Consider the following 504,657-nt stretch of genomic DNA (forward strand, 5'->3'; position numbering starts at 1 on the left):
TTTTCCTATTTCCCTTGTGATTTCCTCTTTTCCTTACTGGTGGTTTCAGAGTATGTTACAGTGTAAACAAACCTGCAGGGAAGTTCCAAGAGGGCAGAGCCCTCTGCGGCTCAGCAAAGCCTCTGTAGCCAGACTGCCTCTCTAGATTCCTCCTCTGTGGGCAGGGCATCACTGAAAAAAACGCAGCAGCCCCAGTCAAGGGCGTATAGATAAAACTCCCATCTCCCTGGGACAGAGCACCTGGGGGAAGAGCCGGCTGCGGGCGCAGCTTCAGCAAGCTTAAATGTCCCTGCCTGCCGGCTCTGTGTAGCGGATCTCCCAGGACAGCATTTGAGCTCTACTAAGGATCAGACTACCTCCTCAAGCGGGCCTCTGTCCCCAGTGTCCCTGGACTGGGAGACAGCTCCCGGCAGGGGCCAACAGAAACCTCACACAGGGGAGCTCCAGATGGCATCTGGTGGGTGCCCCTTTGGGGCAAAGTTTTCAGGGGAAGAAACAGGCAGCAATCTTTGCTGTCCTGCAGCCTCTACTGGTGATACTGAGGCAAACAGGGTCTGGAGTGGACCTCCAGCAAACTCCAGCAGACCTGCAGCAGAGGGGCCTGACTGTTAGAAAAAGAACTAACAAACAGAAAAAAATAGCATCAAAATCCACAAGAAGGAAGTCCCCTCAGAAACCCCAGCCAAAGGTCACCAACATCAAAGACAAAAAGTAGAAACATCCATGAAGATGGGGGAGAAACCATTGCGAAAAAGCTAAAAACTACAAAAACCAGAATGCCTCTTCTCCTCCAAAGGATCACAACTCCTCACCAGCGAGGGAACAAAACTGGATGGATAATGAGTTTGATGAGTTGACAGAAGTAGGCTTCAAAACATGGGTAATAATCAACTCCTCAAGCTAAACAAGCATGTTCTGACCCAATGCAAGGAAGCTAAGAACCTTGAAGAAAGGTTAGAGGAACTGTAACTAGGATAACCAGTTTAGAGAGGAATATAAAAGACCTGACAGAGCTGAAAAACACAGCACGTGAACTTCATGAAGCATACACAACTATCAATAGCCTAACTGATTGAGCAGAAGAAAGAATATCAGAGATTGAAGATTAACTTAATGAAATAAAATGTGAAGAGAAGATTAGAGAAAAATGAATGAAAAGGTATGAACAAAGCCTCCAAGAAATATGAGACTATGTGAAAAGACCAAATCTATGTTTGATTGGGGTACGTGAAAGTGATGGGACCATGGAACCAAGTTGGAAAACACTCTTCAGGATATTATCCAGGAGAACTTCCCCAGCCTAGCAAGACTGTCCAACATTCAAATTCAGGAAATACAGAGAACACCACAAGGATACTCCTCGAGAAGAGCAACCCCAAGTCACATAATCTTCAGATTCACCAAGTTTGAAATGAAGGAAAAAGTGTTAAGGGCAGCCAGACAGAAAGGTCAGGTTACCCACAAAGGGAAGCTCACCAAACTAACAGCAGATCTCTCTGCAGAAATCTTACATGCCAGAAGAGAGTGGGGGCCAATATTCAACGTTCTTAAGAAATATAATTTTCAACCCATATCCAGCCAAACTAAGTTTTATAAGAGAAAGAGAAATAACATCCTTTACAGACAAGCAAATACTGAGAGATTTTGTCATCACCATGCCTGCCTTACAAAAGCTCCTTTTGCAGTGGCTGTTACCAGTTGTTCCTTTCCATCTTTAGGAAAAGAAACGTACCAAATTGTAAAGACCATCAACACTATGAAGAAACTGCATCAACTAATGGACAAAATAATGAGTTGGCATCACAATGACAGGATCAAATTCACACATAACAATATTAACCTTAAATGTAATTGGGCTAAATGCCCCAATTAAAAGACACAGACTGGCAAATTGGACAGAGTCAAGACCCATCAGTGTCCTATACTCAGGAGACACACTTTACATGCAAAGACACACACAGACTCAAAATAAAGGGATGGAGAAAGATTTACCAAGCAAATGGAGAGCAAAAATAAGCAGGGGTTGCAATCCTAGTCTCTGATAATACAGACTTTAAACCAACAAATGTCAAAAGAAAAAAAGAAGGACATTACATAATGGTAAAAGGATCAATGCAACAAGAAGACCTAACGATCCTAAATATATAGGCACCCAATACAGGAGCACCCAGATTCATAAAGCAAGTTCTTAGAGACCTACAAACAGACTTAGACTCCCACACAATAGTAGTGGGAGACTTTAACACCCCACCATCAATATTAGACAAATCAATGAGACAGAAAATTAACAAGGACATTCAGGACTTGAACTCAGCTCTGGACCAAGCAGACCTAATAGACAGAACTCTCCACCCTAAATCAATAGAATATACATTCTTCTCAGCACCACATCACACTTATTCTAAAATTGACCACATTAATAGGAGGTAAAACACTCCTCAGCAAATGCAAAACAATGGAAATTGTAATAATCTCTCAAATCACAATGCAATAAAATCAGAACTAAGGATTAAGAAACTCACTCAGGCCGGGCGCGGTGGCTCATGCCTGTAATCCCAGCACTTTGGGAGGCTGAGGTGGGTGGATCACGAGGTCAAGAGATCAAGACCATCCCGGTCAACATGGTGAAACCCCGTCTCTACTAAAAATACAAAAAATTAGCTGGGCATGGTGGCGCGTGCCTGTAATCCCAGCTACTCAGGAGGCTGAGGCAGGAGAATTGCCTGAACCCAGGAGGCGGAGGTTGCGGTGAGCCGAGATCACGCCATTGCACTCCAGCCTGGGTAACAACAGCGAAACTCTGTCTCAAAAAAAAAAAAAAAAAAAAGAAACTCACTCAAAACTGCACAACCACATGGAAACTGAACAACCTGCTCCTGAATGACTACTGGGTAAATAATGAAATTAAGGCAGAAATAAATAGCTTCTTTAAAACCAATGAGAACAAAGACACAGTGTACCAGAATCTCTGGGACAAATTTAAAGCAGTGTGTAGAGGGAAATCTATAGCACTAAATGCCCACAGGGGACAGCAGGAAAGATCTAAAATTGACACCCTAACATCACAATTAAAAGAACTAGAGGAGAGAGATCCAAGATGGCTGATCACTAGCAGCTCGGGCTCGTAGTCCCCAGTGAAAGTGCAGAGAATGAGAGGACGCCACACTTTCAGACGAATATTTGTTGCTCACGGACCAGGAGATTCCCAGCAGAGGAGCCCCACGGGTCACCAGGGCGACTCTTGTGGCCGGCGCGGCGGTTTTGCTGGCACCTCAGCGCGGCAATTTTTGGTGCAGAGTCCGGAGATTCCCGGGCAGAAAAGCACCATCAATCTTAACACCGCTGTTTTGGCCGGCGCAGTGGATTGCTCAGATTTCGGTGCTGGGAATCAAAAGTTGGACGTCTGCTCAGAGACCTAGTTAGAAAGTCGGCAATTGCAAAGATGACAGAGGGATAAATGTATAATGAAGGGAAGAAACCAGCCTAAAAAGGCAGAGAATACTCAAAATCAGAATGCCTCTCCCTCTACAGGGAATCGCAATTCCTCATCAGTAACGGAACAAGGCTTAATAGATTACGAGTGTGTTCCAATAACAGAAGCAGGTTTCAAAATGTGGGTGATAAGAAACTTCTGCGAATTAAAAGAACTTGTTCTAACCAAATGCAAAGAAACTAAGAACGTTGAAAAAATGTTTGACGAAATGTTAACGAGAATGGACAATTTAGAGAGGAATATAAGTGAATTGATGGAGCTGAAAAACACAACATGAGAACTTCGTGAAGCATGCACAAGTTTAAACAGGCGAATTGATCAAGCAGAAGAAAGGATATCAGAAGTCGAGAACCAGCTCAGTGAAATGAAACGAGAAGACAAGATTGGAGAAAAAAGGATAAAAAGGAATGAGCAAAGTCTCCAGGAAATATGGGACTATGTGAAAAGACCTAATTTACGTTTGATAGGTGTACCTGAATGTGACGAAGAGAATGAATCCAAGTTGGAAAATACTCTTCAGGATATCATTCAGGAAAACTTTCCCAACCTAGCAAGGCAGGGTGATATTCAACTCCAGGTAATACAGAGAACACCACAAAGATATTCTTCAAGAAGACCAACCCCAAGGCACATAATTGCCAGATTTATTAGGGTTGAAATGAAGGAGAAAATACTAAGGGCAGCCAGAGAGAAAGGCCAGGTTACCCATAAAGGGAAACCTATCAGACTTACAGCAGATCTCTCAGCAGAAACCCTACAAGCCAGAAAAGAGTGGGAACCAATATTTAACATCCTTAAAGAAAAGAACTTTCCACCCAGAATTTCCTATCCAGCCAAACTAAGCTTTACAAGCGAAGGAAAAATTAAATATTTTGTGAACAAGCAAGTACTTAGAGACTTCACCACCACCAGGCCTGCTTTACAAGAGCTTCTGAAAGAAGCACTACACATGTAAAGGAACAACCAATATCAGCCTTTCCAAAAATATATCAAAAAGAAAAGAACATCAACACAATGAAAAATTTACACCAACTAATGGGCAAAACAGCCAGCTAGCATCAAATGCCAGTATTAAACTTATATATATTCTAATTGGATAAAAAGCCAAAACCCATCGGTATGCTGCATCCAGACCCATCTCACATGCAACGATACACAAAGACTCAAAACAAAGAGAAGGAGGAAGATTTACCAACCAGAGAGTAAAAATAAACAAATAAACAAAAAGCAGGAGATGCAATTCTCGCCTCTGATAAAGTAGACTTTAAAGCAACAGAGCAAAAGAGGCAAAGAAGGACATTACATAATGGCAAAAGGATCAATGTAACAAGAAGAGCTAACGATTCTATAGATCAGCGAGACAGAAAATTAACAAGGACATCCAGGACTTGAACTCAGACCCGGAACAAGTAAACTTAATAAACATTTATAGAACTCTCCACTTCAAATACACAAAACATACATTACCACCTCACACCTATTCCAAAAGTGACTACATAATTGGAAGTAAATCACTCCTCAGTAATCGCATAGCATTTCATAGGTTTAAATGAAATATTGGTTGGCTGCTTGTTTGTTATTTTCTTCCCTTATTCCTTCCTGTCTACATCATTAAGTATAATTATTGGTATAAAAGAGATTTTCAAAACTCATTACTAAACTGCATTCTAGCCTGGGCAAGAAAGCAATACTCCCATTCTCTCTCTCTCTTTCTCTTCCTTTTTCTTCCTCTTCTTCATTCTTTTTTTTTCTTTCTTTCTTTCTTCCTTTTTCTTTTAAGAAAAAAAAAAAGAACTAGAGAAGCAAGGGCAAACAGATTCAAAAGCTATCAGAAAACAAGAAATAACTAAGATCAGAGCAAACTGAAGGAGATAGAGACACGAAAAACCCTTTCAAAAATCAATAAATCCAGGAGCTGATTTGTTTAAAAGATAAACAAAATAGGTAAACTGCTAGCCAGATTAATAAAGAAGAAAAGAGAGAAGAATCAGATAGATGCAATAAAAATTATAAAGGGGATATGAACGTACAGAAAAAAGTCCTCTTAATATAATTACAAAAAGTAGTTTAAAGTGAACTAAAGACTTAAACATAAGAACTAAAATCAGGAATCCACTAAAATAAAACACAGGGGAAAAAGCTTTTGAAACTCCCTTGGTTATGATTTTGGATTTTTAACATCAAATGCACAGGCAAAAAAAGCTAAAATAAACAAGTGAGACCAAACCAAAATATGACGTTTCTGTACAAAAAAGGAAACAGTAAACAACAAAAAAGCACATTATGGAATAAGGGAAAACATTTGTAAACCATATATTTCATAAGGAGTTAATATTCAACATATATTAGGAAGTCATACTCCTCAGTACCAAAAAAAGGACAAAGCAAAGGCCAATCACCTAATTAACTCTTTGGCAAGCGATCTAAACTGCCATTTTTTCAAGGACATATAAACGACCAGTGGGAGAATAAAAAGCTGCTCAACATCATTACTCTTCAGAAAGATGAAAATCAAAACCACAATGAGATATTATTTCATACCTGTTAAGATGGACATTATCAAAGCATCAAAAGACAAAAAGTGTTAGTGAGGGTGAACAGAAAAGATAACATTTGTACACTGTGGGTGAGAATGTGAACTGCTGCAGCCATTATTGAAAACAGTATGGACGTTCCTGAAAAGTTTAGAACTACAGCTACCATCAGTCTCCATTCTGGCAATACATCCAAAATACATAGATAGTATCTCAAAAGGTACTTCCGCTGCAGCTGTAGCAGCTCTCCTGCCTCAGGACTGCGAAGGGGAGAGCGCGATTCTGGGGTGCACTGCTGAAGTGCTTTCCACAACTCTGGCTGTGGAGACCGCTGTCCCACTTAAGAAGAAATGCTTCAATCTCTGGCCTGAGACAAAAATACCTGCACAGCCGTGCTACTGGGTGACCATATAATGGCTAATTTTGTGTGTGCCTGGACTGAAACTGGCATCTGCTTTTCATCTCAGGGCTGCAGTTTTCCTGGGTCTTTCCCTCTCAGCATCTTTAAGCCTTTCCCCCAATAGCTCCTGGGCAAAGGTGAGTCACAGAGCAAGGCTCTCTGCCTCTTTTACTCACGTTTAACAGCTGGATGCCATCGTGGGTGCGGTTTGCCTGCGTTCTTCTCTTCAGAATCTTGGGTGTCCTTCATGATCCTAGAGGATTCAATTTTAAAATTCCCATATTTAAACTAAATTTTAGTTTAATGTTTTAAAGTTCAGAGAGTTGGCCTTTACACGCTATCATGCTGTGCCCAAGTGGCTGAGGCATGCTAATAGTCTGTAATCCACCATCGTGGAAAATAAGGAAAAAATAATTTCATCCAAATTTATGAGTTTATAAAAGGAAAATTGTATGTTTCATTAAATGGTTGTTATTCTTTATCTAAAAGATTAATCTCATATATAGACATATTTGCTTTCAATGTCAGAACCAAATAATTGATAGGTTAGGGTTAATTTCCAGACAACTCACATGTCTATTCATACGTCAGTATATACATATTTTGCTATATTATGTACCTGTTAAAGTCACATTTTTCAGAAAATATGACAAGAAAAGTTTCTCATATAGTTACATTTAAAAATCAGCTTATAAAAATTATATATCACATAAATCTAAGCATATATAATTTAAACACATATATACAAATATATGATTGCATATTATATGAATCCAACTTAAACATATACGTATCTTCTATAAAAAATAAAGTTTTACACAAACTGTTAACTCTTTTTAGGATGAAGTGATAAAGAATTTTCTTTTAGGTTATGTACAAAAAACTGTTATCTTTATAACTAGGAAAAGTCCAATAGATGTTATTTTAAAAATTAGAATTACAGCAAACATCTTTGACTTAGATATTTAACTGTTATTATTCAAGTGTGACATTATTTGTGCCAATCCTTACTGAATGTTGCTTGGATATGAAATTTTGTTTTAAAAGGAAACAAACATATTTTGAATCATTTTCAGGAAATCTCTAAGCTCTAAATTTAAAGTCCAGAAGAAGTATCCTCTGGAAGGAAGGGTCCAAGTATTATTAATGTTTCTGCTTCACTTTGAAACAGCTATTGAGCTATTTAAAAAGTAATTGTTGTGTATACAAACACTGCTAAGACTCAATTAAGTGGCCTGTCAAAATATCAGTAAGAGAGACAGTGTACATGAAAGAAGTCGGATCGTTCATGTTGTCACCGCAGGCAACAGCCATGGGATCTGCCAACTAAGTCAGTGTTTTTGCCTCCGTCAGCCATAGCTAAGACGTCGTACGCCCAAGTTCCAGCCTTGGCACAAAAGCGGGAATTAGGCTGGTAATCTAGGTTAGGAATTCATTTCAAAACAGATCACATTTTGTGTGTGTGTGTGACTTACCAAATAATTTTTGTTTTCTTGTGAGAAAGATCAAACCCATGACTCAGTTAACGTTACTTGAATTGGCAAAAAACTAGTCATGCATGCGACAGTCATTACGAATGTGTTTAAACACCCCTAAATATGTTTCCATTGTACTCTTTCACTTTATTAGGATAATCGACTCCACTTTAATTTTCCAGCACTGCTAATAGGATTCAATGCCCAAAAACAAGTAAAACTGAGATGTCCTTTAATTATCAAAAGATCCTACTTTTCCGATCCCCAGGGTCAGTAAAAAATGTGTCAGTACTGAGATTAGCAATACTTGTGGGTTTATTTTACATAAATACTTCTCCACTGGTATTTCCTGATTGATTGATATCTGATAGCTGACATCAGTATACATCAATCCAAAATATGCTGTGGTAGATTTCTGCTTCAAGATGGGAAGAAGCAGGTTGCGGCAGGCCAAGGCTGCCCCTGAGAATACATTTTTTAAAAGCCTGATAACATCGGATAGTCCTCTGCTTGACGTCTTCACACTGCTACAACAGAAAAGAGAATTGGAAGAACCATAACTCCAGAGAGGGAAGAACACCGCAGAAATAAACAGAATTCTGTAGTCATTTTTGCCCTTGTGACAGTTGCCAATTGTGTGCATGGGACAAAGGATGAGCGTAATGATAACTTTTATGTGTCTACTTGTGTAGATTAAAGGATGCTGAGCCATCTGGTAAAACATTATTTCAGGGTGTTTCTGGAAGACACTCACATTTAAATCAGTAGACTGAGTGAAGAATCTCCATCCTCTCCAATGTGGGCAGCATCATTCAGTCTATCGATGGCCTGAATAGAAAAAGGTATGGAAGAAGGGTAAATTATTTCTCTCTCCTCTTGAGCTGATACCTCCATCTTCTGCTCTACAACACTGAAGTTTTTGGTTCCTGGGTTTTCAAACTCCAGGACTTATGATGCCAGAGGCCTTCCTAGTCCCCTTCTCAGGCCTTCGGAATCAGCCTCCTTGGTTCTCAAATCTTCAGACTCAGACTAAATTGCAACACTGAAATATATATATTTCATTGAATTATCGACATAGGTGACATGTATACTGCATATGTAGATATGACTTGTTTATTTATATCACGGGTACTGTTTCTCTGGAGATCCCTAATACACTGAGAATCTGAATTATGTACTCAGGCAAGAAGGCTACAAAAACACAGGTAAGTTTTTGGCAGAGACGTGGGGAGTCTAAATCATATTGCTAGCTTTCTTATCGTGACAGTTGCCACATTCTGGAAGGGTAGGAGGCAGGAAATTAAAACCTAAACAGAAAGATTCTAAAAAGATTAAATAAAGCTTACACAGTCTCATACAGAGAAAGCATGATTTGCAACACATATGCCCAATGAAGGTTTATAGCTACAATATGCAAAGAACTTCTACAAATCAATAACATGATATATTTAGTTGAAAGAAAACCAATGCACAAAAGAGATGAGCAAGTTTCACAAAAGCACAAATCAATTTGCATTTGCCAGTAATCGTAAGGAAAGGCGCTCAGTTTCATTAAACCTCAGGAAAATGAGAATTTAAATCACAAAGCAGTATGACTACACACCAAAAAACCTTAAATTAAAAAAAAAAAATAACAATTCCAAGTGTTGGTAACGATGCACAGCAACTGGAACTCTGATACCTTGCTGGTAGGAGTATAAATTGAAGAAATGCTTAGCAGTGTCTATTAAAGCCAAGCTGTACATATCTTTGACCCAGCTATTCCACTTTTAGATACAAACTCAACAAAATGCAAAAGCGCATTCCCCAAAAGACATGTCTAAGAATTTTCACAGCAGCACTATTTATAATATGTCCATATAGGAAGCTACTCAAATAACCAAGTACAGTAGACTGAATAGTGGCATATTTAGATATAAATATTACTCAGCAGTGAGAATAAACTGTAACTATATACAAAAATACAGATAAAAGTCATGAATATACAGCAAAAGAAGCTAGACTTGAAAGACTGCAAAATTAATCTATGGTGTCACATTTCAAGAGAGTGATTACTCCTCTTAGAAAGCTACCAGAATATGAGGAGACAGAAGAGACCTTCTGGGATCCAGGTAATGCTCTGCTTTAATCTGCTGGTCACATGAGTTTTTTCGCTACGTGGAAGTGTATTCTGCTATACACTATTGATCCCTACACATTTTCTGGATATATTTCAATTAAAAGTTTACATCAAAATGTATATGTGTTTATAAAGCAGAGCTGCCATTAGCTAGCCCAAGATAACAACTCCCGTAGAAGAAGAGCTGTAAGAAAATCTCAGTGAGCCTCCATCTGTTAGACACACACAATGAATACATTTTTGCCTATCAAAATACTAAACAAATATTAATATAATACCCAATTGCTGTGCTAGTGGTAAATACTGAAGTATAAGATAGATTCCTAATTTCATGGTATTTACAAGTATTTACAATATGTTTTTGGGAGACAAGATTAGAAATAAAATAGTAGCAGATAGAGCTTGAAACTAAAAGCTAATCTGTATGTCTTTTCCCCCTCACTTCCTCCCTTGAAATATATATTCTTTTAAGAGTGGGCTAATATTAATTTTGTGCAATCTTGAATCTTGGGAATTTGCAGCTGATTCCATTTGGGAAGTTGCTCCAGCCACCAAGATATTTTTTGAGGATCATAGCTCTGGCTCAAAAATATGATTACCTTACTTGGAAAAGGCAAGACCTGGTCCTGAAAATCTATCAACTCAGAACAGTGAGAAGCAGACATTATCCTATCATAGGATCTTATGATCTTATTAAGCGTTGTCCAAAATCATCACCTTCTTTACCACCAATCAGATCAATGCTCTGCTGTCTCCTTGAGAAGTCTCACGAAAGACTGACCTTAGGCAAACTCCCGTGACTTTGGTGTTCTCCTTCACGTCACAGGCTCTCCTCCTCCCCCAAACCCACGATTGTCAGATTCCACCTCCATTTTGGTCAACAACATATGTCCTGGTTTGAAAAGCCACTGCCACTGGTCTAGGCCAGTGACATTCACCCTGTGGTCAGCACACACGCACCATTCCTGTCCAACTCTTGGTCTCCAGATGCCGCCCACAGGTGTTCCGATGCTGTCCGTCTAGAGCATGGCCTGGGTTATCCGGATTACGTGCGCTATTTTTTCTCTCTCTTCTCTTTTGGGAACTCCAATTAGATGGATATTTGGCCAATTAAGGTTGTCTCATATCTCACTGATGTACTAATCATATATTTTCAGTCTTTTAATATTGTTTATTATAGTTTCTATTTACATATCTCCAAGTCATTAATCTTTCTTCTGAATTGTCTAATATGCTGTTAATCTCATCCAATGCATTTTTTATATTAAACACTGCAATTTTCATCTTTAGAAATTATTTCGGGTATACTTTATATCTTGGTCTCTGAGGATATCCAACTCGGGGACTCCCAGGCTTTGCCTGGGATCTTCCCTTCACGCTGCAGCTGGGAAACTCTCCAGGCGGTGACCTGGTGCAATCACAGTGCTCACTTTGCTTTCTCTCTCTCAGGTGTGACTGTGCCATGCTGCCTAAGGTCCAATGTCTAAAAAATTTCTGTTTTTTAGATTTTGTTTGGGTTTTTAGCTGTTTTAGGCAGAAGGGTAAATCCAGTCATAATTTCCTCATCTTGGCTGATGGCAGAATTTTTTTTTCACATTGTTTGAAAAGTTTTATTATTCTCTACCCACATAGAGATGTGTTTCTTTTTAATCTTGTCTTTCATTGATATTGTATGTGGTTCCCAAATTTAATGGAGAATATTGCATATAAGTTATTAAAATATTAGAGTCAAACATAAATATAGTAAGTGCAACAATTCTAAGTGTGCAGCTTAATGTATTTTCATGAAGCAAACATACCCATTTGGTCAGCATCCAGATCAAGAAATTTAAAAATCACCAACACTCCAGAAGCTCATCTGTGACCACCTCTTACCATCTGCCCTCAAAGGCATGACCATCTGGAATCTTAGTGCTGTAAAGAATATTTTGTCTCATTTTAAAATTTATATCAATGGAATCATAAACTGTGTATTCTTTATTCTCTGCTTTTTTGGTCCAGCATTGTGTGTTTGAGAACCATCCACATCATTGCATATAGTCAGATTTCTTAAAATTCTCACTGCTCTATTCTGTTGGTACTTACCAATATTTCATTATCATTATATTATGGTTGGATATTTGGGTACTTTTCACTATTACGAATAAGAGTTCTACAAACCTTATTTTGTATATATCTTTTGATAAACAAATGTACGCGCTTCTGTGAGGAATACGTAAGAGTCCAGTTGCTGGGTCGTATAATGTGCAAATGTGAATATATGTCCAGGTTAGATGCTGCCAATTTGCATTTTCAGTTGCTTCACATCCTCACCAGCAGTTGGCACTTTCTGCCTTTTACATTTTCCCCAGAGGGTAGTGACATCACCTTGCAGTTTCGAATTTGAATTTTGCTAATTCTTAACAGAGTCGAGGATCTCTTCTTATGTTTACAGGCCAATTGGTACCCTATGAAATGCCTATTTAAATTATTTTTCTATTGTGTTGTCTGACCTCTTCCCCCCATTACCTCTTTTATTAATTGGAAGACTTTCTCAATATGTTCTGGGTAAAAATCCTTTGTCGGATGCCTGTGTCACAAAAATTCCTCCATTCTGTGACATATATTTTTATTCTCTTAGTGAAGTATTCTCATGAACAGAAATTCTTAATCTTCTAGTTCAATTTGCTTTTTCTTATTCAAAGTTAATAAGTTTTCGGTATTTTCAAGTAAATCTTTGCCCATTTTAAGCATTAATATAATATTAACTTTTTAAAAACTCATTCTTTTAACTTTCAAAGTTCAGACTACTGAGAGTTATTTTTGTTTATATGTGTGGTAGGGATCAAGACTTATTTTTCTCATCTGTATGCTCAGTTAACCAAGTACTTGTTGAAAAGACCAAGCTTTCTCCCACAGTACCACACTGCAAACTCTGTCATACATTAAGTGGCTGCATATGTCTCGGCCTGTCCCCGGAACCGCACTTCAGTTCTCACTGATGTGTCCTGGTGCCAATGTTACATTGTCTTAGTTACTGTGGTTTTGCCATCTGAGACTGTTAGTCTTCGATTTTCTTTTTCCTTCAAGAATTAGCTTCAAGATTTGACTATTCTTGACATTTCTATCCCTCCACTTCAGCAGTTCCCGAATGCCTGAAGCACAGAAGGAGCCTCTTTACACCCTTTTCCATCAGTGGGTTGCTTGTGCTGCCGACTTGGTGTGAGCTGCACGGCGCGGGTGAGGAAGGTTCTTGTTCCCCTGGTTCAACCTCAGGCTCAGTAAGACAAGGCTTCTTCACATGGGTCTTGTGGATGACGGGTTTTTAGCGTTCCTTCTCCTTCTCCTTCTCCTTCTCCGTCCTATAGCACCCAAACTCTTTTTAAAATCTGTGTCAAGTGTCAGGCAAGAGATGGTTTTCTGCTCCTCCACAAGTGGTAGCTCTCTCCTGGTGCATGGCTCTAGATCCAAGAGGTTTCCCTGCTCTTTCTTCAGCATTCCTGATGATAAGACTGTTTTCTGGCCTCCTGCAGTCACTGAAGCATTCTGTTTCCTACGGAAGAAGGATCTGCAGCCGTGGACCATGTTTCTGCCTGTCACCCAGTGGCATTGAGTTACCTCCTGCACATCAAGCCCACTCTAGGCACCCAGTCTCTCTGTGAGCCACCTATGGAGAACAGTTTGTGAGTTAGGGCAAACTCTTCTGTGTTTGGGGCTCTCCATTTATCTAAACTGAAATCTTAGCCCACTCTTGGCCTTTAAAAAGCATTTACATTTGTAGCCATTTTTTTCTGACATGCTTCCATGAAAACGGTTTATTCTTCCCATCCTCTGCAAACGTTGAAAAGGTCTGTGTCAGCCCTGTCTATACCAAGGGAGCTGTTACTATTCAGAGTTCAGTTTGCCTCACTGTCTTGTGACCTCAGGACTCTCTGATGGCTGTAACAAAAGCTGTGATTTTATAGGTTTTCTGGCTTTTTCTCACTGTTAGGCTAGGGGTAACAGTCTTCCGCAGCTCTTGGCATCCCAAGTGGAAAAATAACTTACTTGCCAGGACCTTGATTGAGATTAGAATCTACAGATACATTTTGAAAGAATTTCACCTATACAATATAAGCCTTTCAATCAACATATGACTTAGTTTAAAATATTTTGAGTGATGAATGTATAAATTTGGCATATGTTTTAGCCTAATTGTATTAATATAATATTGTATTGTTATTTTAGTATTATAAATAGGACTAATGTTTTAAGTATGCACATTGGCTAATGTTGGAGAAAATTACCCTTACTGACATTCTGCATCTGCTCCGAAATGATGAGGTGGCAGAGGTAGGGAGCAAATTTGAAGGGAAGACAGTAACACCCCTTTCTTCGCATTTCACAGGGCGTCACGTCACCTGCCCAAAGCAAACAGCTGCTAGTGAGTGGCAGACTGTAACCCTGGTCTTATCAGCTCCAGTTCAGGAATCTTTTTGCTACACATTATGCATACTAATGTACTTTGTAAAGATCTCTTGGATTTTTTTTTCTTTTTTAAAGTAAAAAATAATAATTACACAAATATTTCAGAGCATCGATAATAAGTTCATGAATTTTCAAACTTGTAATATCTGTTTCCCGAGCCAATACTTTCACCCATGGATTTTTGTGCTTAATCCTATGATAAAAAAGAAGCCTTTACTTCTATAGAGTCTGCTCATGTTCATCTTTATTAGTGCGTTCATGCGATCCTGTCATTTTACGTCACTTTGCTTCTCACATACGTTGGAACTCTAGGTAGTCTTTGGGATCTCGCCACTTGAAAAACTGTTATTTTGTGCATCAAAATGTCTTAGAATTACACAATCTGGCAAACAGTCCTCGCCATCCTCTACTGGAATTTTTTCCATTGATACATATTAGATGTGCATTTTTGGGGATATAAGTGATAGTTGGATACATTCATGTAATCAGGTCAGGGTAACTGGGATGTCCAGCACCTTAAATATTTATTAAATATTTACCTTTTCTTTACACTAGGAAGGTTCCAATTGTTCTCATCTAGCTATTTTGAAATGTGCAATTGATTAATGTTAACGAAGTCACTCTGATGATCTATTGAACACCAGGTCTTATTTCTTCTAGGCGTATATTTGTATCTATTAACCAGCCTCTCTTCATCCCTCCCTCCCCTCTACTTAATTGGAAGTTATTGAAATTAAAAAACTAAGCCTGGATTTCAAATTAACCGGCTGATCATCTTACAACTCAAGTAAAAGTGGTCAATGTCATGTAGGAACCTCAATAGCACGAGCTGGGAAGCAGGACCCAGACATAAAGGAAAGGAAATATCAGAACTAGTAATGGGGCAAATCGCCCTACAGAAGGACACACTCCTTGGGGAAAAGCGGTGATAGCATTGAATGAAATGAAATAAAATAGCTTTAGTCTGACATTTACCCACAGATACCGCTTTCTTTAAACATAGTAAATGAAAGTTTTAAGTTAGTCCAAACTTCCTTTAGATTTATGGACTTTTGATGCACTTTTCCTTGAAGGAAAAGAAGTGTTCACCAGAACAGGATACTGAAGAATTTTAGTAATTTGCCAAAATAAACAAACGGAAAACACAAACATAAATCAGTAAGTTAGGAAATAAGACTGTAATCAGACTGTCAGACTCTTGAGCAGGGTTTAGCAAAATATAACTCACAGGTCAAATCTGACCAGACACTTGTTTTTGTGAGCAAAATTATTTTGGACACAGCTATGTCTATTTAATTCTCCATGTGCATCCATAGGGATATTTTAAACTGCAGATTTAACCTTATACTTGCTTACTACTTAAAACCCTCCAAAGGCTTCCTACAGCTTCCAAAGTCCTTTATATGACACACGAGGCCCCTGCTTACCTCCATGGACCACACATTTCTGTTTCCCGTCATCTAGTCTGGTCATACTTTATTATCTGGCCTCTGGGCCCTTGTACATACTCTTCTCTTTGGCTTTAACAGGATGCTCTTTTCTCTTTTTGTGGTTCCAGCATAGAAGTCATCATTTCCTGAGGCAATCCCCAGATACTCAAGACTTCCATACGCTCCCACAAAACCCAGAAGATCTATTACTAGCCGTGGTCACACCACTGTTTATTTTGTTTGTGGTATCCATCATGGGTTGCTAAAGTACAGCCCATAGGCCATATCCAGATGCTATCTGTGTACAATCTACAGGCTAAGAATAGTTTTCACATTTTTATATAGTTGAAAAAGCTCAAAATGAAAATTTCATAACGCACAAAACATTACATGATATTCAAATTTTATTGTCCACAAATACAATTTCACTGGAGCCCAGCCACACTTACAGTGTTGTCACATGCCGTGAAGGTCTTGTAGATACAATCATGAAAGAGAAACCACTCTCCCGGTTTTTACAGCATCCGGTATCCACAATATCTTCCCCAATGTGTGGCTAAAAGGATGCACTCAGTAAGTATCTTTTGGCACGAATAATGTGTGAATAAGGAAATAAAACTGTTTTGCCAAGGAATCAGTTGCAATTCTGCCTAGATTCCAGCTGGATTTACCATTTCCTAGCCAAGTTATCTTTGCTATTAGATCAGGCCTCCTTTTCTACGACTGTAGAACAACATTATTCTTAGATTCTTCATGAAACTTACATTTCCTCCAATTTCTTCATAGTCTGAGACGTTGCCTAGATCACAGGTTTGAAGATGCTGAAGGGTTAATGAGAAAACCTCCCCTGTGATTCCCACAAAGAGTAAATGATGACAGAGGAGCACTTCTGTGTAGGAGATCAGTTAGGGTAGTGGGAAAAGTTGTGGGAAAGATGCAAACCTTCTTGGACGGCCAGGAGGTTTTGCAAAAGCTTCAGGAAGGAATGAGCTGAATGAAGGCAGCTGTTCTTACCCCAGGGCAGAGGGCAGATAACAAGGGAATGTAGAGGAGTTTATTCAAATAGATTGTTTACTCATGTCCTAAAATCAACCTTTGATCATTCACGTGCATGACTGCCCTCTCCTCCGGCCGGGGGTGGGGGTGGGGTTTGGCAATCTTAATTACCCACAAATGGTGTTTGCTTGAGACCTTTGTCATTAAATCCGTTTTAAAATAAATACAACCATCTCCAGCATATCAGGCTGCATGGCTAGACTCCCTCTAAGGGATCTGTCAGCCGTGGGGTGCCTTAGCCACGCTCTCACGGGCAAAATACATGTGTCTGCAAACTCCTTCTGTCGCTCAGCCAGAGTCTGTGGGTCAAACTCGGCACTTCTGCTTGAAGCTCTGTTTAAAACAGCATTTTGATAATAAGTTCAAGCACACCTCAAAAGCAAAGCTTATTAAACAGAAGTATATAAAAGCAAGCACCATGATTAACTATATCCAGATGGCAGGAAAATGTGTTGATATTTCAGCAACAACAGCCTTCAATTCACGCCAAAATAATCCCCCTTTAAACTTTCTAGTCAGCCAGAATTTCCAGCTGCATGGATTCCCTTGTGAACGAATAGGCCAACACAGAGAATAAGGTCACTGAAGACTGTGCCACTAATCACAAACTGTAATTAAGCGGTAATGACCCCAACCTGAAGCTTTCTTCAGGATTAATGAATACCTGAAAAGCCGGTGGCCGGAGGTGGCCCTCATTCTGTCTAGAATGCCCTGGGATAAAGTGAGTGCTACAAACAAATTGTGTTTCCAGCTTATTTTATCCCCTAAAGTTATCGTTTCCACGACTATCTGAGTTGCATTTTTGTGGCACTCATTGTGAAAACGGCCAAGTTTAAGCAAGAAAAGAGAAAGGAAAAACTGAAATTCACAAACAGAGTCGAGGATTTCTCTTGGATGAGGCAGTGAGGGTGAGTATCTATTATACTTAAAATATTTAGCTTTAATTTTCAGCTTTGATCTCCCCCTCAGAAACACAGGGAGAATAATATTCATTATATGCCAGATGATGCACATAAATTTATCACTATAGTAAAAGTAACATTAAATTACAATTACTATTGTGAAATGGGATATTCAAAATGTCATCACTCAAGTTCAGAGCTCTGGCCATTTTAGTAATCACCAGAACTCCGCTGGTTAGAGTGTGGCAAAGGAAGAGAATCTGGTTGGCCGGGCGTTAGGAAGCTGGGCAGAGAACAGTAGCTAGAGGCAAGGAGAAAGCAGACCTCATCGCAAAAGAAGAAATTTGTGTCTAGCCTGTATTAAGATTAAAAGGGATACTCAAGAAATTAAATTTTTATCACTAGATATGTATCATCACATGTTTTCTCATCTCTTTGCAACAAAATTTAAAAAGGCTTTCAACTAAAGAATGGGCAGTGGGGCTAGAGGGTAAAGATTCTCCCAGACCTGGGGTTCTATAAATTATTCCTAATATACATTAAACTATATGATAGATATATTAATAGAATACAAAAACCCAAACTCTCATTTTTAAACGTTTATTATCCCTTAATTATAATGCCAAATTTCTTCTATTTTCTTTCAAATGACTGTCCAATCTAATATTGTTATTTTACACTCTAGAGGCACATTTTAAATAGTGAATTAAGCAATATAGAAACTCACTTTTTAACACAAAATTATGTAATGATTTTAAATATGTTGTTTAAAAAACAGAAAAAGCTCTTGAAACTTGTGTCGGACCTATACAAGTAGGCCCTGGTCTCTTCCTTTGAGAAACTACACAAAACTTCCATTACACATGATTTCTAAAACTGCTATTTTGGAATTGCCCTCGAGAGCCTGTAGCAAATTCATCTGAATAACTTCAGAGGTAGTAAATTATAATCTTCTGAGGTACACATTTTGAAATAGCCAAAAGTCATTCAAAGCAACTTCTGAAAAGTAAGATTAGGAGATCAGGTTAATAAATGATAACCTATTTTCCTAGCCTTAAATTTTATTTCTTCTTTCTACAAAGATTCCCAAGTAATTCTTCCACTAAGCTATATTTTTTCCCTCTGCAAGGACAAATGTCCTTGTCTTTTTATACACTATAGTTCAGATGTTTTGTTAACACGTCATTTCAGTGGTTGTTCAAGCCTTTTACATGGACAGGGTGTATCTAAATCACCCAATGCCTTTAAAAATCATTGATGATTCACTACATCTCAGTGGATCTTGGAATTCCACATTCTGAAAAAGCTGCTCCTAATCATCGTTATGCTTGGCCAAGTGAGGATGTCTGTCTGCTGCCGTCTAATTCCATAGTTTTCTCCTCATCCTTATGACAACAAATTCATATAAGGAAAAAACACAGGATTTCAAATCCTGAATATAGAGATTGAAGCCCCCGAGCCCTGTTATCCAGCTGAACCCAGGCAAGTGAAAATCTCTTTGAGATGCTGCTCGGCAGGGATATATTGATAGTCCATCTAAAGGGCTATTGTAAGTAAAGCACTTCACATAGCCACTGGCACACAGGAGTTTAATGTTTAAAAAGCAATTACTGTCAATTTTTCATTGCTACTCAACTCTACACATATGGACCACATTTCTTTAATAATTTATTAAATTGTAGCTGAATTTAAGGGCACTATAGTATCCACAGAGAGTTTCAAGCTCTTCTCGTTTTTCTCAAAAAACATTAGCTAACATCTAAATGAAGTTGGTTGATTAAAACGGTCAGATATTCTCAAGAAAAATCAGAGTATTTTTGCCTAGATGGACAAAACAGAGTCTTTGAACAATAATTTACTGTACTTTATAAAAAAGAAAGGAAATTCAACAATCAAAAGAATCTATTAAAATTTCACCATATCGCTTTAATCTTATTCTTTCCAAATATGACCTTTTGAGGTGCATATTTTGAAATAGCTAAAAGTCACTCTAAGCAACTTCTGAAAAGCAAGAATAGGTGATCAGGTTAATAAATCATAACCTATTTTCTTAGCCTTAAATTGTATTTATCCTTTCTATAAAGAGTTCCAAGTAATTTTACTCTGAAAGCTATATTTTTGCCCTTGTTCTACAACTATCCATCTTTGTAGGGAAGAGCGCAGTTAATGCTAAGACATAAATTTAAGACTTTCCTTTTTTTTAATCCTTGGAGAGATAAATTTTTCTAAAGGAAGCCTACCCCGTAAGCTTCCGACTCTCTTCAAATAAGTGTTAAGAGTGAGTGTAAGTGATCAGAAAGTTCTAATATGGGTTAGCCTTTAAAAACTTCAGTGACTCAAAAGAGATTTTTTTTGCTACCTCTGTCAGTCATCTGAATACAGAACACATTAGAATGTTATACAGATGGTCACCATTCTTTCTCGTCATAGTTCTCTGGTTGGACACCTGCAATTCTATTTCTCATAGGATTGCTCTTATCAGGGCTGCTAGTTACCATCCAGCCTGGAATATAGTAAGTATTTGAGAAACACCTATTTAATATATGAATGAATGCATGAATGGGTACTATGGGAAGAACAGGAAACACCTATTGAGCACAAGTTATAAAAGGAAAAAAAAGCTTTTGGAGAGAGATTAAATTTGCGTTGAATCTCACATGATAAGGGAAGTTTGTTGGTGGTAGATGTGGAATGTTGCGGAAGAATAAATAGCCAGGCAGAGAAAACTACTAGTTAAGACGCAAAGAGGAGACAGAGTATCTTTAAATGAGGATCTACAAGCAGATCTTCAAAGCACTGGAGAAGCAGGCAGAATCTAGGTCGTTACATGAAAAAGTTTACACTTCATTTTGTAAGTGATGGATAGTTACCTGATACAGGAGACAGATTTTAGGAAGTGATATAACTTGATCTAATAGATCGACCATATGTTTGGTTTATGGATTATCATAGTCGACGTGTGCAGGAAGGGTATGAACAAGGTGTGACATCTGAGTCCGGATGGCGAGTTCAATACCTATTTCTTAGACAGTAATGGTGGAAATAAAGACGGTACTGAAAATGATAATGGCAGGGATAACCATGACGATGGCGACGATGGAGACTTACATCCACGCCTCACTTTGCATCATGTCCTCTGCGAGGCACTTTACTGCCTCATTTAATCATCACAACGCACCTAGGAGGAAGGTACTTACATTATTTCATTTTATAGATAAGAAAACTGGGGCTTAAAGAGCTTTTAAAAAAAACGCAACTCAGCACTGCTGTAACATCTTCCTCAACACACTTAACTTCAGTTGAAGAAGAGAAAACATCAAATAAACCCACTTGAGGGTGGTAGTTCTATGAACTGACTGCCTTGCCAGTGCTCTTCAAAAGTGTCAAGTTCATAAAAGATAAGAAAAGATGGAGGAACTATTTGCTTTGCTTCGATAATTGTACTATAGTTACATGAGATGTTACCATTAGGAAAAGTTGAGTGAAAGATAGATTAAAACTCCAGGATAGGATGGTGGCTCATGCTTATAATCCTAATTCTTTGGGAGGCCGAGGTGAGAGGATCATTTCAGCCTCGGACGTCGAGGCCGCAGTGATCTGTGGTCGTGCCACTCTACTCCACCCCAGGCGACAGAGTGAGATTCTGCCTCATAAAACAAACAAACAAACAAAAACACAACTTTACACTGTCTTTGTAAATAATAGTCTGTAAGGATACAAATATTTCAATATAAAAAAGTTTTTACACTTCTGCATGCCCGTGGAACATGGCAGGCAAATACCAGTAGGCGTAATGTATTCTGCAGTGCTAGGAAACAGACAGCAAAAGAAAAAATACAGGAACCAGTCCGAAAGAACTACCAATGGTCTGAAACAATTTGAGCAACAAAATAAATACAAACAATGTAAGATTATAAGTAAAATAATCAAATAAAAACCTGTAAGTCTATGTTTGTAAAAGCAAATGTCTCCATAAATAACTAAAGGAGGTTTAAGGAACAAATTTTTTTTTACAGAAGAATTCCCAATAATAAGTGTAGAAGAAATGGGAAAAATAATAAATACCTTAGAACATCACATGATAATTGGTACAGGCAAGATCCACTGGCAAATGCTAAAATAAGTGGGTGAAAATTCAAAGAGAAAGAGGATATTTTCATATCCAAAAAGTGTATTCATGAAATTTTAAAAAATTACTTCGGTGGTTGTGCCATATGCCAACGATGCTCTCCCTTCAAGAAGCAGCGTGTAATTTTCCTTTCCTTGAGTGTAAACTCAACCGAGTTACTCACTTTTAACATATAGAATATGAAAATTGGGGAGTGTAATTTTATAGTTTATAAACCAAACCAAAACCGTCTTAGCCAAGCGATCAAAGTTAATATCACAAGTTATGAATCACGTTCATACCATATTCCTCTGATGTGATGAAAAGGCCACTTCAGCTTGGTGGTATTTTTCTTAAAACCCCAGTAACCCAGTCTAGTCATAAGAAAACATCAGACAAATACAAATCAAGAGACATCTTACAAAATGCCTGACCAGTACTCTTCAAAAGTACCAAGGTCATAGCAGATAAAGGCTGAGAAACGATTACAGATTGGAAGAGACTAAAGAGATACTGAATGCAGTGTGGTACCCTGGGTTGGATCTTGGAACAGAAAAATACTGTCGGTGGAAAACTAGTAAAATCTGAACAAAGTCTGCAGTTTGGTTGATTGATAGTATCGTAACAAAGCTAAATCTTGGTTTCGGTAAATGTCTGATGATATCGCAAAATGCTAACACTGGGAAACCAGGTGAAGTGCACACAGGGACTCTACCGTCTTCACTACTCCTGGACAGCTAAATGTTTTCAAAATTTAAAAGGAAGTTTGAGTACCTAAAGTCAAAAGACATTAATAGGCTGGGTGCGGTGGCCACGCCAGTAATCCCAGCACTTTGGGAGGCCAAAGCAGGTGGATCACAAGGTCAGGTGTTTGAGACCATCCTGGTCAACATAGTGAAACCCCGTCTCTTCTAAAAAACAGAAATTATCCAGGTGCGGTGGCAGTTGCCTGTAGTCCCAGCTACTCGGGAGGCTGAGGCAGGAGAATCACTTAAACCTGGGAGGTGGAGGTTGCGGTGAGCCGAGACAGTGTCATTGCACTCCAGCCGGGCGACAGAGAGACTCTGACTCAAAAAAAAAAAAAAAAAAGGAAAATGGGCACTAAAGAAAAAAGGATAAATATCGCTGATGAGAGAAATTCAAATTAATACTATAATTGGTATTTATAAAATTGGCAGAAATTCAAAAGTTTGCAAAAACTCTGTTGGCAATTGTACAGACACAGAACTTCTTATATGTGGATGGTAGAATCTAACACCTCAAATACCAATGACATATGCATTGGACCTCATTTGTAGGTGCAAAATACCATTGAATTCCAGTTTATAATGGATATATTTAATAAACAGTGGTGCTGCTTCTCATACATACAGTAAATCAGTGCTTATAACTAAGTATATGTTTCCGTGAAATATCCAACCACGGCCACAGTTAATATGTTTATTTGATGCACTTTTGTTCCCAGTGTCACGAACTGCAGTCCCCAGAATAGAGCTCTCACCTCATAAGTTACACACACCCTCATTGTTTACGGCTGGTTAAGTATTTAGATCTGGGGCTCCTCTTTGATGAGCTCTGACATTTTACTCTTCTTCCTTCTCCGACTGCTTTTGTCCTAGAGCTAGCTCCATTTCAACCTTCCAGCCTTTGTGAGCTCATCTCCGATGTCTCATTAGCATTTTTCTACATGGTCAACACGGTGAAACCCCGTCTCTACGAATACAAAAAATTAGCCGGGCGTGGTGGTGGGCGCCTGTAATCCCAGCTACGTGGGAGGCTGAGGCATAATAATCCCTTGAACCCAGAAGTCGGAGGTTGATCCAAGATGATAGTGTGACTCCAGTCTGGATGACAGAGCGAGCCTCTGTCTCAAAAAGAAAAAGAAACAAAGAATCTGGGACTTTTCCCTCCGCTCTCTTTCCTGCTCCCTCTGCTTCCATGTGACAGGCCTGCTCCCCCCTGCTTTTTGCCATGACTGTAAACTTCCAGAGGCCCTCACCAGAAGCAGGTTGCTGGAGCCATGCTTGCAGAGATTGCAAAGTCTTGAACCAACTAAATCTCTTTTCTTTATAAATTATCCAGTCTCACATATTTCTTTATAGCTACTAAAGAACGACCTAATACACTATGTCAATAATCGTGCCATCCAGGCTTTCCCAAAAGCTTTCTATCAGAAGCATATAGTAGGAGACTTTAATAAGAAGAAGGGAAATTAATTTAACTATAAAGGAGATTAACTTCCACCTCATCCACACATCTAAGCAGATTTTGTGAAGAAAGAGCTTTTGTGGGGAAAACACCTTATTCAAAGCATGAAGACATTTCAGTTTGAATACTTTAAAGTAGTGTCCTAAGTTCAACCTGAAAAGCCAATTATCCCAGAAAATCAGTGTGAAGGCCGGCGTCGAAAGCAAGCTATCAACCTTTGCTCGTCTTCTTATCAGTTATGTCTTTTTTGTTTCTGACCAAGAAATGAAGCAATAGCAGGAGTCATGGCTTGTCTGGGTTCAGCTTTCCATCGGGCTTGCACTGAAGTCCGGAAGATCACACGGGGCTGCAGAGTAAGCATCAACAGTGACAGTGGCCAGAGCTCAGTTAATAGACATTCATTCATTCACCTGTTTACTGCACATTGATGGTGAGAACGTGGTCTGTTCTTAATGCTCACGATACAGAGACATCTCTGCCCTAAAGAAGCTCAAAATCAGGCATAAAGCTAAGAATTATTTATAAACTTGAATCAATATATTAACAAAGAAAGAGATAAATGTAAAGTAGGAGCCTATACTAAATAGAAAGAGATTAATAACACTTGAAGAGAATCCAGAAAGGGTCGCCAGAAAAGGTAATATTTCTTCCGGCCATTTAAAGATGAGTAGGAGTTTACCAGATGAGGAAAAGCTCATTCCAGGCAAAAAGAAGAGTCTGTGCAAAGGCACAAGATTGGAAACGTAACTAGTGTATTGAGGGAACTTACATGTAGCTTGGGATTCCCCGAGCTGGGAATACACGTGTCCACTGAACACTTGAAATGTGTGTGGTAACAAGTGTCAACGTGATCATATTCTGGGTAACCTGCTGTTGTTTGGAGGTCTTTCTTTTGCTTGGTTAGTTGGTTTTTCCTGTCTTCATGTGGCTACTAGAAAATTTTAAATGACATATGTGGCTTGAATTATATTTGCACTGGACAACGCTATCCTAGAGTGTAGAAAAGAGAACTAATCATGAGAGCTAAGGCTGGATTAACAGGCACGGCCTATTACGAAGAGCCTCTTGTGATGTGAAAGAAAGTCTCAGCTTGCTCTCTAGAAAAATCTCATGCAATAATCGAAGAGCGGTCACAGGAGGTCGTGTGGTAGGGACATTGCAGGTGTGGGAAAATCTTGCAAAACTCCTAGGAAGGCAAGAAGGAGAGGATTGAGGCACTTGGGTGCGTAGCTCTGCAGGGTGAGAAGAGGAAGGGGGTTGGATGGAGTGAGCACAGCCCAGGGCACAGCACACATCGTTTTAGGCTGGCTTGCAAAACAAGCTCCCATCCTGCAATTATCAGGACTTTGTATCTCCCAAAGGAGGCAGGAAATAGTGCCCGGCTGCACTCTAGACACTCAACTGTGGGTTACGCTGGTTCTCGTAACTTGGCAATGTGACTTAATGAACGCTCTTCCTACCGTTTAACCCCCAGCTCGGGGACAGACCTCATCTTGGCAGGCAGCCGGCCACGCATGCTCTCCAGGAACAGCAGAAATTACGGGAAGTCACGTTTTCACGGCAGCAGATGGCACTCTGTTCTACGCTTCAGTACTAAAGGTTTCAATGAAACAAACTGTCTTTTGTTGAGAATCGAAAATGTAAAAGACAACGACACTCAACAATGTAAAAGACCACAGCACTTAAATTCAGGAGAGTGAGGGATGCTTGGATCTAAAGTCCAATCTACGTAGAAATGTTCATGCTGAGCTCTAGAAATTTATTCTAAGGAAATTATTTGAGAGGGGGGCATGGAAAACACATGTACAATAACTAATAGACATTGGGCATCATTTCTAAAATCAAAAGCAATGTAAATACTCACAGACGGGATACGGTGGAACGTTTGTCCACGTTGTTAATATAATATAATCCAACCATAAAATGATAGCAACTTAGAAAATGCTTTTTGGCTAAGATACAGTAAAAATGGTATTTGCATAGAACAACCTTTGAACTGTAAATATATAAAAAGTACATGTATTATACATGTGTATATACACACACACACATGAATATTAGATTGAAACTTTTTGTACAAAAATGAACATACTTGTTTAAGGGTGCTGGGATTATTAATGCTCTTTTTTTCACTTTTCAAGTAGTATTTAAGTAATTGTGCAAATATGACAGGATAGCTGCTCCTCCTAAGAGAGAGTCACCCAGAAAGCACCTGGGTAATCTGGGCTTTGGGTAATTTTGAAATAGGGACAGAAAGTGAAGGAAGTGGAAGACTCGCCGAAGCTCCAGCCGGTGGTCGGGCCCCGGGAAAGTTAACCACGCACAGTGTCCAGAGCTGGCTTTCTCTGGCGTTGCTGTTGGACCTGATGCAGCATTTCTCACCTTCCTCGAGGATGCTCTTAAGAACTGGCTGCTCAACAATGAGGCTCTGGTGTTGGAATTCCAGAGCTTGCCTCCGAAAAGTACAAGAGGTTGTAAGGATGGAGAGTTGTTGGAATAGCGTTGTTCTCCCTGGCCCTGGAAAGGGATCCGTAGCTCTGAGACGGGGAGAAAGACAGGTGCTGTTTGCTTTCCATGGTAGTAGAGCGGCTCAGAAGGAAACGTCTCCAAACTCCACTGAGGCATCGCACAAGATTCCTTCTGCCTCAAGGGAGGCAAGACGAGGCTGGATGTGCCACGTGTAACGCCATTCACCGGCCCTCCATTGTTAGGCAATCTTTGTGTTAGGTGCTTTATGCTCGTTACACGCCTCACCTTCAGAGCAACCCTAGACAGCTTTACAGCCCCACTTTGCCCAGGAGGAAACTGAGACCCAGAGAGATTATTATATCCAAGTTTTCTTAATAAGAAAATTACTGAGTTGAAATGAAACTCAGTCATCTGATGCCACGCTTTTTTCACAACACTACGTGAATGCACATGATCCCTTCTCCTGAAACCTGCATGCAGTGGCTCCGGAGAAGCTTCTCCCTAACTCTAGACTCTGAGGGGATAAAATAATGAGAGCACAACAGAATACTGGGTTTCAAGTTACTCGGAACTCCCTCAAGGAAACTTCCTTGTTTTACAAATGTGGAAAATGAAGCTCAAGGGGTACGATTTTATTCTAAAACAATATTTAGACAGTATTTTAACAATATGTTAACAGTACTGTATGGGCTGAATTACACCTCTCCAAAATTCCTATGTTGAACCTCTATTCCCTAGTACATCAGAATATGACTGTATCTGCAGTTAAGAGTCACATTTGGTTAATTTTTATAAAGCAAAAGGGTTGTGTAATGTTAGAGGTTGTATAATTTCATTCTTTCTAAATGAGATTCTTTCTCCCTCTGAGGTTAAGCTAAGCACAATGTCTTTTGGGCAGAATCACACAATGTTAGAGACTACGTTTTGAGATTATCTCACCGCTTCTCATTGTCTAGATAAATACGCAGGTCCAAAGAGAAAGACGTTTCTGTGCCTGTTGCACCAGGACATGTTCCTTGCTTCAACGAAATTTAGAGAAACGGAAATCAACGACCGGCTCTTACGCATGTGACTATAAACAGATGCAGAATATGCTTAATGCTTTCTTTGCTTAAAAAAGAAATACTGCACCAAATTGTTATTCTTACGTCACATCAAAAATCCTTTTTCTGTTCCTGATGTATAAAAAGCACAAACATTTTCCAAATCTTGACAGGACCCTCAAAATTTAACCATTCAAACAAATGTTTTAAGCTTCTATTGGGAGCTCTTCTCAATTACGCGCAGTAGGTGGCATTACTTTAACCACACGAAGCAAGAGAACCATGAAAAGACTAAACATTTCTGATACGTGTCAGAAGCTCTCAAAGGCTGGTCTCCGGACTGGCAGGATCACCATTACCTTGGAACTTGCTCAAACTGCAGATTCTTAGGCCACGCGCCAGACCCATTGAATCATGATCTCTAGGGGTGGGGCCCAACAGTCGTGATGTGATCAGTGATTATGTTGCTAAAAGGCGAAAACCACTGAGTATTCATAAAAAATCAAGTCTGCACGAAAATCAGACGATAGTTTTTCACGCTGAGGCAACATGATAACACACATGGCAAACATTATTTCCTAACGAATGCAATTCTCTTTTTTTCAGAGTCGATAGCATGGACAAACGTCAATCTTCAATATCATTCTGTTGGGCTTATTAATCACTTACTATGGGCCTAGTATTTCACCAGTATCAACTCATTTACTCTTTCTAACAACCTAGCATGGCCAGTGCTCTTATCTCTCTTTTTATAGATGAAGAAACAGAGGCTTCGACGTCCCAGGTCTGCCTCCTATTACACAGCGAGTGAATGAGAAGACAGTACTCGGTACCAGTGAGGTCTTGACACCGAAGCCCAGGTTTTTTTTCTTTATGCCCTTGTCCGGTTGTCAGATTTAGCAAATAAAAATACAGAACATCCGGTTAAATTTGAGTTTCAGATAAACAATCGTTTTAGCATATGTCCTGTGCAACATTTGAGACGTACTTACACCGAAAACGTATTTGCTATTTACCTGAAGTGTGATTTGATCAATTTTGTCTGGCAACCCTGTCCATGCATGGTCCCTATCTGTTTGCATTCCAATCAGCTGAAGACAAAGGAACTTGGAAATAATCTTCCTTAAGGGTTATTAGGGATACATTTGAGAAGCTGCATTTTAACATCAGTCCCAAGTTATTTATATGCACATTACTGTTCAAGAAGCAATGGCCTTCAAAGGCTTCCAGTCCAGAGTGACGTGGTCTCAAGCTCGGGACCAAAGTCAAAGCCCCCTCCAGACCTGAGAGTCTGTGAATCTATGAGGGCAGTTAGTGTGAGGTAGGATAGCAGTCTACTACTTCTTTGCACTTACTTAAAATCCTGATACAAATCTGCATTAGGTGATGGAAAAGTATTTTAAAATCAATAAATATTTTATTTATAGAATTCTAATATTTGATTAGGTTTTTGAGGATGGGAATAAAGTTGAGCAGAATTTTACAATTCTTTTGTAAAGCACCACAAGAAATATCTTTAATATTGGATTTCAAATCTCTTCTTCAAGTCACAGACAGAGTATTTACAGCAGAAACAATGCTACTAATTTAATAAGAATACTTTTTTTGGTCTATGAAATAGTAGGCCCATCGTCAGTGATTAATAAGGCTGACAGAAATGATATTGATGATTGAGGTCTGTCCATGCTATCGACTCTGAACAAAGAGCATCGCATTCATTGGAAATAACATCAAGTGTGAGACGCAGAGAGAGTAAAATGGTTTCCCAAGTGCTGTACGTGCTCATTCATTCCATGTTCATTGAATCCCTGGAGGTGAAGGTGTGTTAGATAAACATGCAATTCAGCCGGGCGCGGTGGCTCACGCCTGTAATCCCAGCACTTTGGGAGGCCGAGGCGGGTGGATCACGAGGTCAAGAGATCGAGACCATCCTGGCCGTGGTGAAACCCCGTCTCTACTAAAAATACAAAAATTAGCCGGGCGTGGTGGCACACGCCTGTGTTCCCAGCTACTCGGGAGGCTGAGGCAGGAGAATCGCTTGAACCCAGGAGGCGGAGGTTGCAGTGAGCCGAGACTGGGCCATTGTACTCCAGCCTGGGTAACAGAGTGAGACTCTGTCTCGAAAAAAAAAAAAAACCATGCAATTCATGTGGGATGTTATGACACCCCTTTATGCAAACTTTAAATAAATGGTCTGTTCCAGGAACCTGCTTCAAGTTGCTAAGACGAGAATGACCTCCCACAGTTCTCCTGCTGTGCCCACAAAAACCATCAGAGCTGCAATAGACATATGGATGGGCCCGCTCATTCAGCAGACACATGTCAGTCTCCTATGTGCCGGGCTTTAAAGAATGGGCTTACATGTGAGAAAAAAGGGACACGGGAATACCAGCGTGTGCCATGACCCAGCGGGCTAGGAGTGATGGATAGCATTATGCAAGCCAGGGCCTCGAAATGGAGATGACTGTGGGTGCGTGCGTGTTTGTGTGTGTGCACGTGTGTGTGTGCGTGCGTGTGGGGGCATGTGTGTGTGCATGTGTCCCTGTGTGAGCACGTGTGTGCGTGTGTATGTACGCGTGTGTGCCTGTGCGCGCACGTGTGTGGGGCGTGTGTGTATGCACGTGTCTGTGTGTGCGTGCGTGTGTGCATGTGTGCGTGCGTGTGGGGGCATGTGTGTGTGCATGTGTCCCTGTGTGCGCACATGTGTGCGTGTGTATGTACGCGTGTGTGCCTGTGCGCGCCTGCTCGCGTTTGTTTGGGGGGTGAGGAGTGGTTGGATTAGAACATCAGGAAGGCAGACTGGGGGATCTGATTAGAACATGTCTGCAGTCTCCAATCTTGGACTTAACTATCATTGCCTTGCCTCTAGCTGCAATTAAATAAAAGTACTTTATTTCCATCTGTCTGGTTTTAAGTAACTGGAAAGTCTTTCTGCTTTAATACAGATGCATTTCCCATATTTTTTCCTCTCTGACATTAATTTGCACATGGCTTAGAAAAAGATACTTCATTAACTATTAACCATGGTACTTAAAAAGTTGGGGACTTTGCAATCATTAATAATATATAAATCTCTCTCTCTTCATATTTGGCCCACAGAGGTTCACATTATGAAAAGAGCTTTAGTGACTTACTTGGTCTTAAACCCCAAGGTTCTATTTTCATAAATCCCTATAAACAGTCTACATTTTGGACACTGAGCAGGTAAATGTACGTTTCATTTTTTTCCCTGAGTGCACAGGGTTATTAAATGTGTACTTATTCCCCAAACAAGAATCCAAGGTCAAGCGCTGGAACGAGAACACCTCGGGCTTTCCTCCTTCATTTGCTCAGTGGAAGGACCTGAAGGCAGGGATGAGTCAGCACGTGTGTCCGGCCAGCAGGGACAGTCAGCAGCTCTGCTTTATGCCGAGTCATAGGGCAGTTCTGAAGGCATTTTGTGCTGGACTTCCCGGGCTTTCCAGCATCAGTGGAACCTTTCGTGTTTTACCCACCGTGTGATGAAATCCACGACTGTCCTGAGAACCCTGAGAACGAATCACCCATCTGCGAATCCTTCCCACACGAGGTGTTAAGCTCAGCGCCGAGTACCCTGTTCTGGGCTGATACTTAACATTTTGTGTTTCTGTCCTTACAAATTTACATAAAAGTACGCGTGATTATCTCAATTTGAAGGCAAACAAGAAAGCCCAAGGTTGATCAGCTAACCGATGGCAAGGGGAATCTAACAGATCCGTCAAAAGCCAAGGTCAGTTTTGTGCTCACTAAGAGGTTCTAATTCCTTCCTCCGTGTAACAAATGGTAAAAACAGATGGAAAAAGCAGACTCGGAAAGAAAAGCCGGGACCTGCGGCAAATGGGCAACATTCAGTTTGAGCGTGGAGCAGGATGGAGCTCAGAGCACAGCCAGCCAGCCGGGCCTATGGATTACGTAAACACTAAAAGTGTTTAAACCAGTGTTCATGAGTCTCCATTTGCACCGGAGGGGAGGTGATTCTCACGGCATTTCTATGGGTCTCGTGACAGCTTTTGTCTAGGGTGATCTTTTCAAGGCTGTACGCACAGCAAACAGCTTGGAAAGCAGAAAAAGTGCCCGGTGTACGTCGCTAGCACAGAGAGAGGGAAGGCTTGTTCCCCGACCAGGATAATATAGAAAACTTCTTCCCCAGGGACAAAGACTCAGCACGTTTTCTAGCGTCTCTCTTGAGCGGTTAAGTTCAGCGTTTCTCGGCTGTGACAAAATCACAGGACGTACAGGAAACTGGGTGGGTGGTTAGGGAGCTGCAGCCAGCGTGAAGCTGAGTAAATCCATTTGGGTTCATTGGCTCCTCACCAAGCAGACGCAGGATTCTGGAGAGCTGGTCTAAAACCGTCCTGGTGCTGCCTGGGGACTGCCTGACGGCCTGATCTGCTTCTCCACGCTTCCCTGTTTCATCCTGACCCTGGGCTCCCTGGCCTCTGGCTTCCTGCTTAGGATTGGCACAACAGGAGGTGTTGGGGCAGATGGGAACATGGGAAGAGTGAGAGGTCAGAGGATTCTCTTCTTGCTCCTCTCTGCCTCTGTGGCAATAGCTCCTATTCGTAGTCGCTCTTTCACAGTCAGACTCTGGTAAAAACAGGGCTCTCGGAAAAATATTGTGTCTCTCTTGCTAGACCTTGGGTACATCACTATCACCTATTAAAAACTTTCATTCTGCCTAATCTCCATGAACAGCGTTCACAACGCTATCTACAGCAAACGATTTGGATGTGCCACCTGGTTTTTCAAAGTTAAGGCAGCCTTTTATGTGTATGAAACAGGTTATACACGTACACACACAAGACTGCTTCGAAAACCTTAAATTACCTCCTGTCCTCGTCTTACTGAGCCATTGCAGCCACCTCGGGTCTCCATAAGGCAAAGATACTTGTCTTAATCGATGGTACTCTCGGGATGGCTTCGGCTGGACCGTTACAGATGCATTTTCACCTGCTCCTGGCCACATTGTTTTCCTGCCTGTAGCGGTCCTGTGGGTGGCCGTGTTAGTGGCCACGCTAAAGACGTCCTCTTTGTCAGCCTGCATCTCCCTGCACCTCTTCTCACAGATAGTTATGGTTCCCAGTGTGCAAATAATACACTTTAAGTCTTTGTACAGTTGAGCAAATGTATAGAAAATTAAATAAGGGCCACAGCATAAAAACATTCTACATAAACTTGGATCATTTGAGGACACTTCAAGTAAACTCAGAATCACAGATTGTAGTTGAAAGAGAGCTTTAAAGCCTTTGAATAAAACTTTCTCATTGTACAGTTCATTTGATTCTTGGAAAACTACAATTGCATGAATTCCTTTTAGTCCCAGTCAAAACCATCGCATTTTCCGTTTCTTTGATATTATTCCTACAACGCACCAGAAGAAGCTACAAGAAGCATTCTAAAATTCCAAACTGATAGAGAAGTATATCATCCCAGCAGAACACATGAAGGGAAACGTACTAAGTGGCCTGTTTCCTTTTGTGACAATGACCATGAGCGAGTAGCCTGTGATGCTCGTACAGGCCTCAAAGGATGGGCAGGCGTGGGTCAGGAGGGAGAGACTGTGGAAGGGGGGCTCGAGCAGAGCAGGCAGACCATGCAAAGGCCCGAAGGGAGAAAGAAACGGGGGTATCCAGGAGCTATGAGCAGGTCAGAGTTACAGGAGCATAAGCCAGAACTGAGGGAAAACAGAGGGGAGAAAGGTGAAGGCCGGCATTTAAAATTAGCTGCTTCTAGCTACACAGCGCCGGGCTGGAGAACAGCCAAGATCAAAACACCCGGGTTCTCAACTGAGCAAACAGTCACGATTAACTCTTTGAGAGCCCTATTTCCGTTAACAGTTCTTCAGCACTGGCTGTGTGTCTAACCCTAAGTAACTTTGGTTCAAATTAAGACCAAGGTCAATGCATCTGTTGAACAGTTCCCATCACCAGCGCGTCTCCCAAGAGTTGGTTTTTGAGTCTCTTCCATGAAGTCTAAATCCGAAAAGCATCTAGATCAATGCCGTTCAAGATAAAGGCTGGGCCCTACATTGATGAATGTGAGTTTAGACAGGAATTGTTTGCGGATAATTAGCCTTTCCACAATCTACATCAGTAACGCCTAAAACCTCAGCTAAATAGCCATAAAATATCAGTAAGAACAGAATGCTTGTTATTCTGATGCAACTTCCAGGCAGGTTGCCCATCACTCAGCACCTCCCACAACCGCAGCGTCTTCTCTGAGCTTCTCTATACGGAAATGTGACCTAAGTAGAATTTCTGTATAATATTTTTAAGGGGGGGGGAGTTTCGAGAAAGAGAGAAGTTATCTCAGAAATTACAATAAAGGTAGGAATGAATAAAAGCATATTTTGTTTCTGCTAACAAATAATTTATATTGTAACTAAATATCTAATTATTTTAAAAAGCAATTAGTAAGAGACAGTTAGACAAGACCCTTTGGTTTAATGCTCTGCTGCTTCTATCTTGAAATTCTTAACGATCTTTAAACAAAGGGTCCCACGGTTTCATTTTGTACTGGGCTCCACAAAGTATGTCCCTGCTCTTGCCGGTTACATGGGAGCCCTCTGATGGGCAGGCGGTGCGTGCATAATTGGTCACACAAAACAAACGGAAAAGAAAGACTTAATCCAGGCTTTGAATAAACTTTAGGAAGGAGATCATTTAGGCAAGGGGAGGGAGGAGTCTTAAAATTCTGAATTAATATTCTTGCCAGGAAAACAGCAAAAAAAAAGTAATAATAATAAATTAAAATTAAAGGCTAAAATTAATCTCCCAAAATGGTTTCAAAAAATAATTACTCTGCTTTGGCTTTGCCTGTTTTCTCTGACGTAAACAGCTGGAATATTTACTTAAATCTACACTGTTGCTTCAGCTTCCAGAGAGGATTTATATTGTACACAGACCATGAAGTAAGTTCATAATTGTCAGAGAATTCCACAAGGTGTCAGCCTCAAGCTAAACTGATAAACCCAACACCGGGAGATAGTCTTACTTGTGAGAAATGAAGATTTCAAGCCTCCATTTTGAACTCTGTGTCTGGGGCCTGTAGTCGCAGAGCAGCTGTGATCTGCTGGTCCCGATTATACGCCAGGCCCGTGACATCCATGACTTCTAATCTTTAAAATAACCCTGGGCTACGTACGAATGTTTATGTTCCCAAAAGTTCACAGATTGAAATCCTAAGCCCAACGTGATGTTTTTAGGACGTGGGGCCTTTGGGAGGAGGTTGAGTCATGGGGCAGAGACCTTACGAATGGAATCAGCGCCCCTGGGAAAAAACGCGCGGGAGAGCTTGCGTGCCCCTTCTGCCTCGTGGGGACACGGCTGGGAGGCACCGCCCAGGAGGAAGCAGGCCCTCGCCAGACAGCGAATCTTCGTGCCTCTCAGGCTCCAGAACTGTGAGTGTTGCTTGTAAACCACTGGGTGGTTTAGTACAGCGTTTCTCACCGTATTCTGTCAGAGCTGCCCGAGCAGCCGGAGATCTCTGTATCGATTTTAATCCCCATTTTACAAATGAAAACATAAGGTTAATGAGTACTAAGTCAATTTCCCAAGGCGTACAGCTAATAAGTGCCAGAATCCATATTCAAAGGCAAAACTATTTGAACCCAAATCCTGTGCGGTTTCTGCCACACTGCCTCAAGGCCTCAAACAAACAAAATAATAAAAACAGTCCAAGAATGGATACAAAACAGACTCTGGGACTGTCCCCCATCCAGGCTCTGTTCGACAGCAGCTAAGCGCGCCGGAGCATCACGACGGACCTGATAAGCATCCGCCCAGCAGTTCCTGCCTCCTGGGTGGTTGAGCACCCGGGGCCGCTCACCAGGGCAACTCCCAGGATACGGAACCCTGCAAAAGGGCGTTCCCCTGACGCCCGCTGGTCCTTGCTGTCTTCTGTTATTGTGATGATCTGACATCGCACAAGTTTCAGAGCCATGCTTGGAGTGAATCATACGCATCGACTCTACCGTCGCTTGCAGACGTGCCCGGGTGGGAGCTCACACCGGCAGGAATTTCTGCTCAGGAGCCGCCCCCACAGCTGTAGTTTCTTGACCAGACCTACAAACTCAGCCCTTTGCCTTCTGAAGCTCTGGGGCCATCCCTCCCGTTTTTAGAAGGTGGCTCAGTATTCAGCTTCCTGCTGGTTGCTCTGGGCAACGTTACAGCTGAACCTTAGACAGGCCCCCTCCCTCCCAGGTTCTTGTCCTTTGGATTCGTTGCCTGGTTGTGCTGAACTTGAATCCCTGCCTTGCGAAGATAATACCGAGCATGAGGATTAAAATCTCTGGCTCTGAGTTTGAGTCCCAGTACCATCACTTTTAGGGCGACCAACCATCCTGGTTTGTACCAAAAGGTCCAGGATCCCAGGAAATTCCTCAGTCACAGGCAAACTGAGATGGTGAGTCTCCCTAGTTCACTTCCTAACTGTGCGACCTCGAGCAAGTCACCAAACCTCTCAAGGCCTGATACGTAAAACAGATAAATACTAACATTTACCTCATCAGATCCTCGTGAAGATTAGATGAGATACGTACACAGTGCTTAGCATAGCACAGGCACGCAGTACATTTTAGCTAATAATAACTCGCAACCTGCTAGTACTCACTCAGCCCACCAATCTTCTGGAACTCCTACGACTGGAGGACTGCTTTGTTCTTGCCAATCGTTTCCGAGAAAGAGAAGTCCTGCCCAGAGCCTGAGATCCACAACCGGGGCCCTTCCCACCTCCATCTAGTCTTGCTTTTCCCATTTTTCTTGTTCCTGCGCCGTCAGCTCTCCTACTTAACAAGCCTCTGGGAGCTCTTTGCTTTCAAGCATCAGTAGCCGTTCTGACCGCTCACACTCCCAAAAGCCTCAGTGACCAGGAGGGTGTCCCTCTGAAGACGCAGAGCCAGCGGCCATGGGCCCAGGAGGGAAGGTCTGCACGTGGCTGAGAATGTACACCCTGGTTCTATTCACGGGTATAACAACATGAATCTGGCCTCGAAAATCATTTTGTTGACTTGTCCAATAATCCTTTTCAATTCAACTGCATCTAATGTCCTGTGTAATTAATGATCTTTCTCCAGCCGGGCGTTTAAGGGCTGTCATGTTTGACCGCACTTTGACGCATACATCTTCATCATCATTGTAAACATTGCATTTTACTGCTTTATAAAAAACTCTGCGCATAATTAGATTCAGTTTTATTGTATAAAACAGCATTATTGTTCTCTGCAGCAAGAGAAGGAAACCATGGCTAGAAGTGGTGCCTGCTCTGTTTTCTTTTTCCGTCTCTACACGCTTGTGTTTATATTCAAACACATTTAAACTATATGCACACATCGCGTCACTCAGGAAAGCTTCGCGGCACATTCTGCTCTGTGCCATCTACTGCTCAGGAAATCTTAGCCACGAGCCTACGGCTGAAAATAGTGTGCTTCATTTCCGTCTTCTAAAGACATACTCAGGGCTTATATTGCCTTTTCATAGGATACTGTCACTAAATCTGTAGATTTTGTCATTTTAAGTAAAATCAATGCCTTGGGGCAGTAATATCTATATTTTGTCCATTGTCTTCTTATCTAAAATGTCTTATTAAACAACTGAATGGCTCATTTGCACAGGAGAGCCATTTTGGATGATTTTTATTGTAGATTTCTGTGTAGCTCAAGTCTACCTTCTTCCCAAGGCTTCACTGAAGTTCTCAGGTTACTTCTCAGTAGACTTCCTTCTGTGAGAGGGACTCACCTATCTACACGGTATCTAGGCCTATTATCTGGTTGGCTGCATATGCCCAGTTTGAAGAGAGCACTGGGGGCGGAGTATTTGCTACTTCAGCTGCTGAGGCATCTGCGTCTGGATCCCTGATCCACGTGCCATGAGTAAACAGGAACATCTCTCTACTAACCTCCCAGAGTTCAGGTATTACTACAGATGATCTTCTAGTCACCTCCAACCTTTAGGTTTGATGACTTCGCGATTTAAAATGAATAGGCTTGAACTATATAAATTACAATATACTCACGGTGAAGAATAGGTCTACACTGCTGGAATGGGAGGCTCTGGTTTCTGGAAAAGTCTATCAAGAAACCACAGAGTGGGGACCGAGATGGCTGGAGCTCGAGGGTGGAAGAAGAGAGAGCGTCAAGGCACTTTCCTGTGATGTGTTTGAAGCTGACTGTGTCGGCGTTATTTTCCCAGCACAATTGCCAATATACTCTCAGGAACACCAGAGGCAACAGAAAGCACTCGCCTAATGGAAGAGTGTTGTTTTATTCTAAATCAATCAATCCTATAATTAAAGACTTGTTGGTCCTGTGAAGGTGAATATATCACCATCACGGTAGTGCGTGTTTTTCTTGTTGTGAGCATCTGTTCTTTGGATATTTCCAGAAATGAAACTTCACGGGACATAAAATCCTGTATCCTTAGGATGTCATACCTAAGGATATTAGCTAATCACCTAGTCCAGCTCTCTCATTTTACAGATGAGAGAACAGTTCAAATCGTGACGCACAGATTTATCCAGACAGGCCTTAACCTCTCCAGCAGGGTCTCAGGGTTATAATTTTCATTACCACAAAGAAGAGAGGTAGGAAAGTACAGGTTTTAAACCTGATCATCATCCTTCAAAAATACTCGTTGCTCTTGATCTCGGAATTATTGGACCAGTTCCAATAAGCTAAGCTGCTCATCAAGTTTTAACTTAGTCTTGAAAAGAGCAAAGAAAGCTACATGATCTCACAAGGAGAAATACATGGAAGGTCTTCCAGCGTATTGTCCATGACGTTTTGTGCAATTATGCCTTTGTAAATCCTACTTTACCTCTGTGATCTATGTCAGCACACGCTGCTGGAAGTGCTCTCATGATGATCTCAGACCCAGCACAGAGTTCCTAAAGCACGTCTATTTCTAGAAGACATGGAAACTTTCTCAGAGTCAGAAAGTCCTGTGCGATTTCTGGATCATTAGCATAATTGTTTCAACATTAAAAAGAAAGATTCAAGCACTTTAAGATGTTTATGTAGAAAACTGTCTGCAACTGTCTCGTTGACACGCAACTTGAAAGAACCAGTGGCTCACTCTCCAGAACCACCTCATCAGCAGCAACAACGGCTTCAGCTTCCTTAACCGCTGCTCGCAAGTGTTGGCACCCTGCCTGTAAACTTCTTTCCTGAAGAAATTCTGTTCCGTTAACTCCAAAATTTAGATATTTCCATTTACTCACTTGATATTGAACAACTATGCCAGGAATAACTATTTACTTAAGAATGAGTTGTTCACACTAAAGAATGACAGAGGGTTCCCGCTACACCATTTATGGCAAGTTCCCAAACTCTGACTCTGTAGCTTAACCACCACCGCAATGAAACACAGTCTCATCCACAATACTGGGTAAGGTATAACTAAAAACCGACGATGATATAATGGTATTCCAGACTTTTGTATAAATTTACTCCTTTTCCAGGTTTGTTATATGACTTACTTCCAAGTCAGAAGATTATCTCTGCTCAGAAAATCAAAGTCGATAAGTTCCCAAGAGAATAGAAACATCTAAGACAGAAAGTCTTACTTTGATCTGGATTCCCCAAGGGTAGGGATGGCAGATGAGTTCACCAAGAATGAAACAAAACTTGACACCACGCAGCCCCCAGCTGAGTTACGAAGAGTCGTTTCTCTCAGGCCTTATTTATTCATTCTTTCATTCATTTGGCCAACATTTATTGAGCACCTACTATATGCCAGGTACTAGCCCAACATCAGGAATTCAAAGCAAATAGGCTATGTTCCTTCTCTCAGGGAGCTCATCATTAATCAGCCATGTTAACCAATAGTTACACTGCCCTACTCCTGTTGGTATCTATAGTAAATGCTTATGTAATCCATGAGCAGATCACACAGATCAACCTTCAGCTCTTTCTGTACTTACTGAATTGGTATTATTATCTCTGTATATCCCCTCAAAGACTAACAGTTTCAAGTGTTAGATGATTCTTTCAATAATGCTTTGCCTTTGACTAAAATAATCAATGCCTTACCACAAAGATGCCCGAAGTTATTAACCATGCGATTTCACATCCTTCAGAAATTCAATTCTCCACTCCCTTCCTCCCCATACACACACACACACACAGAAAGCATTTGTCTCACAGTGAGTTGATCTCCTGAGTGCTTTTTCAGGCTCCCTTAGCGTACAGATACCGTTCGATAACAGTGACAGGCAGGGAGTCCACACCTGATACCCCAGACACTTCAGGAACAAGGCAGCTCTTGACATCAGGAAGACTGACAGTTAAACCAAATCCTAGCCACAGGACTGGAGTTTAGAGGCACGAATCTTCCACTTGTTCAGATGCTACAAGACCAAGAAAGAAGTCACTATCATCGAGTCCTTATCATAAGCCAGGCACCGTGTGTTAAATATTTAGGAGGTATTATTTAATAGTCACAAAAATGAGGTAGATACTGTGGATTAGTCTGTTTTCATGCTACTGATATACTCAAAACTGGGCAATTTACAAAAGAAAGAGGTTTATTGGACTTACAGTTCCACGTGGCTGGGGAGGCCTCACAATGACGGTGGAGGGCAAGGAGGAGCAAGTCACAGCTCATGGGGATGGAGGCGCAAAGAGAGGGCTTGTGCGGGGCAGTCCCCGTTTCTTTAGAACTCTCAGATCTCGTGAGATCCAGTCACTCTCACAAGAACAGTGCAGGAAAGACCCACCCACATGATGCGATCATCCCTCACTGGGTCCCTCCCACAACACGTGGGAATTATGGGAGCTGATGACAGATGACGTTTGTGTGGGGACACAGAGCCATATCATACTGCCATTATCCCCACTTTAGAGATAAAGCAGTTGAGGTCAAATAACTCGCTGAAAGCTACGCAGCAGTAACTGGTGAGGCCCGATGGAAAGCCCAGCGAGCTGACTGCAAAGCCCACTGATTAGAAGGACACAGTAAAGGAAACTGGAACCCCGGATCGTAGGGTGGCACTGTTACGACATCTAAGTGGTGTCTTTGGTTCTGCGTATTTCCTTTGAGGACAACATTTTTCTTAGATTTCGATGAACACCAAGTGCCACGGCCAAAGTCCATTAACCACACAATTTGGTCTCATCTCAGTAGAGCCTGATTTGCACAGCCATCTGCTTCTGCTTCTGCTGCATCACAGTGGCTGTGTATAAAGCTTATCTCGGGTACAGATGTAAAAGACAGTAAGGAGTTTCGAAAGGATCAATGGCACTATAAAACATAGATGTTCAAGTTTTACCATCTCCGTCTTATTAAAGTCAGCCCATTTTTTCTCTTAGCTAGGAGTGAGTACAATGCTAGCTGCACCTGAAGAACATTTTATAATCTGTTTCAGCAACTTGTTAATACCTTGTTTATTGATTAGAAAATAGTTCCGGGTGCCTGTGTGCAGGCTAGGAAAGGGGCTCCCGTTACCCTGAGTCTCCCTTAAAACAGAGCATTTAACATCCGTAAGGGAACCTGATGGATGCATCGAAGCAGGTCTAGCTGAGAGCTGTGCAGCAGACAGCCCCAGGCCCCATCATGATTGATGGTGTCCACATGAAGCCCCACGTCTGTCATCTGGGGGCAGTGTTTGCGATGATGGCGGATTCCTCCTTTCAAGTCTCGCTGTCCTCTTAAGGCAGACTGCGCATTTATCCCCTGCGGATGTTCCTAACAAGACGGATGTACCGTCACGTGTTTACGGAGGAAGAAAAAGGGGCGACTGCAGAGTTTGAGTGAAAAATGGAAGCTGAATCATTCTCCGTCACATCCCAAATGTATATCCCTGAGTATCGCTCTATAAACATGAGTGTAGAAAAACAGCTTTTCACTTACAGCTGCACGGCAGAGAACCACATCACCTCCATACAGGAAGGATCTTATTTTCAATCTAATGTGCCAATGGCAGTTTCCAATAAGAAGCAGCAATTTGCCAGCCTTGCCAATTACAATTTGTCCTTGGCTGAAGATGACAGCAAAGTCTGTGCCTCTGGTTCACTGAAAACGTCAGAAGGATATCCGTAATACTCAGTCTGCTTCTCTGTGAAGTTAACTGTTAAGGAGGTGATTAAAACCCAGCTTAACTTTGGTACCGAATCAAAGGAAAGACATTGGTATTTGATGGTAGGAGAGGGTTTCAAAAGCATCCACAGCAGCAATGACATGCACTTAGATTCTAAGCCCTGCGGGTGACATTGAAGCTTGGCGCCTGTAATTTCACCCTCACCAGAAAGCTGCTGTTCTGTACCCCGTGGATATGGGGCTAAAGGAAGTATCCACGCTACTGCACACGGATTGACTCAAACATGCAGCTCTTGACTCATTCAATACCTCTTTCATTAAAAAATGACCCTTGGCCATGAAAGACAGGTCTGGGAAGAAATGACTCTTGATCAGGATACTGATTTCCTGTGTAATGATCAGAAAATTATTTTGCCTTTTTTTGTCCACGCTGTGATGTCAAGACACATCAGAGAGTTGGTTTGTGCGATTGCTATGAGGAGAGAATCACCTGGAAGGCAGAGTGGAGATATTTGCTGTGTTAATAAGCTTTAAAAGATAAGTAAACAGATGACTCCCAAACAATTAGCCACGAAAACACTTTTGAAGTTGATCTGCCACCATGACATCACTGCAACACTGGATCATCAGTGTGAGGAAGCGAGAGGCTTTGCTTGCTAATTAAAGGTATTTCTTATGTCCTGACAATGATGGCAATGATTTGACGTACAGGAAATTAAGCCTAAATTATCTCCTCTGGTTCAAGCATCAGACAAAAGTTTTGGGGAGAGACATGATCTGGTGATTTGTTTATTAATTCAACAACCCTTCATTGAATGTCAACTCCATGCCCGACTCGGTTTTCCTAGAGGCACAAAGGTGAATAGAACTAGGCCCCTGCCTCAAAGGACCTGCCAAAGCCTGGAGGGGGCGCACCTGCTCCCCAGCCCTAGGCACCGCACCTGCCCTCACCCGGAGGCTCAACTCTCCAGGAGCTGCCTGCCTGCTTTCCATGCTGATGTCTGTGGGAACACGCTCCGCCCCGTTCTTACCTAATTAGCTCCTACTTATGCAGATTTTAGCTCTGTGCCTGGCACACGGTATTTGCTCAATGATTGTTACTGAATGCATGACTTAATGAACAAAACATCATGAGACGGTCCGGGAAGTCGTCAGATACGGGAGGACACAGACAGCTCTGGAGCACGATGAGGCTTCACAAAGCGCACTGGAGCACTCGGCACTGGAGACAGATCTTGAATAGGATTGAAGGGCAAATAAGGACAGCGTGAAGAGAGGGTTACACAGTGGTGAGAAAAGGCGAAAAACTACACTGAACCGAGGGAACGTCCTCTGCAAAGGCAGGAAGGTTTGAACGAGAAGGAAGTTTGACAAACAGCAAGTTCAGGGTGACTGGAACAGAGCACACTGAGGACAGTTTAAACTGGAAGGTTTGTGTAAACTCTGTGTTGAAGGCCTCAGGTGCCAGAGCTAAAAGTATTGGTGTTTTTTCTAAGGTGATGGGAAGCCTTTGATGGCTTCTACACAGGTGTATCAATGGAGACTCAGCGGCAAAGTAAGTGAAAAACAGTAACTACTCCAGCTTAAGGAGAAAAAAATTATTAAAGGATATTAAGTAGTTCAGAGACACTGTGGGAGGGACGACGAGTCCGGACTTAAGGCTCCAGCAAAGACCTCTGAGCACATACTCTCGTGGCCACATCAAGACCCCGGGCACTAGCCTGCAAGACCTCCGCCGGTCCTCCGAGAAAGCTGTTCCTGTCACCCTCAACAGAAATGAATTCCCCACGCACCCCCGTCCTCCCATTGCTTTTTTTCAAATCAAAGTCATGCTCATATTCTTCTGATTGGCCCAGGTTGTGTGCCAGCACCATAGCGGCAACGGAGACTGGAAAGTGAATTTCTGGCTTCTATCTAGGAACCCATGATGTGAGAAATTTCAAGCACAGAAAAGGTATTTTAAAGAAGATGAAAGGCTACCAATCATAGAAAGTCTCCACCACCACATGGAAGATGCATCATCAAATTGATATCATAAAAAGACTCCTTTGGTAGCACTATTGAAAACGGATTGGAGAAGAGGAGAGTTGGGAGACAAGGTGATCGACTTAGAAGGTTAGAACAGGCAAGAGACGAAAAGAACATGGGCTTTAGTGCTGACCATGGACACGCAGGAGTGAACACAGAACAAGGATATAAGATCGTAGGAACCAAGAACCCGGTCTGTCTTTCCACTTCTGGAACAGCAGCAGAGAGCAGGTGCTAATAATTTCTTCTTTTATTATTAAGGAGTAATCTACACACAGTAAAATTCATCTTGTATGTGAATTTTGAACATTATATACCGTAATGTAGCCGCTACCACAATCAGGATACAGAACGCATTCCATCACTCCCTGAAGTTCTTCTTGTTGGCCTTTTGTAGTCAAAATCAATCTCACAACTCCAGCCCCTGGAAACCACATACACACAACATGCTACCTTTCAAGCCTTGCTTCTTTCATTTATCATGGTGTGTTTGAAGTTCATCCTTTCTGTGGTTGCATCAGTAGTGTGGGACCTTCCTGTTTTTTCCTTAGTGATATTCCATGCTACGAATACACCAGCATTTAGCCAGGCCCCAGTGGAAAGACATGAGAGTTGTTTCTAGTTTGATGGAAAGTAAGTTATCTATGTGTTTGTGCAAACATAATTTTTTATTTTATTTGGGCAAATACCTAAGCACAGAAGCACTGGGTCATATTATAAGCTTATGATTAACTTAATAAGATACTGGAAACTGTTTTCCAAAAGCAACGTATTAGAGTTTAAGTTACTCTGCATCCTTTCATGGACTTGAGATTGTCATTTTTTAAAGTTATTCTTGTCAGATAAAGTGAACTCCAAGTTTCTCTTCAAAGAATCAGTATGTCAGTATGTTCAGCTCTCTTATTCTTTAATTCTCCAACTTCCTGGTTCTCTGCACCCCCTTGCCTCTAGTTTTGGTAAACAACTTTCCCACCAGTTTTAATCAGTTCTTCACATCTGTTCCCCTGGTCACCTGCTTTGACCTGAGTCACCCCGGTCACCTGCTCTGACCTGTCCCATAACCGTCCTTCCCGCCAAACTACCCACCCCGCCATTCTGGCTTGTACCACTTCTCTCTTTAAAATAGCCAATCAGAATTAGCTTAGACTGTGCAGTCCAACCCTAGCCAATAGGGGAACAACACAGCAGTAGGGGCGACCTGTGTCAGGAATAAGAACCCCTTCCCCTCCCTTGCCCAGGTGTGTGCTCGCCTCTGCTCCATCTGTGAGATGCACCCTTCTACAGAAGTAAATTGCCTTGCTGAGGAAATTTATATTGGAGTGCTACTTCTTTTTCTGCACTAAGAATTTACATATTACATTCTAACAGGTATTCGGCAGTAGCTTCTTCTGGTTTTACTTTGCATTTCCCTAAAGACTAGTCATGTAAACATCTTTTCATATTTTTATCTATATTTCATTGATCTTTTTTGAGGAGATGTTCAAATATCTTGCCATTACTTTTAAATAAATATTTGATGAATTTCTAATAAATTATACTAGAGATATTTAGAAAAATAAAGTTACCTCCACCTGAAATAACTGAACATTGCTAGGGAAAGGGAGAGGATGGGGTTGAGGAGCATACCACTCGTTAAGTGAATATTGATTAACAGAGATTAGCTAAAGGATTTAGAAAGCATGACCAAAGATGGCTGTTCCTGTGCCTAATTATTACCATTCAATAGTTTGCACTCAAACCAAAAATGCATAGAATTGGATAGCTTAATGATGCTTCCTAGAAATTTTATGCATTTGTAAAAACAGATAAACTTCAATTAGTCTTTACCTCCCTCTTGTAAAATAAATAAATAAGTCTTGAAAACCAATTCCATATCATTCAGCAGGAAACAACGGCAGTGGCTCAGTTTTCCCTCCCAAAGAATACTAAATAAAATACTCAGTCAGGAGAAAGGGAAATGCAAAACTGAAGCCTGTAGGCCCCAGAAGCTTATTAAATGCTTGATCCTTTGTAATCACCTTCCCTGCGTGGAGGAAGCTGAGTAGCAAGGTCGAGAGATTAGACTTCGCCGCCTTCCAGGTCGTTGAAGAGCCACAGGATCTGGCACAGCAGGGGCAGCTAGTTGCTGAGGAAAGAGGAGTTTCTTTGTCTAGAACTTCCAGAGTATAAAAGTAACACTGTAGGCTGCATCTAAGCCAGGCCGGCCCTCCGCTGCGCCTCTTGCTGCAGCTGGGAATGGAGATTGCTGCATGGCCAGAGCAGCTGACAGTTGAGGGAAGCTGCAGCCAGCGTGGACAGGGGCCTGCCAGCGTTTGGAAGCCTCAGGAAAGATCAACTAACGTTGTCCTCTAGTTTAAACAGTTACAGCAGAGCAGCAGACATCAAGGCAAACTGAAAGAAGAAAATAAATTATGGAATAAGTATCATAGCATTACTGTGGAGTAAAATCGTTCACTGAAAAAACGTGAATTGTCCCTTGAATCAGCCCAAGGAATATTATGAAAAGGCCAGGCCCGGGGGTGTGAATTTTCTCCATCCTCAACTGAATCTTCCACAGGAGTAAAAGAACATCATGGAGACCTCATCCCCGATTTCAGCCCTCACTTCCTCAATAATACGCATGATGGAAGGGTATGAGATTTACAGCTCCCCCATACACAGGAAATTATTTGGTGGCATCACAAATTAGAACTTGGATCTGGTGATTTGCTACTCAGTCACGCTGCCAAAAATGTCGGCTCGAAAGAATGAAGCCCCAGCACGGGGTCTGCAACTACACACCTCCCAAAACTGTGTACAGGGTTTTTGATGAAGCTTTTGCTTTACCCCAATCCTATCTGTGCTACCAAAAAATGAACACGCTATCAGAGAACTTATCATTTAATAATTTTTAAACGCATGTTATACTTAATGTAAAAAAACCCACTATTTAGTGTGAGGGTAAGAGAGATGAAAGACAAGAAACAAAATTAACAGAAGAGAACGTCTGTAACATGGTCATGTGGGAGTGGCTGTATTTGGAGTTAGGTGTGAGTCCACGACCTCGGGAAATCCTCCTGAGGTTCGGTTTGTCACCAAAATGAACACGTCGGCTTCCGCAGACCTCCAGGACTGTGCACACCCCAGGCCACAGTGCTGCAGGGCTTTTCCTGAGTTCAGCTAAAGATGGGAGTCTATGTCCCACGGCCACCAAAATTCAGGCTCGCAGACAGTGTGAATGGTGAGTGAGGCGGTGTTTTATTGGGCGAAGAGGAGGAAAAGGGGAAACAGGGACTGTTGCTGGGTCCGAGTCCCTTCTAGATCACTTCGCGCCCACTGTTCGAATCCCGGGTTCCACACGGAAGAGCAGGGCCCAGAGTCCTCCCTGTTGCAAACGTCCTAAGCTCCCGAGGCCCCAGCTCAGTGGGCAGCCTGGCTGGAGTTTCTCTCAGGACCCCCTCCAACCTGCCTGGGCATAAAATCAGAAGCCACAAAAGAGAAACCTCCCTCTTCCTGGAGGGTCTATTTAGTTCTACATTGAACAATTTTAATTGTGAATTAAAATAAAGACACAGATAATAGAAAAACAACATTTAAAAAAATTTAATGTAAATTGCACGATTTTCAAAAAATTGGAGGTCGTTGCGAGTTCCTTTACCCTTAAACATATTTTCTCTACGTCAGAAACACGAACGGAAACAGAGGTCACCGTCCTGAGAAGCGGCGGCGTTTTTTGCTGTCCTGACTCAGCTTCCTGCTTTCCTCGGGTAACTTGTCTCTCGAGTGGGAACCGGGCGCGCGTGGTTCATACAACTCGGAGACGGTAAGCAACGAGTCACAGCCGCGAGATGACACAGCACACACGGAACCACAGTCGGGTTAGGGTTAGGGTGGCCGAGCGCGCGCGCGGGGGGCGAGGACCCCGGCGTTTCCAAAGCGCCCCGGGCCCGATGAGGGGCGGGAAGGCGCAGGGAAGCCCCCGCCCGGGGAGGCTGGTTCGCAGCAGAGGCGGCGGCTCGCGCGGCGGTGACGGGCGCTGGTTCCCGGGGCGCGGCGTTCGCGTTCGGAAGGGCCCGTCCCCGGACCAGGCACCTGCCCGCGGCTGCTCTTCCTCAGCGGCTCAGAGCCGTCACTCGCTTCCGCTGCCGCAGCGCAGAAGCGCCGAGAAGGAAAGTCACCGGCGCGCGGCTCCTTCCGGAGCTGCTCCCTGCCGGGGACGGCGTGAGACACGCGCCCAAGGCCGCGTTTGCTTCCCGCCCCGCGCTGCGCCCGGAGCCCGGAGCCCGCCGTCCGTGTCCCGGCCCCGCGCGTCTGCACCTGCGGGCCCCGCGCGTCTGCACCTGCGAGCCCCGCGCGTCTGCACCTGCGAGCCCCGCGCGTCTGCACCTGCGAGCCCCGCGCGGCCGCCCCTGAGCTGAGCTCACACGCCGCTTAGTCTCTTGGTTTAAAGATGCTGCGAACACGGACAAGCCTGTACGACCAAACTGAATAAAAACGCTTTTACGAGCCACAAGAAAACCAGATCAAGCGGCAATTTTTATAAGAAAATGTCTTAGTAAAAGGTTCAGAAACCACGGCTTTGTGAACAGAGGTTTGCATTACTTACAAATAATAGCAATGAGTTTTACAAATCGTTTGTTCGCGTAGTAACTACTGATGCTACTTGGAGCTGGGTACCGTCCTAAGCTCCGCCCTAACGCTATCTGATAGTTGCGCATATGAATTAAATTTAAAAGAATTGTTTAAAAGTGAGCGATACATGCTTGCAAAAAATAAATGAAGAAATATTTGAGGACAAAATGAAAAGCAAATGCCTTTCCCACGACCACCATTCCCATCCTCCTATTAATCATCTGTCGTTTAGTTTTCCATTTTTTCTGTGTGCAATGTGTGTGTTTAAATGTTTAATAGTGTTTTGCTTTAGAAAAAATGTTAGAATGCTAGACATACAGTTCTTTAACGTACTTTTTAAATTCAGTGATGTATTGCAGACATTCCTCCATAAATCATACATGTCATTTTGTTCTTTTAACAGCCGTATAATGTTACACAAAATTAGCTTGCCTTATTTCCCCACCAATGAATTCTGTTTTTTCCAATTTTTCCTGTACAATAAGTTCATTAGCCATGAGCACCCTTCTATTTATGTCCTTGTGTATTTGGGATCTCAATTCCTCATACTCCTATCAATATTGGACATTATCTATTAAATTTTTGCCAGTCTAAATTTTTCTAACGCATCAGTTAGGAATTATATTTTGCTTTTGATGTCAGAGATGGGACCTCATTCTGCTGTGCTGGATGGAGCACAGTGGCAGGCATGCAAGTGCTCACTGCAGAGTCTTCAACTCCCGGACCCAAGCAATCCTCCCATCTCAGTCTGATCACTACTAAAATGGAACATTCTTTATTTGCAGGCCATTTGCACATGTGTGTTCCATAGCATGTACTTGGCTCCTCCGCTAGGCTGAGCTACAGAACACAAAGCTTTATCTTTGCATGTTTGTTTGCAGAAGCTTTTCATAGAGATATCTGTATTTAGTCTTCCATGTATCTTTTGCTTAAAAAATAAGTCAGGTTATTTTTTTCTATTTCTTTTCTTTTGTCTTCCATGTGGTATATTCCTATAAGGCCTTCTTCCCTCTTGACTGTTCTTAATTAAAAGTGAAGCATTGAAATACAGATTTAAAACTCTGGGTGCAGAGATGGGACTTGCCAAACAGTGGACTTCATTGAGAGATCTTTTGGAAAGCTGATTCTTCCTTGAGGGACCCCAATATATCAGTATCTGTAAGTCTTTTCCCTGAAACTCCCCAGTTTTTCCAGAAAACAGTCTGTCTCTGCTTGAGAGAACTGGTGATGTGGAAGCTTTCACAGATAGTCTGGAAGCCTGTCAAGGGAAGTGAGTTTGGGATTTCACTTTTTAACATTCAGACTTTTACCTAATTCCTGTTTTCAGGCTGAGTCCTTACCCCCACCTGATCTCTGAGTTAAAAAGATCTCTGGTCAAATTTCCCCAGAGTATAAATAAGCCCATCATCCCCAGTTGAGGAGATGCGTCCACCTGCTTTCATAGATGGGGGGTGGGCGCCGGGGTCTGACTGCCCCAGAGCCTGGACTCAGCTCGTCCCTTGCTCCAGTGCTCCGTGTCCCTGGTGCCTCTATTCCGGAATCATTACAATGCTCTTTGATGCATGAGGGTGCTTGTCATGGGCACCCCATTCTGAAAGTGCTCGATTTTTCCCATTCCTCCAGCTGTCTGCTTTCCATCTTCCAAACTCTTATTAACATCTTATTTCTACTGTTGTTTCCTCTTTTGTTTTATTTGCCCTCATGGGTTTATGCTTTCAGAGGTTTTAACTATTGTTTTAGTGGAATGAAGGAGGGAAAAGGCGAAGTTCTGAGTCCAGTGGCTCAGAACGTTCAGGCTTTCCTGCGACTTGTCTCAATGCAGACGCTCCCGGGAGTGTCTGTCAAACAGAAATTGTCAGCAGTTCTCACTTACGTGACAAATTTTCCTAAGCAATCCTTACAATTGGACAGAGAAATGTTGGACCCAATAGAAAAAGCCCTGAACTAGAATCAGGAACTAGGCTTCAGTCCCGATTACTAATTAGCTCATTTTCATGGATAGTTCGCTCTACCTCTGAGAGGCTGAGTTAGTTACTGTTGCTGTTTTCATCAGTGAGATGAGAGGGTTTAACTACAGGAGTACTGTGCTTGTTCCTTACTGTATAAAGTGATGGTTCTTGGGATGAAGATGTTGGGACTGGTGGCAGGATAATTCTGGATCGTGGGGCTCCACTGAAAGACGGAAGGAACTCGCAGATGCTGAAGCGGCTGCGTTGTCTGGGGTAAATACCCGGGGTTCGCAGTCTGGCATCAGGAAAATTTAGAACCTGGACACACACGAGGAATTTAGGAGCAGAGGTTTAATAGGCAGAAGAAAAGAGAAAGAAAAACGCTCTCTCTCCATAGAAGAGTCTTCTGAGTGCAAGGATGGGCTGGCGGTGGCTGTCGACATTTCATAGTCCAGCTTGAGAAGGTGGTATCTGGTTTGCGCAGGGCCCACAGCTCGGTTTGCTCGAGTGTGGCATTTCCATAGTGCGTGGGGAAGGTTGGTCACCCCACCCTTAGCTTATTGTGCAGACGAACACTCCCTTTGGCTGCACCATCTTGCCTGCTCCTTACTGTACTAGGGGGTGACAGAGAAGGGAAGAGGGAGCCGCCATCCTGAAGATGTCTAGTCCCTAGTTCCTGGTGACTCACCCAAGCAAGCTCCCAGCTGGCTTGTACATGGCTGCAGGTCGACCTTACAGGCTGTTCTTTGTTAGAAAAGTCTGGGGCTGCTTTTCGTTAAAAAGAAAAGCCTTACCAAGGACTCCCATACTCTCACTATCTGCCTGATCGCTTCTTAACTTCTATACCAATGCCACTTCCAGGGGCAAAATAGTGCAGAATTTGGAATCAGAGAGCCTGTGTTCAAATCCTCAACACATTAATACATTTGAGCAACAGCTGTGTAACTCCAGAGAGCCTCATTTTTCTCACTTGTAAAATGTGATTTGTAACACTTACATGATTTGTGCTTTTCTGTTTTTAATGTGCCTTTGATTATTGTAACTTGGAATTTTCTCTACAGATACTTCTGAACAACTTTTCTGGCATACTCTTACTTTCTGAAATGCATGATTCTCTCTCCATGACCTGATGTGCAAGAACTCATCATAACTCAGAGTGGGACTTGGCTATAACGGATCGGTATGGTCTGGCTGTGTCCCACCCAAATCTCAACTTGAATTGTATCTCCCCAAATTCCCACGTGGTGTGGGATGGACCCAGGGGGACGTAATTGAGTCATGGGGGCCAGTCTTTCCCGTGCTATTCTCGTGATAGTGACTGAGTCTCAGGAGATCTGATGAGTTTATAAGAGGGTTCCACTTTTGCTTCTCTCTCATATTCTCTTGCCACTGCCATGTAAGAAGAACATTTCACCTCCCACCATGATTCTGAGGCCTCCACAACCATGTGGAACTGTAAATCCAATGAAACCTCTTTTTCTTCCCAGTCTCAGGTGTGTCTCTATCAGCAGCATGAAAATGGACTAACACAGTGAATTGGTACTAGTAGAGAGGGACATTGCTGAAAAGATACCTGAAAATGTGGAAGCGACTTGAACTGTGTAACAGGCAGAGGCTGGAACAGTTTGGAGGTCTCAGAAGAAGGCAGGAAAGTGTGGGAAAGTTTGAAACCTCTTAGAGACTTGTCGAATGGCTTTGACAAAGATGCTGATAGTGATATGAACAATAAGGTTCAGGCTGAGCTGGTCTCCGATGGAGATGAGGAACTTGAAAGGAACTGGAGCAAACGTGAACTCTTGTTATATTTTAGCAAAGAGACTGGCAGCATTTTGCCCCTGTCCTAGAGATTTGTGGAATTTTGAACTTGAAAGAGATGGTTTAGGGTATCTGGTGGAAAAAAATTTCTAAGCAGCAAAGCATGCAAGAGGTGACTTGGGTGCTGTTAAAGGTATTAAGTTTTATAAGGGAAGCAGAGCATAACAGTTTGGAAAATATGCAGCCTGACTATGCGATAGAAAAGGAAAACTCATTTTCTGGGAAGAAATTCAAGCCGGCTGCTGAAATTTGCATAAGTAGCAGGAATCTAATGTTAGTTTCCAAAACCGTGGGGAAAATGTTTCCAGGTCATGTCAGAGAAATTCACAGTAGCCCCTCCCATCACAGACCCAGAGAGTAGGGGGTAAAAGCAGTTTCATGGGCCAGGCCCAGGGTATCCATGCTGTGTGCAGCCTAGGGACCTGGTGCCCTGTGTCCCAGCGGCTCCAACCATGGCTGAAAGGGGCCGACATACAGCTCAGGCTGTGGCTTCACAGGGTGGAAGCCCCAAATCTTGGCAGCTTCCATGTGGTGTTGAGGCTGAGGGTGCACAGAAGTCAAGAATTAAGGCTAGGGAACCTCTGCCCAGATTTCAGAGGATGTATGGAAATGCCTGGATGCCCAGGCAAAACTTTGCTGCAGGGGCGGGGCCCTCACGGAGAACCTCTGTTAGGGCAGTGCAGAAGGGAAATGTGGGGTCGGCGCCCCCAGACAGAGTCCCTACTGGGGCACTGCCTAGTGGAGCTGTGAGAAGAGGACCACTGTCCTCCAGACTCCAGAATGCTAGATCCACTGACAGCTGGCACTGTGCTCCCCCAAAAGCTGCAGACATTCAATGCCAGCCCATGAAAGCAGCCAGGAGGAGGCTGTACCCTGCAAAGCCACAGGGGCAGAGCTGCCCAAGACCATGGGAGCCCACCTCATGCATCGCGTGACCTGGATGTGAGACCTGGGGTCAAAAGAGATCATTCTGGAGCTTTACAATCTGCCCCACTGGATTTCAGACGTACGTGGGGCCTGCAGCCCCTTTGCTTTGGCCAATTTCTCCCACTTGGAACAGCTGTGTTTACTCAACGCCTGCACCCCCATTTATCTAGGAAGTAACTAGCTTGCTTTTGACTTTACAGGTTCATAGGTGGAAGGGAATTGGCTTTTCTCAGATGAGACTTTGGACTGTGGACTTTTGGGATTAATACTGAAATGAGTTAAGATGTGGGGGACTGTTGGGAAGGCATGATTGGTTTGAAATGTGAAGTCATAAGATTTGGAGGAGCCAGGGTTGGAATGATATGGTTTGTCTGTGTCAACCTGAATTATATCTCCCATAATTCCCACACGTTATGGGAGGGACCCAGGAGGCGGGTAATTGAATCATGGGGGCCAGTCTTTCCCATGCTAAGTCTCACGAGATCTGATGGGTTTTGTCTGGTAGAGAACTTTTGGCCTCCTTCCCCAGTCATGCGGAAAAGGCCTAATTCCCAATAAAGGAGGCCCTTCCTCCCCTGCAGGGAGGGTCCCTTATCTCACTCTATCCTGGCCCGGCCGAGACCAGCAACCTTTCCGCCCAGCAACCCCCCGAGCCAATCACCATCCGCCCCCGTAGCCTCCCGTCCCACAAGCTCCCGCCCGGCAGGTTTTCTGCCCAGCAACCAACCCAGCCAATCGCTAGATCAGCTCTCCTACCGCTTTCCTGCCCAGCAACCAACCCGGCCAATCGCTACCTGCCAGGTCAGCCTTCCTACCGCCCCAGGCCCTCAGTCCCTATAAAACCGACCGAACAAAGCAAGCGCGCGATTCCTCCCTTCCCGCTTGAGTCGCCCGGAGATCCCAATAAAGCCGGTACCGGTCACCACGCGTCCTGCCTCGTGTCTATCGAGCGCCTGCCTCCGTGGGTCGGGGTCCCACAGCTGGGGTCGCACAAGTGGTGCCGAAACCCGGGCGCGCGGGCTGCCGGCCTGGCCGCAGCCCCCTCCTCCGGCGACCCTTTTGGATTCGACATCTCTACACTCCGAATAAGGTAAGTTCATTTTTTTCTTCTTACCTTTCCTTCCACGTGGTGTGCACAGTGGTCCCTCCCAACTCTCCGGACCCCTCGCCTAGCGTCGGCCGACCCAAGGAAGGTCCTCCGTTCCGGCTCCAGGAGCCCCTCTGGGAACTGCCAGACAGGGGACGCCCTCTCTGACTCTTCCCTCCGTTAATTCTCTGGGTATCTGCAGTGCTAGGGGGACGCCTCTTCCTGCATCTACCCAGCCGTTGGCAGGGAACCACTGCTGCGCACGCCATGGGGAACGCGGAGTCCAAAATACCCCCTAATACCCGTCTTGGGTGTTTATTGCAAAACTTCTCCAAATTGGGATACTCGCAAACCTTGAGGCGAAAGAAACTTATTTTCTTGTCTCAAGTGGCATGGCCTCAGTACCAGCTCGATAACCAGTCACATTGGCCCCCGACTGGCACTTTCGATTCCAACATCCTTCGTGATCTTGACAATTTCTGCCGCCGTAGAGGCAAAGATCGCGAGGTGCCTTATGTACTGGCTTTTTGGGATCTCCATACCCACCCGGACCTTTGTTCCACTTGCTCTACTCATCAGGTTCTTTTAGCTCAGGTCCCTCGCAACACCTCCTCCACCATCTCCATTACCTCTCCCCCGCCTTACTCAACACAGGAAGAGCTGCCTGAACATCTGTCTCCTCCCCCCGCACTTCCTGCCTCAGAGGCCTCGCCTCGCCCTTCCCCCACTCCCTCCGCGCCTCCTCCTTTGGAGACCGCACCCTGCCTTACCTCCCCGGTAGCAGCCCACACTCGCTCACATCAGCCCACCCTCCTGGCTCCGCTTCGAGAGGTGGCCGGGGCGGAAGGTTTGGTTAGGGTACACATCCCTTTCTCCCTTCAAGATCTAGCACAAATAGAAAAGCACTTAGAATCCTTTTCCGCCGATCCATCTACATACATAAGAGAGTTTAAGTACCTCACTCAAGCTTATGACCTCACCTGGCATGACATTAGGGTCATCTGCACCTCCACCCTAACGGCCGAGGAACACGAGCGTATTTTGGGCACCGCCCGACACCAGGTGGACAAAGATCATGCCATAGACAATCAAATTCCTTTAGCCCTGAAGTTGTCCCCAATGAGGACCCACGGTGGGATTATCAGGCAGGACGGGGCTCTGATATACCCAGGCGGGACCGCATGATACGGTACCTCCTTCGGGGAATGGAGGCCGTATCGAATAAGGTAGTCAATTATGATAAATTAAGAGAGGTCACCCAACTCCCAGATGAAAATCCTGCTCTTTTCCTAGGCCGCCTACAAGAAGCTCTAGTCCGATATACTCGACTAGACCCTATATCCCAAAATGGGGCCACCGTCCTAGCCTCTCATTTCATTTCCCAATCTGCCCCCGATATCCGGAGAAAACTAAAAAAGGCGGAGGAGGGTCCTGAGACTCCCATCCAAGATCTGGTAAAAACGGCCTTTAAAGTGTTCAATGCCCGAGAGGATACGGCGGAAGCTGCACGCCAAGCCCGCCTAAAGCAGAAGGTGACACTTCAAACTCAGGCCCTAGTGGCGGCTTTGCGGCCTGCGGGGCCCCAAAGGCTCAAATCTGAATGCTGCACCCCCCCGGGGGCCTGCTTTAAGTGCGGGAAGGAGGGTCACTGGTCTAGGGTCTGTCCCCAACCACGGGCTCCAACGAAGCCTTGTCCTATTTGCCAACTCGAGGGACACTGGAAATTGGACTGTCCTAACTTCCTCAGGGTACTGGTTCCTCAAAACCAGTGCGTCGGGCGGAAGCAGTCGACGGCCGTCCCCAGATGGGAGACGCCTGTAAGTCAGGAGTCTACCTCTGAGGAGTCTCCACTTCCCCATTTGATGGGCCTGTTGGACAATTAGTGGGGCCCTGGCTCTTTAACCCCAGTTACCCTCGCTGAGCCTAGGGTCACTCTACAGGTAGCGGGTAAAAGTGTCTCCTTCTTGCTGGACACGGGGGCTACCTTTTCTGTCCTCCCTTCTTTTTCAGGCCCTATTATCCCTTCCCAGGTCTCGGTTGTGGGAGTTGACGGAACCCCCCCAAGCCCCTAGCCAAACTCCGCCACTCACATGCTCTTATGGCTCTGTCCCGTTTACTCACTCCTTCCTGGTAATTCCAGCCTGTCCAGTGCCCTTACTAGGACGGGACATTCTCTCCAAGCTAAATGCCAATATTACCCTCTCCCCCACTGCCCAGTGTAACCTCCTTCTTTTAGCACATGTTCCAGAGCACACACCCACAGCGGACTTGGCCACACTACTCCCTGAAGTAAATCCCCAAGTCTGGAATATCAACAGCCCCACTGTGGCCGCCCACCATCGGCCTGTTAAAATTTTCCTCAAGGAATCCGCTCCCAGGTTCTTATCTCGTCCCCAATTCCCCATCTCCAAAGCCCATCGCCTCGGACTCCACCCTATAACTGAACGGCTCAAAAGTCGAGGCCTTTTAATCCCCACCAATTCCCCATGTAACACCCCCATCCTTCCTGTCCGCAAACCTTCGGGACAATATAAGTTGGTTCAGGACTTGCGTCTCATTAATGAGGCAGTCATACCTATACACCCAGTCGTTCCAAACCCCTATACGCTACTCTCTCATGTCCCTCCAGACACCACGTACTTCTCAGTTTTAGATCTTAAGGATGCTTTTTTTACCATTCCTCTCGACCCAAGCTCATACTTTATCTTTGCCTTCACTTGGGATGATCCCCTCACGGGTGTTTCCCAGCAGCTCATGTGGACAGTCCTCCCCCAGGGATTCCGGGACAGCCCCCACTTGTTTGGGCAAGCGCCAGCCTCGGACCTACTCAACTGTAACCTCACACTCTCTTCTGTCCTCCAATATGTAGATGATTTACTAGTCTGCTCCCCCAGTCACCCTGAATGTATACGGGCCACCACCATCCTCCTCAATTTCCTACATGACAAGGGGGATCGAGTGTCCCCTAGCAAGGCCCAGGTAGCCTCATCTTCAGTCACCTACCTAGGCTTACAGCTCACGCCTGGGAAAAAATCCATCACGGTTGATCGGGTACAGGCTCTTAAGGCCCTCCAGGCCCCGCAGTCAGCTCAGGAAATACTTCCCTTTTTGGGACTAGTTGGGTTCTTCCGCCACTGGGTCCCTAATTATGCCATCTTAGCCAAGCCCCTATATCAGGCCGGGCACTCCTTAAAGTTCTATGCACATCCACCAGCCTGGCTTTGCCCAACCCCAACCTGCCCTTTCATCTGTACACAGATGAGAAATCCCATACCGCAATAGGGGTCCTAGCACAACCAGTAGGAGGCACTCTTCTACCTCTAGCCTACCTGTCCAAACAACTAGACCCCACTGGGAGGGGGTGGCAGCCTTGTCTCCGTGCCTTAGCCGCAGTGGCTACCCTCACCACTGAGGCCCTTAAAATTAATCTGCAGCTTCCACTTCGGGTGTTCTCCACCCATAAGCTTACTGAACTTCTTACACACCGATCTCTACCTCACCTGGGACCATCCAGAGTTCAATTAATACATCAGCTTTTTATTGAGAACCCCAACATCACACTTTCACACTGCCCCGCCCTAAACCCTGCCACCCTTTTTCCTTGCCCAATGAGCCCTGTGTCAGAACACCATTGTCCAGAAGTACTAGCCGAGACACAAACACCCCGCTTTGATCTACAGTCTCAACCTGTGCCATTGGCCCTCACCTTATTTGTCAATGGCAGTTCCATCTCACACCCCTCCGGTCCCCGAACAGCCGCCTATGCTGTGGTTACACAAACTGACATTATTGAGACCCACTCCCTGCCCTTAGGGACCACCTCACAACAGGCTGAACTGGTGGCACTTACTCGAGCTCTAATATGGTCTAGAGGCAAGGAAGTTAACATCTACACGGACTCCAAATATGCCTTTCTCATAGCCCACTCCCATTGTATGATCTGGAAGGAACGGGGTTTCCTCACTACTAAGGGCACCCCTGTTCTAAATGGGAAACTTATTGCCGACCTTATTCAGGCTGTCCAACTCCCTAGCAAAGTTGCCATCATCCACTGTAGGGGACATCAAACCATTGGCTCCACAGTGGCTATGGGTAACGCCTTGGCGGATAGAGTGGCAAAGGACACGGCAAAAACTCACCCACCCCCTGCCTGCCTCTATTTCCTGTCCAGGTCATACAAACCGTGTTACTCAGACCTAGAAAAACAAACTCTCCAAAGCACCCCAGGAGTGACATTCAAAGACGAATGGACCTTTAAGCACAACCTTCTCATTCTCCCAAAACAGCAACAAACCCAGATAATCCAGGATATTCATAACTCTCTTCACATTGGGCCTAAGGCCCTGCTCCACTTCCTTAGTCCACTCCTACATCCAGACGGCCTTTCTCAAACCATCCATAAGGTCCATACAGAATGTCTCACCTGTGCCAAAGTTAACCCCCAGGGGTCCTGTCACCCCCGCAAGCATCTCCATCAATTATGGGGATTCCTCCCCGGCCAAGACTGGCAAATCGATTTCACCCACATGCCAAAGCATAAACAGTACCAGTATCTGTTAACCATTGTTGATACCTTTTCAGGCTGGATTGAGACTTACCCTACAGCGTCAGAGTCTGCAGGAATGGTGGCCACTCATCTTATCCAAGACATCATTCCGCGCTTCGGATTGCCAGCCACCATACAATCTGACAATGGTCCAGCTTTTATTTCCAAAGTTACTAACAGTGTTTGCACTTCCCTAGGAATCCAGTGGAAACTACACGCGGCTTATCACCCGCAGTCCTCGGGTAAGGTAGAGAGAGCCAATGGCCTCCTCAAAGAACATTTAACTAAACTAATGCTTGAGCTCCACCAATCCTGGGTTACTCTGCTTCCCATCGCCCTTGCCAGACTAAGAGCCAGCCCTCGGGGCCCTTCACAGCTTAGCCCATTTGAGCTGCTGTACGGCCGCCCTTTTCTGCTCTCAACCCCACCACCTCCTGACGCTGCTCCTTTAGAAGGATACCTCCCCTATTTCACCCTTCTCCGAAGCCTTCTTCGTGAGCACGCCAATGTCTCTCTTCCTCATCCCACACAATCTTCTGAAAACCCCCCAGCAGTTTCCCCCGGAGACTCGGTTCTCATTAAAAATCTCACCCCAAAACCTCTCACTCCAAGGTGGGAAGGCCCGTACACGGTCATCCTCACCACCCCTTCTGCCATTAAAATAGCTGAGGTCTCATCCTGGATTCACCTTTCGTGGGTTAAAAAGGCTCTCCATGGCACCCCTCCCAGCTGGAGGGCCACCCCTACTGGCCCTCTATCTCTTAAACTTACCAAAACCTAACTCTCTCGTCAAGTAATTAATTATGTTAATCTGTTCTCATTTACCATTCAAGTTGTCCAGGACCAGCTTAATTCCCTTGCAGAAGTTGTCTTATAGAACCGCCGAGGTCTGGACCTGCTCACGGCCGAAAAAAGGAGGCCTGTGCTTCACCCTACCAACCGGTCGGGCACCGTCAGGGACAAAATCACAACTCTCCAGGAGAACTTGGCCAAACGACGGAAGGCCCTCCAGGATAACCCTCTGTGGAGCGGACTTAATGGACTTCTCCCTTACCTCCTTCCTCTCCTTGGACCTGTTCTCAGCCTCTGCCTAATTCTGCTTTTCTTACCCTGTCTCTTCCAGTTTCTTCAAAAGCAGTTCCAAGAGCTCACTAGAGCTTACTAGAGTCACCATCCATCAAGTGATGCTCCAACCGATGCCTAACCTCCGTCGGCCGGAATACTGTTATACCCCTCTCCAGACGGCCTAAACTCCTACCCTCTCCCTTTCACCGCCCCAAAGTCAGCAGGAAGTAGCCAGAAAGTCTGCCGCCGCCCTTTTTCCTCTTTAAGGAGTTGGGAATGTCTGGTAGAGAACTTTTGGCCTCCTTCCCCAGTCATGCGGAAAAGGCCTAATTCCCAATAAAGGAGGCCCTTCCTCCCCCACAGGGAGGGTCCCTTATCTCAATCTATCCTGGCCCGGCCGAGACCAGCAACCTTTCCGCCCAGCAACCCCCCGAGCCAATCACCATCCGCCCCCGTAGCCTCCCGTCCCACAAGCTCCCGCCCGGCAGGTTTTCTGCCCAGCAACCAACCCAGCCAATCGCTAGATCAGCTCTCCTACCACTTTCCTGCCCAGCAACCAACCTGGCCAATCGCTACCTGCCAGGTCAGCCTTCCTACCGCCCCAGGCCCTCAGTCCCTATAAAACCGACCGAACAAAGCAAGCGCGCGATTCCTCCCTTCCCGCTTGAGTCGCCCGGAGATCCCAATAAAGCCGGTACCGGTCACCACGCGTCCTGCCTCGTGTCTATCGAGCGCCTGCCTCCGTGGGTCGGGGTCCCACAGCCGGGGTCGCACAGGTTTATAAGGGGTTCCTGCTTTTGTTTCTCTCTTATTTCCTCCTGCCACGATTCTGAGGCCTCCCCAACCATGTGCAACTGTAAGTCCAATTACACTTCTTTTTCTTCCCAGTCTTGGGAATGTCTTTATCAGCAACATGAAAGCAGACTAATACAGGTATGCTGAAGTTGATTAAAATGTTTGTCCTGCGGGAAAATGTGGGGAGAAACTGCACAGTGATGAATCTGGAGCTAAAATATTACATTGGAATGAACAGCTGCCTTCTGAGGGTCAGCAGCCAGTTTTGGTCAATCTGAGGGGTCTGCTGTCAGCATTAAAAGGTCAAATCCAGTTGATGGGGCACAACCCTGGAGGTGCAGACACTGCATGAGCCTTGAAATCAGGCAGCAGAGGGAACAAAGATGTGAGGAGACTGAGGTATTCAGAGCAGAACCAGTCCTGCTCCAAATCTGGTGACTAGGGATTAAAAAAAGTCACCCCTGAAAAGAGAGACAGGACAGACGGCCAGGTCTCAGCCAAGTGGACTGAGGCTGCGAGGACAGCTCTGTGGATATGGCAAGGACTTAGATATCCAATTAAAAAATTATATATACAGTATTATGTATACAGTATTGGAGCAGAGGAGTAGCTAGTCAGGATGAGCTCACGTGGCGGGGTCAAGAGAACACAGGATACGCTTGCACGTGTCCAGAGCACCATCCGCGGCCGTGCAGGCAAGATTAAAGCCAACCTCCTTCTGCTTCCGTGCCCTGCCCGCCTTACCTTGGAACGGTCCCAGAGTTGTTCAAAGCTATACCTGCAGCGGTCTCAGTTGAACTAGGCTTGAGGAGACAGAACGCGGGCATGACCATTTCACCCATGTTGACTTTGCAGCTCAAACAGAGCACAGACAACAGTTAAACTGCACTTTAGTAAAAAGTCAGGGACACTGAAAGGAGTGTAACTGCTACAGGTGTCGCACAGCGGACGTAAAAGAAGGAAAAATTGTTCAGGGAGAACAACTTCATGCTTATCCTGATAATTCTATTCTCCAAAAGGGGAGTGCCTGGGCGAAGAACAGGGCTAAATGAATGTGTTGAATATCAGAATTTCAAAATATGAAATTAAGATAATTTCTTGGAAGAGTGTGATCTAAGTCATGCGAATTCAATGAGCCTGAACACAGAAGCGACCAGTCTGTCTGGGACTTTATCACTGAGTCTGAATGTTTGGTTTGCTGAGGCTTTCAGTGGAGACAGAAAAGAGCAATATTTTTAAAAGAAATTCTCTTTCAGTGTTGGTAATCGTTTATTAACATTCTCAAAGTTAATTTAAAAATGAAATTTCAAAGAGCTGCTTCTTTTTCAATTACTCAAGCTGATGGGTCCATTTTTGATGTGTCATTTCTGATGGATTAGGCCAGTCAACTTGCACAAGATTCTAAGTGTCACACAGCACAGCATCAGTGATGTCACTGAACAGGACGTACACATCAGTGACGACTGTACCAGAGAAGCTGTTTTATGGAAGACATACGCATCTGAATGTGGATTTCTCTTCTTTGATTCTTTCTCTAGAACTTCCTTCTCTCTCAGTTGTGATTTTTCTCATATCTTAGATCTTGGCCTCCTGAATGCCTTTCCTGTGCGTTCAACCTTGGGTTTGCCCATTCCCCAGAGAGAACTGATTAGTGAAAAAGCTTTTTTCCCTGGCTCACCTTGCTCAGCTCAGTGCAAATGCTGCAGGAGAAGACTCACATGGAGAGCCTGGCTTACCTTGTTGAAACTTAAGTAGTACTCAAACAGTATGACTGGAGTTCCCAGGGCTTTTACTGCTAAACTATTTCACTTGAGGTTCTTTTTCTTTAAGCAATGAATATCAAGTCAACTACCTTAAAAAATTATAAAGGTTTGATATGGGATGACCCAGAGCACTGAGTGGAAAACTGAAGAACCAGTCTTTGAAAAAGGCCAAAAACAAAGATCTCTTGAAATCTGCATGGTAGGGATAAACTGCTGCCGTTTCTCCTTCATGCACTAATTCCCAGGAGGGAGGGCTAGTGTGCCTGGCTGGGTCTTTTCCCACCTTTCAGCTAAAGGAAAAAAGAGCTGCTTGACTGATCACAGCAGCAGCCTGTAGTCACTGGAGCAGAGGCGCTTCCCTTCACTTTTGCTGGAAGAGCTGCTTGGTCTGCAAGGCCCCAGGCACACACTGCAGCCCTGAAGGAGCCAGTTGCCGTGAAGCTGGATCTGAGTGGTAGAGACAGCATGGTAAATAAGACACTGTGCTGGAATATCCCTAGTGTTGGGAGGCCATCGAGTGGGAGAAGCTGGGGTGAGTGCCAGGTCACAAAAACCAAAGTCAGAGGGGCCTGCAAGCAGCCAGTAGGGCAGAGCAGTGAAGAACTCGGGCAGCAGGTTCAGAGAAACAGCTCCACAGCTTAACCGCTCTAATTATGTTTCCTCATCTGAAAAATGAGAATAAAAATAATACTTCCATTGAGAACGATGGTGCGAGAGATGCCTGACACGGTGCCTGCGAGGGGCTTCGCGTAGCACCTAACACTGAGTTAGTGTTGATATCTGTTCTGCCTCCTGAGACAGTCCCAAGATTGTCAAGTGGGCGTTTCTTCATATGGCTTATTCCTTTCAGATACTCATGCTCTGCCTCTATTATCTGGGAGAGTTTTCTGCTGAAGGAAGTGAGTTCAGGAGCCTGTGTTCAGAAGGCTCTGTTAGACATTTGCATGCCTCAGGGTGGAGCTCTGCTCGACCTGACCTTTGTCATGCTAAGCATGTTACTTCGCTGTTACTCTGCACCTCAAGGGACCACGGAGAATGAAAGTTTGACGGAGGAAGGAAGAGGGGAAGAAAAGAATAGCAAATGAGACCAGGAATGAAACCCATGATGAAACTCTGAAAGTCGACATATTCTTAGAAGCCAAGAGCTACTCGGGAGCTCCCCTCACCTGCAGCCCTCGTGCTCAGCACGCCATAACCAGGACCCTTTAATGGGCAATGCTCATCTGAGGCACTCATCTTGCAGGGTTTTACACAAAGAACCAAAACAAATGTAGCTTCTCAGCTATCCAGTTTCAACCAAAGAACTCCAGAGAAATGCTCAGTTCCTCAGCCACAATTGGTTTCAAGCAATTAGAATTGCATTTCTGTAGATTAGAGAATTGCGGACAACCGTCTCTTCCACAAAGGCCATTGAGGATTTCAGGAGGCTGTACTTTCACCAGGTAAACACAAAGTGAGCTGATAACAGGCATTGCGTTGACACCTGGTCTTCCATCAGATTTCATCCAGAACCATCACTTTCCCTGCATTCTTACCTTCTTTTCTCTAAGACTGCTTACAAAATTTAGCTCGTTAATTGTGTTATATGGTGCTGTGAAATACCTGGAGAGAAAGTTTATAGTAATGCTTGTCCAAAACCTGAAGAATATAAAGCATTATTACTGGCAGAGGAGATACAATTACAGTGACACTGAATGTGGCAGATAGCATGTTTCTCATAGTCTAGGCAGAGAGAATCATCTCAGGCTTTATGAAATTTTAATTAAATGAACACATAGGTTCAAATAATATATAGCATAGACAAGACATACAGATCTTCAATTGATCTCCAGTGACTTTTCTGTTCTTGAGGTGCCAGAAAGAGAAGCACTTGGCAGATGTGCCATCCGTGGGACACGTCACGCTGACGCCTTCACGTTGTTTTACACTGTGCAGGAAAGGTGAGCCTGAAACTTCAGTTGTATGACTGAGTACCATGTGTGTGGCACTGTTTAACTATGTATAACTGAATGCTGTCTGGTTTTCACATCATGTACATAATACCACGTATATAACTGAATACTGTATATGTACCATATATACACTATATATGCTCATGCTCTGCCTCTATTATATACAGATAGTGTGTATACAGTAATATATCTATAGTATGCAGTTATGTCATATTATATACGATATGTATATACAGTGTTCAGTTATATCAGATTATATATATATGTGCAGTGTTCCGTCATATTACACATGATATGTATTCAGTTATGTCCTGTGTGATATGTATATACAGTGTTCAGTTATATCAGATTATATGTGATATGTATCTCATATGAGATATAGATATAGATACATATATATTCCAGAGAGTCCTAAATGTAAAACGATATTTAGACCTAAGTACCTCGAAATGTCCAGGATTTCATTTATGACTCAAATTCATACTGACTTTGCCATTTGGGCACACTGCTGATAACCTGTTTCACAGACTATCTTTTATTGCTAAATTATATAAATCAGCTGTTACATCAGAACGGGGTCGATAAAGGGGGACACCTCCATTACTAAGGAGAAAATGGAATTTGTCCCAAGTCGACTTCGAGTCATCTCCCTACAATTTTTCAGTAGGCCTTCTTAAATAATTAACTGGACATCATAAGGACACACCCATCGACATGGCAATGAAGACGCCTGATAACAGCAAAGACGTGCCGTACGTCGTTAACCTCACTGTTCAGAGGTGAAAGATGCTTCCATGTGTCTGCTGCCAAATAGAGGGTTATGAGAAAAGCATCCAGATCACTGACTACGATCGTCACATTGTTTTGCTCTATCATTTTGGCACCAGGAAGTAGCCTCACGTGATACACTCTGCAACTGCAACGAGCCTGCCTCAGTTCCAAAAGCATTTTGTGAGTGACATGTGAGGTCCTGTGGAAAACACTGAGATAACAGAATACTTCAGAGTCCAGAGAGATGAAAGACTGGTAGAATATAGCAGATCCGTAGGTAAACCCCTATACTATAACCTGAAGGAGCTGATGCCATGAAGAAATGATGGCACGGAAAAGAGAAAGGGGGCAGAGGGGTGGAGAGAGAGATGACCCTGGAGCTGCGCAGCGCGGGAGCCTTGAGAGCAGCAGACCCAGCGCTTTGAGGGAGAAGACTTTGCGTTTGAGTCTCAAACTGGACACGTATGACTTGGGCAAGTCACTCAACGTGTCTGGATCTTCGTGTCCTCACATGTAAAGCGGAGGGTTGCTGAAAATTTAGGTGATGTATGTCGACCCAGTATGAGTTGACGTGCAGGTAGATGAGTTACTAAGGGGGAATTTATTGGCCATTCAAAGCATTGTTTAGTAATTATTACCGGTTTAATTTTGAGAGCAGTTTTAAAAGGCCTCTAGAAACTTTGATGCATGCTAAATAAACAACATTTTAAAATGTATTTGTTTACAGTAAAATATAAACAGAAAGGCTTAAGTGTAAAATGGCAATATAATTCTTTTTAAAATTTATACTTTGTGATCTGGTTTTAATAAGTTCAAATACAAGCTATTTGATGACATAAAGGTAATAGTATTACTTCATTTGGATGATAAATATAGCATCAACTTTTTCCTTTTACACACACACCTAATGTGCTCATGTGTGTACATACTCTGTCCTGGGAATAATTATTATTGATGAGGTGTTTGCTCATGGATAATTATTAACTACTTGGTAACTCTTTTCAATTCAAGTGTCACTTTCTATTGCAAGATTAGTTTTTGATTAAATAAAGATGTAACTTTAAGTGTTAGAGTCTCCTCTGAGATTAAACTTAATCGAATAACATTATACAGAATTTACACAATACTGCAACAAAATAGAAGTTTCCAGATGCCTTCATGACACAACCTTTGAGAATGGAGACTTAAATGTGCAAAGCAATTCATATGGAGTTCCTAAAACAGTCAGCTTCATAGAGACAAAAACTAGAATGGTGATTGCCAGGGGCTGGAGGGGGAGAAATGAGTGGTAACTGTTTGACGGGCACATAATTTCAGTTTGGAATGACGAAACGGAGATGAACAGTGGTGACCGTGGCACGTCATTATGAATGCGCTTAATGCTATGGAACTGTGCACTTATGTTATGCCTATATCACCACAAGTAAAAATGTAACTTAAAAATTTGCAAATCACCCTTTTTTTTTTTTTTTAAATAAAACAAAGCCTCTCTCTGTCGCCCAGCCTGGAGTGCAGTGGTGCAGTCTCAACTCACTGCAAATTCCGCCTCTGGGTGTTAAGTGATTCTCCTGCCTCAGCCTCCCAAGTGCCTGGAATTACTGGTGTGTGCCACCACACCTGGCTAATTTTTGTATTTTCAATAGAGATGGCACCAAGGCTAGTCTTGAACTCCTGGCTTCAAGCAATCAGCCCACCTCGGCCTCCCAGTTTTGGGATTACGAGCATGAGCCACAGTGCCTGGCTGCAAATAAACTTTTTTTTTCAGTCTCCCAGGCTGGATTCTAGATTTCATGTTTTAAAATTATTATTATTATTTACCTTAAGTTCTGGGATACATGTGCAGAACGTGCAGGTTTGTTACCTAGGTATACATGTGGTTTGCCGCACCTATCAACCCATCACCTAGGTTTTAAGCCCCACATGCATTAGGCAATTCTAATGCCCTCCCTCCTTTTGACCCCAGTGCCTGACAGGCCCCAGTGTGTGATGGTCCCTTCTCTGTGTCCACGTGTTCTCATTGTTCAACTCCAACTTATGACTGAGAACATGCAGTGTTTGGTTTTCTGTTCTTGTGTCAGTTTGCTGAGAGTGATGGTTTCCAGATTCATCCATGTCCCTGCAAAGGACATGAACTCATCATTTTTTATGGCTGCATAGTATTCCATGGTGTATATGTGCCACATTTTCTTAATCTGGTCTGTCATTGATGGGCATTTGGGTTGGTTCCAAGTCTTTGCTATTGTGAACAGTGCTGCAATAAACATATGTGTGCATGTGTCTTTATAACTGAATGTTTCATAATCCTTTGGGTATATACCCCGTAATGGGATTGCTGGGTCAAATGGTATTTCTAGTTCTAGATCCTTGAGGAATCGCCACACTGTCTTCCACAATGGCTGAACTAATTTATACTCCTACAAACAGTGTAAAAGTGTTCCTATTTCTTCACATCCTCTCCAGCATCTGTTGTCTCCTGACTTTTTAATGATCGCCGTTCTAACTGGCGTGAGATGGTGTCTCATCGTGGTTTTGATTTGCATTTCTCTAATGATCACTGATGATGAGCTTTTTTTCATATGTTTTTTTGCTGCATAAATGTCTCCTTTTGAGAAGTGTCTGCTCATATCGTTTGCCCACTTTTTGATGGGGTTGTTTGCTTTTTTCTTGTAAATTTGTTAAGTTCTTTGTAGATTCTGGATATCAGCCCTTTGTCAGATGGGTAGATCGCAAAAATTTTCTTCCATTTTGTAGGTTGCCTCTTCACTGTAATGATAGTTTCTTTTGCTGTGTAGAAGCTCTTTGTTTAATTAGATCTCATTTGTCTGTTTTGGCTTGTGTTGCAATTGCTTTTGGTGTTTTAGTCATGAAGTCTTTGCCGGTGCTGGGAAACCAGCTCACCAAATGCAGGAAAAAGAAATGACCCCTTCCTTATGCCTTATACAAAAATTAACTCAAGATGGATTTAGACTTAAATGTAAAACCTAAAACCATAAAGTCCCCAGAAGAAAAATCCTGGCACTCACCTGCTCTCCTGATGAACCCATCTGTGCCTCGCTTCCCTCAGCCGTGTAGAAGGAGAGTAATATCCATTCCGCTTGAGTGAGTGACATGGTAAAGACCAAAAATGATCATATGTGAAAACATGCATGATCATGACGATTAGGGGCTGTAATGCAAGTGAATCCAGAATTTGCAACCACAATGCCTGTTACGGCAAAGATCTGTTCAAGTTGTCTGGCTACCCTGTCACCGTACAATAATCTAAAACCTTTTGACTTGAAAGCTCTTATATATCTTCATTTTCTCAGGATAATCTCTACGTCCTTCTCGGTGAGGTCAGTGAAGGCCATTCAAGCATCATCTGGTGTGGGGACGGTGTAGAATTTTATGAGGTTGAGAAACTCGTCTCCAAAGCAATGTTGACCGCTCCCCTCCTTGCCCCAGAAACTCTCCAGGCCCTAGACGTGCCTTCTCAAGTAGAATCTTGGAGTCAGTCGCTGACAAATGGAAGTTGTTGGTGCGTGTGCCACCGCTTGGGAGCCCTGGTCAAATTATGTGTCAGCACGACATGTCTAGCTGTGTAACCGGCTTTATTATTCAGAACTGCCTTGGAGATGGTGTACCGAGAGCCTTCTGGACTGGTAACAGGTGATAATGAATGAGGTGGTTGTCATGAAGATAAACTAGGCTGGCAGGGAGGACAATTAAAACGATGTGGCCACAATGCCAATGTTATTTTAAATTTTAATCATGCTGCCGGGGGCTTATTGGGAATTAGTTTTCCTTAATAAAGAAGCCATGCCGGATGCTGGTGCTGGCAATGAGAATCTGTCCACACAGAACAGAGCAAAATGCTGTTCTAGAGATGAACCAGGTCAGCTTGTCGACAGTAAAACAGCATAACTCAGAACCTAACGTTACGTTTTCTCACGGATTCACTCCACTGTTTGCACTTTAGTGAAACGATCCAGTCATTACAAACTGTCCCACTTTTACTGTACAGGCTCAGTCTGAAGAGGGTTATAGTCACAATTCAGGGTGAAAAAAATGCAAACACTCAGAGAACTTTAAGAATTCAACTGATAAACTTTTAACTTCCAAACCACAATAATATAGTTCTAATAAGTAATATCTTCTGATCATGTTAACTAACTTGGTCCTAAGTAAAAGAAGCAGTAGTTATCCTTACTGGGTAACACCATTACTATTCGATACATTTTGGATTTTTCACTTTTTCATATGTGTAAGTCAGTGGGAGCACAGTGGCTAAGATCTTACTCTCTAGAAGTTGACAATCCACAGCCATGGCCCAAATGTGGCCCATATGTTAAGAATGTTTACCGTAGTTTGTAAATCATTTTTTAAAAATCAAAATAAAATATTTTGTGACAGAGTACGATTATATATAAAATCCGAATTTCAGTGTCCGTCAAGTCTTACTGGAACAGTCACACCTATTCATTTATATATTATCCACGGCTGCTTTTGTGCTGTAACCACAGAGCTGAGCACTTGCAGCAGAGATCAGATGGCCCTCGAAGCCAAAAATACTTAATGTCTGACCCTTGACCATAAAAAAAGTTTGCCAGACAATGCCCTAAAACTATTCTACTTAAATTCACATCCTTCTGTACCACTTATTAGTTGGGTATTCTTGGGCAACTTAGCCATTCTCTGCCTCAGTTTTCTCATCTGAGGAATGCATGTTATTTGGGAAAACTAAATAAATTAAATTTGTGTAACAAGCTCAAAACAGTCCCTGCTGCAAAACAAACACTCAGTAAGTGTCATTTTTATTATATTTCATCTTATCAACAGTTAAATGGTGACGCTAGTGTGGAAAACTATAAGAAAAAGTCCTTCTTTTAAGCACTTTCAAGTGAGAAAATAATCGAAAATACAACATTGATATAAACATATTGTGTTATGTAGGGTCAGAAAACAAATGGTGTATATATATTATTCACTCCATCGCCCTGCAATGTTCTCAACCAAAAATCTTAGTATAATTTTGAAGCCCATTAATTCAAGACTGAAAATATAGTTAAGTAAAAACCATCAGATTGGCACATTGGCCATAAGGCTTAAAGACAGGATTAAGGCCCCTGAAATTATTTCCCTAATAAAATATATAATTAGATATTGATTGTGAGGTTGAAACACCAGCTTCAATTTAAGTACTTATTACCAATTGTATCAGCTCACCATATTACTTTAAATGTTATAAAACATAAGACAAAATGGTTGAAAAGCTAAAGATATTTTCATTTTAATTTCAAAATTTTGCTTATAGTCTTTTAAGCAAACTTTGTCTAATTTACCTTGAAGCAATTTAATCTGGGTTGAAATATATACATGCTTAAGAAAAAAGCAAAGCAAAGGTAGATGGTGAAATATAATCACCAACACAAAAAGAGTTCTTTGAAATTATTAACGGTAAAGAATTTAAAATGGATAGGGAATATAAATAATAACTTTAAGAAAAAACACAAGTGGTAAACAAATCAAGAAAGAATGCAAATGATAAACAAATGGAAAAAAACCTTTTCATGATTATATTGATTCAATTAACCTAAGATATATTTACTTGTAAAATAGCACAGATTTTTTTCTCAATGATAATAATGTCCATAAGGCCAGAATAATAACAGCAAAGGCTGATACAATGTTTACCAGAGGCTATATTCTTTTCTAATTGCTTTATATGAATTAACGCATGAAATCCTCAGAAAAATCCTCTAAATTAGGTATTACTATTATTAGAGCCATTCAAATATTTTACTAACAAAGAAATTATGGTCCAAAATTATACACCTAGTTGGAGGTGGATCTGCTGTTTGAACCCAAGTATCTGGTCATGCAATTGTGACTTCCAGTCATTATGTTATTTCTGCAAATATACGGATGCATTCATTCTCTGCTGATTTCAGAGAAGACATTGCACCTGAGGGCTGAGAACTGGTAAAGGGGGAAATGTTCTTCACTGAGTCCCTACTGATCTAACCTCTCCCAAGAGACTACGCATTCTTATCATCCCAGAGCCTGGCCTAGACCAATGGTGAATGTTTTCAATGATATTTTTAAGACAACATGATAAAAGATTTCCCCCAGGCTCATAACAGCAGTTAATGGCCAAGACAGAAGTACCACACAAACAAACTGCTGTTGTTCCCAGGTTTAGGGTCAGATGAGCAATCACAGATCTAAGTTGTAGATGGGGTTTTTGTGTTGATATGAGAAAAGAAAAGGGACAAGCATGACTGAGGTTCTGCTAAGTCCTCGGAGCGTCGTGTATGTTATCTCATACTGACCTCATAACTCTGTGAGATGTTACTGTCTACACTTAACAGAAGACAGCTCTAGATCACATTAGCTGAGTTATTTTAATTGAACAAAGCTCACACAGCTAGAGACATGGGCTGCTTTTAACTCACTTGTCAGATTCCAAGACTGTGTTCCTTCCAGTCCACAGCACTGCCTTCTCTCTAAGGAGCTGTTACCTCAGATTTGATCTTTACACCATGAGGAAGTGGAATTCTGATATGTCTTCTTTCAAACTGGGGAACAAAACCAGGAGACTGTGGAGGGAGTAACAAATGCAGGAGCAGGAAAGGACCCTCAGACAGACAGGAGAGCGAGCCTGGGTACGCAGTGGGGTCAGTAACTGGAGCTCACAGTGGATTATTCTGTGTTTCTCTGGCATGACATGTGAGTAGACTGAAGACACACACTCTTTGTTTACAGTTTATCATTAATATTCTTGGCAGGCAGCATGGAGTAATCTACACTATATATATTATATGGGCCACTCCACATCTATACGGCTAAAACCCGATGAAAACATACACAAAACACCCATAAAAATACTGTAGATGAATACCTGAACGTCAGATAGAACCACAGAGAGGAACCGGATGCAGCTCCCAGGAACAGGAGGACCCCAGGATGTGGTGAGATGACAGCATTAGAAGGTCAAGCTCACGGAGGGAACCCTGCCTGGTGAGTGCGGCCGGTGGGTAGCGCCAGCCGGCAGTCAGGGCAGGGGGTCTGCTACGAGCGGACGGAATCCCCAGGTAAGAGGAACCTGGGCCCAGAGGAGCGGAACGACGTGGGTTCCACGCGGATCGGTGTGGCACTCTTCAGACACGTGACCGAGCTCTGTTCTTACACGATGATGCGTCTGCACGTCTCTCCCACCGGACCGGGAACGCTTAAAAGGCAAATCCATCTTTAAACACCCAGACCCTGACATAGATGGTAAATAAATATTTTATAGAGGATGAATAGATGACTCTAACGCACTTAATTACATGAATTTGATGGAAACCCACTTACTATATTTGGGCCACAAGAGCCCAGAACAGGCATCTCAACCAAGATCACTTGACACTGATTCACAAGAGTTCAGGGCTCCTACTACTCTGTTAACCGAGATCAGAACCGTTCCCAGGCCCCTGCAGGGTCGGGTCCTCAGACGGGCTACTGTAGCGATGCGGAGGCCTGGAGCCAGCTGGCCAATGCTCATCACCACCTTGCTTCTATGAAATAGGACGTCAAAGGCATCACTTGATGCCTCCATGAGAAATAGCAACTCCCCTCCCCTCAATTTCAAAGCTAAGTTTAACTGACCAGAGTCCTACTGTGAGTCAGCAGCAGACCCCAAACATGAACTCAGAACTCTGACAGTTCGAAAACGGATGCCCTTGCCCTTTAAATGTAAGGATGGTGCCGTGGGCCTGCTGACCCAGGACATGATACATTTCCTGGAGACGACGAAGCTCTGTACAATCATCGGCACTCTCTAACCCGGCCATTTATCCATTAGCTCAGTAATAAATCACAGAAATACAAAGAGCAAAAACAGGCTTGGCCCTACCTTCCTGGAGGCCACACCCCTTTCCCAATCTATTATTTCAAATGGATATGATCATAGATTTAAAAGTGAGTTATAAAAAGATTTTCTAGGTGGGGGAAAATCTGACACATAACTAGAAACAGCTGACAAAATGTCTAACTGGCACTGCCAGGCAGTGATGATGCTAAACGAGATGAAGATAGAATCTTTTCTCTGCAAATTTTGTATTTCTAATAATGTGAAGGGCTTTGAACCGTGGGGATCTGAAATCTTCAGGCTTCGCAGCCACCTTTCAGTTCAAAGTGATTTTGAATTTTTACTATGTACCAGGTAATTGTGTGAACTGTCACTCAGTTTCCAAATAACCCAATTAAAAGGGTATCATTGAACGGATGCCTGAGCTTCAGAGAATTAAGTCGCTTGCACGGGGCCAGAACAGCAGGATAGCAGAAGCGAGGCTGGCACAAAGAGCTCTGGGGCTCCAGAGCCCACACTTCCTTCACGCCCCCAAACCACTCCCCTTACAATAGCTGAATGACAGTTGGTGGTTTCTGTAGGGAGAGAAGCCTCTGATCTGATTGTAGCAATTAGTGGGTTAATTCTGGAGGCCCATGGGGAATATGCTTAGAGACCTGGGGTCACTCTAGGGAGGGGGCATCTGTGCCATCATCGTAGCAGCCGGATTTTACCAAGGGCTGGAGGAGATGGAAAGGGAAAGGGTGTTTACTTTGTGTTGGTACCTGGGAGACTGAGGCTTCCAGCAGCTTTACCAGTAGTCTAGGTTCACAGGAGCGCATCTTATTTAATGCTTTCGAGTCTCATGAGGCAACAGGACTCAGTAAAAACAGTGAGAGTGGGTCAACGGGAACAGCCTAAGCCAGCAGTGCATGACCTGGGTTTAGGTCAGACTCCGCTCTGAGGTCCACCAGCTCTGAGTGGGCTCTCTATCCCTGTGCTGCCACTTAGGGAAGCCTCAGGTTACATGCCTGTCTTAGCTGCATGGGAATGATCTGATGATGCCTCAAAATAAATATGAACAATACAAAATGCACTATACAAACCCTAATGTATTTTTTAATTTTTATACTTTAAGACTGTCTGTGAAAGCAAGGTTTGTTAAAATCCTGTTCGAAAGGATCACTTGAGTAAACTAGGTATAGGGGCTCTGTGTTGCAGCCCACCCCTCTTCTTGCAAATACACAAAGCTCATAACTAAGAATAAGACTTAGTTATCAGCATTTTCCATCTGACTGTGTAATTATAAGAGTTGATTAGAAGGTCTCTTTTTAGTTCATTTGTATCTCCAGGGTAGACACAGAATTAGGTGGCTGTAATTGCAGAGGCTGGAGAAACATGAGGCTTTAAACTGTTGTATATAAATTGGAAAGGGGAAAAACACCCCAAATGTACCCAGTTAATTTAGTGTGAGTTTTTATTCACTTGCTTCTGATTCTCTATTACAACCATACAGGCTTTCAAACAGATATTATTTTAGTCTGCTGTTTTCTCTTTTTCTCCATACATATGTTAATGCATTTTGATATAAAGGTGAATTCTCACAAACAACGTTAATCTCCTAATATGTATATATTGCTAGCCCAATAACTGGCTAGAACATTAGGAGATTAGTTCTTAGTCACACACTGTGATCGATGTAATACGCAGAAACCTAAATCCTGCAGAAAGGAAATCATGTGATCTAGAAACTTCTCTCTAGATGCAGCCAGAAGAATAAAACATGGCCCGAGAAGCATAGAGTCCAAAGCATAGGCACAATTTGACCCTATTTTATGTTTTGCTTCTACTCTGTAGATTAAAATTTTATTTTAACTTGAAATAAACAAATATACATATCTTTATTTTCCCCTTGCCCCCCAAAACATAAGAGCAAAATAAAATTATCTTTAGTCTGCAGCTGCTACCAAAACCATCGAGAGATAACACAGTGAATAATGTAGCTACATAAAAAGCTTGGAATCCCACAAACAAGTTCCTCTTTTGCTAGAGGTAGGAGCAGCAATGCTAAGTGAACAGAATGAGAAACAGTCAAGCCAATAATTCCTCATGAGTCTCTGCATCTATCTACATCAGAAGGTTCTTTGAAATATGAATTCTATTATCTCAGGTTGCCCAGCTCTCAAAGAAATCATAAATTTAACAAATACATACGGGAGTTTATTCTGAACTGGATAAGGTGTGTTTTAATAGCAAGATGAGCCTGTGAGACACAAATACACCTGGCCAGGTAAGTCAGGGAAGGTTTTGTAAAGGAGGTGACATTTCATTTGAGTTGGGTCATCAGGTTAACAAATGTGGGAGAATATTCCAGGCAGAAGGAACATGAGCAAAGTGCTGAAGATGTACAAGTGCACGGAAGACTGAAGTAATGACATGAAAAATCCCAGAGCTAGAGCACAGCGTACTTAGCAGAACTGGGAGGAGATGGGGCTGGGGAAATAAACGGGGACAGGTTGTAAAAGCTCCTGTCTGAAGCTAAGGAGTTTGGGCTTTAGTGTCAACGCTGTGGAGAACCATCTGAGGTTTCTATGCAGGAAAGCAACATGATCAGAGCTGTTGGAGTTGCATTTTGTTTGCTCAATACATTTTGTTGAAGTATAATATAGGTACAAAATAAGTGTCCAACTTGTTGAATTTTACGTAGTGAACACATGTCCACCTCAGGCCCTTGATCAGCTAGAGAACCAGTAATTGGGTCAAGAAACACAACATTGCCGACTCCCCAAGAGACCCCCCACCCCACGCTCCTTTTCTGTTATTAACCTCCCACCCTGACAAGGGAACAGTTCTCCTGATTTCGAACTTCATGTGAACGGAACAACATGGTCTGTGTGCTTCGATGTTTGGGTTTTCTTGATCGCTATTATGTTTGTAGGATTTCACCTACATCTTGATGTAGATTGAATTCATTCATTTCCATTGCTGTGTAGCATCTCATTGTATGAACATCCCATAATTTATCAGTTCTAAAGTTGGGATAAGCATCTGGCCTGTTTTCAGATTTGGGCTATTAACAAACAATGTTACTATAAACACCTCATACAAGACTTTTGACAGCTATGTGTGCTTGGTCCTGCTGAGTGTATACAGTAGAAGCAGATTTGCTGGATCAAAGGGTTTGCTGATACTGAGCTTCAGAAGATGCTGCCAACCATTTCTCCAGAACTTGCAATTCACACTCCCTGCAGCGGTCTATGAAGTACCAGCTTCTCCACATCCACATCAACTGTGGTGTCAGTATCCTCTGCATTTCAGCCTTTTTCAGAGCACAGGGTAGTACACTCAGTGTGTTTCGAAGAGGGACAGTGAAGAGAGATTAGAGGTTGAACTACCAGTTAGGGAACCATGGCAATAATCCAGGATGGAAGGCATGGATGCAGGACACGGTCAGTGTTTAGAAGTCAGCTCCTGCAGATGCTGGTGCTTGTCATGGGTCTGACAGGGGCAGTGAGAAAGGTCATGTGTAGGCCGGGCGCAATGGCTCATGCCTGTAATCCCAGCATTTTGGGAGGCCAAGGAGGGTGGATCACAAGGCCAAGAGATCGAGATCATCCTGGTCCACATGGTGAAACCCCGTCTCTACTAAAGATACAAAAAATTAGCTGGGGATGGTGGTGCGTGCCTGTAATCCCAGCTACTCAAGAGGCTGAGGCAGGAGAATTGCCTGAACCCAGGAGGTGGAGGTTGCAGTGAGCCGACATCACGCCATTGTACGCACACCAGACTGGGTAATGAGAGGGAAACTCCATCTCAAAAAAAAAAACAAAAACAAAAACGAAGAAAGATCACGTGCAGTAATACTGGAAGCTCAGTGAGAAAGGTCCTGTAATACCGGAAGCTCAGTGAGAAAGGTCACGTGCAGTTATACCGGAAGCTCAGTGAGAAAGGTCACGTGCAGTAATACCGGAAGCTCAGTGACAAAGGTCACGTGCAGTAATACCGGAAGCTCAGTGAGAAAGGTCACGTGCAGTAATACAGGAAGCTCAGTGCGAAAGGTCACGTGAAGTAACACAGGAAGCTCAGTGAGAAAGGTCACATGCAGTAATACAGGGAGCTCAGTGAGAAAGGTCCCGTGCAGTAATACCTGAAATTCAGTGAGAAAGGTCACGTACAGTAATACCGGAAGCTCAGTGAGAAAGGTCACGTGCAGTAATACCAGAAGCTCAGTGAGAAAGGTCACATGCGGTTACACAGGAAGCTCAGTGAGAAAGGTCCCGTGCAGTAATACAGGAAGCTCGGTGGGAAAGGTCACGTGCAGTAATGCCGGAAGCTCAGTAAGAAAGGCCACGTGCAGTAACAAAGGAAGCTCAGTGAGAAAGGTCACATGCAGTAAAACCGGAAGCTCAGTGAGAAAGGCCACGTGCAGTAACACAGGAAGCTCAGTGAGAAAGGACACGTGCAGTAATACCGGAAGCTCACTGAGAAAGATCTCGTGCAGTAATACCGGAAGCTCAGTGACAAAGATCCTGTGCAGTAACACAGGAAGCTCAGTGAGAAAGGTCACATTCAGTAATACCGGAAGCTCAGTGAGAAAGGTCACGTGCAGTAATACCCGAAGCTCAGTGAGAAAGGTCCCGTGTAGTAATACCCAAAACACAGTGAGAAAGGTCACGTGCAGTAATACAGGAACCTCAGTGAGAAAGGTCACGTTAAGTAATACAGGAAGCTCAGTGAGAAAGGTCCAGTGCAGTAATACCCAAAGCTCAGTGAGAAAGGTCCTGTGCAGTAATACCGGAAGCTCAGTGAGAAAGGTCACGTGAAGTAATACTGGAAGCTTAGTGAGAAAGGTCACGTGCAGTAATACAGGAAGCTCAGTGAGAAAGGTCCCGTGCAGTAATACAGGACGCTCAGTGAGAAAGGTCACATGCAGTAATACCGGAAGCTCAGTGAGAAAGGTCACGTGAAGTAATACTGGAAGCTCAGTGAGAAAGGTCACGTGCAGTAACACCGGAAGCTGAGTGAGAAAGGACACGTGCACTAATACAGGAAGCTCAGTGAGAAAGGTCCTGTGCAGTAATACCGGAAGCTCAGTGAGAAAGTTCACGTGAAGTAATACTGGAAGCTCAGTGAGAAAGGTCACGTGCAGTAACACCGGAAGCTCAGTGAGAAAGGTCACGTGCGGTTACACAGGAAGCTCAGTGAGAAAGGTCCCATGCAGTAATACCTGAAACGCAGTGAGAAAGGTCACGTGCAGTAATACCGGAAGCTCAGTGAGAAAGGTCACGTGTGGTTACACAGGAAGCTCAGTGAGAAAGGTCACGTGCAGTTATACGCGAAACTCAATGAGAAAGGTCCCATGCAGTAATATCAGAAGCTCAGTGAGAAAGGTCACGTGCGGGAACACCGGAAGCTCAGTGAGAAAGGTCGTGTGCAGTCATGCCGGAAGCTCATTGAGAACGGTCATGTGCAGTAACACCGGAAGCACAGTGAGGAAGGTCCCCTACGGTAATACCGGAAGCTCAGTGAGAAAGGTCACGTGCAGTAATACAGGAAGCTCAGTGAGAAAGATCACGTGCAGTAATACCGGAAGCTCAGTGAGAAAGGTCACGTGAAGTAATACTGGAAGCTCAGTGAGAAAGGTCACGTGCAGTAACACAGGAAGCTCAGTGAGAAAGGTCCCGTGCAGTAATACCGGAAGCTCAGTGAGAAAGGTAACGTGAAGTAATACCGGAAGCTCAGTGAGAAAGGTCACATGCAGTAATACAGGATGCTCAGTGAGAAAGGTCACGTGCAGTAACACAGGAAGCTCAGTGAGAAAGGTCATGTGAAGTAATACCGGAAGCTCAGTGAGAAAGGTCACGTGAAGTAACACAGGAAGCTCAGTGAGAAAGGTCACGTGCAGTAACACAGGAAGCTCAGTGAGAAAGGTCACGTGCAGTAATACAGGAAGCTCAGTGAGAAAGGTCACGGGCAGCAATACAGGAAGCTCAGTGAGAAAGGTCACGTGCAGTAATACAGGAAGCTCAGTGAGAAAGATCACGTGCAGTAACACAGGAAGCTCAGTGGGAAAGGTCACGTGCAGTAATACAGGAAGTTCAGTGAGAAATGTCACGTGAAGTAATACAGGAAGCTCAGTGAGAAAGGTCACGTGAAGTAATACGGGAAGCTCAGTGAGAAAGGTCACGTGCAGTAACAGAGGAAGCTCAGTGAGAAAGGTCACGTGCAGTAACAGAGGAAGCTCAGTGAGAAAGGTCACGTGCAGTAACACAGGAAGCTCAGTGAGAAAGGTCACGTGCAGTAATACCGGAAGCTCAGTGAGAAAGGTCACGTGCAGTAACACAGGAAGCTCAGTGAGAAAAGTAACGTGCAGTAACACAGGAAGCTCAGTGAGAAAGGTCACGTGCAGTAAAACAGGAAGCTCAGTGGGAAAGGTCACGTGCAGTAATACAGGAAGCTCAGTGAGAAAGGTCGCGTGCAGTAACATCGGAAGCTCAGTGAGAAAGGTCACGTGCAGTAACACAGGAAGCTCAGTGAGAAAGGTCACGTAGAGTAATACAAGAAGCTCAGTGAGAAAGGTCACGTAGAGTAATACAGGAAGCTCAGTGAGAAAAGTCACGTAGAGTAATACAGGAAGCTCAGTGAGAAGTCACATAGAGTAATACAGGAAGCTCAGTGAGAAAGGACACGTGCAGTAATACAGGAAGCTCAGTGAGAAAGGTCCCGTGCAGTAATACCGGAAGCTCAGTGGGAAAGGTCATGTAGAGTAATACAGGAAGCTCAGTGAGAAAGGTCACGTGCAGTAATACCGGAAGCTCAGTGAGAAAGGTCACGTGCAGTAACACAGGAAGTTCAGTGAGAAAGGTCACGTGCAGTAATACCGGAAGCTCAGTGAGAAAGGTCACGTGCAGTAACACAGGAAGCTCAGTGAGAAAGGTCACGTGCAGTAACACAGGAAGCTCAGTGAGAAAGGTCACGTGCAGTAATAGAGGAAGTTCAGTGAGAAAGGTCACGTGCAGTAACACAGGAAGCTCAGTGAGAAAGGTCACGTGCAGTAAAACAGAAAGCTTAGTGAGAAAGGTCACGGGCAGCAATACAGGAAGCTCCGTGAGAAAGGTCACGTGAAGTAATACCGGAAGCTCAGTGAGAAAGGTCACGTGCAGTAATACAGGAAGCTCAGTGAGAAAGATCACGTGCAGTAACACAGGAAGCTCAGTGGGAAAGTTCACGTGCAGTAATACAGGAAGTTCAGTGAGAAATGTCACGTGAAGTAATACAGGAAGCTCAGTGAGAAAGGTCACGTGAAGTAATACGGGAAGCTCAGTAAGAAAGGTCATGTGCAGTAACAGAGGAAGCTCAGTGAGAAAGGTCACGTGCAGTAACACTGGAAGCTCAGTGAGAAAGGTCACGTGCAGTAACACAGGAAGTTCAGTGAGAAAGGTCACGTGCAGTAATACCGGAAGCTCAGTGACAAAGGTCACGTGCAGTAACACAGGAAGCTCAGTGAGAAAAGTCACGTGCAGTAACACAGGAAGCTCAGTGAGAAAGGTTACGTGCAGTAACACAGGAAGCTCAGTGGGAAAGGTCACGTGCAGTAATACAGGAAGCTCAGTGAGAAAGGTCGCGTGCAGTAATATCGGAAGCTCAGTGAGAAAGGTCACGTGCAGTAACACAGGAAGCTCAGTGAGAAAGGTAACGTAGAGTAATACAGGAAGCTCAGTGAGAAAGGCCCCGTGAAGTAATACCGGAAGCTCAGTGAGAAAGGTCAGGTTAATTAATACAGGAAGCTCGGTGAGAAAGGTTCCGTGCAGTAATACAGGAAGCTCGGTGGGAAAGGTCATGTGCAGGAATACCGGAAGCTCAGTGAGAAAGGTCACATGCAGTAATACCGGAAGCTCAGTGAGAAAGGTCACGTGAAGTAATACAGGAAGCTCAGTGAGAAAGGTCACGTGCAGTAACACAGGAAGCTCAGTGGGAAAGGTCACGTGCAGTAACACAGGAAGCTCAGTGAGAAAGGTCCCGTGCAGTAATACCGGAAGCTCAGTGAGAAAGGTCACGTAGAGTATTACCGGAAGCTCAGTGAGAAAGGTCACGTGCAGTAATACCGGAAGCTCAGTGAGAAAGGTCACGTGAAGTAATACAGGAAGCTCAGTGAGAAAGGTCCCGTGCAGTAATACCGGAAGCTCAGTGAGAAAGGTCCCGTACAGTAATACCGGAAGCTCAGTGAGAAAGGTCACGTGCAGTAATACCGGAAGCTCAGTGAGAAAGGTCCCGTGCAGTAACACCGGAAACTCAGTGAGAATGGTCACGTGCAATAACACAGGAAGCTCAGTGAGAAAGGTCACGTGCAGTAATAGAGGAAGTTCAGTGAGAAAGGTCCCGTGCAGTAATACAGGAAGCTCAGTGAGAAAGGTCACGTGCAGTAATACCGGAAGCTCAGTGAGAAAGGACACGTGCAGTAATACAGGAAGCTCAGTGAGAAAGGTCACGTGCAGTAATACAGGAAGCTCAGTGAGAAAGGTCACGTGCAGTAATACAGGAAGCTCAGTGAGAAAGGTCACGTGCAGTAATACCGGAAGCTCAGTGGGAAAGGTCACGTAGAGTAATAGAGGAAGCTCAGTGAGAAAGGTCACGTGCAGTAACACAGGAAGCTCAGTGAGAAAGGTCACGTGCAGTAACACAGGAAGCTCAGTGAGAAAGGTCACGTAGAGTAATACAGGAAGCTCAGTGAGAAAGGTCACGTGCAGTAATACCGGAAGCTCAGTGAGAAAGGTCCCGTGCAGTAATACCGGAAGCTCAGTGAGAAAGGTCCCGTGCAGTAATACCGGAAGCTCAGTGTGAAAGTTCCCGTGCAGTAATACCGGAAGCTCAGTGAGAAAGGACACGTGCAGTAATACAGGAAGCTCAGTGAGAAAGGTCACGTGCAGTAATACAGGATGCTCAGTGAGAAAGGTCACGTGCAGTAACACAAGAAGCTCAGTGAGAAAGGTCACGTGCAGTAACACAGGAAGCTCAGTGAGAAAGGTCACGTAGAGTAATATAGGAAGCTCAGTGAGAAAGGTCCCGTGCAGTAATACCGGAAGCTCAGTGAGAAAGGTCACGTGCAGTAATACCGGAAGCTCAGTGAGAAAGGTCACGTGCAGTAACACGGGAAGCTCAGTGAGAAATGTCACGTGCAGTGATACAGGAAGCTCAGTGGGAAAGGTCACATGCAGTAATACCGGATGCTTAGTGGGAAAGGTCACGTGCAGTAATACAGGAAGTTCAGAGAGAAAGGTCACGTGCAGTAATACCGGAAGCTCAGTGAGAAAGGTCACGTGAAGTAATACAGGAAGCTCAGTGAGAAAGGTCACGTGCAGTAACACAGGAAGTTCAGTGAGAAAGGTCCTGTGCAGTAACACAGGATGCTCAGTGGGAAAGGTCACGTGCAGTAATACCGGAAGCTCGGTGGGAAAGGACACGTGCAGTAACGCAGGAAGCTCAGTGGGAAAGGTCACGTGCAGTAACGCAGGAAGCTCAGTGGGAAAGGTCACGTGCAGTAACGCAGGAAGCTCAGTGAGAAAGGTCCCGTGCAGTAATATCGGAAGCTCAGGGAGAAAGGTCCCGTGCAGAAACACAGGAAGCTCAGTGAGAAAGGTCCCGTGCAGTAACACCAGAAGCTCAGTGAGAAAGGTCACATGCAGTAATACCGGAAGCTCAGTGAGAAAGGTCCCGTGCAGTAATACCGGAAGCTCAGTGAGAAAGGTCACGTAGAGTAATACAGGAAGCTCAGTGAGAAAAGTCACGTAGAGTAATACAGGAAGCTCAGTGAGAAAGGTCACGTAGAGTAATACAGGAAGCTCAGTGAGAAAAGTCACGTAGAGTAATACAGGAAGTTCAGTGAGAAAGGTCACGTAGAGTAATACAGGAAGCTCAGTGAGAAAGGTCACGTAGAGTAATACAGGAAGCTCAGTGAGAAAAGTCACGTAGAGTAATACAGGAAGCTCAGTGAGAAAAGTCACGTAGAGTAATACAGGAAGCTCAGTGAGAAAAGTCACATAGAGTAATACAGGAAGCTCAGTGAGAAAGGACACGTGCAGTAATACAGGAAGCCCAGTGAGAAAAGTCACGTAGAGTAATACAGGAAGCTCAGTGAGAAAGGTCACGTAGAGTAATACAGGAAGCTCAGTGAGAAAAGTCACGTAGAGTAATACAGGAAGCTCAGTGAGAAAAGTCACATAGAGTAATACAGGAAGCTCAGTGAGAAAGGACACGTGCAGTAATACAGGAAGCTCAGTGAGAAAGGTCCCGTGCAGTAATACCGGAAGCTCAGTGGGAAAGGTCATGTAGAGTAATACAGGAAGCTCAGTGAGAAAGGTCACGTGCAGTAATACCAGAAGCTCAGTGAGAAAGGTCACGTGCAGTAACACAGGAAGTTCAGTGAGAAAGGTCACGTGCAGTAATACCGGAAGCTCAGTGAGAAAGGTCACGTGCAGTAACACAGGAAGCTCAGTGAGAAAGGTCACGTGCAGTAACACAGGAAGCTCAGTGAGAAAGGTCACGTGCAGTAATAGAGGAAGTTCAGTGAGAAAGGTCACGTGCAGTAACACAGGAAGCTCAGTGAGAAAGGTCACGTGCAGTAAAACAGGAAGTTTAGTGAGAAAGGTCACGGGCAGCAATACAGGAAGCTCCGTGAGAAAGGTCACGTGAAGTAATACCGGAAGCTCAGTGAGAAAGGTCACGTGCAGTAATACAGGAAGCTCAGTGAGAAAGATCACGTGCAGTAACACAGGAAGCTCAGTGGGAAAGTTCACGTGCAGTAATACAGGAAGTTCAGTGAGAAATGTCACGTGAAGTAATACAGGAAGCTCAGTGAGAAAGGTCACGTGAAGTAATACGGGAAGCTCAGTGAGAAAGGTCACGTGCAGTAACAGAGGAAGCTCAGTGAGAAAGGTAACGTGCAGTAACACTGGAAGCTCAGTGAGAAAGGTCACGTGCAGTAACACAGGAAGTTCAGTGAGAAAGGTCACGTGCAGTAATACCGGAAGCTCAGTGAGAAAGGTCACGTGCAGTAACACAGGAAGCTCAGTGAGAAAAGTCACGTGCAGTAACACAGGAAGCTCAGTGAGAAAGGTTACGTGCAGTAACACAGGAAGCTCAGTGGGAAAGGTCACGTGCAGTAATACAGGAAGCTCAGTGAGAAAGGTCGCGTGCAGTAATATCGGAAGCTCAGTGAGAAAGGTCACGTGCAGTAAAACCGGAAGCTCAGTGAGAAAGGTCACGTAGAGTAATACAGGAAGCTCAGTGAGAAAGGCCCCGTGCAGTAATACCGGAAGCTCAGTGAGAAAGGTCAGGTTAATTAATACAGGAAGCTCGGTGAGAAAGGTCCCGTGCAGTAATACAGGAAGCTCGGTGGGAAAGGTCATGTGCAGGAATACCGGAAGCTCAGTGAGAAAGGTCACGTGCAGTAACACAGGAAGCTCAGTGAGAAAGGTCCAGTGCAGTAATACAGGAAGCTCAGTGAGAAAGGTCACATGCAGTAATACCGGAAGCTCAGTGAGAAAGGTCACGTGCAGTAATACAGGAAGCTCGGTGGGAAAGGTCATGTGCAGGAATACCGGAAGCTCAGTGAGAAAGGTCACATGCAGTAATACCGGAAGCTCAGTGAGAAAGGTCACGTGAAGTAACACAGGAAGCTCAGTGAGAAAGGTCACGTGCAATAACACAGGAAGCTCAGTGGGAAAGGTCACGTGCAGTAACACAGGAAGCTCAGTGAGAAAGGTCCCGTGCAGTAATACCGGAAGCTCAGTGAGAAAGGTCACGTAGAGTATTACCGGAAGCTCAGTGAGAAAGGTCACGTGCAGTAATACCGGAAGCTCAGTGAGAAAGGTCACGTGAAGTAATACAGGAAGCTCAGTGAGAAAGGTCCCGTGCAGTAATACCGGAAGCTCAGTGAGAAAGGTCCCGTGCAGTAATACCGGAAGCTCAGTGAGAAAGGTCCCGTGCAGTAATACCGGAAGCTCAGTGAGAAAGGTCACGTGCAGTAATACCGGAAGCTCAGTGAGAAAGGTCACGTGCAGTAACACACGAAGCTCAGTGAGAAAGGTCACGTGCAGTAATACAGGAAGCTCAGTGAGAAAGGTCCCGTGCAGTAATACAGGAAGCTCAGTGAGAAAGGTCACGTGCAGTAATACCGGAAGCTCAGTGAGAAAGGACACGTGCAGTAATACAGGAAGCTCAGTGAGAAAGGTCACGTGCAGTAATACAGGAAGCTCAGTGAGAAAGGTCACGTGCAGTAATACAGGAAGCTCAGTGAGAAAGGTAACGTGAAGTAATACCGGAAGCTCAGTGGGAAAGGTCACGTAGAGTAATAGAGGAAGCTCAGTGAGAAAGGTCACGTGCAGTAACACAGGAAGCTCAGTGAGAAAGGTCACGTAGAGTAATACAGGGAGCTCAGTGAGAAAGGTCACGTGCAGTAATACCGGAAGCTCAGTGAGAAAGGTCCCGTGCAGTAATACCAGAAGCTCAGTGAGAAAGGTCCCGTGCAGTAATACCGGAAGATCAGTGTGAAAGGTCCCGTGCAGTAATACCGGAAGCTCAGTGAGAAAGGACACGTGCAGTAATACAGGAAGCACAGTGAGAAAGGTCACGTGCAGTAATACAGGATGCTCAGTGAGAAAGGTCACGTGCAGTAACACAGGAAGCTCAGTGAGAAAGGTCACGTGCAGTAACACAGGAAGCTCAGTGAGAAAGGTCACGTAGAGTAATATAGGAAGCTCAGTGAGAAAGGTCCCGTGCAGTAATACGGGAATCTCAGTGAGAAAGGTCACGTGCAGTAATACAGGAAGCTCAGTGAGAAAGGTCACGTGCAGTAACACAGGAAGCTCAGTGAGAAATGTCACGTGCAGTGATACAGGAAGCTCAGTGGGAAAGGTCACATGCAGTAATACCGGATGCTTAGTGGGAAAGGTCACGTGCAGTAATACAGGAAGTTCAGTGAGAAAGGTCACGTGCAGTAATACCGGAAGCTCAGTGAGAAAGGTCACGTGAAGTAATACAGGAAGCTCAGTGAGAAAGGTCACGTGCAGTAACACAGGAAGCTCAGTGAGAAAGGTCCTGTGCAGTAACACAGGATGCTCAGTGGGAAAGGTCACGTGCAGTAATACCGGAAGCTCGGTGGGAAAGGACACGTGCAGTAATACAGGAAGCTCGGTGAGAAAGGTCATGTGCAGTAACACCGGAAGCTCGGTGAGAAAGGTCACGTGCAGTAGTACCGGAAGCTCAGTGAGAAAGGTCACGTGCAGTAACACAGGAAGCTCAGTGGGAAAGGTCAGGTGCAGTAATGCAGGAAGCTCAGTGGTAAAGGTCACGTGCAGTAACGCAGGAAGCTCAGTGGGAAAGGTCATGTGCAGTAACGCAGGAAGCTCAGTGAGAAAGGTCCCGTGCAGTAATATCGGAAGCTCAGGGAGAAAGGTCCCGTGCAGTAACACAGGAAGCTCAGTGAGAAAGGTCCCGTGCAGTAACACCAGAAGCTCAGTGAGAAAGGTCACATGCAGTAATACCGGAAGCTCAGTGAGAAAGGTCCCGTGCAGTAATACCGGAAGCTCAGTGAGAAAGGTCACGTAGAGTAATACAGGAAGCTCAGTGAGAAAAGTCACGAAGAGTAATACAGGAAGCTCAGTGAGAAAGGTCACGTAGAGTAATAAAGGAAGCTCAGTGAGAAAAGTCACGTAGAGTAATACAGGAAGCTCATTGAGAAAGGTCACGTAGAGTAATACAGGAAGCTCAGTGAGAAAGGTCACGTAGAGTAATACAGGAAGCTCAGTGAGAAAAGTCACGTAGAGTAATACAGGAAGCTCAGTGAGAAAAGTCACGTAGAGTAATACAGGAAGCTCAGTGAGAAAAGTCACATAGAGTAATACAGGAAGCTCAGTGAGAAAGGACACGTGCAGTAATACAGGAAGCTCAGTGAGAAAAGTCACGTAGAGTAATACAGGAAGCTCAGTGAGAAAGGACACGTGCAGTAATACAGGAAGCTCAGTGAGAAAGGTCCCGTGCAGTAATACCGGAAGCTCAGTGGGAAAGGTCATGTAGAGTAATACAGGAAGCTCAGTGAGAAAGGTCACGTGCAGTAACACAGGAAGCTCAGTGAGAAAAGTCACATAGAGTAATACAGGAAGCTCAGTGAGAAAGGACACGTGCAGTAATACAGGAAGCTCAGTGAGAAAGGTCCCGTGTAGTAATACCGGAAGCTCAGTGAGAAAGGTCACGTGCAGTAACACAGGAAGTTCAGTGAGAAAGGTCACGTGCAGTAATACCGGAAGCTCAGTGAGAAAGGTCACGTGCAGTAACACAGGAAGCTCAGTGAGAAAGGTCACGTGCAGTAACACAGGAAGCTCAGTGAGAAAGGTCACGTGCAGTAATAGAGGAAGTTCAGTGAGAAAGGTCACGTGCAGTAACACAGGAAGCTCAGTGAGAAAGGTCACGTGCAGTAAAACAGGAAGCTTAGTGAGAAAGGTCACGGGCAGCAATACAGGAAACTCCGTGAGAAAGGTCACGTGAAGTAATACCGGAAGCTCAGTGAGAAAGGTCACGTGCAGTAATACAGGAAGCTCAGTGAGAAAGATCACGTGCAGTAACACAGGAAGCTCAGTGGGAAAGTTCACGTGCAGTAATACAGGAAGTTCAGTGAGAAATGTCACGTGAAGTAATACAGGAAGCTCAGTGAGAAAGGTCACGTGAAGTAATACGGGAAGCTCAGTGAGAAAGGTCACGTGCAGTAACAGAGGAAGCTCAGTGAGAAAGGTCACGTGCAGTAACACTGGAAGCTCAGTGAGAAAGGTCACGTGCAGTAACACAGGAAGTTCAGTGAGAAAGGTCACGTGCAGTAATACCGGAAGCTCAGTGAGAAAGGTCACGTGCAGTAACACAGGAAGCTCAGTGAGAAAATTCACGTGCAGTAACACAGGAAGCTCAGTGAGAAAGGTTACGTGCAGTAACACAGGAAGCTCAGTGGGAAAGGTCACGTGCAGTAACACAGGAAGCTCAGTGATAAAGGTCGCGTGCAGTAATATCGGAAGCTCAGTGAGAAAGGTCACGTGCAGTAACACCGGAAGCTCAGTGAGAAAGGTCACGTAGAGTAATACAGGAAGCTCAGTGAGAAAGGCCCCGTGCAGTAATACCGGAAGCTCAGTGAGAAAGGTCAGGTTAATTAATACAGGAAGCTCGGTGAGAAAGGTCCCGTGCAGTAATACAGGAAGCTCGGTGGGAAAGGTCATGTGCAGGAATACCGGAAGCTCAGTGAGAAAGGTCATGTGCAGTAATACAGGAAGCTCTGTGAGAAAGGTCCAGTGCAGTAATACAGGAAGCTCAGTGAGAAAGGTCACATGCAGTAATACCGGAAGCTCAGTGAGAAAGGTCACGTGAAGTAATACAGGAAGCTCAGTGAGAAAGGTCACGTGCAGTAACACAGGAAGCTCAGTGGGAAAGCTCACGTGCAGTAACACAGGAAGTTCAGTGAGAAAGGTCCCATGCAGTAAGACTGGAAGCTCAGTGAGAAAGGTCTCGTAGAGTAATACCGGAAGCTCAGTGAGAAAGGTCCCGTGCAGTAATACCGGAAGCTCAGTGTGAAAGGTCCCGTGCAGTAATACCGGAAGCTCAGTGCGAAAGGTCACGTGAAGTAATACAGGAAGCTCAGTGAGAAAGGTCCCGTGCAGTAACACCGGAAGCTCAGTGAGAAAGGTCCCGTGCAGTAATACCGGAAGCTCAGTGAGAAAGGTCACGTGCAGTAATACCGGAAGCTCAGTGAGAAAGGTCACGTGCAGTAATACCGGAAGCTCAGTGAGAAAGGTCACGTGCAGTAACACAGGAAGCTCAGTGAGAAAGGTCACGTGCAGTAATACAGGAAGCTCAGTGAGAAAGGTCCCGTGCAGTAATACAGGAAGCTCAGTGAGAAAGGTCCTGTGCAGTAATACCGGAAGCTCAGTGAGAAAGGACACGTGCAGTAATACAGGAAGCTCAGTGAGAAAGGTCACGTGCAGTAACACCGGAAGCTCAGTGAGAAAGGTCACGTGCGGTTACACAGGAAGCTCAGTGAGAAAGGTCCCATGCAGTAATACCTGAAACGCAGTGAGAAAGGTCACGTGCAGTAATACCGGAAGCTCAGTGAGAAAGGTCACGTGTGGTTACACAGGAAGCTCAGTGAGAAAGGTCACGTGCAGTTATACGCGAAACTCAATGAGAAAGGTCCCATGCAGTAATATCAGAAGCTCAGTGAGAAAGGTCATGTGCGGGAACACCGGAAGCTCAGTGAGAAAGGTCGTGTGCAGTCATGCCGGAAGCTCATTGAGAACGGTCATGTGCAGTAACACCGGAAGCACAGTGAGGAAGGTCCCCTACGGTAATACCGGAAGCTCAGTGAGAAAGGTCACGTGCAGTAATACAGGAAGCTCAGTGAGAAAGATCACGTGCAGTAATACCGGAAGCTCAGTGAGAAAGGTCACGTGAAGTAATACTGGAAGCTCAGTGAGAAAGGTCACGTGCAGTAACACAGGAAGCTCAGTGAGAAAGGTCCCGTGCAGTAATACCGGAAGCTCAGTGAGAAAGGTAACGTGAAGTAATACCGGAAGCTCAGTGAGAAAGGTCACATGCAGTAATACAGGATGCTCAGTGAGAAAGGTCACGTGCAGTAACACAGGAAGCTCAGTGAGAAAGGTCATGTGAAGTAATACCGGAAGCTCAGTGAGAAAGGTCACGTGAAGTAACACAGGAAGCTCAGTGAGAAAGGTCACGTGCAGTAACACAGGAAGCTCAGTGAGAAAGGTCACGTGCAGTAATACAGGAAGCTCAGTGAGAAAGGTCACGGGCAGCAATACAGGAAGCTCAGTGAGAAAGGTCACGTGCAGTAATACAGGAAGCTCAGTGAGAAAGATCACGTGCAGTAACACAGGAAGCTCAGTGGGAAAGGTCACGTGCAGTAATACAGGAAGTTCAGTGAGAAATGTCACGTGAAGTAATACAGGAAGCTCAGTGAGAAAGGTCACGTGAAGTAATACGGGAAGCTCAGTGAGAAAGGTCACGTGCCGTAACAGAGGAAGCTCAGTGAGAAAGGTCACGTGCAGTAACAGAGGAAGCTCAGTGAGAAAGGTCACGTGCAGTAACACAGGAAGCTCAGTGAGAAAGGTCACGTGCAGTAACACAGGAAGTTCAGTGAGAAAGGTCACGTGCAGTAATACCGGAAGCTCAGTGAGAAAGGTCACGTGCAGTAACACAGGAAGCTCAGTGAGAAAATTCACGTGCAGTAACACAGGAAGCTCAGTGAGAAAGGTCACGTGCAGTAAAACAGGAAGCTCAGTGGGAAAGGTCACGTGCAGTAATACAGGAAGCTCAGTGAGAAAGGTCGCGTGCAGTAACATCGGAAGCTCAGTGAGATAGGTCACGTGCAGTAACACAGGAAGCTCAGTGAGAAAGGTCACGTAGAGTAATACAGGAAGCTCAGTGAGAAAGGTCACGTAGAGTAATACAGGAAGCTCAGTGAGAAAAGTCACGTAGAGTAATACAGGAAGCTCAGTGAGAAGTCACATAGAGTAATACAGGAAGCTCAGTGAGAAAGGACACGTGCAATAATACAGGAAGCTCAGTGAGAAAGGTCCCGTGCAGTAATACCGGAAGCTCAGTAGGAAAGGTCATGTAGAGTAATACAGGAAGCTCAGTGAGAAAGGTCACGTGCAGTAATACCGGAAGCTCAGTGAGAAAGGTCACGTGCAGTAACACAGGAAGTTCAGTGAGAAAGGTCACGTGCAGTAATACCGGAAGCTCAGTGAGAAAGGTCACGTGCAGTAACACAGGAAGCTCAGTGACAACGGTCACGTGCAGTAACACAGGAAGCTCAGTGAGAAAGGTCACGTGCAGTAATAGAGGAAGTTCAGTGAGAAAGGTCACGTGCAGTAACACAGGAAGCTCAGTGAGAAAGGTCACGTGCAGTAAAACAGGAAGCTTAGTGAGAAAGGTCACGGGCAGCAATACAGGAAGCTCCGTGAGAAAGGTCACGTGAAGTAATACCGGAAGCTCAGTGAGAAAGGTCACGTGCAGTAATACAGGAAGCTCAGTGAGAAAGATCACGTGCAGTAACACAGGAAGCTCAGTGGGAAAGTTCACGTGCAGTAATACAGGAAGTTCAGTGAGAAATGTCACGTGAAGTAATACAGGAAGCTCAGTGAGAAAGGTCACGTGAAGTAATACGGGAAGCTCAGTGAGAAAGGTCACGTGCAGTAACAGCGGAAGCTCAGTGAGAAAGGTCACGTGCAGTAACACTGGAAGCTCAGTGAGAAAGGTCACGTGCAGTAACACAGGAAGCTCAGTGAGAAAGGTCACGTGCAGTAACGCAGGAAGCACAGTGGGAAAGGTCACGTGCAGTAACGCAGGAAGCTCAGTGGGAAAGGTCACGTGCAGTAACGCAGGAAGCTCAGTGAGAAAGGTCCCGTGCAGTAATATCGGAAGCTCAGGGAGAAAGGTCCCGTGCAGTAACACAGGAAGCTCAGTGAGAAAGGTCCCGTGCAGTAACACCAGAAGCTCAGTGAGAAACGTCACATGCAGTAATACCGGAAGCTCAGTGAGAAAGGTCCCGTGCAGTAATACCGGAAGCTCAGTGAGAAAGGTCACGTAGAGTAATACAGGAAGCTCAGTGAGAAAAGTCACGTAGAGTAATACAGGAAGCTCAGTGAGAAAAGTCACGTAGAGTAATACAGGAAGCTCAGTGAGAAAAGTCACATAGAGTAATACAGGAAGCTCAGTGAGAAAGGACACGTGCAGTAATACAGGAAGCTCAGTGAGAAAGGTCACGTAGAGTAATACAGGAAGCTCAGTGAGAAAGGTCACGTAGAGTAATACAGGAAGCTCAGTGAGAAAAGTCACGTAGAGTAATACAGGAAGCTCAGTGAGAAAAGTCACATAGAGTAATACAGGAAGCTCAGTGAGAAAGGACACGTGCAGTAATACAGGAAGCTCAGTGAGAAAGGTCCCGTGCAGTAATACCGGAAGCTCAGTGGGAAAGGTCATGTAGAGTAATACAGGAAGCTCAGTGAGAAAGGTCACGTGCAGTAATACCGGAAGCTCAGTGAGAAAGGTCACGTGCAGTAACACAGGAAGTTCAGTGAGAAAGGTCACGTGCAGTAATACCGGAAGCTCAGTGAGAAAGGTCACGTGCAGTAACACAGGAAGCTCAGTGAGAAAGGTCACGTGCAGTAACACAGGAAGCTCAGTGAGAAAGGTCACGTGCAGTAATAGAGGAAGTTCAGTGAGAAAGGTCACGTGCAGTAACACAGGAAGCTCAGTGAGAAAGGTCACGTGCAGTAAAACAGGAAGCTTAGTGAGAAAGGTCACGGGCAGCAATACAGGAAGCTCCGTGAGAAAGGTCACGTGAAGTAATACCGGAAGCTCAGTGAGAAAGGTCACGTGCAGTAATACAGGAAGCTCAGTGAGAAAGATCACGTGCAGTAACACAGGAAGCTCAGTGGGAAAGTTCACGTGCAGTAATACAGGAAGTTCAGTGAGAAATGTCACGTGAAGTAATACAGGAAGCTCAGTGAGAAAGGTCACGTGAAGTAATACGGGAAGCTCAGTGAGAAAGGTCACGTGCAGTAACAGAGGAAGCTCAGTGAGAAAGGTCACGTGCAGTAACACTGGAAGCTCAGTGAGAAAGGTCACGTGCAGTAACACAGGAAGTTCAGTGAGAAAGGTCACGTGCAGTAATACCGGAAGCTCAGTGAGAAAGGTCACGTGCAGTAACACAGGAAGCTCAGTGAGAAAAGTCACGTGCAGTAACACAGGAAGCTCAGTGAGAAAGGTTACGTGCAGTAACACAGGAAGCTCAGTGGGAAAGGTCACGTGCAGTAATACAGGAAGCTCAGTGAGAAAGGTCGCGTGCAGTAATATCGGAAGCTCAGTGAGAAAGGTCACGTGCAGTAACACCGGAAGCTCAGTGAGAAAGGTCACGTAGAGTAATACAGGAAGCTCAGTGAGAAAGGCCCCGTGCAGTAATACCGGAAGCTCAGTGAGAAAGGTCAGGTTAATTAATACAGGAAGCTCGGTGAGAAAGGTCCCGTGCAGTAATACAGGAAGCTCGGTGGGAAAGGTCATGTGCAGGAATACCGGAAGCTCAGTGAGAAAGGTCATGTGCAGTAATACAGGAAGCTCTGTGAGAAAGGTCCAGTGCAGTAATACAGGAAGCTCAGTGAGAAAGGTCACATGCAGTAATACCGGAAGCTCAGTGAGAAAGGTCACGTGAAGTAATACAGGAAGCTCAGTGAGAAAGGTCACGTGCAGTAACACAGGAAGCTCAGTGGGAAAGGTCACGTGCAGTAACACAGGAAGCTCAGTGAGAAAGGTCCCATGCAGTAAGACTGGAAGCTCAGTGAGAAAGGTCACGTAGAGTAATACCGGAAGCTCAGTGAGAAAGGTCCCGTGCAGTAATACCGGAAGCTCAGTGTGAAAGGTCCCGTGCAGTAATACCGGAAGCTCAGTGCGAAAGGTCACGTGAAGTAATACAGGAAGCTCAGTGAGAAAGGTCCCGTGCAGTAACACCGGAAGCTCAGTGAGAAAGGTCCCGTGCAGTAATACCGGAAGCTCAGTGCGAAAGGTCACGTGCAGTAATACCGGAAGCTCAGTGAGAAAGGTCACGTGCAGTAATACCGGAAGCTCAGTGAGAAAGGTCACGTGCAGTAACACAGGAAGCTCAGTGAGAAAGGTCACGTGCAGTAATACAGGAAGCTCAATGAGAAAGGTCCCGTGCAGTAATACAGGAAGCTTAGTGAGAAAGGTCACGTGAGTAATACCGGAAGCTCAGTGAGAAAGGACACGTGCAGTAATACAGGAAGCTCAGTGAGAAAGGTCACGTGCAGTAATACAGGAAGCTCAGTGAGAAAGGTCACGTGCAGTAATACAGGAAGCTCAGTGAGAAAGGTCACGTGCAGTAATACCGGAAGCTCAGTGAGAAAGGACACGTGCAGTAATACAGGAAGCTCAGTGAGAAAGGTCACGTGCAGTAATACAGGAAGCTCAGTGAGAAAGGTCACGTGCAGTAACACAGGAAGCTCAGTGAGAAAGGTCACGTGCAGTAACACAGGAAGCTTAGTGAGAAAGGTCACGTGCAGTAACACAGGAAGCTCAGTGAGAAAGGTCACGTAGAGTAATACAGGAAGCTCAGTGAGAAAGGTCACGTGCAGTAATACCGGAAGCTCAGTGAGAAAGGGCCCGTGCAGTAATACCGGAAGCTCAGTGAGAAAGGTCCCGTGCAGTAATACCGGAAGCTCAGTGTGAAAGGTCCCGTGCAGTAATACCGGAAGCTCAGTGAGAAAGGACACATGCAGTAATACAGGAAGCTCAGTGAGAAAGGTCACGTGCAGTAACACAGGAAGCTCAGTGAGAAAGGTCACGTGCAGTAACACAGGAAGCTCAGTGAGAAAGGTCACGTAGAGTAATATAGGAAGCTCAGTGAGAAAGGTCCCGTGCAGTAATACCGGAAGCTCAGTGAGAAAGGTCACGTGCAGTAATACAGGAAGCTCAGTGAGAAAGGTCCCGTGCAGTAATACTGGAATCTCAGTGAGAAAGGTCCCGTGCAGTCATACAGGAAGCTCAGGGAGAAAGGTCACGTGCAGTAATACCGGAAGCTCAGTGAGAAAGGTCACGTGCAGTAATACCGGAAGCTCAGTGAGAAAGGTCACGTGCAGTAATACCGGAAGCTCAGGGAGAAAGGTCACGTGCAGTAATACCGGAAGCTCAGTGAGAAAGGTCACGTAGAGTAATATAGGAAGCTCAGTGAGAAAGGTCCCGTGCAGTAATACCGGAAGCTCAGTGAGAAAGGTCACGTCCAGTAATACAGGAAGCTCAGTGAGAAAGGTCCCGTGCAGTAATACTGGAATCTCAGTGAGAAAGGTCCCGTGCAGTAATACAGGAAGCTCAGGGAGAAAGGTCACGTGCAGTAATACCGGAAGCTCAGTGAGAAAGGACACGTGCAGTAATACAGGAAGCTCAGTGAGAAAGGTCACGTGCAGTAATACAGGAAGCTCAGTGAGAAAGGTCACGTGCAGTAACACAGGAAGCTCAGTGAGAAAGGTCCCGTGCAGTAACACAGGAAGCTCAGTGAGAAAGGTCCCGTGCAGTAATACAGGAAGCCCAGTGAGAAAGGTCACGTGCAGTAATACCGGAAGCTCAGTGAGAAAGGTCACGTAGAGTAATACAGGAAGCTCAGTGAGAAAGGTCCCGTGCAGTAATACCGGAAGCTCAGTGAGAAAGGTCCCGTGCAGTAATACCGGAAGCTCAGTGAGAAAGGTCCCGTGCAGTAATACCGGAAGCTCAGTGAGAAAGGTCCCGTGCAGTAATACCGGAAGCTCAGTGAGAAAGGACACGTGCAGTAATACCGGAAGCTCAGTGAGAAAGGTCACGTGCAGTAACACAGGAAGCTCAGTGAGAAAGGTCCCGTGCAGTAATACAGGAATCTCAGTGAGAAAGGTCCCGTGCAGTAACACAGGAAGCTCAGTGGGAAAGGTCACGTAGAGTAATACCGGAAGCTCAGTGAGAAAGGTCACGTGCAGTAATACAGGAAGCTCAGTGAGAAAGATTGTGTGCAGTAATACCAGAAGCTCAGTTTCTCATCATCTCAGGCTTGCAGTTTTTCTGTTCAATGATAAAATAATTTCCATTCTTACAGGATCTTTCATCCCTAAGCCGTTTGCAAATGAAGCTAGCACAGTGCATGTCAGCTAGCAGAAAACAAAGGCCCTGGTGTGCTGCCCACCCCCGAGTGCCCCTTTTTCAGGAGCAGGATACCCAGGCTTGCCTCCCAGCACTCCCTGCTTACTCTGCCCCAGAGCGGCCTTGGCCCTGGGAGTGCTGGGAGGTGGCATGGGAGGTGGCCTGATCAGTACCCATAACAGTGTTTGCTCCCTGCCCTGGGAGTCCTGGTCACCGGGACAGCCAGGTGAGGACGAGGGACCTGGAATACGGGTGGGAGTCCGGCCAAGGGACCTGCAAGCAGGAGAGGAGATGTCAGTTTCCTCTGAACAGCTTGACTGATGCTGATCACTTGCCGCGGGAACAGAAAGCTTTTGTTTGTGAATTTTAATTTTTAATCTCACTTGTTTTAAGACAGTTTTCAGAAAGTTGGCAGGTCATGCCATTTAAAACCCCATTTCTGAGAGGCAGGGTCTGTGAGGTGTCAGGGAAACGGTACGCCCCTGTGTATGATACCAGCCCTCCAATACAGGGACAGGCATCACTTCCCTCCGACCCTCTCCACACCCCTTCTCCACCCCACTATGCAACAAGCCCAGCCTGGGTGCCTGGGGCAGTCCTCTTTATCACCCACACAACCAGCACAGTAGCATTTCCTGGTCTGAAGCGAGGGGCACTCAGGGGTGCTTCTTGGGAAGGGCTAGCACCTGGAGAAAGCCATGTGGGTTGGAATCAGGACTGTGAAGAGAGGTTTTCCTACTAGATCCCCTAATGGAATAGCAAAGCATTCTTTCTTTAAAGCAAGTAAAAGTGTATTTCTGCTTCCTTCCCTTTTTGTTAGCATCCTTTTTCAAGCAAATCTCTCAGCCATCAGTGTCTTTTTAGCCTTCCCTGTAATGCCTAAACCATTTGCTAGTCAGCACCTTAATTCCCTGAGCAAAGCATCCCCTTTCTCAAAGCTCTTCTTCTCCCTTTGGGTTGGCCTTCCTGTCCCTGCTAATAGCATCGTCTACACCACCAGTCACTAATTCAGAACCCTGGGGGCAGCTCTGACTTCTGCTTCTATTCTGACCTCGAGTCCCATGAGATCTATCCCTCACACTGCCCCACACTTCACTTCCTGGCTTCCGTCATCTTGGCTGGGTCCCCCTGCTTAGAACCTTGCTGACCCCAGCCTGAACTGTGCACCTCCAGCATCTCTATTCTGATGTGTCCCACATCACACTGAAAGCTCAACCTTCCTCAAATACATACACATATGTGAAGCATTCGTTTCCAAATACTTGTGTTTAAGTGCCCATGTTTTCCCAGTGTCTCCAGAATAAAATGCAAACTGTTTAGAGGGGCCTCTGAGTAGATGCCTTAACCCATCTTTCCAGCATCCTCCCCATCAGGTACTTTGCAGTCTGTGCCAGCATGTTTTAAATTGTCCGCACAGTTCACTGAATTTGTACTTCAGTGGAATTTGCATTTTTAGTAGAACGTAGGCATTTTTGAGTTAGGGAAAATATTTGAGGTCCAAATAGACCAAGAGTTAAGGAAATTCAACAAGACAAAAAGAGTTGGGAAGGAAATCAAATCAAAATCTAAGAGGAAATGGATCAAATCTTAAGAAGTAGGCAAAATGGAAGACACAGTAAGTCCAGGAGTCAGTTGAGACAGGAGCATGAAGCAGGAAAAGCAAAAATCCGAGCTTAATGCTAAAGTAGAGACAGTTCAGCTTCAGTCTCTTCTATGGTTCTTCTGAGGATGAGTGATCCTCACTAATAGATGTTAAAAGTCAGAGTCTTGCACTTTGGGAGGCTGAGGTGGGCAGATCACAAGGTCAGGAGTTTGAGACCAGCCTGGCCAACATGGTGAAAGTCTGTCTCTATAAAAATACAACAATTAGCCGGGCATGGTGGCGGCTACCTGTAGTTCCAGCTACTTAGGAAGCTGAGGCAGGTGGATCGCTTGAATCTGGGAGGTGGAGGTTGCAGTGAGCCGAGATCGCACCACTGCACTCCAGTCCAGGGGATAGAGTGAGACCCCGTCTCAAAAAGCAAAACAAGTTAGAGCCTTTACTTGTGATGTGACGTCCTCAAGCCACTGAAATGAAAACATGATTTCTCATACAGAAAGTATATGATGTTGTTAACTTGACTTCATTCAGAAGGATTATATTTGGATTTTATCAAGGCTTTTGATACAATCATACAAATAATGAGAAAGGCACAGATAGCTTCAACATGCAGCTAAAGTTTTGTCCATACTTCCAAACCTATGGGATAGATTTTATTGATAGATCAATTGGAGCCAAAGGGGTATCAATCAATTAAGTGGGCCATTAAGAAACAGCCAATTCAGTAACAAATGGCTGAGATGGTGTGTGTGTGTGTGTGTGTACTCAAACACAAGTAGGAAGTATCGATACAATAATCTTTTGGTTACTACAGCCTCTCAGAAAGCACTCAGATATGTTGTTCTGTGACTTCTAATGGCCCTTGGTATTAAAACAATCAAGCAGAGCAAAGATCTCTTTCCATATCTACGCTTAGAAGAGATAATGAAAACAGCAGAGTCGGGAACAGATAAATTGCTCTGTGTGCATTTGCGTGTCTGCTTCCCCGCCATGGGGTAAAACACACAAAGCTCGGAAATGAATCGCCACCTCGGAACCCCAAGTGCCGCCCTTGGGTCTAACGTCATGTCTGTGGAAAGTTCAGCTATGCACAGAAATTAAAGTGTACGGGGAAGTGCTAAACAAAACAGGAATTGTAATAAAATCTAAAACGCAGTGGTCCTACTTTGTGTGTTTTATGTGCCTCTGGGTGACAGAGGCCCAGCAGCCCGGGTGATGAGGTCACAATGGGTGCAGCTCGCAGCGGGAGTGGCTCTGACCCACTGGTGAGAGCGGTGATCTCACTCACACGCAGCACGAATGGAAAGAGCCCACTGGGAAAAAGCCGGCTTCTGCATCTCAGGACAGTGGAGCAGCAGAGAGAAGTCTTTTTAATCCACCTAAAAATCTATTGTTTTAAAGAATCGTGCTTTTAAAAACCACTTGGGAAATTCCCCTGCAAGTGCTGGCTTCGCACGCTTCCCCCACCCAGACTCTGATCCTCCGGCGTCCCCCAGTGAGCGAAGCAGCCAGCCGTGTGGGTGCCATTCGGAAGTGCCTTCCTGGATGTGGCAACTGTGCTCAGCAGGCTGTGACATGAGAGATCTGTGCTTGGGCGATGCCAAGGGGCTGCCAGGAAGAAAAGCCGGCACTAGTGGGAGCTGAATATTTCCCGAGGCTTAAAAGTACACAGCCAGCCCCTGAGCCCCCACCAGAGCCAGAACCTAATCAGTGACAGGGACCCCTCTGTTTCTGCCGATCGGAAGAGGCAGCTTTCCCACGGCCGCTTCTGTTTGTTCCGTTTTTGCTTTCGGCCAGTTTCTACGTCATTTTAAGATGAGAATGGCGAAGGGACCACTTCAGGTTTTGACCCATACTTTGATCACTTTCTCTGTTTAAAGAGCTCTCACGTGATACATTCCACTAGATGTTACGCTCCTCGAAGGCCAGGATTGTTTCTAAACCTGTTTTTTTTTTTTTTTTTTTTTTTTTTTTTTTTTTTTTTTGAGACATAATCTCGCTCTGTTGCCCAGGCTGGAGGGCAATGGCACAATCTCAGCTCACTGCAACCTCCGCCTCCAGGGCTCAAGTGATTCTCCTGCCTCAGCCTTCCGAGTAGCTGGGATTACAGGCACGCACCACCACACCTGGCTAACTTTTTGTATTTTTAGTAGAGACAGGGTTTCACCGTGTTAGCCAGGATGGTCTCAATCTCCTGACCTCGTGATCTGCCTGCCTCAGACTATTTCTAAACTTTTTAAAAAAGATACCACCTTGACTCACGTCTGTAATCTCAGCACGTCGGGAGGCTGAAGTGGGCAGATCACAAGGTCAGGAGATTGATACCACCCTGGACAACATGGTGAAACCTCTTCTCCACTAAAAATACAAACATTAGCCAGGCATGGTGGTGTGCGCCTGTAGTCTGAGCTACTCGGGAGGCTGAGGCAGGAGAATCGCTTGAAAGAGGGAGGTGGAGTTTGCAGTGAGCCAAGATCGTGCCACTGTACTCCAGCCTGGGTGACAGACTAAGACACTACCCCAAAAAAAAAAGTTACCACCTATAACTCTTAGTATAATTAGTATAATGTTCTCCATTAATTTAGGAGAAAGGTGGCAAATTAAACATAAAATTCCATCACGTATCAGAATTGCTGAGATAACATTTTTAGTCCCATATTATGGAAATTGAAAAAAAATGAGAAATTTTAAAAGATAATGAAATATACAGACAGGCGCACAGAGAGGAAAGGAGGAGGAAATGTACTTAGCAGGAAAAGAAATGAGATCCTCTGTTCCCTCACATTCTGCCAGCTGTGGAATTGTGAAGGGAGGAAAACATTGAGCTCATTTCTGACCCAACCTTTTATTCCTTTCATTCCTTTATGAAAACACATCCAATTTATCTCTATCCAGACAAACAGAGTGTTCCAGAGTCTTATGGTTTGAGTTATATTTTTACATGGCAGTTTCAAATAAAGAAAAATTCCATATATTGTTTTAATCTTAAAACAATTATTAGTAAATTGGATGAAGGGGCAGAGAAAAGCAAATGTGAAAAGTAAGGATGGATAAAGAAAGATGTGATGAAGAGATCGATACCCAAAGAAAGACTAAGAAGAAGAGAGGGTGAGGGAGAAGCAGCAGGAGAATTGAAGAGATTGCACGCGGAGCGTCCGTCAAAGCGGTCAGATTAGTTTTGTGAATTGTTCTTGTAGGTCCCGTATCGTTTGCATGAGCCTTTGAACGGCAAGGCCATGAGGATTAATACTTCTCTTAATAGTGTTTCTGGTCAACCCGTGTTAACAGTTCTTCAATTGTCTTCCCTAGGTCTTAAAAGGCTCTGTTCTGAATCAGAGAGAAGCAACAGCCCATCTGGAATAAATTATTCTCTTGGCCTCAAAAACAGGGAGCAGAACATCACCCCAGTGTCTAGCAGACAGATTCTCAACCTTCCCCTCATCCAGTCACGTAAGAATGTCTCACTCCCATCATTCACGCAGCTGGTCACGGCAGGGATTCCCCCAGAGAAGGGTTGGGGAGGGGCGTGCAGACTCCTCAATAAGGATGGAGGCTGAGGGGCGCGGCGGGAGAGCGGGGGCACCGTCCTGTGGCCGTTGGAGTTCGAATCTTCTTGCTACGAAATCCCAGCGCTTCCAAAATAACCACTGCTTACCACACCCGGTTGTGAATTATTGTTGTAGAATTTCAGCATAAATCAAGATCCCCAGCCTTACACTAAAGCCTGATGTTCAGCCCAGAAGAGACACGGACGATAGAAGTTTATCTGGAGAGCCAGAGGGCAATAGGAAAATAATGTGATCTTGCCTTGTGAAGAAAGGGAGTAGGGATACCCACACTGATGGCCCGAGCCCCCTGCCTTTTTCTCTTCCCCCACGTCAAGCCATCCCACCGTCTCCCCCAAACCTCCATGAATCACGGCACCTTCTCGCTTAGAGCCACCGTCTCTTCAGTGCCCTCAGAATAATAAAGTGTGTCCATGAATTACCCCTACAACCTTCTCTAGCTGCACCTTCATAGTCTACCCCAGCAAACGACCCATGACCCCGTCACTGTCCCCCACAGAGTTCCCCTGAACGTTCAGGCCCCTGAACGTTCAGGCCCCTGAGCATTCCTCAAACTGTCGTCCGCACAACCGAGTCCCCTTCCTTCACGTTCAGTTCTAACAGTGTTGTTGCTATTGCTCGTGATCTAGCGCAAATCACGAATCCTCTGAGAAATGTCCCCACTTCAAATCAGAATTAATCTCTTATTCCGTGTGTGTTATACTGCTCCGGGCCGTTTGTATTTCCTCTTTCATCCACTGCTGGGAACTGACCCGTGTTCCCCCAGCGCTTCCTACGTTAAAGTGCTGACTCCCGTCGTGACTGTATTTTAGGAGGTAATTAAGGCTGAACTAGGTCACAAGGATGTGGCCCTAATCCAATAGAATTGATGTCCCTATAAAAAGAGGGAAAGTATTAGAGACGTCTCTCTCTCTTTCCTGCCCCCAACTCCAAGCACACGGAGGAAGGGCCACCAGTGAGCAGGCGGCTGCTTGCAAGTCAAGGAGAGAGGCTTCCACAGAAGCCAAACCTGCTGCCACCTTGATCTTGGACTTCCAGCCCCAAACGGTGAGAAAATAAATTCCTGTTGTTTAAGCCGCTCAGTGTGTGATATTTTGTCAGGGCTGCTGGAGCAGGTAACACATTCAGCAAGTGTGTGAAATTTTGTTGTCAGGGCTGCTGCAGCAGGTAACACATTCAGCAAGTGTGTGATATTTTGTCGGGGCTGCTGGAGCAGGTAACACATTCAGCAAACTTGTGCCGGGAAGCTCTCGATTGTGCCCCTGTGTAAATCGCCAGCTGCGTGTCAGTGTCACTGCCCGAGGAGAAGCTCTCTGTGGAGAGATAGGGCTCAGGGCCAGGCACATGCCTTCTGCAGACTACAGGCTTACTCATCTGCCGAATTAAAAGCAAACTTTGCTTAGCTACATGTTAGCGCTGGGGAAGAGGAAGACATTTGCAGTCTGATAGACAACATTCCCTTTCCTCAGGGCGCATTTCAGCTCCTCTTCTGAGCATCCCACTGCAGATGTGTGTCTCGTTTTTTTCTGCCTGAGCCCTCCTGGCTCCCGAACTAAGAAACCTCTAAGTGAACAGGGCCCAGTCCATGAATTGCTTTCTCACGATGCCCGTGGCTGGCTTCCTCTTACCACCGAGTCTAAGAAAGACAAATGCCTTTGAAATCCACTTCTTCTTCTCCAGTGCACACACCCTCCTTTCCTTTGTTTTAACAATTCAGTTTGTTTTCACATTCGGAAAACAACAAATGAGATGCACCAAATTCCCCTTTCTCTCCTCCCTTCGGTTTTTTACAGTTGACTGCAAAACACTGTCCAAGTTCAGAAAAGTTGATTTTTGCCATTTAAATAATCTAATCTCCACAAACCTCTTAACACCTAAACAATAACCTTTTAAGGCCCAGCAAGATGATTAATACTGAAAATAGTCTCCGCAGGGATCTGCATACCTGCCCGCCAGCATTTCCCATTCAGAAGAAGTATCTACTTTGTAGTAAGTTTATGGAAAGGCTTACAACACCAAACATGAGCCCTATTTTAATAGGCCTTTCTTTCCACATATTTTACAAATTGATTCACTTAACTGACTAAATACTAATTAAAAATGCATTAGGAAATGGTTTGTATTCAACAGCTTTGCTGATATTCTTGCTGGTGCTTTCGAAGCCCACTGATCAGAAAATCAATGCCATCGAGTCTGCTTCTCCGCCGTACCCCTGCACACCGTCCCAGCTCCCCAGTGCTGACGGGCAGTACACTGGGAGGGAAGAGCCGAGCCAGAGCGGGGAGAGAAATCGCTGTTTAAAGGCCACACGCCACCACTAGCATTGCTGGCAAACTCGAAGCTGCATAGAAGCACGGAGATACTGTTTGCCTTGTTTTTTGTGAATTGAGAGCATCCCATGGAGCTGGAGTAAGACTGATAAAAATGCGGCCTGGCAAGAACCCTTGTCCCTGACAATCCTGCAAACACTGCTCATTCCAAACACTCCTCTTGCTGAGAAAACTCTTTCTGCTCCTGAGACCCAGGCCCAGTGACACCTGTTCCCAAAGCAGGAGTTCTTATTCTGGAATTAAGTCTGTGAAACGCTATGCAAATGCTGAAGAGTGATTTACTTCCAATTATGTGGTCACTTTCAAAATAGGTGTAATGTGATACTGAGAAAAATGTATGTTCTGTGGACCTGGGGTGGAGAATTCTATAAATATTCACTGAGTTTACTTGTTCCAGGTCTGAGTTCAAATCATAGATGTCCCTGTTAATTTTCTCTGTCGTTGATCCTTTGAATATTAACAATGTGGTGTCAAAGTCTCCCGCTATTATTGTGCGGGAGTCCAAGTCTCTTTATAAGTCATTAAGAACTTGTCTTATGTATCTGGGTGCTCCTGTATCGAGTGCATATATATTTATGGTCATTGACTCCTGTTGTTGCATTGATCCTTTTACCATTATGTAATGTCCTTCTTTGTTTCTTTTAGTCTTTGTTACTATTAAAGTCTATTTTGTAAGAGATGAAAGTTACAACTCCTGTTTTTTTTGTTTTTGTTTTTGTTTTTTTTGCTCTCCATTTAATTGGTGAATCTTCCTCCATCCCTTTGTTTTGAGTCTTTGTATGTCGTTGCTTGTGAAATAGATCTGGATACAGCGTACTGATGGGTTTTGACTCTTTATTCAATCTACCTGTCTGTGTCTTTCATTGGGGCATTTAATCCATTTAAATTTAGAATTAATATAAACATTTGTGAGTTCAATATTGTCATTTAATGCTAGCTGGCTATTTTGCCCATTAGTTGATGTAGATTCTTCATTATGGAGATACTCTTTACGTTTTGGTAAGTTTTTGGGATGACTGATACTGGTTGTTCCTTTCTGTGTCTAGTGCTTCTTTCAGAAGCTCTTGTAAAGCAGGCCTGGTGGTGATGAAATCTCTGAGTGCTTGCTTGTTCACGAAAAAATTTCTTTTTCCTTCACTTATGAAGCTTAGTTTGGCGGGATATGAGATTCTCGGTTGAAGAGTAAGATTTTAAAACACTCAGTCTCTCAACTGACTTTGGAGGTCCAAGTTTTATAGCACAATACAGCAAATGCTTTGAACCACAAGGAAAAACAACTTTATGCTTATTACCTGTAACTGTTTCTGGCCTTACTGTACTCCAAATGTGTTGATGGTGGTGGCAGAAAGCCTAAAGCTCACATGAAATGTAATAGGAAATGTCAAAAATGATCATGTTGGATTAAAAAAAAACACTTCATGATAAACCATGAGAACTGATATGAGTGGGTAGAATGAAAAGAAGGATCTACATATTTTTCAGCCAAACATAAGTTATCAAGTGTCCAGTGGAACTCAGATCTATGTCTCTAAACTACTTCAATTATATGGCCGATTTATACGCCTGCGTTTAGCCCCACACGGATCTGCAGAGTTGTGCTAAGTACTAGGGAAGCCTCAGAAAACGGGGAGAAAAAGAAACTTTTGTTTCCGTTATTGGAGTAGCTTATCATCTGTCTAAGGAGATAAAGCCAACGTCTTCTAAACAACCGAGGAATAATTAGATGTTAAGCAGTGTGTATTCACACAAGAGAAGTCAGTTTGCCGTCCACATGGGCTACGTTGGTCTGGAAATGCTCCAGAGAAAATAACCAAGCGTAGAGTGGGAGGGACACGGGGCTTGACCGGCTGTTTGATTTACTCAAGTAGTGAAGAAGTCATTCCAGCCATTTAAAGTGAAAAAGAAGGGAAAATCGAAAGTCTAGGTAGGGATGAGCCTGCCGTGGTCTGGGAACATTTCTCAAATGCTGTTTTCAAAGTGAGAAATAAGACTGTAGAGGAAACACGGTCCAGTCAGAAGGCCCCAGCTGGCTACTCAGGGAAGTTTGAGCTTAAAGGGCAAGGCATCAGGAACTCACTCCTAGTCTCTGAAAAGGAAGCACACGATGGGGGTGGTGACTCAAGAAGAGAGGCCCATTCCACCTCTGCCGTGCCCCGTCTCCACATGTGCTTCTTACAGTCCTGAGCCAGTCCTGGCCGAACCAGGCCACAGGGAGCTTCAGCATTTGGAGAAGCTACCCCTTCGCCCTATCGATGGATCTCAGCAATATTTTCCTTCACATTCTCAGTATTCCAGCACTGACTCTTCAGATCCTTCCCTAACCTGCCAAAAGGCGTGGATATCCGCTGAAAACCCCAGGCTCCTGTGTGGCCTCCACCCTCCAGGTGCCCAGGATCTGTGCTTCCTGAAGTCTCTCCCTTGCCTTGTCACCGCCCCTCCCTGCACAGGTGAGATGATGTTTGCTCTGCAGGCTTTTCTGGTGCCTGAGGCCTTGCAGCTTCATGTGCCATCTCCTAGGTGAAGGCTGCCTGGATACACCACCGTGTGCTTCACCACCTGGGACCCCGACCTCTGCAGCGCTAATGCCTGTCACCTGCACCTGCTGTGAGCACACATTCTGTGTCTTCTGAGCAGTACCAGCCCACTTGGCCACATCTCCACATCGTAAACAGCTACGGCTGTCAGGCCTGGACCTCCAGATCCATCCTTCCTGGAATACGTTTTTTGTGTGTCTATTTGTTAACCTGGTAAACATTTATTCACCTCATGATACGGTCTGGCTCTTTGACCCTACCCAACTCTTGCCAAAATGTTACCTCCGTGTTGGAGGAGGGGCTTGGTGAGAGGTGACTGGATCCCGGGGGCAGACTTCCCCCTTGCTGTTCTCAGGATAGTGAGTGAGTCCTCGTGAGATTTGTTGTTCAGAGTGTGTGGCACCTCCTCCTTCGCTCTTTCTCTCCCCTGAGCCACGATTGTCAGTTTCTTGAGGCCTCCCCAGCCATGTTTCCTGTACAGTCTACAGAACTGTGAGTCAACTAAACCTCTTTTCTTTATAAATCACCCCATCCGGGTAGCTCTTTATAGCAATGCAAGAACAGACGAATACAGAAAATTGGTACCAGAGAAGTGGGGCATTGCTATAAAGATTCGTGAAATGTGGAAACAGCTTTGAAAATGGGTAACAGGCAGAGGTTGGAACAGTTTGGAGAGCTCAGAAAAAGGAGGACAGATGAGGGAAAGTTTGAAACTTCCTACAGAATTGTTAAATTGTTGTGATCAAAATGCTGATAGCGATACGGACAATGAAATCCAGGCTGAGGTGGTCTCAGATGGGGATGAAGAACTTTGGGAGCTGAAGCAGCAGTCACTTGTGTTATGCATTAACAAAAAGGATGGAGGCACTGTGCCCCTGCCCCAGAGATCTGCGGAATTTTGACCGTGAGAGAGTTGATTTAGGGCAAAGAAATTTATAAGCAACAAAGTGTTCAAGATGTAGCCTTACTGCTTCTGAAAGTATACGCTTATTTTCACGAGCAAAGAGATGATCTGAAACTGAAACTTATATTTAAAAGTGAAGCACAACATAAAAGTTTGGAAAAATTGCAACCTGACCAAGTGGTAGAAAAGAAATCTCCATGTTCAGGGAGAAATTAAAGCCTGCTGCATAAATTTACAAAAGCAAAGAGGAGCCAAAGATTAACAACCAAGACAGTGGGGAAAATGCCAGGAAGGCATTTCAGAGACCTTCACGCAGCCACTCCCAACACAGACCCAGAGGCCTAGGAGGGAAAAATGGTTTTGAGGGCTGGGCCAGGGCCCCACTGCTCTGCACAACCTTGGGACACCGTTACGTGTGTCCCAGCTGCTCCAGCTCCAGCTGTGGCTCAAAGGGCCCAGAGTACACCTCAGGCCACGGTTCTGGAGGGTGCAAGCCATAAGCCTTGGCAGTTTCCACGTGGTGTTAAGCCTGTGCATACACAAAAAGTAAGAGCTGAGATTTGGGAGCCTCTGCCTAGACTTCAGAGGATGTATGGAAACGCCTGAACGTCCAGGCAGAGGTCTCCTGTAGGGGCAGAGCCCTCATGCAGAACCTCTATCAGGGGAGTGTGGAGGGGAAATGTGGGGTTGGAACCCCAATACAGAGTCCCCACTGGGGCACTGCCTAGTGGAGCTGTGAGAAGAGGGCCATTATCCCGCAGATTCCAGAATGGCAGATTGAAGCTTGCGCTGCGTTCATGGAAAAGCCACAGGCATTCAATGCCAACCCGTGAAAGTAGCCACAAGGCTGTTCCCTGCGGCACCACAGGGGTGAATGGTAGCATCAGCGTGGTCTGGATGTGAGACGTGGCGTCAAAGGAGACTATTTTGGAGGCCTAGGATTTAACGACCGCCTGCTGGGTTTTGGACTTGCGTGGAGCCTGAAGCCCCTTTGTTTCGGCCGATTTCTCCCTTATGGAATCGGAGCATTTACCCAACGCCCGTACCCATACTGTATCTCGGAAGTAACTAATTTGTTTTTGATTTTACAGGCTTATAGAAAAAGCTACCTGCCTTGTCTCAGATGAGACTTTGAACTTGGGCTTCTGAGTTAATGCTGGAATAAGTGAAGACTGTGGGGGGCTGTAGGAAATACATGATTGTGTTCTGAAATGTGAGGACAGCAGTTTTGGAAGGGGCCAAATGATATGGTCGGCTCCGTATCCCTTACCCAAATTTCATGTCGACTTGCAACCCTCGGTGCTGGAGGAGGGGCCTGGCAGCAGGTGACTGGGCCGTGGGGGCAGACACCCCCTTGCTGCTTTCATGATGATGAACGAGTTCTCATGAGATCTGGTTCCCTAAAAGCATGCCGCACCTCCCCTTCACTCTGTCTCTCCTGCTCTGCCATGTGAAATGTGCCTGCTTCCTTTTCACCTTGCACAATGATTGTAAGTTTCCCGAGGCCTCCCCAGCACCCTTTCTGTAAAGCCAGCAGAACTGAGAGTCAAATGTCTTTTCTTCATAAACTACCCAGTCTCAGGTAGTTCTTTATAGCAGTGTGAGAATGGACTGATACACTGTCCACTCACAGCTCAAGAAACCTCCTCCCACCCCCTCCTCCTTCAACACATACACACACACACACACGTGCACGTGCACACACACACACACACTGTAGTGCAGACTTCACCTTGTTCTCACTATGCCCTTTGGGTCTAGAAAGCTTTGAGGGCAGGTATGTCACATTTCTCTCTCCCCCAGCAGACCAGCAGCCCCTTGAGGGCAAGGACGTGAGACTTTCTTCCTTCACAAAGGTGGAGAGTGAATTCCTTAGTGACGAATCCAGAGCCAGGTCCCAGCTCTTTTCTCCCCTCTGTCTGACCTGGATTGGCAGCTATAACCAGTGATGTGATAGAACGGTGCGGCCCCCGGCTTCTGAAGGAACAGATAAGTCATAGCTATTCCGAGGGAGCGGGCGAGTACGCCTTACACAGCGCATGGCACTCTCCTTAGTTGCCAGCGAAATAGGAAATGTCACGAAAGAACATATGCTCGCTCCTATGTCAGCGGATATCACACTGTCTCATAATTTAATTATCTGTCTCCTTATGAGTTCTGCACTCCATGGGGTTCAGGACCATGTCCCCTGCATTTCTGTGTTCCCAGGCCCATCTCGATACGTAGCCATCCATGGCTCGGTGCGCTTACACCCTCAGCCCCTAGAGAATTAGAGGGACAACTACCGGCAGGTTTTGAAACGGGGAGTGATCACATGGACTGATCTAAGCATGTCCCAGAATTGAGACCCGTACACCACCCGTGGCGTAAACTCCATGGATGGCTGACCTCTTATCTTCAGTCAACATCTAGAAACCTATATTTGGTTTTAAGGAGGGAACAGTATCTTGGAAGAAGGTCCGCTAACTCTAACAGTCCCCGACTTCCAGTGAGCACTGGGACAGGAGGGTTACACGAGGTGAGGGGCAACCTGAAACCCTGACAAGAAGTAAGGAATATTTGGCTAATCTCCCAACTTCAGGAAACATGAAACCCCATCAGCCTGAAGAAACATTAGAAGTTTATGATGCAGAAGTAAGTAGCTTGCGCGTGACACATTTTCCCAGCTTACGTTAAGGCAGCTTTGCAGGGGAATGCTCTCCAATGGACGGGACCAGATTAGACGCCGGTGCTACCAGCCAAATGCAGCTCGGGAAAATTGGCAATTGCATGCAAATGGGAAGTGATTAGTATTATTTCCGCTGTTAGACTCTTCCCAGTGGGAAGGGGACAGAGCACTCTTTGAAACAGACTATTAGAAAAAGCAGACGTGTCTGGCTTGTCTTTTAAAGACATTGTTTTGTCTCTGTGTTTTTTCCCTGAAGAGTGTTTAATTATGTATTCATTAGTTTAATCCACATCATTAATTGAGCACCTCCTAGTACTAGGCAAAGTGTTCATCTCTGAAATTCCAAGATAAATAAGCAGGCCCTTGCTTTCCGGACTAGTGGGGGAGAAGGCGGATAAACAGGTAAAATTACAAAGATGTAGTAACTCGGATGCTGCACAGCAGAGAAGAAAGGGCCAGCGGAGTAAGACTTTGCTTTTCTAGTGGGAGGGATTTGGTGTCTGAAAGGTCAGACTTTCTGCTGAATCTTGTGTTATGCTCAGTCCTGAGGCGTGTAGAAGCTGGCCGGGCAGAAGGCCGGTCCACCAGGGCATGCAGGTAAGGGAGACGGTCACGCTGTGGGAGAACCTCAGGTCTTTCATCAGAGTAGGGATCCGAGGCACGAGGCAGGCTGAGTTGGCTCGATGATCCAATCCAAGGCAAACCTTGAGGGGTTTAACCCTGCTGAGATTTCTTCTTTTTCTAACGGCAAGGAGAATGAAGTATTTATCAGGCTCGCATTGAGACGTAGTCCACTCTTGTTCATTGCTTTGTTTTTGGTGGAGAGAAGGAGAATGGATAATAATTTTAATCCTTTTATGTTTTAGTGCTTCTAACCTTATAGATATCAGTACTTCAAGGGACCTGAAAGATCATTTAATTCAATCCTGTTATTTTACAGATGAGGAAATTGAACTCTACAAAGGTCAAATGACTTGCTGAAGGTCGTGTAAATAACAAAGAGCCTAGAACCCACTTTTCTTGCTTTTTAAACGCTTTGAGTACATGAGAAAATGTATGAACCAGCCCAAGCTTCACACACTTCAGTTTTCAGAAAGCTAACCTGTTCCACGTCTCAATGTACAAGGCTTTGTCTGGATACTGCTCTTTCCCGGCCTCTTCTCCACGTTCTAGGGTTGCGCCCACTTTGAAGGCCACAAACTTCTCTTTCCTCCTCGACACGTACCTCATCAGACCCCCTTGGTATGTGAAGAACATAGAAATATATTCTTGCCTCCAGGTATGGCTCAAAGATAGAGTCTGCCAAGCTGTTGGGGGTGTATGGCAATATTACTTTAGTTCTCATTAAATCATTTTGCTTTTTTTAAAAAAAAAATATTAACATTTAAGTAATTGTGTCTGATTTAAATATTCCCTATAAATATGAGACTAAAAGACCTCAGAAAACCTAGCCATTTGTCCCCCACTTCTTCCAAACCGGGGATGTAGTCCAGCTAAAATGCAAATATTTATTAACCCATTTTTCTTTAGTTCACAACGTAAGAGAAACCTTCATCGGTCCTTTTACAGTTCAGTACTAACATGGTCGTCATTAAAAGTGAGTCAAAATACTTTTTGTTTTTTTGTAAACTATGTTTTGCGGAACTGATTCAGGTAATGGAAAATTTTAGCCAGGCTGGCTTCCTTTGACAAATCTCATATCAGAACCATATTCAATAATCATCTAAAATAAACCCTCCTGGTATGAAGTGAAAGTCTTTGCATCCCTGAAAAAAAATGGCCACAACTGTAGTGCATTCATCACTCCTGAGACAGCAGCTGTGGACCTGACTACCAAAGCCTGACTGTGGCTTCCGCCACCTTATCCCGGTAAACGAAGGCTGAAACAGGCTTAACAGCTGTCCACGTATGTGCAAGCAGCTTGGATTGTTTCTTCACACATTACCTAAAACGTATAAGATTGCCTGGGTTACTTCTCCATGCTACCTAATACAAGTGATCAAAAATTGCTTGTTGAAATGAATGAAATGAACAGTAGAAAGGAGACTTGCCAGGCTTGAATTCTTCTGACAGACAGTACTTTTACGCCTAGTGTTACAAATGCACTGTAATTCTGTAAAACATATCTCTTGAGATCAGGATGTAAAACTGTTTCCATGAACTTCTCAGCCATGTTCACATCAGATGCAAGAGTCAAAAGTGTGGTGGTAACTACGTCAATGTTATTTTCAGGCCAGTCCGCACCATTGTCCTGTATGAGAAAATGTTACCTTAGGAATGAGTGTGCTTGTGCTCATCACAACAGAGACTTTTCATCTTCACTTTTAGAAAGCTCTCTGGGAAAACGCTTGCCAGCTCTTTGGAATGGAAAATAAAATGGAGTTCATTAGGTTTCTGTCTCAGATGCTGTGCTCCAGAGACCACGTATTGATCAGGCAGTCACTTTAGAAATGTAACTTCCAAATTCTTGGTAAGAAGTAATCTGATGCCAGGGAGATATTTATTTTTCATGCCTCTGATGGTTAAATTTAAATCTTAGCCAAGGTTTAGGCATTAAAAAATCAGGAAACAACAGATGCTGGAGAAGATGTGGAGAAATAGGAACACTTTACACTGTTGGTGGGAGTGTAAATTAGTTGAGTCATTGTGGAAGACAGTGTGGTGATTCCTCAAGGATCCAGAACTAGAAATACCATTTGACCCAGCAATCCCATTACTGGGTATATACCCAAAGGATTATAAATCATTCTATTATAAAGACACATGCACACGTATGTTCATTGCGGCACTGTTCACAATAGCAAAGACTTGAACCAACTTAAATGCCCATCAACGACAGAGTGGATAAAGAAAATGTGGCACATATACACCACGGAATACTATGCAGCCAAAAAAAAGGATGAGTTCATGTCTTTTGCAGGAACATGGATAAAGCTGGAAACCATCATTCTCAGCAAACTGACACAAGAACAGAAAACCAAACACCACGTGTTCTCACTCGTAAGTGGGTGTTGAACAATGAGAACACATGGACACAGGGAGGGGAATATCACACACCGGGGCCTATTGGGGGCTGGAGGGCTAGGGGAGGAATAGCATTAGAAGAAATACTTAACGTAGATGACAGAGTGATGGATACAGGAAACCACCATGGCACATGTATACCTATGTAACAAACCTGCAGGTTCTGCCCATGTACCCCAGAACTTAAAGTATAATAATAACAAATAAAAAAATAAAAGGAATATTATTTGTATTTGCCAGATGGGAAAGCTAAGTGTCAAAAAAATTCAAAGTAGTTGCATGAGAAAACCTAGTAAATAATTAAACCAGAAGGAAACCCTGTGATCTATCCCGTTCCAAGCTTCAACTCTTTTCATCACGGCACTTACTTTTATGCATCCTTTCACATACTTTATAACAAACGATTATGTTCAGGTCAACAAATTTCAGTATGAGCCAAATCCCAATGAGGATGCAGGAAAATTCACAAATCCCTGATGGCAGGTTCTCAGCATGACCATGAGGAATGAGCTTCTTCGGGGTGATGCTATCGTGACGTTACAGGAGTCAATCGGCTACACTGAGTTTAAAGGGGAACTAGATTTGGAGAGAAACAAAGAGGCATTTGGGGAAGAACAGGTGCCTTCATCGGTCTTGCCTATAATTCACGGAAGGCCACAATCCCATCAAAAGGAACAATACACAAATCTGCCAGAACAGACACGATAAACGGCAACCTGAGAAAACGTGTCTCATGATCAGCCCTAATACATTTGCCTTAAGACACAGAGAACAGAAATTGTGATAGAGGAGAAAGAGTGTTTGGTGTTGGGGAGGGCGGTGGAGAGGAGGGTTCTGTGTGCGTACTTCCCACGTGCTCACATGGTTAACAGTAAATGCAGAGAGCTGTTTCCTATGAAAATGACACCCTTTGAGGATTTGAGGCCAGATATCAGCTACTCTGAAGCGAAGAAACCCAATTATGTCAATAAAAATTCTTTTCGTTTGTCCAAAATTTTGCAGCTTTCTTCAATTTTCTCACAATTAAAATCCATTGATTTTTATTTATATATAAAATTCTTCTAAGTAATTAACTCAAAACATATATGTCTATATTTTAAAAAAGCAGAGTAGAGACAGATGAGCTCAGGACAGAAGGTCAGGAAACCTGGATTTAGGGTCTTCTGGAGATGTGAGCTTAACCATAGACCCATAATTTTTCTTCTTTCTAAATGAGTTCTTTATAACAATGTAGTCATCTCCTGATCGAGTAAATAAATTTAAAAAATAACCAAAAATGTATTAGAAAGCATTTTTCTATTACAAAGTACTAGACAACATGAAGGAACTATTTTGTTATTTATTGTTTAATATGGGAGATATTAACTATGCCCAGATTAGAAATATCTGTGTCTCACTCAATAAAAGGATTTAAATAACATAAATCATCCATGGGGATTTCAGTTGGATTTTCCATATTATCAGAACATTGGGCAAAAAGCCAAAATTAAAATATTAGAGGATTTCTATTTTGTTGGCACTATATATTTTGGAAATTCTTCTTTCACACACGACCTTAAAAAGAGAGGTGGTGTATAATTATTTCTCATTTTACTCTGAAGATATTTATCAAACGTGGTCGCATTTTAAGAATCTTTTATAAATGCATAATGTTTATACACGTTTTTAGCATTCTTTTTGTCTTTTGACAGTTTAACTATAATGTGCCATGGAGAAGATCTTTTTGAGTTGTGTCTATTTGGGAATCTGTGACCTCCCTGTATCTGGTTATCTAAATCTCTTGGTAAACTGAGGAAGTTTTTAGCTATTATTTTACTAAATAGATGTTCTATCCTGTTGATTTTCTCTTCATCTCTGCATCACGGAAAATTTAAACATTTGTTTGCTTTATGGCGTCATTTATGTCACATAGGCTTTGTTCATTCTTTTTTCTTTATTTTTGTCTGACTAGTCTATTTCAAATAACTCATCTTCCCATTCTGATTTTTTTTCCTTCTGCTTGATCTAGTGTATTGTTGAAGCTCTCAAATATATTTCTCATTTCATTCAATAAAGTCTTTGGCTTAAGGATCTCTGATTCTTTCTTATATCTATCTCTCTGGTAACTTTCTCATTCAGATCATGAATTGTTTATCTGATTTCTTTGTATTGTTTATCTGTGTTTTCTTGTATTTCAATCGGATTCTTTCTTATTTTTTTATTCTTTTTCTGGCATCTTATAAATTTATTTTTCATCGAAATTTTTTCCAGAATTATTATGTTTCTTTTGAATATCATATTTACTCACCTTTTTCTGTTTTTTTGTGTGTGTGTCCTTACATCAATATCTGCACATCTGATGTAACAGTCATTTTTTCCAATTTTTTGAGTTTGGTTTTGTAGGGGAGAATTTTTCCTGGAGGTGTAACTGTGGTATTGCTTGGGTAGGGTATTTTGTGTTTTATTCTGGAAGTGTGCAATAGTGTAGTCTCCATGTAATTGTAACTGCCTTTGCAAATATTACAACAATGATAAAATTATGACAGTGAAACTGGTCTAATCTAAGCAACACTCATCCTGCCTTTAACCTCCAAATTCTACTTAGTCATTTCTGGGCTTGGCTCGAGCTAACTTTGGGAGAAACTTAGTTTATAATTTACGTGATAATTATAAACTTCCCCAAAACGAAACTGCCTTAGTAAAACTAATGAAAGACTACCAGGTTAGGAGGATGAGAGCAGCCTAAATTTAGCTAAGGTGTAGACACAGCCATTATTCCAGAGGTCACAAGATTTGCAACTTCGCAATTACTCCTGCAGATAACGTCACCAACACAGATTCTAAGCTTGGCCTTTTGAGATGTCTTCAGGTGTTTGCATTTCTAACCACCAGTAGCTCCACCCAGGTCCTTAACTCTTGACTCAGCTGGTCCTGCGGCCCCACCCAGAGGCAGTTTCGGTGCACAAGCACATTTTTCACACCCTTACGATTGTATCCTACACCCAACGGCGGCACCCAATCCCTTGCCCACCACTATCACTGAAAATTCTTGGCCTTCAAATTTTCAAGGAGGCCAATTTGAGTCATAATAAAGCTCCAGTCTCCCATTTAGCCAGCTCCATGTGCACCGACTTTCTTCCCTGCTGCAATTCTTCTTTCCTAACAAACTGTCTCTATCTGAGCAGCGGGCAACATGAACCCACCGAGCAGTCACACAATTTCTTTGGTTATAAACAGCATCAATGGCGTCTATGATTTCCTGAGTGGCTTCAGGAGCAGTTGTTAGTGAAGCCTCTGGTGAAGCTTTGCTGGGGAAAGGGGTGCACTGGGCCAGTCCTCAAGCCCCAGTGGTGGCGGTGATGAGCCGAGCACGCCCATCCTTGTTCCCAGCATGGTGTACGCTGGCACCGGTCTTAGAGAATCCAGAGCCAATTTTGAGGTTTATAGGTGTCAGTAGCTGCAGCAGGGATCTGGGAATGGGGGTGGGTCCTTGGGCTCCTGAGCAGCAGATGTGGCACAGGCAACGGCGTAGCTTTGCTGGGACAACTTTTCAATTTCCAAGTAGTCCATGCTGGTGTTGGCAGTGGCTGCAACAGGCGAGGCAGGCTGGTCCCTGAGTCTGCGAGTGGCACATGCAGGTAGGTGCCAGCTCTAGTGGTAGCAACAGATGGGGTGGGCCCCTTCTCAAGCCCCCGGGAGGAGTGCTCAGATGCCAGCAATGGTGGATGGGGCAGGGCAATCCCCAAGCCTCTGAATTATGCGCATGAACACTGCAGTTAGAAATGGAATCAAGCCAGGTAGGTCTGTTCTCGGGCCCCCTGGCGACGCATGCTGGGCTGGCTGTGGAAGGCAGGGTTGGGGTGATCCCAAGACCCTGGTGGAGTGATTGAGCGGTGCAGCAGTCGCTGTGCTGTGGTCCTGCTGCTGGAAAGGGCAGGGTTACTTTCAGTGGCATCGGCCATGGGCAGGTAGTTAGGTGACCTTCAGCCCCAGGTCGTAGCTGCCGGCAGGGGAGCCTAACCTCAGGCCCATTGTAATTGCATAGTGGCCCCACTAGGAGGGGTGGTGTCATCAGTGCTGACGGCCTGTGCTTGAGCCTGGCGGCGACAGACACCAGCTGTGGCAGCTGTGGGCAGGGGCTGTCGGGTTCCAGGACGGGGTTCAGTCTGGTGGCGCTGGGCTCTCAAAGTTAGAGCTTGCTGTAGCTGCTTAGAACTCAGTGTGGGAGGAAGTGTGAGTCTCAACATGAGTTTTCTCTCTGGAGCAATGTCATTATGCATTCTCCAGGCAGTTCTCTATGTTAGTCCCAGGGCCTGTGAGGACTGAGAGAGTTGCCGGAGTCTGTAGTGGGAATGTGGGCCCCTGGAAGTTCTCTCACTTGCCTTTTTCCCACATTGAGGAGCCTCTCCCAGCCAATCCTAAGCAAGCAGGCTTCCCCGTTTCCTTGTCTTTCCTGCCTTACGTGTTTGCTGTTATTTCTCTGTTGAATTCCTGTGTTCTCTCTTAGATGAACTGTTAGAACCGTGATTATCTACTTGATCTTTTGGTTCTTTGCAGAGGAGGGGAGTGCCAGATGCTCTAGTCAGCTATCTAGCTGAAATTTTTATTTAAATAAAAACATTTCTAGTTTTTATTCTGTCTTAAGCAGTAGAAAAACCATTCTTATAAATTAACAATAGAAATTTCTTAGTTTGTAAAAGTCTAAATAGAATGAGTTTTGAAAGAGAGGGAACGCAGGGTGATATTAAGAGCATGGGATTTGAGTGATACCAAGAAAGCCTCAGATACCCATCTGTCCTCCCCCAAATGTTCTCATCTACTCTGCTAATGTTTTATTGTCAGGGAGTCATTGCTTTCCATTAAGTTTTGTGCTCCACCCACTGTCTCTTGCATATGTAAAAACATCCAAGAGGGACTGACATGACAACTCATTAATGTGAGCTTGAAAGAACCACCTAGTCGTTTGACAAAAGACGACAACTTGCTTTTACTTTGCATTAATTTGATCATTTGCAAACACCGCCTAGAGATCCGTGTTGACAAGGACCATGAAGCCAGACAGATTCTACGGGCCTGAGAACAATGCCTGACCCACACCACCCAGCATGGATGTCAGAAAAGAGTGCTGATGCCCTTGCTGGGTGCTTCCAGCCCTGCTCCCACATGCACATCTGGCAGAGGAGCAAACCCGGGCCCAGACTGACAGTGGTTTGTCCTTGGCCACACGGCCAATCTAGAGGTTGGACGAAGAAATTACAAGCAAAGATTATCCAGCTCTTCAGTCTGCAAGTGCAGTGTTCTTCTTTAAAAATGTATTCATTTATAACACAACTTTATTTGATGTTAGAAGACCACATTTTACTATGAAAAGGGACACTAAATAGTGAAGTGGGTTGAAGGAAAAAATGTTTTTTTTTAGTTTGTTTGCCCAGATCTTTATAACATGCTTTAAGAAAGAAGACAAGGAAACCTGAAAACACTGAAAACCTGAAGTCGGAGATATAAGCTACTAATTTCGATAGAACTTCACATCCTGAACTGACGGAGCAACTTAGGTAAATATAGAGAAAATTACTTAGGGCGTTTTCTAGACATTTCATCCACGTGATAAGTTGGAAAACAGGGGAGAGATACTGCATGCCTCTGCTGAGCTGTGAACAGTGAAACACAGGAATGAAGCCTCACGAGAAGCAGAATGGGAATCCTGTATCTGCGTTGCACACCAATGGTTTATGATTGATGGACACGTAAAGGTCTCATACCTAACTTCCGTTCATGAGTAGGCACATTAGCTGATTTTGCAGAATAGACTCCCACGCTCCATAGATGAGAATCAACTGACTTGTCTCATTCATTTAACAACAGCAGCACACTTAATCATCTAAAGTCCTGACTCAGGGCTTTCATAAGTGACACATATTTATCTTGGCTAAAAAAGCAGAAGTCCACAGTTTCAGACAGTGCTTTATTTGCCTCGCAGAACCATTCCTGTGATCTGTTAGAAAGAAAAACCGGCCCCTGTGGAGATGTTTGATTTCTGTAGATTCCTTCTGTTTCTGATCTGTGCCAACGTGGAATAATAAGTGACACAGGAAGAGCCTGCTGGGATGTCTTTCTAGAGGAGACATGCCTTGCTTGGCACGCCCGAGAGGGCTCCGAGACGGTGCAAATGTGGACGGTTCGCCCTCGTGCAGGTCTCACTTGACTACCTGAAAGGAGTCTTAATAAGGACAAAGGGTGGATTGGTGGGAAGAAAAACAACCCTATATTATCACATGCACTATGCCACATACAATTTTTTCACATTTAAACACAAACATTAGCCAGGCACAGTGGCTCAGCTGGTAATCCCAGCACTTTGGGAGGCTGAAGTGGAGCATCATTTGAGCCCAAGAGTTAGAGACCAGCCTGGGCCACATCGTAGGACTCTTATCTCTACAAAAATATAATAATTAGCCAGGCACAGTGGTGCATGCCTATATTACCAGCTACTCAGGAGGCCGAGGCAGAAGGATTGCTTGAGCCCAGGTCGAGGCTGTGGTGAGCCGTGCACCACTGCACTCCAGCCTGAGTGACAGAACAAGACCTTGCCTCTAGATTTAAAAAAAGACAAAAGAAAGAAAAAAACCATAAACAGCAACCATAGCAACATTCCCAATGCAAACAATTGTTTGATATGTTAGATGAAGACGAATTACAAATAACATGACACAGCTTGGTACAGCAGAAAGTCTATGGCTTTTATAGCAAAACGTAAGATTGAATCTAGGTTCAGCCATTGATCAGCTGCGTAAGTATGGGGACATTGCTCCACTTCCTTGAGACTGTTTGGCTTCTGTAATAGCTGCCATGCTAGGTTTGTTAATGTGTAGGAACAGTATGTATGCAATGCTTAGCTCCTACTAGGTACTAAATCACTCATTCGGACATTATTGTTATCATGACTGCAGTATGACGCTGGGGTCTGTGTTCCTATCCAGACGATAGGACAGGACCCCCAACCCCCACCGTGTTTTCTATCCTGATCCATGCCTCCGTTGGTTGAATGATCCTTTTCCAGTTTTGATCTGACATTGTTTTGGTTCAGCCTTTACAGTGAAACAATGCTTGATTTCAACTGCACAGCTGCTATTATATCTAATTTCAAAAATGTTAGCCATAGGCATCTTTCAAAAAAAATCTTAGTGACACAAAACAGAAAAAAGTAGAAGCGTTCTGCTGGAAGTCCCCTCAACCCCTTAGAGGTCTGTAAGACACAGCCGGAACGCCTAGCACCTCTTTGAGTGTGACCAGTGGTTCTCAGCCAAGGCGGTGGTGACCCTTGGCGTGCATTTGGAAATGTGCGTGAGCCATTACAGCTGTCACAGTGGTAGCTGGAGTCACGGCCGGCATTTAGCGGGAAAGAAACAGAAAGCTAAACATTCTACAGGAGTAGGACCCCCTCACCTCAGAAAACATGCCACGAGTGCCCCCACTGAAAAAGTTCAGAGCTCCATCTCTTCTTCCTTTTACTTGCACAAGCCTGTGTGTGACATAGTCACTCTGGCAATGCCTTCGACACAACGCCTTCTGCTCCACTCTGCTTGAGTGTGAGAAGCGTCATTTACCTCAGTGGCTATAGCACGGAACAAAAGATACCACTCCTGTAGGTTCAAATTGTGAAAATCACAGTGAGGCCAAGCAGAAGTCTGAAGCCAATAGAAATTATGTGTCTTTCCCAAGGTCACACATGTAACACTGAGGAACTGGATCTACTGGACTCCAAAGCCCATTTCTGCAGCCCAAGAAACTGCCTCACAAGCAAGTGATATTAATCTCCATGTTATCAACAGATGCTCCCGTTAAGCACTGTGCAAAGTCCTAAGTAAAGTGAAGGCACAGTCTCTGCTCACAGGAAGCTCACAATCCGGCTGGATCCATGGGACATAGACGTCGGAAGCACAAACCCCAATACAGCAAAGTTGCTAAGTGCCTTACGAGTTTAGAGATTGGAGAGCTCAGTAAGAGTAGGAATCACTCCTAGTGCTGAAGGGGGAAGGTGGTATGTTTCCTACTACTATGGCAAAAGGCTGGTCTAGAGGAATTATCTGTAATTCCCATCTGTGAACACTTGAGGATTTGTGTGCACTACAATCACTGTTGTAACCACTGAACTCTGCCACTGAGCAGAATTGTAACGTGACAGCCACAGACGAGATGTAAACAATGCTGTGTTCCAATAAAACCTTATTTACAGCAACAGACGGAAGACTGGGTTTGACCTGAAGGCTATTTTGTCAACCCCTGGGTTAGACTATAGATTTAGTTATAAACCTCTTAGTCTGGCCTTCAAGGCCTTTCCAGTAGGACTGAGATCCACCTGTTCAATACTTCTGTGCTTCTCGACAGGTAGACCATTAAGCAGGAGTTCCATCTGTGCAAAGTGTTGGAGGCAGGAATGTGAAAGTCATGTTCCAGGAAGGCCAGGGAAGAGGATTCTGCTGAAGGGGAGATGAGTCTGGAAACATAGAGTTGAGTGCAATGGTAAGTATCTTCAGGGTCAGATTAGGGGATTTAGACCTGATCGTTTAGGTATTTAAGTGGGGAAGAGACGTTTTCATAAGGTCAATACTTCTTCAGGTCGAGGTTTTTCTGACCTTCATAGAGGTCAGTAACATCTACTATGTTTGTGTAGACATGGATTTCTCCCACCCCGATCTCCCTTCATGGAAGGACTTGCTGTCCCCGTGAGGGATGCAGTCTGTAGCCGGCCTTCCATGGCCTGCTGATTCAGGGTCTCCCTCTACTTCAGAAAGATGCCCCACTCAAGGTCAAGTCCTTCCTGCCAGCCTGCACCCAATGACTGAGTGAGGCAGAGGGGCAAAGTCTCACCACTGCCTGTTGAAGGACACTCCGATGGGCAGTGTCTCTTCCAAAGCTCACTGCCAGCAGCTCCAAGGAGGTTCTGCATCACAGCCTAACTGCTTCCTCTGCCCCATGCTGCGTCTTACCCCTTTTCTTCTCAGATATACGTCATGTATCCTGCATGGGTTGAATTGTGGGCCCTCAAAATTTGTACGTCGAAGTCCCAACTCCTAGAATCTCAGCAGATGACCTTATTGGAAAACAGAGTCATTGTAGATATAACTTGTTAAGATGAGGTCATACTCGAATAGGTAGGCTTTGATCCAATGTGAGTGGTGGCCTTACGAAAAGGGCAAATTTTGACGTAGACACACAGGGAGAACGCAGTATGAAGATAAAGGCAGAAACTGGGGTGATGCTGCCACAAGCCAAGGAAGACCACAGATTGCCAGCAAAATGGCAGAAGGTGTATGGAAGGCGTAGAACAGAGCCCCCCTCACGGCCGTCAGAACAGAGCCCCCCTCACGGCCCTCGGAACAGAGCCCCCCTCACGGCCCTCGGAACAGAGCCCCCCTCACGGCCGTCAGAACAGAGCCCCCCTCACGGCCCTCGGAACAGAGCCCCCCTCACGGCCCTCGGAACAGAGCCCCCCTCACGGCCCTCGGAACAGAGCCCCCCTCACGGCCCTCGGAACAGAGCCCCCCTCACGGCCCTCGGAACAGAGCCCCCCTCACGGCCCTCGGAACAGAGCCCCCCTCACGGCCCTCGGAACAGAGCCCCCCTCACGGCCCTCGGAACAGAGCCCCCCTCACGGCCCTTGGAAGGAACCAACCCTGTCATACTCTGACTTCAGACTGAGTCTCCAAAACTGTGAGACAATAAGTCTCTGTTTTTTAAGTCACTCAGTTTTTGGTATGTTGTTCTAGCTCCCTAGGAAATTAATTCCTACCCCAAGCTCCATCTCATTGTTTATTTTCAGGGAAGCCCAAATAGGACAGTATTTTACTACAAAGATAACCTGAAAATATTAAACAATAACGTGGCATGCCCTGAAGTAAACAGTAAAACAAAATTCATAAAGAATGTTTCTTGGCCAGGCACGGTGGTTCACCCTGTACTCCCTCTACTTTGGGAGGCCAAGGTGGCAGATCACCTGAGGTCAGGAGTTTGAGACCAGCCTGGCCAACAAGGTGAAACCTCGTCTCTACCAAAAATGCAAAAATAAGCTCGGTGTGGTGGTTCACGCCTGTAATCCCAGCTTCTCAGGAGGCTGAGGCAAGAGAATTGCTTGAACCCGGGAGGCAGAGATTGCAGTGAGCTGAGATCGTGCCACTGAACTCCAGCCTGGGCAACAGAGTGAGACTAGTCAATGTTTCACATAGACTTTTACATCAAGTACAAAACCTTCAAATTATTTTCACTTACAAAAGAAAAGGCTTGTGTGTATTTGCTTTTCTTAAGAAACGTAAAATAAAAACAGACACCAGAGCAAACGTAAAAAGCAGAGGCAGGAATATGGGAGGGTAATTGTCGGCATAACAACTTTTTATGAAATACTGAAAGTGCGGGTTAATAAAATTGCTGATTATCAGGGAAAATCCACGTTCCAGGTGAAAGATTCTGCTTTGGTCTGTCTTTAAAGAGAAAACACTGTGTTCCAAATTGTTCATTAGAATTAAATTATGAACTTCCTATTAAGCTTAATCTACTTGTTGCAATTGTGAAATACGCTGTCTTTGTTCTAAAAGGGATCGAGATTAAATCCAATGCAGCAAACAGTCCTTTCTCATAACAAGGTATTTTCTTCCATTTTTTTATTTGTATCACTTATTTACACGTATCTTACACCTCAGTGACAAAGTTACCATGGCGCCAACACTCTTAGCTTATCTTAACGGCCCCGAACACATCAAAGGTTAAAGTGAATGAGAGACCTGGGTACAGATGGCAACACGTCCATCTGGACGCTCCTCTCATCTCAACCTCAGATGAGGCTGTGACCTTGAGTAAAGGTCTCTTCCTCACTTCAATGTCTGAAGTATCTCCAATGGCTGTAGGTTCAGGTTTAAATGTCCTGTTCTAGCATGAGAAGCCATCCCCTCGGCGTGCACTCAGAGTAAAGATCGCTCATTTCACGGGGCATCCCTTCTATACCGCTGTGATCATGTTCTCCCCCCAGCAGAGAGGAAAACACGCAGACCTTTTAATAAGGTTGATCTGAGCTCAAGTTATGCTTCCAGCATAAACAGTAAGTTCCTTCGAATATGTAACATCAGTTCTATGAGGTTCTTTACCTTGCCGACGAAAGGAAGACAACAGTGTGAATTATATATCAATAAAGCTATTTAAAAAAAGATGACAGTCGCTGCCTTAAAAGGTCGCTGTATAGAGTGGCCGTGATATGTCCAGAGAATCTGAGTTTAGGACACTCTCCTCGCAATACGTTAACACGAGCATTTTGGAGCTTTCAATTCTTTTACTATCATTTGCTCCTTTAATCTCCTCGGCAGAATTAGTGAGTCTAGAATGTACCCCCAGAGCACGTAACACCATGAAATTATCTTTTCTTCTTCCCTCATGCTGCAGCTGACTGGGGAAATAAATGAATCTTCGGTAAACATTCCTGGCATCAGATGATATTTCTAAGAATTGTATTATACCTCCTACGTGTGTGTGAGTTAATCACCTTCATGAATATTGGTAATTATTTGGAAAGTGTGCTCCTAAATCTACTCAAATCATCACTGAAGACTCAATTGGGAGTCTATTCGCACTCAAAGCAGATGTGAATAAGTTATCTGCTATATGTGTACCAGTCTTTTCACATGAAAACGGGGCAGCTGTGATGGGGTGGGGGTAGCAGTGATGGTTTCTTTAATAAAGGCTTTGAGATCCTTTAAAAATCATATCGTATTAGACCTAGAGGAAAAATTGGAGAAACAGTCATTTAGTCTACTCCTCAATTTCATTTGAAGTTACTGGGGCACGGGAGTTTAGATAGTTTACCCGAAGCTGCAACTTTGTGGTGGTGCAACTCGGACTGAAATCCTCACGGCCTGCCTCCCGAATGCCTCTTTTCCACATGCTGCCTGGCTTCAACGTGGCAAAGAGGAAACACAGTAGACACGGGAGAGCAGCTGCGGCCTCAGCGTATGCATTTCCTTTCTTTCAGGGAGATACCTAGCAGTGGGATTGCTGGCTCCTATAGTAGCTTTATTTTTAGACTGAGGAATCTTCAAACTGTCCTCCATAACGGTTTATTCTAAAATAACATTGACACATACTTCGTGTTACTGGGCACATTAAAATCTGGATGTTTAATCTTATCACGTAAACACGTATTTCCTCCCATGCTGCCAGCCCAGAAGCTAAAGGAAATGAGAACAGGCCAGAAAACACAAGTGTGCCTGTGTCTCTGCCCAAATCTAACAACCAATTGTAATCCCCAGTGTTGGAGGTGAGGCCTGGTGGGAGGTGACTGCGTCGTGAGGGCGGTTCTCACGAATGGTTAGCACCACGCCCTCAGTTGTGTTCCTGTGAGTGAGTGAATTATCATGAGATCTGGTTGTTTAAATGTGTGAGCCTCCCCCGTCTCCAGCTCCCTCCTGCTTCTGCCGTGTACAATATGCCGGCTTCACCTTCACCTTCCACCATGATTGTAAGTTTCCTGAGGCACTGTGCTTCTTGTACAGCCCGCAGAACCGTGAGCCAATTAGACTTCTTTTCTCTATAAATTTCCCAGTTGCAGGTATTTCTTTGTAGCAATGTGTGAATGGACTAATACCTGTGCCTTATGGAACCCTGTGATCTCACGGGAAGAACGTAGGCACTTTGGCTCCAGAATGACAGGGGCTTAAATGACATCTTAGTGTTACTTAGGGCTTGTTACTCCACCAGTGTGAGCCTCGATTCCCCGTCATTCCAACAAAGTGGAGATGACGCCTGCTTTGAGATTAACAAGGAAGCAGAGAGTGCACACGTAAAGATACTGGCACATAGTAGGCATTCAACAAATGCCACTGTTATCACCTCTGAGTCTCACCCATGGCTCAGCCGTCTGGTTCACCATCGCCCTCCACAAGGCCATTTGGAGAGGACTGGGAATATCACCCTGAGAAAAGGCCTGAGGTCTAAGCGCCCCCAGCTACAGTAGATGTGGGACCTCAGCGTTCCTCTTGCCTCACGTGGGTCTTGGCTTTGGTCCGTAAATGGGGGCGACATCCTGCTCTCCTCACCAGGCGGTAAGCTTGGGAGGCTACTTTCGTCACCCCAGAGCTTTTCCCAGAGGCTTGCAAGAGACTTACATCAATCCACCTGTTATGAAAGGAGGAGAACCCTGCAGAGGAACTCAGAGTAAGGGAGACCCACCTGTCCTCCCCTCTGTTTCAGGGGAGCCTTCTCCCGACTACCCCGAGCACTCCTGCTCTGAGGCACCAGGGCACTTCATTGTCTGCCCTGCTGTTTCTAACACGTACCCCCTTACAGAATTCCACAGCTCTCACGCGTTCAATTCCATCTGAAAAGTCACATTTTCTCCAGAAAACTAGTTTCATGCTCTTAGGCAATAAAAATTCCTTGTTTGTTTTTTCATTTCCTCCTCCATTCCCAAACCCCGTATTAAATGCCTTGGTGTGATTTGAAAAAGCTGTTCTCAACAGCATCTCCCCTCCCTCCCCCATTTCTTCTTTGAAAATATAGCGTGACATTACTAACCAAAAAGACAGCTGCCATCTGGTGGAGTCCTATTTTTACTGCCAAGGAAGCCAAAATACTAATTACCTTAAAATAGTAACACCTTTTTTTTCCTACTGATCCTTTTTTTTAGTCTTTAACATTTATACATTTATTTATACAACTCGGTTATATTATTATAATTATCTTTTAATTTGACCCTTTTTACTTTTTAACAAATGTTGTTAACTTTTATTTCAGATTCAGAGGGTGCATGCGTCTATTTGTTACATGGCCTACAGTGTGATGCTGAGGTTTGGAGGTGGCAGCTCTGTCACCCAGCTGTGAGCACAGGACCTGACAGACAGCGTTCAGCCCCTGCCTTCCTGCCCCCAGTGGTCTCCTGTGTCCGTCCCTTGCTCCTGTCTCTATGTCCATCCGTATCAATGTTTAGCTTCTACTCATAAGTGAGAACATGCAATACCTGGTTTTCTGTTCCTGGATTAATTTACTGAGGACATAATCTTTTCTTTTTTAAGGGCCAGGGTTTCACCATGTTGGCCAGGCTGGTCTTGAACTCCTGACCTCAAGTGATCTGCCTGCCTCAGCATCCCAAAGTGCTAGGATTAAAGGCGTGAGCCGCTGCACCCTGCCCAAAGGACATAATTTTGTTCTTTCTTATAAAGGCATAGTATTCCATGGTCTATATATACCACGTTTTCTTTATCCAATCCTCCATTGATGGGCGTCTAGGTTGATGACATGTCTTTGCCATTGTGAATACTGCTGCCATGAACATGCAAGCACATGTCTTTTTGGTAGAATGACTTATTTCCCTTTGGATATTTACCCAGTAATGGGATCACGAGTCAAATGGTAGTTCTGTTTTTACATTCTTTGAAAAATCTCCAAACTGCTTTCCACAGTGGCTGAACTAATTTATATTCCCACCAACAGTGTACAAGCATTCCTCTTTTCACTGCAGCCTCACCAGCATTTGTTATTTTGTGACTAAATAATAGCCAGCTAGGGGCAGTGCCTCATGCCAACAATCACAGCATTTGGGAGGCAGAGGGAGGCGGATTACTTGAGCCCAGGAGTACAAGATCAGCCTGGGCAAGGGGAAGGATAGCATTAGGAGAAATACTTAACGTAGATGATGGGGTGATGGATGCAGGAAAGCACAAAGGCACATGTACACCTGCGTAACACACCAGCACGTCCTGCACGTGTACACCTGCGTAACACACCCCGCACGTCCTGCATGTGTAAACCTGCGTAACACACCCCGCATGTCCTGCCCGTGTACACCTGCGTAACACACCAGCATGTCCTGCCCGTGTACACCTGAGTAACACACCCCGCACGTCCTGCCCGTGTACACCTGCACCTGCGTAACACACCCACACGTCCCGCCCATGTACACCTGAGTAACACACCAGCACTTCCTGCCCATGTACACCTGCGTAACACGCCAGCACGTCCTGCCCGTGTACACCTGCGTAACACACCCCGCACGTCCTGCCCGTGTACACCTGCACCTGCGTAACACACCCACACGTCCCGCCCGTGTACACCTGCGTAACACACCAGGACGTCCTGCACGTGTACACCTGCGTAACACACCCCGCACGTCCTGCCCGTGTACACCTGCACCTGCGTAACACACCCACACGTCCCGCCCATGTACACCTGCGTAACACACCAGCATGTCCTGCCCGTGTACACCTGCGTAACACACCAGGACGTCCTGCACGTGTACACCTGCGTAACACACCCCGCACGTCCTGCCCGTGTACACCTGTGTAACACACCCGCACGTCCTGCCCGTGTACACCTGTGTAACACACCTGCACGTCCTGCCCGTGTACACCTGCGTAACACACCCCGCAAGTCCTGCACGTGTACACCTGCGTAACACACCAGCACGTCCTGCACGTGTACACCTGCGTAACACACCAGCACGTCCTGCACGTGTACACCTGCGTAACACACCCCGCACGTCCTGCATGTGTAAACCTGCGTAACACACCAGTACGTCCTGCCCGTGTACACCTGCGTAACACACCCTGCACGTCCTGCCCGTGTACACCTGCACCTGCGTAACACACCCACACGTCCCGCCCGTGTACACCTGTGTAACACACCAGCATGTCCCGCCCGTGTACACCTGCGTAACACACCAGGACGTCCTGCACGTGTACACCTGCATAACACACCCCGCACGTCCTGCCCGTGTACACCTGCGTAACACACCCGCACGTCCTGCCCGTGTACACCTGCGTAACACACCTGCACGTCCTGCCCGTGTACACCTGCGTAACACACCCCGCAAGTCCTGCACGTGTACACCTGCGTAACACACCAGCACGTCCTGCCCGTGTACACCTGCGTAACACACCAGCACGTCCTGCACGTGTACACCTGCGTAACACACCAGGACGTCCTGCACGTGTACACCTGCGTAACACACCCCGCACGTCCTGCCCGTGTACACCTGCACCTGCGTAACACACCCACACGTCCCGCCCATGTACACCTGCGTAACACACCAGCATGTCCCGCCCGTGTACACCTGCATAACACACCAGGACGTCCTGCACGTGTACACCTGCATAACACACCCCGCACGTCCTGCCCGTGTACACCTGCGTAACACACCCGCACGTCCTGCCCGTGTACACCTGCGTAACACACCTGCACGTCCTGCCCGTGTACACCTGCGTAACACACCCCGCAAGTCCTGCACGTGTACACCTGCGTAACACACCAGCACGTCCTGCCCGTGTACACCTGCGTAACACACCAGCACGTCCTGCACGTGTACACCTGCGTAACACACCCCGCACGTCCTGCACGTGTACACCTGCACCTGCGTAACACACTCACACGTCCCACCCGTGTACACCTGCGTAACACACCAGGACGTCCTGCACGTGTACACCTGCGTAACACACCCCGCACGTCCTGCATGTGTAAACCTGCGTAACACACCCCGCATGTCCTGCCCGTGTACACCTGCGTAACACACCAGCATGTCCTGCCCGTGTACACCTGCGTAACACACCAGCACTTCCTGCCCATGTACACCTGCGTAACACGCCAGCACGTCCTGCCCATGTACACCTGTGTAACACACCCCGCACGTCCTGCCCGTGTACACCTGCACCTGCGTAACACACCCACACGTCCCGCCCGTGTACACCTGCGTAACACACCAGGACGTCCTGCACGTGTACACCTGCGTAACACACCCCGCACGTCCTGCCCGTGTACACCTGCACCTGCGTAACACACCCACACGTCCCGCCCATGTACACCTGCGTAACACACCAGCATGTCCCGCCCGTGTACACCTGCGTAACACACCAGGACGTCCTGCACGTGTACACCTGCGTAACACACCCCGCACGTCCTGCCCGTGTACACCTGTGTAACACACCCGCACGTCCTGCCCGTGTACACCTGCGTAACACACCTGCACGTCCTGCCCGTGTACACCTGCGTAACACACCCCGCAAGTCCTGCACGTGTACACCTGCGTAACACACCAGCACGTCCTGCCCGTGTACACCTGCGTAACACACCAGCACGTCCTGCACGTGTACACCTGCGTAACACACCCCGCACGTCCTGCCCGTGTACACCTGCGTAACACACCAGCACGTCCTGCCCGTGTACACCTGCGTAACACACCCTGCACGTCCTGCCCGTGTACACCTGCGTAACACACCAGCACGTCCTGCCCGTGTACACCTGCGTAACACACCTGCACGTCCTGCCCGTGTACACCTGCGTAACACACCCCACAAGTCCTACCTGTGTACACCTCCGTAACACACCCCGCACGTCCTGCATGTGTAAACCTGCGTAACACACCCCGCACGTCCTGCATGTGTAAACCTGCGTAACACACCAGTACGTCCTGCACGTGTACACCTGCGTAACACACCCCGCAAGTCCTGCACATGTACACCTGCGTAACACACCGGCACGTCCTGCCCGTGTACACCTGCGTAACACACCAGCACGTCCTGCACGTGTACACCTGCGTAACACACCAGTACGTCCTGCCCGTGTACACCTGCGTAACACACCCCGCACGTCCTGCCCGTGTACACCTGCGTAACACACCCGCACGTCCTGCCCGTGTACACCTGCGTAACACACCTGCACGTCCTGCCCGTGTACACCTGCGTAACACACCCCGCAAGTCCTGCACATGTACACCTGCGTAACACACCGGCACGTCCTGCCCGTGTACACCTGCGTAACACACCAGCACGTCCTGCACGTGTACACCTGCGTAACACACCCCGCACGTCCTGCATGTGTAAACCTGCGTAACACACCAGTACGTCCTGCCCGTGTACACCTGCGTAACACACCCCGCACGTCCTGCCCGTGTACACCTGCGTAACACACCCCGCACGTCCTGCCCGTGTATACCTGCGTAACACACCCTGCACGTCCTGCCCGTGTACACCTGCGTAACACACCAGCACGTCCTGCCTGTGTACACCTGCGTAACACACCCCACAAGTCCTACCTGTGTACACCTGCGTAACACACCAGCACGTCCTGCACGTGTATACCTGCGTAGCACGCCTGCACATTCTGCATGTGTACACCTGTGTAACACACTTGCACGTTCTGCATGTGTACCCCAGAACTTAAAGTATAATAAAAATAAAAATAAAAAATATCAATTTTTAAAAAAACCAGCAAAACCCTGTCTCTATAGAAAATACCAAAAAAAAAAAACCTAATAAGAATTAGCCAGGCATGGCGTCACATGCCTGTAGACCCAGCTACTCAGGAGCCTAAGTTGGGAGGATAGCCTGAGGTTGTGGTTGCAGTGAGCCATAATCGCACCACTGCACTTCAGCCTGGGTGACAGAGTAATATCCTATCTCTAATAATAAAAATAACGATAATAATAATAATGGCCATTCTAACTGGTATGAGATGCTGTCTCATTGTGGTTTTGATTTCGATTTCTCTACTGGTTAGTGATGCTGAACATGTTTTCATACGTTTGTTGGCTGCTTGTACATCTTCTTTTGAAAAATGTCTGTTCATGTCCTTTCATATTATTTAAAAGGATTACTTCTTGCTTGTTGAATTGTTTAAGTTCCTAACAGATTCTAAATACTAGCGGACCCCAACCTTTCACCATATACAAAAATTAACTCAAGATGGATTAAATATTTAAATGTAAGACCTTGAACGATAAAAATACTAGAAGAAAACCTAGGAAACACCATTCTAGAGATCAGCGTTGGCAAAGAATTTATGGCTAAGTCCTCAAAAGCAATTGCAACAAACACAAAAATTGACAAATGGACCTAATTAAGCTAAATAGCTTCTGCTTGACAAAAGAAACTATCAACAGAGTAAACAGACATGAACAGAATGGGAGAAAATATTTGCAAATTATCCTCTTTTATAAATGTCTTCAAATATGTTTGTTAGAAACAGTCACAGGGTATTTGAGATTAAGAGGCGATTACCCAACCACTTATGCCATAGGTACTCCTGTGATTTAATTACCACCCAAGTATTTAAATAAAACAAAGATCCAAAACATGCATTTGGAGATCCAGATAATAAATGACAAATTACAACTTCTGGATTTACACAGATTGAGCCTCCTCTCTTTAATGCTGCTGGCAGACTGTCTGAATAGTAAAGATTTTGGCTCTTTTGGCTCATACACACCATGGAATACTATGCAGCCATCAAAAATGATGAGTTCGTGTCCTTTGTAGGGACATGGATGAACCTGGAAACCATCATTCTCAGCAAACTGACACAAGAACACAAAATCAAGCACCACATGTTCTCACTCATAGGCAGGTGTTGAACAATGAGAACACATGGACACAGGGAGGGGAGCATCACACACTGGGGTCTGTTGGGGGTAAATACGGGAGGGACAGCAGGGGGTGGGGAGCTGGGGAGAGATAGCATGGGGAGAAATGCCAGATATAGGTGATGGGGAGGAAGGCAGCAAATCACACTGCCACGTGTGTACCTATGCAACAATCTTGCATGTTCTTCACATGTACCCAAAAACCTAAAATGTAATATATATATATTTATATATATATAAAAGAAAGAAATTTGAAAATCAACACCTTGAAAATCTTTAGACATTTTCCATCCAAAAAGGTAGAGTTGATTTTTATGTATAAGGATTTGTGATCTCCACAAGTGTCAGGGAATGTTCCTGCCTGAATGAACTCTGCTGAAAAACTGCATCTCCAACTCCATCATCATCTTCATTGCCACTATCAGGAGTTTACTAACGTCTGAAAATGGTACTAAGAGCTTTACATGTTTCAATTCACTGAATTTTGACACTAACTCTGAAAAGGGGGTAATGTCAATCTTATTTTATAAGTGGGAAACTGAGGCACAGAGAAGCTTATTTCCCTAGCCATGCAAGTAGAACATAACAGAACCATGCTTCAGATTCAGGTGAGCCCAGTTCTCAAACCCATGCTGTCACCACGACCAACCAATTTCTCACCGAGGTCTTGATGTCTGTGACTGATGAATTATGTCTTCTAGACTCTCAAGAATTTAGCTATAAATTAAAATATATCTATAACTCATTTGTTAAGAGGAATTAATAGAATCATGGGACACTGTGAAAACCATGATATTCTAAAATAGAAAATGAAACCATGACACTCATAAATTTGTTGAGTCTGAGATTTTTAAAACATGAGATGTGCTTTTTAGACTCACTTCTTGGAGGGGTGCCTTCTCTAATTGTCAGGGGCTAGAGATTTCCTGCTGCTGCTGTTTGCTAACACCCAGTCAGCCTGCTCAGGAACACGTTGACAACATTAAAGACTAGCTGGATGTGCTCAGGGAAAGATAAATATTAAAAATGAGCTGGAGGACAGGAGGGAGGCTTTTTCTTTTTCTTCTGTGTGTGTGTGTTTAGCACATGTCATCAGGCAAACAAACGATGCCATTTTCTGTCGCTTTGTTTCTGAAACAAAAATGGCAGTGGGTGGAAGAAATCGCATCTCAGAGATCAGCAACTTTACAGTCAGGATCAGATCATTAACACCCTCGACAGGCATGAAGCACTTCACTCAAAAAGCAGAAAGAAAACAGCTGGAGACAGTCCTATGGTAATTACGTGTTTTTCCTCTGATCCGAGGAAACAGACCTGCCCTGAGGAAAGACAGTTGCAGAATGAAAACAATGTGTTCGTACATTTTGCTGCCTTAAAATAGCATTTGTTGGCTTCACGTTTCCCCTTACCATTAAATGGATGTGTGACAATATGAACATTTTATCGCTGGCTAAACGTTTAGTTCACTTCAGCAGATGAGGGCTCTCGCAGGTTGCTGACGGGGGAATTGAGCTTTTCAGGATGAGTCTGTCTCCATCATGGACCCTCAAGCGACTGGTACAAGCCAAAAATTAGAAAACTCTGGAGCTTAGCATGAGGTGATAAAGAACTTAAAGTTAGAAGAAACTTACTTTAGCTCATCCTCTGTATGTGAAGACAGAAGAGACTATGCTCAGTTGTTCCCGGCAAGGACTTCTTTCTTACAGCTCACGGGAAGCTCAACATTCTTTCTAAAGTAAAATTCCTCACCTGTGTGGTCACTATGGAAGCAGAAAGTTGGAGTTACCTTTTTTCCAGTTAAACACCAGACTTTTTTTTAAAGCTATTCACATAGATCTTGTAGTTATGTACTCATCTCATTTCTTCATTCAATCATTCCATAAATAACTACGGAGCCCACACCGTGGCCACGGGCACTTCTGGGTCTGAGAATACCAAAGCGGACAGATGAGTAAGATTTGATCTGTACTTTCAAGAAGCTCACATTCTAATTCTATTCAGTGTGATTAATGAGGCTTTAACACGGGAAGGTACACAATGCAGGATCTCTACCCAGGAAGGTCAAAAAGGGCTTCACACAGAGTGAGGCTTCAGCTGAGACCTGGTGGATAAAAGCAGTCGCCAAGCAGACGTAAGAAAAAGGGGCTGTCCCTGAAGAAAGTAAATTTAGACAAGACGCAGGTGCAATGGTCTTCATGCACAGTAGTACCCCGATGAGTCGTAAACTGAAGGGTTTACTTATTGAAGAGATAATACAGGCTGAAAATTAGAAAATCTTTAAACTATTTTTAAACTTTCAATACAACTGAAAAATAAGTTTAATAAAAGAGGCTAAAGAGGGTTGGGCTCCTCCTGCCCTAAATAAGATGGGTGTCGTATGCATTCTTTATGGCTCACGTCAGAAAGAGAAAAGCCATCTTCATTCTGCAAAAGTGATCTGAGTAGGTGCCCTAAATAAATATATACAGGTATTTAGCCAGAGACAGAATCCAAAGCTGGGAAGGCCACAGGGAGCTTCAGACTCCATCCATGTGCGGTCGGTCCAGTTATCCCTCTACGAGGAAGTACAGCTTCAGATTCAGCTCCATGCCACCTTCCTGTCTGCCCTGCAGCACTCAGCTGGCTCTTCTAACTGCAATGCCGCATTGCTGACTCACAGGCAATCAGATAACCACCCAGAACCTCACTTTCTTTTTCTGCCTCTCCACACATAGCCAGCTCTTTCCCCTCATAAATATGGGCACATTTGAGCCTTCTTCCCATCCCGTGTGTTGTCTGCTCCTAGTTATAAACAAGTTTTCCGTATTTATTTCCAATCTATTTTCTAAATCACCAAAGTCACACTGAATTCTGAATCTACCTTTTATCAAAGTAATAGAACCCAGTTTACACAACCTTGTCACCGATACACTTAATAATCTTCACTGGTCTCTGCTACGTCACTGATTTAAATGTGACTTACCCTGGTTCTGTGACTTCTTCCTACGGAACATCACTGCGTCTCTAATCCTTTATTTTGAAAGACTATTCTCAGATTATGTTTCCAGCCAGATGCTAGCAGCTAGAAGTATACGTGCGCCTGGTCATATTTCCATGAGGACTGACATTGTGCTGCAAACTCCACTGAGAAATATGACCAAGGTCAAGAGAAACGAGATCTACAGAAACCAAAACTATCCCAACTCTCCTTCTGCCCTACATGAGATTAGGGTTTTCTGATAGGGCTTGATCTTGATAAGCAGTAACTCGAGACCAACTGGCAGTTGTCTTTAGAGTATTCAAAGGAATTGTATACAACTGAACCTGATGATAATTCTGTGAGGCAGGTATTTAAAGTCCTGTTTAATAGATGAGAAAGCTGAAAAACACAAAAGTTAAAGGGTTTTCCCCGATTTACACACAAGGAAATGGCTAAACTCAGATTTAAAGGCAAGTACTCCTAGGTCAAATCATGTATCAACTCTCTGGTTCTGCAAAAATAAATTTTGTAACAGGTTCCTCTGTTAAAAAGTTAGAGTTACAATCCTGTAATTTTCCATGCCATCTCTAGGCATGTCGCAGGATTCCTATTAATTCTTATTAACTGAGCGAATATTCCATCCACAAAAGCAGGTGACTGTTACCCGGTCACAGTATGTGAGTCAGCCCAGGTTTTCAGATAAGAAGCAATCAGAGACTGTGCTTGAAAAGTCGTGTCAGCCTAGGGATGTAACACACGACGTTCAGTAGCATCAAGTCTTGCGGCCAAGGTAACTGGTGACGTCGGAACGGATGACATTTCCAGGAGCTCAGAGCACAGACCCTGTGTGGCCGTTCTTTCCTCCGTTTCTTTTTCTGCCTTTTAATTTGCTGTCTGCCCTTTTCTAAAGCACTGGTGTGTATTTTCTATCATGCTGAGTTTTACCATGTTGGTTCTAAAACACTAAGTAACTGAAATTGAAAAATAGCAATAAGAAGATGAAATCAAAGTATGTGAAAGTTTTTGAAAGCATTATACTAGGTCTTTCATCTTCTTCTAAGATAAAAGGAGCAAATTAGCCTCCAATGCTTTGATAGGGGAAGCTAATGGCATAAACTTAATTAAAGGCCATAAACTCAAAAAAAGCCTGTTTTATGTGATGAAGACAGCATCTTAGGGAACTGATAAGGGTTTTGTGTGTCAGATTTAGATGGATAATTTATTCTCTACCCTGCTTTTGATCACCCTAAAGAAAGAATAGTGGTGATAAGTACTGGAAGGCTTTGGAGAAATTAACAAACCTGAGAGTAGTGATTGTGAGACTCCCAGATGCTGGTAACATGTAAGGGTTTCTGAGTCATTGTAGAAACATTGTAGGCTCTGCCAGAGAGAGAACGTTCCATCAGTAATCCACCACTTAACACACAGAACAGCATCAGACACCCACTGACTTTCAGCAGAACACGTAGAGGGAGAGGAAGCCGAAGCAACTTCCCAGGACTCACACGGGTCTATCTGAAGCCAAGTGAATTCTGTGGCCTCCTATCAAGGAGAGCAAAAGTGGGAAGTTCCTTTGGAATTACTCAGTGAAGCTCTTAGACAGACAGCCCAACTTGGTCAAATGCCACTTGCATATATGAATATAAAGAATCCCTCGTAGTTTTGGGGAAGAACTAAGGAGGCTGTCGGCATCCAGTTTTGCAAAAAGACGCTGCGGTTCTTCTACCTGCTTTCCATGATGCTGTAACCCGCCACATTCTCATCTCCAAAGGATTTCTAAAGCCTTAGTTATGCCCAGAAGACAAATCACTTTTACTATCGTTTTTAGAGTGCTCTGTATTCTTTATGTGACAAATAATTTTTAAAACAGTATTTAAGTGAACTAAATTGAATATATCATATGACCTATGTGTATACATTGAATACATCAAAGTGAGCAGAAGCAGCTTTAGCAGCTCCCTTCTGCACACGGTTTTACGTTTTATCAAATGCTGTCTTACTTGGTTCTGACTATGCTCCTATGAGGTGGGGATACACATTACATCAGAAATGGGAACGTTGACGGTACATGACTTTTCCAAGGCGGCATTCAAAATTATCGCACGCAAAGTTAAAAAGCAGCAGTCACGATACCGAAAGCCACATTTTCCAACTATAAATCCAGTGCTCCTGCCTCCAAACCAGGCTTCTAGACAAACATCACCAAGACTGCTTTTTAGGATTTTCCCTAGCACTGGTCTCCTGCATCTTTCAGGACTCACCAGCATGGATATGAAGAGTTCAAATGAAGGTAGCTGGTCAGTCAGGCTACGTGTCTCTATCGAGCACCTGTTGATTTCTAAGCAATTGCTAATGGTGTTCGTAAGTGAGATTATGGAAGTAAAAAGACATATACCACCCAACTTCACCTCTCAGTAAAAGAGATACAAACAATTGTAATTAAATTTGGCACATTATAAAATACTGACATAAATAGACGAAGAAATCACAGCTTATTCTGGGTGGGGTCAGGCAAGACTTCTCTGAGAATATGGTACTTGAAATGAGTTTTGAAGTTGGTGGCGTATGGCCTTAATTTCCATATGGCACATTTTACATGCCCAAACAAACTGGACAAGTGACTATAAATTATACAGATCATTAAACATTTTGCAAGTTGACTGGAATTAGGAGAAAGCAATTAAATATAACCTACTAATTGCAAAGCATATTAGCTATTCTTCATTCCCCTTGTAGAAGTAGCATCTGCAGCAGATGTTCTAAGGAACGGTCAGCCCGACCCTCAACAATGTGGTAACTAATGAGCAGACAAATGAAGGGGACGACTGAGTCATGTTTACAGGCGGATGAGAAAATCCTGTGCGTCTGGGCCATGTAACAATGGCAGATGGCAAAGGCTAGAGTGAGAGACAAAAAAGAAAAAATACCTACAAAAAGTGGCAAGTTCTAACAGCTGCAGAATCAAGCTCACCTACTGAACTCTTCTGAATTCATTCACAAGAAATTGTCCCCTAGACAGCCTCGAGATCTGTAGGTAAAGATGCCTGCTGCACAAGCAGTGAATGTCACAAGTGTTCACTGAGTCATCAGCCAGCAAAGCACCCTAGCAAGGCACTAGAGAGTTTGTGTGAAACACTGTCATAAGTGCAGATGTAAAAGGCAAAGCTCCTTCTGGGTCACTGAACAGGGCTTCTGGAACATCTCCCCTGCCCCAACTCTCACCCTGTTCTTTCAAGACACAAAGCAAGAGCCACGGAGTGAGCAAGGGGTCCAGCAGCTACGCACACCATGGCGGTCCCTGCAGCAGGGCACGAGTAAAGTCCATCACCAGCACCACTGTCAGTGTACATGTGGGTCAAAAACAAAAGATGATCCATCCATCCACAAAGAGACGCATCTGTCATCACCAGGAGTGGGCCTCTGAGCAGGAGGCGACCACCGCTGCTGTTACTAAGGGTAGTAGAAGCAACAGAGGCTTCAGCATTTGCGGATTGTTCATCTCTCCAGACACTGATTCAGTTCGCTTTTCTTGCACATGTTCTATGTGTCAGGCACAGAGCTAGATGCTGGGTGTCCCAAGGGAAACAGGCCCCATTTCTGTGCCGAAGCAGCATTTGTTATGAGCAATGCATGGGCATCTATGAGAGGGCGGGCGCAGGTCTTAAAAATGAGACATTCCCCAGGCGAAAAAGAGAGGAGAAGCATGAGCAGTCATGGAAGGCAAAGAGAGCAAGCAGCACGGGCACGAGCCGAGAGGGAAGAGAACGTCAACTACGGAGGCCAGACAAAGACCTCAAAGGACAGTGGCCTGTAAGTACCACAGTGAAGAAAACGAAGCTCCCAAAGGAGGCAGGGCCGTACAGCAATGCCTTCGTATGTCAGGAAGCCCAGTGTGGAACCGATCGAGAGCTTTGAGCTAAGCATCCCTAACTAATTTCTAATTTTAATTGAAATTTCTCCAGTTTTACATTTAGAATATTTGCAGCTGTATTTTGGAAAAGTCTTTATTATTTTTAAATAGTCTTTTTCTTTTACTTAGCATTTTATTAGGACTGGATGTTGACTTTTATCACAGCTCTTAATGTCTTTTAATAATATAGCTGTTCCCCTTGAATTTGTTGAAAGCTTACATTGATTAATAGATGTTGCATTTCTTGAATGAATCCTACTTTGATATGTCGCTACATTTTTTCCTAACAATTTAATCAATGAACCTGATCTATAGTTTTCTTTCCGTCCTTGCACCATTTTGCCGTTGAAGCTTTGTTTTTTCTCAAAGTAACTTTATTCTGGTTTGGTACTAAAGTTATGCTGACTTTAAAAAATCAAATTAAATGATTTACTCATTTTTTATGATCTGGATTAGAAATAGTTTTACAATGAACTATTCTTTAAGGTTTAGGTAAAATTTCAGATGTGAACACATCTGATCTTTTCTGTGATGATTGGATTATTAGCATGTTTGTTATCTAAGTTTTCAAATTTATTTTATTACAATTTTTAATGTGTGTGTGTATATATATATATATCTATATATATCTTCCTCTCTATTTACAATTATCTTTGTTCTAACTGATGCATGTATTTTTGCTCACTGCGTTTTCTTTAATCATGCTTAGAGTATATCTGTTCCATTTGTTTTTTAGGTTTTAGATTAATTTATCTTTTCCGTCAACTACTTCTTTTCAAAAATTGCTTTTCTAATCTTTTCAGATGTATACCACTTGCTTTACTTTCTCTGTTTTTTTTAATAGTACAGGCATTTGGGGCTGTATGTTTTAAGATTAGTAAGTCGTAGAATAAAGAGTCTCCCTTTGTAGTTCTTAAATAATAACTTCCGTTTGACTTCCCATTTCTACAACGGTAATTCAGAGTTTTTAATTTTATTTATAAGAAGTAACCTTTCTTTAGTCACCTCTCATTTATTTCTGCCACAAATTCTACTTGATAGAAGACTATGATTCATGGCTCACACCCAACTTTCAACAATTCGCACCCAACTTTCAACAATTCGTAAAGTTTTCCTTTGTTATTCAAGTACTTAATTATCACCATCATTACTATGATTGTTTTGTCATTGTAATTCTCTATTTCAAAGATGGAAGCTGTTTACAAATACTGATGTATGATAATCTTCAGCTGCTATCACTTCCTTAAAATAGTGTCACCTATTAAAATTTTTTTAAAGTTCTCAAATTTTTCACTGTTTTTGCTTTATGCATTTAGCTAGTTGATGTTTTTAAATTGGTGGGTAAATATAGGTTTGTGATTATCATTGGTTATTCAAATAGTATCTGTTTTATCATTAAATAATACTTCCTTTTATCCTCTATAGTACAAGTTTAAATATATCAACGCCACTGATACGATAACTTTCTATTAGCTTGCGTTTGTATGATACCTTTTTTCACCTCTTTATCTTCAATCTTTGTTCACCTTTGTCTTTTCTTTTAAATAACATATGCATGGGTTAAATTTGCTTTAACCCAATCTGATGTCTCAGTCTTTCGAAGGGAAAATTCTGTCTACGAATGATATAGTGACCATTGTACTTGATTTTGTGTCTTCCTTCACACTTAAATTATTTGTTTTATATTTCTTCTGCTTCACCTTTGCTGATCATGCTGCTGCCTATGGCGATTTTTCTGTTTCTTTTTCTTCTTGTTAATTTGGGAATTTATGGTACTGTTCCATCCCGTCAATGATTATTTTCTCTATTTTTGAGCACTAAATGCTCATTTTCACACCAGAACACAACCCAGATGTTGTATTTCTTCTCAATTTGCTCCCTCCCCGTCTTCTACAATATGACGTCTTAGGCACTTGGCCCTCTCCTCCTTTCCCCAGAAAGGAATCCTTTGGAAGGTTTTTACTTATCCCTCCCCCGGCCTCCTGACTCCTAGTTTTTGCTGAGTCAGTGTAGAACTCTCATTCTAGGCTTCTTAAAAATAATAATCCGAATTTCTCTTTCAGTAAGACTGTTGATTCTACTTCAAGAGTCCTTACAGCACACTGTTGGCACATGTCGCCAGCCAGCCTTTCCCCGTCTGACGTGTGTGTGTGTGTGTGTGTGTGTGTGTGTGTGTGTGTGTGTGAATGTGCGTATCAAGTGTCACTGATCGCCATGTATTCTTTTCATCGGCCTCCATCAGTTGTTTGAATCTTTCAACAAATCTTCTTTTAGTAAACAAAGACCTACTGGGGTAACGCTCTTTTAAGACTATGATGAGAAAATTCAATAAATCCTGCTTACAGCAGATTTCCAGTTTTCCTCTGCTCAGAGTAAATAATATATTGCCTCTTTTTAAAACTTTTTCCTCTTTTTCTGCCGTAGCTCTTGTTTTTAGCTATTCAGTTGTTTGCATTAAATCCTCAAGCCTCTTATCTTTTTCCGATTCTTCACGTTTTTGGGCCTCAAAATATACCTCGCACTTGATCTTCTGTCTCAACAGTGACCAGCTTCTTTGATACCTAATAAAAAGTTTAGTTGGAAAGTCATGTGTTTAGCTCTAAAAATTGTATCCAGAACTTGAATTTTGTTATTCACACACACACACACACACAGAACGCTGTGCTTTGTCTCTTTCAAAGCCCTGCTTTGCTGGTCATGTATTTCGTTTGTTTGTCAGGCTCATTTCCTTTCTAGCTGCTGAGTCCCCTTAGATGGGTTGTTTTCTTTGTTGGCTGATTGGTATCACGCGGGATCCTTGGAGAATCCAAATGGCAGCATTCTGGGCGTGTCTACTCCCATGGGTCCTTGGTACACAGGTAGGCAATGTCGGCCCCTCCTGGACACCTGAAGGAAGCCTTGTTTTCAGATATCGTCATATTCTCCCAGGCTCAGGGCTGAAGAGGAGACAACCCACACGTTTTGCTATTTCTTTTTTTGTTGGATTCCACAGAAACCAAACAAATTTTAGTAAGGAGCTTCCCTAGGAATTTATAGATCCCGTGGGTCAAGTCTTCCAATGATATGCCATTTTCCTGTCACTGCCCTCTGACTTCCAGCAGTAAGTTTCCAGGCATTCATCCATTTCTTGGAGTTTTCTTCCCAGGAAATCCAACAGAGCTCAAGGTCACACCTGCAAAGAACCATCGGTCTATTGGAGACAGGAAAAGAGTGTGAGCCACATTCAAGCAACTGTATCATAAAAACCTCCTCTTCTTTGTTGATATAATTCTGAACTTGCTATTGTTCTTGTTAAATAACTTCCTAAACATTTCTTCATCGTTTAATAAAATTGAGTAATTTGCAAATTAACATGACAAACATGACCATTAATAATACAGCATTAAATAAACACAGACGATTATCCAATTTATCATTAAATACCAGGAAAAGAGGAAGGTAAATCTTAATCTGTTTTAAAACACAAATCTGCCACTATTATTTGGCTTGTGCCACCGCTTCTCAGTTTAGACACAAAGACCGTCCCACGTAGTCATGCAGGTTTTCCAGGCTGTGATTCCAGAGCTTCCACTTATATATGTAGACATCATAGTGCTTTTCTACTTATTGAGACAATTTTCTAACAGAAGGCTCATAAATCCTGATGAAGGGGCGGCTTTTTCTAATTTTTACAAAGTCACCATCTGGGCATATGCATGGTTAAGATTTCACCAGATTATCACTGTTTTATGAGCTTCATTTTCTAAGTGTTACACTCTAAACTTAAAGATAATGTCAAGTTGGCTGAATGGCTTCTTGGATTTTGTGATGCATTCTAGTACTTCTACCCAGGACTTTTTCCTTTTATTTGGCAAAACTCTAGTGATTTTTTTTTTTGCTTTAAAAATTCTGTGATTGTTTTTTAAATTTCCCTTTAGAAATGATGGATTCGTGGAATGTTTATCCATTATATTCTCGTATAAGAAAAAGTTATTCTCTATTTCCATAATAATATACTCAAATTGTAAATAAATATTTGGGTACATTTGACTTTTTGACAAGTCCACTGATTCTCATTATGGATTTTCCAGACATAGTTGGGTCATGCTGTTAACCGTGTTGCTATCAAACACTTCCTAGCAAGCTTTAAGGATGTCAGTTTTGACACGTGTCAACAATTTCAGGTTATTCTTAAGTTCCTTTATTATCTTGCATATTTCCTGATATTTCAAGATCATTTAAAAAGAGTTACTGTTTTTAACTAGCCAGTGATCTATCACAGTTGAAAATATAACTTTAGAATTAGCTTACTTCAGACATAAATCAGGTGTGGCACGAGAATCATGCACACACACAGAATTTAAGTTACTTCAGTGATAGAAATTGAAACAAAACATGGAATCATGTAAATTAACATTTAATTGAGTGCAATTTTAGCAAGATGTTGATCTGATTTGTATGTGGGCAGTTTTCCTACGTGTAACAACCAAAACAATACTGAATCTTAGAAAAGAAACAAACTCTCTCTCCATATCTCGAGCAACCTGTTTCTTCGAACTTGCTCCCACCTTTTGTATTAGCATCACCAGTTCTCACTGAGGACTTGTTTTCTGTTCATTTTGACCAATACCACAAAAGCTCCCCGAAGACAAAGAAATTGCCAGATTCCCAGTGACTCCCAGTTCATAAAATTGCTCTTTCTTTTCCGAGTTTACCTTTGCCGATAAACCTGATTTTATGCATCTGTTAAACACTTAATAGAACACAAAAATTCAAAACTCCTGTCCCCAGTCATTGAGCAAATTGATTTTCCAGGAAGACACGCCAGATTTACCATGTGGATCTGCATACATCGGAATCCCCTGGGAGCAGAAATACCCAAGGTTTTAAAGGACACAGTGAGGGAGAGAGTCTGCTTTGAGCAACAGGAACAACATGAATCCCAGGACCAGACTTCCAAGTAGTTCTTCACTTTCCCTCTTCCCACAATAAGAATGAAAACTACAATAAAAACGCCAACACCAATAATCCTCCTCCTTTGCCCTGTCTCGTTCCCCTCTTGTTGTATGACAAGTGATTTCCACTTCAGCCCCAAAAGGAAAAAGAAAGTGAAATAAAGCTGTGTGGAAGACTGGAATAAAGCATTTTCTCACCACGATGACTCTTCTGCCAGAAGCAGAGTCATACTCCACTCATGGGACTGTGAAAATGGCAGAACCCTTCAACAGAGCAGCTTAGCAAGAACATATCAAGACCCTTTAGTGCATGTACATTTCAGCCAACAATCCACACATGGAAATGTCTAAAATAACAGAATCAGACATGTAGACAAAGACTTTCGTACTAAGCCTTCAGCAAAGCCATTTTGCTAATGAAAATTGAAAATAGCTTGTGTGTTAACCACTGAGGGTTGTTGAAACAAATTAGAAAATATAACAAAATACTTTCATTAAACAGATTTAAAGATTTCAAAATAACATAGAAAATATGTTATAAAGTTAAGGAGAAAATTAACACATAAACTATATGCAATAAAATTCTAACTTTTCAATATTAGAATAGACATTATCTCTGGATCGTGGGGTCAGAAGAAACTTTTAAAATATTCTTTGTATACTTTAATTTTCATGTTTTCTCTATACTTCGATTTTTCAATACTAAGTGTGTATCCCTTTTATAATTGAAATTAAACGAGTTCCAGGTTTTTTTGTTTGTTTTGTTTTACTTTTAAGGAATAAAACGGTGTACAATGACACTACTATCCTATCTAACTTACGCACTTGGTGAAAACAACTTTGCAAATCTACTTCAATATATAAATGTATGTGTTTATATCCACTTTGCCGATTCTTTTTCTAAGTAAATTGTGAAAAAGGAAATATTTATTAAGACTTTCCTAGATGCCTAGCATTTAATAAACCCTTAAACATTCTCCACCTAGCAAAGACACAATAGATTTCTCAGGATTATGCTATCATTATGTAAAGCAAAATGTTTCACAATAAATGTTCACATTTTGCTAAAAAGCATTTTGTTAAGTGTTCCTTCTCTTACTCTAAGAATCCAGCAACATAAAATGAGTTAATAAAATATACACATGAATGTAAACACCAACAAACATATAAATCTTTGCCTTTTATACCTAACTTTGGAGCTCTCTGTATTTTTGTTTTTGTTTGGAAGACAGATGTCTTTTAATCAACCTGATATTGAAAGCAGCAGGTGTCATATCTACTGCTACGTTGTATAGCAACCTGTGATCACCTTTCCATCCACTGCACGTAGACACACTGAGCCTGGGTACCACATTCATACGGTCCATATTTCCAATAAGCAGGGAGATCGCAGCTAGGTCCCAGGAAGGAGAATGCAAATGAAATAAAACCTCAGCAACTGTCAATGCTCTATTTTATGTTTTATTTTAAAACTGATTTATGTTCCATACTCTGACAGGCTTCAGAAGAATAGTAATGAAGCCCCAATAAGCTGTCTGCCAAATGCAATCCCTCAGTCAAAGAACTGCGGTTTCTGAAAGTGGTTAAACCAGCTTATGCCAGTGCTTTCTCATGGGATCCAGGAGCGGGGGCTGCAGCATCTCTGTCTGTGTTTGGTGGGGAGGGTGTTACTATTCTGAAAATTCGGATAAAATTAATTGCCGTGTATATTACAGTATCACGTACCTCCTCCTTCCATTTAACCACATGCATACAGAACGGTAATAACACTACACAAAGCCTGAAGGTAAGTGGGGGGGTAGGTCCTGCTGGACTTGCTCTCCTGATTGTGATAAGGACAGAAAAGCCATCAAAGAATCCAAGAACATGACCCAAGTCACAGTCTTACTAGGTGGTTTTGCTTGTAACCCACAGGTCGGAAAGTCCTGTGCAGTTGCAGTTACTACAGAATTATTAAGCAGTGATTCTGTAATTAGAAGAATTATGAACTTCTATACATCACTTTTTAGAAATTTTTAGCAACTCTACCTTAAAAACATAAGTAGCAGTAAAATAAAACGTTTTTTAAAAAGCCACGAGTATTTGCCACATGGTAGGAGAAATATATACATATCCTAGCAGTCTCTTATTTTATGCTATTTTATTTTAAAAACTTTATTTTTAGAGCAGTTTTAGGTTCACAGCAGAGTTGCGAGGAAGGTACAGAGGTTTCCCACGCAGGCCCCGCGGTGTTCCTTGCCCCACGTAAGCAGAGCCTCCGGCATCACCCACACCTCCCACCAGCGTGGTGCATTTATTAAAACTGACGAACCTATACTGACGCGCCGTGACGACGCACGCCCACCTTCTGACGCACCATGACGACGCACGCCCACCGTCTGACGCACCATGACGACGCACGCCCACCGTCTGACGCATCATCAGGACGCACGCACGCCGTCTCACGCGCCATGACGACACACGCCCACCGTCTGACGCACCATGACGCCGCGTGCCCGCCGTCTGACACATCGTAACGACGCACACCCACCGCCCACCATCTGACGTCATGACGACGGACGCCCACTGTCTGACGCATCATAACGACGCCCGCCCGCCGTCTGACACATCATAACGACGCCCGCCCGCCGCCCGCCGTCTGATGCACCGTGACGACGCCCGCCCGCCATCTGCGGTAAGGCTCGCTCTTGGTGCTGCGCGTTCTATGGGTTTGGACAAATGTATTCTGACACGATCCGTCTTTACAGTATCATACAGACTGTTTTCACTGTGCTTCGTCCAGTCATCCCTCCTCTGACCTCCCCCCCCCGGGAACCAGTGATCTTTTCACTGTCTCCGTCGTCACTTGTCCAGGACGTCGGGTCGCTGGAAGCAGCACGTAGACTCTTCAGACTGGCTTCTTTGAGTCAGCAACACGCGTCTGACTTTCCTCTGTGTCTTTTCATGGCTCGAGAGCTCTTTTTTTCAGTGCTAAATAATATTTTCTTCTCTAGGTGGACCACAGTTTATTTATTCAGCTACTGAAGGGCATCTTGGTTGCTTCCAGATTGTGGCAATTATGAATAAAGCTGTCACAAACGCTCGCGTGTAGGTTTTCGTGTAGACTAAGTTTTCAGCTCCTCTGGATAAATACCACGGAGCCCGACTGCCGGATTACATGGCCAGAGTATGCTTTGCTTCCCGTCTTCCAAAGTGGCTGCAGCATTTTGCATTTCCACAGCCATGGATGAGAGTTCCTGTGGCTCCACACCCTCTCCAGAACGTGGTGCTGTCACCGTTCTAGATTTTGGCCCTTCTAATAGGTGCATGTGGTAGCGTGTTGTTAATTTGCATTTCCCTGATGACACACGACGTGGAGCATCTTTTTATGTGCTTTTTTGCCAGCCGCAGATCTTCCCTGGTGTAGGGTTTGTTAAGGTCTTTGGCACATTTTTTAATCAGGTTGTTTGTTCTCTCATTGCTAGGTTTTAAGTGTTCCTTGTATAGCTCGGATAGCGGTCCTTCATAAAATACGCTTGCAGATATTTTCTACCAGTCTAGGTTCTCTTTGCTGTGTCTTTTGTTTCTAAATTTTAAAAAAACATCTGATGCTGCATGTATTTCTGAAGCAGAAGTTTTAACTTAAAAAAATGTACAACAGAACCTAGGTGAAAAATTTTATGAAATAAGAAGAACACTGGATTATGAATTAAAAGATGTACTCCCAGGCTATATGATTGTAAAAAAGTCATTAAACCCCCCCATCCTCAGTTTGCCTAGATGGAAATGTAACCATGAATATTTACCTTGCCACCCAATAACTTTATTCTGAGGATCAAATGTGATGTGGGCAAATATACTCCAGAAACGTAAACTTTTGGAAGTTGCAATTTCATGAATCCTTTCTAGAGAAATTTAAATCTGAAGGAAAATCTGTGCAAAGTGACACGGACCAATAAAAGCATTTCATTTCTATTTTAGAAAGAAGATGCTGCTTTAATGTTGGATTTTCTTCACTGTTGTCTTTAATCACTTCCTAGGGTTATGCATTTGGGTTTATACTAGAAAACGCCTTTTGTATGCACCTAATGTGGAACTGAAGATCACTTCTGAGTGAGTCCGCTTCAGCATTCACAGAATATAATAGGCAGAAAGCAGTGTCTAAACTAACTTTCCTGTTGCTCCTAGAACACAGTCACAACAGGGCAGCAGCAGTCACTCGCTGTATTACTCAGAGCACACACTACATACTCCAAAGTAGAATTAGCACTTGTGTCTGTAACAGATAGCTACGTTTTCTGGTTGTGTATCTATCAAATTTTCATTTTAATAGTGATGACTCATAAGGACATTATGCATTCATCGCTCCATTCATTAAACCATTTCACTCGCAGGCTGTGCATGTAAACTGCAAATTCTGTGCATGTGTGCTTATACCAGTGTCCCCCAGTCTCCAGGTCTCAACCTAATGCTTGTTAACACACACAGGTTCTCTCCAGAACAAGTTCTCTTACGTACATTCAGGGAGCAGATGCTGTTGAAATGTTACCAAGTTACAGATGCACAAAGTATTCTTGCTGAATGTGTTTGGTAATATCGCTCTGAAATACCCCTTCAGTCCCTGCCTTCTGCCGGCCCAAACTTCACTCTCCAGGGAACCATCCAGAAAAGCAATGCTAAGAGTTACTAAATTCAGTCCTCAGGTCAGCTGTTTTCAAAATGGTAGAACAAGCTACCAACAAATTCAGCGTAGGTTTCTCTCTTGTTGACGAAGGTGTGAGCTTCACAGACGCTGGAGGTAGACTAAAGCCACAGCCATTGAAATGTGATCCAGAAAACAAAACAAACTCAAGAAAGAGATTGTATCTTTTGTGGTTCACCAGAAGAAATGTTTCTCCCTTCTACCTCCCCTGGGGAGGTTCTTTTCAAGCCTCCTTTTCTTCCTACCCTTTTTCTCCTCCCCTTTCCTCTCCTGCCCCCTCCTCATCTTCAAGCCTGCATCTCCCTCTTTCTTCCTGCTCTGTAATAACTAACATTTATTTCAGTCACCTCTTAATAAAGAGCTTCACTCACACATTATCGGTGCCTTTACTCACACATTATCGGTGCCCTCACTCACACATTATCATCGGTGCCCTCACTCACACATTATCATCGGTGCCCTCGCTCACACATTATCATCGGTGCCCTCGCTCACACAGTATCATCGGTGCCCTCACTCACACATTATCATCGGTGCCCTCACTCACACATTATCATCGGTGCCCTCACTCACACAATATCATCGGCGCCCTCACTCACACAGTATCATCGGCGCCCTCACTCACACAGTATCATCGGTGCCCTCACTCACACATTATCATCGGTGCCCTCACTCACACAGTATCATCGGTGCCCTCACTCACACAGTATCATCGGTGCCCTCACTCACACAGTATCATCGGTGCCCTCACTCACACAGTATCATCGGTGCCCTCACTCACACATTATCATCGGTGCCCTCACTCACACAGTATCATCGGTGCCCTCACTCACACATTATCATCGGTGCCCTCACTCACACATTATCATCGGTGCCCTCACTCACACAGTATCATCGGTGCCCTCACTCACACAGTATCATCGGTGCCCTCACTCACACATTATCATCGGTGCCCTCACTCACACAGTATCATCGGTGCCCTCACTCACACATTATCATCGGTGCCCTCACTCACACAATATCATCGGTGCCCTCACTCACACAATATCATCGGTGCCCTCACTCACACATTATCATCGGTGCCCTCACTCACACATTATCATCGGTGCCCTCACTCACACATTATCATCGGTGCCCTCACTCACACAGTATCATCGGTGCCCTCACTCACACATTATCACTCACACAGTATCATCGGTGCCCTCACTCACACATTATCACTCACACAGTATCATCGGTGCCCTCACTCACACATTATCATCGGTGCCCTCACTCACACAGTATCATCGGTGCCCTCACTCACACAGTATCATCGGTGCCCTCACTCACACATTATCATCGGTGCCCTCACTCACACAGTATCATCGGTGCCCTCACTCACACAGTATCATCGGTGCCCTCACTCACACATTATCATCGGTGCCCTCACTCACACAGTATCATCGGTGCCCTCACTCACACATTATCATCGGTGCCCTCACTCACACATTATCATCGGTGCCCTCACTCACACATTATCATCGGTGCCCTCACTCACACAGTATCATCGGTGCCCTCACTCACACAGTATCATCGGTGCCCTCACTCACACATTATCATCGGTGCCCTCACTCACACATTGTCGGTGCCCTCACTCACACCCCTGCAGGCTTAGAACAGCCATTGCTATCACCCCAGTGAAGCACAAACAGGCTCGCAGAACAGTTTCCAAGTCAGGCTGCTTATTCTAGAGCCTGTGCCCTCTTCCAACACCAGGACAGCTCAAGAAATTCTTTCCTCTCTTCCTCATAAATCTCCTTTCTCCTTTTTCTCTTTTCTCCTCCTTCAGCTTTCCTTCCTGATTTTCTGCTTCTCTTTCACTACCTTAAAAGACCCTCATTCCCATCTGAGCACTGCTCCTTCCAGAAACCTCCTTTATTCTCATACTGGTCCAAGCTAGACACCTTCTTTGCTCCTCCAGGAAGAGCCTCCAGAAAGTATCACTAACCATCCCTGCCCCAGGCCTACTTCCTCACTATCCCGTCATCAAAATCTTATTCATTTATCTCTTGTGTTTTTAGCCATTGTTTTCTGAATTAACCACAGATAAAAATTGGAAGGAAGTTTACAACTGGGATATTTTTTTTCTGATCCCCTCACCTCCCTTCCCCTCTCTTCTCCTCTCCCCCCACCCCGGCATCATATAGTGGTATTTAGGTTATAAACACTTCCTTATATTTGAAAAAATAACTGTGATATATATTACTTTTCCATTATTTTTAAAAAGAGAATATCATAAATACTTTTTCCTGAAATAATCCTTCTATTACAAATGTTTGAATTATTTGTTGCCTATAAAGACAAGATTTTTCATAAAATCCTGAAGCATTGTTTTCCAACAATTTCTTTTTGGAGTTTTTGTTCTCACTTCAGTGGTGTCAATTACTCCAACTGCAAACTGTGAAGCTGAGACACTAAAGAAAATAATTTTGTATTCCCTGGACTCCTCACAACTGTGAGAATTTAATTACTCTGGTGAGAAATAGTTCCTCTTGGATGATCACGAGGCCAGTGAAATCTCCTGGACAGTTAAAAGAATTATTATTTTTTTTTTAGTACTTGAAAAACTGAAAATTTGAAAAAGTCTTTTTTTCTTTGTCCTACCAACTAAAAGGACAATTTTTTTTTTTTTTTTTTTGACATTAGAGTTTCAATAAGTATTTTCTGACTTTGATTGTCCCAAGAAAACCACTGTATGGATACTCAAAGAGAATACAATAAAATTCTGGTTCGTGATACAAGGAGATTTTACCACTAAATCACATTTCATTCCTGAGAAGAAATTGTGACCAGTCAAGTAACAACTAAAACCTCACATACCATCGGGGCATATTCAAACTGACAACCAGGAGTTTAGAAAAAGAAAGATTTGAAAACAGCCTAGGTAACATAGTGGACCCAGAAAGAGAGAGAGAGATAGAGAGAGAGAGAGAGAGAGAGAAAGAGAGAGAGAAAGAAAGAGAGAAAGAAAGAGAGAGAGAGCAGCATTTCTAGGTTACAAAACTATCAGTAATTAAATACTGGTGATTTACAATCATTCTCTCCGAGATTTTGTTTAGTAGTTTGTAGCAGTTTTTGTTAATGGCTACTCAGTTTTAGTTCCACAGGCCAGTATAATTCCTGCCCATTCACATTATGTCTGCTGCTCTCTTTAAGCACTTCCCTGAGTAGACCGTCTAGGTTCTGTAGAAACCGCTACAAAACTGTTGCTCCTGGGGTGGCAGGAAGAAAGGAAAAGGGGAAGAGAATGAATAAATTGGGAATTTGGAGGATAAACGTTCTCTGTATCACTTGAGCTACTGAGAACGTTTTCTGCTTCCATACTTGCAAAGATACTTAACGACTTTTCAGAGTAGCACCTCCAGCTGACTGATACCCTCTTCTCTGACCCACGTTAAGAAATCCCTCTTCTGTCTTCCATCACGACGAGCAAGACAGACACGCAAACCCATGCTTTCCACCCCCGCGTCCTTTCTGTCTAACAGTAGTGCATGGCATGTGAGTGCTTCAGACTAAAACGGAAAGCTTTGTAAGTCAGCATAAAGTACACACTTCATGCACTAATCGATCCATTCAGCCTGGCTGCTCTATCGTCTGAGATTTTGTGTACATGTGTTCTGTAAGTCACACCTCAGGAATAACGAGAACTTCCCTACTTGGATTGATTCTCATACTTGACTCCAGAGTACACTTATTTTTGTAACTGGGAAGAGCAGGAATCCCTTCCTGGGAGTGAGAATTGTTTCCAGAATCCTAGAGTGTTTATTACCAAGTTCACTTTCCACATCGAAAATACCTATTTGGCTCTCCCTCTGTAGTTAAAGAGGATTTGGAAATCTGACCCAGTGCAGGGTGCTGTCGTCTGGGAAGGAGAATTCGAAAGCAGCGGGGTAGTGATGTTGGACCTATCACAGCAGTGCTAACAGACAGCCTATGACAGTATTTAATAAAAACAGAAACAGCGTGCCTGTCATAGGCTAATAAATCCTGCCTCCTGCACGCTCTGAAACAGTGGGAAGCAGCTTTCACGGAGCTCCAGACAAGTAATTGCAAGCGTGGCCGTCTAGCGTGCCTGTCACTCCCATTGTCCTCCCAAACTCTTTCAGACATTTTGAGCAGGGAGGATGAACGCTGTGAGTTAGAAAGGGTGGTGACATGAGTGGTCCGCAAAGGCTTTAGGCACCAGAGGTGACGATGGTCACCGGTGGCTGTCTGGAGGACTGCGCTGGATCGCTGTCATGAACAACTCAGCGTGGCTTTTCGGGAAGATGTGACAGCTGCCAGAGGTAGGATCTGCATGCAGAACAAAGGAATCTGTGGCTGTGTCACGCTTTTTGTCTGCTCTGTGGTGTGTGGATCGTGAATCGCTGTCAGGTGTGGAGTGAGAAGCTGGCAGAGGAGGGAGAGGGCAGCGGGAGACGGTCTGCTCCGAGCAAAACACAGTGGACGGTGTCATGTTTCATGGCAGCAGCGCCTCCAGGCTCAGCCTGCTGAGTGTGCGTTCCACGCCGCTTCTCCCGTGGAGCAGAATGCATAGAGGTCACGAAGGAAGCCTCTGCCGCTTGTCTGTGGTGCCAGCTGGTGGGCTTGAGTGAAGACTTTGGTGTGTGGGAGGCAGAAACGTCCAAGGAAAATAAAGACAGGGAAGCGGTCCTTAAGACCTGAAACCTGTCAGATAAATATTTTATTTCTATGGTCAATGTGTTTTGATGGTCAGAGTCTGATTGTTTTAAAGGGGAAATTCAAAGATTACGACAAAGAGCTATTTCCTATGTCGTCTATTATGAAAGAAAATTGGGTACCTTCGTCCGTTTTGCATATTGAAAGGCTGACCCACACTGTTTGGGTTAATGGTTTTGCTAAGCAGGGCAAGAGTTTTCGATTAAAAAAAGGGGCTTTCTCTCTGTTCCTGCTCTTGCTTTTGAACAACTGCCGGGGCGCAGATGGAAATGGTGATTCGTGAGAGGTTATGGGCTTGGCATTTTACCTTTTGTTTGCTTTTCAAATGAACAGCGTAAAAGCACAATTCTCCCTCGGAGATGGGTTCCAAAGTCCAGTGGGTAATGAGTAGCTTTGCAGAGGAGCGTACACTGCTTTGTACTTTGCATGGGATTGGCATAGCACAGTCAGGAAAGGAAATGTCAGGAAATCAGAAGCTGAGATTTCTAAGGCAAAAGTACGACGATCAGAAACCAGCGTTTCCTCGACTTGATCTGTGGTGCGAGTTTCAGTCTTTGTCATTGCGTGTGACCCTCAGTGTGAAATGGCAGAAACACAGTCAGTGAATTTCTCGGTGCTGTTCTGTTATGTCCCCAATGGACTTCGTAAACTCTGAGCTGTAAAGATGTTGATTTATGTTCTGAAAAACTCTATATTCTGAGGCATTGATTGGTTATAATGAATGGCAGATACATGAAATAACAGTAAATTTATCAAAAATGTAATATTCAAATGCATGAAAAATTTCCAAACAAATGCAGAATTAACTAGACATAAAAGTAAGACAGTGTTTGTTTTCAGCTAAATACTGCGATCGGGATGAGTAGGGCTTCTGCTCTGCTCTGATGCATTGAGTTTGAACACTTGTGAGCTTCTGTGTATTTACCGCAATCCACATACAGAGTTGAACTCACCACCCACAGTCGGTGGCATCTGTGTTAAAGTTTCCGGTGCGTTTCTCCTAACGGTGTGTTGGATTTTACTAAACCAGCTGAACTCTCTTGGCTGGTCTTTATGTGACCAGCCACACGTCCATGAAACGACTGTAGGAATTCCTGGTGCATTTGATAGCTATGACATCGTGTTCTGCTTCTGCGTGGCCAGTGGAATGTGTGCCCTTGACCTTGGAAGTCTCTTCTCCAGCCAGTTGACCTCACCAGGCGAGAACGCGTGTATAGAAAGAGAGCTCAAAACACACAAACAAAACACACACACACACACACATTTTACTCACTGTCATTAGAGGTTTGCAACTGGATATTATTTATATTATTTTCATTACGGGAAAAAGGACTCACACTGCCTCTGGTCTCACCAATATCTTCTGAATCTAAATGCATCAAGTATTTACTTCAGAGGCAATTTTTGCCACAAAAGTTGTCAACAGGAGAAATTATTCTGCGGTAGTTATGCTCATAACACTTGATTGATAAGCTAAAATGGATTTTTACAATTTTCACAGATTTATGAGGAAAAAGTTTCCATATTAATTCTTGATGACATATGTGTCTGGACTGTACACCCACAACATGAAAAACACAGAGGAGATACCGTGCTTGGTTTCATCCTTTGTAAGCTGCGAGGAAAGCAGACCCAGTAATTAGTCAAAACAATCTACTTCGTATCACAGATTAATTGCATCCTGTTTACGTTGCTAGATATCAGCCACAATATTTGGGGGATCTTTTTCTTTCAGCTTCTGCTACATCTTGTAATAAGAAACAAACAATTCTCCACTAACAAAAAGCAAGTCTGGAATCCACCTGATATAAAACCTAAGCACAGCCTCAGTCAGTCTTGTTTGCTCAGTCCCCGTGGGCGGGTAAACAGCCACCGTATCAGCCACCAGGACACTTAGAATCCAGGTGGCCGCGTTCTCTGTCCCTCTCATCTACAGGCAGTCATCACTTCCAATAAGTAATTGGAAGATGTTGGACCAGATGTTCCTCAAACCAGCACGATCTTCCCTTTGATTCTCTCTCTCTCTCTCTCATCAAAGGATAATGAATAATGAGTCTTCCAAAACTCTTTCTGCTATTATATCAGATAAAGCAGACTGTAACAACGTACATACAATGTAATTCTAATTGTTAATGTATATGTGTGTATAAGAAAACTAGAAAAAATTCATCAGAATGTTAACAGGAGTTATCTCAGTGAGGCAGAGCTGGTGCCTTTTATTCCCTTCATTCATTTGCATGGTGGCTATATTTTTTTTCAAAAAGCATCTATTATATTAATAGTAACAAGAAGACGTGTCGCAAAAGTTGGTCTCTATCTCCTGCTGCCTTCTCTGCCCATGATCCTGTACCATGTGCTACGCATTCACCTCAAATTCCAAGGCATTTGTTTGTGTAAGCATGACCGACTGAAGCCATTCCACTGTCAAATCCTCCTCCCCCTTAGGGTTCTTGGAACTTCAAGAAAAACAGCATTATCCTTTGCAGGGACTGACTCCTACCTCTTAACTCAGGCTTCTGGAAAAAAAGGAAAGAGAGAGAGAGAGTGTGTGTGTGTCTCTGTGTGTATGTGTGTCTGTGGTATGATGTGTGTGTGTGTCTGTGGTATGATGTGTGTGTGTCTGTGGTGTGATTGTGTGTGTCTGTGGTGCGACGTGTGTGTGTATGTCTGTGGTGTGATATGTGTGTGTGTCTGTGGTGTGTGTGTGGTGTGATTGTGCGTGTGTCTGTGGTGTGATGTGTGTCTGTGGTGTGATATGTGTGTGTATGTCTGTGGTGTGATTGTGTGTGTCTGGTGTGATGTGTGTGTGTATGTCTGTGGTGTGATATGTGTGTGTCTGTGGTGTGTGTGTCTGTGGTGTGATTGTGCGTGTGTGTCTGTGGTGTGATGTGTGTCTGTGGTGTGATATGTGTGTGTGTCTGTGGTGTGTGTGTGTCTGTGGTGTGATGTGTCTGTGATGTGTGTGTGGTGTGGTATGTGTGTGTCTGTGGTGTGATGTGTGTCTGTGGTGTGTGTGTGTCTGGTGTGATGTGTGTGTCTGTGGGGTGTGTGTGTCTGTGGTGTGATGTGTGTATGTCTGTGGTGTGTGTGTTTGTGGTGTGATGTGTGTCTGTGGTGTGATATGTGTGTGTGTCTGTAGTGTAATATGTGTGTGTGTGTCTGTGGTGTGTGTCTGGTGTGATGTGTGTGTGTGTCTGTGGTGTGATGTGTGTGTGTCTGGTGTGTGTGTGTCTGTGGTGTGTGTGGTGTGATGTGTGTGTGTCTGGTGTGATATGTGTGTGTGTCTGTAGTGTGATGTGTGTGTGTCTGGTGTGTGTGTCTGGTGTGATGTGTGTGTCTGTGGTGTGATTGTGTGTGTGTCTGTGGTGTGATGTGTGTGTCTGTGGTGTGATATGTGTGTGTGTCTGTAGTGTGATGGGTGTGTGTGTCTGGTGTGATGTGTGTCTGTGGTGTGATTGTGTGTGTGTCTGGTGTGTGTGTGTCTGTGGTGTGATGTGTGTGTCTGTGATGTGTGTGTGTCTGTGGTGTGATGTGTGTCTGTGATGTGTGTGTGTAATTTCTCCTTATTTTATAGAGACTTTTTCAATCTCCTGCTAGTTCCTCATTATTTCCTAAATCTTTAAAAGTTGGACTGTTCCATGGATCAACTATAAATTTCTTCTTTATCTGTACTTAAGCCCTAAAAGAGTTCAACCCACTATCAGGCCCTCAGAAACTTCCCATATACAGAGAGCTCACAGATTCTCATCTCTAACCTTGACTTTTCCTCTAACCTCCATAACTTGTGTTTCCAACTACCTACGTAACATTTCCACTTAAATGTCATGTAGGGTCTCACACAGGACGTGTTCAAAATCAAATTTCTGAATTCCACAAAATGTCCTCCTTCCGTATTTTTCTCCATCGACGTAAATGGGAACCTCATTGTTGCACTTGCTCAGAAGAAAAATCTTGGAGCCCCTGTGATCCTCTCTCGAGTCTTGCACATCACAGGAAATCCTAGTGCCTCTACCTTCAAACTATGCCTAGATTTAATTCTGACCATTTCCACTGCTTCCACTCTGGGCAAGTCACTACCAGCTCTCACATGATTACGTATTTTTCACAGTTGGTCTCTTCTGCCTCCTTTCTCCCACACACACGTTCTATTCTCTACCCAACACTGGTGGTCATTTCAATATTGAAGTTAAGTCATACCTTCCACTCAAAAGTCTCCAGTATCTTTCCACGTGACTGCAGATGGAAGCCAAGGCCTCACCGTGGCCGTGGGATAACCTGGTTCCTTCCTGGACCCTTCTGCCACCCTTTCTTTCCCGTTCCACACGGGCCTCCTGGGCTAGTGCTCAGATCCACCAAGTACTCTCAGTCCTCAGAGCCTTGGGCTTGCTCTGCCTGCCGCCTGCAGAATTCTGCCCCTGCATAGTTACTTGACTCGGTTCTTTACCTTCTTTCAGGTCTCTGCTAAATGTCACAAGACTTCCCTGAAAACTCCAATCACACCCCTTTGCATACATCTGAGTCCCAGAGAACGCTTCCTCTTTCTCCGCAGATACTCTATGATCCCCAGGACGCCACATGCTGAGATTGTCTGTCTGTCTCCCTCTGCTCTGTCGTAAACTCTGTGAAAGCAGGAACCGTTGTTTGCTTTCTGAACTATTCACAGAAGAGGGCCTCTTCTGTAGCAGGCATTTAATGAGCAATTGTCAAATGAATGAACAAGTTGTTCAGTGTAGGAATTAAGTGTTCAAAATCCAACCTCAGAGTAGCAGCTCTGTGTCAAAACACTCCGTGACTTTTTCCAAAGAGAAAAATACTGAACACCCTCAAGAAAGTTAAGGAAATTTATCAAGATGCTTTTCCTTCCCCTTCCGGCACAGGAGGGGGAAAAATCACATCACTGATTCCAACCCATGTCGAAGCAAATAAAAATTCAATTTGTCTGAATTTGATCTTATCCAAAAAGATGACTTCTATTTCAAAAAGGACATTTTCACAGATCTCTGCTGATGAGGAAAGGGCTGCTAAAACCGAGTTGTCAGGGATGATTGGGGTTAGTATGCCTTTCTGAGGGTACAAGCCACAGCAGCCTGTGCAGCAACAGAAATCAATTAATACTAATCAATAATCAATACTAATCAATAACCATACTATTTACACTTTCAAAATCAGCATGGTAAAAATCTCATGGTCTGTTATTTATCCATTTTTTAATTAAAATATAATACAATAATCTTATTGTACAAATTGAATATAAATAATAATGTCTAATATTTCTAGAATGTTTTATAGTGTCCAGAGGTGGCGTGATGTGAAAAGCGTGCAGCATCTGAGACAAATGCAGGCATTAAGACAGGACGAAGTTGGTTTTAATCTCACTTTTCTGCTTCACAGCTGCGAGATGTTGGGTGCGTTTCTTAACCCTCAATGAGCCTAGTTTCCTCACTGGTAATTGGTGACACTCATACCCACCTGGCAGGGTGGAAGATTAAATGTCATAATGTATACCACTTTCCCATCAGAGTAACTGGCTGAGAAGAAGCTTAAAAAGGAACAGTTACCTCATTACTATTGTTACTTAATCTTCACAGCATATCTCAGCAGTAGATACCTTCCACTGAACAGATAAAAAAACTCAGAAGTAGGAAAGTTAATAGAATTGCTCAAGGTCAAGGAGCAACTGTGCTATCAAAATTTATTCTCCATTCAGCGTAAAGACTCCTGATAAATAGAATGTTAGATTAACTGTCTTTAATGTATTTGACGACTGAAGGCAACTGGTGATTAGGGGAGCTTTGTTAAAGAACGAATCTAAAGAACAGACTTTTCTTTCCGGTTTGAACAATACAGGTGTCTTACGCACTCCTTCCCTAAACAAAAAGGACACTCAGACGCCCAGGAAAGAATCTGAACGAATGCGAATTTACATATTAAGAAACCCTCCCCGACACACCATTTAATGGAGCATTAGAAAACCAGTTTCACAGCCTGAGCATCTTGCCCGTCTTCCTTTCCTCAGCAGAAATGTAGGTAGTAATGCTGTATCATTCACAGGGCCACAAGGATTAAACGAAATACCCTCTGCCCAGCTGTTAGCACCATGATTGGCACAAATTAGTGCATAATGCCTATGACCTATTTGTATTTAACTATTATTATGCAAGATGAAGCCATAACCCTTAACTGTGTATGTTCTCATACTGCAGGATTGGGTTTAAAGGTCTCTCTAGTTTTTATTTCTTGGTATTTTGTGCTCCAAATTCATTCAATAGATGTCATTTAAGAGTCATTTGACCAGAACCAGAAACCAATTTTCCTGAAATGTATGACATTTGCTCATTTCTTATTAGACCCAAAATGAAGGAAGCAATTCTGGAAAAACCAAAGAAAATGTCTGCCTCTCTGAGATACCAAATTAATTGTGTGATTCACATACCCAGGACAGAACTTGAGCGCAGTGCCAGCGGCACGTCAGGCTCCGGCTTCAGCGTGCCCGGCGTTTTCAGTCTGTCTGTGGCTGCGCTGACGGAAACCCCGAGAAGCTGACCAGGTGTATGCACGTCCATACGAGCGCCTTCAGTGCCCAACGTGCATGAAATTGGCAATCAGCCTCATCAGTTACTCTAGATTCAGCATTAATGTCTGAATGCAAAGGGTGTTTCATTTAATTGGTCAATGAAAATATCAGAACCTCCAATTAAACTATTGGAAAACTCTCAAATCGATCGACTACATAGGTTAAACTTTCCTTTTCTTCCGTTATTTCTGAACTTCATTCTGCACCAAATAACTTCTCACATTTCTGATTCCTGAAACTTGCTAAGTACTGGTTGAATTTAGGGGGTGTTTTCTTGAATATTTTGCCATTTCTCAAACCCTCCTCTGTAAGTGCAGCTGGTCCCAACAGCAGCATCTCTCTCCAAAAGTGTGTATGTGTCACTGTCATAAAAATGTCACAGATTTTTAAGATTTTATTTTTTTAAATCTTCACAATATGTTGCTCCTTTTTGTTGCAAGAAGACCCTGTGCATGATTGCACCACGGCCTTTATTACACTGTGCCGTGAGCTTTGGTTCACTCGTCTGCCCCCTTCCACCCTCCTTACACTGCGAGTCTCTGACAGGCTGAGGGCGGGGTCGTGGTCATCACAGCACTTTCAGTGCCTAGCAGAGTTCAGGGCAGTCACTAATGTTCAATAAGTGTTTCTTGAAGGAACAAATCCATCATTTCTATAGTAGATTTCCTAGTGTCCAGTTTGACCTAAAAAGGGTAAATATCCACATGGTCAAAAAAATCAGACGCCTCAGAAATACGGTGCTGCAGGGAATTATTTTATGATAATAAAGCCGTGGATCCGCCGTGGGCTCACTAACCTCCCATCCGCCTGTCCTCTCACCTCTGCTCTTCACATTCCCAGGCCCGGAGCAGACGCTCTTCTGACTGTTTCTGTCTCCCTTCCTCTCTGCTGCTGCCCACAGCCACTACCCTGCTTTTCCAAAGCACATGGTGGGACCCTCCATTCAAAGCTGACTTTGAGTTTGACAGTTGGGACAGCAAATGCCTAAACCCCCTCGTCATCAAAGCCCGGGTGACAGATGAGTCTGAGTGAGAATTTCAGCTCAGGGGAGGGGAGGGAATGAACCAGCAGTCGAGTGTCACGTCCGCTGACTTCTTAGGAAAGAAAGAGAAGATGCTTATAACACGGGACAGGAGGGCTCTGGCTTCCATTTGCCAACGTTACACCCAACGGGAAATGTCTGCTGAATCCCACGTGTACATCCCTTGTCGTCTTGGTGTTTTCCTGACTGTAAAATTAAAACTCCAAAAGATTCTGGACATGAAAGCTTATTTTCAGTTTTCAACAAATCTATTTGATGAGGAAAAAAATAGGCAAGTAGTAAAACATGCAACTAAAATTTTAATTTTTAGCCAGATAATTAGGTTTTAAACTCTGAAAGCAGCAACGATGTTTTTATAAATCTCAGGTGAACAGAATTATACTAAATGTATAACATGTGCCCTCCTCCTCACCCTGTCCCCGGAGGTAAAGCCGTATTAGGGAAATCAAGTAAAGGTCTTATCTTTATTTACCAGGCTGCTTGACTGGGGCTTGAGGGTTGTAGAAACCACACAAGCTTTAATTCCACGGAGTCCCCTTTGCACACCATGGTGTAGAGAGGGCTCTTAGAGAAGCGGAAGGGAAGAGCACTTTGTGAGTTCTGACGCTGCCTGTCTGTAGAATCCTGCCACTCACAGGCATTTCTGTGACTGGAAACCATTTACAAAATAAGTCCACATAGGATTCTTACTAAGGAGGATTCAATTTGGAAATTTCTCAAAATAAAGCCCTTACTCCACTGTGTGTGACTGGGAATGGCACTGACATCGTTCAGGACTTCATAAACAATGAGTTTGGTTTTGTGAGACATTTGAAGTCTTTTCTTCATTGGATTTTTCACTGGAAAGCTGGTAAAGGTCAGGCGCCTGACTCCTTAACTCATCCACAAAGGCAAAATATCTCTCAAAGTAAAACTCTGGGTAAGTTAAAAATAGCCAGCAATTCAAATGCAAATCTAGAGTCTTTCTTGCTTTGCATCAAATGCAGATAATCGTTCTGGACGTGCTGCATAAGGCCCTTTATGAGAAGGAGAGAGAAGCAGTTGGTAAATCTTGCTCGTGAGATGATTCTTGAATGTCTTGAGTTTGGTTTTGCATAAGCGTCTGAAAATTTCTGACCACTTGAATGTATGGCTCCATCAAATCAAACTGGAACTCCTACAGAGATTATATTTCTGTGGTAATTCTGGAACTATTCGTTGTCTCTGGATTGTTCATTTCCTGGGATATTTCAAATGAGGAAATTAGAAGAAGGGGAAAAATCCCTGACATCCAGAAGAAAAAACCTGACTTTAGAGGCCACATTGTATGATATTTTAACAGGATCAGTCCCGTTTCTTCCTCTCTGTGAAACGATCATTCACTGGTTTAACTTTGCTTCACGGTGGTTTTACCTGCTGTTGTGGTGCTCGGGAACAGCCGTGTGAGGCTCTCTGTGTAGATAACTCAGGGTAACTGTTTGCTTTGAAAACATAAAAATAGAACAGCACAGGACTCACTTCTCTGTTAAAATGAGTCCAGTGAAAAGTTGAGAGAGAAATACAGTTTATGTATGAAGGAGAGGGAAGGTTTAGATAACAAATATCCAAACATGAGAAGATTTTTGTGGGTATAGAAAACAACAGAACTGGCACCAGGAAAACGGGCTGGAGATGTTTGCAACAAGCTGCTTCTCCATCTTCCAGGCCTATTTCCCCATCGACAAGTGGATTTAGTGTTTGCTGAACTGAAAGTGGAGAAAGACTGTTATGAAGAAAGTGCATGTGCTCTGATTTATGTGCCTATCGGAAGAAAACCGTCTTTTTCCATATACACATATAAAGTTGTAATTTCGGTTTCAGACACCTGCTGGTATTTAATATGTTTATTGCAGCTTCCGTTGTAGTGAGAATAAGAAAATTAATAATCAAGATAAAAAGGACATTACTTACTTCTCCTCAACCTATGAACATCCTAAGTTGTCTACACATTTTAAAAATCCATTCTCCATCCTGCTACCCTTTAAATTATAGCCTCTTACAGGGAGTGGGTGGGGCTGTGCCCTGGCAGAGAGTCAGTGTGTCTGGAGAGCACAGGCCAGCAGCCTGTGTTTGGAAATAAGGCTAAAATGTAGAGAAGACCCAAGCTGGGGACCCTCTTACAGGTCACATTCGTGAGTTTGCTCGTCATTCTAAGAGCAATGGAAACCCATCCAGGGTATCAAGGAGGGGCCGACAGGGTATCTGCGCTTTCCAAAGGCGTCTGTGATGGCAGTGTCGTGATGGAGAAGAAAAGTGGATGCCAAGAAGCCAGTGAAAGGCCACTGTAGTCATTCAGAGGGTGCCAGCCTGGCCCACAGCCTGGCCCAGGCAGCAGTGAGGTGGCGGGAAGACGGCAGAAGAAGATGTCTAGAAAGTGCCATATTTGAATACGCTCCCAGCTTCCGTCAGGGGACAGACTGAACCCCCAGTGCAGCAGTGTCAAAAGCTGGGACCTTTAGGTGAGAGGGTCACGGGTGCTCTGCCCTCAGGAATGGATTCATGCCTTTCTCGCTGGAGTGGGCCGGTCGTTGTGGATGTGGGTTCCTCATAAAAGGACGAGCTCGGCCCCTTTTCCTCCTTCACGTCTCTCTCGTGTGCGCTTTCCACAGGGGCACCTTGACCTGGAACTGCCCAGCCTCCGGGTCGTAAGAAATAAATCTCTGTTTTGTATAAATTACTCAGTTATAGCAGCACAGAAGTGAACTAAGACGGAAAATCACTTCATAGAGCTGCTCATGGACTGAATTTGAGATGTGGTTAGAGAAGGAGGTGAAGTCAAGGGTAATTCTGTATTTCAGGCTTGAACAACTAGAGAGATGGTGAGATTATGGAACACTGGAAAAGGGCTAGCGTTCCCTTTCATCAAAAACCTTTTTAAAATTATAGAGTATGCGCATTGCCTCTCCTTCGTGTGTGTGTATATGTGTGCACGCGTGTGCGCACGTGTGTGCACGTGGGTGCGCGTGCATGCGTGTGCGTGCCTGTGTGTGCACGTCTGCGTGTATGTGCATGTGTGCGCACGTGGGTGCGCGTGGGTGTGTGGATGTGTGTGCATGTGTGTGCACGTGTGCGCGCGTGGGTGTGTGGATGTGTGTGTGTGCGTGTGTGTGCACGTGTGCGTGTTTATTCTTGAAGTCCTGTCTTTACTTGAATTATGTTTAACTGTTTAACCTCCCGGGTCCTCTCCTACCTTCTTTTCATCTTTTCTCCTTTCCTGGATTTTTAAAGAAATCTTCTCTTTTAGAGCTTTTTTCAGTAATTACAAATATCACCCGTCCACAGCTAAGACCCAAGCCGTCTCTGCAGCTGCAGCCTCGCTCCTGCAGTCCGGGTCCCGCGCTCTCTGCTTCCTACGCTCACGTTTCCCTGTGGCTGTCATCGTTAGACTTCAAAATTCACTTGGCAAAATTAAACTCTTATCAGACCTAATAAATCTGTGGTGTCTCATGTTTCCAGTCACTGTACCACAAATCTTCCAGCGATTAAGGCCAATGATCGCCTTTGAATCCCCTTCCTACTGATTCTTCCTTCAAAATATCTTCTGTTTCCGTGCCTCTTCCCTTCAGGTAGGAATAAAACCCCTTTCTTGGCACGCTTTGGTTATTAAGGTCGTTTGCTGAATAACCTCCTCAACTCTAGTCTCCTGGTTTTCAAAGTGGTGGTTCTTGAATCACCTGCACAGGAATTATCTGGGGAGCTTTGTAAAAATATTAATTCATGTGGCCCATGTTTAATCAGAATCTTTTTGGGCAAGGCCTGGAAATTTACCAGATAGTATAGATAGACCTATTATATATTACACATTTTGAGGAAAAACGTTCCGATGTCTCTCTGCCCTGGTTTTCTTCTGCATAGACCTTCCAGGTGAATAGTCTCACAGCACGACCCTTGAGCGGTGACGATGCTGCCCTCCTCACAGCCATGGTTCTCACTGAACCAAGCCAACGAAGGCTCCTCGGGCTAGATGTCAAGATCCTGCGATTTCTGACGGCCGGGTCAGTTTCCAGCCTGATGTTCACCCCCCTTCTCTCATCTGTTACAACTGACGTATACAGTTGCCGCATCTCAGTCACGCCCGTTGTGTCTTCACGCCTCCGTCCCTGAGCCGCTTGCATTTCCAGCATCAGGAAAGGTCTCTGTCCCCTCTCATTTTCACCTGTCGAAATTCTACCAGTGCCCAGCGGTTCCTCTTGAACAAAGCCTCCCCTTAACCCTTTTCCATTTTTCCTCTTCCTTTTCTATTCCTTTCACTCCAAGCTAGAAGGAACCTCTCCAATCTTTGAACTCCTTCAGCAGATTTTACCTTTTGGTACTTACTTGCTACATAATTATACATATAAATACGTTTTTCTTTTTTTCTTCCACTTACAAAATTGAAGACAGGAACTATGTTTTATCAAAAGATGAATTAATGAATCAAAAGAAATCTGACCTGAGTTCAAAATCCACCTAGTACATGTTTTTGGGCAAATAATTGAGTTCCTTTATTAAGTGAGATTATGTCACTTATAGAATTTTGGTCAGTGTAAGTAGAGGAATCTTAGAAAGAGATGAGCAATATGAAATGGCTAATGTTTTATTTTCACTTACAAAATGGCAACTTCATTACACCTGGTAGCTCTCTATTTTAGCTTCTCTTTAAAATGTTGTGTATGGGCTTTACATCCACTTCAGACGTCTTGCCCACTGAATATATAAACGAAGACAGTAACGCTACCCTGATTAGCATGAAGGGAGAGGAGAATCAGAGAGACTCTGAAATAGAAGAGAGAAAAGGGCACCACCACCAGGAAGGGAAACTGAGTCTGCCCCAGGGCTTATCTCACCTGTTCCCTCCCCCACCCCCTCACCCTCCCCTTCTCTTCTTTTTTTTTTTCTTTCTTGAGATGGAGTCTCGCTCTGTCTCCCAGGCTGGAGTGCAGTGGTGCAATCTCAGCTCACTGCAACCTCTGCCTCCCGGGTTCAAGCAATTCTTCTGCCTCAGCTGCCAGAGTAGCTGTGATTACAGTTGCACGCCACCATGCCCAGCTAATTTTTCTTTTCTAAAGTAAAGATGGAGTTTCACCATGTTGGCCAGGCTGGGTCTTGAACTCCTGACCTCAGGTGCTCTGCCTGCCTCAGTCTTCCAAAGTGCTGGGATTACAGGCGTGAACCACTGCACTGGGCTGCCAGTTCCTTTTCAAAGCAGGTGGGCACACAGCAGTTTTAACAGTGACCTAAAGCAGGCTCTTTTCTAGTGGGAGTTCTGTTAAACAAAGGTCGGCAAGAAAAGGAGCTGCCTCTGGTTTACCGTCTGTCTGAGCATCATGCAGCCTTGCTCAAGTTTCTTTCCTGGGCATTGTGATTCCACCTAGAGTTTATCTAAACCTCATGGCTCCACCCTGGCTGGAATTCTGTCATTAATCAGAATGACAATAATGTTTCCAAATGCAACTTATAAGAAAAGTATGCATATTTTTTTTCTCTTCAGCTATCTATCCCCTTGTACTGTTTATGAAAAAACAGAACAAAAAAAACCTCTTGACCAGTTAGCTTAAAGGAAACTCTTACCTTGATAAGGTCAGTGTTATGTTGGCTATTTACAAGTAAATGAACTAAGAAGGAGGTGATGTCGTTTTCCTGTTCTTTGTTTTAACTCCTCAGACTTTGCAACCCCAAGGAAAGATTCTTTGTCTAATAATTCCTTTGTTAAAAAATAGTTTGCCCCACAAAAGCATTACATTAAAAGAGGTCCTTGAGGATTATACATTATTCAAGAGGAATGTCAAGTTCCCAGGAGTCAGAAGAGAGATACTGAGACAAATGCCATGAAAAAGGTACACAGTGCTTTGGATATTTTAATAGACAGGAAAAATATTACGAACAGAAGCTAAAGCTCCAAGAAGGAGCATCAGTATTAACAGGGTTCCAGTCTTGTTTTTTCTTGGCACTTGTGTGGCAGTTTTGTGATACTGAGCAAGTCCGTTAACATCTCAGTGCCTGGTTTCCGCCTCTGTGAAATGGGACCCGAATTCCTGCACACAGGGCTTTGTATGAGTTAAATGACATCACGTATGCCAGACTTCTGTTTCTATTAAGATGAGAGTGGGTAATCATGTAAATATTACAGAGAAGTCAAAGGAAGGACTTTGGATTTTGTGACTGTGGATCTGACTAACTCAGTGACAAAGTGGGAGATCATTTTCCTCAAAGAGGATAAAGCATCGAAATCAGGTCCAGTGATGGTTACGGACTGAGTGAGTGGAGAGGACGCAGATCACTCTTTCTAAGGTGCAGTGATGGTTACGGACTGAGTGAGTGGTGAGGACGCAGATCACTCTTTCTAAGAAAAAATTTCTCCCGAAAGGAATGTAAGAGCCAGGGCAGTTGGCAAAGGGCTGGTGAGGCGGATGGAACAGGACAGCTGCCCTCTCTTCCCAGAGGCTGGCTATGAGGGCCAGTGGTAGTTGATGAGCCAGTATCTTACCCTATTTTGTAGATTACACATAGAATTCACTCTAAATTTATCTCCTGTTATGCTCACAGCTCTGTGTGGTGAACAAAGCACCCCCATTTAGGATAGAGAAACTGAAGTCAGAAAGCATTGAGAGTCCTATCCCAAGTGCCGCGGCACGTGATGGCCGAGCCAGGCTGTCCCCCAGCTCTTCTACCGTAGACTGCAGGCTGCCCTGCCTGCCCTCACGTCTGCCTTCCGAACCTTCTTCAGTAAGATGTGTGCATTTCCACAGAGGATCTGGAGGTAAAGTCCGTGCAGAAATAGTGTTTGTTCTAAGGTGATAACCGCTGACACATCCCTAAAAATATCTGCAATGTTACACAACGTTTACTGAGCACTTTGCAGATGGCAGACGGTTTACACAATAGTATCAGTTATGGCTTTTGAGCCTTTACTAAGTGCAAGGATTGTGCTAGGCATTTCACATGCATTCTCTCCTTCAAAGTTCAGAACAGTCCTCAACTCCCTGTCGTGCACTTGAGAAATCTGTCTCTCAGAACACATGGCCAGCTTGTCCAAGGCACACAACTTGAAGATGGCAAAGACGCTAGTCAAGCTGAAGCCTGCCAGAGTGCCAGACCTTCAAGCATCCCGTTTGACACCTGCTGGGCATCTGACACACTTTCTCCACAGGTGCCAGAGTGCACAAGCCTCGAGTGTGCGGCCCCAGAGGGCCACACCCAGAGCTCTGGAGCCCAGAAGAAAGCACACGACGTATATGAGCTTCCGGGGCAGCTGATCCAGACCATCTGCCTTCCTGTGGGCGGAAATCTGTCTTTTGTCTTTCTGCATGCACAGAGTAATGCGCGGTGCTGGTCCCCATCGAGACACTGGCCGAGGCTTGCAGCCACAATCCTAAATGCCGACTGTGGAAGAACGACGTAGCAGCACTCCCACCGCAAACGCCCACACCGAGGAGTTGTGAAGGAGAAAGAAGAGTCCAGCAAAGAAGGAAGATGTTTCATAACGGATTTCCTACTCTTTTCTTAACGTATCATCAAATTGTTTCTCTATTTTTCTGCAGTCTTATTTTTTGAATAACAAAACCCCCCCAAAAGTATTCTATTCTTATGCCACCATCTCTAAGACAATTCAGGTTGACAACCCATTTCAGACAAATACTATTACACCTCTGTTTACTTACCTGATAATTTCCATACTGCATTTATCAGTGGCCCTATCCGCTTTGTTTCTATCTCATTTCCCCAAATCAGCCTGGATTTCATTAACAGGATGCACAGGCCACCTTTCTACAAAGTCACCTTCCCCCAGACTAGCTAGAATTTAGACCACGGTTGTTTCCATCTCTATTAGTATTTTAAAATATATATATTTGTAACTGTTTTAACTCAAGCAAATATAATAAGTATCTTTGCTTCTGCTTTTCTTTAAATTATAGGAATTCAAACAATCTATGATTCTAAAAGTATTATAATTTGTATTCGAAAGCAGTATCCTAAGAAGTTACATATTTTAAGCCTCAGTAGTCTGCTAGATTTGGGAATAAATACCACAGTCACTCTGACAGCCCCATAATGATGCTTAGATTTCGCTCTTCTTTGCTAACTAGTGCAGAGTTTGATGTTACTCGTGTTTCGAAGGCATAATAACACCTAAGCGTTCTTCCTGGTAGTTCTACAATAAAGATAAGCAGAAAAAACTGCCCTATGCTGTTATCTTAGCTGGATTTTTGTCACTGCCTGTCAACAGGCTTCCTCTGCAATGATATTGCATTCACTTATAATCACAAAAGAAATCAATTTTAATAAAACATTAAAATGAAATTTCACCCAAACCTTCACCTGAAACTTGAACTTCTAAACTGCAGATGACCTAAAGTCAGTTAAGATTTATGACAGATACATAAAATGTGAGGAAGGGAACAGATTTCCCTTATTCTCCTACCTAAGTACCGTCTGGCACCATGCTAGCAAAGAACCCGAGTCCTGGTTTGCAGCATATCTTAATCTGGATATGTTTACAAGATTTGATTTAAAATTTTTGAGAAATGAACTGAATATTGGCCCACATGGACTTTTAAGAATGCCCACTGAAAACAAAATAAAAAGGCAGATACATGGGCAGCCATTCAGATGCAAGAAATAATGGCACAGAGAGAGGGTGTTGGCTGAGGAATGCCACTCAGCACTGAGCATTCTCTGATCAGCTTCAGAGAGATTCCTTTTTTTTTAAGACAGTGTCCCTCTGCGGCCCAGGCTGGAGTCCAGTGGCGCCCTCTGCTCACTGCAGCCTCCATCTCGTCTCCCGGGTTCAAGCGATTCTCTTGCCTCAGCTTCTGGGCAGGGATTACGGGGGCACGTGCTACTGCGCCCAGATAATTTTTGTATTTTTAGTAGAGACGGGTTTTACCATGTTGGCCAGGCTGTTCTCAAACTCCCAACCTCAAGGGATCTGCCAGTCTCAGCCTCCCAAAGTACTGGGATTACAGGCGTGAGTCACCGCACCCAGCCAGAGATTCTGTAGTACTAGAGAAATGTTCATACGAGATTTTCTAAAAATAAAAGAGGAAATGAAAGCAAGCAGAGAAAAAAATGCAAATAATTGGACAAAACCATTGAAAAGAAATATACCACAGCCAGATTGTTTTAACAAGAACTATTAAAATTAATAATAGCTAACATTTATTGATTACTTAGGACATTTATGTGTCAGGCGTTATGCTTACATGATCATCTCATCTCAGCCTGATGACAAAGCTATGAGGTAGGTTTTTTAAATATCTGTTTCGCAGATGAGGAAACTGAGACACAGAGAGGCCCTTCAACTTCTTCAAAGTTACACAGTTAACCAGCGTGAACGCCTTGATTCAAATTCAACTGCTCCAGTCCTGATTTCAGAGTTTATATACTCCATCCCCATTGCAGTACAATTTCTAAGCACTATGCATGTAAAATAACAACTTCAGAGACATGGCTGTAGATCAATTTGAATCAACTTTAAGAATTCAAACCTGAAATATTTATCCGAGTCAAATTTCAAAACTACACTGATACCAAAGAGCCGTGTCTATTGTCATCTGGTGTTACAGAATTGAACTTGGAATCATAGTGATATTTAGAGAGTTCATAAACATGTATGTTTAAAGAAAAATGATTTTTTTCTGTTATCAGTATCACCTAGAACCTTATTAGAAATGATAATTCCTTTCTTTCTAATGTAGAACAAGTGACCCAACTTGCAAATTAATTTAATTCAATTAACAATCAATTATCAGGCCCCTTTCAAAAAAAAAGCACTTAAGCTTTTCCTTCCTCTCAAAAACAAAAAAAGAACTCAAATTTGCATTATTTCTCTGAAATAAGTATAGTTCACATTCAGACGTCATAGCCTAGTAAGAAACTAAGGTTGATAAACAGACTAGAAGACATGCTCCCTTCCTCTCAAGTTGCCTGCAAATCAGTATTGATTACCACTCGCACCGTCTGGGTTCTCAGAAGCACATGGCTCTTATGTAGGGACGTGGGTATCCGCTCTCTGCAAGTGACTTTATTATGGATACAAGTTGTCTAAAGAGGACTTCGCAAGGATGTCAAACTAATCCTTCCTTAGCAGTTAGCTGATAAGAGCATCTGACCAAGACCAATGTTCTGGTCACTTAAATTGGGATTACTTAAATACGACGCCTTCAGGATGAAAAGAGAGGGGATAGAAACGGTGGCCTGACAGATCAGAGGAGCTGGCACGTAGGAAGAGTGTCCTCACACATGGAAAGCCCCCAGGCCACCTGCTGCTCAGGTGGACTCTGCACCTGGGAAGGTCCACGGACAATGAGAATCAAAAGGCTGAACAGAACGTTTCACTCTTTCTCAGTAAAACAACTCTTCATTGTCCACAAACCTTCCCCTAGCAAAGCACTCTCTTCCCTGTGCCACCAGCTCCCGTTGAATGACACGACACCCACTTTAGTCTAACAGAATCACGTGAAGCTAAGAGCATGCGCTTTCACACCTGGGATCTGGCCCCGTCCTCCCGTAACCAGCTGTGTCATCTTGGCCTAGTCACTTCAGATTTTGAGCGTCAGTTTCCACATCTGTAAAGTGGACGCTTGTAATGTTTATGCTGCAGGTCTTTGGGGAAGGCTGAATGAAATGGCCTCTCTAAGATGTGTGCTCGTATGATAGGTGAGAAATCAAAACGAGCTGTTGTTACGGAAGCAGGGGCGACGTGCACAAAGCCTTGTTGTCACTGTTCACTTTATGATGAGCAGCCATTTCCACCGTATTGCAGTGTGTGTTTACTCAGATAGACTGTAAGTCCCTGGTCCTTGGTACTACCTGGATCCAAGAAAAAATAGCCTCTCTGACGCCGAGGGCCCAACCTACATGGTGGAGACTGCCCAGAGGTGCCATCTCAGAAAGCAGAATGTGCTCACTGTCACACTGGACTCACAAAGCACTTTGGGATCACCAAAGAGGAGAAAGCTGATTTTGACCAGGAGTTGGGGATGCCATCATGGAAGGCTGCGTATTTGGTCTGTGTCTTAAGAAAGGGCTTGATAAGAATTCGAAATAAGAAGGAAATAGACACCTCAAAATTGCACAGGCAAAGCAGACACAGCTGGGAACGCACAGGATATGGAGAGTAAACAGGAAACAGAAGAGTGAAACCAGAATTCAGAAGCCCAGAAAGCTGGAAGGACGCTGCTGACTGAAGGTCATCAGGACGTTTCAGAGAAGGGGCGAAATCAGTAGACGATCAGCTCAGTTTGGACAGGCTGAGTCTGAGGTGGAGGAAGAACATCCAGATGAGGACACGTCCTGGTGAAGCATAACTCCGGCTCAGGGAGGAGACACAGGTTCCAGAGCCATTTTCACGGATGTGATCATTTAAATAGAAGAGAGAATAAATGGATAATTTAGCGGCAGCTAATATAGAGCAGTGAGAAGCGTCTGTGCTCTGGGGACTCACAGATGCAGAGCTTTACAGGAAACTGTGGAACTGGGAAGGAAATCAAGAGAATGCGGAATCACAGGCCAAAGGAAGAGCAAATTCTACAGCAGCAACGTTGACGGGGCGTGTCAGGCCCTGACGAGAGCCTGAGTGGCAGGAAGAGTGAGGGAGGGCGTGCGCCACGTGGCGACCACGTGGAAAGCTGCCACTAGGAGCAGAACCACTGAGAAGATAAAGTGGGGGGGAGGAGGATGCACAGAATCATAGCTTGAGGGGCAAAGGAAGGTGTTTTATTAGGCAATAGAAGGCTAAATACATTTGCAGGTTGGAGGGAAGGAGCCAGAAAAATGGATTAAAGCTGAAGAATAAACAAGGATTAATTAATCAATCAAGACCTCCAGAGCACTGGTTATCAACCCTTTCTTTACATAAAACTCACCGAGGACGCTTATTATAATACTAACGCCTGGTCCTGATTCTGATGAAATTGTCTTGGATAGGACTGACACCTGAATTATTTACTAGTTTTCCCAGGTGATTCAAATCTGTGTCTAGTTACGAGAGTCACTGACTTAGAAGAAGGGACACTGGATTAAGACCACCCCAGTTGGTTATTTGGGGATGACAAAGGCTCTCTTTATCCTCGGAGATGAGGGTAATATAGCGTGAGGCGGGGAGTAAAGAAAGGATGAATTAAGAGCAGAAACATTTAGAAAGACTTTGAAAGGATTCCTGATGAATGGCTTCAAACTGAGAAAGTAGAAGGTGAGATGCTCACATCGAGGATGCAAACGTAAGATTGGGCCATGAAAGAAACCGGAAGCCATCCAGATGCTACTAGGATCCCGCACAGATAAACAGGTCATTGTCCAGCTACTGCTTTATTCTCTCTACGCTTATTTGTTGGCCGTGCCTTTGCTTTGCTCAGAAAAGCCATTGCTGTGTTTCTTGTTACTCTTACGAAAAAGAGAAAAAGAAAAGTTATAATTGGAGAACAGCTGGAAGAATAGTGATGTTAATAGAGCCTTATGAAGACTCTAAGCAAAGGTTATAAAAAATAAGGAAATCTGAGCAGTGCATCAAGATCTCTGTGAAATCACTGAGAATTCATCCTTGAAGGGATCTTGGAGAAGATCTCACCCACCTCCTCCCATTTAAAGTATGAGTAGATGAGGCTTCAGAGAGATTCTGTTACTTGACCACCATCAAACAGCAAGTGAGTAACACCGAGAGACCCTGAAACGAAGCCCCCGAGCCCCACGGTGCCGTCAGCTCCGCACGCACTTGGCCTCACGACCTGTCATGAGGTTCCTGGGTAGCAAAATGCCTGTAGTTCTTTTGGGAGGATTAATAAGAAAATCTTTAAATTGGTTTTAGCTCTTCGCAAGAGAGAGGAAAAAAATATGTTCAGTGTCTTTATTGCTGTTATTACGTGAACCAGATTGAATTGCTACCTCTCTGAAGAGTTTCTTATGACTAGTGTGAAGTTTTCCACTTTAACCCAAGTCAATTTTAAATTGTCAATAGAATACACACATAACTGACTGTAATAATTCAGTTGCCACACTCAATACATTGTTTGAAATCCAATGAAAGGCAAAAGGAAAACTTGCAAGCCTCCATATCAGGAGGAGAGACTCTGCAAGCTGTAACAGGACTTGTTCTAGGTAATTAAGAGGAGCTGTGTGTGTCGTAACAAGAGCAGTGGGTCTCCTCTGCACGGCTATAATACAAGGACAGGCGCTGTACGCCTCTGGGCCTGGGGTTTTTCTATCTGTAAACCAGGATGAATGAGCTAGACCACCTCTTTCAGAATCAAGTCCCTCTCATCTCTGTGCTTTTTTCATCCATCACTAACATTTCTAAAATGGTTAAAAACAAACTATAAAGAATATTTCACGGATCACAGTTCCAGGTTTATTTTAAATTATAAATACATTTACCACTCAATTTCAGGTTCCTTATCTGTAAAATAGAGGAGCGTTGTGTAAATATTCTAAACTCAGCTCTGTGCTTCAGTGGGCCTCTCACTGCCTTGAGTGAGTTGCACTAGGCTGGTTTCTGTTCACCCTGCGTGGCTGACTGCTCGCTTCCCACACTGCACCGTGGCACAAACACCAGCGGGCGCCTTTCTGTGGTCCTTCTTTTCTGAATCCTATCCAAGTATGCAGCACGCTCGTGGGTCACCTCCTGAGCTCCGGGCCAGGCTGGAAAGAACTGAGAGAAAGAGCGACAAAGTCTGAGTGTGCGAGGGGCCAGCACGCGCTGTGGGTAAGCTGCGCTCGCCCAGGAGCTGTGTTTATTCCGCATTCATCCCCACGAATTAATACAAAGAACTGGTGATACACAGAGAGAAGAGGCTACAATTTAAAAGAGCTGTACTGGTTTGAATGTTTCGTAAAATGATGACGTGATGGAAAACTGTAGAAAATGCAGCGTTTCCTGCCTTTGGAACTATCTGAATGATGACAAAGTCAGGAGTGGAATGAAATGAAGACTGGCGGGGATGCTTCTTTCACAGGGAATTTGATTTTTTTTCTTAGTTGGATTTACAGTTATTCTTAATTCTAGTGTATATTTTCTCATAGTTTAAAAGATTGTGTGATGTTAATTGACAAGTCTCAGGTTTCAACTCTAATATAATACATTGGAATCATGATTTTTTCTCAGCCTTTCAAATTTTCAATTATTTTACTGTTAGAATTTTCTTGTATTTGAACAATGTTTTAAAAGAAGCTCTGCCTAGACATGCAAACTGAGTTGAAGAATGGATATAAGCATCTAGATGACTCTAGAAAAAAACGTATTTTAATTGATTGTTTGAGGCAACAAGTGTTTAGTCTTCACGGTATTAATTATCCAAACACATACTTTATATCACTAATTAATTTTTCACACATATAAATTGTCTAACAAAAACATTTAACAACACTCTTATTTTCCAGCACTCTTTTTCCCTCTGCATGCTAGGTCACAGCATTTCTCATGATGAGAAAATATATACAAATTCAAACTGATGGCAATTCATGAATCCCTAACGTTCCAGTATGCTCTGGTGTATGTTGTCCGCTTTGCAAAGATGATTGTTAATAGCCTGACTGCAAAATTGTTTAAGAAACATTTCATTTTAAATGAGCCATAATGTACTTTTTCAGACTATACAGATGCATAAGGTCATTTTCCTTGCCCATAGTTTTCCCTGCTTAAAACAATTATATATATACGAAGAATATATATAATATAGATTAACACAATATATAATATGTATATATTCTTTCATATATATCCAATATATTTATTATATATTATATTCTTTTTATTAAACAGGGAAAATGAATATATTTAAATTACTAATATATAAAAATTATTTTACATATATATAAATTAAGAACCACAAGAAAAAAAAAATGTGGCAAGTAATTAGTTCATTTGATTGCTTTAGATCACCAGACAGAATACTTCAAGTGTTTCCAAGATACTTGGTACCATTGGGTTCAAATGTTTCCTCTGAGAGGCTAATCCATTAGCAACAACAGAGTGAGTTAGAGATAAGACAGGGTGAGAACCCAGGTAATTGGCATCCAGTCAGGAGGCCTTTGTCTGAGACTCTGGGGTGACTAATAAAACTGACAATCAAAGGAGGGAGACTTCTATCTGGAGGGTATTTCTCATGAAAACAAATAATGCAAAATTAAATTAAAGATACCGCACTGAAGCGATGGCTATTCCCAACTTTATCCTAAGAAGTTTTCTTCAACACTGAGACTGCTGTGTGGGCTAAGTGCTCCACCGAGCCACACAAGCGCGACTAAATCAATCGAACAGTAGTCAATCAACCAGTGAAATCTACCCAAAGCCAAAGTTTTCTTCTCTTAAATGTAGTGAGCTAATTGGCTTCACTCTACACTGTGCTTTGAAAATAGAGGTTCAGTGCCACAAGGTGATAAAGATTTTACACATTAGCTAACGTTTGTGAGCACTGATGTGCTAAATGATTTCTGACTCATCTTTCATCAGAATTTTTGAAATAACTCTATGAAGTGAGTGCATTTTTGTCCCCAGGTGTGGACACTGAGGCTTGACTGCAGTTGCTCGCCCGAGATAACACAGCTACTAAGCCACAGAAGTGGGGTGCAGACCCCGGCGGCTGAGCCAGCACGCCATGCCATCTCCTGAGGCGCAGGGCTGTGTTCTGCTTCAGATGCTTCTGGATGCTCAGAAGCACACAGCGGAATGTCAGTTATCTGAGGCTAACACACTCAGAGTAGGTGCTGGAAAAATATCTACCGAATTGTATTCACAAATGAAAACTCTGCTCTATTGATGTATCAGCTCACTCTGCTAAGAAATCAAGCATGTCTCCGTAAATTTCAGTCATAAGGATAATGTTATTGGAACAGGAACAAGATGGCATTATGAATAATAGATTTCAATCTATTACGCACAGAGCTACAGCAATAGTTTAACAGGATATGCAAGGATTATTATAAAATGTTTAGAGATGACTGTGAGTAGCACATGATCCCCTTTGCTCTCAGTGAAAACAAAACAATGCTGAGAAATAGGCCAGTTTGTTTACTCGCTTCTACATGAAAGCTGGATGCAGCTGAGCGATTACACCAGGGTTAGGGAGGCCGAGTTCTATTCTTGGTTCTGAAACTAAATGGCTCCGTGACTCTCAGCAAAAGGCTGACCTTTTCAGGCCTTAATCTCCTCATGGTTGAACGTAGGGGAGGATCCGATTAGATGATTTGTAAGGGTCCTTCCGACTCTAAAATCCCATCATTCTGTAATGTTGCTGCATTCGATTCCAATGTTAGCAGAGTTCGAAATGCTCACTTCACAATTTTTTACCTTTTGCAAAATTCCCTGTATCGGGAGATTCAACACATACTTTATGCCAACTATAGTGTGTGTGTAAAGTGAAGGACGAGTGACAAAATGACACTAAGAAAAGGAAACACAAAACCGTCACTGACAGGACACCAGACCAGCCAAGGCATGATGGCAAGATTCGCACAGGGAATGACAGCAATCTGAGCCATTTGCCAGAACTTTCTCATTACACAGTTTTAATTGTGGTTTCTTAAAGTACAGTTTCCCACCTTGGTTTACATAAAATCAAATCTAAAATATTGTCACCAAGACTGGCTGTACTTACAATCAGTGACAGCTTGTGTACAAATACAGTTTCCCGTGACATTGCAGATGAAGCAGTGCTGTATTTGCAGACCTGGGAAGCCTCCCTTTCCTAATTAGCTGTGCTAACTTCATTAATGCAAGTGGCCTTTCTGTCCGACACACTGCTTAGCTCTACCGATCTGCTGATCTCATTGGTCACTGCGATCACCGGCCGACTGCTATGAAGCAGGGCCTGGTAAGCGGAGGGTCTGTCGTTGACTGAGGGGTGACAGGTGTGACCCCTGGGTGTGGCACGGCTGGGCCAAGACTGCACGACTAAGGAAAGAGACCGAGAAGCCCCAGGGAGCAGCTTCTGGGACGGGAAGCAGGAACCGTCGTATCTAAGTGGGAGCAGGAAAAAGCAGATGAGAAGGTGGGGAGACTGAAGAGCCGCGAGGCTGAGAAAATAAACTTGGAGGGAACGCCGCGTCCACAAACCCTCTCTTTCTCCTCCAGCTGTCAACAAACTATACGCTCTTCAGTAATGCTTTTGGTGCAAGTGGATTCTTTATTTTGAAGGTAAAGATGATTAAATCCAGCTTCAGAGGCTGTGTGGAGGAACACCTGACTCATGGGTTAAAAACGCCTTGTAAGGAAAAAGCTGAAAGAGACGAGTCTGAATTTGCAGTATTGCTCTCACCATAGCATGAAGGAGCTCCTCGATTGGGCTGTGACTGCCCAGAGTGCACGTAGGCGCAGTTCTGAACATGACACTAGCAGGGGTCCTAAACGTAAGCACCTCTGGGGACCGGGTTGCGTGAAGGTGGGACGAAGATGGAGGCACCGATGAAACAGGAAGCTGGAGAGGGTGTGCCCCGCAGAAAGCCATTCAAATTCCTTTTGCTTTTACTTTGTATTTCAAAACAAAACACATAAAATAGATATTGTGTCAAGCAAAACACATCTGTGAGCCAGAATCTCTGAGTCATTAAAAAATAAAAAGACATTCAAAGGAGAGTGGTCGGGATATGAAATAACTCACATCTGTGCAGTGCGTGGAACTGAGCAAACCGGGACCTTTAATTTGAAGAAGTGTAGACCCCTGTGAACCTGGCGGCTGTCTTCCGGGTATCCGAAGGCTGCCATACAGAGAAGGTATTACAGACATTTTAGCTTCTCTTTAGGGGCTAAACCAGAAAAAACTGGGCAGCCATTAAGGATTAAACAAGTAAACATTTGCAAAGCACCTAACCTAGCATCTGCACATCCATTACAAACCGTGCTCTTCACGTTCAGAGTTGTTTCTGTGGTGGGTAACTGGAGGGTGAGCACTCATGAGATGGTCTTGAGGCAGTTTTCATGAATGGAGAGCCCGTCCAGACCTGGAGACCATCGGGGTCCAGGCCTAGACGTTTCTCGAAGGGAGCTTACAAACCTGGACTCAACCTCATGTGCCACAAATACTTGAAGTGAAAGATGTGTCTCCTTTACTGAAGGGTCTTGCATCACACTTCACGTCTCAGACGGGACTCATCTCTGCTTTGAGATGAGAATCAATGGAAGTCATAAATTATGTACGTAGGAAAAATGAAGTATTTTTTAAGGAAGGTATATGCATTCCTAGAAAGTAAAGGTGGTGTCAAGGAAGTGTGGGTACTGTGGAAAGGAAATTCCAGAGCGTCCCCCAGAGTGGGCGTCGTGATGAGGAGCATCGGAATTCAGGATCTGCAATCTCTCAGAGCCGCCTTCATGACGTTTTGTGAGACGGAGTCGATGGGGATACTTTAATGTTGAATCATTTAAAATATAAATCCTGTCTTAAGATCCCAAAAACATGGAAATGGAGAGCCACAAGAAGGCTGAGAAGACATCTGCAAAGTTCTTTTAAAACACTGACATTCTGGACAGGTGCCGTGGCTCACGTTTGCAATCCCAGCAGTTTGGGAGGCCAAGGTGGGAGGATCATGAGTTCAGGAGTTCAAGACCAGCCTCACCAACATGGTGAAACCTCCTCTCTACTAAAAATACAAAAATTAGCCAGGGGTGGCAGCATGCATGTGTAATCCCAGCTACTCAGCAGGCTGAGGCAGGAGAATCACTTAAACCTGGGAGGCGGAGGTTGCAGTGAGCCAAGATCACGCCACTGCACTTGAGATTCTGATTATGATGGGTACTGTAGGTCATAGAATGACAATGGCCAATACGTAACAGTAGTGACCAGAACAAACTGACTGAGACAAGGAATTCAGAACTGATGTAGGTCTGAATATCAGAGCGCTGAGAACAGTGCATTTAATCTAACTGGAAAAACTGAGAGGAAAAATCAGACCTGTCTAACAATTGCATGTTGTTACTTTCTATAAACTAGGGCAGTTGGAAAGCAAACAGATGGGAATAAAGATTTATCAGACACCCACTTTTGGTCAGACACGGTGCTAGGTGATTTACATGCATTGCCTTATCTAATCCTCATATTAATCTTGAGAAAAAAGGTAATTTATCCCCATCTTTGCACAAGAAAATTAGAGCTCAGTTTAAAAAACTTGATGGATTACAAATCTATACAAATGTTTTAGAGTTACTCATCTGAATCTATCAAAACATTTAAGAAGCAAAATTATTACCTCAGCAATGAAATTTTTAGCCATTTAGTCCTCAGAAAGACTTTTTGATGTGCGCACATATTAGGTACAATTTCCCTCATTGCAGCATTATTTGTAATATTAAAATTTTGAAGGCAACATAAGAGTTATTTGGTAAAACAACTTAAGATACATCTATATTCTAGAATACTTTGAAGGAAATAAAAATATTAAAGTATATGAAATTAAATTCATTTGGAAGAATATTTTAGTAATACTTCTTAGTATACAAAATATCATAAGTAGCAAAATTGACTTTTTATTAACAAAATACATGTATCTGTATGGATATGGTGAATGATCTGGAACACTACATGGATGTGTTTAACAGTGTTACACCTAGAGAAGGAGAGGAAGGGCTGGATGAGACCACATCCCACATTCTGCTGCTCTGTATTATTTAAACCCTCTCAAGCAGAAAAGTAACACTCCGTTAAAAAGGCGTAAAGGCGTAATGAACCCGAAGCCAAACAAGTAACCGCTCCAGGCAGGACTCATCCCAGTTGGTGCGTCAGTTCTGACTTCTAAGCTAACCTTTCGGGATTCCTCCCTCTGAAGTGACGTTACACCGTCTAGAGTGTAAAATGAGGCACAGCAGAATTATGTGAGAGAATAGGAAACGCTGTCCAAGGAAAATCAATTAAAGCATGGACGGAGGCCATGGCCGCCGCCACAAACTCATCCTTTTGCCAAGAATTCGTATATACCTCTAGACACGAAGACTGATAAAAAAAAAAAAGTGGTATGTCACATGAGTTTGTTTTTCCAAGAGTGTCATTCTTTAGAGCAGGTCTGACTATTCAATTAAATTGCCCCTGAAGACACGGTCAGGTACACGTAGTTATCACTGATAAAACCACTTTCAAATTTTCTACCAATGCGTTTATATCTCCAAATTTAAACCTTCACCATCTTCTCTGGCTTTTCTCACCTAGTACCCTGCTGAACATCAGGAATCTGATTAATCACATCTTCACAATACAAATCTCAAAGCAGGCAGAAGAGCTGGATTTTTAGAAATGCTGCAATATTTAATAACACTGATTATTGTTATTAATGAAGTCTAGAACCTGGAAGCAATGTAATGAAGAGTAAAACACGAACATAAAGAATTCAAAACTATGCCCAAAGATCCAAGAATATTGAAGGTAGACAAATTAAACTAAGTGATACTAACTCATCTCTTTGAATCAGGGCAGATTCTTACTGGCAAGGGGAATATCATGAGAATAAATTGAAGCACCCAGAGGCGGCTGAACCAGACGTCCTTTAAGGTCTTCTCTTACATGCATTTCTCCTAAAACATGTAAGTTATAACACATGAAGTCTTTCAGATGAGAACGCTCAAGGCTGATCTGCTAAGGTTTATAGTAGTCTATAACTTTCTCAAGGTATAATTTTAGTCCAGTTTTTTTCTGGCCTGTTGAAAAGCAAGATAAAACCATGTTTAGAATGTGCAGTTTACTAAAGGTATTAATTTTCTGTTAGACACTTTTAGAGGTAGGTCCAAATATAAATTGAATCACATCTGTAAAGTTCAGTGGTCTCAGCACTTGAGTGGCAGTATCTGGCCATACCACACAGACAGACATGCACACTTGTGCGTGCACACACACACACTCCTACTTGGCAATGTTAGTTCAGGGAAAACTCGTATGGAATATAACACACAAGCCACTCAAAAACCTTCTCCAGAACCAAATAGAAACGTCAGCCTATCTGGCCGTTAACTCCTGTCTCCTTCAAGAAAACCAGTTTCTCTGCTTTTTGTTTTGAGCCCAATGTCAGAGAGGAATAACATATTAAATTTCATAAATCAAGCAAACATGAAAAATCTGTCCCTTTATATTTAGATAAATGTGTACAAATCCAGAAAACTCCATATGGATGTTGCTCCAGTGGGGACATTTCAGCAAAAATTCATTTTACTGAGGATACATTTATAGTGCACACTTTGCAGAAGTTATCGGGCAGCACTGTGCTTAACAGTGTGCATTCGTATTGCATGAATTAACCACCAGATGACTCCTGAGGAAATATTACAGCAAAACACACTGATGTGGGTATAACTGAGAAGCATTCCTTGAAAGATAAACTTCCTATCTTTTGTAGCTGTAGGTACTGAGAACGCATCCTAATGAGTAATTACACAGATTAAGAAGATGTCTTCGAATCTTCTAGCACTTAATGGAAGTAGTTAGATCATTTCCAAACAAGCATGTTGTGACTCTGCTGATGGCGTACGTGGCCTGTCACCATTCTAGGTTTTCTCATTCTGACCTTTATCGTTGCCAAAGTCTGAGCAGAAGCAGAAAGATCAATGGAAGCAGTCTGAGTTTGTGAGTGTTCCTGCAGGTGTGTGTCTGAACAGCTCACTTACGCATGGCGTCATTTATCAGCCAGTATGTTTGAAAATCACCTGACACCTAGAAAACAGTTAGGGGCAAGTCCTGAGTAACCAATAGAAATGGCTAAAAGTGGAGATTCAGTAGACACATGTGTAATACACCTAGTGGCTTAGAGAAGGTATTCAGTAAATGATCACTATGTTATTACCATCATCGTCGCCTCTGCATGGCTACTCAGAGGGCTTGAAATCACTAGCAAACTTATTTAGCCTTAAAGCAGATAAGAAGCAATCAGCTGAAACGGAGGATGCATTTTGCTACAGTCAGGTCTGCTTACAATAGCAAAGCGTTACAGCTAGCATTCTAACAAAGAAGAAAATACAGGGAAAATTATAAAAGGCAGACATGACTCAAGAGAAAGAGCAGCGTGCCCCAGGACATTTGCACCAGGACAAATAGTTTAGACTGTTTGTGGCCAGAGAGAACGTCATTTAATCTTTGCAAAACACATACTTTATATTCTTAATGATGACACTGTATTAAAAATCACAGCTGTGGAGTCAGACATATCTGAGTTCAAATCCCAGCTCTACCACCCTGTGGGTTTGCGGTCTTGGCTAAGTTACTTAACCATGATTCTCAGTTTACCACTCCCTTAAATAAGGAGCCCGCCTCTTCTCTCGCAGGGCTAGGTCCAAATGAAACGTTGAATGTAAGTGGCTAACACGGGGTTCGGCACATGGAATCCACTTAGGAAACTACATTATTATTACCACATTTGCTTCAGAAAACATAGAAATGTGTGATTTAAGATCCCTTTCAAATATTTTAATGTTATAAAACAATGTTGTCACTTAAGTAATTTTTAGTTATCTAGAAAATCAGCATGTGGAAAGCCGAATTTCCATTTGCCACTGTGTGAGACTTGGTTTATAACATAATATACATTCAAACACAGATAAGAAGGTACGTAATCAAAGACACAAAGAAGAAAAAGGCGTTTCCCTTTCTCCTTTTCACCTGACTCAAAGCACGTTCATAAATGTCTCAGACTTTAAAGGCTGTTGAGTAATGGTTGAAGCAGGGCCGGCCACTGCCCCGCTGAGCGCCAACTGCACCAGCTTGGATGTACGTCCCTGCTACGCTTACATGATACTTTCCTGTTTACCAGTTTGAAACCACAGACAAAATCTGGATCGCTCTGGAATACACATTCATAAGTGACAGCAATCTCTTGAACACTTGCAATGTCAGAGGAAGGAATTCTGCTTTGAAAGAGCACAAAACCTTCTGATGACATGCATGCTGTAATCATGGGGATAGTCAATCAGCTTAATAGTCACAGTGCTTCATAGCTCTTAGGAGGAGTGGTAAAAGGAAGGGAGCGAAATACATCATAACCAGCACTTTTCCATGCTGGCAAGACACTCAGGGAATACTTACTGAGCTAAGAAATGCATTTATCCTACCTGGAATGTGTGGAGAAATCTTTAAGATGGATGATTGATCGACAGAAAGTTAGATAGAACTAGGACCTTGGTTCAAAACAATTGAGTCTGTATTATTCAGAACTCTTTTGGATATAAATGACAGAAACACATTTCGAATCCATCCAAGCAAATATGAGTTTGGCTTACATAAGTAAAAACACCCGGAGTGGACGGGCTTAGTGCAGCCGCTCAAAGCTGCCCTCTCTCTCGGCTCTTTTTCTTTTGATTGGCTACATTTTCCAGAAGTTTCTCCCCCACATATTAGGAATAGATAGCCACCAGCAGATTCCAGAAGCTTCTCCCCCATGTGTTAGGAATAGATAGCCACCAGCAGATTCAGAGCTACACAGACGTTGTCCTCAGTAGGACAGAGAAGCTCTCTCTTCAAACATCCAAATAATTACCCTAAACAAGGACATCAAGTGACGTGACCCTGCTCAAATCTGATTGGCCCCACCCCGATCATGGTGACTAATTACAACGGTTTGAAACATAGCACATTCTGATTTACCACCTCGGTTCATGTAGCCACCTCTGCAGGGTAGAGGGCCACACTACCCTCTGATCGACAGCCTCATCCGAATCATGGCAAGAGAAAGAGGCAATTCCCAGAAGAAAAGGGTGCAGAAGAAAGAGAGTAATAGATGCCACCCGCAGCTTCCTCCGTGAGCTCCACAGTACTGTGTGCAGGTGTGCGCCCGCCCTGCCTGCCTCAGGGTTTAAACACTCTGAGTAGAAGGACACGTTTTCCTCACAACCTGCCGCACTGAGCGTCATCTACACTCATTAAAGGGACAACTTATGCAAAACCACTTTGTAAACTGTGAAGAATTAAATAGATGTAAATATTTAGGATAACGAACTTAATTGTCTTCAACCTCTGAACGAGTTAAAAACGTCAACCTGTCTTCTCAAAAGTCAGTGATTTTGTCAGTGATTTTTAAGGGGTAACGCAGAAGTGCTTCCTTCAGCTGGTATCTGAATGTCGCATGCCTTTTTCCCTGATTTATATCATAGAGGGGCTGAAGATGAAACTTTAAAATTGTGTTATTGTCTTGAAACAACTCTTAGAGTATCCATCGTAATATTATTTCTCTACTCCTGCACGGAGCAAGATCACCTGGACCGTAGCCATGTCTGCTTTTCTTTCTTCTGTTAGTAACGACGTGTAATGTGGTATACATTGCCCTTTCCCCATCCATGTTATTTCGTTTAATCCTCAGAATAAAGTAGCTTGTTTTTAATATTCCCCAATATACTTGTAGGGCCTTACAAGTCATCACTGTCTTGAAAGTTCAGTCTCTCAGTCATTGAAAATCATTTCCTAGTTTTCATGAATTTATAATTATGCTGGGAGACAACTCATAACTCTCTAAAGGAGGACTATGTTTTATACGTTATTTTTTTAAATCACTCATGATGCCCTGCAATAAAAAAAGTCCCCTCCAATTTTTTAATTTAGTCTGAGAAATCAGGAAGTCATTAGACAAAATGTGAAAATATTTCAAGAAAGACTAGAAACTTATCTCATTAAAATGAACAAACTGCAATAGAAGGCTATTATAATTAAAATATTTCCAGTCTCTTCTGGACAGTGACCGCTAGTAATGATGCCTTTTTCGCTCTTGGTTAAGTAAATGTTTCTTTTGTTAATAACTCAGCACAACAAAGACTTTTATTCCTCAGTTCTCTTCAGATAATTGTCACTAGTTACTGTGGAGTGAAAAGCCCTGAACACTGGATTCTGGAGCAAAGAACAAGTGAGAAATGGAGCAGAGGCAGCAGCTAAAGGAGCAAAGACCTTACAACAAAGTGACCGTCAAGAGAAACATGAAACGCAGCGATTTTTACTCTCACAAAAATGGGGTAATAGGTCATATAATTAACGAACTGTGTTGAGGAGAAAAGGAGCTTTGACCAGAAGGATACGCTGTGTTACTTTACAGTTTACACAGCACTTTAGCTGTGTTGCCTCATAGGATGTAGCCCGTCAACAAAGCTTTGAAATAGCGATCACAAGTTCATCACTTTGGGATCGGAGAACTGTGTTTCCGACATGAAGTCATTTTCGCCTTACTCTGATGGAAACGTTTTGTAGTTTCCACAACGTCACAGTGGCTTCTATTCTCTTCCACAAATTTACCACCAACTTTTAAGACACTGAATTACTACGCGTACTTTAATCTCCAGTGAGGTGTGCTGCAATGTCATTCTTTCTACTCTTCAGCTGCTCTAAATGTGCGTGTGTGTGTGGCAGAGCCTTTGTGACGGTTTGGTTATCAGACATCACGGCTTTCCCTGGCTCTGTTTGTCAAGAGTGTTCCGTTGTTGTGGTCGTGGTTTTAACACAAGTGACTCCATTTTGAAACTGACAACTTCCACATTTCATGTTTTGATCAAGATCTAACAATGTGTGACATAAATGTTTGGTGAATAAGTAAATAAAACAGGAGGAATATTTGCTAAGTAAGGAAAACTCTGTGGGCCTGCCTTTTCCTTATCAATATAACTTTTTTTCTATTTCACTTCTTTTTAAATTTTTTAAAATTTATTTTTACTTTAAGTTCTGGGATACATGTGCTTGCAGGTTTGTTACCTAAGTATACATGTGCCATGGTGGTTTGCTGCACCCATCAACCCATCTTCTAGGTTTTAAGCCCCACATGCATTACGTATTTGTCCTAATGCTCTCCCTCCCCTGGCCTCCACCCGCTGACAGACCCCAGTGTGTGATGTTCCCCCTCCCTGTGTCCACGTGTTCTCATTGTTCAACTCCCACTTATGAATGAGAACACACTGTGTTTGGTTTTCTGTTCTTGTGTCAGTTTGCTGAGAATGATGGTTTCCAGCTTCATCCATGTCCCTGCAAAGGACACAAACTCGTCCTTTTTTATGGCTGCATAGTATTCCACAGTGTATATGTGCCACATTTTCTCTATCCAGTCTATCACTGATGGGCAGTTGGGTTGGTTCAGGTCTTTGCTACTGTGAACAGTGCTGAAATGAGCATACGTGTGCATGTGTCTTATTTTTTGAATTTAAAATTCTGCCATTCTGAATGTTCAAATGTTACACAATCATTTCTCCAAGCAAATGGAAACGTTTTCAGGGCCAGCTGCATAGCACATACAAAGGAAGGGTGGTTGGTCAGTGAACACTGTGTTGTGTGAGTGAGTATAACGGTTCAGTTTAGAGAGAAGAGACCTTCTGGCAGAATCATACCACTTGCTTATTTAGCCGGCTCAACAAAGCTATAAAATTTACTAGAGTGCTAAGCAAACAGAAAATCACCGATTTTCTCAAAGAAGAATCATCCAAAGAACAAATGCTATCTTGTCTGTTCTCTTCTCTACGCTATGCTCAGCTAACACTGATGATGAAAGACTATCAAGGACCCCAAACATACGACCTTAGAATATAACAATACAGTTGCTTAGAGCCTGATACCTAGTAGTAATAACAGGGGAAATGTATTAATCTTCTGCACAATTCCAGTGCGATCCCCACTGCCTTTGAGGAACCTGTAATTTTGTGCATTTTGGTTGCAGATTTGCCTCTCTCCACTTTACTTCTGCATCTTTGAAAACAAAACAGCAAGATAAAGGGCAATCCCAGCACCTTTGAGCAAATGTGGATCCTGTGGATAATGACCTTACTCACCCAGACTGTCCTCAGAACACCACTTGCATAGGAAGAAAAGCAATCACCAAACATAAATAGCCTCATCAAGACACACACAGGAAACCATGACTCGAATAAAAACCTAACCAAATGCTTGGAGTGACTAAAGTAAATGAACCTGAAACTGTTCACTAATTTTATAACTGGACTCATGTTTTAAGTAGGTTTTTCATTTATTTCCAAATTCATACTGTAAACATTATAATAGGCTCTCCAGGACCTATAATGACAAAATGTAAAAATGTAAATACATTTGAGGAAGAAATATGTACTTTCTTTGAGACAGAGTCGTGCTCTGCTGCCCAGGTTGGAGTGCAGTGACATAGTCTCGGCTCACTGAGACCTCTGCCTCTCGGGTTCCAGAGATCCTCCTGCCTCAGCCTCTTGAGTAGCTGGGATTACAGGAAGCCACCACCATGCCCAACTAATTCTTGTATTTTTAGTAGACATGGAGTTTCACCATGTTGACCAGGCTAGTCTCGAACTCCTGACCTCAAGTGATCTGCCTGCCTTGGCCTCCCAAAGTGCTGGGATTACAGGTGTGGGCCACCACACTCTGCCAGAAATTTTCTAAGTAACAACTCCCAAAGTTTGTGACTTAAGGTCTAATTCAAAGTATAATATTAATAAGAGCAACCATAGTTTGTGGAATTGTTCCACACTCAGTCTTAAAACCAGTCCAGGATTTTACCAAATATTTTATTTGGCTGTGTACAGTGGTAGCTCATACCTATAATCCCAGCAATTTGAGAAACCAAGGCAGGAGGATTGCTCGAGCTCAGGAGTTCGAGACCAACCTGGACAACATGGGGAGACCTTGTCTCTACAAAACATAAAAAAAAAAAAAAACTAGCCAGGCCTGTGATGCATGCCTCAACTCAGCGACTTGGGAGGCTGAGGTGGGAGGATTGTTTGAGCCCAGGAAGTCAAGGCTACAGTGGGCCATGATTGTGCCACTGCATTCCAGCTAGGACAACAGAGTGAGACCCTGTCCCCCCGCCCAAAAAGCTTTTATTTAGCAGCAGTGTTGTATGAGACGTGACACTAAGCACTGAGGGACAAATGCTTTCTAGATGCTTAGGGTTTAACAGAAAAATGTAAGGCATTTACTCAAGTAAACCCGTGATGCCTGTGAAAGGAGCGATCAAAATGATGAAGTGTGAGAGAGACTTCCCACCTGGAGGGAATGAAGAAACGTGACAGAGGGAGGCTGCCGTGAGAAGCACTCTGTAAATCAGAAAACTATGTTCCAATGTTAGAAGATTTTTTCCAAGAATAGAGCCAAAGGTGTGGCACTCTAAATTGGACACCAAGAAGGGCAGCTGAATTGGTTTCTTTTAGATAGAAGAACAGAGTTTCTCTAGGAACACAGAAACCAAGGAGACACACCTCCTGCCACAGACAAGGAGACGCTGGGGAGCACCTGTTTCCCTGGAGGAGACGGGGAAGCAGCAGCGTGTTTGGAGATCAGGCCGCACCGAGGGAAGCAGGAGGTGTTTGGAGATCAGGCTGCACTGAGCTCCCAGGCAGTGTGGCTTTTGCCTCTTCACGCTCGACTCTGCCATTTCAAGCTGGCTCTTCACGGGAGACCTCCTCACACCACAGAACTAAGTGAGCTTTATCCTTCCGGACATGCCTTTTCTCTTTGTCTTTCAAGTATTTCTTCATATTCAACTTGTCTCTATCCCTGTTGGACTCGGATTACACCTTAGAACTGCTTTCTACCCGTGTTTTCACTTCCACAGCCTCCATGTAATGTTGATTCTCTTTATGGCTCTTCCTTCAAATTCCTAAGGGAGGGAATCTGCCTGGCCGGCCTCCTTTTTCTATTCCACTCTGTGTCAGACGTCCCCGTCCAATGTAAGGATTGGTTGCCCTTGAGTCAAGCACCCAGCTGTTGCCCAGTCAGCTTTGATCAGGGCAGAAGGGCTGTATAGTTCAAGGCATGGCCATTTAGATTTTATATTCCACTCGCACACCTGCTGCTCTATGCTCTGGGTGATACCGTGTACACAATTAAAAAAAAAATAAATCTGGGCTGGGCATGGTGGTTCATGCCTGTAATCCCAGCACTTCGGGAGGCCAAGGTGGCTCACTTGAGGTCAGGAGTTCGAGACCAGCCTGGTCAACATGTTGAAACCCCGTCTCTACTAAAAATACAAAAACTAGCCAGGCGTGGTGGTGCGCGCCTGTAATCCCAGCTACTCAGGAGGCTGAGGCAGGAGAATTGCTTGAACTCAGGAGATGGAGGTTGCAGTAAGCCAAGATCGCACTGCACTCAAACCTGGGCAACAGAGCGAGACTTTATCTCAAAATAAATAAATAAATAAACAAACAAATAAATAACTAAAAATAAAAAATCTGTATCTTTGTGATGCTTCTAGTTGAAAGAGGCAATAATAAAAGAAAATGACAAGATAAATTCAACTGTGATAAATGCTATGGAAATATTAAAATACCTAACAAGCAGGGGAGCGAGGAGAGAGATGAGACGCAGGTTTGGGCCGGGTCGTTACGGCCTCAGTGAGTAGAGGAGCAGGCAGGCCGAGCCGGGTACCAGGGTAGGGTTTATGTCACATCACCGCAAGTAAAATGCACCAGGACTGCCAACTGTCATTCCAACCATCCTCCCAGCCAGTGTTAATATCAGCACAGCAAGGTTAAAATATGTCCACTAGCAACTTCCAAACTTATAGGACACAAATCCAGGAAAATGAACATGCCATCTGGTGAGAGTCGGAACTGATGGCAACTTTGCCATGATTCCTACTCCACAGGATTATTGACAGGATACAAGTAATATGAAATAAAAGATACAAAGGCGTTTGTGAACCAAAGACTTTCTATAGACACCCAGGATGATTATCACCAGTATCAACTGCAGCAGAGGGGGGACAGTGGGGCGCAGGCAGGTGGGCAGTCACCGGTCTCACTTTTTAGAAACTGGAGTAATAAAAAAGTGCTTGCGATACATACTCCTGACGCGCAGGGCAGAGGATACGACCCGGCTGGAATCCGAGGGGAGAATCTTTATGTGTGTACATTTATGCCATCCTTGTGGTAATACTGTGAACCCTGTTTAAAATCAGAGTCTCTTCACTTCGCCATTTATTTAGCCTAAGTGCACTGTAATTCCACAGTTGGATCGCACAAAATATGATTTTAAGTCAGAAGTTTGCCCCGGTTTTAGAGGTTGTATTTTCAGTCCCGCCACCTTTCCTAGAGTTCTAAACGTATATAAACTCAGATAAGGAGCATAACAAATATTTTAATATTTCCTTAAGACATGTCACAGAATTACAAGATACATGGGTTGTCTGGTTTTACAAACACAGGTGCAAATCATTCAACAGGTCACTTTTCTGATTGACCTATTCCAACATCCAGCACTAATTTTCTCTAAAAGTTAATTTATGTTTAATTTTCCCTGAAGGAGGATTATTTCCTATTTCCATCGTCCATGTCTTTCTTAGGCCTTCCATAAATAGGAAGACTTTGCATATGATTTTGTTTGCCCACTTATAAGAAAAAAATAATAACACCACTTGTGAAATAGCACAACACAGAAAACAAGACCTGGGATTGAGTATTATTTTTACCACTAAATAACTGCATGACCGTGAGCAATTATTTAACTTTTCTGAGACCCAGCTCCTCAATGGCAAAATTGAAGAAGCAAAGAGATGGTACATGCAAAACTTACGGCATAAAATAAGAATCCAGTGATATTAGTTCTCTTTAAAACTGGAATAACTTTCTCTATGTTCATTTGGTTATGGGAGGAAGGAAAAAGAATGTGCTTTGAGTTCAACATAATCTGTGTCTTAGGACTTCAAGCGAACAGTCTTAAAGTGTACGTTATTTACCTGATGGATGAAATGGCTACCTTAGAGTTGTTAATACATCTCAAAATGCATGTTTTAGAAATAAAAAGTTCCTATAAAAATTGCTAATATGCTTATAGAACAATTGGCTGTTTACAGTGTAATCCATCTGTTATGTATATTCCGCAAAGTAACACAAGCAATTACATTAGATTATGCTAATCATTGGTTAGATCTTATTTTCTCATTTAAATCAAAACTAAGTTACACAAATATAAAAAAGGGAACCTAATAATGGCAAGTTTCAGTCTCTTTTTGGCTGGGAATTTATCAAGAACTTTTAATTCAGTAGTTGGAGGTGACAGTCTGTAATTGTAAATACTTTGAGGAACTTTGAGCTATTTATTTCAAACATGAGTGATTTACAGAAGTAACTGTTTCTCATTGATTGGATCTTTTACCATGATGTCCTCAAGAAGACAGAATTTAGGAGCAGAATAGAAACTTCTTTTTCCAGCTAAAATCTCCTAGCTGGGTAATACTGGCAAGTTACTTAACTTTTCTGAGCCTCAGAAATTTTTATTTCTAAAAGTGGGAGTAAGATCTGCCTTACTCTCTTCACAGAGATGTTTTGAAGAACAGATGAGATGATGCACATAAATGTACTCAGAAACATGAAGGTCAGAAGAGAAGGAACTGGCCAGTCAACGGGTTCCCTTCTTTGAGTTCCCGTAGCAGGCAGCTCACTGCACTCCGTGGTGTTATAAGTATCTGTTCTCATGGCCTGAAAGTGACACAGTAGCAGCTGGAAGCGTTAGCCTGAGGTCTGTGAAGCTCCTCACTAAACTCTTCCCTGGTTAAGAAAACCTGGGTTGACATAGTTTATTTAACCAGAAATGGTGTTATTTTTGTCCTGTTTTGTAATGTCTGACTCCTCCAAGGGTACTGGCAAAGGAGATGTGCAGAAGACAAAAGGCAGTAGCCCAGGCCTTGTCCTGCTGGCAGAGCTAACAGGCTGCTTTAAAAAGGTGACGAAAGGGACGGCTCGTGGCATCTGGGCATGGCTTTTAGATTCCAGCCAACACACAGGTTTAGTGGCTCCAAAGCAGCTCGCTGCTTGCCTTAAAAAACCCTGAACGAGAACGGGAATCTGGCCCAAGGCTGGCGTATTAGAGGGTTCTTACGGGTACGGGCTAAGATAAATTAGTGAAGCCTAGTGGGAGACAGTGCTGGGTACTTTGCCACAGGCAGAAGCTGTTCTGACTTTACAGGAGAGACCCTGCCCAGTCTCCTCAGTTGCTCCCTCCCTCCCTCCCTCTCCAAAAGAAAAAGTTCGTAAGAAAAATCATCCCTATTTTTTGATTTTGGACAGAACAGTCAAATTTCTACTATATTAATATCAAGTAAGCAGCACCCATTTAAATTCACTCTCTTGATAGACAGGTGAGTTGATTATCCCACCTGCTATTTTCATGCCAAAAGATTGCAAAACCTCCTCCATCACCCTCAAAGGACAAACAGAAGCCCTCGGAGCCATCGTTTCCATACTGTATTTGTGTGCCCCTGTCTACAATGGTCTTTCTTCTAGGAAGGAGTTTATCTGCCAATATTTTTGGCTTTAGCAGCAGACCTCTTCTAGACACACTAAGAGAAGGATCTACAGAAAAGTCATCTGTTTAAAGTTTTGGGTCAAATTAAAACTCTCCAGACAAGATCCTCCTTCCTTCACGTGGAATTCTGCAAACAGAAAGCAGATTATCTCTCCCAGCGAAGAGCAACTCTTGCAAAGCTTGTGGTTTTCAGACTTTGACAGAACTTGCTGAAAATAGCAGCATCATAATACACTTGTGAGTGGCTCTTCTGTCCCACATGATGCATGATGAAATTTAGAAAGGTCTGGTTTCCCGGTCAGGGCCACTTCTCTTGTGTTCCCACAGAGCCAGTCGGCCTCATTTAATTGCGGCTTATTGTACTAACCATCCCTCTCACTAGACCATAGAACTTCCTTTGCATCACCCACACGTGACCAGCATCAAAGGTAGGGTCATTGTTTGCCACTTACTTTTGCTACTAGAATCCCAAATTCTGATAAAAGAAATTTTTAGTGTTGGGAAGGGGAGAGAGACAGAGGCTGAAAACAGATCCCATTATCAGCAGTCTTATCTGGGCATTTGAATACACCAAGCCTGGGATGCTTTCTCTAACACTGTGTTCAGGGCTGAGTCTGACGTGTTTTTCTTCCAGATGTAAGGTGGGCTGACTGGGCTCGATCCAGCGACTTCGGCATCTGATCAAAGCGGCCTGAATAATAATTTTGCATTTTTATTAATAAAGCAATATAATGCTAGTTTTCTAGAACACTGTAGTCTCACTTAAAACATGTATAAACTGTTTTATTAGAGATTATAGCACTATTGGGAGAGAAAATAAAAGTGATCATTTATATGATAATGTCAGCTGATAATTTAGGAATGATTCATTCCCATTAATGTTCGCACACTGCCATGTAAGTTTCTTAGTGCGTGTGGTAGAGCAGACAGTGAGCCTTTGATTAAACAAAATTTAATTGAGTCTTTTTCTGTGGTAGAGCGGCATAGAAAACTTAGCACGATTCTGAGGTGCGGAAGCAGCCCCTGCTCCCTCGCTGCCGTTCCTCTGCTCGGTCTCTGCTCTTTGGCTCGTCCACATGGGCCGGGGCATCTGGGACGAGCACTTGGACGTGTCAAGAGGGGTTTTTGTGGAGGAAGTTCAAGTTTAGGATGCAGGACTTGACTGGATGAATTCTAAGAATCCTCCCATCTCTGGCTTTCCCTTGCCCTAAACAGGCGGTGGAAATAATCTCCAGCTGCAAACACCAGCAGAGAGCCAAATTCAAAAGGAGTTTTGTGATCTGCCATTGGACAGAAAAGACAAAGTAATTGTGGTAACAAACACGTCAGGAAGTCTGAAGATGAGCTCTTTTAGTCAGCATTGTATTTTAGCATAAAATACATCTTATGTCTTTAAAATTTACTTTTTGAAGACAGACTTTCATAATTTTTTTCAGAAGAAGAGAAGAAGGTGGGGACAGGGCACTTTTATTTTTCTGAGACAGAGTCACTGTGTTGCCAGGCTGGAGTGCAGTGCAGTGGCGTGATCTCGGCTCACTGCAACCTCTGCCTCCCAGATTCAGCAATTCTCCTGCCTCAGTCTCCTGAGCAGCTGGGATTACAGGCCTATGCCATCATGCCTGGCTAATTTTTGCATTTTTAGTAGAGACCGGGTTTTACCATGGTGGCCAGGCTGGTCTCGAACTGTGGAACTCAGGTGATGCACCAGCCTCGGCCTCCCAAAGTGCTGGGATTATAGGGATGAGCCACCATGCCCGGCTTAGAGGGCACTTTTCAAGAAGCAAGTCACGAAAGATGAAAAAAACAATCCCATTAATGAAAGAAATAGGGTTAATACAATTAAAATTGTATACAGCTTAAAGATACTATCCTACATTTTTCTGATATGGATAGATAATAGATGACAGACAGATGGACAGATAGATAGATATGACAAATACATCAATGTTTTCTGTAAACATTCTTCTCTTTAATGTTTTTCTAAGAGTCCAGGTAACAGGACAACATCTCGGCGTCACCCTCAGGAGAGGTACCCACTGCTAAAATGTCATTGAATGTTTTTCTCTGTATTCACATATACATAGTGTTGTAATTTAAATTGTTTTGCCAATCTCTTCTCTTTTTTTTTTTTTTTTTTTTTTGAGGCGGAGTCTTGCTCTGATGCCCAGGCTGGAGTACAGTGGCATGATCTCGGCTCACTGCAACCTCTGCCTCCTGGGTTCAAGCAATTCTCCTGCCTCAGCCTCCTGAGTAGCTGGGATTGCAGGTATGTGCCCCCATACCTGGCTAATTTTTGTATTTTCAGTAGAGACAGGGTTTCACCATGTTGGTCAGGCTGGTCTCGAACTCCTGGCCTCGTGATCTGCCCACCTCAGCCTCCCACAGTGCTGGGAACACAGGCGTGAGCCACCGTGCCAGCCAAAAATGCCATTTTTATCTTCTGTGGTTTCTTGGTTTGATGTCAAGATTATAAAACTATTCTCCTACACCTTTTCTAGTACAATATTGTTTTATATTTTTAGATTTTTTAATGTACCTGGACTAAAAGGTGGATTAAATCTACCTTTTGGATATCAAGGAGGAATACACTCTTATTTTTCTCTAAATATATGTAATAAAATAGTCTCTTCTTCATTTACTAATTCAAAATGCCACATCTATGATGTGAACATGGGAACTGGGGAAGAGGGCACGATTTGAACTCTGTTCCGCTCTGTGGGTCTATTTATCCATTCCTCTTCTGACAGTAAATGGCTCTTAACTTCTTCAGTTTTTATACTGTATTTTCCTATCTACTAGGGAACATCGTTTTAAGATATCCTCATTTATCCATTTTTACTAGATAATCCCTAATGACTTTTCCAGCAGAAATGGATTACCCCAGGCCGACCTAAGGCCTGGGAAGTGTTGGGAAACAGGGTGGAAGAAGGACTTTAGAGTCCAAGGATCTTTCTCCCCCAGTAAACAGAACTCAGGGGACTGATGATCTTTTCCAGCAATCTTTTTATCGGGGGCTCTGCTGACCTACTAGGTGATAGCAAGTAACCATCAGGCACCGTGGCTGGCCAGGGACTTCACTGACCAGATGGACCCTGCCTTTAAGAAGCCCATGGCCTACCAGGGAGAGGCCCTGCATGGAAAAAAGGCCTCACTCCAATGAGAAGATAAAAGTTCTGTCACCATTATCTGAGGTGGAAGCAAAAGAGGCCTATCAGTATATAATTCATTTAAATAGTGGGAGATTTACAATATTCAGGGAACTTTGAGCAGGGAGATAGTAGAAAGCAATTAAAACTCTGCCTTAGGAGAGTGTGAGCGGCTCAAATGGAAGCTTCTTCACGTACTTCTCACCTGTGTCATGTCTGTATATTCCTCTACAGAAGCAAGTTTCTCATTGTAGAAAGGTGATCTCTGTTGGTATAAAGCTATTTATCAAGTGTTTCTTATGTACCAGACACACATATGTGTGTAATTTTTAATATGTATCTAAATATATTTATAAACATCACATGTGTGTGCAATGCATGTGTAGATATCACATACTGTGCATAAACATGAACGTCTATTCCCGACAGCACCCGGGAGGTAGCTGTCATGACCTCCGAGTCATACTCGAAGACACAGCCCAGCTACCCAGCATCATTGCACCACTTCTAAAACCTTGGGCAGTTACTACAGAACTCTAAGCCTCAGCTCCCCATGGAGAAAATAAGAGGGGCCGTTCAAAGGACCATTGTGAGTAATTTATGAGATAATGAATATCAAACACGGAGCAAGGACCTGGTGCAAAGAGAGTGTTCAACAGCTAATGACTGTTCAGGTCACACAGCTATTAAGTGGTTTAGCAGAGCCTGTGTGAATGAAATGGTTCTCCTCAGGCTTAAGTCAAATCTAAATAATTAGTGCAGTCGCTTTTTAAACCATCTTCTATGGCCTTAAAAAAAGACTCTTTACTAAAAAGAAAGGCAAGTGTATCTAAACAGAAAATTACTTAAAACATACAATCATTATGAAATCAATGTAATGGGATTTTACCCCAACATTCTAACAGCTCAACTTCCCCCTTCCAAGCCCGCCAAGTAGGAAAACACAGGTTTCCAGAGACCAAGTTTCTGACAGAAACACTGGGTGTGCTGTAAAATCGCCGAATTCTTAGCTATTTGGTTCTGCCCGAGCTCACTTTCGAGCACCGCAGCCTGTGCGAATTCCACGGGCTCTGTCTCCACACCCTGCTCCCTAATTCCCAACCGTGGTGTCTCAGAAAGATCCAGCAGATCACAGGGACTCTGACCGTGGTTTTGCTTTTGTGGGTTTGGGGTTTTCTGTTGTTGTTTGTTTTTGAGACAAGGTCTTGCTGCTTCACCCAAGCAGTGGTGCAATCACAGCTCACCGTAGCCTCGAACTCCTGGGCTGAAGCAATCCTCCAGTCTCAGCCTCCGTGGTAGCTATGACTACAAGTGTGTGCCACCACACCTGACAAACTTTTTAATATTTTTGTAGAACCAGGGCCTTGCTATGTTGCCTACGCTGGTCTCAAACTCCTTGAGAACAGATTTATTTCAGCCCGATCCCATCCATGGTTCCCGTGCATTTGAAAAGAGATCGTATGAGGCCATTTGGAAGGGCAGTGACCTGCCCTGGCCAAAGTTTTAAAATCTGGACCCAGAGTAATTAACCATTCAATAAATACTTGCAGGTTAATTCACTAAAGTGGCAAGTCCGTGTAAAAGTGAGATCTCAGAGCTCTGTTTTGCAATCTCCTAAGGAAAGTCATAACATTTTAAATTGTTCATCCTGAGCTGGGAATTTTTTTAATGGCCTAATGTGTAAGGTAAGATCAAGTCAGAACTGAATCTATAACAATACACTAAAAATTACTGGCCCAAAATATGACAGTGAGAGGTAAGGTTTGGTGTGAGACTAAAATGTTATTCCGTCGAGATTTGGGAAGGTTTAACTGGAGAAATTGCATCCAACCCTTTTGTATTCATCTCTTTCCTGTGATCCTTCTTCCTTCTCGCTCTTGTTTAGTGCCAGCAGGTCACAGTGACACATATTCGTTGAGAAGAACGAAGGGGGAATGGGTATTTGCAAAAACAGTGGGTAGAACAATTTTATCTATACATTTTTATCCGCTTTTCTCCCCTTCGTATACACATCATTCCCAAAACCTAAAATGCAATTAAAAAAAAAAAGTTGAACCTCACCTTAGTTGACATTGGATGTAGGACAATAAAGAGCTCTTCAACATTCTCAAGTGTCAACATTTTTTACTCTTTGTTTTGTATTTATGACTTTAGTTTCTGCCATAATGTACCATAAAGCATAAATGCATTAGCTTTAAAAAAAATTGAGGAACAAATCACTCATCGTCCTACCACTTGGAAATAATAACAGCTGAGATTTGTTGAGCACTTGGTCTATTCCAGGTGCTCCTCCAAGAGCCGCGTGCACCGTCCTGTTTCATCCTCGTCAACACTGTGAAGTAGGCACTACTAGTATCTCGTATCTAGGGTTGAAATTAATGCACAAATAGTTGAGTAACTTGCCTTGAGCCATACAGCTCGTAGCTGGTGAAAACGCTGCGCAAACTAGGGCGTCGTGGCTGATCCTGACTGAGTGTATCGTGCTGGCGCCCAGGCCCCGACCACTCCACTTGTATGTGAGACTTTAATCGCCCTGAAGGTAGTTAGGATCCTACTGCCTTACACTGTTGGAACGGGACTGCTAAACTCTTTTCCTCCAAACGTTTCCTCTTATTTGAATGGGAGAGAAAACAAGTCTACTAACCTCATCTTTTTTTATTATGTTGCGTGATCCACGAGCCACTACAAACAAAGCAGAGTAACGGCTGAAAACGATTACCGCAGAATTCAGCCCCAGAAACTCGTAAAACAAAACGGAATAATCTGGAATGGACGAGAAACCGATATTTCATAAGTCACATTTTGATAGGTCTTTAAAGTAATTCTCATCCTCTCACAGTTAGTCCATAGATCCAAGGTTTCCAAGAGAAAAATCCCAAACATCCCTGGATGTAATCAATGCTCAATGGTTAAGATGAATAAATATCCATTTGAGGAATCAGCATACACACGAGTCTGCCAAAAGAAAGAGCTGACTTCTGGCAGCCGCATGTATATGAGTCTCGTGCATTAGAGTTTCACGTTTCTTGGCTTTAATAGCACAGATCACTAGGTTTTCATCACCTTTCCCTTCTTTGGGGCTCAATCCATCTTTCTGCAGAACCAAGTGCCCTACACAGTAAGACTCAAAGCACACATAAATGAGGAACTCAGTTTCCATTTTCTTAAAAACCTTTCTCATGCTCAGTCTCAAGCCTTTTCAGCTGGAGGCAGCACCCTGATCTCTCATCGCTTTAGACCAATTTCCATAAACAAACCTAGAGTGAAGAAAGAGCCTCTCATGCCAGTGGGACCTCCGTTACCAGTGGCGTGTTTTTATAATCTGACATCTGTACCAAGCAGTGAGAGGCAGCTTGGCCTTCAGAGAATAAGGGCTGGTCCCTGGACTCCTCAGTTTAGCTTGAAGACTCCAGCCCTTCTTGCTGTAGGCAAATCCCTTCACGACTTTGGTCATGGTTGCCGTTGTCTAAAATGAGGAGACAGAACTCCAGCGTGCTTTCCTGTGAAGCCCTGAGACTCTGATCTAGGAGATCAGGTCGGTCAGTCAGCAGGTTGGAAAGATGTTTCCTACTCTCCTGGCTTCGCTGAGAGCAGCTCCGCCTTTGTATTATTTTCAGGGGCTCTATATAAAATTTTGTTCGAAAAAAGGATTCTGCCACTCAATCTTTTTTGGTGAAGTTACTGAATAAGACGATTCCTAGAGTCAGGTTAGCCCTATGTGAATTTTTATAATAACCCAGTTCAAGTTTGCATGTTCCCATGCGAGGGCAGAACAGTACCTTCCCTTCATATCTGTAGCATCTATTGGTTTCCACAGGACTTTTTCTTCGCTATCATGGCAATATTTATGGATGGTCTGAACTATCTTAATCACACCAGCAGTTGTAAATCACGTTCAGGCTACATAACGTGTGACCTCTCGCCCTCAGCCCTCGAGCAAAGCGTTCCCGAAAGACCCAGTTTGACTGTGTTATTTTAGAAGACTAGAAAGTAGGAGTGCAGGTGGAACACGAAGGTAATTCAGGTGAGCTGCTGCCTCCCGCAAGAGAGAACCACATCTGTTTTCCTAAGGCAGAGGTGCACTGAGGACACAGACAGCATTTAATATTTATGTTTATCTCACTCTCTCTTAAGGAGTGATGCATATGCGAAATTCACCAAAATCAGGCGGACTTGATACACAAATGGCTGGGAAGGGACCACTGTATTTGTAACTACTATGCTGTGCTGGCATCAGCCACCGAGGGCTCTGTGACGGCTGCTGTGTGCCACGTGCGTTTTCCATAAGGAGACATTCACAGAGAGGCAGCATCCGTCAGCCTGGAGCCTGGGTTCTGCTACAATCTCTTTAAAGTTCTGGCAGCGCTATACGTTTTGGTAAACTCCTGGTTTGTGCCTGCTTCTTCTGTTTCACAGAAGTCATTCTTAAAGTACGGCACGGAAACCATCTACATTAGCATCACTGCAGGGAGGCGTTTTTTAAAGTGAAGGTTTCTGTGGAGTCGGAATCTCTGTGAAGGGCCCGATGTGTTAGCACACTCTCTGGAGCTTCTCATGCACACTGAGGTCATTTTCATTTTTCATGTGACTCTTTTGCTTTAATATGGTCTCAGAAAACACCGTTTAATATTCCAAATGTTTTGGCCACTAAAGGCATAAAGTTTGACATGTCCCCTTACCCCTCAATTTCTTCATTTTTAAAATAAAGTAGGGGCAGAGGGAAGGGGCTCTGGTGCTGGGGACCGGGGGTGAAGATGATCTGGATGCCAACTAGCTTGCCGTTCCTGAGATCTGAGTTGACTTAAGCACCTCATTGCCCAGGTACTTTCAGAGCTGTTATCCATTATACGGCACATATTCAGCCTAGAGAAACAGAAACTTTTAAAATATTTATGTGCATATTTATAACGTGTAAAATGGAAAATGATACATCTGGGAACAGGTACCAGAAATGAAATATGTGTCTAATAAAATAAGCAGCCCAGGAAGAAGTCATATATCACCTGACTCAGCTCCTTCTACAAGAGCTAATCCCATGAAATGCATCTTGAAATCCACAATTAAACACGCCACAGAGTCTAGCCAGAGAATACTGCATCGAAAGACGTGATTTGACTTCTATGAGTCCACTTTTTCATTGGATAAGTTAAATTTTGCAAAATGATTTCAACATGGGTTTTGGAGCCCTTGAGATGAACTCCCCACTACAATCTACTCTGAAAACTAACTGGTGACAAAGTGTTATTCTATTGATTTTGACCAACGCTTATTTTGTTGACCAATGGTTATTTAATGTCCACAATATGGCATATTCTACTGCCTGGAATGACTTATCCACCCGTCTCTATCTACTACCAACTCCCTGGCCTTAGACTGGGCTTTTGTGTCTCCGTCCTGTGTTACTGCAGTGTCCTTCCAACAGGTCATCTGCTCCTTTCAATACATCTCCGCCCTAAATCCCTGAAATGCAGGTCTGATCACGTCCGTCTTCTGCTGAACTCTTTATTGGCTACCCCATACCTATTGGATAAAGTCCAACCTCTTGGACACGGCACACCAGACCGTTCATCACCTGACTAAGCCTTTATTTCTAATCACGACTGCATGAGCCCAGGGCACGAAACTGTGAGGACGCTATTCTGTTCTTCTGGTATGCCCTCTTCCCTCCCTCCCTCCTTACCTACCCAAGTGTGTATGACGTGTTTGAGCAATACCAGGAAGACCACTGAGGCAAGAATAAAGGAGTGAAGGGAAGAATATTAGGAGATTAGGTGCCCGCAGAAACGGGGCAGATCACGTAAGACCTTATGCTTTGAGTAATATGGAATGCCACTGGAAGGATTCCAGCAAATAATTGGTATGATCTGTTTTTATTTCAAAGGCTCACTCTGGCTTTCATGGTAAAGATGTCTGTGAGAGTGGGAAATAATGTGAGAAGGAAGAGCAAAAGCCGAGAGACCAGTTACGAGGGAATTACATCAACCTTAGTGTGGAGGCGGTGAAGACGGCGGGAAGCTGCCTGATCCCGCAACGTGTTTTAAAACTAGAAGCAAAAGTATTTGCTGCTGAATTGACATAGAGTGTGACAGAATGAAGAAATCTGAGATGACCCCCGTGTTTGGGGGTCAAAAGAATTGGAAAATTGAAGTAGCCATTTACTGAGATAGAATAGAAAGGGCATGTCTGCAGTGGATAGGAGCAAATTAGAAGTTCAGTCTCGGAAATGTTGAACTGAGGTGCTATTAGACGCTCAAGTGAGGATGCCTCGCAGACAATGGGATGTTTTAGCCTGGAATTCAAGGGGGAGGCTGCATCTAGATGAATTAACTCAGAAGCTGTCAGCATAGAAGCATTATTTATAAGTGAGTGTAGATAAAAAAGAGGAATGTTAACATATAAAAATCACTAAAAATGTGAAATGAATAAATGACACTGAGATCCCAACTTGCACAACGACACAAAAGTATCATATTAGTATCATTAGAGGGATTTCATTTCCTGCCGTCTTCTCTTATGAAAAATCTGTTTGCAATTCTCATTTCCAAGGACACACTACTAATGAAGTCATCTATCGGACGAATACAGACATGGGCATACAATTATCTGCTTGAATATTGAATTACTAATGTCTTATTACTCCATGCCTTAGTGGTCATACAGAATTCGCTAAAAGAAACAATAATCAAGACATCAATGTGCTGAGGCTGTCAAGTGTTGGATGAACATCACTGTTAACAGAGGTATTTGGGCACGTTAAAAAGTTGTCACATCCTCACACGATGGTTAACCGTTTCCAGTGTGTTTATCAGCCATTATCTCTGTTTGACTTTGAACCTCATGACGTCCAAATACTAGGCAGGTCAGTGTTACGATCCCTGATTTAAGTTTTGAGAAACGAAGGCTTTTACTTGAGCTGATGAATGGGCCATTGTGGTCTGAGTCCTGGCAGCCCGAGCGCCTGCTCGTCTTCTGCTTGTCAGCTTTCTGAGGAGCCCGAGGTCCTGCTCATCCTTAGCTGCTGCTATGGGTTGACTGTCCCCACCCAAATCTCATCGTGAATTGTAGTTCTCATAATCCCCGTGTGTCGTGGGAGGACCAGGTGGAGATAATTGAATCATGGGGGTTGGTTCCCCCACATTGTTCTCATGACAGTGAGTTAGTGCTCACGAGATCCAGTGTTTTTACTTTTACAAGGGCTTCCCCCTTCACTGGGCATTCATGCTCCTTCCTGCTGCCACGTGAAGAAAGCTGTGTTTGCTTCTCCATCCACCATAATTGTAAGTTTCCTGAGGCCTCCCAGCCATGCAGAACTGTGAGTCAGCTAGACCCTGTTCCTTTAGAGATGACCCAGTCTCGGGTAAGTATTAGCAGCGTGAGAATGGACCAGGGCAGCTGCCATGCCAGAGCCTGGCTGACGCAGTGATACAACAAACACAGCACTCGCCACGAACTGCACTCAGACGCCTGAAGCAGAAACGCTGCAAGTGCGTCAATCACGTCATGTGACTATTCCCACATGACGTGCTCCTCACCATTCATTTTTGTAACTGCCCTGGATTGTGTTGACAAGGTTATCAGCAAGATATCTGGATGATTTTCATCTTTCCCGCTCTGACCGAGCTATGCTAGGAAAAACGGGCCCTGTTGATAATCTGCTTGGCTACATCTTTGGTGTTGGCTTTTAAATACCCCAAATGTTAAAAATTGGGGAAGGAGGAAGAAATGGTGGGAAAAGTAAAACATGAAGCCTTAATAAGAACTCAGATTTTTAAACTGTTAGGGAACAGTTTGATGATAATAAATTCAGGAAAATGCAGGACAAAAAACTTTAGGTTTCTAATTAGAGTTGAAAACCAGCCGCAAAAATTGCTACATGAGCTCAGGTACTGGACCATTTTGCTATAAACTCTCCGTCTAAACCTCTAAACTCTCTAAACTGGAGAATAGTTCCGTATATAAAAGTATTCGGTGGGATGAGCTTGGGATTTGTAGGGGACTCCAGGTTTGAATCCAGCCAAGAGACAGCACCACTTTTCTGTGATGCAAATTATGGGTAATAAAAGGCGGTAAATCACTAGAGAATATGAATCGCTATAGACAGAGTGACCAGATTCCCTAGCAATCTAAGATATTCTACTTATTTATTTATTTGTTCACTCAGTCATTCATTCATTCATTTATGCACTCATTCTGGTAGGGAAAGTTTTCTCAGGAATTTGCATCAATAATGAGCCAAACAGGGAGAGACAGATTTTTTTTTAAGAAAGAAAGCTGTGATCACAGTAGAGTTTATTCATTGGTCAGAAGAAAGGGGGAAGGAGGGACAAAGAAAAAAAGGAACCAGCATGGAACTGGTGATGCTTGAGGTGGGTGTCAAGGCGAACTCTCAGGGGATACAACAGAAAAGCCCGGACCTAGAGGGAGCAGCCCAAGCGAGGGAGGGGTCAGGGTGCACACGTGACCAGGGACCTCTGAGCCGTATGTGGGGCCACGCTGAAGTCAGGCATGACTGAGAAAAGACCGCATCTTGAGGTCCTCACGTGTCGTGTTAAGGAGTGTGCACATTCTCTTCTAAGTCAGTTGTTCTCCATTCTTGCTGCACATTGCACTTCAGGAGTTGTTGAAATATACTCAGAACCCATCCCAAAATACTCGGCTTATTTGTTCTGGGAATAGACTCGAGCTTGGAATTTTCAGTGCTACTCACAGCGAGGGACAAGCACCTGCTACAGAGATGGAGTCATGCTGTGGGTGTTTGAGCAAGGACATGTCAAGGTCAGTTCTGTTCTACAAAGACGAGTCCAGCGGATGCGTGGAGGGTTGACTGAGAGGTAAAAACCAAGCGATGAACGTCGTGAATTAAACCACGGCTTTCCAACTGTGGTTCCCCAAAGCTTAGGGCTTTATGGAGTTTCTGCAAGGGTTGTGAAACATTTGCTTTCAATTTGCTTTTTAAAACATCTGCTTAATTACTATTAAAATAATAATTGACAAAAATTCAATGTGATATAGATCAAATTTTAATACATCAGGAATGGTTGAAATTATGTTTCCAATTTAATTCAATAAAAATGCTCCTGAAATCTTAATTGATGAATAGCCTGGAATTATATGGCAAGCTACTAAAAAAGCAGGAAAAAGAAAAAGTTCAGGCTACAGGATTGTTTTAAAAATATGTGCTATCAAACAATACACATCGAATGTTGATGACAAATCGCAACACACAATTACAGATTTCAAGTATTTTGTGTTCCTCACATTGTCCTTACACATGACTTTTTTTTAATCTTGTGCATTTACGTTAAAACAATGTTGTAAAATACACATAAGATTTACCATCTTAATGATTTTCACGCATGCAGTTCAATCATGTTAAGCACATTCACACTGTTGTGCAACCAATTTCCAAAACCTTTTCATCTAACAAAACTGAAGCTTGATACCCATTAAACAAACAGCTCACCTCCCTCTCCCCTGCCAGCCCCTGGTAGCCCCCATTCTACTTCTCTGTCTCTGTTATGTGACTAATCTGGACCTCACACAACAGGCATTCTGCAGCACTTGTCATTTGGTGACTAGCCTTTCTTTTGAGACAGAGTCTCACTCTGTCACCCAGCCAGGCTGGAGTGAGGTGGTGCGATCTCGGCTCACTGCAACCTCTGCCTCCCAGGTTCAAATGATTCTCCTGCCTCTGCCTCCCAGGTTCAAATGATTCTCCTGCCTCTGTCTCCCAGATAGCTGGCATTACAGGTGTGTGCCACCACGCTTGACTAATTTTGTATTTTTAGTAGAGATGGAGTTTCACCATGTTGGCCAGCTTGGTCTTGAACTCCTGACCTCAAGTGATCCACCCACCTCAGCCTCCCAAAGTGCAGGGATTACAGGCATGAGCCACTGGGCCCCGTCGTGACTAGCTTATTTTACTTAGAACAACGTCCTGAAGATGTATTGATGTTGTATCATATGTCAGAATCTTCCTCCTTTTTGAGGCTGAATATTCCATTGTACACATTTTGTTTATCCATTTGTCCATCTACAGACATTTGGGTTGCTTTCATGTCTTGCTATTGTGAATAGTGCTGCTACGAACATGGGTGTGCAAATATCTCTTTAAGCCCCTTTAATTATCTGGAATAGATACCCAGAAGTAGAATTGCCAGATCATACAGTAACTCTATTTTTAATTTTTTTGAGTAATACATTGACTTTTAATAAGTAAGAGCCGTATATTGGAAAATAAATGTATCCACATAAAAAGCAGCTTGATTTGATAAAACAGAAGTCTACATAAAAGTATTGTTTCATAACGGATAGGAAGGGATCTCCTGCTCTGGAGAGAGGGGAAAGAGAGGACGGGACTTCCGGGAAAGAGATGGTAGGGATGAAGGACCAGGGCAGACACAGCGCAGAGAGGTTAAGAAGGTGATCTTTTTGGTTCCAAGCCTTTGCTATTATGAACAGTACTGCAATAAACACACATGTGCATGTGTCTTTATAGTAAAATGATTTCTAATCCTTTGGGTACATGCCAGCAACCCCATTATGGCAAATACAAAGCGAGTGAGCTGAGGTTGGTGAGGTTCTCCTATTTTACAAACACCAAAGCCTAGATCCTTGAGGAATCGCCACACTGTCTTCCACAATGGTTGAACTAATTTACACTCCTACTAACAGTGTAAAAGTGTTCCTATTTCTCTACATCTTCTTCGGCATCAGTGATAGACTGAATAAAGAAAATGTGGCGCATATACACCATGGAATACTATGCAGCCATAAAAAAGGATGAATTCATGTCCTTTGCAGCAACATGGATGAGGCTGGAAACCATCATTCTCAGCAAAGTGACACAAGAACAGAAAACCAAACACCGCATGTTCTCACTCATAAGTGGGAGCTGAACAATGAGAACACATGGACACAGGGAGAGGAACATCACACACCAGGGCCTGTGGAGGGGTTAGAGGCAAGGGGAGGGAGAGCATCAGGACAAATAGGTAATGCGTGGGGGGATTAAAACCGAGATGATGGGCTGATGGGTGCAGCAAACCACTGTGGCACGTGTTTCCCTATGTCACAAACCTGCACGTTCCGCACATGTACCCCAGAACTTAAGTATAATTAAATAAAAATTTTAAAAAAGAAGTGATGCTGTGAAGGTCTTTAGGACCTCCCTGCAACCACCACTGTTCTTTTTAATGAATGTGGCTCTGTGGGGGTTTTTCTTTTGTATGAAAATATCACAATCCTCTTTGATAGGATAATCTTGAGGTCAGTGAATATCCCTGTCCACAGCTGACTTCTACAACAAGTTTGGAAAAACTGAAACATTCATTGCTTTCCCAGCCATGCTTTTGAGTCTCAGGGTAAAGGAAGTGTACAGAGAAGTTCCTAATTCTATTTTACCCAGAGGCCTTGGCGGCTTCTCTGATATAGCACCACCAATACATTCTGCATTGTGCTTTGAAAGGCAGGTTACTTAAGTTTTCCATATGAGCACACAGGGCTTCTATCAGAAAGAGTCCAGAACTAACGCACACTCAAGCAATTAGCTGGGGCCGCAAAAGAACAAAGCCAACAAAAGGGAAGCCATTACGCAAATATCTGGCCAGCCATTGTCTGACTGTTCTGAGGAGACTTGGCAAAGAATTGGAGGAGAGTGGGTAAGTTACAGGGTTTTCTGCCAGACTGAATTATTAGGTCTCTCTGTCATTAATTCAGGCTTCTGCATGATTTTCCTCAACAGGCTTATTGACTGTCTTGATATGACAGAGGAGAGCGATATAAGAAAGATGGATCCAGGATAATACCCTGATCAGCACTCAGAAGACTTAGCTGGTGTGGCAGAGGCCTGGATACAGGGAGTGTTGCTTTGGAGAACTGGAACAGATTGCCGACCTAGGGTAGCCATCTCCTATGACTACAGAGCAGCAGGAGCCCAGAGGGATGCAGGGCTCAAACCAGAACCATTCACTCCCTCCCCACAAAATAAATCCCTTTTTGGGTGATTTACGTACTATATCTGAATAATTCTGGTTTAGCTTCCGTGAAATAAAGCTTTGGTAAATAGAATAAACATGGTCCCAATCCTCAGAAATCTCCTGGAGAATGTGGCAGACAAGGAATCAGCAATTACAATAGAGGAGGGGCAATAAAAATGGCCCCGCTACAGAGCCCGTGGGACACGCGGGACAAGCCCCAGCACAGCTCCGGGCACTGGGGAGGTTCGAGGTGGGCGAGTGGCGTGTGAGCAAAGCCAGAGGGACAAGGAATGGGAGCAGCAGGTACGAGGTCCTGCGGCTGGAGAGAGGAGGCAGGGTGAGTAACGGACCGCAGCTCAGTAGGACAAATACAAGTGAGCTGAGGTTGGTGAGGATCTCATATTTTACAAACAGCAAAGCTGTCAGGAGGGCTTGTTAAACCACAGACAGCTGAGTCCACCCCAGCGTTTCTGGTGTTATGGTGCTAGTGAGTTTGTGATTTGAACAAGCTCCCAGATGACACAGATGCAGCTGGTCTGGGGACCACATATTGAGAACTGCCAATGTTAGAGATTGGAGGGGTGGGAAGCACATCTCCCAGAACAGGTGGCCATTATGGTAAGAGACAGTGACAGCCTGAACAGTGACGTGGGAGTGGTGATGGGCTGTGATCAAGGTGTAGACTGAGAGTTCTCAGTGACTAACTGGGTATGGCAGGTGAGAGGTCTTCGCAGTGAGCCGTCAGAGGGTTATGCTATTCCCTGGGGCAGGGGAAAAAGGAAGAGCAGATTTGGGGCGGAAAATGGCACATGGATCCTGAGGGTGGTGCTTATGAGTCTCACGAGTAAAAAGTAATAATTAAATGTAAGTTATTTCAAGTGCACATATCAGATTTATGCAAAGCAGGTAGTTAAATGCATGCTACTTAGGAGCCAAAAGAAAAATGGACTGGAGACGCAGGTCACAGATCTGTGTGAAGAGATGGAGACAGAGACGAAAGCTGTAGAAACAGCCCAGAGAGAACGTGCAGATAAACAGAGAAGCCCTAGAACAAAGTTTTGAAAAAAGAAATGGGCTATTTGAGAAATGGGCAAAGGGAAAGCCTAAAAGTTAGACCAAAAGGTCAGGAGAGGCAACCAGGCTCAAGGGATGAGCGGAACATGAGGCAGCGCTGCCAGGCGGAGAGGGTGCTCTGCAGCTGCAGAGAGGACCTGCGGAGAGGGTCTCAGACATCCAGGGGCCCTAGGAACATGGAGAGCTGAGGCCACAGGGACAGCACGTTGAGTGATGATAAGCAGGGTACCAGATGCAGCACTGACGATGCCACTGTATCCTAGGCAGAGGAGCGACTGCTGGGAATTGGAAATTCTACAGCTCATTCTCAAGTTTAAGCACCTTTATTCTGTGTTCAAGGACATTTGAAAGTTTCATGTCCAGGGGAAAGCAACCAGGCAGGCTGGTGAGTGAAACACGTTACACATAGATTTGTCTAAAAGGGAGAGGATCAGTGACACAGCTCAAAGCCTGGAACAAGAGTTCTCACACTGCGGAGACATGGAACCCTCCCAAATCAGCTGTGGCAGCCGCTTCTCACACTGCAGAGGCACGGAACCCCCCACGGCAGCCGTGGCAGCCGCTTCTCACACTGCGGAGACATGGAACTCTCGCACAGCAGCCGTGGCAGCCGCTTCTCACACTGCGGAGACACGGAACCCTCCCACAGCAACCGTGGCAGCCGCTTCTCACACTGAGGAGACACGGAACCCTCCCAAATCAGCCGTGGCAGCTGCTTCTCACACTATGGAGACACGGAACCCTCCCAAATCAGCCATGGCAGCCGCTTCTCACACTGTGGAGACACGGAACCCTCCCAAGGCAGCCGTGGCAGCCACTTCTCACACTGCGGAGACACGGAACCCTCCCAAGGCAGCTGTGGCAGCCGCTTCTCACACTGCAGAGACATGGAACCCTCCCAAGGCAGCTGTGGCAGCCGCTTCTCACAATGCGGAGGCACGGAACCCTCCCAAATCAGCTGTGGCAGCCGCTTCTCACACTACGGAAACGTGGAACCCTCCCAAATCAGCCGTGGCAGCCGCTTCTCACACTACGGAGACACAGAACCCTCTCAAATCAGCTGTGGCAGCCGCTTCTCACACTGCAGAGACACGGAACCCTCTCAAATCAGCTGTGGCAGCTGCTTCTTACACTGCAGAGACATGGAATCCTCCCAAGGCAGCTGTGGCAGCCACTTCTCACACTGCGGAGTCATGGAACCCTCCCAAGGCAGCTGTGGCAGCCAGTTCTCACACTACGGAGACACGGAACCCTCCCAAATCAGCCGTGGCAGCCGCTTCTCACACTGCAGAGACACGGAACCCTCCCAGTGTTGCTGTGGCAGCCACTTCACACACTGCGGAGGCACGGAACTCTCCCAAATCAGCTGTGGCAGCCGCTTCTCACACTGCGGAGACACGGAACCCTCCCAAGGCAGCCGTGGCAGCCGCTTCTCACACTATGGAGACACGGAACCCTCCCAAATCAGCCGTGGCAGCCAGTTCTCACACTACGGAGACACGGAACCCTCCCAAGGCAGCCGTGGCAGCCGCTTCTCATGCTGCAGAGACACGGAACCCTCTCAAATCAGCCGTGGCAGCTGCTTCTCATTCTGTGGAGACACGGAACCCTCTCAAATCAGCCGTGGCAACCGCTTCTCACACTACGGAGACACGGAACCCTCCCAAGGCAGCCGTGGCAGCCACTTCTCATGCTGCAGAGACACGGAACCCTCTCAAATCAGCTGTGGCAGCCGCTTCTCATGCTGCGGAGACACGGAACCCTCTCAAGGCAGCCGTGGCAGCCGCTTCTCACACTACGGAGACACGGAACCCTCCCAAATCAGCCGTGGCAGCCGCTTCTCACACTGCGGAGACACGGAACCCTCCTAAGGCAGCCGTGGCAGCCGCTTCTCACACTACGGAGACACGGAACCCTCCCAAATCAGCTGTGGCAGCCGCTTCTCACACTATGGAGGTACGGAACCCTCCCAAATCAGCTGTGGCAGCCACTTCTCACACTATGGAGGCACGGAACCCTCCCAAGGCAGCTGTGGCAGCCGCTTCTCACGCTGCAGAGACACGGAACCCTCCCAAGGCAGCCGTGGCAGCCGCTTCTCACACTATGGAGACATGGAACCCTCCAAAATCAGCTGTGGTAGCCACTTCTCACGCTATGGAGGCACGGAACCCTCCCAAATCAGCTGTAGCAGTTGCTTCTCACGCTGCAGAGACACGGAACCCTCTCAAATCAGCCATGGCAGCCGCTTCTCAGACTACAGAGACACGGAACCCTCCCAAATCAGCCGTGGCAGCCGCTTCTCACACTGCGGAGACACGGAACTCTCCCACAGCAGCCGTGGCAGCCGCTTCTCACACTACGGAGACACGGAACCCTCCCAAATCAGCCGTGGCAGCCGCTTCTCACACTGCGGAGACACGGAACCCTCCTAAGGCAGCCGTGGCAGCCGCTTCTCACACTACGGAGACACGGAACCCTCCCAAATCAGCTGTGGCAGCCGCTTCTCACACTATGGAGGTACGGAACCCTCCCAAATCAGCTGTGGCAGCCACTTCTCACACTATGGAGGCACGGAACCCTCCCAAGGCAGCTGTGGCAGCCGCTTCTCACGCTGCAGAGACACGGAACCCTCCCAAGGCAGCCGTGGCAGCCGCTTCTCACACTATGGAGACATGGAACCCTCCAAAATCAGCTGTGGTAGCCACTTCTCACGCTATGGAGGCACGGAACCCTCCCAAATCAGCTGTAGCAGTTGCTTCTCACGCTGCAGAGACACGGAACCCTCTCAAATCAGCCATGGCAGCCGCTTCTCAGACTACAGAGACACGGAACCCTCCCAAATCAGCCGTGGCAGCCGCTTCTCACACTGCGGAGACACGGAACTCTCCCACAGCAGCCGTGGCAGCCGCTTCTCACACTGCAGAGACACGGAACCCTCCCAAATCAGCCGTGGCAGCCACTTCTCATGCTGCGGAGACACGGAACCCTCCCAAATCAGCCGTGGCAACAGCTTCTCACACTATGGAGACATGGAACCCTCCCAAGGCAGCTGTGGCAGCCGCTTCTCACAATGCGGAGGCACGGAACCCTCCCAAATCAGCCGTAGCAGCTGCTTCTCACACTGCAGAGACACGGAACCCTCTCAAATCAGCCGTGGCAGCCGCTTCTCACACTACGGAGACACGGAACCCTCCCAAATCAGCCTTGGCAGCCGCTTCTCACACTGCGGAGACACGGAACTCTCCCACGGCAGCCGTAGCAGCCGCTTCTCACACTACGGAGACACGGAACCCTCTCAAATCAGCTGTGGTAGCCGCTTGTCACACTGTGGAGACACGGAACCCTCCCACGGCAGCTGTGGCAGCTGCTTTCCAGAGACTCAGCAGCTACCCAACATGCTCACCTCTTCCTCTAAAGGGCATCCTGTTTCCACCCTTACTCTCTCATCACCTCATCCCCAGCGTGTCCTCATTCCCTGCCCACCTCTCCCTATTAGTCTAACCCCTTTGGAACAAAGCAAATGGGAATGTCATTCCTTGCTCAGTAAGCACTGTTTGCAGGTGAGAAAGAGAAAATTAAACCACAGAACTGACACGCAGCTGGAGGGGAGCGAGGACAGCGTGGAGACAAGTCAGATGTGATCAAGAGAAATTACAAAATTAATTTCAGAATACAGAAAATAATGCTACAAAGTTTAACTGAGTATATTTCAATACCAAAAAAAAAAAAAAAAGAAACATGCTGAAAGAAGCAATTAGAAGTGGTTTTTTAAAAATCACAGTGTAACCCAGAACCATGAATATTTTATAGCATGCAGCCAGCAGCACTTCAGAATGTCTGAAATCCACATCATTTTCTCCTCATAACCTAAAATTACCCGATGGTTTTAGTGCAAAAATGGAAGTCTGATTTTAAATGTTTTATGAATATGTTTTAAGGAACTAAAGAAATGTAAATGGAATTCACAAGTTTGGAATTACAAGATTTGGTTTTTAACATTACAAAAATCCAGAAAATCTCATTTTCACCAATACCTGCTAGCATTTCCCTCACCAAATCATTCATCTGATTTATTGGTGACGAATGATATTCATTCTGAAGTTACTTACCTTGTATGAGGAAGCACAGAATCTGGTCCTGCTGCTCGCTAACTTATTTGACACAAAGTAAATCATTTAAATCAAGCAGTTTCCTAGTAAGTAAAATTATTCAACTTGATTAGACAATCTCTAAGTTCCTGGCTAGCCTAAGAATTCTGAAAACATGACACATTATACTGATAACTGTCATATAATAGCTTATGACCAGCAGAATCAAAAAACTGATGAAAGCTTCGACAACATTCAATTTGACCCACCTGTTTCACCACTCTATAAAAAGAGATTCCCAAAGATTTATGCCTTGCTTAAGGCCAAGTAGGTTTTTTTAGGACCTGCTACAGACTGAATGCTTGTGTTCCCATAAAATTCGTGTTTTCAAATATGATGGTATCAGGAAGCAAGACCTTTGTTTGGTGATTAGGCTGTGAGGACCAAGACCTCATTCTCTCACCCTTTGGTCACGTGAGGACACAACCAGAAGATGACCAGACACTGAATCTGTCAGTGATTTGATCTAGGACTTCGCAGCCTCTAGAACTGTGAGGAAATATATTTCTGTTGTTTATAAAAGCTACTTCATCTATGGAATTCTCTTATAGCAGCCCAAACTGACTAAGACAAAATTGGTACCAGGAAGTGAATATGCCGCTGTAACAAATACCTTAAAACGTATCTTAAAACTGGTTAAAGGGTGGAGGCTGAAAAAGTCTGGATGTGCATGCTAGGAAAAGTCTACAATGCCATGAACACACAGTTAAAGGTGATTCTGATACAGGCTCAGAGAGAAAAGCTGTAGAGAAAGCCTCAATCTTCCTTAGGAATACCTTAGGAATATTCTCATGAACAGAATATCGGTAGACACATAAACAGCAAAAGTCATCTCAGACCGAAATGAGAAATATTATATTGGAAACTGGAGGAAAGGTGATCTTTTTTATAAAGTTACAGAGAACCTGGCTGAATGGTGTTTATGTTTTAGTGTTTCGCAGAAAATAGAACTTGCAAGCAATAAAATTGGATATTTAGCTGAAATAACTCCTAAGCAAAGCGTGAAAAGTGCAGTTTAGTGCCTCCTGACTTCTTACAGTCAGACGCAAGAGGAGAAAATGACATGAAGATAGAATTGTTAAGCAAAAAGGAACTAAGCTTCAAGATTTGGAAAATTCATAGCCATCCATATTACAAAAATTAAGGAAAAATGTTTGGAACACTAAGGCTGTGGCCTAGTGGCCATTTGGTAAGATCTGTGTGGGCATGAACCGTAGACTTCATCAGCCGCTCCAGAAGGAAAACCACCTGTTTGAACTGAAGGGGAAGGAGATAGGAAGGGATGAAGGAGGGTGTCGGATTTCTTACATTTTATAGGATAGAACCTGTCCTATAAATACGTTTTATAGAATAGGATCGATTCGGCTGCAAATGTGCACTATTGAAAACAAGGGAAGAGGATCCCAAAGGCAATTCAAAGACCATGAGAGATGCCTCTTCCGTTTTATAAAGAGGAGGCACTGCCTGGGTTTCAACCGATCAGACGGCTTCCTCCCAAATCCCATACAGAGGCATCTCCCCAGCTGGTGGACCTGCAGGGCCGAGCCACAAGCCCAAGAGGGTTATTCTGGAGCTAAGACCTCACGCAGTTTTGCCTTGTAGCTTGGACTTATTTGGAACCTGTCACGCCTTCCTTCTTTCCTACGTCTTTCTTTTCCAGTGGAAATTTCTCTCCTTTGTCTGAGCCATATTTGCTTTCTGGAAGTGCGTAACTTGTTTGGTTTCACAGGCTCACAGCTGGAGGGCGATTTTTCTCCGGATGAATCACAGCTTGAGCCTCGCCCGTCTCTGGGACTCTGGTAATGTATTTTGCATATAAGAAGGACATGATTTTGGGGTGGGGGCAGAAGCTGAATGCTATGGATTGAACGCGTCCATCCCACCCCCTGCCAACTTCGTATGTTAAAATCCTCATCCCCAGTGCGATGGTATTAAGAGGTGAGGGCCTTTGTAGGAGAGGAAGTCACAAGGGCAGAGATCCTGTGAATGGGATTCGAGCTATAGAGGAAACTTCAGTCTCAGGAAATACAAGATGAGATGCCAAAAATCTTTCTCTTCCCTTCCACCATGTGAACACACAGCAAAAAGACAGTCATCTATGAACCAAGAAGCAGCCCTCACTAGACTCTGAATCTGCCAGCAATTTGATCTAGGACTTCCCAGCCTTCAGAACTGTGAGAAATAAATTTGTGTTGTTTATAGCGACCCAGGTTATGGTAGTTTATTATAGCAGCTTTAACAGACTAAGACAGGACCAGCCCCGGGGTCAGATTTAGGATCAGTATTATTTCCACTGAAGCAAATTCCTCTTAAGGAGGTTAAAGCAACACAAAGAACTGAATAGAGAAACTTAATGGTAATTCAGGTGTAAACAAAAGTGGAGGGGGTGTACTTTTCAGTGGCAAATGGGTTAGATCTCCTAGAAGATACTTCGAGCCCTAAAAAATCTGAAACACGGAATGGCTAAGTTGATAATAAATTAAAAAATCAAAAGACAGGCAGGATTATGGATGTGGTGTGTCAGTGGTCATTTATGACCCATGCTTGTGTTTTCTAAATGCCTGCAAACCCCTTCAAACCCCTGATCACAACACAAACCCCTTCAAAACCCTGATCACAACAGCCTGCTAACTTCTTGTTCTAGACGGCCCAGATTTCAGAACCACAGTCAGAGTTTCGCGTTTCTCAATCTCTGTAATGTGGGCATTTTATCTTATTTGAGAGCTTATATACAGGATTGCCAAGGTAGTGAACAAGGTAAATGCAATTATCAATTTCATTAGCACTAGTCCCTCGAAATTCACTATGTGTGTCTGTGTCTGTGTGTCTGTGTGTGTGTGTGTCTGTGTGTATGTGTCTGTGTGTGTCTGTGTGTGTCTGTGTCTGTGTGTGTCTGCCTCTGTGTGTGTCTGTGTCTGTGTGTCTGTGTGTGTCTGTGTGTCTGTGTCTGTGTGTCTGTGTATCTGTTTGTGTGTCTGTGTCTGTGTGTGTCTGTGTGTGTGTGTCTGTGTAAACACATACAAGTTTGTGTTTCAGGTTTGCTAACTGGTTTACTAGGAAATACTAATGATGAAGCCTTATGGAAGCATTCATAATTTCTCGGGTCAGCTACTGAATATCTAACATAAGTGATTTCCTTCTATGCTCTGTTATCATGTTAATACAGTTATTTAAAACCAGATTTTCTTTATAAGTTTTAGTGAAAGGAGCAGATCAATTTTTATGGGATCCATGTTCCTACTCAGCTAGCAAGAATGAATGCCACTTCTCAGGTAGTACTAGGGATCTTCCTTAAGTAAAATGTTAACGTTTAGGAGACACAGAGCACACGAAGGGAGTCAGACAGTTTAAAAATGTGGCTTTATGTTGTGAATCATTTAAACAAGCATGGAAACATACATGAGAGAAGTGAAATTACAGTCACAGGATAGAGAGGCTTTCAAAGAGGTAACAGCAAAATAAATACAAAAATTAAATTCAAACTTCTAAAGTAAAGCGGCAGACACTATGAATGCTTTGGACAAAAACTGGAATTTGTGGGATTTTTAATGCACGAAGGAAAGTGAACAAAGATGCAGGAGAATTTCATAATTTTACCCACAAGCTGGTAGCAATCACTTATTCCTGCAGGATGCGGAGTTAAAATTGAAATGCTCTAACCGGTTCTTAATTCTCTCATTAAAACTGTCCTAAAATACATGTAGGGTCGGTCTTCTTTTTAATTTATCTTTGAATTTTTGTGGGTACACAGTAGGTGCACGTATTTATTGAGTACATGAGATGTTTTGCTACACAGGCATGCAATGTTCTCCATCTCATGGAGAACGGGGTGTCTGTTCCTCAAGCATTTATCCATTGAGTCACAAACAATCCAATTACACTCTTTATTCTAAAATGTACAGTTAAATTATTATTGACTATAAGCACCCTACTGCGCTATCAAATAAAGTCGGTCTTCTTTATTCCATGTTTTACCTATTCCCACCGTCCCCTCATCCCTCGACTGCCCTTCCCAGCCTCTGGGAACCAGCCTTCTACTCTTTGGGTCCATGAGTTCAATTGTTCTGATTTTCAGATCCCACAAATAAGTGAGGACATGCAGTTTGTCTTTCTGTGCCTGGCTCATTTCACTTAACATAACGACCTCAGTTCTATGATGCTCCAAATGACAGTGTCTCACTCCTTTTTATCGCTAAACAGTGCCCCACTGTGTACAGTGCCACACTTCCTTCATCCATTTATCTGCTGATGGACACTTAGGGGAGCGCAGATGTCCCCTCGACACACTGATTTCCTTTCTTTGGGTACATGCCCAGCAGTGGGATTGCTGGATCACATGGCAGCTCAGCTTTTAGCTTTCTGAGGAACGTCCAAACTGCTGTCCATGGTGTTTGTGCTATTTACACTCCCACCAGCAGGGTGCAGGCTTCCCTTCTCCACATCCTCGCCAGCATTTGTTATTTCCTGCTTCTCAGCTATAACCCACTTTGACTTTGGTGAGATGATTTCTCATTGTAGTTTGCATTTCTCTGATGATTAATGATGTTCAGCACCTTCTCATATGCCTGCTTGCCATTTTTATGTCTTCTTTTGAGAAATGTCTATTCAAATCTTCTGCCAATTTTTTGATCAGATTATTAGATTTTTTCCTTGAGAGTTGTTTGAGCTCCTTGTGAATTCTGATTATTAACATCTTATCGAGGTATCTTCCCTATTGTGTCAGTTGTCTCTTCACTTTGATCATATCCCTTGCTGTGCAGAAGCTTTTTAACTTGATGTGACCCAGTTTGTCCATTTTCGCTTTAGTTGCCGGTGCTTGTAGGGTACCGTTCAAGAAACCTTTGCCCAGACCAGTGTCCTGGAAATTTTCTCAAACATTTACTTGTAGTCATTAAACAGTGAGATCTTAGATAGAAGCCTTTCATCTATTTTGGTTTTTGTTTGTTTTTTTTGAGGCAGAGCATCCCTCTGTCACCAGCCTGGAGTGCAATGGTGTCATCTTAGCTCACTGCAACCTCCATCTCCCAGGCTCAAGGAATCCTCCTGCCTGAGCCCCATGAGTATCGGGGATTACAGGCCTGCACCACCGTGCCCAGCTAATTTTCACATTTTTTTGGTAGAGACAGTTTTGCCATGTTGCCCAGGCTGGTTTCAAGCTCCTGGGCTCAAGCAATCCACATGCCTTGGCCTCCCAAAGTGCTGGGATTACAGGTGTCAGTCACCATGCCCAGCCTGGTTTGATTTTTCTGTATGGTAAGAGATAGAGGTCTAGTTTCATTATTCTCCATATGAATATCCAGTTTTCCAGCACCATTTATTGAAGAGACTGTGTTTTCGCCAGTGTATGTGCTTTGCACCTTTGCCAAAAATGAGTTCACTGTAGGTGTGTGGATTTCTTTCTGGGTTCTCTATTTTGTTCCACTGGTCAACGTGTCTGATTTTATGCCAGTACCATGCTCTTTTGGTTACTATAGCTCTGTAGTATAATTTGAGGTCAGGTAATGTGATTCCTCCAGTTTTTTGCTTAGGATAGCTTTGGCTATTCTGGATCTTTTGTGGTTCCATACAAATTTTAGGATAGTTCTTTTATTTCTATGAAAAATATTGGTATTTTGATAGGGATTGCATTCAATCTATAGATTGTTATGGGTACTATGGACATTTTAACAATATTGATTTTTTCAACCCATGAACATGAAATATTTTTCCATTTTTTGGTGTCCTCTTCAATTTCCTTAATCAGCATTTTACGCTTTTCATTATAGATATCATTCACTTCTTTGGTTAAGTTAACTCCTAGGTATTAATTTTATGTGAGGCTATTTTAAATGGGATTTCTTTTTCACATTGTTCACTGTTGGCATATAGAAATACTACTGGATTTTGTATGTTGATTTTGTATCCTGCAACTTTACTGAATTTATCAATTCTAATATTTTTCTTGTGGAGTCTCAAAGTTTTTTCCAAATGTAAGACCATCTCTTCTGCAAACAAGGACAATTTGACTTATTTTTCCAGTCCGGAGGCCCTTTGTATCTTTCTCTTTTCTGGCTGCTCCAGCCAGGATTTCCAGCACTATTTTGAAGAGTATCCTTGTTGTGTTCCAGATCTTAGAGGAAAGCCTGTCAGTTTTTGCCCACTCAGTATGATACTAGCTATGGGTTTGTTGCATATGGCCTTATTTTTTTTTGTATATACATTTCTTTTATTAAAGTTCTGGGGTACACGTGCAGATTGTGCAGGATTGTTACATAGGCATATGGCTTTTATCATGTAGAGGTACGTTCCTTCTCTACCCAGTCTTTGTGAGAGTTTTTATCAAGAAGTTTTTTACCATGAAGTGGATGTGTTTTTGTCTGGTTTTGGTGTCAGGATGATACCAGCCTCGTGGAATAAATTTGGAAGTGAAACTTCTCTATTTTTTCTGAATAGTGTGAGTAGAATTGATATCTATTCTTTGTTAAATATTTGGTAGAATTCAGCAGTGAGGTAAACAGGTCCCATGCTTTTCTCTACTGGGAGACGTTTTATTGCAGCTTTGATCTTGTTACTTGTTACTGGTCTGTTCATGTTTTGGTTCAATCTTGGCAGGTTGAATGTATCTAGGAATTTGTCCATTTATTCTAGATTTTTTCAATTTTTTGGCATACAGTTGCTCATAGTAGCCACAAGTAATCTTGTGAGTTTTTGCAGTATTAGTTGTAATGCCTCCTTTTCATTTCTGATTTTATTTATTTGGATTCTCTTTTTTCTTAGTTAGTCTGGCTAAGGGTTTGTCAATTTTGTTTAACTTGAAAAATCCCCCAACTTTTTGTTGCATTGATCTTTTGCATTTTATTTTTTATTTATTTACTTTTTGCTAATTATGGGTTTGGCTTGCTCTTCTTTATTAGTTCTTTAAGATGCATTGTTAGATTGTAGATTTAAAGTTTCTTCTCTTCTTTGATGTAGACACTTATCGCTATAAACTTCCTTATGCTGTATCCCATTGGTTTGGGCATATTGTGTTTCCATTATCATTCGTTTCAAGAAATTTTTCAATTTACTTCTTAATTTATTCATTGACCCACTGATCACTCAAGAATATAGTGTTTCATTTTCACATATTTGTATAGTTTCCAAAATTCCTCGTTATTAATTTCTAGTTTTATTTCATTGTTGTCAGAGAAGATTAATGATATTTCAAAATTTTTTAAATGTTTTAAGACTTGTTTGGTGACCCAACACATAGTCTATCCTTCAGAATGATCCACGTGCTGAGGAAGAGATTGTGTGTTCTGCAGATGTTGGATGAAATGTTTTGTAAATATTTATTAGATCAATTTGTTCCATAGTGCAAATTAAGTCTGATGTTTCTTTGTTGATTCTTCTGTCTGGAAGATCGATCCAATGCTGAAAGTGGGGTGAAGTCGCCAGCTATTATTGTATTGGGGCCTAATTCTCTTTAACTCTAATAATATTTCCTTTATATATCTGGGTGCTGCAGTATTGGGTGCATATATGTTAAAAATTGTTACATCTTCTTGCTGAATTAACCCCTTTATAATTATATAGTGACCTTCTTTGTCTCTTATAATTTTTGTCCTGAAATTTATTTTATGTTGTCTGATAGAAGTATAGTCACTCCTGCTCTTTTCTGGCCTTTATTGGCATGAAATATATTTTTCCATCCCTTTATTATCAATCTATGTTTGTCCTTATAGGTGTAGTGTTTCCTGTAGCCAATGAATCAATGGGTCTTGCTTTTTATCTGTTCAGCCGGTCTGTCTTTTGATTACAGAGTTTAGTCCATTTACAGTAGTGTTATTATTGATAAGCAAGGACTTAATCCTGTCATTTTGTTATTTGTTTTATCGTTGCTGTATGATCTTCTCTTTCTTCTTTCTTCTTGTTTTCCTCTAGTGAAGGTGATTTTCTCTGATAATACGATTTTGTTTCTTACTTTTTATTGTGTATCCATTGTATGTTTTTTGGTTCGACGTTACCATGAGGCTTGTGAATAGTCTTATAACCCATTAGTCTAACCTGATAACAACACTGTTTTCACAAACAACAACAAAAAAGAACACTAATAAAAAGTCACCATGACTTTGTCCTTCCGCTTTTTAACATTTTTCTGTTTCTATCTTACTGTAGTGACTAGATCTCAAAAGCCGTTAGGCTGAGACCAGCAGCTCATGCCCGTAATCCCAGCACTTAGGGAGGCCGAGGCAGGAGGATTACGTGAGGTCAAGAGTTCAAGCCCACCTGGCCAACACGGCAAACCCTGACTCTACTAGAAATACAAAAATTAGCCGGGCATGGTGGCAGGTGCCTTTAATTCCAGCTACTTGGCCCAAGAGGAGGAGGCTGCAGTGAGCCAAGGTTGTGCCACTGTGGTTTACACACCACAGTTACAGTGTTACAATATCCCGTGTTTTTCACTGAACTTACTATTACCAGTAAGTTTTGTACCTTCAGGTGAGTATTTGTTGCCCATTAATATCCCTTTCTTTCTGACTGAAGTATTCCCTTTAGCATTTCTCGTAGGACAGGTATGGTATGGATGAAATTCCTCTGCTTTTGTTTGTCGGGGAAAGTCTTTATTTCTCCTTCCTGTTTGAAGGATATTTTCACCAGATATACTACTCAAGGGTAAAGGTCAGCACTTTAACTGTCATGCCACTCTCTCCTGGACCGTGAAGTTTCCACGGAAGTGTCTCCTGTCAGAGATATCGGAGCTCCATTATATGCTATTTGTTCTGCCTTCTTAATGCTTTTAGAACCCTTTCTTTATCCTTGACCTTTGGAGTTTGGTTACTAAATGCCTTGAGGTAGACTTCTTTGGGTTAAATGTGCTTGGTTCTATAGCCATCTTGTACTGGGATACTGACATCTTTCTCCAGGTTTGGGATGTTCTCTGTTATTAACCTATTGAATAAGCTTTCTACCCCCTCTCTGAGGCCAATAACTCTTAGATTTGTCATCTCGAGGCTACTTTCTTATCCTGTAGGTGTGCTTCATTTATATGTTTTTGTCTCCTCTGACTGTTGTATTTTCAAATAGCCTTTCTTCAGGCTCAACAATTCCTTCTTCTCCTTGATCTGTCCTGCTATTAAAAGAATCTGGTGCATTCATTAATATGCCAATTGCACTTTTCAACTCTAGAATTTCTGCTTGATTTGTTTTAATTATTTCAATCTCTTTGTTAAATTTATCTTATAGTATTAGTCTGTTTTCTGACTGCTGATAAAGACATAGCAGAGACTGGGCTAATTTACTAAAAAAAAAAAGAGGTTTAGTGGAGTCACAGTTCCACTGGCTGGGGAGGCCTCAGAATCATGGCAGAAGGTGAAAGGCACGTCTCACATGGTGGCAGTCTAGGGAAGAGGACTTGTGCAGGGAAACTCCCCTTTATAAAACCATCAGATCTGGTGAGACTTATTCACTATGAGAACAGCAAGTGAAATATCTGCCCCATGATTCAATTACCTCCCACCAGGTCCCTCCCACGACATGTGGGAATTGTGGGAGCTACCATTCAATAGTGATTTGGGTGAGGACACAGCCAAACCATATCACTCACAAAATTCTGAATTCCTTTTTCTTAGAGTTTCCTCAATACAGTTATTTGAATTCTCTGCCTGAAAGGTCACATATCTCTGTTTCTCCAGAATTGGTGCCTGGTGACTTAGTTCATTTGGTGAGTTCTTGTTTTCCTGGATGGTATTGATGAGAGCAGATGTTCCTTGGTGTCTGGGCATAAAGAGTTAGGTATTTATCATAGTCTTCGCTGTTTGGGCTTATTTGTAGATGTCCTACTTGAGAATGCTTTTCAGACATTTGAAAGGGCTTGTGTGTTGTGATCTAAGCAGTGTCTACTTTAGGGAACACCACAAGCCTAGTGATGCTGGGGTTCTCGCAGACCGTGGTGTCGTCTTGATGGTCTTGGACAAGATTTGGGAGAATTCTCTGGATGACCTGACAGAGACTCTTGTTTCTCCCCTTACTTTCTCCCAAGCACACAGTCTCTCTCTGTTCTGAGTCACCTAAGCTGGGTGTGGAGTGACACAGACCCCCGTGTGGCCAGCACCACGATGACTGCGCTGGTCAGACCGGAAGCAGCACAACACTGCGTCCCGCCCATGGCTTGCTATAACCACTCCCTGGTTAGTGCCTGTGTCCACTCAGGGCTCTGGGACTCCACACTGAGCAGGTGGCAAAGCCAGCCAGGCCTCTGTCCCTCCCTTCAGGACGGTGAGTTCCCCAAGGCCCCGAGTGGGTCCAGAGATGCTGTCCAGGAATCAGGGACCGGAGTCAACAACGTTAGACGTCTACCTGGTGTTCTGTTGCATCGAGGCTGAGTTGGCAGTCATCTGCAGCGTGAGGCTCACCCCCAGCCATCACACCCCCGGCCACAGGGAGAACGGCCGGACTCCCAGCCAACGTTCCCTTCAGGCCTGAGGGCTCCTGAGTCAGCTTGTGATCAGTGCGGCCTGGCCTGGGGCAGGTCCAGAAATGTCACATAAGAGTCAAGTCCTGGAACTGAGGACCACGAGCACCACTGGATGCTCTGCCTCACCGTGGTCATGCTGGTGCCTGAAGCCAGCAAGTTTCCGAGGCTCACCCAAGGCCCTGGATGTGGTGTCTGAGCATCACCACTTCTTATTCCGGGCCCAAGGGCTCCTCAGTTAGCAGGTGACGAATGCCTCCAGGACTGCTTCCTTTCTCTGAAGGCAGTGGGTTCTCTTCTGACCCAGGTGTCTAGAAATGTCACCTGGGGGCTAGGGCCTCAAATGGGGGCCTCACAACTCTGAATGGTGCCTTATCTCGCTGCGGCCGAACTGGTACCCAAGATGCAAAACAGAGTCTTCCCCACTCTTCCCGTTCCTCTCCGCAGGCAGAAGGAAGGGCTGTCTTCTGAATCTGTGAGCTCTGCCGCCCGAGATTAGGAGACGGATGATGCCAGCCATCCCTTGGCAGCCCCAGCTGCTGTCTTAGTATGCCGGCGCCCTCAAGTCCACCAGCTCTGAACCTAGTTTGGCAGGAGCCTCACCTGAGTGTTGCGGCCCCCATGACCTACGCTGCCCTTCAAGTTTACTTAGAGAGATAGAGTGCTGTAGCCCTCAGTGGCAGGTTCTCAGGCTCTCAAGTCCACAGCACTTGACCTGGCTAGGACTGGTTTAAACACTCGCTCCTCGGGTGGGTGTTGGCAGTTTTGTCTGGTTTTCTTTTCTGCTCTAACAGGACAGTACTGTACTCAAGGCCTCAAAATGGCTGTGTTCTCCCGCCTCCAGCACCCGGAGACACACTGTGCGCCAAGCCACTGCTGCCTGGGGTGGAGGAGGGGTGGCACCTGCAATTCGGGACTGTCTTTCTCTTTTCTGCAATGCCTCCTCCAGCGACACAAGGTTAAAACCAGGTACTATGAGAGCCCACCTGGCTTTTGGTTCTTATGGTGGACAGTTGTCCTTGTGGGAGGAACCATCGGTGGAAGCTTCTAACCCACCGTCTTGCTCTGCCTCCTGTGGGGTTGGTTTTATAATCCCCATTTCATAGATGCAAAAACAAAAAGGAAGTCCTAAGGCTTTCATGATATGCCCACAGATTCACACCAAATCATTTGTAGAAACGGAAAATGGAATCTGGGTGTCTTATCTCCAACCAATTCCTTTCCCACTGGACCATGCTGGAGTGAATGACCAGAGGGAATAACTCCCTTTTCTTCCCTGTAGAGATTTTAGGGCCAGATAGACATCCTCTATCCCACTGGGAAAATGTGGTACGGGCAGAGGGGATAACATTTCATTTTTGTCTGTTGCCTGGATATTAGTGGTCTTTCAGATGATTTTGTTGTGTGTGTTTTTTATTTTTAAAAGAACATAGAAATAAGAAATGTTCAAATTATTACCAGTCAGAATTATTACTAGAATGTTGAAATATTTGCTTCTAATTATGATTGTCAGCTTGTTTTAAAATATTATTATTCAAAAGAAATGTTACCACCATCTAAAAAAAATTAAACGTTTTTAAAATATACAAAGGTGAAGGTGTTAAAATAACACAAAAGAAAATGCAGCACTCAGAAGTAATCATCCTTCAGATTAAGAAAACACATTTCTGATATATTTCATCGTATCTGTGCCTATAAACAAAATGATATGCAGATATATAGATTTTTAATAAACTTAGAATCATTTTATACAATAGTATTTTTAAGTATAAATAATAAATTTTATCTTATTTCCCATAGGCAAAATATAAGCTAAAACGAGGAACTAAACCTTCAACCAGTATGAAATTATGGGTCTACAAGGTCAAATTCTTACTTTTCCACTTATTACAAAAATCAACACCAGTAAGAATAAAATTTTTGGTTTTGTGTGGATTTCCTTCTAGTTGTTACCATTAACATGATCATTATCATCATCATCTATTACTGTCTTAGATATTGGCATTATTTAGGGCTCACAGCATGCCAGATATCTAGCCACAGTTTTCTTTACATGAATTTTTTGTCTCGTCCTCATAACCCATCTGCCCACAGAGCCTGTGTGCCGACTCGCCCTGCCCTAGTCCTTCTCTGTCTTCGCCCTGTGTCAACAGAAAGACCAAACACAGTAAGAGCCTCGTTCTTGCGTCAGGGACAAGCTCAGGGAGTTCTGACACTTTCTTTCAGTCTCTGGGCCTCCTTTTCACTTAACACCTCACCAGCGAGGACAGAGGAGGTAAAGGGAAGGTAATCTGTCTGACTGACAAACAGAAACTGAAAGTTACCGAAAGTCATAAAGAAGTTTAAAAAACTCTCAACGCCCCTTGTCATTTCCCCATCTTTGTAGCCTTTGACTTACCTAGTTTATTCTCTTCTGAATTTAGCCTCAGATGGAGGAGAGGCGAAGAGAATTTAGAAAGGACTGAATTGGGATGTCTCAAGAAGGAAGGAAAGATACCTTTTATGATGCATATTCTTTGTGCCAAGCCCATTTACACATATGATTTCCTTTAGTCCTTAGGTAAGAATTATTTTTTCACTGTAAGATAAAAAAAAAAAACTGGGACTGGGGAATACAAATGGCCTGTCCAGGAACACACAGTCAGCGATGGTTTAAAACTCAGCTCTGTTGGATCCCAAAGCTCACGTCCTAAAAATATTCCTCTAATAGAGTGAGTAAAAAGCAGTTGTCATTCATTCTTTCAGCCAAGACTTACCGGGCAGATGCCATACATCAGTCAGTTTACGTCCTGAGGATACGGCGTAGAGCATTATATGACCTCTGGCTTCGAAGAGTTTGCAGTTAGTAGGGGAAGGAGAGAGAGACTGTCCCCTTAGCTGCAGGTATGGCAGATATATTTAAAACAAGAGACGGTTTATCTCCTCTAAGAATAAATGGCAGGAGCCATATGGAAATTGAACTCTAGAGACTAGAAGTGTGTCAAGCAGCCTGCTCAGATTTGATCAAGGAGATAAAAACCTAAAGAAAGACTCGAAGCACTAAACATGTAACTGAGTGAATGATGGCTGCAACGTGAAATTATCAAAGATTTACAGACTCTAAATACCAGAGGATTAAAATGCGCCTGGACTTGCAATCAAATTGGGAGTAATTGGATAAAATAAGGCTAACTCTAACTCATTTTATTATGAAGATTTATTAGCGTATAAGAAACCAAGGCCCAAAGATATTTCCGCTTGCGACAATTAAACCAAAAAGTTAAAGTCAATCCACAGTTATATACGGAAACAAGGACCACAGAAAGCAGAAATGGATTCATTTCCATCATCTTTAAACCATAGTTTGCTTCCAGCCTTTTCCTTGACCCAAGAAATTGCTACAAATAAAAATTTACATGTCTTGGATAATTTTTACTGAGTCTTGTGAGAGAAATGGAAGCCTTTTGTTTCTTGTGGGAAGAATAATCTTTGTTTTTAACAGGCAAAGAGAAGTACCTTCTATAAGAGCTTCCTCATTCTTCCCCCGTACACTCCACCTTCCATCTGAGAGCAGATGAATTACAGGGAACGTTTTCAGCAAGAGAAAAGGAACAATGATTATTACTCACTGAGCTTCTACTGTGCCTTAGTCACTTTCATAAGTTCTTTAATAAGTTTCTTATTAATCTCTACGACAGTGCTGGAGCACAGGCGTTCTTACGACTTATTCCGCGGATAAAGAGAGTGAGGCTCACACAGGGGAATCTTTATATATCTTGTGGTATGTTCCCACACTTGAATATTAGGCAGCCCTCAAAATAATATTTTAAAAAACTTGTTATGAACATGAGACTATGATGAAAAGTATATAAAAATTAAGTTCTCAATATTTACACATACAACTAGAAAGATATGCTAAAATGCTGTTAATAAAACTATGAATAATTTTTATATGCAGATTTTAAATTGAAAATGTTTTAAATTATTCTTTAGAGAAAAAGTTGTATACAGGAAAAATGTTTTTGCCCACTGAGGCTGCCGTGACAAAATGCCATAGAATGGGTGGGAAATACACAACAGAAATTTGTCTCTGACAATTCTGGAGGCTGAGAAGTCCGAGACGAAGGTGCTGGCAGATTCGGAGCCTGGCGAGGGCTCGCCTCCTAGTTCATCGATGGTGCCTTCGCACCGCGCTCTCGCACGATGAAGAGGATGAGCTAATTCTCTAGGTCTCCTTAATAAGGATGCTAAGCGCTCACGACCCAACCACCTGCCAAGTTCCCACCCCTTAATATGTCATTTTACACGTTAGGATGTCAACGTATATATTTCGTGGAAATACTAACATTCAGACCGCAGCAAAAAACAACCAAAACGGTGTAGAATTTTAAGGATGAAGACATAACTCCTGGCAAAAAGATTACATTCGATCCAACTGTGAAAGATAAACAGGATTCGCAAATGCCAAGAGTGGACACAAAGGGAGGAAGGATGGATTCCAGGCAGGGGAGGACACAGCAAAATCAGTGAGAGTTTTGTGCGTGTAAAGGAAGTTGTGGGAGAAGAGACCCAAAGCAGCGTGAGGCCAGACAGAAATCACCACCGTACGCTTGGCTAGAGAGATGGGCAATGGCAAACTTTTGAAAGCTTTTGATAGGGCAATGCCTGGTCAAAGGAATGCTTTGGGATCTTAATCTGCCAGGAATCTGCACAATGGATAGAAGATGCAAGCTAGTGCAAACAGGAAGAATAATTACAAAGTCACTGAAATGATTTAGGCCTGAGATCACCGAGCCTGAATTCACATGACAGCAGTGGAAATAACGAGGGAGGAGCAGATGGAGAAGCTCCTTTCCGCCTCCCCAGCCAACCCCCCGTTCCCGCTGCTCCCGTCTCAGCTGCGCGGCCTTTTCTCTGTTTCTGGAAGGAACTAATCCAGTGGCCCGACGTCCGTAAATATTCTGCTTCCTCACTCTCCCCCCTCTGCCATCTTTGTTAATTATTTCATCCTTGGGTCTCTGCTTAAATATTTTTTCCAGGATGGTTTTCATGCCCCTCTAAGCTTTTACTCCCTCATAGCACCTTGCACTTTTTTCCCATTGAACTTATTATAATCAATAGCTAAAAACTAATATTTACTGTGCATTTGTAAGTTACTCTGCTCTTTTACAGGGATAATCTTCTTTAATCCTAAGGAAAAAACCCATGAAGTAGGCATTAGTATTATCCCCTATATTCAGAGGTGAGAACTCAAGATCAGAAAGGTTAGTTAGCTGTGGAGTTTGGAAGTGACTGCTCTCACCTACCTAGATGGATGGTCTGGCTCAAGTAAGGGAGGAAGTTTGATACAGTGATTATTAGGATAAGCATAGAATCTAGAACAGATTAATAGGGTTATGATCTTGCCTCTGCCACATACTAGCTGTGAAATCCCTCAAGCAAATTGTTTAAGCTCTCTGGGGCCAAATTTCCTCATCTGCAAAATAGGTTATTGTTGCTTCTCATATAGGATTTTCAGAAAGACCAAAAGAGGTAAACGCTTAGAATAAGACTGGCATACAGGAAGTGGAGTATACCTGAAAACTCTTGTTAGTCAGGTGAAAGTTGTTTAAAACCTGCCTTCTCATCTATTCTGAGAGGGAGGATCTGTCTGTAAGAGGCTGAGAATGTGTTTCCCACCATATCACAGTGCCTAGCGCCCGCACACAGTGGGTGTCTGGTAAACACGTGAATGAATGAATGGACCAGTGAAAAGCTGAGTGCGTGGATCTCATCGCCTACACCACCACTTGTACAGAGCACGTTAAAATGTACGTGCCTGTTGCGTGAGCATTTTATTTAATTCTAACCACAAAGTCAAAGAAGGCAAGGAAGGATTGTCCATATTTTACCTTTGATAATGTCGAGTCTCAGAAAGTTGTTTGCTCAAGGTCACATAGCTAATAAATGGTAAAGCCAAAGGAAGAACCTGACTCTCCAACTTCCCAAGACCAGAGTTATCTTAAAGACAACCCAGACGAGAGTCACCGCAGGCAGGGTTGAACCAGTCACCATTCACGACGCCCTCTTGAGTCGCCCCAGTTCTGAACCTTGATCTTGCTGTGATTCCTGAACACCTCTCTACCTGCTGCTTCGGCTTTGTTAAGTTAACTTCCCCATTGCACCTGCTGGTCCAGGCAGCCCTGCTGACTTCACTGCCCAGCCCCAAATCTGAGTGCAGCATCACAAACCAAGCCTGACAGAAACTGGACCGTAACGGGGGGGACACTCATTTTTTCTTGATTGAGTACGAGAAGAAAGGGATTAAATGAGTTAACTAAGTTTGAAGCCTGGTTAACCAGGAGAATGACATTAACACAAACAGTCAATACAGGAGTCGTCTGTTGGAAGGATCATAGAACTCCTCAACGTTAGACATGTCACGCTTGGGACCCCAGTGAGGACTCCAAGTGAACAGCAAATAGAAATGAGTTAACACTCAGGAGAGAAATAAAGCCCAAGGAATCATCTACACACACAAAATGGTCGAGTCCACAGGACTCAGATCCTGCACAGTATGATTCAGCGTGGGGCTCTTCCGTGTTTGCTGGTGTGCTGACATTCCCGAGAGGGGCAGCAGTGTCCATCGGCCTGGACTCGGGGCCTCAGATCCCGCTTCAAACAGCATAGGGCCACACTCAGGTGATTTATATTGACTCTCACTGTCAGAGCTTGTTTGATAAACAAAATCAGCTGAAAGAAATGTTTGAAGCATTGATGTAGTAGATTTCCTCTCTCGCTATTCTACAACCACAGCCTCTATCATGGTAGCTCGGCCGTCACTCGGATGTGTGGCAGGGAGAAATCAGCCACTGGGTTTCTAGTTCTGACAGTGAACACGCCGGCAATGTTTAAATAATATTCAGTTAACTCGTGTGTGATTTAAAACTATTTTGATGCTCTAGTCTGGTTTCAGTTCAGTGAATCAGTGACAGGCTCAAACTGGTTCACTGCAGTTTACCTAATAAAATAAGCCTCACTTCTCAGTTCCACAGAAAATAAAAATAATGTTTGGTATTAGAATTAAGGTTCAGCAAACTTTTATAATTCATTCTAGGTTTTTGTTCATTGTTTACCTCTGCAACAACTCCTGCTTTGGAAACATGCCCTGGAGATGTCAACAATCCATACAGGTGGACTGTATTCAAGTCCTCAATTTAAAATGACGTGTCGGAACTGTTCATGATGTCGGGGGTAACCCTCAGCTGGGCTTCTCGACTCAGGTACAATCTTGTTGAAAGAATACTGGTGCAGGAGCTCTCCTGAGAGAAGGCCCCAGGTCCCAGGATACCTTAAGGGCAATAGCATCACAAGGATGAGAAATTCCTTCAGACGCAGCTGCCACGTCGGCACCTACGGTTTCACGTGGATCAGCACCGACCTGCTGTGTGCATCTGGCTGCCAGCTGACCCAAGGCCCCGATCCAAAGGAGAGCGGAGCTGAGCAAATTGCCACAAGCATTCAAGTAAGGGTACATTCCAGCTTTCTTTTAGCTTTATTTTAATCAAGCCCCAGAGAATTTAAAAACGACAACAAGACAAACAGGAGCTTACAGAGAACCCATTTCTTTTTGCCTCGTGCTTCATACCCAACCCATGAACAGCTCAACTGAATAATAAACATTTTTTGTTATTGCCTGGGATTTTTGAAAATATACATTTTTTTTTTTTTTTTGCAGATGCAAAATATCTGCACTAAAATGCCTGAACTAAATAGCTGAACTCCTCTGTGGAAAACATGCAGTGTTGCTTAGAGTCAAATTTCTCTCCTTCCAACATACTCGTGGAGACAATACATTACCTATCAGCTGTGATCCATTTGGTCTCTATGTTACAATTTCATAATATCTTGAATTGGGGGCTCTTAGAAGGATTCGGTAGCTTTCTATTTTCTTCTCTTTAGTTTATTCTCCTCATCAGTACCACTAATAACCTCATGGTTCACATTTGCCAACACAGCTCCTCTCCTTACAGTAGTTAAATGTGCAATCTCACTTGGGGGCCCAGGGAGGGGGGGGCTTGGCCCAGGGTGGGCAGGGTGTTTGCGCTTCATGGGAACAGGGTGCACAGCCTGTCCTGTGTGAAAGAGGTGCGGGTGAGTCGGCACCAAAGGAAGGGGAGCTGGCAGGGGAAGGCACCACAGTCTTTTTTCTCTGGTGGTTGGTAATTCTCCACTCAGATTCCTTCCTGGCAGCCCGGGGTGGGGGAACCATGCAGCGCAGGGCAGGGCAGGTGAGGAAGAGAAGGAAAACTCAGCAGGCCACCCGAGGGGAAGGATGGGGGTGAACGGCAGGGCAAGGGGGCACAGGGGTAGCTCCCGGGGTAAGGCACAGCCCTGTGGCTCTCCTGGTGAGGAGTTTCCTGCCCTGCACCCCCTGCCTGGCCCTCCTTCCCTCATTCCCTCCTCACTCCCCACACCCACACCCACAGTCCCGGGAGCAAGGAGGCACCTCTGGGGTCCCTGAAACAAGTGGGCTCTGCCACCCACGCCAGTGCTGCAGGGGCTGGAGGAAGGACACCCGAGGAAGAGGCAGAGAGAGGCAGGCAGGGGCCTACCCAGGACAGGGGGCTAGTAGGGAAAAGACCCCAGGCCCAGGAGCCAGTCCCCCCACCCCAACTAAGGCCTGGAAGTGGGGAGCACCTGCTTCTTTTTGGGGGGTCTGGCCGGAGCCCCACTCCAGCCCTAGGCCTCCATCAGGCCCAGCCACTTGCCAAGTGACCAGGCGTTGTGCTTTGGGGTCAGCGCTGGGTGGGGCGGCAGGCCAGGAGGCGGGGGAAGTGGAGGAGGGACTAAGGTGCTTAGCTTTCTGTTTTCTAACTCATAGCAAAGTCTATCAGGAAGATAGAGAACAGATTGCCACAAATGAAGCAGTGAATTATCACGTAGTGTGGAACGGTGGTGAATAGGGAAGAGAGACGAGACATGGAGTCAGACACCCCCAGGTTCAAGGCAAACCCTTCACCTACGTGGTAGGCAGACTTGGTGAGGTCATTAAACTATTCTGAACCTGTGTCCAACTCTGCTAAATGGACTATCATCAGTGCAGTATATGTTCTATATCCATTTTTCACTTTTCCTGCCCTTCTCACATCAGTCAGGGGTCATCTGTTCGTGTTCTTCCAGATGTATCAATGGCAAAAAGTAAAACCTTGACAGGACTCACCCTACGGAGTAAGACTTGATCCTGTCGTAAGTACCAGTGAGAGATACGCCCGTGTCACTGATTACACAGTGAGATGGGCCTAAGGGACACAGAGCATTTTTTAAGAAGAAACGGATTAGGGAAACTGTTTTCATGAGTGCCCAGTTGAAGGTTGATTTCAGAATGCCCTGGGGCCTGAGTTCATCTTCTCATATCACTGAGGAAAATGGAAAACGGGAAAAAATGCTTCTGTACATTTCTGTCGCTGGCACTGCTCCCTTGTGCTGTTATAACAGATCCCACAAAAGAGCAAAGGCGACCTGAAGTCAGAGACTTGAATTTGAACACCAGTACCGTCATTCACTGTCGGACCCACGCAAGTTATTTAACTTCTGAGCATTGATTTCTCATTTATAAAGTGAAAATTATAATAAAGTGTATCTCACAGGCTTGTGGGAAAAATGAAATAATTTAAATGAAATGGCTTGCAAAGTGCCACATGGTAAGTATTCAGCAGTGATCTTTATTACTGAGTATTAGTCCATTTTCACACTGTTATAAAGAACTGCCCAAGGCTACATAATTTATAAAGAAAAGAGGTCTAATTGACTCAAGTTCCACATGACTGAGATCGCCTCAGGAAACTTACAATAACGGCAGAAGCAGAAGCAAACACATCCTTCCCCACGGGCGGCAGGAGAGACAGGGTACCCAGCGGAGTGGGAAGAGCCCTTACGAAACCATCAGCTCTCGTGGGAAGTCACTCACTATCCCGGGAACAGCATGGGGTGAGCCGCCCCCAGGATCCAGTCACTTCTAGGTCTCTCCCTAGATTCCTGGGATTATGGGGACTACAAGTCAAGATGAGATTTGGGTGAGGACTGGAACTGCCTTCCACTGGCCAGTGACTAAACCCCGGGCTATAAAAGTAATTGACAAGCATAAATGCCTGTCTCCTGTGTAAAATTATTAAGTGCAATTAATGCCGTCTTACTAATTGCCTCAGAGGTTTGAGGACTTGAGTTGCCTGGATTATTTATAAACATTGAGATTTATATTATTCTGTGTTAAAAGCCTAAACTTCTGAGGTAACCAGAAAGAAAAGTTAAAATTATTTAATTTCATTCATGACTGGTCGTATATTTCAGTTATCTGGTAACACTTTTCCTTAAATGTACAACTGCAAAGAAAATACTAAGACTAATTTATGCTGTTCTTCCATTAATTTTGCCTTTGAAACAAGAAATTGAAGTCTCTTTCGAGGCTTTGAAGAACTACTTAGGATTACAGCAGAATGCCCTGGAGAACAGTTTTATGCCCAGTCCAGAGCCTCATCACAAGACTCATGCTGAAACCAAACACCCAGTTCTTTTTTCAAAGAAAACCTTTACATTTGTTCTTATCAAAGCATCTGAGAACCGATATCTCATTTTGACTCATTTCTGAATGAAACAACTCTCCTCAACAAATGTTCAGGTGTCTTCTCAACTTTGTCCCTGGAAAACTTCTCTTAATTTTCTTTCATCATTGTGACCATTTGATTTAAGGTCACAGTGAAAGAGAACAGAGCTGCAGCTGCTAATCATGCTGTTCTATCTCCACCTGGATTTTATGAGCCATTTCAGCCTTGATTATGCTAATCTGATAAAATTGTACTGAAATAAGTTGCTGCTTCTCAAAGACTTGAATTGTATTACAGGGACAGCAACCCGTGCAATCAGATATTCTGTTCTTGTATTTCAGTCACTGATTTTCCAAAGAAGAGCAAAGAATATAAATTTTGAATGAAAGAAAAAGTGAGGCTTGAACATTCAGAAAATGCTCAAGAGGCAGCTGTAATTGTGTGGAACTGACTAGTGTGACTTTCCTGGCTAATGACAACGAGTTCAAACTAACCACTTAGCCCTGTTTTAACTGAGAAAACGACTTTGCTCTAGATTAACTGTATAGGATTTTGCTTCATATTTTAGCAGTTTCAAAACATACTCATATACAAACCTCTAATTATTATTAGAATTATCTTAGAGTTAGATGACGGTGTCTCATACGGTCACCGTCCCCAAGCCTCTCTCCCTTCTTGTCAATATCCGTCTTCCTAAACGCTCCTCTAGGATTCTGCTCCAATGCTTGATGCTAAAAGGAGGGCTGAACCAAGAAGTTGAGAGCACTTGGTTTTCCTTTGTGAATACCAGCTCCTATTCCCATTTGATTTTGTAAGTAAAGAGTTCTTGAGAAGAAATCCTCTGAAAGGAAAAATAATGATCCTGGTTTCCACCAATTAAAGTGCATTTAACTTTTCATTTTACTTCCTATAACACAGAACATGAATTGGAGAATAAATGTAATCAAAATGCTGGAGAGGGTAGACTAGCCATCATTTCTGAGATTAGAGAATGATGCTTGATGATTGTGATCTAGCAATATTTTCAAGGAATTGCAGTCTTAAACTATGCAGAAAATGTGGGGCTTTTGTAAGTACTCAGCTCAGGGTGTGAGTTAAATGAATTGAAGCATCATTATGGGAAGACGCCGCTGGCAGAGACCCTCTAGGAGGACATGGGCTAAACTTGGCCACAGAAGGACCACTGTGTAATTTCCCGGGATTTAGGAAAGGGAAAATCATTCTTAAAAATGGTAGAGATGTTCAAATGCCTACGTCCTTTAAAGAATTCTGGTTGCGCTGCTCTGGAGAGAATACGTCCAACACACACTTGGTTTTAATTTGCTCACGGCCCAAGAGCGTGGACCACTTTTATCCTAAGATCTATATCTACTTAAATATCTTCTCCTGATACCATCTCAACAATATAAAACATACTTAACTGAAGGAAATTTAACTATGACATTTAACGTATGGAATGAATATTTTCAGACAAATTCTCTTTAGTATTTAAATGGCTCCTAATTATCTACATTATAACCCCAACTCCCGATTCAGCTCCCAGTTAGCTTTCCAAACTTCTGTTCTTTCACTCCTTCCTGCACTTTTAGTTCCAGCCATTTAACCTATCATTGTCTTCTGTACATGCTCTTAAATTTCTCTACGTTTATTTATCTGTTCATACTGCTCGCCTGGATTTGTTTGATTTATTATAAATAGTGTGTTCTAATTTTAGAGCAAGCAAGGATAAACTAATGCAATCCTGTAGGAAAAATTAACAGGCGCTAAGGAGCTGGTTCCTCCTGAAAGGGAGAGTGGTGATGGACAAATCTATCAGAAGTCTGAGCGGCTGGGTCAGGTCCAGGAGCAACCCAAGCAGTGGGGCGCCACTGGGGTGGGGTGAGAATGCGGTGGCTGCAAGGCGTCAGGGGCGTCACAGTCAGAGAGATTCAAAGCCGCATCAACAGGATCCTGCTCTGGGAAATGAGGTCACCGATATTCCACGATCACAGTCATCACTGGACTGTGTTAAGTAATAGTTACCGAGAACCTCCTATAGTGAAAGCTTTGTGCCAGACACGTAGATACACAAAGATCAATGAGACAAACTCCTCGGCCTCAAAGACATACACAATAAACACAAATAATTCAAGAAGTAAATAAATTGTCAAGAAGGAGAAGCAGTAAGTCTGTGCTCATGGAAATAAACAGTCAATCGGGAGTTTCCAAATGGACCCTCCTCATTACGTCTGGGCCCATTTAGAGTAAGGCAAAATGCCCCGCATACGTCCACACTTTCAAAGAACATTTCTGCAGTACAAACTGCAGTAAACAGTATAGGCTAGTGATGGTTCTTAGACTCAGAAAGATGATAAATGTTTGATGTACTGCCAGTGTTGCCAGACACGACCAACAGACGCAGTTACTTTTATGCCCAAAAGACAGTTTTGAATACCCAGTGCTGAGGGAGGATCTCACCCTGCCCCAGCGTCCGCCGTATTGTGTTTTTCCTCCTTTTACTTCCATGTATAAATGACCGCAAAGTGCATTTTCCTGACACTTCCTTCAGAAGACTGTGACACGGTTGAGCCATTTCTGTTTATACCACGACAAGAAAGAGGGCGTCGAAGGACGACGTTCTTGGGCTTTGCTCCCTCCCCCTCCCACAATCCCCAGCAATATTCTCCTAGAACCTACTGACAAATAAAGGTACGATCTAGATTAAAATGTGTGTTGAACACAAAACCATATTCAAAATAAAATAAGTGTTCCAGCATCCCCTTCCAACAGGATTGCCACCAGTAAGCTGTTCTATATAAGAATTTTGGAACCACCACTAATGCCAAGGTCAGGGACAAATCTGTTTATGCCAGTCACAGACAGAATAGCCAGTCACAGACAGAATAGCCAGTCACAGACAGAACAGCTGGTCACAGACAGAACAACCTGTCACAGACAGAATGGCCTGTCACAGACAGAATGACCGGTCACAGACACAGACAGAACGGCCAGTCACAGACAGAACAACCTGTCACAGACAGAATGGCCTGTCACAGACAGAATGACCGGTCACAGACAGAATGGCCGGTCACAGACAGAATGACCGGTCACAGACAGAATGGCCTGTCACAGACAGAATGGCCTGTCACAGACAGAATGACCGGTCACAGACACAGACAGAACGGCCAGTCACAGACAGAACAACCTGTCACAGACAGAATGGCCTGTCACAGACAGAATGACCGGTCACAGACAGAATGGCCGGTCACAGACAGAATGGCCTGTCACAGACAGAATGGCCTGTCACAGACAGAATGACCGGTCACAGACACAGACAGAACGGCCAGTCACAGACAGAATGACCGGTCACAGACAGAATGGCCTGTCACAGACAGAATGGCCGGTCACAGACAGAATGACCGGTCACAGACAGAATGGCCGGTCACAGACAGAATGGCCGGTCACAGACAGAATGACCGGTCACAGACAGAACGGCCGGTCACAGACAGACTGACCAGTCACAGACAGAATGGCCGGTCACAGACAGAACGACCTGTCACAGACAGAACGGCCGGTCACAGACAGACTGACCAGTCACAGACAGAATGACCGGTCACAGACAGAATGGCCTGTCACAGACGGAATGGCCAGTCACAGACGGAATGGCCAGTCACAGACGGAATGGCCGGTCACAGACAGAATGGCCTGTCACAGACAGAATGGCCTGTCACAGACGGAATGGCCAGTCACAGACGGAATGGCCGGTCACAGACGGAATGACCGGTCACAGACAGAATGGCCTGTCACAGACAGAATGGCCTGTCACAGACAGAATGACCGGTCACAGACAGAATGGCCGGTCACAGACAGAATGGCCGGTCACAGACAGAATGACCGGTCACAGACAGAACGACCTGTCACAGACAGAACGGCCGGTCACAGACAGAATGACCGGTCACAGACAGAATGGCCTGTCACAGACAGAACGGCCGGTCACAGACAGAATGACCGGTCACAGACGGAATGGCCAGTCACAGACAGAATGGCCTGTCACAGACAGAATGACCGGTCACAGACAGAATGGCCTGTCACAGACAGAATGACCGGTCACAGACGGAATGGCCGGTCACAGACGGAATGGCCGGTCACAGACGGAATGGCCGGTCACAGACGGAATGGCCTGTCACAGACGGAATGACCGGTCACAGACGGAATGGCCGGTCACAGACGGAATGGCCGGTCACAGACGGAATGACCGGTCACAGACAGAATGGCCTGTCACAGACAGAATGACCGGTCACAGACAGAATGACCGGTCACAGACAGAATGGCCGGTCACAGACAGAATGGCCTGTCACAGACAGAACGACCTGTCACAGACAGAACGGCCGGTCACAGACAGAATGACCGGTCACAGACAGAACGACCTGTCACAGACAGAATGACCGGTCACAGACAGAATGGCCTGTCACAGACAGAATGACCGGTCACAGACGGAATGGCCTGTCACAGACGGAATGGCCAGTCACAGACGGAATGGCCAGTCACAGACGGAATGGCCGGTCACAGACGGAATGACCTGTCACAGACGGAATGGCCGGTCACAGACGGAATGGCCGGTCACAGACAGAATGGCCAGTCACCGACAGAATGATCTCTTCTAAACTCTTTGCTGTACTTTGCCACCTGGTTCCCAACTCAGCTTACACTGGGTCTGGAATGTCACAAATTCTTTCTTGAAAACAGTTGTGCCAGCTTCTGGCCTTTATACGCATACTGTGGGCACTATGGTCCAACTTCTAGTTTACAGTAAATTCAAGGAGTTTGGAGGGTAACAGATACCATGTCATTCTCTCCTCCCTTCATTTCTTTTCTTCCTTTTTTCAGATACAAAGACACCATTATATGCAACAGTAAATGCAAATTGATGTGAGGAATGGAGACGTGAACTTCTGTCTTTTAAGTAAAATTCCCTTCACTAGTGGACTCTACTCTTAAGAGCAGAAGTGCTCAAATAGTTTTAAGAAAAATGTTATCCAAGCCTAACCAGCTTTAGCGCTTTAGAAAGCAACTTTCAATTAACTGGAAAAGTGATTTATGCGAAACACTTTATTGTTCAGTAAGTCTGAATATGTTAGGCATTATTTACAAACAAAGAAACAAGTCAGACAACTGTATAGCATTTTAATACAGAGAAAGTGTTTCTACTCTCCCTGGTGGAAGCTTATCTCTTAAAGGATTTAGATCTCTAAACTTCAAGGAAAGCAGAGACCCTTTCTACCTCCTTAATATGGTTCATCAGGGTGAAAATCACTAAACCTCTAGATCCTCTTCCCACTTAAGATTCCTCCCTCTCTGTGACTGATAAACCTCTCAGGACTTCCCGAGATTCATGGTGAATGTGGTGTTTGCTGCCTAACACAGGGCAAAAAAGGCCTGATGGCTTACTAGTGCCGTCAGTAACAGCTACACTGAGACGGAAAAGGCTAGGGGACCCAAGCCACAAAGCTATTAATAAAAGGATATGAATGCGTTTTACCCCAATCCATGGGCTGACAAAACTACCCGGCTTCCGCCTCTCTGGCTGGCGTTCCTTGATTCCCTTTGGCCGCCCATGGTGAACCCCGGATGGGTAGACGAGTGGACGAGTGGATGAATCGATGGACTGATGGATAATTGTTCCTTGACTATAGCCAGGGTGGACAAAGCATGAGAGAGGGAAATTCAACTCTCAGCTGTGCTATTTGCTGCAATTCAAATTAAAAGGTGTTGGGAGAAAATGGGCTTACTAACTAAAATTCAAATCATTGATTTCAGCTTGCTTTGCCACTCCTTCGGCTGATACATTTACATTTTACTCAAAGTTAACTGCACTGACAATTCTCAAGCCGCACAAACATACCTAGCATAATGGATCCAGATTTAATTCTCATATGGAGAAAACAGCAATTCTAGCCACAGCTTTACATCAGGCGTGGTTCTAGCTTTCCTAGAAAATATTTTCAGTTAAAATAGAAATATGGCTACTTAATTTGCATTCACTGCAACAGGTTGACAGTGCAACAGGTTTGGAAGCAGTTTAATTGAAACTAAATTATTCTGCAGCATCTGGGAGGCAAGACCATGTTATCCTATGCTTTTGTTTCCTTTGGAAACAGGAATAGCACGCCGCCTCAGGAAATGTACACATCTCAACACAGAGGCTCAAAACACAGGCCTTCATCTGACCGCTGGGTGTGTCCCTCTGCCTTTATCTCCACAACAAACACTGACATTACTGAGCAGAGCAGCTAGATCAAAGGAAAAACGTAGCACACACAGTATGCCTTTTATCCCTTGGATCAAACTAAGACTCATGGTGTATCAGTCCATTCTCACGCTGCTAATAAAGACACACCTGAGACTGGGTAATTTATAGAGGAAAGAGGTTTAATTGACTCACAGTTCAACATGACTGGGAAGGCCTCAGGAAACTTACAATCATGGTGGAAGGGGAGGCGAACATGTCTTTCTTCACGTGGTGGCAGCGACAGGAAGAGCCACGCAAAGTGGGAAAAGCCCCTTAAAAAACCATCACACCTCGTGAGAACTGACTCTGTCACGAGAACGGCATGGAGGTAGCCACCCACGATTCAATTACCTCCCACCAGGCCCCTCCCACGATATGTGGGGATTATGAGGACTACAATTCAAGATGAGATCACAATAAAACCGTAGCACACGGTTTGCCCCAGCAAGGAATAATAGTCTTTTGCTAGACTCTCCCAAAAGCCAGCGTGAACAGCTGCCATTTTTCTGACGTGAGATCTCAGGGAGAATGTTTAAAAAGACCGAGGGGAGTAAGCAAGATTCAGTTTATGAGTGCCTGTGACCCTGAAGGCCTCCACGCCTCTGTATGTAAATTGTCTGAGCTCTGAGGAAAAGGCCCTTTGGGGCAGAAGGTCTAGTCGTGCCAGGCCTGGGGTAAAACAGGAGAGATGAAGTCAACATGGGGTGCAATGATTAAGTCTGAGTTCGACGGGGAGGAAAACTTTGCCCTCGCCCTGTCCCATGTTGAGGCTCCTGGACTGTGGTGATGGAAGGGAACTGAATTCTGTTTTAGGGTATGACTTTTCAGCTTTGAGACATAGCAGGTGCTTCTCTGCAGTGGAAGGGCTGAAGCACGGACAGCAATGCCCAGTGCACAAAGGTTTTATTGCACTCAACAGCCTTGGACATGAGCTGAATTACCAGCCAGAGGAGGACACTTTACCAACCTGCTTCAACTAAGGAGAGCTAAAAGCCAGCACCATTTGGATGCAAATTGTTGATTTGTTCTCTTCCTTACCAGTAGGCTATCGAGGCCCGGGGACATATACGTTACTAAGACAAGTATCCAGCAGTCGTGGGATTCTGGGTTTGCAATAATTATCCCTTACACAGGTGCCTATGTATACACACGCACGCATGCACACGCGCAAACACACACACACACTCCTTTCCTCACAATAGGCTCAGCTTTGACACCGGACAGAGGGAAAAGCAACAGACAGCTCTAGATGTAGCTGCAGAGGAGCAGCTCCGAAAGCTCCGTGTGAGTTTCCTGTGAATGAAGAGAAGCGTCATTTGGCATGTCGCCACATTCTCCACACCAGCCCCATCACTTGCTCTGCAGCTCTGCGGCGTTTTCTGTCATAGTCTCTCTTCACTCAGGCTGCGTGGTACCATCAAGCACTAAATTATATTCAGGTACACATTCTGTGTTTTGTTCACATACCAGTTCATTCACCCCTGTGTCTATACTGAGACATTTAAGAATTTATATTTGGGCATGAATTATCTTTTAGCTTACTATCATTTTAAAGATCATTGCCTGGTAAATTATAATAATTATCGATACTTCAGTTCTTGTTCATTACCTACTGATTCATAGTCATTAGTAGCACAGACACAATTGTTATAACCAAAAGCTAGAGTTGCATAATTTCATTGGCATCACCGTCATCAGAGATGCAGACGTTTGTCACCTGCGCACGTCACGCTATGTGTGGTTCGGGCATTTTCCCCAAGCTGAAGTAATTTTGAACTTTGATTTTAAATTAGATACGACATAATTTATTGTTTGAGCACTTGAAGTGCTTGGAATCTGTGACTCAGATATGACAATAAATCAGGGTCTGGTTTCTTCCCAATTTTCCAGCCCCAGCTCAGGGAGTTACAGAAAATTGCTTCTCACAAAACATCCCTTCAGCATAAAAATGACACAATGGATTGTAGGAACTTGGGGGAAGAATGGGAGGGGAACAAGGGGTAAAAGATGACAAACGATGCAGCGTACACTGCTTGGGTGACGGGGGCACCAAAATCTTACCATCACCACCAAATAACTTACTCACGTAACCAAACACCACCTGAACCCCAATAACTACGGAAAAAAATAAAAGATGTAACACAAAAAATTTCCTTCAATTTAGATGAATTAAGTTTTCAGGCATATCATTTAAAAAACACACACAAATAGAGAGACCCAGGACCTAATTCATTGCCGTGTGATATCACTGTGCACTGGGGACTTAATATATAATCAGAAACAAAAACTCCACTCACTCTTAGCTTCTTGGTACCTTGAAGCTTCCAGCGTTCTTTTCATCTTCATGTGGGGCAAATATGCAAAATGGCTTGAACAAGTCACCTGGGACCTCTTTCCGAGAACCATCCTTCTCTGTCATTGGGGTCTCTTCTGAACATCGCTTTTATTTTCAACTTTTAAGTGCAGGGGTACGTGTGCCAGATGTGCAGTTTTGTTACGTAGGTAAACGTGAGCCACGGCGGTTTGCTGCACAGATCATTCTACCACCCAGGGACTAAGCCCACGCCCTGCAGGCCCCGGGGTGTGCTGTTCCCACAATGTGTCCACACGTTCTCATCGTTCATCTCCTACTCATACGTGAGAACACGCGGTATTTGCTTTTCGGTTCCTTCATTAGTTTGCTAAGGAAAATGGCTTCCAGCTCCATCCATGTCCCTGCAAAGGACATGCTCTAATTCCTTTTTTGTGGCTGCATAGTATTCCATGTTGTATATTTACTGTATTTTGTTTATCCAATCTATCACTGATGGGCATTCAGGCTGATTCGTGCCTTTTCTATTGTGAATAGTGCTGCAGTGAACATATGTACACATGTATCTTTATAACAGAATGACTTATGTTCCTTTGAGTATATATCTAGTAATGGGATTATTGGGTCAAATTATATTTCTGCTTCTAGATCTTATGTTCCAGACCATATTCCACAATGGTTAGATTAATTTACACTCCCACCAACAGTCTGAAAACATTCCCTTTTCTCTACAGCTTCACCAGTATGGTCGAATTATCTTTGCTTTTTTCTTTTCTTGAGGTTAGGGGTTCCTGTGACACAGGGATGGGCAAAACTATCTCATGACACAGCAGAACTTGGAAGGGACTGGTGGGCAGATTCTTCATTAGCATTTAATAACATTTGGAAGACAGTTGATTATGTTGATCTTCAGTTTCCTTAATCTATAAGGTGAAGTTTAGAACAAGGAAAGTTCAGAGGTGCAATACCTATTGTTCTAATTCAGTAAATGAATGTAAATGGTGTAACATAAGTGAAATGAAGGTCATGCAGGCAAAGAAGGTTTATGAAGAAACCGCTAACAAACCCATGATGCAGCCCTGGAGATACTAGGTAGTCACAAGCATCTAGAAGAGACGCGAGGCTCCTAACAAACCCTGCACGTGGAAGTTATTTTCTGTCTCTGATAGACCATTCTCCCTTACAACATGTTCCTGAACATGTCTACGTGGGTGTTCTATGAGATGCATTCACACTTACTAAGTCCCACAGTGATTTCAGTATTTCTGTCAGTCCTGCTGCTTCTAATACTTCTGTTTCTGTTGAGGAGTCCCAGAATCCTCTTAGTCACAGAGCTTCCAAATTTGATAAACTCCTTCCTATTCCCGGATGCTCATCTAAACGGGGCTCAATCCTGCTGATTCAGCTTCCACAGCACATCACAGTTACGTCTTCTTCACCATCCGCACTCGATTCAGACCTCGCTGTGGATTTCCACGATACCGAATTCACAGCCTCGCTTCTTTCCTGTCTTCCAGCCCATTCTGGAAATAGCTACCAGAGTTATTTTTCGAAGGACAGGGAAAAGTCTACTGTTCTTAAACACATTCACTCGTACCCCTTAGCCTGTGCATAAACTTCAAACTCCCTGGACTGTTTTTTGAGATTCTCACAACCTCATTTCAAGCAAGCTCTTTTTGGTTCATTTCCTTCTAACGTCTTTCAGATACACTCCTAACTCACTGAACTGCACGATTCCTCCTTTGCGTTTTCCTGATTTTATTCCCCTCTAGATTGCTCTCCCCATCATCTCTACATGTCTGAATCTGCCCTTGTGTCAAGGCACCACCTCTTCCTAAAGCTTTTCCCCGTCCTCCTGCGGGAAGCAAGCTTTTCTGCCTCCAAACACCTACAGTTATATCTGCAGTTCTCTTACAGCATTTCTCACTTTTTATGATAAATACTTATTTAACAGACACTCTTGACAAGAATGTAAGCTCAAATAACTAATGTAGTGCCTTGTATATATTTTGGTGGCAATTCATATGTATTGAGGTTGAAGTCTCATCAGAGAAGACAGATATGAAAGAAATTAACATTTGGCCAGGAAGTATTTTCTTAGGTAGTAGAAAGAACGTATCAGTTAGAGGAGTGGTTTGGATGGGCTGTTCTGGGACAGACTATCAAACGGTTGTAGACTTCTTTCATATGAGACTTTTAAATAGCATTAGTCAATCATTTCCTTATGGACATTCGAGGACTTAAATTGTTGGATTTTTCTAAGCATCCACATAATTTATATTAATTCTAGAAATAGAGACCATTGACTTAGGTAGGATTCCACATTCCGCAGTGGTGCTACGGATCTCATGTATAAGATGTTTTTCTACTCTCGTTTTTCTTATCTAGTTTAGCTGTCCTGGAGTTACCCCTGAATAGATTCTTTTTCATGTCTGAAAATCCAAGTAACATCTTCAAATACTGTTTGCTGTTTATGACAGAAGCAAAGTCATGTTAAAAATAATTCTAGCTGATAGCATTTATCTGTTTTATATACCCTGCAATATATTAAAAGCTTGACATTAATTATTTAATTCTCACAGCAATCTGATAAGATCCTATCGCTATTTTCCAGATGTGAACATTGAGGCACAGATATGTTGAATAAATTATCCAAGGTTAAACAGTTAATAAATGAAAAATTCCAGAAAGGGAATCAAAGTAATTTGACACTGGAATCTACCTATGTGACCAACATGCTGCACTGTCCACTGGCCATGGATTCAGACAAGGATTCAATCCTCCCTCTGTTATTTACCACTAGTTGTGTGATCTTGAACAAAGTATTTAACCTGTCTGAGCCTCATTTTATTATCTACAAGATGGTTAATTAATATTTACATGACGAAGTTATTAATTAAAATAAATAAGATCTATATACCCCAAACCCCAGGCTCCTTCATCCTCAGGAGTAATTTTCCCCTTTGGGGAAAAAGGCCCTTCTCAAACTGATCCTAAATTGTCCATTCTCCTGCTGCACATTCCTTTCCATTCTTCCTCTCTCTGTGAGTTACCACTCACTTCTAAGGCCTCTTGGAAAATTTTTAAAAATGGGATTCACTGTAGCACCTCCATACCTACGTGTGCCATGTGGTTCACATATACAACATCAGAAGGACCTTTAAAATTAAATGTTTTTTTCAATTTTTTTAAAATCAAATTCTTGGTTTTCATGCCTTGCATAACATCTTTCTATTATTTCTGTATGGAGTGAGGGGCGAAATTACTGTGAGCATGTACTAACCTCGTAGCTAAGAGTAGGAAAGAAAGACTTCCTCATGCTGTTATGAAGGTGCCTAGTACCATGCCTGACACAGAACACGTGTCAATAAATCATCGTTTTCCCCGTCCTAGAAGAAAAAGAGTGCCATGAAATATTAAAATTTATTTTAAACCTCGCATTCTTGTGGACTTTATATATCACAACTTACTACAACACAATGAAATGGGCACCAGATGCTACTATCTCTATTGTTAACTGTACTAGTCCATCATTGCTATAAAGAACTACCTGACGGTGGACAATTTATGAAGAAAAGAGGTTTAATTGACTCACAATTAAACCTTCCACAGGCTGTACAGGAAGCATGGCTGGAAGGCGTTAGGAAACTTACACTCACGGCAGAAGGCAGAGGGGAAGCAAGCACGTCTTACCACGGTGGAGCCGGAGAGGGAGCAAAGCGCGAGGTGCTACACACTTTTAAACAAACAGATCTTGTGAGAACTCACTCACTATCACGAGAACAGCAAGGGGGAAATCCGTTCCCATGATCTAAACACCTCCGTCCACGTCCCTCCCCAACACTGGCAATTACAATTCAGCATGAGATTTGGGTGGGGACAGCCAAATCATGTCCTTAAGTCTCTAGGCCTCGAACATTTTCTTTTTTCTTTATGTATATTTGAAAACTCATCTAGACTAAAAGTTAATTATTTCACAACCAAAAATTAATTTCCAACTCACGGAGCCAAATTCTCTTTTTTTAATAAAGATCAACTTATCAATTTTTATTTCATGGACTGTGCTTTGGGAGTTGTATCTAAAAACTCGCCACCAAATCCAAGGTCACCTGGATTGCCTCCTACGCTTATCCCAGAAGTTTTGTAGTTTTGCATTTAGGTAAATGATCCATTTTCCATTTTTTTTTTTGTAAGTAATAAGATCTGTGGGTCTGTGTCTAGATTCTTCTTTGCACATGGAGATCCAATTGGTCCACTGCCATTTGTTGAAAAGCTACTTTCCTCCATATAATTTTTTGTGTTCCTTTGTCAAAGATCAGTTGACTATGTTTGTTTGGGTCTGCTTCTGGACTTTTAATTCAGTTTTCAAGATCTATGTGTCTGTTCATTCACCAATACCACACTGTCATGATTTCTTGAACTTTATATTAATTTTTGAAATCAAGAGTTTCAGTTCTCCAACTTTGCTCTTCTTCAGTATTCAGGGAGTGATTGTAGAGTTTTGCCTTCTCATAAGAGCTCTAGAATCACTCTGTCAATATCTACAAAATAGCTTCCTGGAATTTTGACTGATACCATGTTAAATTTATAGATTCAGTTTGGAAGAATTAGCATGTTAAGTCTTCTAAATCAATAATTGTGGACTGTATCTCCATTTATTTTGATTTTTTAAATCAGAGTTTTGTAGTTATTCATATATAGAACCTATACATATTTTTTCAGATTTATACCTACGTTTCCCTGGTGCAATTTTATATGGTACACTTTAAAAAAAATTCAAATCCACCCTTTGTTTATTGCTGATAATAGTAAAGCAATTGGCTTTTATATGTTAACCTTATGTTCTGGGATCTTGCTATGATCATGGATTCGTTACAGGAGGGTTTTCTTGTTGATTCTTTGGGATATTCTGCACAATTATATCTGTGAATAAAGAAAGTTTCATTTCTTTTTTCCAACTTTGTATGCATTTTATTCCTTGTTCTTATCTTACTGCAGTAGCTGGGACTTTTGGCACAATGTTCAATAGAAGTAGTAACAGAGAAATTTTCTTCCTTGTTCCCTAGAGAAAAATGTTCTTTCTCTTTTACATCATTAACTGTGATGTTAATTCTAGGTTTTCTGCACATGTTCTTTTCAAGTTGAGAAAGTTCCTCTCTATTCCTAGTTTGTTGAGAGTTTTTATCATGAATGGGTAAATCTTATTTTTAAAAATTTCCCTTTTACTTTTATATTTTATTTCTATATGTTTCCAAATTATGCTTATCTATCCATTTTATTTTTATGCCCTTGATTTCTAAAATAGTATAATTAAGCCATCTGGAGATTTTTATGAAACTTACTAGACAGCTAAGATTTTGCCTCCAGGTAAAATAAATTACTGCAATCATGTGTAATAATATACAGCAGTTTATTCTAAGTATCTTTAATTTGTCTGGGGAAAACCAATCAAGATAGAGATTTCATTTTTACAAACATGGCTTTCAGCAAGTGATTGCTACAGAAATACACATATGGGATACTTTGACATTGGGAGTGTAAAAGTCAAATGATGGAAATAGTCTCCAAATAGAAAAACAAAGACTTCTCCTTTTCTAAAAAGTGTTTATCCATGAGAAATGGGGTGAATGTAGAATGACGGTCAGAGTTCTAACCAGGCGTATTAACTAAGCGGTTGTGCAATCTTGGACAAATAAGACGACACCTCTGTAGTTCTGTTCTCTGATGTGTCAAGGGAGGTGACAATAACACCCATCGCCAGCACCAGCCTGTGCTCCCCACCTTCCTCACAATATTAATTCACGACTAAGCACAACGTTTCATAATTTTCAAGTGCAGTAGAAATGGAAGGTATTACCATTATGAGAAGTGCAAGTGAGGAAGATCCTCTCGTCAGGTTTTTACGCATAAACTCCATCATTCATACGATTTCATTTCCTGGGATTTCAAATGTTTTGTTAAAGTCCATTGCTGGGATAAAAATCTTGTGGTGTAATTAAGACATTAAAAACTGAAGTTTTCAAATATATCACCAATTTAAAATTTGGCCTGATCGTGGCAGCGTGGAAACACAGTTGTATCATTTGGTCTTATCTGATCTACTTCATCCGTCAAATGAGGTGACTGCTGATTTAAGGGGATTCATGGCAGTGGATTTGAATCAGAAGGTCAAAACAATTACCTGTCTAAACGATATGGAAATAGCCAGCCCCACCTGCAGATGTTTGACACAGCAAGTTATTTGTACAGTCAGTTACTCTTTTCTGAAGCCGACTCTGAGCTCCAGCTATGTGCTGAGTGGGACAAGGTGTCCGTGGTACACAGTAGCATAGAACACAATTCAGCAATAAAAAGAAATGAACCACTGCAGGGAATATCCCGGATTAACCTCAAGGAAATCATGATGAATGAATACAGCCAAGCTCAAAGGATTCATTCTTTATGATTTTACCTATGGAACATTCATGAAATAACCTAATTCGGGAGCTGGAGAACGGATTCGTGGTTGCCAGGGGTGAGGGATCAGCGTACAAGGGAGGAGGTGACTGTGACGGTGTCAGTCACATGACAGTGTCTCGTGATGATGGTACAGTTAAGTGTCCTGATTGTGGCAGTGGTTACACGAGGCTAACATGTGATAGAGTTGTATAGCCCTACACACACACACACACGTATAACTGCCGGAAACTGAGTTTCCAGCATTTCTTGGTTTCTACGTTGTATTACAGTTGTGCAGGATGCTACAGCTGGGTGGACAGTGGGTAAAGGTGCATGACACTTTCCTATGCATTTCTTTGCAACAATTGTGAATCTAACTTATTTCAAGATATTGATAATCTTATCAAAAAAGATATGTTCACTGCTCTGCAGGAGCAAAACATCAGGTCTGTTTGATCTCCCCAGCCTATAGGAAACAGTAGGTTTCAGTCAGAGAAATGTCTCAAATTCCAAACCTTCTAGCCTGACCTTCTCAGGAACCTGCCCTGTTGTTTCAGGTACTTTCGAGCATTGCTCACACACGCTGCCTTCTTCCTCAATCGCCGTTGCTTGTTCTCAGAACAGCCTGACAACGCAGTCTGCCTTCAATCATGGTCATCCCTCAAGAGCTTAGAACTTGCCCGTGAAACCACCAGAGGAATCTAGAGGAGTCTGACCGTCTTTTCCATCCCCTTCACACCGTTAGACACCCAAACGACAGCCTTCTTGCCGACCGCGTCCTCTGGGGCAAACCAATAAACATTCCCCCAGTTCCACCACATCACGAACCATGTCTGGATTTCAGGAGTCCTTTCGGGATCGGAAAGGAATGGTAATACGCTCCGAGCAATGCAAAAACTCAGTATTTAACCAGAAGGCCTCAGTCAGGGAAGGTTCCCAAGAAGGTGGTGCTTGACTAGGACTGCAAGGTATAGGACAAACCCCAGGTAGAAGGGAGGCAAGAAAGAATTCCAGGCAAAGGGCAGCAGTGTGCAAAGGCACGGAGAGCACAAGCAGGCCACAGAGCAGGCTCTGGGGTCCAGGGAGCCCTCAGGCCAGACAGACAGGTGCTCCCCGCAGGCCGAGGTGGGGAGGGAGCGCGGCACGAGCATGGAAGTGTCTGCGAAACACACGTGCCCAAAAAGTCAATGTACCTTTTAATGGAAGAAAAAGTATTAAGCATTTAACATTTAGAATGTCGGTGCCGCTTGACGGGAGACAGGAGATTTGTGAGGCCCTCCTGGAATCGCATAAGGAGGCACATACCTGCCTCCACGTGGGGTGACGCAGGCCCTCGCATCGGGCACCCAGCTGCATCCACGGCCATCAAGAAAGCGTCTCGTCTGAACACAGGAAAAGCTAACCGTGTCCGGAGAGTGGGCCTGGGAACGCTCATTGCCCGAGGGCATCTGTGTCCCTGCCTAGATGACGGTCCTGGAGAGACAGTGTGAAGGTCGCAGGGAAATCAATTCCATCTGTCCCGGGCGGCGGACTCTTCGGGACTGTGGAATCGGGCGACTGTCCGGCGATGGCTCAACGGCCGTGACAAAGGCTGTGATGAATAATCAGGACATTAATTTGTTTCCTCTCCATTATAAGCTTGGTTTAAGCGCCGGTTTCATTTCGGCCCAGACTTAGTATAACTTAGCTCTGCCAGCCAGGAAAGAGTCGACTGAATCTGCCCCCAGGGACAAAGCGCATCTGCTTCTCTGACTTGGCGGAAGATAAAAGGAAAACGGTTACAGGCCGGAGACGCTGACGCCGCAGCCCGGGAGAGCGTGACGCCGACGCCGCAGCGCGGGAGAGCGTGACGCCGACGCCGCAGCCAGCCCCGGAGAGCGTGACGCCGACGCCGACGTCGCAGCGCGGGAGAGCGTGACGCCGACGTCGCAGCGCGGGAGAGCGTGACGCCGACGTCGCAGCGCGGGAGAGCGTGACGCCGACGTGGCCGACGCCGACGCCGCAGCGCGGGAGAGCGTGACGCCGACGCCCACGCCGCAGCCAGCCCCGGAGAGCGTGACGCCGACGCCGACGTCGCAGCGCGGGAGAGCGTGACGCCGACGCCGACGTCGCAGCCAGCGCGGGAGAGCGCGACACTCACTCAGCAAGTAAGAACGTGCTGCCGCCAGCCACCCTCTCCGGCCAGCAGGTCCGAGTCGCTCAGTCAGCAGCACAGACGCCAGGGCGACGGGAGCGCTCCCCGGCATCCACCGCCCAAGTCACAGCTCCGGACAGTGAGTTCATAGTGTGTCGTGCTGTTAACGACCTTGGTCTGCTCCTGGTGACAGAATTCACTGGAGAACGTTTATCCTCCACTCAACAGGGAGAAAAACGACTTCAATAAACACTATGCCAGCTCCCCAGATAAATCGCCTTTATTAAAAAAGCATTTTCACTGGTAAAATTCATTATATGGCCACAAGTAATCTCTTGAATCAACTTCTCCATATATATTGTTGTTGGATAAATACTAAGAAGCTCTAAGGAAAGTAAACGTGATCTTACAGCTACAGCGTAATTGAAAACAGCCGTAATAAAGAACACAGCTGTGAAGTATGTGATATGCTGATTCCGCCGGATCAGTGTGTCCCGTGGCCGCGTCTAACTCAGTCTCAGCCTGCCTGCTGCTGGACCTCTCTGCATTGCCCGCCTAACGCCAGGTGTGAGGATAAACACGCTTCCCAGCCTGTCAGAAAGACCGCTCCGCAGGCTGCAAGCCTTTAGAAGACAAAGTTCTCCTTCCACATTGAAACAGTCAACACAAATAAATAATAACATAAAGGGAGACCGTTCCCGTTAGGAAGATGAAGTTCGTGACCTACGTGCTTTTTTCCATCTTTCCCTTTTTAATTCTAGAAATACACTAACAGACAAAATTTGCAGATGAAAACAAGAAAAAGATCAGCCGCTTTGTACTAGAATTTAGCAGTGTCTTCTGGGTGCTCGCCTGTTTCCAGAGCCTTAACACAGTGCACTAGAATCATAAGAACCCGAATTCAAATCCTAATTCCACCACTTAGAAGCTTAGAAAAGTTTTTTAAATTATCTGAACCCAAGGTTTATCATCTATAAAATGCAAATGAGGAGGGCTACCTCTTAGTGTTCTGGTGATTAAATGAGAATACATGTTATTTCCCTACAGCACAGTGAGTACTTGATAATAGTTAGTAGGCTCCCTGCCTGACTTCTGGATGAGCAAGGCAGTTTTGTTTGTTTATTCAACAAACCTTTACTGAAAATTGATCACGGTCCAGCAATAATGTTTGAGGTGAGACACAGAGAAGAGGACATATCATCACTGAATAAATGTTTGCCAACAATTCATGAAAAATAAAAATCTTAACTTTAAGTCAAATGATTAAAGACAATTATTACTTTCAAACATGAGAATGTCAGTAATGTTTTCATATGATTATATTGATTTCATTTATACAGTACACATTCTTTTCTTTTCTCTCTGACTTCAGGTGCACGACACTGAATCACGTTTCTCAGCTCATGACACACTCTCGTCAAGTTCATGCAAAGCCCTGTTTTTCCCTTCGTCCCTTACCAACGCTCTTATTCTTCCCACCCTAGGTATCCACGCTAAGGAATTTAATATTTTATGTTCACACATTCATTTACAGCTCTATGTATTCTTTTTTTATTTTTTATTTTATTTTTTAGAGCTCTATGTATTCTTAAAATACGTGTGCCCGCATATGATATACACAAAAGGATTATGTTATAAATAAGCTGTTTCACCAGGTGCAATGGCTCACACATGTAATCCCAGCACTTTGGGAAACTGAGGCAAAAGGACTGCTTAAGGCCACTAGTTCAAGACCATCCTGGGCAACATAGCAAGACCCCATCTCTATAAAAAATTTTTAAGAAGTAGCCAAGTGTGGCGGCCTGCACCTGCAGTGCCAGCTACCTGTGAGGCTGAGGGGGAAGATCACTTGAGCCCAGGAGTTCAAGGCTACTGTGAGCTACGCCCATGCCATTACTGCAGCCTGAGCTGCAAAGTCAGTTTGTCTCTTAAAAACAAAATGAAGAAAAAAAATAAGTCATTTTTTTGTTCTCTTAACACTTCTTGAGTGAAGCGTTCTGTTTTTATGTAAACCTTACCTGTCTGATTAGTATTCCATGGAACGCACAGATTGCATTTTACTTATCTGCTTATCTGTCCTAGCTGGACATTCAATTCACTTTCTTTTCTTGCTGCCATAACAAACATCAACTCCACGTAAGTCTGTTAAAGATTTTTCTGGTTTATAGACGTATCTAGGCACCAGGGTTTGTAACGTCACTGCTGGTTTGCTGCATCATTTTCCCATTCCCCACATCCTTGGCAAAGCGTGGCATGATTTGATGTGCTAATACGTGTAACCTGATGGATGTGGAGTGGTGTTTCATTGCTTTTTGAATTTGCACTTCTCCAATAAGTGTGATGTTGCTTATATCTCGATGTTATCATTCCATCATGTCCCTCAGTTCGTGGACAGAGGTAGCCCGTTCTCTAAACTGCCTCATCACGGAACTGCCTGGTTTTCCTGTGTGATTTAGACGTTACCTTCCGTTGTGTGCATCACACTTGGTAAGTACCTTGTCTCAGTGTGTGATCTTCTGGTGATTTTTCCTGTGCTTTTTATTGACTATAATTTTTGTTTTGATGTAAATCAATCCATCACCTTTGCCCTTTACGTTTTAAGCTCTTTCAGTGTTGTTCAAGAAATTCTTGAACATGTAAAAATTACAGAGATACTCATAAACATCACCTTCCATTCTTTTTATATTTTTAATGACCTTATTTAGAAGTTATTTCAGTTAGATGCTTTTTGCATATTATGTGAGGTAGGGATCCAGCTTTATTTTTTCCATGTACTGCAAGAATTCTCCCAACATCATCTGTAGAATCATGTATTTTTCCTTTTTGTATCTGTGGTAGAATTCGGCTGTGAATCCTTCTGGTCCTGGACTTTTTTCTTGGTAGGCTATTAATTACTGCCTCAATTTCAGAACTTATTATTGAATTCAGGGATTCAACTTCTTCATAGTTTAGTCTTAAGAGGGTGTGTATGTCTAGGAATGTATCCACTTCTTCTAGATTTTCTAGTTTATTTGTGTAGAGGTGTTTATAGTATTCTCTGATGGTAGTTTGTATTTCTGTGGGATCAGTGGTGATTTCCCCTTTATCATTTTTTATTGTGTCTATTTGATTCTTCTCTCTTTTCTTCTTTATTAGACTGCCTATCAGTTTATCTATTTTATTAATCTTTTCAAAAAACCAGCTCCTGGATTTATTGATTTTTTGAAGGGTTTTTTGTGTCTCTGTCTCCTTCAGTTCTGCTCTAATCTTAGTTATTTCTTGTCTCCTGCTAGCTTTTGAATTTGTTTGCTCTTACTTCTCTAGTTCTTTTAATTGTGATGTTAGGGTGTCAGTTTTAGATCTTTCCTGCTGTCCCCTGTGGGCATTTAGTGCCATAAATTTCCCTCTAAACACTGCTTTAGCTGTGTCCCAGAGATTCTGGCACGTTGTGTCTTTGTTCTCACTGGTTTCAAAAAATGTATTTATTTCTACTTTAATTTCATTATTTACCCAGTAGTGATTCAGGAGCAGGTTGTTCACTTTCTATGTAGTTGTGTGGTTTTGAGTGAGTTTCTTTATCCCGAGTTCTAACTTGATTGCACTGTGGTCTGAGGGACGGTTTGTTATGATTATTGTTCTTTTGCATTTGCTGAGGAGTGTTTTACTTCCAGTTATGTGGTCAATTTTAGAATAAGTACAATGTGGTGCTGAGAAGAATCTATATTCTGTGGATTTGGGGTGGAGAATTCTGTAAATGTCTGTTAGGTCTGCTTTGTACAGAGCTGAATTCAAGCCCTGAATATCCTTATTAATTTTCTGTCTTGTTGATCTAATATTGACAATGGGGTGTTAAAGTCTACCACTATTATTGTGTGGGAGTTTAAGTCTCTTTGTAGGTCTCTAATAACTTGCTTTATGAATCTGGGTGCTTCTTCTGAAACTATTCCAAGCAACAGAAAAAGAGGGATTCCTCCATAACTCATTGGATGAGGTCAACATCATCCTGATACCAAAACCTGGCAGAGACACAACCAAAAAAGAAAACTTCAGGACAATATCCCTGATGAATATTGATGTAAAAATCCTCAACAAAATACTGGCAAACCAGATCCAGCAACACATCAAAAAGCTTATCCACCATGATCAAGTGGCTTCATCCCTGGGATGCAAGGCTGGTTCAACATACGGAAATCAATAAACGTAATCAATTACATAAATATAAACAGAACCAATGACAAGAAAACACATGATTACCTCAATAGCTGCAGAAAAGGGCTTCAATAAAATTCAACACCCCTTCATGCTAAAAACTCAATAAACTAGGTATTGATGAGACATATCTCAAAATAATAAGAGCTATTTATGACAAACCCACAGTCAATATCATGCTGAACAGGCAAAAGCTGGAAGCATTCCCTTTGAAAACTGGCACAAGACAAGGATGCCCTCTCTCACCATTCCTATTTAACATAATCTTGGAAGTTCCGGCCAGGGCAATCACACAAGAGAAAGAAATAAAGCGTATTCAAATAGAAACAGAGGAAGTTAAATTGTCTGTCTTTGCAGATGACATGATTTTATATTTAGGAAACCCCATCGTCTCAGCCCAAAATCTCTTTAAGCCGACAACCAACTTCAGCAAAGTCTCAGGATACAAAATCAATACGCAAAAATCACAAGCATTCCTATACACCAATAATAGCCAAATCATGCATGAACTCCAATTCACAACTGCTACAAAGAAAATAAAATACCTAGGAATACAACTTACAAGGGATGTAAAGGATCTCTTCAAGGAGAACTACAAACTACTGCTCAAGGAAATAAGAGAGGACACAAACAAATGGAAAAACATTTCATGCTCATGGACAGGAAGAATCAATATCATGAAAATGGCCATACTGCCCAAAGTAATTCAATCCAAAGTAATTCAATGCTATCCCCATCAAGCTACCATTGACTTTCTTCACAGAATTAGAAAAAACTACTTTAAATTTCATATGGAACCAAAAAAGAACCTGCATAGCCAAGACAATCCTAAGTAAAAAGAACAAAGCTGGAGGCATGTCACTACCTGACTTTGAACTATACTACAAGGCTACAGTAACCAAAACAGCATGGTACTGGTACCAAAGCAGATTATATAGACTAATGGAACAGAACAGAGGCCTCAGAAATAACACCAAACATCTACAACCAACTGATCTTTGACAGACATGACAAAAACAAGCAATGGGGAAAGGATTCCCTGTTTAATAAGTGGTGCTGGGAAAACTGGCTAGCCATATGCAGAAAACTGAAACTGGACCCCTTCCTTACACCTTATACAAAAATTAGCTCAAGCTAGATTAAAGACTTAAACGTAAAAACAATAAAACATAAAAACCATAAACACTCTAGAAGAAAACCTAGGCAATACCATTCAGGACATAGGCATGGGCAAAGACTTTATGATTAAAACACCAAAAGCAATGGCAATAAAGGCCAAAATTGACAAATGGAATCTCATTAAACTAAAGAGCTTCTGCACAGCAAAAGAAACTATTATCAGGGTGAATAGGCAACCTACAGAATGGGAGAAAATGTTTGCAATCTACTTATCTGATAAAGGGCTGATATCCAGAATCTACAAGGAACTTAAACGAATTCACAAGAAACAACCCAATCAAAAAGTAGGTGAAGGATATGAATGGACACATCTCAAAAGAAGACATTTATATGGCCAAAAGGCATATGGAAAAAGCTCATCATCACTGGTCATTAGAGAAATGCAAATCAAAAGCACAATGAGATACCATCTCAGGCCAATTAGAATGGCAATTATTAAAAAGTCAGGAAACAACAGATGCTGGACATGATATGGAGAAACAGGAAAGCTTTTACACTGTTGGTGGGAGTACAAATTAGTTCAACCATCGTAGAAGACAGCATGGCAATTCCTCAAGGATCTAGAGCCAGAAATACCATTTGACCCAGCAATCCCATTACTGGGTATATACCCAAAAGATTATAAGTCATTCTATTATAAAGACACATGCACATGTATGTTTATTGCAGCACTGTTTACAATAGCAAAGACTTGGAACCAACCCAAATGCCCATCAATAAAAAACTAGATAAAGAAAATGTGGCACATATACACTATGGAATACTATGCAGCCATAAAAAGGATGAGTTCATGTCCTTTGCAGGGACATGGATGAAGCTGGAAACCATCATTCTCAGCAAACTAACACAGGAACAGAAAACCAAACACTATATGTTCTGACTTGTAAGTGGGAGTTGAACAGTGAGAACACATGGACACAGGGAGGGGAACATCACACACTGGGGCCTGTCATTGGGGTGGGGGGCTAGGGGAGGGACAGCATTAGGAGAAATACCTAATGTAGTTGAGGGGCTGATGGATGCAGCAAACCACCATGGCACATGTATACCTATGTAACAAACCTGCATGTTCTACACACGTATCCCAGAACTTAAAGTATAATAATAAAAAAAAAAGAATAATGTATTTTTCCCACTGATTTGTGAAGCTATTTTTAACACAAATCTATGATATTTTAATGTCTTAATGTTAAAACGTAATTAATTTAATAATGTTATGTATTTAATATTGTAAGGCAATTCCCCCCTTTGCTCTGTTCTTTTAACTTTCTTAGCTATTTCTAGACCTCTAGTTCTCTACATACTTACTTTTTTTTTGAGACTGAGTTTTGCTTTTGTCACCCAGGCTGTGTTGCAATGGCGCAATCTTAGTTCACTGCAACCTCTGCCTCCTGAGTTCAAGTGATTTTCCTACCTCAGCCTCCCAAGTAGCTGGAATTAAAGGCATGTGTCACCATGCCTGGCTAATTTTTTTTGTATTTAGGAGACATGGCATTTCATCTTGCTGGTCAGGCTGGTCTCGAACTCCTGACCTCAGGTGATAAAGCTGCCTTGGCCTCCCAAAAGTGCTGGGATTACAGGCATAAACCACCAAACTCAGCCTTCTATATACTTTTTTAAGTTAACTTGTTAGGATTCCCCTAAAAATTTTGCTGGCATTTTAGTTAAATTTATATCCATAAATTAATTGATAAATTAATTTAGAAATTATTAAACCTTTACAACAGTATCTCATCCATAAACTAATATTATCATTTCATTTATTCAGGTTTCGTTTGTATTATTTAGGAGACTCTTACGCTTTCTCCATAATGGTCCTAAGGATTCTTTGTTAAGATGATTTCTATGTAGATGGTTTATATTCATAGCCCTTGGATAATAGCATATTTTCTTTCTGATTTTTGCTAATATAAGAAATACTAAGTTAATATCTAGTAAACTTGCTAAACACATGTTTAGTTTTTATAGCTTATTTGTGGATTTTATGTTTGATGGAATAATTACGTCATTTTCAGAAAATAACAGTTCCGTGTCTTCCCTCCTTATTCTTTCTTCACCTTCTTACTGCACAGCGAGCACCACACACTGTGGGAAACAGTGGCAGAGACTGTGGCCCTCCTTGTTTGTGTCTTAAAGCATCGCCATCAAGCACGATGTTGGCTCTAGCCTTTAGACGTGTCGCTTCAAAAAGTTAAGGAAGGCCTGGCCCTCAAGGAGGTGTTTTTGATATGCTTTAACTAAATGGCAATTGATAAAATTAAATAATTTTCCTCCATTTAATGAATTACATTAATATATTAATATCAAATTATCTTTGTTTTTAACATGAAATCATGATTAATTATAAGTTTTTCAAACCATACTGTTAAATTTGGCTACGATTTTATTTGCAACATCTGCATCAATAACCATCATCGAAATTGGCCTATGATTTTTGTATGTGTGCTGAGCTCACGTATCCATCAGTATTACACTGGCCTCGTGAAATGAGTTAGATAATCTTCTCTTCTCTTACTGTTTTCTGAAAACTCTTTCATAAGTTGAAAACTACCAAGTTTGAGTCAGATCATCTGCGAAATGGGCTGAACCTAGAAGTTTTAGCTTATAGACCTCGCCACGTCTCTTCTTGAGCCAATTTTAGCACTTTTTGCAGTTCCAGAAATTTGTCTACTTCATTCTATTCAAACTCATTGGCATGCGGTAATTTACAATATTGTTTTTATTATATTATAAACTTATTTATCTGTGACCATTTCCTTGTTGCATTCTGGATTTTATGTGTCTGCGCCATTGCACTCCAGCCTGGGTAACAAGAGCGAAACTCCGTCTCCAAAAAAAAAAAATCAGTCTTGCCATAAGTTGATTCTTGTTGTCTTTTCAATGAAGAAGATTTTGGTTTTATTTATGCAAATTTATAAATACTTTAAACAGAAGGGTAGTAAAAGCATCTCACGTCAACATGAGGGACACAGAAAATCGCATTTACAGGAAAATTTACAGCTTTGAATATATTTATCACAAAACAAAGATGACCAAAAATTTGAGCTGCACATTCAACTCCAAGGAGCGTTAGAGCCAACCCAAAGAAACAAGAGAAAGAAAATAATAAAATTAAGGGCAAAAATGAATGAGAGAGAAAATCACAACAAAATTGGTCAAAACTGACAGTTTGAACTTGAGGCATAGCTGTGGACTGTATTCTAGTACTTAGACTTTTTTTAAAAAAAGCTGGGGTTTTTATGTGTTTGCTTTTGTTTTTTGTTTTTTAAGTGTAGAGAGTTTTTGGTGAGGAAAACACAAAAGGCAAAGACATTTTGAGGTGAAGACATTTCGACTAGCAAAATGTAAGGTGGACCCGTTTTGTTCTTCTTACTGAAGATGGTGTTGCATGCTCGTTTAAGGGAGTGAGCTCTGCCGTCAGCCTCAGGACGTCCATGCGTCGGCTCCTCTGCTTATTTCCTCTGTGTCATCCCAGGCTGTCTCAGCCTCAGTTTTCTCATTTGTAACATGGGGATTATAGTGGGTTCTACCTCAGAGAGCAGTCATGAGAATTAAACGAGGAAAAATCAGGTATATAACGTGCTTAGTGTAAACTTCAGTAAATATTAGCTTCTTTCTCTCTCTCTCTCCCTCCACCCCACCCGTATGGACTCAGTAAAATGAATTATATTTAAATGCACCTTTCCCTGTCCAAGAAAAGAAAATCTTGCACAAATTAGTAATGAGTACTTGAGCATTAATTTTCTCAAAAATGGAGAATTATTGTATTCTGTATTAAGAAGAGTTTACCCAAAGTCGGACTTAAAGTAGTGTAAGACAGTTTCAGATCACAGCTGAAGAATTTAGTGAAGAAAAGCTGATGTCGAATGATCTCTGGGTTCTACCTATAAGAAGTAATAAAGGAATTAGAAATAAAACGTCACAGCTGTAGCCCAGACGGAGTGCTGAGAAATTAAAGACAAAGCTTTTAGAGTAACGGGTAAGAATTACACACCTACAAGGACAGTGACGATCCTCCTTTGGTTGATTCGCTTTTGCTCTTTCCCAATCTTTTCTCAAGAAAATCCTCCGAAAAAGACAAAACAAGACAAAGAGAAAACCCAGGAAGAGAGTTAGCCCTGCAGAGGGGTGGCGGTGCTGTGGTGCACTGGTCTCGACAGTGAGGTTTCCAGAGGCCAGGAAGGCCCAGGTCCTGGGCTCTGGGCAGCACCAGCAGACAAGGCCCTACCTGCCACACTTCTCAGCAGACAACTTGGTTCTGAGGATCGCCCCAAAGCCTGATGCTCAGAAGTTATTCACGTAAAAGCAGGAGCTTCCCAGGCTTCCTGAATTCACAACTTCTCACCAGAATTTACTTTTATCACAGGAAAAACAAGAAATCTGAATCACAATAATTGTCAGCCTTCTTTTACCAGGGATAGAGCAGTAATGAAACCAACAGGAAATGATATACTCTCCACGAAGGAGGCCCACAGAAGGCCTTTTCTCCTTTATCGAAAGGAAATATTATTTCCTTTCTGAAAGTGGCAACAATTGTCTCATATCCAGACATGTAAATAAGACCCAAACATGACAGAAACAGGCTTACCTATCAACAGATGGCCTAGAAGGTGCTGAGTGGGATTGATGTAAATGAAAACGTGCGTTTCATTTCTTCTGAGGTATCTTCACAGTCTATTAAATGCAAATAGAATTATTTCTGACAACTGAATTCCAGCAGGATGAAAAGCGAGAGTTTCCAAATATGATTCTCCAGGAACAGGCAAGCTTTCTTTCATTAGCTAATAGGCATTCAGGCTAATGAATGCTGAATTCAAATGATATTCCTATAAAGTAGAAATTATCACCTGAGAATTCTTCTTGAATAATGGTGTTATAGCATATGTCAGAAATGTGTTAATCACTGTAATAGCAAAGGTGACGGGGTGTCCTCACAACCATCTAAAGGAATGCTGTGCTCAGGCCGGGCGCGGTGGCTCACACTTGTAATCCCAGCACTTTGGGAGGCCGAGGTGGGCGGATCACCTAAGGTCAGGAGTTTGAGACCAGCTTGGCCAATGTGGTGAAACCCCGTCTCCACTAAAAATACAAAAATTAGCCAGGCATGGTGACGGGGGCCTGTAATCCCAGCTACTCGGGAGGCTGAGGCAGGAGAATCGCTTGAACTGGGAGATGGAGGTTGCAGTGAGCCGAGATTGAGCCACTGCACTCCAGCCTGAGTGACAGAACAAGGCTCCTTCTCAAAAAATAAAGGAATGCTGCACTCATTCTGGCCTATATTCTAAGACTCGTGTGTGAAGTTTGAACAGCATGTATTACCATGATTAAAACGTGTCTGTGGGGGCAGTGGGGGTGGTAAAGGGGACCAGGAGGTGCAGCTGAATCCAGCCTGGAGTCGAGGGCTCTCGCTCTCAGCGTAAGGTTTAGCCTTTGAAGCCGGACTGACGTGGAGCAAACTCTAAACCTGTGTGAACTTGTTCAAGCTACGTTACCTCTGTAAGTCGCGGGTTTTCACCTGCCAAGTAAGGATAGTTACACCTGCTCAGACGAGACTGTTTCAAAACGAGGTAAACAGCCAGCTTACCACGGATGAAAGCTGTCCTCACGTCTGTGGCCTGTAATCAGTTATGGTTTTGCTCTATCGTGTTTTGTACCACACCGTCTTCGTCTGCTTTTTATCGCTATACTGGAAAACCTGAAACTGGATAATTTACAATGAAAAGTTTATTTGGCTGACAGTTCTAGAGGCTGGGAAATTCTAGAGGCTGCATCTGGTGAGGGCCTTATGCTGTGCCACACATGGCAGATGGCATCACACAGCAGAAGCACGTACCAAAGAGAACAAACACAGAGGCAGCCTCACTTCCTAACAGCCCACGTTCATGGTGACTCATCCAGCCCCACACAGAGACCACAATGCGTCTTAAAGACCTAATGTCTTCTAAAATGCACCAGCTCCCAACAGTGCCAGGTCAGGGATCAAGTGTCAACACGAGCTTTGGCGGAGACAAGCTGTCTTTTAACCAGGGCACACTCTCAAGTATCTGACTTTGATCCAGGTCCCACTTTGCCATTACTTCCATCTTGGGGTTGGCACTTCAGAATCCCATCCTGCTGAAACGCATGGAATGGGTCCAGGAGGGAGAAATACGGAAGGGAAGAGAGGACAAAGAAAGGGTGAGAGGGGACAGGCAGCCATCGTTGCCTCTGAAACTAAGATCTTGTCAAAATAATGCCAACTTGCATACCAGTTGTCAGACTTCCAAAGTATGCACTTTAAGAAGCAGGTTTTCGTCATAATGACACGGGCTTAGTCCGGTAAGCTACGAGTGTTTTCATCACTGAGAAGCTGAAGTCAAAGCCATCTATCTGTTCACAGAAGTTAAATGAATCTTCACTATTATTATTATTTTATTATTTTTTTGCTCTCCATTTGGTTGGTAAATCTTCCTCCATCCCTTTGAGTCCCTCTGGATTCCATTATTTAATCTTCATTATTTAATCTAGATAAAGTTACCTCTTCTTAGTAGCACCTCCTCCCTTTTCTCCGGCACTCACATTTCATGCTGTCAGGAAAACTCACGGTACTAACTACTCTGAGAGGCATTTTCTCACTCCTGCACCGACCCTCCCTTTTACTTTCCCTTTCCTCTGAGCTGAGATATCCATGTCGCATTCGCCCGCATCAGTGTAAAAGACGACTTTTTTCTGATTAACTAATGTGTGGATGGCTGCCTTCCAATCTCGACAGAATGCATGTCAGCCAAGGAACAGAAAGCCCAGAGGGACATACCTTCTGCTTTCTTTACGTCATAGAGCCTCCTCTAGCCAGCACCATACCATGAATATAGTATATTCCTCAGTAAATGATGCTCAGAATAGTAATACAGATGAAGGACTGCTCAGATTACTACATCCAAAGCCTACGGAATGCTCAGAATGCCATCTTCCTGAACGGGATAATCTCATCAAGTCTGGGGCAGGTGCTGAGTGAACGTGGATGACACACTTGGGGCAGCGCCCACCTCGTCAGGTTATTAAGAATACCAGGTGGTCTCTTCAGGCAGATGCCTGAACCTGGGCCTCCACAGAGAGTCAGTGGTGAAGTCCCGGGGCCCTCAGAAGATGCACACTCCCTTCTGGCCTCTACTCTGGCTAAAGGAGCTTTCCCAAAGCAATAGGCTAAGGATATTTTCAACATTTCAGAGCAGAGTCAGCTCATGCATGAAGCAGTCACTGTGGAATTCTGTGCATGTCTCCAGAATGGAGGCCAGATCCGATGTGACAACCGCCAGGTGAAAATCACAGAAGCATCATATTATGCAATTTGATTTCAAGGCAGAATGTTCCGCCTCCTCAGGTTGCCAGCCATACAAAACATTTGTGAAGAACAAACCCACATTCAGACATAGAGGCCCCTCACCTTTAAACGTTTTTATGAATATTATGAAGCTTGAGAGTTAAAGCCATCAACATGTTCTTTAAGACCATAATTTTAAAAGTTCAATTTTCTCCAGATAGTGATATTAGTCAACTTTGATGTCAATTTTACAGAATCTTAAAATGTTGGTGTTATAATATCCATGAGATATTTTCTGGTACAATTACCTCTGTGTACAGATGAGGAAATAAAAACTCAGAAGGGTACATGTTCATCCCAGGCTCACTCAGCTAACATCAAAGCCAAGGAACAGAAGACATGGCCCCAGAGTTGGGCAGTTTCTGCGCTGGACAGCTTGGCTATGTGCACGCTCTGACATACAACGCAAGCCACATGGGCTTCATGAGCGAGCTGCTCAACTTCTCTTAAAATAGAAAGAACGCCTATTTCATAGGATAGTTGTGTTAATTAACTGAGATAGCGTGTGTAGCACATAGCCCATCAGAGTTCTTTATAAATGGCCGCTGTTGCTATGATCATTATCATTCCTATCATCCAACCTGCCGTCCAAGCCCCAGCAGTTTCCCGCCTAGTCACAGACAGCCTGGCTTTGCTTTTAAGAGACCACTTTCCCTCGGCAAACAGAAACTGGTGTTGAAGTTGGAGTTCCACAGTAGGCTGAGTTCCCAGCAGGCCTAAGATGAGGCCCTGAGCACTAGTCTCTCTATCAAGTTTCAGCCATTCCTCCTATCCTGCAGCAGGAGAGCCTCACAGCCAAAGGTAAAGAGCGTGAATTTGGAATCACACAGTCCTGGATCTGAGTCCATTTCTGCTACTAACTACCTGATTGCCTTTTGATTAATTACTTAATTCTATTGAGCATCAGCTATCTCATCTCTCAGTATTTATGTTGCAAGGTGTGCAGAAGAGATTTAATAAGAAAATGTAGGCAAAATACCTATTACAGCACCAGACAATGGTAGGAATTCAACTGAAAATAGTCATTATTTTTATTTTTATGAATATTCCCTATCTGTATGATAAGGCTTTTGTCTCAGATTCTGAAATATTAGCATCAGGACTAGAACTCTGCCATGAAGCCCAGCCCACGTGACAGGGCTGAGTTCTCACCAGGGCCCCTTCCCAAGGACCACCTGGAGCCAGGAAGCAACCACCCACCTGACCCTGAGCATCACAGTAACTGAGAAGCTGTAGCCACGTCTCTTGCAGCTGACAAGACCCTCTGCTTAGTCCATGCCCCGGTAACAGTGATTCTATTATCTGCTCTGTGGCAGGTTATATGTGAAATATCTTTCATACATAATCACTAATATTCCACAGGAATCCATGAGTTGGTTTGGTGAATGCTATTTTACAGTTGCGCAAACCGAGGCTCAGAGAGGTTAAAATGACTCACTCAGGGTCACAGAGCTGGCAGGGGGCAGGGGCAGTTCTTCAGATCCTGTGCACCTGCTGCCAGGTCCTGTTGCTTCATACACACAGGGCCTGACACTGATCCTTATCCCGGAATCTTCTCCCTACATGCTGCTCTTGTGGGATCCATGAAAATAACCTGATTCCTCGGACAGATCACCCTCTAGCAGCATCACATCCCCCTCCTGATGTTACAAACCTTCAGTGTTTTCTATATGTATGTAATATTTCATATGTATTATATATTATATATGTGTGTGTGTATATTCCATAGAGAGAGAGGGAGTCAGACACTGCAGCCTCTTTTGCAGGCACTCTGCTCTGCCACTGTGCTGCACAAGCAGATATAGACAGCAGATAAATGAATGTTCTTGGCTGTGTTCCAGTGAAATCTTTTTACAAAACCAGGCAGTTGGCTGAATTTGGCCCACAGGCGATAGTTTATCAACCCCTGATCTTTATGCTTGCTACTCAAAGTGTGGTCCATGCACCAGCAGCATTAGAATCACTCGGGAGCTTGCTGGAAACGCGGAACCTTGGACCCCAAACCTGCTGAATCAGAATTGGACCCTTAGCCAGGTTCCCCACATGACTTATACACACACCGAAGCGTGAGAAGCTTGCGCTACGTGTCTTCAATTCACTGAGTGCCTCTCACGGTCCAGGCACAATACACACGCCTAGACCTACAGTCCTCACAACAGGGCAAGGTGGCTGTTACTATCCCGTTTTACAGATGAGGAAACAAAAGCTCAGAGAAATCAAATCAAGGAGACCGCAGATGGCACTGAAATCTAAATAGAAATTAAATAATCTGTTCTGATATTCATCTCGGAAATGGCATGACTAAGGCCACACAGGATATTCCAAAGGTACTAACTCTAGATGTGAATAAACGCCGTTTTCACAATTAGGAGCACAGATGTTTATATCCTAAGGTATTGAATGATTCCATAGCCACAGAAATAAATTTCCTTTCTCAAGGGTAATCCTAAAAGTGGAACACGCTTTGCTAAACTGTTTTCTTTGCATGGTTCACTCACAAGCTGCCATTTACTCAGCTTTATCCAACACCGTAAACTATTGAAGGGGCCATGTCATGACTCAGGCAATATTCATGTATTTTTATATTCTTTTTCTAGTGCCTTGAAAAGGTTTTGTAAAAGGATTTGAGGTAACTTAGAGACACACAAAATGCAAGATAAATATGATGTGAACAATGATACAGATCATTGGGGGTTAAAAATGACCGAGGATGGGGGAGAGAGATCCAAGATGGCTGATCACTAGCAGCTCGGGCTCGTAGTTGCCAGTGAAAGTGCAGAGAACGAGAGGACGCCACACTTTCAGATGAATATTTGTTGCTCACGGACCAAGAGATTCCCAGCAGAGGAGCCCCACGGGTCTCCAGGGTGACTCTTGTGGCCTGCACGGCGGTTTTGCTGGCGCCTTAGCGTGGCAGTTCTTGGTGCAGAGTCCGGAGATTCCCGGGCAGAAAAGCACCATCAATCTTAACACCGCTGTTTTGGCCGGCGCAGTGGATTGCTCAGATTTCGGCACTGGGAATCAACAAGTTGGACGTCTGCTCAGAGACCTAGTTAGAAAGTCAGTAATTACAAAGATGACAGACTGATAAATATATAATGAAGGGAAGAAACCAGCGTAAAAAGGCAGAGAATACTCAAAATCAGAATGCCTCTCCCTCTACAGGGGATCACAATTCCTCATCAGTAACGGAACAAGGCTTAATAGATTACGAGTATGTTCCAATAACAGAAGCAGGTTTCAAAACGTGGGTGATAAGAAACTTCTGTGAATTAAAAGAACTTGTTCTAACCCAATGCAAAGAAACTAAGAACCTTGAAAAAAGGTTTGACGAAATGTTAACGAGAATGGACAATTTAGAGAGGAATATAAGTGAATTGATGGAGCTGAAAAACACAACACGAGAACTTCACGAAGCATGCACAAGTTTAAACAGTCCAATTGATCAAGCAGAAGGAAGGATATCAGAAGTCGAGGACCAGCTCAGTGAAATGAAAGGAGAAGACAAGAATGGAGAAAAAAGGATGAAAAGGAATGAGCAAAGTCTCCAGGAAATATGGGACTATGTGAAAAGACCTAATTTACGTTTGATAGGTGTACCTGAATGTGATGAAGAGAATGAATCCAAGTTGGAAAATACTCTTCAGGATATCATTCAGGAAAACTTTCCCAACCTGGCAAGGCAGGGTAATATTCAACTCCAGGTAATACAGAGAACACCACAAAGATATTCTTCAAGAAGACCAACCCCAAGGCACATAATTGCCAGATTTATTAGGGTTGAAATGAAGGAGAAAATACTAAGGGCAGCCAGAGAGAAAGGTCAGGTTATCCATAAAGGGAAACCTATCAGACTTACAGCAGATCTCTCAGCAGAAACCCTGCAAGCCAGAAAAGAGTGGGGACCAATATTTAACATCCTTAAAGAAAAGAACTTTCAACCCAGAATTTCCTATCCAGCCAAACTAAGCTTTATAATCGAAGGAAAAATTAAATCCTTTGCAAACAAACAAGTACTTAGAGAGTTCAGCACCACCAGGCCTGCTTTACAAGAGCTTCTGAAAGAAGCACTATACATATAAAGGAACAACCAATATCAACCTTTCGAAAAATATATCAAAAAGAAAAGAACATTAACACAACAAAAAATTTACACTAACTAATGGGCAAAACAGCCAGCTAGCATCAAATGCCAGTATTAAAGTTATATATATTCTAATCGGATAAAAAGCCAAAACCCATCGGTATGCTGCATCCAGACCCATCTCACATGCAACGATACACAAAGACTCAAAACAAAGAGAAGGAGGAAGGTTTATCAACCAATCAGAGAGTAAAAATAAACAAATAAATAAAAAGCAGGAGATGCAATTCTCGCCTCTGATAAAGTAGACTTTAAAGCAACAAAGAGAAAAAGAGGCAAAGAAGGACATTACATAATGGCAAAAGGATCAATGTAACAAGATGAGCTAACAATTTTATAGATCAACCAGACAGAAAATTAACAAGGACATCCAGGACTTGAATTCAGACCTGGAACAAGTAAACTTAATAAACATTTATAGAACTCTCCACTTCAAATACATAAAACATACACTACCACCTCACACCTATTCCATAAGTGACTACATAATTGGAAGCAAATCACTCCTCAGTAATTGCATAGCATTTCATAGGTTTAAATGAAATATTGGTTGGCTGCTCGTTTGTTATTTTCTTCCCTTATTCCTTCCTGTTTACATCAAGTACAAGTATAATTATTGGTATAAAAGAGGTTTTCAATACCCATTAATAAACTGCATTCTAACCTGGGCAAGAAAACAATACTCTCATTCTCTCTCTCTCTTTCTCTTCCTTTTTCCTCCTCTTCCTTATTCTTTTTCTTTCTTTCTTTCAAAAAAAAAAAAAAACAATTTAATTACCCCAATTAAAAAAAAAAAATGACCGAGGATGAAGACTACACACAAAATTCACAGCACTGTGGTCTCACGCCTTTCCTGTGGCATGGAACGTACAAGAGCTTGTATCATCTGTTACACAGCGCAAAGAGCCCTGTCTCAGAAAACATTTGCTTGTCAAGGACATCATTTGATTTCCGCTTGTTCACTTATAAATGGTGGATAATATCTCACAGAGGAAGTAGGAGTATGAAATAACAAACATGAAAACATTACATTATTTCACTGCAAACTTAATTTTAATTCCTTATATAAAATATAACTAATATTTATTGATCACTTATGCTAAGACCTCTAAATGGATTATCTCACTATCTTCATAACAACCCCAAATTACTAAAATTAGCCCCACTTACCTATGATAAAACAGGCCTAAGAGAAGTAATTGGGTCATCCAGTGTATCAGGTAGCTACTATTACATACAAAACCACCCAGAAACACAGTGGCTTAAGACAATAATTATTTATTTGTTGACAATTTTTTAGGTCGGCAATCTAGGCTGGGCTCAGCCGAGACGGTTCATCTCTGCCCATGTGGTGTGGGCGAGGCTTACTTATTATCTGGGGGAGCTAGGACAGCAGAGCCTCTCTCTCCATGTGGTCCCTCATCTTCAAGGCGGCTGGCCTGGGTTTCTTCACTTGTTGCCAGATAGGTTCCCAGGGAGGAGTAAGACAGACAAGCCTCGATGAATAAGCGCAGTCCTTAAGCCTGTGCAATGTCCCAAGCCGAGGGTTAACCCAGAGAGAGCTCCAGGGCATGTATACAATAGGCATGATTCTTTGAGAGTCACTGTTGTAGTAAGATGTCTTCTCCAGAATATAAAAGTGTTCCAAGCTTGAACTGAAGAACTGTGAATTCATAACCCAAGCTCTTAACTATGACATCACACTCGCCTCCAACAAAAATTTCCCTAATGTTTTCTAGGTGATGTCAGTTTCTCTTTTAACTCTTAAACTGCCGCCTTACGAAACAGCAGAGACATTCCTAATCTCATCTCCAGATGATTTCTTTCTGGCTTAGAAAAATCCCTTAAGTCTCATGGTAGGTTTAGCAAAGTACAAATGGAAGACAGATTATGTTTCCATCCCTGAAGTCATTCATATTATTAGAAAGATTGAACTTTACACAGCTGCTCTCCAGGGACCTAGCTGATGCCAAAGTGACACCAGTGCATTCAAGGACAACACGATTACCTCATTTTGCACAACACTTTATTATTGGCACAGAACTTTCAAAATGAATCTAAAACTCGTGCATATGGGCTTTCCCTGTGGGCATCTGGAAGCTACTGAGGCTATCTTAGCACGGTTCAAAGGGGTGTTTAGAGGGTGTTAAACTGATGGAAAAGCAGCACTGTAGCGGAAACACTGGTGGCAAGAAGACTGACCCAGAGATTGTGTCAAAGAGTCCTGGCAATGAGGTCACACGACCTGACAAAGGAAGAAAGACTGGTCCTTCTAACCATCTCGATGGGAGGCGAGCGAAAGAATGGGGGTGTTCAAGGGCTACTGTTCTTTTTAAAGTCCTCAGACTTCTCGCTTTTCTGTTCACACCACGCTTTTACCCCTGATGATTGGGGAGGACAGGAATGCCCATTCTCATCCAGAGGAGTTTCGTGTGGTCGCTGGGACCCGCAGGAACTCACCGCAGCTGGCCCTGTAAGTCGTAAATGTTCAAAATGGAGGAGGAGGGTCAAGACCAAAATTTTAATAAAAGTAGAGAACAAATGACATGATTAGATTGGAACTTTAGAAACCTCTCTCAGGCAACAGAGGGAAAGATAGGCTGAAGAAAGCAGAGGTAAGAGGGAGAAAAACTGGGAAACTTCTGCAGTAATCTGTGTGAAAGGCTACACAAATCCAAGTCTGAGTGACAGAGGGAATGATTCTAAAGTCAACCCGGGTATGCACTCCTCTTTGCTACTCTATTATATAGTGTTTTTTTTTCGTTCTTGTCCATTTTGGCTGGAGAATATACTTGTGGTGGTATAAGGAGGGGATGATGAAGACCGGCTTGTTTGCTCCGTAAAATCTGTAATTATCAGTGATTCTTTGTACTCAAAGGATTAAGAAAGGCCTCCCTATATCTGAAAGATTTATTTTTTTCTACTTCTCTTTTTGTAAACCTCCCACAGTTAAAAGAAAGGAGAGATGAAGGAAGAATGGGAAGACAGAAGAAAGGAAGGGAGGGAAGGAGGAAAGAAGGGAAAAATTGCATTGCCTCCTAAATAATGGCATCCTTCTTAGAGAAAATAAGGAAGATTAATATAGCATTAGATGAAATTCTATTGACATAATTATAATTATACAATGAAGTCCTAAAGAGATATATCATGAAGATAATTTTTCTTGTCACAAAGGACAATCTATACAAAAGAACAAAGGAAATAATTTTGCCCTGAGCAAGAAACGTGCTTCATGTATCATACATGAGAAAGGACAGTTGTTGGATATAAAAGGGAACTGTGACCTTTTGCCATAAGAGTTTTCATTACTTGACGCCAGTGACAATAAACTAATGGACCCCCAAAAGGTGTAGAATTCATTCTGCTCTGTGGCGTCCGTTTGCTGACAGACAAGTTTAAGAGGAATCTTTTCATGTGATTATTTAAACAAAGAGCTTCCAGGAATTCTGAGCGACCTTTAAGGTTTCACCAGAGGACATTTCTCATAGACAGGATTCATTTGAGGGAGAAGTCACACTTTTAAAAGAGTTTATTAAGAGAAGAGAGGTTCATGTGCTATCTGTAAATTCAATAATTTTTGCTTTCAAATATAATTATTTTATTTTAGATTTCTCTAAACAAAGTCAACATTGTTTAAAAAATGATAAAAAAAATAATAATAATAATACTGAGCTGGCAACCCAGCAAATACACAGATTTTTAAAAAAGATTTTTACTCCATCAAGTCTGAAGTCCTTATGTAACATTTTATTATATAGCATTTCTTTACTGTATTTCAAAACAACATATAACTGTTTAACTTATCTTTACAAGCTACTTTATGATTTGTAAATTGCCATTAAGCCTCCTTAGCTGTTTTCAGTAACTGAGATTAGGCATAACAAATATTGTATGATAATGTGAAATACAAGCAAGTTTAACCTCAGAGGATCTGTCACTTCCTCAGTATCAGGAACTGCTCTGATGACACGCAAAGTTTCTAAGCTTGTACAGTTTGTCTTCCAAAATGAGACACTCATGAATATGTGAACAAATAAATATGTAACATAATGCCAGGAAAATAATAAATGGAGACGCTGAAACCATACAAGTGACCAGTCTCGAATCTCGGAACTATTCCGGCATCTTTTCATCAGCACAAATCCTGTCTGGTGGGGTTGTCCGAGAACAGCACCCCCATTAAGCCTCTCTATTATGCCTCCAGCTAATGTTGATAAGTATGTATGATGTGGCTTTACCGGGCACATGAGGCAGCTGTGGAGGCCTCTGTGCTTTAGCTGTACTTGTCTGTTCAATGTGGGGGTATGTGTGTGCCATTGGAGAGCAGCAGATGAGGGAAGTCGGTGTAAATGTTCTAAGAAGTTACTTCAAACATGGTTTGTGAACACCTAAGAGCATGACGATCACCAGACACCAGCATGGTTCACTGAGAACAAGTAAGACCAACAGACCGACACTACTTACATTTGCAAGAGGGTCATGACAGAGACAGATGAAGACAATGCAATAGAAACACTGGGTCTAAATTTTGAGAGCCACCTCAAATCATTTAGCAAAACATCTTTGTAGAAGCATGTGACCTGCATGGCAATATAGTTTGTTGAATTTAAAATTAGTGAAATAAACCTACCAGAAATGATAGCTATTGCCAATCCAGAGGAAGGGTGTACAGTGAAAGGCCTTAATCCTTGATCCTGCAGAGTGTTTTTTAAATCATTTAAATCAGCATGTCAACAAAATGCTGATGAAACTCATATGAAGAAAGGCCAACAGGGAAAGCTTGCATGTTGAAAAAACATAAGCAGAATCTTATTTAACTTCTTCCATTTAATTCCAAAAGATTTATTAAATGCCCACCATGAATAAGGCACTGTGAAAAACGGCAAGGCAATGGATAGCTCCTGCTCTCCAGGGCTTCCTGTGAGCAGCCACTGCTGTCCGATTTCCACCCTGTCAACAACTAAATTGCACCCTCCATCCAAAGTTCATACACTGAAGTCCTGACGTGCAGTACCTCAGAATGTGATTGCACAGGGACTGGTTCCAGGACCCCCTACAGATACCAAAATCTTCAGAGGTTCAAGTCCCTTATATAAAATGATAGGGTATTTGCTCATAACCTATGCACATTTTCTCAGATATTTTAAATTGTCACTAGGTTTTTTATAATACTTATTTTTTTTGTATTTTTATTTGTATTGTTTTTATTTTATTTTTTCAAACATTTTTAATCCATGGATATGGATGGTCAAATGTATTTAGAGAGAGAGTCACAAAAGAAGTAACTAAGTTAAAATGAGGTTATTAGGATAGGCCTAATCCGTTTTGATTGGGATCCTCATAAAAAGGAAATTAAGACACACACACAGAGAAGACCATGGATGTTTGAATGTGTTGCCTCCAAAGTAGAGGTGGTGCAATGTGACGGTATCAGGAAGTCAAGGCCTTTAAGAAGCGGGTAGGCCATAAGGATTCCTTCCTCATGAATGGGACTGACTCACACATCATCCAGCTGACTTTCCCTCCTACCTTCCACCTTGTGAGGACGCAGCAAGAAGGTCCTCCCCAGACGCCAACTGCTGACGCCCGGATCTTAGACTCCCAACCTCTGCAGCTGCCAGAAAGCACATTTTCATTTCCTATGAACGACCAGTCTCAGGTATTTGTTGTAGCACAAAATAGACTAAGATACCATGTGAGGACACAGCGAGAAGCTGGCTAGATCTACAGCCAAAAAGAAGAGGCTTAGAAGAAACCAGTCCTGCCGACACGTTGATCTTGGATTCCCAGCCTCTGGAATTTTGAAAAAAAAATTAATGTCTACTGTTTAGCCATCCAGTCTGAGGTACTTTGTTACGGAAGACCCAGGAAGCTGATACACCCCACCCCGCCCGTCAGAACCTCCACCTTCCCAGGACTCTGCCCCCTTAAGCCCCACTCCTGAGTATCAGCTTTCCTGCCCACTTCCATTTCTTCCCCTGCCCCACGGTTTCTATCTCCCAAGGCTGACAGAGAAACAGTCTGCGGTGGGTGGTGGTGGGGAACGATTACTGTGAGGGTTGTCCTCTCTTGCCCCCGTGAGTTCTTAAGCAGGGGGAGTATGTATCTATTTTTACACAAAACAATATCATACATGGATCAGTCATGCTGGTTAAACTTACTTATACGCATCCAGAAGAGAACCCATTCATAAGACAAAGATCCTTCTTGGAATCTGCAAGCTCAGTTGTCTGTCCATTCACGGAACATGCATTTGCTGAGCCTCTGCTCTGCGGCAACACTTTGCTCATCCTTTTCACATTATCACTTCACGGGAGGAAGTGGGGGTTATGTCAAGAGGAGATGCGGAGGTGGGGAGAGCAGAGCCTTCCAGGAAATAGGAAGCTGTTGTTCAGAGGGTCCGAGGCACAGAAGGATCCACAGTATTTTCAGAGAAGAGAAAGAAGTTTCTTGTGGCTGAAGTAAAGTGTGTATGGAATACAGGAGTCAAGAAATAAATTTGGGTGGAGTGAAAGAGCCTTTTCTGTGATGTTGAGCAGTTGTGGACCCCAAGCTGTACACAGTGGAGACCGTGAAATTTTTAAGGACATGAAACATAGGATCATCTTTAAAATCACAGCCCTAGCAGAAGTGAGGTTTGATAGAGGTAGGAAAAAAGAAGTGTCGGGGGCTGAGCTTGGAAGTTCTTCAAAGTCACGAAGTGGTGAATCTCTTCCCTACGAGGTCCTAAAGTTACGGATCTGTGCATCGATCTAACAGTATGGCTGCAGAGTGCGTCAGAATCACAACTCCTACCTGTGTATGTACGGGCACTGTGTACTTACGGGCAGATCCAAATGAAATTAGTTCATCAGCACTAAAAATAAAGCTATGATTACTTATAGTAACTTACTGCGATCGTCCATCTCTTCTGTTCTTTAATAGCAAGTGATTATAACATTGAATGGTTTATATATGACCACTGTTTTTTTAAAAAAAAAAACACTTAAGACATTATAAGATGGCACATTTCTATTATCAAATCACAGGGACAGAATGTTCATCTTTCCTTCAGTAATGAAGCTCTCACCTCTCGAGGTCTAATTCATAAAAAGATATTTACATAGCTCAGAGGGTTTTCCCCGTCTTCTGCTGCTCATAAGAGAGGAGTAAGGAAGGAATTCAAATCAAATGTAAAATTAAAGCCAGGAAAGTCCTCAGTGATGGGTGCAGTGTGTCGGGTGGGTAGTGTGATAGGAAAAAAGCACACACGGGTGAAGATGGATGGGCATGTGACCCGCAGGGAACCGAGGACTCTGCTTCCTACTTTATAAACAGCAGCTGCAGCCTTTCACTGCATCCCTAAAATAGCTCGCGCGTTAACACAAGAGGACAGACAAACGGAGTGTGTCACGGCAGATTTCTTCAATGAAAATAATTAACCTTCAAAAGAAAAAAAGAGAGAGGAGCGAGGAGGGGCGCAGGGGCAGAGTGTGGACGTTGGAAAGGTAGTAACTGGGAACATTAAAACAGGAATTCTAATGCAGGCCTGGGGACGTCCTGGGAAACTGCAGTGGACGTGCCGGGTGAGCGTAGTCATGGGAACAACACTGCAATTCACCAGGTGTTGGCTGAACGCTCGCTGCCTGCCACACACGGGCCAAGCTCTAAACACGATTCAAAGGTGAACAAGAGGCAATCCCTGTCTTCCAGGAACTTATCATTTAGGAGAAATTCTTAGGCAAATATGTCCACACCTGTGATACAGGGCAGCCTATGAGATAATCACGAAAGAGAAAGCCGTAGGCTCCGGGAGCCAGTGGTAAAAGGGAAATTTGGGATGTCTGGGTTGACATGGGTCTTAAAGGATGAGCAGGATCGTGGCAGGGACAGAAGAAGAAGGGCTCAGCAGCAGAGGGATCCTGTCTCAAGCAGTGGGTAGAGGGTGAAACAGCAGCAGGACGTGGGGCCAGGGTCATCCGTAGGTGTCTGGAGCGGGTTTTCACTGATTCTTCTTGACTAGAAAATATATACACATATCGACTGATTTGAGAGAAAGGATTTGAAGTTGAGCTTTCTCCGTGGAAAGTTAAGGCTATAAAACAGGACTTACCACCCTCCTCCATCCCTGCTCACTGAGCCAGAAGTGTCACCACTGCCAATGAGAACTAATTTGGCAAAGGAACAGAAAACGCATCACCAAGAGACGCTCAAAGCAGGTTTCAAATCCCCCCTTCACGGCACTCCCCAAGGACAGGATGGTTCCCCGGTGGTGGCCGCAGGGCTGGCCCGCGCACTGCAGCGCGTCTAGCGGCGTCTCTGGGCTCCACCCACTCGGTGTCAGGGGTGGGGACTACAGACGTGAACGACATTTAAACCAGCAAAAGAAAGTGTTAGGCCGGGCGCGGTGGCTCACGCCTATAATCCCAGCTCTTTGGGAGGCCGAGGTGGATCACCTGAGGTCAGGAGTTCAAGACCAGCTTGGCCATCATGGTGAAACCCCACCTTTAAAAAAAAAAAAAGAAAGGAAAGAAAGTGTTAAAACTGGAAGACTCTTTAGATGTCTGTTAGTAACAGCAACAGTAATTAGCACGTTTAGTGTTCCACGCCAGTGTTCTCAGGTCTTTACTGTATTGGTGTTAAGCAAATTTAAAAGTGGCAGAATAAACCTACCTAAAGATGATGGCTCATTGCTCAACTCCTAAGACAGATGTGCAACAGAAGGCCTCAGTCCTTATGAATTATGGACTCTAATTATCCCCATTTTGCAGGTGATAAAACTGAGGCCCGAAGTCACCATTCTGTTGAGTTTTGAATCCAGGCTTGGAACTGAGCCATCGGACTCTGGTTGAGAGTTGCATGGGCTCTACTGTGAGGCAGCTGAGAGAGCTGATTCTGCTACCCAGGAAGCCGAAGCTGGGAGAGGTGACGTGACGGGTCCAAGGCTTTCATTTGTTGGTAACTGCTCTGGGGATAAACTGAGGTCTTCTAAGTCACATCTCGAATGTTTTTCTGATACCTCGAGGCCTCTAGGAATGTGCAGAGGGACACTGACCCTTCCCGCTGGGAGGCCTGGGTGTAGCAGAGGTTGGAGCCAGTGACAGGTGACAACAGAACTGGTTCTAGACTAGAAAGAAGTTTCAGGTTCAGTCTGATTCCTGCATTAAAAGATTAACTCCTGAAAGTCAGACCACCCCTGCCCCCCTCACAACCACCCCCAACACACACACGTAGGAACACGCAGGCTTCAAGGAAATAGAGCATTTGGTTGATAATTGGTTTGAACCTGCAGAATCTAAAGCAATCAAGGGAATCAAAATGGCTGGATTGTTTCCAGACACTCCTAGGCCCATTGAATGGAAACTACTCTGATTAATGTTTCCAATTCAGGGATAATTCCACTAACCTACAAGAAGCCTTTTCAATTGCTTTGAGGGTTCATATAAGATGTTTTGATTCAAACTCTCCCTTAATTGTGTAACCTTGTGGCATTTGGAAATAAAAGCGTCTAAACACAGCACTGCTGCCCAGCCTCTGGAGACGGTCTGCCCACACGTGGCAGGTGCTCCCATCTGCTTGGCAGAGCAAACGAGCAGTCTGGACTCATTATCTGAGCCCCCAGTGCCTCTGAGCAGCGAGCGCTGAGCTCAGGGAGAAAACACAGAATACAGACGGGTGAGACTGATGACCCGCGGCAGTTTCCTGGTCAGTGGGAAGGTTGAGGGCTTAACAGAGAGCAGAGAAAGGCTGCGAGGCGTGAGGCAGCGTGATTTCAGCCGCGTCTCCTGCTCTGCTGAAAACAAAGATCCTGAGCACAGTTCTTAAGTGCACTTTTCTGAAAGAGCAGTTTGTGCTTATAAATGCGTATTTATCACATCTGTGCACGCCAGCTTAATCAACGTGTAATACAATCATGTAATCGCCCTAGCAACGCCACCGCTCCTGGGTGACTGGAAACGGAGAAACTGCATTTCGGGGGCTGTGCATACAGAGAGGAGCAGGAACTCAGGAGTCCTTTCCAGTCACAGAATTCTTTCATCATCCCTCACCGGGCAGGTTACGTTACGACTGGAGACTCTCGGAGGGCCAGCTTCCTCCTGGCCCGCTTCTCCTCTGAAGGACGCAGCACTGCGCTGGCCGGTGTGGACGTGTGGGACGCTGGAAGGAATCCAGACGTGAAGCTGTGTCGCCTTCATGCATCAGCAGTGAAAATTTATCAGTTACCAGTGTTTTTATTTGTTGACTGGATCTCCCAAAAGGTATACGCCACAGGAGCATTAATCCCTCGTGGAATATTAACTAGGGGCTCAATTCTCAATTTCTCTTTTTTGTTCTTTTTAGGGATAGGGTCTTGCTCTGCCACCCAGGCTGGAGTGCAGTGGTGCACTCATGGTTCACTGCACCCTGGAGCTCCCGGGCTCAAGTGACCATCCTGCCGCAGCCTTCTGAGTAGCTGGGACTGCAGGTGCACACCACCACACGCAGCCTATGGGCTCTATTGTATCTGTGGAACGAATGAATGAATGAATGAATGAATGAATGAGTATTAACATCTCTAGCACGGGGCGTGATTTTCAGTAGGTATTCTGTAGAACCGAGTTTTCCTCCCGGAGCTTTACCAACTGTCTGTCGGGGCCTGCACAGATGGATACATGACTCTGCACAAAGCTCCGAGTGGCCTGCCGATTTAGATGTGCACAAGAAGAGCTGGTAGTGAAGCTCAGCTCCAAGGAAGGCCTTAGGTAGGCAGTAGGGGCCACATGCACATTTCAAGGCTCTTTGGAAACAAAGAGAAGTTAAACCCAAGTTCATGCCCACTTGCCCTGTCCCCTTTGACTTCTGGGGGTGTTGGTTAAAAAAAAGATGCCCAAAAGCAGACAGAAGACCTGGCAAGAACTAACAGACATAAAGTTTAAAAACTCCCTGGTGCAACAAAGCGTCACCGTTCCAGAGTGCCTATCATTTGATTTTTGTCTGTATTTCCCTGATTTTTTCCAGCAAGGATTTGAAAGAGAGTGAGTAAAAAGGCCCCCATTCACAGAATGATCTGCCCTCAGAAATGTCACCTGAGGACACGTTTCAGAGCTTTTCCCCCAAGCAGTTGGAGGTCAGCATAGCGTCTGACCTTGGCGGCGACGGTGGGGAAGGATCTGCCCCAGACTCCGGGGTTGTGTGTGGACGACTCTCGGGAGACCCCAGGGAGCTCTGGAGCACCCCTCTCCTCTGCACATGAAGTAGCAGCTGTTTCTGCCTCCCACTTTCTTTTCTTCGTGAATGAGACTGCACACGTCCTCCCTAATCCCAGTCAAGTTACTGTAAAGCCTGCGGGAGGGAGATAAGGTTAGGGAGAGCCGGGGAGTGCAGAGGGGGCTGTGACTTTCCCTTTAATCTGACGCCACCAGCACCTGCCTGGGGAGGCCCAGAGGTCTCTTCAGGGCCTGTCCGCCTGGAAGCACACTTTTCCCATGTGCTGCAGCTACACTGAAAGCTTCTACAACACCTGCCTGGGCTATCTGGAGGCTGGCTGTCACTCACATGGGCTATTCTTTATCCAAAGCTTTTTTTTTTTATTTCCAAAGATTTTTGTTTTATTTTATCATTTTGGGAGCTGGAAATGCAGGAAAATCGAGACACAGCAAAAACTCTTTATATTACATCTTACAAGAGAAATACTAGAACCCAACTCTAATACGAGGAATTTCTCATTTTCCTTCTTGGCTTTTGAAGCTACTGAGGTCATGTCTCTGATCTCCTCTCCAGAGCTCTCTGCTGGAAACTGCACAGATCCAGTCTAGGTGACCACAGGGGACCGCACGCTCTCCTGATCCCGCTCAATCCTCATCGACAAGCTTGTTCAGTGGCTCCTTTTCTAAATCTTGTCTTTCCATCTTCTCTCAGCAAAATGGATCCCAGTAAAGAAAGAGATTTTGAACTTGGTGTCTGAGGACCATTAGAACATGTCACTTAGGAAAGGAGCCCCAGATTCCCTAAGCAGGCGCCCCTGAAGAATGGCTGCAGTGGCTGAAGGACTGCCATTGAAAGATCTGCAGGCCTCCTCTGTGTCCTGCAGGATAGGGTTGGGGCCCGTCAGTACAAGCTCCAGGAGGCACACTGTGACTGTTCTCATGGCCAGAGACCGAGCTGCCTCACAAGACAACTCCTGCCGCCAAGAGCTTGCTAGAGCGGTGATACACAGATACTCCAGATCCGCAGAGTCAGACGCTGGGAGTCAGAGGACAGAGCACAGAGCCTGTGTCAGAGCAAAGATTTCAGATCATGGCCTCACACTTGCTAATTACAGTCTCTGAAACCCGGGGCTGCAGTTTTCTTGTTCGTAAAATGGGGCTGACGATACCAACGTTACAGGACTGTTGTAAGCAGTGAGAGTTATGTGCTCAGTAATCTGTGACAGCTAATTCACATTCAGGTGCTTCTGGGAATGAGTTAGAAGCCTGATATCTGTGGGTTTAGTAGTGGCCCCCAAAACAGTGGGCCTGTATCTGTCTAGCCTAATAGCGTCTCATAAATGGGTTTTCAAGTCAAGGATGGCATTTTACGATTCACAAGGCATATTCACACACATTGTTTCATCTGGACTTTGGTTCTCACAACCACCATGAAAGGTGGGATAGATAATGTTAGCTCAAGTTTACAGATAAGAAAACTGAGTATTAGCGGGGTTAAGTAATTTGTACACGGTCCCACTGCTAGTTATCCAAAGGTCCTTAGACGCATGCCATGAATACCTGGTCGGACACTGTCGCTCTGACTACCTGGAGCTTTGTTACCACTCGGCGGATTCAGAGCATACTTCTCGCCTTCTCAAGTAGACAAAGGGCTAGACAAAGTATTGTGTGGTTCTTTTTGCCCCCACCATCCTGCTGGGCACTGTCAGTCACACGGGGGGAGTTCCCTAAATGTATATTATTAGAATGGATTTACGGAATGGTTTGGGGGAGGGCGGTGCGATCTCATCAGCTACTCTCTGCACCCCCAAGGCTTTCGGTCCTAAAGTTTGTTTAAATCTCTGCTTTCTTAACTGTTTCGCTAGTTTCTTCTCAGAGCCTGCTAATTTTCGTGTTGCAGTTTTCTGAACGTTCCCCATCCCCACAGGTCGCCCCCAGCACCCCGTGCCCTTCTTCTCCTCTTCCCTGGTCAAGTGGAAGGAGTTTGAACCTCCCATCTTACCTCAGTAGGTTAAGTGATTGGAGGAATGTTCCTATCATTGCTAAATGTCAGTTTTTTCACCTGTGAAATAGAAGGAATACTTAGATATCAAAGCTGTTGTGGAGATGGAGAGAGAGTGACCAGTGCGGCGGACGCACCGTCAGTTCGCAGTAATCGCTACTGGTCAGCTCTTCCCTCCAACTGCTGGCTTCTTGCAAATTTATCTAAGCTGCAACAACCACACGAACATAATCCTCAAGCATAATGTTGATTCTTTCACTTATTTCCTCAGATCTTCTATTTGGCATCTCCTAAGCAATATTCCTCTAAAGTCCTAACTCTAGATCAACACTGTCCAGTGGAAATTTGGTGCACGACACAGATGTGGACTATATACATAGTTTTAAAATCACCTAATATCTACATTAAAGCAAAGTGAAAGTAAATGGCTGATTTTGACGATTTAATTTAATCCAATATATCTAAAACATTATCGTTTTCTATAAGAAACTTAAGCAATTGAACAAACAAAACATCACCCTATTAAAATGAGCAAAATACATGAACAGACACTTCTCAAAAGACATACAAGTAGCCAATAAACATGAAAAAATGTTCCAGGTCACTAATCATCAGAGAAATGCAAATCAAAACCACAGTGAGATACTATCTCACACCAGTCAGAATGGCTACTAACAAAAAGTCAAAAAATACAGACGTTGGCAAGGCTTGGAGAAAAGGAAATGCTTGTACACTGTCGTGACAATGTGAATTAGTTCAGCCGCTGTGGAAAGAGATTCTCAGTTTCTCAAAGAACTTAGAGCCAGCATTCAACACAGCAATATATATCCCAAAGAAAACAAATCTACCAAAAAGACACACACAGTTGTGCGTTCATTGCAACACTATTCACAATGGCAAAGACGTGAAATCAACATGGCACCTGTCACCAGTAGATGGTAAAAGAACACGTGGTAAGGAACACGATGGAATACTACGCAACCATTAAAAAGAATGAAACCATATCCTTTTCAGCAACGTGAATGCAGCCAGAGACCATTGTCCGTAGAAAATTAACACAGAAAACCAAATACTGCACGTTCTCACTTGTAAGCGGAAGCGAAACACTGGATACTCGCGGGCGTAAAAATGGCAGCAGTGGAGACTGGGGACCACCAGATGGCGCAGGGAGGGAGGGAGACGACGCCTGAAAAGCTAACTGCTGGGTACTGTGCTCAGTAGCTGTGACAGGGTCATTCACACCCCAAACCTCAGCATCATGCAATAGACCCAGATAACTAATCTGCACGTGCACCCCCGAATCTCAGATCAACATTGAACACATACTGAAAATTATCATTTTAACATGTAATCATATGGAAATTACATCAGATATTTTACATTCCTTTTATGCTACGTCTTCACATTCAGATGCGTGTTTTGCGCGTGCAGCACCTTTCAGCTCACACCGGCCGCAGTTCATCACTGTGTCGGACACGGCCGCCCAACCCTCAGTTTAACTTTTACTCGTCAGCTGCTCCTGTTTGCTCATGACTGATTCCCCGGGCTTCGCAAATGCTTATAAAAAGCACTCGTCTGCCTGGCTATTATCAAAAAGTCAAAGGATAAATGTTTCCAAAGGTGTGGAGAAAAGGGAATGCTTCAGCAACTGAACAAGAAGAAGCGCCTTGTTGGGAGGAATGCAGAGTGCTGCAGCCATGACGGAGAACAGTGTGGAGGTTTCCAAAGAAACAAAAATAGAACTGCCCCATGATCCAGCAACCGCTCTTCTGGCCAAATACCCAGAGGAAACGACAGGTGGAGACACTCATGCTTTACGTACGGGGACAGCCCAGAGGACAGGAAGTCCCCACTTTACACCTGCTCTCACATGCTCACTGCAGCACTGTGCACAGTGGCCAGGATGTGGACACAGCTTAAGCGTCCATCACCGTGTGAACGGTGAAGAAACTGTTCTACATATACAAGGAAAAATTATTGATCCCTGAAAAATGAGATATTGGCTTTAGCCACAACATGGATAAGTCTGGAGAAAATTATGCTAAGTGAAATTAGCCAAACAGAGAAAAAATTGCACAGCCGCACTTATATGTGGAATCCTTAAAATCTGGAATATGTAGAGACAGAGGACAAAGCAGTGGTTGCCAGGGTGGGGGTGGGAGAGGAAAGGGGAGGTGTAGGTCGGAGTTTACGAAACAGCACACGTGCAGGATGAACGCGTCCGGGCATCTAACGCAGGACTAGAGGTGATGCCATCGCCCTGTGTATGTGATTCGTGCCAAATGAGTAGACTTTAGCTGCTTTGCCACAAAAACAAAAACAAAAAAATGGGTAATCGTTTGAGATAACGGGTGTGTTAGTTGGCTTCATTATAGCAACCTGTTGACTACCTCCATATATCCCATAACATCATGTTGTATACCTTAAACATACACAGTAAAATTTGTTTTAAAAGCACTCATCTGTGAAAATTTCCCTTTCTTACCTAAACAAATGCATGCGTCTTTTACCCGTTTGGAAGGCCCTCCCTCCTTCCTCCAATACTCTGCTGCTTCAGAACCTCGAGTGCTGGACAGCTCTGGGGCCATGTGGACCTAACGGGTGGGAGCCAGAACTGAGAGGAGAGGTTTACCAATCCCAAGGTAAAAACTGCTCTGGTGACAAGCGAGGGCTCCGAAGTGAGGCAGACCTGGCTTTGTGCGCACGCCTCGGCCCTGCCACGAGCTTTCCTTGATAAATAGGAGTGAAGGTGGGGCTGGGACCAGTAGTTATCAATATTTTAGCTCTGCAGTAGGCCATGATCATCAATAATAATACTCTAGTCCGAGGGATCCACCCTTGAGAATGCTTTTTGATGGCATCTTTGCTCTTTGATAAGATCCTTTATAGATACCTGGAGGTTCCTGTTGTCTTGTACACGTTGGCGGGTGGGTGCTACTGCCATCCAAAGAGATCAAGGTGGCTCTTTCTTATCTTTGCCAAATCCACCAGCCACATCGACACTGGCTCCATGTTTACATTTAGAAATTAATATTTAACATTTTAGTCACCTTATTTTTACATATCATTGTCCTATTGCCTTGAAGGGCTATGCACACGGGAAGCGTTTTGTTAGGAAATTATTAACTCCAAGCCTGAGTAGTTATCTCCTCACCATGAAGTTAATCAATAATGTTCCCACAGTCTAGCAAGCGTTTTCTCTTTAAACAGTATCACTCTGACGGACTAAGCATTGATAGATAGAAACCAGAAGAAGAAAACTCAGTAAAATATCTACTCTTCAGTTAATTCTAAGTAAGTTACCCTTTACTTTTTGAAAATAAAGATAAGTGGGCCGGGCGCGGTGGCTCAAGCCTGTAATCCCAGCACTTTGGGAGGCCGAGGCGGGTGGATCACGAGGTCAAGAGATCGAGACCATCCTGGTCAACACGGTGAAACCCCGTCTCTACTAAAAATACAAAAAAATTAGCCGGGCGTGGTGGCGCGTGCCTGTAATCCCAGCTACTCAGGAGGCTGAGGCAGGAGAATTGCCTGAACCCAGGAGGCGGAGGTTGCGGTGAGCCGAGATCGCGCCATTGCACTCCAGCCTGGGTAACAAGAGTGAAACTCCGTCTCAAAAAAAAAAAAAAAAAAAATAGAGATAAGTGGCACCTAAGTTCCAAATTCTGGTCAAAGTAAAAAGTCCAAGCTTCATGTAAAAGTACTGACTACCACAAACCACGTTCTCATAAAATCATCATGAAATACTTTTTGGAAACTCTAGTATTCCTTCACAACTGATTTCATTGTGTGTGTGTGTGTGTGTGTGTGTGTGCGCGAGAGAGAGAGAGAGAGAATGAATAGCCCTTGATGGCCCCATACTTTTGCCAATAGTAAACCTGCTTTTTAGTATGGATGGGATGAGAAATATGTTTTTCTCACCCATTCTATATTCACGGCTGAGGCCCGTATAGCAAAAGACAGATTAACAGGAGAACAGCATACACACTTATTTAGCACAAGTTTTACACGGCATGGTACAGTTCACAAAGAAATAAAGACCCGAAGGAACGGATAAGCCTGTACATTTTCCATAGGAGGTTTGCTGATGAAGTTGGCAGTCATGAAGAAATATGATTTAATTTTTTACAGTGATCTAATGGCAATAAACTGGAAGGAATCTAGCAAGACCTGCTTATTCCAATTCCTCTGTGTGGCCTATGTCTTTACAGATAAAGAAATGCTTTTCTTCTGAGCATAGGGAGGGCACCGCTCAAATGAGGGCCTTATAACCTGAAAAATCCTTCCTAAGTTTTATTACCTTCCTCAAGAGAGGAAGAGGGAAGGTGAGAGTGACCTTCCTGCCTTTGCTGTTTTCTCAAATTCCAAGCTGTCATATTTGGGGTTAGCATGTCCTAAACCCCATCCAGTAACACCTATTCGTGTGTGTATGTGCCTAAGTCCATGTCTGTATATGGTGTACAGCTTTTAGTTAGTTCATTTATAGGACAAAAAACTTTCCCCACACCCAAATAACCAAAGAGGAAGACGTAGTTACCAAGGAGACTCCCTGATGAAACAGAGTGCTCTCCGGACATACTGTCTCTATTAATTCAGGAAACGTTATGTTTAAAAGAAGAACAAGTCATGTTCCAACCAACTGTAGACTGTGAATTTCTACTGGCAAGAAGTCCAGACAGCTTCTATCTGTATTTTTAACCATGAAAGCGAATCAGCAAGTATCTCTATATTGAATCTATGAATAGGTTTAGATGGATGGGAAATTCTCTTGAGCATGTTTCATTTAGAAAAACAACCACCACCCAAGAACAAAGTGGCCTAACAGGGGTGGGTGAGCTGCATCTCCATCCAGAATCCATATGAAGATGCTCTTAGAGACGGGACTGAGAAAACCGTATCTCTGGTTGCAGCCGTGACATTTTCCAAAATAAAGGCCATGCCATTAAAAAAAGGGGCTGCCCCGATTTACTTTCACATGACTGGAATAAACTGCATGAACAATTCACAGAGTCAGATCAGATTTTCTGCTTCCTATCCTGATAAAAGGAAGATTAGTGTTTATAGCCAAAAGTTTCCTCATTGAGTCTCATCATATTTTGTGTGATACGCTTCCGTGTACTTGTGGGTCTGGAGTTCTACACTGTTCTCTGCCGGTGGGAATGAAGTAGCTTTCACGAGAAAACATACCCAGTCAAACGCTGAAGTGTCCTGCTGCTTCTGGGAGTTAACGTAACGCCGAGGAGTCTAGTGAATGACACTGGAGGATAAGCAGACGGCGCGGCAGGGCAGAAAGGGGTTTCAGACACGGCAGCTGGCCAGGGGCTTGTAAAATAAAGTTTGAATACAGAACCTCAGTTTTTGTTATTTATTTTTACGACTGCTGCTTCTGTTCATGAGTGGCCACAGAAACTGCTAGGAAAACACTCTAATTGTGACACTTTTCGTAGTTTCATTATTTTTTTTCTTCTTGGAAAATACCTTTAAACACTGAGTGAAGAAAAAGAAACAGAAAAATTCAAAACTCCTTGGAAACGAAAGATTTCTGCAAACTACTTATTTTTAAATAGGCTTTCTTCCGAAAGATGAAACTACAAATGAATGTAATTCAAAGAAAAAATATCTTTGCCTGACAAAACTGAAATTTTTTTACCAGAAACTCTGGGTCCACTGTTGCTAAGGTAACTCAATCAATTAAAGTTTGGGTAATATTCCTGAAATTATTAATGAAATATGGGAGGAGGAAAGAGATTAGGTTTAGGGTGAGAAATATTGAGAGTCAAGGACTAAGTGGGTTACTGGCAACCCTCTCCTTTGCTTTTGCATTTCAAGTAAGAATTTTCAGAACTTGACGATTTGAAAAGATAAAGAAACTAATGAGATTCTGAGTGCTCAGGTGAAAAACATTTTAGAGGACAATAATTGAGGTTTAATTATGGCCAATTTACCACTTCATCACTAGAGAAAACGAAGCTAGTAATAGCAATTGTAGCCTGAATTTTTAAAATTCAAGTATGTGGTCATATTTTTCTGATAATTTTGCAGAATTTGTCATCACATATTATTGATTTATGATACCTCAGATTCTAAACTAAATGAGGGCAGAATAAATAGCTACCTTTTTAATAAAAAAAATGAATTTATAATGGGAAGAGATCAGTAAATAGAAATTGTGCAGCACACAGACGCATAAATGTACTAGCTTTAAGCTGAAGGCTCCACTGCACATGGAAGACACAGACCCCAGAGGCCTGAAACGGTTTTGTCCCATCTGCAATTTCAGGAAAAATGAGAGGAGGAGCAAACAGAAGAAAACCCTAAAGACAGAATTTCTAATGTTTGATTTTTTAGCCAGTGAGTTTCTAACTCAAATTTAAAGTTTTTGCGGACTTCGTATTTATTTATTTGCACAGGCTTTAATTTTTGTGGAAGGGCCAAAAGAGTTATTGAACATGAGACAAGGAAAGAGACATAAGAAAAGGTGTAAACTCTTCAGTTCCATCAAATAATTTGAACATCAATATTTACCAACTTTATCAGTATTTACTTTTATTTGAAAATAAACGTTTCTGTAAGTATTTATACATAAAAAATACTCTGTAGAAATAAAAATTAAGAAATAGAAAAAAGAAACTAAACTCATCATCGGTTTTGGCTTAAGTCAAATCCATCTTCAGAGAAATTGCTGTTTATTATAAAATTTTAAACAAAGTAACATTCAGAAAATCTTAAGAGTCTAAGGAAAATACTGTTGTGGATTATAATGTAAATTTCTATTGTTATAGTGAATTTGTGCCATTCTCTCCTCAAAAAAATGGTAGTTAAAAATAAATGTACATTGACTTGATAATGACGAGCATCGCTATAACCCTGGACTTTTAAGATAAAATGAGATTTTATCTCATTTTATGGAGCTTTGTGCAGTGTTAAAAAGGGTGTTAGTCGTCATAACTGCCTTGCAATTCAATAGCACCTTAGAAGTTACAGAAGAAAGACATCCAAACGATCTGAGTTAATAACCGAATACTCAGGAAATACCTCTTTCTCCCTGCCTTTGTCTGGAAAGGAAAACACGGACCTCGCCTGGGCAGGCCTGAGTGAGAGCGTGGTAGAACCGTGGCTGGAACTTGGGTCTTCTCACCTCAGTCACATGGTCACGCCCTATTCCACAACATCTCCACCGAAACGATGCAGTATCGCTGTGGAAACTCACCAAAGGCAAAGAGAATACATCCCCTGTGTCTTCCTCTCCAGCCAAAGGAAGGGAGAAAGCGTAATTGACATTTTATGCAAATTTAGATTGTGTAAATTTGAAATAGTGTGATATAAAAATATTAATAAAATCACTGTATACACAAAAGTTTATGTAATAAAAATCTGTTTTTAAAATCAAGAAACATTATTTCTGAGGTAGAAAGCCCAGTGAATTATGAACTGTATTACGCTGTCTGGCAAAAATAACTTATCCCTTGCCAGAATCATGTGAATCTTATCACTGTATGTATCAGAACTTTGGCAGAGAATTCTGGTGACTATTTGGCTGTTAGTAAGATGCTTACTATTATGAATATGTGTAGCCTTTTAATATACTAAAGTTTCTAATCAAATAAATTTTCAAATAAATGAGCTGCTGATTTAGGAGAGAAATGTGGTTTAATAATAAATCATTTTGCGTCTTAATATATAAAAGCATCATTGAAGGAAAAAGGAAGAGAAGGGGGGGAGTGAGGGAAGAACCGCGGCGACGGACACACCCTCCTCTTCACGCTTATTACTTTGCGAAAATTAGCCGTGGATTGTTTAAATTATGCTTCATGCGAAGTCGTTAATCACAAACCACTCACATAAAATACGATTTCCCTTTATAAATCAGTGTGCTCAGATTCAGCACTTCGGACAGTTCGCTCATTCGGTCATCATATGGGGGCCTCGAGGTGGGACCAAACGCTGTGGCGGCCAGTCTAAGGAATCGTCCTCACAACATGCCTGGACAGTGACTCCAGGGATCTAGAGATCTATAGGTCAATTAAGGCCTTTGAGTTTGCAAAGTATTTTTATGTTTATAATCTTTTATTTATTTTTTAATTTCTGGAGACGGGGTCTCACTCTGTCTCCCAGGCTGCAGTGCAGTGGTGTAAACTCAACTTACCGCAACCCCCGCCCCCAGGGTTCAAGCGATTCTCGCACCTCGGCCTCCTGAGTAGCTGGGACTGCGGATGTACACCACAGTGCCCCACCACGTTTGTTTATGTTTTTATAGGGACGGGGTTTCACCACGTTGGCCAGGCTGGGCTCGAACTCCTGACCTCAAGTGATCTGCCTGCATCAGCCTCTCAAAGTCCGGGGATTACAGGTGTGAGTCACCACACCTGGGCTTTTAATTTTTTTAAAAAAAACATTGTGTCATGGGCGTTTCTTATTTCATCACTCAGGTATTAAGCCTAGTACCCATTAGGTATTGTTCCTGATCGTCTTCCTCCCACCCGCCAGCCTCTCACAGGCCTCAGTGTGTGCTGCTCCCCCCAGGTGCCCGTGTGTTCTCGTTATTTAGCTCCCACTTAATAAGAACACGTGGTATTTGGTTTCCTGTCCCCGTGTTAGTTTGCTAAGGACAATGGCCCCCAGCTCCATCCATGCCCCTCAAAGGATGTGACCTTGTTCTTTTCATGGCTGCATTGCGTTCCGTGGTGTGTATGTGCCACATTTTCTTTATCCAGTCCATCATTGATGGGCATTTAGATTGATTCCTTGTCTTTGCTATTGTGAACAGGGCTGCAACGAACACATGTGTGCGTGTGTCTTTATGACAGAACAATTTATATTCCTGTCTTATTTCAGAAAGCCAGTCTTCATGCTCTGAGAGTCTTTCCTACACTTGGTCTATTCTGCTATTTATGCTTAGGGTTACATTACAAAAATTCTTGTGTTTTTCAGCTCTATCTGGTCAGTCACATTCTTATCTACACTAGCTATCTTGTCTGTCAATTCCTGCATTGTTTTATCATAACTTTAACTTCCTTGCATTGGGTTTCAACATACGCCTGTAGCCCAGTGAATTTCATTCCTATCTATATTCTGAATTCTATTTCCTGTCACTTCAGAACTCAACTCGGTTCATAACCCTTGCCAAAGCAGTGACGCAGCTGTTTGGAGGGAAGAAAGCACCCTGTCTTTTTGATTTTTCAGAGTTCTTGTGCTGATTTGTTCTCACCTTTGTGGGCTTATCTACCTGACCTTTGAATTTTTTTTCTTTCGTTCTATTTGATGACCTTGGAGATCTGATTGTGGTATAAGGTGGATTCAGCGGACTTTGTTTCTGGGAGATTTTAGGGGCCAATGCTCAGCTTCCAACTGCTAGGCTGCATGCTCTGAGTCTCGGGGACCTGTGTTGGGCTCCCCGAGGTTCGGAGTCCGCTGTGCTGGGAGAGCCGAGGGGCAGCAGATGCAGGGTGCCTGCCTCCCTGCGGTCATCCGCCACAGTGGTGGGGGCAATGCCACCAGGAGGTACAGAGGGCCCCTGCTGGAGCCTGTGTGTGCCGTTGCACTGGAAGTGCCGCTGGTCTGGGGCAGGGTGCTGACCAGCACAGGCCTGGGTGCTTCTCCATGCCCCGCAAGCGGGATCGTGCAGGGCATGGAAGGGTCCATGGGTGTCTGCACAGTGTTAGTGCAAAAGCAGGGCTCTGGTGGGGGCGGCGCTTGCTGGCTCTGTGCCAGCCGAGGCTCCCTCTGCACTGGCGGTCGGTGAGTGAAGGGGAGTGGACCGCACTCTTGCGTCCTGACGGGCAAAGTAAAGCAAAACCCAGCCGTGCGTACACACGCCAGCAAAGCGATGTGGGGAACTGATGTGGGCTTAAGCTGCAGTATGGGAGGAGCCTCCGTGCTGGTGTGAGGCCATAGGACAGGCTCACTGGAGCTCCCCACCAGTCGGGAAAGGTCTGCCCATGCAGAAGCTGTGATGTGGGCCCCAGAGCACCCAAGACTGAACGGCAAACAGGCATAGCCAGGCCGAGGTCCTGGGAGAGGCCAGGAGACCAAGCAGGGCTCAGGTCAGCCCAGCCCCGTCTGATGTGCACGACCACCCTGCGGAGATCAGAACTGACGGTTCCCCTAGGGCTAAAGTCTCCTGTGAGAGCAATTCGGGCCTAGGGGAATGGCCGTCCCTGGCCATGCTCCACTACAGACGCTCCGGCACCAAACCCCCTGGGCCCCACGTCCGCTGGCTTGCCACCCCACCATTTCTCTCAGCAGCCCTTGCTGCCACCTCAAGTGTCGTGTGGTGGTCACAGGATCCCCTCCTGCCAGGGTTCCAGAGCCTGTGGCAAGAAAGAGCTGCTCCTTGCCAGTTCAATGCACCCATTCCCCTGGAGCTGCTGTGGTTCAAACTGAGTCCCAGTGTGCGGCAGCCTGTGGGAGGTCGGCCTTTCTTCTGAAGACCTGAAAATTCTGGTCTTTCTCCAGCAGAGCCGGGCGTCCATCCAGTCCACTATTACCAAGACGACTGGGAGTTCTCGGCTCAAGCCTACAGAAAACACTCACTTTGCCTCTTTTCATTTTCAAAATAATTCCGTGCACATATAATGGCATTAATTCTACAATGCAAACGTTAATACCCATGTTAGTTGCTTATGGATACTATACGAGCTAGAAAAAGACCAGATCTCCTCACAACCAATTCAGTACTTAATCTCCTGTCAACTAAATAATCCCACTTCAGTGTCTAAAACACTTACAGGATTTCTTTAAAATGCCATTTTCAGCCTAAAGCCTCAATAAAGTACACATATTGTGGAAAGTGTACGCACAAGCTCTCTCACAGCTTCCCACCCCCACCCAGGAAGGTAAATTAAATCCCCGGAGCTCTGGAGCTTGGATTCCGTGAAAGGCCTTTTCAGGCCCTACAGTCGTGTCGGGCTAGGCCAAGGCCCTGCTTTCTCAAAAGGAAAACAAGCCCAACAAGGGGAGGAGACATGCTCTGTGTCATCAGTGGCCACTTCCTCACACACAGTCAGAATTCTAAATACTCTTCCACGCCTAACATAACTGAGATTGAGGAAGGGATCTGAGAAGATATTTGCAGCATATATTACTCAAGACTTAGAAGCGAGAGCTCATTACATTTTCCAACCGACTCATCCCCAACCACCAATATCTTCTTGATGAGTAGTATTAAAAAAAAACACCAACAAGAAATCGCAGATGCTTTAAACTACTCTTCAAACAGAGTTTTAAAGTGATAGAGAGAATTTGCCTGTTTGAGGGTGAAACTGTGACCCCCGAGCTGTATCACAAGAGCCAAAGGTCCTGCCTTCTAGGATTTTACTGTGACAGCTTTTATCCAAACTGAATTCATGCCACTCACGTTCTACGTAGACTTTTCAAGCAAAAATAAATTTCATCTAATGGTTGTCTCAAACTCCAATAGCATTCGCATCCAGACAAAAATCAGTGCTAAAAAACTGCTAATCAAGGGATATGAGCCGAGCCTGAGACCGCCGCTGTCAAATCTTTATTTGTGGAGGCAGGTGGAGTTGGAGCAGGCACAGCCGACGGTCGTCCTTGCTAAAAGCGTGTAGCCCCAGTGCCTGGTCCTAAGTGAGTTCTTCCCCATCTTTTCCTTCACTTCTGCTTCAGTAGCTTTACGCTGCCTGCCTCCTGCACTCTGTCATCACGTGCGTAGCGACGGGCTTGCTGGATGTATTTGCAGACGCTGGATGTATTTGCAGGCCGAGGAGAGACTGGCAGACAAGATGAGACGGGTGAAGACCATTCACGTGGGTTAACTGTACAGACAGCCTGATTCCCTTAAAGTTTTAACATAGTCGAGAAAAGTATTAAAGGATGATCAATATTAACAGGAAAAAAGGGAAAGACGGTGGCAGCGACAACCATCTCTTCCGGGGCTCCTGTTTGCTGGGTGCTGAATACATTCTTTTTTTATTGCACTTTAGGTTCTGGGGTACATGTGCAGATCATGCAGGATTGTTGCATAGGTACATTCATGGCAAGGTGGTTTGCTGCCCCCATCCCCCTGTCACCTATGCCCGACATTTCTCCCCATGTTATCCCTCCCCACCCTCCCTCCCGCTGTCCCTCCCCTATTTCCCCCGCCGACAGACCCCAGTGTGTGATGCTCCCCTCCCTGTGTCCATGTGTTCTCATTGTTCAACACCCGCCTATGAGTGAGAACATGCGGTGTTTGATTTTCTGTTCTTGTGTCAGTTTGCTGAGAATGATGGTTTCCAGATTCATCCATGTCCCTACAAAGGACACAAACTCATCACTTTTTATGGCTGCATAGTATTCCATTGTGTATATGGCCACGTTTTCCCTGTCCAGTCTGTCACCGATGGGCATTTGGGTTGGTGTATACATTCTCATCTCTCTCAGGTACTCATAGATTCATTTTGCGAGTGAGAAAGAGGTTGAGTGCAGGGCCACAGAGCTGGATTATTTTTGGAGTTGGGATTTGCCTACAGGCTTTCCACCATTCCATTATTCCTGAGGCTTTCAGAAAAACAGAGGAGGTGGCTGCAAAAAAAGGAAATAAAGGAGAAGGAAGATATTTAGTTCTCCATTTGTACTCCTCTGGCCTCTGCTGGTCATGTCAGTCAGGTGATGATATGGAGACCCCGGTAAGTCCCATTCAGGTCCCCACACACACACACAGACACACACAAAGTGGCTGTTCATGTTCATTATTCATGTTGGAATTGATGAAGAATCCAAGGGTTTTAATCACAGCAAAGAAAAACTTATTCTTTAGCTAATGGCACTCAGTTAATGCTGGGCCAAAATTATGGGAAAACATATATAGCATAAATGAGTCATTAAAGCTTTGAGTCACATGGACGTGTGAACATTCTCCACAGGCTTTGTTTATGTAATCACATCTCTACTTCCACGGGTGTGTTTATCTGAGCTTTCCGTGCGGAACACTGTTGCTGTAGACCCAGTCTCTTTCTAAATGGTGAATAATCAAAAGGAATTCATCTGTAACTTCACACATTTATTACAAGACATTAGAGTGAGGAATAAAGTGGTTTAAATGATGGCATAAAGTTATACGATTCCCAGAGTTTTAAGTACAGAGGAAATTCAGGGGACCCTATGGTGGATTTCTTAAGCAATAAAGGAAATGCTTTCGTTTATAGACCAATTAACATCAGGACTTGGAGAAAGGAATCATTCCACTTTATAATGCTGGCATTTGAAGGTATGGCATTAGTAGTTGACAAAGTCTTTTTATGTTTAATTTTATTTAAAATCTCCATCTTCCAGGAAAAACAACCAAGGTTCAAGGGTCATCGTAAAAACTGACACACCCGATGTGTGATCCGCTCTGTGAATCACACTCCCAAACAAACGTTTTCTGATAGTTCAAACTCATAGTGGCAGCTCCCAGGCAGAGAGGTCAACGAATAAGAGATAGTGTCTTCCCTCTTTTGTTGCTGGCTGTGAAACATTCTGGGTATCACCCCTGCATACATTCCAAGCTCGGAAGCATACTATGTGTTTCAAATTTATTTAGACCTAGATACCTGTCTAGATACGGTAGTCACTGGCCAAACAAGGCTAAACTGAATCTGACAAAATTGAGAATTCCACATTCCTGTCTCACTAGCCATGGTTCAAGCGCTCAATTGCCACAGGCGCTCGGGGCTGCTGTGCTTGTCGGCACGTGGTTACACAGTATTTCTGTCATTGCAACACAATGTCCTTCGTCAGTGCTTCTCTAGACAAGGATCTTCCCTTCACAAAGACGGAAACCTGTTTTCAAAGATTCCTTGATGGAAGGGAGAACAAGAAAGAAATCACCTTATTTCCTCTTCCGTGTAAGAGCATGAGACTCAGGAGGTTAACTGGCTTCGTCAGACTCATCCCCAGGCTACCCACGGGGCCGATCCCCCACCTGGCTTGCATCATGCTCATCCCCAGGCTACCCACGGGGCCGATCCCCCACCTGGCTTGCATCATGCTCATCCCCAGGCTACCCACAGGGCCGATCCCCCACCTGGCTGCATCATGCTCATCCCCAGGCTACCCACAGGGCCGATCCCCCACCTGGCTTGCATCATGCTCATCCCCAGGCTACCCACGGGGCCGATCCCCCACCTGGCTGCATCCTGCTCATCCCCAGGCTACCCACGGGGCCGATCCCCCACCTGGCTGCATCCTGCTCATCCCCAGGCTACCCACGGGGCCGATCCCCCACCTGGCTTGCATCATGCTCATCCCCAGGCTACCCACAGGGCCGATCCCCCACCTGGCTTGCATCATGCTCATCCCCAGGCTACCCACGGGGCCGATCCCCCACCTGGCTGCATCCTGCTCATCCCCAGGCTACCCACGGGGCCGATCCCCCACCTGGCTGCATCATGCTCATCCCCAGGCTACCCACGGGGCCGATCCCCCACCTGGCTGCATCCTGCTCATCCCCAGGCTACCCACGGGGCCGATCCCCCACCTGGCTTGCATCCTGCTCATCCCCAGGCTACCCACAGGGCCGATCCCCCACCTGGCTTGCATCATGCTCATCCCCAGGCTACCCACGGGGCCGATCCCCCACCTGGCTTGCATCATGCTCATCCCCAGGCTACCCACAGGGCCGATCCCCCACCTGGCTTGCATCATGCTCATCCCCAGGCTACCCACGGGGCCGATCCCCCACCTGGCTGCATCCTGCTCATCCCCAGGCTACCCACGGGGCCGATCCCCCACCTGGCTTGCATCATGCTCATCCCCAGGCTACCCACGGGGCCGATCCCCCACCTGGCTGCATCATGCTCATCCCCAGGCTACCCACGGGGCCGATCCCCCACCTGGCTGCATCATGCTCATCCCCAGGCTACCCACGGGGCCGATCCCCCACCTGGCTTGCATCATGCTCATCCCCAGGCTACCCACGGGGCCGATCCCCCACCTGGCTTGCATCATGCTCATCCCCAGGCTACCCACGGGGCCGATCCCCCACCTGGCTGCATCATGCTCATCCCCAGGCTACCCACAGGGCCGATCCCCCACCTGGCTGCATCATGCTCATCCCCAGGCTACCCACGGGGCCGATCCCCCACCTGGCTTGCATCATGCTCATCCCCAGGCTACCCACGGGGCCGATCCCCCACCTGGCTTGCATCATGCTCATCCCCAGGCTACCCACAGGGCCGATCCCCCACCTGGCTTGCATCATGCTCATCCCCAGGCTACCCACGGGGCCGATCCCCCACCTGGCTGCATCCTGCTCATCCCCAGGCTACCCACAGGGCCGATCCCCCACCTGGCTGCATCATGCTCATCCCCAGGCTACCCACGGGGCCGATCCCCCACCTGGCTGCATCATGCTCATCCCCAGGCTACCCACAGGGCCGATCCCCCACCTGGCTGCATCATGCTCATCCCCAGGCTACCCACGGGGCCGATCCCCCACCTGGCTTGCATCATGCTCATCCCCAGGCTACCCACGGGGCCGATCCCCCACCTGGCTGCATCCTGCTCATCCCCAGGCTACCCACAGGGCCGATCCCCCACCTGGCTTGCATCATGCTCATCCCCAGGCTACCCACGGGGCCGATCCCCCACCTGGCTGCATCCTGCTCATCCCCAGGCTACCCACAGGGCCGATCCCCCACCTGGCTTGCATCATGCTCATCCCCAGGCTACCCACAGGGCCGATCCCCCACCTGGCTGCATCATGCTCATCCCCAGGCTACCCACGGGGCCGATCCCCCACCTGACTTGCATCATGCTCATCCCCAGGCTACCCACGGGGCCGATCCCCCACCTGGCTTGCATCATGCTCATCCCCAGGCTACCCACGGGACCGATCCCCCACCTGGCTTGCATCATGCTCATCCCCAGGCTACCCACGGGGCCGATCCCCCACCTGGCTTGCATCATGCTCATCCCCAGGCTACCCACGGGGCCGATCCCCCACCTGGCTTGCATCATGCTCATCCCCAGGCTACCCACGGGGCCGATCCCCCACCTGGCTTGCATCATGCTCATCCCCAGGCTACCCACGGGGCCGATCCCCCACCTGGCTTGCATCATGCTCATCCCCAGGCTACCCACGGGGCCGATCCCCCACCTGGCTGCATCCTGCTCATCCCCAGGCTACCCACGGGGCCGATTCCCACCTGGCTTGCATCATGCTCATCCCCAGGCTACCCACGGGGCCGATCCCCCACCTGGCTTGCATCATGCTCATCCCCAGGCTACCCACAGGGCCGATCCCCCACCTGGCTTGCATCATGCTCATCCCCAGGCTACCCACGGGGCCGATCCCCCACCTGGCTGCATCCTGCTCATCCCCAGGATACCCACGGGGCCGATCCCCCACCTGGCTGCATCCTGCTCATCCCCAGGCTACCCACGGGGCCGATCCCCCACCTGGCTGCATCATGCTCATCCCCAGGCTACCCACGGGGCCGATCCCCCACCTGGCTTGCATCATGCTCATCCCCAGGCTACCCACGGGGCCGATCCCCCACCTGGCTGCATCATGCTCATCCCCAGGCTACCCACGGGGCCGATCCCCCACCTGGCTGCATCATGCTCATCCCCAGGCTACCCACGGGGCCGATCCCCCACCTGGCTTGCATCATGCTCATCCCCAGGCTACCCACGGGGCCGATCCCCCACCTGGCTGCATCATGCTCATCCCCAGGCTACCCACGGGGCCGATCCCCCACCTGGCTTGCATCATGCTCATCCCCAGGCTACCCACGGGGCCGATCCCCCACCTGGCTTGCATCATGCTCATCCCCAGGCTACCCACGGGGCCGATCCCCCACCTGGCTGCATCCTGCTCATCCCCAGGCTACCCACGGGGCCGATCCCCCACCTGGCTTGCATCATGCTCATCCCCAGGCTACCCACAGGGCCGATCCCCCACCTGGCTTGCATCATGCTCATCCCCAGGCTACCCACAGGGCCGATCCCCCACCTGGCTTGCATCATGCTCATCCCCAGGCTACCCACGGGGCCGATCCCCCACCTGGCTGCATCCTGCTCATCCCCAGGCTACCCACGGGGCCGATCCCCCACCTGGCTTGCATCATGCTCATCCCCAGGCTACCCACGGGGCCGATCCCCCACCTGGCTTGCATCATGCTCATCCCCAGGCTACCCACGGGGCCGATCCCCCACCTGGCTGCATCCTGCTCATCCCCAGGCTACCCACGGGGCCGATCCCCCACCTGGCTGCATCCTGCTCATCCCCAGGCTGCCCACAGGGCCGATCCCCCACCTGGCTTGCATCCTGCTCATTCCAGGCTACCCACAGGGCCGATCCCCCACCTGGCTTGCATCCTGCTCATCCCCAGGCTGCCCACAGGGCCGATCCCCCACCTGGCTTGCATCCTGCTCATTCCAGGCTACCCACGGGGCCGATCCCCCACCTGGCTGCATCCTGCTCATCCCCAGGCTACCCACGGGGCCGATCCCCCACCTGGCTTGCATCATGCTCATCCCCAGGCTACCCACAGGGCCGATCCCCCACCTGGCTTGCATCATGCTCATCCCCAGGCTACCCACGGGGCCGATCCCCCACCTGGCTGCATCCTGCTCATCCCCAGGCTACCCACAGGGCCGATCCCCCACCTGGCTTGCATCATGCTCATCCCCAGGCTACCCACAGGGCCGATCCCCCACCTGGCTTGCATCATGCTCATCCCCAGGCTACCCACGGGGCCGATCCCCCACCTGGCTGCATCCTGCTCATCCCCAGGCTACCCACGGGGCCGATCCCCCACCTGGCTTGCATCATGCTCATCCCCAGGCTACCCACGGGGCCGATCCCCCACCTGGCTTGCATCATGCTCATCCCCAGGCTACCCACGGGGCCGATCCCCCACCTGGCTGCATCATGCTCATCCCCAGGCTACCCACGGGGCCGATCCCCCACCTGGCTGCATCATGCTCATCCCCAGGCTACCCACGGGGCCGATCCCCCACCTGGCTTGCATCATGCTCATCCCCAGGCTACCCACGGGGCCGATCCCCCACCTGGCTGCATCCTGCTCATCCCCAGGCTACCCACGGGGCCGATCCCCCACCTGGCTTGCATCATGCTCATCCCCAGGCTACCCACAGGGCCGATCCCCCACCTGGCTTGCATCATGCTCATCCCCAGGCTACCCACAGGGCCGATCCCCCACCTGGCTTGCATCATGCTCATCCCCAGGCTACCCACGGGGCCGATCCCCCACCTGGCTGCATCCTGCTCATCCCCAGGCTACCCACGGGGCCGATCCCCCACCTGGCTTGCATCATGCTCATCCCCAGGCTACCCACAGGGCCGATCCCCCACCTGGCTTGCATCATGCTCATCCCCAGGCTACCCACGGGGCCGATCCCCCACCTGGCTGCATCCTGCTCATCCCCAGGCTACCCACGGGGCCGATCCCCCACCTGGCTTGCATCATGCTCATCCCCAGGCTACCCACAGGGCCGATCCCCCACCTGGCTTGCATCATGCTCATCCCCAGGCTACCCACGGGGCCGATCCCCCACCTGGCTGCATCCTGCTCATCCCCAGGCTACCCACGGGGCCGATCCCCCACCTGGCTGCATCCTGCTCATCCCCAGGCTGCCCACGGGGCCGATCCCCCACCTGGCTTGCATCCTGCTCATTCCAGGCTACCCACAGGGCCGATCCCCCACCTGGCTTGCATCCTGCTCATCCCCAGGCTACCCACAGGGCCGATCCCCCACCTGGCTTGCATCCTGCTCATCCCCAGGCTACCCACAGGGCCGATCCCCCACCTGGCTTGCATCCTGCTCATCCCCAGGCTGCCCACAGGGCGGATCCCCCACCTGGCTTGCATCCTGCTCATCCCCAGGCTACCCACAGGGCCGATCCCCCACCTGGCTTGCATCGTGCTCATCCCCAGGCTACCCACAGGGCCGATCCCCCACCTGGCTTGCATCATGCTCATCCCCAGGCTACCCACGGGGCCGATCCCTTAACTGCTAGGAATAAATGTATTTGAACCGCCAGGGTGTTTTCCAACCACCTGACTCCTACAAGATGAAATTTTCACAAGTATCTCTTTCTACTTCTCTACCTACCACCAACGCCACTATCACCCTTTCCTCCTCTTCAAACTCAAATCCACGCTAGCATCAGCTCTCCTGTGAGCTCCTTTCCAGGGTTCTCTGAACCAAAAGCGCAAAATGCATGGCTCCGATCTCACGCTCCCAGCCCCGATCCTCAAGCCGGTTGCCTAAACCAGTCACACCCGGGGAACCTGCCACTGACTACACGGCTCTTATGGTAGCTTCACCTCAGGCTTTTGAGCAGAGGCCTATTCTGAGCCCCTGAACGGTCTCGATGGAGGGGTGACTCCTTGGACGATTTTCTAGGTGGTCAGTTCTTGTCCAAGCAGCAAAGAAGGGAATGAGCCTCAGGCCTGTACAGCAGCTTCTTGGGGGTAAGAGATAATATTCTCACCCGTCTCTTAGGCCATCCCACAGGCCAAAGCTGGCCTAGCCAAGACCACGTATCAGGTACCGTGAAATTACAGATAGCTGTTTCATTGTCTACCTTCAAGTCATGTAAATGAGAAAGTAGGTTTTATTTTCATAAATTTAAGGATTACAGAAATGTTGTTCAAATTCAAGCTTAATCACACAGGAAAGGAGGCTTAAAATAAGTTCCAGATACATACACACTCCAAAAGGGTTATGATGCTTGTATTGTGGGAAAGAGTTTAAAAAAGAATGCTTTTTATAGTTTTCTGTAATAGCCTTTTCTTTGCCAACAAAACTTTAAAAAATCATTGTTATTCATCCCTATGCTTTTGAACTGTAATTTATATTCAGCATATCTGAAACAATCATAGTTAAAAGGAAATACCAGAATCAGAGTCAAAGCATCCCCTCCGGGAAGCAGAATGTCAAGTACCGGGAGTCAGTGGTAGAAGAAATAAAACCCCACCTCCTTCAGCCGAAAGAATTACGTAGAAAAACAGAGTCAGAGGAGGAAACGCACAAACGTAGACGCTGAGACACACTCCGGCCTTCACTCTGTGAAGCTGCTGCCTCCGCCAGCCACGCTCACCCCGAGACGCACCTTAAATGTGCAGGGAGCGGGTCTCGTCCTGCCGGAGCTCAGTCAGGCGCCCAAGGCTGAAGTGAAGGGCGGCTCCAGGACGCACTGACCACCCGTTTCCTGCCTTCGGTGCCAGAGGCAGAGGGCAGGTATCTGCCTCCTTCCCACATTGCCAGCTGCCTGATCTTCCACAGAACACTTAGTCTCGGAGATTCAGTGTTTCTATTTGTAGCAAGGTCATGATCACCCTAAGCTCGTAGGAATTTTGTAATAATTAAATGAGATAGTGTATGCAAAACGCCGGGCCCAGGGAGGGCCGCCCCACACAACAGCCGACGTTCCTTTTTGCAATGACGTGCCCTTAGCAAAGGTCAGGTGACATTAGCAGCCCTCACCCTCTGTGCTTTGTGCTGGAGCGTTTACGAGGTCCACACTCTCTCCAAATGGGCGCGCACGAGATCTCAGCAGACGCGGCGTCTGGCCTTGTACCGTTTTCCAACCTCATAACTTTCAACGCTCGGTCCCGACCAGCACCGTGAGCCACCGGGAGCTTCGTGAGAAGCAGCAGGTCGTTCTGCCCAGGCTGTGGTCCCCGTTCAGGCCCAGCGTCACCCCCGGAGGGGTCCCCGTTCAGGCCCAGCGTCACCCCCGGAGGGGTCCCCGTGCCAGGCCCAGCGTCACCCCCGGAGTGGTCCCCGTGCCAGGCCCAGCGTCACCCCCGGAGTGGTCCCCGTGCCAGGCCCAGCGTCACCCCCGGAGGGGTCCCCGTGCCAGGCCCAGCGTCACCCCCGGAGGGGTCCCCGTCCAGGCCCAGCGTCACCCCCGGAGTGGTCCCCGTGCCAGGCCCAGCGTCACCCCCGGAGGGGTCCCCGTCCAGGCCCAGCGTCACCCCCGGAGGGGTCCCCGTGCCAGGCCCAGCGTCACCCCCGGAGGGGTCCCCGTCCAGGCCCAGCGTCACCCCCGGAGGGGTCCCCGTGCCAGGCCCAGCGTCACCCCCCGGAGGGGTCCCCGTCCAGGCCCAGCGTCACCCCCCGGAGGGGTCCCCGTGCCAGGCCCAGCGTCACCCCGGAGGGGTCCCCGTCCAGGCCCAGCGTCACCCCGGAGGGGTCCCCGTCCAGGCCCAGCGTCACCCCCGGAGGGGTCCCCGTCCAGGCCCAGCGTCACCCCCGGAGGGGTCCCCGTCCAGGCCCAGCGTCACCCCCGGAGGGGTCCCCGTGCCAGGCCCAGCGTCACCCCCGGAGGGGTCCCCGTCCAGGCCCAGCGTCACCCCCGGAGTGGTCCCCGTCCAGGCCCAGCGTCACCCCCGGAGGGGTCCCCGTCCAGGCCCAGCGTCACCCCCGGAGGGGTCCCCGTCCAGGCCCAGCGTCACCCCCGGAGGGGTCCCCGTCCAGGCCCAGCGTCACCCCCGGAGGGGTCCCCGTCCAGGCCCAGCGTCACCCCCGGAGTGGTCCCCGTCCAGGCCCAGCGTCACCCCCGGAGGGGTCCCCGTCCAGGCCCAGCGTCACCCCGGAGGGGTCCCCGTCCAGGCCCAGCGTCACCCCCGGAGGGGTCCCCGTGCCAGGCCCAGCGTCACCCCCGGAGGGGTCCCCGTGCCAGGCCCAGCGTCACCCCCGGAGGGGTCCCCGTGCCAGGCCCAGCGTCACCCCCGGAGTGGTCCCCGTGCCAGGCCCAGCGTCACCCCCGGAGGGGTCCCCGTCCAGGCCCAGCGTCACCCCCGGAGGGGTCCCCGTCCAGGCCCAGCGTCACCCCGGAGGATGAGGAACAGCTCTGTCCACACCGCAGACTCCGCCCGACTCTAATGTCACCGGCTCTCCCACCTTCCCAGACCCCCGGCGTTTCTCAGGTGCCCGTTACGGGCCGCGCCACCGTTTCTGCGCCTCCAGGAACGCCCCGCACTCCCCACCAAGGAAGCGCCGCGGTTGGCTCGACTCACCAGGTCCCCGCGGAGCGCGGCCGTCGGAGGAACCGCGGAGAACGCCTCGTCCGCGTCATCTGCAGGCGGGGCCGGGAGGAGAAACGCCTCGGGAGGACGCGAGCGGCGACCGACGCTCATTTCAGGGTCGAATCTCGGCCTCGGGCGCGAGGTTTTAGCCGAGTTGGGCGGGGCAGAGACACCTGCTGAGCAGCCGCGGGACGCGTTAAAGCAATTAACACTTTATCCTTATTCTTCTCATCTGTGTCAAGAACAGGACAGGCGCTTTCGGAGCGGCTGGGACAGTTAAATGAGATAAAATGCTCTAAATAAACGGGAGCAACGACCCCAGCGTTTGGACGCGGCGCCGCCGCTCAGAAACCCCGAAGTGTCGCCGCCGTCGCGGTTGGCGCCTGGAACGCCGCGCCCGGGGCGGGGGCGGGACGAGCAGCGTCGGGGGGCGCTGACCTCACAGTGATCCGAGCGCTCTAAACGCTCCCGACGCCCCGTGACGCCTCGGGCCGCGTCTCGGACTCTCTGGGCGGACCCGGGCCTCAGTCACCTTCGGGTGGTTCTAACGCGCAGCCGGGAGTGAAAGCGTTAAAATCAGGAGCCGCCGGACCCGGGCGATCCTCGCACCCCGGGTCCCACCCAAGCAAATGGACACCTGGCCCAGATCCGTTTCCTGTAACGGCGGCTCAGCCGTCACCGGAGGCCGAGTTCCCACGGGACGGTCCCAGCGAGGCTCAGACTGGCCCGGCCCGCCCCGTCTCTGCCCCGCGTCCGCCCCGCGTCCGCCCCGCCCCGTCTCTGCCCCGCGTCCGCCCCGTCTCTGCCCCGCGTCCGCCCCGCCCCGTCTCTGCCCCGCGTCCGCCCCGTCTCTGCCCCGCGTCCGCCCCGGCCCGTCCCGCCGCGTCCTTCCCCCTGCGCCTCCGGGGCCCGAACCCGCGCGTGCAGCCGCCTGCCCAGGAGCTGCCGTTTGCTCAAACGCTCTAACGTGTGAAGGCGCCGAGGTTTCTCTTAAGACAAGCGCAGCCGGAGCGGCCGCCTCGGGACGGTGCTGCTCGCCGGGGCGTCCGGGGCGTTGGGTCTGTAGCTCCGTATTCGCACCGGCCCCTTCTGGGCAACCGTTTTTAAGCGGCTCCAGTGGGTGCATCCGCCCCTCACAGGCTGCTCGGAGCCGCGACTGCGGTTAACCCGCCTTCGAACCTCCAGGGCTGGTTCACGTGGGGACGCCGGTGCTGGGAGCAGCTCTCGGCCTGGCGTTGGCCTCAACTGTTAAAAACATTAATCCCATGACTGGGCATATATCCAAAGGATTATAAATCGTTCTACTATAAGGACACATGCACACGAATGTTCACTGCAGCACCGTTTACAATAGCAAAGACCTGGAACCAACCCAAATGCCCATCGATGATAGACTGGACAGGGAAAATGTGGCACATACACACCATGGAATACTATGCAGCCATTAAAAACGAAGAGTTCGCGTCCTTTGTAGGGACATGGATGAACCTGGAAACCATCATTCTCAGCAAACTGACACAAGAACAGAACATCAAACACCGCATGTTCTCACTCATAGGCGGGTGTTGAACAAAGAGAACACATGGACACAGGGAGGGGAGCATCACACACTGGGGTCTGTCGGGGGGGAGTGGGGTGGACAGCGGGGGTGGGGAGTTGGGGAGGGATAACATGGGGAGAAATGCCAGATATAGGTGAAGGGGAGGAAGGCAGCAAATCACACTGCCACGTGTGTACCTATGCAACAATCTTGCATGTTTTTCACATGTACTCCAAAACCTAAAATGCAATTAAAAAAAAAAAAAAAAAACCTTAATTCTCTCAGCACCTGTGGGGAGAAATGCTGTCGATTGCCTCATTTTACACCTGGGAGCCCGAGGCACTGACAGTTCATAAAACTTGCTTGAACCGACGCAGGTAGCGGAGGGCAGAGCTTAACTTCTCCATGAAGTTGTGGAAACCTTCGCATCACTGTGTGGCCTGGAGTGCGAGTTTAGCAACGGAAATCCCAGGAGCCACACACAGCATCGCGACGACTCACCGAGGCTCCCTCTGCACCATGAGCCACACCGATCCCCTCACCTGCCTTATTTCACTTAATTCTCACCGAGAGGCCCCTATAACACACTTCCTATTACTGCGCTTACGGAGAGGATATTGAAGCTCAGTAAGAGGTTAAATAACTTCAAATGTGGTCATTCAGACAGACAGATCTGAACTTGAGTATCTGATTTCTGACTCTTAATTACCAAACAGTACAGCATGCGTTTGTTAATTTACCAACGGGTGAGTGAAAGAACGAATGAATGAATGAGCAAATGAATAAATAATATTCTAAAGTCTCCTTCTATCTTTACTTCTTTATCAACATTCCCAGCAAGCATTTCTGGTTTATAAGAAGCTTAACTCCTCTTATAAGTTAAGGGAGGAAAAAATAGCAGTGCACGAGTTCTATTTAGGGGAAGGAGAAGGGAAAATCAACATGAAGAAAATGAGTCTTTGCAAATTCCCAGAGATTTGGAGCCGAAGCCAATTTGTTAGTCTGCAAATGAAAACGTTGTCTCCACTTTTCATTACTCTGTTTCATGCCTTTAAAATTCAAACAGGAGGCTTAACATCTGCTCTGAGTATTGGAATATCAAGAGGACTGTGAACGCTAAACAGAAAGTGAACTGGATGTTTCCAGATGTTTCTGGTTGCCAGGCAACAGTCTTCCTGCTTTCCAGGCCTCGTGGCTAAATCACCTGGCTTCAGCTCTAGGGAAGTCTTGGATTAAACTTCTAGCCAGGGGCTGTGGCAAGGTATTGAAACAGCCCTAGAAGATGGCGTTTAATTTCACACTGGTTTTCCGAGGTTGTCACTAGCCGCGGTCACTGTCAGCGCTGGGTCAACAGCAAAAGACAGGTGAATACAATGTGGGTTTTTTAGACTGTTTTTTGTACAGTAAGATTCCCTAACTCAAACAGCAGAAAGGGCACATCTGAAATGTAAAAAGTATAAATCGCAGAATATTTTACAGAATGGAGTTGTGTTCATCAAGTTCAGTGACTTCAAATGAACTCGCAAAATTATCAAGTAGAAATTTTGTTTTGGTGGAAGTAGAGAGCGTTTTTAAATGCACACATTCAGACACCAGTTTAAGCAATTCTGGCACCTGCTTCCCTGTTTCCCCAGATCTTTATTTGCTCACCTGAGCAATTCCATGTACATCTTGTTTCATCTGCACAACAATCCTGGAGAAAAATATTTTCACCATTTTTATGGATAAAGCAGCTGAGATTGCATGGATAAGATCCCTGTACGGAATATAGTTAGTTAGGTTCCAAAACCTTTCAGAGGAGGCCAGGATCAAAAGCAATTTCTACCGAGCACTTAAATCTCAGCCTAAGCTCTGAAAATGCACATTTACCTCCTCTGAACCCCGAAGCTCCGATGTGTACCTATCCATTCAGATAACCCCCCGTTCCTGGCAGGTAGCCCCCCGGGACCTGAAGTAATATAGTTAACCAAAAATTAACGATATTAATTTAGTTAATATAGAGTTTATTTTTCCCTACCACGGGCAGGAGGAACCCCACGGCACCCTCCAGCCAGCCCCTGGAGTCAAGCAGGGCGCACTCAGCTCCTTCTCAGAGCGAGGCCTTCTCAAAGCCCAGAGCATATTCACTTCCGAACTGCCTTTCGGGCGCTTGTCTTTCCCCATTGCAAGGAAGTACTGCCTTGAGCTACCCATATTCAAACTGGGGGAAGGAATGCGGGGCAGGGCAGTCGAGGTCTTTGGAGAGAAGCTTCCCCGGAAGACACAATTCTCAGGTGACTTATTCCAAGCCTCAGACCTCAACAATCCTAAATTCTAGATATGCATGCCAGCTGGAGGAAACCATACTGTTTCTCCTCCCCAGCCTACACGAACTCCGGTCTGGAGAGGGCTATGGCTAAGCCCAAGGCCTGGAGGCAGATCGTTTCCAGAGGTACCCCCAACTTATGTGTATGTGTGAGCATGAGTGTGTTTGTGCGTGAGTGCGTGTGTGCATGAGTGCGTGTGTGTGTGAGAGTGTGTGTGTGTGTGTATTTAGGAAAACCTACTGTTCACCAGCCATCAGCGAAGCTTCGGCGCCTGAGGCTGCGCCCAGGTCCTTAGACTCTGAGGAGACTGAACGCGGAAATCGCGACTCCACCAGTCTCCTGTCGTCTAGAAAAAACATCTCGTGACATCTGCGGCTCCCTGAAGCTCTTCCGTCCTGAGAGTGAAATTCTGTCTGCTGCGGCATTTTTATAGCTCTGAAAAGAAAAAAATATCTGACCACATTGTTTATTTCGCAGGAAAATTACAGAGAGAGTTTGAATATTCTAGCCTACTTTTTCAGCTTGAGGATTTTAAAAAGAGAGAGTTTGGGTCTGATTTGAATAACGGCCTGTGTTCCCGAGAGCTTTGTGCTTTGGTAAGCAATGCGGGCTGATTACTGCCCCATGCTTTTCTGAAACAGCTGTCTGTCTGCTTTTAGAGCTCTATTCTAGGGGGACTGCAGGAGCCACGGAAGAAAATTTAACTCCTGAACACTCGCACCACTTGGGAAGAAGGCTCCGAAAGACCAGGGGCAGAGTTTCGTCTGTTTATTTCCTTTTTGGTTTCAGAAAGTTGGGGCTGGCCGAGGCAAATATTGAAAGCTTCCTTCTGGGGGTCCTACGGACATTCTCCATGAGCCGTCCCCCTGAGGTTCACCTTCTCGGCATTTTCATAGACGTCTCCCCGTGTCTCTGAGCTCAGCTTTCAGCTAGGATTCACTGTTTCAAGGAGGAACACGTGAGGACCTGCATCACCAGGCTGCTTTTCTGCTTTCTGAGTCCTGCTGCAAATCGAGGCTGCCGTCGTGGGTTTTCTGGTTCTGAACGCTCTGTGCGGTTGCTATTTGTTAAGTTCCACGTGTGTTTAGTGGTTAAGTGTGTTTGCTATCACTGGAATAAGAGCCCTTGGCTTAGTGAGCTTCCCTTTCACGGTAGGATGACAGCTAAACAGGCCTGGCCGGGGGCCGGGGCCCAAGTCCGAGGTCCGGCAGCCCTGGGTGAGGTGCAGGTAAGATCCAGGACTGCCTGCCCGCCTCTTGTGCTTTATGAGACTTTCTCGTCCCTGCCTGCGACCCCGTGAGCTGTGCTCCCACGCGTCAGTCCTTCCCAGCTGAATTCACAAATCTCTCTCACCAGACTTACAGTTCAGCCAGTTCCCACTGGTTCTTCTGAATTAACGGAACTGGCGGAGCGAGCGTTCTGCAGTTGGATCACACACCCAGCAGCACGGAGTCTGGCTTCTCCTGCACATCTGATATGTCTGAATCTTTCTGAATGCCCAGGTAAGGTACATAACAGCACTGATAACATAAAATAGTCGTTGAGCATTTGCGGTACATCAGGGTCTTGTTAAACATCCACGTCATCACATTCATCTCCCTCACGACAACCTCACCAGCTCCCGTTCAACTGGGAGAAAACTCAGTCTCAGAAAGAAGCGGCGAGAGGCGGAGCCAGGACTGAAACCTGCATCCTTTTGCTTTTCCTTTTTTTTTTTTTTTTTTGAGACAGAGTCTCGCTCTGCCACCCAGGCTATAGTGCAGTGGCGCGATCTGGGCTCACTGCAACCTCCACCTCCTGGGTTCAAGCGATTCTCCTGCCTCAGCCTCCCGAGTAGCTGGGATTAAAGGCACGCGCCACCACGCCTGGCTTATTTTTGTATTTTTAGTAGAGATGTGTTTCGCCACGTCGGTCAGGCTGGTCTCCAACTCCCGACTTCAAGTGATCTGCCTGCATCGGCCTCTCCAAGTGCTGGGATTACAGGCATGAGCCGCCACACCAGGTCAAAACCTGCGTTTCTCAAAACCACAGGCCTTGAGAGCATCTCCGGGGCAGGTTTTCCTCATACTTGCTTGTCAGTAGCTGCACAAAGTCGGGAGGACCAGGGTTATTTCACCCCCAAGTCGGACTGAAGACATTCCCGGGACACCCCTCTTTGTACAGGGCATCACTCATACTCACAGCCTTTCTGCACTCAGTTAAATGATCGGCTTGTCAAGCTTACCTCCACGTTTTGTGTTTGGGCAACTTTCAGCAACTTAAAAAAAAAAGATGAACTGTTCAAGTTCCAACATGTTTAACCTAAAATAGACACATGTCAGCGTCAGGATGCATCCATATACACATGGAAAATGACAGAGAAGAAACTGGTGTGTTTCTGTTATGATTTTTAACCTCATATCTAGTTTGACCTGGGCTTTTAAACGGCCACTGTTTCCAAAGCATGGACCTCCAGCACCGCTGCGTTCACCAACCATTTGCCTTCACCGTGCCTTGCACCAAATATGTTTCACCCGTTTCTAAGCTCCTCAGATCCTGCCCCGGGCTTCACATTCGTACGTGAGGTCCTTTGATTATGCTTCTCTTAACCTGACATTGATTTCCTTCCTTGGCTGTAAGTTGCTAGAATCTTGCTCCCAGGGCCTCCAGTTAGTGATGAAGCGTGAACAACCTCAGTGCAGGCTGCTGCCCAAGAGCCGGTTCGCCAGGTCGTCTCCCCTGGGTTAGCTCCGACTCTCCCAGAGAGAACCGGACATCCGAAGTTAAACCCCCTTGCCGTTCACATCAAGCCGGATAACTGACTTCTATTCCTGGACTGAAAACAGCTTCAGGGAGGCATCTTTTCAAGGCATACAATATTCCTTATGTGGCCCTTTAGAGCTTCCTAAGTCAACGTTATCAACTTATTCAGCAAGCATTTATTGAGCACCTGCTGTATGCCAGCACTCTGCTAGACTAGTCTAATAAGTGACACAAAGATGAATGAGGCAGGCTCTGCTGAACCTGGGGAGTAGGTGGACACGGTGGACAAGCAATGGGAACTCAGGCAGGAAGGGGGAGCAGAGTCAGAATTGTGTTAATACTTTGGTTACAAAAAAAAAGGCATCTTCACCTTTGTTAACTGCTGAGAATCTGAAGTGAGGTCACCGTTCCTAAACTCCCGTCCATTTCTAGAGACACCTGTTTTGTTTCAAAACCGCCTCCACTTCTTTATCAATAACAAATGCACGTCTTATCCGTTTTGTAGTTTACCTTCATGCATTTCTGGATCACCTTCACTCTTCTCACTTGCTGTCCGTCTACCAGCAGCCTCTGATCTGAGCCCTTCGCGTCGGCCGCTCTGCGTGCCTGTGTGGTGGGAGTAGATCAGGATAACACTTAACAAATGACACGCACTCGGGACACAGTGTCCTGCAGCTGTGGGCCTGAGGAGGGACATTTCCCTGCAATCTCCTCTTAGTGGGTGTTCCATTGCACTGCCCTGCACGCAGGCGAAAGACCAACCGAACAGGAAACTCTTACCCGGTCCCTGAGTCTTTTCTCTGTCCGTCTCTGCATGTGTGTGTGTATCTAGCTAGCTAGTCAATCTTCCTCTCCAGGAAGTAAACGTTTTCTCTCAGAAGTTAGGTAGGCCTGCCTGTAAGACGAAAGTCATTTCCTTCCGTGTTCCGTGACCCTGGAATCAGATCTGAGTTAAAGCCAGTATGGTACTAAATGACTGTGTCACCCAAGGTGAGTCATCTGAGCTTTCTGGGACTCGGTTTCTCGATTTGAGATCAGAAGTGACATAGATTAGCTGAGCCACAAGTTGGAATTCAGTGGGAGATGCCTTAAAACCACATGTGGAGTTGGGATCGAGCTAGGGCTCAGACCCATTCCCAGCTTCCTTCCACCGTCCCACACCTTCTCAGAGAGTCAGATCATGAAGCACCTCAGCGTTCTTGACTCTGATTTTTTTCTCTAGATCATACGTGCATCTCACTGACCTAACCAAATAGATGGTCCTACCAACATCATAGGGACACAGATCTCTGTCTCATTCTAAACTCAGAGTCTTGGATTTGGAAGCCCAAGTCTCCTGAGATCTACCCCAGCACAGAAGCAGCCAGACCTCCAGGTGGCTGTGAGATGGGGTCTAACACGGGCTCTGGACATCTAGAGCAGGGCTGTGTCGTCTAAGCTGCAGCCCAGCCCCGTGACTTTCTCATGAGCATCCCTGCGTCAGTCTGGCCTGTTACCTCTGGCTCAGGGCTGCTTGTAGAGTGTCTTACAGCCTAGCCCAGCTTCCCGCATCTTCAACACTGGCTCTATCCTGTTCCTTACAATTACTGCATGTCGACACCCTTTCTTCTGTCAGCAAACCAAGTCCTACACGGGAGGCTGGCATGGCTCCAAGCAGGTGAACGTTAGGCTCTCCTCTTACTACAGTCTTTTAACCCCAAGGGAGTTGCAGGATCTTTGAACATTCCTGGGGATTCCATTTTAAGACACTTCTCTACAGGCTGTGGCAATGCCACATGTAACCTTGATCCCCAGAAACTAGGGCTGTGTGACTGCTCTGGGCCCCTTAGCCGCTTCAGAAGTGACTGACCCTGGAGGGCAGTGGGAGGCATCTGATTTCATTGTATTCTTCCTCCAAGTATGGTTCATTTTTCTTTCTTTCTTCCTTATAAAACCTGGCTGAGGGCCAGGCGCGGTGGCTCACACGTGTAATCCCAGCACTTTGGGAGGCCGAGGCGGGCGGACCACCTGAGGTGGGGAGTTCGAGACCAGCCTGGCCAACACGGAGAAACCCCCTCTGTACTAGAAATACAAAATTAGCTGGGCATGGTGGCGCACACCTATAATCCCAGCTACTCGGGAGGCTGAGGCAGGAGAATAGCTTGAACCCAGGAGGCGGAGGTTGCAGTGAGCCGAGATCGCGCCATTGCACTCCAGCCTGGGTGACAAGAGTGAAACTCCTTCACCTCCAAAAAATAAAAATAAAAAACCTGGCTGAGGAATGCTTGTGGTTTTCAGCTGGAATAAACTCACGATTTTTATGTCCTGTCCTGTCCCACATGCAAATACCATTGCAGACTGGAGACATACAGCAAGGAGGTTTGTCAGCTTCCATCGGCTTTATGTCCAAATACACATTTCTTTCTCCTCTGAAAAAATCAACGCACAGTAAAATGATCTTTACTTTGGCGTCTGGTTCTATAAATCTGAATACACGTATTGCGTCACGTAACCATCACCACAATCAGGACACACTGTTCTGCCGACCCCCTGAGGTCCCCCCGTGGTACTCAGATCTCTGCCCTGCGCCCGTCTGTCCAGAATAACGTAAATGGAGTCACACGGTGAACCGCCTTTCGAGCCTGGCTTGTTTCAGTTAGCACAGCGCACCTGAGATTTGCTCCCGCTGTGTGGTTAGTTTCTCGTGCGGCTGAGTAGCATCCCACGGTAGCGCTGAGGACACTGGTTTATCCATTCAAGCCTTGAAGGGTGTTTGAGCAGTTTCAATTCACGGTGATTGTAAGTGATTTGCAGTAAACATTTGTGGGTAAGCTTTTCTTTTTCTGGAATGAGAGCGCAGTGAGTGGGTCACGTCGTAAGCGTGCGTTTCACTTTGTGAGTAACCAGCACACCGTGCGTGAAGGTGCACACTGCGTTCCCAGCAACAGTGCACGGGAGCTCCAGCACCCACATGTTCTCAGACGCCAAATGCTAATGGTCAGTACGTTTCCATTTTAGCCATTTTAATCCGTGTGTGATACTATCTTAGTTTTAACTCACATTTCCCAAACAGCTAATGATGTTGGTTATCTTTTTAACGTGCTAATTTTCCGTCTTTAAATCTACTTTGGCGAAATGTCTGTTCAAGCCGTTAACCCATTTTAAAAATTTGAATTTTTAGACTTTTTTTACACATCCTTCATACAAGTCCTTTGTCAGACACGCAATCTTGAATGTTTTCTCCTAGTCCGTGGCTTGTATTTTTATTCTCTTAACAGAGTCTTTGGCAGAACAAGAGATTTCATTCTGATAAAGTACAATTTATCCTTTTTGGTGTCATAACTGACAACTCTGCTAAATCCCAAGTCGCAAAGATTTCCCCGTTTTTTCTCTACAACTTTAGAGCTTCATGCTACAGTTTTTACCTATCATCTATTTTTATTTTTTAAATAAGGGAGCGTGAGGTTTAAATTGAGATTCTTTTTGAACATATTTATATCTAATTGTTCCAATAGCTTTGCTGAAAAGACCTGATCGGTTTTGTGTTGCTAAAACAGGACACTACTGACTGGGTAATTTATGAGGAAGAGAAATGTATTTCTCACAGTTCCGGAGGCTGGGAAGTCCAGCGTCGAGCTGTTGGTATCTGGCAAAGGCCTTCTTGCTGAATCATCCCACGGTGGATGGCAAGAGGGTGAGAGAGGGTGAGAAAGCCCAAGACAGGGCCGAACTCGCTTTCTAACAAACCCACTCTCGTGATGATGAGCCCACTCCAGAGATAACAACATCAATCTATTCATGAGGACTCTGCCCTCAGACATTAGTCACCTCTAACTGCTCCCACCTGTGGGGCACGGTGACCGATGCCTGTAATCCCAGCATTTTAGGTGCTGAGGCAGGCAGATGGCTTGAGCTCTGGCGTTCGAGACCAGCCTGGGCAACATGGGGAAACCCCATCTCTACAAAAAATACAAAAATTAGCTGGGTGTGGTGATGCATACGTGTGGTCCCAGCGACTCAACAGGCTGAGGTGGGAGGACGGCTTGAGCCCTGGGGGCGGAGGTTGCAGTGAGCTGAGATTGCACCACTGCATTCCAGCATGGACGACAGAGCAAGATCCTGTTAAAAAAAAAAAAAAAGTCACACCTTTGCATTGGGGATTAAGTCAGCAATGCATGAACTTCCGGGGGGTACATTCAAACCATCACAGTGTCCTCTCGATATTAAGTTGTCTTTGTATCTTTGTAAAAAAAAAAATCAGTTGACTATTGTGTGAATCAGTTTCTGGACTGTATTCAATTTCATTTATCTATGTGTGTATCCCTTTACCAAGACCACATTGTCTCACCATAGCTGTACAGTAGTCTTAAAATCAGTAATATAATAATTCCTCCAACTTAGTTTTTCACTATCATATATAATGGTTTTGGCTATTCGAAATCAGGTTGTAATATCTTTAAAACATCCAGCCAAAATTTTGATTGAAATTATACTAAATCTATGAATCAGTTTGGGGATAATCAACAACTTGACTATATTGAGTCTTCCAATTAATTAGCACGATATGTATCTCCATTTATTGATGTCTCTCATCAGCATTTTGTAGCTTTCAGCAAATAAAATAGGTAGGTGCTCTTTAGAAGAGTGTTTTTAATGTCTAAGTGTTTGGAGATTTTTCATATCTTCCCTGTTCTTATTTTTTATTGTGTTATTTTCGATTCAAGGAATACACGTGACTCACTACGTTGTGCTGGGGTTCGAGCTTCTGAGGATCACGTTGCCTGAGCAGTGAATGTGGTACCCGACAGGCAGTTTCCAAGCCTTGCTCCTCTCTCTGGCTCCCTCTTCTGGAAGCCCCAGTGTCCATCACCCCCACCTTTGCGTTCATGTGTACCCGGTGTTTAGCTCCCGCTTACAAATGAGAACATGTGATACTTGATTTTCGGTTTCTGTGTCAATTTGCTTAGGACTGCGGCCTCTAGCTGTACCCATGTTGCTGCAAAGGATGTGACTTCTTTCTTTCTATGGCTGTGTAGTATTCCATGGTGTAGCTATGCTGTTCTTTGCCCAGTCCACTGTTAATGGGTGCCTAGGTTGGTTCCGTGTGTTTGCTATTGTGAATAGTGCTGTGATAAACATTCAAGCACAGGTATCTTTTCAGTAGAACTATTCCCTTTCCTCTGGGCATGTGCCCAATAATGAGATCGCTGTGTTGAGTGGTAGCTCTGCTTTAAGTGCTCTGAGAAGTCTCCAAAGTGCCTTCCACAGGGGCTGAACTGATTGGCATTCCCGCTGACAGCATGCAATTATTCCCTTTTCTCTGCAGCCTCAGCAACGTGTGGTTTCTGTTGTGTGTTTGCTGTTGCTGTTTAATCTTTAGTCATAGCCGTTCTGAGTGGCTTGAGAAGGCATCTCATTGTGATTCTGACTTACCCTTCTCTGAGGATTAGCGACGTGGAGCGTTTTTCACGTTTGTCGGCCGCCGGTGTGTCTTGTTTTGAGAAGGATCTGTTCAGGTCCTTTGTCCGCTTTTTAATGGGGTTACTCATTTTCTTCTTGTTGATTCATTTAAATTCCTTATAGATTCTGACGTTAGTCCTTATCCAGATGCAGAGCTTGCAGGTGTTTTCTCCCATTCTGTAGGTTATCTGCTTTCTCTGTTGACAGCTTCCTTTGTTGTAGTTTGTAGCCCTTTAGTTTAATTAAGTCCCATTTGTCTGATTTTTATTTTCTGGCATTTGCTTTCAGGGTCTTCATCACAAATTCTTTGCCTAGGCCAATGTCTAGAAAAGTATTTTCTAGGGTTTCTTCCAGGATTTTTATACTTTAAGGTCTTACCTATAAATCTCTAACCCATCTTGAGCTAGTTCTCACATGTGGTGAGCGGCAGGGGTCCGGTTTCACCCTTCTGCCTTCCGCATATGGTTAGCCAGTTTTCCAGGACCACTTATTGAATAGGGTGCCTCTCCCCCACTGCTTATTTTTGTTAACTTTGTCAAAGATCATTTTGTTGTGGGTGTGCAGATTTATGTCAGGGGTCTGTATTCTCTTCCATTGGTCTATGTGTCTATTTTTGTACCAGTGCAATGCTGTTTTGGTTATTGTAGCCTTGTAGTATAGTTTGAAGTTGGGTAATGTAATGCCTCCAGCTTTATTTCTATTTTTTAAAATTTTTGCTCAGGGTTGCTTTGGCTATTCAGGCCCTTTTTTTGGGTAGAAATGAACTTTAGAATGCGTTTTTCAAATTCTGTTAAAAATGACATTGGTAATTTGATAAGAATAGCACTGAATCTCTATATCGTTTTGGCAAGTGCGGACCTTTTAACAATGTTGACTCTTCCAACCCATGAGCATGGAACACTTCTCCACTTGGTGCCATTTCTGATTTCATTAGGGAATGTTTTACAGTTCTTCTCATAGGCATCTTTCATCTCTTTGGTTACATGTAGTCCCAGGTATTTGTACATATGTGTGGCTATTGTAAATGGGGTTACATTCTCGATTTGGATCTTACCACTCCTATTCAGTGTAAAACTAGAAGTCTTAGCCAGAGCGGTCAGGCAAAAGAAAATAATACAAGGCACTGCCCCTCCCCACCAAAAAAAGGAAAAAATTATCACCACTAACAATATGATTCTATACCCAGAAAACCCTCAAGATTCTGCCAAAAGACCTCTAGATTTGATAAACAACTTTAGTAAAGTCTCAGGATAAAAATAATCAACATATAAAAATCAGTAGCATTTCTATACAGTTGATATCTTTCAACAAGATTTATTTCTAGTTTAATTCTACTATGGTCAGAGATCATCTTTTATTATTTCAACTTCTCAGCTTGTTAAAGTTTGGTTTTCCCCAGAATATAATCTATCTTAGTGAATTATCCGTGTGCACTTAAAAAGGAATATTTCACATACTACTATTGCATGGAATGTTGTCAGATGTTAATATAAACACTTCCATTTACCTTTGATCAGTGTCTGCATGATGTATCGTTTTCTAACCTACCTTTATCCTCCCTGTATTATTTCATCTGAAGTGAGTTTCCTGCTGATAGCGTGCAGTTGGTTTGTTTATTTAACCCGTCTGCCCTGACATTCTCTCTGTTGGTTGGTGCATTTAGACCATTTGCTTATAATATGATCATTATGAATTTAGCTCTCCCATTTGACTTGTTTTCTCTACTTTTCATTCCTTTGTTTTCTATTCCTTGGCTTTTTTGGATAATTCAAATATTTTTAATGCCTAACTTTATTTATCTAATATGTTTTTAATTGTCTCAGTGAATAATATTTTAGTAGCCCTTTTAGAGATTACAATCTACATATATAATTTTCACGGTCTAGGTAGAATCAATATTTTACTAGTTTAAGTAGAATGTGAAACTCTTACCACCAAATAGGTTCCTTCGTCTTCCCCCTTTACCTTACAGTTATTTCATATATGACATCTGCACATACTGAAAACCTCATATGACAATGTCCTAACTTTTACTTTCAACCACCAAACATCCTTTGAGAATTCAAGAGGAGAAAACGATCTGCTGTGTTCACCACTTCTGTTGCTCTCTCCTCGTTTGTGACGTTCTGAGTTTCCTGCTCGTGTCATTTCGTCTGTCAGAAGATTTTCCTTACTGAGTCTTTTGGGGTTTCCTTGACTTGACTTGAAAGTGTTTTTATTTTACCTTCATTCCTGAAGAATATTTTCACTGCATATTGAATTCTGGGTTGACAGGGTTTTTTCCAAATCTTTCTTTAGATTTTTTTAGATAGACACTGAATCTGAAGCACATTGGAATTGCTTTTATAGACCAGAGACGGCTCCATTTTGTCTTCTTACGATAAGGATGTATATGATAAGATAGACATGCAAATATATTATTTCTCTGCACTTCTGGACTTGCCCTGAAGATTTAAAAGTAGAAAAGTTTCTATAGCAAACACGACGTGTTTACTCATGAAAATATGAGACATTCAGTGAGAGTAGCTGAAGATCACAGCCCGTCAGTTTGTATTAATTCATCTTTCTTCCCTAATTTACTGAAAAGATATATTGTCTCTTTCATTACAGTCTCAGCTCTTCCTTCATTTGAGTTTTTCATCCTGTTGTGATCACATTTTCATTATTGCCCTGGCTAGAGACCTAAAAAACAAACAAGAAACTCCATCTTCATTAATAAAACCATGTACCTCCCTCGTCGGGCTGCTCATTAAATTAGAATAAGTAAGTTAATAATAGCAGAACTCTTGGCTATTGAGGTGTGTATTGAAGTAACAGGAAGTAGCCACACACCTCTCTGAAATACCAAGGAAATAACGACTCTGTCTCTCAGTGTTCTTGAACCCGTGTGCTGGCCTCAGTACCCATCGCTCTCATCTAATCCGAAGTCCCCATCTGGTCAAGATTCTCTTCCCCACATTTTTCCCCTTCCCCTATTCACCTTAATAATTTTAGTTTCGCCTTTAGGACCCACATAAATTGCTACCCCATGTAGGCCTTTATTCACGTCCTCTCTCTCACGGTGGTAGCCGGTGGTTGGCCCCTAGAGATGTCTGTGTCCTGATCCTTAGAACCTGAGAAGATGTCACCCTACTTGGCAAGATGAAGTTTGCAGATGTGATTAAGTTAATAGTCTTGAGACTGGGAAATTATCTGGTATTATTCTTGTGGGCCCAATCTAATTAAATGTGTTCTTAGAAGTGGAGAAAACTTTTCTTGGCTATGGTCAGAGACAGACATGACTAAGGGAGAAAAGTCGGAGAGATGCCAGGCTGCTGCCTTTGAAGAGGGAGGAAGGGAGTCATCAGCCTCTAGTAGCTAGAAAAGGAAACGGGTTTCCCTGAGGGCCTCTGGGGAGAAGGCGTCACTGCTGACACCTTCATTTCAGCCCCACGAGGCTGGTGTCAGCATTCTAACCTCTAGAACTATAAGATAATAAATTTGTGTTCTAAGTTTGTGGTAATTTGTTACAGCAACAATAGAAAACTAATATAATCCCGTCCAGCTCAGGTGAAATGCTACTTTTAAAAGCTCTTGCCACATTCCACGCATAGTGCTAACGACACGTGCTTGGCACTCACCATGCCGTATTGATGTCATTTGCTCACTGTCTGTTTCTTGCAATAGACTGAGTGCCTTGGAAACAGGTACAGGCCTCATACATGGAACTGGATATCTGAATTTCCTCATCATCACGCACACCAGGCTCTGGGATAGGCTCTGATACTGGCAATGCATGTTAACGTGGCCTTTTCATTCCATCGGTCTCTTTCCTGTGCTTTTTCATTAAAGAAAGTGTGCAGGAATCAGACATAATAAAGGTGGGTGGCTTCCCCCCGCCATGGACCCTCAGAGTTCATGTCTTTACATCCGGCAGCCAGAGAACATTAAAGACATGTTTGTATCCACAAAATCTTTCCAGTAAATCAGTGAGGTTATTTTGAGAAACATGATTGGCCGGAATGGGGGAGAAACGGCAGAAAGGAAATGCTTTTCATATAGAGTCGGGCGGGAGACACCAACAGTGTTGCCCGTGACACCGTCAGACACACGACCGTTTCTAAGCCAAGTTAGGGATCACGTTAGCGCTGTCGTCCAAGAAGCAAAAAAGATGACATCGACTTTGGGACGAATCTGTGTTCTCGACACCTCCAGTCACCTCCATGGCCTCGGGTCTAGGAGGGGTCCACGCCCTCTCACCCACCTTCCCCTGCCTTCCTTTCAATACACAGGACGACCACGTCCATCCAGAGGTACAATTATGCCTCTTCAAAGTGAGCTTTTCCACAGGGATGCACTCTACCTACAAAAAATGGTATATACACTTGAAACTTGGTATCTCACCCTCTAATAAGTTGGGAACGCTTTGACTCCTGGAAGTCGCTCGGGGATGTGCTCCTATATTATCGTTTGTTCTTACCTCACTTCTCTGCAAGCTTACTGAGTCCGCTCTCAGCATTAGAACGGAGGAATCAAGCGTTGGTCTGTCAGTTGACACGTAGCCCTAGTCAACTCTCTAGAGGAAGGTCTGTGTGTCACTCTGTCTATCACATAAATTCTAGGTGAAATATAAGATAAACAAATAAAAGGAAGTTACCCATGTGACGCCAGGTTAGAAAATCTTCACAAACATTGTGAAAAAAGGAAAAAGAAAAACAATTGCTAGTCAGGCTTGTTAACCAAGACAACACTAGGACATGGGGAAGGAGGAAGGAAACTTCCTCAGGACCGTATTTTTATCAAAAGTGACCAAATGGTGGCACAGCATAAGTTAATAAGCCAGGCAAAATATACAATGGTGTCTGGGTCTCATCAGCTTTTCGTGGGTGGTGTTTCGTGTACCACACAATCACTTTGGTCCCAGCTCACAGTATTGATTAGGAAGATGGCCGAAATGACTGTACCTTCAAGAGTCAGGTTCGGCAACTGCAAACAGATAAAGTCCAGTAAGGTATGTCATTCATTCTCTATCTTCTTCTAAAAAAAGTTTTCAACCCCAGCGGAATCCATAATTTTGCAATCCTTTATCTCTTTGAGACATTCTGTTTGTAGGTTCCTGCTATCTTGACTTTCACACTTTATGTGATGAGATTTTCAATTAGCCTGGTGCTGGGGTGAAGTCAGCCAGGTCAAAGATTCCTTCCAAAAGTTCTTTCACTAATAAATAGACGAATAAAATGACCACATTGGGCATATTACAATTTTATCACATTTTCAAGCATCTTTTACACTTCACTTCATCTCAGCTGTTAATTGTATGTATTTCAACAGATAAACAATTAACAAGCTGAGATGAAGCAAATGGTCTTGGAATAGTTGTCTTTCCCAGACACGTCCTGGAAGATGGTGGAAGATGTTGGTTTTTCCGTCTTTACGATTTTGCTTTTGTGCCACAGACCAATCGTCATGGGCTAGATCATCCTGCAGTTATAAACAAATCGTCTAAGTTGATTAAAACAACAGAGGTTCACTCCTTACTCAGGCTATGTGCTCACTGCCAGTTGACAAAAGGCTCTCTTCACTGTGGCCAGGAAAGACTGACAAAGCGGCTATAATCTCATCATCTTGATGGAAAGAAAGACCTTTAGAGAACCTTGCACTGAGAATTAAGTGCCCCAGCTTAGTTTGACATATATCGCTTTCATCCACAGCTCATTGGCCTCAACCAACACGAGAAAACCAAGAAGACAATCCTACCATATTCCAAGAAGTTAGAGACTCAAAACACTTGGTGAATGACCCTACTGACAATCACATACTGCTACAGAAATTTGTGCTTTAGGCCGGGCGTGGTGGCTCGCGCCTGTAATCCCTGTGCTTTGGGAGGCCAAGGTGGGCGGATCACATGAGGTCAGGAGATCGAGACCGGCCTGGCCAACATGATGAAACCCCATCGCCACTAAAAATACAAGAATTAGCTGGGCATGGTGGTGGGCGCCTGTAATCCCAGCTACCCAGGAGGCAGAGGCAGGAGAATCACTGGCACCTGGAAGGTGGAGGCTGCAGTGAGCTGAGATTGCACCACTGCACTCCAACCGGGGCGACAGAGCAAGAGTCCATCTGAAAAAAGAAAGAAAAGAAATTTGTGCCTTGGGGTGGGCATATGATCTACAAATTATCAAATTTCATACCTTGATCATGATACAGACACTTATTATCATAATAACCTGCTAGATATTTAAGGTAATTGCATGTATAAAGTCAGAATATAGCTGTATGTTTCCATTTTTCATATTTTGAAATACTTTCCTTTCTCTATTGCCACTACCATCCCCCACACCCCACACACACGTCCCTCATCCAATCCTCAACTTCCCCAATAATAACTAGCCCGACCCCCACTCACATCCCTCATCCAATCTTCAACTTCCCCAATAATTCCTAACCCCACCCCCACTCACATCCCTCATCCAATCCTCAACTTCCCCAGTAATTCCTAACCCCACCCCCACTCACGTCCCTCATCCAATCCTCCACTTCCCCAATAATTCCTAACCCCACCCCCACTCACATCCCTCATCCAATCCTCAACTTCCCCAATAATTCCTAACCCCACCCCCACACATGTCCCTCATCCAATCCTCAACTTCCCCAGTAATTCCTAACCCCACCCCCACTCACGTCCCTCATCCAATCCTCCACTTCCCCAGTAATTCCTAACCCCACCCCCACTCACATCCCTCATCCAATCCTCAACTTCCCCAATAATTCCTAACCCCACCCCCACTCACATCCCTCATCCAATCCTCAACTTCCCCAATAATTCCTAACCCCACCCCCACTCACATCCCTCATCCAATCCTCAACTTCCCCAGTAATTCCTAACCCCACCCCCACTCACATCCCTCATCCAATCCTCAACTTCCCCAATAATTCCTAACCCCACCCCCACTCACATCCCTCATCCAATCCTCAACTTCCCCAATAATTCCTAACCCCACCCCCACTCACATCCCTCATCCAATCCTCAACTTCCCCAATAATTCCTAACCCCACCCCGACTCACATCCCTCATCCAATCCTCAACTTCCCCAATAATTCCTAACCCCACCCCCACTCACATCCCTCATCCAATCCTCAACTTCCCCAATAATTCCTAACCCCACCCCCACTCACATCCCTCATCCAATCCTCAACTTCCCCAATAATTCCTAACCCCACCCCCACTCACATCCCTCATCCAATCCTCAACTTCCCCAGTAATTCCTAACCCCACCCCCACTCACATCCCTCATCCAATCCTCAACTTCCCCAATAATTCCTAACCCCACCCCCACTCACATCCCTCATCCAATCCTCAACTTCCCCAATAATTCCTAACCCCACCCCCACTCACATCCCTCATCCAATCCTCAACTTCCCCAATAATTCCTAACCCCACCCCCACTCACATCCCTCATCCAATCCTCAACTTCCCCAATAATTCCTAACCCCACCCCCACTCACATCCCTCATCCAATCCTCAACTTCCCCAATAATTCCTAACCCCACCCCCACTCACATCCCTCATCCAATCCTCAACTTCCCCAATAATTCCTAACCCCACCCCCACACATGTCCCTCATCCAATCCTCAACTTCCCCAGTAATTCCTAACCCCATCCCCACTCACATCCCTCATCCAATCCTCCACTTCCCCAGTAATTCCTAACCCCACCCCCACTCACATCCCTCATCCAATCCTCAACTTCCCCAGTAATTCCTAACCCCACCCCCACTCACATCCCTCATCCAATCCTCCACTTCCCCAGTAATTCCTAACCCCACCCCCACTCACGTCCCTCATCCAATCCTCCACTTCCCCAGTAATTCCTAACCCCACCCCCACTCACATCCCTCATCCAATCCTCAACTTCCCCAGTAATTCCTAACCCCACCCCCACTCACGTCCCTCATCCAATCCTCAACTTCCCCAATAATTCCTAACCCCACCCCCACACATGTCCCTCATCCAATCCTCAACTTCCCCAGTAATTCCTAACCCCATCCCCACTCACATCCCTCATCCAATCCTCCACTTCCCCAGTAATTCCTAACCCCACCCCCACTCACATCCCTCATCCAATCCTCAACTTCCCCAGTAATTCCTAACCCCACCCCCACTCACATCCCTCATCCAATCCTCAACTTCCCCAGTAATTCCTAACCCCACCCCCACTCACGTCCCTCATCCAATCCTCCACTTCCCCAGTAATTCCTAACCCCACCCCCACTCACATCCCTCATCCAATCCTCAACTTCCCCAGTAATTCCTAACCCCACCCCCACTCACATCCCTCATCCAATCCTCAACTTCCCCAGTAATTCCTAACCCCACCCCCACTCACGTCCCTCATCCAATCCTCCACTTCCCCAGTAATTCCTAACCCCACCCCCACTCACATCCCTCATCCAATCCTCAACTTCCCCAGTAATTCCTAACCCCACCCCCACTCACGTCCCTCATCCAATCCTCCACTTCCCCAATAATTCCTAACCCCACCCCCACTCACATCCCTCATCCAATCCTCAACTTCCCCAATAATTCCTAACCCCACCCCCACACATGTCCCTCATCCAATCCTCAACTTCCCCAGTAATTCCTAACCCCACCCCGACTCACATCCCTCATCCAATCCTCAACTTCCCCAATAATTCCTAACCCCACCCCCACTCACATCCCTCATCCAATCCTCAACTTCCCCAATAATTCCTAACCCCACCCCCACTCACATCCCTCATCCAATCCTCAACTTCCCCAATAATTCCTAACCCCACCCCCACTCACATCCCTCATCCAATCCTCAACTTCCCCAGTAATTCCTAACCCCACCCCCACTCACGTCCCTCATCCAATCCTCCACTTCCCCAATAATTCCTAACCCCACCCCCACTCACATCCCTCATCCAATCCTCAACTTCCCCAATAATTCCTAACCCCACCCCCACTCACGTCCCTCATCCAATCCTCCACTTCCCCAGTAATTCCTAACCCCACCCCCACTCACATCCCTCATCCAATCCTCAACTTCCCCAGTAATTCCTAACCCCACCCCGACTCACATCCCTCATCCAATCCTCAACTTCCCCAGTAATTCCTAACCCCACCCCGACTCACATCCCTCATCCAATCCTCAACTTCCCCAGTAATTCCTAACCCCATCCCCACTCACATCCCTCATCCAATCCTCCACTTCCCCAGTAATTTCTAACCCCACCCCCACTCACATTCCTCATCCAATCCTCAACTTCCCCAATAATTCCTAACCCCACCCCCACTCACGTCCCTCATCCAATCCTCAACTTCCCCCATAATTCCAAGCCCCACCCCCACTCACATTCCTCATCCAATCCTCAACTTCCCCAATAATTCCTAACCCCACCCCCACTCACAGCCCTCATCCAATCCTCAACTTCCCCAGTAATTCCTAACCCCATCCCCACTCACATCCCTCATCCAATCCTCAACTTCCCCAATAATTCCTAACCCCACCCCCACTCACATCCCTCATCCAATCCTCAACTTCCCCAATAATTCCAAGCCCCACCCCCACTCACATTCCTCATCCAATCCTCAACTTCCCCAATAATTCCTAACCCCACCCCCACTCACATTCCTCATCCAATCCTCAACTTCCCCAATAATTCCTAACCCCACCCCCACTCACGTCCCTCATCCAATCCTCAACTTCCCCAATAATTCCAAGCCCCACCCCCACTCACATTCCTCATCCAATCCTCAACTTCCCCAATAATTCCTAACCCCACCCCCACTCACAGCCCTCATCCAATCCTCAACTTCCCCAGTAATTCCTAACCCCACCCCCACTCACATCCCTCATCCAATTTTATCAAAGAACATACAAGTTGAAGTAGGACTAGCACCTAATCCTTTTCCTCCCTCACTCCGTAACTATGTTAGCATCACAGCCAGGTGCAGCGGCTCATGCCTGTAATCCCAGCACCTTGGGAGGCTGAGGCAGGAGGATCATGTGAGGTCAGGAGTTCAAGACCAGCCTGCCCGACAAACTGAAACCCCGCCTCTACTAAATAAACAAAAATTAGCCCGGCGTGGTGGCACACACCTGTAATCCCAGCTACTCGGCAGGCTGAGGCAGGAGAATCGTTTGAACCCAGGAGGTGGAGGTTTCCATGAGCCGAGATTATGCCACTGCCCTCCAGCCTGGGCAACAGAGTGGGACTCTGTCTCAAAAAAAAAAAAAAAAAAAAACCACAATAGCATTATGGAAAATTTTAGTTCCGTCTCTTCCCCCAAGATCGACCACGGATGGCTGTAGGGATGCATTTCAGGATGTAAGAACAAAAACGGTTTTGTTTCTTTTACTTTTTAACAAACTACAGCCTAAGGGATTTCAGTTTAGATCTCAAACTTCCTTCCTCTTTCTTTCTAGGAAATGTTTCTACAGTCACTACAGCACATTGTTAGTAGAATAAAAAACGAGACTAAGGAATATCAAATTTAAAGCTTGTCTATCATCAGACACCCAGCCAACAACGATTCGCTAAATAAATCCCAAGTGCTAGAGCCCTGCGCTTGGACACTTAGGAAGCAAAGGTGAATACAACATGGCCCAAGTCCACCCTCCAACCTCATTCCCACCCTCAGTCCCAGTTAGACAAAGAACGTGTGATTTAGTATGAAAAAAAAAAAAGACTATAATGGCTTTGTCCTAGTGGCCTAAGGGAGCTACACAGAAATGTGAATTGAGGGTAACATCGGGAAAGGTGACTGGGAGATGAGCATTACTCAGGATTCAATTAAAATTTTTCTAAGTGGATTCTCAACCACTTTTTCCAGTGTAACCCAAGATATTCCCTTTGAAGCTCTGAGGTGTCTGCATTTGCTAACAACACTGATGTTTAGTAAATACTCAAGTAGGTATCAGTGTTTATTGACTGAACAGCTGATAACTGCCAACATTATCCTTCCCCGAGGGACGTTCCTCACAAGTGACAAGAGATCAGAAGGAACTGGTGTTTGTGTTGACAAGAGACTGTCAGTGTGTTTGCTGACTGTTAACACTTTTATTAACCTTCAGTATTAATCTCCTTTCCCCTCCACTGCTCCTTGTCCCGGCGAGTGACACCACCACCACCCAAGACAGAAACCCAGCAGCAACCCTGACGCCTGCTCACTCCCCACCTCTGACCCATACCCAGTTACCCAGTCCCTGTTGGACTTCATTCCCACCCTCAGTCCCAGCCGCCAGCATCTCCCGCCTTCCAACCTGTGCTCATCTATTGGGCCCTCCCTCCGTCAGTCAATTCTACTCTAGCAGCAAGACGGATGTTTTCCGAACTCAAATCCAATCATGTCGTTCCCTTCCTTCAAACTATGGCTAACTCCACACTGTTTTCAGAATACTGGCAACGATTCTCAGCGTGGCCCCAAAGTCCTACATGACCTGGCAGCTCCGGGCTGTACGACTCTTCCTCGTCCACTGGCATTTTCTAAGGGGTCCCCAGGAGCCAGGCTTCCTTCCTCTCGGGCCCTTTGAGGATCTTCTTTGCTCTGCCTAGAACCCTCCTACCCAACTGAGAGCCCCATTTTTGACCCCAGGACAAATTTCACCTCCTGAGAAGAGCCTTCTCTGACTCTCCATAGGAGACTCCCTCCTACACCCTAATTCTCCCCACTCGCCCTCCACCCAGCCCATTAGGCCCCTCAGTAGTTTCCCTTCACTGGAATGTAAGCCCCTGAGGGCAGGAACGTGGTCTTGACCAGCAGCTATAGTTTGTAATTACAATACCTGGTGCTTGTTCCACTGATGTCTGCTCTCCCTGCTCACCAGACTGTAAGTATAATGAAGTCAGAGACTATGTCTGGTCCGTGATGCACCTGCAGTAAATACCACGGAATCAGTCTGTTTCCCGACATGTAGAAAGTCACGTCCTCCAGGACGAGGGACGGTGCACAGTTGGTCCATGTTTTTCTTAAAACAGTCGTGTAAGTAGATGTTATGTCCATTTTATAAGATTTTTTACTTAAAAAAAAGCTTAAAAGGGCATAAGGCTTGGAGGCATTTCTGTATTTTTATAAAAATATATGATTTCCAGTGGTCAACTGATACGCAGTTAGGAAAAAACGTCCTAATATGAATGGTGAGTATGTATGAAGGGGGCCTCTAGCTTAGAAAAATGTCCCTAAATAACAGAAAAAACATATATTTCGGGGGAGGTGGAAGGCTGAAGAGAGGAGTCAGAATTGGGCCAACGCCATAACCCACAGGCTGTGTGACTTAACCTCTCAGTCAGCTTCCTCATCCAAAAAGCAGGACAGAAACACTCACCTGCCCCCCTCAAGTGATTGGCTGAAGGAGAGACCTGTGTCGAAGGGAAAGAGTGACAGAAAAGTGACAGGGCCTCACCACACAGCCGCGGAATCATATCTTCTCAGTCCTGCTGTTTGAGTGCTTCAAAGAATTTACCTCTGAGGACGACTCCAGATTTTTTTTCTATTGCAGAGATGAAAGAACTCCTCAATGGCAAATGAATTATCTCGTTCAACATACTGAGTCTGACGAAATTTTCCAGCAAATCACCATGCTTGGTAGAGGCTCTCCATGGGGCAGACAGAACTTAACAGGACATTACCCGTTCCTTGAATTCAAGAGTGACTGTTGAATACAGTTTCTGAAGGTGGCGAGGCTAAATCTCTCTGACCTCCAAATCCTTTGGAAAACAGCGTGCTATTGAAACAGTCCACGGGAAACGCATGCCCATAAAGCGAGGTCACAAACGCTGACACTTACAGGGGCGGGCAGGTAACGTCAAGGTGAGAGGCAGTGCAAGGAGGCCCGGAGCCTGCTAGACATGAAGGGAATCCGTAAGACGTCTCCAGGCCAGAAGCAAGCGGTGTGCTGTTAACAACTCCGCTAGGTCAGTGGGCACGAGCCAAGCTGTCCCAGGAAAAGCAGAACACGGAGGCCGACATGGGACAGCCACGGCTCAGCGCCCGCTGGCGTGGGAACACGAACCTGCCCTTGGCAAATCTTCTTATTTTTCAAGAAAATTCAGAAATTTAGACTTTTATGTAAAATTTCCTGATTTTAAATGTTGGCAAGTGATTCTTCTTCTCCTCCTTCTCCTGCTGCTTCTGCTTTGTGACATTTTTGTCATAGATATGAACCGCTGGTTAGATTTTCTTTACCTGCCTGTTGTGTTCATAAATCAGTACAACCATTAGGACATAAGAAAGAAGAACTTGCTAAAGCTTACATTTATTCTTCTACGTAATAACGTTAGGAGCTATTGTCAACCTTAGGATGCCATACAAAACACATCTTTAGGAAGCGAACATGCTCTGTCTTTAAGGATTTTGCCATCATTCCTCACCATCATCACCATCAGCAGAGCTGCTGTTTTCCAAGGGGACGTTCTCCGCGGAGGGAGAATCTTTGGGGGCTGCCTTAGCGAACACGGGCATTATAGGGGAAAGATTATTACTATCCTCCACTTTACAGATCAGAAGCTCAAAGTAAAAAATGAGTTAATTTCCTGAACAGCAGACCTGGAATACAAAATCATCAATTCTTCACAAGTGACAAATTTGAAAAAACTTAAAAGGGTATAAGGCTTCGAGGAAGCAGAAGAGACTCGTGAAAGCTCAAAAGTAAGGAGAGAGAGAGAAACACCCTCAACCGTCTGGCAGGCAACAGGGCTCAGTATTGGTTGAATCAATAAATGAACATGTTTGTCGATTTGCAGTTGAGGTCTTGTTTGGAGATGGACACCCTGTGTTTCAACATGGCTTTTGCCATGTATTCGAAGCTGAACTCTGGTAGATACCTAACCTTGCTCACTTCATTCCGTCACCTATAAAATGGACAAAACATCTACCCACAGGGCTGTTCTAAGAAAAAGATGGATCACCTCTGAAGCACCCGGCACACTGTACGGCACGTAGCAGTGAATACTCATAGCCTCGATTCCTCCTAGAAGGAGGGGAGACGTCGCTTGTTTTCCTTGTTTCCGCTGGCTCTACCTCCACCGCCTTGACCCTACCCCACGCTTCCTTCTTGACTTTCCTCCCTTCGCTGACTCTGCCTCACCTCCAGCAGCTCTTCGCTCCCTGTCTCCTCCCAGGAAGACTCCTCTCCCCACAATCCTTTGCCTCTGGGCCGAGGTTAAAGGGAGGACATTGATCCTCTCTGGGCTTCCAATTGTCAGTTTCAGGCCAGGGTCCAGAACCTTCCTTCAGCTATGAGAAAGTGAGTTCCTCCAGGGTCAGACTTCTCCTCTGTTGGTGACACCCCCGGTCTAAGGTGTGGTGTCCACAGCAGACCTTCAGTAGACGCCTGCTGAGGGAATGAACTTGCCTTCTGTTTAACCATTATCCTTCTCCTTCTCCTGTAAATCCCAAATCTGCGTCTACAGAGGCTCATAGGACAGATTTAGTTTCATACTCATTGTGGAGAAGCCCAAAGTTAACGGGTAATGAATAAGCACCTATCTGGCCCTGAGATTATGATGTGGAAGGACAAACATAAGCTTTAACAAGTTCATCTTCCTTAACTGACTTATGAGCATAACAGGCAGGTAAAGAAAGTTTAACCAACTGTTAATACCCATAATAAAAATACATTTGACTACAGAATGATCCTTGAAAGTCATAGAACACTGTCTAAAGGCAGTTTCACTATGTATTTCATGCAGTACAGTCATTAAAACTACTCTACAGTTAATGGTTAGGAAAATCAGGCGCATTCATTTAGAAAGATTCAAATGCAACTCACATTCATAAACTCTCTAATGGAATACCTCGCTCTTTCAGCGAGGGTGGGGGCTTTTTCCAAACGTGCTCTACAGCTGCACGACCAGGTCTTAGCTCTAGTAAAATGCCTCTGATCAGAGGCACATTTTATGCTGTGGGGATCAGGGCTGTGGCACAGCAAGTAACTCTAAATGGCATTGGATTTGCCCCAGATTTTCTTTCCATTTGCCCCCTAACGCATCACTATACAACTTATGGGAATAATAATTATTTTTTGGGTGGGCAGAGTGGCTCACGCCTGTAATGTCAGCACTTTGGGAGGCCGAGGTAGGCGGATCACCTGAGGTCAGGAGTTTGAGACCAGCCTGGCCAATATGGTGAAACCCCGTCTCTACTAAACATACAAAAATTAGCTGGGCATGGTGGCAGGTGCCTGTAGTCCCAGCTACTCAGGAGGCTGAGGCAGAAAAATTGCATGAACCAGGGAGGTGGAGGTTCCAGTGAGCCGAGATCGTGCCACTGCACTCCAGCCCGGCCACAGAGTGAGACCCCATCTCAAAACAAATAAATAAATAATCATTTTTTGGTCAAGGCAAAATTTTAAATATTCTTTGTTTAGATTTCTCAAGCTTGAGACAAAGACATCAATAAAGCCCTATTAAGGGAAGTCTGTCACTGGCATAATTAACACCTCAGTTGCAACCGAGAATCATCTGTCTCCTCCCTGCTCAGCAGCACGGCAGCCATTGGAGAGATTCCCACAGTGATAAAGGCAGAAACACGCACCCGCAGTACCTAACATATGGCTGGGGATGGGGAAGTCTCTGAAAGGGTTTTGAGTTGATGGCCTTGCACACCTTGGAATATTGCTTCAATATGGCTGTGGGGTATCATTTTTCATCATTGTGCTGTGTATAACCCAGCCAATAAATATACAGTCCGATGACCCGACAGAGGGAGGCTGGGAACAGGTCACCATGGACACGTTCAGGCTGTCTCAGAGGCCTGCGTGGTATTCAGAGAAAGGAAAAATGCGTGACGTTTTGAGTATGGGACAGTTACAAGAAACACTATTTTGAGGAATTACAAGGAACAAGGCCTGGGGGCAAAGTGAGTGGGATTCTGGGAATTAAGAGTAAAGGGAATGAGTGGGATTCCTAGAAGGAAGTAAGGGGAATGAGTGGGATTCCTAGGAAGGAAGTAAAGGGAATGAGTGGGATTCCTAGAAGGAAGTAAAGGGAACGAGTGGGATTCCTAGAAGGAAGTAAAGGGAACGAGTGGGATTCCTAGGAAGGAAGTAAAGGGAATGAGTGGCATTCCTAGAAGGAAGTAAAGGGAATGAGTGGGATTCCTAGAAGGAAGTAAAGGGAATGAGTGAGAGTCCAAAGAAGGAAGTAAAGGGAATGAGTGGGATTCCTAGAAGGAAGTAAGGGGAATGAGTGGGATTCCCAGAAGGAAGTAAAGGGAATGAGTGGCATTCCTAGAAGGAAGTCAGGGGAATGAGTGGGATTCCTAGGAAGGAAGTAAAGGGAATGAGTGGGATTCCTAGAAGGAAGTAAAGGGAATGAGTGGGATTCCTAGAAGGAAGTAAAGGGAATGAGTGAGATTCCTAGAAGGAAGTAAAGGGAATGAATGGGATTCCTAGAAGGAAGTAAAGGGAATGTGTGGGATTCCTAGGAAGGAAGTAAAGGGAATGAGTGGGATTCCTAGAAGGAAGTAAAGGGAATGAGTGGGATTCCTAGGAAGGAAGTAAAGGGAATGAGTGGGATTCCTAGAAGGAAGTAAAGGGAATGAGTGGGATTCCTAGAAGGAAGTAAAGGGAATGAGTGGGATTCCTAGAAGGAAGTAAAGGGAATGAGTGGGATTCCTAGAAGGAAGTAAAGGGAATGAGTGGGATTCCTAGAAGGAAGTAAAGGGAATGAGTGGCATTCCTAGGAAGGAAGTAAAGGGAATGAGTGGGATTCCTAGAAGGAAGTAAGGGGAATGAGTGGGATTCCCAGAAGGAAGTAAAGGGAATGAGTGGGATTCCTAGAAGGAAGTAAAGGGAATGAGTGGGATTCCTAGAAGGAAGTAAAGGGAATGAGTGGGATTCCTAGAAGGAAGTAAAGGGAATGAGTGGGATTCCTAGAAGGAAGTAAAGGGAATGAGAGGGATTCCTAGGAAGGAAGCAAAGGGAATGAGTGGGATTCCCAGAAGGAAGTAAAGGGAATGAGTGGGATTCCTAGAAGGAAGTAAAGGGAATGAGTGGGATTCCTAGAAGGAAGTAAGGGGAATGAGTGGGATTCCTAGAAGGAAGTAAGGGGAATGAGTGGGATTCCTAGGAAGGAAGTAAAGGGAATGAGTGGGATTCCTAGAAGGAAGTAAAGGGAACGAGTGGGATTCCTAGAAGGAAGTAAAGGGAACGAGTGGGATTCCTAGGAAGGAAGTAAAGGGAATGAGTGGCATTCCTAGAAGGAAGTAAAGGGAATGAGTGGGATTCCTAGAAGGAAGTAAAGGGAATGAGTGAGAGTCCAAAGAAGGAAGTAAAGGGAATGAGTGGGATTCCTAGAAGGAAGTAAGGGGAATGAGTGGGATTCCCAGAAGGAAGTAAAGGGAATGAGTGGCATTCCTAGAAGGAAGTCAGGGGAATGAGTGGGATTCCTAGGAAGGAAGTAAAGGGAATGAGTGGGATTCCTAGAAGGAAGTAAAGGGAATGAGTGGGATTCCTAGAAGGAAGTAAAGGGAATGAGTGAGATTCCTAGAAGGAAGTAAAGGGAATGAGTGGGATTCCTAGAAGGAAGTAAAGGGAATGTGTGGGATTCCTAGGAAGGAAGTAAAGGGAATGAGTGGGATTCCTAGAAGGAAGTAAAGGGAATGAGTGGGATTCCTAGGAAGGAAGTAAAGGGAATGAGTGGGATTCCTAGAAGGAAGTAAAGGGAATGAGTGGGATTCCTAGAAGGAAGTAAAGGGAATGAGTGGGATTCCTAGAAGGAAGTAAAGGGAATGAGTGGGATTCCTAGAAGGAAGTAAAGGGAATGAGTGGGATTCCTAGAAGGAAGTAAAGGGAATGAGTGGCATTCCTAGGAAGGAAGTAAAGGGAATGAGTGGGATTCCTAGAAGGAAGTAAGGGGAATGAGTGGGATTCCCAGAAGGAAGTAAAGGGAATGAGTGGGATTCCTAGAAGGAAGTAAAGGGAATGAGTGGGATTCCTAGAAGGAAGTAAAGGGAATGAGTGGGATTCCTAGAAGGAAGTAAAGGGAATGAGTGGGATTCCTAGAAGGAAGTAAAGGGAATGAGAGGGATTCCTAGGAAGGAAGCAAAGGGAATGAGTGGGATTCCCAGAAGGAAGTAAAGGGAATGAGTGGGATTCCTAGAAGGAAGTAAAGGGAATGAGTGGGATTCCTAGAAGGAAGTAAAGGGAATGAGTGGGATTCCTAGAAGGAAGTAAAGGGAATGAGTGAGAGTCCAAAGAAGGAAGTAAAGGGAATGAGTGGGATTCCTAGAAGGAAGTAAGGGGAATGAGTGGGATTCCCAGAAGGAAGTAAAGGGAATGAGTGGGATTCCTAGAAGGAAGTAAAGGGAATGAGTGGGATTCCTAGAAGGAAGTAAAGGGAATGAGTGAGAGTCCAAAGAAGGAAGTAAAGGGAATGAGTGGGATTCCTAGAAGGAAGTAAAAGGAATGAGTGGGATTCCCAGAAGGAAGTAAAGGGAATGAGTGGCATTCCTAGAAGGAAGTAAGGGGAATGAGTGGGATTCCTAGGAAGGAAGCAAAGGGAATGAGTGGGATTCCTAGAAGGAAGTAAAGGGAATGAGTGGGATTCCCAGAAGGAAGTAAAGGGAATGAGTGGGATTCCTAGAAGAAGGTAAAGGGAATGAGTGGGATTCCCAGAAGGAAGTAAAGGGAATGAGTGGGATTCCTAGAAGGAAGTAAAGGGAATGAGTGGGATTCCTAGAAGGAAGTAAAGGGAATGAGTGAGAGTCCAAAGAAGGAAGTAAAGGGAATGAGTGGGATTCCTAGAAGGAAGTAAAAGGAATGAATGGGATTCCCAGAAGGAAGTAAAGGGAATGAGTGGCATTCCTAGAAGGAAGTAAGGGGAATGAGTGGGATTCCTAGGAAGGAAGCAAAGGGAATGAGTGGGATTCCTAGAAGGAAGTAAAGGGAATGAGTGGGATTCCTAGAAGGAAGTAAAAGGAATGAGTGTGATTCCTAGAAGGAAGTAAAGGGAATGAGTGGCATTCCTAGAAGGAAGTAAGGGGAATGAGTGGGATTCCTAGGAAGGAAGTAAAGGGAATGAGTGGGATTCCTAGAAGGAAGTAAAGGGAATGAGTGGGATTCCTAGAAGGAAGTAAAGGGAATGAGTGAGATTCCTAGAAGGAAGTAAAGGGAATGAGTGGCATTCCTAGGAAGGAAGTAAAGGGAATGAGTGGGATTCCTAGAAGGAAGTAAAGGGAATGAGTGGGATTCCTAGAAGGAAGTAAAAGGAATGTGTGAGATTCCTAGGAAGGAAGTAAAGGGAATGAGTGGGATTCCTAGAAGGAAGTAAGGGGAATGAGTGGGATTCCTAGAAGGAAGTAAGGGGAATGAGTGGGATTCCTAGAAGGAAGGAAAGGGAACGAGTGGGATTCTTAGAAGGAAGTAAAGGGAATGAGTGGGATTCCTAAAAGGAAGTAAAGGGAACGAGTGGGATTCCTAGAAGGAAGTAAAAGGAACGAGTGGGATTCCTAGAAGGAAGTAAAGGAAATGAGTGGGATTCCTAGAAGGAAGCAAAGGGAATGAGTGGCATTCCTAGGAAGGAAGTAAAGGGAATGAGTGGGATTCCTAGAAGGAAGTAAGGGGAATGAGTGGGATTCCTAGAAGGAAGTAAAGGGAGTGAGTGGGATTCCTAGGAAGGAAGTAAAGGGAATGAGTGGGGTTCCTAGAAGGAAGTAAAGGGAGTGAGTGGGATTCCTAGGAAGGAAGTAAAGGGAATGAGTGGGATTCCTAGAAGGAAGTAAAGGGAATGAGTGGGATTCCTAGGCGGGAAGTGAAGGGAACGAGTGGGATTCCTAGGAAGGAAGTAAGAGGAATGAGTGGGATTCCTAGAAGGAAGTAAAGGGAATGAGTGGGATTCCTAGAAGGAAGTAAGGGGAATGAGTGGGATTCCTAGAAGGAAGTAAAGGGAGTGAGTGGGATTCCTAGAAGGAAGTAAAGGGAGTGAGTGGGATTCCTAGGAAGGAAGTAAAGGGAATGAGTGGGATTCCTAGAAGGAAGTAAAGGGAATGAGTGGGATTCCTAGGCGGGAAGTGAAGGGAACGAGTGGGATTCCTAGGAAGGAAGTAAGAGGAATGAGTGGGATTCCTAGAAGGAAGTAAAGGGAATGAGTGGGATTCCCAGAAGGGAGTAAAGGGAATGAGTGGGATTCCTAGAAGGAAGTAAAGGGAATGAGTGGGGTTCCTAGGTGGGAAGTGAAGGGAACGAGTGGGATTCCTAGGAAGGAAGTAAGAGGAATGAGTGGGATTCCTAGAAGGAAGTAAAGGGAATGAGTGGGATTCCTAGAAGGAAGTAAGGGGAATGAGTGGGATTCCTAGAAGGAAGTAAAGGGAATGAGTGGGATTCCTAGAAGGAAGTAAGGGGAATGAGTGGGATTCCTAGAAGGAAGTAAGGGGAATGAGTGGGATTCCTAGAAGGAAGTAAAGGGAATGAGTGGGATTCCTAGAAGGAAGTAAAGGGAATGAGTGGGATTCCTAGAAGGAAGTAAGGGGAACGAGTGGGATTCCTAGAAGGAAGTAAAGGGAATGAGTGGGATTCCTAGAAGGAAGTAAAGGGAATGAGTGGGATTCCTAGAAGGAAGTAAGGGGAATGAGTGGGATTCCTAGAAGGAAGTAAAGGGAATGAGTGGGATTCCTAGAAGGAAGTAAGGGGAATGAGTGAGATTCCTAGGAAGGAAGTAAAGGGAATGAGTGGGGTTCCTAGAAGGAAGTAAAGGGAATGAGTGGGATTCCTAGGCGGGAAGTGAAGGGAACGAGTGGGATTCCTAGGAAGGAAGTAAGAGGAATGAGTGGGATTCCTAGAAGGAAGTAAAGGGAATGAGTGGGATTCCTAGAAGGAAGTAAGGGGAATGAGTGGGATTCCTAGAAGGAAGTAAGGGGAACGAGTGGGATTCCTAGAAGGAAGTAAAGGGAATGAGTGGGATTCCTAGAAGGAAGTAAAGGGAATGAGTGGGATTCCTAGAAGGAAGTAAGGGGAATGAGTGGGATTCCTAGAAGGAAGTAAAGGGAATGAGTGGGATTCCTAGAAGGAAGTAAGGGGAATGAGTGAGATTCCTAGGAAGGAAGTAAAGGGAATGAGTGGGGTTCCTAGAAGGAAGTAAAGGGAATGAGTGGGATTCCTAGGCGGGAAGTGAAGGGAACGAGTGGGATTCCTAGGAAGGAAGTAAGAGGAATGAGTGGGATTCCTAGAAGGAAGTAAAGGGAATGAGTGGGATTCCTAGAAGGAAGTAAGGGGAATGAGTGGGATTCCTAGAAGGAAGTAAAGGGAGTGAGTGGGATTCCTAGGAAGGAAGTAAAGGGAGTGAGTGGGATTCCTAGGAAGGAAGTAAAGGGAATGAGTGGGATTCCTAGAAGGAAGTAAAGGGAATGAGTGGGATTCCTAGGCGGGAAGTGAAGGGAACGAGTGGGATTCCTAGGAAGGAAGTAAGAGGAATGAGTGGGATTCCTAGAAGGAAGTAAAGGGAATGAGTGGGATTCCCAGAAGGGAGTAAAGGGAATGAGTGGGATTCCTAGAAGGAAGTAAAGGGAATGAGTGGGGTTCCTAGGTGGGAAGTGAAGGGAACGAGTGGGATTCCTAGGAAGGAAGTAAGAGGAATGAGTGGGATTCCTAGAAGGAAGTAAAGGGAATGAGTGGGATTCCTAGAAGGAAGTAAGGGGAATGAGTGGGATTCCTAGAAGGAAGTAAAGGGAATGAGTGGGATTCCTAGAAGGAAGTAAAGGGAATGAGTGGGATTCCTAGAAGGAAGTAAGGGGAATGAGTGGGATTCCTAGAAGGAAGTAAAGGGAATGAGTGGGATTCCTAGAAGGAAGTAAGGGGAACGAGTGGGATTCCTAGAAGGAAGTAAAGGGAATGAGTGGGGTTCCTAGAAGGAAGTAAGGGGAATGAGTGGGATTCCTAGGAAGGAAGTAAAGGGAATGAGTGGGGTTCCTAGAAGGAAGTAAAGGGAATGAGTGGGATTCCTAGAAGGAAGTAAGGGGAATGAGTGGGATTCCTAGAAGGAAGTAAAGGGAGTGAGTGGGATTCCTAGAAGGAAGTAAAGGGAATGAGTGGCATTCCTAGGAGGGAAGTACAGGGAACGAGTGTGATTCCTAGGAAGGAAGTAAGGGGAATGAGTGGGATTCCTAGAAGGAAGTAAAGGGAATGAGTGGAATTCCTAGAAGGAAGGAAAGGGAATGAGTGGGATTCCTAGAAGGAAGGAAAGGGAATGAGTGGGATTCCGAGGAGAAAAGTAAAGGGAATGAGTGAGATTCCAAGGGGAAAAGTAAAGAGAAGATTCTTAGATACGACACTGAGCCCTCCATCAGTGTCAGCAGTGCTGAGTGTGCAGAAAAGGAGCCCAGGGGGCCTGCGACCATAACATGTAACAACGTTCTTGCTTGTCTCATGCGCGCTCCCCAAAGTTTCTGTCTCCTCGAAAGAAGTTGTGTGCAAAATATATTAGAAGAAGCCTACTGTAAAAATTGTACACCTAAATTTATATTTCTCGTTTGCAGCAAGACAAACATAAAGGTAGATGACGATGGCAACCTCTCCTGGCCATACAGATGTCAGAGGGTGCCCACCACACTTCCTCCTTAGAGCACTGTCCTCTGAGGCTCCGAGGCTGGAGTCACCCAGAGCCGCTGAGCCTTCTCATCCTCTGAATTTTCCCTAGAAAAAGCAAGCACAGGCTCCCAAGTGCTGCTGCAAGGGACCCGAGTCCCCAGGCTTCTGCTGTGTTGACAAAGTTCTGCAAGTACAAATGGACTTGGTCAGAAAGAGCCCTGGGTACCGTCATTCCCTAACAGTGCCATTTTCCCATCAGTAGCGTTCTCATAGCAAACTGTTTCAGCTGCCGTGGGGGGCAGAAACACAGAAGCCTGGGCAGAAATACAGCCTGAAAGGTTGACTTTTCATTTACGTCCGTCTCTGGAGCTCACGGTGCTATAAGCTCCGGCATTAAATTTTAAGCATTTGATGCAGGAGGATCAAGGGGAAGCCTGAGAAGTGTTTGCTGCATCGACCGCTGGTCTTGCTATGAATTTTCAGCAAGAAAAAGGGAGGATTGCTTGAAGACAATGTAACACTGGACAGAATTAAAGCATCTATTTCTGGAGATTTGTGAAATACCATTAGCAAATTTTCGTTTAGCGGGTATAGGCATATGACCCTCAAGAAGGTCAGTGTTCACTAGAATATGATTTGCTGTAGGGATAGAAGTTAAATCTTATTTTAACTACCACAGAGATGGAAAGAGACTGTGAGCTCTTAGAAATTTCTGTGATTAGGAGGAAGTACACATAATATAGTAAGTTAATAACACAATATTTCCTGTTAAATGAAGCTATAATGGGGCTTTTATTGTTAGGCATTATGCCTGATAAATTGCTGACATGGTAAATATAGATTAATAGCCTGAAATGTCCTTTTGCTCCTTGGTCCTTCAAGTAATAGGAATTTCAAACACTCATTTTATAACTACTGTACAAATCCTTCTGTTTCTCAGCAAGAGGTCATTTTCTATAACTATGTGGACTAGTACATGAGGAATTAGTCGTTGAAGGAAATAGTGATATCAGTAATTAGATGGAAGAAATACTTTACCTTTGTTTTACTCCAGTTTTTTACTCATTCTCTCAAAAAGTTATTTCAGGACCCCCTACTATGTGCTGTGCTAAATGTGAGGTGGATGCTGGGGACCAGACCAAGCCAATCCCTGTTTGGGTCTGCAGTGGACCCCGGGCAGTCATCAAGTCCCACAGCCCGATCTTGCTCTTCTTACACAAGTTGTCAGCCAACTCTAGGGCTCAGCCACTTTCTATCTGCTGGCTCTGTACACCTCTTGCTGCAGCTCATCAATTCTAGAGAAGCAGTAGAAGGACTGGTGAACAAGCAGACTAGACCCATAAAGCCCCACTTCAAATGCCAGCTCTGCCACCTACTAGCTGTGTGACCAGGAAGATGTTAATTAACCTCCGTGCCTCAGTTTCTTCATCCACAAAGTGGAGATACTAATAAAACCTACGTCATACAGTTGTTGAAAGATTCACTGACATAAATCATATGAACACTTAGTATGGTGCCTCTGAAGTAATAAGACAAACGCTGATTGTATTAGTCCATTTTCACACTGCTGATAAAGACATACCCAAGACTGAACAACTTACAAAAGAAAGAGGTTTAACTGGACTTACAGTTCCACGTGGCTGGGGAAGACTCACAATCACGGGAGAAGGAAGAGCATGTCATGTCTTACATGGATGGCAGCAGACAAAGAGAAAGAGCTTGTGCAGGGAAACTCCCACTTACAGAAACATCAGATATTGTGAGACTGACTTACTGTCATGAGAACAGCACGGGAAAGACCTGCCCCCATGATTCATCACCTCCCACCGGGTCCCTCCCACAACACGTGGAAATTCAAGATGGGATTTGGGTGTGGACACAGCCACACCACATCATTCCACCCCGGCTCCTCCCAAATCTCAGGTCCTCACATTTCAAAACCAGTCACGCCTTCCCAACAGCCCCCTAAAGTCTTAACACATTTCAGCATTAACTAAAAAGTCCGCAGTCCAAAGTCTCATCTGAGAAAAAGCAAGTCCCTTCTTTCTATGAGCCTGTAAAATCAAAAGCAGGTTAGTTACTTCCCCGGCACAATGGGGGTGTAGGCATTGGGTAAATACAGCATCCCATATGGAAGAAACTGGCCCAAACAAGGGGACTACAGGCCCCACGTAAGTCTGAAATCCAGCAGGGCAGTCAGAGTTCCAAAATGATCTCCTTTAACTCCATGTCTCACATCCAGGTCACACTGATGCATGAGGTGGGTTCCCGTGCTCTTGGACAGCTCCACCCCTGTGGCTTTGCAGGGTACAGCCTCCCTGCCATCTGCCTTCCTGGGCTGGCATTGAGCATCTGTGGCTTTTCCAGGCCCACAGTGCCAGCTGTCAGTGGATCTAGCATTCTGGGGTCTGGAGGACGGTGGCCATTTTCTCACAGCTCCACTAGGCGGTGCCCCAGTAGGACTCTGCGGGGGGCTCCAACCCCACATTTCCCTTCTGCACTGCCAAAACAGGGGTTCTCCATGAGGGCCCCACCCCTGCCGCAAACTTCTGCCTGGACATCCAGGTATTTCCATACATCCTCTGAAATCTAGGCGGAGGCTCCCAAACCCCAGTTATTGAATTCTGTGGACTGCAGGCTCAACACCACGTTGAAGCTGCCAAAGGCTTGAGGTTTGCACCCCTGAAGCCATGGCCTGAACTCTACGTTGGCCCCTTTCAGCCATGACTGGAGTGACTGGGACACAGGGCACCACGTCCCTAGGCTGCACGCAGAAGGGGGACCCTGGGTCTGGCCCACAGAACCGTATTTTCCTCCTAGGCCTCTGGGCTTGTGATGAGAGGGGCTGCCAGGAAGACCGCTGACATGTCCTGGAGATATTAACATTCGGCTCCTCATCACTTATGCAAATTTCTGCAGCCAGCTTGACTCTCTCCTCAGAAAATGGGATTTTCTTTTCTATGACATTGTCAGGCTGCAAATTTTCCAATGTTTATGCTCTGCTTCCTTTATAAAGCACCCAAGTCACATCCTGAATGCTTTGCTGGTTAGAAACTTCTTCCATCAGATACCCTAAACCATCTTTCTTAAGTTCAAATTCCACAAATCTCTAGGGCAGGGGCAAAATGCCACCAGTCTCTTTGCTAAAACATAACAAGAGTCACCTTTCCTCCAGTTCCCAAGTTCCTCATCTCCATCTGAAATCACCTCAGCCTGGACCTTATAGTTCATATCGTTATCAGGATATTTGTCAAAGCCATTCAACAAATCTCTAGGAAGTTCCAAACTTTCCCACATTTTCCTGTATTCTTCTGAGTCCTCCAAACTCTTCCAACCTCTGCCTGTTACCCAGTTTCAAAGTTGCTTCCACATTTTCGGGTATCTTTTCAGCAGCACCCCACTCTACTGGTGCCAATTTGCCGTATTAGTCTATCTCCATGCTGCTTATAAAGACATGCCTGACACTGCACAATTTAGAGAAGAAAGAGGTTTGATGGACTTACAGTTCCATGTGGCCGGGTAGCCTCACAATCACGGTGGAAGGCAAAGAAGAGGAGGTCACGTCTTCCATGGACGGCAGCAGGCAGAGAGAGAACTCGTGCAGGGGAAACTCCTCTTTATAAAACCATCAGATTCCGTGAGACGTATTCACTACTATGAGAACAGCACGGGAAAGACTTGAGCCCATGATTCAATTACCTCCCATTGAGTCCCTCTCACAACACATGGGAATTCAAGATGAGATCTGGGTGGGAAATCATAGGCTGTTGTAGAATTAGCAAAATGCCAGCCACTGTTCTACAGTATTGTCATGTATTAATTCATAAAATCCTCACAACAGCCTTATAATGAAAACTATCTCCATTTTACTATTTATTTACTATTATCTTCTTTTTACTGACAAGAAACCAGAACTTTAGAGATGCTGAAGCTCTTTAAATTGCTGAAGACCACACAGCTAATAAGAACCACATCCATTGCACTCCAAAACCTACTGTCTCAGTGACTATGCTAATGTGATAACTTAGTCTTATCTTTGAGCCTATAAATCTTTTTTCAACCTCATTGTTATTGATTGAAATGCTCCTAACTTCCGCTCGCCAAGATTTCTCTTGGCCCTAATTCTACCTCATGGTTTCACCCTGTTTCCTGTTTCAAATCTAGTTCATGTTTTTATGAGGAGCCTCCTCAAAGCTGGCCCGTCTACTCTACGACAGGTGCTCACCCTGGGCCGGTTTTCTGCTTCTGTGAGTGACAGTTCTAATGTACCCATTTTGTAGATTCAGCAATCAAGGTTTTGAAAAATCTGATGACTAACTCAATTTCATTCCACATTTCCTCTTAGATATTTCTCTCCATGTTTCTAGAGGCCAAATTCTGCCTTATTTGGAAACATCACTTCACTCAAAGTGGCTATAACCTCTTTTTATAGTTTATGACTATAACACGAACGATTTCTTAACTATCCTGAGACTCTGCGTCTTGGTGACACTGTGCCCATTATGTTGAAATATTATTGACTGAGACATGTCCTCTGCTAGGGGAAGCAAGACAGGCGCTCATATTTAAGGAACTTAATAAATTTATCTCTTGTTGACACGTAATTATGACCACAATAAACCAAAGATTCCAGTTAACAAATGAATGGTCTGTAATCTCAAGGCGAGCACAACTTATTACTGACTTCCTTAGTGGCTGAATGCTGTTTATCAAGTGACCCAGAGGCAGTGCGGTTTGGCGGGTTAAACAGCACGGGCCCAAAAGTCTGACAAACCTGAGTTCAAATCCTTCTTTTGTCTTCACTTAGTTTTTCTTCCTGAGATTAGTTTCTTCATCTTTGGCAACGAGGATATTAGTATCTATCACACAGTCATCATGAAGAATGCATATAATATATTAGGATGCCTGCAGAGAAGGAAAAATAATTGTTACCACTTGCCTTTTTTCTCATAAGAGACTTTTTGTAAAACAAATTTCCATTAAAACAGGACAATTTGGCATTTAATTAACTGCCTTTTCTCCTACTTCTACCAAGAAGACAGTGATTGTAGGATATTAACTACCTTATTTTCCTACTCCAAATATTCTAGAGTCGACTTTCCTCTGTTCCTCTGACTTTTCTTCCTTCTTAATGTACGACCTTCTTTCTTCCCCGAACACCGTGCCTGCAACATAACCAGATGCTTTCTGCGTCCCCACATCTCCATTCCGCTTTGCCTGTCCAAGTGCCATTGAATTAAAAGACCCATCTCAAATCCCACCTCCCATCGGAAGCCTTCCCTTACCTCCCAGAAAAAAACAGATATATCCCTCTTCCAGATTCCCATCACGTTTTGTTTTTATTTTTGTTTTGAGATAGGGTCTTGCTGTGTCACCCAGGCTGGAGTGCAGGGGCACCTTTATAACTCGCTATAACCTCAAATTCCTGGGCTCAAGCAATCCTGCTGCCTTGGCCTCCCAAGTAGCTAAAACTAGAGGTGTATACCAACACGCCTGGTTATTTTTTTTATTTTTTATGGTGACGGGGTCCCACTTGTTGCCCCGGCTGATCTCAAACTCCTGGCCTCAAGTGATCCTTTTGCTTCAGCTTCTCAAAGCACTGGGACTCCAGGCATCGGTCACCCTGCTCAGCCCACAGATACTTTCACACGTGTGATCTGGCAGTTAACCTAATTCTGCCTTGTGACAATTGCATAATGATCTTGAATTGCTGTTTTATTTTCCTATTCTGTTACTTAACGTTGTACATATTTCTGATACGTCCTCCCAACTAGATCTGAAGTGTTTTAAAGGAAGACATTGTAGTGAACATCTCTTTTCACAACTTATTAAAAATGCATAGAATTATTCACTTGATCCGATATGTGGACATTGCTTTAGATGTAATGTCAAATGAAACATAAGTGGCTTTAAAAGAGTGTCATGATATTGATAGAAGTTTAGGGCATAATTTAACAACTTACCCACCCTCAAAGCCCCAGTTCCGCTTCTAGACGTTTACCCTAAGGAAATGCTCACATCTGTGTGCCAGGAAATGACGCGTCATTTCTTGTCACCGTGAAAAATTGGAAAGTCTAAGACAATAGCTGTCAATATGTGGGCTGCCCTCCAGGGGACATCTGGAAATGTCTGGACATATTTTCTGACGGTCATAATTCATGTTACTGGCATCCAGTGAGTAGAGGCCAGAGAGGGTACTCGATACCCTACAATGCACGGAACAATCCCCATCTGGTTCAAAATGTGAATAAAGCTGTGGTTTGGGGACCGTGATCTAACCGCGCATCAGCAGATAAGCAAGTGCCTTGTGAGAGCACACGAAACTGTGTCGGAACAGGCGAATCTTGAAGCACAATGCTGGCTGAAACTAGAAAGTGGTGAAATAATACAGATTGTCTGAGTGCTTGTACATTCAAGAAACACTCAAAGCCATGTATGTACAGAACATGAACTGGAAAGTATGAATCAAATTCAGGATTTGGGGCTGCTTCAAGGCTGGGAGGGAGAGGAACGGACCGAGGGAGGATAGCTGACATAGATTTCAACTTTAAGATATTCCTTTGTATCAAAAAAATCAACCGATATTCTCTGGAGCCCAAATAAATCTGCTCCATCTTGTGGTTCTGTTAGCGAGACGCTGTCGCAAAAGAAAACACAAATCACACTGCTGAAAACCGTACGTGTGAAACGCTCACGAGATGAGGCCCCAGACACCTTCTTTATTCATCTACGGCCCCTGCGCGTGGGGCTCTCTGAGGTCAGGTGCCACAGCTGCACGGCTGTGACCTCGGTCCCCCTCCAGCTTCTCCCTCGCCTCACCCACGTGTCTCATTCAAGGCCAACCTGATGTCTACAACCCACGGCTGAGGGTTTTGTGGAGACTGGTGGCTCTTCGGCCGTGGATGGCGCCAATCCACTGGAAAGGACTTTTGCCGAGACACTTCCTCCTTTGATCTGATCATCTGCGTCACCACAGGCTGCTGTGTTCGCGTTTGGCGGATACCCACATTGGTTCCTGCCCAGTTTTTTCCCCAAGGAATGGTGTCTTCCCCCACTACCTACTATGTGCAGAGAGGAATTTAGGTGAAGGTAGTTTCCCCCAGAGCAATTTATTCAAAGATAATTCTAGCAAATATGTACTAGGCACTTGCTCTGCTCCTGGACATAAAACCTTGATGCCTGGTCCGTCTGCGGCTGCACTCCTGTGGCAGCACCCCTTCTAAGCTCCGTTTCCCCTCATGCCTGTGCTGCCGGAGCTGACCCGACGTCCCCTCCCTCCCCGCTGACTTCATAAGACCGAGATCACGGCCCTCATCCCAGCCCATGACACTCCCCGTCGTATTCTCCATCTTAAAACTGCAGCACCCTTGAGTATTTTAAAGCATCAGAGCAAGTGAAGACTATACCCTGTACTCTGAATGGTCATCTCAAATCAAAGAAATGGTTTGAAGAAAATACATATCAGTTCTGTTCTGTTTGTTTGTTTGTTTTCTGAGACAGAGTCTCACTCTATTGCCCAGGTGTGATTTCGGCTCACTGCAACCTCTGCCTTCCTGGGATTATAATTTGAAATGGCTATTCTGACACAGCCATAGCAAAATGTCCTGCCGTAAGGCAAGTCAGCCAGTTAGGAGACAAGGTGATAGGTATCGGGGTCAAACTAACTTGGGTTTGAATCCCAGATCTACACTGAAACATTTGCATGACCTTGGACAGATCACTCAACCTCCCTAAGCCTCAGCATCCTCATTCATAAAATGGGGTGGTAATGCACACGTCTGACAGGGTTGTCGATGTGACACATATGGAACGTAAGACCTATTGCATAGCAAGTGCTCAATAACTCAAACTAGCAATGAGTTTTGACATTTTGTTATTGTTGCTAAAATGGACGCAACGACAGAGGGCAGACCCTAAAGCGGTGGCCGCCAGCCGCAGGCGAGCCGAGCGCTCCAGATGTGGCTGGTCTGCACTGAAAAGGGCCGTAGTGTAAAATAACTGAATTTCAAAGCCTTGGTGAAAGTCATGTAAGTTACACCATCAGTTTTTTACTTTTTGTTACATGAAGAAATGATATTTGGGGCATATTGGGTTAAATAAGATATATTATTAGAATTAATTTTTTGTTTCTTTTATCATTTTAACACAATGCTAGAAAACTTAAAATTACGTATGTGCTCCACATTCTGCTTCTCCTGGACGGTGCTTCTCTAGAGATAATGAGAAGATAATTTTGCTTAGTTTTGTTTGTAGTGAAGGGGACCAAATGAATTAAGAATATATTATAAGCAAGGGTTTGGTGGCTGCTGGGATGAGGGGTGAGGAACAGGGAGGAGTGAGGGGCCTCCTCTAGGCTTCAGGCCTGCAGCATTTCTTTCATGGAGCCTATGAACCTGCACCTTCTGACATGAAGCCACTTTTAACCACTGCTTCTCAACAGACTGATGTCTATTTTCCCAAGAAATCAACTATCTGTATTGGCTGCTTTTCCCCATGGGCAAAGAGGCAGTTCTTCTGGGTCTTGACAGCAGATGTTGGACAAAGTAACCAAATCTGTTCTTTTGGGAGAAACAATTTATATTTATTAGAACCTATCAGGTCCCAGACATTGAACATGTCTTTTTGCCTCATGGCAAAACACTTGTTGGTGGCAGCTATGAAACCTTCATTTCATAGATAAAGACATTGAGATTCAGAGGTTAGTTAGCTTACCCCACGTCATATGGCAAGGAAGGAACAGAAGTGAGAGGTAAGAAAGGCCATCTGCCTTCTTGATCCATGCTTCCTCTCTGTACATTGGGTTGTCTTTTAGGAGTGTATGTGTGGATTGAAGAATTCAAGAACCTGAATTCTGTCAGTCACTCATGGAAAGCAGTTTCTCCCAGTTCCCTGGGTTCTGAGTCCCTAATTTAGAACTCAAGAATCTATATGCCACAAAACGTAGGAGATGCCAGCTCTTAAACTGTTCTAAGTTTTTATGTTATTTAAAGAGCTTCCTTGGCACCTGAGTCGTCCTATCAAACATTTTCCAGGCAATTCTGAAAGCATAGATTCTTTAAAAGATTAAGTATCTAATTTAATATTTCTCAAGAGCCTTTCACCACAGAATCCAAGCAATTTGACCTGATCTGGTTTTTCTTTGACCTGTAGCCATTTAAAGAGAATCATTATTCCTGTTAACTGATTTTTTAAAATATATCTTTAAGTATAACCCTTCAGCGAGTCAGAGTAGGACTTGGAATTTAAAATACCTTTTCCCTTTATGTGATTAGTGTCTTTTGCATTGTAAAAGTCTGTTTTTACTATAGGATCCATTTGCTAAGAGGCCTTTCACCTGAAACCTTACAAAAAAACTATCTAGAAAACACAAAAAGTATCCACTCTTAAAGTTGGCATCTGACGCAGAATATCTCTGACAAATGCTAATATTCAATGATTTCTCCAAATGATGTCTCAAATCCCTTCAGTCAGGCTAACACTCTTAATTTAGCACGTTAAGAATCAGACAAAAATATGCCCAAAAGTCTTAAATGAAAAAAGAATTAAAAATAAAAAATATTTTTAAAAAATCTAATAAACATCTAAAGAGATAATAAAAATCATTATTAATGAAATGAAAATTTTCAATAAAATGCCATTACACACTCACTAAAAACTAGAGTGAAAATTTGGGCAATGTTAATTTTTTGAAAGACTTAGAGTAACTGTTAACTAGGGTGCTTAATCACTGATAATACAAACTTGTACAATCACACAGGAGAACGTTTGGCAGTTTCTAATAATACAATTTAAAATACACATATTCTATATCCTATCAATTTATGTAATGAAACATTATATGGTAATAGTAATAATTGATAATTGCCATTCAGAGAGTCAAATCATACAGAATGACATTGAGGCATATTAAAAATAGAATACTATAAACACAATATTTCAAATATAACATTACCAATAATAAGATATAAAAATTACATATTGACTGATTCAAATTTTGCAGAATTTAAAAACTTATTAAATGAATCTATAGTAGTGAACAGTGGTTATCCCTGGAGAGCAAGCAGAGAATGGAAGGTCAATGAAAGGGGCTCTGTGGCTCAGCTACGACTCTGTTTCGTGACTTGGATGCTGGTTTTACGCGTGTTCAGTTTATAAAAATTTATTCAAATGCACACTAAGGTTTGTAGACTTTTATGTTTTTTTTAATTATACTTTAAGTTCTGGGGTGTGTGCTCAGATCGTGCAGGTTCATTAGATAAACACGTGCCATGGTGGTTTGCTGCCTCCATCCCCACATCATCTACATTAGGTATTTCTCCTAATGCTATCCCTCCCCAATCCACCCACCCGCTGCTGTCCCTCCCCTAGTCCCGCACCCCCTGCTGTCTCTCCCCTAGCCCCCCACCCGCTGCTGTCCCTCCCCTAGCCCCCCACCCCCTGCTGTCCCTCCCCTAGCCCCCGACCCCCTGCTGTCCCTCCCCTAGCCCCCCACCCCCTGCTATCCCTCCCCAATCCCCCCACCCCCTGCTGTCCCTCCCCTAGCCCCCCACCCCCTGCTGTCCCTCCCCTAGCCCCCCACCCCCTGCTGTCCCTCCCCAATCCCCCCACCCCCTGCTGTCCCTCCCCTAGCCCCCCACCCCCTGCTGTCCCTCCCCTAGCCCCCAACCCCCGACAGGCCGGTGTGTGATCTTCCCCTCCCTGTGTCCATGTGTTCTTATTGTTCAACTCCCACTTATGAGTGAGAACACCCATAGAAAGTTAAAACATTTAAAAAATTGGCATGTTAGGTATATTAGGATATACAAATAAGCATATTCATTCATACACACATAAATAAACAGCTAGGTGTCAATAAATAGCTACTAAAAATGTCAGGCCTATTATTTTAATTAATCTTCACAAGAAATTTTAAAGGTTGCATTAACAGTCTCATTTTAGAGATAAGAGTATTAAGACTCGGAAAAGTTAATTGGCCTGTGCCCAACGTAATCCTGATGGCAAAAGAGCAGCAGCAGAATTCAGACTCCGTCGTCTCCATCTGCACAGCCCCTGGTTTCTCACCACAACAGCACTAGGCAATAAAAGTCAGGGATAAACCAAAGGAAGCTTTGTCCTGTTGGCAAAAAGAAAGGGCAGGAAGCCTCGGTTTCAGGCTGAGAACAATGAGTTCAGAATGCTGGTTTCCTTCAGGAGCAGAATTTCACACACGTTATCAGTTCAGAGAGGCCGTGACAGGTTTAATTACAGTCCACCCGGTGACCAGCACAGGTGGACAGCACAGGAACAGCGACCCATGTTTCCTTCTCACGGATGATCTCCCTTACCAATCTGCCACACACTTGATATTCCACAGTTAGCCATTAGCTCCCCTTTGGGACGGAGTAGTGGTTTATCCGTCGTGTGAGAGATGGGACTCTGTGGGGAAACAGAACGGGGCGAGGAAGAAATCAGCTACAAGGCAGGACCCTGACCCCCAGCAGCGCTTGTGCCCAAGATCCCAACTCCGTCGAAATGCAGAGCCTATCGAATCACGAACGAGGGTCGTGGAGGGCTCCCATTTCGCCTCCCCAACTGATGCTTCATCTCTCTGCCCTTGGCTTCACCACATTTGCCACGAGCGTTACTGAATATTTCATTTAAGAAACAAACAAAATGTAAAATAGGAACTTACTTAACCAAAGACAGATTGTAAATCGAGTAAGTTGCAGGAACAGACCTTGATTGCAACTTTCCAAAGCAGAACATAAGAAAACTCTTCGGGTGAAAGGAACCTTAGACTCGTCTCTCTCAATCCCACACGTTACGTACGAGGAACAGGAGACCAGGAGATGAAAGGACCCCAGTTACGGATGAGAAAACAGCAGGGCCAGCGCTCCTTCCACGCTCACTCTTCTCTTCACGCCTTTCTCCATGAAAAATTAAAGGTCACATTTATGACTGTCTGCTGAACACATCTAACTGTGGGAACCTTTACACAGATTTTATCTTTCAGATCTAATGTATACATCACTCATTTGTAAGTGGCAATAGTGTATTCTTAATGCTTCCCGTGTTGCAGACATTCTTACACGTTAACTCACGTAGACGTCATGTTCTATATGTATTCAGATATTAACATATATATGTACTAACTCACAAATATTCATGCCACAAATAGTATATATTGTTACATATGCACATAACATCGCAAAGTATACCACATAAATCAACTCAATCTCCACAAGAACCTTACGAGGTGTGTACTGTTATTAGCGTCTTTATCTTACAGAAGAAAAGACAAATGTAAAAAAGTACTGGGAATTGCCCAAGACCACTCGGACAGTCAGGAGCGAGGCCCAGGCTGGGGCGTCTGTCCATGTTCTTAGCGTTGGGTCTACTCCTCCTGCCACAGTCTTCTATCCCTCATTTTCCCTCTCTCCAAATTTCGTGTCATGAAGAATTCATGGAAGAAATAAGCTGAATGTTGCCGTTATCACGCACAGCCATTATTTCTTTGATAGGGGTTTTGGTACTTAAATTTCCTAGCAAAGATGTACAGGTTGAGAGAACATTGGTTTTCAAGTTGGACAGGCTTGGATTGAAATTTTATCCTCGCTAATGAGCAGCTATGTGACCTGAGAAAATTTAGTTTTCTGAATATCAGTTTCTTCTTCTGGTAAATAGAGTTCTCCTCATGGTTACTGTCAAAATTAAATAAAATAATGCATACAAATGCATTATTTACACAGGTCTAGGGAAGCACCTCCCATCTTCATGTCACTGTGGCCATGTCAAGCTCTTCTCCGTGAAGAGCTCTTAGTACAGTTTAAATCCCTTGACTCTCAAGAGTTAAACCACACTCACCGAGAAGGAAAGGGTGGTTCCCACACAGATCTGTCACTTGTAGCGACCTAGGAGGAACAGGTGAGTTATCAGCAGGTTTCCTCACCCAGCTGTGTGTGCGTGATGCCCAGTAGAGCGAACGTTTAACAGTTAAGCTGTGTTTAATGTGTGGCTTGGAGGAAATGAAACTGAACATCAGTTGTGATTATTCACTGGCACAGCTTCTTAAAGGCCAATTATCAAATAGTGAACTAATTAAGACCGTGTAAAATGTGTTTTTCGTTAATTCAGAGGGTTTTGGGGATTCTTTGGGGAAAAAATCAAACGGAAGAGCTTTATGTATCAATATGGCCAAATTTTGGGGGAAAAAATCTGCTACTTCCCTCAAATGGAAGAAACTAACATTGACTGAGAACCTTCTGGATAACAGATATTATTTCAGATCATCGTCACGTGGAAATCCTGTGTGATATCTGCTATCACTCTAATTTCTTGATGAGGAAAATAAAACTCAGGGAATTTAACAATGCCTTTGTGCCATATAATCCCTGTATAATAGAGCTGGGATTGAGACCTGAATCCAATTTAAAAGTTATTTCAACTAACCCCTGAGATGGTCATTTCTGACAGCGGTGACGGCCACGGATGTGATGATGCCATGCAAAACTTACTCGATTATTTATGAACAGGCATTAAAGACACCCTTTCACACCTGCCTGACCTGCTTGTCCATTCCTGCAGCCCAAAGTTTCATAAGAGCAGAGGCAGTGTCTTACATGATTATCAGTATCTCCCCGGCACCCAGTCCCGTGCCTGCCACCTAGCTACAAGTTCAGTAAATATTGGTTGGATAAAGACGTGAATGCGGAATTGATTGAAAGAATACAGGTGAGCTCCCCAGTCATATTTCACAGACGGGGAAACGGGGGGAACGGGGAGTGCCTTGCCTGCAGTTTACCGTAGCTCAGGGACAGAGTGAAGACCAGAAGCCCAAAGCTCTGCACAAAACCCCAATGCCGAGTTTAATGAACCAGGTCAGCAGCAGCTAAGGGACAGGGACATTACTTAACTCGAGCCTCCTCAGTGCATCACGGTGACGTGAACAGCAGTTGTTTTAGGTGACACATGGCAGAGGTCACACGGGACTGCCACATCACTGCCAGTCAGACGAGTCCACACATGGTCACCCCAGCTGCCGAGAAGCAGCCAGCAGGACGAGCAGGCAGAACCCGCCGGTGAGCAGCAGAAACGCCAAACTGGAAGACCATCCACACGAGAAACCACCTCCATCAGGAGCAAAACCCAGGCCAGCAATCACAGTGCCTGGTACCCACATCACGGCGAGGAAAGGGGCATTGCAAAGGGGTAGGAAAGGCAGTCTTGAATTGCCCACGCCGCCACCTCCAACCCTGGCGGAAGGTGCCTGGCACGGAGACAGAATCTGTGTGCTTGGGCGAGACCACGGTGATTGTGGGACTTTGCACTGAAATTCACAGCTGCCCTGTCACCGTGGACAACAACATGGCAGCAGAACTCGGCGGGCACCAGCACACGGAATGTTTAGAGAAGCCCCAGCCAGGCAGGAACCGTCCATCTCAGTGGTCAGAGCCTGAGTTCCAGCAGGACCCATCACTGTGGGGAAAAGTGCTCTAGGGTCCTAAATAAAACTGAAAGGCAGGCTAGGCCACAAGGACTGTGATTCCTGGGCACGACCTGATGCCGTGCTGGGCTCTGAGCCACTGAGACACTGTTGGGGGCACTGCGGGAGAGCTTGCATCACCCCCTCCTGAACCCAAGCAGTGCAGCTCGCAGCCCGGAGAGCGAGGGGAGGTGAGGGGAGAGGAGAGAGGGGAGGTGAGGGGAGAGGAGAGAGGGGAGGTGAGGGGAGAGGAGAGAGGGGAGGTGAGGGGAGAGGAGAGAGGGGAGGTGAGGGGAGAGGAGAGAGGGGAGGTGAGGGGAGAGGAGAGAGGGGAGGTGAGGGGAGAGGAGAGAGGGGAGGTGAGGGGAGAGGAGAGAGGGGAGGTGAGGGGAGAGGAGAGAGGGGAGGTGAGGGGAGAGGAGAGAGGGGAGGTGAGGGGAGAGGAGAGAGGGGAGGTGAGGGGAGAGGAGAGAGGGGAGGTGAGGGGAGAGGAGAGAGGGGAGGTGAGGGGAGAGGAGAGAGGGGAGGTGAGGGGAGAGGAGAGAGGGCTCCGTCTTGCACCGTGGACGCCAGCCCAGCCACGGTAGACCCTGGCACCAGGCAGAGTCCTAGGGTCTCCATTCCAGGCCCCAGCTTATGAATCACATTTCTAGACATACTGTGGGCTAGAATGGAACCCACTGCCTTGAAGGAAAGAACCCAGTAAAAATGACAAAGAAAGAAAGAAAAGCAGTCTGCAATAAAAATCCACAGAGCGTATTCCCTCTTAGTTCATTCTTCTCAAAAGACGATGGTGTCCCGCCGTGCACTCTTCTGTACTCTACAACTGAGAACCTAGCAGAGCTATTCACTCAATCTTCAGGCATCAAATTGGCAGATAAAAGTAGGTTTAATTCTCGATGTGAAGCATCAAGAGACTGTTCAGTGTCCTTGCTAGTTCCCAAAATTTTATTGACATTCAAGGGTAGGTAGAGAAATAAGAATCCTCAAAAGAACGGAAGGAGCAGCTAAAGAACGAGAAGGAAAGCCAAGAGCAGACCGTCCTCTAAGTCAAGGCTGCAAAGCATCTACAACGTGCTCTTCACAGTCGCAGGAAATGAGCCGCAGTATCAAACTCAGCCAGCTGAGAGCACAAGTCAATGTGGAGAGACAGCTATTAGCACACCTGCTGGGAAGTCACAGCAGCCTCAGAAGAGAGCTGCTCTGGGGTAGCACAGACGTTGACTCGTTATTCTGACCCTTCCGTGAACTGGACTCCTTAGAGGCAGGTCTGAATATGTTGGCGCCCACGGTACCCAGGACAGCGCCTGGAATAGAAGAGGCACCTAATAAATGTTTGGCAAATGAATGAGCTAAAGCAAAATAAAGTACGTAGTTGATTTGGAGAAAAAAAATCTCAATGACATTTAAAACTCCTTGTAATAAGATGTACCAATGTTTTCTAAATTAAATCACTAAGCCTAAAATTATCACCATATATTTAGCTTCTTTCCCGAAGGCCCTGAAGCCAAAACAACCCAGTTCCTAGAGAGAACGCATAATTTGCCACCTACAAAGATAAAGTCTTGGATATTAGAAGCAACCCTCAATTTCTGTGCTTAGAGTGACCTTTTGAGTTGCTAGAGTGATGTCATTAGTGTTACAATTTTATGCGAGATTAGCCATGTAATTACGTGTTAAATCGCTCCATCGGCTCCTGCTTGCTCGTTTAACAAAGCAGGGCTCATTCAGAGTATCCCAAACGCGCCGCTCAAGGCCACGAGCACTAGGAAACTGCGGCCACTCTGCTCCTGCCCTGCCCCACACTCACTCGTCCTTGCAGCTGTCACCTTGAGGCCTCAGCGCTGGAAGGAAGTGAGAAGCCACGGCGAGGTGGCACCCACAGAACCACGACTCTCCAGCAGAAGCTTCTAGAAACAAAAGGAGTATCCATAAGTAATTAAACTTACATGAAGTCAGAGCCTGAGAGGCCACAGTCGTGTTTCTGGGCTGCACATCATAATTACCTGGAGAGCTTCCAGAAACACATTGATGCCGGGGACCCACCCCCACGGGTTCTCCACCGCCTGGAGGGGGACCAGGCAGCAGTGCTTTTTAAAAGCTTTTCCAGAGGGTTCTAAGGTGTGCCCAGTATTCAGAGGCACTATCGTTATGTTTTTCCTTCTCAGAGTGGGTATGAGAACGTAATGCTAATGGGAGAGCACTTCAGATTTTCTCGCCCTGCGTCTCAGAAAACCACTCTCCTCTGTTGAGTGCCCGACCCACAGAAGAAGCAATCCACAGTCTAAACGTACAAGTACAAAGTGGCTTAACTGAATTTTTTTACAAAAAGAGAAAATCGAATCCATTTGTTTTAAATGTAATAACGGGGGAAAGAAACTATTGTTCAGTGTGTGCCTATTATGTGCCCTGACCCGCCCAAGCAGCCCAGAAAGGCAGATATTTATTCCCACTTCTACACTCGAGGAAACAAAAGCTCAGCGACGTGAAACTGGCTTGTCCAAGTCACAGCGCCGGCACGGGGATGCCGGGGGCAGACGAACCAATGGCCTGTCCGCTGCCCTCACTGTCCTCTTCCGTCAGGCCATGCTGCCCTATCTAAGGAAAACCCTAGAAATGATCCTTCACCAAGCAATAGAAATGCTCTTTCCAAGTCAATGAACGGGACATGGAGCTGGACAATCAAGAGAAAGAAAGAGAAGTCGAGAGTAAGAACGGAAGACAGGGCGAGCGAAGGGAAGGGTCAGGGAGGAGGCAGCACCTGCACCCAGCAGAGGAGTCGCAGGGCACGAGGCCAAAGTCACACCAGTGCCCACACTTCGCAGCAGATACTCAGACGGTCAAGGCAGCAAATCCAGCCAGTGTTGCTCTGTGTCCTGGACTGTGCCCTAAGGGTGCGTAAGACACAGGCCTGCCTTACAGATGCTTGTAACCTCACTGGGAGGCAGATTTGCAGGCACTTGGGACAGATTCCGTCTTCCTTAGCAGAGGTGAGTACCGAGAACTGGGAGCTGAGATGAGGACGCTGTCTGCATGGGTGGGACGAGGCTCACAGGAGACGCTCCTCCGAGGTGGCTTTGAAACGAGGTAACCCCTTCACCATGAAGGCAGGAGGAACAAGCAGAACTAAATCACAGGAACAGAAACTAGCAAGGTGTGTGCCTGAGACACGGAAAAGGGCCCTTCAGAAATTCCTGAGACACAGGGATCATCACACTGTCACTGACTGTCTCCTGGCCCCAGGGCTGAGGTTGTGTCTGTTCGCTTTGAATCCCCACAGGCTGCTCACCTGCAGTTATCCAGGAATGGTCCTGCCAGGTTCGCCCCAGTTCCTCGGTCATTTAACGGTAGAATTCGATTCCGGTTCCCTCTCCCCACGGCCCACAGCTCTGTGCAGCCCGCATACGACGCGGGTCTCTGTTCTGTGTTAGGATTCCAAATTGTAAAATTTTATATAAGGCGCTTTCTTTTGGTCTCTGTAACCCTTTCCTGATCGCAATTCAAATGAAAAGTTTAAAGTGAGCAAAGCTGAATTAATTTCTTAAGGAGTGCGGGAAGGCCGTCTTTGAGCTGGGAAACCAGCTTCCGTTAACACAGTTGGAATTCTAGGTGTTTAATCGAGGCCTGGAAATTTTTTTCAACCTGCACAGAACCTTTATACTGTTGTCTTTAAAGCAGCTACTCCGTTTTATTTTAATTAGCAAAGACTTTAGCAGGTTTTAAATAATAGTTTATCTTTATGAAAGAAAACTGGGGCAGAAACACTCTAAATCTACTTATTGGAATAAACTGAAGAGTCATTAAGTCCTTTCCAACAAGATTTAGACAGTTCATTAGAATAAATATATATTTCATCTCCCTCTTTCTATATCATCTTAAAACAACAGAGCAAAGGTACGATGCTTGAATAATGACACTCAGTCTGAAAATATTCTAAATATATTGAAATCACTGCAGCTGCTTTCACTCGGTATCGTTTCAAAACATTTATAATCTGTATGGTGTGTCCATTAAAGGCTGTCTAGTAGCCAGGAATGGGACAGCACTCAGGAATTTATTGCTTTACCTAGACTCAAATTATGCCCAAACCCTGTGAAGGCATCACTAAACCAATCGGGGGATCACAGGAGTCCAAGCTGAAATAACTTCTTGAAAGTTTAAGCCAATCCTCACTCTTATGAAGTAATTCGTTCAATTTAGATTAAAAGTACTCTGCTCTCCTGAAAGTTAACTGGTTTTAATAACGGATGTAGTCCCTATTCTATTTGATATTTTAAAGATGTTCAAAAAGAAACATAAATAACTTTAAACAACCCAGACGTAAGCCATTTAAAGAGACAGCAGATGTAATTTCTATGTGTTTCTCAGTCTAGAGTCTAGGGCATCCAGTAGGTGAATCCTTTGATTGCTGCCAATATCCTAGAACGAGGGTCGGTGCATGATTCTTGCATCTCTCCTGGTTACCCAGCTCCCAGCCAGTGTTCTATCCCCCGCAGCCTCCGTTCCTTAGAGCGCTGCTGCTGACCTAAGGGTTACAGAAGGGGATCAATTTCCAGACCTAAGCCCGGAAAAGAAATACACAATGACATAGTATGTGCTTAGACTCATGCTTCAGTTTCTTGAATCACAAAATATTGGTGCTAAAAGGTATCTTAGAAGGTATCAGTTTCAAACTCTCCATGGTAGAGTAAGCCCCAGAGTCATTAAGGGACTTTCTCAAGGTCACACAGCTAGTGAGTGACACAGCTGGGCCTGTAGCCAGCCACCTCCTCTGAGTGTGTGCTCCGATCCCTGCTGCTCAGTGAGGTCTGAGAGCCGCTTCCTCAGAGATTAGCTCCTATATACCATATGAGATCCCTGCTGCCCGGTGAGGTCTGAGAGCCACTTCCTCAGAGGGTAGCTCCTATATACCATATGAGATCCCTGCTGCTCAGTGAGGTCTGAGAGCCGCTTCCTCAGAGATTAGCTACTATATACCATATGAGATCCCTGCTGCTCAGTGAGGTCTGAGACCCACTTCCTCAGAGATTAGCTACTATATACCATATGAGATCCCTGCTGCCCGGTGAGGTCTGAGAGCCACTTCCTCAGAGATTAGCTACTATATACCATATGAGATCCCTGCTGCTCACTGTGGTCTGAGAGCCACTTCCTCAGAGATTAGCTACTATATACCATATGAGATCCCTGCTGCCCGGTGAGGTCTGAGAGCCGCTTCCTCAGAGATTAGCTCCTATATACCATATGAGATCCCTGCTGCCCGGTGAGGTCTGAGAGCCGCTTCCTCAGAGATTAGCTCCTATATACGATATGAGATCCCTGCTGCTCGGTGAGGTCTGAGAGCCGCTTCCTCAGAGATTAGCTACTATATACCATATGAGATCCCTGCTGCTCGGTGAGGTCTGAGAGCCGCTTCCTCAGAGATTAGCTACTATATACCATATGAGATCCCTGCTGCCCGGTGAGGTCTGAGAGCCACTTCCTCAGAGATTAGCTACTATATACCATATGAGATCCCTGCTGCCCGGTGAGGTCTGAGGGCCACTTCCTCAGAGGTTAGCTCCTATATACCATATGAGATCCCTGCTGCTCACTGTGGTCTGAGAGCCGCTTCCTCAGAGATTAGCTACTATATACCATATGAGATCCCTGCTGCCCGGTGAGGTCTGAGGGCCACTTCCTCAGAGGTTAGCTCCTATATACCATATGAGATCCCTGCTGCTCACTGTGGTCTGAGAGCCGCTTCCTCAGAGATTAGCTACTATATACCATATGAGATCCCTGCTGCCCAGTGAGGTCTGAGAGCCGCTTCCTCAGAGATTAGCTACTATATACCATATGAGATCCCTGCTGCTCACTGTGGTCTGAGAGCCACTTCCTCAGAGATTAGCTACTATATACCATATGAGATCCCTGCTGCCCGGTGAGGTCTGAGAGCCGCTTCCTCAGAGATTAGCTACTATATACCATATGAGATCCCTGCTGCTCAGTGAGGTCTGAGAGCCACTTCCTCAGAGATTAGCTACTATATACCATATGAGATCCCTGCTGCTCAGTGAGGTCTGAGAGCCGCTTCCTCAGAGATTAGCTACTATATACCATATGAGATCCCTGCTGCCCGGTGAGGTCTGAGAGCCACTTCCTCAGAGATTAGCTACTATATACCATATGAGATCCCTGCTGCCCGGTGAGGTCTGAGAGCCGCTTCCTCAGAGATTAGCTACTATATACCATATGAGATCCCTGCTGCCCGGTGAGGTCTGAGAGCCACTTCCTCAGAGATTAGCTACTATATACCATATGAGATCCCTGCTGCCCGGTGAGGTCTGAGAGCCACATCCTCAGAGATTAGCTTCTATATACCATATGAGATCCCTGCTGCCCGGTGAGGTCTGAGAGCCACTTCCTCAGAGATTAGCTACTGTATACCGTATGAGATCCCTGCTGCCCAGTGAGGTCTGAGAGCCGCTTCCTCAGAGATTAGCTACTATATACCATATGAGATCCCTGCTGCCCAGTGAGGTCTGAGAGCCGCTTCCTCAGAGATTAGCTACTATATACCATATGAGGTCCCTGCTGCTCAGTGAGGTCTGAGAGCCACTTCCTCAGAGATTAGCTTCTATATACCATATGAGATCCCTGCTGCCCAGTGAGGTCTGAGAGCCACTTCCTCAGAGATTAGCTTCTATATACCATATGAGGTCCCTGCTGCCCGGTGAGGTCTGAGAGCCACTTCCTCAGAGATTAGCTTCTATATACCATATGAGATCCCTGCTGCCCGGTGAGGTCTGAGAGCCGCTTCCTCAGAGATTAGCTACTATATACCATATGAGATCCCTGCTGCTCGGTGAGGTCTGAGAGCCGCTTCCTCAGAGATTAGCTACTGTATACCGTATGAGATCCCTGCTGCCCAGTGAGGTCTGAGAGCCACTTCCTCAGAGATTAGCTACTATATACCATATGAGATCCCTGCTGCCCAGTGAGGTCTGAGAGCCGCTTCCTCAGAGATTAGCTACTATATACCATATGAGATCCCTGCTGCCCGGTGAGGTCTGAGAGCCGCTTCCTCAGAGATTAGCTACTGTATACCCTATGAGATCCCTGCTGCCCGGTGAGGTCTGAGAGCCACTTCCTCAGAGATTAGCTACTATATACCATATGAGATCCCTGCTGCCCAGTGAGGTCTGAGAGCCGCTTCCTCATAGATTAGCTACTATATACCATATGAGATCCCTGCTGCCCGGTGAGGTCTGAGAGCCACTTCCTCAGAGATTAGCTACTGTATACCGTATGAGATCCCTGCTGCCCAGTGAGGTCTGAGAGCCGCTTCCTCAGAGATTAGCTACTATATACCATATGAGATCCCTGCTGCTCGGTGAGGTCTGAGAGCCACTTCCTCAGAGATTAGCTACTATATACCATATGAGATCCCTGCTGCCCGGTGAGGTCTGAGAGCCACTTCCTTAGAGATTAGCTACTGTATACCGTATGAGATCCCTGCTGCCCGGTGAGGTCTGAGAGCCACTTCCTCAGAGATTAGCTACTATATACCATATGAGATCCCTGCTGCTCGGTGAGGTCTGAGAGCCACTTCCTCAGAGATTAGCTACTATATACCATATGAGATCCCTGCTGCCCAGTGAGGTCTGAGAGCCACTTCCTCTGAGATTAGCTACTATATACCATATGAGATCCCTGCTGCCCGGTGAGGTCTGAGAGCCGCTTCCTCAGAGATTAGCTACTGTATACCGTATGAGATCCCTGCTGCCCGGTGAGGTCTGAGAGCCACTTCCTCAGAGATTAGCTACTATATACCATATGAGATCCCTGCTGCTCGGTGAGGTCTGAGAGCCGCTTCCTCAGAGATTAGCTACTGTATACCGTATGAGATCCCTGCTGCTCAGTGAGCTCTGAGAGCCGCTTCCTCAGAGATTAGCTACTATATACCATATGAGATCCCTGCTGCCCAGTGAGGTCTGAGAGCCACTTCCTCAGAGATTAGCTACTATATACCATATGAGATCCCTGCTGCCCGGTGAGGTCTGAGGGCCACTTCCTCAGAGATTAGCTCCTATATACCATATGAGATCCCTGCTGCTCGGTGAGGTCTGAGAGCCGCTTCCTCAGAGATTAGCTACTGTATACCGTATGAGATCCCTGCTGCCCAGTGAGGTCTGAGAGCCGCTTCCTCAGAGATTAGCTACTATATACCATATGAGATCCCTGCTGCCCGGTGAGGTCTGAGAGCCACTTCCTCAGAGATTAGCTACTATATACCATATGAGATCCCTGCTGCCCAGTGAGGTCTGAGAGCCGCTTCCTCAGAGATTAGCTACTGTATACCGTATGAGATCCCTGCTGCCCAGTGAGGTCTGAGAGCCACTTCCTCAGAGATTAGCTACTATATACCATATGAGATCCCTGCTGCCCGGTGAGGTCTGAGAGCCGCTTCCTCAGAGATTAGCTACTGTATACCGTATGAGATCCCTGCTGCCCGGTGAGGTCTGAGAGCCACTTCCTCAGAGATTAGCTACTATATACCATACGAGATCCCTGCTGCTCGGTGAGGTCTGAGAGCCGCTTCCTCAGAGATTAGCTACTGTATACCGTATGAGATCCCTGCTGCTCAGTGAGGTCTGAGAGCCGCTTCCTCAGAGATTAGCTACTATATACCATATGAGATCCCTGCTGCCCAGTGAGGTCTGAGAGCCACTTCCTCAGAGATTAGCTACTATATACCATATGAGATCCCTGCTGCCCGGTGAGGTCTGAGGGCCACTTCCTCAGAGATTAGCTCCTATATACCATATGAGATCCCTGCTGCTCGGTGAGGTCTGAGAGCCGCTTCCTCAGAGATTAGCTACTGTATACCGTATGAGATCCCTGCTGCCCAGTGAGGTCTGAGAGCCGCTTCCTCAGAGATTAGCTACTATATACCATATGAGATCCCTGCTGCCCGGTGAGGTCTGAGAGCCACTTCCTCAGAGATTAGCTACTATATACCATATGAGATCCCTGCTGCCCAGTGAGGTCTGAGAGCCACTTCCTCAGAGATTAGCTACTATATACCATATGAGATCCCTGCTGCCCGGTGAGGTCTGAGGGCCACTTCCTCAGAGATTAGCTACTATATACCATATGAGATCCCTGCTGCCCGGTGAGGTCTGAGAGCCACTTCCTCAGAGATTAGCTACTATATACCATATGAGATCCCTGCTGCCCAGTGAGGTCTGAGAGCCACTTCCTCAGAGATTAGCTACTATATACCATATGATATCCCTGCTGCTCGGTGAGGTCTGAGAGCCGCTTCCTCAGAGATTAGCTACTGTATACCCTATGAGATCCCTGCTGCCCAGTGAGGTCTGAGAGCCGCTTCCTCAGAGATTAGCTACTATATACCATATGAGATCCCTGCTGCCCAGTGAGGTCTGAGAGCCGCTTCCTCAGAGATTAGCTCCTATATACCATATGAGATCCCTGCTGCCCGGTGAGGTCTGAGAGCCACTTCCTCAGAGATTAGCTACTATATACCATATGAGATCCCTGCTGCCCAGTGAGGTCTGAGAGCCACTTCCTCAGAGATTAGCTACTATATACCATATGAGATCCCTGCTGCTCGGTGAGGTCTGAGAGCCGCTTCCTCAGAGATTAGCTACTGTATACCCTATGAGATCCCTGCTGCCCAGTGAGGTCTGAGAGCCGCTTCCTCAGAGATTAGCTACTATATACCATATGAGATCCCTGCTGCCCGGTGAGGTCTGAGAGCCGCTTCCTCAGAGATTAGCTACTGTATACCGTATGAGATCCCTGCTGCCCAGTGAGGTCTGAGAGCCGCTTCCTCAGAGATTAGCTACTGTATACCATATGAGATCCCTGCTGCTCACTGTGGTCTGAGAGCCGCTTCCTCAGAGATTAGCTACTATATACCATATGAGATCCCTGCTGCTCAGTGAGGTCTGAGAGCCACTTCCTCAGAGATTAGCTCCTATATACCATATGAGATCCCTGCTGCTCAGTGAGGTCTGAGAGCCACTTCCTCAGAGATTAGCTACTATATACCATATGAGATCCCTGCTGCTCGGTGAGGTCTGAGAGCCACTTCCTCAGAGATTAGCTTCTATATACCATATGAGATCCCTGCTGCTCAGTGAGGTCTGAGAGCCACTTCCTCAGAGATTAGCTACTATATACGGTATGAGATCCCTGCTGCTCGGTGAGGTCTGAGAGCCGCTTCCTCAGAGATTAACTTCTATATACCATATGAGATCCCTGCTGCCCGGTGAGGTCTGAGGGCCGCTTCCTCAGAGATTAGCTACTATATATCATATGAGATCCCTGCTGCCCAGTGAGGACTGAGAGCCACTTCCTCAGAGATTAGCTACTATATACGATATGAGATCCCTGCTGCTCGGTGAGGTCTGAGAGCCACTTCCTCAGAGATTAGCTACTATATACGATATGAGATCCCTGCTGCTCGGTGAGGTCTGAGAGCCACTTCCTCAGAGATTAGCTCCTATATACCATATGAGATCCCTGCTGCTCAGTGAGGTCTGAGAGCCACTTCCTCAGAGATTAGCTACTATATACCATATGAGATCCCTGCTGCCCAGTGAGGTCTGAGAGTCACATCCTCAGAGATTAGCTACTATATACCATATGAGATCCCTGCTGCCCGGTGAGGTCTGAGGGCCGCTTCCTCAGAGATTAGCTACTATATATCATATGATATCCCTGCTGCTCGGTGAGGTCTGAGAGCCACTTCCTCAGAGATTAGCTACTATATACCATATGAGATCCCTGCTGCCCGGTGAGGTCTGAGAGCCACTTCCTCAGAGATTAGCTACTATATACCATATGAGATCCCTGCTGCCCAGTGAGGTCTGAGAGCCACTTCCTCAGAGATTAGCTACTATATACCATATGAGATCCCTGCTGCCCGGTGAGGTCTGAGAGTCACATCCTCAGAGATTAGCTACTATATTCCATATGAGATCCCTGCTGCCCGGTGAGGTCTGAGGGCCGCTTCCTCAGAGATTAGCTACTATATATCATATGATATCCCTGCTGCTCGGTGAGGTCTGAGAGCCACTTCCTCAGAGATTAGCTACTATATACCATATGAGATCCCTGCTGCCCGGTGAGGTCTGAGAGCCACTTCCTCAGAGATTAGCTACTATATACCATATGAGATCCCTGCTGCCCGGTGAGGTCTGAGAGCCACTTCCTCAGAGATTAGCTACTGTATACCATATGAGATCCCTGCTGCTCGGTGAGGTCTGAGAGCCGCTTCCTCAGAGATTAGCTACTATATACGATATGAGATCCCTGCTGCCCGGTGAGGTCTGAGAGCCACTTCCTCAGAGATTAGCTACTATATACCATATGAGATCCCTGCTGCTCGGTGAGGTCTGAGAGCCGCTTCCTCAGAGATTAGCTACTATATACCATATGAGATCCCTGCTGCTCGGTGAGGTCTGAGACCCACTTCCTCAGAGACTAGCTACTATATACCATATGAGATCCCTGCTGCTCGGTGAGGTCTGCAGACCAGCAGTACCAGCATTGCTTCAGAGCTTGTTAGAAAGGCAGGCCTTCAGGCTCCACCCAAGACCCTTTAAAGGTGAATGTGCATTGTAACAAATCTTTCTCTTTTTTGAGACAAGGTCTCTCTGTGTCACTCGGGCTGCGGGACAAGCACAGCTCACTGCAGCCTGTAACTCCCAGGCTACGGCTGTCTTCCTACCTCAGCCTCCTGAGCAGCTGGTGTTAAAGGCACACACTGCCACAGCTGGCTAATTTTTTTTATTTTTCATTTTATGTAGAGTCAGGATCTTGCAAAGCTACCAGGTCTGGTCTCAAACTCCTGGACTCACGCGATCCTCCCAACTAGGCCTCCCAAATTGCTGGGATTAGGGGCGTGAGCCGCCACAGCTGGCCCAAATCCTGAGGTCGTTCATGTGCACATTACAGAACGGAAGCCGAGCCAGGCACATCGTCACGGATCTGTAGTCCAAGCTACTGCGGAGGCTGAGGAGGCGAGATTTCCTGAACCCAGGAGTTTGAGGCTGCAGCGAGCTATGATTGTGCCTGTGAATAGCACTGCGGTCCTGCCCGGGAAATATAGCAGTTCTCGTCTCTAAAGGACACATTTTGAATTTAAAAACTGCAGATGTTGGGTTGAAGCAGGGTTCCGCCTCTTCTAAATGTAAGCAAAGATCTCAGAATCCTGAACGCCTTATTTAGAACCTGGAAATAACGTCACTACACACCTTGCAGAGTTTTCATTGTGTAAAGCGCAATGTAGACACGTGCAAATGCATTCCATGAAGTGTGTATGCGCGTAAGTGCGTGCCATAGAGTAGCTGACACGGTCTGTGGTAGCTAATCATCTAATACGGTCCGTAGTAGCTAATGTTATTTCCATCTCATGCGTATCATTAATATTGTGCTTAAGCAGACGTAAAGCCACTAATGACTATGCACCCATGAAGGAATCGCCAGTCTTCCTTCCTTTGTTCTAACATGTTAAATATCATTTTAGCTTTTACATGTGATTACGACTTCTTTATTTAATGTTCCTGACCCCTAAGAAAATTATTATTATCTGGAAAACAAATAATAACAGCTAACTACTTTTCGTGCTGTGCCTAGAGAGGAAAGAGCTTCTCCCGAAGCCGAGTCGTCATCAAAACCACACAACATTCCTAAAATACCTTGACTCTTGGTTCTGTGAACCTGGTCTCCAGAAGCCGGTATCAGCTGCCACTGACGCTGTAACTTTCTTAGGCAGAGACTCAACTGCCCCCAGCAGAAGCCACAACGTCGGCAGAAGTGGGGCACAGTTGAAGGATGGCGGTTCGTCACCAACATGTCCCACTTGTCAGCACTTAAAAAAAAACAGATAGAAGAGGAAAGAAGAAGCCGAATTTCAGTCTCCAAATCTGAACTAAAACTTTGGAAAAACACAGCGTAGTACAGACTATGAAACCATACCAAAGTGATATTTTGAAGGAGATATTTTGGGGAAAATATGATTTTAACATCAATTAGGAAATCATGTTTTCCAAAGGGAGTGACTCTCAACCCCAGCAGTGTGTTACAATCAGCTAAGGGAGCTTTAAAAAGATTGAATGCAAATTTCTGAGAGGCACCAGGCTCTAGTGTTTTTAAAACTTCCCAGTCGATTTCGACGTGCAGCCAGGATTGAGAACCGCTGCCCATGGCGTCAAAGCCCTGGTGTGGTCTCAGAGTCGGTCCCCCGAGAGCTCTTCGTGGCTGTTAACTCCAGTGTGCACCTCTTCTAGGTCTCTCTGCCGATCCTCCAGGACACCCACCACGAGGAGAGGAGAGCCTGGGCCGACGTCCTCTAAGATGTTTATATGGACCAGCGGCCGGACGTCTTCATCGTACCGACAAGACGAGAAAAGGTAAATGCACTGGGATTCCGGGCACTGTTCGGGGCGCGCAGCCTGAGTCTGCGACGAGGATGCTGACAGGAGGCTGCGAACCGGGCAGCCGAGCCCTCGCTCTGCAAGGTGAGGCCGGGCCCTGCACCGAAGGAGCGGGTCTCAGCGTGCTCACTGTCAGCACGTGGCTCTGAGAAAGGTGCTCCCTGTCAGAAACGCCCTGGTCACATCCTCTGCTCGGCTGACTCCAGCTCTGCCTTCCACTTTCCGGTAAGAGCAGGCACTCCCACCACCCTCCCCAGCCAGACACACTGTGTCGTGGAATTTCCCGTGCCGAGCACTGTCCCTGGCGCGCGGTGCTGAAAAGACGCTGAGCACCAGATGTAGTCATAACAATTTATTCACTGAATTAATTAATAGAAATTAAATAATAATACGGTTAACAACATGATAAACACTGAGAACTACTGGCAGTTCAGTTTCTTCCTCTGAAGTGATGAAAACTGCGTTTCTGGGCACTGGATATGTGGCAGGGAGGGAAAACAGAAACTCTGAGAAGAGGAAAAGGGGAGAGAGAAATCCACTGAGGCCTCCAAATCCCCGGGAGAACAGCCTGGGGGGGATGAGGGAACAGAGGAAAGGCGTTGGTGAAAGACACGATGACCTTTACGCAGCTCAATCGAGCGCTCTCACTTGGGCTCAGGGAGTGAATGAATTCGTCACATTCTCCAGCCGTTTTTAAATCTGTAGTCTCCTCTTTCTCACTGACCTTGTACTATTATTTGGGTTACGTGGAGATAAATGTTAAATACAACTGCCTTTACCAGCACATTGCAGCTTCAGCAAGTTGCACGTCACGCAGGATCTGATAGAAATTAGATTAATTTGGTTGAAGGAAATTTGTGAAAATAATAATGATAAAATAAAAATTAAAAATTACAGTGGATCAATAGTGCGGGACACGAGGAGAAGAAACTAAAGGGGCTTTGCGTGAATACTGTTTTCAGAGCTGATATTTTCACTTTCCTTCTAAACCCTGACTCGCCCCACAGGTAAAAATTCTGTAAAAAATTTTAAAAGCAAAGTTGTTCTTCACAGTAATTATATATTACAGCAAAAATTGGGAAGCAACTGGAAAATTCACCACAGAAAATCTGCTAAATAAATCACTGAATGTAATATACCACTTAGCACTTTAAAACGACCTGACATAACATTAACCGGAAAAGCAAGTGAAAAATTGCATAAAACTATGATTGCAGCCACAAAAAATACACAAAGGCAAAAGTCTGGAAGAAATGGCATGGTTTTCACTGCTCTGCTTTCCAAGTGCTTTGTAATATATTGTTACCTTAATTATGAAAAAATAATTATGTGATATTTAAGTAAAATTATAGCCCAGAAGGCAACTTGTGTTTGAACAGAGTCTCACAGCTCATCACGGTGCCAAGCAGATTAACTGAAAATTTACTTGACTGATCATCTCCAGGTTTTCACTGCTTTTTCCCAAGGCTCAATCAAATTATTTTCCATTTGCTTTCAAGTTGAATAGTCTTTCAGCAAGATCTTTTCTGTAACACTATAAAATTTCACGTGTCATTTCAAATTCCATATTTGAAAGTGCAGAAGGGCAGAGATTTGGTCCTGAGACTTTCCCGCCAGGACCAATTCCAAGAGTCGTGTTGCCTACAGGAATATTGCGACTGTCAACAGCCAAGTGTCCTGAAATTCCGAAGGCTTTATTAGAGCCAGTGAAGTATAATATATTTGTCTCACCTTCTGTTTACTCTCACCAAATCATTTAATACATTTTGCTACCTTTTATGAACAAAGGAATTAACATTTAAGAAGCAATGACTGTGGACTGTAGGTTTTAATTGTGTTCTCTTAACTTGTAAGACAGAGATTATTACACCCGCTTCACAGATGAGGAAACTGAGGCATTTTAAATAAATAACTTCCAAAGGCCCAGCAACTAGCCGGTGATGGAATCAGGATTTGACCCAAGCTGGTGCGCCCTTCCTGCACCCCAGTACCTGCAGAGGCTCTTGTCAAACTTGAAACGTCCGGAGTGACAGTGAACACCCAAGCCCGCGAGGAGAAGAGCTGTTAAGTCAGCGTTAAATGCTGTGTATCAAAGATGATGATGAACACATGACTGGCGTATGGGCAATATTCGTGCAGTCTGAAAGGTGTGAACAGTTAGCTTAGTATTCTGCATCAGTAGGATTCTATGAAACTCAAATTACTGTTTTTTTATTTTCAAAGTATCATTTCAGAACTGTGGGATTTATGATAAAATATGACTATGAGGAAATCATTTTTCAAGCTTGATTTACGGGATGGGGGTGCAAAAGCTTATTAAATAGTCTGCAGGGCCCGCAAGTGCGCCGGAATCTGCCATTCAGCTGGTTTCCTTGGTTTAATGTTGGACTTCGTTCGTCTGTGCCTTTTTCTTGACAACCTCTTCGTCTTTGCTGTTTAATTCACGAACTTGGAAGAGACCACTCAGATTTTAAACTGACTTTGAGCAGCATGTGCGGCTCTGTTTAAGATGCTCTTGGTGGCCGCAGTCATGGTGATAATGAAGGTGATGATGGCTGATAATGAATCTACACAATCAAGGTCCTCACATTAATTATTTGGAAATAAATTAACTAGATTGTCTGACAGCACTGCCTGAAATTGCTGGTAATTCGGTGTCTTCTCATTCTGCAAACGGCCGCTGCATGTGCCTGGTTTCTCCAGCTGTGTCCTTACAGCAAACCCAGAAGCCGGGCACCCAAAGTCCTCGGCCGCTCCTCACGGTTCCTCTTCCCGAGGCCAGAGGCAAACATGTCGGACACTGGGTTCCCTGGGATTCCTCAGGCGGTGGATACCAGGAAACCAGCTCACGGGCAGGCAGAGCAACTGAGAAGGAAAAGTTAAATTCCGAAACCGAATGTTTTCTTGCTCAGAAGACGTGGAAGTCAGTTTTACTTCTTTCTTCCTTATTTTAATTCAAAGCCAGACCTTTTTCTGATCATCTCCTATTTTCATCTTCCATCCTACAACCCAACAATATGAAGAACTATTTTTTATTCTCTAAACAAACTACTTTGTTAGTTGAACTTACTTTAATTTCAAGCAGAAGAAAAAAAAACAGAATAACTAGAAATTAAAGAAGAGAAAGGTTTTAAAGTTAAGGGCATTACAGATTGTTTATCAAATATTCTTTAAATTGTTTTTATTAAATATTGAAGTGATACAAAGAAATATTTATTACATATGTTGATATACAAAAAAATGATATTATATACATCCAGGTACCCACCATTTAGCTTAAAGAACAAAACAATCAGAACTTTTGAAGCCCTTGAGGATGCTTTCCTGACACGATTCCACTCCTCATCCAGCCCCCACCCAGAGGTAATCACCATCCTCAGTTTTGGGTATATCATTCTCTGGTTTGGTTTTTTTTTTTCATGAGTTTATCACATTTGAATCTTTAAACTATATATTGTTTGTAGCTGAATGTTTGGAGACTTCATGTGAATGGAGCCGTGCCGTGTTTATTCTGAACTTGCTCCTTTCCCCAAACGTTATGTTGCTGTGATCTGACAGTGCCCGCGTGTGTCACACGGCTCGTGTTTCTGCTCTGTGGTGTCCACTGCGTGACCCTCCTACCGTTTTCCATCCAGTCTACTGCCGACGGACGACTGCATTATTCCCAGTTCCTCTGTCTTCACCAGCAATGCTGCTGTTCCTGTTCATGTCTGTTTGTGCACATGTATGATACAGCTTAAGATTTATTCCTAACATGGGAATGGCTGGTTCAATGCACAGCTTTAATTTTACCAAGTGATTCCGTGGTTTCCCAAAGCAGCCATATACGCGATTCCATTCCTCACGGCCTTGTTTAGAGTTTTCAGATTTCTAATTTTCATTAATCCAGAAGGTGCTACGATTTTAATTTTTATTTCTCAGATTAGTAATGAGATTGCATCTATTTCTTTGGTCCTTTTCTCTGAGTTGACTGTTTAAATATTTGTCCCAATTTGGTCAAATACTTGACTGTTTAAGTAATTTGCAATTATTTCATTAGATTTCTATTTAAGTAACATTTTGTGTCAATTATAATCATATCTCATCATTTTTCTTCTGGGTTGTTTGTCTTTCACTTGACCTGTAGGAATTATTTATAATTCTTTATCTGCTGTATCTAAGCAAATAGCTTAATATGTTCTTAATTTTAACATATTCTAAATTAACAATTTTTGAAATCTTTTGAAATCTCCTCCAACTCCAGATTCAAATAGGTATCTTCCTGCCCAGTTTTATAAATATTTTGTAGCATTATCTTTCACAATCAGGGATTTAGTCATCTGGAATCGGTATCCAGTATCCAGTTTTTACATGGACCGCCAGCTGCCCCAGCAAAGTCCTTTGCCCACATTTTAACGGGTTATTTGTTTTCTTCTGGCTGATTTAAGTTCCTGACAGATTCTGGATATCAGCCCTTCGTCAGGTGCAGAGTTGGCAAATATTTTCTCCCACTCTGTAGGCTGTCTGTTTACTCTGTTAATTACTTATTTTGCTGTGCAGAAGCTCTTTCGTTTAATTAACTCCCATTTGTTAATTTTTGTTTTTATCCCATTTACTTTTGAGCAGTTTTTTTTGTAATGTTTGAATTGCACTGTCTCTTTTTGCTGATACATAGAAAGGCAGTTAAGTATTGCCTATCAATTCGGTTTCAACAACTGGACTAGATTTTTGTGGTTGTTGTTGATGTTTGCAAGAGGGTCTTGCTCTGTCACCCAGGCTGAAGGGCAGCAGCACGGTCATCATTCACTGCAGCCCTGAAATCCTGGGCTCAAGCAGTCCTCCCACCTCGGCCCCACAAGCAGTTGAAACCTCAGGCACGCACCACTAGGCCTGGATAACTTTATTTTTAGAGATGGCACCTTGCTGTGTTGCCTAGGCTGGTCTTGAACTCCTGGGTTCAAGTGATCCTCCTCCCACCTCAGCCTCCCAAAGCATGGAGATTACAGGTGCAAGCCTAAATTTTCTTATTAATAATTTATCTGTAGATTCTTTTGTATTTTCTTCATAATTTGTCATTGGTGAATACATTTTTATTTCTTCATCAGTAAATACACCATTCATTCATTCTACTGCTAGTAAATCAGTAAATCATGAATGAAACAGGTAATAATAGACATCTCTACTTTGTTTCTGCTCAGAAAATGGATTCTTTCAACATTTAACCAGTAAGCATCCAGTTTACTATAGGCATTTCTTCTGTACCAGCGTTATATTAAGGATGTTCCTATCTATTTTTAATTTGATAGGAGTTTTTATCATGAATGGATGTTAAATTTTGTCAGATGTGTCTCTCCACATTCATTACATTACTATATGATTATAACCCTTTAATATGTTTGTGTAACAGATTACATTAATAGACAATAAAATAATGGCCCACATTATAAATTCCTGGGATGGCCCCAGCTTGATCATGGTATATTTTCGTTTTTATATATTGCTAGTTTAACTTGTTTTTAAAATTTCACATTTATGTTTATGAAAGATATTGGCCTATAATATTTTGTGTATTGTTCTGATTTGGTTTTAGTATCAAAGTTTACAAACCTCATTAATGGGTTGGGTAGCATTTTGTCTTTTTCTATAGTCTGGAATGATTTGTATACCATAAGTAGAGTTTATAAGTCACCAGAGACTGCTATTTCCATTATGGAGATATTTTTAACTGAGGATTCAATGTTTTAATGATTTCTAACTATTTGAGTTTTCTATTTATTTCTGAATCAGTTTCAACAAGTTATATTTTTGAAAAACTTTGCTGTATATTTCAGGAAGTTATATACTTCAAAGTTTCCAAATGTCCCATCATAAAGTTTTTAAAAATATTTTCTTTCTAATCCACACCTTATCTGTGGCTACAGTTTTTAATTCCTGATATTCATTTGGCCGTTTTCTATTTTTTTCTTGATCAATTTTTTTCAGAGGCTTGTCTATTTCATTAGTCTTTTCAAAAAAAATAACCTTTGAATTCACTAGTCCTTTAATATAGTTCGTCTTTATTTCTACTCAAGCGTATCATTTCCTTCCTTACACTTCCTTTTAGAGTGTTCTGTTAACCCTTTCCCGTTCCTGGCCTGGGTGCCCGAGCGTTATCCTCAGCTTCCCTCGTCCCGAGCGCCCCCAGCACCGCGCGTCTCTCCACCGGCCCCGCCGCGTCCCGCTGCTCGCGCTGCGGTGCTTCTCACGTCATTTAATTCTGCTCGTTGATTTTTGTTGTCTGTTCTGTGTCCCATGAGCTCTTTGTGCTATAGTTTTACTCCCATGTGTAGATGTTATTCCAGCTATTTTTTTGTTATTTATTTCTAGCATTACTGTATTAGAGCCAAATAATGTGGTCAATATAAAGGTCGAGACTTCTCAAAGGCTCTTCAGGTTATAACACTCACTTATCTGGACGATTCACACAATTTTCTGTTTCCTTCTATAGCTTGAATTAAGGCCTTTCATAAAATTCAATATGCTAATTGGTCCAACAAAAATAAATATGAATTAAAATATCAAGATATCATTGGGAGAGTGTGATATCCAATAAGCTAAAGGCAGGACCAAAAAAAATAATTCCCACCTTTGTTTCCAGAATTTTGTTCTCACTTTTAGCGTCTTATCCGTAAGACCTGGGTCACAGCATTGCAAGACTTCCTGGGAAGTCTCATGAATTACTAAGTTGGCAATAGTAAGATTAGGCTCGTGGACGAAATCCTTCACGTTAATGACATACACATACATAAATGAAGTGTGATTGCCATGTCTTCCCAAACTCAGAAACACATTGCTCCAATGAAATGTACACAGTAAAAGATTAAAAAGAGAATAATAATTAAGCTAATCAAATTGGACCATAAAATATACACCTATCAGTTCAAAAAACTCCATGAAGTCTAAAACGAATTGAAGATCAGGATATACGCAAATGAAACACAACTCAGAAGTGAGGTAGGCAGAAGGCAGATGGCTGTGTTCATCAACACGGGGCCCTCTCTGCCATATGAGGTAACAGGTGTGTTCTCCTGGGCAGACACGTACAGCAGCTCTGCCCACTGACACTCCGAAGGCCCTCAGCAGGCCACTGCCTCACAGGCTCACCTTCGTAAGACCTAACAGAAGGGCATGTTTCCCTCAGTCTGGGAACTCAGGCGTCAGTGCCTGGAAAGTTTGATTTTTTTCTGGAAAGAATACTAAATTTGTTGGTGGTAGAGCCAGTGGACACTGATGGTGAGACGGGAACTGAGGGTCTGTTCCAGCCACGGTCCCTGATTTATTTAGTTTTAATCGACCGTCCGGCCGCCCTGTAACTGGCCAGCTCACCACCTCGGCTCGTCGTAGCCAGTCTAGTCCACATAAAAGGAGCATATTCTGTGAGCCTAATAAATGCAAGAGACTGAGCCTGCAAAGACGTAGTCTGTGTTTACCTCTGCAGCAGCTCAGTAACCCCTGGGCCAGAGAAGCACAAACATAAATTCTCAGCACATGTATGACCCGGAAGAGTTCGCAGCCAAGTAATTTCAGATCTATTTAATTCTTCATTTCTAATTCACGCTTTCCCTGTTCTCTTCCCCGCACCCGCCAGGTGGCCCATCACGCACTGATAGCTTCGGGATTCTGCAGAATTCTCTTCTGCCCTCTCCGTGTTTCAGTACCCACGCTGTCTCGTTTCTCTGACTACCTAGGGAGTCTCATTAACACTCGCACTGCGGCTAGTTCTAGACACAGACGATGCACAGATCTGCGCGTTTGTTTAAGTTCTGGGGCGCACGGGCAGGATGTGCAGGTTTGTTGCACAGGTAAACGTGTGCCATGGGGGTTCGCCGCTCCTGTCACCCCATCACCTGGCTGCTGATCCAACATGCGCTAGCTCTTTCCCCTAATGCTCTGCCCCTCCACCCTCCCGCGACAGGCCCCAGTAAGTGGTGTCCCCTCCCCGTGTCCACGTGTTCTCATTGCTCGGCTCCTACTCCCAAGTGAGAACGTGCGGTGTTCGGTTTTCTGATTCTGCGTTAGTTTGCTGAGGGCGATGGCTTCCAGCTTCATCTAAGTACATCCAAATCTTAATCTCTTTTTTAAACCCCTCTTTATCTAATACCTGAAACGTTGGGAGAGTTTAAGAATCAGCCTCTGTGCCTCCACATGTAAACATTTCTAAACAACCAACCACACCTAACACGAGTGATCTTTGTAAAGCACGCATCTGATCATTGCACCGGCTTAATTCTTCCAATGCCTCCTCCAACTTCAAAACACGTACAAGATCCTGTCTCCGGCCCCTGCCTGTCTAAGCAGCTCGCTGCCTGCCTTTTCCTGCCCACAGTATCCTGGAATCCAACCACACTCTGCTACCTCTATTCTCTCATATTCTGCCTGGATATTCTTCCCTTCTCAATCGTTTGCTCGTCCAAGACTTAATTCAGTCTGTCAACGGACCGTTAATCATCACCGCTTAAATCAAGTGATGGCCTCTAACTGGCAGGCTTCCTAAACCAGGTCTGTGCTTATAAATCACAGTCCTGGGCCAGTTTAATCCATCCATGTCTGTAGTTGTGGTTTTTAATTCCTGATATTTATTTGGCCCTTTTCTGTGTTTTGCTTCTACCATTGATCCACTGAATGTTCATTTTAAGAAATGCCTGAAAAAGTAATGGCCAATGTGCCCGAAGCCAATTTGCCAAGAAATCCATTTGACTTCAGTCATTTTGATGAATTTATTGAATTTAGCCATATACCAAAAATTTTGTATGATCATTGTAACCCTACATAGTTCTGTAATAAACCACACTAAGTAGGTTAGCAGGAATTAAAAAATTTACAGGGTAGGGGGCCAGATTTGAGGCCTTCAGACTCTCTCCACTGTCTCTCAGTCTCTCCGCCCCTCTGTCTTTCTGTCTCTTGTCACAGACTCCCTCTGTTCTGTCTGTCCCCTGCTCCCCCACCCATCCCAGCCATGCCCTCCTGCTTCCTCCGCCCCTGCTCTTCCATCCTTTACCTCCTGGTCTGTCCCTTGCTCCCCGACCCATCCCAGCCATGCCCTCCTGCTTCCTCTGCCCCTGCTTTTCCGTCCTCTACCTCCTGGGTGTCCCCCTCTCTAGGTCAGTGGCCAGACTTTGTGTTTCACTGATTCCTCTTTTCGACTTATCAGAGGATCCCGCTATTCTTATCATAACCTTTACCAATGAGTACAAGAAGCAAATTTTGGTTAATTGACAAAGTTGATAAATCCATCAAAGTGGTCACAATATGAAATTTGCCACAAGAATTTCAATAATACTAAAATATTAGCAAAACAGCAAGTGACTCTAAAAAGAATTTGAAACTAGTAAAAACTGAAAGGCTCCCACATGACATGCTAAATTTTTGTTATATTTGTTAGAAGGATACAGTCACACACATATTCAAGAAAGGCATATTTATAAATACATTCATAAGAATATATTTACAAGAGACTAAGCCTCCCTAGAAAACTTAGCTTTTAAAAATATCAAACTGATCTTAAAATACTGCTAAGAAGAATGTATTTGTAAGAAAAATACACTTTATGAGTGAACAGATTTTTTAAATATAGTCTTAAAATATTCATACAAAAATGTATTTATATTCATTTACTATCTTTAAAAGAACACTCCATAAAATAAGTCTTTGTTAAATCTGCAAGTGTGGTAAAGTTGGCAAAATATTTATTCAGCGAGCTGACCCTTCAGTAAACAGCTTTGGGAATTCGCCGCTGAGCAATGATCCTTTGGCAAACGCGTCCACTTCCCTGTGTACACATCGCTAACTGGTCTCATTGCCACGCCTTGCAGTGACTGCATCTCACCCAGCTCCCTCGGGACACTGAGTCTGACTCATGTGGAATTACCAGAACTTAGCACACTGTGCTGCCTCTTATGAAGACTTAGAAATGCTGAATAGAGAAATTCATTCATAAACGGCCTTTCTGCCGCCTCAACCTGAATACTGTTCTCCTCCTCCTTCTAGGATAGAGACCAAAGGAACCTGAGTCCAAATGAGTGACAGCCAAGGAGGAAAACCTTTCTTGCACGTTTTATGCTCTATATCCATATTTGTATTTGCATGACCTCATAATTTGTTTATGAGTTATGGGCTGAGCCCCAATATCAAACTTCTAGAAACTATGCAAATGTGGAGCTCAAGATAAAATTTTACTACGTTGACTAATGCCGGGGGTAAAATTGATTGAAGGCTTACTAAACAATTGAAAATATTTTGCTTAAAAGATATTTATCACAAACACTTGTTATACTTGGATTTGCCCTGTAGATTTATTAATAACTTCTGTTCTCCAAAGGCTTTGAGCAGAATGTTCCCTATATACACGTATGTTCCCCATATATAGTGAAGACTGAACAGATTTACTGTTATCGTCAGCCTGTGGTTCACGGTGAAGCCAAGGCTACCTCAGCAGACCCTAAATGTGGTGCTTGCCAAGACACAGCAAGGCTAGATCAGCTTCAGACTTACAGAGGCAAATCTGGTGGACGGCACACTTAGCCAAAACCGAAGCTGTAGTCATGCCCCAGACTCATCCTTCCTCCCGAGCTCTCTACTCCAGCGAATTATACCAGCCCTCATTCCGTTATTCTCAGCACTGCTACCCCTACCCTCAACTCCTCTCAGAGAGATCATAAAGAATAGACAGAAGGAACCAAAGGGTGATGAGCCACAGACTGGTTACCAGTTACCCAGGAACTCACACTTCACAACCCCTCCTAGTGTGGAAGAGGACGCACAGGGCTGTGACTCAGATATCCCCTCATGCTCCTTCCAGCTGGCACTGAAGACATCTTGGTGTAGAAGGGCCAGCTAACCCTCCCTGTCTCGGGCTGTGAATATCCTCTTCCCCAGCTGAGACTCACCATCCTCACTACCTGGCCAAGCAAAACCCAAAGCACACTAGGCCTGAACAAAACCAAGTCCAAAATGATCATTATTTTTACAAAAATCACGCCACACGTAAGGAATGACCCAAGACACAGAGGTGGCCTTCTGACTTTCAGACTCTGGCCTGTGTCACCATTAAGATTAGTCACTCCTCTGCCTGTGCTTGGGACACTAAACTTGTGGAAAGAGAATCTACAAATATATAGTCACCTTCTTCCTCTTTAGCAAGGTCAGCAGAAGTCACCTCGTTGGGTCCTGGAAGGGTAGGGAAATACGGAAACAGGAATCTCACCTTCCCACGCGCCAGCATTTCTCCCGTCCTCCACACCAAGGACAGAGCCTAAGTCTAAACTACGTCCTTTTCTTACGTCCTCGTCATCCCCTGTACTCTGTCAGCCACCAGACCTTGACGTTCTGTCTCGTAGATGCTTCTCCATGGGCCGTTTCTCCTTCACACATCCAACCTAGTCCTAGATCCAGCCCTCGCTGTCCTTCGCCAGCACTACGGTAGCAACCCCCAATCCCTCGCTCTGATTTAAGCCTTGTCCTGTTTCTCATCTGAACTCTGCACAGCGGCCAGAGTGATCATTCCGAAACTAAGTCATGTCACCCTCTGACAGGTCCCTGTTCACTACAGAATAAAGGCCAAGCTCTTTAGAAAGACTTACAAAACCTTTTGTGGCCTGCCCACCTTTCGTGGCCTGCCCACCTTTCGTGGCCTGCCCACCTTTGCAAATCCATCTGCCTCTTTTTCTCGCGGTCCCATAGGCATCTCGGTAATATTTAAACAGTTGTCATTTCTGATATTCACCTTGTAATTGCAAGTCTCCGTCCCTTCATTCACGTGAGTCCTTCTGTCTAAAATATCCTTGACTCTTTGTCTCATTTGGTTGACTCTGATTCAACCTTGAAGATTTTGTTCCAGGTGTTTCTCCTTCGGGAACCCTTTCTAAATTCAAGCCTGGCTCTGTCCTGCTCCCTCAGGCTGGGGTATCCCCCACTCTTCTGTACTCCCATTATGATGGGAATACATGGGAATATCTGTGAATTGCTCAGTCATTAAACTTTTCATCCTATGTCTGTTTTCCTTTGGGGCAGGGGCCGTATCCCCAATAACAAGAGGTTACCAGCATTCAGGAGAAGTTTGTGAACCTAAACTGAACTCCTTGCTCTTCTAAATCATTTATTCATCTCTTTATTTTACATTAATTCAATAATCATTGACTAATGAATTCCACGGGTGTGGCCCACTCCACTCACCCACTTTCATTTTGCTGGGTAGCAATGATTTCTCAGATGTTTTCGGGCTGTATGAAAATCCTTCACTTTCCCTGTCTCTCTACATTCCAGAGCACATCAAAGCGTTTGCTAACCACTTTCAAATTGTGATTTGTTTTTGCATCACACGTTTGAATCATCTTTGTATGCTTCTTGTTCTGGTGACACAACGGACTGATTGCACTTGTCTTTTATGGGCACAGGCTGACGTAGTGATGCTCTGTGACAGTCTAACGCCCTGGAACTGTGAGACCACGCTCCCTCCTTGCTGTCTTCCATCTGCAGGAACACGGATCTCACCGGCAGTCATCAGAGTTAAATACACGTTAATAAATAATACTAGTGAAGTAACAGCAAATTATGATTTTACAGCAGGTCTTTGAAGCTACTCAGACTCTGCCTGTCTCTTCCTGATTCAGAAAGCTTTCTGCCCACTGGCTTTACCTGCTAACAGACAAGATTTTTTTAGAATTAGAGTTCATAGAAGGTGAAGTTTCAAAAGCTTTGATGTAATTTCCAAAGAGAATCTCAAAAACGAACGGAGAAACTCAGAGGGTGGGCAGTTGCCGGTCTGTGGAAGTCAAAAGCAGGGCAGGCCAGCTACTCCAGGGGCCGTGGGATTGGGAGCGGGGGAGCAATGAAAGACGTGGGCTCTCCAGGCCTCTGGACCGTGAAACGCGGGTGAGCAAAGGCCTGTGTGTAGCTGCGACGCTCCCGCTACGATGCAATGGGCACGCTTCACAAGGAGAGTAAGGTTCATACAAACCACTTCATAAAGAAACATTAAAATAAAAATCATAAGCCAATCAGTCCATTTTGTACAACCAACACTTAGATTAATAAATACTCAGCCCTACAAACTCATGGACATATATCAAGTACATACACACTCTATTACCTCTACCAGGAATCAAAGTATTTCACAACCAGCTCAGAACAGATCCACCAATCAGAACAGACACTGGCCATAAACACCAGTCAGCTAAATACAAGCCCTGGACAAACACATCACTGCGCAGAGAACAGGTGTCTTCCCTCCCTGCAAAGATCCTCTTCAGAGTCCACTCTGGGCCCTCTCCCAAGCAACAGGAGTCATTAGTGACATAAAATTTGAATGAAAAATCTGAAGTTATTCTTGGGCATATTGGCTTTCCGCCTGAAGCTAAAAAAAAAATGACTTGAGTTTCTTTTTCCATTTTCAGCATTTTATTTGTCGTCCTCACCGTTTCTAGGCTCTAAGGGCCAGCGATTCTCCGTTTTCACCGCCCTGCAATCCAAAGTGCCCTCCTCAAAATAGAAACAGAGATCGCGGGCTGCGCCTGGGTCGCAGGCCCTGCAGGCATTCCTGGGCGCCACCTTCCTGCTCATGCTCCTCGTCGTCTCCCCAAACACCCGGCACCCCCTTCTCTGCCTTCCCCTCCAGATCTGGTTTCAAACCCAGCCCTCCACCCCTAAGCTCTGTATGCGATTCCTTTTCTTGCCCTTTTCTCCACATAAAATTATCTGGAGAAAAGTGGCAATTTTAGGGTGTTCCGACGTCCGTGCCGCTGAGCTGTGGCCCCCACCCCATCTTGAACGGAAACATTTTTACTTCGGTCAGTCATTCTGTTGGGTGATTTGCTCGTATCACGTCAGCCATTAAAATGCATTTAAACATTGTTTTCACTTTGCAGGCAACTGGGGAGCGGAAGGCCAAGGCACGTGCCACTGACCACACAGCTAATAAGCAGGGAAATCACCCTTAACTCAGGAGACAGTTGATTCCAATCGCTTGTTCTTTCTTACCCTACATTGCTGCTCTAAAATTAAAAACCAAAATACTAATAAAACTGTCCAGAGTTATGGGGTCTGGCCTTGATGTGAATGACGCTTTTCTAACTCGAGCGAATGTTTACACATATAAGAACAGAAGGCTGGGTCACCACTCTGCAGCGTGAACTGCTCATCAATCTAAGCCAGTAAAGTCCTAAGCAGCCCCCAGCTTGAGAAAAACGCTAACCAAAGTAACTTGTGCCCATCATCACTCCTGAAGGGAAACGAAGGACTGATCTGACATGTTCCTGGTGCATGTTGCCATTTATTTGAATCAATGCTCCATTAGGTATTCCGAAATTATTTAAGAATCAATAATGATCAGCTTTGGGTTAAAGGGTAAAGTCAACAAACCCAAGCATTATTCCGAGGGTTGAGAAGGTTGTTTTCTTTCTTTGGAATTAGAAGGAAAATTAAATCACAGTTAGACATTGGCCCCAGAGTGAAGGAGGAGGGCTTATTTCCGCTCGGGACTGGTGCATGTACAGGCATGCGTGTGCTTGTGAGTGCGTGTGGTGCACGTACAGGCATGCGTGTGCTTGTGTGTGTGGTGCACGTGTGCAGGTGTGTGTTTGTGAGTGTGTGCTGCACGTGTGCAAGTGTGTGCTTGTGAGTGTGTGTGGTGCACGTGTGCAGGTGTGTGCTTGTGTGTGTGGTGCACGTGTGCAGGTGTGTGCTTGTGAGTGTGTGGTGCACGTGTGCAGGTGTGTGCTTGCGTGTGAGCAGTGGACGCACACTGAGTCCGGCTGCACTGAGGCAGGTTTGGAGGCCCCAGGAGGGCTTGGGCGGAAACGGGCCCGCTCTCTAGGGGCAGGCTGATTCACTCAACTCTATGTAAGACCATACTGTTTTCAACCTCAGAAATATTTACCAGAAAATCAGGGACCATGACCTGCTGGACAAAAGGAAAACGGTCACCGCCCTGAAGGCAGGAGAGGACCGAGCCATTCTCCTGGGCCTGGCCATGATGCTGTGCTCCATCATGATGTACTTCCTGCTGGGAATCACGCTCCTGCGCTCCTACATGCAGAGGTAATGCCGCCGGGTGGGCGGGGCCCTGCCGCTGTCCCCTCCACGCTCCCCGTCACTCAGCGCCCTGAAGGGCATCGTCCTCACCTTCCTCCCTGACAAGAACTTGGCAAAGTTCCTGGTGAATAATACTTTTCAGTCATGCTACCTAATAATAATGATAAATACAGCTCTACGTGTAACCTGGATACCAGGTGTCAGGGAAAGATTTTTACTTGTTAAGTATCACAACCACTCTGTAAGGTAAGTATAAATACACTCACTATGAAAACGGCGAAACTGAGGCTCAACAGAGATGTGATGTCCCCGGTGTCACACAGCTCTCGCTTGTGGCAGAGCTAAGATTCAAGCCCACACCCTGCGTGTTCCGAAGTTCCCGTCCCCCCCCCATCACGCTTCTGTCTCTTCCCCAGCCTCACCCCTTCCCCCCGCCCAGCCCCTCCATCGCCTTCCTGAACGCGCCCCCGTCACAGAGGTATTCCACTGCTCCTTCAGCTGCGGCCCAGACTGCTGGAGACTTTCTCAGGACCCTCCCCAGCCCCATCCCTTCCCCCCGACCAGCCCCTCCATCACCTTCCACGTCAGCGGTTCTCAACTGAACATTCCAACTTCCCCAGAACCTTTAAAAACGCTAATTCCCAGCTCCCACCACCGTCACCCCCGAAGGTCAGACTGAATTGGTCGGGAGTGGGACCCCGTCTCCAGTATCTGCTCAAGCTCCCAGGTGACTCTGATGTGCCTTCTAGGCGGAGAAACACGGCCGTGCGTCCGATTTTAAAAATAGCAGGTGTCGAATCTTCTCATTTCAGTATCTGCCCGAGGTTAATTGAATGGATATAGGAACGCCAATAATCCCAGGACGGCAGGTGTGCTCCGCCCTCGGCCGTGTGGTAAACACCACCGGCGTCTCCAGCTGACTTTTGTCCATAAATTAGACGCTCTGAACACAGGCGAGCCCAGCCTTGCTGTATCGAACGGGGGAACGTCTCACGGCGGTTCAGCTTAAAGAAGCAAGACCCCGTCACGTGAATAATTGACGCTTCAATCCAAAAGAAAATCAAACCATTTTGTGGCATTTGTTTCTCCATCTAAATTAGTACTTTCATTTTAGAAGCAAAATCTAGCTGGAATGCAGCCATGTGCTGACATTAAGGCACCATCGTTCACCTTCGCGGCTGCTCTGCTCCGATTCTCTGCTCATTTTCAATGAAAACGCTGAGGCCTCAGGCCCCGAGGGGTCGCCGCTTCCAAAGCGCTTTCAGACCTTCACACCTGCTTGGAGCCATCGAAGACTTTTCCCTCCGTAGATAAGCAAAATCTGGCCGCCCGTGTTCCAGGAAAATACAATTCGCCACACCAAGGGAAGGGATCGGGTCTAGTAACTGCTTCTGGAATAAAACTTCACACACGCACAGGAGTGGGAAGCTGCGGGTGCCTGTCCGGCAAAGGGAAAGGGTATCGATCCGCAAAGAGAGCACGTCTTCCCATGGCTGTGGCCATCAGCTTACGCCCAAAACCAAACCACCGACTGCCGGTGTGTTGATTCCTCATTACAAATGTTGATCTCGACCGTAAAATTAAAGGTATTTTTAAATGGCGAGCTGGCCCACGTGCAGCTGGACCCCTTCCAGGGGAGCGGTCACAGGGCACCCTCAGTCATCCATGAGCCTGCATCGAGGGGTTTCTTCTCCATGTGTTTGTGGGGAGACAGCGCTACACAATGGAGCGAGCCTGGGCCTTCGAGAATTACAACACTGGGTGGGCTCACAATCCCATCACTTTCTGCCTATATGTCCTTGCATATGTCATGAGATTTCTCAGTTCGCTCCTTTTCTGAGACAGAATCTCACTCGCCCTGTCGCCCAGGCTGGAGTGCAGTGGCGTGATCTTGGCTCACTGCGACCTCCACCTCCCGGGTTCAAAGGATTCTCCTGCCTCAGCCTCCCGAGTAGCTGGATTACAGGTGCACTCCGCCACACCCAGCTAGCTTTTGCGTGTTTAGTATACATGGGGTTTCATCACGTTGGCCAGGCTGGTCTCGAACTCCTGACTTCGTGATCTGCCCGCCTCAGCCTCACAAAGTGCTGGGATGACAGGTGTGAGCCCCGCGCCCCACCCACTTACCACCCAACTTACACAGCTGCTGAGAGAGCAGAAGAAGGTGGTGTGTGTGGAGCACCAACCGGGGAGGGGTGTGCAGGAAGCGACGGCTTGCGACGTAATGAAAGGGTCGAGTGTTTTTTTCGCCCTGTCACCGTCCTTCCATCCATCATCCGCCCCTTCGCCATCCCGCCCTCCTTCTCCCGCACACCTTCTGTGCCTACAAACGGGGCCGGGTGGGAGCCGGGATGAAGACGGTACAAAGTCAAACGCACAGAGGTGGGGCAGGAGCAGGCCAGGAAGCCGCCCACACTGTGGGAACACAGGGTGGGGACAGGCGATGCTTTCAAAGCCCGCCTCGTGTCACCAGTGAATTCAGTAAGGAAAATAGACCTGAAGTCGAGCTCTGCAGAATGCCACACCCAATGGGCGCCACCGAGAAACTTCCCGGGTGTCAAACTGTGTCTAAGTTTACTGCAGTTTGCTTAAAGCTGTTGCATTCAAAGGCCCACACTTTACACAGATAGACGTTTCGGCCTCAGGAGTTGAGGAATCGTTCCCTCAGACGCGCCTCCCTCGCCGTCAGCTCCGGGGCCTGTGTTGACTCTCGTCCTTCCCTTGCAGCGTGTGGACCGAAGAGTCTCAGTGCACCTTGCTGAACGCGTCCATCGCGGAAACGTTCAACTGCTCCTTCGGCTGCGGCCCGGACTGCTGGAGGCTGTCTCAGTACCCCTGCCTGCAGGTGTACGTGAACCTGACTTCTTCCGGGGAGAAGCTCCTCCTCTACCACACGGAAGAGACGATAAAAATCAATCAGAAGGTAGGAACTCGGCGCACTCACCCCAGTCACCCCGCAGAGCTCTGCACCAGGCTCTCTGCCTCTGAAGCTCCCCTTTGCCAGCATTTCAAAGGAAAATACTTTCAGGAAGCAGAGCCTGTCTCTTCCATTCAGAGAACTCGCTGTGTGACTCTTGCCTAGAAAATATTTATTTTCTCTATCGCTTCTCGGCCTTTTGGCTAAGATCAAGTGAAAATATTTATTTTCTCTGCAAATTGTGGACAAATTGTTCCTATATATGCGATAGTTCAGATTTCGCTTTCACTTCCATTTGAAATGATAAATATTAACATATCTTTTTTCTAGATAATTTTTTAATTGTACTTTAAGTTCTGGGATGCATGTGCAAACGTGCAGGTTTGTTACACAGGTATACACGTGCCCTGGTGCCTTGCTGCACCATCATCAGCCTGTCATCGACATTAGGTGTTTTTCTTCATGCCCTCCCTCCCCCAGGCCCCCACCGTCCCCCCAGGACAGGCCTCGGCGTGTGATGTTCCCCTCCCTGCGTCCATGTGTTCTCATTGTTCAACTCCCACTTACGAGTGAGAACATGCGGTCTTTTTGGTTTTCTGTTGTTGTGTTAGTTGGCTGAGAAATACGTCTTTATACAAATAGACTGAGTCTTTCAAAGCAAGTCTGCAGCTTAGAGATGTACAAGCCAAAACCATGTTTGTCACGTACCTGGGAACCATTCTGGTTTCCCACAGTCATTGCCACTTAGTTCTGTGACCTTAGGGATATAACTTCACCTTTCTGATCCTCAGCTTCCTTTTCTCTAAAAAGTAACAAATGGCCACCTTGCAAGGTCATTATGAAGATGAGACCGGAGTATGTACAGTGCTGGTCAGAGCATGCTACCTTCAGCCCATGGTCACTCTGTGTGTGTGTGTGTGTGTGTGTGTGTGTGTGTGTGTGTGTGTGTGTTCTTCTTCACATACGTTATATTCAGAGGCTGAATTTTCCAGCACGAATACATTCAAGTCCACGTGGTAGATGTTCAGTGACTGTGTATTTTATTAAAGCTTTACATAAAATTTACATTTACAAGGCTGGGGATGACCGGGAAGGCGTCAGCAGAACCGACTTTCCATTACAGTATCAAGTTAAATATATTGAGTTTGGGATTTGTCATAAGAATTAGCTCTGCCGAACAATCTCACGAGACAACTCGATGCCACGCTTGGCTCTCACTACCACGATACAACCCTTTGACCTCTCGTCTTTCTTCTAAAAGCTTTTCTTTTCATTAAATTGTCAGCGCTTAAATGATAAAGCTTACAGTCATTGAAAAAATGCAATCGATTCAAAGTTCAGTACCAGCCCACAGGGAGTGAATAGGATTCGTTTCTGATTTTTCGACACAACGTAAGGAAACCCACCTTGCACTTTGTTACAAGATCTTAAAAGAATTCTTTCAAATATCTCTGAGGGCTCAACATAATAAATATTTCAGAGAATGTTGTTTGAAAATGCTTTCTCTGATTTTCTTTCGTTTGAAGTAGCCACAAATCACACCCGTCCCAACCCTGTCCTGCACAACGTGAAGCCCGGCTACCTCACACAGTGTCTATCTTTCAAGACTTCCCCTTAAGTCAGATTTTTAAATCAAAGCTGACTGGTAATGACAAATGCCTGTAAAACTCTAAAATCTGAACAGGCATCGAAAAGTGGGACGTATTTTCATTTCCTCATTTCGACAACTTATCACCACAGCCTATGAAAACGCGTTATTTAAGCTATAAACGGAGAGTGAAGCTACCAGTAAAAGTCCGGATATATATTCAGGACTTATTTGCTCTCAGCAAAATACTAGGTCATCATTTGGTTTACTGGCCCCACGACCTTGGTTTTTTAAAGTAAATTATAACACATGGAACTGTGCATGAAATGAAAACGTGCAGCAGCTCAAGTGTCACAAACACATTCGTAACCACCTTGAGGGCAAAGAAAACGTAAAGTTCCAAAATAACCTCCTTTTACTCCATGTCTCATATCCAGGGCACATTGATGCGAGAGGTGGGTTCCCAAGGCTTGGGCAGCTTCGCCCTGTGGTTCTGCAGGGTACAGCCCCTGCAGCTGCTTTCCCAGGCACACAGTGCAAGCTGTCCGTGGATCCGCCCTTCTGGAGTCTGAAGGACAGCAGCCCTCTTCTCACAGCTCACTAGGCAGTGCCTCAGTAGGGACTCTGTATGGGGCTCCAACCACACACTTCCCGTCGACGCTGCCCTAGCAGAGGTTCGCCACGAGGGCTCCTCCCCTGCATCAGAATTCTGCCTGGACACCCAGGCACTTCCGTGTATCCTGTGAAATCTAGGTAGAAGTTCCAAAACTTTAACTCTTGTCTTTTGCGCACCTGCAGGCCCAACAACACCTGGAAGGTGCCAAGGCTTGGGGCGTGCACCCTCTAAAGCAATGGCCTCAGAAGCAATGACCTTTGAGTTGTACCTTGACCCCTTATAGCCACAGCTAGCATGGCTGGACAACAGGGCAGGAAATCGCAAGGCTGCACAGCGCAGCAGGGCCGTAGGCCACTTTTCCTTCTCACGCCTCCAGGCCTGTGATGGTAGGGGCTGCCATAAAAATCTCTGACATGATGTGGAGACGTTTTCCCCACTGTCTTGGCGATTAACGTTCAGCTCCTCATCACTTTTGCCAATTTCTGCAGGAGGCCTGAATTTCTACCCAGAAAGTGGGTTTTTCTTTTCTACCATTGGTCAGACTGCACATTTTCCAAATCTTCATGCTTTTAAACATAAGCTCCAATTTCAGATCATCTCTTTGTGAATACATATAACTGTACATGGCAGGAAAAGCCAGGTAACCTTTTGAGAACTTTGCTGCTTAGAAATTTCTTCTTCCAGATACCATAATCATCCCTCTCAAGTTCAGAGTTCCACAGATTTCTAGAGCTGGAAGAAAATGCTGCCAATCTCTTTGCTAAAGCATAGCAAAGGCAACCTTTGCTTCAGCTCCCAGTAAGTTTCTCATCTACATCTGAGACTACGTCAGTCTGGACTTCTTTGACCATATTGCTATCAGCATTTTGGTCAAAACCATTCAACAAATCTCTAGGAAATTCCAAACTTTCCCACATCTTCCTGGCTTCTTCTGAGTCCTCCAAACTGTTTCAGCCTCTGCCTGTTACCCAGTTCCAAAGTGGCTTCTATATTTTCAGGTTATCTTTACAGCAATACCCCGTCGTCTTGGTACCAATTATCTGTATTAGTCTCTTTTCACATGGTTATAAAGATACTACCTGAGACTGGGTAATTTATAAAGGAAAAAAGCTTTAATTAACTCACCGTTCTGAATGGCTGGGCAAGCCCCAGGGAACGTACAATCATGGCACAAAATGAAGGAGAACAAGGCACGTCTCATCATGGCAGCAAGCAAGAGCTTGTTTGGGGGGGACCGCCAAACAGTTTTAAACCATCAGATCTCGTGATCTCACTCACTCTCATGAGAACAGCATGGGGGAAGCTGCTCCCACGATCCAGTCACCTCCCCGCAGGCCCCTCTCCTGACTCCTGGGATTACAATTCAAGTGAGATTTGGGTGGAGACAGAGCCAAAGCCATACCAAAGTGTGCAGAAATAGAGAGGAGAGACGTGCAGAAGAGATACCCAAAGAAAAGAGAGGTGAAACGCTCAAAAGAAAGGTAGCTAAGTTCTTAGGTGAGTGGTGATTACAGCACAAACTGATTCGGTCCTGCTTTATTTCTCCTTGGCATGCTAAATGCACCTGACCCACTCGTCTCAGCTTTTTAGCTATTCGACATTCCCACACATTATGAGATTTGTTTTTCAGTAATTCAACAGAAGTGTAGCTGTTTTTTTATGACAGCTGCAAGGTAACCAAATAAAATGAAGCCAAGACAAAAAGATAAGAGTCAACTACTTTCCCTGTGAGAACTGGAAGGTTTGATGTTATGCGGACAGATGTGGACCAACAGAAAAGACGGCAGAGTTGACACTCTGATTCCATAAAGAAGTATGTTCAATAGAGAATAACTAAAACCTATCATACGTAGCTATAGCGGAAGGAATCCGCTGGGAGTCGTTTCATTTATGTATGCAACATGGGATGATTAAATCAAGCTAACAGTATATCTGTCATTTTATTTCAATCGTATAAGTGAGCGATCAAGGGACATCTTGGTCAGATACCTTAGAACGTTGTTTTAACCACTTGTTACTTATTAGTATTTCCACAGGCACCGGCTTGAATGTGAACAGAATAACCACCGTGGTCATTCCACAGCTCACTAATTTGGACACGATACTCCACACCGTATTTGAGTCTGAATCATGCAGAGTATCTTCTGGTAACAGTCTGTCTCGTTCTCCGCAGTGCTCCTATATACCTAAGTGTGGGAAAAACTTTGAAGAATCCATGTCCCTGGTGAGTGTCGTCATGGAAAACTTCAGGAAGTACCAGCACTTCTCCTGCTACTCTGACCCAGAAGGAAACCAGAAGAGCGTCATCCTAACCAAGCTCTACAGTTCCAACGTGCTGTTCCATGCGCTCTTCTGGCCGACCTGCATGATGGCCGGGGGGGTGGCGATCGTCGCCATGGTGAAGCTCACCCAGTACCTCTCCCTGCTCTGTGAGAGGCTCCAGCGGATCAATAGGTAAACGCAGACGTGGATAGAATCGTTTTTGTCAAAGCTCAAATACTGTTTTCTTTCATTCTTCACCAAAGAACCTTAAGTTTGTGATGTGCCGTCTGTTATGAGTTCCCCAACGTATTCTTACACGCAGAGCAATAACGCAAAGTCTGTTCTATACGCAAACGCGACGTCTCTATTATTCAGGAGAGGAAATCACTTTTGTGTCAGCCGGTGGTTTTCATGGTCTTATTTCTGTGCTGGAGCTAGTGCTTTCTTCTCTCATTCCACCACAGTAGGGCTCAGCTACTCAGTGGCCAAGCTTCGCGAAGGAACGTGGGCGACGTCAGTGGGAGAGAGTCTGTGTTCTGAGTTGTCAGATGTCTTGAAGACAACACTTTCCATCACTCATCGTTTACTAAAGCTACAGCCAAAAATACGTTTTTCGTTTCTTGTTCTAATCCGAGCCCTGTAGCAAGTGAAGGGACCAGATTTCCTAATTAAAGGAAGTTCGGTGCTTCCCTTGCGCTTTTTACCATGTCGCTGTCAAGAAGAGAAGAAACGCAGTCGGCTACTTTTTTCCCATCAGTTTTTATTTATAACTTTAGATTTTTAAAACTGATTTCCAAAATATAAGCCGTTTTCATTAGCCAATTCTATGATATCTTCCCGTGATTTATGTAGAAAATGAACAGACCCCTTTTCCATGTAAGACCCTGCTACTGTGCGAAGAGATGATGCTTGCGAGGACTGGCGTTACCTACGAGCTGACTGGACCCTGGAAGCTGCTCCATTACGATCCAGAAGAGTCTGTGTTACTGATATTTGTGTGGAAATCTTTATTTCATTTCAATTTAACTGTTAGACGGTAAAATTAAGATGCTATTTGCCGGTAAAAGTTGGTGGTTTCGATGGGTAAATCTGTTGTGGCAAATTGATGTGTTGGAATGTTGCTCTTCGGGTGTTTAAGGTAACGAATGTGGAGTGTCTTCTGACAACTGTTCCCTGTTGGGATTTTAAAGCTATGTGCACAGAATATTTGTCTCTTCTACATGTTTTATTTTTCTATTTACGATTCCCTTTTTGTTGATATATTTTATACACTGAACGGATCTTTTTTCTAACACATAATCTGAACTGAATAACAGACATAAAGCCTTTGTTCACATTGCTAGTTACTTACTGTGTCTGGGGGAAAACAGGTGGGATTGATTTCAAATAAAAACATTCCATCTTTTATTTAATATCAATATCAAAAGAAGAAGACAAACATCTACCTTTCTCTTCTATATTTAAGTACCTTTTTGTAATGTAGTATCAAAGTTTTTTAGGCATTGCGAAATTTTACAAATCATTTGTGCAATGAATGGTAAAGCTAATCTGACGAAGTGGAAAATTATTCTGCAATATTGTAATTCATGGTTTGACTTTTCATAAGCAAATAAATCCCTAGGATGTAATCAGGACTTCAAATGTGTAATTAAAATTTTTTTTTAAATCTAGTAAATTGCAAGATTTGAATATTTCTTGCATTCTGAGCTGACAAGCCTATGGTAGTCCAAAAATCGGTATTTCACTACCTTTAAAGGTATTTTGAGTGATTACAAAGAAAGTTTCTTAACACCCAAACACATACATAGAACGTCGTGACCATTTGAAAATAGGATGAAAAACTCTTTTATTTCTACTCCGCTTAAAGAATATAATTCTGAAGATACTAAAGAAATATTTGAGACTACAGAGCTGAAAATGTGCCGTCTTTAATGTTCCTTAGGCTTCCCTTTGAGCGATCCAACAGTGAAATGTATGTGAGTGAAATTATCAGATGGATTATTTTTACTTAACTCTAAATTTTTATTAAAAATTTCCAAATAACGTTTAAGACAACAATGTAGAAATTTTTAAATAATGACACCAAAAAGAGATTAACTGGTGCCCTTTAGAATCCCGGTACAGCAACAGCCCCTCAAATAATTTAGTTGTATACACAATTAATGCTCATTATTAAAGGAGAAAGATCTAGGACTAATAATAATGTTTTAAATGCTTTGCACATGTTAACTAATTTAATCGTTTAAAAACCCTATTGGAGGAGGTATTATTATTATCTCATCCTCCAGATGAAAATGCTGAAGCTAAGAGAGGTTAAATAATATCCCCATGTACTAAGATGGTGAAGAGCTAAGAGAAGTCTGTAGCTTTCCTGCTATGGTGGCCATTTCCACGACTTTGGAATCTTTTAGATAACACCAGGGATGCTGAGGCTCAGAAAAAGATCACAGGAGTGAAGAAAGAGCATGGAACTGAAAGTTAAGGACTTCACTTGAGACAAGGAGACTGGATGACTTTAAAGTTCTCAGTTAGTCTCTTGACTTCCTTGTCTGTAAAATTAGGAGGTGAGGTCAGCCGATCACCAAGGTCCCTTTTAACACTCACCGTCCATCCCAGGCATGTGGAAGGAGGAATGAATACCATTTGCTAACTTCAGAGCTCAGGTGTGATTCTCAAACAGAATCTGTACATATCAATCTGTGGGTTAAAAAACCTCCTTTCTGTTGATATTCCCAGTAAGTCTTTCCTGGTTAAGCCCTAAGGCTGTATTTCCATCTGCTAGAAGCAGAGCCCTGATCTCCATATTATTCAACAAGAATGACTTCCCCAGATGGTATAAACGTCCACACTTCCAAATCACTTCCATTATCCAGTTGGCACATGCCATCTAAAACTTTACTGATTTCAGATTCTCTGAGTTGCAATTGTATTAAAGCCCAGCAATGGCAAATGCACCAATGATTGCCTTCAAATAGCTATAATAAAGGATAGGGTTCTGTGGAAAGCTACTGGCGGAACGCGAGCTGATGGTAATAACGGTGCAGCAACCATAAAATGCCTCTTACGTAGACCACGTGGCATCAAGGGTTCCAGCAGGCCACCCTTCCCCGTTCCTGTGAATGACCAAAAAATGACTATGTACGGCATTTATAAAACAAGAATTATTTTCAGTATGTCAAGCCATAAATTTCTTACCGCGTTTCTGTGGGTGAAACATCTTAACACTGTAATCATTCCACTGGCATTTAAAGTGAGGCCAGCAGGATAGCAGAACAATATGAGGAATTGATTCAAGTGAGTTAAAACAATCATTTTAAAGGAACGGTTGGTTATAACACGAGAATAGCTAAGCTTCCTAAGTTTCCCTTCTCCTCCACCAAAGCACTGAAACGAACAGTGTTCAAGCAGGAAAGGGGGTTCTCATTGTCCATGTAAGGAAGAAAGGATGATGGAAGGCAGACGCTGTCCCTCCTCTTCTTCACTTCTGCTCTTTTCTCTCTCCCTTGTAAAATACTTTAGCAAGAACGGTCACAGCTCTACAATAACCACTGCCATGTATGGGCCGTGTGGGAAAGTAGACTCAGGAGATGATAGTTTCAGGACTCTCCTGAGAAGTTTGTCAGCAGGACGTGCACAGCAGGACTGAACAAATAACTTCTGTACTGAAGCAACTGTGAGAAGTAATACAAAGCGTACGACACTGCCTTATGTTTGAGAATGCCTTTGTCACCTACTAGAAGGGTCCCCAAACACACATGAAATAAAAAATACAGAACAACAGGTAGGTATCTAATCCACATGGCTGGGGATAATATTTACAAAGTATTGGTACGGGGCTTAAATGGTTTATGTATGTAAATATCAAGCAGTGTATAAAGCACTTAATAGGCTTAATAGTAAAAATAGTGGTTATTATAATTCATAATAAATGTGCACGTGGCATTAGTATGCCCACTAGTAGTCTGTTGAAGCTACAATAGCTCTCAAATGTCTTTTTGCCCAAAACACACATCAATAAATAAATCCCTTCTATAAGATCTTACGCAGGAATTATCTAGCAATAGAAATGGTTGCTACCTGAATCCTGTCAGTGATGGCTTAGGTCACCACTTCATGCTAAAATGTTTTCCTTATAACAAGTTGAAATCTGTCTCCCTGTAATATCTACCCACCAAATCTACACAAAATAAAATCAATACTCCTGCACAGACTTATTTTATTAGTGTTATTTTATTGAAATGGAGGAGGGGATGGGGAAGAGCAATTTCCGCTTATTTCAAACATAAGACCATGAAAAATAGTCCATTCAGATGGGATTATGACATAAAGGGAAAGCTATGAAGGGAGCACAGAGGATATCAATTGTAAAAGGTTAAGAATATACCCATTGGAACCCACACGTTCATGTGTGAATTAAACTGATGAGCGAGCTGAATCCTTCTGATGTCTAGGTTAGTGTTAATCATGCACCACTTCTTAAATATGACTTGACCTTCTGAAAGTAACACTGCTGAAACTCTACATTACATTCTAATCCAACTTAATGACAACCAGATTCAGAAGACTTGGGAGCACAGCAGTGCTCCTAACACAATGCTGCTGTAATTGCCATGGGTTTGTGCTGGCCAAGGTGCTATGAATTCCGCAGTGCAATGCCAACGAATCGGGAGAGAAGGTCAGTCTGTGAACCCCAGCTGTGATTTCGTGGTAAGTGCTTCACTTAGGTGGAAAAAGAAGTCGTTCTCTCAAATAATATAATCACTTAATTAGGGCTTCCAGAGCTGTTCCTTAACCTTAAGACAAATTTAATCCCCAAGCCCTTGCAAGGTGTAATATGACTTGTTACCAACGTAGTATACTAAGAGACCATAAAGAAAGCTTCAAAGTCTTCTACACCCTCCACACGACTTCAGCAACTAGTATGTCAGCATCACTAAAGAGTTATTTCGTAGCAGACTCCGCTCCTCTGATAAAAACCTCTCTTCCCCTCCCAGCTTTCTTCCTTCTTTTGACTGCGTTTCTCATCGCATACCAGCAAAGATCATCTCTAGCAACTACATGTTCACAAAATCCCCATTTCTATAGCTACAGGAGGAGAAAACCCCAGTATTAATACAAATTGGCACATACAAATTGGCATTTAAAATAAATAAATTAATTAAATTACTATAAATTGGCAATTAATAAAAACTGGCGAGAGACTAAGTTGTGAGTTCTCTTCGCCCTCCACTACTGGGCCCACCATGGCTCAGAGGATCGTCAACTCCTTTGGGCCAGACTTACAGCATAACATTACATGCCCACTTCTGCAGTGATGGGCAGGGCATGTGATTCGCTGCCACAGTAAGTGGAAGGTCAGATAATTCCTCAAAGGTCAACTGGCGTGTGAAAGGAACAGAAGGGGTTCTTGGCAGGCAAGAACAGCAGGTGTCACTACAGGAAATGTGAAACAAACTCACACCAGATTCTTGTCCCAAAATCTCCCAGATTTCGGGTGAAGGAGGAAAAGAGAACCATTTATATGGGAAGGAAGGCAAGTATTACTGAAAGGGTAACAGAGCAAAAGAGCCAGCACTCAACCTTTACTTTGCAATTTTTCCATGCGTGACTCACTCAGTAATCACACAATTAATTTAAAAGGGGGAAGAAGCATTTCTGATTTTCACTAAGTGAGAGATGCAGGGATATTTTGATTTTAGCAGAAGACAAGAAGTTCCCTTGGAAAAAGATGGCAGGTAACTAAAGGAATTGATTAGTTAATTGAAAAAGATTGCTGAGGAATTGGACGAACTGCAATGTTGTATTATCCATGTTTCACATAACTGGCAAGACACGAAGTTACAAGTGGAAAAAAGGGATGAAACAGTGAATCTCTTTTTTAAAGCAAACACTTGGGTGTTTGAAACTCATCAATAATGGCAAATAAGAAAAAGTCTTCACAGAGAAATACTAACCAGAGAATTCACAACTGATATAACAAGAATTTATAGGTAAATGAAAACTAGTTTAAGAGAAGGGAAAGGAGTGACGATCTATGAGGAATGATTCTGAATTTTAATAATCTAATTTAAGCAACCATTGCTATTCCCCAATACTAAGGAAATTCTCTGCAGTTTCTTAAGGCTGTCGTCCCTGGGGCTGAGTAATACCTATTTGTCCTGCACAGATTCAATTGCCCCCTTCCCTGCTTATTTTTGAGCAAATCAACATTCAGGAGCATGAAGAAGATGAAGGAATGAATTCTCCTTCTCCCTACCTCTTAGGTTTCTTTCCCACATCATAACATTTAAGAAAGTAAGTAATCCTTGGACCATCCAGTGATATTTCTTATCCCAGATAAATCAACAGAAAGCGTTACTCACCTGCTATCTGCAACCTGGCTATTTCCACAGCTCAGCATCCACAGGATACACCTCACCTAAACTCTGCCCAAACCCATCAGCCTCCTCCAGTTGGAGAATCACCAGATCTCAACCCTTTTACATGCTGCATTAAAATTCTAGCAGTTTCCACCAGGCAGCGGCAAACTCTGACACTTAGTCCCTTCTCATGGTGAGCAAACACAATGGGCTCTCCCTGCGCCTTCTTGAGCGTGACACAAGTATCATTTTGGAACAGCTGACAGTGTCCGTCTCTAACCAAAAGAATTCAGCTGCTGTAGCTAACATCTGTCAATACTGAGAAGAAACCACGGAGTTCAGACTGGGGACCCGTTCCTTTCCAACTGTCGTGACGGATGCAGAATTTGGTGCCAGTTCTACATTTAGGTCCATCTCCAGAAAGTCGTGACCCGCTGGGAAAGGTCAGCATATTCCTAGAAAAAGTGACTCTGCTCTAAATATAGCTCGGGTAGCTGCCAGCAGAAATTCCGGGAGCCGGTCTAGGCTGGCCCGTGAAGGCCACTTGTAACTGACTGGTTTTGTGCTCATAGTAACAGGGGCTTTCCCTTTTCCAGTTCTCAATTTCTTCGAAAACGTCACGCTATCTGGCTGAATAAATAACCCTTGGAATACAGTCCTCGGGTTCACCCGGCAAACGTCCAAGACCGTTTAAAAGATTTCACTTGGTAAGTTTGAGAAGCCACATGTCCAAATTACCCAACAGTGAAATTACACAACCGTTTCCTCAAATTATCTAACAATGAGAATACACACCTGTTTCCTCTCCTAAGAGGGAAGTCTTTTCATAGTTGAGTAGCCTCAAAAACTCCTGGCGTTAACCACCACACGCGATTTACAAAACTCCCGTGGAGAACTGGAACAAAGGGGCTCTTCGGAAGACCAGGGAAGGCCAGCAATTAACTTCACCTCTGACGTCACGGTCATCCGAGACCTCTGAAAAGCAGCTGCTGGAAAATCACAAGCTACCTTCATGCGGTCATTCTCTCTATTTTCATTTCTGTTTTATGGAAGCAGTAAGTCAAACCCAGCCCAAACCCTTGCATTTGCAGGCATCAAAGCAAGCTAAAAGGAGGAAATTTTTCATTCAACAAGGGACTGCAGATCAGCCTTTATTAAGGAAGACTCCCACTCCTAAGAAAAACGAGCAACGTTTTGCTGCCGCAGACGACTTGGATTGTGGAGGGAACCGGCCCCTCAAGTCTGTTTCCCACGTTAACTTACACCTCAGCCGTTCCAGCCCAAGGCCGTCCCCCACGCTCAGATTCTTTCATGCCTCTGGGCTTTTGCACTTACCATTCCCTCTGCTTCACACCTCTCTGATCTGCCTTCTTTCCACTTGGCTAAGTCATACACATCCTTTAAGGTTTAGCTAAATCTCATCTGCACTGTCCTGACCTCCTGTCTCCAAGCCAGTTGTCTGTCTTCTTTCACAAACACCCTGCTGCAGTGCCTCCAAACTCCCAGTGTGCATTCTTAAAAATGGTAATAATTACATACCCTACTGCATTAGTCTGTTCTCATGCTGCTAATAAAGACATACTCGAGACTGGATAATTTACAAAGGAAAGAGATTTAATGGACTCAGTTCCAAATGCTGCACAGCCTCATAATCGTGGCAGAAAATGAAGGAAGAGCAGAGGAACGTCTTACATGGTGGCAGGCAAGAGAGCTTGTGCCGGAGAGCTCCTGTTCACAAAAACATCAGGTCTCATGAGACTCATTCACTGCCAAGAGAACAGTATGGGGCCAGCCACCCTACGGTTCAATTATCTCCACCTGGCTCCACCCTCGACATGGGGATTACTACAATTCAAGGTGAGGCTTGGGTGGGGATACGTAATGATCGTTCTTTTAAGAATGTGCACTAAGAGTCTGGAGGCAAAGTAGAAAGATAGGCACAGCAAATTTCACAGCAATAAAAGATTCTTAAGACAAGCTTCATCTCTCCTGTAGATTTTCCTAAGATTGGCCCCAGCCTTAACTCTGCCAAATAGAATCTCATAGCTAAGGTCAGTCCAGGAAGATCTGAAAGCGTCCAAATCAGAGCAACGCGGAGTAGGAGCCGAGAGACTAATGTGGGTTCTTACCACCTGCTCCCAGTTCCCTTCAGGGAGGAAACTCTGAGGAGGGTTCCCATCCACTCCGCCAAGTGGTGAAAGAAGGGATTTGGTCCCAGTATTGAATCTCATCTAGGACGTCTCAAATCCCAGAAACTGCCTGTTAACACATGGGCACGAGGCTGGGCACAGGCACATCTGAGTTTAGAAACTTCAGAGTGACCCAAAAAGAGAACAAGAGGTGTGGGGAGAGCGCAGACAAGCAGTGGGGATGAACACGCACATGCAGCGGGGATGAACACACCCATGCAGCGGGGATGAACACAGCACATGCAGTGGGGATGAACACGCACATGCAGCAGGGATGAACACACCCATGCAGCGGGGATGAACACAGCACATGCAGTGGGGATGAACACACCCATGCAGCAGGGATGAACACGCACATGCAGCGGGGATGAACACAGCACATGCAGTGGGGATGAACACAGCACATGCAGTGGGGATGAACACGCACATGCAGTGGGGATGAACACACCCATGCAACGGGGATGAACACGCACGTGCAGCGGGGATGAACACGCACGTGCAGCGGGGATGAACACACCCATGCAGCGGGGATGAATACAGCACATGCAGCGGGGATGAACACGCACATGCAGCGGGGATGAACACGCACATGCAGCGGGGATGAACACGCCCATGCAGTGGGGATGAACACACCCATGCAACGGGGATGAACACGCACGTGCAGCGGGGATGAACACACCCGTGCAGCGGGGATGAACACAGCACATGCAGCGGGGATGAACACGCACATGCAGTGGGGATGAACACACCCATGCAATGGGGATGAACACGCACGTGCAGCGGGGATGAACACGCACGTGCAGCGGGGATGAACACAGCACATGCAGCGGGGATGAACACAGCACATGCAGCGGGGATGAACACAGCACATGCAGCGGGGATGAACACAGCACATGCAGCGGGGATGAACACAGCACATGCAGCGGGGATGAACACACCCGTGCAACGGGGATGAACACACCCGTGCAACGGGGATGAACACGCACGTGCAACGGGGATGAACACGCACGTGCAGCGGGGATGAACACGCACGTGCAGCGGGGATGAACACGCACGTGCAGCGGGGATGAACACACCCGTGCAGCGGGGATGAACACAGCACATGCAGCGGGGATGAACACACCCGTGCAGTGGGGATGAACACAGCACATGCAGCGGGGATGAACACGCACATGCAGCGGGGATGAACATGCCACATGCAGCGGGGATGAACACAGCACATGCAGCGGGGATGAACACGCACATGCAGCGGGGAAGAACACAGCACATGCAGCGGGGATGAACACAGCACATGCAGCGGGGATGAACATGCACATGCAGCGGGGATGAACATGCACATGCAGCAGGGATGAACATGCCACATGCAGCGGGGATGAACACGCACATGCAGCGGGGATGAACACGCCACATGCAGCGGGGATGAACACAGCACATGCAGCGGAGATGAACACACCCATGCAGCGGGGATGAACACGCACATGCAGTGGGGATGAACACAGCACATGCAGCGGGGATGAACACACCCGTGCAGCGGGGATGAACACACACGTGCAGCGGGGATGAACACACCCGTGCAGCGGGGATGAACACACCCGTGCAGCGGGGATGAACACAGCACATGCAGCGGGGATGAACACAGCACATGCAGCGGGGATGAACACGCACGTGCAGCGGGGATGAACACGCACGTGCAGCGGGGATGAACACAGCACATGCAGCGGGGATGAACACAGCACATGCAGTGGGGATGATCACACCCATGCAGTGGGGATGAACACAGCACATGCAGCGGGGATGAACACACCCATGAAGTGGGGATGAACACACCCATGCAGTGGGGATGAACACGCACATGCAGCGGGGATGAACACAGCACATGCAGCGGGGATGAACACAGCACATGCAGTGGGGATGAGCACAGCACATGCAGTGGGGATGAACACACCCATGCAGTGGGGATGAACACGCACATGCAGCGGGGATGAACATGCCACATGCAGCGGGGATGAACACAGCACATGCAGCGGGGATGAACACAGCACATGCAGTGGGGATGAACACAGCACATGCAGTGGGGATGAACACACCCGTGCAGTGGGGATGAACACAGCACATGCAGCGGGGATGAACACGCACATGCAGCGGGGATGAACACGCACATGCAGCGGGGATGAACACACCCATGCAGCGGGGATGAACATGCACATGCAGCGGGGATGAACACAGCACATGCAGTGGGGATGAACACAGCACATGCAGTGGGGATGAACACACCCGTGCAGTGGGGATGAACACAGCACATGCAGCGGGGATGAACACGCACATGCAGCGGGGATGAACACGCACATGCAGCGGGGATGAACACAGCACATGCAGCGGGGATGAGCACACCCATGCAGCGGGGATGAACACGCACATGCAGCGGGGATGAACATGCCACATGCAGCGGGGATGAACACAGCACATGCAGTGGGGATGAACACACCCGTGCAGTGGGGATGAACACAGCACATGCAGCGGGGATGAACACGCACATGCAGCGGGGATGAACATGCCACATGCAGCGGGGATGAACACAGCACATGCAGTGGGGATGAACACGCACATGCAGCGGGGATGAACACAGCACATGCAGCGGGGATGAACACACCCATGCAGCGGGGATGAACACGCACATGCAGCGGGGATGAACACAGCACATGCAGCGGGGATGAACACACCCATGCAGCGGGGATGAACACGCACATGCAGCGGGGATGAACACGCACATGCAGCGGGGATGAACACACCCATGCAGCGGGGATGAACACACCCATGCAGCGGGGATGAACATGCACATGCAGCGGGGATGAACACAGCACATGCAGCGGGGATGAACACGCACATGCAGCGGGGATGAACACGCACATGCAGCGGGGATGAACACACCCATGCAGTGGGGATGAACACGCACATGCAGCGGGGATGAACACAGCACATGCAGCGGGGATGAACACGCACATGCAGCGGGGATGAACACAGCACATGCAGCGGGGATGAACACACCCATGCAGCGGGGATGAACACGCACATGCAGCGGGGATGAACACGCACATGCAGCGGGGATGAACACAGCACATGCAGCGGGGATGAACACACCCATGCAGCGGGGATGAACATGCACATGCAGCGGGGATGAACATGCCACATGCAGCGGGGATGAACACGCACATGCAGCGGGGATGAACATGCCACATGCAGCGGGGATGAACATGCCACATGCAGCGGGGATGAACACAGCACATGCAGTGGGGATGAACACGCACATGCAGTGGGGATGAACACAGCACATGCAGCGGGGATGAACACACCCATGCAGCGGGGATGAACACGCACATGCAGCGGGGATGAACACAGCACATGCAGCGGGGATGAACACACCCATGCAGCGGGGATGAACATGCACATGCAGCGGGGATGAACATGCCACATGCAGCGGGGATGAACACGCACATGCAGTGGGGATGAACATGCACATGCAGCAGGGATGAACATGCCACATGCAGCGGGGATGAACACAGCACATGCAGTGGGGATGAACACGCACATGCAGCGGGGATGAACACAGCACATGCAGCGGGGATGAACACACCCATGCAGCGGGGATGAACACGCACATGCAGCGGGGATGAACACAGCACATGCAGCGGGGATGAACACACCCATGCAGCGGGGATGAACACGCACATGCAGCGGGGATGAACATGCCACATGCAGCGGGGATGAACACGCACATGCAGCGGGGATGAACATGCACATGCAGCGGGGATGAACATGCACATGCAGCGGGGATGAACATGCCACATGCAGCGGGGATGAACACACCCATGCAGCAGGGATGAACATGCCACATGCAGCGGGGATGAACACGCACATGCAGCGGGGATGAACATGCACATGCAGCGGAGATGAACACAGCACATGCAGTGGGGATGAACACACCCGTGCAGCGGGGAGGAACATGCACATTCAATGCCTGTCAACGAGACCAAACGCAAGAGGGCCAGAGGCTGGACCCAAGTTCCTCGTTTTTCCCCAGAAAAGAGCCAAGAGACTGAGCTCTGATTAGACACACACTCTACGTATGTTCACATTTTCATGCAAGGATTAGCCAGCGTTCATTTCAACTTCAGGTTAAGGACACGAACAAGAGCTATCAATTCAGAAAGTGAAACTGTTATTTATTCTTCACTTTCGCTCTCCAATTTCCAGCAAACAGAAAAAAAGTAAAAAGAAAATTACCTGACACATGGCTAAACGTTATTATACTGGCAACATTTTTATCCTCCTAAAAAGAAAGGATGGCTACAGATGACCAACATTTTCTTCATATGATGAAACACTTTCTGCTCTCACAAAAATAATTCGAATATTCAGAAAGTCTGATGTACTGGGAAAGAGGTCACAGTGTTTCAGAGGTACACACACACACACACACACACTCACACACACACACACCCCACACACACCTCTGGAAGAAATGGCTTATTCAAATTTTTCACCAGGCAAGGCACATTCACATCCTAAATGAGCTGCAGTTGCTCTGTTCTAGACACTTGGAAGGGGGTGAAGGCAGGGGATAGAAGTTTCAGAAACTGTTCCTTCTTATAAATAAGTCATGATTGATTACTATCATAATAAATAAAGAATAAGCAAACTCTGATGTTCAAAGGAAAGGATCGGGATGGTGATGATTTTCTGCCTAAAAGGAAATCACTAATAGATCCAGACATAGGTATGATTGACTGGAAATTAAATAAAATAGCAAGATGCTAAAAAACACAACAGGGAGCGTCATGGCACAAACCTGGGGCCATTTTTCCCACCCCTGCTTAAGATAAGCTTCTAGAAGCAGGAAAGTGAATTGCCAGCCACAGCAGGTGACAAGCCCCTTTCTGCCCTCTGTGGGTTCAAGCTGCTCCTTTCAACTGTGTTCTGGCACTGAATGACCCAGGAGATGGGACGAGGGCCTGACTCACTTTTATGTATTTGACATTGTCAGGATTTTTTCCCCAAATAAATAAAATATGCCACAAATCATGTAATTTTTGTCACAATTTGTCACATAACAAGATCTCTTCTGTAACATTTTTCCAAATGTCGGTGTCATTTCCTGGGCAAATAAGAGAGGGAAGTAGGTTTTCTAACCTCTTGGCCAAACCTGGTTCAACTCCAAGGTGCTCTGTGTCAGGGTCCTTTCCTGACGTGACTTATGGGACTATTTGGAGAGTGCTTTCCACAGATCATAAAAGGTGGACGAGAGAAACCTCAGAAAGATTTGCTGTAGGCATTCAGGGTGTCCACTGAGTAAATGTGAGTTATTACAGCCTAAAACTTAATTCCATGTGGCAAGGTTGGATGCTTAGCACATGGTCAAAAATAAGGGACCCAATATCAGTGACAGGTGATTTAGAAATAAATGGACTGAGGAAAATGTCCGTGTTAGCTGAGCCTCTGAGAATTCACCTGCAAAGAAATCGCTCCCTGGAAAAACAGGGCTCAGGGTCGTCTATGCCTAGCTGCAATCGTTGGGTTAAATGTCCACCCAGTTGTCAGTAAACAGGTGTGGATTACGGAAAAGAACGTTACACACCGTTATGTGGCATACGCCAGGTTTCTGCAATACAACACGGATATGTGTGACATGAAGAAAAATACGATAGCTTCTCTTAAAAAGAAGCTCTCCTAGAGAACACCTAAACCATGCGATGGCGGCGTGCAAACCTATTTCCAGATGTCACCGTGTGGTGGGATGGGAAGAGCACTGGACCGGGAGTCAGCAGATCAGTCTTTATCTCAGCTCTTCCCTCCTGCAGCTAAGGAACTAAGTTTCCTAACCTCGCTCACGTCTCAGCTTTCTCCCTCTCAAGATGATGATGAAAATAACTTCTTTCATCCTCATCCTAGATGCTTATTATGAAAATTGAGTGAGATAATGTGCCTGAAATATATATACTGTCCACAGCAAGTTTTTTCCTTTTGGAGTTGTCAGGGAACTCCATTCATGCCCAGGGCTTTAATACCTTTAAATACCAACTGATGTCCCCAGATTTGTATCTAGCTTTCGCCTCCTTCCTAAATCTCAGAGCTCTGTTCTCAGCTGCCTCTGCACATCTGTACCTGGAAAGCCTTCAGGCACTTACAACTCAGTATGTTCAATTGAAATAGACCTTTCTCTAAACACACATGGTTTCACATACCCCAATCCCCACCCCACTATATTCCCACCAGTCAAAGTCACTGCCATCCACCCAAATCCTCAGATTCACCCTACACATCTCAATTTCCTTCAAGTATGCACCTTGGCCGGGCGCGGTGGCTCACGCCTGTAATCCCAGCACTGTGGGAGGCCAAGGCAGGTGGATCACGAGGTCAGGAGATTGAGACCATCCTGGCCAACACGGCGAAACCCTGTCTCTACTAAAAACACAAAACTTAGCAGACCGTGGTGGCGCATGCCTGTAATCCCAGCTACTCAGGAGGCTGAGGCAGGAGAATCACTTGAACCCAGGAAGCAGAGGTTGCGGTGAGCCGAGATAATGCCACTGCACTCCTGCCTGGGCGACAGAGCAAGACTCCGTCTCAAAAAACAGTATGCGCATAACCACAGCCAGTCACCACGTGCGAAGCAGCTTCACTGTGCGCTGCTTATCAAACTGTCACAACCCAGTGACACAGAACACTCACGTGCAATAAGTCACTTACAAAGAGGCAGCAGGGGACAGCAGAAGGCTAAGATTCACTGCAAGCTGGTTCCCCAAGGCTCAGGGCACATGGAGTCGTGACCACATGTGCCCACTTGCACCGAAGCTGAGGGACTCAGAAGGCAGCTCGCCCTAGGTTTAAACCTCGGGGTCCTGTGATCTGCTAGGCTGAAGCATGGACAGACATCCAGCTTGTAGGGGAGACTAGAACAGAGACCGAGCGGCTCCAGGCAGTCCCTCCTCTCAGGAGGCTGCATTCTCAGCACATTCTATAGTTATTCTTGAGAACTACAAGCAAGAAAGGTGAGAACTGAGTCAGTCCAAGGCCATCCACAAAACCACCCTGCGTCACGTTGCGTGGACCCCACGCCTACGTGTCTGTCAGGCCAGTACCTTCTTTTCCGTGTACACTTCAGTTCTCCCAGTTACTGTGGCCTCTAACCAGTCATCCTACCTGCAGTCCCTCCACGGCTCCTTACCCAGCTCATCCTTTAGGTTGTCGGCAGAATGAGCTTTTGCAAACGGATATCGGATCACATCAAACCCTGAGCAAAACCAAGCCATGACTTCCCGTCGCCCTTGCGATGAGGCTCAGATGCCTGGGTTTGATCCACACGAACTTCACGCATTCATCCCACGTGGCACGTCTGACCTCGTCTCCCCACCCCTTCCCATACCCCACTCCCAGGCCGCCCCGTTCCAGGCACACTGAACTATCTTCTTCAACCCAGAGGCCTTTCTCAGCCTCTTTGCCCATCCCGCCCTCTAGAGTCGGTAAAGGGTTGGTAAGAGCATCCGCTCAGGAGTCTAAATACCCGGTTCAAATATACCTGGGTCTGTTACTTGTCTCGGTTTGGGCTCACTCAAAACTCTGGATTAACCCCGAAGCAGAACTGAGACAAGGATTCGACTGAGAGCAGCTTATCTGAGCGATTCGGAAGATACCAGCAGGGGGGTGGGGACGTGGAGAGGGAAAAGCTGCACCCTAGTTAAGGGAGCGTATCAAGCCAGCTGCCTCTATGATGGCTGACGACTATCCCACAGGAAACTGTGCAATGGTGAAGGACTTTCGCCTCAGCGCTATCCCACCTGAGAGGCCAGGTTCCTCAGTTACCAACACGCCAGATCCTGTGGGCCACTGGCTGAGGGTGAAGCTGGTGGTTGGGGAGCGGGTATTGGAATATGGGCCTCTGCCATGCTAGCAAAACTCTCCGCATCTCAGCTCTCCCATTCCAAAAGCTGGGATACCCGAGGACTTCCCTTTCAGAGTCACGGTGAGGGTTATATGAGCCAATATGTGAAAAGCAGCTACCGACAGAGCAAGAACTCAGTAATCACCACCCAGATTCCAGTTGTCAGTATTAATCTCTCACCGGTGACCTCCTCTGTCACACTAAACCTCTGCTGGCAGGAAATACTCTCCGAGCTGCACATGCAGGTTCCCGTCCTGGCGTTCCCTGCCTTACCTTTGACTGTATTCTTAGGTGTCTTCCTTTTCTACTAGACACTGTCCCGAGAGAAAGCTTCGTGAAAATCTATGCCCGGCACAAAGTCGACACTCACTAAGTGTTTGTAGAATGGAATGAACTAAGTTGTCTTTCAATAAGACTGGTTTTCCTTTTGTGCCAAATAAAGAAAGAAAGGAGGAAAGAATAGTAGCCAGAAAAAGGAATACACAAGACAGAAAGGCAGTATTGATTCAGCATACACTAACGGTAGGAGCTTGGTTATTATTTGTTGACTGAATTTAAGTGTGAATACAAAGTGACCACGTACTGTGTTTCAGGCAGTATGCTAGGTACTTAGTACAAAGTGAGCACCTACCGTGTTTCAGGCAGTATGCTAGGTACTTAGTACAAAGTGAGCACCTACCGTGTTTCAGGCAGTATGCTAGGTACTTAGTACAGTGAGCACCTACCGTGTATCAGGCAGTATGCTAGGTACTCAGTACAAAGTGAGCACCTACCGAGTATCAGGCAGTATGCTAGGTATTCAGTACAAAGTGAGCACCTACCGTGTTTCAGGCAGTATGCTAGGTACTCAGTACAAAGTGAGCACGTACCGTGTATCAGGCAGTATGCTAGGTACTTAGTACAAAGTGAGCACCTACCGTGTATCAGGCAGTATGCTAGGTACTTAGTACAAAGTGAGCACCTACTGTGTTTCAGGTGGTATGCGAGACACTTAGTACAAAGTGAGCACCTACTGTGTTTCAGGCGGTATGCGAGGTAGTTAGTACAAAGTGAGCACCTACCGTGTATCAGGCAGTATGCGAGGTACTTAGTATAAAGTGAGCACCTACTGTGTATCAGGCAGTATGCGAGGTACTTAGTACAAAGTGAGCACCTACCGTGTATCAGGCAGTATGCTAGGTACTTAGTACAAAGTGAGCACCTGCTGTGTTTCAGGCAGTATGCGAGGTACTTAGTACAAAGTGAGCACCTACCGTGTTTCAGGCAGTATGCGAGGTACTTAGTACAAAGTGAGCACCTAAAAGTTAGAAAAGGGAAGAAAATGAGGGGAAAAGGATCAAAGGATTTTTTTGGCCCTAGACATAAGCTTTCATAAAATAAGTATTACTCATACTTCCCATTTGCAAACCTAGATCTTCAGAACAAAAGTGGTATTACCACTGGATTCAGATCCCCTCACAGAGGGAGTCTTCATAGAGGAAGAAGTCAAACTTTAGGATGATTATACTTGAGAAAAAGCAGTAAATAAAGTAACAAAAATCAAGTTTGTGTAAAGGATAATTTGTCTCCCTTTGTCAGAGAGAGGAAAAATTAAGTATTAAAAAAACAAAAATGTTCCTGCACACCACGCCAGGTGGGTCGTCTCCTGGTATCACTTAGTGTGTGCTTAGCTAGGTTTATTCACAATCTGAATTGCTAGCTATAGTTTAGCAAATCGTGATAAAGAATGACACCATGGAGAGAATTCAAAAAGCTGCGACCAAGGCAATTACTTCAAACGAACTGTTTTAAACTTGCCTGGCATTTCCCCATTCATAAATGCTAGATTCACGCAAAACGCATTTCCATGAGAGTGCTCGCTTTTGCCTCGTTTAGAGTCCTGCCACCTAATTTGTTAACATATGGTCTGAGAGTTGGACTGTTCGTGCCTAGGATCTCAAAAGCACACTCGGCATAAGGAAAACAGAGTGGCCGTGATCTGGATGCAGAGCACGTTGCCATCTACTGTGTGTCGGCGGGAAGGGGATGCGAATTTCAGAACCTAAGTGGGTAAGATGAATCAGGATCCATTCGGCCTTCGCTCCTACACATTCCGATGGAAATGAGGAAACAGGACGATCCACCAAAGTTTAAAAAAGAAAAGAAAAACAACTTTAGTTTTTAAGAGATGACTGATGACCACAGAAGTTTGTACATGGGTCACATTTGAAATGCGAGATTTAGAGACAGACGTGTTTGAAGCACTTGACCAGAACGGTTATCTTAAGGCTTCCCAAGCTTTCTAATGGGCCGGCTACAGTTCCTTCAGTAGATGGAAATGGCTTTTTAATGTGTGCTGAAAACCAGAGAAATTGAATTCTCCTTTACAGTTTATGAAAACGCCCCAAAACGCTTCAAGAAAACCCTCGACAAATCTAGAGATTATTTTGAAAATTCAAGCTCCATGAGGACACAGCTTGATAAACCTTTTCACTCACTGTATTCCTGGCGCCTAGAACCATGTCTGGAATATCGCAGGCAATCAGGAAATGCTGTGCACCTGATTCTATAAGACTTAATATTACACAGCAAGGAGTAAAACTAGAAGCTCCTAGACTCGTGAGTTAATAAAAGGAAGTGTGTGAACGGAGGGAGGAAGACAGGGAAGACAGGAAGGAGAAAAAGAAGCAAAAAGGGAGAAAGTGGAGTGGAGGAAGGACCACGCCTGATTTATGCTAGTGAGTAAAAGAAATAGCCCACGAAATGCTTTGTAGTCCATCGAAACACCGTCACGTTACCCTGTTCGACCTTTCGGGAGTTTATTCTAACCCAGTTATTACGGCTGGTCGTGGTATCTGAAAGCTCAGATCTAAAGCATTTGAATCATGTAGTCAATTGTTACAAAGCAGGAAAACAAACAGGACGGGAGCACATAAATCTCTGTCAATTGCCACACTTTCACTTATGTTTTTCAAATTTAAAATATACCATGGAAAACAATTAAAGTAATTACCTGACAGAACACCTAGCTCAGTCTAGGGGAAACTTTAAGGAGGTCTTTGTGTCGTTAGGTGAAGAGCTTCTATTTCTAGTAGTTCCTCTTGCAACTGTAACTTCTGGTTAGCACATTCTTCTTCTTGTCAGGGATGACCATCAAAAAAGGATGACTCTTAGAAGTAAATTTTGTTCTTATGCAAGTGCAATGCTTACTGAAAAGTAAAGCTTTCCTTTAAATGCTAAAATCCTGAAATCAGCTTCCTCATGCTAGAACTGGAAGGCTACATTGTATCTTTCTTTTAGGGTGGTTTTCTGGTTATTGGTAATTTTAAGAATCAATTAAAAGCATCGTTTTAAAAGGAAATTTGTCCCTCTAATACCAGGTTCTTTACTGAATACTGATAGTCATCGCTTTGTCCTGTTATCCCCAAATGTCCCCACAATATAGGCATTTACTGACGAGATAACGGGGTGGAACAGTTGATGCATTTCTTCTTTATTTCAATAGGCTTTGGGGGAACGGCTGGTGTTTGGTTACATGACTAAGTTCTTTCATGTTGATTTCTGAGATTTTGGTGCACCCATCACCTGAGCAGTGCGCGCTGCACCCAACGGGTAGTTTTTCATACCTCGCCACTCCCACCCTTTCCCCTGAGTTCCTGAAGTCCAATGTATCATTTTTATGCCTTTGCATCCTCACAGCTTAACTCCTACATATGAGTGAGAACATACGACGTTTAGGGTTCCATTCCTGAGCTACTTCGTTTGGAATAACAGTCTCCAGTTCCATCCAGGTTGCTGCAAATGACATTCTTTCATTCCTTTTTACAGCTGAGCAGTATTCCATGTCATACATACATACAAACATACACATACACACACACCACATTGGCTTTATCCACTCATTCACTGACGGGCATTTGGGCTGGTTCCATATTTTTGCAATTGCAAATTGTGCTGTATAAACATGTATGTGCAAGTATCCTTTTGTGTAATGACTTCTCCTTTGGGTAGATACCTGGCAGTGGGATTGCTGGATCAAACAGTGGATCTACTTTTAGTTCTTTAAGGAATCTCCAGCGTTTTCCACAGTGGTTGCACTAGTTCACATTCACACCAACAGTGTAAAATTGTCTCCTTTACGCTGCATCCATGCCAACATCTATTTTTTTTAATTTTTGATTACGGCCATTCTTGCAGGAGTGAGGTGGCATCACACTGTGGTTTTGATTTGCATTTCCCTGATCACTAGTGATGTTGAGCATTTTTCCATATGCTTGTTGGTCATTTGTTTATCCTCTTTTGAGAATTGTCTTTTCATGTCCTTAGGCCACTTTTTGATGAGAGTGTTTGTTTTTCTTGCTGATTTGTTTGAGTTCTTTGTAGATTCTGGGTCTTAGTCCTTTGTTGGACGTATAGATTGCAAAGATTTTCTCCCACCCTGTGATGTATTTCTCACAGGGGCAAAGGTGCATAGCCACGCCTAACAAATCCAATCTGCTCCTGGGCCGGATCCACCGCCAGAAATAATGAACTGGCATACGGAGCCTTTGCTCTGCACTTCCAGAAGTCACTTCTTCTTCACAATGCGAAGCCTCTGTTCATGATGAGGAGCCTCACAATATTGTTAGAGAAATTAGATCATCAACACACCACCTTAGGTTTGGATGGAAAAACCAAGGAGGCCAAACGATGCTTGAGCTTTTGTGCCTCCTTCGAGGCTCATGCTGATCCGCAGGCAAATAGAGAGCTGGCCCTGGGGATACTCTCAGGAGTCTTACAAGAGGGCTCTGCTTCTCTCTCACCCTAAATAAGCATGGACTGGTGACTTGCCAATAATGAATTTTCTTTCACAGAGGAAAAACTTTTTAACTAACTTTGATACGTGTGTTCTGAGGTAGGTGTTGTACATCCTCCCAGTGCTCAGAACCATACGAAATAGACATTACTGCCCTCATTTATAGCAGAAGAAACAGACGAAGAAGGGACAGAATACTTCTCCAGGCTTGCATAGTTGGTAGGGGGAGAGTCATGTTTCCTAAACCAGATTCCCTATATTATTTCGTCCAGCAATACGGCATGGTAATATAATAAGTCCATGCTAAGGAAGAAGTGATGAATATGTAATTTTTCCCTAAGGTCAGTGCTTAGTGGGAAAAAAAGAAATAATATTTGGTGACTGTAAGAGGAGATTCTGACACTCAAAAGAAGAACAAAGCACATAAAAGGAAACAGCACCCGAGACAACCTTCCCTGGCCTCCCAGGTGCTCCCTGAACACTTCTGCAGCCTTGGAATGCATATGAGTAGAAATGTGTTAAAAGAGTTGTTGATTCTGGCTGTGAGGACCAGCTCTGAGTTCCACCCAAGGACCATAATAAAATCGGAAAATTCTGAAGTCAGAGCTTTGTTTGCTTCCAGAAAGCCAAGACACCTTGGTCAGCATATTATGCTTGGGACTGCCCTCTTCCCAGATGAAAGGGTCGAGGTTGGGCAGAGGAAGTAACCACAGACCGACCTGGCCTTTGCTGTCCTCATGGAGCTACAGAACTTCTGCGACGGAAATGGGAAGCTGGTCGCATAGCAGCCCCTCACCACCTGCAGCTGTTGAGCAGTTGAAATGTAACCACTCATCTGAGGAACTGAATTTTTAGTTTTGTTTAATTTTAACTCACTTACATGGAAACAGCCATATTTGGTTAATGGCTGCCATATTGAGCAGATCAGCTCACACGGCCACAAGGACCTGCCCCCCATCACGCCATCCTCCCTCATGCGTGGACCACCCAGCTTCAGCTCAAGCCAGATGCAGACCCAGAAGGCTGGCCTGGGCTGGACATGGATTGGAAGTGCCATTAAGGAGAAGAGATGTGGAAAGGGGAGACATGCACAGAAGAACTAATAACACCTATTGCATTTTATTTGTTTGAGTCCCTAAAATTATCAATTTGTTGAGCACAATTTTCTTCAGTGCGGATGTGAGACACTGTGTCGGCCTCTGGGTCACAGCAGGGACAAAGGTGACGCCTGAGGCTGACAGACAAGGACGAGCAGAAGAACCCAGGCGCGTAAAGCCACGAGGTGGGTGCAAACAAGGCCCATTTGGGGAACTGAGGGTAATTTAGTATGAGCGGGGGACGGGTGTTGTCATGGGCTGGATCACATTCTCGAGAGTCACACGTTAAAGTCCTAACCCCAGCCCCTTGGAACGTGACTGTATCTGGAGATAGACTCGTTAAAGAGGTAACTAAGTTAAAATGAGAACCCTGGATTAGCGCTCACTCTGCTGTCCTCATTTTGTCCTTACAAGAGGAAATTTGGACAAAGATGGGCAGAGAAGGAAAACCACGTGAAGACAGGGAGAAGGCAGTCACCGACAAGCCAGGGAGAGCGGGCTCAGAAGAAACCAACCCTGCTGGCTCCTTGGTAACAGACTTAGAGCCCCCAGAGAAAATAAACTTCTGTTGTTTAAGCCACCGAGTCTGTGGTACTTAGCAATGAAAGTCTTAGCAAACTAACAGATACACATGCAAGAAATGAGCCCAGAGACTTCGTTTGGGACCGATTCATAAAGAATCTTTATGTCATGCTGAGGAATTTAAGATTTATTCTGACCCACTGAAGGTTTTTAAGCAGGGAAGTCCCATGATCTGGTTTGCTTTTTTTTTTTTCTTAGTTTATTTTGCGTTTACGTTTAAACTCACCTTGACCCTCCCTCGTGGCTTGCCAGTCTCCAGTCTTGGTTCTGATTTGAGTTTAAATACTGTGTGATGGCAGGTACAGCTGTGATAAAACAGACAGTTATTCCTCAACTGTCTGTTAATTCCTCTCTGACGTTTGCCACGGGTCAGTAGACAACCCTGTCTAAACATGTGTTAAAAGCCTGTACTTGCTGTGTGGGTCAACCATGATTACATTGTATTCACTGAATAAAACCTCTAAGCGCCTAAGTGATTCTAAGGCAGAAGGAGTTTGGCAAAAGGGGAGGCACATTAGCTCTTTCAGGTCACGAGGCTACCACTTAACGCATTATTGCAAATGCACTTTTGAATAAATAACAGGTTGTAAGAGGCACTGAGACAATTAGCCGCCTTAAGGTGACTTAAAAACATGACACAGACAGCTCTGAGCTATATGCAGCATGACTATGATGTAATGAAGCTTTAAAGTAAAAATAGATGAGAAAATTTACATGCAAATGAGTGTTGTCATCCTGAAACTCAGCCTGCTTATTCCAACAACCCTTGTGTCTATTTAGAACCCTTCAGAAATCCTCCTTCTCAAGATGCCTTCAGAGCTAGTTGGTGAGACCTCCAGTCCTCTGATCTCACTGGGAACCCGGTCTACAGTCAATTTAAGGGAGAACTTTCTCCGTCTGGGCAGCAGCAAGTTCACTTCTGGGCATTGTGGAAACAGACTTCCGCGTAATGAGAACCAGGCCTCTGAGAAGCTGGAGGATCTGTACATACTCATGCTGCCTGTCACCTGCCCCTGGAGACTAGCTGGAGTCCCCTTAAAGAAGAAATATCCGCGGTATTTACACGGCATCTTCAATGGCGTGTGGCTTTCTGAATTTCCACAATAACCATGCAATGAGGAAGGGAATGGGTGGATATAAAGAAGTTGCCTGAACACAGGACGGTGGCTCTCCTGTGGCACGTCCGTGCCTGACGAGAGGACAAATGCTTCTCCTCCTGAGCCCCTTACCTCCAGTCAGCGAGCTGAATGCACTGCTGCCAGCGGGCACTTCTCCATCGCCTTCGCTGTTCTTCACACTTTCCTCCGGTGTATCGTCTTCCTTTCTCCGCATGACTAAGTCCTGCTTCTGCTCTCAGGCCCGTTCAGTTTCTACTTCCCTAGTTAAGTCGTCTCCAATCTCCGCAGCAAGAAGTCATCCAGCCCTGCTCCGCATCCCCATAGCTTCTCTTTCGACCTTGTAACACGGTCATTCACAGTCTTCTACTAAAGGATAAGTTTTCTCCTCCTTTAGTAGAAGGAGGTCTGGATGCCATTTAATGGTCTGGATGCCGTTAATTTTGGTATTGCAGTATCTAAAACAGTGCCTGGCACAAAGTATAAAAGATTTTAAACTAATCAATTAAGAAAGAAAGCAAATCATATTAGTGCCAGCCAATGTGATCTTCTCCAAAAATCAGCCTGAAGGGTTTGAACAGACTGTGATAGCATAAGATCAAGACCCAGAAGGACAGAGACAAAGGGCCAATCAGGCAAAAAGCCCATGAAGCCATCAGGAAATAGCGTCACACGTGTTCTGAGCCAGAGGAGCAGACACGGACTGCAGCGTCTGAAAACTAAAATCAACTGCTAGGCTGTTAAACACAGAAATAAGGAAACTTTAGCAACAACCCAAGTTTTCCTTTCAGACCCAAGTCCTCTGTATCTGGAAGGTACAATAGGAATGACTTGTGTGTTCAGTGTTATTTTCATAGGATGGTTTTTTAGACTTCAGAATATATTTTCACAGATAAATGATGTTAAAATGGAAATAAGTTACCCAGATACCCCACAACTATATTTAATTCAGAACAAACCTGAAGGACCCAACAAATAAAATGATTTATTTATTTATATTGCACTTTAGGTTCTGGGGTACATGTGCAGATCACGCAGGATTGTTGCATAGGTACACGCATGGAAATATGGTTTGCTGACTCCATCCCCTCGTCACCCTCATCTGGCATTTCTCCCCATGTTATCCCTCCCCAACCCCCCACCCCTCTGCTCTCCCTCCCTTGGCGCCCCCAACAGACCCCAGTGTGTGATGCTCCCCTCCCTGTGTCCCTGTGTTCTCATTTTTCAACATCCGCCTATGAGTGAGAACAGGCGGTGTTTGGTTTTCTGTTATTGTGTCAGTTTGCTGAGAATGATGGTTTCCAGGTTCATCCATGTCCCTACAAAGGACACGAACTCATCCTTTTTTATGGCTGCATAATATTCCATGGTGTATATGTGCCACATTTTCCCTGTCCAGTCTATCATCAATGGGCATTTGGGTTGGTTCCAGGTCTTTGCTATTGTAAACTGTGCTGCTATGAACATTTGTGTGCATGTGTCCTTATAGTAGAACGATTTATAATCCTTTGGATATATACCCAGTCATGGGATTGCTGGGTCAAATGGAATTTCTATTTCTAGGTCCTTGAGGAATTGCCACACTGTCTTCCACAATGGTTGAACTAATTTACACTGCCACCAACAGTGTAAAAGTGTTTCTATTTCTCCACTTCCTCTCCAGCATCTGTTGTCTCCAGATTTTTTAATGATCACCATTCTAACTGGCGTGAGATGGTATCTCAATGTGGTTTTGATTTGCATTTCTCTAATGACCTGTGATGATGAGCATTTTCTCGTGTTTGTTGGCCTCATGTGTGTCTTCTTTTGAATATTGTCTGTTCATATCCTTTGCCCACTTTTGAATGGTTTTTTTTTTTTTCTTGTAAATCTGTTTTAGTTCTTTGTAGATTTTGGATATAGTCCTTTGTCAGATGGGTAGATTCTTTTGCTGTGCAGAAGCTCTGGAGTTTAATTAGATCCCATTTGTCTATTTTGGCTTTTGTTGCCAATTCTCCTGGTGTTTTAGTCATGAAGTCCTCGCCTATGCCTATGTCCTGAATGGTTTTGCCTAGGTTTTCTTCTAGGGTTTTTAGGGTGTAAGGTCTTATGTTTAAGTCTTTAATCCATCTGGAGTTAATTTTAGTGTAAGGTGTCAGGAAGGGATCCAGTTTCTGCTTTCTGCACATGGCTAGCTAGTTTTCCCAACACCATTTATTAAACAGGGAATCCTTTCTCCATTGCTTGTTTTTTGCACGTTTGTCAAAGATCAGATGATTGTAGATGTGTGGCATTGCCTCCAATGCCTCTGTTACATTCCATTGGTCTATATCTCTATTTTGGTATCAGTACCATGCTGTTTTGATTACGATAGCCTTGTAGTATAGTTGGAGCCTTGAATTCAGGTAGCATGATGCCTCCAGCTTTGTTCTTTTTGCTTAGAATTGACTTGGCTATGCAGGCTCTCTTTTGGTTCTATATGAAGTTTAAGGTGTTGTTTTTTTTTCCAGTTCTGTGAAAAAGGTCGTTGGTAGCCTGATGGGGATAGTGTTGAATCTATAAATTACTTTAGGCAGTATGGCCATTTTCACGATATTAATTCTTCCTAACCAAGAACATGGAATGTTTCTCCATCTGTTTGTGTCCTCTCTTATTTCGTTGAGCAGTGATTTGTAGTTCTCCTTGAAGAGGTCCTTTACGTTCCTTGTTAGTTGTATTCCTAGGTATTTTATTCTCTTTGTAGCAATTATGAATGGCAGTTCCTTCTTGATTTGGCTCTCTTTAAGTCTGTTATCAGTGTATAGGAATGCTTGTGATTTTTGCATATTGATTTTGTATCCTGAGACTTTGCTGAAGTTGCTTATCAGTTTCAGGAGATTTTAGGCTGAGACGATGGGATCTTCTAGATATACAATCACGTCGTCTGCAAATAGAGGCAATTTGACTTCCTCCTTTCCTATTTGAATATCATTTATTCCTTTTTCTTGCCTGATTGCTCTGGCTAGAACTTCCAATAGTATATTGAATAGGAGTGGTGAGAGAGGGCATCCTTGTCTAGTGCCAGATTTCAAAGGGAATGCTTCCAGTTTTTGCCCATTCAGTATGATATTGGCTGCAGGTTTGTCATAAATAGCTTTTATTCTTTTGAGATACATAGGAAATAGGGCTGATCCTTGCACGCTCTCCTCTCTGCATTTTTGTTGTAAAATACCTTTTCAGCTCATTGATCCTTTCAATAGTCTTTAAGTGGGGTCTAGAGCCCAACTGTCCCCAAAGGAGAAGAAAGAGAAGCATCTGGTCTTGTCTGCATAGGCAGATTCTTCCTAAATTGGCCATTCTGAAGTTAGAGTCTACCCGTATTTCTTTCAGCGCACCCGGGCAGGCCTGAAACCATCGATAACTTAATCCTACTATTTAATAATTAAAAATCTGTCGCTGCACTACTAAAACTCAAACTTTACAACACAGAATCCTCTCCTTACATGTTGGTTCTAGATTGAAGTAATTGAAATACTTCTATTTATTTTTCATCCTATTGCGTTTTGTGTGTTTCTGTAAATTACCAGATTTTATTTTTGAATGAATAGCATAATTAGTTTTATGTTTATGCCTCTGGGTCTTTCTCGTTTTTGTGTTTAACAGCCATTTGTGTGCCTGTATGCCCTATTACACTTGGACCACCTCAGTCTTACACGTTTGGAACCATAATTTCCTATTATACAAAAAGGAGTCTGTTTCTGCTGTCTTTTCATACTCTTGAATAGATTTTGGTGCAGTAAAATTATTTTTCCTTGATTTAAAACATTTTACAATGTCATACAGCACTGAATGTTCACTTAGCACAGTCTTCTGGAATGAATTGAAAACACTTCTACAACAGTTGTTTTAGCCTGAAAGCTCTAAAAATCGGCATTCTTAACCTCACCCCACTATTCAGTCTATAAATGAGACTAATGAGTCAGAGGCCGAACTGGTTCGGACTGTATTATCTTTGGCTTAGATCTTGGAAACGCTTCAAGGTTGGTGTATTGTGAAACAGAACTAATAAAAATGCAAAACCTAAAGAGAAAAACGAAACCTCTCTCTGAACTTCACACACACATAAAACAGAGTGCAAGTTTATAAGACACGTAGACAATTTCCTCAAAAACAGAGTCTGATGAGGAACGTAGAGAGCCATGACTGGCCCTGAAGAATAATGGGCGTAACTGAAAAACGTTTGAGGGAAACTGTGTAACTGAAATTGCCTCTGGGCATTTCTTTTCTTCTTAGCAGGGCAAGCGTGGAGGTGAACTGATACTTTCCCTTAATTCAAAGCTATAGGGTGAAAGGCTATTCTCTTTCAGAAGTTCCTGAATACTGACCGGCAGGTGGGTCAAAGGCAAAGCAATTGCTGGCTTGCTGTCCACCCATCTGGCCCTCCTTTCCCACTTGGGTGACATGTCACCGTTCTTGGTGTGATCACCTCAACCTCGGGCCGTGTTCAGAAATCACTAACCCTGGCAGGGTTTTTGTTGCTTTTATTGACAGGGTCTTCCATTGCCCCACTGAGTATCCCTATAAGGAGTGATACATAATTATCAAAAATAGTAAATATAACACAACAACCACCACTCATAGCTATGTATTTATTCAACAAATATGTTTTAAGCTGCTTTCATGTGTGCGGCCTCTGCCCAGGGCCAGTGACACAGTGAAGAACAAGACAGAGACTTTTCTGTTCTCGTGAACTACACGTCTGCTATGGAAAAGAGACGGTAGAAAAGAATGACACAAATAACTGTTCGCGTGATATATGCTCTGAAAGGAAACTTCAGGGTGACCTGAGAGCATGTAGCAGAGGGACCCCTTTGCCTGGGAGGTCTGAGAATTCCCTAGAAGTAACATTCGACAAAGCGAAAACTACCTAGACTGTGACTTGAAGGGGAAGGAGGCGCGGAATAGGAGGAAGCATCGAGAAGCTGATTGATTATGCAAAACAGAACTTTGCAGGTAATCAGGAAAAAAGTGGTTCCAACCCAGCTTTGTCACCTGTCGTGTAATCTTGAGCAATTCATGCAATATTTCATATTTTCAGCATATGCATCTATAGAATGGGATATAGCAGCCCTGTAAACTTCACAGCATTGTAAATATCATCATTTAACATAGTGTCTGGCACAAAAAAGAGGTCCTACAATTTTTTAATGGTCTCAGTAATAATTTCTGACAAGTTTCGTACAGGCATGAAGGCTATGGCATAAACATTCCGGGCACATAGCTTCTACTTTCTGCTTTCCACTCGTTCTAGGCTTTTTGTATATGGTTTTCTTCAGTGGGAGCTAGCTCATCTCTGGAACCATCTCTCCTGTCTTCTTAGGAGGTGGTAAATAGTTTAAAAATGGAAACGGGATCAAAGAAGTATCACAAAATGCACAGAAGCTAAACGTCTTCCTAGAGAAATTCCCAATATAATTTTAGACTTCCCCATGGCCAGAGCCTTATATGTCTAAGCTGCTCGGAATCTTGACTGAAGACTTTGCGTAAAGAGAAGATGGCAGGAGACACGTCTACAGTTCGTCTTTTTTTCTTACAATTGCTGATACAGATCAAGGAAGGCAGGGTGATACCAAACAGCAGGTCTTGATAGTGACCGTCTGAGAAATCTCGACTGAGCCTTCGCTTTGTTCGCTTTCTTTTTTTGAGATGGAGTTTTGCTCTTGCTGCCCAGACTGGAATGCACCTGTGCGATCTCAGCTCACTGCACCCTCCACCCAGGTTCAAGAACTTCTCCTGCCTCAGCCTCCTGGGTAGCTGAAATCACAGGCACCCGCCACCACGCCTGGCCGATTTTTGTATTTTTAGTAGAGATGGGATTTTACCATGTTGGCCAGGCTGGTCTCGAACTCCTGACCTCATGTGATCCACCCACCTCGGCCTCCCAAAAGTGCTGGGATTAGAGGCGTGAGCCACCATACCTGGCCTGAACTGAGACTTTGATCTAGGAAGAAAAATTTAATGGATCTATGCTCCCTATACAAATGTTGACTGAAAAAAATCACAGTAATGACAAGACTGAGTAACAAATTCATCTGTCCATGAACCAAGCTTCAAAAGACTGCAGAACACAGCCGGCAACTCAGAGGAGCCTCGTTACATGAATGAGGCAATGAAAAAGCCACCGGTTTTGTAAAGCAGATGCATCCCCTTGGTGTCACCTTAGTAATGGCTTTAATCTTTAGCTTTGTGTAAAAGATTCAAAATTGCTTTTGGAGTGACTGACTATTTTACAAGGATTCCAGAGAGAGAAAGCCTTTCACCTGTAGCTGCTCAGAATGAATCAGTAGTTTCTGAAATTTATGACCACTTAAAAGCCAAGTGGCGACCTACATGAAACAAAAGGTTACTTAATATAATGCCGTACAGGAAGGTTTCAACAGCTCACGGTGACGTTTGAGCCAATGATGCAAATGGAACAGCTGGAAAACGTGGAAAGAGTTACATCACTCTGGCTGGGTATTTATTTTTCAAACAAATACAAGAAGGAAATTCGACAGGCCATAATTATAAAGTAGATAAACAGAGAAGGATTATTTGACATTTCATAGATGACACAAGCCACCACGGCACGTGTATACCGACGTAACAAACCTGCACGTTCTGCACATGTGCCCCAGAACTTAAAGTACAATGATTTTAAAAAATAAAAATACATAAAAGACAGAAGTCTAAATCAGCACCAAAGACAGAGAGCAGAGTCCACATTATCTCTGGTATCCCTGTCAGCTGATGGTTTTCCTGCGTGATAGATGGAGGCAGCACTGGTGACCTTGTGCAAACTCCCCTCTAAAACCCAAGTGTGTCTCAGGTTAAGATGACTTTGAGCATGATCTCTCAAGGACTTATTTGGTGTTTACACTTAAACCCCCCCACAAACAGATGATCACAGAACTTTGTAAGTCTACCTCATCATTACAATAGATAAATTCAAAGTAACATATTTCTGGAAATCTGCTTTCCCATCTACTATGGAGGAAAACTGTTCATGCTCTTGTGACCCTGGCAAAACTTAAATTCTGCAATAGAACCGTGCACAGCTGTAGCTCCCCAACCACGAAGCAAAGGAAAGTTACAATGAGAACATAAACATCTTTATGCAGAGTTCCTCCAGAGCTGGAAGTCACCTTGGTTCCCACTTAGACTCACGAGGAAAGGGCAGGTACACAAAACACTCAGCCTTTCCTTAGCAAAGGGTGCAGCCCAGAGTGCCTGCAAAATTACATCAAGGAAAAGGGTGGACTCCCACCAGTAAAACACGGCAATCGGCTCTTCCTCTCCTCTTCCCTCTATCAAACACACACACTCCTTACACACACAGACCCCTTACACACACTCCTTACACGCACACCCCTTACACTTACCCCTTACACACACCTGCACACACACCCCTTGCACACATGTGCACACACAGCACTCACACACCCCTTACACACGCACACCTTACACACAGAGAACCCTTACACACACGCACACACACCCCTTACACATACCCCTTACACACGCACACCTTACACACACACATACCCCTTACACATCTGCACGCACACCCCTTACACGCACCCCTTACACACATGTGCACACACGTGCACGCACACACACCTCACACACACACCTTACACACACATCCCTTACACCCCTTAACACACACACCCCTTTCACACACCCCTTACACACATGTGCACACACACCACTTACACATGCACACCTTACACACACAGAACCCTTACACACACCTTACACAGACCCCTTACACACACGCACACACCCCTTACACACACCCCTTAACACACACATACACACACACACACACACTCTTTGAGGCACTAGACTCTAAGAAAACCACTTGTTGACCTTAAGGCCCACCCCGAATAAAGTCAGCACAAACCCTGGACCACGCGTGCTTTTGAACTGAAGGTTTTCCCCAGTCTCGGAGTATTTGAAGGGTCCGTATCACCTATGGTGTCTTGTCAGGTCGAAAGAGTGCAAAAGCCGGCGAGCCAGAGAGGGCCGAACTCACTTGTTATGACCCACTCTCATGCCTCCACCTGCTGGCCAACCAAGACCACCTGTAAATACAAAGCGATCGCCCAGCCTGCAGCCTAGGAACGCCTGCAGCTCGGAAGCCCACACTAGAATGCAGCCCCTTGGGTGCCGCCCCCGGGTCTGGCAACGTCACTGCTATTACTGTGATGTGACATACGGTCTCTGGTAGAGGCCAGTACATTTTCTCTCCAGGCCTCCTTCCCATCCTGATACTCTAAAACCTCCGAAGCCTCCACATTTACTGGCTCTGGGTAACCAGCCTTCCCTATTACGATTCAACCTTTTCTTCCCATTCTCTTCCCTTCTCAAAAAGATTCAACAGTCACCATTGGTCGTTACCACATCGAGCTTAGTTTCACTGACTTCCAAGGCCTTTCATAAGCGGTAATACCCCGCCTGGCCAACCCGATTTCCCACGGTTTGGGGTGAGCCAGTGAGGCTCACCACTTCACCGTCCCACAGCCACCTCATTCCAAGGTTTTCCACAGCTGCGTCCTGGAGCAAAGGAGAAGCGCATTCTTCCGGACCGATTTATCACGTCGCAGCAACTTTCTAGTGCTTTCCAGTAATGAAGACGGCTTAGTTGCAAATAAGTTATTTTAAAGTCAGTATTTGACGTTCAAATTAAGGAGACTAGTTTCACTATTTAAATATAATTCTGGCCAGATGCAGTGGCTCATGCTAGTAATCCTAGCATTTCCAGAGGCTGAGGCAGGAGAATCACTTGAGCTCAAGACTTCAAGACCAGTCTGGGCAACATGGTGAGATCCCATCTCTAAAATAAAAATTAGCCAGGCGGCCGGGACTGGGGCTCACTCCTGGCATCCCGGCACTTTGGGAGGCCGAGGCAGGTGAATCACCTGAGGCTGGGAGTTTGAAACCAATCTGACCAACGTGGTGAAACCCCATCTCTACTAAAAATACAAAAATTAGCTGGGCATGGTAGTACACACCTGTAATCCCAGCTACTCAGGAGGCTGAGGCAGGAGAATCGTTTGAACCTGGGAAGTGGAGGTTGCAGCGAGCTGAGATCGCACCATTGCCCTCCAGCCAAAAAAAAAAAAAAAAAACATTAGCCAGGCACTGTGGCATGCATCTGTAGTCCCAGTGACCTGGGAGGCTGAGACAGGACGATCGCTTGAGCCCAAGAGGTTGAGACTGAGTGAGCTGTGACCACACCACTGCACTTCAGCCAGGGCCACAGAGCACGACACTGTTTCTAAAATTAACCAATAAGTTAATTTAAATTTTTTAAACTTAATTTGTTATAGGTGTTTCTTTTTAGATAATATAATAACCACTAGGTTGAGTTTGTTGTTTGAAACGAGAGCTCGTGGGAATAAATTAAATAACCACAAGTAATCTTTAACAAGATTAAAGTTTGGCTCTCAAACTTTAGAATCAGATTCGCTTGGAGAGCTTGTTAAAATTCAAATTGCTTGGTCCCAGCCTGAGAGTTTTTGATTCAGCAACTCTGCGTTGGGAACAAGGCCTTTCGTTTCTAACAAGTCCTCAGCTGACAGTGCAGCTTCCGGTCCGGGGACCACACTTTGAGCCTCACTGACCTGGTAGTCACTGTGTCCCCAGGCGTTTTCTACACGATTTCCTTATATCACTTAACACTTACCACAAAAACCCATGAACCTAGAGGTCACGACACTTAGTGAAGTAAGCCAGGCACATAGAGATGAATACCACGTGATCTACTTCATATTTAGATTCCGTAAAATCTGAGAAAGTCAAACTCAAAGGAATACGGAGCAGACCGGTGGTTACAAGGAGGTTTTGTTGGTGGGGTGGGGTGGACAGGCAAAGGGAAGAGGTTGGTCAACAGGCACAAAGTTTTGGTTAGGTGGGATGAATACGTTCTGGTGTTCCACTCTACAGCACGATCACTACAGTTAATAATAATATATTGTATATTTCAAAATGGCTCAAAGAAAGGAGTTCAAATGCTCTTACCACAAAGAAATAATAAATATTGGAAGTGATCGATAAGCTAATTAGCCTTATTTGATTATTCCAAAATATATACGTGAATCAAAACATCACTTTGTACTCCATAAATACAATTATTATTTGTCAGTTAAAAATTAAATAAAAAATAACTATAAGGTTTGTGTTACTAATATTTGTATTCTACAGATAAAGAGGTTAAGTAACTTGCCGAGCTAGTTAGCGGTAGAGAAAGCTCTCAAAACTGAGCAGTCAACTCCAGATCCTGCTTCACTCCAGGGCTTTATAATGTGTGAATAGGAAAGTGTCCATTTGAAATCAGGAAATGGATTGATTCCCTCTGTAGGCACAATCGTGTCCCCAGGGAAAAGGCAGAGGTTACGCTAAAGGCAGCAGGAAAAGGGCCACATGGCTCCAACAGAATAGAACAGTTACCTAGAACAGATCCAGGGCTAGTCACTGGGGTCCTTCCGAAGAAAACAACCCAGCTTCCCTCCTAAGCCCTTCAGAAGGCAAGCTCAAGAGAAAGCCCTGTGCTCAAGGAAAAACTGTATCACACTGACTTCTGATGCCCCCTTCCTGCTTACCCAGATTTCAGTGTTTCTAAACTTTTTCAGGGGATTCCAATGTGCAGCCAATTTGATAACCAGTGCCCCAAAGCAACCTCTGGATCTCCCATCTCGGCTGGATTCTTTCTCAGGCGGTAGGACTTTGACCAGGTTCACTTCGTCAGAGGGTCTCCGCGCCCGCTGTAGTCATTAAGACAGCCCCTCACCCAGTCTGCACTCACCAGCTCTCCCAATGCTCCACATGCCCCTCTCTAACATCTGGGGCCCTGCCTAGCATGTAGTGGGTCTTACAAGGTCCATGAACAATTACAAAATTATTTCCGTTCATCATGGGGGCTGGGAAGGCTGACAAAGAGAGTCAAAATATTTATTTTGGAAAAAATCTGTCTCCATGTAGGGAAGTTCTACCTCATATAAAAATACTGAACAGATGGCACTCTTCTTTGTTTTAAATAATATTTAATATTTTCGGACAAGATATTTCCCTGTAATAGAGTCTGATTCACACTCAAAAATACTCGTGAAATGAGAGCAGTTTCATCTGTTCATGGCAACTTCTGGGCCAGCATTTTTCAAATGTATACATCGTGTATTTTCTGCCTATTTCCAAAAATAAACTTGAAAAAGTAGAGAACATCAGGATGAGTATGAAACACTAGAGATGAAACAGATATAAAACCGATTATTAATCATTAGAAAGGTGAAACAACAGTGAGCGGAATTCATGGACGAGTGACTCGCTTTCTGTAACTGAGCACTAGGTTTAGTCCTGAGCTTTGTGGCAGATAATGAAAAACACGGATAAATGTTGGATGACACCAATTTAATTACAAGGAGAAAGGGGAGGCGGAAGAGAGAGGCTAGGATGGAAAGCATGCTCGAGAAAATAATATTTCCCTGAGGTCAAATTCTGGGACATTATCACACTTACCTTCATCCAGGAAACACTTGGTCCCATGATAGTCAATGTTTTTCAACGTTAGCTCCAACCTCTAGACAGTCAGTCATGACCTGTGATGGCTTTGCAACCCATGCCTCTATAAAGCAAAAAGAGAGAAGGATTGGTTAGCTGACTGTCTTTCAATTAACCAGCACATTTCAGCCATAATATTTACTATCTATGGCTATAAATTCATGCAGCCAAGGTTGATAAAAATTAGTCTTGTCACAATCTTCCCAACCAAGAACCAGACGTGAATTTTCTTGGCCTCATTTCACAGAAATGACATTTCCCTTGGGTTGGCTTAAACACGTTGTCACCTCTCGTCTCGCCTATCGGAGTCCGCCTGTGATCTCAGCGTAGCCACAGAACGTTCACTCACTGCTGGTTAACACCGTTTTCCCCACAGCGGGTGAGGCAGAGTCAGCATCTCCCCTTTTCTGCAGCACAAACATTTTTATCCAAGTGTGGGACTTAACATCTGTCTCTAAAATATTTAGTCATTCCAACCTGTTCAAACTTCTTTAGGTCCAAATTCTATAATCCCACATCTTTATTTATTTATCTCGTATTTATGTCTGTTACCAAAAAAACAAAAACAAGAAACTGTCTAAGAAGGACCTTGGGCTGGTCTTTATTACAGAAAGAGACACGATGTCTTTGTTGCCTTTTTTTTCCAGTGTCACTTTGTTATTTTATTTTACCACCACCAAGCCCTGAGATCAGTGGGGGTAGTTAGATTTTTTTTATTGCGTTTTAGGTTTTGGGGTACATGTGAAGAACATGCAAGATTGTTGCATAGGTGCACACATGGCAGTGTGATTTGCTGCCTTCCTCCCCTTCACCTATAACTGGCATTTCTCCCCATGCTATCCCTGCCCAACTCCCCACCCCCTGCTCTCCTTCCCCTAGTTCCCCCCAACAGACCCCAGTGTGTGATGCTCCCCTCCCTGTGTCCACGTGTTCTCATTGTTCAACACCCGCCTATGAGTGAGAACATGCGGTGTTTGATGTTCTGGTCTTGTGTCAGTTACAGTATATCTATTTTCCATGATTTTCCACTATCTAAAAACCAATATACGTGGCTGGCAAGGACTTAGTTTTTGTTCACTTGTTTGTTTTTGAGACAGGGTCTCACTCAGTCACCCAGGCTTGAGTGCAGTGGCATGATCACTACTCACTGAAGCCTCCACCCCTTGGGCTCAAGTGATCCTCCCACCTCAGCCTCCTGAATAGCTGGGATTATACGCATGCACTGCCATGCTTTTTTTTTTTATTTTTGTAGAGACAGGGTCTTACTATATTGCCCAGACTGGTCTCAAACTCCTGGACTCAAGCAATCCTCCTGTCTTGGTCTCTGAAAGTACTGGGATTACAGGTGTGAACCACTATGCCCGGCCCAGAGCCTTGTTTTAAATGTACTATCATATTTAGCTTTCAAGTCCTACAGATGTAAATAATATAAACTCTATTAGCCTTTGAAATTCCAAACTAAAATTAGTCAGCCCATCATCACCGTATTAGCCCTATTCCAGCAAAATGGTATATATTGTCAAAGCAATCTTTTGTCACTTAGTAGAGAAAGCCTATGCCATACAATTCATTGTTCCTTTTCATTAATACTGAATAAAAGGGGAAAGAGAAATTGTGAAACCATAGGCAGCTCTGCTACTTTTTCAAGAGGACAGAGCACGGGAGTTAAAACAAAACAGATGACATGAGCAAATAAAGGGAAGGTTTAGGTAGGAAACAACTTGGAATTCAGAACTTTCAGGGTTTTTACAAAGGTCTTGATGAATTAGTTCTACAGGTAACATAATTCAAAACACTTGACGTAGGACGTACAATAGTAAAACTCTTGAAATAACTGTGACTCTGAAGGAAAGATCTCTCCACTTGAGAATAACAAGAACTACAGGTGAACAATGAAGGAAGACCATTCAGAATTCTTTTACACTTTCCCCTGCAGCAAACCAAATAAAATTAAAAATTTAATGAAATCAGCCTAGATCCAACCAATGCAAGCAGGAAAATGCCAAGATGACCTTTAAACTTGATCCTTCACTCTCAGTCATTCGCGCAGGGCTATGGCTAGTGGTCTGACAAGCGAAGCCAAGGAAGGACTAAGCTCTGGGCAACGCCAAACGCAGGCATGCTCAAAGCTACAACACTCGATCAAGCAAGTCTTAACCCCCCTGGGCGGCACTGGCTGCAGAAAGGTTTTGCAGTTGACCGATGCAGTGTGGTGGCTTTAAGCTGTGAATTATTAGCACAGGAAGGACTGGCTTTTTATGCTGTGCTTTGGAAAAATCAATAAAATAGAAACAGAAAAACAAAACAAATGAGTAAAATATCCAAAAACTCAACGGGAAAAAGGTCGGGGAACAGCAGTCCCTAAAAGCCCGCCATATTAAACCTCACATGCTGTCTCCCTGTGAATTAGTGAAATGGCCTCTTCAAAGGGACTCCTTGCCAACACTGTAACTCACTGCAATCCGTCTTCACAGCACAGCCAATGTAAGCTTACGGATCTGATTGAAATTACTTCCTTGTCTGAAGACTTTTGTTGGCTTCCTGCTGCCTGGGAGTAAAGAACTGACTTCCTGGCTTCGCATCAAAGCCCTTCCCAGTTTCCTCTTGTCCTGCATCTCTAGCTTCGCCACCTGCCATGCATTCCCTTGTCCCTCACTCCAGCGTTCGTCCAAAGCCCCACGCACGCTGCACTTCCTATTCTGTCTCCTACCTCAGCTTCTGCATCAGCTTTTTCTTCTTAGATTGGCCTCCTTCCAACCCAACTTCTGGGAGAGTGCCCATTGATCAAAGCTCTGCTCCCCTGTCGTGGTCACTCTGCGACTTTTTGCAGCTCTCCTGGACCAAATTAACTGCTTCCTTCCTCGTACTTCCAGGGCACTCTCATTCTAAATAAACAATGATAGGTGAAAATCATTCAGCACTTACTGTATGCCAGGCAGAGTTCTAGGCACTTTTGTTCATTTAATTTAATCCTCATTTTATCCTCACAACAACCCCATGAGGCTGGGACTATTATTATCCTCATTCTTTAAATGAGAAAACTGAGGCACAGAAAGTCCAAGTGTCCTGGATAGGGTCATGTAGCCGGAAAGTGGCACAGACTCTGACACAGGCAGCCTGGCTCTGAGGCACTCACTCTACCACGCCACACTGCCTTGTGATCCCAAACTGAGAGTCTCCTGGGATCGAGTTGAAAGGAAGTCCAGGACTTGGGTTGGCCAAAGAGATTCTTAGAAGCAGGAAAGAACTGAGGGAGCCCCGAAATCAGGAAAATAGGCAGGGCCAAGAATCGAGAGGGAAGGTGAATCAAGCAGGCCAAAATGATAAGAGTTCATAAGTGCCCCAAATCAGGGCACAAGCGCAGTCAAGCGCGAGAGCGCCAGGGACCAGGCTGGTTCCAGAGGCAGGAAATGCTTTTATTCTGGAGCCAGGCTCATTCAACCTGGCACTAGCCCCACCCGTAAGGCCTGCTGCCAGGGCAGATCCTTTGGCCCACCTAGCCAAGGCACCTGGGTGGCTCCAGGGCATCTTGTGGGTCCAGGGTGTGGGAGTTTGGTGGGCCCCATGGCCACCTGTTGGGCTGAAAACCCCAGATCACCCCTCTTTCCTGAGCCAGTTGAGTGGTACAGGAGAGGCACCTGCACTCCTCCCTGGAGGGTGATACCAGCAGCGTGACAGCTTCCCCTAACCCCTCCACGACCCACACTTACACCTGCCCTGGAAGCCCAGCTGCAGACTGTCCCAGTTCAGCCCCACCGAGCTTTACTCCCTTCAGCCACCTGGGCGGCAGAACACAAAAACAGGATGGGACCCCTGAGAGTCCCATGACCTGCCAATCAGCAAGAGGCCAGGTAAATATTCCACTGCCATCACAACTGCTTTTCATCTGAAAGCACCACTACTAGCTGGAAAGTCCAACTGCAGGACCCATCACCACTGTGGGCATCACTGTACAGTGCTCAGCTGGCCTGTACACACCAGCACCAACCACTGGCCTGTAAACTGCACAACCCAATGTAATTCCTGCTGACAGAATTCCACAGCACTGGGGGATGAGATGAGCCTCCTGAGAGGTCGCCTTCCCCATCTCTGTCAGAGACAGTGAGCCTGACCACACATACATCACCCCACCACTACCACATACAAGCCACTAGAATTTGAGAAAACCACTACACCAAGACCATCTATAACCAAGGAATTCATACAGAGCCTTGGCCCTCTAAAAGCATATAGACACAAAGCCTAAGGATCCTACCAAACATATACAACAGTCACCTCTCAAGGTGGAAAGAAGAAAAATCCCACCCAAATGAAAATAACTTCAAAAACAAGAAGTGACAGCTTCTGTGGATGCGAAGAAACTAATGTAATGACTCCAGCACCATGAAGAAACCGAATGTTGTGACATCCCCAAAGGACCGCACTAGCTCTCACAAGGGATCCTAACCCAAACGAAAACTCTGAAATGACAGATAAGGAATTCTCAATACAGATTCTAAGGAAGTCCAATGAGATCCAAGAGAAAGTTGAAAAACAACACAAAGAAACCAGAAAAAAAAATCAAGAGATGAAAGATGAAATAGTTATATGTTTTAAAACCAACCAGAATTTCCAGAAATGAAAAATTCACTGACACAATTTCAAACACAGTTGAGAACTTTAACAACAGACTAGACCAAGCAAAAAAAAAGAATTTCAGAGCTTGAAGACTGGTCTTTCTAATCACTCCAGTAAGATAAAAACAAATAAAAAAGAATTTAAAAAAATGAACAAAAGCGTTTGAGAAATATGGGATAATGTATAGTGACCAAACCTATGACTTTATAGACATTTTTGAGGGAGGAAAAAAAAGTAAGAAGTTTGGAAAACATATTTGAAGGAAAATTTTCCTGATCTTGCTAGAGATATAGACATCCAGATACAAAAAAATCCAAGGAACATCTGGAAAATACTATACAAGTTAAACATCACCAGGACATATAACCATCAGACTACCCCAGGTCCGTGTGAAAGAACAAATCAAAGGCAAATAGACAGAGCATACCAAAACCTCTGGCATACAGCAAAAGCAGTGCTAAGAGGGAAGTTTGTAGCATTAAATGCCTACATCGAAAAGATAGAAAGATCTTGAATTAACAACTTAACGTCACACCTCAAGGGATTCAGCAGAAAATAACAAAGATCAGAGCAGAACTAAATGAGATTGAGAAACCAGAAAAAAAAAAGATAAAATGATCAATGAGATAAAAAGTTTGTTTTTTGAAAGGATAAAGAAAATTGATAAACCACTAGCTAGTTTAAGAAAAAAAAAAAGAATGCATTTTCAAATAAGCATCATCAGAAATGACAAGATGACATTATAACTGATACCACAGAAATATAAAAGATCATCAGAGATTACTATGGACATCTCTGTGGACACGAACTAGAAGACCTAGAGGAAATAAATAAATTCTTGGTAATATAGAACATCTTGAGATTGAACCAGGAAGAAATAGAAATTCTGAACAGACCAGTAAAAAGTAAAATTAAATGAGTTATTTGAAAAAAAAATTAAAAATCTTTCAATAACAAAAAGCCCAGGACAGATGGATTCACAGCAGAATTTTACCATGCAAAGGGGAGCTAGTGGCAATCTTACTGAAACTATTCCAAACACTCAAGGAGGAGGGACTCCTTCCTAACGCATTCTATGAAACCAGTAAAACCCTGATACCAAATCAGGCAAGAATACAACAAAAAGAGAAAACTACAGATCGATACATCTAATTAACATAGGTGCAAAAATTGTTAACAAAATACTAGTAAACTGGATCCAATAGCACATCAAAAAGATAATTCATCATGATCAAGTAGGTTTTATTATGGGATGCAAGGATAGCTCAACATTCACAAATTAATAAATGTTATTCACCACATAAATACATAAACAGAATTAAAAACAGAAACCATATGATCATCTCAATAGATGCAGAAAAAGCATTTGATAAAATTGTACATTCCTTTGTAATAAAAACCCTGAACAAATTAGGATGTGAGGAAACACACCTAATATAATAAGAGCCATATACGACAAACCATAGCTGACATCATACTGAAAGGGAGAAGTTGAAAGCATTAACCCTAAAAACTGGAACAAGACAAGGATGTCCATTCTCACCACTCCCGTTCATCATAGTACAGGAAGTTTCCTGCAGAGCAATCAGGTAAGAGAAAGAAATAAAGCCATTCGATTGGAAAAGAAGACCAAATTAACTCTGTTCACTGAAGACATGATATTATACATAGGAAACTCTAAAGACTCCTCCAAAAGATTCCTAGACTTGATAAATGACTTCAATAAAGTACCAGGATACAAAATCAATGTATAAAATTCAATAGCATTTCTCTACACCAACAACATTCAAGCCTAGAGACAAATCAAGGACTCAATCCAATTTACAATAGCCACGCAATAAAAAATACCTATGAATACATTTAACCAATGAGATGAAATATCTCTACAAAGCACTGATAAAATAAATCAGAGATGACACAAACTAATAGAAAAAATTCCATGCTCATGGATTGGAAGAATCAATATTTTTAAAATGAACATATTGCCCAACGCATTCTACAGATTCAACACAATTTCTATCAAAGTACCAATGTTATTCTTCATAGAATTAGAAAAAAACAATCTTAAAGTTTGTACGGACCCCAGAAAGAGTCCAAATTGCCAAAGCAATCCTAAGTGTAAAGAATAAATCCAGCGGTATCACATTGCCTGACTTCAAATTATATCACTAGACTATAGTAACTAAAACAGCATGGTACTGGTACAAAAAATAGACACATACTGATCAGTGGAACAGAATAGACAACCCCAAAATGAAGCCACATGCCTACAGTCAATTGATCTTTAATAACATTGACAAAAATAAACAATAAAAAGGGACACCATATTCAATAAATGGTGCTGGGGAAATTGGCTAGCCATATGCAAAAGAATAAAACAACGCCTATCTCTCACCATATACAAAAATAAACCAAAGATGAATTAAACACCTATATGTAAGAGCTGAAACTATAAAAATTCTTAGACGAAAACTTAGGAAAAACTCTTCTGGACATTGACCTAGGCAAATAATCTATGAATAAGACACAAAAGCAAATGCAACAAAACAAAAATCAATTAACAGGATTTAATTAACTAAAAAGCTCCTTCACGGCAAAAGAAATAATCAACAAATAGACGACCTGTAGAATAAAAGAAAATATTAGCAAATTATGCCTCTGACAAAAGACTAATACCCAGAATCTGAAAAAGAAAACTCAAACAACTCAGGACAAAATCAAACAATCCCATTAAAAAGTGGCCAAAAGACGTGAATGAACATTTCTCAAAAGAAAATGCACAAGCAGCCAACAAACATGAAAAAACACTCAGCATCAGTGATCATCAGAGAAATGCAAATTAAAATCACAAGGAAATACCGTCTCACACCAATCAGAATGGCTGTTTTTTAGTTGCTTTTTATTTTTTTAACTTTTGTTTTAGTTTCAGCGGTACCTGTGCAGGTTTGTTATATAGGTAAATTACGTATCACAGGGGTTCGATGTGCCGATTATTTCCCCACCCAAGTACTAAGCATAATATCCAGTAGGCAGTTTTTTACTTTCACCCTCCTTTCCTCCTTCCCCTCACCCTAAATTTCCCAGTGTCTGTTGTTCCCTCCTTTGTGCCCATATGTACTCAGTGTTTAGCTCTCACTTATAAGCAAGAACATGCAGTATTCGGTTTTCTGTTTCTGTGTTCGTTCACTTAGAATAATGGCCTCCAGCTTCATTCAGATTGAAAACGACACAATTCTGTCCCTCCCCCCTTTTTTTGGCTGTGTGGTATAGAACGTCTATTAAAAGATCAAAAAACAGTAGATGTTGGCAAGGATACAGAGAAAAGAGAACACTTACACATTGTAGATGGGAATGTAAATTAGCACATCCGCTATTAAAAATAGCGTGGACATATCTAAAAGAACTAATAAATAAAATACTATTAGACCCAGCAACCCCACTACTGGGCACCTACCCAAAGGGAAAAAAGAAATCATTATACAAAAAAGACACCTGCACTTGTGTGTATATCTCAGCACTATTCACAGTAACCAAGTGATGGAATAAACCCAAGTGTCCATCCACAGTTGTCTGGATAAAGAAAATATGGTATATTTGCATCATCAAATACTATTCAGCCATTTAAAAAATAAAGTCATGTTCTTTGCAGCAAACTGGATGGAACGCAAGGCATTTTTCTAATAGAAATAACTCAAAAATGGAAAACCACATATCACATGTTCTCATTTATAAGTGGGAGCTAAACAGTGGCTACATATGGACATAAAGATGGAAGTAAGAGATACCGAGGACTCTAAAAGGGGAAGAGTGGCAAGGGGGCGAGGGTTCAAAATTCCCTATTGGGTACAATGTTTAATATTTGAGTAATAGCTTCATTAGAAGTCCAAACCTCATCATTATGCAATATATTCATGTAACAATCCTTCCCATGTGCCCCTGAATCTAAAATTTAAATTAAAACTTCTTATTCAATTTATGTGCCTATAGCTGAGCTCAAACAAGTTCTCTTTGTTTGAAGAGGTGCAAATAAACTTAGTTATGGATGTGCTTCAAGCTTCTTCTCATAGAGCCGGGTTCCACAAGTTGGGCTGGTTTACTCCCTAACTCGGGGTTGTGAAGGTCAAATACTGAGGTGGTCCTACCTCAGGCAAACATAACTGAACAGCACACCCCCCAAATAATAAAACCAGGATTAAAGTATTTTGTTTATTAAAAAAAAAAGAAAGACTATTGACTCATAACTAATATCAGTTTACTTGACTTGTCAAGTAAGGTCAAACACACTGGAATGTCCCCAACACTAATGGTCTTCCCTTGGTGCCCCAGTCTCTACAAGGTTGCTTTCTTCTCCGGAGATTTGACTTGCAGTGCTCTGAGTTAACTTCTCAACTGTATAGTGATACAAAAGCTATACACATTGAGTACACTACTCAATTTACCACCATGGGGTTATGTCTCAATAAACCCATCGCGGAAGCATCTGTATTCTAATCCCTATTTTACAAATGAAGAAATAAAGGCACAGAAACATTAACAAACTTGTCAAGTTGACGCACCCATAAGATGCAAAATTTTGAATGGATACCAAGTCTGGCTGCCTCAGACAGTGGCGCCGACCAAATATTCTGTGTGCGACCCTTCATCTCCCAGCCTCCGTGCACTTGGACTGAGGTCATGGGCCCAACGGGTGAGAGCAAAACAGGGAGCAGATTACAGCGACGTGTGCCTCTTCCGAGCTGAGGCATTTAAAAGCAGTAACTCTTAAAGCCATGAGTTGAAACAGCACAGTCTTGGAACAGAGAGCCGGAATCCACGAAACACCACGTGTAAGAGCGTTACCGTGAGGAATCGTGAGATGCGCATTAGACTTTCTGAAAGCAAGAAACAAACCTTTGTTACCTTAATCCCCTAACGCTCCAGAGATTTTCTGGTTTTGTTTTTGTCGTTGTTGCCACAGCACATTCTTGCATTACCCTAATACAGGCCCCAAAACCTGTGTCCTCAATCCTAAAACTCTAACTTCTTCCAACTTGCCTTTTCAGAGTACTTATCTAATGTAAGGCAGAGAAAAGAAAGGAGGAAATATATACATCAAATGCTACCGCTTTCTTCAACAGGGATGTGGGGCTGAAATATCTGTGAGGCAGCCACATGAATACCAGGAGGAGATCATGAATAACTTTACAACACACCACAACAGAACTGGTATCATGAGGGAGTGCACAGGTTGGCTTGGAGCAACAGGAGAAGTGGATGAAATGCAAACAGGCTGTGGCATTATTCGACTCCAGCGAAATCCTTCTTGCTCCCCACACAAAATTTACACTCTTGATTAAATTTCAATAACTTTTCCAATACGCTGAATATTGTCATACACTGGACTACAAGACTCCATAACAAAGAAAGATCTTAAAGACCCACAGAGTGGCCCTTAGACGCAGTACAGATTTCATCCTCTATTCTAGGGAGTTTCAACCGACTCCTGGTGGAACCAAGAGTGAACTCCTTTCGCTCAATTCATTTATATTTAGGCACCCTCCTCTCCATCGTCATTTCCATGCATTATACAAAATAAAAGATACACTCTCCTTCCAGTAATATTAAACTTGGAAATAACAAATGTGCTTACCTTCCTCTTAGCAATTTCCCCCTGAATTTACACTACTTACACGAAATTTAAACATGTACACATCTAAGTTCATGGCAGGATCATTTACAATAGCGAAACGCTGGAAACCATTGAAATGTTCATTAACAAAAGACTGGTCATATTAATTATGGTATTTTTCCTGTAAAAAATATTTTATAGCTCATACAAATGATCCTGTGGTTCTAGATTTATTGACCTGCAAATACACCCATGCCAGGCTTGTGAGTAAAAATTTACATTATAAAAATATCTGTAGTGTAGGGCCGGGCGCGGTGGCTCACGCCTGTAATCCCAGCACTTTGGGAGGCCGAGTCGGGTGGATCATGAGGTCAGGAGATCGAGACCATCCTCGTCAACATGGTGAAACCCCGTCTCTACTAAAAATACAAAAAATTAGCTGGGCACGGTGGCACGTGCCTGTAATCCCAGCTACTCAGGAGGCTGAGGCAGGAGAATTGCCTGAACCCAGGAGGCGGAGGTTGCGGTGAGCCGAGATCGCGCCATTGCACTCCAGCCTGGGTAACAAGAGCGAAACTCCGTCTCAAAAACATATATATCTGTAGTGTAATCTTATTTATAAAAAACTGGGACAGAGTAGCCAAGATGGCCAACTAGATGCAGCTGTCAGGGAGAGGAATGGAAGGCGTGAGTAAATACAACACCTTCAGCTGAAACATCCAGGTACTGGCACTGGGACTAATCAAGCAAACAACCCAACCCATGGAGAACGAAGAAAAGCAGGACAGGACAACAGCCCATCCAGGAGCAAAGAGCCTACCATCTGACCAAGAAGCCTAAGTACCACCTGCTGGATCACACCCCAAAGCTTCAAAAACACAAATATCTCACTCTAAAATATACGCCCCTCTGAAACCAGAGATAAGACGGCAGCTTCAAATAAAGAGCCTGCACAAAGCCTAGGCCCAGTGAAAACATGCAGAATAGAAGTCTACTGACTGTACTCAATCTACACTGCATGTAAGGAACATCCACACAGAGATACGAGAAAGAACCAGTGCAAGAATTCCAGTAGGCCAAATGGCCAGAGATGTCCTCTGAATGACTGCACCAGCTCTCCAATAAGATTTCTTTACCAGGTTAGGTTGGAATGGCATAAAAGATTTCAGAATATAGATAGGAACACAGGTCATCAAGATTCAGGAGGATGGCAAAATTCAATCTGAGGAAAAGAAGAATCACAATAAAGTGATACAAGAGCTGAAGGATAAAATAGCCAGTATAAAAAAAAAAAAAGCTAACAGCTCTGAAAGATGAATAACACAATACAAGAATTTCACAATGCAATCATGAGTATTAACAGCAGAATAAACTGAGCTAAGGAAAGAATCTCAGAACTGGAAGACTGGTTCCCTGATTGAGACAATCAGATATAAATAAAGAAAAAAGAATAAAAAGGAATGAACAAAACCTTCTAGAAGTATGAGATACGTAAAGAGGCCAAATCTATGAACATTGGCAACCCTGAAATGGTAGAGAAGAAAGCATACAACTTGGAAAACATATTTCAGAATATCATTAATGGAAACTTCCCCAACCTTGATGCAGAGGCCAACAGTCAGATTCAAGAAATATGAAGAACTTCTGCAAGATTCTACACAAGAAGATCATCCCCAAGACACATAATCTTCATGTTTTCCAGGGTCAAAATGAGAGAAAAAACGTTAAAGGAAGCTAGAGACAAAGGGCAGGTCACCTATAAAGAGAACCTCATCAGGCTCACAGCAGACCTCTCAGCTGAAACCCTAAAAGCCAGAAGAGATTGGGGGCCTACAATCAATGCTTCTAAAGAAAAAAATCTCCAATCAAGAATATTATATCTAGCAAAAATAAGCTTCCCTAAATGAGAGAGAAATAAGATCTCTTTTACATAAGCAAATGTTGAGGGCATTTATTACCATAAGACCTGCCTTGCAAGAAATCTTGAAAGGAGCACAAAACATGGGAAGGAAACACCACTACCAGCTAACACAAAGACACACTTAAACACACAGACCAGTGTCACTATAAAGCAACCACATAAACAAGCCAGCATAACCACCAGCTAACAGCACAATGACAGGACCAAATCTACACATATTAATACTAAATGACCCACTTAAAAGGCACAGAGTGGCAAGTAAAAAAGCAAGACCCAATGGTGTGCTGTCTTCAAGAGACTCATCTCACATGTAATTACACTCATAGGCTCAGAGTAAAGGGATAGAGGAGAATCTACCAAGCAAACAGAAAACAGAATATAGTGTGTCCCTACCCAAATCTCATCTAGAATTGTAATCCCCATGATCCTCACATGTCTAGAAGGTACCTGATTTGAGCTGATTAGATCATAGGGGCAGTTTCCCCCATGCTGATGGTGATGGTTTTATAACTGTTTGACAGTTGTTCCTTCTTCATATACTCGTCTTTTTCTCCTGCCACCTTGTAAAGAAGGTACCTGCTTCTCCTTCCACCATGATTGTAAGTTTTCTCATGACTCCCCAGCCATGTGGAACTGTGATTCGATTAAACCTCTTTCCTCTATTACCTATGCAGTCTCTGGGAAACTCTTGATAGCAATGTGAAAGGGTACTAATGGGTTGCAATCCTAATTTCAAACCAAACAGATTTCAAAGATCAGAAAAGACAAGAAGGACATTACATAATGGTGAAGGATTCGATTCAACAAGTAGACTTAACTATGCTAAATATATATGGACCTAACGCAGGAACACCCAGATTCACAAAGCAAGTTCTTAGAGACCTACAAAGAGACATAGACACTCACACAATAATAGTGGGAGACTTTGACTCTTCACTGAGAGTATTAGACTGACCATCAAGGCAGAAAATTAACAAAGATATTCAGAACCTAAATTTAACATTGGACCAAATGGATCTGAGAGACCTTTACAGAACTCTCCACCCAAAAACAACAGAATATACATTCTTCTTATTGCCGCATGGCACATATTCTAAAATTGACCACATAATTGGATATAACACAATCCTCAACCAATGTGAAAGAACCAAAATCATACCAAACACACTATTTTTTGTTTCTTGAAAAACACCTCCACCATCTTCTATAATGGCTCCATGAATTTACAGTCCTACCAACGATGCACAAGAGTCCCCTCTTGTCTGTCTCTTCAGCAATACTTACCTTTCATCTGTTTTATAAACACCATTCTAACAGATGTGAGGTGATACCTCATTGTGGCTGTAATTTGCATTTCCCTAAGATTAGTGATGCTGAGCTGTTTTTTTCCAGGTATGTATCGGTCATTTGAACGTCTTCTTTTGAGAAATGTCTGCTCAATTTCTTTGCACATTTTTAAATCAGGTTGTTTTTCTTCTTGCTATTGAATGTTTGAGTTCTTTATACATTTTGGATATTAACTTCTTATCAGATGTATGGTTTGCAAATATTTTGCCCCATTCTACAGATTGTCTCTCCATTTGTTGTTTTCTTTGGTTTGCAGAAGCTTTTTGGTTTGATGTCTTCCTACTTGTCTAATTTTGTTTTTTTGCCAGTGTTTTGGGGGGCAAAAATTGTTGCCCAAATCGGTATCATGGAATTTTTCTTATGGTTTCTTCTAGTTGTTTTACAATTTCATATCTTAGATACAGGTCTTTAATCCATTTTGAGTTTATTTTCATATGTGGCATGAGACGAAGGTCCAACTTCATTCTTCTGCACATGGATATCCAGTTTTCCCAGCATCATTTAACAGAGAGACTGCTCTTTCACCCATTGTGTCTTCTTGACAACTTTGTCTTAAATCAATTGACTGTAAATGTGCAGATTTATCTCTGGGCTTTCTAACCTGTTTCATTTATCAACGGATCTATTTTTATGCGAGTACCCTGATGCTTTGATTATGATCGCTTTCTAATGTGCTTTAAAATTGGGAAAGGTGATGCCTCCAGCTTTGTTCTTTTTTTCTCAAGATTATTTTGGCTATTTGGGGTCTTTTGTATTTTCATACTGATTTAAGGATTGTTTTTCTATTTCTGTGAAAAATTACATTGGAATTTTCGTAGGGATCGCATTAAACCTGTAGATCACTTTGGGCAATATGGACATTTTCACAATATTAATTCTTAGAATCTATGAACACAGGCTAGCTTTCCATTTTTATGTGTTTTCTTCAATTTTTTAAACAATGTAGATTTTAGTATACAGATCTTTCACTTCTTTGGTTAAATTTACATCAAATTAATTTTTGTTACTATTATAAATTGAATTATTTTTTAATTTTATCTTCAGATGGTTTTTATTACTACATTGAAACAGTCCTATTTTCGTACATTGATTTTGTACCCTTCAACTTTACTGAATTTGCTTATCAGCTTAAACAGTTTTTTGGTGGAGTCTTAAGAGTTTTCTATATGTAAAATCATGTTGTCAGCAAACAGAGACAATTTCACTTCTTTTCATATTAGATGCCTTTTATTTTTTCTCATGCCTAATTGCTCTTGCTAAGACTTTCAGTACTATGTTGAAAAAATGTGGTGAATGTGGGCATTCTTGTTTTGTCCCTGATCTAAGAGGAAAAGCTTCCAACTTTTTGCCATTGAGAATAATATTACCTATGGGTTTATCATATACAGCCTTTATTGTTTTGAGATACATTCCCTCTATGCCAAATTTGTAGAGAGTTTTTATCATAAAGAGATGTTGAATTATGCCAAATGCTTTTTCTGCCTCTCTTATGATGATCAAATGGTTTTTGTTCTTCGTTCTATTAATACAGTGTGTCACATTTATTGATTTGCATATGTTGAACAATTATTGCACCTCAGAGATAAATCCCACTTGATCATGGTGAGTGATTCTTTGAAAGAGTTGCTAAATTCAGTTTCCTAATATTTTGTTAAAGATCTTTTCATCTATGTTCATGAAGGATATTGTTCTATAAGTTTCTTTTCTTGTTGTATACTTGTCTACCTTTGGTATCAGAGTAATTCTGGCCTTGCAAAATAAGCTTGCAAGTAGTCCCTCCACTTTGTTTATTTGGAAGGGTTTGGGAAGAATTAGTATTAGATACTCTTTAAAAGTTTGGTAGAATTCAGCAATTAAGCCACCTGGTCCTGGATTCTGTGACGGTAGACATTTTATTACTGATTCAATATTCTTACATACTATCGGTCTGTTCAGATTTTATATTTTTTCATTACTTAGTTTTGGTATGTTGTATGTGTCTAAGAATTCATTCATGTCTTCTAGGTTATCCAATTGGTTGACATATAATTGTTCCAGAATTGCATAGTGACAATATTCAAGGTCAAGAGTCTGTTTTCCAGCAATCAGGTCTGCCTACAGTTTTCATCCTAAGAATGGTATCTGCTTACTCATACAGTACTCAATAAAAATAATGATGAGCATATAAGAGTATGTTAAAAATATTTTAAGAGTGCTTACATCAGAGTCTGACATTCAGATGCGAAGGTGGATAGATCTGATGGAGAGAGGAGATATAAATCTGTTTCTGTAAAATCTTCTGGTTATTTAACTTCTTGTTGCAGAACTGGAATTCCCAAGGTGAACAAGGTTTTTAATCTCTGCTCAAATCTCCAGTTTATGTGGGCAGATGTTATGACATCATTAGACTGACTGGCTGTCAAATAAAGAAAAAATAAAAGAGACTAAACCATATCTTTTACCCCCAAAGCTATCTCAGGCAAGATATTTTGAGTTACGTTTTCTTTATTTCAAGCTCTTCTCATCTGTTAAGAGTTTTGTCAAAAAGGAGTTTAATAAAGGCACAGTCAAAATATGCTGTCAATACTCCTATTTTAAAAACTGACACAAAGACCAGAATTTAATAACTAAGATTCAAATAATGGGAGGACGAGAGTAAACAGGAGATGGATGACTTCAAAGTTTTAATGAATTTCAAGATTATAAAAATCCAGTGGAACAGTGCTGTCACAGGGATATTCCACCAAGAGATGTTATAAATAAAGTTTGATTTTAGAAGTAGTCCATCCCTTGAATATATTAGATTCTCATAAAAATTTGCTGAAGAACTGAAAGTTGTGTTTAATTCGGAAAGAGATTAGCTATGCTACTATAATAAATATACCCTAAAACATCAGAGGTTAAGACACTAAAAGTGTATTTCTTTCTCGAACCACAGTTTAATGTGTTTGGGTGGCTATTCGGGAAAGCTGTCATCCAAGTGGTTACTCAGGGATCTAGGATTCTTCCATATGGCAGTTCATCATTTGAAACACGTAGGCCCTAAGAGGCTGGGGAATCAAACCCACGGTTACACGGGCGGACCTAGCAGTGGTGTGTAACATTCCACCCGTACTCCTCTGGCTATAACTTATTCACATGTTTTCACCTGGGAAATAGACTCCTCCTGTGTGCCCATGAAGATAAGATGGATTTGTGAGCAGGCCATACGCTGATATATTTACATGCTATCTTGATTATGAGCTTTCTACAACATATTATAATACTACCTTGTTTTTTTAAAGACAACAATAAACGTTATACTCTCTTTTCTTTGTGCCTCAAGTTCGTAATTATAAGGATCACTTACTCTTCTGAGCTAAGATACAGACCTGGAAGTGCTATTCCTTCTTTCCTGTCTCAGTGCTCCCACACTTAGTCATCCACATTCACACTTAGTAATGACTCAAATGTTCAACCTTTGCTTTTACCCCCTCCACTATCACCCAGTTCAGCTGTTCACCAACATTCTCCTGGAAGTTATCTCTGCCTTCACTCTTACCTCACCAATAGCTAATCCATCCAAACCACCACTTCCATACGAATCTTCCTAGAACATGCCTCCACCACCACTGAAACAATAAACTTTAATTTTGGTAAAGTATAGTATTATTTCCCTTTATCTTCTCCATTTTTACCTTGGCAATAAAGTTGGGTGCAAACACCTTAGCCTCCATAGACTGAGACTACCTAACTTTCAATTTTCTTTTCATATTCCATTTCAGCCAACTGTGTTGCATTTCCTCCTCCCTGGCATTGCTCATTTGAGTCTTCCTGTCTGAGATGCCCTCAGCATTTTCTGTAACTGTCTGTATTTTACATATCCCGCAACATTCTGTTCTAGTCTCACTTTCTGTGTCAGTTAAGTAACATAAGCTCTATGACAGAAAAACACCCAAATCTCCATGATTTATATATCAGTCCATTCTCACACTGCTATAAAGAAATATCTGAGACTAGGTAATTTATAAAGGAAAGAGGTTCAATTGGCTCATAGTTTCACAGGCTGTACAGGAAGCATGATGCTGGCATCTGCCTGATTTCCTGGGGCAGAGGGACTCAGGAAACTTAACAACCATGGTGGAAGGAAAAGGGGAACCAGGCACTCTTACATGTCAGGAGCAGGACCAAGTGAGAGATGGGTGAGGCACCACAAGCTTTGAAACAACTAGATCTGTCAAGCACTTACTATCACTAGAGGAGCACAGAGCAGGAAATACGCCTCCATAATCCAATCACCTCCCACCAGGTCTCACCACCAGCACTGCTGAGTGGGGACACAGATCCGAACTATACCGGTTTAACATAATTGAAGTTTATTTCTTGCTCTCATAAAGTCCAAATTGGGTGTTCCTGTTAGTCAGGTGGCTCTCCTCCACGTGGTGATTCAGGAACCCAGGCACCCAGACTCTTCCATCTGATAGCTCTGCTATCTTTAACACTTGGCTACTAATGTCACCGCTGCACAAAGAGAAGGTGCATGGAGGAACATGCATGAGAGGACATCACAGACTATGTATAAAAATGGCACAGAGCATGGCTAATATTCCATTGGCTAGAACTCATTCACGTGGCCACATCTAAGCGGCAAGGGAGGTTGTGGGCCCAGGAATAAGATGAAATAGGTTTGATAAAAAGTAATCAGTATCTGTTGTACTTGCTTGTGATTCCTTTTCAAACCAATCCAACTTTCCATAATTCCTCCTTCCCCTGAACTAGTCTAGTACTTTCCAATACCAAATAGGCTGTAGTGACTTCAGTTGTTTTTGTTTTGTTTGTTTGTTTTTGACACATTTTATTTCTATATCTACCAAACTTTAGTGTAGAATCTTTGCTAAATATTTCTTAGTATCTCCTGCAATTAGGACAGTGCCCAGCACACTCTAAGAGTTTGATAAATAATAACTGATGAGAAAGCTAATGACGTCCATAGGAACATGCAGTCTGTTCTCCGTACACAAAATGGCCGCACGCTGCTCTAAAGTTCTTGGTGCACACTTTTGGATTCTCCTTCTCTTGCCTTATCATCAGAATTTAGCTACTTCTTCTCATTGCCCTCAGTATGTTTGCTGCTTCTATTCGGCCACCCTTACTCTACTTATAATTTATGTCTGTAATGACTGTACAGGGTTTTTGAACCTTAACAATTGGATTCTTTCTACAAATAAAATGGTCCATGGAACTCCAACGAAGGAAATAAATAACAGCAGAACTGTTGAGATTGTGGCAGGGAGGGGTACTTCCCTCCTTAGCAGCTGCCTGGCACCAAGGAGACACTTGGAAATATGTCTCCCTTCCTCTCCTATCCTGTCTCAGTACTACTGTGTGTTCATTTATAAGCACTTCAATAGGCAAAGTCATCTGAGATTTCTCATTGATGGCACAAAATCTATTAATTTTGTCAGAAGTTCAGCCTTATACTATCCCAATAAAATAAGAAAGGAAAGAGTGAGAGGGAATAGGAGAGGAAAAGAATTTTGAAAGCTTTTTGGATAATAAAGTTGATAGTTGTCACAAAGATTTACCAGACTTTTCAATGACATTCCATTTTTTTCCCATGAAAATTTTCTATCTCGAGTAGCTCACAAAGCCTCTTCTGTATTAAATGCCACTTAAGGATGAAATATACAGTGAGAGATCCAACATGGCCAAATAGGAACAGCTCTGGAGTGCAGTTCCCAGCCAGAGCAACACAGAGGGTGAGTTATCACCTCATTTCCAAAGGAGGTACCAGGTGCATCTCAATGGGACTGTTTACACAGTGGGTGTAGTCAGGAAGAGTGAGCCAAGGCAGGGAAGGGCGCTGCCTCACCAGGGAAGTGCAATCCCTGGAGGACCCTCCTCCCTACCCATCGGAGGCCACCAGGGGCTTTTCCATCCACTCCAGCACTCTGTTTCAGATCCTGCACTTCTCCCCCAGTTTATATAACCCACAGACCAGGAGATTCCCTGGCCAAAAAGCACCATAAGTTTCCAGCATGGCTGTTTCAGCTGTCACCACAGGTTTTCACACAAAAACTCACACAAATCTGGGTGGCCATTTCAATTGGTGCCTGGAACACCTGGGAGACAAAGCCGCCCATGTAACTGAAAAAGAGGGAGCTGAAAGCAGGAAGCGAGGTGATCTGGCTCAGCAGGTCCCACCCACACAAAGACCAGCAATATGAAACACTCTGGATTCAGGGTTTCCCAGCAAGTGCAGCCAGACCCCAGATGGTCCAGCTGTGTGTGGGGTAGGTCGTCCACCATTACCAAGGCAGTCCACCATTACGGAGGCAGTTCTAACTGTACCTCTGTAAACAAAACCGCAAGGAAGTTTACACAGCAGCTGGGCAGAGCCTGCAGCAGCTCAGTAACACTTCTGCTGGCAAAAGGTGACTAGGCTACCTCCTTGCTGGGCAGGGCATCTCAGAAAAAAGACAGTAGCACATCAGGAACATAGAAATAAAGCCCCACCTTCCCAGGACAGAGCACCTGGGAAAAGAGGCAGTTATGAGTTCCACTGCAGCAGACTTAAACACACCTTCCCAGCAGCTCTGAATGAAACAACAGAGCTCACAGCTCAGCACTAGAGCTCTGGTAAGAGACAGACTGTCTCCTCAAGGGGCTCCCCAAGTCCCATAGATCCAAAGAGGCACCTCATAAAGGAGAGCTCTGGCTGACATCTAGTGGGTACCCTTCTGGGATGAAGATAACAAAAGAAGAAACTGGCAGCAACCCTTACTGTTCTGCAGCCCCTGCAGGTGATTCCCAGGCAAGCGGAGTCTGGAGTGGACCTCCAGCAGTCCTGCAGCAGAGGGACCTGACTGTTAGAAGAAAAACTAAAAAAACAGAAAGAAATACATTCAACATCAATAAAAAGGAGGTCCACTCAGAGACCCCATCCAAAAGTCACTAACTACAAAGACCACAGGTAGATAAATTCACAAAGATGGGAAGAAACCAGCATAAAAAGGATGAAAACACCAAAACCCAGAACACCTCTCCTCCTCCAAGGGATCACAACTCCTCACCAGCAAGGGAACAAGGCTGGATGGAGAATGAGTCTGATGAATTGACAGAAACAGGATTCAGAAGTTGGGTAATAACAAACTTCTCTGAGCAAAAGAACATGTTCTAACTCAATGGAAAGAAACTAAGAACATTGAAGAAAGGTTAGACCAAATGCTAACTAGAATAACCAACTTAGAGAAGAACATAAAAAGGACTTAATGGAGCTGAAAAACACAGCACGAGAACTTCACGAAGCACACACAAGTTTCAATAGCTGAATCGACCAAGCAGAAGAAAGGATACCAGAGATTGAAGATCAATTCAGTGAAATAAAATGAGAAGGCAAGATTAGAGAAAAAAGTGAAAAGAAATGAACAAAGACTCCAAGAAATATGGGACTATGTGAAAAGACCTAATCTACGTTTGATAGGTGTACCTGAATGTGACGGGGAGAATGAAAACAAGTTGAAAAACACTCTTCAGGATATTATCCAGGAGAAGTTCCCCAACCTAGCAAGGCAGGCCAACATTCAAGTCCAGAAAACACAGAGAACACCACAAAGATATTCCTCTAGAAGAGCAACCCCAAGGCACATAATCATCAGATTCACCAGGGTTGAAATGAAGGAAAAAGTGCTAAAAGCAGCCAGAGAGAAAGGTCAGTTACCCACAAAGGGAAGCCCATCAGACTCAGAGGATCTCTCGGCAGAAACCCTACAAGCCAGAAGAGAGTGGGGGCTGATATTCAACATCCTTAAAGAAAAGAACTTTCAACCCAGAATTTCATATCCAGCCAAACTAAGCTTCATGAGTGAAGGAAAAATAAATTCCTTTACAAACAAGCAATTGCTCAGAGACTTCATCACCACCAGGCCTGCCTTACAAGAGCTCCTAAAAAAAGCACTAAACATAGAAAGGAACAACCAGTACCAGTCATTCCAAAAAGTACCAAATGGTAAAAACCATCAACACAATGAAGAAACTGCATCAACTAATGGGCAAAAAAAACAGCTAGCATCAAAATGGCAGGATCAGATTCACACATAACAATATTAGCCCTAAATGTAAATGGGCTAAATGCTCCAATCAAAAGACACAGGCTGGCAAATTGGACAAAGTCAAGACCCATCAGTGTTCTCTATTCAGGAAACCCATCTCATGTGCGAGGACACACATAGGCTCAAAATAAAGGGATGGAGAAAGATTTACCAAGCAAATGGAGAGCAAAAAAACTGCAGAACTTGCAATCCTAGTCTCTGATAAAATGGACTTTCAACCAACAAAGATCAAAAGAGACAAAGAAGGGCATTATATAATGGTAAAAGGATCAATGTTACAAGAAGAGCTAACAATCCTAGATATATATGCAACCAATACAGGAGCACACAGATACATAAAGCAAGTTCTTAGAGACCTACAAAGAGACTTAGACTCCCACACAGTAATAGTGGGAGACTTCAACACTCCACTGTCAATATTAGATCAATGAGACAGAAAATTAAGAAGGATATCGAGGACTTGAACTCAGATCTGGACCAAGAGGACCTAATAGACATCTATGGAACTCTTCACCTCAAATCCACAGAATGTACATTCTTCTGAGCACCACATCACACCTACTGCAAAATTGACCACATAATTGGAAGTAAATCAGTCCTCAGCAAATGCAAAAGAACGGAAATCCTAACAGTCTCTCAGACCACAGTGCTATCAAATTAGAATTCAGGATTAAGAAACTCAGAATCACACAACTTCAAGGAAACTGAACAACTGGCTCCTGAATGTCGAATGGATAAACAATGAAATGAAGGCAGAAATAAAGATGTTCTTCGAAACCAATGAGAACAAAGACACAACGTACCACAATCTCTGGGACACATTTAAAGCAGAGTCAAGAGGGAAATTTATAGCAATAAATGCCCACATGAGAAGGGAGGAAAGATCTAAAATTGACACCCTATCATCAAAATTGAAAGAGCTAGAGGAGCAAGATCAAAAAAACTCAAAAGTTAGCGGAAGACAAGAAATAACTAAGATTGGAGCAGAACTGAAGGAGACAGAGACAAAAAAAAAAAAAAAAAAAAAAAAAAAAAACCTTCAAAAAATCAATAAATCCAGGAGCCGGTTTTCTGAAAGATCAACAAAATAGACCACTAGCCAGAATAATAAAAAAGAAAAAAGAGAAGAATCAAATAGATGCAATAATAAAAGATAAAGGGGACATCACCGCTGATTCCACAGAAACACAAACTACCATCAGAGATTACTACAAACAACTCTATGCACACAAACCAGTAAACCTGGAAGAAATGGATAAATTCCTGGACACTTGCACCCTCCCAAGCCTAAACCAGGAAGAAGTTGAAACCCTGAATAGACCAATACAAGAGCTGAAGTTGAGGCAGCAATTAATAGCCTACCACCCAAAAAAAGCCCTGATCCAGATGGGTTCATAGCTGAATTCTAACAGACATACAAAGAGGAGCTGGTACCACTCCTTCTGAAACTATCTCAAACAATACAAAAAGAGGGAAGCCTTCTAAATCATTTTATTAGACCAACATCATCCTGATGTTGGTCTAATAAAAACCAAAACCCAGCAGAGACTCAACAAAAAAATAAATATCCAGGCCAATATCCATGATGACATAGATGCAAAAATCTTCAATAAAATATTGGCAAACTTATTGCAACAGCAAATCAAAAAGTTTATCCATCATGATCAAGTAGGATTCATCCCAGGGATGCAAGGCTGGTTCAACATACACAAGTCTATAAACATAATCTACAACATAAACAGAACCAAAGACAAAAGCCACATGATTACCTCAATAGATGCAGAGAAGGCCTTCGACAAAATTCAACAGCCCTTTATGCTTAAAAATCTCAATAAACTAGATATCAATAGACCATATCTCAAAATAATAAAAGCTATTTACGACAAACCCACAGCCAATATCATACTGAATGGGCAAACACTGGAAGCATTCCCTTTGAAATCTGGCACTAGACAAGGATGCCCTCTCTCACCACACCTATTCAATATAGTATTGGAAGTTCTAGCCAGAGAAATCAGGCAAGAAAAAGAAATAAAGGCTATTCAATTAGGAAAGGAGGAAGTCAAATTGTCTCTATTTGCAGATGACATGATTGTATATCTAGAAGACCCCATCGTCTCAGCCCAAAATTTCCTTAACTCATAAGCAACTTCAGGAAAGTCTCAGTATACAAAATCAATGTGCAGAAATCACAAGCATTCCTATACACCAATAATGGACAAAAAGAGAACCAAATCAAGAGCAAACTCCCATTCAGAATTGCTACAAAGAGAATAAAATACCTAGGAATACAACTAACAAAAGATGTAAAGGACCTCTTCAAGGAGAACTACAAACCACTGCTCAACGAAATAAGAGAGGACACAAACAGATGGAGAAACATTCCATGTTCATGGTTAGGAAGAATCAATATTGTGAAAATGGCCATACTGCCCAAAGTAATTTATAGATTCAATGCTATCCCCATTTAGCTACCAATGACCCTCTTCACAGAACTGGAAAAAAGACACCTTAAACTTCATATGAAACCAAAAGAGAGCCTGCATAGCCAAGACAATCCTAAGCAAAAAGAATAAAGCTGGAGGTATCATGCTACCTGGCTTCAAACTATACTATAAGGCTACAGTAATCAAAACAGCATGGTACTGATACCAAAACAGAGATACAGACAATGGAACAGAACAGAGGCCATGGCGGCAATGCCACACATCTACAACCATCTGATCTTTGATGAACCTGACAAAAACAAGCAATGGGGAAATGATTCCCTGTTTAACAAATGGTGTTGGGATAACTGGCTAGCCATGTGCAGAAAACACAAACTGGACCCCTTCCTGACACCTTACACTAAAATTAACTCCACATGGACTAAAGACTTAAACATAACACCTAACACCATAAAAACCCTAGAAGAAAACCTAGGCAAACCCATTCAGGACATAGGCGTAGGCAAGGACTTCATGACCAAAACGCCAAAAGCATTGGCAACAAAAGCCAAAATAGACAAATGGGATCTAATTAAACTCTAGAGCTTGTGTACAGTACAGGAAAAAAAAAAAAAAAAAAAAAAAAAACAGAAAAAAAAACAATCATTAGAGTGAACCGGCAACCTACAGAATGGGAAAAATTTTTTGCAATCTACCCATCTGACAAAGGGATAATATCCAGAATCTACAAAGAACTAAAACAGATTTACAAGAAAAAAAACAAACCCATTCAAAAGTGGGCAAAGGATATGAACAGATACTTTACAAAAGAAGACATACATGAGGCCAACAAACATATGAAAAAATGCTCATCATCACTGGTCATTAGAGAAATGCAAATCAAAACTACATTGAGATACCATCTCACGCCAGTTAGAATGGCGATCATTAAAAAATCTGGAGACAACAGATGCTGGAGAGGATGTGGAGAAATAGGAACACTTTTACACTGTTGGTGGGAGTGTAAATTAGTTCAACCACTGTGGAAAACAGTGTGGCGATTCCTCAAGGACCTAGAAATAGAAATTCCATTTGACCCAGCAATCCCATTACTGGGTATATACCCAAAGGATTATAAATCATTCCATTATGAAGACACATGCACACGAATGTTCACTGCAGCACTGTTTACAATAGCAAAGACCTGGAACCAACCCAAATGCCCATCAATGATAGACTGGACAAAGAAAGTGTGGCACATATACACCATGGAATACTATGCAGCCATAAAAAAATGATGAGTTCATGTCCTTTGTAGGGATGTGGATGAATCTGGAAACCGTCATTCTCAGCAAACTGACATAAGAACAGAAAACCAAACACCGCATGTTCTCACTCATAGGTGGATGTTGAACAATGAGAACACATGGACACAGGGAGGGGAGCATCACACGCTGGGGTCTGTTGGAGGGGGTGGCTAGGTGAGAGACAGCGGGGGGTGGGGAAGTTGGGGAGAGATAACATGGGGAGAAATGCCAGATATAGGTGACGGGGGGATGGAGGCAGCAAACCACATTGTCATATATGTACCTATGCAACAATCCTGCATGATCTGCACATGTACCCCAGATCCTAAAATACAATTTTAAAAAAGGATTAGAGAGATATATATATTCACAAATATATATTTTTTCATCATATACATTATATTCATCATATATATATATATATATATCTGCTTCAAAATGTCTTCATGAAGAACAAATGTGACTAGTCATAAATGTTCAAACAAGAAGCACCGACATCTCTTTCTAAAACGAACCTAGAATGGAGGCTGATATGTCCCCACCCAAATCTCATCTTGACTTGTACTCCCATAATTCCCGTGTGCTATGGGGGGGACCCAGTGAGAGATCATTTAAATCGTGGAGGCAGTTTCCTTCACGCTATTCTCATGGTAGTGAGTAAGTCTCACAAGATCTGCTGGGTCTGTTAGGGGTTTCTGCTTTTGCTTCTTCCTCATCTTCTCTTGCCCCTGCCACCATGTAAGAAGTGCCTTTCCCCATGATTCTGAGGCCTCCCCAGTCATGTGGAACTGTAAGTTCAATTAAACCTCTTTTTCTTCCCAGTCTCAGGTATGTCTTTATCAGCAGCATGAAAACAGACTAATACAGAGTCATATAGCTTTTAAACAAAAAAAATTATAATAATTTACATGTTAAAAGATGTAAGAATTAGTTCGATTATTTCCAGTTGTTAAAATCTATGGACTCAGTGAAAAGTTCCATGTGCCGACATCAATATTATTGTATATGTTAATGTGTATAGTGGTTGTAATTTTGAATTAATTCCTGTTCCCCTGGGCCACGATCTTGTCACCTTTGATTAAAGTGATTTCAATTAAGTGTTAACTGAATATAAGTTGAAACAAAGCAGAACAAAGTTTCTTTAAGCCACAGTGACCTCTAGAGACAGAGGGAATACAAGATGCTCCAGTAAAACCAAAATCCACTTTCACAAAATCAGTGTGACTATAAAAGAGAATTTGCTTTTTGGCGTAAGTGTGGACAATCCTTTCAGCTCCAGCTAAACTCCACTGAGTAAGCATACTGCGTTGCTTATCATTAATATTTCACTGCAAAGATAAGAAGAGGCAGAGAGAGAGAACTTAGAGCTAAAAAGAAAAATGCGTGGAATGGAAAAGTTGTCAAACTGCGCATCCAGAAATCTGAGTTCTGATTCTGTTTCTCCCACACGTACCTGTGTAACCTTGGGCGAGACACCTTCCTCCCTGAGCCTTCACTTTCCCCATCAGTTAAATGAGAGTTTGGCCCAAATATCTGATTCTCTATGCTAAGTGCAAACTAAGAAGTTCTACCCATTTATTTTCTAATCTGAAAAGAAACCTAAACCACCATTTGTAGAAAACACCCTCTATTATGGAGTCAATACAGTCCCGCGTCCGTTAACAAAGGGGATGCGTTCTGAGAAACATGAACATCATTTGGTCACACAAGCTGGATGGGGAAGCCCACTGCGTTCCTAGGACGGACGGTCTAGCCTACTGCTCCTAAGCTGCAGAGCCACACAGCAGGTCACTGTGCCGAGTGCTCCAGGCCAACTGTAACACAGTGGTAAGCATGTGCGCCTATAAACATCTAAACATGAGAAAGGTACAGTAAAAATACAGATAAATGATGAAACGGGTGTTCCCGTACAGGGCGCTTCCTGTGAGTGGAGCCTGCAGGACTGGCAGCTGCTCTGGGCGCGTCAGTGACTGAGTGGTGAGTGAGTGCGAAGGCCCAGGATGCTGCTGCTGCAGACGTTACAGACGCTGCACACTTAGACCACACTAAATTCACTTAATTCTATGAAAACGAACCTTAGCTTTCTATAACTTTTTTTAACTTTTTGACTCTTTTGTGATAGCACAGTTTAAAACACGAACATATAATACAGCTGTACAAAAGCCAGCTCACTTCCTCTTACCCTTATTCTATAACTCACCTTCTATATTTACATTTTTTAGTTTTTTATGATTTAAACTTTTCTGGTTAAAAACTCAGACATACACGCACACATGATCCTCGGCCTGCACAGGGTCAGGGTCATCACTACCACTGTCTTCCACCTCCACGGCTTTCCCACTGAAAGGTCATCGGGGCAGTAGTATGCATGCAGCTGCCGTCTCCTAGGATAGCGACGCCTTTTTCTAGAACACCTCCTGAAGGACCTGCCTAAGGCTGTTGTACACCTAACTTTTTTTTACATGTAGAAGGAATACACTCTAAAATAATGGCCGGGCAGGGTGGCCGATGCCTGTAATCCCAACACTTTATGATGATAAAATAGGAGGATCGCATGAGCCCAAAGTCAGAGACCAGCCCGGCCAACGTAGCAAGACCCCATCTCTACAAAAATTAAAATATTAGCCAGGCAGCAGGATGGCTTGATCTCAGGGGTTTAAGGCTGCAGGGAGTCATGATCATGCCACTGCACTCCAGCCTGGGCCACAGAGTGAGACCCTGTCTCAAAAACCAAATATGAAAACAATAAAATAATAATAATAAGCTTAGCATAATTAAATACACAAACCAGTAACACCATCATTGACACGGTTTGGCTGTGTCCCCAACAAAATCTCCTTGAATGGCAGCTTCCACAATCCCTGTGTGTCATGGGAAGGACCCAGTGGGAGGTAATTAAATCATGGGGGCAGATTTTTCCTGTGCTGTTCTCATGATAATGAATCAGTCTCCCAAGGTTTGATGGTTTCATAAAGAACAGCTCCGCACTTCTCCCTCGCCTGCTGCCACGTAAGACGTGCCTTGGTTTCTCCTTTGCCGTCCGCCGTGATTGCGAAGCCTCCCCAGCCACGTGGAACTGTGAGTCCATTAAACCCCTTTCGGTTATAAATCACCCAGTCTCAGGCATGTCTCTATGCAGCATGAGAACGGACTGATACAGTCATTTATTTATCAGGTACGATGTGCTGTGCATGACTGTGTGTGGTAGAATTTACAGCAGCATCACCACAGACATGGGTCACGCATGGTACTAAAACACCGGGATGGCTGTGACGTCACTGGCAATGGGAATTTTTCAGCTTCATTATAGTCTTATGCGACCATCGTCGAGAACATCACTGAACAGCACGTGGCTGCAGTTAGACTGGCGCATGGAGTGCGTTACTGGGAAAGATGACTGCAGGCGTTTCTTAGGGTTGCTTTAACAAAGTACCAAAAACTATGTGTCTTACGGAGACACAAATTTATTTTCTCACACTCATGGAGGCCAGAAGTCTGAAATCAAGGTGTCAGCAGGGCTGTGCACCCTGGGATGTGGAGAGAACCCTCCCCTGCCTCTTCCTGCTCTGATGGTGGCCAGCGTCCCTTGGCTTGCAGCCGCATCACTGCAGTCTCTTCCTCTATGGTCACATAGGGCTCTCCCTGTGTCTCTTCTCACATCGTCTTCCCTCTTCTTATCAGGATGACAAACACATTAGATTAGTGGCCTACCCTACCTTGATAGGAGCTCACTTTAATTTAATTACACGTGCAATTATCTTATTTCCAAGGAAGGCCATATTCTGAGATACGGGGTTAGTTCTTGAACATCGCTTTGTGGGGGACATAATTCATAACAGAGATGATGGGGAAAGTACCTAGAGAAACTCGGCAGTTTGAAACAGAGAAGCAATGCCATTTGCTGAACTGACCGCTTACAGGGCAGGATGCGTACAGCGAATCACTTCCTATGAACGACTTTGCCGCTAAAGTAGGTTAATTGGTACAGATTAATGGGCTATCGTGAGAGTGGAACTTGATATGACCTCACTTTAATTTAACTAATTATATGTGCAATGAAAGATCTTATTTCCAAATAAGGTCATTTTCTGAGGTACTAGAATTGGTACTTAAGCATCTCTTTTGGGGGATAATTCATAACAGAGATGATGGGGAAGAAACAGTCAGAGAAACGTGACATCTTTAAGAAGAGAATCAAAGGAAGAACAGGAAGACAGAACTCAGCGTCCTGGCCGCGTGATGCCCTGTACCATCTCAGGGCTCTGCAGAGATTCTACCAGCAAGAAGAACATCACCAGATTGACCCCTTGGGTCTTAGACTTCTCAGCCTCCAGACTATAAGAAGTAAACTCCTTCTCTTTACAAATTATCCAATTTCAGGCATTCTGTTACAAGCAACAGAAAACAAGTGACTATAGAACGTTTCTCTCTACAGAAATATTTCAGCCAGATGAGGATGCAAAGGCATGAGAATGATACCGTGGACTCTGGGGACTCGGGGGGACGGGGGGATGGGGGAGAGATAAAAGACTATGCATTGGTTACAGTGTTTACTGCCTGGGTGATGGGTGCACCAAAATCTCAGAAATCACCACTTAAGAACGTACTCATGTAACCAAACAACGCCTGTTCCCCAAAAACCTACAGAAACAAATAGAAATAAAGAAGTACTTTAGCCAGTAATTTTTCTTTAATGATAGAATTAGAATGCATCTATTCTTCAATCTCCGATGAACCAAAGGATCTAGGCATTGACCGACATCAGGGTGAGAGGAAGAACCAGACATTCTGTGTCTGAGTCTCCTTACGGAAGATGAATGACCACAGTCCACTCTGTGAGGTAGTCTCACCAAAGTAATCTAACTGAATCCAGTAAGGCCTCTGGCGGTAACTACCAACTCGCAGAAAATGCCAAGGACCAAGGAGCACACTGAACAGCCGGACGACGTCGCAGGAATTCAGCAAGAATAATCGGATGTGGAAAACTCTAGAGAACAAACAAAACATCGCGAGAAAAGAGGGGTGCAGAGGGGAAGCTACAGATTAACAGATTTTAAAACGTGTCAACCAGTTAGCAGTGAGGATCTTGCCAGGATCCTGATTTTGAGGGAGAAATAAACAAAAATATATTCATGACATTCATAAGACAATTGGGAATTTTAATATTATTAGCATATTTTATGATATGACAAAACTTAGATTTTTAGGAGTGGTGATAGTTTGGGGCTTATGCTTTTCAAATAAGAATACTTGTCTTTGACAGATACACCCCAAACTATTTACAGATTAAATGATGTGATATCTGGGATTTAATTCGACAATATGGACTGAGAGGGAAGCGGATAGGACAGAGGCTGCATAGGTTGGTTGAGAATAAGTGTGTGGGGTTTATTAAAAAACGACTCTCCTGTAGTTTGCTTTTTAATTTTAAATATGGAATAAAAAAGGCACTAATAACTAACTTTATTTTTCCTTAGAGAAGTAGGAAAAGTTGGCAAACAGTCAAACAATTATCAGGTTAGTGTCACAACCAGCTGGGGGGTCCTGGGTGAGTCATACAGTTCCGGCTCCTCTTGGCAAAATACAGCGGTTCAATTAGATGGATTGTCTCATATTTCTCTAAGCCAAATTCCACTGCCAAAATGTGAACTTTCTGAGTGCAAGATCCGTTTTACTCATCTTTGTATTCCTGAAAGATACATACAGTGCTTCGCATATCGCAGACATTCATACATTCATGCTCGATTGGGCTGAATTTCTCCCGAACGTATTACCCTACTCAGATAAAGTAAGGACTTAAGCCACTTAAGTCAAGGGTCTCTTCAGAATTCCCTTTCCAGTGTGACCTCTAATCTTGTAAAGTAGATACTTCTGCCCAGGGACCTGTGGCACCCCTCAAATGTAATCATAAATGAAGCCATTTACTCAACCTACTTATAAAATCTGCCCTGCACAGTTAATATTCTGTTATCTAGCAAGGTCTGGAAATCTATTCTAGTTAATAGAGAATCTCAGCATACTTTAAATATAGAGTGATATTTTCCAAATTAGGACTTGATTTTTAAAATATGCTACATTAAAATGATGCCAGAAAATCCAGGCATGGGGGGAGCGAATACAGGGACTTCGTATCTCACGATGCCTCAGGGCATCCTTATTAAAAATTTTCTTGCCGTGTAACCTCACAGAAGTACCAGGTAATGAAAAATGGAGTAACTGGCACGCTACAGAACAGAACGCTTGTTGAATGCAATGCTTTTATTGGCAGTTCAAAGGCACACTTACTTTACCTTCTTCCGCAGATGTCACTGCCACTGCTGACCCCCGCCTGTCTTCCTAATTAACACCAATGTAGAAATAACGTTCACAGTAGGCACTTAACACGGAAAGGTCCCTGTCACAAGCTAAACTCTGTTAAAGAGCAGCACCACAGTGAAAAAATCTCAGAGCAGAGGGCTCTCTGTAGAGTATTCAAAGCTACTTCACTTTTGCCGGAAATAGACCCCCCAAAAGACGGTGGAAACTAAAGATCTACAACTATTGAAGAATATTTTTTCAATTTACATTATTCAAATAGGACCTCTAACTCTAGAGAACTAACTGCAGACTTTAAGACGTAAAAAGATTACTTTTTTATGTATGAAAAGAAGTCCAGTTGCTTCTCACTGGAGAGAAAGAAAATGCCAGGGCACTAAAGCAGAAAACGGAACAGCGTCCTGAAATTGGGACGACGTGGCAGTGAGATGTGGAAGGAAGCAGAGGAGGGCTCATCAGATCAGCTGCATCTTAATTACCAAGATTCCAAAATAAACCTACACACATATTTCTGAACTCATCCCAGCGGGATTTTATCTCTGTTCTCCTTTAATTTAACTCGATTGCACTTTGTTGTCAGAGCCTATCAGTCTCATCTGATAAATTAGACTTTAACTAAGTCTTTACACACCGTTGAAGATGTGCCATTCTGCTTTAGCCACATTTAAATAAGTGCCTTAATACACCATAAATATTTCAGATCATAATTTAAGCAAACAGTCCCAACCGAAACAAGAAGGGAGCGTCGTCACCGAGCCACGGTGCGCGTATGTCAAACACCCTGATGGAGCAGCAGTGGCCTGTCGGTCAGAGCGCACGGTAAAGGGCCCCACCGCCGGCTCCACGTCAACGTTAATACTCTTATTGGTCATTTACAGAGACAAGCAATGTCACTGTCACCCTACACCAACTTGAGCTTTCGGAATGAAAGACGCTGGGTCAGTTATCACCTATTTCAATGTGGTATTAACAGTTCGAGATTTTAGCAACTTGAAGCCTGAATCTAAAACCTAAGTACCAAAATAAATCACTGTCTACCAGAACTAAAATATTCAATTCTGCTTTTAAAAAATTAACTCCTGCATATTTTCTTTGATTCCTCAGTACACATGTCACAGCAGAAATTACACTGTGCTAAAATCTACTGACAGTCAGCATTCAGCGGTGAGTTCCCACTGTGAACAAGGCTCTGGGTCTCACCAGTCATTGAGAAACGCCGCCTTAGACGTCATATTGCTGAAGGCACAATAAGCCCTGGTTCCAGTCCTGGATTTACTTCAACTTGAAGTTAGTTACATGGTCTTAGACAAGTCAGTTAATTTCTCAGTCTCTTTAGTGTCGTCTGTAAAATACAGACGTTGGACTAGATTCTGTCCAGCAGGAAAACGCTGTGAATATTTATGCTGCTGTCACTAATCAGTTATACATCAAGGGAACCAGAGGAAGGTACTCACTACCCCAGCGCCTAAACTGGGTGACGTGACGTTGATGGATGTGCTTAACTGTGAATGTACAGGTCAGTTGTCTCTTCAAAGTTTCACCTGAGATAAGATTTTTGAATCCTTGAGAGACTGAAGGAAAAGGCATTGCAGGTAACACACATAGTAATATTGACATTCAAGAGCTTTCTTCCCTAAGAAGCTACAGTAGAGAAACAAATGATTTATAATTGTGAAAATACAATTCATGTCTTTAGCTGTGAACTGAGCAGAAATGCCCTTTCGTCCACAGAAATTATTCCAGCCAGGTGTCTGTGCTGCTGCTGATACATCAAAAGGTCAGATGAGTCTAAACTTGCAGAAGAAGAATATATATTGACTCCCTTTGATTTTTAAGTCATTATTTATACTTCCTTAGCATTATGCAATTACCGGGACTGAGAACTCAGAATTAGGAGCTATAATGTGAAATCTAAAGTTTCTGTATCTGATTAAAATCAAAGATCTCCCAATGTGGAGGCGATTCAAGTTTAAGTCGCTCACTCTAGAGGCCGTGTACATACAACCCTAACCCTAACCCTAACCCTCGACTCCACGGCTTCCAGCTCCGAGGCAGGCGTTCTACGGGGCACAACTGTCCTCAGTCTAGCAGATGCCAAGACCATCTCCAGAATTCTTTCTGGGCCTAAATTCCTAGGCCCCTGGGAGAGGGTTAAAAGCCAGATGGCTCCCTATCCTACTGAAGGCAATGAGATCTTCTATTTTCCGAGTATTTTCTAAAGGATTTCTGGGTAGTTTTCAGAATCACCACAATATGGAGATACAGGTTAAGAAAATAGGAATAAGAGAGACGAGGCAGCAGCCAGGACTGGAGCAGAAGTTAGGTCACAGGCTCGACTGGTGGGTCACCCGTGCTGCAGCTGCTGCACTCCGGAGCCGGGACCCAGCTGCAGGCCAGGTCGGGGAGCGTGCGTCCATCTTCTCAGCTTCCACCACGGAACTCGGGTTTTGCCCTGGGACTTCCCCAAATACAGGACGGGGTGAGATCCAGGGAAGCTAGCTAGCTTTAATAAAAACTAGGTAGATCAGATAGACGGATGATAGAGACAGACAGACTCTTTTCCACAGTAATATATTTGAGAAACTGATGGATTCATGTCTACACAGATCAGACCCCCTTTCAAAGTGGCTGAAAAGTTATTGCTACACGATATCTCAACTATATCAAGAATTTATCAATAATAGTGTGAAAGCTCATTTTAACATGATATACATACTATACATAGGAGGAGCCACATAAAAATGTTTATGCTGGCTGGGCGCGGTGGCTCACACCTGTAATCCCAGCACTTTGGGAGGCTGAGACAGGTAGATCACTTGAGGCCAGGAGTTCAAGACCAGCCTGGCCAACATGGCAAAACCCTGTCTCTACTAAAAACACAAAAGTTAGCCAGGCATGGTGATGTGCGCCTGTAATCCCAAATATTCGGGAAGCCCAGGCAGGAGAACCGCTTGAACCCGGGAGGTGAAGGTTGCAGTGAGCCGAGACCGTGCACTGCACTCCAGCCTGGGTGGCAGAGTGAGACTTCATCTAAAAAAAAAAAAAAAAGGTTTATGCCCTTATCTCTGGGTGGTGGAAAATGAGTAATTTTCTTTTTTATTTATAATTAGCCAAGTTGAGTGCTGCTCTGGTCCCAGCTACTTGGGAGGCTGAGGTGGGAGGATTACTTGAGCCCAGGAGTTCAAGTCCAGCCTGGGCAATATAATGAGACCCCATCTCTGAGGCAAAAAATAATAATAATAATCACCTTAGCTAGAGCTTCTAAATTTTTCTGCAGTTTATGTATGTTACATGCTAACAATTTCTTACCAAAACAATAATGAGGTGAGGATCTTACTAATTCTACTGGTAATTTTATACGATGCCAGAAATTTTAACAACATGTGATGCCTTCTAAGAATATATATGGCGTTTTGTGCCATTCCCCAAAACACCATTTTATTTCATTTTTCCATAAATAAAATTGGGGCATAGTGGTACTTGGTGCATAGTGGTACTTGGGGCATAGTGGTACTTGGGGCATAGTGGTACTTGGGGCATAGGTGGTACTTGGTGCATAGGTGGTACTTGGGGCATAGTGGTACTTGGTGCATAGTGGTACTTGGGGCATAGTGGTACTTGGTGCATAGTGGTACTTGGGGCATAGTGGTACTTGGTGCGTAGGTGGTATTTGGACACATGAGTAAGTTCTTTAGCGGTGATTTGTGAAATTTCGGTGCACCCATCACCCCAGCAGTACACACTGCACCATATTTGTCATCTTTTATCCCCTGTCCCCTCCCACTCTTCTCCAAGTGCCCAGAGTCCGTTGTATCATTCTTATGCCTTTGCGTCCTCAGAGCTCAGCTCCCACACATCGGTGAGGAAATACGTTGCTTGGTTTTCCATTCCTGACTTACATCACTCAGGGTAACAGTCTCCAGTCTCATCCAGGTCTCTGCAAATGCTGTTAATTCATTCCTTTTCACGGCTGCATAGTATTCAATCATACATTTAGACCACGGTTTCTTTATCTACTCATTGACTGAGGGGCATCTGCGTTGCTTCCACGATTCTGCAATTGTGAATTGTGCTGCTGTAAACGTGCGTGCAGGTATCTTTTTCGAACAATGACTTCTGTTCCTCTGGGTAGATGCCCAGGAGTGGGATTGCTGGATCAAGTGAACAATGACTTCTGTTCCTCTGGGTAGATGCCCAGGAGTGGGATTGCTGGATCAAGTGAACAATGACTTCTGTTCCTCTGGGTAGATGCCCAGGAGTGGGATTGCTGGATCAAGTGAACAATGACTTCTGTTCCTCTGGGTACGTGCCCAGTAGTGGGATTGCTGGATCAAGTGGTGGTTCTACTTTTCGTTCTTTAAGGAATCTCCACGCTGTTTTCCACAGTGGCTGACTAGTTTACACTCCCACCAGCAGTGTAGACATGTTCCCTGCTCACCAAATCCACACCAAAATCTACTGGTTTTTGATTTTTGATTATGGCCATTCTTGCGGGAGTGAGGTGGCATCACACTGTGGTTTTGATTTGCAGTTCCCCGATCACTAGTGATGTTGAGCATTTTTTCATATGGCTGTTGGCCATCTGTGTATCTTCCTTTGAGAATTGTCCATTCATGCCCTCAGCCCACTTTCAGATGGGACTGTTGGTTTTCTTCTTACTGATATGTTTGAGTTCACTGTAGACTCTGGATATTAGTCCTTTGTCAGATGTATAAATTGTAAAGACTTTTTTCCACTCTGTGGGTTGTCTGCTGACTGTTCCTCTTGCTGTGCAAAGCCTCTACTTTAATTAGGTCCCAGCTGCTTATCTTTTTATTGCATTTGCTTTTGGGTCCTCGGTCATGAAATCCTTGCCTAAGCCGATGTCTAGAAGGGTTTTTCCAATGTTATCTTCTAGAATTTTTATTGTTTCAGATCTTAGGCTTAAGTTCTTAATCCATCTGGAGTTGATTTTTGTATAAGGTGAGAGATGAGGATCCAGTTTCATTCTCCTACATGTGGCGAGCCAATTATCCCAGCACCATTTGTTGAAAAAGGGTGTCTTTTCCCCACTTTGTGTTTTTGTTTGCTTTGTCAAAGATCAGTTGGCTCTAAGTATTTGGGTTTATTTCCGGGTTCTCTTCTCTGTTCCATTGATCTATGTGCCTATTTTTATACCAGTACCATGCTGTTTTGGTGACTATGGCCTTATAGTATAGTTTGAAATCAGGTAGTGTGATGTCCCCAGATTTGTTCTTTTTGCTTAGTCTTGCTTTGGCTATGCAGGCCCTTTTTTGGTTCCATATGAATCTTAGAATTCTTTTTTCTAATTCTGTGAAGAATGACAGCGGTATTCTAATGAGGCTTGCCTTGAATTTGTAGATTGCTTTCGGCAGTATGGTCATTTTCACGATATTGATTCTACCCATCCATGAGTATGGGATGTGAATAACTCCCGTTTAAATGCTAATTTTATTTATGCAGTTCTTTTATAAAGTAAAGATTTCATTTTTTCACATACAATATCCTTAAAGAGTGAAATCCTTTGAATTATTTTTTTCAAAAACAGGCACCACAGTTCTGTTACAGAGGGAGGTTAGCATCTCAAAACACCTTAAATTTTCCTCTTCACCAATTCATATTCCACCCCTGATGAGCTTTACTGCTGTCCATTGCAGTTGCCTCTAGATTTCCACTGCCTTCGTTCCCGGAGGGTTAATTTCTAACACTTGGATTTCCTGGCACGCTTTTCTTTCTTTCCCCAAATACCCAAGCCCTATAACCCTTAATTTTGCTGGATGATTTTGTGCCCAGTCACTATTTATAACTGGAGATAATCCCAGATTCGGACAGCTGGTCTGGCCCGTAGTTCTGAGATCTGTGATCCATTTAGTTTCACCACATATGACCCTAGGCCACAAACATGTTGAGGGCATGTGTATGAACAAATACATTTCACAAAAATGAAACATGTGCAAAAACGTGGACCCTATACTACCGAGTGTGCATACTGTGCTTTAAGGGAAAGGGAACTTCACGTACAGCTAAGAACACATCTTTTGATGCAGGAGTGAAGCGTCCCCTCTATGCAGACAGGCTCAGCGTGCTGTGAGCAGACCACGCTCACTTCTGTGGTGTCCTCCCACTGCAGCATCTCCCTTCAACCTCTCCATGAGCTTCAGTCTACATGTTTCTGAAAAACAGCCTAAATTCTGCCTTTTCCCTGAGGGATGTACAGATGTGTGGCTAAAAATAAAAAAGAAGATGACAAATCTTAAAGACAGTCATACATAATTGTCACAGATAACCATTGCTCCCAACTACCGGACTTACTCCTCCAATCAACCTAGAAGCGTGAATTGAGGACACCGGCCTGTTGCAGCGCTCATGACCATCGAGGTAAGCATTACACAGTCTCTGGCCTCGGAGAATTTGTTCAGTCTGACAGAATCAAAGATAAGCAAAAATAATTAACACAGGGCCTCTGTGCAGAGGTACAGGGACATTTTGCCCAGAGGCAAGAGTTAATTACAGTCTGGATTCAGGAGGAGGCTCCTTCAAGAAAGCCAAAGCCCATTCTACAGGTAAGAAAACTGAGGTTCACAGAGGTTAAATGTTTATGACCACAAACTAGTAAGTTGTGGAGCCAGAAATCAGAAATGGGTCTCTCAGTCCAACATCACAACAGGCTTTTGCTTATGGGAAGTCGACCCAGTTGTTCGAACATTCTCAACACCGAGTGTGTTCATTTTCTAAGGCTGCAGAACAAGTAACCACACACTTGGTGGCCGATAGCAATGGAAGTGAATTCTCTCACAGTCGTGGGGCCCAGAGGTCTGAAATCACAGTGTCAGCAGAGCTGGCTCCTTCCGGAGGGTGGTGGAGGACCTGTCCCGTGCCTCTCTCCTGGCGTCTGGGGGGGTCTCAGCAAATCCCTGAGGTCGACGCGTCATCCCAGCCTCTGCCTCCCCCTTCACACGGCCTTCAACTCCACGTCTGTGCTCTTTGTCTTCCATCTCCCTTTCCATTCTCTTAGAAGGACAACAGTCATTAGATTTAGGGTGATTTAGAATGATTTTATCTCCAAAATCTTAATTACATCTGCAAAGACTCTATTTCCAAATAAGGTAACACGCACCGGTACCAGGAGGTAGGACCTGAACTGAGCTTTGCAGGGAACAGTATCCAACCCGGTGTCCCAAGGGCATTGTTTACAAGTCTATTCCAGCTTTTCCTTTCCCCTGGACCTTTCTGGCTGGAGCCCTCATGCTGACCAAGGATTTGTGGATGAGTCCTGAGAACGTGCACAGCCTTGGGCAGTTTCTAAATCATCATGGATAAGTAAGAGTTTTCCAAGTCCCACTACGGCCATCTGTCTTTTCAAGTTCCCACTGGTTTGCTGATTTCTTGCGGCTCACGACGTGCGGCCACCTGCAGCACTGGCCCTCCCCTTTTGCTTGCCAACCATTTCTGACAACAATACCTGAGGGTGTGGGGTTTTCGGCTCCCGTCTTCACACCAAGTCAGCCCGCACCAGTAGCTCAGTTCCTCTGTCTCATGGCTTGCCCTACTCTGTCCAAGCCGTCACACGACAGGACTGTGGAGGGAGAAGGGAAACAGCCCAGTGAATACACACAGACTCTCATTGTTTGTACACAGTTTAGTGGGTCTTGTTCAATAAACACTCATCAATTTGTTGTATGTCCTTGGTCAATTCCAAGATTTCTTAAGTGGTTGGTTTTTAGAGTCTCATGTTATCATTGTTTTGGGGGGAAGAGGATTTGCTATATTCTTCCCTCTACCATTCTGAAAGTCCCAATTTCTAGATACTAACTAAAAAACAGCCATTGCTCCATTGCGACCTGCAGCTGGACGTCACCAGTGAAAGGCGAGAGGCAGGGAAGCCTCCGGAAATGCTCACTCTGCACAGGTGGGACGGGACTGGGTGGAGCAGGAATTCACAACAATTTATTTTCTTCTTCCCTTTAAGCATATCTGTTGTCTACATTTTCTCAAAATTCACAGTGAAAGAGAAGAGAATTGCCTAAACCTATATTTTTACAGAATAAAGGAAGAGTTCAAAATTCTAGATAAAATAACCCATCTATCAAGATGCAGATTGCCACAGCGATTGCAGATTACCCTGGACACACAGAGAAAAGTACTCACCTGCTATGACTGTCCAGACTGCACCCATTCGTCTCGAATGTTTAGGGAGTTCTCTTGCTGCTTTTCAAATCTACAAACCCGTTATTATCAGTTTCCAGAACTTTTATTTGCCTGACTTGAAAACCACTCCTACTTAGAATACAGTCCAGTTAAAGGCTGATAAATGCGATCGTTCATCACTGACTGGGTTATCGCAGCGCAAAATAACTCCATTTTCCCATCTATTCGTTCACCTGCACGTGCCCACAAACACAATTACAAGATAGATTCCCTTTCTTGCAGAGGCTACAAACCAGTAACCTCTGGTTGAAAAACAGGCTCTATTTAGCTCTTATTGTACCTTTTAAAACTGAGCTAACAATTAAAATCGACACATTTTACACAGAACTGTGAGTACCTGCCTTTTCTTGGGAAAGGCTCTGGTGACAGCACGTCCTGACTTTTCTTTTTGGACGCTGCGAGCAATCTCCAAGACCCTGCAGCCCCGCCCGCCTCTGTCTTCCTGACACGGACGATGGATGTCAGCTGTCCTCAGTCATTTCACTTGTATCGCTTTTCTTTTCATGGTAGGAAAACGTTTTTCTGTAAAAATGTCTTTAAGTATATTTTGACTTAAAAATTGAAAGAAAAAGTAGAAACGAGGATTATGCTTCGGCCTGGCCTCCGCCCGGTCCTCTGTACTCATCAACACGACTTCTCTGCACCGCCACAGGCATTTGAGTTTGCTGTGTCTGTTTTCATCCTTAGGTTAGAACCAAATAATCTCTAGAAATGAAAATAAGTCCGGGCCGCAAGGTTCTTGACCATCAGACTGGCCTAGTCCAGAGGTGATCAGGACACTGGCCGAGGGTCAATTGATTACACAGTAAATGGGGAGGTGCTCAGATTCTTCTAGAGTCCGATTATTTAACTTCAAGTCTTCACTTTGCCACTGTTAGGGCTCAAAAAATGATGCCCCAAAAATACGGTGCTTTGACATGCTGGCCAGGAGAAGCAGCCTTAAAATCTCTGTAACCTTCTACCTCCAGCCCCTCCCTCAGACCCTCTTTCCCAAAGCACTGAGAGGGACTCTCTTTGGAATTTCTTTATCTGGCTAAGAAAATTTTTTCCAAAATAAACGTAACTGTCTTAAGACCCTTTGCCTAGGACTTTCATCAAATAACCAGGAAAGATGAACCGCTGGAGAAGAGAAGAGACTGGGGCCATGACCACACCACACAGACCTTTCACGATTCCTTCTGAGGACAGTGCTGACTTTATCTTCACAATAAGACAAGCTTTGTTCCTGTGAAGTCTGCCCCTCCCCTTCCTGCAACCTTCTCACCCAGCTTCAAAGAGAATCGTTGACAAAATAGTGTCTGCCTTCTGTGTCCACACATATGAAGACAGCATTTAAGAATCAAGCATCTGGCTCCTCCCCAGTCTCATATTTTGTGTGTCGCTTCCGTGTGGACGCATGTTGAACACAGTTTGTGTGTCGCTTCCGTGTGGACGTGTGTTGAACACAGTTTGTGTGTCGCTTCCGTGTGGATGCGTGTTGAACACAGTTTGTGTGGAGCTTCCGTGTGGACGCGTGTTGAACACAGTTTGTGTGGAGCTTCCGTGTGGACGCGTGTTGAACACAGTTTGTGTGGAGCTTCCGTGTGGACGCGTGTTGAACACATTTTGTGTGTCGCTTCCGTGTGGACGCATGTTGAACACAGCTTGTGTGGAGCTTCCGTGTGGACGCATGTTGAACACAGTTTGTGTGGAGCTTCCGTGTGGACGCATGTTGAACACAGTTTGTGTGTCGCTTCCGTGTGGACGCGTGTTGAACACAGTTTGTGTGTCACTTCCGTGTGGACGCGTGTTGAACACAGTTTGTGTGTCGCTTCCGTGTGGACGCATGTTGAACACAGTTTGTGTGGAGCTTCCGTGTGGACGCATGTTGAACACATTGTGTGTGGAGCTTCCGTGTGGACGCGTGTTGAACACAGTTTGTGTGGAGCTTCCGTGTGGACGCGTGTTGAACACAGTTTGTGTGTCGCTTCCGTGTGGACGCGTGTTGAACACAGTTTGTGTGGAGCTTCCGTGTGGACGCGTGTTGAACACATTTTGTGTGTCGCTTCCGTGTGGACGCATGTTGAACACAGTTTGTGTCGTGTGGACGCATGTTGAACACATTTTGTGTGGAGCTTCCGTGTGGACGCGTGTTGAACACAGTTTATGTGTCGCTTCCGTGTGGACGCGTGTTGAACACAGTTTGTGTGGAGCTTCCGTGTGGACGCGTGTTGAACACAGTTTGTGTGTTGCTTCCGTGTGGACGCGTGTTGAACACATTTTGTGTGGAGCTTCCGTGTGGACGCATGTTGAACACATTTTGTGTGGAGCTTCCGTGTGGACGCGTGTTGAACACATTTTGTGTGGAGCTTCCGTGTGGACGCATGTTGAACACATTTTGTGTGGAGCTTCTGTGTGGACGCATGTTGAACGCATTTTGTGTGTCGCTTCCGTGTGGACGCATGTTGAACACATTTTGTGCACCTTTTTCTCCTATTGATCTGCCTGTTATCAGTTCATTTTCAGCAAACCCTCGGTGGACAGAGATGAAGCCTTCCCTTCGCTCCAACACTGCCCACAGACTTTGTGATCTTTGGTAAATTAATGTCTCTGAGATTCCATTGGTCTATTTTAGAAAGGCAGATAATAGCATCCACCTTGTAGGGCCATTGGAGAGTGAAATTACGTGCTCAGAATGATGCTTGTGTGATGTAATAAGAAATATATTTGGTCTTTGTTCCTGGTTTTTGTTGCAGGGCTTCTAAAATTTTTGGAAGTTCCTGAGTGATGGAATGTCTTTCATTATTCATAATGATCTCCTTTATAAGAAAACTTGAGTTCATGCTAATGAGGTGACTTAGATAACCCCTTAGAAACACCGCTGTATGGTACAATGTTAATGAAATTGACAACTGTGCTTGTGAAAATAGTCTATCCCCAGAATGCACGTGTCACACCATACCTGTCCTGACTCCAGTAAGGATGACACTGTGTCCAAGGGCTGAAGAACAGACCTGGAGACAGTGAACAAGGCGTAGGGCTTATCGGGGATCTTACGCACAAAGCAACTTGGAAGAGAAACAACCTGTATTTTTGCTGCTTTTAAAGTGTTCACTTTAAACAAAACTATCTACAAAATTATACAACACAAAACAACACAGAAGCCAGGTGTGGTGGCACGTGCTTGTAGTCTCAGTTATTCAGGAGGCTGACGGATGCTCACTTCAGGCCAGGAGTTCGAGGCTGCTGTGAGCTATGAACTCACCTGTGAATAGTCAGTACGCTCCAGCCTGGGCAACACAGTGAGACCCTAACTTTAAAAAAAAAAAAAAAGGCAACTCATATGTGTGAGCACAGCAATATAAAGATTCCATGAATTTATGAACCAATGTAAACTTTCAACCAAGCAAGACTCAGAGAAAAGAACGTGGATGAAAAGGCAAAAGACTGGTCTATAATTCTGAATTCCGACGCTCACTGCCTGTGTAATCCAGGACAAATCAGTGCCACTCTCAGGACCAGTAGTTATAGTGATTAGGTTAGATTGGAAAGTTTCCTTCTGATTCTGTCTAAAACGTGATAAAAAGAATATCAAAGAATATCAAAGACTGTCAAAAGGTTTATGGTTACATTCCACAACAGTTATGGTTTAAATTATTAGGTAAGCCCCGAGGTTTTCATGCCAGTAGTGTTTATTATGACAGAATAGAGAGTAATAACTCAATTAGTATAAGGTAGAATGAGCCGTGGAAACTTCCTAGAGTTTTAACCCAGTAGATAATTTGATTAAAACTTCAAATCTCCTCTAGTAAAATACACAAACACATTTTGCATAAAATTTAAAAGATTCACTGATGCTTAGAAAGATTTAATTTTGAGGAAAAACTGGGATTTGAACATGAAGAAAAGAAGAAAGGAGTTACCTAATTAACTGGTTACGTAGCCAACGGAGGAGAAGGATATCCCGGGTGTGCTTTGCTCAAAACCTCAATGTATTTGACGGCCGCTTTATAATATAATCAATCTTTTTAGAGGTAGTCTCCAACTTAAACTCTGAGGTCTCTTGAAACTAGGAAGTGAATACAGCATTTCTACTCAGAGTTAAGCTTTTAAAAATATTAACAGAATCTTTTCATTCATTCATTAGGAAAAGGAAGTGTTTTTTCATTTTCATTCAAAAGCCAGCTTCCTTTTCACTCTTAAAAAATAAATAAATCTGGCATAAGGAATGGTGAGGTGCCCTCTTCTGCTTCTGACCAGTTAATGCAGGGCTTTTGAGTACCAGGAATTTGAAGGATTTTGCATTAAACTTTGAACACAGCAAGATTTCAAAATCTGAAAGCATTTCTGTTGACCTGCAGTGACTGGAGTGTCTCTTTATGCGGCAGAAGTTCCTCTTTGCCAGTTAAGAGGTCCTGGTTTCTCCCTGTGTAATAGCACACCCTGCTTCTGGCTGAGAAGAAAACAGAATTAACCTTGGGCTGGCAGCTGTGCCGCCGGATTTCCCTGGGCGGGTGAACCAGTCTCCAGATGTGCAAATGATGCGCCCGGGTCTCCTTGTTGCCCGGTCTTTTCGTGTCACTTTCCAGAAGCCTGGAGCAGAATTCCAAACTGCTAATACGTTAATGTTTCACCAGAGCTCGATTCCAGTTGCTGGAGAACCAAGTACGAAACAGTGAACCCAGAAGGATGACCCAAGTCTCCTGTTCTTTATGGGCAGAATTTTGGTGTGCAACGTGCAAAGTTTGACAAATGCTGCAAAGAAGCAAATGTAAAAGGACAGTTCTGAGATCCAAACTGAGGTGCTGGAGCACGTGGCTTTAGCGGAGCCACCACTGGGCTGCTGCCAGTCGCGTCTGGGCAGGAAGGAAATGCAAATTAAGAGGAAAAATTGGGCCGTTTTAGAGCAAAGTGAATTTTCAGCAAAAGCTCAGTGCCAACGCTAAAAAATAAAGAATGTATTATTCAGCTTTAAATCGGATTGATTGTTTTCCTCGCTTATTCTAAGGTCATTTCGCTCTCCCCAGTCGCTGAGGCGTTTTGATAAGGACTCAGTTATTTCCGCAGCTGCAGTTCCTATCTGTGTTACTTCATTCAACCCCTTTTCATCTCATGCAGCTACAGAACGTGATCTTGACCTTGCATAAGACCCATCGCCTTTACTGAAAGCAAAGCTAATTGCTTTTCTTTTTAAATGTCTTTTAATCACCTTCAAAACTAAACAAATAACTTTAATCTAGAAAAATCAGACCTTGGAATCAGAATGAAATGTTGGACATCCCTCTACTGCTCAGCCGTCCTGTGAACCTGAGACTTCTCCGGCTATGAGGTCCAGAAATACCTGTCTCATTTCTGTCATCAAATGGTTGTTAGGATTAAGTGAGATTATATATGGAAATACACTTTAACAGCGTTTGTTGCGTATTTAATGTGTGTTAAGCACTATCCTTAGCCCTTAGTGTTTGCAAACTCATTAACTCTTTACAGGAACTTCAAGAGAGAGAGTATTTATCCCTGCTTTACAGATGATAAGAAAACAGAGGCTGAGAAATTAAGTAGCCTGGCCAAGGTCTCCCAGCTACTAAACGGAACCTCTGAAATTCAAAGCCAGGTAGTCTGGCTCCAGAGCTCACGCTTCACGACCACGCACGCCACCTTCCAGTGTGGACGCCAGTGCTGTTATCCATGCATCAGTCCCTCAGCTGCTTATTCCACATCCACCAGGTGCCACACTCTGTTCGACTATTACTGGAAAATAATCAGATCTACAGATTCAGTCCTTACTGTCTTCACCCTTTTTATGCTACAGGGAATGAAGAGGAGAGGGTGGGAAGAGAAAAGAAAGAAACTTCTAAGCCTGTCATTAAGAACATTTTCAAAATAGCCTCACGGAGCCTTAAGATGCCACAGTTCAAACAGAGACTCCCTCTCTGTGGCTTAGACCCAGGCACCTTGGATAAGAGACTTGGGGCGAGGAGACGCGTGCAAAGCAGACCCGGCCCTCTCCACAGGCCGGGCAGAGGGATGATGGAAGCAGCACAGACGAGCTGGGTCAGCACCAGGGCCTCGAGCCACTGCACGGCAAGCTGCAAAACCCCAGGCCTCGTCCTCAGCTTCTTCCCAGTGCTGTAAGACCTCAGGAAACTTCTGCAAAAGCAGTTCCCGGACTGTGAGTTCTCCATGACGTCAGAGGTAATGTAGAGCCATCGGGAGGTGACTTCTGCTGACCTCCCCCAACAAGGGTTCCAGAAGTGACGGATGCATGTGAAGGAGACGTTTAACCTTCACACACACGTTCAACTTTGTAAAGACTCAAGTCCCAGAATGTACTAATAATCATCTACAAAAATGATTACTTCGAAGGATAATTTATAGTTTTAACACAATAAGTCTTTTTATTCCAAAGAAATCTTCTCCGGAATCTTCAAGTTTAACTTCATTAGTTAATTACCTTCTTCTGTAATAAGCAGTCATTGTTATTATTTATCCTATTTTTAAGAAAGAAGAAATTTAAATAAGGCAAGAAGAATCGGGACATTCAGGCATTCTATACAAGGCCACAGCATGCCGCCTGCCAGGAAGAACTCCTCCGTGAGGGAACATGCACATTCTCTTCCACTTGAAGGTAGAAGAAACCAGAACCCTTTTTCCTTTGCAAAGACACTAGCTAAACATGGACTCTATCCTCTTCCATAATCTGTCCCTCTAAGAAATACTTACAGCCTTAACTTGGAAAGTTCAACGCCCTCTCTTATCCTACCCATCTTCTAGGACACCCAGAAAGGGGAGGGACATAGGGCCAATTGTTATCAGTCAGTCAGTTCTCTGTCACCCAGCAAGCACAGCACAGACGCACAGACACACAGACGAACAGACACACGGTGCATGAACACTCACGCACCCTCCCGACCCTGCACAGAGAAATGATGTGATTTGGAAAAAGTAGAAGTTGGATTGGCAAGTTCTTGACAACACATAAAGAGGCAGACACAGCATTACTGGTACGTTAGGAGTGCATTAGTCTATACTCACACTGCTAAAATAACTGCCTGGGACTGGATAATTTATAAAGACAAGAGATTTAATTGATTCAGTTCCGCATGGCTGGGGAGGCCTCAGGAAACTTACAACCATGGAAGAAGGCAAAGGAAAAGCAAGAACGTTCTTCACACGGCAGCAGGAAAGACAGAGAGAGCAGGGGAAACCACCACTTGTAAAACCGTCAAACCTCATCAACACTCACTCACTATCACAGGAACAGCCTGGGAGAAACTGCCCCCATCACTCAATCACCTCCCATCAGGTCCCTCCCTCAACAAATGGGGATTACAGTGAGATGAGATTTGGGTGGATAAACAGAGCCAAACCATATTATTCTGCCCTGACCCCTCCCAAACCTCATGTCTTCACATTTCAAAACAGAATAATTCCTTCCCAACAGTCCCCCAAGGTCTGAACTCATTCCAGCAATAACCCAAAAACCCAAGTCCAAAGTCTCATCTGAGACAAGGCAAGTCCCGTTTACCTCGCAGCCTGTAAAATCAAAGCAAGTTAGTTAGTTCCAAGACAAAATGGGGGTACAGGCAATGGATAAATATCCCTCTTTTTCTATTGTTTGGAATAGTTTCAGAAGAAGCACCCAGAGCAAGTTCTTAGAGACCTACAGAGAGACTTAGAGTCCCACACAATAATAGTGGGAGACTTTAACACTCCACTGTCAATATTAAACAGATCAACCAGACAGAAAATTAACAAGGAAATCCAGGACTTGAACTCAGATCTGGACCAAGCAAACCTAATAGACATTTACAGAACTCTCCACCACAAATCCACAGAATATACATTCTTCTCAGCACCACATCACATCCACTCTAAAACTGACCACATAATTGGAAGTAAATCACTCCTCAGCAAATGCAAAAGAACGGAAACCATAACAACCAGTCTCTCAGACCACAGTGCAATCAAGTTAGAACTCAAGATTAAGAAACGCACTCAGAACTGCACAACTACATGGAAAGTGAACAATCTGCTTCTGAATGACTACTGAATAAATAATGAAATAAATGCAGAAATAAAGATGTTCTTTGAAACCAATAAGAACAAAGACACAATGTACCAGAATCTCTGGGACACATTTAAAGCAGTGTGAAGAGGGAAATTTATAGCACTAAATTTCCACAACAGAAATGAGGAAAGATCTAAAATTGACACACTAATGTCATGATTAAAAGAACTAGAGAAGCAAGATCAAACAAATACAAAAGCTAGCAGAAGATAAGAAATAACTAAGATTGGAGCAGAACTGAAGGAGACAGAGACACAAAAAGACCCTTCAAAAAATCAATGAATTCAGGAGCTGGTTTCTTTTTTAAAGATCAACAAAATAGACAGACAACTAGCCAAACTAATAAAGAGAGAAGAATAAAATAGATGCAATAAAAAAAAAATGAGGGGGCATCACCACCGATCCAACAGCAACACAACCATCAGAGAATACTATAAACACCTCTATGTAAAAAAACAGTAAATCTAGAAGAAATAGATACATTCCTGGACATATACACCGTCCCAAGACTAAACCAGGAAGAAGTTGAATCCCTGAATAGACCGATGACAAGGTCTGAAATTGAGGCAGCAGTTAATAGCCTACCAACCAAAAAAAGCCCAGGACCAGATGCATTCACAGCCTATTCTACCAGAGGTACAAAGAGGAGCTGGTACCATGCTTTCTGAAACCGTTCCAAATAATAGAAAAAGAGGGAATTCTCCCTAACTCATTTTATGAAACCAACATCATCCTGATACCAAAACCTGGCAGAGACACAACTAAAAAGGAAAATTTCAGGCCAATATCCATGATGAACATAGATGCAAAAATCCTCAATAAAATACTGGCAAAGCAAATCCAACAGCACATCAATAAACTTATCCAACACGATTAAGTTGGCTTCATCCCTGGGATGCAAGGCTGGTTCAACATCCGCAAATCTATAAATGTAATCCATAACATAAACAGAACCAAAGACAAAAACCACATGATTATCTCAACAGACGCAGAGAAGGCCTTTGACAAAATTCAACAGCCCTTTATGCTAAAAAAAAAAAAAAAAACTCTCAATAAACTAGGTATCCATGGAATTTATCTCAATATAATAAGAGCTATTTATGAGAAACCCACAACGAATATCATACTGAAAGGGCAAAAACTGGAAGCATTCCTTTTCAAAACCAGCACAAGACAAAGATGCCCTCTTTCACCGTTCCTATTCAACATAGTATTGGAAGTTCTGGCCAGGGCAATCAGGCAAGAGAAAGAAATAAAGCGTATTCAATTAGGAAAAGAGGAAGTCAAATCATCTCTATTTGGAGACAATTTGATTATATATTTAGAAAATCCCATCATCTCAACCCAAAATCTCCTTAAGCTGATAAGCAACTGCAGCAAAGTCTCAGGATAAAAATCAATGTGCAAAAATCACAAGCATTCCTATACACCAATAACAGACTTAAAAAGAGCCAAATCAAGAACAAACTGCCATTCACAATTGCTACAAAGAGAATAAAATACCTAGGAATACAACTTACAAGGAATGTGAAGGACTTCTTCAAGGAGAACTACAAACCACTGCTCAAGGAAATAAGAGAGGACACAAACAGATGGAAAAACTTTCCATGCTCATGGATAGGAAGAATCAGTATCATAAAAATAGCCATACTGCCCAAAGTAATTTGTAGATTCAGTGCTATCCCCATCAAGCTACCATTGACTTTCTTCACAGAAGTGGGGGGAAAAAGAGCACCTTAAATTTCATTTGGAACCAAAAAAGAGCCCTCATAGCCAAGACAATCCTAAGCAAACAAAAAAACAAAGCTGCAGGCATCACACTACCTGACTTCAAACCATACTGCAAGGCTACAGTAATCAAAACAGCATGGTACTGGTACCAAAACAGAGATATAGACCAATGGAACAGAACAGAGGCCTCAGAAATAACGCCACACATCTACAACCATCTGATCTTTAACAAACCTGACAAAAGCAAGCAATGGGGAAAGGATTCCCTATTTACTAAATGGTGTTGGGGAAACTGGCTAGCCATATGCAGAAAGCTGAAACTGGACCCCTTCCTTACACCTTATGCAAAAATTAACTCCAGATGGATTAAAGATTTAAACATAAGACCTAACACCATAAAAACCCTAGAAGAAAACCTAGGCAAAACTACTCAGGACATAGGCATAGGAAAGGACTTCACGCCTAAAACACCAAAAGCAATGGCAACAAAAGCCAAAATTGACAAATCAGATCTAATCAAACTTACAAGCTTCTGCACAGGGTAAAAAAAACTATCATTAGAGTGAACCGGCAACCAACAGAATGGGAACAAATTTTTTGCAATATCCAGAATCTACAAAGAACTTAAACAAATTTACAAGGAAAAACAACCCCATCAAAAATTGGGCAAAGAATATAAACAGACACTTTTCAAAAGAAGACATTTATGCAGCCCAAAAACATATGAAAAAAAGCTCATCATCATTGGCCATTAGAGAAATGCAAATCAAAACCACATTGAGATACCATCTCACGCCAGTTAGAATGGCGATCATTAAAAAATCTGGAGACAACAGATGCTGGAGAGGATGTGGAGAAATAGGAACACTTTTATACTGTTGGTGGGAGTGTAAATTAGTTCAGCCATTGTGGAAGACAGTGTGGCGATTCCTCAAGGATCTAGAACCAGAAATACCATTTGACCCAGCAATCCCATTACTGGGTATATACCCAAAGGATTATAAATCATTCTATTATAAAGACACATGCACACATACGTTTATTATGGCACTGCTCACAATAGCAAAGACTTGGAACCAACCCAAATGCCCATCAATGATAGACTGGATAAAGAAAATGTGGCACATATACACCATGGAATACTATGCAGCCATAAAAAAAGGATGAGTTCATGTCCTTTGCAGGGACATGGATGAATCTGGAAACCATCATTCTCAGCAAACTGACACAAGAACAGAAAACCAAACACCGCATGTTCTCACTCATAGGTGGGTTGAACAATGAGAACACATGGACACAGGGAGGCGAACATCACACACTGGGGCCTGTCGGAGGTGGGGGCCAGGGAAGGGATAGAAGAGGGTGGAGGGATTGGGGAGGGAGAGCATTAGGAGAAATACCATGCAGACGAGGTGACAGATGGAGCGAACCACCATGGCAGGTAAATTCCTGTAACACACCTGCACACTCAGCACACGTACCCGAGAACTTAAAGTATAATTTTTTTAAAAAAAGTTTCAAACTATACCCACACACTGCACCAGCGCCAGTTCTTGGTTTAATGTTGTATATTACATAAGATGCAACCATCAGGTTGGGGTAATGGACAAACAGTTCTAGAGGTGAACGACGGTGGTGGTTATAACCGGGCTAGGGCACCTATGCCAGGAACCTGCAGACCCAAATATGGTTGAAATGGTAAATTCTGTAAATGAAATGGTAAATTCTGTGTTGTGTATTTTACCAAAATTTTTAAGAATGGAACCACTCTTGGGTAAAGTGAGTAAAAGGTACACAAGACTTCTGTGTTATCTTTACAATTCCTGTGAATCTATAATTATTTCCAAATACACATTTAAAAAAGTCACTGTGGCAAGCAAAGAGTCTGAATCTTCTGAAACAAATAATAATTTTGCGAAGATCACGTACACTGCTAGGTGGCTTATTCGTGATCCCATTCAATCCCAGCCACCCTGCGAGATACGTTAGGCTCAGAACGGTAGAGTGAGGCAGCTCTCAGAGGCACACGCAGGACGCAGCACAGTTCCTGTGCCGTCTCTGAGGGCTGGTGGGGAAGTCTGGGGTCTGAAGGGCTGGCTGTGGACTCCACACCTGTGCGCAGTACCCACCATGCCAGCTGGTGGGAGGATGTAGGGTCTGAAGGGCTGGCTTTTGCCCACTGCCTTCCACACCACCTGTACTCATCACCTGCAGTGAGAGCCCCACCAGCCCAATGCCAGCTTCCCCTCGGCGACGGCGCGCTGACACAGTGGGCGCTCAGTAAGTGCTGGATGATGTGATTACAAAACGATTAACCATTTATCAACGGCCTCAAGAAGACAAAACGCTACATTATGAGACTGTTACATTCACTCTGTTTAAAAGTCTCTTACTTCCTCTCCTTAATTAGTATAAATCATTCTCTCTGCTTTGTAACTATCTTTTGCTGGATTTATTAACTTTAGAGAGTCCAGCAGCCAAACTAAGATCTATAAATTCTCTTTCTTATGAGGAGAGGAGCAGGGTGGCAAGGTCTTTCTGAGTTACACTTTGGATTCCTTGTTTCTCATTTGCCCTTAAGTTATTAACTTTATAAGGGCCAGCAGCTTCCCAATAGAAATGAAAATATTTTAACAACATGAAGCCGGATCGCTGCCACATCCGACGTAATAAAGTCTCATACGTGCAGCTGAGTACAGTTTAAAATACCGTTTTTTTAGATTGAGGAAAAGAGACTCAGGATAGAGCATTTTCCTTTCATTGAGCGTATCTTGCAGAACTTTTCATCACTTGTGAATAAACTATGTCATCAACTTCATTACCATCATCATGCTTAGAGAAAAAGAAAACTGGAAAGTCTAGGGATCAGACACAGAGTCCAAACCAGACCTCCCGTCTACCTGACTGCCCAGCTGTGTGGGCTTGGACAAGTCACTCAAGCTCTGTGCACCCCACTTTTCTACTATGTGGAATACATACCTCATAGGGTCCCTGTGAGGAAGAAAGGTTCTCATTTACTATGTTGAAAGCACCCAGAATGGTGCGTGGCACGTCATAGGCCCAGTTCAGTGTTTGCCACCATTATTCTAACCTCGGAAAAGGAAGAATTCCTCCTGTTTGAGGTAAGCGCCTACGCTTGCACCCCGACGCCACTTCGTCGTCGCCAACGAGAGCTGGCTCTGTGTGTGTCTCTCCCTCTCACTGCAACCTCCCTGTCTCTAGCCCCCTGGCTTTGCCGCTGAAGCTGTGCAGGTGTGGAGGAATAAGGGCGAGGCTCGCAGAGGAAGCTCAGCTGAGACGATTCCAGACCAAACTGAGGGTCAGGCTGCCTCTTCTCGTGGCCTGCTAATGAGATGCAGACGAACTGGGAAAGAAGGCAGTTTATTTCTGTAACTGGGTCCAGAGAGAAGGCCTGGAAAGTATCCCCGGGCCACCTGAAAATCACAAAGTTTTCCAGAGTTTATATACCTTCTAAGCTATGTATCTACTTGTAAGTGTGCATTTGGCTAAAGACATAGTGATTAGCTTCCTCTGATCTGTAACTAAGGTCCGAGTCCTGAGGACCTTCCTCCGGAGACTCTGTAAATTTACTGAATCTAACTGGTCCAGGTGCCAGGGCGATTGCCCTTGTCTCGTCTCCTGCTGAATCACGGAGGTTTGGGAGTTCCTTCAGACCCCAGTAAAGGAACTGGGTCCTGTGAAGAATTCCTTTATTACCTCGTCATGATTTAAGGCCTAGGAAAGGCCTGGGCGAAACTCTTGGTGGGCTTTTGTTACATTCTAGCCCTCCCCCTGAATCTTTCAGCTTTTAATATTTAACTTAACCACTGGGTCAGCGCTGAAACGGTCCTCATGGGGGAGGCCTGGTCTGCCACAAAACCAGCCTTGAAAACCGAGTAGGATTTTGCTTGATAGGAAAAGAGGTAGCCTGGAATCAGTGGAGGGTTGGGGGGATGGGATTTCAGGCAAGAGAAACAGCTCCAGCAAATGGATTTGACACTGCACGGAGTGTTTAAGGAGTTGCTCAGGGCAATAGAGAAGAGCTGGGACTCATTCCTACACGCGACTGTCTAAGGCAGGTCAGAACCTCAAATGCCTACAGGGTCAGGAAGGTAAACAATGAGTCAAGTAAGCTGGTGAAGAAAACGGGAAGCGACGGGCTCCCACCTGAAAACAAAGCCTTCAACCGGGGCTTCCCTGCGGGCGGTTTATTTTGGGAAGTGTTCCCAGGGAATGACAGTGAGGGACTGAAAAGAGTGAAAAAACGAGGCCGCTCCGAGGGTGACTGCGGATCAGGTTACAGCCGTGGAAACCCGAAGCCCTGTTCCGAGGGGTGCTCTGGGCAGCTGTGGGGGCCACTCCTTGGAAACGTGCACCTGAGACAGAAGAGTGGGGAGTATTTGTCAGCCGTTATCAGCCGACTCTTGACCCTTACTCCCCAGCGGTTACCCCGTAGAGAGGCTGGTGAATTCCTACGTGCAGCCCGCGCTGAAGTGGCAGAGGAAGCTCCAGGGGCAAAAGCAGCGTTTACAAAGTCCAGCAGCAGCTCAGCGGAGAAAGCAGCCCCGGGGTAGCCCCTACAGGGCGGCCTGCTGCACGTGGAAGAGCCCAGGCCCCTTCCAAAGAGCGTAGCCACAGCTCACCTGACTGTGCAGAACGCTGGCCAATGTGACCAGAAATCCAGATTTATGTATTAAATCCCCTGACCTTAATCTCTAGGTAAGAAATTCTAGTTTTTCTAAAACACTGTAGGGTTCGATGAAACATACCGGCCAGCCAGATTCAGCCCCAGGCTGCCGGTTTGTGACCTCTGACCACAGAATCTAGAGATTAGGCAATGAGAAACCACGAACGGTTTTTAAGAGAAAGAATGTCCTAACCGGATTAGACTTGGAAATACTCCCCCTTTTCAAGCGTGTCCACCTTCGAATGCTTTGCTTTGACTCTTTAGCCCATCACTGCGTGAAGCCCAGAGGCGGCAATCACGGTGCAGCAGGACAGCTGAGGTGGCAGACGCATCTCGCTTCAAATCCAGCATCGCCGTGGCTTTGCTAACTGGTAGTGACTTTGCAAAGTCCTTGAGCCCAGAGATGAATTTCCTGTTTTCCTCCTCAGTTACCAAGTGACAGAATGATGATCACATGCAAAGAAACATTAAGCTCCCATTCTCTTGCCATGGTCCGCTGACAGAGACTTGGTAGGAGGGCACACTGAAGCAATGCATAACGGCCTCAGACAGCGGTCCTTCAGAGAGCGTCCATCTGCAGAACAGAGTGGATGTTTCCTGCGGCTCTTCCTGATAGCTTGAACCCGTGACTGGATGCTGTCCTGCCAGCTCCCTGAATTCCTGCCGAACAAAATTAATGGGTCCTCCTGCCCTGGTAGAGGAAGGAAAGCATCTCACTCAGCAAATGAGACTCCCTCAGGCCACTGGCTAAGGGAGCCACTAGCACCAGAAGAAAAGGAACCAAATGCAAAAACTAAGGCCCATTCCTCACCCCAGGAAAGGCCGGGTCCTCAGTGTTATCCGTCCAAAGCAGGAGACACACAGATGTTACCGCTTGCCTTTAGAAACACAGTTCTGATACAGCAGCGAACTCTCAACTTGGGCAATTGGTTTCAATCCTCTGCAGTTTATTTTTAAGCTGAATCCTGGGTGAATAAATTCATAGCTAGGATAATGAACAGAAGAGTCTAGCAAATCTGGGAGAGAGGTGAGAAAACAGTTACAGAAGAAGCACTATAATTGATATTAAAAGCATAGGGCTTAAAATTCTTCCCCAACAACAAAAAAACTATATATTTAGACATACATAGAAAAAGATTTGAAAAGATACGCATTACGTCAATAATGCTATTTACCTCCAGGAAGAGAAAAAACGGAGTGAAAAGAGGATCTTCCCTTTCAAAAGTGTTTATTTGATGGTGAAGATGTGTGTTTACCTGTGTGATTAGATATGAATTTAAGTAATGAAAAAATGAACTTTCCGTTTTGAAGTTTCCGTTGTGATATTTGAAATCCGCTTGTGATTTAATTGCTCTGCTCTACAATTTACGTGCAAAGATGTGGAGTGACTGGAGAAATTAATAATTGCTCAGAGACTCCACTGAAAGCTCAGGAATGTTCCCAGTGCTGATCACAGTGACACTGCAGTTCTGGGCAGAAAAGCCCCACCTCTGAACCAGCAGAGTCCTGAGTGGTCTTCCTTTGTGCACTGAAAGCCCACGCCGCATCCAGGCGAGCGGGTGGCAGCTTTTCCTGTGACAGGTCCAGACTGGGAGCTGAAAGCAGAATGCTGCTCATTCTCACCGAACATCAAGCAAAGAGGCCCGACCTTCCTTCAGAGTATTACGTCCTATGACTAATGTGTTCTGACTTCTGACAAACTCTACCATTTCGTTCAAAATTTCAACATCTTCTTAAGTGGAAAGGAAATTTTCAAACAAAAATTAAGTTAGATAATGTTAGTAAAGTACTTATTAGATCACCTGATATATAGTTGGGGCTTGCAAGTGTTTGTTCAACTCAGAACTAATTATACGTAAAACAGGGCAAAGCATTGGCTCAAGTGCTTTGATAGGTTATTGAGAGTTCGACGTACCTACCTGCTCTGGCCTCCTATGGGTTCTTTCTAAGGAGGCATCCCAATAAAAGCCAAGGGCCACATACACTGAGGCCTTAATAATTTCAGTCCAGCGATCATGGCTACATACTAGAATCACCCGAGGAGCTTTTAAAAATCCCTGGAGACCCAGGCACATCCTGGAGTGACTAAGTCAGAATCTCTGAAGGTACTCCCCGGCAGGAGTTGTTTTGTCTTATTTTGATTTTGCACTTCTGAGGTAATTCCAATTTGCTATTAAATTTGAGAACAACCGCTCGAACTGTAATAAGCCTGTGGTTTACCTGAAAATCTTGAATAAATATAAGTTCTATTCCTGTAAGGTCTTGAGTGGGTCCCAGGATGCTGCATTTCTTTTTTTTTTTTTGAGACGGAGTTTCGCTCTTGTTACCCAGGCTGGAGTGCAATGGCGCGATCTCGGCTCACCGTAACCTCCGACTCCTGGGTTCAGGCAATTCTCCTGCCTCAGCCTCCTGAGTAGCTGGGATTACAGGCACGCGCCACCGTGCCCAGCTAATTTTTTGTATTTTTAGTAGAGACAGGGTTTCACCATGTTGACCAGGATGGTCTCGATCTCTTGACCTCGTGATCCACCCGCCTCGGCCTCCCAAAGTGCTGGGATTACAGGCGTGAGCCACCGCGCCCGGCCCACGATGCTGCATTTCTAACAAGCTCCAAGGTGATGGAACAAAGATGTACTCATACAAATGTCTATGGAGATTATGTATCAGAACATTCACTGCTGTGTGGTTTGAACTAAGGAAATATTGAAACCCACCTAAATGTCTATGAACAGAAGGATGAATTAATTGTGGCACATTCAGACAATGGAACTCTACATAGGGTTTTAAATAAGTTATGGCTTCCTGTTTCATCATAAATAAATCTCATAAACAATGTGCTGAGCAAGGTGTCAGAGTCCCGGGAACAGCAAGTGGCTGGCTTGTGGGTTGGTAAGAATTTACCTATAGCAGCATAGGGCGAAAAGGAACGTTTTATTAGCTAGAAAGCACCCTGCGGAAGCGCGCGCTGGACTCCTCAACAAGAAAGGGTTGAGCGCACGGTGGAGGATTCCCCCCAGCGGCATTCACGGACCTTAAGACAGGAAAGGGTAATTCGGATCATGTTACGCATGTAGCTCACGACAAATAATTACAATTTTGGACATTTTGGTGCCTTAATGTCAGCAAGCGTTGCCCCATGAGTTTCTTTTTGCATGCATTCTGGAGCTGTATAGAAAGTTTAGTTCCTTATAAATTTTTGGAAAAGAAACCTGGAACCAGACACGTGCTCTAAGTAACAGGGAAGTATCGTTAGGTCTGAATTCCCGAGATCGGGAGTTTTGCCTCTGGCTGATCTGCTTGATGGCCACCAGGTCATCTTTGCTCTCCTCACAACGTCGAGTGTGGAGATGCCATTTATATTAATTTTGAAAGCATAAGCAATAATACTGTGTATTGTTGATAGATACCTATGGTATCAATGTTGATATGGACAGGAGACAGGAAATACTGAGAAGAAGGCAGTTCCCAGCAAAGAGCCCACCCTCAAGCCATTTAGGATACCCACGTCCCTAAACGGGAATAAGCATTCCTGGTTTTGTACCCAAAAATTGCCTTTTGACCTGCCATGCCCCATCCTATACCCATATAAACCCCGAACCCCAGGCTCCAGAAGATGAGCAGAACAGCATGACAGAGAAGGAGAGAAGGGAAGGGGCCTCTGAACACGGAGAGGAGTTTGGCCGGAAATAATCAGAGAGGAGATCGGCCACAGGACGGCCAAACTCCAGAGGAACATCATCTTCCCACTGCATCTCTCTTCCAGCTCCCCACCCACCCCACTGAGAGCCACCTCCACCACTCAGTAAAACCCCTACACTCACTCTTCAAGGCCACATGTGACCCGCTTCTTCCAGGATGTTGGACAAGAGCTCAGAATACAGAAAGCTGTCACACTGGCCCTCTGCCCTTGCAAAAAGGCAGAGGGTCCTCTGAGCTGGTTAGCACTTGAGCCACCTACAGACAGCAAGGCTAGAGGAGTGCATCATTACACAGGCCCACTGGGGCTCTGGGAGTTGCAGACACCCACCCCCTTTGGGGTTGGAGCCCAAAAGCACTCACCCCACTTCCTGCACCTACCATCTGCATGCTCCCCCTCCCACAAAGGGTTTGAGCTCAAGGTGGCAGAACAGACAGCCAAACGGCAGTGCACATCCCGTGCGGGCGGCCAGGGAACTTTCCCATTTCAACATAACAGTATACATGGAAATAAATAATGAACAGCAAACTTAAGATTGTGGGTTTATCAGGGAAGATAGAAAGGAGATTGAAATTGGAGAGGGGTGTGAAATGGGCCTCAGCTAACTCTGTAATGTTTTGTTCATTTTAAAGATAGAACATGATAAATGTAGAATAAACTATGGCAGAATCTTAAGATTTAATAGTTCTGGGGAGCTCAGTAGTGATATATGTATGCTGATTTGCTTATCCTCTATACTTTTAGAGAAAACCAAGAATACTTTTCACCAAAATATACTTCTTTGCCAATGAATGTATTTTGAGGTGACTATTCAGAGAGCCTGCAAACACAAGAATCAGCAGGTAAAGCTGTCTTTCATGGAAGAGATTTGCATCTGTAGAAGAAGCGAAGTAAACAACAGAATGAAACTGGCTTTCTCCGAAGCCCCCATTGCCCAGATCTAGGAAAAAATTAACTGAGAGCCAGACACCTTTTTTTTTTTAAAAGGAGAAAGGTTTTAATGGACTTACAGTTCCACAATCATGGCGGAAGGCGAATGAGGAGCGAAGTCACATCTTCCATAGTGGTAGGCAAGAGAGAGGTTGTGCAAGGGAACTCCCATTTATAAAACTATCAGATCTTGTGACTTATTCACTAGCACGAGAACAGTCTGGGGGGGGAACCGCTCTCATGATTCAATTATCTCCACCTGGTCCCACCTTTGACATGTGAGGATAATTACAATTGATTCAAGGTGAGATCTGGGTGAGGACAAACATGGCGGGGTGCCGTGGGGGGTGGTCAAAAGAGACGAGAAGGGCAAGCCACTCAGCAAAACTGGGGGATTCTAACAGTGATTTTCAACTGCGTTATTTTGTCCCCGAGGGACATTTGAGAGCCAGACACCTTTAGCGGTTTTATAGAAACATCTACCACAGGCTCCCATCTCTCCTGTCTGAGGGCTGCTACCTGTGAGATCACCTGCACAACAAAACCACTTCGCAGCGCACCTGCCTCATCTCTCCCTCCCGTGACCCCTCGCGCCACCACACCTGTCGTGACAAGCTGCATAAAAGCGCCAATCATCAGGCCATTTCTTTGCATTTCTCACATTTTGTATGAATTCCATCCCAAAATGTGCATTAATCAATTTGCATGCCTTCGTTCCCCTGTTAATCTGTCCATTATCGGTTTGTTTTCTAGACTCAAATCAGTAAAATTTCAGGGGATACTTTTCAACTTGCCTACAATCTTGTGTTGTCAGTAGGATAAACAAATCACTCTGTTCCAGAGCCGAGGATGAGATTTTGGAACAACGGATCAAAACCAGCAAAGAAACGTAAGAAATTTTTTACCCAGTCACTTTTATCACATTTCTGCTGATGGAACTAAGGTCAAATGAGGGAAGTCAGAGTCTGTCCTGCTCCTTTTCCACGCTGGGTTAGAGGACAAAGAAAACCTTTGTTAAACCTTTCATCTTAAACAGCTACCTTATGAGTACCTACAAAACGAATGTAACCTTAGAAACTCCCTTGACAAGATGTAAAAAAAAAAAAAAACCAGAAATCAGGTTTAAACCTAAAATCCTTTCTATACTCAAACTGCCGGCTTTGAATCTCCTGTAAAAGTCGCAAAGAAGGGCACTCCACCCGGTACTGAGCTGGTTAAAATTCCACACGTCTACCACGTCAGCCTAGGTCTGAGTCCCCTCAGGGAACCAGTCCCCTGGTACTGAGCTGGTTAAAATTCCACACTTCTACCACGTCAGCCTAGGTCTGAGTCCCCTCAGGGAACCAGTCCCTTGGTACTGAGCTGGTTAAAATTCCACACTTGTACCACGTCAGCCTAGGTCTGAGTCCCCTCAGGGAACCAGTCCCTTGGTACTGAGCTGGTTAAAATTCCACACTTCTACCACGTCAGCCTAGGTCTGAGTCCCCTCAGGGAACCAGTCCCCTGATACTGAGCTGGTTAAAATTCCACGCTTCTACCACGTCAGCCTAGGTCTGAGTCCCCTCAGGGAACCAGTCCCTTGGTACTGAGCTGGTTAAAATTCCACACTTCTACCACGTCAGCCTAGGTCTGAGTCCCCTCAGGGAACCAGTCCCCTGGTACTGAGCTGGTTAAAATTCCACACGTCTACCACGTCAGCCTAGGTCTGAGTCCCCTCAGGGAACCAGTCCCTTGGTACTGAGCTGGTTAAAATTCCACACTTCTACCACGTCAGCCTAGGTCTGAGTCCCCTCAGGGAACCAGTCCCTTGGTACTGAGCTGGTTAAAATTCCACACGTCTACCACGTCAGCCTAGGTCTGAGTCCCCTCAGGGAACCAGTCCCCTGGTACTGAGCTGGTTAAAATTCCACACGTCTACCACGTCAGCCTAGGTCTGAGTCCCCTCAGGGAACCAGTCCCTTGGTACTGAGCTGGTTAAAATTCCACACGTCTACCACGTCAGCCTAGGTCTGAGTCCCCTCAGGGAACCAGTCCCTTGGTAGTGAGCTGGTTAAAATTCCACACTTCTACCACGTCAGCCTAGGTCTGAGTCCCCTCAGGGAACCAGTCCCTTGGTACTGAGCTGGTTAAAATTCCACACTTCTACCACGTCAGCCTAGGTCTGAGTCCCCTCAGGGAACCAGTCCCTTGGTACTGAGCTGGTTAAAATTCCACACTTCTACCACGTCAGCCTAGGTCTGAGTCCCCTCGGGGAACCAGTCCCCTGGTACTGAGCTGGTTAAAATTCCACACTTCTACCACGTCAGCCTAGGTCTGAGTCCCCTCGGGGAACCAGTCCCCTGGTACTGAGCTGGTTAAAATTCCACACGTCTACCACGTCAGCCTAGGTCTGAGTCCCCTCGGGGAACCAGTCCCCTGGTACTGAGCTGGTTAAAATTCCACACGTCTACCACGTCAGCCTAGGTCTGAGTCCCCTCGGGGAACCAGTCCCCTGGTACTGAGCTGGTTAAAATTCCACACTTCTACCACGTCAGCCTAGGTCTGAGTCCCCTCGAGGAACCAGTCCCCTGGTACTGAGCTGGTTAAAATTCCACACTTCTACCACGTCAGCCTAGGTCTGAGTCCCCTCGGGGAACCAGTCCCTTGGTACTGAGCTGGTTAAAATTCCACACGTCTACCACGTCAGCCTAGGTCTGAGTCCCCTCAGGGAACCAGTCCCTTGGTACTGAGCTGGTTAAAATTCCACACTTCTACCACGTCAGCCTAGGTCTGAGTCCCCTCAGGGAACCAGTCCCCTGGTACTGAGCTGGTTAAAATTCCACACGTCTACCACGTCAGCCTAGGTCTGAGTCCCCTCGGGGAACCAGTCCCCTGGTACTGAGCTGGTTAAAATTCCACACGTCTACCACGTCAGCCTAGGTCTGAGTCCCCTCGGGGAACCAGTCCCTTGGTACTGAGCTGGTTAAAATTCCACACGTCTACCACGTCAGCCTAGGTCTGAGTCCCCTCAGGGAACCAGTCCCTTGGAGATGTAAGTCTTTTAACTCTGGAGGGAAGAAAAGAGAGAGAAACATTTATTAGAAAATTGATTTGGGCCAGGCACAGTGACTCACACCTGTAATCCCTGCCCCTTGCAAGGCCATGGCGGGAGGATTGTTTGAGGAGTTCAAGACCAGACTAGGCAACACAGAAGACCTCCCCTCTGCCAAAAAAAAACAGGCATGGTGGCGTGCGGCTGCAGTCCTGCTGCTACTCAGAAGGCTGGGCAGGAGGATTTCCTGAGCCCAGGAGTTCAAGGACACGGTGAGCTGTCATTGTGCCTCTGCACTCAACACGGGCGACAGAGCAAGACTCCGTTTCTAAAAGTAAACAAATTAAAAATTGGTTTAATATGTGTGTGACTCTTGACCTCTAGGGGTACCCATTCATCATTGATCCTTTTCCCTTCCATGCACAGCTTCTGACACGTCTCACTGACATTTTGTCTCCTTTCATCCTCCATCTGTGGGTACACTATTGTGTGTACGACGTGCACGCTGATGGTCAGCTGAGAAGCTGACAGCCGACAGAGCGCTGCTGGACAGAAATGCAGACTGTGCCCATCTGTATCCACGAAATCTTTGCTTTCTTTGTTCTTTCTTTGGGGTGGTTTTGATTTCAAATCTGATAGTAAGAGACTTGAAAAGATTTTTAAAGAGCTCTGTAGTCAAAAGTTGGCTTAATTAAACTCTGATATTCAGGATATATATACACACACATATATATACATATATTTTCACACTATACCTCCCCTCTACCATATATATATATATATATATATATTTTTTTTTTTTTTTTTTTTTAATGATCCATCTGCTTTTTTTCTGTCGGATATTGTTTCTCCCTAGGAGGTTTTCAGTTGACTGAACCTTTTGTGGAAAAGTTCCCGCCTTTGTTCACTTCCTCGTTGGTATAATTTTTGCTGAGAAACAAATGTTAAGCTTCTTTGGTTTCTGGAAGGTTTAAAATCTTTCCAGACTGGTTCCTCTAAGACTAGTTTTGCCACTTCCTTCTACTCCACCCTTTTTTGTGACGTTCAATGCCACATGAAGAGATCTAGAGGGACTTCTGGTGGGCCTGAGACCGCTCGAACACACGGGAAGAGGCAGCAATACCCCTTTGTTAGTGAAGCGAGAGTTCCCCGACCAGCCTCCTCGCAGGGCTCGTGACAGGGTGTGGCTTGTCTATTCAGCTGCTGCCGCTGCTCAAACCCCTTATGGGAGGGGAGCTTGCAGATGGACAGGCGCAGAAGCTGGGAGTCTGTGACCCCCAGAGCCCAAGCTGGCATGTGTTACGGTGCACTTTTTTAGTCTTGCCATCCATGGATTCCTTAAGTGTTAACCAGCTCAGGGACCCTCTGCCTTTTCGTTAGGGCAGAGGGCCAGTGTCACAGCTTTCTGTACCCTAAGATCTTGTTCAGCATCCCAGAAGAATTGGGTTAAGTGTGGACTTGAAGGATGGAGAATGTGGGTTTTATTGGGCGGCGGAAGGATGGAGAATCTGGGTTTTATTGGGTGGTGGAAGGATGGAGAATGTGGGTTTTATTGGGCGGTGGAAGGCTGGAGAATGTGGGTTTCATTGGGTGGTGGAAGGATGGAAAATGTGGGTTTTATTGGGCGGTGGAAGGCTGGAGAATGTGGGTTTCATTGGGTGGTGGAAGGCTGGAGAATCTGGGTTTTATTGGGCGGTAGAAGGCTGGAGAATCTGGGTTTTATTGGGCGGTGGAAGGATGGAGAATGTGGGTTTTATTGGGCGGTGGAAGGATGGAGAATGTGGGTTTTATTGGGTGGTGGAAGGATGGAGAATGTGGGTTTTATTGGGTGGTGGAAGGATGGAGAATGTGGGTTTTATTGGGTGGTGGAAGGATGGAGAATGTGGGTTTTATTGGGTGGTGGAAGGATGGAGAATGTGGGTTTTATTGGGTGGTGGAGGTGGCTCTCAGCAGGACAGACGAGACGGGGAGCTGGAAAGTGTATGGACTGGGAAGATGATCTCTCCCTGGACTTTGGCCACTCAGCAGCCAGTTCTCCAACCGTCCCCGGCTGAACTTCTCCCTGTGTTTCTTCTCTCCTTCATCTGCTCACCTCCTGCTGGAGCCAGGGGGTTGGGGTTTATATGGGTACAGGATAGGGAGTGTGCTGGGCCAAAAGACAACTTTTGGGGCATGAAACAGAAATGGCTGTTCCCACCGAGGGTGTCAGGTATCCAGGCCTGAGGGTGCGGCCTTTGCAGGAGAACCGCACTCTTCTACCCAGTACCTCCCCATCTACTGCCCACATCATCAGGGTCTTGTGTTCCTCATGGAATCCCAAGAGTCCTGGGCAGGCTGCTGTCAGGTCTAAAGTTCCACTCCCTTTTGCATTGAGTTTCCCAATCTCCTTGGCTTTTAAGAATGCCAGGGGTTACTTTTCACTGTGAAAGAACACCTGACCCTTGGGTGTTCGATGGCTGATAGGTCACTGCAGTTTTAGAGGTGGCTGACAGTTGTTCCATGAATGGTTATCACTGAAGTGAGGCTGATCGTTTGAGCATTTCGATAAGAGCACAGTTTGGGCACTTGGAGGCTGCAGGAACACTTGCTACCGAGGTCTAAAGTTCCCACGGGGAATAGGCTGATCACGGAGTGGGCTGCTTGGCATTAGGTAACCCAACAGCCTCAGAGGAAACGTCCTTGCAGTGAGGTGCACTGTCGAATTGTCGCACAGCCGAGCCCCACGGCACTGCCTCCTGACCTGGGATTCGGTGTAGACACAGGATCCTTGGTTTCTGGGGAGCCAGGTGCTCTGCCTTCCACATAGAAAGTGCTAGGCTCTGGAAACTACAAAAGCCTTGTCAGCCCTATTCACTGCCCTGCACTCCACGATCCAGTAAAAACACAGAAACTAAATCGGAAGTTACATATCTGGCTAAAATTGGTCTCCTTATAAAGCATGTGATGAATTCCTATGATTTTGTGTTATCTTTATACCTATTTTTAAATGTCTTCTGTGTCTCTAACATACAACCAAACTTTTTTTGAAAAAGCTTAAATTCTCCCTGGTTTGAGAGTAAATTTACTGTCCTGCTTCCTCTAAACTTAGTAGGGACTTAAAACATGTGGCACAGATAAATTTTAACTTGCTAATTTATGGAGGCACCGTTCAATCCAACAGTTCCTTTAAACTAGGGAGTTTTACCTGTCTCACGGCAAAATTTTAAAAAGGAATCTATAAAATCTGTGTTTGTCTGCATTTTTATGTATACATGACATTTCTGTGTTTATATATTGCCTACATGGTACAAAATTGACATAAATGATCACTCATAAATTCACTAAATAAGCCCAAATGAGTTTCGAGTTCACATAACTAGCAATCTTTGATAAATGCAGCTAGTTTTAATATTGTTGGTATATGCATGTTCTCACTCACAGGTGGGTGTTGAACAATGAGAACACGTGGACACAGGGAGGGGAGCATCACACACTGGGGTCTGTCGGGGGGGAAATACGGGAGGGACAGCAGGGGGTGGGGAGCTGGGGAGAGAGAGCATGGGGAGAAATGCCAGTTATAGGTGAAGGGGAGGAAGGCAGCAAATCACACTGCCATGTGTGCACCTATGCAACAATCTTGCATGTTCTTCACATGTACCCCAAAACCTAAAATGCAATAAAAAATTAATTAATTTAAAAAATAAATAAAAAATAAAATTGTTGGCATAATAAAATAGAAATGTCTTCAGCATTTTAAGCATTTTTGCCGGGGTCTACTGGTCAAACCCATTTATACCATCTCTACTACATGTTTTAAAGTCATAAAACTTTCGCTTCTGTGATTTTTTTTACTTTATTTTTTGTATTTGTACAAACGCATGGGGCATATATGAGTGATGAAGTCAGGGCGTTTGGGGCATCCGCCACCTGAGTGTGATCCCTTTTCGTGAGTACGGTCTTCGCACTCTGCTGCAAGCATCGCAGAATGGATTGTATGTGCACGTATAAAGTAACATCTTACGTTCCGTTTGCGCCCTCAGCCTTCTCCTCTCTACTGTCCCTCCCCCCATTCGCCCCCAGCCTCCGTCATGTGTTCTGTGCTATACGTCCATGTATTCAAATCACTTATTTGTCCCTGTGCTAAAGCTATATGGCCTGGCTTCTGGGCGCCCTCAAATCCTTGCACACATCTTGCTATGAGCTTATGCCCTCGGTTTTGAGCCTTTAGATTCTACAGCCTAGACAGGCGTCCACACTGGGGCCTGGGAAACACGTGTATCCGCAACGTCGGGCTGCAGGGCACAGCTAAGCCCAGCGCGGCCCCCTCTTCCCCGGCCCAGCCTGGTCTCCTGGCCAAGTTGGGAAATGCTGACCCCTTCCGGCGTTATCACAGCTCTGTCCTCTGTCCTGGGCTCTGCGTCTGGTACGTAACAACTGAAATTTCTAATTTTCTTGGTTTTTCACTGGAAATGAGTGTTGCTCATTAGTACTGGTTAAAATTGTAGTTAATATATGTAATTTAAAATACTAGATATAAAGAAAACAATTCTGTATGAAAATATCAAAGATAGGATGTGCTCTTGCTAGGGAACTTTATAAATAAGACATAAAGGTGTGGGTTTTCCTCATGGAAATGCAATTTCGTCTAGTTCAGAGGTTATTTAAAGGTTATTTCACACTGAAGGAATTAAAGAAGAATGAAGGAGATCAAACACACTGAGGGTTGGAGGCGGAGTCAGATGGCAGAATGGAAGCTTCACTGATCGTCCCCCACACAGGGACAGCACTTTAGCCACTATCTGCACAGCAAAAAGCATCTTCACAAGAACCAAAAATCAGGTGAGCACTCAAAGTACGTGGTTCTAACTTCCTATCATGGAAACAGGCACCGAGGAGGTGGAAAAAGCAGGCTTGTGTTGCTGACACAAAACCCCTCCTCCCCAGCAGTGGGCAGGGAGCAGAGAGCGTTTCTGTACGCGGGGACAGGGAGTATTGAACTCAGTGCTGCCTCCGTTATAGCAGAGAGGAAAACCGGACCAAACTCAGCCCAGAGCCACCCACAGAGGAGCACTGAAAACAGCCCTCGCCAGAGCCAGAGAGGTGCCGATCCCGGGGCCGGAACCTGAGTCCCGCGAGCCTCACCACCGTGGGCTAAAGTGCTCAGATCTAAATCGACCTGAAAGGCACCGTAGGCCACAGGACTGCACCCACGGGAGAGTCCTCCTGAGGGGCAGGGCCCAGGGACAGTGGACTATGGGGGCACGTGACGCTGAAACACCCAGCGGGGCAGCTGAGGCGGTGCTGGGCATCACCCTCCCCTAAACCCAGGCTGAGCAGCTCACGGCTCCAAAGGAGATCTCTTCCTTCCACTTGAGGAGAGGAGAGGGAAGAGCGGGGGGACTTTTTCTTGCATCTCAAATACCAGCTCGGCCACAGCAGGATAGGTCAGTCAAGGTCAGGAGCCCCGTTCCAGCCCCAGCATCCAGATGACAATTCTACACACACCCTGGGCCAGAGGGGAATCCGCTGCCGTGAAGGGAAGGACCCCGACCCGGCAGCAGACACCGTCTGCTAACTGAAGAGCCTTTGGGCCCTAAACCGCCAGCAGTATTACCCCCATATTACGTTGAGGGCCTTGGGTGAGCCCTGAGACTTACTGTAAGGCTTCAGGTAAGACTCAGAACATTCACACATCCGGTGGGTACAGGGCAAGACTCCATCTGCATGAGAAAGCCGAGGGAAAAGCAAAGGGAACTTTGCCTTAACCTGAGGTACCAGCTCAGCCATAGTGGGGTAGAGCACCAAGTAGGCTCTTAGGATCCCCATTCCAGGACTTGGCACTTGGATGGCATTTCTGGGCCTGCCCCGGGCCAGAGGGGAGGCCACCATCCTGAAGGGTGAGTCCCAGGCCAGGAAGCATTCACCACAAGCTGACTACAGAGCCACTGGGCCTTGAGGGACATTGGCAGTCATCTGGCAGAACTCCCCATGGGCCTGTGGTGGCAGCGGCCACAAAGTGAAAAGGGGAGGGAAGGGTGGTAAGGGCTGTGTCCTACAGTGTGAATGCCAGGTCAGCTGCAGAACAACAGAACAGCAGGTTGACACCTAAGGTTTTTACCTCTAATGCCTGGCTCCTAGATGGGACCCCTGGACCCACCTGGGGCCTGGGGAACTCGCCACCCTGAGAAGAAGACACAGAGCTGGCTGGCTTTGCCATTTGCTGACTGTAGAGCCCCAGGCCCTGAGTGAACACAGGCAGGGGCCAGGGAGTGATGCCGCAGGCCTTGGGTGGGGCCAGTGCTGCTCTGCCCTCAGGCCTGACCCGGTGTGGTCACAATGGTGGTAGCCACATGGTGGTTTTGTCACTCCACCACCAACTTCAGGCGGCTCAGAACAGAGACAGAGAGAGACTCAATTTGTTTGAGAGAACGTAAGGGAGGAATACAAGAGTCTCTGCTTGAAAATATAGAGAATTCTCCCAGATCTTGTCAAGACCATCAAGACGGTACCTCTACGATCTGTAGGAATCACAGTGCTGCTGGGCTTGGGTTACCCTCTAAATCAGGTACAGTTTAGATAATACCATCTAAGTCACCCCAAATACCTGACTGCCTTCACAGGAAGGATGGGTACAAACAAGCCCAGACTGAAAAGACTGTAACTAACACCTAAGTCTTCGATGCCCAGACACAGGCAACCATCTGCAAGTGCCAACACCATCCGGGAAACGTGACCTCACCAGATGGACTAAACGAGGCACCTAGGACCAACCCTGCAGAAACAGAGATATGACCTTTCAGAAAGAGAATTCAAAACAGCTGTGTGAGGAAACGCGACGAAATTCAAGATAACACAGAAAAGGAATGCAGAATTTTTTCAGATAAATTTAACAGAGATTGGAGTAATTTTTTTTAGTTAAGCAGAAATTCTAGAGTTGAAAAATGCAATTGGCATACTAAAGAATGCATCAGAGTCTTCTAATAGCAGAATTAATCAATCAGAAGAAAGACTTGGTGGGCCTGCAGACAGGCCGCTTGAATCTAAACCTTCAGAAGAGGCTAAAGAACAAGCTGAGTGCGGTGGCTCACGCCTGTAATCCCAGCACTGTGGGAGGCCGAAACACGCAGATCATAAGGTCAGGGGATTGAGACCAACCTGGCCAACATGGTGAAACCTCGTCTCTACTAAAAATGCAAAAATTAGTCTGGCATGGTGTCAGATGCCTGTAATCCCAGCTATTAGGGAGGCTGAGGCAGGAGAATCGCTTGAACCTGGGAGACGGAGATTGCAGTGAGCCAAAATTGCACCACTACACTCCAGCCCAGCAACAGAGCGAGACTCCATCTCAAAAAAAAAAAAAAAAAAAGAATAAAACACAATGAGGAATGCCTACAGGATATAGAAAATAGCCTCAAAAAGGCAAATTTAAGAGTTTTTGGCCTTAAGGAAGAGGTTGAGAAAGAAATGGGGTAGAAAGTTTACTCAAAGGGATGAAAACAGAACTTCCCAAACCTAGAGAAAGATATCAGTATCCCAGCACCAGATGGTTATCAAACACCAATATTTAGTCCAAAGAAGACTACCCCAAGCATTTAATAATCACACTCTCAAAGGTCAAGGATAAAGAAAAGATCCTAAAAGCAGCAAGAGAAAAGAAACGACATGCAATGGAGCTCCAATGCATCTGGCAGCAGACTTCCAAGTGGAAAACTTACAGGCCACGAGAGTGCGGCATGACACATTTAAAGTGCTGAAGGACAAAACCCACTTTATCCTGGAATCGTATATCCAGTGAAAATATTCTTCAAACATGAAGGAGAAATAAAGACTTTCAAAGACACAGCTGAGAGATTTCATCAACACTGGACCTGTTATGCAAGAAATGCTAAAGGGAGTACTTCAATCAGAAAGAAAAGGATGTTACCGAGGAATAAGTAATCACCTGAAGGCATAAAACTAATTGGAAAGGGTCAGTACATAGAAAAACACAGAATATTGTAACACTGTGTGGTAACGTAAACTACTGTTATCCTAAGAAGAAAGACTAAACAATGAACCAATCACAAATATTAACTACAACAACTTTTCAAGACATATACAATACAATAAAATGTAAATATAAAAAACACAAAGTTAAGAAGTGTGGAAACAAAGTGCGGAATTTTTATTAGTTTTATTTTTGCTTGTTGGTTTGTTCCTTTACGAAAAAAAGTGTTAAATTTTTATCAGCTTAAAATAATGGGTTATAAGATAGTATTTGCAAGCCACATGGTAACCTCAAACCAAAAAACACACAACAGATACAGAAACTGAAAAGCAAGAAACTAAATAATATCACCAGGGAAAATCACTTTCAATAAAAGGAACACAAGAAGGAAAGACAGTAGGAAGAGGAGACCAGAAAACAAATAACAAACTGGCAGGAGTGAGTCCTTACCAATAGCAGTAACTGTAAAAGCACTAAACTTGCCAATCAAAAAACACAGAATGGTTGGAATTCTTTTTAAAAACCTACCAAAAAAAAAAAAAACGCTTCACCTATAAAGACTCACACAGACAGAATAATAATAAAGGTATGAAAAAATATATTCCATGCCATAAGAAACCAAAAATGAACAGAAATAGTCACACATTTCAGACAAAATAGATTTCAAGACAAAAACCATAGGAAGAGACAGAGAAGGTCATTATAGAAATAATAAAGAGGTCAATTCAGCAAGAGGACATAACAATAGTAAATATACATGCACCGAACACTGGAGCACCCAGATATATGAAGCAAATATTATTAGAGCTGAAGAGAGATAGACTCCAGTACAATCATAGCCAGACATGTCAACACCCCATTTTTAGCACTGCACAGAAAATCAACAAGGAAACATATGACTTAATCTGCCCGATAAAACAAATGGATCTAATAGATATTTATAGAACATTTCATCCAATGGCTGCAGAATATGCATTCTTTTTCTCAGCACATGGATCATTCTCAAAAATAGACTGTATGTTAGGTCACAAAGAGAGTCATCATTCAAAAAACAGAAATAATATCAGTATCTTCTCTGAAAACAATGAGATAAAATTACAAATCAGTGACAGGAGGAATTTTGGAAACTATACAAATGCATGGAAATTAAACAATATGATTCTGAATAACCAGTGGATCAATGAAGAAATTAAGAAGGAAATTGAAAAATTTCTTGAAACAAATGATAATGGAAACACAACATACCAAAAGCTATGGGACACAGTGAAAGCAATACAAAAAGGGAAATTTATAGCTGGAAACATCAAAAAAGTAGAAAACTTCAAATAAACAAAATAACAATGCATCTTAAAGGACTAGAAAAGCAAGAACACACCAAATCCAAAATTAATAGAAGAAATAATAAAGATCAGAGCAGAAATAAATGAAATTAAAATGAAGAAAACAATACAGAAGATCATTGAAACAAAAAGTTAGCTTTTTGAAAAGTTAAACAAAATTGACAAACCTTTAGCCAGGCTAAGAAAAAAATAGAGAAGATCCAAATAAATAGAATCAGAGATGAAAAAGGTGTTATTAGAGCTGATACCTCAAAAATCGAAGGATAATTAGTGGCCAGTATGAGTAACTATACGGCAATGAATTGGAAAATCTAGAATAAACTGACAAAATGCTAGACACATACAACCTATCATAAGTAAGCCATGAAGAAATCCAAAACCCAAACAGATCCAAAATTCTCCCAAAAAGGAAAGCCCAGGATCCAAGGCTTCACTGCTGAATTCTACCAAGTGTTTAACGAAGAACGGATACCACTTCTACTAAAACTATTCTAAAACATAAACGGGGGATACTTCCAAATTCATTCTATAAAGCCAGTGTTACCCTGATATCAAAACCAGACAAAAATCACCAAAAAAAGAAAACTACAGGCCAATATCTCTGATAAATAGTAATGCAAAAATATTCAACAAAATACTAGCAAACCTAATTCAACAATATATTAAAAAGATCATTCATCATAACCAAGTGGGATTTATTCCAGGGTTGCAAGAATGATTCCACCTATAAAAATCAATCAATGTGATATATCATCAGAATGAAAGACAAAAACTATGATTATTTCAACTGAGGCTGAGGAAGCATTTGATAAAGTTCAACATTCTTTCATGAAAAAAGCTCAAAAAAAAAAACACCTGTGAATAAGAGGAATATGCCTCAACATAATAAAAGCTGCATATAAGAGACCCTTAGCTAGTAGCATACTGAATGGACAAAAACTGAACCGAAAGCCTCTCCTCTAAGATCAGGAGCACAACGAGAACGCTCACCTGTACCAGTGTTATTCAACATAGCACGTGTTTCCCCAGGCCCCAGCGTGGACACCTGTCCAGGCTCTAGAATCTAAAGGCTCAAAACCGAGGGCATAAGCTCATAGCAAGATGTGTGCAAGGATTTGAGGGCGCCCAGAAGCCAGGCCATATAGCTTTAGCTCATGGACAAATAAGTGATTTGAATACATGGAGGTATAGCACAGAACACATGACGGAGGCTGGGGGCGAATGGGGGGAGAGACAGTAGAGAGGAGAGGGCTGAGGGCGCAAATGGAATGTAAGATGTTATTTTATACATATACATACAATCCATTCTGTGATGCTTGACAGCATACTGAATGGAAAAAAACTGAACTGAAAGCCTTTCCTCTAAGATGAGAAGCACAACAAGAATGTCACCTGTACCACTGTTATTCAACAGAGCACTGCAAGTCTTAACTAGAATGATCAGACAAGAGAAAAAAACAAAGGGAATCCAAACTGAAATGCGAGAAGTGAAATCATCCTTGTCTGCAAATGATATGATCTTATATTTGGAAAAACCTAAAGACTCTACCAAAATACTATTAGAAATGATAAATTCAGTAAAATGGCAGGATATAAAATTAACACACAAAAATTAGTAACATTTCTACATGCCAACAGTGAACAATCTGAAAAAGAAATTTAAAAAGTAATCCCATTTACAATAGCCACACATAAAATTAAATACTTAGGAATTAATCAAAGAAGTGAAAGATCTCTACAATGAAAACTACAAAACACTGATGAAATAAATTGGACACCAAAATATGGAAAGAAAGCCCATGTTCGTGGGTTGGAAGAATCAATATTGTTAAATATCCACACGACTCAAAGCAATCTACAGATATCATGTAATCCCTATCAACATACCAATAACATTCTTCACAGGAATAGAAAAAAACAATTCTAAAATTTATATGAAACCACAAAAGACCCAGACTAGCCAAAGCTATCCTGAGCAAAAAGAACAAAACTGTAGGAATCACATTAGCTTACTTCAAATTATACTACAGAGCTATGGTAACCAAAACAACATGGTACTGGCATAAGAACAGACACATAGACCAATGGAACAGAATAGAGAACCCAGAAACAAATCCATACACCTACCTTGAATACATTTTCAACAAAGGTGCCCAAAACATACATTACAGAAAAGAAAGTCTCTTCAATAAATGGTGGTGGAAAAACTGGATATCCATATGCAGAATAATAAATTTTATCTATATCTCTTGTGTTATATAAAATCAAATCAAAGTGGATAAAAGACTTAAATCTAAGATGTCAAACTATGCATGTGCTATAAGAAAACACTGGGGAAATTCTCCAGGACATTGTTCTGGGCAAAAATTTGAGTAGTACCCCACAAGCACAGGCAATCAAAGCAAAAATGGATAAAGAGGATCACATCAGGTTTAAAAGCTTCTGTAGAGCAAAGAAAACAAGCAGCAAAGTGAAGACACAACTCACAGAATGAGAGAAAATATTTGCAAACTGCCCATCTGACAAGAGATTCATAACCAGAATACACAAGGCGCTCAAACAACTCTACAGGAAAAGAATCTAATAATGTGAGCAAACATAGGCAAGAGATTTGCACAAACATTTCTCAACAGAAGACACACAAATGACAAACAGGGATACGAAAAGGTGTTCTATATCTCTGATCATCAGAGAAATGCCAATCAAAACCACAGTGAGATATCATCTTAACCCAGCTAAAGTGGCTTATATTGAACAGACACGCAATAACAAACGCTGGGGAGGATTTGGAGACACGGGTGCGCTCATAACCCGTTTGTGCGAATGTAAACCGGTAAAACCATGTTGGAGAACAGTTTTGAGATTCCTCAAAAAACTAAAACTTGAGCTACCATGCAATCCGGCAATCTCGTTCCTGGGTGTATACCCAACGAAAGGAAATCAGAATATCAAGGAGACATCCGTACTCCCGTATTTCTTGTAGCACTGCTCACCACAGCCAAAATTTGGAAGCAATCTGACTGACCATCAATACGTGAATGCATAAAGAAAATGTGATCCTTATGCATATTGGAGTACTCTCCAGACTTAAAAAAGAATGAGATTCTATTATTTACAGCAACATGGATGGAGCTGGAGGTCAGTATGTTAAGTGAAATAAGCCAGGCACAGAAAGATAAACGTCGCATGTTCTCATTTATTTGTGGGATCAAAAAATCAAAACAATTGAACTCGTGGAGGTAATGATGGTTACTAGAGGCTGGAAAGGGTAGTGAGGAGTGGTTATGTTAGTACAAACAGCAGTTAGAAAGAATGGATAAGACCTAGGATTTCACGGCATACCAGTTTGACCATAGTGAATAATAATTTAACTGTATGTTTTAAAATATCTAAAAGAGTATAACTGGATTGCTTGCAATACAAAGGATAAACGTTTGAGGGGATGGATGCCCAATTTTCCATGTCGTGATTATTATGCATTACGTGCCTGTACCAAAATATCTCATGTACCCCATGAATATACACACTTATGTACCAACAAAAATTAAAAAAAAAAAAATCTGTACAACCCAGGAAAATCTGCCAGATTGCCACAGCCTGCCTGTTTCAACTGAAGATGTTTCTAACCCAAATCTGGGCATCTTCACAGATGACTGCCCTCCAGACTCTAAAGAAACTAATTTATAGGTTGTTCCAAATGTTACCTGTATTTTCCCTCTGTTTTCGTAGAAATGTCTCTTCTCAAAGACTTTTGGCCAAGCTTTGAAAGCGCACCTGCAAGGCCACATGTTGCAATGGGAAACAAGTTTAACTGACCCAGTATCACAACTAAGAGGCCGACTCGAGAAGGATGACATGCCACACTCACATCTGTTCTTTAAGAGGCCGACTCGAGAAGCTATGACCTGCCACACTCACATCTGTTCTTTAAGAGGCCGACTCGAGAAGCTATGACCTGCCACACTCACATCTGTTCTTTAAGAGTCCGACTCGAGAATCTATGACGTGCCACACTCACATCTGTTCTTTAAGAGTCCGACTCGAGAATCTATGACGTGCCACACTCACATCTGTTCTTTAAGAGTCCGACTCGAGAAGCTATGACGTGCCACACTCACATCTGTTCTTTAAGAGTCCGACTCGAGAAGCTATGACCTGCCACACTCACATCTGTTCTTTAAGAGTCCGACTCGAGAATCTATGACGTGCCACACTCACATCTGTTCTTTAAGAGTCCGACTCGAGAATCTATGACATGCCACACTCACATCTGTTCTTTAAGAGTCCGACTCGAGAAGCTATGACGTGCCACACTCACATCTGTTCTTTAAGAGTCCGACTCGAGAATCTATGACGTGCCACACTCACATCTGTTCTTTAAGAGGCCGACTCGAGAATCTATGACATGCCACACTCACATCTGTTCTTTAAGAGTCCGACTCGAGAAGCTATGACGTGCCACACTCACATCTGTTCTTTAAGAGGCCGACTCGAGAAGCTATGACGTGCCACACTCACATCTGTTCTTTAAGAGTCCGACTTGAGAATCTATGACGTGCCACACTCACATCTGTTCTTTAAGAGGCCGACTCGAGAAGCTATGACGTGCCACACTCACATCTGTTCTTTAAGAGTCCGACTCGAGAAGCTGACATGCCACACTCACATCTGTTCTTTAAGAGTCCGACTCGAGAAGCTGACATGCCACACTCACATCTGTTCTTTAAGAGTCCGACTTGAGAATCTATGACGTGCCACACTCACATCTGTTCTTTAAGAGTCCGACTTGAGAATCTATGACGTGCCACACTCACATCTGTTCTTTAACAGGCCGACTCGAGAAGGATGACATGCCACACTCACATCTGTTCTTTAAGAGTCCGACTCGAGAATCTATGACGTGCCACACTCACATCTGTTCTTTAAGAGGCCGACTCGAGAAGCTATGACATGCCACACTCACATCTGTTCTTTAAGAGGCCGACTCGAGAAGCTATGACGTGCCACACTCACATCTGTTCTTTAACAGGCCGACTCGAGAAGCTATGACGTGCCACACTCACATCTGTTCTTTAACAGGCCGACTCGAGAAGGATGACATGCCACACTCACATCTGTTCTTTAAGAGTCCGACTCGAGAATCTATGACGTGCCACACTCACATCTGTTCTTTAAGAGGCCGACTTGAGAATCTATGACGTGCCACACTCACATCTGTTCTTTAAGAGGCCGACTCGAGAAGCTATGACGTGCCATAGTCACATCTGTTCTTTAAGAGGCTGACTTGAGAAGCTATGACATGCCACACTCACATCTGTTCTTTAAGAGTCCGACTTGAGAAGGATGACATGCCACACTCACATCTGTTCTTTTCTGCTTAGCCCAATTCATTTTCCTCCCTCTTATCTCAAAACTTCTAAACCAAATCTCTCCATGGGTACCAATCCTACTTTAATAAGTGAAACTTTTTTCTCCTTTTCTCCTTTTTTTTATACAGGGTCTCCTTGTGTCACCCAGGACAGAGTGTCACAACCTCATCTCAGTGCAACCTCCCCCTCCCAGGCTCAAGCGATCCTCCCACCTCAATCTGCTGAATAGCTGGGAGTACAGGCACGTGCCACCATGCCCAGCTGATTTTCTTTTCTTCTGTAGAGATGGGCTTTCAGCATATTTCCCAGGCTGATCTGAAACTCCTGGGCTCAAGTGATCCTCCCGCCTCCGCCTTCTACGGTGTTGGGATTACAGGCGTGAGCCGCTGCGTCCCGACATTAATGAGTGGAACTTTCTAAAAATAAAGGTTCAAGTGGGGGACGAAAAGAAACCGGAAAATGTTTCACTCCAGAATATTCAGAGGGTCTGTAGACAAGAATCACCCTACCAAGCTGAGTCTTGTGGGGATTTGTATCTGTACAGAAAATAAAATGAAGTAAACAGCAAATGCAAACGGGCTTTTTCTGAAGCCCCACCTTGTTCAGAACAAGGAAAGATTAACTGAGAGCCTGACACCTCGATTCTCCTGCCTCAACCTCCCAGTAGCTGGGACTACAGGCAGCCACTACCACACACAGCTAATTTTTCTACTTTTAGTAGAGACAAGGTTTCAGCATGTTGGCCAGGGTGGTCCCGAACTCCTGACCTCAGGTAATTCACCCGCCTCGGTCTCCCAAAGTGATGGGACTACAGGCGTGGGCCACTGCGCAGCCTCCCATGTCTCCTTGCTGAGGGCTGCCACCTGTGAGAGCATCTGCATGACAAGCCCACACCTGCAGCGCACTGCCTCTTCCCTCCCTCCACAACCTCTCGCACCACCATAACCTGTCTTGACAAGCCTCAAGCCCCTGTTCTTTCTGTAACCTCGAGATAGTATTAAAGAGTTGTGAATGGAAAATAAAATTTCCCTAAGGGGAAAAGTCAAGCCTGAGAACTGAGTCACACAAAACGCCTCCCATTTTGTTCCTAAACAGCTACCAAGGTGAAGGACTGCATACTTACCTCCCTCACAGTTTTCTCACAAGGAAATTCTGGGGGTGCCCCAAGGTCCTCACCCTAAAACAGTTCTGTTCAATTTCACCCTGACAACGTAAACTAACAGCTCTGTTCAGAGGAGTGAGAAAAAGGATGACCCGAGAAGTCATCCCTCTGCTCACCAGAGACAAATGCAGATTGGACAGCTTCCTCCACTCTGTTTACTCACTGAGCACGAGACCAACGCCTCCACCCTCTCCTTTCACATGTAAAACGTGGATCCACTGAACGCTGATGAAACCTTCAAAATGATGCAGCTCTTCTCCAGGCTTAACTTGCTCAGCAAAAAAAAAACTCCTTCCTGCACACCGTTCTCCCCTTAAAATATGGAAGCACTCAAAATCCTGTTTGGAAAAAGTGTGAGCCACAGATTCTACTGTGGCCAGTGTCTCCTTTTCCTGGGTGTATCACCAACCTTGGCAAAACAACCCTAAATGGATGAGACCTGTCAGCTGTCTGGACATTTGCGTTTTTCAGATTCCGTATGACTCCCATGCCCGACTGCACAGTAATAAATCTGTGTGCCTTTTTTCCTGTTCATCACCAGTTTGTTTTACAGATTCAAATTATCAAAGCTTCAGCAAAAAATTAAACTTTTATATACTTTGCATATATAAAATAATTTATAATTTTCCAAGTATACCTACGATCACAACAGCGAAAAGGTGGACGCGACCCAAGCGTCCATCAGTGGATGAATAAACGAAGTGTCATCTATCCTTGCAATGGGACAGTATTCAGACTCAAAAGGAAGGAAAGCTGATAAATGCTTGAGGAGATAAGACACCACAATTACCCTGATTTGATCATTACACATTGTAGGCTTGTGTCTAAATATCACACGTACCCCATAAATAGGTACAATACTATGTATCCATAATTAAAAATGAAGGAAATTCCGACACATACTACAACATGGATGAACCCTGAGGACATTACGCTAAGTGAAATAAGCCAGACACAAAAGGACAATTGTCGTACGAGTCCACTTATATGCGGTACCTCAAATAGTCAAAATCATAGAGACAGGCTGAGAGGAGAGAATGTGGCATTATTGTTTAATGGGCAAAGTTTCAGTATGGGAGGATAAGAAATTTCTGAAGATGGATGATGATTATGATTGTACAACAAAGTGATGCCACTGGACTGTGCACTAAAAAATGGTTAAAATGGTAACTTGCTTGTATTTTACAACTGTTAAGGTTTTTTAAAATTATTATTACATAAATGCCCATCAATAGAGGATCAATAAAAGCAATTTTAGAAATCACACAAGGAAACACCCCAGAATGGAAAGCAATGAACTAGAGCCACAGGTGCTGGCACGGAATGCTTGCCACGGCCACACGCACACTGCAAGCTGATGAGCAGCAGGGATGGAATGCCTCCACTCACACTACAGAGACTCTATCTGGAAAAGACTCAAGAAACTGGCAGCTGCCATCGATGGCCGCTGGGCAGGGGGACATGGCAGCACGGAGTTCAGGGGTGAGTTCAGGACTTACCTACTCAAAAAAAAAAAAAAAATCAATTTTTTTTGAAAACATCAATCTTCTGAATTATCCATAGCACCGAGAGAGAGGAAGAAAAAATAACTAGATCCACCCCTAATACCCCGATTCTGGGGAACTGAATTTCAAGAGGTCAAGTGACATTCCAACAAACATGCTGGTGACAGAACTGAGACCAGTTATCCAGTATGTACTTTTTCTGAATGGTAGAAATATTTGATAAAAATACTTTTTAAAAAAAAACTCTCATTCTTCATTGTTAGCTTACTAAAGCAGAAAATATCATTTTCCCCCAAAATAAACTATGTTTGGGGAAACTGATATTTTATAATTTTTACATCAGCAAGATTTCCACGTTTGGTAACATTTGCCTCTGTACATAACTGTGTTTTTAAATTTTCAAGTCTTCTTTGATTTTTCTAGTCCTTTACTTCCTGGTTGGGGCTTTCACTGACCATGATTTTAAGTTCCACGTTTGTTGTTGTTCACATAACCAAATACATAGAGAACAGATTTTTTTTAATAGACGTTTTTAAATAATCACAAAAAATGAGACCTTCGCATATGCATATGCATATATATCTGTACATACATATAAGTGTCCTGATTCCCAATTCAACACTTTTCCCACTCTGTCATACCTCAGCAGCTTAAGCTGTAAAATCGTAGTGCTCAGAAGCCCTTAATGACTTCTTTTTATTTGCAGGTAAATACTCACATCCTCCACAAGGTGGTTTTCAGCCAAGCATCTTGCTTTATAGTTCACCAACCACAAACTGCTAACTGTAAGATCTACAGAGTCCACAAGGGGGCACTAGATACCCCTGTCAAAATCCATAACCTAGTAAGGATTTCTGGAAAACAGGGTTAGAGAGGAGCCTCTGGCATCAGCAAAGATGAAACATTGAAGCTAATAGGAAAGACTCCTTGTTTCTGTCTAGAAGAACAAGTGCCAGCCAACACATGTGAAGCTCTAATTACGTACTTAAAAGATTCATCCGAAATGCCCAGCGTAAGATATAGATGGCCTATGGTGGAGTATATTTCTTCCAGTGGCAAATTTACATCTGTTGCTTTGGACACATTTCATTACTGGTATTTGATCATCTTAAACATATTTCCATAGACTCCCTCCCAGTATACATTCCCCCCAAATATATGTACACATAGATACCCACAGACTTGAACATACAAACCATGAAATCTATTTTTAGGGGATTTTTTTGGCAAGAACTCATAATCACATCCCTTTAAAATAATATTCACATCACACAAATTAACTGTCTTCTTTCTGTAATTTTTTTCCTGTCCCCCCGCTTTTTGTAATTCTTAATTTTCAAGTTATTAAGATCCCACAATTAAGAATAAAACTTGGTGGTTTAAGCCTCAACTCAGATAATAAAAATTTTTAAACTCATCACAAAAAGATCTATTTCTGATCTTTATAATCTTATATCAATTTGTTAGACTGGGAAAGTTCATCACTAGCCTTTTAAATACAAGCAATTATAAAGGATAACACCCAGCATTTTATTTTTTATAGATTTTCAGCCAATGAATAAGCCTCAGAAATGCCTTTAAAAAAGGCTGAAAATTGAAGTCATTTAAGACTTTTTTGGTGCATATTATCGTGGCTTTTTAAAGCTAAAAAACTCCTGGAGATGATTTAATAAAATGTGCAGGTGCCTTGAGTACTTTACAACACACAAATTCGATGTGATCTATTCATTTCATTCAGAAACGTTTTTTTTTGTGCAGACCCAGGAATTTTTCCCACAACAGTAAGGTTATGTGTCTTGCATCCTGATTAATTGAAGCGT

General features: G+C 44.3%; 1 protein-coding gene and 1 long non-coding RNA gene across 3 annotated transcripts; one reads left to right on the top strand and one right to left on the bottom strand.

Moving 5' to 3' along the window:
- The first annotated feature begins 152,106 nt into the window (after positions 1–152,106).
- KCNMB2 (potassium calcium-activated channel subfamily M regulatory beta subunit 2) lies at positions 152,107–392,153 on the top strand. 2 transcript variants are annotated; one of them, XM_012472281.3, is made up of 5 exons: positions 152,107–152,382; positions 365,369–365,491; positions 380,396–380,566; positions 383,288–383,483; positions 387,855–392,153. In XM_012472281.3, exons 2-5 carry the CDS (start codon positions 365,436–365,438, stop codon positions 388,137–388,139), a joined length of 708 nt encoding a protein of 235 aa, XP_012327704.2. In that variant the 5' UTR covers positions 152,107–152,382; positions 365,369–365,435; the 3' UTR covers positions 388,140–392,153. The 2 variants fall into 2 exon arrangements, with proteins under 2 accessions (XP_012327704.2, XP_064222872.1); XM_064366802.1 differs by lacking the exon at positions 152,107–152,382 and having other exon boundaries at positions 365,364–365,491.
- On the bottom strand, positions 352,568–394,809 carry LOC135270787 (uncharacterized). Its single transcript, XR_010338913.1, has 5 exons — positions 394,306–394,809; positions 364,778–364,950; positions 355,354–355,486; positions 353,875–353,974; positions 352,568–353,371 (listed from the first exon to the last, which is right to left on the bottom strand). It is a non-coding gene; the product is annotated as an uncharacterized LOC135270787 (long non-coding RNA).
- Positions 394,810–504,657: the final 109,848 nt, after the last annotated feature.

This window comes from Aotus nancymaae, unplaced genomic scaffold, assembly GCF_030222135.1.
Source record: "Aotus nancymaae isolate 86718 unplaced genomic scaffold, 86718_ANA_hifiasm-v0.15.2.pri h1tg000067l, whole genome shotgun sequence".
Classification (NCBI taxonomy): Eukaryota; Metazoa; Chordata; class Mammalia; order Primates; family Aotidae; genus Aotus; species Aotus nancymaae.

Coding starts and splice junctions, on each gene's coding strand:
- KCNMB2 (XM_012472281.3), top strand. CDS start 365,436: ATGTTTATATGGACCAGCGGCCGGACGTCTTCATCGTACCGACAAGAC. Junction 365,492..380,395: donor TACCGACAAGACGAGAAAAG/GTAAATGCACTG, acceptor TTTCAACCTCAG/AAATATTTACCAGAAAATCA. Junction 380,567..383,287: donor CTGCGCTCCTACATGCAGAG/GTAATGCCGCCG, acceptor CTTCCCTTGCAG/CGTGTGGACCGAAGAGTCTC.